Source organism: Bos javanicus, chromosome 8, assembly GCF_032452875.1.
Source record: "Bos javanicus breed banteng chromosome 8, ARS-OSU_banteng_1.0, whole genome shotgun sequence".
Lineage (NCBI taxonomy): Eukaryota > Metazoa > Chordata > Mammalia > Artiodactyla > Bovidae > Bos > Bos javanicus.
Window position 1 is genome coordinate 62919280 of NC_083875.1, and position 576716 is coordinate 63495995.

A 576716-nucleotide genomic window follows, 5' to 3' on the forward strand; every position below is an offset into this window, starting at 1 on the left:
AGAAACATGTGACAAACAATAGAGTAAACACACATTCATCCCTGGGCATCAAATTGCAGAGTCCACGGCTCTTGGCACTTTGCCTGGTGACTGATGGACATGCCCTCTGCCCTCCACAGGCCAGCCTTGGAGAAGGAAAGGGCCTTTGCCAGCCGAGGTGAGGCTGCAGTGAAAAAGGAGAACAAAGGGAGAGAGACAGAAGGCTGGATGAAGAGCATGGAGGGAAGGAATGAAAGGGTGCAGAAATGAGACAGGTCTGGACCCTCTAGACAGACTAGGAAGCAGACCCTGTCGAACTGATGCCAAAAGATCTCTGGGAAATTGTCTTCGAGCTTCTTATTTCAAACTGGAGAGGCCCAACTCCCCAAAGCATGTGCCTGACGGTCTGTGATGGACTCATCTAGCCTCCACTTGCATGCCCCCAGTGATGGAGAGCTCACTACTTATAAAGCCAGGCCCTTCCATCCTTGACTCTTCTAGTAAGAAAGGTTGTCCTCACCTGGAGTTAAAACCTGCGTCCTGTAACTCCCACCTATCAATCCCAGGGCTGCCAGGAGCCCTATGGAGCCCTGGTTACCTCAAGTGGCCTCCAGTAAGTTGAATACAAATGCTGCTCTCCTCACCCCAGGCTGTTTTCTTCCCCCTCAGGCCGATCAGCTCACTCCTTCAGCTGTGACCAACCCCTTTAAGCACCACACCTCTACCCACAACCCCGAGTGTAGCCAGTCCCCCGAATAAACCAAGGTTCCAGGCTTCTAACATCACCCGACACGCCCCAGCCACCTGCCAACCACCACAAAGAACCACAGCACCCCTGCTCTATGGCAGAGACCCATCTGCAATGGGCAACAAAGACAGTCTAATTTATTCACATCCTCCTGCCAGCATCGCCTCCCCCGGAGCCCAAACCAGTCCTCAAATGGCTCGCTGTGGGAACAATCAGAACTGCATCTTATTCTAAAGCCCTCAATAGATTCCAAAGGGACACTCAATCAACATGTTTTACTTCCGTTCATGTAGAGCCATAAATTTTAAATGAGATTTCATCAGTCCCTTTCAAGCCTAAATGAATAAGCCAGTAAATCACATTTCATCTCTCTCTCTCCTTGCATTTCCCTCTTTTTCCATAACTACAGTTAAAGACCGTCTTGGAAATACTGCCTTTGCCAATAGTTTCAAGCCAGAAAATAGCATTTCTTTTCCAAAACAGCCCACTGCTTTTGGCAATAAAGCGACATTCAAGCTTTGATTTATTTTTAAATGTATACACAGTACATTCATTCTTTCTAGTGTACAGTTCTAAGTTTTGACAAATGCATACACCGTGTAACCACTACCATAACTCAAGATATAGCAGTGTTCAGTTATTTCAAAAAATTTCCTCCTGTAGCTTAATCTAGTTTTAATTTAAACATATCTGATTTAAAATTTAGAGATTTTTTATCCATAATGGCTCTTTAAAATCAGCCATCATTATCATGATAGTGTGTGTGTGTGTGTGTGTGTGTGTGTGTGTGTGTATGCTCAGTCGTGGCCAGCTCTTTGTGACCCCATGCTGTAGCCCACCAGGCTCCTCTGCCCATGGGATTTTCCTGGCAAGAATACTGAAGTGGGTTGCCATTTCCTGCTCCAGGGGATATTCACAACCCAGGGATCGAGACTGTGTCTCCTGCACTGCAGGAGAATTCTTTACCACTGAGCCACCTGGGAATCCCATCATGATAGTAATAATGCCACCCTTCTGCTTACAGCGGTAAGCCATTTGATCCTTCCAGCAATCTCCCCAGCTGCCATCTGAGGGAGCTAGCCAGGGTTACCCAGCCTTACACAGCAGGGTGAGACTATGAGCCCAGGGGGCTCAGTCCCATAACTTCCTGCCTTCTCCTGAGATGACACTTCCATGTCCAGCACCCTCTCATCTTCACACCAGTCATGGGAAGTAGGTGCTTTTAGCCCCACTTAACAGATAAGAAATCCAAAGCTCAGAAAGGTGAAGCACCTGGGGGAGCAAGGATGCAAACCTAGGCACTCTGATTCCATTAATTCCACATGAATTTTAAGGGTGAAACATATGTTAGCCATATGCACTCCATCCCAGAATAAGAATGAGTTCCTAAGGTATTGTGTTGGGGGCCCCCAAGACAAGTCCCAGGATCAATGACTTGCTACGAGGACTCATGGGACTTGGCACAGTTTATTCATAGTGGGATTTATTACAACAAAGGAGACAAAGCAAACCAGCAAAGGGAAAAGAGATTCATGGCACAAAGGCTCAGGAAACCAGGAGCACGCTTTCAGAAGCCTCTCCCAGTGGAGTCACAGAGGATGAGGCACTTAATTCTCCAGCACAACCTGTGACAACACATATGACAGGCCTCTACCAAGGAGGCTCACTAGACACTCAGTGCCTAGGGTTTTTACTGGGAGCCAGTCCCCTAGGCACCCTCTGCCTGCTGCTGCTGCTGCTGCTGCTAATTCGCTTCAGTCGTGTCCGACTCTGTGCAACCCCAGAGACGGCAGCCCACCAGGCTGCCCCGTCCCTGGGGTTCTCCAGGCAAGAACACTGGAGTGGGCTGCCATTTCCTTCTCCAGTGCATGAAAGTGAAAAGTGAAAGTGAAGTCGCTCAGTCGTGTCCGACTCTTAGCGACCCCATGGACTGCAGCCTATCAGGCTCCTCCGTCCGTGGGATTTTCCAGGCAAGAGTACTGGAGTGGGGTGCCATTGCCTTCTCCGCACCCTCTGCCTACTACATACCAAAACTCCAGACTCCCAAAAGGAAAGCAGGTGTGCAGCATAAACCATGCTGATTGTACAGTTCGCATGCAGTGAGTGACTCTTCTCAATTCTGGAGATGGTGGGATGCTTCCGCACATCCAAATTCTCAGTGGGCCTTTCCAAGGATAACAGTCTCAGGCCCGCCACATTTACTCTTCTGCACAGAAATGAGACCCTCCCAACATCACCCCAGGGAGCAGCTCTTGTGAAGATACCATTAAATGGGTGGTGTGTCCACATTTACTCTTTTCTGCACAGAAATGAAACCCTCCCAACAACACCCCAGAGAGCAGCTCTTGTGAAGATACCATTAAATGGGTGGTGTGTCCGTAATCCTGGCAGGATGCTCCCAGTCTTACTGCTCCCAAGGGCTCACTGAAGTGTGGCACTGAGGCCCTGCAACTCGTGACTGCCCTGGGAACTCAGGCTCCGTCCTGTCTCGCCCACACCCCAGTTTCTTCTTCTTTAAAATGGGCACAGGAGTCCCTTCTCCCCCCGCTGCCCTCCGCATGGGCTCCTGTGAGGACAATCACAAGAATTCCAGCTTGCACAGAAGGACCTGCAGATTCCACAGGGTGTGCTACTCCAAGGGTAGTCTGTGATGATGCTGAGACTCTCTACTGGCCTTTGGGGAGTGGGCTATCGGTGGGCCCTTCCCCGGAGGCTCCCAAGGCCGTGGTCCGCAGCCCTCTCTTTAGAGAGCCCAGCCCACTGCCGCCTGAGCTGCCACCCTTCTGGAAGAGCCAGGGCTGTCCTCTCCACCGGCCTTTGGCAAGAGTCACGTGGCTTTCAGGAGCGAGGATGGTGCCTGGTCAGCCCCGCCTGGGAATCTGCTGGTTTTGTCTCCCTAGCTCTTCCTTGCTAAACACTTGCTTCCTTCTGCTCATATCAGCTACTGCCCTGGAAATGCTGGGATGGTACAAACTCACCCATCAGGGAACAGACTAGTCACCCAGATGTACACCCTCGGAGGCAGCACAGAGGGTGGGCAAACAGTACTGTGCGTGTGTGCTCGGTCGCTTGAGTCGTGTCTGAGTCTTTGTGACCCTGTGAACTGCAGCCCACCAGGCTCCTCTGTCCATGGGATTCTCCAGGCAAGAATACTGGAGTAGGTTGCCATGCCCTCCTCCGGGGATCTTCCCAAACTGGGACCCAAACTTGGATCTGCCTGCGTTTCCTGCATTGTAGGTGGATTCTTTACCCACCGAGCCACCTGAGAAGCTCAAACACTACCAAGGGAAACCCAAATGCCCCGGGGGTCTGGCCGCCAACCACCGGGCAAGTTGCTAACAATTTTCTCCTTATCTGCAAATGACAATAATGACCATAGCCCCACATCCTCCGGGGTGAAGGGGAAGAATGGATGTGACTGTGTTATTAACCTTGTGGATCTATAGAAATGAAAGGGATTGATATTATTACTATAGTGTGTGGGGAGCTGTCCCCCCACCCCATGGACTGAGTATGTCCTTGATGGCTGGAATAAAAGATCTTTCCTAACGCCTCCAAGATTTGTCTAAAGTTAATGGTGCTTGGGAAAGAAAGAATATCAAAAGTCATCTCCCAGGAACCCATCTGCTCATATGGAAAAGCACACAACCAAAGGGTTTAATAATAATCAGTGCACTGAACAGCCCTGATAATTTATGCTAATAGTCGCATTACACGTGGAACCAGAAACAGCTTAATCCGACTCCCTGCAGTGTGCGCCTCAAGCCCCCTCCCTCGGTATGAAAGGCTTTTGAGCATGAGGCCCCCTTCTTTGTCCCTCTCACAAAGTGGCATTCGCTGCATCTCCTGGTTACCTGGTAACACAGGCCTTGCACAGACTGAGATTTCTAAGTGGAGATGGAATTTCAACCAAGGCGAATTTTCTAAGATTTAGGATCTCAATAGCTCACTGATGCTTCAGGGGCTTGGTTGGCATGGTACCCCATTCCTATCTAATGCAGCACTCAAAACACGACCTCATCCTGCTGTCTGCAGGACCCCAACCTCCTCCCAGTGCTAGCAAACGATCAGGGTACATGGAACAAAGCAGCTTTTTAAAGTAATGATAACAAAACACTAACATCACCACCACCTTACTGTTGAGAAACAGAACCAATACCTCAGTACAGAATGAAGGTTCACCCCACAGAACGGCACGCCAGTTCCGAAAGGAGCCTGCCCCAGATGACTCTGGGTCTCATCTCCTCCGCCAACCAGCCCACTGGGTATTGCCTATGGGTCCACTGTTCACACTCGCCCCAGGAGCTCCTACCTCCTTGCCTTGGTTTATGCGGTGCCTCTCTGCCCCCGCTTCTCAGCCCAGGAATTTTCTACCCATCTTTCAAGCTCCACTCAGCTGCTTCCCCTTGTGTGAAGCTATCCCTGTTCCTCTGAGGAGCCATCACCAGGTGCTGAAACGAGGTACCAGCAGCGAGCCTTGGAGGGGAAAAGGAAGGTGGATTCAGACTGAGAAACTAAAGATTCAAAGGTAGCCAGTTTGCAGCACCTTCCTCATCAAGTTGCCAGCAGGTTATAGATACATGACTCCATCTGAAAAGAGTCAGGAACTGGAGCCCCACCTCGGCCGGCAACCAGTCATGTGACTCCAGGAAACTCTCTTCTACCAGCCTTAGTTTGTCCTTCTATGAAGTGGGAGTGAGACCTGGCCAGGGTAGTTGTAAAAAATCAAGAAAGAAGATGGAATGCAAAAGTGATTTCCAATAGCCAAAAATTATTTTTATGTTGGAACCCAGTGAGTCTTCAATGCATGTGTGTTGATCACAGGATTACTCTCATAATTCGAATTTTGGGGCATTTCAGAGCATAGGAGGAAAGGTCAGAATTTAAACCTGAAATCACACCAGAGGTATTTGGGTACGAACACTTCCCACACTGCGAAACCTAATATTTCTGGAGGCTTCATTCCCTTAAAGTCAGGTGCTGGTTTACTGAAGGCACAGGAGAGGACAGGGGAGGGGTGACTTTATTGCCAATATTGAAGCAGAACAGCTGCTGCTCTGACTCGATCTGTTTCCCGTCAAGCAGCGAGGTCCCCAGGGACATCGTTAAAAAGTGCTCCTGCCATGTTGTCTGAATAAAGGCTGGCTCGAGGGCAGCACAGAATGAGGTGCCATTTTCCCTAGCTGAAAAGATCCCTGGTCCACACCTTCCTGCTTCACCAGGGCCCAAGAGCAGGGGCCGCACAAACACTTCAGGACGGAACGCAACGGGATGATAGTGCTGGGGTCTGGGTAGTGACCAACGACACAGTCGCTGGTAGGGAAGGAAAGCTAAATTGTGGGGAGGCCTGACGCCTGTCACTCCTGGGATCGTTAAAAGCAGCTTCTGAATTACTTGTGTTTGGCTCCATAAACATCTTTACTCCCGGGGCCTGTGCCTGTGGTGGGCTCAGAGCCCACAGATCAGAGTGAAGGGGCTGTCACATTTACTTGTCATTTGGTAATTTTCAATGAATTAGGGGTACGGGACCTCCATCTGCCCACACTGTGGTAACCATGGCAACCGCCACCTGCCCGACTTAATACTATCAAGTCCTGTCCTGAAACGGGGCTGAACAGGGTGCTGGGGACCTGGAAGCCAGTCAGGTTTTACTGGTCACCCTGGTCACCCTGGATGAGTGCCCTGCCCCAAGGGTCTCGGTCTCCTCCGTATAACAGTAGATTGGGTCTAAATGCCTTCAAGGCAGCTCTCTCTTAGAAACAGAGTGCCAGTCCAGGGAGGAATCATTTGAGAGCATCAGCACCGGTTAGTCTGGAGACCTGGTCAGCATTTCTCATGTCTCCTGCATGTGGAGTGAAAGTGTTATCTGTCTGGAAACAAAGAGACTTGCCTCAGCAGAATTAACTGCTGAGGAAAGTAGATTGTAAAAACAGATGATAGAAAGAAGAAGGAAGGAGACAGGGCTGTTTAAATGCCACAGGGCATAAACAAAGGTTCGAAGTGGAGGGAGCTCAACAGAAACTCCACAGGGGCTGACACAGCCCCTGGAAGGTCCCAGCCCAAAGCCGCAGCCAGGGAAGCAACAGCCAGCTCTCTCCTCCACCGGGAGCCCCAGTGAGGAACAGCCAGCAGTGACTTGCCTGTGCTCTCCGGGCTGCCTCAGACTCCACAGTGGGCAGCACATTATTTCCAAGTTTCCAGAGACAGGGGCCTTCTTGCCTCATCTCCAACAAGCCACTGGGTCTCCTGGACTTGAGGGCATCTAACTGGGATTCTTGGTGAAAGATAATACTTACTAGAAATTCCAAAGGCCGTCCCCCACCCCCAAGGCTTCCTTGTTGCAGCTGAAGTCATGACACTGAATGAAGCATTTAGGTCTGCTCTTGGGTCTCCAGTCCCAGGCCAGAACCCCAAAGGTGGGCCTCCTTGCGACTCCCGTGGCACAAGCTCACCTATACTCTCCACTTCCCCCTCAAGGCCGCCTAGACAAGGGGCATTTCTCCAAAATCTAATGGCCCAGCAGGGTGCTTGACTGGGCATCCCTATACTAATATTTTGGTTTATTTCTGTTTGGTTTTGAAACATTACATGTAGAAAGTGAGCAAATACGAACCCATAAATGGCTTTATTGTGATGTTAATGAAGCTTGTATTTTTGGGTCCCAAGCAATTAATCATTTTCTATTACTTTACTTGAAGTGAAAGTGAAAGTCTCTCAGTAGTGTCTGACTGGGCAGCCCCAGGGACTATACAGTACATGGGATTCTCCAGGCAAGAATACTGGAGTGGGTAGCTGTTGCCTTCTCCAGGGGATCTTCCCACCCCAGGGATCGAACCCAGGTCTTCCATTTTGCAGGCAGATTCTTTACCCTCTAAGCCACCAGGGAAGCCCTTACTTAAAGTGGAACAACTTACTTAAAGTGGGACCCTCCAAATTCTATAAACTTCAGTCTTATAAAACCTGGGGTCTGCTTCTGATGGCACCACAATCTCTTCAGAGCTTAGGTCTCCCAAGGTTTTACCTGTCCTGGGCAAGATCTTCCTCAAGATTCCCCGCAGGGCAGGACACCACACTCACTGAACCCCAGTGTCCTAATCCCCCGGACTCCAAGAGTCCCAATCTGCAGCTCCTCCTCCCCCTCCCCCTCCCCCTCCAGCATCTCCATCTGCTCTCCCTCTTCATTCACACAACCCACCCCCGTCAGGTCCAAGGTGGGACCCCAGGGAGCTGGACCCAGCGGGGACACCCTGCTTCCCACACTCTCAGTCTTTCGGAGGCAAATATGCCAGACCTGCAAACAATTGTATCAGTAAGTACTTAAGTACCAAAAGGGACAGCAGGCTCACCAAAATGACGACCAGCTCTGTGACTGGTGACCCCAAGGGCTTGGTAAGAGAGGGTTCAGGATGTGGATTCCTGAGCCCCCCCACCCCCCACCCCCCACCCCCGCAGACACACCCCTCACCCCCGTCTCCTTGAGTAACTGGCCAGGTGAGAAAACTGACCCCATAGGGAAAACTGAGGCCTGGGCAGAGCTGTCCATCGCTGTGCAACAAAAGATCCTTCACCCCACTCCCCAGAGGGTCAGGGTCCCTCTTTTTCACCCGCCCCAGCACCGCGGGGCAGAAGCTAGACTCACCAAATTCGCAGGGGCCGTCGCGCGCCTTGTGCAGGTGGCCAGGGAACGCGCGGGGCGCCTGGCGGGCGCGCAGGCGCAGCGCACAAACGCTGGGGTACGACCGGCCGTCGGAACCGCAGACCGAGCCGCGCTGCGCGCACACGCAGAGCCCGGTGCCCTCGGGCGCGGCCCCCGCGGCGCGGCTCGCACACACGAGCCCTGGGCCGCAACGCGCGCCGGCCGGGCCCCCGCAGCTCGCGCCTTCGGCGCCCAGGCAGAGCGCGCAGCAGCCGCACTCGTCGCGCCCCACGATGCCAGGCACCGGGCAGCGCACGGGCTCGGGACAGCGCTCTGGTCGGCACGGACCGCACTCCGGGTTTCGTCCGCCTGCGCTGCGGAGCCCGAGGCCCAGGGCTGGCAGCGGCTGCAGCACAAGCAGCAGCAGGAAGAGCCCGGGTGAGCGTGGCATGGTCCGCTCCCGGACGGCACTGGTGCCTCTGCTTCGTGCTTCTCTCTGCGCGCGCTGCGCCGCCACCCCGCCCGCCCGGCGACCGCTGATTGGCCGGGCCTGCACCGCCGGGCGCCAGCAGTCGGCTGCCCGGCTGAGACTAGCGCAGCGGGGTGGGCTGATGGCCTGGCCTGGGCTCTGAGATGGAGGAGTGTTCTGAGATCGGCTCTTCGACAACCAGTGGGCTCTTGGAGATCCCGTAGGAGCGGGAACTTGCCCAAGGTCGCTCTAGTAGAGCAAGGATTGAATATACAATCTCCGGATCCAAGGCTGGCTCTGAGTACTGTGCCCCTTAATCCAGAAGGATGCTCTCTTTTATTTTACTTTGCATCTAGTAGTTTCCCAAATTTTATTTTTAAAAAAGGAATACATGGCTTAAAATGTCAAAGTCAACAAATGAATGTAACTATGAAAAGAGGACCTCCCTTCCACCTGATATCCCAATGCCCCAACCTAGTGTCAAGAGGGCACACCTGTTATCAGGTTCTTGGGTATTTTTCTAGGAATTTTTATCTTTATAAAAGTACGTATGATTGCATAGCCCCTCCCTTTAAATACACACACAGACACACACGAATGCCCTACACATTACTTTGTGCTTGGGTTTTCTACCCACAGTATTTCCCATATTTCCCCCGCCTCTTACCTTCTCTGAAATCAACCTCTTGTACAATCAATGGAGTGGAGTTTTATTGGCTCATTTCCCCCTTGATGCTGCATAAGGGCTTCCCAGGTGGCGCAGTGGTAAAGAATCCACCTGCTAATGCAGGAGATGCAAGACACAGAGGTTCAGTCCCTGGGTGCAGCAGATCCCCTGGAGGAGGAAAGGACAACCCCTTCCAGTATTCTTACCTGGAAAATTCTGTGGACAGAGGAGCCTGGTGGGCTACAGTCGATGGGGTCCCAAAGATTGAGCAGGCAGGCTGCATAAAGTCATGGTGCATCTCACAGTCAACAGTGACTTTGATGGTGATCAGATGGTGATACATTTTGGATTGTCCTTGGACTTTTCAACTTTGCAGAGTGTTTAAATGCAGAAAACTGAAGTTATTTAACCAGTTGTTTTCAGTACTTTTGTTACTACAAATAATGCTTTGATGTCCTGGAGCACGTGTCAACGTATCTGTGGCTTAGTGGGTATGTGTGTTGGAAAGATACAGCAGAACAGGTTCTTTCAGTCAGCTATACTGTTATTCCTGTGGCCCTGCGCTTCCCTAGAGTCAGACTCTGCACCATGTCCATGGCCCAGTCCTGGCAGGGGTGCCAAACAAGAGACCCAAGAGAGTCTTGATTGCTAGAGTTTGTTGTATGTAGCCACATGAAGATGCTGGATGGAAGGAAGGACTTCCTGACCAGGCTTTACTAGTGGCTTTTCATGCCTTCACCCCCTAACCCTCATTGTCTCTAGGAATCCTACTAAAAGGTGACTCACTCTATTACAGTAGGAAAAACTGTGGATCTTGTGTTCAAAAGCCAATCTGAATCACTGTAAGCCATGGTCTGTTATCCAGATTCAGATTTCATCTAGCTGTGGAGCTGCTGGTTGGAAGAGGAGGCCATGCCCTCTTGAAGGATTGTGAGGAAATTCTATAAATCTTCCTCTAAGCCCTTCTAGAGGAACCTGTGATCACTTACTAGAGTGGCCCACTGTTGCCCAGTCAAAGTGGGGGCTTATGGCCATCAGGGCCCATGTTCCAATCACAGTGAACCCACCTGTGGTTACTTCTCCAGGTCCCAAACCACTAGGCACACTTGGCAACTGGCAGAAGAACCCCAGCATCAGTTCTGTGAATGCAGAATAAGTGCTGCTGTTAGAGGTTGGAAGCCCCTGGAACTTTCCTTTTCTGCCAGGAGAGTAAACTGGCTCCCTCAGTTTCCTTATAAATAATTGAAAGAGAAGTCACCTTGCCAAAGGGAGACTAAAAAAAATTCATTTTTAGAAGATGACATAGTCTCACATGAGGCAAGTATTGGCTTCTTTTAACAAGCCTTTGGCCCTGCTCCTTTCAAAGTAATAATGTGCCTTTATTGTGCTAAGGAGCACTTGGTCCCTTCCTGAACGAGGGTCAGCAGAAAAATAAGATTTTTATCTTAAATGAATCCCCCTTTGGGAAGAAGGAGTTTCTCTATTCATCTCGCTACAGCACATCCCTAATTCATAGATTCATTGCTTCATTGTTCATTCAGCAAGCTCTCAGAGGACCTAGCCCTGCCCGCCAGGCCCATGCAGGACACGGAGGGGCTGGGGGATAGATGAGCAAGCTGGTGCTTAAGAAGGCAGGCAGAGAGGAAGCAATTTCAGTGTGATAAATGCCATTACAGAAACAAACTTGAGGGAAAAGGAATCAAGGAGGCTTTCTGGAAAAGGTGCTTTGTGAACTGGGTCTTTTTAAAAATATATATACAATTTTTAAAGGTCATACTCCATTTACAATTATTACAAAATGTTGGCCATATTCCCTATGCTGTACAATATATCTCTGCAGCTTATTTTATACCTAATGGTTTGTGTCTCTGTCCCCCATCTGTTTTGCCCCTGCTCCCTTCCTTCTCCCCACTGTAACCACTAGTTTGTTTCCTATGTCTGTCTGCTTCTTTTTTGTTATATCCACTAATTTGTTGTCTTTTTCAGATTCCACATATAAGTGATATCATATGGTATTTGTCTTTCTATGCCTGACTTATTTCACTTAGCATAATGCTCTCCAAGTTCATCCATGTTGTTGCAAATGGCAAAATTTTGTCCTTTTTATGGCTGCATAATATTCTATCACACACACACACATACATGTATGTATATGTGTGCATGTGTGCCAAGTCATTTCAGTCATGTCCAACTATTTGGAACCTAATGGACTGTAGCTCATCAGACTCCTCCGTCCATAGGATTCTCCAGGCAAGAATACTAGAGTGGATTGCCATGCCCTCCTCCAGGGAATCTTCCCAACCCAGGGATGGAACCTGAATCTTTAAGTCTCCTGCATTGGCAGGTGGGTTCTTTACTGCTAGTGCCACCTGGGAAGCCTATATATATATATATATATATATATATATATACTTCTATATATTACGTACACACACATCGTTATACTGCTTCTTCCATATCCATTTATCTGTTGATGAACACGAGTTGCTTCCACGTCTTGGCAATTGTAAACAGTGCTGCTCTGAACTTTGGGGTGGCTTTTTGAATTAGTGTTTTTGGGGTTTTGATATATTCCCAGGAGTGGAATTGCTAGGTCATATTGTAGTTCTGTTTTTCGTTTTTTGAGGAAGCTCCATATTGTTTTCCACAGTGGCCGCACCAAGTTACACTCTTACCAACAGTGCATAAGGGTTTCCTTTTGTCCAATTCTCACCAACAGCCATCTGGGTCTGGAAGAACCGGTAGGTGCTGCCTGGGAGGACAGCGAAGAGAAGGCACAGTGTGTCTGAGGCATGAAGATCAGAGAGAACAAGGCAGAGTCAGGAGCAGAAGAGAGCTCACGCAGTTTGCAGAGCTGAGTGGGGTGGAGGAGGGGTGCAGTTGCTGACGGAGGAGGCTGGAGAGGGCGGTGAGGGCCGGATCACCAGCCTTGCCCAGCCAGCTGAGAAGCCTGGAAACGTGAAATCCAGGCTTGGCCCCTGTACCTCAAGCCTGCATGGCTGACTGAGATGGGTACTTTAAAGGTGGAGGGGAGAGCACAGCATATACCTACTGAGGAGCCAGAGGGTAAGTCTTGTAGGAGAGTCCTCTTCCCTGCTCTCTGTTTTTCCTTCAACATGCAAGGTTTGTATAGCAGCCACCTGTGCAAACTGCCACCTTGTGTTCAATTCAGGGATTACAGACCTAGAAATGTTCCTCATTCTTTAGTTCGGCAATGGCACCCCACTCCAGTACTCTTGCCTGGAAAATCCCATGGACGGAGGAGCCTGGTGGGCTGCAGTCCATGGAGTCGCTAAGAGTCGGACACGACTGAGTGGCTTCACTTTCACTTTTTACTTTCAGGCATTGGAGAAGGAAATGGCAACCAACTCCAGTGTTCTTGCCTGGAGAATCCCAGGGATGGGGAAGCCTGGTGGGCTGCCGTCTATGGTGTCTCAGAGTCGGATATGACTGAAGCAACTTAGCGTAACTTAGCAATAATTCAAATGAGTCAGAATGCTGGGATAAGGCACCTTTGGTTTGGAGGGGAGAATAGAAATAAATACAGATGATCACCAAGTGCTCCAGTATGCGAGTATGCCTGAAGCAGTAGGGTCAGTGAGTTGATCAGAGAAAGTGTCACAGAGGTGACACCTGAGCTAGGTCAGGTAGGAAACAAGAGACCACCTCTAATATCCTCACTTTACAGAGAGGGTGACTGCAACCCAGAGTAGGAAAGGACTTGCTCAAAGTCACAGAATCTTTCAGGTGGGTGTTTCAGGCCAGGTCCCCCTTGCCTGGGCATGATTGGCCTACGATTAAAATGAGCCCCCCACTCTGGGGTCTAATCTGCTGCTCCTCCCTGTGCCTGGGCAGTCTCATCCCAGCAGTTTGTCCAGCCTGCCTCCTGCTGCAGCAATCGCTTCCCTCTTTGTCTGCACTCCACCTGTGATCAACAGCAAAGCACTGAAACCCTCCCCAGGGTTTACCCTCCCCTGTCCTTAGGCCAGGATCTTGGCCAACCTGGGAAGAGGGCAGAGTGCATCTCCAGGGCATCTACCATCAGGGACCACCATACTTCCTAGTACACAGGCTACTTTGTACATTCTGTAACCTGGATAGATGGGTAAGGAGAGGGGTCGGGTGGCACTGGAGAGATCAGTCCTGTCTTGTGGACTTTTCCAGAGTTGAATCTAGTCTGAGAATATAAATTAGAGCCAGGTCACCTGACCTGCCTCTTGAGAAATTTGTATGCAGGTCAGGAAGCAACAGTTAGAACTAGACATGGAACAACAGACTGGTTCCAAATAGGAAAAGGAGTATGTCAAGGCTGTACTGTCACCCTGCTTATTTAACTTATATGCAGAGTATATCATGAGAAATGCTGGGCTGGAAGAAACACAAACTGGAATCAAGATTGCCGGGAGAAATATCAATAACCTCAGATATGCAGATGACACCACCCTTATGGCAGAAAGTGAAGAGGAACTCAAAAGCCTCTTGATGAAGGTGAAAGAGGAGAGTGAAAAAGTTGGCTTAAAACTCAACATTCAGAAAACGAAGATCATGGCATCTGGTTCCATCACTTCATGGGAAATAGATGGGGAAACAGTGGAAACAGTATCAGACTTTATTTTTGGGGGCTCCAAAATCACTGCAGATGGTGACTGCAGACATGAAATTAAAAGACACTTACTCCTTGGAAGGAAAGTTATGACCAACCTAGATAGCATATTCAAAAGCAGAGACATTACTTTGCCAACAAAGGTCTGTCTAGTCAAGGCTATGGTTTTTCCAGTGTGAAGAAGGCTGAGCGCCGAAGAATTGAGGCTTTTGAACTGTGGTGTTGGAGAAGACTCTTGAGAGTCCCTTGGACTGCAAGGAGATCCAACCAGTCCATTCTGAAGGAGATCAGCCCTGGGATTTCTTTGGAAGGAATGATGCTAAAGCTGAAACTCCAGTACTTTGGCCACCTCATGCGAAGAGTTGACTCATTGGAAAAGACTCTGATGCTGGGAGGGATTGAGGGCAGGAGGAGAAGGGGACGACAGAGGATGAGATGGCTGGATGGCATCACTGACTTGATGGACGTGAGTCTGAGTGAACTCTGGGAGTTGGTGATGGACAGGGAGGCCTGGCGTGCTGTGATTCATGGGGTTGCAAAGAGTCGGACACGACTGAGTGACTGAACTGAACTGAACTGAAGGAGTTTGTCTTTCTTCTGCCAGCAGGGGGAGCCAGAGAAGGGATAGGACCAGAGTATAAAATAGTTTCATTCTCCAAAGTTTTAAGAAATATTGTCCCTAGTCAAGGGTCATACCCGTTCCAGAAAGCCATCAATATTGCTTGAGGAAGAAATTGCACTAGGTCTTCCAGATATCTTTATATTCTTTGTTTTTTAATGAAATAATTAAGTCATATGTTTATAAATAAATGCTGTGCTGTAATAACCTTCCAACACTCTGGAAACAAGCATGGCTTTTGTGGTGCCCTGCTGAGTTTCCTTCGGTTGTGTCTCCAGAACTCTGGACCCTCCCAAACACAGGCCTCAAGCAAAGTGTGTCTTCCTCTCCTGGGTTCTGGTGTAGTTGGTCATTTCTTTTCTCACATTCTGCCAACTGCAGCGCTGTTAAACATAGCTCCTGGAAAGAGGTCTGTAGTGGGGGGGCTCTGTTCTATTCAATGTTTTTTGTCAATAACCTGGATGAACTCATCAAAAGTATTCAAATGCTCCACAGTTTCAAAAAGAAATTTGTGTACATTGGATAGAGTGAGCAATGTTCAGGGACTTCCCTGGTGGTCCAGTGGCTAAGACTCCATGCTCCCAATGCAGGGACCTGGATTCTATCCCTACTCAGGGAACCAGATCCCACATGCCGCAACTGAAAGATGCCACGTGCCTCAACTGAACATCAAAGGTCCCATGTGTCACAACTGAGACCAGGGCAGCCAAATAAATAATTTTTTTTTTTAAAGAAGCAATCTTCCAAAGTCTTGCAGAGGTTAGAATGGTAGAGGTAAATCAAATGTTGAAATGTTCCACAGATATATGTTGAGTTCTCCATTTAGATTCAATACTAAAATGAGAAAGTATGGAGGTGGGGGGAGTGAAACATATATCACACAGGGTTATCTCCAGGTTCAAAGGGGCCATGTCTAGAGCATGGTGGTTGCTTAGAAATGGGTCCTTATTACTGAGGATGAAATTATGCTGAAGCCTTCCTCCCACTTTATTGTGGTTGCATTCCCAAATCCCCAGGACAGTTGGTGGCAATTCAGTAGTGACTCTTCCTTGATGCTGTGGAGAGAGCAGTTATAGAATTGTGAGGGATACCACCATGCGAATCCAAGAATGTAAATATCCATCTGAAGCCTGGGCAATGGAGCCAGGAAGCACCTAGCAGGTGGCACTCCCAGAAGAGACAGCATCTGCATGTGCCTGATAAAGAGCTTTGCAATTCCTTTCTCTGAACAGTATGGCATGGATGCACTGCTTCTTCTGGGAAAGAGAGGGCCTGGTTTCAGAGGAAACACATTTACAAGGTTTCTTTGTTTCCAGGTGTCCAGTAAGAGAGTTACATTTTACTGATCCTTGTGTTTCTGTCTTTTTATTTTTCTTTTATCATTTAAAATTTTGAGAACAAACATTTATTTATTTATTGGATTTTCTAACGGAGGATATTCCATTTTTTTTTTTAATTGGAGTGTAATTGCTTTACAGGGCTTCCCAGGTGGCGCCAATGATAAAGAACCCAGCTGCCAATGAAGGAGACTTAAGAGACAAGAGGTTTGATCCCTGGATCGGAAAGATCCATTATTTTTGGAAAATATATCTTCATATAAATTTGATAAAGGGAAATATGTTAGCATGTGGCACTAGTGGTAAAGAACCCGCCTGCCAATGCAGGAGACATAAGAGACACTGGTTTGATACCTCGGTCAGGAAGATCCCCTAGAGGAGGGCATGGCAACCCACTCCAGTATTCTTGCCTGGAGAATCCCATGGACAGAGGAGCCTGGTGGGCTACAGTTCATAGGATCACACAGAGTTGGACACAACTAAAAGCGACTTGACATGCACACAATTGCTTTATGATGTTGTGTTAGTTTCTGCTATAAAACAAAGTATATCAGCTGTATGTCCCTCCTGGACCTCCCTCCCATCCCCCCACCTCACCCCTCTGCTGCTGCTGCTGCTGCTGCTAAGTCACGACAGTTGTGTCCAACTCTGTGTGACCCCATAGATGGCAGCCCACCAGGCTCCCTGGGATTCTCCAGGCAAGAACACTGGAGTGCGTTGCCATTGCCTTCTCCAGCACATGAAAGTGAAAAGTGAAAGTGAAGTCCCTCAGTCGTGTCCAACTCTTAGCGACCCCATGGACTGTAGCCTACCAGGCTCCTCCGTCCATGGGATTTCCCAGGCAAGAGTACTGGAGTGGGGTGCCATTGCCTTCTCCACCGCTGTAGGTCATCACAAAACACTGAGCTGAGCTCCCTGTGCTATACAGCAGCTTCCCACTAGTTATCTATTTTATATACAGGAATGTACATATGTCAATGCTACTCTCCCAATTTGTCCCACCCACCCCACCCCCTTTCTCCCCTGTGTCCACATATCTCTCTTTATGTCTGGGTCTCTATTCCTGTCCTGCAAATAGGTCCATCTGTACCATTTTTCACATAAGAGTATTAACATATGATACTTGTTTTTCTCTTCCTGACTTATTTCACTCTGTATGACAGATTCTAGTTCCATCCATATCACTACAAATGACCCAATTTCAGGAAACAAGCATTTATGAGGCCTCCCCTATATCCCAGATGTCATGTTGAATTGGATCAAGTCATAGCTTCCAAGCCACTGTGATCTAACTGAGGATCTGAGATCTTGGACATGACCATATGCTCCACATCCCAGTCTGGGCACAGCCTCTAATCACTCATGTTCATTGAGGGCTTGTTGCATGTCAGGCACCCTCCTGAGCATTTTGTTAGTTCACTTCAACCTCCTCTGTCATAGAGTAGGGGCAGCTTGTCTCAGATAATACTGGGGATCAGAGGGGATTACAATGTAACGTGGCCAAAATTACAGCTGATAAATTGTTGAGTTGTCCTCAAAGTCCACACTCTGAACCACTGCCTCAGGTTGCTTCTCCATAAATATGTGCTAAATGGACAAATAAAGAAGACATAAATACATGCCATAAAAGAGACGTCGACCAAGCCAAGAGAAACAAGATTATGCCACAGTCATCAGAATATTATGCCAGATATTATGTTTGAGGTTTCATCACTCAATCATGTCCAACTCTTGAGTGACCCCATTTACTGTAGCCCACCAGGCTCCTCTGTCCATGGAATTCTCCGAGCAAGAATACTGGAGTGGGTTGCCATTTCCTTCTCCAGAAGATCTTCCTGACCCAGGGATCGAGCTTACATCTCCTGCATTGAAGGCAGATTCTTTACCACTGAGCCACTTGGGAAGCTCATGCTTAAGGTAGGACTTGATAAACAAGCAATGGTGATAAGCAGAGGTCAGAGGTGTCATTCTAGGCTTGAGTAGAGGGAGCAAGTGGGTAAACACAGGTGGTCTGAATTGTCAGTTAGGGTGCCTATTCAGTGCTTCCAGGACCCCCTTCTGCTCCATCAGAACTGATTAGACCAGGGCTGTTTATGGACTGAATTGTCCCCCTGCCCCAAGTTCATATGTTGAAGCCCTAGCATCCAGCTTTGTAGAATGTGACTTTATTGGGAGATGGGACATGTAAGAGGTGGGCCTGATGCAATCTGACTGGTGTCTCCTTTAGAAAAGGAGCTAAAGACATAGAGACGCTAGGATGCAGGCGCACAGAGGAAAGGACACGTGAGGACAGAGGGAGAGGGCAGCTCTCTGCAAGCCAAGGAGAGACCTCAGGAGAAAGCACAGCTGCTGAAACTTTGATCTTGGATTTCCGCCTTCTGCAACTGTGAGAAAATAAGAGTTCTGGTTTTTGGATTTTGTTTTGGGGGGCCCTAGGAAACTGATGATACCGCCTTTATGGCAGAAAGTGAAGAGGAACTAAAAAGCCTCTTGATGAAAGTGAAAGAGGAGAGTGAAAAAGTTGGCTTAAAGCTCAACATTCAGAAAATTAAGATCATGGCATCTGGTTCCATCACTTCATGGGAAATAGATGGGGAAACAGTGGAAACAGTATCAGACTTTATTTTTGGGGGCTCCAAAATCACTGCAGATGGTGACTGCAGACATGAAATTAAAAGACACTTACTCCTTGGAAGGAAAGTTATGACCAACCTAGATAGCATATTCAAAAGCAGAGACATTACTTTGCCAACAAAGGTCTGTCTAGTCAAGGCTATGGTTTTTCCAGTGTGAAGAAGGCTGAGCGCCGAAGAATTGAGGCTTTTGAACTGTGGTGTTGGAGAAGACTCTTGAGAGTCCCTTGGACTGCAAGGAGATCCAACCAGTCCATTCTGAAGGAGATCAGCCCTGGGATTTCTTTGGAAGGAATGATGCTAAAGCTGAAACTCCAGTACTTTGGCCACCTCATGCGAAGAGTTGACTCATTGGAAAAGACTCTGATGCTGGGAGGGATTGAGGGCAGGAGGAGAAGGGGACGACAGAGGATGAGATGGCTGGATGGCATCACTGACTTGATGGACGTGAGTCTGAGTGAACTCTGGGAGTTGGTGATGGACAGGGAGGCCTGGCGTGCTGTGATTCATGGGGTTGCAAAGAGTCGGACACGACTGAGTGACTGAACTGAACTGAACTGAAGGAGTTTGTCTTTCTTCTGCCAGCAGGGGGAGCCAGAGAAGGGATAGGACCAGAGTATAAAATAGTTTCATTCTCCAAAGTTTTAAGAAATATTGTCCCTAGTCAAGGGTCATACCCGTTCCAGAAAGCCATCAATATTGCTTGAGGAAGAAATTGCACTAGGTCTTCCAGATATCTTTATATTCTTTGTTTTTTAATGAAATAATTAAGTCATATGTTTATAAATAAATGCTGTGCTGTAATAACCTTCCAACACTCTGGAAACAAGCATGGCTTTTGTGGTGCCCTGCTGAGTTTCCTTCGGTTGTGTCTCCAGAACTCTGGACCCTCCCAAACACAGGCCTCAAGCAAAGTGTGTCTTCCTCTCCTGGGTTCTGGTGTAGTTGGTCATTTCTTTTCTCACATTCTGCCAACTGCAGCGCTGTTAAACATAGCTCCTGGAAAGAGGTCTGTAGTGGGGGGGCTCTGTTCTATTCAATGTTTTTTGTCAATAACCTGGATGAACTCATCAAAAGTATTCAAATGCTCCACAGTTTCAAAAAGAAATTTGTGTACATTGGATAGAGTGAGCAATGTTCAGGGACTTCCCTGGTGGTCCAGTGGCTAAGACTCCATGCTCCCAATGCAGGGACCTGGATTCTATCCCTACTCAGGGAACCAGATCCCACATGCCGCAACTGAAAGATGCCACGTGCCTCAACTGAACATCAAAGGTCCCATGTGTCACAACTGAGACCAGGGCAGCCAAATAAATAATTTTTTTTTTTAAAGAAGCAATCTTCCAAAGTCTTGCAGAGGTTAGAATGGTAGAGGTAAATCAAATGTTGAAATGTTCCACAGATATATGTTGAGTTCTCCATTTAGATTCAATACTAAAATGAGAAAGTATGGAGGTGGGGGGAGTGAAACATATATCACACAGGGTTATCTCCAGGTTCAAAGGGGCCATGTCTAGAGCATGGTGGTTGCTTAGAAATGGGTCCTTATTACTGAGGATGAAATTATGCTGAAGCCTTCCTCCCACTTTATTGTGGTTGCATTCCCAAATCCCCAGGACAGTTGGTGGCAATTCAGTAGTGACTCTTCCTTGATGCTGTGGAGAGAGCAGTTATAGAATTGTGAGGGATACCACCATGCGAATCCAAGAATGTAAATATCCATCTGAAGCCTGGGCAATGGAGCCAGGAAGCACCTAGCAGGTGGCACTCCCAGAAGAGACAGCATCTGCATGTGCCTGATAAAGAGCTTTGCAATTCCTTTCTCTGAACAGTATGGCATGGATGCACTGCTTCTTCTGGGAAAGAGAGGGCCTGGTTTCAGAGGAAACACATTTACAAGGTTTCTTTGTTTCCAGGTGTCCAGTAAGAGAGTTACATTTTACTGATCCTTGTGTTTCTGTCTTTTTATTTTTCTTTTATCATTTAAAATTTTGAGAACAAACATTTATTTATTTATTGGATTTTCTAACGGAGGATATTCCATTTTTTTTTTTAATTGGAGTGTAATTGCTTTACAGGGCTTCCCAGGTGGCGCCAATGATAAAGAACCCAGCTGCCAATGAAGGAGACTTAAGAGACAAGAGGTTTGATCCCTGGATCGGAAAGATCCATTATTTTTGGAAAATATATCTTCATATAAATTTGATAAAGGGAAATATGTTAGCATGTGGCACTAGTGGTAAAGAACCCGCCTGCCAATGCAGGAGACATAAGAGACACTGGTTTGATACCTCGGTCAGGAAGATCCCCTAGAGGAGGGCATGGCAACCCACTCCAGTATTCTTGCCTGGAGAATCCCATGGACAGAGGAGCCTGGTGGGCTACAGTTCATAGGATCACACAGAGTTGGACACAACTAAAAGCGACTTGACATGCACACAATTGCTTTATGATGTTGTGTTAGTTTCTGCTATAAAACAAAGTATATCAGCTGTATGTCCCTCCTGGACCTCCCTCCCATCCCCCCACCTCACCCCTCTGCTGCTGCTGCTGCTGCTGCTAAGTCACGACAGTTGTGTCCAACTCTGTGTGACCCCATAGATGGCAGCCCACCAGGCTCCCTGGGATTCTCCAGGCAAGAACACTGGAGTGCGTTGCCATTGCCTTCTCCAGCACATGAAAGTGAAAAGTGAAAGTGAAGTCCCTCAGTCGTGTCCAACTCTTAGCGACCCCATGGACTGTAGCCTACCAGGCTCCTCCGTCCATGGGATTTCCCAGGCAAGAGTACTGGAGTGGGGTGCCATTGCCTTCTCCACCGCTGTAGGTCATCACAAAACACTGAGCTGAGCTCCCTGTGCTATACAGCAGCTTCCCACTAGTTATCTATTTTATATACAGGAATGTACATATGTCAATGCTACTCTCCCAATTTGTCCCACCCACCCCACCCCCTTTCTCCCCTGTGTCCACATATCTCTCTTTATGTCTGGGTCTCTATTCCTGTCCTGCAAATAGGTCCATCTGTACCATTTTTCACATAAGAGTATTAACATATGATACTTGTTTTTCTCTTCCTGACTTATTTCACTCTGTATGACAGATTCTAGTTCCATCCATATCACTACAAATGACCCAATTTCAGGAAACAAGCATTTATGAGGCCTCCCCTATATCCCAGATGTCATGTTGAATTGGATCAAGTCATAGCTTCCAAGCCACTGTGATCTAACTGAGGATCTGAGATCTTGGACATGACCATATGCTCCACATCCCAGTCTGGGCACAGCCTCTAATCACTCATGTTCATTGAGGGCTTGTTGCATGTCAGGCACCCTCCTGAGCATTTTGTTAGTTCACTTCAACCTCCTCTGTCATAGAGTAGGGGCAGCTTGTCTCAGATAATACTGGGGATCAGAGGGGATTACAATGTAACGTGGCCAAAATTACAGCTGATAAATTGTTGAGTTGTCCTCAAAGTCCACACTCTGAACCACTGCCTCAGGTTGCTTCTCCATAAATATGTGCTAAATGGACAAATAAAGAAGACATAAATACATGCCATAAAAGAGACGTCGACCAAGCCAAGAGAAACAAGATTATGCCACAGTCATCAGAATATTATGCCAGATATTATGTTTGAGGTTTCATCACTCAATCATGTCCAACTCTTGAGTGACCCCATTTACTGTAGCCCACCAGGCTCCTCTGTCCATGGAATTCTCCGAGCAAGAATACTGGAGTGGGTTGCCATTTCCTTCTCCAGAAGATCTTCCTGACCCAGGGATCGAGCTTACATCTCCTGCATTGAAGGCAGATTCTTTACCACTGAGCCACTTGGGAAGCTCATGCTTAAGGTAGGACTTGATAAACAAGCAATGGTGATAAGCAGAGGTCAGAGGTGTCATTCTAGGCTTGAGTAGAGGGAGCAAGTGGGTAAACACAGGTGGTCTGAATTGTCAGTTAGGGTGCCTATTCAGTGCTTCCAGGACCCCCTTCTGCTCCATCAGAACTGATTAGACCAGGGCTGTTTATGGACTGAATTGTCCCCCTGCCCCAAGTTCATATGTTGAAGCCCTAGCATCCAGCTTTGTAGAATGTGACTTTATTGGGAGATGGGACATGTAAGAGGTGGGCCTGATGCAATCTGACTGGTGTCTCCTTTAGAAAAGGAGCTAAAGACATAGAGACGCTAGGATGCAGGCGCACAGAGGAAAGGACACGTGAGGACAGAGGGAGAGGGCAGCTCTCTGCAAGCCAAGGAGAGACCTCAGGAGAAAGCACAGCTGCTGAAACTTTGATCTTGGATTTCCGCCTTCTGCAACTGTGAGAAAATAAGAGTTCTGGTTTTTGGATTTTGTTTTGGGGGGCCCTAGGAAACTGATGATACCGCCTTTATGGCAGAAAGTGAAGAGGAACTAAAAAGCCTCTTGATGAAAGTGAAAGAGGAGAGTGAAAAAGTTGGCTTAAAGCTCAACATTCAGAAAATTAAGATCATGGCATCTGGTCCCATCACTTCATGGGAAATAGATGGGGAAACAGTGGAAACAGTGTCAGACTTTATTTTTTGGGGCTCCAAAATCACTGCAGATGATGACTGCAGCCATGAAATTAAAAGACACTTACTCCTTGGAAGGAAAGTTATGACCAACCTAGATAGCATATTCAAAAGCAGAGACATTACTTTGCCAACAAAGGTCCATCTAGTCAAGGCTATGGTTTTTCCTGTGGTCATGTATGGATGTGAGAGTTGGACTGTGAAGAAGGCTGAGCGCCGAAGAATTGAGGCTTTTGAACTGTGGTGTTGGAGAAGACTCTTGAGAGTCCCTTGGACTGCAAGGAGATCCAACCAGTCCATTCTGAAGGAGATCAGCCCTGGGATTTCTTTGGAAGGAATGATGCTAAAGCTGAAACTCCAGTACTTTGGCCACCTCATGCGAAGAGTTGACTCATTGGAAAAGACTCTGATGCTGGGAGGGATTGAGGGCAGGAGGAGAAGGGGACGACAGAGGATGAGATGGCTGGATGGCATCACTGACTTGATGGACGTGAGTCTGAGTGAACTCCGGGAGTTGGTGATGGACAGGGAAGCCTGGCGTGCTGTGATTCATGGGGTCACAAAGAGTCGGACACGACTGAGTGACTGAACTGAACTGAACTGAGGAAACTGATACAAGGGGTGTAGGATTGAGCCGAAGACAGGAAGGCATAGACTGGCTGTGACGCACTGAGCGGAAGATAAACAGAAGAGCTTTTCTCTTAGCAGGTCTGGGGAAGGAGCCAGGGATAGAGGTTGAAAGGATACCAGGAACTAGAATCAGGATGGTGGTGAGTTGAAGCCCCAAGAGAGCCCCAAGAAACCCTAAGAAGCAAAAGGGACTAAGCCGGAGAGAAGAAAGATTAAAGAAAAGGCCAGAAAGGAGAGAGACACGATCAAGAGAGACCACTTGGCAGGAAGGGAAGGAACCTTGCCCAAGAGTACTTCAGTTTCCATCATCTTCCCTGGTTGGGCCCTACCTCTTTCAGGGGAGTAACTGGAAACCCCTTTAATTAAAGGCAACTCGAGTGGATCTCCAAGCTGGCAGAAGGGAAAAGAGGAATGAGCCCTCTGACAAAAGTGAAGGGATGGATAAGAGCCAGGAGGCAGAATGAGTGAGGTGAGAGAAGGGGAGGAGCCACAATTTGTGGGTGATGAGAGTGTGAAGGTGCCATTAACTGGCCTGGGAGCCAACGGATGCAGTGAGTGGACAACAAGGACACCTCTGGTCTAGTTCCCATTTGGCTCTGGAAGGTCATCATGGAAACAGGGTGGCCGTTTAAAATCTATAGGCCATGCTGGGAGATCTTAATACTTCTTAGGAGCAAGAGCCATGATCTGCCGTGATCAGAATATGCTCACTCCTTGGCTTCCTGCATCTCTCTGGGTGTCATTTGGTTCTTGGTCCCACTGACCAGTGCTGGGCTCTTGTTTTGTGTCTCAAGGTCAGACTCCTGAAAGTGATGACCTGCTGGACAGAATGCCCATCATAGATGACATTGATGTGGTTTATGACTGGCTGTTGTTGGGTCAGGTGCTCAGCCTTGGTTCAATGAGCAGTGCTCTGGGGCACAGAATCTCACAGCACCAGCATGAATGCTCACACCCTTGGCACAGCTCTGTGGGCACAGCAGACTTACTGAGGCTTGGCCAGTCCTGTTAGCATACTTCCCTTCCTTAAGCCCATGTCTTCTTATCCTTAAAATCAAGAACTTGGATCACACGATGTTTACAAGTCCTCCACATTCTGTGCTGTGTTAGCTAGGGCAACACTAGCTGCTGTAACAAATAGGCCAGCTCTCAACTGATTTTTTATAATAGACCTTTATTTCCTGTTCACGGACAGGTGTAGAGCAATAGTCCCCAGCCTTTTTTGTACCAGGGACTAGTTTCATGGGAGACAATTTTTCCATGGACCATGGAAGGGGATGGTGTTGGGGTGATTCAAACCCATTACATTTATTGTGTACCTTATTTCTATTATTATTTGGTGATATATAATGAAATAATTATACAACTCATCATAATGCAGAATCCGTGGGAGCCCTGAGCTTGTTTTCCTGCAACTATATGGTTCTATCTGGGGGTGATAGGAGACAGTGACACCCGAAGTGTGATATTTATGTCCAGTCTACTCCATAATCTCATTTTCATTGCTGTCACTGCAGAAAAGCCTGCTTCACAAAGATGAGGTATTGAAAACGGAAGCAGGCTCTCCGGTGCTTTTGCAGCAATCTCAGGACATTCCTCCTCGACTTTAATCCACAATAGATGGAGATTTCAAGTTGTCTCAAACATACTTTTAAGGCCACTGTCATTTGCCGTCTCAAGCCATTGATCCTCTTATAGCATAAACAAGGTCTATTCAGCTGGCTTATTCACAAATGGGTCATGGATCCATTCCTTCCCAGTTTGGGGGGCTTTTGTGGTTGGGAAGTAATGTTTAAATTCTTTTGAATGTTGAGATAGGTGATCATGCATCAGCTTGGAGAAAGAAGACCCTGGCTCAGTCTCTTTCAAAATCTCTGCTAATGGTTGAAACATGTCAACAATCCTGATGTTCACTCATCACCCTCATAATTCCAATTTGGCTTTCAATGTAGCTACTTTATCTGCCAGCTGAACACAGTTGTTTTTCTCTCCTGAGATGATGGACTGAGTTCCTCAAACAAGTTGAACAGGTTTATCGACTCATTCTGTGTCACTGAAATATGCTGCCAATGGTGACTGTTTTTCTAAAAGAAATCTCTAGAACTGCTCTCATAACTCAAAAACTCTGGCCAGCAACCTACCTTTAGAAAGTCATCTCATCTCTCCACATAAGCCTTCTCTTATGAGATGAGATGCTTTGAGTTCAAATGGATGCTTTGTGTCCATCTCCTCATAGAGCTGCATGAAGAGACCTGAGTTAAGGGCATGTAATCGAAAAAGCAAGAGAGTTCCAGAAAAACATCTATTTCTACTTTATTGACTATGCCAAAGCCTTTGACTGTGTGGATCACAATAAACTGTGGAAAATTCTGAAAGAGATGGGAATACCAGACCACCTGACCTGCCTCTTGAGAAATTTGTATGCAGGTCAGGAAGCAACAGTTTGAACTGGACATGGAACAACAGACTGGTTCCAAATAGAAAAAGGAGTATGTCAAGGCTGTATATTGTCACCCTGCTTATTTAACTTATATGCAGAGTATATCATGAGAAATGCTGGGCTGGAAGAAGCAAAGCTGGAATCAAGATTGCCGGGAGAAATATCAATAACCTCAGATATGCAGATGACACCACCCTTATGGCATAAAGTGAAGAGGAACTAAAGAGCCTCTTGATGAAAGTGAAAGAGGAGAGTGAAAAACCTGGCTTAAAAGTCAACATTCAGAAAACAAAGATCATGGCATCTGGTCCCATCACTTTATGGCAAATAGATGGGGAAACAATGGAAACAGTGTCAGGCTTTATTTTTGGGGGCTCCAAAATCACTGCAGTTGGTGATTGCAGCCATGAAATTAAAAGATGCTTACTCCTTGGAAGTAACCTTGGACCAACCTAGATAGCATATTAAAAAGCAGAGACATTACTTTGTCAACAAAGGTCCATCTAGGCAAGGCTATGGTTTTTCCAGTAGTCATGTATGGATGTGAGAGTTGGACTATAAAGAAAGCTGAGCGCCGAAGAATTGATGTTTTAGAACTGTGGTGTTGGAGAAGACTCTTGAGAGTCCCATGGATCGCAAGGAGAGCCAACCAGTCCATCCTAAAGGAGATCAGTCCTGGGTGTTCATTGGAAGGACTGATGTTGAAGCTGAAACTCCAATACTTTGGCCACCTCATGCGAAGAGTTGACTCATTGGAAAAGACTCTGATGCTGGGATGGATTGGGGGCAGGAGGAGAAGGGGACGACAGAGGATGAGATGACTGGATGGCATCACTGACTCGATGGACATGAGTCTGAGTGCACTCCGGGAGTTGGTGATGGACAGGGAAGCCTGGCGTGCTGCGATTCATGGGGTCTCAAAAAGTTGGACACGACTGAGCGACTGAACTGACTGAACTGACTGAATTTAATGTAGTTGATAATTTTAATCACATCCTGCAAAGCATTGTTAAATTCAGGTGACTTTTTTCAGCTAGCCAGTATTTCTCTATGGATGACACAGTGCATAGATTCATATTCAGAACTGACCTGAGACGTGAAACCAGAAAGTCATCTGGTCATGGCAGCTACTTCATCTGTGCATATAACAACACAAAATGACCAATACAGTTTTCCTGATATGTAATCATCCAAATAATGCTCAAAATTCTCCAAGCCAGGCTTCAACAGTACATGAACCGTGAACTTCCAGATGTTCAAGCTGGTTTTAGAAAAGACAGAAGAACCAGAGATCAAATTGTCAACTTCCGTTGGATCATCAAAAAAGCAAGAGAGTTCCAGAAAAACATCTACTTATGCTTTATTGACTATGCCAAAGCCTTTGACTGTGTGGATCACCACAAACTGTGAAAAAGATGGGAATACCAGACCACCTGACCTGCCTCTTGAGAAATCTGTATGCAGATCAGGAAGCAACCATTAGAACTGGACATGGAACAACAGACTGTTTCCAAATAGGAAAAGGAGTATGTCAAGGCTGTATATTGTCACCCTGCTTATTTAACTTATATGCAGAGTATATCATGAGAAACGCTGGGCTGGATGATTGCTGGGAGAAATATCAATAACCTCAGATATGTAGATGACACCCCCTTATGGCAGAAAGCGAAGAAGTACTAAAGAGCCTCTTGATGAAAGTGAAAGAGGAGAGTGAAAAGGTTGGCTTAAAGCTCAACATTAAGAAAACTAAGATCATGGCATCTGGTCCCATCACCTCATGGCAAATAGATGGAGAAATAGTGAAAACAGTGACAGACTTTAGTTTTGGGGGCTCCAAAATCACTGCAGATGGTGACTGCCACCATAAAATTAAAAGACACTTGTTACTTGGAAGAAAAGTTATGACCAACCTAGACAGCATATTAAAAAGCAGAGACATTACTTTGCTGACAAAGGTGCATCTAGTCAAGGCTATGGTTTTTCCAGTAGTCATGTATGGATGTGAGAGTTGGACTATAAGGAAACCTCAGTGCTGAAGAATTGATGCTTTTGAACTGCGGTGTTGGAGAAGACTCTTGAGAGTCCTTTGGACTGCAAGGTGATCCAACCAGTCCATCCTAAAGGAAATCAGTCCTGAATATTCATTGGAAGGACTCATGCTGAAGCTGAAACTCCAATACTTTGGCCACCTGATGTGAAGTACTGACTCATTGGGAAAGACTCTGATCCTGGGAAAGATTGAAGGTGGGAGGAGAAGGGGACGACAGAGGATGAGATGGTTGGATGGCATCACGGACTCAATGGACATGAGTCTGAGTAAACTCCAGCAGTTGGTGATGGACAGGGAGGTCTGGCGTGCTGCAGTCCATGGGGTTGCAAAGAGTCAGACATGACTGAGTAACTGAACTGAGCTGAATCACTCAAAGACTTGAATAGTTCTGCAGCTGTGGTGTTGGTCAGCAACAGAAGTGCACATAATATAGCCTCAAGCACACCCTCAAAACAAGCACTGTTGCCTTGATGTCAACATTGGTAGACTCGTCAGTGTCAGTACTGTATGCCACAGTAACTCATTAATCCTTTCTAACAATTGAGCCTCAACATCCCCTGCTGTTTCATCAATTCATCTAGTTATGGTGCCAGTTGTGAAAGAGGAACATGTGCCACCATTTGAACTGAAGCCTCTCCTAAAAGTTCATGACAAATGTCCTTAGCAGCAGGCATGATGAACTTTTTAGCAAGAGTAAAGTGCTTCTTAGCTTTACCAATGAGGTTAGCCACTAAGAATCATGCTCTCAGTGCAGACACATTGGACGAAGTGATCGCCTTCAATAATTGTTTCTGTTCTTCATGTTCATGGTTTTTTTTTTTTTCTTTTAAAAGACTCCAAAGTCTTGTCTTTTAATGCAGGGTGCTTGGTCTCCATGTGGAATAGTTTTGAAGGTTTCAGGGCTTTGTTGTGTAGCCAGTCACCACATATTATACAAAGCAGGGTTGGAGAATGTGAATCACCTGTTGCAACAAACCCATAATTTAAGTTGGACTCGGTATTTTCTATTAAATACAGTTTTCTTTTTGTTTGCAGTCTTAGAGGCTTCTGCTGTCTCATCATTGGGTTTTTCCCCAGGCTCTCTAGCAACATTTGTTTTTTCCTCATTTTGGCTAGGGTTAGCTTGCAGGCTTCGGAGAAGGCAATGGAAACCCACTCCAGTACTCTTGCCTGGAAAATCCCATGGACGGAGGAGCCTGGTAGGTTGCAGTCCATGGGGTCATGAACAGTCGGACACGACTGAGCGGCTTCACTTTCACTTTTCACTTTCATGCATTGGAGAAGGAAATGGCAACCCACTCCAGTGTTCTTGCCTGGAGAATCCCGGGGATGGGGAGCCTGGTGAGCTCCCATCTATGGGGTCTCACAGAGTCGGACACGACTGAAGCGACTTAGCAGCAGCAGCTTGCAGGCTTACCAAAACTGTGACTGAGACAAGTGTTCAGTGCAGGAAAGAGGCATGGATGGGAGTGGTAAATAGAATAATGAGTGGGCCATGCACAAACTAAAATAAGTTGGATTATTGCCACTGTCTGATGTTTTGATATGAGTCTGCAAGCAATTGATTTATTATGGTCTCTGTGCAGTCAAGCCTGCCTAATGATAATCTGTATTTGCAGCCACTCCCTAGTGCTAGCATTACCACCTCAGCTCCACCTCAGATCACTAGGTATTCAGGTCTCACAAGGAGTGAACAACCTAGATCCCTCACATGTCCAGTTCACAGTAGGGTTTGCACTACTATGAGAATCAGATGCCAGTGCTCATCTGACAGGAGATGGAGCTCAGGCAGTAATGCCGGTGATGGGGAGTGCCTGTAAATACAGGTGAAGCTTTGCTTGCTTGCCTGGTGCTCACCTCCTGCTGTGTGGCCGGGGTCCTAACAGGCCATGGCCCAGTACCGGTCTGTGACTCAGGCGTTGGGGACCCCTGGTATAGAGGACAGTTTCCTCTACATGGTGATTCAGGGACCTAGGCTCCTTCCCTCCCATTCCTTTCAGGCCTTTGAATCCTAAACCAGCAGATGGGGAAGGAGAGGGTAGAAAGACACACTTGCTTCTTAACTGTCTTAGCCCAGAAGTAATGCACATCACTTCTCACATTCCGTTGGTAGCCTTGGTCCCGTGTTTGTTCCTAGATGCTGGGTGGGCTGGGAAATATGCCCCTGGGTTGGGAAGGTCCTTGCCAGCAGCAGCTTCACTTTATGGCAAGGGAGTAGGAATTCCTGGTGGACAGCTAGCCCTGGTTCTGCTACAGGAGTAGGGTTCTGTTTTGAATTTGTCTCTAGCCCCTCCTCCCAGCAAATGGTCTTGTTTCCAGAGAGAATCTTGAAGGCAGTGGTCCTAATTTCCTAGTTTATTGCCTTGAGGCAGAGTAGGCAGAGTCCTACTTTATTGCCTGTAATAATTTTTACAGCTAGCTAAAGAGGCCTCAGCTGCTGAACAAAGCCTCAGTATCTCAAGGATCCAGTGCCCACAGCCAGCAGGTACTAAAAAAGATTGCAGGAGTCTCAGAAAGAGAAAATAGGAAGGAAGTTCCTGATTTTGAATGAGAAAGCATGGGAAGGGTGGAAGAGCCAAAGAATAGCCAGTAGTGTTCCCAAACAAGGAAGGAGGCCATCACATACTGTCATTTCTCTGGTAAATATTTGACTATATGTTTGTTTTTCTCTGAGGAATTTTGGATGATGTGACATAAACTAGGCAGAACATCAGAATATCAGAAGCACTCAACAAGAGGCCAGAGAAGCCCAAAGAACAATTCAGAGAAGCAGACTGCTCACCAGGGTGGCAAGCAGTGCTTTTCCACCGAGATGTTTCCTCCAAATGCAAGGTGAGTTATCAGGGCCCAGCTTGAGACAAGTCATGCTGGACAATAGCGTTTTCCTGGCAACTGTCTTCTTTTTTAATTAAAAAAGTAATTTTTTACTTTTGTACAGTTGAAGTACAGTTGATGTACAACATTAATTATAGTTGCACAGTGTAGTGATTTATAACTTTTAAAGGTTATACTCTATTTATAGTTATAGAATACAGACTATATTCCATGTGAAAGTGAAGTCGCTCAGTCGTATCTGACTCTTTGTGACCCCATGGATTGTAGGCTACCAGGCTCCTCCGTCCATGGGCTTTTCCAGGCAAGGGTACTGGAGTGGGGTGCCATCGCCTTCTCCGGGGGATCTTCCTGACCCAGGGCTCCAACCCAGGTCTCCTGCATTGCAGGCAGACGCTTTACTGTCTGAGCTAGTAGGGAAGCCCTATATTCCCTATATTGTACAATATATCCTTGTAGTTTATTTTATGCATAATAGTTTGTACCTCTTAATTTCCTACCCCTGTTTTGCCTCTCTCCCCTTCCTTCTCGCCACTGCGTGCATGCAGGCGTCAAGTCATTTCAGTTGTGTCCGACTCTTTGCAACCCTATGGACCATAGCCAGCTAGGCTCCTCTGTCCGTGGGATTCTCTAGGGAAGAATACCAGAGTGGGTTGCCACGCCCTTCTCCAGGGGATCTCCTCCACCCAGGATCAAAGCCACATCTTTTACGCCTCCTGCATTGGCAGACAGGTTCTTTATGACTGGTGCCACCTGTGAAGCCCTCCCTCTCACCACTGGTAACCACTAATTTGTTCTCTATATCTATGGGTCTGGCTTTTTGTTGCTGTTGTTGTTATATTAACTAGTTTGTTGTATTTTTTAGATTCTACGTATACAGGATATCAACCGATATTTGTCTTTCTCTGTCTGACTTATTTCACTTAGCATAACTTCCAAGTCCATCCATATTGTTGCAAATGGCAAACATTTTGTCCTTTTTGTGGCTGAACAGGATATCTTCTTTATCCATTCATCTCATGATGGACACTTGAGTTGCTTCCATGTCTTGGCTGTTGTGAATAGCACTGCTACAAACGTTGTGGTGCGTGTATCTTTTCAACTTAGTGTGTTTGTTGTTTTCAGATATGTAGCCAAAAGTGAAATTGCTAGGTCATATGGTAGTCTATTTTTAGTTTTTTGAGAAACCTGGTGACTGTCTTTGTTATTGGTGATTCATGGAACCGGGAAGAAGGCATGGTTTATGTAATTTGGCAGGGGGCACTGAGCAGAGAACCACAGGTAGGTTCTTGGGTCAGTGAACAGATTTCAGTTTGTCTTCATTCTGAAGTTACAGAATGGGAAGATCCCAGAGGATCTGGGTTTGGAACCTGGCTCTGTAGTTTCTAGTAGATCTTAAAGCCTCAGTTTCCTCATCTATTAATCAGTTTCCTCACTTATTAACCCCTGTCCTAACCCACAGCTTTGTGAAGATCATATGAGAAAATAATTTGAAAGGCATTTGAGAGCTGTAAAGTCATGTCTAGACGTCATGAATTAAGAATTCTCACTCAAGCATTTAAACTTAAACATTTCATCTTCAGTTCAGTTCAGTCTCTCAGTCGTGTCCGACTCTTTGCGACCTCATGAATTGCAGCACGACAGGCCTCCCTGTCCATTACCAACTCCCGGAGTTCACCCAAACTCACGTCCATCGAGTCAGTGATGCCATCCAGCCATCTCATCCTCTGTCGTCCCCTTCTCCTCCTGCCCCCAATCCCTCCCAGCATCAGGGTCTTTTCCAATGAGTCATCTCTTCGCATGAGGTGGCCAAAGTACTGGAGTTTCAGCTTTAGCATCATTTCTTCCAAAGAACACCCAGGACTGAGCTCCTTTAGAATGGACTGGTTTGATCTTCTTGCAGTCCAAGGGACTCTCAAGAGTCTTCTCCAACACCATAGTTCAAAAGCATCAAACATTTCATCTTAAATGATTCTAAAACTAAAAAGACTACTCAGAAAGTAGAACCATTGCTTCCTGGTATCAGGGGATTCTCCGTTTAGATTGTTTCAAGATGTTATTGTGGGGAAGGAAAAAATAATATTTCCTCTATTCTTCTAGGTTCTTGACAAAGATACTCCTATAATAAAAAAAGATTAACAGGAGATAAACAAAAATTTAATAACATGTATACATTCTGTATGGGCTCCCCAGGTGGTGCTAGTGGTAAAGAACCTGCCAGCCGATGCAGATGTAAAAGGCACAAGTTTGATTACTGGGTTGGGAAGATCTCCTGGAGGAGGGCATGGTAACCCACTCCAGGATTCTTGCCTGGAGAATCCCATGGACAGAGGAGCCCGGCAGGCTAGAGTCCCTGGAGTCGCACAGAGTTGGACACGACTGGAGCAACTTAGCATACGTGCACGTGTATACCTCCTGAATACGTGGGAGATACCTAGGAAAACTGAGTTAACTCTCCCAAATGACTGAAATTGTCACCCTAAATACCATCTTCAGCTAAAGACAAAAAAAGATGTTAGGGTGAGGAGTCAGTTATTAGGAAAAGCACAGTAAACAAGGGTAAGGTTATGAAAGAAATAAAAATGAATGGTGCTTTTTAGGACAGTTAAGAATGGAAGGGAGCAAAAAAAAAGGGGGGGCCTTTGTCTTCTTCAATCACCCATTTTTCGCATGGTAACTCTGCTTGAATTTGCCAAACATGGGTGAAAACACTTCCATACACTCTTCCCAAAAAGGGGGTAGCTACCAGATGCAGACCATTCTTCTCTGAACAGTAAGCTCCAATTGAAGGGGTAAGGTCAAGGCAAAGGAGAATAAACAGAGATCTGGACACCCAGAGGAGGAAACAGGGAGGCCCTGGGAGGAGATGGAACAAAGAACCAGGCCAGAGACGAAAGGCCAGTCAATAGCTCATCTTAAAGTTATCACGTGTGTTTTAGTCCCACCAAGAACAAGTGATAGTCTCCCTCTGACTGGTGTTCTCTGAGGATCCAGTGAGACCTTGGTGATGAGGGTTCTTTATAAACTGTAAAGCTCTGTTATTTACTACAGTGCCCTGCTCAAGACAGGAAAATTCTTGCAGTCCTTCTGCCCTGGGAAAGAGCTCTGTTCCCAACTTGGCTGAGCCGATTCTGTCTCTCTGAGTCAGTTGACCAGCTGGTTAAACAGTGGAGCCAAGACACCCAGCCAGGAGTCCAGCTCCTTGGTTCTGTGGCTCCTGTGTCTCTTGATAATGTCAGACCCCACATCCAGGAGGGATCCCAGGGTCTGCTGGGGGCCAGGCTGCTGCCTGGAATACTCCACTCCCACCTCATGAAACAGCATCTGTGGCAGGTATTCGTAGGGAAGGTGGAAGCAGGCCTGAGGCCTAGCAAGCATGGTACTTCTCAGTTAACAAATCACCATTCCTATCGGTTCTCTAAGGATCTAGGAAAGTGCTGGCATCCCATCCATTCTACAGATAAAGCAACCAAGGATTCAGCAGGAGAAATGATTCACCCCAGCTCACGAGGTTTATAACTCCAAATCCCAGGCTTTTCCTCTGGGTAGATCTGAGGACTCACACGTGCATGAAAACAGCCCATAGTCACCCTCTGATGGAGGTTACCAACCAGAGCTGATCGTCCCCAGCTGTACATGCATGAGTGTTCAGTCACTTCAGTCGTGTCTCACTATTTGCTACCCCATGGACTGTAGCCCGTCAGGCTCCTCTGTCCATGGGATTCTCTAGGCAAGAAGACAGGAGTGGGTTGCCATGCCCTCCTCCAAGGGATCTTCCTGACCCAGGAATCGAACCTGAATCTCTTGCATCTCCTGCATTGCAAGGTCCAGATGAGTAGTCCAGGGAGTAGTCATGGCAAAGGAGAAAAAAACTGATTTGGACACACAGAGAAGACAGACAGCGGCCCTGGGGAAAAAATGGAATCAAAACAGGATATCAGTGTGTCTCTCATTGTAGAACTTCTTCTGATTCTCAGAGAGTCACTGAGAGCAATAGACCGGGACAGAGCAGCAAGCAATGGAGAGAGAAACAGACAGAAGGGCACATGGGACTGACTTTCTGGGGAAGCTGTCAGAGGCAAGCCTGAGGGGGATGCAGACTCTGCCGCTCACTGGCTGGGAAGCCTGGATGTGTTTCCTTACCTTCTGCTGCTTCCGTTTTCTCATAGGTGAAATGGGGTGATGATAGTACCTCTCACAGGGCTATCATGAAGCTGAAATTAGTTAATAAAAGCATATCCTTGAGGGATAGCTTGACATACTGTAGGCCCTTGAGAAAGGTTAACTTTCCATCTATCCATTTAGGAAGCATTAGTGGGCACCAGGGTTTCCCTGGTGGCTGAGATAGTAAAGAATCTGCCTGCAACTTGGGGGACCTGGGTTCGATCCCTTGACTGGGAGGATCCCCTGGAGGAAGGTATGGCAACCCATTCCAGTATTCTTGCCTGGAGAATCCCATGGAAAGAGGAGCCTGGTGGGCTACAGTCCATGAGGTTGAAAAGAGTTGGACACGACTGAATGACTAAGAATAGTGGGCACCTGTCGTTGCCACATGCCAGGTCAGGAGCTGAGCACATGAGAATAATGAGGAAGGTCCTTGCCCCTAGGGAGCACCTCCTCTAGTGGGGGACACAGATGTATGAAGACTTTTCCACAAAGTGGGCTCCCTGCTGTGATTGTGGACTGAGTCCCATGCAGTCCAACTATCTCAGTTCACAAGTAACCAAACTGAGACCCTGGGCTCATCTGAGACTAGGAAGCCACGGCACTTTTAGGAGCAGGGCTGGGTGGGCTTAAAGTGGTATTTCCTGGCCAGGTGCCTTTGCATGAGGGCCTCAGAGGAGGCTGGCAGCTCTGGAGGACAGAGGGGCCATTCTGGGCAAGATTGCTGTGTTCTTCCCGCCCTGCTCCCCACAACCTGTAGCATGGAGCGGGACATTGATCACGGGGCCAGGTGTGCAGAGCACTCAGGCTACTGGTTAACCAGGTGAAGGACTTCAGTCCACTGTGTGATCAGGAACCCAGGGCGGGGGAGTTCCAGACACTCCCTCACCTAGCAGGAGGCCAGGGATGCCAGGTCAGCTGCCCATGGATTGGAGCTGAGGGGGCACTCAGTCTGGAGAGGGCTGACCCCAGATGCTCTGAGGACAGAGGAGCAGATGGGGTCTGGCATATGAGGAGGTAGAAACAGCCAGTGAGAGTCCCTCTCCAACCCAAGAAAGAAAACTTTTCTTTGGTCCAAAAGCAAGGAATTGTACTGATAGAATAGATTATCACACACAATTTACAAATAACAAATATACAATGATCTTTCTTGCAAACTGCACAGACCCAATTAAATCTCACAGAATGCTTTCATTGATTTTTGCCAGAACTCTTGTATATGTAGTCAACCTGCCATTGACCCATGAGTTTATTTCCGACATGAGTGTTGGTTGATATATTTATTGACATTAATGAGTAAGACAAACGTGCAACAGTGGAAACAAGGTGTGAGTCAGAATTTCATTTTCCAGAAACTCTTTTTTGGATGAATGAGATAAGAATTTTAAATTCTAGAAGAATATTTCCTTTTTTTTTTTTGCTGTTCATAATGTAATGGCTACAAACATGTTTAAAGTTAATCTGCCTTGTTAACATTTTCTCTGTCACTTTCTAGACAGTCTCAGAACATAAATCAGAGCCTGATTTGTAGTGCTCCCCCATCTTCCTGGTGTAAGTACTCCCAGCCTGGCTGATTTCAAGCTAATGATGTGATGTCGCTGAATGGAGGTGTGAAGGGAGGCACGGGAGTAGCACAATCCATAACATAGAGTTTTCATCCTGCACATATAACAGATGTAGATAACCTCCAGAGATAAATCACAGCAAAAGGTAGCAAAGTAATTAGGAAGTGATGGGTTTTCAGGCTTTACTACTTTCCTTTTTAATAATTTATTTAATTATGTATTTGTATATTTTAATTTTTGCCAATGGTGGTGTTTACAAACTAGCTTGCAAAATTCCTGATAATGTGACAGTCCTAAGCTGATACAAGCCAGCTTGAGCATACTATCACATCTGCCTCCAGCTCCAGGCAGGACTAGGAGGAGACTGTGTGTTAGGGGATTGAAGGGATTCACAGAGGTGGAGCTGGACTGACCCCAGAGACCCTGGCACACAGGCCACCTCATTGCTGGAGGCATCACATGGACAGGCATGCTCATGCACACACATGCACACACACACACAAACACACTGCACACACCTCTTCCTCCTTCTCAACCCTTCTCTGCTCTCAGCAGTGGGAACCAGTTCCCTTTTTTCTGCCCCCAGGATGGCCGGTGCCACACTCACAGAGCACCTTGAGCTGGACTCGAAATAACCTGGGCTTTGTGACGTTTTCTGCTCACTGGCCTTCTTTGGGCCTCAACTTCCTGAGAGAAGTTCCCATGGAATTTAACAAACATGCCCTAATCCTGTCTGTGCCAGGTGCTGGGCTGGATTTAGGATCAGAGATGAGTCAGCCGCAGCCCAGAAGGTCAGCGAACTCTCGGAGCTCTGAGGAGCCACGTGAGCTAGCAGCGGGGGCTGGGAGGATGGTGTCATACAGCGGTGCCTGGCTCCCAGCCTCGCCTCCTCCTGGGCCAGTTAGGAAACCTCTCCTGGCTCCAGTTCCTCATTTTGAAAAGGAGTTATTACAATCTGCTTAATGGTATGGACCTAACAGAAGGAGAAGATATTATGAAGAGATGGCAAGAATACACAGAAGAACTGTACAAAAAAGATCTTCATGACCCAGATAATCACGATGGTGTGATCACTGACCTAGAGCCAGACATCCTGGAATGTGAAGTCAAGTGGGCCTTTGCCGGAGCCAGCCGGCAAAGTCGATCAGGTCCCGAGAACGTGCACGGCGGGGCTAAGAAAGAAACTAAAGCAAGAGACTACAAAGATGGGGTCGAGAGGTTCAGACACGTCACCACGAAGGGACGCAGTCTGACACCAACTTTATTCAACATCTCATATTTATACAGAAAAGCGCGAGAAAGACAAGACAGTTGACATTTTTTCTTGGTTGGCCTATACATCTTACAGTCACAAGAAATCTTGAGAGCATGGGAATGGCTCCCTGTTATTATTTCTTACACCAGATAACATTTCTCTGTGCGTGAGAAGTTTGCACAGAGCTCCAGGTGCCTGCAGTAAATAAGCGCCTAATCTCTGGGGTGGCGGGACAGAGAGCTATGTTTGCAAGCAAACCCTCAAGGACTGAGGCAGCTCCCAGAGCTGTGTCCTTCAGACAAAGGACCCCGTTCTCACAGGCAGCTCCCCGCAGGCCTTAGAAAGCATCACTACGAACAAAGCTAGTGGAGGTGATGGAATTCCAGTGGAGCTATTCCAAATCCTGAAAGATGATGCTGTGAAAGTGCTGCACTCAATATGCCAGCAAATTTGGAAAACTCAGCAGTGGCCACAGGACTGGAAAAGGTCAGTTTTCATTCCAATCCCAAAGAAAGGCAATTCCAAAGAATGCTCAAACTACCGCACAATTGCACTTATCTCACACGCTAGTAAAGTAATGCTCAAAATTCTCCAAGCCAGGCTTCAGCAATACGTGAACCGTGAACTTCTGGATGTTCAAGCTGGTTTTAGAAAAGGCAGAGGAACCAGAGATCAAATTGCCAACATCCGCTGGATCATCGAAAAAGCAAGAGAGTTCCAGAAAAGAATCTATTTCTGCTTTATTGACTATGCCAAAGCCTTTGACTGTGTGGATCACAATAAACTGTGGAAAATTCTGAAAGAGATGGGAATACCAGACCACCTGACCTGCCTCTTGAGAAATTTGTATGCAGGTCAGGAAGCAACAGTTTGAACTGGACATGGAACAACAGACTGGTTCCAAATAGGAAAAGGAGTATGTCAAGGCTGTACTGTCACCCTGCTTATTTAACTTATATGCAGAGTATATCATGAGAAATGCTGGGCTGGAAGAAACACAAACTGGAATCAAGACTGCTGGGAGAAATATCAATAACCTCAGATATGCAGATGACACCACCTTTATGGCAGAAAGTGAAGAGGAACTCAAAAGCCTCTTGATGAAAGTGAAAGTGGAGAGTGAAAAAGTTGGCTTAAAGCTCAACATTCAGAAAATGAAGATCATGGCATCTGGTCCCATCACTTCATGGAAAATAGATGGGGAAATAGTGGAAACAGTGTCAGACTTTATTTTTTGGGGCTCCAAAATCACTGCAGATGGTGACTGCAGCCATGAAATTAAAAGACGCTTACTCCTTGGAAGGAAAGTTATGACCAACCGAGATAGCATATTCAAAAGCAGAGACATTACTTTGCCAACAAAGGTCCATCTAGTCAAGGCTATGGTTTTTCCAGTGGTCATGTATGGATGTGAGAGTTGGACTGTGAAGAAGGCTGAGTGCCAAAGAATTGATGCTTTTGAACTGTGGTGTTGGAGAAAACTCTTGAGAGTCCCTTGGACTGCAAGGAGATCCAACCAGTCCATTCTGAAGGAGATCAGCCCTGGGATTTCTTTGGAAGGAATGATGCTAAAGTTGAAACTCCAGTACTTTGGCCACCTCATGTGAAGAGTTGACTCATTGGAAAAGACTCTGATGCTGGGAGGGATTGGGGGCAAGAGGAGAAGGGGACGACAGAGGATGAGATGGCTGGATGGCATCACTGACTTGATGGACGTGAGTCTGAGTGAACTCCGGGAGTTGGTGATGGACGGGGAGGCCTGGCGTGCTTCGATTCATGGGGTTGCAAAGAGTCGGACACGACTGAGCAACTGATCTGATCTGACTTGTAAAGACTACATAAGATAACATAAAATAGCAGAATTCCTAAGGAGATAGTGATACACAATAAAGTGACATCAATCGATAAAAGCTATTGTCATATGTTTGATGACCATAGAGTGATAACATTAGGACCAAAGGAAGCAGGACTGTGGGGCACAGAGACACCGTACTGCCCCCAGCAGGCGATCAGCACAGGAGTGTCAGAGAAAGAAGTTAGGAATGCAGATGACCTGTGCGCTAGATGTACCAGGTCTGTGTCATTGCTTGGACTCATCTTCATTACTTTTAATTTTCAATCTTTATTTTTTATTTATTAAACAATTTTTAAATTTTCTATCTTTTTAATTAATGAAAGATTTATAATTAATACCCCATCATAGAACAAATCTTGCATATTTTCACTTTATGTTGATTCTTGGGCAACTTCCCTTCAGAATGGTGTTCTATTGCTCTGGGACCTGAGCAAAAAACCTCCAGTCTTTTCCCTGATTACAAAACCCAGTCATTCATTTAGCGTATGTTCATTGCTGTCTACTTTGTATTAAGCACTGTTCTAAGCAGTTGCCAACACTACGTCTATGCAGTACCCTTGGAAAATTCAGGAAAATCACTTTTAAAAAGTAGAATGGACTCAAATCCCACTACACAGAGATAACCACTCTTCACAACTTGGGATCATGTTGTTTTATAATATGTTTCCCTTAACAATATATCACAAACACAGTTCCAAGCTGTCATCTGTGGAAATTAGATTTTCTACACTTGGGGGTGCTGTTTTGTGGCTCACCCCTCAACAGATCTGCCCCAACAGCCCTGGACCCATTAGGAAATAGTGTGAGTCTCAGAGACCAAGAAGGGGGTCTCAGTGGCCTTCTAACTTGGGTTGACCCCAAGTCAAGGTCACCTGTTCATGCTGGAGGGGAGGCATAGATAGAGCCCTTATTTAGAGAGCTCCACTCTCTACTGTCTCTGAGCTCACCTGCTTCTAGCCACTGCCAGACCTACTCTCGTCTCAGCCCTCCAAGCAGGAGACAGGTCCAGCAGTGAATATGTGCAGGCAGAGTCACCCCACAGAAAGAGATCTGTGGGTCTGTATATTCTGACATGAGAAATTGCCCTTCTTTAATAAAAATCTTTTCCTTTCTTTTATTGATTAAATGAAGAAATCAATCAAATAAGACAACTTTAGTCTGGTCCCATTTTTGCTTGAAACTACAGGTTAAAAAAACATAATTATGGAAGGGAAAAGGGCTTGTATTAGTACTTTTTACATTTGTAAATATTCTGAATATTTTATGATAAGCGTATATTACGTTTAAAATGTTAAGAATACATAGGAGGGAGGGAGGGAGGAAGAATGAAATTTTTAGCATTCTAATACATGTCCCCAGTCATCTCTCTGATTATTTCCTTAGTGTATATTTTTTAGAATTAGAATTCCTAGAAGTGGAATTGCTGTATTTTAACAGCTCTCGGTATATACTGCAAAATTAATCCACAGAATGGCTATATCTCCTTGCACTTTGATTACCAGTAAATGAATACCAACTTGTCTTGATCTTCAGTAATTCTGAGTAGTATTGTCAATAACTCCCACTTTAATAGATAAGACAGGGTCTTCTCTGGAGGTCCAGTGTTGTCCTAATGGTCCGGAAGCGAGTGATGAGAATGAAGACAGAACACAAAATCTGGTGCAATGGGTCAGGGGACCTGCAGCCTCTATTGGACTGAGGTGCAGAGTCCACTCTGAGTCCAGCTTTTATTCCGAATTGCAGACTACAAGACTTTTTTTATCTTATCTTTCCCAAGACACTACACTGACAGTCCAGATCCCCTTGTTTTTACCCCAGGCCTCTCACTTTTGGGCTAGTCTCGGAAACAATTAGCGAGTGCATAGGCAATGTTCATGCTTGATGCTGACCCGAAGTTACAAGGTCCATTCTTTCATCATCCCAGTCATACTCCCTTCTGGGTCTGGCCTTGGGGGGTTGTAACAAGGAGATGATTCTTAAGAAAACCATGACAGATTATCATTAACACAATTTCTTTTATATATACATATATATATATATATATATATATATATATATATATTTACAATTTCTTAATATATGCTGTTTTTCCAGGTGCTATTTCTGTGGAATTTCTCAAGGCTGTGAAAGTACATTGTTAGGAATTCCCAGTACATCTTCCCCCCTTCTGTTTTTTCAGGAGTAGATACACCGTCTGAGCATAGTCCAAATCTTTTTCTTCATCAATTCTTGTGCATCTGAGGACTAGACACAAAACAGTTAAAGACATACATCCTGATATTATAGTACCAAGCAAGCCTCCTCCTAAAGTTCTAATCCACATCATGGGGTTAAGTTTATGTAAGCTTTCCTCAATTTCTTCAAATAAATCAGTTTCTGGGAGTAATTGTAAGTGAGCATTCTGCATACTAGAAATAGTAGCCATAATTGGGAAATATCTGAGGATAAATTATTATGAACATGTCTTCTCAAATGTTTAAATGATTGATCCCAAGTATATTCACTTTGGTTATATTTGTGAGGTGTGACACAAAATGAAGAGATATTCCAATCACACTTAAGATGAAGTTGCGATTTAAAATTTTGTACTTCGTCCCCTAGTAGGAGAACTGCATTTTCTAAATCAATCAATCGTTCATTAATTTCTTGGTCTATGTGGGTTTGACTTCCCCAGGCAGAACTTGCATCTTGGTGCCACTGCTGTACAAATGTAGTCGCTTGTATAGTCTGATGCAATGCCACTCCAGCTACTGCTGCGGTCAGGGCTATAGTGATAATTCCCACAATAGCTGCTTTAAGGAGTCCAATAAACTTTTGAAACGTTGTAGTACTTTCTTTATAACCTTTAAAAGGGCATGTGTTTCAGGAGAACCTTCCCAAGGTCTGGTTTGATTTACTGGAAGCCATATTCCCAATCTCCTTCTTAATGTAACAAATGAGTGATTAGAATTATAAAGTGAAGAATTTAAGCAAGTGTATAATTTGCAGTCCTGGTAAGAAAGTTCTTGTACGCTTCCATTGATAGAAACTGTTCCTTTCAAGAGCACGTAAGAATCTCTCACACAAGACGGAATATAAAATGTCCAGTTTGTACTGGTATTAAATATCAGTAAATAATGAGTTTTATCAGAATAATGTCCATCCCAAATTTGGAATTTTTTAAGACTTAAAGCCAATCTCCAAATCTCTCCTTGCCCTCTTCCTTTATCCGGTTGTGGGAAGGGGGATGGCATGCCACTAGCATGCCATGTAATTGGATGGTCTGAATGAGTGGTAATATTAGTATGGTCAAAGACTTTATGCATCTGCCAGTGCAGCCTTTTGTGAGGACTGTAGGACCGATTTTTATGAGAGCGATTAGAGACTACATACCCCTTAGGGGACCAGTCCCATACAATTCCATAGGAACCATTAATCAAAATTACTCCCTCAGTCCAATAGCGGCCAGGTCCCCTGACCCATTGCACCAGATTTCCTGTTCTGTCTTCATTCTCGTCGCTCACTCCCAGACCATTAGGGCAACAGTCCGGTGGCTAATATTCCATGCTCCCAATGCAGGGGACCCAGGTTTAATCCCTGGTCAGGGAACAAAATCCTCCATGTCCCAACTTAGAGTTGACATGCTGCAACTGAAGATCCCACATACTGCAACAAAGACTGAAGACCCTGCACATTGCAGCTAAGACCCCGTGCAGCCATGCAAATAGATAAACAGTAAAAATAGATAAGGCAGCATTTCATCTTAATTTCTCCTTTTATTACTAGTTGAAATTTTAAGAATTTATTGAATGTTGGTATTTCTTCCCTTGCTGGTGGCTTACTATTCTTTGGACAGTTTTGTTCTTGTGGTGTTTCAATTTGGGTCTTTATTTAATTTTTTTCTTTTCCTGTGATTTGTTGGAGTGATTGAATTTTTATTTCTTATTCACTTTTTAGTACATTGATTTGCTTTCCATTTATATCCCTCTGGTAGCTAACTGTGGACTTTTAACATACTTACTTAGAATTATATTTTACTTGTAAATCCCAGAAAAATAAAACAGATTTCTATACCATCCTCCTAAACATGACAAGAACTTGGTCATCATTTCACTTCCCTTTATATCCACGTGTGTTCCTACCCTTCCATGTGAGGTATCATCTGGTATTTCAACTCCAAATTGACATTTCAAACATTTTATTTCACAATAATTACTTATCTAGCTATTTCCCCCCTAATTCCTCCATTTGTTGTTGCTTTTAAATCCTTCCCCTTCCTCCTAGATTCATTTTTCTTCTTAATTGAGAATTTTCTCCAGTATTTCTTTTAGAACAGGTCTTTTTGAGTCCTTGTGTTTCTAACAATGTGTGTGTTAATATATATGTGTGTGTGTTTAAAATTCTGTGCTCGGGAATAATGGGAAGTTTTGCTAATTTCTTTGCTTATTGTGACTTTTTGCATCCCTCTACTTCTTCCTAGGGGGCTTCCCTGGTGGCTCAGTGGTAAAGAATCTGCCTGCAGTGCAGGAGATGCAGGTCCGATCCCTGGGTCAAGAAAATCCCCTGGAGAAGGAAATGACAACCCACTCCAGTATTCTTGCCTGGGAAATCCAATGGACAGAAGAGTCTGGTGGGCTACAGCCCATGGAGTCGCCAAGAGTTGGACATGGCTTAGTGACTAAACGGCAACAATATCTTCCTCCTAGGTTCATTCTTCTTGTGAACCATTTCCTCTACACTGTGTCTCAAAGAAGTTCTGTATTAGCTTTATTTCCTCAAGATACCACCTCTGTCCATCGAATTTTTGGCTCCCTTTCGTAGTGTAATCTTTCCTCATGTTTGATGATTCTAGACTGGGTGCTTATCTTTGTGATAGAGCTTTCCACTGGGATATTTATTTGGGATGGCAGCTGCTGCAGCAGCTAATACTAAAGTGTGCTTTCCGTGCAGCAGGGTAGAGGTGGGATGTGCCGATAGATGGGGTACCTCAGCAGCCGATCTTCATCCAAAGAGCCTGGTCCCTCCCAGGTGCCACCTGTGATCTGGGGCACTGCCTTTTCTCTCTGACGCATGTATACTATTCCCAGAGAGATAAACTCCTTGCCCCTGGCTGATCAGCATGGTGAGAGGACCGTTGGGTCTGTGGCCCCCCAACTCTTCATTTTGTGGTCTGTCAGCAGCCCCCACCTGTGTCAGCCTCTTGCATGTGGATGCAGAGCACTTTTTTCGTGGTCACAGTCTGCAGCCATGCTGGCTAATGCTTTTTCTCTTTGATCTTGTCCTAATTGCACTCCATCATTCAGCATCTTCTAATAGTTTCTGTGTACCTGATAGACTTCTTTCCTGCTTTCAAATATGGCTATTTTTTCCTTTCTTTTAAAATTTGAGGCTTTTGTATAGGATGGGGAGACTGATGTATGTGCTTAATTTACCTTCCAAAAACTGGAGTTCTGATTTTTACAGTTCTGTCACATTTCTAACAGCATGAGTCCCCACCACCACTACCCCACCACTTCTAGGATATTTCAGTCCTATGGTTTAGACATCACCATGGAGTACTGGAATTGCAAAGGATTTCAAGGGAATATGTTATGCTCTGGCTTCCCAGGTGGCAGTAGTTGTAAAGAACCTGCTTGCCAACGCAGGAGACAAGAGATGCGGGTTTGATCTCTAGGTGGAGAAGATTCCCCAGAGGAGTGCATGACAACCTGCTCCAGTATTCTTGCCCGGAGAATCCCATGGACAGAGGAGGCTGTCAGGCTGTATACGGTCTATGGGGTTGCAAAGAGTCGGACACGACTGAAGTGACTTAGCACCCACACACACATGTTATGTTCATGGGTTCCCCTGAGAAGTGCTCTTCCCTGAGACTTCTGAGGGGAAAGCTGGCCAGGAGGGAAGTCTGGGGAATGGCCAGATGGATGCTGCAGGAGTGGGGCACAGAGTGAGCAAGGATCTGGAGGGTGAGCATGTGCTGAGGTGGTGCAGTGCAAGTCAGAGTGGCGAGAAAAACTGTGCTGGGACCCCAAAGAGGAGCAGGTCCCTCTCAAAGAGGCCACAAGCCTGCTGGCATGTGTTTCAGACAGGAGACCCCAGCAGCCCTGTTCTGCAGGCTGTGAGGTCTGGAGAGGACAAAGTCCACAGCCTGCCGTCCAGATGACTGCTGTCCTGCCCCAGTAGCCCAGCAGTGAATCAGAGTGAGCAGATGCTTCTTGACCTCTGATTACAAAAAACTATGTCGAAAGACTGCTTTCCTGTGAAGTTTCTGGAGCTTAAGTCTCAGGACCTCTCACTTGCAGGACCCCACCAAGGCTCTGGGAGGGTGGGAGGCACCTTGGTTAACTGTTTACATGGTGATGTGTTTTCTTTAAAATATGAGCAGGTAAGATATTTTTGTAGTTTTATTTGAAAAGGACATCCAAATAATAAGCTTTGGGCTCCAAGGAAACCTGAATCTGTCCTGGACTATGTCACCAACAAAAGAAGGAGTTAGAGCCAGTTAGTAGGACAGCTGTATAAATAATTAAGCTGGGGAAAGAGTTAAAGAAGACTAATCCACTTAGGGAAGACACATCACAGGTGAGCGGCACTGACTCAGAAAGTGACGTTAAAAAAGATCAGATGATCTCAGTGGGCTACAAGTCAAATTCCTGACAGTGATGCTCAAGGCTGAAGGGTCAATGACCACAACAGTGACTGATGATGTGAATGAGTATTTTGGCTGTTTTTCAGGACCAGGCAGCTAAACGGCACTTGTGACATCTCAGTGGACATGGAGCTCTTCCTCCATTACTCCCTCATCCCATCAGTAAGTGAAGGCAGAGGAGGGTCAGTGAGGGGAGAGAAGGGGAGCCGCCCCCCCCCCCATACACAGGCTTCCACAGGGGTCTGAATAGGTCAGCAGAGACTTGCTGACTTACATTATGCACCAAAAACACAGGCAGAAGAAGGCTTTGAAGGTCCCAAGAGTCAGGAACACTGACTTGTAGGGAAGTCCAAATAGGTTTTTCTGAGGAAGCAATGCTGGAGCTAAGGTCTGTTGGAAGATGTAGTAAAGAACATTTCAAGCAAAGAGAGGAGCTTGTGCAAAGGCTCCATGGGGGCAGGGAACATGGAGACTGTGAGGAGCTGAGAAGGCAAGTGGGGCTGGAGTGGAGAATGAGGTAGAAGTGTCTGGGGAGGTGGGTCAGGGCCAGACCCTGTGTAAAGGAGATTTGTCTTTGTTCTAAATACAATGGGTAGTAATTGGAGGATTTCTGGCATGAGTATGGTGGGATCAGATCAGTGTTGAAACGATCACTCTGGCTGCAAGTGGGGATCAGGTTGGAGGCAGGCAAGAGAGGAGGGAAGACCAATGAGGAGATGGTTGCAGAGGTCCAGGTGAGGTAATTTTACATCATCATAGATGATGGTGGTCAACTTGAGATGTTCAGAAGGTAAAATCAGTAGGACCTACTAACAGGTTGGTTACAGAGGTAAGGGAGAGAATGACTCTTCAGTTTCTGATTTGCACAGTTGGAAGGATGGTGGTATTTGCCATTCCCTTGTTAAGGAAAATTAGAAGAGATCCAAGTTTGGTGCGGGTAAAGGAACAAGACAGGGAGGAAACTCATGAGTTCCATTTAAGACATACTGAATTTAAAAAGCATTCAACACATCAAAAAGAAATACTAACTGTGTAGTTGGACATACAATTCTGGACCAAGTCTGGGCTGGAAATTTAAGTTTGTGAGTCTTCTATGTGTTTGTGGCCATGGAAAGCATGGACATGGGTAGGATCACTGAGGAAGAGTCAAGGAGTAAAAGGAGCGGTCCTTGGAGTGAACCATGGGGACCTCCACATGTAGCGGCTGGGTAAAGAATGATCCAGCAAAGGAGACTGAGAAGTACTGGAAGAAAACCAGAAGTGTGGCTGACAGAAGCATAGAGAAGAGAGTATTTCAAAGAGGAGGAAAAGGTCAACAGTGAATGCTACTGAGAGGTCAAGCAGACCTGGCTTAATGTTTACATTTGGGTTGAGCAACAAGGTGGTAATTAGCGACTTTGACCAGCACTGCTTCCATGGAGTGATGGTGGTAGAAGCCAGGTTAGGGGGTTGAAGAGCAAGTGAGAGGTCAGGAAATGGAGATGCCAAGTGTTGATAATTCTTGGGATACTTCTAGTAAAAGGAAAACAGGAAAGGGGCATCAAGTATCGGAGGGATGACTGAATCCACAGGAATAAAAAGCAAAGAAGGATTTGCCACCTAACAATTATCTGTTTGTTTGTTTGTTTTTTTTAACAGAAGAGGACACTGAGATTCAGAGAAGTTAAGTCTCCCTTCAAGCCAGTGAGTGGGAAAGAAAGATTTGAACCCATGTTCATTTAGGCCAACACGAAAGGAAGCTCAGTACAAAACATTCTGGAAACTTAAGGGTGCACATAGCCAGCTCCCTGAGTCTGGAGTTTGAGTCCTAGACGTTCTGAGTGCTCTGGTCACCCACACACTCTCCTTCAGTAAGGGCACAGAAGGTCTGAGGATGAACATTCCCTGATGGCAAACTCATCTTCTCTTCCTATAGTTTTTCATCATTTTGGTCTTGTCCTTTCTGCAAAGAAGAGAGCAACACAGAGAGAGAGATGACACTTACCTTCTGAGGAACCGCTTTGGAATGATCGTGTGAGTTGAGCCAAGGTTCATAACTACAGCTTGGGGTACTCTGTGTTTGGGACCAACACCATTTGTAAGGCCAGGCTAACTCCTAGTTACCTCCCCACCAAGAATAGCCCTGCCCCTCCCTTCCCCAACCCACCCAATGCCCAGAGAATTCAGAATGCAGTTCCAAGCCATTGTGCCCTCAGCACCCAGGGCTGCCCAGCTATGCTTAAGACATCTCAAGGAGGCTCAGCTCACTGTGGGAAGGGCCCTCCCACGCTCAGCACCATGGCTACTCCAGAAAGCAGAGGGGAGAGAGTTCCCCATCACTGGGGGCAGCAAGCATGAGTCATGTCCCAGGAGAGCTGGGTGGTCCAGGCAGATTTCAGGGCCTTTCTGGCTCTGCCATTCTGAATCTCTGCTCCCCTTACCACATTTTTCCTTGAGTTTTAATTTTCACATCTCTGCCTCATCACTCTGTAATTAATAATAATGTTGATGATACAGTTAGCATTTATTGCACACTGACTGTGACCCAGGCACTGAACCATCCGCTTTAACTACATTACTCTGATGAACCCCAACAAGGTAGAGATTGTTATCCTCATGTGATGGATGAATAAGCTCAGGCTCAGAGAAGTGAGTCACTTGCCCATTTTGCTTGTTGTCATGGTTGCTGATGTCCTTGCTTTTGCTCCCCAGACTTGGAACTTCTCCAGGGCAAGATTTTGTCTCCCTCACTTCAGTACCCTGAATCCACATTTAGCCCAAAGATCAGCACAGAGGGCCTCAGGATATGTTGTTGTTTCGTCTCTAAGTCGTGTCCAACTCTTTTACAACCCCATGGACTGTAGCCCACCAAGGCTCTTCTGTCCATGGGATTTCCCAGGCCAAAATACTGGAGTCGGTTGCCATTTCCTTCTCCAGGGGATCTTCCAGACCCAGGATTGAACCCACATCTCCTGCATTGCAGGCGGATTCTTTACTGCTGAGCCACCAAGGAAATGAATAGTTCACTAATCAATAATTCCTCCCCAGCACAGGGTAGTTAACTTTGGAGGTGAACTGTGGGAGTGAGTCACTTCTGGCTTCATGACTTGTTTCTCTTATTCACAGACCTCTGGACTTCGTGGGCACTTTCAGTAACCGATGGTCCTACGGAGTCGCCTTTGGGGCCACAGCCAATAAGGTCATGTTCTTGTTCTCGGAAGGTTACCAGCCCCTGCTGGTCCCGCAGTGGGCCCAAGGTACACGCGCTGCCTCACACCTGCTGGGAATTTCACCACGGACATTCTTGCTCAGAGACGGCATGGCAGGGGTTCTCTGGGGTCAGGGGACACACTTTGTGGACTGTCAGCATTCTTTTCAGCTTATTACTTACCCAAGGTCAATGTTGAGCCCACAGAGTTTCAAAGCTCATTTGCCGGCGTTTTCTCCTAGTTAGATTCAGGGGTTCTTTCGACATAGTAGAATGAAGGCTCAGAAGGTAGCTTCTCTGTCACCTGCACTAAACATCTCTCCTGAGTGATAGCTATGACTGCCTTCTTGCTATCAGTAAGCATTCAGATGCTTCCTCAAATAACTGTGCTTACTTCTCTGGCCATTGATCTGAGGCCTCTTTGTTCCCCATGCCCTGGGCTCTCCTACAGTTCAATCATCCCTAATCTGATGACTCCCAAACCTCTCCTGTCCAGTTCAGTTCTCTCTCCTGAGTTCCAGTCCTCTATGAGCAAACGCCTACAATATCTCTCTAGTTTTTAAGAGTTTTTGATGAAAATTAAAACCAAATGATATATCTCTTAGAAGTATATAAGTTAAGATTTGGCAAATGTTTCTTGTTGTTTAGTCACTCAGTCATGTCTTTTGCAATCCCATGGACTCCAGCCCACCAGGCTCCTTTATCAATGGGATTTCTCAGGCAAGAATACTGGAGGGGGTTGCCATTTCCTTCTCCAGAGGATCTTCCCAATCCAGAGACTGAACCTGCGTCTCCTGTGTTGGCAGGCGGATTCTTTACCACTCAGCCACCTGGAAAGCCCATGGCAAATGTTTACATCTATGAAATCATTACCACAATCATCATGATGAACCCCAGAGTTAACTTTTTCCCCTTTGTACTCTCTTCTTCCCACCTGTATCTGGTCATCACCCCTAGCCTCAGGCAATTATATAAATGGAATCACAGGTAATGCACTTCCCGCCCCCCTCCCCCGACCTTGGGGGAATTATTTGTCTTCTTTCACTCACCAGCATCATTATTTTGAGATCCATACATGTTTAGCATGTATCAGAAATAATTCCTTTTTCATTTCTGAGTAGTGTTCCACTATATGGAGAGACCACAGTTTACCCATTCACCAGTTGACAGACATTTGATTTATTTTCAGTTTTTGGCTATTACAAACAGAGCTGCTAAAAGGATTACAAGTCCTTGTATGTTTCCATTTTTCTTGGGTAAATACCTATGAGTGGATGTCTGGATTATTAAGACCATGAAGTAGATTATATTTTAAAAGAAACTGTCAGACTATTTTTCAAAGTGATTTTTTTCCAGTTTTGATTACCTTCCTCAGTGTATGAGAGTTTCAGTTTCTCTTGTTCTTGACAACACATGGTCAGTCTTTTTAATTTCAGCCTTTCTAAGAAGCATGACGGAGAAGGCAATGGCACCCCACTCCAGTACTCTTGCCTGGAAAATCCCATGGATGGAGGAGCCTGGTAGGCTGCAGTCCATGGGGTCGCTAAGAGTCGGACACGACTGAGCGACTTCACTTTCACTTTTCACTTTCTTGCATTGGAGAAGGAAATGGCAACCCACTCCAGTGTTATTGCCTGGAGAATCCCAGGGACGGGGGAGCCTGGTGGGCTGCCATCTATGGGGTCGCACAGAGTCGGACATGACTGAAGCGACTTAGCAGCAGCAGCAGCAGCAAGAAGCATGTAGTGGTATCTTATTGTGGTTTTAATTTGCGCTTTTGTAATGACTAATGATGTTGAGCATATTTTCATGCTTATTTGCTATCCCTCTACCTTCTTTGATGAATTGTCTTTTCAATCATTTGCCTACTTTAAAAAATTGGGTTGTTTTTTGTTTTCTTATTGTTGAGTTTTGAGAGTTTTCTTTTTAATATAATCTATATATAAGTATTTTATCAGATGTATGAATCACAAGTATTTTCACCCAATCTGTGACTTGTGTTTTCATTCTATCGACAGTGTCTTTTGAAGAGCTGCCATTTACAATTTTGAGGAAGTCTAATACTTTCATTTTTATTTTTATGGTATCATATAAGAAATCTTTGCCTAATCTAAGATCACTTAAATTTTCTTATTTGTTCTTTCTAGAGGTTTTAGTCTTATGGTGTTTGCATTTAGGTCTATGATGCATATTAATTTTTTGCTTATAGTGTAAGGTGTGGAATGAATTCTCTCTTTTTTTTTTTTTTGCCTTTGACTATCCATTTATTTGCAACACTACTTGTTGCAAAAATCTATTCTTTGCCTACTAAACTGCCTTTGCACCTTTATTGAAAACTGATTGACTACACATGTGTATGGGTCTATTTCTGGGCTCTCCATTTAGTTCCATTGACCTGCAAGGTGTGAAGTTTCCAATTTTTCCACATCCTATCCAACACTTGCTATTTTCATTTTAAAAAGATATAGGCATTTGAGTAGGTATGAAGTACTATCTGACTGTTGTCTTGACCTGTGTTTCCTTGAAAACGAATATGTTGAGCATCTGGCTGGGCCAGAACATTGTTTCTTGCTTCATGGCTCAAGGGTTCCCTCTTCTGTTTTCACAAAGTGATTTTATATATGTATCCTCATTATAACCGCACATTCTCTAAGTTGACTTCTTCCCTCCACTTTTGTCTGGACTCACTAGTTCCCAGCTCCTAATGTTCTTATCCTTTTCATTTTGAATTCCTACTGCCAACAGTTTCTCTGTCACCCTGGGCTTGTCCTGTCCTTCTTATATTTCATGGCCTTGCTAAATGTCATCACCTCCAGGATGCCTTCCCTCATACTCAGACCCTAGGTGAGGTCCATGACTTTCTCTTCTTGCCCTCATAGCACTCTGAATATGCCTCTACTTTCATACATATCACATCATTTACTTTCCTCTTTGTCTTCCCTATTGTATTGTAAGTATCTCAAAGCAAGAACTTTGTTCATTCCTCCTGTGTCCTTGATGCCTGTTCTGTGCCCCAGCCCAAAGCAGACACTTAGAAAGGACACCCTGCCCAATTACATTTTACTGGATTTGTTAGACTATCTCAGAACTAGGCAGTGACAGCATTAATACTATCATTGCCTTAAGGGTACAGTGTATAAATATAATACTTTACAAGAGGTTTTAAAACACAGGACATCCCTGCTCTCTGTGTTGCTATGGTATACATTATGGTGCTTTACTTGTAGTGATTGTTTGTTCATTTATGTTGTCTGTTCCTGCCCATCATACTGTGAGCTAATCAAGGACAGGGACCAAGTCTTCTTCATCTCAATAGTTAGCCCAGTGCCTGGCATGGAAGAGGTACCAGGAAGGCTCTGTAACAGGAATACATGACAGACATCCCTGCATTCCTCCCTGGACTAATCTAGGACTTATTCACTCATCTCCCTGAGTCCTGAGACCTGTGACTGCAAGGCACATGAAGCCCCATAGCTGCCCTGAGTCTCCCCTGAGCTTGTGAGAAGAGGAACTCACATAGTCTCTGGCCCTTCTCTCCCAGCCTTTGTGCTTCTGATCGGAGGCATCGAAGTTGGCCTGTCCCACTTCCCCTTTTTCGCCTGCCTCTCATCGGAGTTCGGGCTGGTCAGCTCTGTCCTGGGCTTCAGCTACTCTCTTGTCTGGTAAGATGGACTCTGCCTGCCTCCCCTCCAACAGTTTGTTTGGCCATGGCTAAACTCTGGGCAAAGTGCTGGTGGTGACCTGAGAACTCTCTTGGAGGGCACCTTGCCCAGAACTGAGGCTCAGGGTAGGTGGGTGGAATGACTGGTCCCAGGCCCACCGTGGCCCCTCCTTGGGACTGCACTTGAGGCTTCAGAAGGTCAATCTGCATTCTGTCAGCTCCACAAGAGCCTGTCCCTGATTAGAATATTCCCAGAAGTCAGGGTTGTAGAAAAACTCACTTCTGTCAACTGCTGTCAGGTAGGCCCACAGGTAGAAGCAGGAGTCCCATTTGGATGTGACTTCTCCTTGCTGTTGTCACTTCCCTGGGAGCCCAGGAGAAAGTGCAGGGGCCTTAACAGGGTATTTGGGGCCATCACAATCTGGCCTATCCCCGTCTCTCCATGCCTGACGGTCTCTAGCACACACCTCCAGTCATGCAAGGCTCCTGAATTCATTCCTTCATCCATCCACTTCTTCATTCAGCAAATATACCACTGTGATCCAGGGAATACATTGGAAGACAAAACAGACCGTCATGGATCGTGCGTTCTGGCCTCTTTGTCTGCATGTTGCTCTTCCCTGTGTGGAGCGTCTTCCCCCTTGGCCCCGTGATGGGCACATGCTCATCCTTTATTCATCATCACCCTTAGATGTGGGAGCTTTCTCATCCTCCTCTTGAGCTCTGTGCCCTCAGCTCTGATGCCGAACCAGCACAGAGCTGGCCCTGGAGAATATTTCTGGCTGAGTAATCCCATGAACACTTCTACTCTCCAGCCCTCAAACTCATTTCATTGCCCGCAACCCCCTTACTGGGCTTGTTTCCCCCACAGCATTTTCTGTGGAGCAGGGGTCCCAGACCTAGTATATAAACAAATGGAGGGAACTCTCAAGCAAATGATACCCTGATAGCTACAATTCCAGAGTTTGTTAAATGGCTTGCTAATTAGTGGCTTGATTTTAAAAAATTAGAAGACAGGGTATTAAGGGTTAGACATGGAGTAATATCATCTTAACAGCCTCTGGCAGACTCTGAGCTGGTGAGGAAAAGGTGGCCAGAAGCATTTAGCAGCTTGTGTACCATAGGAGTATGGGCACCAAGATTGAACATGACCAGTTGGGGGAAACCCTTGAGGCTTATTCCTCAGAGGAGTGTTTACAGACAAGGCCAGGCAGCAAAAGCCTCAGCCCCAGGGTTGGGAGACTTGGTCTTGGCTCTGAGTGAGACTCTAGATGAATCCTTTTCCCTCTCTTGGCTTCAGTCTCCCTGAGTGATGAAGGGAGAGAGGACGAGAACTCTCTGAGTCTCCGTGCTCTGCTAGTGTGGATTCCAGGACTGTGTGAGGACATGTTAAATGAATGTTACGGGCATGTACCTAGGCACGAGCTAGGTGCCTGATCCGGGTGAGATGCACACAGAGTCCTGGGAACCAGTCCTCCCAGAAGGATGGGGAGAGGACTCCAGGCAGGTGGAATCTGAGCTGTTTTCACAGAGGCTGTGCGGGAAGGACCCCACGACTCCAACCCTGTTTCTGTCCTGCAGGTTTGTGGTCACCACCCTTTACATCATACAGTGTCCCCATGGGCAGGTGAGTCCCCACTGAACTGTACTTAAGTAGCTCAGTCCTATCACTATGGCCAACTCTCTATGTGACCTGGAACAAGGCTTTGCCACTCTGGGCCCCAGCTTCCTCATGTGGACACAAAGGGAGTTGGAGCCATTCATGATGCCTCCATTTGCAGAGCATCCTGTGTTGATCAGGTGTCATTCACGGGAGATGTCCTCACAGGTGATGCCCATAGTGGCCCCTCAAGGGAGGGAAGCTCTCAGCAAACCCATTTTATAGGTGAGGAAACTGAGGCACAAGTATATTATGTAACTCTTGAGAAGCAATAGATCTGGGAGTTAAGACCAAGTCTGGCTGACTTCAAAGCTCCTTTTTCTCTGTTCCTGTTTGTAGCCTCAGTTTCTCTGGTCTATAAAATGGGACAAGTGGACTCAATGTACTCTTTGTTGCTTTGCCGTGCATTGTCTACCGCAGAATTATAGGAAGCTGGTTTATCTGTTCAGCCCTATACCCAGGAAAGTAAGCAAGATGAAAGAGAGGTATCATGTTGCACCCAGAAGGCTTACTAGGCAGGTGAGAGGAGTTCAAGGAGGCCACCTGGGCCAGGAGCCCATGGGAGCCTTGCCAAAGCCTTTCCTGGGCTTCAGTAACTATAGAGGATTAAGGGGTGTGATAAAGAGAGTCTGCGGGGAACCAGATTAGACAATGAGGTGTGTAGGTCAGACCTTCCCTCTGCATCTCTGCACCAGGATTGAGGGCATTATGGTGGATCTCTGTCCCAAAAGAAGCCCTTCTTCCCATTGCTCACAGTGCCTGAGGTTCCAGAGCACAGGTATTTTCTTTGGAGTCTTGGAGAACTTTCAGTCTTCTGGAAGTTCTCTTGTAATTCAAAATATTCATGGTTAATTGGAGGAGACAGCAGGGTCTTACTTCTGTGCTCAGAATCTCTAACAGCAAGAACTGCTATGCGTCAGTCCCAATCACTAACTGGAGAATTCTCAGGATACTAGGCAGCCAGTGTGTTAGTGCCATTCACACCCGGTTCGTTGATAGGAAAGTAAGGCTCAGGGGCTGACATGACTTAATAATTAACAATCATGGGACTGAAATCCAGACTAAGGAAGTAATGAAGACCTGTTCTCATGTTTTCAAATGTATTAATGGAAACATTGTTTATAAAAATGAGACATTGGAAAGGGTCTAAAATGTCAAATTCTAAGGGGAAATTTAGATAAAATTTGTGTGCCATGTGCTAAGTCACTTCAGTCGTGTCTGACTCTGTGATCCCATGGACTGTAGCTCACCAGGCTCCTCTGTCCATGGAATTCTCTGGGCCAGAATACTGGAGTGGGTAGCCACTGGGGATCTTCCCAACCCGGGGATTGAACCTGGGTCTCCTGCATTGCAGGCAGATTCTTTACCATCTGAGCCACCAGGGAAGCCCAGATATAGCTATATGGATATAGATAATAAAAAAGACACTGAAATATTAATACTACAATGACTATGTCTCAGATATAAGCATACATTGGAAGATGAAGACATCAGCCCTTGGATCTCAGAATGTGTCTAACCCCACCCTAACATCCCTGCATCAAAATTCTGATTTCCCAAGGGTGGGAAGAATACTCTGAAAACATAAAAAAAGGAAACTAACTTGTAAATTATCAAAGATAAATAACAATATTATTTATCTTAAAAGAGTGAAAAAAATGTTTTTATCAAAATGAAGCTAATAACTTAAAAACTATGAGCACCATTCTGAGAGACCTCTTACTTTTGGGAGCTTGTGATGCTCCCAGCATGATGACACTCACAGGCCCTTCCTCCCTTCTTTCCTTCCTTTTCTTCTTCTCCCACTCCCTCTTCTGCTCCACGCCCCCTCCCTCTTCCTCCCCTTTATCTTTCTGTCTTTGTCTCTTTTCCCCTCTCTCTCATCCTTCCTCTCTCTAGTGTGTGTTTTCCAAAAGGAACATTTAATACAGAATCAGGGGAATTCCCTGGCAGTCCTGTGGTTAGGGCTCTATGCTTGCACTGTAGGGGGCACAGGTTTAATCCCTTTGGGGAACTAAGATCCTGCAAGCTATGCCGTGCCACCAAAAAGATATGCAATCGGGAAAAAACCCATGAAAACCCTTTGTAGAAAATTAAATGGGGGCCTAAGACTCAAGTTCAGGGCTGCTGGACTCCAAATCTACTGCTTGTTCTGATGAAGCGGGGTTGCAGGGTTGGGGGTGGGGTGGGGAAGGGATTGGCTGCTGACCTCCAAGCTCTGAGAGAGTGGGCCCTGATGGGAGCAGGCTGGGACAGGCAGACTCCTGTGCACAACCTCCCCAGTGGCCTATCCCAGCCCTCCCTAGAGCCCATGCCCCCGGTCTGCTTCTGTTGCAGTTCGTGGGGAATTACGAGACTGTCATGTTCTACTGGCCCTCGCTGCTCTGCCTAGCCTTCCTGCTGGGCCGCTTCCTGCACAGATTTGTCAAATCTCTGAGGGTCCACCTGGGCTGGGAGCTCCAGATGGTGAGTACTAAGTAAAAATACCATGTGTGCCCTGACAGGCTGTTTTCCTAACAGCCCTGTGAGGTAGGTGCTGTTATTACTTTTCCCTGTCTGTATTAGGAAACTTGGACCTGGAGACATCAGTTGCATTGCCCAAGCTCAATAGCTAGTCGGTAGCAGAGACAGAACTGGAACCCAGAGAATTTGGTCATTGAGGCTGTCTTACCCCTTGTGCTTCTTCTTCTAGTTCCTTGAGGTAAAAAGTTAGGTTGCTTATATGAGATCTTTCTTCTTTTCTTCATATTGGTATTTACTGCTATATACTTCCTCTTAGAACTGCTTTTGCTGCATCCCATAAGTTTTTATATGTTGCATTTCTATTTTCACTTGCTTCAAGGTAACTTTTTATTTCCCTTTTGACTTTTTTATTTGACCCATTGGTTGCTCAAGAATGTACTGTTTGTGAATTTTCCTCCTATTATTACTGTCTAACTTTTTGTGGTCAGAAATTATGCCTGGTATGATTACAATCTTCTTAAATTTAAGTCTTGTTTGTGGCCAGACATGTGCTCTATCCTAGAAAATGTTTGTGAAAAGAATATGTATTCTGTTGGTGTTATATGGAATGTTCTGTAAGTGTCTGCGTGATCCATTTTGTCTATAGTGTTGTTCAAGTCAGTTGTTACCTTATTGATTTTCTAACTGGATTATCTATCTATTATAGATCTATCTATCTATCTATCTATCTAATCTATCTATTGTTGAAAGTGTGGTATAGAAGTCCCTTACTATTATTGTGTTGCTGAAATAAGCAAGAGAAATTTCTTTTCATAAAAAATAAAAACGCTGGGATGTGGAGCGTTTCATTCCTGAAATAGTATTTTGAACTCTGATGAGAAATCACCAAATCTCAGAAGGAAATCAACTTTGCAAAACAAAAGCTGCTATAAACAGGAAACAGAAGAGTCAGGGAAGGTCAGGCCTCTAGCATTTCTTGAAAGCAAGTACTAGGTAAACAGGAAATGGGACGCTATTGTCTCTTCAATAAATGACAGGTGTCTGGGAATGGTTCAGTTGAAAATAGCCAAGTTTTACCCAAAATCCTGGCCTTCGTGGCAATAGTCCTTCAGAGAGACCAAAACTCTAATAAGACTTTCTGAGCCAAAGCATCAACCTCTTTCTTTTCTCACAGGAAGAAAAACCTTTCCTGGAAGTTCACCAGGCAGAGCATGTCAAGCGGCTCCTGAGGAAGTGCCCCCTTCAGTAAGCACAGTTCTCTTTGCCCCTCTGTGTTTGCACATATATTGATGAGTTCTGACATGTCAGAGACCTGGTGATGACTGGAAGGGCACTATTTTAGGGCCCGCTTGTTTGTTAATAGAAACTCAATTCAAACGGGTGTAAAGAGAAAAAGAAAAGTTATGGCCTTACATAGTTAAAAACTCTAGAAGTCGTCAGTTTCAGACACAGATGGATCCAGGGGCTTGATTGATGTCATCAGAACTAGGTCTCTGCCTCATCTCTCTGCTTTTGTTGTTCACTGAGTCGTGTCTGACTCTTTGTGACCCCATGGACTGCAGCACGCCAGGCTTCCCTGTCCTTTACTATCTTCAGGAGCTTACTCAAACTCATGTCTGTTGAGCTGTTGATGCCATCCAACCATCTCATCCTCTGTCATCCCCTTCTCCTCCTGCCCTCAATTTTTCCCAGCATCAGGGTCTTTTCCAGTGAGTTGGCTCTTCACATCAGGTGGCCAAAATGTTGGAGCTTCAACTTCAGCATCAGTCCTTCCAGTGAATGTTCAGGACTGATTTCCTTTAGGATTGACTGGTTTGATCTCCTTGCAGTCCAAGGGACTCTCAAGAGTATTCTCCAGCACCACAGTTCAAAAGTATGAATTCTTCATCGCTCAGCCTTCTTTATGGTCCAACTCTCACATCCACACACGACTACTAGAAAAACCATAGCTTGGCTATACGGTCCTTTATTGGCAAAATGATATCTTTGCTTTTTAATACACTGTTTTGGTTTGTCAAAGCTTTTATTTCAAGGAGGAAGTGTCTTTTAATTTCATGGCTGCAGTCACCATCTGCAGTGATTTTGGAGCCCAAGAAAATAAAATCTGCCACTGTTTCCACTTTTTCCCCATCTATTTTGCCATGTCTGGGAAATAGATGGAATGATGGGACTTGATCTTCATTTTTTGAATGTTGAGTTTTAAGCCGGTTTTAAGTTTTCACTCTTCTCTTTCACTTTAATCAAGAGACCAGAATCTCTAAGCTTTTACCTTTCTGGCTTAAGCTCACAGAAAAGAGTGTTTTCTTCTAAGTAATTCTAACAAAATTCCCATGAAGGTGTTTCTTTGGATCAAGTTGAACCACATGCCATACCAGAAACAATTACTATGCGTAGGTGTTTGGAGTAAACTGATTGTTAAATCTGAGTCAGGAGCTTCCCAGGTAGCACCAGTGGTAAGGAGCCTGCCTGCAAATGTAGGAGACATAAAAGACCCAGGTTCAATCCCTGGGCTAGGAAGATCCCCTGAAGGAGGGCCCAGCAACCCACTCCAGTATTCTTGCCGGGAGAATCCCATGGACAGGGGAGCCTGGTGGGCTACAGTCCATGGGGTTCCAGAGTTGGATTTGGCTGAAGTGACTTAGCATGCACGCATGCAAACTGGGGTCACATGTTCACCACTGGACCTAAGAAGTGGTTCAGCCTCACTTAGCCACCAGGACTGATGGTAGGGAAGAATACAGACCCAGGGAAGAACCAAGGTGCTGTTACCAATAAAAGATGACATAGCTCTTGGCCAGGAAAAAGCCCCTATCTTCAGTGATCATTCAGGTTACCTACCCCTACCAGTGCCGCTGTATACAAGGCGATATTTCCCAGAGAAGGTGTATGTCTAATCCAAGGTCACACAGTTGCAAAGCTAATTCTCTGGCTAGAAATATAGTTGGCAACATGTAGCAGAAAATGCAAAATAATCATGGCACAAACAAGAGAGAGATTTATTTCTTTCTCATATAAAAGAATTCTGGAAGCAGGCAGTCTATACTTACCCTGGACTGCCCATCATGGCAGTTTACCCATCATCTGTCTTTTTCCTCCGATAACTTAGTGGGTTGCTATCACGAAGGCTGATCCAGAATAGATGCTGGAGTGCTAACCTGGACCAGCCACCACGTCTGCCCTTCAAATGGCAGGCATGAGAAATGAGTAATGACAAAGGAAGCCCTCCCAGCTGTGTCACTTCCATCTGGCCAGCCTCTTCAAGTCCCACCCCACACCTCTGTTCATGTCTCATTGGCCTGTTTAGTCTTGGTCACTCTTAGCTGTAAGAAAGGTCAAGAACTATAGCCTTTTATCTAGTAAATTGCTGTACTAAATAAAACTGAGTCCCTGTTCTGAAGAATAAGGGGAGGATGACAACAGTGGAATCTTCCAGTGCTCTTTCTCTTCACTAAACTCTAAGATCAAGAGGAAATGACATTATTTTCAGAAGAATCAGGCATTTGTTTACCACTCACAACCTATCTTCTCTTGATGTTTATTCATTCACAGAGAAAGAAATAAGTCTTGGTTCCAAACCAGGATATATGAGTGGGACCCCTACTTTCAGTTCCCAAGCAGGATGATTGGAACCATTGTGTTGGCTTTCATCTGCCTGTACCTTGTAAGTAGAGCTAAGCAAATCCTTTTGTATTTTATAAATGGGGTGGGGATAGGATAGGGTTGTTCTTTAAAAGCTGGGTCAAAACTGGGTATATGTAAATCAAAGAAGTACAGTTCTTTGACCCCACCATTTTGACTCTAAAGACACTTTTACTCATGTAGTGAATATTAGTAATAAATATAATTGAAGTATTTATGGAGACTTCTGGTTGCCAATTCCACTTGTAAAGAGCTTGAAAAATGCCACTCTGTCTTAAAAACAAGTACAAATATGAACAAACTGAAGAATCAACAACTCTTCTTAGATCCCTAAGAGCAGGGAGGTCATGGGGCAGTTTGCCCCTAAAATTGAAGAGACAGACAAGATCCTGGCAGAATGGAGCAGAAACCCCATGGCAACCAGCGCCAAGGTAAGAAAATCTGAATTGTAGTTGATGCCATCAATTAACTGGATATTTTGGAAATCCAAACACTACGTCATCAACAACAGCAGAATGCATATTCTTCTCAAGAATAAATGGAAAATTCAACAAGATAGACTATATCTTGAACCATCAAACACACTTAATACATGTAAAAGAATAAAATCACATGATTTCTGCTCTCAAATCAAAATGGAATTAAATTAAAAACCAATAACAGAAAGATAACTGGAAAATCCCCCAGGAGTAGATATCGAAACAACACACTTCTAAATAACATATGAGCCAAAGAAAAAAATCAAGGCAAGTTAGAAATATTTTGAAAAAGGAGAACACAAGTTCTCAAACTTTGTGGCAGGTGGTAAAAGCAGTTGTTGTTGTTATTGTTGTTAAGTTGCTCAGTCATGTCCGACGCTTGTGACTCGAGGACTGTAGCCTGCGAGGCTCCTCTGTCCATGGGATTTCTCAGACAATACTGGAGTGAGTTGCTATTTCCTTCTCCAGGGGATCTTCCCAACGCAGGGACTGAACACAGGTCTCCTGCATTAGCCGGTGGATTCTTTACTGCTGAGCCACCAGGGAAGCCCAGCAAAAGCAGTGGTTAAAAAGAAATTTGTAGCATTGAATGAAGAAAGATCTAAAATCAATCATCTAAGCTTTCACATTAGGAAACAAACAAAAAAGAGCAAATTAAAATGCAAAGTAAGCAGAAAAATAGATGTGTTATAATAAAAAGTAGAGCAGAAACTTATGAAACTAAAAACAAGAAATCAATAAAGTACAAAACCAAAGCACGTCATGTGGTCAGAGCTAAGTGAGGTAAAATGTCCAAGTCAAAAGCAGGGTCAAAGTGGAGAGATGAAAATGGCCAAATTGTCTTCTGTTCATTTTAAATGTATGAGGATGATACTTATACAAACTAGTCTTGTGATAACTTTTAGGTGAATGGATTAGGTTATGATACGGAGAAGGCACTGGCACCCCACTCCAGTACTCTTGCCTGGAAAATCCCATGGATGGAGGAGCCTGGTAGGCTGCAATCCATGGGGTTGCAAAGAGTTGGACACGACTGAACGACTTCACTTTCACTTTTCACTTTCATGCATTGGAGAAGGAAATGGCAACCCACTCCAGTGTTATTGCCTGGAGAATCCCAGGGATGGGAGAGCCTGGTGGGCTGCTGTCTATGGGGTCACACAGAGTCGGACATGACTGAAGCGACTTAGCAGCATCAGGTTATGATAAGGTACTGCATAAACCCCCAAACTTCATTTGAAAACACTGTATATATATATGCTTTTTTTTTTCTTTTTTTCCCACTTAACAATGTTGACTGGGTGTTCAGGTTTGGGAGGCAGCAGTCTTTTATGTTGTCCCATAACTAGTTTCTCCATTGTGTACCTTCATCATCCCTGAGAATCCTCACCCCCTGCATCCAGTCAGCAGAAGGAGAAAGTATATAGAGAAATGCATATGGGAGGCTTCAAAGGCCATGTGGACCCAGCACACGTTCCTTCCACTCTTTTCCCATTGGTGAGGTCCTTGTCACGTGGCCATATCTAACTAAGGGAGGCTGGGAAATGTAGTCCAGCCTTGTGCCCAAAGAAGGGAAGAATGGATTTTAATGGACCACTAACTAGAGTTCTCTGCAGCAGTGAGTAAATCACTTGATGTTTTTGTGTTCGTTAAATCTTTATTAGTTGTCTACTCCATACCAAGTGCCTTGTTAAGACCTGGAAGAGAGAAGAGGGCTGATTCAGCAGCTCTTGGCCTGGGAGTAGCCCATGGTCTAAGAGAAGAAGATAAGATATGATATGCAGTACTGCCATCTAAACAGAGGAAAAGAAAAGGTGAAAGTGTTCTGGAAGTTTAGTGAATTACTCTGGATAGAGAAGCTGCCTGACAATAGTAGCATTTGAGCTCCATATTCAGAGATAAACAAGATTCAGTTGATGAAGTAAAATGGCATCAGGAACTCCAGAAGCAATGGCATGATGATCAGGGGCATGAAGGCAGGATGACAAGATGATAGGACAGGAGCAAGCATGACATGCATACAGGAAACAGCATGTCCTCCAATTTGATCATTGCCAAAATGCAAGGAGGAGAACAGTGAGAAATGTCTGGAATTGTCCATAAAGTCACCCCTTATTCAAAGTTAGGCATTCATGTCACTATGATTGAATTAATGTCTGAAGAGTTTCTTGAGCCCTTTTGGGATTTACTCTTGTATGTTATTTTGTGAAGAACAGAGTTTGGGCTGAATCCTGTCTCCAAAGGAGTCACAATCCCATTCACATCAGTAAAGCAAGTGTCCAGAGTCTATTTCAGTTGAGTTTTGAGCTTCAAAGACTTTTGACCTCAAAACCAAAAAATGACCCCCTATATTATTCATTTAATGAGCAGGACTCAGGTGAGACCTTGAAACACTTACTCTGTGTCCTCAGTTCATTGTCATTGAGTTCTGCGTGTTCGTGTATGTGAGAGACGAGCTGGATGTGTTTGAAGGTGAATTGGAGAGCTACATCACCTCCATGAACCAGACAGGGAGCCCAGTCCTCCTGCAGGTGAAAGAGCTGATTAACATCACCAAAGGTAAAACCATATTCCACCTTTGTTCCTGCCACTTCTATATGGAACGGGGAGGGACTTGTGACTGGTGGTGGGTGCACACCTACAGTAACTACTGCTGCTAGTCTTCATATTATCTGTGTTTCACTTACTGTATGCCTCCCTGGATTGACTTGAAGGAGAAAGGGGTCCAGACACAGGCCATTTTATTACAACTTACTTGGGGCTGCATTGACCATGCCTTGAGAATGTTCTCATCTTAAATAGCTTATCTTTTTTTGGTGTCAGTGGAAACAACTAAAATCATCATATATTTTTCACTTTGGAAAAGATAAAATAGTAAGTTTTGACTTTATTATTTTATGAAAAGTTTACTCATATCATTCAAATTTAATTTCTGCTTAGTTCCGGTTACTGTAACAAGTTACCATCGACTATGTGGTATAAACAACCAACATTTATTTCTCACAGTTCTGGAGACTGGAAAGTCGAAGGTGCTAGCAGATCTGGTGTCTTGGGAGAGCTGCTTCCTGACTTGCAGATGGCCACCTTCTCTTTGTGTACTCACATACTGGATGGAGAATAGGGAGAGGAAGCAAACTCCCTCATGTCTCTTCTTTTAAGGGCACTAATTCCATCATGAGGGTTCCACCCTCACAATCTAATCACCTCCCAAAGACTCCATCTCCAAATACCATCACATCGTGGGTTAGAGTTTCAACACATGAATCCTTTTGGGTGGAGGGACCCATATTTATTGAAGGCATATTTCTTCCCCATTAAACTGTCAAGACAATTAATGCTTTTCATACCTGTTGAAAATTTATTGACAATGGGGATTTACTTACGGATTCTGTTTATTCCATTCATCTATTTGTCTATCTTTACAGAAATACCACAGTCTTACTACTGTAGATTTATAGTAAGATTGAAATCAAGAAATATGAGTCATGCAATTTTGTTCTTCTTTTTCAAGGCTGTATGGCCTATTCTGGGTCCCTTTTTTTTAATATGAATTTTAGGATTAGCTTGTCAATTTAAATAGAAATGGCTTTGGAAGTTTTGGGCAGTTGGTTTGAATTTGTCAGTCAATTTAGGAGTATTGTATGTTCACATAGAATATCCTATACATAAAAGTGATATGTTTTTCCATTAATTTAGGTCTTTAATTTCAATAATCTTTTATAGTTTTCAGTGTACAGGTTGTACACTTCTTTTATTAAATTTATTCTTAAGTATTTTATTCTTTGTGATACTATTTCAAATGCAATTCTTACTTCATTTTCAGATTACACATTGCTAGGTACAGCGATGAATTGATTTTTATATATTGGTCTTATGTCTTACAAACTTACAAGCTCATTTATTAATCATTTTACTTTTGTTTGCTTCTTCCCTAGGATTTTCTATACCTAAGAACATGTCATTGGTGAATAGAGATAGTTTTATTTCTTCTTTTGCAGTCTAGCTGCATTTTCTTGCCTAATTGCCCTGACTAGACCCTTCAGTACAACGTTGGATATAATTGGCAAGAGCAGACACTGATTTTCTCATTCTTGAACCTAAGGGGAAAGCAGTTGTTCACCAATTAAGTATGATGTCAGCTGTGGGGGTTTTACAGATGCTTTTTATCCAATTGAGGAAATGCCCTTCCATTTCTAGTTTATTCAGTGATTTTAATTATAAAGAGGTATTGGATTCTTTCAAATGCTTTTTCTGCACCTACTGAGAATCTGCTTGTACAGAAGCTTTTACTTTCTTCTGTCTTTCTCCATCCCTCTCTCATAAGCACCCAGAGTCATTCTGAAAGCAAGTTGGATACGAAATATTAGAAACTTACTAAAAGGTGGATGAATGGAATAGTCAAGACCTTCATTCCAGTTACCACTGCACATGGTGGCTGTGAACTGGGGGTGGATAACCCCCTCCCCCAAAAGGGGTTATTAGAAGGTCAGGTATAAATGATGTTTTACAAGGCTGGAGGCTACCTACTATGCGTACATTCTATAATTTTCTGCTTCTATTATGCATTGTAGACAGAAAATATTAATACCAAAGGAAAAGTTTATAAACACACAGGAAATAAAGGATATTGAAGGCATATAGCTAAAATGAAACAGAAATAAGCAGAACTTTATTTGCCCAAGAGGTATATTAAAGGTAATACAATATATTTTGCCCAAACTTTTCTGTTGTGACTTTCTGCATTTTAAAAATTATTTCTGGTTCATCTTCTGAGGTTGCTTGTGTCACCTTTTCTATTTCAGAAGTCTGGGTGGTGACCATTTTGCCTGCCTCCCTCACATGTGTGAGCTACCTGTTCCACATCTTGGCTTGTTACAGGTAGGGGCTTCTGGGAGGCATTTGTGTGTCTTCAAGCAGGAAATTGGCTGACAGATTTTTTTTCTCAGAATTCCCAAGCAGTGTCAGTCATTCCCAAATTGGGAACTGCAGTGTATACAGGGTTTGGGGACAACCACATCTATTGGTAAAAAACAAAAACAAACAAAATAGCATTTGATTTGAGCTTCCTCTATCAATTTGACATTGTGATTAGAGTTTTCTTTTGGTCTTCAGCAAAACCCTAAGCAATACTTTCATTGCCATGTTCACTGCTGAGCAGGCAAGACTCAACAAAAAACTTTGTTGTTATTCAGTTGCAAAGTCATGTCCAACCCTTTGCAACTCCAAGGACTGCAGCTCGCCAGGCTTCCCTGTCCATTACCATCTCCAGGAGTTTGCTCAAATTTATGTCCATTGAGTTGGTGATGCTATCCAACCATCTCATCCTCTGTTGGCCCCTTCTCCTCCTTCCCTCAGTCTTTCCCAGCATCAGTGTCTTTTCCAGTGAGTCAGCTCTTTGCATCAGGTGGCCAAAGTACTGGAGCTTCAGCTTCAGCATCAGTTCTTCCAATGAATATTCAGGGTTGATTTCCTTTAGGATTGACTGGTTTGATTTCTTTGCTGTCTAAGGGACTCTCAAAAGTCTTCTCCAGCACCGCAGTTCTTTGGCCAGTCTGTTAGCATATGACCATGTCTTCTGGCCTCTTCTAACCTTATCATTTCTTGTACACTTCATGTCTGCTTGGTGTCAGACCTGCCCTGCTCTCCAGGACTAACTACAGTGGGTTCCCAGCAGGTGAATTTGGCTCAAGGGGACCCCACAGGAGGTTGGGTCAAGGGGACCAGGTGCATCAGTCTCAAGAACAGCAGTGCAGGAGGAGGGGATGGCCTTCAGTATGGAGTCAGCATTTGCATGCTGATAGAAGTTGAATTTGGGTATCTATTGCTTCTCTTTCTCTCCATTTCTCTGCCTTTGTCTCTGCTTCTCTCTCTCACTGTCTGTCTCAGTCTCTAATTCACAGTCACCCACTCACTCACTGGAAGCCCAGGGCCAATTCTCACCCCTCCAGAGCATCCTGTCTTTACATCCTCCCCATCTGGCTGCCCAAAGGGTGAGTCTCTTGCAGATGGCATCTAAGTGAAGACTCTCCTGACACAAAGAGGCCCCAGCTGTCCATCCAAGGCCTGCCTTGAACCTTTGACTATAGTTTAAAAATAGTGAATATTTGAAAGTTGCTGAGAGAGTAGATTAAAAGTTTTCATCACAAGGAAAAACTTTTTGTAACTGTGTGCAGTGACAGATGTTAACAAGACATTATCATCATTTCATAATATGTACAAATATCAATTATATTGTACACCTGAAAAAATGTCATGTTATAGTCAACTGTATCTCAACTTTTAAAAAGTATTTTAAAAAGATTTCAAGACTGATTAGAACCATCTCAAGAGCTGTGGTCAATACAGGGGAGCTGAGCTGCCTGCCATCTCCCTCCATAGGCCTTTCTGTTTACATCTGTTGAGCTCTAAGTGCGTAAGGAGCCCGGGTCATAAGCATTACTAATTTCCCTCTCTCTCTCTCTCTAGAAAGCACATCAAGAGGTTGTGGGCAGGGGATAAACACTTTCTTCCTCTGAAGTTTCATAATCCTTCCTCATCTGAGAGTGTGGTAAGTCCACAGCAGTCTCTCTCTGCTCCCAGGCCACAGCCTGCTGTCCTGCACCTCAGACAGGGTTGGCATGCTGGGGAAGGAAGAGCTCTGGGCTGGGGCGGGGGGCGGGGGTCCAGAGCCCTCAATTTTAGTATGTTCTGCTGCTGGGTGACTTGGGACAGCCACTGTCCCCATCTGGCCTCATGTGTAAAATGAGGACAATCATGACACCTGCCTTGGTAGCTTGGTGGGTGACCCTCAAATGAGACAGGGATGCTGGATATGTGTTAGAGGTCATCAAGGTGTCTCCCCTCTCAGATCGTTTGTTCTATCTAAATCTCAGGTGGCCATTGCAAGGTACTCTGGCTGGCAGATAGCCTATATTCTGTGGGGTAAGTGCCATCACGTGACCTATTCAATTTGACACACATTCCCTGAGCACCTGCAGAGTCCCAGCTGTGGGCAGGGAGGAGGGACATGGGGCAGAAGCAGCCCCAGCTCTTCCTCAAGGGACCTACAGGAAGGTCTGGAAGGAGTGAGAAGCACACATTCATATCGGTCATCATTACCACCTGTCCTGTGCCCATGGGGTGTGTACGCTAAGGGTGGTGGTGACCCAGAGGAGGAAGTGACTATCCACACCTAGGCCAGGGTGCCAAGCCTTCCTAATGGAGTTGACATTTGAACTGACCTGGCAGAGTGAGCAGAAGGTTGGTGGTCGTGCCAGGCAGGAGAAACAGCATAAGCAAGAGCGCCAGGACCTTTGGAGGGAGGAGGCTGCGGGCGGGGCTGGAGGGAGGGACTTGTGTGACTGGATGCTGAAGGGCCGTTAGTGACCACCGGCTCCCTTGGCCCACAGGCTACCTCATCATCCATGTGATGCAGAGCCTGTGTGGCCTGGCGATCATGTATAGCCTGGTGCTTCCTGTCATCCACCATCAGGCGCTGGAGATGCTCCGAGGCCTAGGCATCGGGATGTAAGTGCTGGGTGGGCTTCCTGACATTGCCCAGGGCCTGGGAGCTGCTGGGCCCTCCGAGCTGCTGTTCGAAATGCCCCTTCCCTGCTGGGCTCTTACCAGTCCCTGGACCCATGCTGTCACTGTGATGGGAGACTCACAGTTTATGAAATGTTTCCACTTGCACTGTTCAGCTGGGTCCTCACAATTGTGTCTGTGGGAGGTATATGTGTGTCCATTGTATTGCTGGGAAGACTGAGGTTCAGGCAGATGAGGTGAGAGAAAGGACAGTATAGTGGAAAGAGAGAGGGAATCTGAGTTTAGGCTTTAGATCAACTGTGTGACTTGTAAACTGCCTCTCCAAGCCTTAGTTTACCCATATGGAAAGTAAGCAAATGCTGACATTACTGAAAATTCACTTTGCAACTTTTCTCTTGAGGACCTTCTGAGGTTGGGACTTACATTAGCTCCCTTTTTCAGATGAGGAACAGAGGCACAGAGAGGCTGAGCAATTTGTCCCAGGAGGGGAGGAGGCAGGATGGGGAGCTGGACAATCTGAAACCAAAACCTCATTCAACCATCACCCCATGCTGGTGCTGGGGAGAGCTGCAAACAGGGTGTGTGCCCTCTGGGGGCCTTGCTGCTCTGAACTCCTTGGTTCCAGGCTCACCTAGAGCCTCCTACGAATCTGGGGCAGAGCCTGCCCTGTCCACTCTTCCATGGCCTTCATGAGCTCTTCTGAAAATCCCATTCCTTTCTTTGATTTCCTATGCTGCTAAACCACTCAGCCCACTGCTACCCCTCAACAAAAGGACCTGATTTAGTCCTGGAGTTCTGGTCTGGAGCCAGAAGGCCCGATGACGCAGCTTTGAGAAAGTCATGTCCCCTTTGTAAGCCTCATTTTTCTCATCTGCATAGTAGACAAAATTCTCTGTAGGCATAAAGGACAGAGTTCAAGCTACTGTTGGTCTGGCAGGCAGTCAACATGTCTTTCCTCTGTATCACTGGGCATTCCAAAAGAGTTTGGGAAGAGTGGTCAAGGCCACCTCAGCATGGTCTCGCCTTGTGTTTTAGCCTCACCGTATCCATCGTCCTGGGTCTCATGGTCCTGCAGGTATGGATTGCCACCAGCTTCTTCCTGCAACCAAAGATGGGGATAGATGACAAGCAGAAGCCCCTGGCTCTCAACAACAGGTGAGAGCAGAGAAAGTAGTGGGGCATTGTAGGGCTCTGGCCTCAGCAGGCTCGCTCCTTTCTCCACCCTTGGCAGGTTCCTGGGTGCACTATACATTCTGAGAGGGCGAGGGGCAGTGGTTTAGAACTGGGACCAAACTGCCAGGAACCAGACTGCCTGGAGCCAAATCTTGGCTCCACCCCTTATGAGCTATGTGACCTTACTGAACATCTATGAACCTCTACTTCCTCACTTTACAAATAAGTTTGCACATCTCAGAGAGGTGTTCCAAGGATGAAAGGTATTAAAATATGAACTTAGAGCAGTAGTGCCTGTCCCATGGTAATCCTTTCTAGTTCATTCATTCAAAGCTGTTCATCATGGAGGAAGCAACATGGGCACTGAGGATAATGAAATACTCCTCACGATCTGCCTGTGATCTGCTCATGGTCCACTGGAGTTGACAGACACAGACATTTAGGGACAGTAGAGTCCAGATGGTGTGAAAGCATTACAAGAGAAAGCAGAGGAGAGGAAGGGAGTGGCGGAGAGGCAGGGCGTTCTTTTAGCTGCAGGTGGGATGTTTGAGCTAAAGTAGGTAGGATGGTAGGATTCCTACAGGCAGAGATGAGCAGATGGTGTGGTTGCAGCCCCCACTGTACGGATGCAGGCAGGAAGCCATGAGAGGGCAGGATGTGTTGGGAGAAGAGTGAGACTCCAATATGCTGGATGGTGAGGGACAGGAAGCGAGCACAAAGTGGCAATACCAGAAAAGTCCCTCTCAGGGAGGACCTCAAAATTCATATGCAATATTTGGGCTTCATCCCATAGGCAACAGGAACCATGTGATTAACTTGAAAAATTTTATCTGGAGGACTTGGAGCAGTTCTAGCTGGGGACAGGTCACTGTTGCAACAGATATGAGAAAGCCACACCCTCTGCTGTAACCATGGACCCAGCGGTAGCCGCGTGGGGTTTACAGTCCCCACTCACATTCAGCCTGCCTGGTGCTCAACGTCCTCGCCACTGTTTCTGAGCCGGTCTTCACACCAGCTGTGAAGTGGGGACAGTCAGCTTCCTCCACTAACAGCACGAGGTCGCACAGCTAGGAGGTGGGAGAGATAGGATTTGACCACAGGTCTGGGAGGGCCCCTGAGCCCACCTGCCTAGCCACCTTCTCATACTGAAGGGTGCTTCCCCTCTGCCTGCTTCCCTCCGCAGGAGAGCGTTCCACAACTTCAACTACTTTCTGTTCTTCTACAACGTGCTGCTGGGCCTGGGTGCCTGCCTCTCCAGGCTTTTCATCAGCTGTGTCCTGGGCACGTGGCTGATCGCCCGCATCGACAGGACCATCCTGCAGAGTGGCTATGAGAGAGCAGACATGGGTATGTAGCCGTGCGTCTGGGGAGCGCTGCTCTTGCACCTTTGTGGAAGCTGCCTGCAAGTCGGGTACCAGAGGCCCGCAGTTCATTCTCTTCTCTCTTTTTTTTTAAAATTTTATTTTATTTTTAAACTTTACAATATTGTATTGGTTTTGCCAAATATCGAAATGAATCCGCCACAGGTATATACGTGTTCCCCATCCTGAACCCTCCTCCCTCCTCCCTCCCCATACCATCCCTCTGGGTCGTCCCAGTGCACCAGCCCCAAGCATCCAGTATCGTGCATTGAACCTGGACTGGCGACTCATTTCATATATGATATTATACGTATTTCAATGCCATTCTCCCAAATCATCCCACCCTCTCTCTCTCCCACAGAGTCCAGAAGACTCTTCTATACATCAGTATCTCTTTTGCTGTCTCGTATACAGGGTTATGTTACCATCTTTCTAAATTCCATATATATGCATTAGTATACTGTATTGGTGTTTTTCTTTCTGGCTTACTTCACTCTGTATATTAGGCTCCAGTTTCATCCGCTTCATTAGAACTGATTCAAATGTATTCTTTTTAATGGCTGAGTAATACTCCATTGTGTATATGCACCACAGCTTTCTTATCCATTCATCTGCTGATGAGCATCTAGGTTGCTTCCATGTCCTGGCTATTATAAACAGTGCTGCGATGAACATTGGGGTACATGTGTCTCTTTCAATTCTGGTTTCCTCAGTGTGTATGCCCAGCAGTGGGATTGCTGGATCATAAGGCATTCTCTTCTCTTGTACTTAGAGCTTATCTTCCCACAGGGGCTATAACGCTGAATAGAAAAAACAAAACAAAACTTTTCAGCCCAATGGTCAGATTGCATATTTAACAGATCTTTGAGGTATAATGAAGAGCAGTAAGGGATAGTGCAATTCTATCAAAACACTTACAAGGTAATTTGTGAATGCACGGCTCTGAAATTTTTGAGAAAACATATCTCAGAATTACTTGTGGTGTTAGTTGCAAGCTTTCTTAGTTAAAAAAATGGTCTGTTCATTTTGCTCCAAAATCAAACCATTTTTTCCGGAGAAAAAGCAGTTTTTGTCCTATTTCTGGACTGTGTCTTTTCATTCACTCATTGATTCGTGCAATGGCAGCTGGCTTCTCCGTATAAGCCATAGAGGCTCCCGTCACTGTGAACTTCAAATTTCCATAAAATGAACAGGTTAGGGTATGATCTCTAAGAACCTTTCCAGCTCTTTATACCTCATTTTCTGGATTCACAGCAAAGACACAGACACCATTTGGGAACAAAGTGTTGCTGCAGTTATGTCATAAGAAGCAAAACCTAGTCATCCAGGAATATACATTGCATGGTCTGACTTCCCTTCTGGATTTCAGGGTTCAGTGCATGGATTGGCATGCTCTACGTAGATCATTATCACACCAACCCCGTGCTCGTCAGCTTTTGCCATATCCTGATCACCGGCCACAGGGAGAGGAGGCTACAGCAGACCATCAAATACTGGTACCTAAATCAATCAGCAGGTAAGTCTCCTGTTTGAATCTATACTGGGGTTGCACACCAGGAAACAAGTGCCTTCAGTCTTCCCTGGGATCCCTGAGATGTCCCATGTTCCTCCTTCTCTGACCCTCTTCCTCCACTTTCTGTGCCCTGGGAGCCCTTCTACCCAGGAGGTTAGAAGTCTTCACCCCAGTCAGTCTGGCTGTGGGACTCCGAGGCCTTGTTCCTGCTAATTCAGCTTCTCCATTGTTTCTGAAAATGAACTCTGCTACCTAAGTCCTTCAATCAGCCATTTGTCTGAGACTCCTCCATAACTCACGCTGCAAGCCAGATGCCCTCCAAGATGGTGTGCAGTTTTGCTTAAACTACCCCATTCCTTACCACAAGCTCTCTCTTGGCTGCCACCTATATCATTCTGCTCTGCCTTCCCCTGGGAAGCCCTCCAGTTAGCTATGTTCTGCCTGTGAACACTCAGCACTGATCTGGACTGTTTTCATTGCTGATCCCAACATTGCAGATATCCAGATCTGTGGAACAAACTCTTATCCCTCCAGCCACCCTCATGTCCCCAGGAATCCTGGTCCGGCTCCTTCCTCCACACCTCACTCCTTCTGGGCAGCTTTCCCTGTGGCCTCTGAGCAGGACAGAGACAAGCTGCCCTCTCCTCCATTGTACCGGCTCTGATTCTGTTCTAGGTCCCCGTCTCTCAGCGAGGTCCAGGACAAGGTGGCTCCTGCTGCAGACCCTGATCAACAACCCCGAACTGGTCAGACTCAGAAAATCCAGGCCAGGTCTTGGCTCCCAGGAGTTTACCCAGATTCTGTTGACGTGCTCGGAGAGCTGACACTGACCTTCCACACTGCTGCAAGGTTGTTCCAGGACAACTTCCCCTGAGAAAGCCCAGGCTACTCAGCAGCTGTCCCCTGCAGTGGAATAGGCTGCACGGCCACTGTCCATTGCAGACTGGCCATTCGTGGGGTGGCACTTGGGGCTGAACAGTGATGTCTCAGGTCTAATTCACTCCCTTGGGAAAAAGATCAACAACAAAAGAGAATTTCTGTTGAACAAACTACCCAATAATGATGTCCACTATCCCTGGTTAGAAGGCAGCCTTGGGGAGTTCTATGTTGAGACACACTGGGCAGAACTTCATGTCACTGTCAAAGGTGGTATAAAAGTTTGTATCAAGAGAGTTTAACTGTTTGATGCATTTCTTCTCTGGGACAAAGTATGGCCTTAATCCAACAGGGTCCTTGTTGTTTCCTCCTTTCTAGATTGTATGGTGGTGGGAGACAAGGAGCCCTTGACCCCAGCCTCCAGTCTGGTGGGTGAGCAGGTACACACTGAGCTGTCTCCCACAGCCACTCAGGTGGGGAACAGATCAGAACTGACATGTGCCCTGGTCACAAATAAGTTGTGTAGATTCTCTCTGACACACAGGGGATCCCCTGAGAAAGCCACCCGTCTGAAGAGGCAGAGATGAGATCTGCATTTAAGTTTGTTGTCATTGTTTAATCACTTAGTTGTGTCTGACTCTTTGCTACCCCATGGACTGTAGCCTGCCAGGCTCCTCTGTCCATGAGATGTCCTGGGCAAAAATACTGGAGTGGGTTGCCATTTCCTCCTCCAGGGGATCTTCCTGACCCAGGGATTGAACCTGTAACTCTTGCATCTCTTGCATTGGCAGGTGGATTCTTTACCACTGAGCCATCAGAGAAGCCCCAAGGCATTTAAACTGGGGGACAACAAAAGCAAAGATGTGGGAACAAGAAAGCCCTGGGCAGCTTTGAGGAAGGTGAGCCCTCCAGTGTATGCAGCGCATGGTGTTGGGGGCTGGTTAGGCCATCCAAGAAAGCCCAGATGCCAGGACATTTCTCTTTGTGCGGAGGGCTGAATACTTACCCAGATTCTTCATGCCAATCATAAAGTCTCTGCTAACCTGGGAACTGTCACTCTACGAAGCCTGTGCAAGTGCCAGGAGGATTCACCCACAGAGTGAGCCTTTGAAACTCAGTCTTCATTATTGAGCATGTACTGTGAACCCAGTCCTGTTGCTCAATGTATCTTCCAGATTTATCTCTTTTAACTTACTCTCTGCAACCAAGTTTTGTCATTTTGCTTTTTGAAACTAAGAAAACTGGAGCTCAAGAGTATTGGGATCCCCACATCACTTTCTAGCTGTGTGACATTGACTAAATTACCTCACCATTCTGTGCTTTCTTTATGTATAAAAAGGGAGTAATACCCATAACACCAAAAATTACTTTGAGGATAAAATGAGTTTATATATACAAACACTCCTAAGCTAGTGCCTGACACATCCTAAACTCAAAAAAATATCAGTCATTGTTGTTGGTGATGTTACATTTTGTGGTGATATGGTTAATGTCTGCCTACCTCTCATTATACTCTGCTCCACAAAGAAAGAGGCCTCAGGTTTCATTCACCATTACCAAGTACCTACTGTAACACTGTAGGATCTTGACTTAAGTAGTGAGGCCATGATGAATGAATCTTACAGCCATGAATTCGATACTGAAATCAACCCTGGCATCATGGTCAAGTGGCCACTAAACAGAAGCTCAGGAGCAGAGGGTTTTGGTCCCAGCTCTGCCTCTAGCATGAGTCTCATTTTTCCTAAATGAGAGTTCATGCTGCCCTCACAGCCAGTGCTCCTGATGTGCACCCAGCTGGTGCTGACCAAGTACTTGCTATGTGCAGTCACTACTCCAGGGACCCAGCACACCTAAGAAGGCAAAGTCTTGCCAGCATGTGGCCCAGGCCTCTCCCGCAGCTCTTGCTACAACTGTCTCCCAGCCTCTACCCTGGAATGGTTTGTGAGCTCCTCAAGGGCTAGCTCCTTGGAAGAAAAGCTATGACAAACTTAGACAGCATATTAAGAAGCAGAGACATTACTTTGCCAACAAAGATCTGTCTAGTCAAAGCTATGGTTTTTCCAGTAATTGTGTATGTTTCTGAGAGTTGGACCATAAATAAGGCTGAGCACGTCTGACTCTTTGCGACCCCATGGACCACAGCACGCTAGGCCTCCCTGTCCATCACCAACTCCTGGAGCTTACTCAAACTTATGTCCATTGAGTCAGTGATGCCATCCAGCCATCTCATCCTCTATCATCCCCTTGTCCTCCTGCCCTCAATCTTTCCCAGCACGAGGGTCTTTTCAAATAAGTCAATTCTTCCCATCAGGTGGCCAAAGTATTGGAGTCTCAGCTTCAGCATCAGTCCTTCCAATGAACATTCAGGACTGATTTCCTTTAGGACTGACTGGTTGGATCTCCTTGCAGTCCAAGGGACTCTCAAGAGTCTTCTCCAACACCACAGTTCAAAAGCATCAATTCTTCGGCATTCAGCTTTCTTTATAGTCCAATTCTCACATCCATACATGACTACTGGAAAAACCATAGCTTTGACTAGATGGACCTTTGTCTTAGTAAATTTTTAAAAATTAAAATCATGAAAATTGTCATTTTTGACCACAACAGAATCAAACTAGATATCAACAACAGGAGGAAACTGGGGGAGGATAACAAATATGTGGAAATTAAACAATACACCATTAAACGCCCAGTGGGTAAAAGTTGAAAACAAGGGATACTGAAAATATCTTGAATCATTGAAAATGAATATGAACACACCAAAACTTAGGACATGCAGAAAAAACAATGCTCACAGAAAAATTTATAGCTGTAAATGTCTACATTAAAGAGAAGAAAGAGCCCCAAACAATAACCTAACTTTACACCTTGAGGACTAGAAAATGAAGAGCAAACTAAACCTGAACAACAAGGTAATAATATGAATAAACATAAGATCATAGAGACACAAAATAAAGAACAGGAAAACAATAGAGAAAGTGAACCAGCCCAAAAATGGATTCTGTGAGATCAACAAAACTGACAAATTTTTAAGCTGGAATTACTAAGAGAAAAAGAGAATAGACCAAATTATTGAAAACAGAAATGAAAGTTGAATAATACTACTAACTCTACAGGAATAAAAATGATTATAAAAGTATGTTGTGAATATCTGTACTCCAACAAACTGGATAACCTACACGAAATGGATAAATTCCTACAAAGACACAAACAAAGTTGACTCAAGAAGCAGGAATTACTGATAGACCTATAAGGAGCAAAGAAATTGAATTCTTTAGAAAACAAACACAAAATTGCAACAAAGACAAGCCCCAAACCAGATGGCTTCATGACTGAATTCTGCAAAACGTTTTCAAGTATGAAAACACATTCTTTTCAAATTCTCCCTAAAAAATGGAAGAGAAGGAAATGTTTCCTGTCTCGTTCTGTGAGGTCGGCTTAATGTTGATAGGCAAGCAGCCGGAAACTTCTGAAGCAAATAGAACTACAGACAAATATCTCTTATGAAAACAGATGTGAAAATCTTCAAGATTGTACTAGCTAAAGTAAAAGCATTTCTCCTTGTAGATGTCGTGATTTCATATGCATAAATTCTGAAGGAATAAAAAACAGAAGCAAAAAGGAACTGTGAAGCTAGTAAATGAGTTCAGCAATGTTACAGGATACAGATTAACATTCATGTATCAACTGCCATTCAGTACAACTATAGAAAGGAAAAATTGTTAAAAATCTATAGAAATGAGCCACCGGAGGAAAATTATTCTGTTTGCAAGAGCATTAAAAATAATAAAATACTTTAAAATATATTTAATCAGGAGATACACTAGACTCATACTCTGAAAAAAACAAAATATTTCTTGAAATAAAGGCTAAAGAAATTATAAATAAATGAAAAGATATCCCATATTTATGGATTAGAGGACTTATGATAAAATACAGCACTCTATATATCCAATTCAGTTCTTATAAAATTGCAATAAATCTTTGTTGCAGAAATGGAAAAGCTGATCCTAAAATTCATTTGGAGTTGCAACTAATAGCCAAAACAATATTGGATGGAGTGAACAAAGTTAGGAGACACACTGCCTGATTTTTAGTTTTACAACAAAGCAGTAGTAATCAAACAACACATCATTGGCATAAAGATAGACATACAGACCATGAAATAGACTGAGAGTCCGGAAATGAACCGTATATCTATGGTCATATGATTGTCAACAGATGTTGAAGTTCAACAAAGGGAACCTGGAATGTGGAAAACTGTTTTTAGCAAATGGTTCGAGGAAAATAAAATATCCACATGCAGAACCAGTTTAGATCCTTACCTTACATCATATACAAAACTTAATTCAAAATGGAGCAAACCTAAATTTAAGAGCTAGAACTATAAAGTTCTTAAAGGGGTAAATATCACGATTTGGATTTGGTAAAGGATTCTTGGAGGACTCAAGAAAAAGAAATACAAAAAGGCAAAATGGTTGTCTGGGGAGGCCTTACAAATAGCTGAGAAAAGAGGAGAAGAAAAAGGCAAAGGAGAAAAGATAACCCATCTGAATGCAGAGTTCCAAAGAATATCAAGGAGAGATAAGAAAGCCTCCCTAAGTGATCAATGCAAAGAAATAGAGGTAAACAATAGAATGGGAAAGACTAGAGATCTTTCAAGAAAATTAGAGATACTGAGGGAACTTTTCATGCAAAGATGGGCTCAATAAAGGACAGAAATGGTATGGACCTAACAGAAGCAGAAGATATTAAGAAGAGGTGGCAAGAATATACAGAAGAACTACACAAAAAAGATCTTCACGACCCAGATAATCATGATGGTGTGATCACTCACCTAGAGCCAGACATCCTGGAATGTGAAGTCAAGTGGGCCTTAGGAAACATCAGTATGAACAAAGCTAGTGGAGGTGATAGAATTCCAGTTGAGCTATTTCAAATCCTAAAAGATGATGCTGTGAAAGTGCTGCACTCCATATGCCCGCAAATTTAGAAAACTCAACAGTGGTCATAGGACTGGTAAAGGTCGGATTCATTCAAATCCCAAAGAAAGGCAATGCCAAAGAATGCTCAAACTACCACACAATTGCACTCATCTCACATACTAGCAAAGTAATGCTCAAAATTCTCCAAGCTAGGCTTCAACAGTACATGAATGATGAACTTTCAGATGTTCAAGCTGGATTTAGAAAAGGCAGAGGAACCAGAGATCAAATTGCCAACATCTGTTGGATCATAGAAAAAGCAAGAGAATTCCCAAAGAACATCTACTTCTGCTTCATTGACTATGCTAAAGCTTTTGATTGTGTAGATCACAACAAACTTTGGAAAATTCTTAAAGAGATGGGAATACCAGACTACCTTACCTGCCTTCTGAGAAACTTGTATGCAGGTCAAGAAGCAACAGTTAGAACCAGACATGAAACAATGGACTGTTTCAAATTGGGAAAGGAGTATGTCAAAGCTGTATATTGTCACCCTGCTTATTTAATTTATATGCAGAGTACATCATGTGAAATGCTGGACCGGATAAAGCATAAGCTGAAATCAAGATTGCTAGAAGTATTGATAACCTCAGATATGCAGATGACACCATCCTTATGGTAGAGAGTGAAGAGGAATTAAAGAGTCTCTTGATGAAGGTGAAAGAGGAGGGTAAAAAAGCTGGCTTAAAACTCAACATTCAAAAAAGAAGATCATGGCATCCAGACCCATCACTTCATGGCAAATAGATGGGGAAACAATGGAAACAGTGACAGACTTTATTTTCTTGGACTCCAAAATCACTGCAGATGGTGACTGCAGCCATGAAATCAAAAGATGCTTGCTCCTTGGAAGAAAAACTATGACCAACCTAAACAACATATTAAAAAGCAGAGACATTAATTTATCAACAAAGGTCCATATAGTCAAAGCTATGGTTTTTTCCAGTAGTCATGTATGGAAGTGAGAGTTGGACCATAAAGAAGGGTGAGTGCCGAAGAATTGATGCTTCTGAACTGTGTGGTGTTGGAGAAGACTCTTGAGAGTCCCTTGGACTGCAAGGAGATCAAACCAGTGCATCCTAAAGGAAACCAGTCCTGAATATTCATCAGAAGGACAGATGCTGAAGCTGAAGCTCCAATACTTTGGCCACATAATGCAAAGAACTGACTCATTTGAAAAGACCCTGATGCTGGGAAAAATTGAAGGCAGGAGGAAAAGGGGTCGACAGAACATGAGATGGTTAGGTGGCATTACCAACTCGATGGACATGAGTTTGAGCAAGCTCCTAGAGTTGGTGATGTACGGGGAAGCCTGGTGTGCTGCAGTCCGTGGGGTCACAAAGTCAGACACGACTGAGCAACTGAACTGAACTGAGTCTACATTTTCTCCAAAAGTCCACATCAAGTACCTGGAGCTGGACTGTTTGTTTATAATTTCAGTACTCATTAGCCACTTAGGCAATAATTCCTTCTCCCAGGCAATAATATCAAAAGGCTCAAGAAACCAGAGGACTAATCTGATGTATTACACTGGGAAGGTGGTGACTGGCTATTCTGACTTTTCATAAACACTACATAACTCCAGATTAAACAGTATTTCCTACATAGTAGGTGGCTGCTTTGACTATGGACTAGGTATGGCTTTTGACATATTAATATATAGTTACCATTATCCTTGTGACATAGATTTTTTTTTTCATGTTCAGACCATATCATCATTCCAATTTTTAAAACTGTTAGAAATTTTTTATTCCAAAATAGTTATTTGAACATTTACAAATATTAAGAATCATTATAACTCTATTTAGAACTAATATATTATTCTTCTTCAACCAGCACCCATGTGAAGAACAGCCAAGTAGCAACAGTAGACTGAACTAAACTGAAAGGATTCTTAGATATAACATCTAAAGCACAAGCAAAAAAAAAAAAAAAGAAAGAAAGAAAAAGAATACGTAAGTTATAAGACAATTATTAAGACTTAGTAAATATAATGGAGAAGGCAATGGCACCCCACTCCAGTACTGTTGCCTGGAAAATCCCATGGATGGAGGAGCCTGGTAGGCTGCAGTCCATGGGGTCGCTAAGGGTTGGACACGACTGAGCGTCTTCATTTTCACTTTTCACTTTCATGCATTGGAGAAGGAAATGGCAACCCACTCCAGTGTTCTTGCCTGGAGAATCCCAGGGACGGGAGAGCCTGGTGGGCTGCCATCTATGGGGTCACACAGAGTCGGACACGACTGAAGTGACTTAGCAGCAGCAAATATGATAAACTTGTGCATCAGACGACACTATCAGGAAAGTGAAAGATAACTCATGGAATGGAAGAAAATATTAGACCAGCTTAGCATCTTATATTTACAATATGTACAAAAGAATTATTACAACTTGTGATGGTCCCACATGTCAGGTTGGTGAGATTATAGTTCCTGGTTATTTAATCAAACACATCTATAATTAGCTGACTTTAGAGGATACGGTAGCACTAGCGCTAAAGAGTCTGCCTGCCAACACAGGAGATGCAAGAGATGCGGGCTCCATCCCTGGGTCGGGAAGATTCCCTGAAATAGGAAATGGCACCCCACTCTGGTATCCTTGCCTGGAAAATTCTTTGGGCAGAGGAGCCTGGCAGGCTACAGTCCATGGAGCCACAAAGAGTCAGACATGACTGAGTGACTAAAAACACACACACCTTTGAAAATGTCGTAGGTTTCAGTCATTCAGGTGAAACATTTAACAGGCACCCCAGGGACCCCTCCGTCTTCGTTCCGTCCAGGTCCTACCTGTTCTCAGAGATGGGTGTAAATAGCGCCTGCTCCGGGAAGGTGTCCTTGATGCCAGCCCCCTTCCCCCGTATGTCGAGTCAACGGGTCTCCCACTTCTGTTACCAAACTCTTCTAGTAAATGTAAGACGCAGAGGACAGAGCAGAGAGTATCCTGCCCAGAGGGTCTCTGATTTCCACTCCGCTACCACTCCCCACCAGTGAGTGCCACAACTGTTCACCTTATTCTTTTCATAGAGGAATATTCCTTTTTTTGGAGGTTGATCTGATTCCCCTAGGAGGAAGACAGCCAGTGTTCTTCAGAAAGAGTCCTCTAGCCCATCTCTAGGATCCCCAACCACCCTCCCTCATGTTGCACTACCACAGGTGACCTCGGGGGGGCAGTGCACAACCACAAAACAGGACGTGGACCTGGGCGGGGCCTCAATGCAGGACATGGGTGGCAGACAAGGGAGCTGAAACTCAGGCAGAAAGGGACTTGAAGGAACCTAGATCTCTTTCTTGGAGAAGGAAATGGCAACCCACTCCAGTGTTCTTGCCTGGAGAATCCCAGGGACGGGGGAGCCTGGTGGGCTGCCGTCTATGGGGTCGCACAGAGTCGGACACGACTGAAGCGACTTAGCAGCAGCAGCAGCAGATCTCTTTCTCCTCCGTGGTACCATCTGAGGGGGAGACTGACTCCAGCTTCAGACCAAAACCTCCTGCAGCTTTGCAGTCCAGCAGCTCTGCTGCTTTGCCAGCCAGGAAACAGGGCTGGGTGTCTTATGTCCCTGGTCCTGCCCTTTAGACCCAAGGCTTGGCAGTCTGTTCATTTGTTCACCTGGCCCATGAGAGTCCCCAGCAGTGCCCATTCGTGGTGCAGGCAGGATGCCCTCCCCTGGAGTATGGAATGAAGACAGGAGAAGAGCGGAGGCCTGACTTCTTGAGGATAGACCGGCTGGTTTAGTGAAGAAAGGAACCTCCACCCAGCCCGACAACCTGGAGGAAGCTAAGTGCCGGCAGGATGGACCAGCACGAAAGCCAGAGAGCTGTTGATTCTGCCAGCTCGGCATCCCCTCCTGGAATGGCCAGCTGCCACCTTTTTATCCCCTTACCGGGGCCTCCTACCCTCAAACTGTCCCCTTCCTGCCCACAGACCAAACACACCCCTCTTCCTGTTTATCTAGACAAGACTGGAATTTTTCAGACTTTAAGTGAGAAACTAACTGCGCCCCATCTGGTGCCCCTTTCCCTCTGGCCCCACCCCCTCCTCTCTTTCTAGACCTCCAGCCTCCACTCAGCCCTGATGAGCAGCTCCTGGCTTTGTGAGTCGTCTTTGCAACCAGCTTTTGAAAATTTAGGGAACTCTTCCTCAAGGGAGGGGGAAAAAAGGAAGGAGAAATTTGTGAATAATGGGAGCAGTATGAGAGCAAATCCCTTCTATTGGAGAACTCAAATGATCCAAACTGTCCAGATGCCAGCGGGTTCCTCTGAGCTCAGAAGGCTCTGTGGGCCTCAGAGGAAGCCCTTGTGTCAGTCACCTTGGGCCTCCACTCCAGTTTCTTCTGAGCAGTTTCAAATGAACATAGAGTTTGTTGCTATCAATGAAGCATTTGGGAACCTCCGATTTGGCTCCACCCAGGCTCTGACATTTAAGGAAACTGAGTTTTGAAGCAGAACTGGTGGCCTAAGGTCCTAGGGAGGCTTAGAGATTCCACCCAGCAGCCCAGTCCCTGTCCCCAGGGTTTGCTGCCTCCCAGGAGGTCTGGATTATTGAAAGAGAGGGCAGTGCCAGCCCTAAGGGAGATTCCTCATCCACCTGATACTCCTAGGGAGAGAGGCCTACACCTGGAAACTTTTCCCCATGTCTTCTTTAGATGGTACTTGGAGGTGCTCTGCCCAGAAGAAAGGACGTCATGCACTGAGGAGAAGTTCCTGAGGTTTGGCACTCCTGGGGACGGTAAGAGAGTGAGCTATGAGGTGGGGAGCTCTAGCCCAGCTTGCTCCCGCTGAGCCTTACTGAGCACACTGCTCACTGAACCAGCAGCTCCACTCAGGATGTGTGTTCTTTGCCATCCTCCTCCCGACCCACCACCACCACATGCCACCTCTGAGTACCCCAAGTCTCTGGAGCTGCGCAGGCGCCCCAAAGCACTTGGCAGGGAGTCTATGCGGTGCTGGATCTGGTGAGTCTGGAAAGGCGGTATCACTTTTGTATTTCTCCCTCAACTTTAAAATGTATTGTCACACTTTAAAATTTCATAATTTTGTCATATTCTTACTGAGCTGAAGTATTTACCCAAGAGTGGAATTTTGGGGTCATTGAGTATGTGTAAGTTCATTTTTAGGAAATACTACCAAAGAATTTTCAAAAGTGGTTGTAGGAGTTTATACACACGGTGGTGTATGAGCGTTCCAGTTGCTCAGATCTTCACCAACAATTGGTATTGTCAGCATTTTTCAGTCATTCTGGTATAGGTGTAGTGGTGTTTCATTGTGGTTTTCATTTGCATTTTCCTGATGAATAATGATGTTGTACAGCTTTTCATGTCCTTTTTAGCCAGTTGGTTAACTTTCTATGAAATACCTAGTCAAATCTTTTGCCCATTTTTTTTCAGGTATATTGTCTCTTTCATCTTATTAATTCATGGAAATCAGTTACATATCCTTTATGAGGCTTTTTCCTTATGACACATGTTTATTCTCATTCTGTTCTTGCTTTCTTACTCTCTTGAGGGTGCTTTTTGATGAAGTGAAGTTCTTAATTTTAATAAGGTCAAGTTTATTAATTTTTGTCTTTATGCTCCAAGGTCCTGAAAATATTCTCCTATGATATCTACTACAAATGCTATTATTTTAAATGTCCCCATTTAGATTTAAAATCCACCTGGAATTGATTTTTGTCTATGGTGTGAAATGGAAGTCAAGATTAATTTCTTTCCCATATGAATAACCAGTGACCCTGGGCTATTTATTGAAACTATCTTCTCCCCATTGCTCTGCTGGGTCACTTTAGTATATATGACATAAATGTTCACATATGTGGGTCTGGGCTGGACTCTGTTTCTCCTGGTGTTTTTCCTTGTACTACTATGGCATTTTACCCTGTTGACTGTAGCTTTATACAAAGGCTTAATATCCGGTTGTGTAAGCCATCCAAGTTTATTCTTCTTTGAGCTTGTCTTGACTATTCTTGGTAATTGGCATTTCTATGGAAAATTTGAAATTGAATAGTCAGTGTTCACCAGATATCTGAACAAATATGGGCTTCCCTGATAGCTCAATTTGTAAAGAATCCACCTGCAATGGAGGAGACCCCAGTTCAATTCCTAGGTCGGGATATGGAGAAGGGATAGGCTACCCACTCCAATATTCTTGTGCTTCCCTTGTGGTTCAGCTGGTAAAGATTTGCCTGCAATGTGGGAGACCTGGGTTCAATCCCTGGATTGGGAAGATTCTCTGGAGAGGGGAAAGACTACCCACTCCCGTATTCTGGCCTGGAGAATTCCATGGACTGTGTAGTCATGGGCTGGCAAAGAGTCGGAGTGACTTTCACTTTCACTAGATATCTGCTTAGATACTTTATTGTGATTATATAAATCTATGGGTCAATTTGTGGAGAAGTAACATCTTAACAATGGCACCCCGCTCCAGTACTGTTGCCTGGAAAATCCCATGGATGGAGGAGCCTGGTAGGCTGCAGTCCATGGGGTTGCTAGAGTCGGACACGACCGAGCGACTTCACTTTCACTTTCCACTTTCATGCATTGGAGAAGGAAATGGCAACCCACTCCAGTGTTCTTGCCTGGAGAATCCCAGGGACGGGGGAGCCTGGTGGGCTGCAGTCCATGGGGTCTCACAAAGTCAGACACAACTGAAGCGACTTAGCAACATCTTAACAATACATAGCAAAACAAATGAACAAAAACACACACAAAAAAACCCAAACCAACCTTCATAATAAAAAGGAAGAAATTATAAACTGTGAATATTTGCAAATCATATTAAAAAGGGGCTCACATGCCAAAATGCAAACAGCTCCTAGAAACTGATAAGAAAAAGAACAGACACACAGTAGAAAAACTGGCAAAAGACATGAACCCAGAATTCACACAAAAAGAAATGAAAATAGCCTTAAATATATGAAAATATGAATAGAAATAGAATAGAAATGCCTACATATGTTCACCATGCAAAAGAATGTTCAGAACAGCATGATTTGGTAATTCTCTAAACTGGAATGTACATCAATAATAAAAAGGATAAATATTATGCAGTGGGTTATATATTTTTGTAATGGAATGCTATACAGAAATAAAAGTGAACTACAGCCACATTAAAAAAGATATTTGGAACTTAGAAATATAATGAAAGTAGTCCAACATAAAAGTCCAACATTCTGTATGATTCCACTGAAGTTCAAAAACAAGCAAAACTAATTCAGGAGTTAGAGTATCTGCTACCCTTGGGGAGGAAAGGGCAGTGACTTGGGATGGGTACATATGGGGGGCTCCTGGAGAGCTGGTAATGTTCTACTTCTTATGGTACTGGTTACCCGGTGTGTTTCCCCCTGGATAATTTATTAAACTATACACTTATGATTTCCATACTTTTCAGTACATGTACTATGATTCAACGCAAAAATCCTATCAATTGGATCCAGAACTTTTTTTCTGGCAAATCCCAAAGTCAGATGGTATAGTGTTGGGTTCAAGACTCTGAATTACATGGTCTAGATTCATATCCTGGATTTAACCATTTCCTATCTCAGAGATCTTGGCCAAGTTACCAACTCTCTGAGCTTCAGTTTCTTCATCTGTAATATGGGTTAATTGTGGTACCCCCTCTCATAGTTATTGAGACTATTAAACCCTCTCAATAAATATTAGCTCTTTGAGTGGTGCTTCTTGGTCTTCTTTCTATGGACTATAGAGAAGATGGATGATGGCCTATGGAAGAGGAAGGAAAAGGATGAGGTTCGAGTCAAGAGACATTTTCAAATGGGGGAAGATATGATGTTACGGTGCAGGAAAAGAGAGTCCAAAGGCTTGGCTTCACTCCTTCATTCCCTGTCTCTCACCTCCTGTGCGTCTCTAACACAGGAGGTAGGCTCACCAGGTGATCCCCAACTGGTTATTCTTTCCAGCTATAACACTTTTGAGTTAGAGGGGTAATGCAAATGCCATCCAAAAGCCAAACACAAATTTTCATGTTTGATCCAAACCCAAACACAAAGGCCCAGAAATTTGGGAATTAAGGAAGGCAAATTCTCAGCAGTGATATTATGGGTTATTTTTATTTTCTCCATTCAATTTTTTTTTTCTATTTTAAACAATGTGTGTTGCTTACTCTGAACAAAACATCATACCTGATATATCCATGCCTACATATTTGTATCTATACATTAAAAAATTAAAACCCCCCACATTATGGATGTGCCAGAAAGCATCTGGGCAGGGAAAATATGGCTTCTGATGTACAAGTGCCAAGCCAGTAGGACCCCCTCGACAAAACAGAGATCTTGCTAACTGCAAATAATTCCTGAACATTTCCGATTTTTTACCATGTTTTTCATCCATAACCTCAGGTAAACATACTTTCTCTGTTTCCAGCTAAAATGAGTCCAGTCACTTGTTATAATATTTCACCTTGTTAATAAAACCTGGGACCAAAGAACGGGAATAAAAGGGCTTTCTTCTCACTGTTTCTTAAGTTCTGAAAGTAGTCTGGACAGAATGACCACTTGTTTAAGGAAGTTGTCATAGGTAGCATTTATGAGCAATTGGGACAGGGATCCCTCTGAGAGGAGTCAGGAAACCCCAGGTCTGTAGGAAATCTGTGCTGGGTTCAGCATCCACCACAGTACCTTCCGCCCTGGCTGTGCAGAACTCTGGGTGCGTGTGTGGGAAAGAGCCACCTCTGGAAGTCAGGCCAGGACACTCCAGGTGTTCCTGCATTTAGCAGGAAGCATTCAGTGTGTCTGAATTATGTGCAGGACACTGTGCTGAGGGCAATCAAAGCTGGATGAAAGATAGGAGGCCATGCCTTCCTCACAGGAAACACTCTCCAATAGGATGCCCTTAACTCCTGCATCTGACAACAACCAATGTACAAGCGATCAATGCAAAGAAATAGAGGAAAACAATAGAATGGGAAAGACTAGAGATCTCTGCAAGAAAGTTAGAGATACCAAGAGAACATTTCATGCAAAGATGGGCACAATAAAGGACAGAAATGGTATGGACCTAACAGAAGCAGAGGATATTAAGAAAAGGTGGCAAGAATACACACAAGAACTATACAAAAAGATCTTCATGACCCAGATAATCATGATGGTGTGATCACCAACCTAGAGCCAGACATTCTGGAATGAGAAGTCATATGTGCCTTAGGAAACATCACTATGAACAAAGCTAGTGGAGGTGATGGAATTCCAGCTGAGCTATTTCAAATCCTGACAGATGATGCTGTGAAAGTGCTGCACTCAATATGCCAGCAAATTTGGAAAATGCAGCAGTGGCCACAGGACTGGAAAAGGTCAGTTTTCATTCCAATCCCAAAGAAAGGCAATGCCAAAGAATGGTCAAACTACCGCATTTGCACTCATCACACACGCTAGTAAAGTAGTGCTCAAAATTCTTCAAGCCAGGCTTCAAGAGTATGTGAACCGTGAACTTCCAGGTGTTCAAGCCGGATTTAGAAAAGGCAGAGAAACCAGAGATCAGAGATTACCAACTCTGGATCATGGAAAAAGCAAGAGAGTTCCAGAAAAACATCTGCTGCTGCTGCTGCTAAGTCGCTTCAGTCGTGTCCGACTCTGTGCGACCCCATAGACAACAGCCCACCAGGCTCCCCCATCCTTGGGATTCTCAAGGCAAGAACACTGGAGTGGGTTGCCATTTCCTTCTCTAATGCGTGAAAGTGGAAAGTGAAAGTGAAGTCACTCAGTTGTGTCTGACTCTTAATGACCCCAAGGACTGCAGCCTACCAGGCTCCTCCATCCATGGGATTTTCCAGGCAAGAGTACTAGAGTGGGGTGCCACTGCCTTCTCCAAGAAAAACATCTGCTTTATTGACTATTCTGAAGCCTTTGATTGTGTGGACCACAACAAACTATGGAAAATTCTGAAATAGATGGGAATACCAGACCACCTGACCTGCTTCTTGAGAAATCTGTACGCAGGTCAGGAAGCAACAGTTAGAACTGGACATGAAACAACAGACTGTTTCCAAATAGGGAGAGGAGTACATCAAGGCTGGATATTGTCACCCTGCTTATTTAACTTATATGCAGAGTACATCATGAGAAGCGCTGGGCTGGATGAAGCACAAGCTGGAATCAAGATTGCTGGGAGAAAATCAATAATCTCAGATATGCATATGACACCACCCTTATGGCAGAAAGCGAAGAAGAACTAAACAGTCTCTTGATGAAAGTGAAAGAGAGTGAAAATGTTGGCTTAAAACTCAACATTCAGAAAACTAAGATCATGGCATCTGGCCCCATCACTTCATGGCAAATAGATGGGGAAACAGTGGAAACAGTGACAGACTTTATTTTCTTAGACTCCAAAATCACTGCAGATAGTTACTGCAGCCATGAAATTAAAAGACGCTTACTCCTTGGAAGAAGAGTTATGACCAACCTAGACAGCATATTAAAAAGCAGAGACATTACTTTGCCAACAAAGTTCTGTCTAGTCAAAGCTATGGTTTTTCCAGTAGTCATGTATGGATGTGAGAGTTGGACTGTGAAGAAGGCTGAGCGCCGAAGAATTGATGGTTTTGAACTGTGGTGTTGGATAAGATTCTTGAGAAGTCCTTGGACTGCAAGGAGATTAAACCAGTCCATCCTAAAGGAAATCAGTCCTGAATATTCATTGGAAGGACTGATGCTGAAGGTGAGATTCCAATACTTCGGCCACTTTATGCAAAGAACTGACTCATTTGAAAAGACCCTGACGCTGGGAAAGATTAAAGGCAGGAGGAGAAGGGGATGACAGAGGATAAGATGGTTGGGTGGCATCACCTACTCCCTGGACATGAGTTTGAGTAATCTCTGGGAGTTGGTGATGGACAGGGAGGCCTGGCATGCTCCTGTCCATGGGGTTGCAAAGAGTCAGTCACGACTGAGCGACTGAACTGAACTGAATGTATGAGCACATTCAGAGGAGAGGGGGTGAGGTGAAGAAGGGGAGAGGAGGTCAGATTGGGTAGATGGGATGTTGTCACTGTTAGTGGCTGAAAGTATGTGGGGGGTTGGGGTGTGTAAAGACAGAGGGATCCCAGCAGAGGAGCAGGGTGAGGAAGGGTGAGGAGTTTGCTGAAGTAGGAGACTCAGGGTGGGAGCCAGATTCGGGGGCCTCCATGGTCATCTAGGGACTGTGGCTGGGTTTGGTGGGGGCCGCAGTGAGGGCCTTTTGAGAGAAAGAGTGAATAGGTGAGATCTGTATTTAAGGAGAGTTACGTGGCATGGTGAGTTGGGTGAATGGAACTCAGGGTCCTCTGCTGCTAAGTCGCTTCAGTCGTGTCTGACTCTGTGCGACCCCATAGACGGCAGCCCACCAGGCTCCCCCATCCCTGGGATTCTCCAGGCAAGAACACTGGAGTGGGTTGCCATTTCCTTCTCCAATGCATGAAAGTGAAAAGTGAAAGTGAAGTCGCTCAGTCGTGTCCGACTCCTAGCGACCCCATGGACTGCAGCCCACCAAGGCCCCTCCATCCATGGGATTTGCCAGGCAAGAGTACTGGAGTGGGGTGCCATTGCCTTCTCCGAGGGTCTTATAAATTAGCCTTTTCATTATAATTCCATTCAACTCTTGAGGCCTGGATTCTAAGCCCTTATGAGAAAGAGATGGTCTCTTTTAGAGATGCTTTCCAGTTCTTATTTGTAGCCAAGCACCACTCTATGCTACTTTCCAGCAGAGATTGGTTTTAACCAAGACAAAGAAGATAGGGAGGTTTTTCTTGACCACAGCGGCTCAGAGCTGCGTCTCCTGTCTCCTATTAGTTTTCAGAACATTCAGTATGCTGCTCTGGATGCTCTTGCCAGCCCTGAGGTATCCCTCTGCCAGATAAACTGGCCGGAATTTCACTACTCCACGTGGGGGCTCAGGTCCCTAAGGGCAACCAAGTCCCCTCCCTGGAAAGGAAGTGAGGGCGGGGCCAGCGGAGCTCCCGCCCCTCTGTGTTGCCTTGGAGACCAAATGTGTTTTGTTGCAGTTGAGGTTGGACTCGCCCTGGCTGGCTTGAGTGGTACTTTCTGCAGGTGTGGCCGCAGCCGGGCCCCTGAACACAGGGCCTCGCTCCACTTCGTGGGGCTTAGAGGGCCTGTCCTGAGACCGCAGCCGCTCCTTGGTGGGCTTGGGGAGCAGGCGTGAGAGGAGGGGGCTGTGCTTCCCAGCAATCAGTAGGTACGGAATTGGCCAGAATCAGACAGCTCCCTCCTCCTTCTCCTCCTACCCGAGTGTCCATTTTGGGGAGGTGGGTGCGGCGGGGGAGGTCCTCGAACAGCTTTCAGCGCCAGTCAGGAGTTCAAGGCCAGGTTGAGATCTGCGCTGACACCTTTTGGGTACGTTGACTTTTCCCGGAAGAGTTTGAAAGAGTCAAGTACAAAACAGTAACCGTCATACTTTGCCCTCAGAGTCAATCTCGAATTTGCACCTGGCGCGTGGCTGGGAGACCAGCCTTCGTGAGTTCCAGTTTTTCGTGCCTGAGGTTTGTTTCCTTTTTGCTTCTTCGCACCCCTCCGCCCGCCCCCACCTCCGATTCTTCTTTTAAAGTATAAACTCCGAGGCCTGAGAGGGGCTCTGATGCTTTCTGCTAGAGCTGGGGTGCCTCATTCCCGGTGGGCTCGCCCAGCCTGTCTGCCTGGAGACACTTGTCCTCCGGGGAGGACTTTTCCTTGGAGGCGGGTGGAGAGGCTTTTCAGTATCCGCCTGGTCTGAGACCAACCCGTAGACAACGGCTTCCCTGCAGGGGTGTCCAGCTCGAGGCCAAGATGTCTTCCGTGGGGAAGGTGACCCAGATTCCCAGCGGGAGGGTCTACCAGCAGATCTTCGAGGCTGAGGTAGGCCTGTCCTTTCATTTCCCCTTTTCCTGGTCCCCTGCTTCCCTCAGCTTCCCGGAAGCTTCCCTCCCTTAGAAGACTTCCTTGCCTGGGAACCTAATGAAATAAGGGCTTTGAAATTGTGTTGATGAAAAATAATTCTTATTGTTTCCTAAAATGTAGGAATACAAAATTAGAATGTCTGTTCCTGAAAATTGCAAAATCTATATTAAAATTAAAATTACTCAGAAATAGCGATAATTAACCTTTGGGTGTCCTGAATCTTTTTTCTATGCATGAAAGCATCTCTGATTTTTCTGTTTAAAAAGTGAGTGTGATTCTATAGCAGTGCCTTAAAACCTCCTTTTTCCCTGTTTGCAGTATCTCAGAGAGCTTTCTGTGTCAGTGCAAAGTCATGTACTTCACAATGTTTAGTGGCTGCCTAGTTTTTGATATAGGACTTCCTGTAATTTATTAAAGTAATGCCCTCTTGATAATTATATAAGTAGTTGGCATTGCCTTGTCATGTCTAAAAAACTGCACAGATGACATCTTAAAAGAAAAACATACTCAAACCCTTCTTTTGAAGTTCTGTACTGCTTATTTAAAGGGGATTTTTATTCCTACTTTGAGTCCTAAGTAATGCTCTTTGTGGAGGGCTTGGAAATTATATTAGTGTAAAGAGACTGTAGAAATTACTCACATGATCCTGCTCCCTGGAAGCAACCATTCTTAACCTTTGGCATATTTTCTCCTCATTGTTTCTCCATGGGTTTAAAATTTTGAAATCACAATGTATAATTTTCATCATAATTTTCTTTTATGCTCTTAATTACTAGGTTTTGTTGTATATCATATCATAAGCATTTCCTCATGTCATAAAAAATCCTTTGTAAGTCTCATTTTTAATAAATTCCTAACATTGCATTGAATGGAGATACTGGGTTTACTTAACCAATCCCCTATTGTTGGACAGTTCCATTTTTTCAGTTCTTTGTGATTATAAAAAATGATGGGATGCACATCTTGGTTCTCATTAAAATTTCTTAAAAGATGCCCTCCCAAAAATGTCTGAATGACCAACATGGGGAGTAGAGAGCCCTCCTTCATGGGTATCCCCTGGGGTTGAGGGCCTCCCTCAAAGTGCCTTCTTGCTGGCAGGCTCGCACTTGAGCTTCTAAGGTAGCGCAGGCAGCCTGGGTGCTAGGGAGTCTACAGTTCCAGCTGCCTTCACCGGGTTCTTGCATGGATTCAGGTGCAGCTGGTCCGCTCCCTGGCATCCTCTAGGAAGCGAGCTGTGGAGCGTTCCATGATCCCAAAGGATGGCAGGAAGCCCTTGGTGAAGAAGGTGGATGTCCGTGAAGGTGAGATGATGTCTCCTCGGCAGCGGAAGTGGATGCGCAGCCTACCCAATGACTGGACCACAGAAAACCCTGTTCTTTACAGGTAGGTCCTGCTTTCCAGGCCACAACCCCACACACCAGGGGTGGTCAGGATTTTCAAAAACTCAAGAAGAGCTCCCACAAGATGAGTACCAGATGGGAATGAAATCCCAGGTACCTCCTCTGAGAGATGGAAATAATAATAATGTCTACTTTGCAGGGCTGTTTGCTTTTCCTTCTCTCCCTCCCTCTCCCTTTGACAGGCACCAGGTATGCAGATCCCAAACTCCTGGAACTTGAACTCAACAGTAAATAAATAAGCAGGTCTCCCCGAAGATGGAAAGGTTCTGACATCAAGGTCAGGGTGGTGGGGGACAGGAGTCAGGAAACTTCCACTGAAACCAGAGGATGAGGGCAGGGAAGCACAGGGCGAGGCTCTGAGGCAGTACCAGTTTGATCTTCTCCAGAAGACTGAAGAAATCAGCGGGCCTGGGGAGAGGAGTGGGAGATGAGGCCAGGAGAGGCTTGCTGGCCACAGTCAGTATTTCGAACTTCACTGGAGTGACTAGTGAGCAGTGATTTGCATTTTTTTTTAATGGGTACAGGGTTTCTTTTATTCTTTTTTAATTAATTTATTTTAATTGGAAGATAATTACTTTACAATATTGTGATAGTTTATTCATATATCAACATGAATCAACCACAGGTTTACGTGTGTCCCCTCATTCTTGAACCCCTTTCCTACCTCTCTCCCTACCCTTTCCCTCAGGGTTGTTTTTTTTTAAAGATTTTCAAGCAGTGGTGTGCAGAATGTGGGGGGCTGCAAGCAGAGGCAGAGAGGCCAGGGAGGAGGCCAAGGTAGTCCATGTCAGCTCTGTAGGGCTGTGAGAGGGTCAGCAGGGCACTTTGGGTTTATTTTGGAGGCAGAACCCAGGGCACCAGGTGACAGATTGGGTGGGAGAAGAGGGTTCCTGAGAGTCCTAGGTCTCTGGCCTGAGTCCTTGGATGGACAGCCATTCCCTGAGATGGGAGCCAGTGGGGTGGAAGCAGGGAGCTGAACTTGAGATTCCCAAACATGCCATTTCAGCTCCCTGAGCTCACACTCCTCAAGTAGGAAGAAAGGAAAAGGAGGGGTTGCATTTTCCTCGGTGGGGGGCACTTTGGAGAATGTAGCAGGAGCTGAGCTGCCCCTAGGTTCTTTCATCTCTGCACCAACCATAAATGCTTCTCAGGTGTGGGACTTTGGGACAGGGAGTCAGTCCAGCTCTATCTGCCTTTGTGTTCCCTTTAACCTTGTTGGAGCAGGGATTGACCCACTGCTGGGTGAAGGTCTCTCCCCTGCCCTGCCCTTCAAGTCTCTCCAAGCAAAGTTCCCCTACAGCTTCTGAGACTCAGCACCCTGAACTGTTGGGCAGACCCATTAGCTGCCCAGGCACAGACAGGAGGTCAGCACTCTCCAGCCCATGTCCCTGATGCCCAATGCAAGGATCCAGAGGCACAGACAACTGGGACCTGACCATGATCCCCCCATCTCCCAGGGTGACAGTCTTGCAGCCTGATTATAACTCTGGATCCTTTAAAGGACAGGCTCCTCTCTGCTGACCTCTTCTCTATTAGGCCCAGGGTCTTCTGAAGTCTCCCTGTGCTTCCCGAAGGTCCCCTTTTCCCCTAGTTTAGGCTTGAACCACCCATCATCCCCATAACTGGATATGACATCAGTTAGGAGCTCTTTGCACCCACAGGACAGTATTTGGGGAAAGGTACTTCTCATGGAGGGTGCTGACATTGTGCCAGCTTCCTGGTGCCGACTAGGTCCACTCTGCTGTGGATGTGAATCCAGAGCACAACTCCCTGCCCAGGAAGAGAGATGTGTTTATAACCAACCAGGCCCTGCTACCCTCAAAGTGACTGAGGTCACTAACTCAGCATCAGCACCTCTCTGAGGGCCTTGTCCCCTTCTTGAAAATTCAGCTAGCTAAACCAGTCAACTTGTGCATTCATTCACCCAGGACAGGACATCTGGGTGAGTGGAAGAGGAACTTGGGGTACGGGTAGATCACCACTAGCATAAACCAGGTCCCCAGGTTCACGGATTAAGTGACCGAGAAGCCAGAGCCATAAGCAGCTCCCATAGTTGGGGTACCCTGGCTGCAGTGCAGCTGCCTTGGTCCAGAGGCATTTGGTTGACAAAGTTGAGAGATTCGCCTCTGGAGAGTCAGCCTGGGCCCCATCAGCTGCCGCCCTGCAGTCTCCCTTGGTGGTAGATGTACATGAGGACTGCATCAGACAATGTCTGAAAAGTGCTTCACAGCAGGTGTTGCTGAGAACTGCGTTTCTGGGGCACTTATCCTGTGGACAGCACATTCCAGGATTTTCATTCCAAAGCTGAGGTTGTGCTCACCCATCCTGGTCCTCCCTGCTGAGAGTTTGTTCTGGGGTCCCAGCTTTCTGCTCCCTCACCCAAACTCTGTGGATCATGGACCTGGGCATCACAGGCAGGGATCTGGGAATCCCAGGGCCAGTTTGTCCAGGGACTTCCCTCCTGCATCGCCTACCCTGGACAATGGGGTCACCCCAGGTGCCTCATCTAATGGGTTGCTGAAGAAGCAGATGAGGGCCTGCTGAACGCTGAGCCTCGGTCCAGCATTCCCAGGCTGACCAACCCCCCAGTGGCCCTCAGTTTCCACATGTGGAAGATGGCTCATGCCCACCACCCACACTCGGTGTGCAGCCAGAATGGAGCAAGCTCCCTGAGGCAGGCCCCTCTTCTCATCTGAGGACTGTGGTGTGTCTGCTGGCAGCAGATACCCTGGCAGTGTTTGCTAGGGGCACGTCCTCGGGGCATTCTGGAATTGGGTGTTTTTACACCAATAATAACCCCAGGATATTGCCAATTCCCAGGGTCTCTGTGGACACTGAGAGCTACCCTGGAGGGGGTGGTGAGGGGCCCCTGGGGGTCAGTGTTTTCCTCTGCTTGTGTCTCAGGGAAAAGCAAATAGCCAAAAAGGAAAAAGCTCAAGAGAGTGAGAACGCCATCGACGCCAGAGAAGTCCGGGGCCTCATGGACACCATTGGTGAGCCTGTGTTCAGCTGTGAGGGCAGAGAGTGCTCCATGGGGAGCTCCTGGGAGCTCTAATGTAGAAGCACCTGCAGGTCCCACTGTTCCTCTGCTCAGCCTCATAGGAGGCCATCTCCCTGGACCCTCTCCTCTGGATCTTTCCCCGCACCTCCTCCCCTCAGCCTGTCCCCTGAACTTCCTCCCCTCAGCCTTGTTTCTGAACCTCTTCCCCTCAGCCTTGTCCTCTGGGTCTTTCCCCTGAACCTCCTCTCCTCAGCATTGTCCCCTGAACCTCTTCCCCTCAGCCTGTCCCCTGAACCTCCTCCCCTCAGCCTTGTCCCCTGAACCTCTTCCCCTCAGCCTTGTCCTCTGGGTCTTTCCCCTGAACCTCCTCTCCTCAGCCTTGTCCCCTGAACCTTCCCCTCAGCCTTGTCCTCTGGGTCTTTCCCCTGAACCTCCTCTCCTCAGCATTGTCCCCTGAACCTCCTCCCCTCAGCCTTGTCCCCTGAACCTCTTCCCCTCAGCCTTGTCCTCTGGGTCTTTCCCCTGAACCTCCTCTCCTCAGCATTATCCCCTGAACCTCCTCCCCTCAGCCTTGTCCCCTGAACCTCTTCCCCTCAGCCTTGTCCTCTGGGTCTTTCCCCTGAACCTCCTCCCCTCAGCCTTGTCCTCTGGGTCTTTCCCCTGAACCTCCTCCCCTCAGCCTTGTCCTCTGGGTCTTTCCCCTGAACCTCCTCCCCTCAACCTTGTCCCCTGAACCTCCTCTCCTCAGCCTTGTCCCCTGAACCCTTGTCCCTTGAACCCTTGTCACCCTTTCCCCTGGACCTTCTCCTCAGTGCAGGGAGCTGGGGGAGGAAGGGGGCCGCCTGCACAGGGAGCACTGACTCATGAGACCAGTTGGTAAAGGGTGTACTGTAGCTCGATTTTCTGTGATTTCAGGGAAGGATCTTTCAGTTGACATTGCCTTCCTTCACACCTTCACACACACATTGTACTTCCCTGGTGGCTCAGATAGTAAAGCGTCTGCCTGCAATGCAGGGGACCCAGGTTTGATCCCTGGGTCAGGAAGATCCCCTGGAGAAGGAAATGGCAATCCACTCCAGTACTCTTACCTGGAATATTCCATGGACAGAGGAGCCTAGTGGGCTACAGTGCATGTGGTTGCAAAGAGTCAGAAATGACTGAGTGACTTCACTTTCTTTCTTTCTTTTCCTTCATACCACATTACCCTAGTTTGACTTTATCCCGATATGGAAGCTCTTTTTCCTTGTGATTAAAAAAGTAGTACTTGCTCAATATAGAAAAACAAAGGAAAGAGATCAAGCAGAAAGTGAAAAGTCCACCTTCACAGTAGCACGCATTCTCTTCCCAAGAGACCACATAGTGTCCAGGGTCCCACAGGTATTCAGGGGACAGCAGGGCACAGGGAAATAGAACCTGCCTCTCGGCTTCATCCCGAGGAGTAATTGACTTAGAACAAGACCTAGCGAGTGGTAAGTGCTGGTAAGTGTCAGTAATTCTTATCTGTGTATGTATTTTCTTCTATAAAACTTTTAATTAAAACCTAGATGGCCCTATTCTATACATACCATTTGGAACATTTTTCCAGCATTCAGTTGTATGTGCAAGACTTAATTCCCTATAGCACTTAAGGATCACCTTCTTTCTCCTTAAGACTCTGATACTGCTGGCCTGCTTTGGGGATGGGCATCTCCTGAACCCAGGCACTTGCCGTCTTCCCCTGGGTGCTCTGACCTCACCTTGACGCTCTGAGGGCAACCTCATCACCTCTGTTGTTCTCTAGTTCCTGAGAGGATCAGCAGCACCACTTTTCAAAAGCAAGGAGATTCCAAGAGGAGGGGCTACGAGAGTGCCCTGGCGAGCTTTAAGGAGGAGATCGCTCAGATTGGGATGGTGAGAATTTTCCCTCTCACTCCCCTTCTGTTCCTGGGCGCCTCCAACGGGAGGGTGGGCTCTGTACAGCACCCACTGCCCCACCCCCCAGGTCCTCAGTGGCTCACCACAGTGTAGACGGAATGGTGTAGACAGAATTGCAGGAGTCATGTTTGGATGGCTCATGGCAAGTGCTGATGGTGAGCACAGCCCTATATGTCAGGTACTGTTACAACCCCCATTTTACAGGTGAGGCCCAGAAAGTCCTGCCTGATTTGGCACATAAGGGCCAAGTGGGAATTGGACTCTGGGTCTGATGCTTAAGCCAAGTCTTGGATCACCCTGCTCAGTCCTGCTAACAATGGGCCAAACGTCCTGCCCTTAGGCACTGCCCTTACTTGGCTCCCCATTCCTTTCCAGAGACCTTGTCTGTAACCAGACTGATCCCTGGAATATTCCCTAAAGAGACCTTTTTTGCCCTTTTGGGTCCATATCTCTAGGCCCTAAATCACACTCTCCACTTTCTGTGTGAATTCCCTGGATCCTGGGAGATGGCTGTAGACCCAAAGCACCAAGAAGGCATTCTTCCAGCCTGCTCATCACTTTTCTAATAAATCCCAACTGGACGTGAGCTCTGCTCTCACCATGAGCTCTGTGCCTGTGGTCACACAACCTAACTGAGCCTCAGTTCCCTCATCTGAAGTACTCTTGGAATTATTTCTTTGGCCACTTCTTTAATGAATACTTGTTGAGCACCAACCACAGGCCAGGCATAAGGTCAGTACCTACTTCACAGGCTGTGATGAGGACCAAGTGAGTCTGAGGACAAGGGCTCACACGTGATATGTGTCCCAAATGGTGCTGCCCTTGTGCTATGGCTGGGAACAATGAGTAAACCTTAACTCTTTAGGTCTAGTTACGAGTTACTATTTTTGAGAGGGGACCACAGCTGGCGCTTCCCTACTATAGGGTTGGGGAGGAGTCCTTCCTGTCCCAGAGGTGTTGATACCATAGCCCTCGCCCTCCCTGGCCTCTTTTAGGAAATGGAACCTCTCATCTTGGAACCAGGAGCACTTCTTTTAAAAAAGCTGGCTGAGTCTGATGAGGATGTGAACAATCTCTTCAAAAAGGTGGAAAACGACAGCAACCTTGAAGACTACACCATCCAAGTAGGCGTCTCCCTCATGGTGGGGCCTGCCCCGCCTGTGTCCGCTCCTGCTCCTCCTTCCCTGTGTCCCACCCATTCTCACAGTCCAACCCAAACTTCTCTGCACAGACCCTGTTGGAGCTGAGGGATCAGGTGGCCGAGAAGTTCCTGCTGCAGAAGCAGGAGATCAAGGAGCTGGATGAGACACTGCACTCACTTGAGTTCTCCCGGGTAGATAAAGTGAGCTTGCCTCCAGATGGGCTCTGGGTGACTGTCGCTTGTGCAATTTATGGGGCATCACCTGTTTTCAGTCCTCTAGGAGAAGAGAGTCATTCACTGTGGTGCCTTGTCATTTCTAGCTAAAAAGCGTGTTGAAGAAATATGTGGAAATCATAGAGAAAACTTCCTACCTCATGCAGCCCGACGTGTATAGGCTGATCAATAAAGAAGCCATGGTGAGTGGTTTTCACGTGAACGGGATCAGCCTGCAAGAGCAGGACCACAGGATTCCCTAGATCCTGGGTCTCAGCAATGATGGGCTTCTCATATGTAACATTTCCAAGTAACTCAGGTTGGCCACTTGAGTTCAGAACCAGAGTCTTTGTTAAGTACTTCCAATGGAAATCCCTGCAGTACATTTTGTACTTCCCTGCCATGTTCATCCCAGTGAACCTAATACAGTGTCAGCAGTTTGACCGACACTGATTCTGCAAACACCTTCGGGGCTGTGTCTCAGCTGCCATGTGCAGTGCAGTGTGTGACAGAAGCATGGTCTCACAGCTGTTGTGGACTCAGGGTGGTGTGTGCACTCATGAGTGACCTCAGGATGCTCTGTATGTCCAGTCTTTCCAGTGGTTCTTCTCTGTCCTCCTGCTGTCTGTCAGTGCCTGTTGCTGAACCATGCCTGCCCCTCTGGCTCTGTTCCCACTGCTTCACTGTCCACACCCCAGCCTCCCCCAAATGCTTCCTTTGGGATTAAAAAAAAAAAACAAGAAAATCAATGTTATTTATGACAGGACACTTCTTCTGGCTACTCAGAGGCACATTTTCTTATGTGGGTTTCTGGGTCTGGTGCAGAAAGCTGGGCTTGTCAGGTAACGGCCCTCCTGGCAGCACGCAGAGTAGAAGCAGCACGGTGTTCAGAAACACAGATGGGTGCCAGCCCAGGGGTGTGCCTTGGGGTCCTGGACAAAGCGTGGACAGGGAGTAAGCACAGGCCCCCTCCTCCACGGTCCAGACATGAATGCTCCCAAAATTGCTGCACCTGGAACTCCGTGTCCGTAAAATGAGGACAGTGATACTCAGGCATCTGAGTATCACAAGATAGTGCTTGTTGGGAGGGCTACATGAGAGGGCTCAGCAGTGGCTTTCATTTGAGACATGCAAGAGTTCCTCACTTTGAATTAACCACTTGCTCGACTACGTGTGTCAGAGTTAGCAGTCTTCCAGTTACATTTCAGCATTTGACTTCACTAGGCTTATCGTCCACGGAACAACCGGTGCTTTCTCCTTGCTCTGTGTGCATCTATGTCTTTTAACTCCAGCAGTACCCTGTGCTGTGAAGAGCATCATCTTCACATTATGGCTACAGATATGGAGGTTCAGGAAATACTTGCCAACGCCCCCCAGCTAGGAACAGCTGGCATCAAACCTCAGCTCCCAGTGGAATTTCGGTGCTGGAATTTCTGCCCGCTGTGTATAGCAGTTCTCAGCCCTGCTCCAGGGCAGTGCACAGAGGGCTCTGGGACATGTATGGAACATTTTTGGCTGTTCCAGTCCTTGGGGACATGGGAGAGGCTAGTCTCATTGGAAGGACTGTGGAGGCTGGATGGCAGATGAGTACCACCCAGTGAAGAATCATCTTCACTGCCATGCCCTCGTGAGGACTGCTGGGAGGACTGCTAAAGAGTGTTCTAGCTCTGACCTTATTTGGTCATTGGGTACTGGTTCTCGTCACAACCATGTGTGACTCGTCCCTGGTAACATGAGCATTCTGTTGTTGGAGCAAATTTATAAAAAGAACAGCTAGACACTGAGAGCCCACTGAAGTGCTTAACTCTAATGAATTTAGAATCACCTTTTTAAACAGTCTGAGATGGCCTTGGAGCTGGGTTGAAACTCACCTGACCAGGATTCACTGTTAAGCCTTCAGGATAGACCCTTGTCCCTGTCTGTAGCTGCTGAGCCCTGGGCAGCTTCCTTGAGTGCCCGGTGACCTCCCCTCCCCAGTACTCCTCAGATGCTCCCACCACCCTGCTCGGCACTCAGCCCACAGCTCACCCGGCCCCTCTCCAGCTGCCCACCACCCCTCTCCTACTGAGCCTTGTTCTGACCTTGGAGAGCCCCCGCTCCATCTAGAACCTGCCCACCTGTGACCGCAGATCATAAACCACGCCCTGCTGGGCAACCGGAGGGCTCTCGCCAAGCTGTTCGTCAACCTGATGGAAGCCAGGCTGCAGCAGGAGCTTGATAGCCACCGCCGCTGGCAGGGCCTGATGGATGCCTGGAAGGCTCTCAAGAAGGAGTATCTGGTGCAGGATTTCAGGTCAGTGGCTGCCCACACCACAGAGGCTCTCCCCCCCCCCCACCCTGCGCCCCCACCAGCGTGGGTCAGTGAGCAGAGTGCGTTCTCCCTTCCTTTGTCATTACTTTAAAATGCGGTTGCTTTTTCTGATGGTAAAAGTAATAGGTGCTTTTTTTTTTTCCCTTAGAGTCAAAATAGATACAAGTATAAGGAAAAATTAAAAGTCACCATTAATTTCTCATCACAGTGAGAAGCGCAGCTGATATTTTGGTATTATTTTCTTCCAGGCTTTTTTAGACCCATACTGCGTGTGTAGATTTGTATCTTATTTTCTTCATACACATTTTCTCATATGCATCTTCTTGAAAATGAAAGTGTTATTCACTCAATCGTGTCCGACTCTTTGTGACTCCATGGAGTATATAGCCCACCGGGCTCCTCTGTCCATGGGATTCTCTAGGCAGGAATACTGGAGTGAGTTGTCATTGCCTTCTCCGGGGTCTTCCCGACCTGGGGATCAAACCTGGGTCTCCTGCATTACAGCTAGATTCTTTACCATCTGAGCCACAAGGGAAGCCTGCCGGAGCCAGCCGGCAAAGTCGATCAGGTCCCGAGAACGTGCACAGCGGGGCTAAGAAAGAAACTAAAGCAAGAGACTACAAAGATGGGGTCGAGAGGTTCAGACACGTCACCACGAAGGGACGCAGTCTGACACCAACTTTATTCAACATCTCATATTTATACAGAAAAGCGTGAGAGAGACAAAACAGTTAACATTTTTTCTTGGTTAGCCTATACATCTTACAAACAGTCACAAGAAATCTTGAGAGCATGGGAATGGCTCCCTGTTATTATTTCTTACACCAGATAACATTTCTCTGTGCGTGAGAAGTTTGCACAGAACTCCAGGTGCCTGCAGTAAATAAGCGCCTAATCTCTGGGGTGGCGGGACAGAGAGCTATGTTTGCAAGCAAACCCTCAAGGACTGAGGCAGCTCCCAGAGCTGTGTCCTTCAGACAAAGGACCCCGTTCTCACGGGCAGCTCCCCGCAGAAGCCCAAAAAGGAAAGTGAAATTCGCTCAGTCGTGTCCAACTCTTTGTGACCCCATTGACTATACAGTCCATGGAATTCTTCAGGCCAGAATACTGGAGTGGGTAGCCTTACCCTTCTCCAGGGGATCTTCCCAATCCAGAGATCAAACCCAGGTTTCCCGCACTGCAGGTGGATTCTTTACTAGCTGAAGCCCACTGTACAAGTGGTTTGAAAATGTTAGCCTGATTACCTGCCCACTGTCCACTCTTTACTGTTACTGGGCCAAGGAGAATGGCCATCCCTCAGGCTTGGGCCACTTCCCACCCTGTGGGAGCAAGTTTCACTCCTGGGAGGGAGGGTGAAGAGAGGGCCTATCTCCAAGCTTCCCCCATCAGGTGGCACTCTTGTTAATACTGACACAAAGGCCATGGAGGTTTTGGCCAGCAAAGAAGGCTTTCTTTTGCTAAGAAAGGGACACTTGGAACCAAGATGTCTAAAGTCACCGGAGAGTATCTGTCTGTGCTGTAGGTGTGGTGGCAGGAGGCCCGCTGTCCACCCACATTTCTAAATGGAGACCACTGGAGTCTGACTCTAGGATGGATGGAGAAGTGTACCGAGGTCTGACTGCCCCTGTATTTTCTTTGTGACCTTGGTCAAGGGCTTAAACATTCGCAGGCTTTGTCTGCAGATACTATGATGGACTGGTGACGGTTTCGGTGATGATCAACAAGATGCTCTATGGAAAGTACCTGGTCCAGGCCTGGGCTTGGATCTGGGAGGTTCAGACATCAGTAACCATCATGGACAGTGATGGGAAGAGGTGACATTTACTGGGCATTTCCCAGGAGTGAGGCATGGTGCTAATGGTTTTGCTCACATTATCTGGTAGGGTCCTCACAAGTACCACTTGAGGAAGGTATTGTCATTACCTTGACAGAAGAGGAAACCAAGTTTCAGGGAAGGGGCAACTTGTCCAAGGTCACAGAGCTGGAGGCAGCAGTCAGGACCCACACCTGAGCTGTGCCTGCCGACCCCTCTGTTCTTCCCTCCCTCACCCTCCCTCCCTCTCTTCCCTCCTTTCCTGTATCCCTGGGGCCTGGATGTGGGGAAGGGGTTGGGAGTGGTGTCAGGGTGCTGAATGTTCTTACCGTGAGTCTCATGCCTTCTCTCCCACCCACCCTGCCCCTCCTCTTCTGTCCATGGTCCAATGTGTCTGGACACCCAGTGAGTTCATGGCCAGTGAGAGAATCCAGACTCCTCCGGCTGTGAAGAAAGAGCTTGAGACCATGATGAAGAACCAGAGCAGCCTGCAGCAAAAGCGACTGGACCATCTGTGCACCATCTGGTACAGCAGGAGGGGAGGGCCCTCTGGGGAGGGCACCTTTGGGGGTCCATCGGGGAGGCAGGCAGAGTCCTTACTGCTGACTTTTCTCTTGAGGTGTTATCCTCCAGACCAGGCCATCTCCCAGTTCTCTGGCCCTGGGCTGGTCACCTGGCTCTACGTTCTGGGGTGTCCCAGCCCCAGTGGCAACAGGGAATGTGACACATTTGCTGCAGAAAGAAGTTTAGTGTGACTCTGCCAAAGAGCTTGGAAGGAGGCAGTGGCGATGGGTGAGGTCAGAGGAGAGTGGGGGAGTCGGGGGGGAGCCAGGTCAGGGGGTGGACTTTTTCCTGAGGGCAGTGAGGAATGGAGTGGGTCCATCAGCTCTGCAGTTTGGAGCGTGGATGGAGGGATATGAAGCTGAAGGCCCAGAGGTTGATAAGGAGGCTGCTGTCATCAGACAAGGGACCTGTGAGAGGCTGTGGACAGATGCTTTGCTTAGATTTGTGTTCACCAGCTCTGATCCCATGATAAGCTGCTTGATGGGGGCATGCTGAATGTTCTAGATCTGGAATCCCACAGCCCTGGGAGTCTGTAGCGTCTACCCTCAGCAGCAGGATGGAGCCTGCATGGTCCTGCGAGGCAGAGACATTTCATGTGCTGGAAGCCATGCACCTCACTGGTCCCTTTCATTCTGGTCACTCTGGGATACAGGTTTTTCCTATCACCTCACCACAGGGCCCAAGTTCTCCTAGGATGTTAATGACTGTTAGGACTCTACACAACTCGAGCCAGAGAGACTCCACCAGGATGGGCATCTCCTGCCCCAGGTGCAGCCATATCTTCATGCAAGCATGAAATTGACAAGGTGGATAAAAATCTCAACACAAGGAAAAGTGCTTTTGTTGTTTTCTATGACTCCACTTGGGCTTCCCCAGGTGACGCTAGTGGTAAAGAACCCTCCTGCCAATGCAGGAGCCATAAGAAACACAGGTTTGATTCATTGGTCAGGAAGATCCCCTGGAAGAGGGTGTGGTAACACACTCCAGTATTCTTGCCTGGAGAATCCCATGGACAGAGGAGGCTGGCAGGCTATAGTCCATGGGGTCACAAAGAGTTGGACACAACTGAAGCAAATTAGCACACACACACACATGACTTCACTTATTTCTGACATTGAGTCCCTGTTCATAAAGGTGGGAAAAACTTAGTCTTTCTTGGGGATCTTGCCCATCAACAGAAAGCCAAGGAAGCCCACCCAGAGCCAAGCCTGGGGAGTCTGGTCATCAGTGTTTGGTCTACACACGTTGTTGTTGAGTCACTCAGTTGTGTCTAACTCTTTGTGACCCCATGGACTGCAGCACATCAGGCTTCCCTGTCTTTCACTATCTCCTGGAGTTTGCTCAAACTCATGTCCATTGAATCAGTGATACCATTCAACCATCTCATCCTCTGTCGTCCCCTTCTCCTCCTGCCCTCAATCTTTCCCAGCATCAGGGTCTTTTCCAATGAACTGGCTCTTCACATCAGGTGGCCAAAGTGTTGGAGCTTCAACTTCAGCATCAGTCCTTCCAATGAATATTCAGGGTTGATTTCCTTTAGGATGGACTGGTTTGATCTCCTTGCAGTTCAAGGGACTCTAAAGAGTCTTCTTCAACACCACAGTTCAAAAGCATCACACATGCTACTGGGCAACTGCTGCTGCCTCCACACAGCTGGATGCAGGAATCTTGAGGAGACTGCTCTGAGCCCCTGAGTTCTCCCATCCAGGCAGCCATTTCTTTCCAGAGACCTGGGTCTTGTAGTTGCTCCAGCAGTGCCACCAGGAAGCAGGACCCACCTGCTGGCACTGCCAGGCACCCACCACCCTGCTCTGTCCACCCCTTCCCATGCCCCTTTCTATTGGGTGAAGAGAGGGTCCTGGTCCACAGCATCCTCTTCCTCCCCAGGGCTCTCTGCCCAGTCCCTCAAATGCCTGCTCCTCACCAATGCTCTCGACTCCCCTAAGCACTCAGACTTTTGCAAACCAAATGCAGAAAGAGTTCTAGGCTGATGTCTTTTCTGCCCCAGCACATCCTTCATACAGGCTGTGAATGTGGATCTGGCTGCTGCCCAAGTGGAGTGGAAAGTTGGGGCCAAGCACATGGAGAAAAATGCGTCCTTTGATGCTTCTGGCCACAGCTGGGACATACTGTATGGTGGCAGTGTCTTCAGGCAGTGTGTGGAACTGGATGTGTGATAGGACCTGGCTTGGAGGAAGTCGTGGGCAGTTCTAGGATATCAGAAGCAAGAGCACATTTATAGGACATAGGACCCAGCAGTGGGGATATATAAAAAGGTGAAGTCAGGACATAATTCCAGTGTCTGGAAGCATTGCAAACACATACAACTTAAAGGTAAAGTTGCAAAACCTTGATCCCAGAAATCCAGTGAGTGTCAAGCGAAGGTTTGGGTTTGTGGTGTTTGTGCAAGCAGGTCTGGACACCTCCCACAAAGCACACCATGTAGACCCCACTTATTTCTCCTTGGCCTATCAGCAGCTAGGGAGCCTTCTAATCAAGCCTGAGGAGCTGTCCAGGGAGCTAACTGCCTCACGTGGGGCCTCACGCGGGCCCCACGTCCCATCCCAACCCATGGCTACAGGCCTTCCTCTGGAAACCCCAGAGTCCCAGACACCCAGTAAGAACCTTTGTTCTGGCTCATGCCAGGCCCTCTATAGGCTTGTGGGTAGTGATGGCAGAGGGGTTGGGAGTTTTATTAAGATTCTCAGGGTCTCTCCCAGGAGAATTCCCATGGATTTTCTTGGACCCAATAAATACATGTGCATATAATTTTTTAAAATGAAATTTTCATTTTGGATTAATGTTAGATTTATGGAAAAGTTACAAAATTAACACACAGAATTCCTATATATTCCTAATCCAGTTTCCCTAGTGTTGTCATCTTACCCTTCCTCTGGATGCTTGTCAACACTAAAATTAACTTTGATGCATTTTCATTAACTATACAACACACTTTTTTGAATTTCACCAATTTTTCCATTAATATCCTTTTTCTGTTCCAAGACCCAGTCTAGGACACCACATTGCATTTAGTACAATGTTTAAACTTGAGATCATGCCCTGCACACTCTTGTATTTCCCTTTTGCTCTTTCAGTTCAGTTCAGTCACTCAGTCGTGTCCAACTCTTTGCAGCCCTATGGACTGCAGCACTCCAGGCCTCCCTGTCCATCACCACCTCCCGGAGTTCACCCAAACTCATGTCCATCGAGTTAGTGATGCCATCCAACCATCTTATCCTCTGTCGTCCCCTTCTCCTCCTGCCTTCAATCTTTCCCAGCATCAGGGTCTTTTCCAATGAGTCAGCTCTTCACATCAGGTGGCCAAAGTATTGGAGCTTCAACTTCAGCATCAGTCCTTCCAATGAATATTCAGGACTGATTCCTTTAGGATGGACTGGTTTGATCTCCTTGCAGTCCAAGGGACTTTCAAGAGTCTTCCAACACCACAGTTCAAAAGCATCAGTTCTTCGGTGCTCAGCTTTCTTTATGGTCCAGTTCTCACATCCATACATGACTACTAGAAAAACCGTTTATTTGACTAGATGAACCTTTGTTGGCAAAGTAATGTCTCTGATTTTTAATACTCTGTCTAGGTTTGTCATAGCTTTTCTTCCAAGGAGCAAGTGTCTTTTAATTTCATGGCTGCAGTTACCATCTGCCGTGATTTTGGAGCCCAGGAAAATAAAGTCTGTCACTGTTTCCATTGTTTCCCCATCTATTTGCCATGAAGTGATGGGACCAGATGGGACCAGATGCCATGTTCTTCGTTTTTTGCTCTTTACTATCCCACTCTAAGTAGGCTGCCCAAGACCATCTTGGGTTACATGTCTTATCTTGGCATAATTGTTCTTAGCATCCCCCTTTCACTGTCAAAATATCCTAATGTGGACAATAAATAATATGTCATATTCATTTTTTCCACACCACTAAACACCACCTGAAACTTAGTGACTTAAAGCAGCCAACAATCATTTTTTGCTTCTCATGATTCTGTGAGCCAGCTGGGCAGTTTCCCTTGGCTGGGGCTAGATGGTCCAGGATGGCCTTCCTCATGTGTCTGGAGCCTTGGGTGGGACAGCTGGGGCCTCTCTCCACTTGCTCTCTCGCCCTCCAGGAGGCTAATCCAGGCTTGTAGGCATGGTGGTGGTGCTGGTGCTGGGAAAAGAGCTCCCTGCAACAAGAGAGGGCAAGTAGAAGTCTCAAGCCTCTCCTGAGACTGGTAAATATGCTGAGACATATTTACTAGTGTCTCATTGGCCAAAGCAAATCTCATGGCCAAGCCCGGAACCTGGGATGGGGAAATAAACTCGACCTCCCGGTGGGAGGACCTAACAATATTGACAATTTTTCAATCCGCCACATCCTTTTTAGTTACTACAGTAAAGAATCATGTATTTTATTTAAGAAATTCCCTATTGTTAGATATGAATGTTGTTTTTTATTTTTTGAGTGTTTATAAACAGAACTGTTAAGCAACTGTCTTAATGCATAAACTTTGTATATGTTTTATATTGTCTTTGATTGGGTTCCTTGAAGTGGATTCCTGGGTTGTGTGATATAAACCATTTTTTTCCCCATTAGGAAAATTCAGTTTTATTCTAAGTAACAAGCTCACTGATATTAATAGACCTTTTCATGACATATGTTCGGCACCAGAAAATCCCCAACGAGTCATGTATTTCTTCAGCATCTGTGTAGATACTCCCCTGGACCATTGTTCCTTGAAGATGTTACCAGTCTTGGTCAGTGAGTGTTTTACTCAAGCATGGCTTACGTGTCACACCTTCCTTCCCCAGTGACCTCCTGCCCCCCAATTACAGCAAAGCTCAGCTGACGGAATGGCGTTCTTCTCTCGACTCGTTGAACAAGCACATCGGTGAGTGAGGTCTGTGGGATCCCACTCAGGTCCCTCCAGAGCTCTGTTCAAGCAGTAGCTTTGTAGCCGTTTCAGTCTGTCAGCCAATTGTTTATGTCAGGGTCTATTACAAACTCAGAAATAGGTGGCAGGTCACTCCTGGGGAAGATGGGTGGCGGGGGAGTGGAGGGAAGAGTAAGCTCTGGGGGTCCATATTGGATCCCAAGTTCTTACCTGGAAGAGTCCCCCTCCTCCCACTACCTCCCACATCCCTGCCCAGCCCACAGCCATGGCAGCCCCACGCTCTGACCCCTGACCACAGCATGAGCTAGAGGGGTGACTCCAAGGCCAGATCCTGCGTGTGTGAGGTGTGCTGTCCCTGCCATGTGACCTAGGGAAAGTCATGGCCTCCCTCAGTCTCACATTTCTCTTCCATAAAGTAGGGATCTCAGGAGTAATAAAGATACCTACCTTGTGAGGTTAACATAAGAAACACATACAGTCCTGTGGTCCAGTTGTAGTTTAGTGCCTGGCTTATTTGGCGCTCAAGAATAAATGGTAATATTTAGAAATTCTCTATACCAGGGTCCTCAAACTCCAACCCATCATCAGTAAATAAGTTTCACTGGGACACAGCTCTGCTCATTTGTTTACATGCTGTCTCTGGCTGCTTCTGCTCTGTAACAGCAGAAATGAGTGGTTGCGGCAGAGACTGTATGGCTCTCAAAGCTGGAAATATTTACTATCTAGCAGAGTTTGCCAAGTCTTACTGTAGAATATACATAATACTTTCATCTCCTTTGAGATAACCCAGTGAAGTCAGTGGTATCATTGCCCCCTATGATGGAGAAAGATTCAGAAGCACAGAGAGGTGAAGCATCCTGCTCAGGGTCACACAGCTAAGGAAATGTCACAGCTGGATTTGACCTGACTGCTTTGGTTAGTAGTACCCACCACTGCTCCCGGGACTCTCAGGGTTATAATTCTAAAGATATTATAATTGTATTATAACACCAAAGGTAAGAGCCCTGAGACCCTAAATAATAGCAATGGCTGCCATTCATTGGGCACCGCCTAGGAGTAAGCAAGGGGCTGGGCCCTGGTAACCAGTGGAGTAGATCTCTCTTGGGTGCCTCCAGTCCAGACCACGCAGGATGTTACAGCAGGGAGTGAACAAGTGACCAGCTACTTTAATTTAGATTTGGGGCATAGCCTGGTTGAGGGTTATGTAAGACCTTGCCAAGGAAGTGACCATCCAGTTGAAACCTGCAAGGCGAGTATGAGTTAGATACGTCCAGGGGTCAGGGTAGCTTTCCAAGCCAGAAGACTAGTATGTGGGGAGGCTGAGAGGCCAAACAGAGCTGGGACCTTTGGGGAAAAAGATAAGAGGCCAGAGGGCCAGGCTGTGCTGGCCACATGGCCGCGTGTGAGAGGCTGAACTTCATCCTGAAGGCAGTGGGAACCCAGTGGAAGGTTCCGAGCTGGGAGTGATAAGGTTGGTAGGGGGCAGATCAGAAGGGAACAGAAACAGAAGCACAGAAACCCTGGAGAGGGGGTCTTCATCACACTGATTTCCTAGGAGGGGTGGGGATGTGCTGGCCTAGACGGTGGCCCTGGAGATGGCAGAAACCAGCTTTACAGCATCTCGTCACCAGTTCCACTGCACATCCACCCTCCCCAGTGTCCTCACTGCCCCCTAAGCTCCCTCCTCCCCAGCCCTTGTCAAGGAACAGCCACCACACCATCTCTGGGTCATCTTTCAGTTTCTGGAACTGACAGGAGCATTAAACTTCAGTTCCTTATCTTAGAAACCAAGAGTCACACTGAGGTGACTATAAACCAGAAACAGTAGGGAGGAAGAAGAGGAGAAAGATCAGTCGGTCACATTCCGAATGTTCTGGTCCAATCACTTCTTGAGGGATTCATCCCAGACATGATCTGTAAATGCTCTTAATTTGCACCTTGTTACTGTTCTGTCGCTCAGGACAACTACCCTGAAAGAGTTTCATCAGCCTTGAAACTGAGTCAGGGGTCAGAATCAGAACAGAAAAATGTGGTTCCTCGTTTGAGGTCCCTATCTTGGGGTATTGAGGACTTTGAGGTGAGGGAGACAGCACCCCCTGATGTAAATGATCCCTGCTCTGGAGGCACTTTGCTGGGGAGAAGCTACTTCCTGAGAAATGGGAAAGCCCTCCTCCCGACCTTCCCTCTTCTGGAAGAGCTGCTGATGTGTTCTTTTTACCCACCCATGGAGATGCCTACCACATGGACTGCATGATGCGGATCCGCTTGCAGTACGAGAAGATCTGGCAGGAGTGCCTAGCCCAAGGGCAGAAGTGCAGGGTGGGTGTCCCTCCCAGCCCTGCCCCTCCACCCTGCAGACCCCGCTTTCCCTCCGCGTTGGTTTCTGGGCATTCTGAAGCTGTTCCCTCAGCCTGGACTCCCTCGTCCCCAGCTGTTCCCACCTACCCCTCCGTGGCCCCCAACCTGACCACCTCCAGGGAGCCTTCCTTGACCCCACAGACAAAATTTAGCACTCTGATCACCTCACCCTTCACTTGACCCTCTGTATCACTTGACTTTATTTATTCAGTGGAGATTATGTCATGGACGTTATTCCACCAGTTCCCTTTTATAAACAGTGCTGCCACTGCTGTCACAGCCAACTTTACTCTCTACCCGCCAGCCTCTGTTCTTCACCCACCCGCCGCTGTTAGAGTGTGAGACAGTGAGACCTCCCACAACCCCCTTCAATGACAAGGTGTGGTTTCCTGAGGTATGAGGACATATTATGTCAAAAGGCCCCTTCCCCGCCTCCTTTGTAAGACTGTTTAGATGAAAATCCCCCACACCTAATCATTTTGAATATGGTCTAACATGCTGGCTGTGGCTGTAGGAGTCCCCAGGCCATGACGGTCTTGCCTGTAGGCCCCAAGACGCTCCTGCTGCCTCACATGTGTGTCTGTCAAGTTTTGGCTCTGCCATCAGGACCCTGAACAGAGTTCAGGGGAGCGGAGGGCTTTCCAGTGCACTGTGGGTGCTGTGGTCCCTGGGGGCTGTGCCACTCTCTTGCACCACTCTCATCAGATCCTCCAAGGTCCTACAGAGTGGGTGTCACTGGCCCCATCTGAAGATGAGAAGACCAGTTTGCAAAAGATCCAGGGGCTGTCCCAGCCCACAGGGCTCTGCCTGCTTGCTCTGGGGCCTTAGGGGCCATCACATGCCTCCTAGTCAGTCCTTTAGGGACATCGGACCTTAAGAGTAAAGCCTGGAGGGAAGCCTTGTGCTCTAGAGAGCCTCCCCAAGACCACGCCCCCAGCACTCACCTCCTCACTCACCCCTGCCCCTGGGATTCCACAGCCCTGTGGCCCTAGCGTCAGTTCCTTGTGCCCCTGCTCACGGCCCTCTGCTGGGCAATATGCAGGGTGTGAGTGCTGAGGTCACCACGGACCCTAGGAGCACTTTGAGCCTGACAGATGGCGCCTGGTGTTCCTGGGCAGCAGCATTGGAAGTGTTCAACTGGAGACACATTTCATGTTTTATAATAATTGGGGGAGGTTGATTTATTCTAGATTTTGTGCATAAATCAAGTCTATTAATATAGAGAACTGGCTTTCCAGTTGGCATAACTCCAGACAGGAAATGGGAGCCCTGTCTGGCTTACAGCAATGCTGAGGGTGTGTAGGATGGCAGTTTATGCCTGTAGGATCGGAAGTAGGAGAGTTCAGATCCCAGGCCCACCACTTGCCAGGTGTGTGCACTCCAGCAAGTCCCTTCACTTCTCCCCAAGCTTTAGTTTCCTTATCTGCCAAGAGGGGCTAATGAGAACACCTCTGGCAGAGTCAGTGACCAGGGGCGGTACTCAGCACCTGGACACAGTGGGCAGATGAAGCTGGCCTGACTGGGCCACTGTGGGGCTTTCTGCCAAGGTTCATGGAGATGGGTGGGAGGTTGGTCTCGGGGCAGGACCAGTCCCGAGGTGAAGCCCCCATCAGCCTAAGCCGGGCTCTGCCTCGCCCCCTTCCAGAAGCAGCTGCTGGACTGGAAGGCCTTCACTGAGGAGGAGGCAGAGAGCCTGGTGAGCCCATCCTTCTTCCAGATGGTGGGATGTCTCCAGAGCAAGGTGGAGGAGGAGCTGGAGGTCTTGGACGTGCGTAACTGGGGACCTGTGCTGCTGGGGAGCAGGGTGGTCACCCAGGATGCTGGGCTGTGAGAGGAGTGGGAGTCCAGGGGCTTACAACTTTGTCCCTGGTGAGTGCCTCCGCCTTGTCATGGCCAGCCCCTCTGGAGCAATTCCCCTGCACTGCCAGGCACTCCGGGCTCACCCCTGGCTCCCCAGCCACCCCCAGACTCCAGTCAAACACTCTCGGGCAGAGTGCCCCCCCAGGCCCTTGTCAAGTCTGGGTGCTAGAGATCACAAGGAGCAATTAGCCCAAGTCCCAGATGCCTAGAGTCTAGAGCAAGATTCAGCAAATGCTTCCTGTGGTAAATATTTTAAGCCCTGTCGGGTGTCAGGTTTCTGACTCAAATTCTCACTCTGCTCTTATCACATAGAAGCAGCCCCAGGCAACACAGAAATAAATGGGTATGGCTATGTTTCAATAAAACTTTTTTTCTGGACCCTGAAGTTTGAATTTCACCTAATTATTACATGATTGATTATCTTCTTTAGGTTGTTTTTGGTTTTGTTTTTTTCCCAGCCATTTAAAAATGTAAAATCTGTGCTTAGCTCCCAAGGTTAAACAAAAAAGGCAGAGGGCTACATGTAGCTCATGGGCCAAGTTTGCCAACCCCAGACCCTTTGAGAGTATAAGAGACACATAGGAAAGAGGGAGAGGTGAGACTTTAACAGTAGGCTCTGGTGTTTGGCTCAAGGGCTGTGGCAGGGAGCTCCAAGGAAGGAGAGATGCCCAGGTCAAGATGGGCATGGCCCACTTGATGCCGGAGTGGTGCCTTTCTCCTTCCAGGCCCCGAACTCCCTCTTCAGTGGACAGGGGTACAGGTCTAGAGATGGGACTGCATGTCAGCCAGTCTGAGGGTGTGGCCGTGGACAGACCAGAAATGCTGTCCCAGAGAAGGGAAGGCCGGATGTGAAGATAACCTTGAGGGATGGTGTCCAGACACCAGTCCCTGGAGATCTGGGCCTCCACGGGCTGGTGAGGGAGCCCCGCCCAATGGGCCCTTCTCCTTACCCCGGGGGCTGGTTGACACTTAAAGGCCCCTCCTTTGGGTTCTGCCACCACAGAAATCCTTCGAGACCGTGGCAAAGCAGACAGAGCAGCAGAGCTCAGACCTCTTCAGCTACTTCCAGGAGGCCGTGAACCTATGGGAGACACATCAGAGTGTGCTGTTGATGCAGGAGATGGAGCTCGAGAAGAGGATGGAGCAGCAGCGGCAGAAGCACAGGCGGGAGAACCAGGTGTGGCCCTGGCATCCAGGTAACCCCAACAGGAGAGGAGCGAAGGGCCACACCCAGATTGTCAGCTGCCCATGGCTCTGCCTGGGGGCCCATGAATTCAGCTAGCATTCAGATGCAAAAAAAAAAAAAAGAAAAAGAAATTCAATACCTACTTCACACCGTATTTTATTTTTATGTAAAAATAAATCCCCAGTGTATCTTAGACTCAAAAGTAAAACCTCAAGCTATAAAACTTGACATGAGAAGCTGAGGCTCACCTTGGTCATGGGGGCTGGGTGGCAGTAAAGTTCTGCTGGAATTAGGTCTGGACTGTGCAGTGAGTCCCGGATCCAGACATGTCTGTGATGGGGCTTACCTGAGAGACAGACTGGGGGGCATGGAACATCTTCCTCTGGCAGTCATCCTGACCCCCAGGACATGAACTGGCCCCCACCCACCTGCCTTCACATAGTCTAGGGGTGGAAGGGACGCCCTCAGCATCTGACATCAAGCACAGCGCTGAGAAGGAGAGTGAGGAGTAGGTGTCTCTGGAAGGTGTAAGGGGGCCGGCCCAGACGTGAGGGTAAGGGACATGTCCCTGAGGAGTCCCATCTAAGTAGGGTCATCAGGGATTTAAAATTGAGAAGAACATTCCAGGCAGGGAGAAGAGCCCATAGGCCCAGAGCAGTGAGAGTAAGAACGTGCTTCTTATGTAGAAAAGCCTGCCTGGGGCACCTGGACCTCATCTCCAGGGGCAGGGCCTCTGCATGTCACACCCTCTCTTGGAGCTCTGGTGACTCACATCTGCTTCCTTCTGTTCCTGGTGTGGCTGCCAGGCCCAAGAGGCTCATCTTGACAAGCTCTTGGACCAACTGAGGCAGCAAAGCTATGAGAATAACCTGAAGTCACACCTGGAAAAGGCCAAGGATTTTCTGAAGAATATGCAATGCAGGTAGGCAGACCAGACTCTAGAAGAGGATGGGCTAGAATTCATATTCAAAGTCAGAGGCTGGCTGCCTAGGAGCCCAGCCTCAGGTTGCCTCCAGCTTTAGAGAGCACTGTGGTGCTTTGCAGCTCTGCCCTCGGTCAACACAAAAGCTTTCAAGGAGAATTTTGATCAGAAAAATTTATGGGGGGATGTTTCTGGGTCAAGTAGTTTAAAGTTCAAGAGCATGAGTCCTCCCCTGCTTAAATTTTAAAACATACATGCTTTGTTAAAGAAAAAAAAATTAACCAGTACAAACATAAAGGAAATTCCCCTCATTTCTGCCCAACTCATCCATTTTGTGGACATAGACATTTATAAATGTTGGTATATATACACATGTAAAGTGTCTTTAAAATAAGAATCGTTTTATAACTTTGTTTCATTTTTAAATGACCATCCATTGATTAATATGGATGCTTCATAATGACTTAACCATTCTCTGATTGATAAGCTTTTTAAGACTGGTGCCAGTTTCTCCATATTAAAGACAGTTCCCTGTGAACTCTCTTGCGTCTTTGTGCCCTAGTACAACTAATATTACAAGGGCTATTCACAGAAATGGGATTACACTGCCAGTTGATTGCAGTACTTAGATTCAGAAGTACATTTTAAGGCAAATAAATAACCCCCTGAACCTTGGTCTTCTTACCTCAGGGACAGATGAAATCTGGGGCCTTGGTTTTGGAGTGTTTGATGGGATGATGTAGGTAAAGTCCTAGGACGGGGTTAGGACAGTAGACAGAAAGTGGGAACCCATGCTACCATATGCAAAGAATGCTCTCTGTCTGTGTTTTCTAAATGTTCTACAAAGAGTATGTACTCTTTGTATGATCAGAAAAATAGCAAAACAAATCAAGGACTGTTAGTATAAAAGGAAACCTCCGCAGCAGCTCTGCACAGAACTCGAGGCCAGGTACTAGCCTACCTCCATGAGGCCCGAGGCATGGCTTTTGGCTGGGGTCCCTCACACCCAGCTGACCCCTCCCACTGACAGCACTTTCATCTCCCTTCCTTCCAGGTATGAGGCTTTTCATGGCCTCCTGACAAAGGAAGTGATGGAGTACCCAGTGATCATACTGAAGGAACTCAACTCCTACAGCTCCCACCTCAGCCGACACTTCTGTGTTCGTGAAATCTTTGAACAGGTATGGAAAGGGATAAAAAAAATCCCAGCTGCTCACCAAGAAGCGAAGAGGAGAGGATGACTTCTAGTTCATATTTGCCTCAATAACCCAGGGGACGTTAGAGTCTATGCCAGGATATCAAGGAGTGAGAAACTAAAAGCATCTCCTAAAGAGACTATCTTTTTCTCAGACTCAAAGAGGTCAAAGGCTCAGAATCTAGGCCTCAGGTCTTGAATGGAATTATAATTAAAAGGCTGATTTTATAGGACTCCGAGTACTAGTCATCCAACTCACCATGCCACATAACCATCCTAAAGTCCGGCTCTGACCTACCCATTCTCCTGCTCAGAAAGCCCTCACCCAGTCTGCAGCCCCAACCAAACCCAGCCCACAGTCCCTGGATGACCATGGAGGCCCCCGCATCCGACTCCTGCCCTGACTCCCCCTGCTTCAGTGAACTCCTCACCCTTCCTTTATGTGCCACTGCCCCCTGCCCTTTCCTCACCCTGCTCCTCTGCTGGGATTCCTCCGTCTCTACACACCCCAAACCCCCGCAGACCTCCAGCCACCACCAGTGACAAGACCCCACCCACCCAATCTGACCTTCCGTCCCCTTCTTTGCCCCGCCTCCTCCCCTCTCTGCATGTGCTTGTATGTTGGTTGTTGTCAGATGCAGGAGTGAAGGGCATCCTGCTGGAAGGTGTTTCCTGTGAGGCAGGTGTGGCCTCCTGTCTTTCGTCCAGCTTTGATTGCCCTCAGCACAGTGTCCTGCACATAATTCAGACGTACCGAGTGCTTCCTGGTAAATGCAGGAACACCTGGAGTGTCCTGGTCTGACTCCCAGAGGTGGCTCTTTCCCGCACACATACACCCAGAGTTCTGCACGGCCAGGGCGGAAGGTACTTGTGGTGGACGCTGAACCGGGCTCGGGTTTCCAACAGATGTGGGGTTCCCGAGTCCTCAGAGAAGCCTCCTCTCAGCAGAGATCCCTGTCCCAGTTGCTCGTAAATGCATTGTGTGGCACCTAGGTTAAAGTGAAACTCACGCTGTCCAGAGGTGGAGCTTTGAGATCAGCCTGGCTCCCTGGGTTAAAATGGAGGTGCCACTGTGGTGACAGTAACACAGGAAGGACCTGGGTCTGCAGGGTTTAAGGGGCTTGTCCAAGGGCACCCAGCTTGTGAGGAGCTAGAGTTCCAATCCACTGCTATCAGTGACACACTATTTCCACAACTTCAGCCACAGCCAATGAAACGGGGAATGTGTAGAGTGAAGAGGGGGCTCCCAGGTCACGTACATCCTGATCGTTGAGTATGTTTACATCCAGCAACGGGTGCAGCAGATTCCTGCCCCTTGGATGCATCTCTCCCTATTTGCTTTCTTGTTCTTTGCTCCAGATCACTACCAACCATGTCAGGAAGAGGGTTTATTCTGCGATTTTCATTGTATGATAAAAAACTTTGCTAATGTGCTTGGGATTAAGGAAAGATGATCAGGAACACCCTGCTCACCCCTGTGAAATAAGTGGTCAGGGCCTGCATCAGATGTAGAAGGCAGGGAGGAGGGGGCTTTTCCTTAAAGAAAAGAGACGCCCTCAGAAGTGGCACATGGAGGAAGGCAGCACTATGTATTCAGTGTCTATGTTTTTGCCTCGTAGAACTTGGAGGGAGAAGTCATTTTCCAATTGAGGGAACCAGGTAACATTTTTACAATTCAAGTCTGAGTCTCCCCAACTTCACGCTTGTGTATCTGGGGGCTAGGGAGGCCCAATCAGGCTGCACTGATAACCTGTCTCTTCCTGTGCTTTGGGGCTGATCATCAACAGAGCCACATGAAAAGCAGTTCCAGAAGAGAATGAGAAGACCGAGAGGAAAACGAAGGTCCAAAGCAAACACCCGCAAAGGTGAAGAAAGCAACAGTGGGAGGATGAGTTCCCTCAAGCCAGCCGAAGAGATAGAAGAAGAAGAAGATCAAGAGGCCGAGTCCTCCACCACACAAGAGGTGGCCGTGAGCCCACAGGAGAAGTCTGTACTGAGTGAAGAGATGGATGAGTCCAGGGAGGACTCTATTTCAGGACTGGAAGAAATACAGGTTGAAAGAGACAGCTCCTTGAGATCACCCCCAAACCAGGCCAGTGTGATGGTTCACGAAGAAGAAGAGGAGGAGAAGAAGGAAAAGGTGGAGGAGGAGAGGGGGGAGGAGGAGGAGGAAGAGGAGGAGGAGGAAGAGGAGGAGGAGAAGGAGGAAGAGGAGGAGGAGCGGAGGAGCTCGTCTGTGGATGAGGTAGGCCAGCAAAAGGCTCACTCTTAGGTTTGGAAAATGTGCTGTGTTCACTCTCTGTGTCCCTAGCACAAGCCAGGGTCCCCAGTGGCGCAGTCTCCATTAGGCTATGTCTAAAGAGTAACAAATGTATGTACACTTTTCATTGCTGTCAACAGAGATCCCGTTCTCATGTCCCAGCAATACTTTTTAAACTTCACCTTTCTGTCCTCACATCCCATCTTGCAACCTCTGTAGTGCCCCCTTGACTCTTCCTTATCCCTCCCAGGTCCTCTCTCTTCTCCCAGCTCCTCTTTATTGTAGAGACCAACTTAGCTGCTCCATTCCTTCTCTCTTCCCATTGTCTGATTGTGTAAGAACAAAGATCCATATCCAAGTTGGCAGACAGCTCTCCTTAGAGTGCAGGGAAATGACTCTCATATGAATAAATCTCATCCTCAAAACACATTCAGAGTCACAGAACAGTGATTTGGGATTCCATAATCATGAAATTGCAAAGACTCTTTTCCTATAGTGCTATGGAAGAACTGGCATATAAGACCTCTGAACAGGGACCACAGGCAGGTACTTGAAAAGAGGGCTGGACACCAAGTATAAAATAGTGACGTGGTAAAAACTACTGTCTTAGTCTGTTCAGGCTGCTGTAATGGAATACCATAGACTGGGTGGCTTATAAACACCAGAGATTTATTTCTCACAGTTCTGGAGGCTGGGAATTCAAGATCCAGGCACTGGCAGCTTTGGTGTCTGATGAGGGCCTGCTGCTGCTGCTGCTAAGTTGCATCAGTCGTGTCTGACTCTGTGCGACCCCATAGACGGCAGCCCACCAGGCTTCCCCATCCCTGGGATTCTCCAGGCAAGAACACTGGAGTGGGTTGCCATTTCCTTCTCCAGTGCATAAAAGTGAAAAGTGGAAGTGAAGTCGCTCAGTCGTGTCCGACTCTAATGACCCCATGGACTGCAAGCCTACCAGGCTCCTCCGTCCATGGGATTTTCCAGGCAAAAGTACCAGGGTGGGGTGCCATTGCCTTCTCTGTGATGAGGGCCTACTTCTTGGCAATAAACAGCTCTATTTTTTTTCTGTGTCCTTACATGGTGGAAGGGGCAAGCTCTCTGATACTTTGTTTTCAAGGGCACTATCCGCATTCATGAGGGAGGGCTCTGCTTACTTGCCCTAATAACCTCCCAAAGTCTGCCTCCAAATACCAACACAACGGGGATATGAATTTTGGAGAGACACCAACATTCAATCTATGGCAACCATGCAGCCATTATTTAGTTCCAGCCAATGATGCCATATGGGAATGTAGACTCAGAATTGCCAGATTTTCTGATTTAAAAGAAATCAGAAATCCAGATTTTTAGGTGGCATTTCCCTATTTTAAAAGCATTATATGGGCAAAATATAACCATAGACAAGTTTCATCCCACAGGTTTACAATCTCTGATGTCAAAGGACCTATGGTAAAGATTACCAAGTCTGTTCAATGACGCCAAGTTTAAAGTCTTGTTTTCTGCTTAGGTCAAAGCCCAGGAGGAGAGTCTAGGGGAGATCTCCCAGGAGGAGATGGAGTTCTTCACAACCTCCAGTGGGAACACTTACTTTGTTTTCCTACCCCTGAAACAAGAAGAGAACAGCAAGACACCCCACTCCAACCTTCCTGCCACTCTCTTCAAGGACATTTCCAGTGCCAGGGTCTTAGAAGAAGTGATCATTCCATCCAGACTAGTTTTAGAGATTAAGAAACAGTGAGTGAAAATCCCTTTTATTCTCATTCTCTTCAAGTTTTATTAACAAGGTGAAATATAATAATGAAAGATTGGACTAGTTTCAGATGGAAAAGAAAGCAAATACCATATGCTAACACATATATATGAAATCTAGAAAGACAGTACTGATGTACCAATCTGCAGGGGGCAGCAAGCATTCTAACTTCTGAATTAGTTTTGCTTGTTTGTGAATTTTATTTAAATGGAATCACATAGAGTGTATTCTTTTATATCCAGCTTCTCCTGGTGAACATGTGTATATATATTTCTGTTCGATATATAACTAAGAGTGGGTTATTGGGAAATTGGCTTATATGTGTGTCCATCTTGAGGAGATATGACCAAAAGATACTACCAAAGAGTTTTCAAAAGTGGTTTAACAGTTTGCAGCAGTATTTGAGAATTCCAGTTGCTCCATATCCTCACTTGGTATTGTCAGTGGTTTTTATTTTAGCCATTCTGGTGTGTGTTGTAGTAGTGCCTCATTGTGGTTTTAATTAGCATTTTCCTGATGAGTAACAATGTTGTACTCCTTGTTATATACGTACTGGCCATTTAATCATCTTTCTGTGAAATGACTTATCAAATTCTTTGCTGATTTATTTTGTTGTAGATTACCTATCTTTTTTCTTACTAATTTATGTGAGTTAGTTGTCTACCTTAGACTGAAGTTCTTTTGTTAGTTAAATATGTGGTGAATGTTCATACCCTCTCTGTGCTTTTCTTTTTTTACTCTTGTAAAGATATCTTTTGGTGAAAAGATATATTTTTTAGTAAGGTCTTACACATCAATTTTTCCACTAGGGTTAGTATGATTTCTGTCTTTTCTAAGAAATCTTTGCTTGCCCCAAGGTCGTGAAAATACTCTCCTGTGTTATCTAATGTTATAAACTTTCATAGTTAGATGTACAATTCAACTGGAATTGATTTTTGCTTATGTGTGTGGTATTAGTCAAATTCATTTCTATCCTGTATGAATAGCCAGTTAAGGCCGGGCCATTTGAGAAGACTCTTCTCTCTCCACTGCTCTGCTAGGCCTCCCCTGACTGATGGTGTATGTGTGCCATGTACTCAGTCATGTCCAACTCTCTGCTGCCCCATGGACTGTAGCCCACCAGGCTTCTCTGTTCATGGAATTTTCGAGGCAAGAATATTTGCCTGGGAGTGAGTTGCCATTTCCTACTCCAGAGGATCTTGCTGATGCAGGGACCCCGACTGATTACCATAGCTTAATACTAAGTCTTATTATCTGGTTGTGTAAGTCCTCCAGACTTGATTTCTCCAGAACTGTCTTGACTATCATTGGCCCTTTGTATTTCTGTATAAATTTGAAATCAATTCATCAGTTTCTGTAAGAAAACATCTGCTGAGTTTTTAATTGTTATTGTATTGAATCTATAGATACATTTGGAGAGAACCAACATCTTGACAATACATAGCCAAGAAAATCATGCTGCATTTCTAACAGGATGAAATAATCAACTGGCAAAAATATTTGCAGTTCACATCTCAGTCAGAGGACCTTGTGTTCCCAATATATAAAGTGCTCCCAGAAATTAATAAGAAAAAGTGCAGCTACATACTAGAATGATGGGCAAAAATATTAGTGGATGGTAGACAGGAAAATAAATTTAATAGTCTTGAATTCATAAAAATATGCTCAGTCTCAGTCATAATATGACAAAATTGTCAGATTCAAGAGTTTGACAATACAATCGGAAGCTATGGAGAAATTGTTGTTCAGTCACTATATCGTGTCTGACTACAAACCCATGGACTGCAGCATGCCAGGCTCCTCTGTCCTCCACTATCTCCCAGAATCTACTAAAATTCATGTCCAGTGAGTCAGTGATGCTATCTAACCATCTCAGCCTCTTCCTCCCCTTCTTTTACCTTCAGTCTTTCCCAGCATCAGGTCTTTTTGATGAGTTGCTATTTGCACCAGGGGGCCAAAGTATTGGAGCTTCAGCTTCAGCACCAGTCCTTCCAATGAGTATTCAGGGTTGATTTCCTTTAGGATTGACTGGTTTGATCTCCTTGCTGTCCAAGGGACTCTTAAGAGTTTTCCAGCACCATAATTTGAAAGCATCAATTCTTTAGCACCCAGCCTTGTTTATGGTCCAACTCACACCTGTACATGACTACTAGAAAAATCTTTGACTATACGGACCTTTGTCAGCCCAGTGATATCTCTGCTTTTTAATACACTGTCTGAGTTTGTCATAGATTTTCTTCCAAGGAGCAGGCATCTTTTATTTTCATTGCTGCAGTCACCGTCCATAGTGAGAAATGGAGAAATAGGAACTTTTATTCATTGTCTTGCAACAGAAGCAGTTTGGCAATATCTACCAGATCCACAAATGTATTTCAGGTTTTGATTCAACAATTCCCTTTCAGGGAATTTATCCTATAGAAATTATTCTGCACTTGACATATGTATGAGGTTACACGTTACAGTCTTCTTGGTAAGAACAAATGAATGGAAACCACGCTATGTCCACCACCAGCCAGGGGATCTGGCTAAATGAATGATGGTCCATCCAGACAAAGAAATACAATGAAGTGGGAAATTAAATAAGAAAGAAGGAGTGGAAGAGGGAAGCACTTTATATATCAACCTGGAGAGATCACTCCCTGGTCACAGTTGCTGACCCTCTCTGGTCTGTCCCTCAGGCTTCGAACTGGCTTTTTTGAGCACTTGGAGAAATGGTTTGACCAATGTGCCCTCAATGCTCGGGTCATCGTGGCCAGCAAGATTGATGAGCTGGATTCAGAACTGGAGCTGCGTCTGCACCTGCACCAGCCAAGAGCCCAGCACGTTGAGAAGGACATCCACAACGTCAGGGCAGGTACTGCGGCTCTGCATTCATTAGGCAGCCCTGGTGTGCAACACGCAGTGCTTAGCGTGTTGTCATCACACACTGGAAGATGTGTGTGAGGGTTCGCACCTCCCAGGCTGGCAGAGAAGGTTGTACCCTGAATCCTCACATAAGATTTTTTAAAGAGGGTGTTAGATGCTGAGATGAAGAGTATTGTCTTATTTGAGCTTTAAGGGTCCCAGATACATTCCCACGCCTGTCACTCACACTTTCATGACGGATGCCCTAGAGGCAGGCCTGTAGCTCAGGAATCGGAGCTAATAGGCTCAACCTCTCTAGCTTTATGACTCTGAGCAGGTTACGTGACCTCTCTGATCTGTTCCTAACCTCCTGAGGGCATTTTGATGGTGGTAATTAACTCTCCTTGAAGTGGTACAGTGCGGAATCATGAACAACTGGTATAAGCCAGAGTCTCCAAAAGTGGTAGCCATTATTTTCAGCTTATAATTCTTAATACTTAAAAAGACATGCCATTTCTAAGGCAGAAGGCTCCATCATTTGGGGAGAGGGCACTTTTATTTGAAAGCTTCAATGGTGCCCATCAGGTTTTCACTTGGGTCATACTTTAAACTTCATCATAGATCCTCAGAGCTTCCTGTCACCTTAGGAGACCTGCTTGACTTTTTGGGACCTCGTTGTCCTCATCTTGGAAATGTGTGCATTAAATATAAATATAAACAAAGATGCTCCCTGAAGTCTGGTTTCCTTCCTCTTCCCTGGCTCCTGGTCCAATGTACAATGTGAAAATGGAGGCCAGAGAAGTGAAGCCCCAGAGTCCCGCCATTTGTTTTTGGCAGAGCTGAGCCCACAGCACATCCTCCACTTCCAGGCAGTAGGAGGTCAGATGAGGTAACCCAAGGCTCTCTGCTAGCTCTTAAGGCCTTTGATGGAGCTCTTAAAGTCCGCCATAATCCAGGCTTATTGGAAATGAGTAACCACTGATATAAAGGGTCAGATGCCAACTGCCAAACTTTGTGTTGGCCTTTTGCTCCCAGATCCTCTCACCAAAATCCCTGCCCTCCCCAACATCCCACCTGCTCCCAGGGTGGGAGACGCTCTCCTAGCTCCCAGGCCTTGTTCCCTTCTGCTACAGGCAGGGTATTTCTACCACTCACAGCCAACCAGAGCCTCCTTTCCAATTAAGGACACTGGGACTGTCTCAGATTGGTTCCCCTGAGATCTGAGTCCACTCCCAGGCTGAGCCCTGGGGAGGGCAGGGTGGGGACTGGGCCTTGGCCTAAAAAGTCCCTTCTCTGTAGCTAGCCTGGGAGAGGCATGTCACTATCCAGGAGAACACTGTCCTGAGCTGACCCAGGGTCCCAGAGGACCTCAGCCCTCCCACCCCTGTGTCCTCTTTCAGCTGAGCTCTTGCTTCATCAAGAACGGCTGAACAGCCACTGTGCAGGGGTGATGGAGACACTGAGGAAGGAGAGGATGATGTTCTGCCAGTTCCAAGAGGAGCAAAACTTGAAGAGCAAACACTTCCGCCGCAAGATTTCTGACATGGAGCACATCTTCTTGAACGCCACCAAGAGCCAGAAGTAAGGGTCTTGGGGACTCAGTCATGGCCTGGCAGTCCTAGAACCCTGGCCAGATGCTTGTGCTCAGAGAAGCAGTCCTCCCATCTGCTGTGGACAGCAGAAGAGTCGGGGTTTCCAGAAGGATTTTCATCTCTTCCTGAGAGTAGGAGTCCAGCTACGGTGACGCATCTGGCCAGGGGCTTGGTTCTGGGGGTGGGGGAGCAGCGAGAGAGAAAAAAGGGTGCAAATGTCAGAGTGCAGGGATGCAAATGATGGGCCCTGACATATCCATGGTGGGAAAGACCCAGGGAAATCAGGACGAGCTTCCTGCAGGAGGCCCTAGTGCATGGAATGGAGGGAGGTGAGGAGGAGGCAGAATTCTCCCACCAGAGAGGAGCACTGGCCCAGCTCCAGGTGGGGATGTGCTCAGGGTAGAACCAGGGTTTCCTGGAAGGCCATTCAGGGGTTTGAGGTGAGACCCCGGAAGGCCTCCATCTGGTCACAGGTGAGGAAACTTCACAGGCGTCTGTACAGTGGTCAGGTACCCAAGAGGCAGCTGGTTAGGGTAGACTGGGATGTAAAGAGGAAACCCGCAGGCTGCTCTTTCCGGAAGTCCCAGGGCACAGGAGCCACATTTCTGGGAGTTAAGAGGGGGTGGTGCTAAGGGGAGGACCTGGGGATTCTCTTAGCAATTTGGTGGCAGGAGCCAGACTGAAGAGAGGTGCCCTCTGACCCGGCTCACTGAGAGTCCCGCACTGTGTCTGCACACACTGTCATTCTGAACCTCCTTCTAAGGCCTCTTTGTCTACCCAGTGAAGAGAGGCATGGTTCTGGTGACTGCACAGCTGGGCACGGTGCTCAAGTCATCTCCCAGGCTGCCCTCCCGTGCCCAGGTCACCACCCCGCCCTCCTGTGTCCCCCAGGCTGGCGACTCTCAGCAGCACTCTGCAGCGGGAGCTGCTCAGCTATGTCGACGTCATCCAGGTGTCCCTGCGCAGCTTCCGCCAGTACCTGGAGGAGAGCATGGGCAAGCTGCGCTACACCAACATTGAGTTCATCAAGCACTGCAGGTGGGAGCCAGCATCCGGGCCCCCTGTGGGCCTCTGGGCTCTCTCTGTTGAGAGGTGGTCTTGTTTGCCTCTTCATTTTTCAATTATGACAAAATATCCATAACGTAAATCTGTCCATTTTAACCATTGTATGTGTAGTTCAGTGGCATTAAGTATGTTCATGTTATTGTACAACCATCACCACCATTCATCTCCAGAACATTTTCACCCTCACAACTGAAGCTCTAAACACTAACTGCCTGTTTAGCCTTTCTTCAGCCACTGGGAACCACTATGCTATTAGTATTTTCGGTCTCTATGAATTTGACTACTCTAGGGGCCTCATAGAAGTGAAATCACAGCACATTTGTTCTGTGTGCTTGACTTTTTCGCTTAGCATAATGTCTTCAGTGCTTATCCGTGGGTCAGAATTTCATTCCTTCTTAAAGCTCAATAATATTCCATTGTGTATGATGCGTTTATCCATTCATCCCTTGATGGACATTTGGGTTGTTTCCCTGCTTGTGTCCTTGAACTTCTTCCATGATCTTGTACTTTTAATCTAAAGCCCTGTCTACCACAGTAGTTGGGATGGGTGGAATGGGCTGATCAATGGCTTTTATTTCTCCCAAATTATTTTCAGATTGTTTTCAGAGGGAGGCAACTTCTCTTCTGAAGAAATTGACTCACTGTGTCATCGACTAGAGAAGGAAGCTGCCCGGATAGAGTTTGTTGAAAATTTAATCATGATCAACATGGAAAAGATGGAGAGTGATTACCTGGACCAGGTGAGTAGGCCACACCCTGACCTCTAGCCAGACTCCTGTGACACCCGGTTACTTAGTTGCCTTGCTCACTGCCTGAAAGGCCGGTCAAGCCCCCTTTCCACCCATTAGGTGGGCCTGTCCCCCTCTGCTTCCACAGTCCAAAAGTTCCAAATTAAGCCCCATTCCTTTACTTTTTTCTCTTTCTTTAAGGCTAATGAGTTCATCAGCAAGTTTGAAAGTAAATTCCATAACCTGTCTGTGGACCTTATTTTCATAGAGAAAATCCAGCGCTTGCTGACAAATTTGCAAGTAAACCTCAAGTGCGAGGTAGGACAGATACGTTCTTCATCTGCTGGATGTTTATCACACACTTGCACCCCAGGCACTGTCCCAGATGCCGGGGATACCAGTGTGGTCTCTGCCCCTCTGGGACTTGCACTCCGGCCAGGAAGTCAGAGATTAAACCATAATAGCTTCTAACATCCACTGAGTTAACATGCAGCGCGCATCTTAGTGGGCTTATTTTGATGAATTATATGAGTCCTCACAAGAGCTGTTCTTAGCCCGTTTTAGAAACAAAGAAATTGAGGCAGAGAGACATTAAGAACACAATGTTCCTAAATTGTGGGGCCAAAATGTGAACCCATGTCTGTGACACCGGAAATTCAGGCAGTGCCAGGCCATTTGGGCTACAGAGGACAAGAGGGCCGCATAAGGTGCGTGGGGACATAGAGGAGAGGATTTCCTCTGGACTGGGGAAGTAGTGCTTCCCAAGGCTTGATGGAGAAGGAGGAGCCAGCCAGGCAGGAGGGTGTGGAGCAGTGTCCTGGAGACATCATCAAAAAAATCCTGGGGGAGGTGGAGCCAAGGAGAGAGAGAGAGCTCAAAGAAGAAAACGCGGGGGTGCAATGAGGCTGGAGCCGTGGCTGGTTCAGCAGGGTCCCATGACCTGGGCTCAGTGGCAATGGAATGAGGGTCAGGGCAGTGGGGATAAGGGTACTATTGATTACAGTTTTTTAAGCTGCAGTAAAAACTTTGTTTAAGCTGAAAAGTTTCTTCAAAAACATCACTTTGATGGCTTCTCTCTCCCAAATGTGTTGCCATTTTTATTTAACCATTCCTTTTTGGAGGAATTCTTAGTGGGTTTCACTTTATTACACACAGTGGTGTGATAGACATGCCTTCACTGGAAGCCCTGATGATGTCCATAGGGTGCCTCCCAGAGCTAGAATTCCTGGGCTAGAGCAGGAGTGTTTTCAGGCTCTTTGTGCTTTCCAGGTAGCTTGTACAGATACCCCCTCACCAACAGGGCCTGAGTGTGTCCTCCCAACACCCTCAACCAGTAATGGGGATCACCAGTTTTATTTTTGAAACTTATTTATTTGGCAGGAAAAAAAAATCCTTTAAATTTGCATTGGACTAGTTTCTAATACAGCTTTGCATTTTCCCTCCGATTTCATTTTTCTCATATTTAATCCATCTCTGAGATAATGATTTGCTAAACTTTTTCTTGATCAAAATAAGTATTCTGGAAGTAAATCTCTGAACGTCTGGTTTTTCTAGGTGGCAAAATCCAATTTGCAGACAGAGGGATTAAATTCTTCTCTAGAACAGCTTCAAAGCAAGGTAGAAATGTGCCGAAGCTTAAAAAGGAATAAACAAGTAAGTGTTCAGTAGATGCTAAGCTGTGGATAGTAAAGATGCATGCTAGAATTGTTAACTGGAATAAACTCACATCTGTGGTCTAGATTTCTCTACCACCAGCAGGGCCTCTGAGTCTTCCTACTTCATCTCTGTTTTATTCAATGAAATTAAGGAAGAGAAGAGAAACCAGCCATTGCCCCTGGCCCCCAGCACCTCCCTGGCAGGCATGTTGAGGCCAGTGAGCATGGGGGCTTGAGTCTGGCCTCCCTCCCACTCTGATGTCGCAAGGCCTCCCTCCTTACAATTAGAATGCAGCCCTGGATGAGTAACGGAAGCAGGACTCTGCCCTCTGAACAGCCATCTTTTGTTTGATTTTCCCTTTGTTTTGACCAGTGTGCATAAACTGGTTACTTCCATTTTCTATATATCAATGGTAATAAGTCCCAATTGGAATGAAGTCTGAGAGAAGTGAGGTTCTAAGTGCCTGCCAGGCCCTGATCAGCAAAGAAGGTCTCTGCATGTTTACCTCGTTGATTTGCTTGTTCTCCTGGCTCTAGTGCATGTCTCTGTCCCCCGTGACACCCCTGTGGCCAGTGTGTCCTGGCCACCCTGAGTACTTTTCTCCCCAGCCCAGCCAGGCACTTGTAAACCTGGTGTCCTGGCCAGAAGATCTTTTCTCTTTCGTTTCAGTAACTGAGTTGAAGTTTTATCATTGTTTGTTGTTGTTCAGTTGCTCAGTTGTGTCCGACTCTTTTGCAACCTCATGGCCTCTGAGGCCATGGCTCCTCTGTCCATGGAATTCTCCAGGCAAGAAAATTGGAATGGGTTGCCCTGCCCTTCCGCAGGGGATCTTCCTGACCCAGGGACGAAACCCGGGTCTCCTGCACTGCAGGCAGATTCTTTACCTATACTCTGAGCCACCAAGGAAGTCAAGTAAGTTTAAACCATTAGCTCAGAACAAACCCATAGAACCAGGAATAGTACTCCTGATGCCTCATCGAGGAAGGACCCGCGGCCCAGTAGAGTCACCCAAGAGAGCTGGCCCAGGGCTCCTCATTCCTCCAGGGCCCTCCCTGCAAGAGGGGGGCCTCCCTGGATCCAAGAGGTGTCCTCACCAGCCAGCCGGTTCCCGCAGTCCACATGGAGTCAGCCTGCCCACCTGCAGCCTGCTTCCTGTGGCTTTTTCCCTCCATTTTCTCACTAGGTAGTGAGCACAGAAGACCTCCTTGGCCTTATTCGAACTTGGAAAGAAAAACTGAGCCAAAGGATTGAGTATCTCAACTGCAAGCTGGACATGTTATCCATGACTCACCTGGCCTTTCCTGTAAGGAATGGGATGGGGCAGCCACGGTGAAGAGCATCTGAGCTGGGGGGCTGGGCTCACAGGTGTCCCACAGGGTTCAGCAGATCCCAGGGAGAGAAGACCTCCCAGGCCCCTGCTGGACATCAGGCCTGCAGGGATGCCTTAGAAAGGCCACAGACTGTGGAGTCAGATCTGGGTTCACATCCCAGGTGGGCCACTTCCCTGCACTGGTCCCTTCGGAGATCCATCACCTCCTGGCAGCACCTCCCCACCCCATCAGGGCCCTCTGCTCTCAGGGAAGTCTCACCTCTCAGCCTCTTCCTTCCCATCCGCTCCTATTAGCAGCCACCGGCTTCTCCCCATTCCACCCCCACTACCTTGTCCAAGTCCCCCATCTTTTGCACAAAACGTATGTGCAAAAGATCCTGATCCTGTCCTGATCCTCTCACTTCCCCCTGTGATCCATTCCCTGAGCTGCAGCCAGGCCTCTTGGAGAAGGCCAGTCTGCCCATGTCCCTCTCCTGTCCTCAGGATAAGATCCAGATCCTCACCAGGCCTTCCTTGACCCCTTCATTTCTCTGGTCCCCCTAAGAGCTCACTTGCCCCCAGGCCTTCACTCACCCACTAGTTTGGGCCAGCATCTCCTGACCCCTGTGGCATGTTCTACTTCTTCATGAACCCATAGACCATTCAGTGAGGTCCCCCTTTTAGGAGCTGTCTCCCCTAGACTGTGTGCTCCAAGAGGGCAGAGCCTGTCACCCTCACCCCACACTCAACCTCTCTCACCAAGCTTTCACGAGAGGTCTCAACCAGCTTCCAGGAGGACCTGTCACAGAGCCAATGGCAGCATAAGTGGATGCCCCTCGAGCTGTGCTCTGACCACCCTCAGGCCCCGCCTCTCACTGCCATGCTTTGGACCAGCCCTTCCTTCTGTGGGGAGGATCTTCCTGCTGTGCTGCCAGCACTAAGCTTTCATCACACCAACAGTACTGAGCCCCATGAGACGGAACTCAGGAGTCCTGCTGGGGTCCTTCCCTCCAGGGCTTACAGTGCAGCGAAGACACAGAATAAAATAGGGCATAGCTCAACTAAGTGCTCATGGTGGGGCTCATGGTGGGTCCCTCACTCACTGTTTCTCCAACTCAAGGTGGAGGTGGCCACGCACTTATCCATGCACTCATTTGTTTACTTGTCCTTTGCTCAAAAACACCACCGGGGCACATCGGCGAGTAGCCCAGTTCATGACCCTCAGCCTCAGGGAAGATGCTGTAACTTTGTTTTCATTGCACTGGCCCCAACTTGACCATTTATTTGTAGAAGTCCATATTAAATGTCTTGTCTCTCTGACCAGACTGTAAGCTCCATGAGGATAAGAGTCACATGTGGCCCCTTTACCCTGTGTCCCAGGCCCAGGGAGAGCCTTGCAAAAAGCAGGCACTCTAGAAATACTTTTGAAGGTCTCGGCATGCACACATGAATGAATGAATGAATGGCCCTCTAAGGTATATATGATCCCTGCTGCTTCACAGAAGGGCGAGAGAGGCTCAACGTGGTCAGCCTGCAGCACCTGGGATGGGAACCCAGCCTGCCTGCCTCCCTGACACCCACAATCAGGCCCTGCTCTTTGGCCTGCAGGACAACGTCTTGACTGACCTGGAGGTAGAGAGTGACATCTTGTTATCTTCAGAAGTCTATGAAGAAGAGGCTAAGGTAGACATGGTCACCCCTGAGTCCTTTGCCCAGCCAAGCCGCATGGGGAAGTCCATGATTGAAGACCCAGCCGTGGAGGTGGTCAAGAGGATCCTGCAGTGAGTGGCCCGGGTGTGAACAGTGGGGCCCAAGCCTTCAGGGGCCAGTCCCCATGTGAGCCCACCCTAACGGCTGTGACCTTGTGCAGGGGCTTCTTTCTCCCCTCAGAGCCTCAGCTTCCTCCTCTGAAGTGGGGCTCACGATTGGGCAGATTCATGTGGCATTGTGGGCTAACCAGGATGGTGCCCAGTGCCTGGCCTGAGCCATCCTCTTGGTCATTGGGGAAAAGCTCACATCCTTTCCTTTGGTTTCAGGTTTCCTGACTCAAAGTCCTCAACCCTTCAGTGTGACAAAGAACGGTCCCAGACAGGTAGGGGCAGACAGGCCTGTGGATTCAGGTGCTGACAGTGGGGTAGCTGGGGGTGCCACCTGGTCCCTCCTCACCTTGGATCCTCTGTTGTTCTCCTGGGTACCCATCACCCAAAGCCTTGAGGCGACTCCGGAACCGAGCAGAGCACTCCTTGAAGAAGGACTTGTCCATCGCCAGTGCCACCTCGGTAGCAAGGTAGAGAGGCCAGGCTGCCTGCAGTCTCCCCTCCCCAGACTCAACCCCGACCCCCAGATGGAGGCCAGAGGCTACCCTTTGCCAGCCCATGTCCTCAGAATGTGTCTCCTGTGCTCACAGACTCTCCAAATAGGGACCTTCCAAGTTGGGACCCTGCAAGGGGCCAAATCCAAAGCCAGCTTTAGACAGGTCTATTCTCATCCCTGCCCAGTGGCTTGACTCGCACAGCCCTCCACCCTAAGAACCTGTAGGGCGTTGGGTGGTTAGCCACAGTGACAGCTACATCCCATACACACTGTGTCTGTCAGAGGGCATGACCTTGGAGGTGGCATTCCTTGGATGACATCACGGAGTCTTGGGAGCTCTGGGTCTCTGCATCCTGGCCATGTGTTCTGCCCACTATGCCCTGTCAGGGTCGTTAGACTCATGGCTCAGTGAGCATGGGCCCTGGATGGCCCCTGACACCGATTTTATAGAAGGTGGATGACAGAAGCCACAGGGCTGACCTGACTTTCTGAGTCTTTGATGAGCCATTATTGACCTAGTTTAATTATTGGTTTTGAAGAAGTGACACTGAAGAGATTCCTGCTTTGCGTACATCCAGAAAGTCTTTTTGAACAGGCCTGCCATCTGCAGTGTGGAAATAAAGACCAACCAAATCGGAAAAGCAAAGACTATGCAGAGCTTGCTACAACCAGGGAATCAGCCACTCTCACTTCCGTTTTAGCAGACACAAAGGCAGGCAAGGGAGTGGGAAAGGGGTGTAGTGGAGAAAAGGGAAGGCTTCAGATGTGCCCTGTTGGTGGTGGCTGCCCTGGGAAGGCTGGAGGAGGCCCAAGAGCAGTGGGCATCCTGTGTGATGGTTAGGGGTATGTATTTGACTTGTTCATCCTGAATCGGAGGCAGGGACAGAATCTAAGGGAGCTGTCAGGTACTGAGCAGGTCCTGGCCCTGTGGGGTTGATTGTTACAGGGGGTATTATTGGCTTCCTGGATTGTTACTAAAGATAACAATTGTCTTCCTGCAAGTCTGACTTCCAGCAGGCCGGCTTCCTGAATTGTTTATTGTAGCTAAGGGCTTGGTGTCCTAGGCCGGTTGTTACAGCTTATCAGCCAGGGTTCTCTATATACGGTATAGCCATTGTCCATTTGTATAATCAATCTCTCAGTGGTTACCAGTGAAATATACATGCTGCTAAGGCTGCCAGATGAAAATTCAGGATGTCCAGTTACATTTGAATTTCAGAAAAACAACACATTTTTTAATATGAGTATGTCCCAAATAATACATGGTGTGTATGTGAAAAATTGCTTATTGCTTATATGAAATTCAAGTTTATTTAAAAATTTATGTTATTGAAGTATAGTTGGTTTATAATGTGTTAAGAAATTCAAATTTAATATGTGCTTTTATTTGAAAATTTGGCATCCCTACCTGCACCTCTCAACCTGTGTTTCTTTGGGTCCTCACCACAGGGAAGCAAGGATTCTACTTTCGGGGCTGGAGCCCCTCTGTCCCTCCCCCCGGCCTTGTGTGGGTTTCAGTGGGTAGGGCTCCATCCCTACTATAAGGCTGCGTGCAGAGCTGTCAAGGGGTGGGGCAGCAGCTTGAAGGGCTGGGCTGCACAGGCAGGTCTGGGTAGGGCTCCCACAGACTCAGATCTGCTTGTGTCTGTCTCCAGCTTGCAGAGCATTAACCCACCTTTGCCCCACAGCGTCACGCGGTACACCAAGCCCAACCGACTGGATAGAAAGTACCAGGTGCTCGGTGACAAGCCTCCTCCAGCGGAGTAAGTGTCAATGCCATTTCCTTTAACTCCATTTTAACCTGTCATCTTTGTCACTTGGCAGCTAAATCTGACTCCACTGAGGGGAAAATAAGCTGGAGAGGGACAAAGCAGGTCTGCGAGGGGACTGGTAAGGGCCAAGGTCTGTTTGTCTCAGCCTATTTCACATAAATTTATTGAGAGACATTTTCACCAAATTTAGGCATTCATCAAGAAGACATTCTTCTTTCCTTTGAACAATCTGTTTATTTCTGTTCAGTCACCTTTTGTTTATTAAAGGGTACCTGCTCCATCTCTTGTGGCTTGGTCGTAGGGCAGCCAGTCAAGGAGCTTTATAGACATGGGGCCTGAAGCCCCAGAGTGGCCCACTTGGGAGCAGCTCCTGGCATTCCAGTTGCCCATCACCCAGTTCCACCTGGCAGCGCTTCTTTGGATCCTGGAGGAAAAGCCAGCTATAGAACAATTGCAAGTCCCAACAGGGACCTAGACATTTAGGGTTCAGTTCTCAGTGACATAAAGTCAGGAGGGTGGGAGAAAAATTAGAAATATTAATATGAGGAGTTGTAGCCAGATATAAAGGAGGCTAGAAGAATTGAGCCTGGAGAAGGGAATGGCAGCCCACTCCAATATTCTTGCCTGGGAAATCCCGTGGACAGAGATGCCTGGTGGGCTACAGTCCTCAAATGAGGTCACAAAAGACTCAGACGTGACTCAGTGACTAAACAACAGCAGAAGAGTTGAGATTTGATAAGAATTAACAAAATATGCGTGATGGCAAGATCTGGTCCAGTTTCCAGGGAAGTCATGAATCCTCAAAGCTAACAAATAGGGTTAGGATTTACTAATCACGAGAGAGTGCTATAGTTATTGAAATGTAAAATTTCTGTTGCCCTTCTTTTTGATTCTTGTTTATGAAACAAGTCTGGTCTCTTTAGATTTGGCCTGATTATTTACATAAATGCAGCAAGAGTGGTAACTGATCACCAAAACTTTTATGTTTGCATTGCTGGAACTTTTCATAAAGAATCTCAGATTAGACTCTTAAAAGCCTCTTGAGACTAGGAAGACAAGTCAGATTTCACCCAGAGTACCTATAGATTTGGATGAAATCCTCTCTTCTTAAGGTCCCCACCATACTGTAAGGTTTTCCTTACCCACCTATGAAGTTGGGAACCCCATAAACCAGGTGCCAGGTTGATTTTCCAAAGAGGGCTTAAAAGCATCATCCCCATCAAGTCAACCTTAGTTTCTTTAAAATGTTTGATCATGTCCGATCTTATACATTGCTGTCCATATGACATTTCAGTCAAAGCCTCTTTTATCTATCAGTGTTTCCAATTATGTCCCATCGCAAGAAGGACAATTTTTTGTTGAACTCACATAAATAATTTTAAGAGTTTTTGAATTCTAGAGCACATGTGAGTGGGTGAAATGTCCTGCATGCTTCTCACTAGCCTGTTTTTCCCTTTAGCCTCAGGCAGTTGCTTTCAGGAGTGCCTCAGTCCCTTGAGAGCCTTGATAGGGTCAGGGGCCTAAAGTTAGTTCAGGCAGCTGTAGGGAGTTGAGGGCTGGAGTGGGAAGGGAGAGGTCTGACAGGAAGAACAGAGAGATGGAGGAGGTAGCGCTTTAGAGGGGGACATATCAGAGGAAACCAGGCAACTGAAGGGAAGGTGGGAGGTGGCAAAATGGTGAAGAAAGAGCAGAGGTGTTGATGGCGGGGTAGGGGGGTGCGGGCGGGGAGGGAGAGGTCTTAGAGGAGCCAGTTTAGGGAGATCTTGTTTTCCCAAGAAGCCAATAAAGTTCCACATTATCCTTAATAAAGCCATGCCAGAAGCATGAGTCATGCAACAGAAATTGGGAAAAGTATAGTGAACGCATATAGAAGAACCTGATATTCTTCTCAGGTTCTTTGATAACTTTTGTCAAAGTCAACAGAGAGCAAACTCTCTTCCTAGAAAGGGTTGGGAAAAGTAGTGGTGAAAGCCATGAATTATACCTTTTGTGCAGCTCCATGGGTCCCTCTCCCAAAGAAACCATCTCTCAGGAAGGAAATATTTGCATGAAGATGTACCATGCAATGCTTTTTATCCTAGCTAAAAATGGGGGGGAACCTAAAGTCCAAAAATAGGGGATTGTAAACACAGTACATACATACCCAGTGGTGTTACACAGCCATTTAAAATGATAGCATAATGTAGGGGGAACACTTTAAAGGGCGCGGAATGTAAAAAGCACAAGAACCTAATTCCAAACCAATTTAAACATCAGCAGAAGGAAATATAGTAAATGTTAGCATTAATTTTTCCATCTTGCTTTTCAGCTTATTTCTGATTTTCTTTAATTATAATGAGTGAATTTGTAAATGAAAGAGCACATCACACACACACACACACACACACACACACACACACGTTTTTTGGCCAAGAGGCATGCAGGATCTTAGTTCCCCAACAGGGAATTGGACCTGTGCCTCCTGCAGTGGAAGAACAGGGTCTTAACCACTGGACCACCAGAGAAGTCCCTTTTTTTAGTTTGGTGGTGGTTTAGTCTCTAAGTTGTGTCTGACTCTTTGCAAGCCCATGGACTGTAGCCTGCCAGGCTCCTCTGTCCATGGGATTCTCCAGGCAAGAATACTGGAGGGGGTTGCCATTTTCTTCTCCATTTTTTTTTATTTGAGGGAATTTAAAAATATATATACATATATTTTAGAAACTGGTCAAAAATGATGTGTGTGTAAAACAGTCACTGCATCACTTTACAGAAATTTTGAAAAAATAGTTGTCCTCCAGGTATGTGCGGTTCTAACACATCAGTCCCTTATTTCACTCTTGGTATTGAGACAGTTGACCTTACTGACAGGAATATTCGCTAGATCTGGGCAGATTTGTTCAGTAAAGCACCTGGTGTGCACAGTCAGCCTAAAGGCCAGATGTATCAGAAAGAGGATGTTTGGTCCTACAGGCAGTTCTGCTCATTTGATTAATATTTATAAGAAATCATTCTTTCTTCTCTCAACCAAGACAGAGACACTGACAGGTGCAGGCACTGGACAGGGGATTCTGTGGTGAACGAAAACAGACACACTGTAGGAGAGATGGGGTTAATCAATCAGCCAGTCACACATGTCAATCCCCAGAGCCCCAATGGGGAGGCTATAAAGCTGAGAGCTGCTCAGGGCATTAGAACGAGGCAAGTCAGGGATTGCCACTGAGCCAGGGCCAGAGGAAAAGCAAATGTAACCAAGAGGAAAGTTATTTGTGTTCCCTGGAGAGGAATCAGTGTGAGCAGTGGCCCTGGGGCAAGAGTGAGTAATTCCAAGGAGTAATGAGGAACAAAAGAGAACAGAGACACTTGGAAGGGGCCAAACACAGCTTGGCGCAAGCAAGAGGCATTCAACTAGACAAGTAGAAATACGAGGTGGGAGCATGCTTGGGCATCCCAAGTTGTCCAAGTCCAGTTCTGGCTGGGCTGCTGAGTACTCGGAATGTTGTGTCCATATGGTCTTGTCCACACCATTTAGTGTGATTAAACAAGCCCTCTCAGGGATCTGCCTCCTGTGTGTTGCAGGGATTTTAAAGGCATCGTCCTGAGCCTGCTCTGGGAGAGCAACGAGCACCTGCTGGCGGTCGCGGAGGTGAGGGCCCTGCCTGCCCTTCTGCCATCTGCTGGCCACATGCCCCCAGTGGGCTCTCCCCCCTCTTCTGCCAGTAATGACCTTTGGGTGAAACTGAATAAAGGGGACTACAGCCCCCGTGACCATAGCTACCCAGCTTCTGTCACCTTGTGTGGTGTTTTCCATCCTAGAATTAAAGCTCGTCCATTACCCATGTATTCAGCCACCAAACCTTTCTTGGGTCCTGTGTGTCAGATATTTAGCATACCCAATACCAGGGACAAGCCTGGTCTCTGTCCCTGAGTGGCCAGCACCCAGCCAAGAATGACATGTGATGGCACCCCTGGGTGTGAGTCTTTGGAGCAGAGCTCTGGGTCATCTGTGTTAGTGGCCCAGCTTGGCACTCCATAGAAAGCTCTTGGTCTCATGGGTGAAGACCCATCTTAGTCGTGAAGGATGCATAGACTTTTACCATTGACTTGCTTGTGCCTCGCGTAGCCCTAGGACACTGACAGTGGTGACAAGGACAGACAGGGAGGAGGAGAGACCCCAGTGTGGGGGACAGCAGTTGAGAAGACCAAGGGGTGAGGAGAGCACAGAGGAGGATGCCAGGATCTTGGGCCAGAGCCCCCTGGAGAGGGGTCTGGCGCCCACACTGTCAACCCTCTCCCGTAGGAGTTTTACCGCAAAGAGAAACGCTCAGTCACCAGGCCCGACTGCATGTACGAAACCTTCGACCAGTGCGCGGAGAACATCTGCAAAAAGATCCTGGAGTACCACAGCCAGACAGACGATTACTACAACTCCTGCCTCATAGGTAGGTGTGGCCAGGTGACCACCATAGGCAGGTGGCAGGTGGGGCTACAGAAAGGGGGTGGCCACTCACAGCCAGAATGATGCCCTCCTGACCTGGAGGTCACATGAGGCAGAAGAGCCTCCCTGTGAAAAACTGACATCTTAGAATTAGGTAAAAACCTTGATCAGATTTAACTGGGGAAAAAACAATGCCCTCCCCCCCAAAAGTCGATTTTTCTTGAGAAATATAGTGATTTGTATCACTAAAAATGTTTCACTCTTTGAAAATTTTTTACAGCTTTATTGAGATATTCACTCAACGAAATAGGGAGGAAAGGGAGGGTGGGATGAACTGGGAGATTAGGATTGACATATATACACTACCATGTGAGAATCTGCCTGCAGTGCAGGAGATGCGGGTTCAGTCCCTGGGTCAGGGAGATGCCCTGGAGGAAGAAATGACAACCCACTCCAGTGTTCTTGCCTGGGAAATCCTGTGGACAGAGAAGCCTGCTACAATTCAGGCTACAATTTAAAGGGTCGCAAAGAATCGGACATGACCAAGCAACTGAACACGCACACAAATGTAAGTAAGATAGCTAGTGGGAAGATACTCTGCAATTCAGTGGATTCTAATATATTCACAGAGTTGTGCAACCATCGCCACTGTGAATTGCAGAACCTCTGTCCCTCTATCATGTTCCCAGCCCTCAGCAGCCACTGACCTCCTCTCTGTTCATCCAGGGTTAGTAAGTGTCATGTAGCCTTTTTATGGCTGAATCATATTCCATAGTGTGCATATACCATAGTTTGTTTATTTGTTCAGTGATAGACATTTGGCTGTGTCCAGCGTTTGGCAGTTATGCATGGCGCTGCTCTAAACATTCACATGCATGTTGTGTGTGGATGTATGATTTCATTTCTCTTGGGTGTATAACTAGGAGTAGAATTGCTGGGTCATACGATGCCTCTGTGTTTAATCGTTTGAAGAATCCTTCCACCGTGTCTACTGTGTGCGTGGGCTGAGATGAACTTGATAGACACAGCCTCCTAGAGAGCAGGGACATGAAAACAGGCAGGCAGGATGTATCTTGCCATTTATGTTGATTATAACAACATAAAAGGAGCTGTGAAAACACACGCATAGCTGCCCATCTCCTTGCCCACTTCTCCACGTCCACAGCCACTTGTGTTTTTGCAGTGGTTAAGTCCTAATTATCTCTACTTGTAAGGCAGGAAACCTAAGGGCCCATTACAGGCCTGCTATGGGTTGAGGGGCAGCAGGGGTAGAAGAGGGAGAGGATTAGGGGGTAGCCAGACCTGAGATCAAGACCCAGAACTGCCATTCCCCAGATGTATGACATTGACCAAGTCACCTCCCCTTGCCTGTAAATGGAGACAAGGATAACATCCACCATGCAAGGCTTTTTTGAGGACTAAACCTCTCACAGCCTTGCTGTATACAGGGGAAATCAACAATGGCTCTCATTCCTGTAGTTGTAGAATGACTGGAATTGAAACCACAGGCAGCATTTGGTTTCTCTAGCTCAGAGCTTCCCCACTTAAACTCTGTGGGGTTCCATCCTATGTGATCTTCCTCAAAAGAAAGGTTCCATGGTCACATGGGTTTGGGAAATGCTGCAGATCATGTCCCTCCCAGGAAGGCTGACAGTTCACATGAAATGAAGACTTCCATTTCCTACAGGGAGTCAAGTATCCTGAGCAACTCTCCCACTGAAAACATGTAAAAATCCTGGATATAACTGTTTTGTGATAAACTTTTAAATGCATGGATGAGCTAGCTGTAAAGTAAGAAATACTTAAGGCCTCAAGATTAAGTGAGAATAGGAACACAGATAAACTGAGCAGTAACTCTGGCTATTGCCTTGAGGGCTTGGCTGACTCTCAGGTCCACTTGAGCCTCTGTTTTCATGGCCTCCAGGTCGCTGGGAACAGAGACCAAGCCCCAGACCACCCAAGGTGTGCAGCCTGAAAGGGCACAAGCCACAGAAAACTGGGACTCCACAGGGCTCCATCTGCAGAGTCAAGGGAATGAGACAGAAACCAAAACCTCCTCCCCCACTGACTAGAAGGAAAGTGTCTTGTTATAAACCATGGCACTGGACAAAGGGGAAAAACTCTAATGAGAATCTATAAGTCAGCTCTTTTGTGGTGTTTAAACTGAAGTTGCACTTAGATAAACCTGAATTCAACTTTGTGTTTGTGGGTCATCCGAAAGATTTCTAGATGATAGCTTAAAGTGATTTTGAGTGTGTCATGCCCGGATGCTTCTTTAGTAGAGATACTATAGATCCTCTCCAGAGAAGCATACTTTCAATTCAGGCCTCCAGGGATTCCCACACATAAAATGCCCCAAATAAGAGCTCACTGTAAAACAAAACACACACACACACACCACAGCAAAAAGTACCTTCAGCATGAGGCAACAGAATGAGATCAGTAAGGACTTCACATATTGAATGTATCAAGACACAGAATATAAAATAAATAATTATTTCTAGTTAAATAAAAGAGGAAATTAGAAATATGAGTAAGGAGCAAAAGCCTATTAAAATGAGCAAGTAAATATGAACCAAGTAAAGTGAAGTCGCTCAGTCGTGCCTGACTCTTTGTGACCCCATGGACTGTAGCCTACCAGGCTCCTCTGTCCACGGGATTTTTCAGGCAAGAATACTGGAGTAGGTTGCCATTTCCTTCTCCAGAGGACCTTCCCGACCCAGGGATTGAACCCGGGTCTTACACATTGTAGGCAGACACTTTACCGTCTGAGCCACCAAGGCAGTCCACCAAGTACAGAGAACCAAATAAAGAGAACCAAATAAAGCTTATGTATATTGGAAAAATAAATCATTGACATTTTAAAATTATGAATGGCTTTAGTGCCAAAGAAAATAACCAAAAATGTAACACAGAAAAACAAAGGACTAGAAATAAAGGAAAGAGGTGAAGAGAGATGAAGGAAAGAGTAGGTCTGGCATGCAGCTACTTAGAGGTCCAGAGGGGAGGAGGAGACTTGGGTCAAGGTAATATTTGAAGAGAGAATGGATGAAATAGAACTGCTGAAAGGTGCAGTGCAGTTTATAAAGTGCTGGCAAGTCCTGCAATGTGAGAAGTCCTTTGAACTTGCTTAATCCAGTATCTTTAATACCGGTTTGCCCACAGGACCCCTTTTGATGGAATAGCTATTGCCTCACTGTAGACCAAGCCTTTCTCTGTGGGAAACTGCATCGAGCCTTTGTTGGAGAGATGGCCCCAGTAACTTGGCTCTGCTCAGTCCTCTCCCCTGGCCCCCACCCCCAATTCCTACAGAATTACGGGCCCAGATGAGGAGATTTGAGGAGCTTCTGCCCCAGGTGTGTTGGCTGGTGATGGAGAATTTCAAGGAGCACCATTGGAAAAAATGTTGTGCTTCCACCAAAGAGATCAGAGAACAGTTCTTGAATTACCAGGAAGAGCTGGAGAAAAGGAAGGTGGGGCCCCTGGGATCACCCTGGGAGTTCAGACATAGAGGCGGGGCATCAGCAGAACTGAGTCCCAGGAAGGAGTTGGGCCAGGCCTGGGATTATTGGGTGGGGGTGAGGGACAATAGGCCCTGGAGGGATAAGAGCCGAGCCAACAGCTCCTTTATGGAAAGGATTCAGCACGTTCCTTGTTGGATATAACAGGTAGGTTGGCTGGTTCTGTGGGGCTGTGGACCTTGAGATCAACAATGATTGTCCACTTGGTCCTTGGAACCAGGGGACGTTCATGGTATTGATTGTATTGGACTGAATCCCTGATTGTCCCGGGGAAGATGCTCAGCTCTCCCACTTGCTAACCCTTGGAGTTGGCTCCAGCCATGCTTCAGTCTTGTGTACCTGCCACTCCTCTGCATATCCACAGCCCTTCACACACACCCAGGTCAACGCACACCTCATGGCCATAACTGGCAGAGGATATAGGCCAGTGACTTCTTAGTCCTGACCTCAAGACCAGGTCAAAAAACCTACTGATTTCTGGATTGTCTGAAGGATGAAAATGCCCAGAAGCTCCACCCAAATCTCGGACACCCTGCACAGCTCCAAGATATGGAGTCTCTATGTCAAGTGGAAGAGAAGAGGCAGGGAGATTTGGACACCTTGATTGTGGTAACCAAGGAGAAGCTGGAGGTCAGTAGTGCCTTCTACTCCCATGTCTAGGTGCTGAGGGCTGCCCTGCCCTCCCCGAGGTCACCCCAGCTGACAGCCCACCAGCAGCACTGAGCCCGGCCCTATGCTGGCACCCTGGCCAAAGCAGGGCATGAAAGTGGGCAGGTTTTATAGGTGGAGATGCTCTTTATTGGCTGTTTTAACTTGCATTTTAAATTTTCTAAATTAATTAGTAATGAGAAATTTTTTCTCCCAAGATCCATGTCAAGTTTTCTTTCCTCTCTGGTAAATTGTCTGTGTGTGTCCCCTGGCCATTGCAGAATCATTTCCTATCTTCAAGTCACTCTTAGGAGAAGCCTCCTGGAGAAAGACCAGATGCCTGTTAACTTTGACACAGTTGACTCATGGCCCTGGTTTTGTCTCACGCACTGCTCTCCAAACCCATCTTCAGCCTGCCTTTGGAGACAGGGCCCTCTCATAGCACCATGCTCCCTGTGTTTCCTCCAGGAATGTATAAGGAAGTACGCCCGGTTTTTCATAGCCACCTTGGCCACCTTCACCGAGAAGTTCCTGCTGCAGTTGGATGAGGTGGTCACCATTGACGATGTCCAGGTTGCAAGTATGCGCCCCACTGGCCTTTGTGCCCTGGCCCCAGGGGGTTGGTGACATAGGTCATGGATCTGGAGGAGTCTGCTTTCCCCCAACTCCACCAGTATGAAAATAGATACTCTATTGAGGGGACTGATGAATTTTTTGTTTCTTTTTTTAATTAAAATTATCTTTTTGTAACTAAAAAAGCAAATCCCCAATGAGTCAGATTACATATAAAAAATGAAATCCTAATACTAAATATTTTCATAATCTTGGGGTAAAGACAACTTTCCTAAGTTTGAGAGCTAGAAGCTGTAAAGGAATGGTGTGTACCTCCCTGTGGCCAAAACAAAAGTAAGGGAAAATGTCAAAAGATGGAAGGACAAACCACAAACTGGAAAAATATTTCTAATAACTAATAGGTCAGAGAATGGCCTGATATTCCTGTGGTATGAAGAATTCTTAACAGGTCTAGTTTGTAAACAGGGCAAATACATGCAATTCAAAAGGTCAATAAATGTTGAAAGATGCTTGACTTCACCAATGATGAAAAGTGCAAATATAAACATTGTTAAGATACCATTTCTCACCAAAAGCCTGGCAAAGCTTTTAAATTCAGCACTGGTGAGGCAGGAAGCCCCAGCACCGCAGAGCCCCTCGGAAAAGTGTACCTCCACCCCTTCTCTTGGAGAACCCTCTGTCGGTGACTTCAAAGTCCTGAACGTGTGTGCTTTGACCTAGCTGTTCTAACCCTGGGAACTTATCTGGCAGAAATACTTGCATGCTTTTCCAAAGATTCATTTTCAAGCATATTCTTCACAGCAATGCTTGAAATTGCAAAGAATTGGAAACAGTGTTAATATCCACGTATAAAGGATTGGATAAATTATGGTCCAGATATAGGAGGGAATTCTATGCAGCTGTTCAGGTGGGTGTGGTAGGTCTCTATGTGCCAGCTGGAAACACCTGAAGGAATACTGTCACAGGAAAAAGCAAGGTGACAATTATACTTACCTGTAATACTATTTTAAAAAACACATAGGTGACATAAACATGCACCCTCACTTGTATATAAATGAATCTGTGTGAGAGAGAAACAGAGGCAAAGAGGGACAAAATGAGAAAAGCAGAGCCTGAGAAACAGGTACCCGATTGTTGATGACCACCTCTGGTGAGTGGCATTGTGAGAGATTTCTAAAGTCTTTTTCCCCATTAGATGATGTTTAAATTTTTTATACTATGTGAATTGCTTTTTATAACTATGCAAAGACTCAAATCATATATTAAATATTGTCCATTTATCTCTCATCTATTAAGTAATTAAAATATATTATTTTTATTTTTTAAGTTTGGATTGCAAAGACAATGACTATTTTTATAGTAAAATAAGAAATGCAATATGAGTTACAAAGAAAGAGAAGAATATGGTCCTTCCTGCCAGAAATAGGTGCTGGTAACATTGGCTGTCCTCCTCCTGGTCATTTCCCTTTGGTCACAGGCCTGTGTGTATATCAGTGGGGAGATGGGAGGGTAGATCACAGGTGTGTGCTCCTTTGTAACCTAATTTCCCCTTGGGCGGATGCAAGGCCAAGCCAGTCACCATTTCCGTGAGCACTTCCAGTTGCTGTGCATCTTATTTTATTAGTTAATCCCCTGCTGGTGCATACGGGCCATGTCTAGCTTTTCACTCCTCTAATTGTACTGGAAGGAACATCTGCATCGATATTTCTCTATTTGGGGGCAACAACTTCCTAGAAGTGGATTTTCTAGGTCAAAATGTATGTGCATGCTGGGGTGCTGGCCACTGTCTAGTAGTGGAGGCCTCTTTGGCAAGTGTGAGCCTGGTTTGGGAAAGTGGAGCCTGCAGAGATACCAGAGTTCAGACTAGAGAAGGAACAGGCAGTGGAGCCAGCAGGGAGGCAGCCTCGGCACCTTGGAGGGGAACCCCTGGGCCAGGAAGACCCCCTGCATCAGGCCCATGGGGTCCTCACCTGCTCTGTAAATAGGGCTTCTGAGCCAAGTGGCCTGGCCCCGCCATGCCTGCAGACCAGGGTGCAGAGAGCTGCTCTGGCCTGCTGGTCTCACTCCAGGAACAGAGCCCCTTTCTCTCCATGTCAAACGGCAGGTCAGTGAGCCAGACATGAGAGAGACAACCTTGAATGTGTTCATTCCAGGAGAAATTCTTAGTTTAGGACCCCTTTGAGCTAGTATAAGCCAAAGAAGTCTCCAAAGAGCATATTCAGGAGCTCATAGAAGCTGCGAGAAGGTCAGAGCATCATACGTAGGATTTTGGAGCTGGGATGCACATCCAAACCACATCTCACATATTCCAGCTTTAACCCTCCTGCCTGAGACTCTTTAAGTGTGGAAGAGGGGAGCAAGGTTTCATTTCTGTAAATGTAAGGTCGGGGGTCCCCTTAATATCAGGCTGTGGGTGAGGCCCCCATCAGTAACCCATCTCTTGCTTGCCAGAGATGGAGCCCCCCAAACAGAAAACCTCAATCCTAATACGGAGGAAACTCACCGGGCTGTCCCTGGAGGAAGAGAGTGAGAAGCCCCTGATTGAACGGGGGAGCAGGTAAGAGCTGAGAGCAGGGGTGAATACCACACATGGCTGTGTTTGCTGGGGGTGGTGTGGTGGAATGGTGAGGGGCACAAGCTCTGAAGTCGGACAGACCTGATGACTTTGGAAAGGCTTTGTGTCCTAAGCCTCAATTTCCTTATCTGTGAAATGGGCATGGCAGCCTCCCTTACATGATATTATCAAGAGAAAGCTCAATGAGATTGTGCTTGAAGTGCCCGTGGCACCTACTAAGAGCTCAGCAGCTGTTAGTTTGTGTGATAAGGACCCATGAGGGGACCCCGAAATAAAGAGAGGCCTGTCCTAGTGTGGGGTACCTTCTCAGATTGCAGTCAGTACTGGGATTCACTACAGCTGTCTGTCATGTATGACAAGAGCTATAGAAGTGCTTATCCCCTGTACCCCAGGAATGTGACTCAAAGAAGTAAGGCAGTGATTTACCCAGCTAAATTGTCAGCAGTGGTTTTTTATCATGGTAGGAAAAGCAAGCCAGGAACTGGTGACTGGCACCTGGCTGGGCGAGTGATAAGGAAACCGAGATCCAGAAAAAGGAAAGCCCTAGAGGCATGGGATTCCCCTTCCCCATGCAGAACCCAACTGTCTATACACATGGATATAAGCTGTATGAAAATGCCGAAAAGAACTTGAAGAAGCTTAATCTTAAATGCTCAAGAGTTTTTCTTTTAATTAAGGCATTTAAAGTATGATAATTTTTTTTTAAAGAAATGTTAACCATTTCCACCAGAGATGGAGGGTGCACAGTAAATGACGAAGCTAAGCCTTCAGGACTTTTCATGCATGTTTATTTGTAGAAAGTGGCCAGGAATCAAACCTACTGAAGTCACCATCCAAAACAAGATTCTCCTCCGGAAAACACCATGTATCACAACCACCAAAACAACACTGGGCCACCTGGCATCCGTGGAAGCCCGAGATGCTGTCTACCTGGTGAGTGACGAGACGAGGTGGAGGGGGTGCACCCCGGGGAGTGCTGCCTTGGGAAGGAGGGGGGAGCTTGTCGTCACCAGGCACCCTGGCATCTGGTCAGATGGAGCAGGTGACACGCATCAGAGTACCCCAGGGCACAGCACTGGTGACAGCCAACATTCTCAGGCACCAGGACACAGGCCACAGCTCCTGTCCAGTTCCAGCAGTCGCTCAGGTCTCATGGCGTGAGCCCCAGAGCCACAGGAGCCCAGACTGGAGGGCAAAGGAAGGCTCTCTAGTGAACAGTCAAGACAGTGTGAGGGGACAGAGTAGTCAGAGGCTTGGAGGCCATGGGAGCAGTGAGTGATGATGGGTGGAATAATTACTGAGCAGCTGCTGCAGCTTCTGTTCTCAACACAGGGCTTCCACTGGATCCTTGTAGCAAGCCCATGAGGAAGGTAGAATGGTCCCAACGTTACTGCAGAAGATACCGAGTCATAAAGAAGTGTGTCCCCTCTATGCCACCAAGAATGACAGCCAGGATTGGACCCAGGCCTATTAGACCCGTGGGGCTCCCCAAAGAGGAAGCTGCACCCGAGGGTGCCTGCTGGACCTTGCAACTCCAAGGATGTCTGGACCTATGGTTCTGGTACCCCAGAGAGGAACCTTGTACTGCCCAGAGATATGCTGACCCTGGTATTTGGAGACCCCTTAGTGCCTAGGCAGGCCCTTCCCCAGCCACCAAGCTAAGCCCCAGACAGTGGGCACAATTCCACTGCTGAGTTCAGTGAGGACTTAAGGCCTAGTGGGCTCAGCCTCTCGAGGAAGCCAGGACCCCTGAGCTTCAAGGAGACTATAGTGTGGTGGTTAGGAAGGAGGGCAGAGTCCATAATCAGGTGGACCAGGAGCCTAGTCACTGCTCAGTCTCTTCTCAATTAAATAACCTCAGGCAAGGCTGTGAGCCTCAGTTTTCCAATCCATAAAATGTGGAAAACAGCAAGGCCTGCCTGAGCTTTATTGGACATAGTACATGAGAAATGACTTGTGGAACTCTTGGCAGTGCCTGGAATGGGTTCCAAGCCACCCGCCAGCAGGTTGCAGCATCCCTCTAGAGCACTGAGTGTCCTCTAGGGGGCACAGTCCAGAAGTCCTTCCTCATGTGGCCTCTTCCTGCTGCTTGCTCCCAGAAATATTTGGCATCATTTGAAGAGGAGCTGAAGAAGGTCCAGGAGCACACCGCACTGCAGGTGAAAGAGGCTCAGCGCTGGAAGGACAGCTGGAAACACTCCGTGAACATCATCCAGGGCCTGTACTTGTGACACTCTCAACCCTCCCTAAATAAACGGCTTATTTTGTGTAGATTCCTTCATCCCTCTACCCACCCTTCCATCCATCTGTCTCTGCCCAGTGCTGTAGCCTCACAGATGAGGATATGGCATGGTTCCTGCCCACATGGAGATTACTTCCAATGAGGAAGACAGGTGAAAGGGGGTATTCCACCTGGTCAGCTAGGATGGTAGATAACAGGGATGGCTAACTTAAATAGAGACCCATAGTTGAGGGGAAATAACTTCCACAAGGCATGATGGGCACTTCATCTTGGAAAATGAAACAATTGAAACTTAAAACTTACAGGAAAGAGTATATTGCACATTTAACAAAACGCGAGTTTTAATTGCAACTGTGCACTGATTCCTAGACACAACAAAGACTTCATCTGCTGTTGACTGGGTATCTGGTTATTTGTATGACCAATGATAACCTTTTGGCAGAAGTCTTCTAGGCCTCCTTAACTTGACTAACAGTCTCTTTAGTCCTGTGACACTCAGATCACTGTCTTTGGAAGTTTGCTTCTCACCATCTTCCTTGTCGCCTTTCTCTTCCCCGATTGCCCCGCAGCCTCACTATGACCAGTGGCAGTTGTCAGCAGCTGTCTGCGCCTTGTGGGCAGGCGGCTCATGGTCCTTCCTCCACTTCCTGAGCTCCTGCTGTGCCAGTATGGTTTGTATGTTGTTGGTGCTTCAGTTTGAGGTTCCATGCGCTTTGTCTCGACTTGATGAGATAAGCATTGCCTGCATTTACAGTTGTGGAGACTCAAGTCCAGAAGGTCAAAGCCAAGGACTTCGAGGCACATTGTTTTGGGGATGATTCCAAGAAGCATGAGTGAGGACATGGGAAAAAGGAGCCTGAAAGCAGAAAAGTCACTGGAAGGGGCTTTCAGGAGTGGCCCCTGCTGTGGGTGACTAGGCTCTGTCTCCCTGGAAAACAACCTCCCACCTGACCTGACTCTGTCCATGTGGGTGGAGAGTTGCCCGGGCATTAGCGCTGCCCTCATGCCAGCTTTCAGGACAGGAATCTCCTGTGGTACCAGAAAGAGTCCTCAGGCAGGGGAGTCTTGGGTTATATTGGCTGGAGCAAGCTCCCCAGCTGCAGATAGACTCAGGTAAGCCAAGGGGATGTGAGCGCAGCATCACCACCTCCGGTTTTCCAAACCTGAAGCCAGGCCCCTATGCACCACTCTGCCATGGCACCCTCTCTCCTCAAAGTAGCAAATGATGTCTGCACAGCCCCTTCCAGCTTGTGGCATGCTCTGCAGGTACATGTTCTAATTCAGTCCTACCATGGACAGAGTGGCAGTCACCATGTAACCCCTATTTTGTAAATAAAGAAGCTGAAACTTGGAGAAAAGAATATATCTCCAGTGTTCCAGCCTGGCTCTGGCTGTCCCTGAAACTCAGCCAGGAGTGAATACACCTGGGTGCTTTGTAAGTAAGAAAGGACCCAGAAAAATGAGGGGTGCTCCCTCTCCCGTCTTCCAGCCTTGGAGTCTCTGCACCACCACCCCCTCCTGCCAGCCACAGGGCAGCGTGCATGGAGAACAGGGTGTAGGTGTGGGTACAGGACAGCCTGTGGTCAGTCACTCTCCACTTTCATGTTGGCGAGGTCCCAGTTGGCAGAGAAGGCTCGAGGAAGTACGCCTGCTGTGGCAGGAGTACTGGGAGGGGGACACGAGGACTAGGGCGGGTATTGGGGGCCCACCACAGCCCAGACAGAGCCTGCAAACAGTGGTGGAGCCAGGGAGCAGAAGGGGTGCAGAACTGGGAGGCCTGGGCCGACCCCTCAGCGCTGTGTGCCCCTCTGAGTCCAGTTTGCTCACCTCTCCAATGGGGACACAGGCTCCACTCTTCCAGCCCACTGCACCCAGTGAGACCCAGCTTGCCTAGCTGGGCCAGCCTTTGGGACCTGAGGCCACAAAGCTGAAGGGTCAAGGCAAAAGCCATGCCCATTCCACTTCTTATTCCCTACCTAGTGTGCTGCCTTTCATTGTTTTCCTTATGATTCTGAAAGGAAAAGACATTTGTTATAGGAAATAAAAGACCAAAGGAGAAAAAAGAAGACTATAAAAACCCTGGCATCCAGAGATAGCTGTTTCCTACACCATTTTTCATGTGTGTGTGTGTGTGTGATATTTGCTAAATGGAATCATAAAGTGAGTTCTGTTGTATAAATTGGTTTTCAGATTTCAGCTGGGTACACGGTCGCCATATCTTTGAGTAGCCACTTACACCCTGGTTTTCATACTCTCTGCCTCTACCCACAATGTGGAGTGGACCTCACGTGTGTCAGTGTCCTCACACCCCCATAGCTGAGACCGAGTCAGGAAGCAACACCCATCCTTACAGGGGAGACTGCTCTCCAATAGTTTTGTGTTTTCTGGACCCTAACATAATCCACTAACTCAGTTCATGGCCCACTAAGGGGTCTTGTCTGCAGTGTCCCACTGCCAGAAGAGCTAGGTCCCCTCCCAGACAAGGTGGGGTGTCCATTGTGAGGCTCTTAGATACAAGGCATCCATCCACCCACATGGACTCTGTGCACATCTCTAGCCCTTGCCTCTGGCTTCTGGAAGCTGACTCCCTGAGTCAAAGGGGAGGGCATCTGGGGACCCGGCACAAATCACCCTCCAGGAGAAGACTTGGGGTTCCTCCCACCACTGATGACTCAGTGCCTGCTTCCCTCGTCCACACCAAGCATTGTAGTTACAGCAGCTTTGGGGAACATTTTTTTCTTTTTTCTTTTTTGGCTGACTCAGCAGATGACGAAAAATATCTAATTCATAGTCTTATTTTTACTTTTCTAATGATGAGTGAAGGTACACTTTTCATCACCGAGTCATTTCCAAAATGTGGCCACTTTTCCCAGTCCTGGGGTGAGCCTGCTGAACACGACCACCTGGGCATCTCCAGGGGGCACAGTTCATGTTCCATGTCCAGCTAAGAAGCTCCACTCCTTGTGCTGTTGCAGAAACCAGTAATCGAGAAACCAAGCACCACACTCGGAGAGTTGGAGAACTCAGGTTTATTACATCGGTGGGCCCAGAGGAGTTAACACTCCAAGCTCTGAGCCCCAAACAAAGGGGTTACAGAGTTTTTATACACGGACAGGCATGATTAAGTGGGTTTGCGGGTTTGCAGGGGCTGGGCGATTGCAAAGAGCAGGACAAGGGTGAGTGAGATAAGCTCCAGTTTCTAGTATTGTTAGTCCCCGCTTTCTGAGACTACGTGACCTACGTGATCCGGACTTTGCAAGGAGCAAGCTGAGTTACAGAGGCAGAAGTTATGTAAAATTTTAACTTTTCCTCTTCAGTGCAACTGCTAAGTGGTTAGTGACTGGCTTTTGACCCACAAGATACAGCAAGAATGATGAGAGGTCACTTCCAAAATGTAATGACAAAAAATCTGTCCCTTCCCTCTTACCTGCTCTCTCCTGGGTTCCCTCTCCGACCCTCCTTCCTGCTCACTGCCTCCCTTCCCACTTCTCTCTCTCTCTCTCTGTTCTATCTTTGGATCTGGGGAAGTAGGCACCCATGTTATGAGCTGCCCTGAGTAGCTGTCACAAGGAGAGAACCGAGGGAGCACTCAGGTCAACAGACAGGAACTCAGACTCTCAGTCCAAACACAGTCCTGCAGCCTGTGGATGAACTTGGGAGCAAATCCTCCCCAAGTTGAGCCGAACTGAAGCCACAGCACCTGCCTGTGAGACACCCAGAAGCAGAGCAACCTAGCTAAGCCATGAACAGATACCCAGACCACACTGGGTTAGATATTAAATATTTGTAGTTGTAAGGTGTTAAATTTTGGAGCAATGAGGAACCGACAGCTAACACAGTCTACGGGCTCCAGGATCCAGTCCCACCGTCCTCCCTGTGACCTCCCCCTCCTCCCTGGGCTCACTCCAGCTGTCCCAACTACCTTCCTACCCCTCTGGCCGTACTCACCTCTGCCTGCCATTCTCTGCCCTAGTGCTGCCTTCTCCCTCTTGTCATCTGTGAAGTGAGTCGCTCAGTCGTGTCCGACTCCTTGCGACCCCATGGACTATACAATCCATGGAATTCTCCAGGCCAGAATACTGGAGTGGGTAGCCTACCCCTTCTCCAGCAGATCTTCCTGACCCAGGAATTAAACTGGGGTCTCCTGCATTGCAGGCAGATTCTTTACCAACTGAGCTATCAGGGAAGCTCCATCTGGTCCCTACCAATTTCACCCCAGAGAGGTCTCTCGGACTCTCCTACCAAGTGACTCCTTCCTCACAGCTTCAATCCAGGCACTTGAAAGGCACTCTCCTTTCACATGTCCTTGGTTTCATGCTTTTGTCCATATCCCTCCAGACTGAGCTCCTGGCAGGCAGAGACCACTCAGTCATCTTCAGCATCATACCCGACCTACAGGGCACCTGGAGCAAGGTGAGTGACTGCTCGGTGATGAAGTGGGGGGAAACCCTTTCTTGATTTTGACCAGCTGGGTCTGGAGGCGAATGCTAGTCACAGGAGATCAAGTTAGCTCTGAGGCTGAGGGACAGCTAGAAGGACCTATGCATAACTCTTTCTGCCCCAGTTGCTCCCCGCAAAAGCTCAGTGGGCACCTCAGACATAGGAGGCTGCCTGACCCCTGGTGTCCAGAACCAGAACTGCAGCCCTAGGAAAGAACATAAAACCAAACGAGCATACTTACTTGTGTGAACTTTCAAGGCAATGGCTCTTGAGTCCCAGATGAGCAAAGAAGCAGGACCTTCAGGCCCCAAGGGAAGCACCAGGGACCTTGGGAGCCTCACTAGCCACCCTCTCTGTCTATCCCATGTGTCCTCTTCACGCATGAGACATCGTCGATTGGGCCAGGATGAGGCCCGCCCTCTTTCCAAGTGAGAGCCCCGAGGGTCCAAGAAAGACTAGTCCTGTCCCTGGACACTGGACTTGGTTTGTGGTGCCTGTGCCTCTATGACAAGGGGATATATGCCAGAGGAGAGACCTGTCTTGTCCAAGGTCACATAGCGATCCAATGGCAAAGCTCATACTTCAGCCAGGATTAGATTTGGCTACATACAGCAGCAAACCCAAAACAACGGCATAAACAAGGGACAGAGATTTATATCTTTCTCATATAAGAGAACCCTAGAGGCAGGCAGTCCGTATTCATCCTGGGCGGCTCTTCATGGAAGGTGATGGGTGATCTGTCCTGCTCCAGTACCGCAGCATGTGATTGTAAAAAATTTTTGCTGGTTAATCATAGACTTGCCTAAGAGTTGTGTGTGTGTGTTGTGGTTTAGTTGCTCAGTCATGTTTGACTCTTTTCGACCCCACGGACTGTAGCCCCCAAGGTTTCTCTGTTCATGGATTTCTCCAGGCAAGAATACCTGAGTGGGTAGCCATTCCCTTCTCCAGGGGATCTTTACCACCCAGGGATCAAACCCAGGTCTCCTGCATTCCAGGCAGATTCTTTACCATCTCAGCCACCAGGGAGGTGGCTTCCTAAGATTTTTGGTTGTATATTAAAACGTTGGGAGTTCCCTGGTGGCCTAGTGGTTAGGATTCCAGGATTTCACTGCTGTAGACCCAGTTCAATCCCTGATTGGGGAACCAAGATTCTACTTTCTATCATCAAAATGGTCTAAAGTGGCTGCTGGGGCTCCAGCCTGAACCCGCCACCACTGCTGCATTTCAGATACAGGAGGGCGAAGGCATGAAGGCAAAGGGGACTGGCTCAGCCCTGGCAGCTCCATCTGACCACCTGACCTCCCCAGAGTCCCACACCACACTTCTGCTCACATGTCATTGGCCTAAACTTTCTGGTCACTCTTAGCTGCAAGAGAGAATGGGAACTCTAGTCTTTTAGTTTGGTGAATTGCTGCTTATAATCAAACTGTGTCTGTTTTTAAGCAAGGGGAGAATGAAAACTATGGAAACAACCAGCGCTCTCTCCCTACACAGAACTCCAAGATGAAGAGTAGGAGACGGGTTACTTTCGGAGGCACTGAGCATTTGTTTACCTACCACAGCCTGTCTTGTCTTGGTGTTTTTCATTCACAGACAGAAAAGTCTTGGTTCCTAACCAGGATATATGAGTGGGACTCTTGCTTTTAGTTCCCAGAAAGGTTATCAAAATCAGACTATTGGCTTGTCTGCTTGTCACTTGTAAGTAGATCTAAGAAAATTCTTTTCTATTTCATAAGTGGGGTGGGGTAGGGATTGTGGGGATTTAAAAGCAAGCAGCATGTTTACTAAAAATCTATTCGGAATTATTTCTCTGTAAATCAAAGAATAAAATGCATTTTCTGCAGCGTTTTTGACCCTCATGGTAAATATGGTAGGAAAGATAATCCACAAAAAATAAAACTTATAGTGTTTAAAACTGCTCATGGTAAAATGTATCATTAACTAAAAATTAACAGAAGGAAAACTATATTTGAAAACACTTTTGTATGCATAATTTGACCCCAGAAAAGTGACTTAGTAAAAATAATGATCCCTAAAATTTATAATAGCAGAATCCATAGTCAATAAATTGCAATGTGGACCCCAAATCAAATAATTTACATTTAAAAAGTGATCCTGACAAAAATAATTTCAGTGAATTAAGAATAAAAGTGGGCAAACTGGAATTGGTTTTCTGTGTTATATGTTTTGTATAATATTATCTCATGTACTTTTTAAATTTTATTTTATTGAAGTATAGTTGAATTACAAGATTGTGTTAATTACTGCTGTGCAGCAAAGTGCCTCAGTACTGTGTTCTTTTTCTTTATTTTCTTTCTTTCTTTATTTTTGCTGGGTCTTCTTTGCTACATGGGCTTTTCTCTCTTTTCGGAGAGCAGGGGCTACTTTCTTGTTGCAGTGCATGGGCTTTTGATTGTGGTGGCTTCTCTGGTTGCAGAGCGCAGGCTCTAGGGCATGTGGGCTCTAGTAGTTGCAGCGCGTGGGCTCATTAGCTATAGCTCGCAGGCTCTAGAGCACAGGCTCAGGAGTTGTGGTGCACACAGATTTAGTTGCAAGTGGGATCTTCCTGGACCAGGGATTGAACCTGTGTCTCCTGCATTGGCAGGCAGATTCTTTACCACGGAGCCACCAAGGAAACCTACATTCTTTTTCAAATTCTTTTCCATTATGGTTTATCACAGGATATTGAATGTAGTTACCCGTGCTATATGGTAGGACCTTGTCGTTTTTCTGGTCTATATATTTATCAGTTTGCATATTCTAATCCCAAACTCCCAATCCAACCCTCTCCCACTCCTTCCCCTTTGGCAAACACCAATGTATTCTCTATGTCTCTGATTTTATTTCTGTCTCATAGATAGGTTTATTTGTGTCATCCCTTAGATTCCACATTGATTTACTTTTTAAATACTTAATAAACTTCATATTTTAGAGCAGTTTTAAGTTTATAGAAAAATTGAGGAAACAGCACAGAGTTCCCATATATTCCTTCTCATTAACCCCACTTCTCAATTTACTCTATTTTTAATCTTGCAGTAATACAGTTCATTTGCTAAAATTTATGGGCCAATATTGGTACATTATTAACAACTAAAGTCCATAGTTTCAGGGGTCTATGCATTTTGACAACTTCATAATGTCACCTATGCATCATTACAGTATCACCCAGAATAGTTTTCCCTCCTCAAAATCCCCTGTGCTCCACCTAACTCTTTGCTCTCTCCCTCCCCCAAACTGACTTCACTTTCACTTTTCACTTTCATGCATTGGAGAAGGAAATGGCAACCCACTCCAGTACTCTTGCCTGGAAAATCCCATGGACAGCGGAGCCTGGTGGGCTGCTATCTATGGGGTCGCACAGAGTCGGACACTACTAAAGTGACTTAGCAGCAGCAGCAGCAATGACATATGATGTTAGACATCTTTTCATATGGTTATTGCTATCTGCTTATCTTCTTTGATGAGATACCATGTTCAGATCTATTGCCCGTTTTAAAATTGTTTGAATTTCGTTTCTTGAGTTTGAGAGTTTGTTTGGTTTGTGAGACCTTCTTTGTTGAGTTTTAGGGGTTCATATGTTTTGGATATCCTTGTTTTCCATCTTTATATTTTCTTTGCTGAGGTATCCAGATCTTTAAACCATTTTTAAATTGTTTGTTTTCTTATTGTTGAATTTGAAGAGTCCTTTGTATATTTTGCACAATAGTCCTTTATTAAATAGATGTTTTACAAATATTTTCTTCCAATCTGTGATTTATCTTTTCATTTTCTTAACAGTGTTTTTTGCAAAGCAGAAGTTTTCAATACTAATGAAGCTCCAACTTACCAACTTTTTCTCTCATGGATCAAGATGTTGGTGTTTTAGCTAAAAAGTTATTGACAAACCCAGAGGTCACCTAGATTTTCTCCTAGGTTATCTTCTAGGAGTTTATAGTTTTCCATTTTACGTCTAAGTCTGTGAACCATTTTGGGTTAGTTTTTGTGAAAGGTCTATGTCAAAGTGTTTTTTTTTACATGTGGATGTTCAGTTATTCCAAAATCCTTTGTTGAAAAGACTATCTTTCTCCACTGAACTACCTTTGCTTCTTTGTTAAAGATCAGTTGACTATATTTGTATAGGTCATTTCTGGTGTCTCTTCTATTCCATTGATTTCTTTGTCTATTCTTTTACCGATAGCATACAGCTTGATTATTGTAGCTCTGCTGCTGCTGCTGCTAAGTTGCTTCAGTCGCGTCCGACTCTGTGCAACCCAATGGACGGCAGCCCACCAGGCTCCCCTGTCCCTGGGATTCTCCAGGCAAGAACACTGGAGTGGGTTGCCATTTCCTTCTCCAATGCATGAAAGTGAAAAGTGAAAATGAAGTCGATCAGTCGTATCCGACTCTTCGCTACCCCATGGACTGCAGCCTACCAGGCTCCTCTGTCCATGGGATTTTCCAGGCAAGAGTACTGGAGTGGGGTGCCATTACCTTCTCCGGTAGCTCTACTTTATGGTAAGTCTTAAAGTCTGGTAGTATCAGTTCTTCAACTTTGTTCTTCTCATTCAGTATTGGGTTAGTTCTGGTTTGTTTTTTTGTTGTTGTTGTTTGGTTTGGTTTTTATCTTTCCAAATAAACTTCAAAACCAATTTGCCAATATTCAAAAAAGTACTTGCTGTGATTTTATTGAGATTACATTTTATCTATAGATTAGTTCAGGAAGAACTGACATCTTGACTACTTTGAGTCTTCCTATTCGTGAACAAAAAATATCTCTTCACTTATTTAGCTCTTCTTTGGTTTCTTTCATCAGAGTTGTTCAGTTCAGTTTAGTCGCTCAGTCATGTCCAACTCTTTGCAACCCCATGGACTGCAGCATGCCAGGCCTCCTTGTCCATCACCAACTCCCAGAGTTTACTCAAACTCATGTCCATTGAGCTGGTGATGCCATCCAACCATCTCATCCTCTGTTGTCCCCTTCTCCTCCTGCCTTCAATCTTTCCCAGCATCAGAGTCTTTTCCAAGGAGTCAGTTCTTTGCTTCAGGCGGCCAAAGTATTGGAGTTTCAGCTGCAGCATCCAGTCCTTCCAATGAATATTCAGGACTGATTTCCTTTAAGATGGACTGGTTGCAGTCCCTTGCAGTCCAAGGGACTCTCAAGAGTCTTCTCTGACACCACAGTTCAAAAGCATCAATTCTTCAGCACTCAGCTTTCTTTATAGTCCAACTCTCACATCCATACATGACTACTGGAAAAACCTTAGCTTTGACTAGATGGACCTTTGTTGGCAAAGTAATGTCTCTGCTTTTGAATATGCTATCTAGGTTGGTCATAACTTTTCTTCCAAGGAGTAAGCATCTTTTAATTTCATGGCTGCAGTCACCATCTGCAGTGACTTTGGAGCCCCTAAAAATAAAGTCTGACACTGTTTCCCCATCTATTTCCCATGAAGTGATGGGACTGGATGCCATGATCTTAGTTTCTGAATGTTGAGCTTTAAGCCAACTTTTTCACTCTCCTCTTTTACTTTCATCAAGAGGCTTTTTAGTTCCTCTTCACTTTCTGCCATAAGGGTGGTGTCATCTGCATACCTGAGATTATTGATATTTCTCCCAGCAATCTTGATTCCAGCTTGTGCTTTATCCAGCCCAGCGTTTCTCATGATGTACTCTGCGTATAAGTTAAATAAGCAGGGTGACAATATACAGCCTTGACATACTCCTTTCCCGATTTGGAACCAGTCTGTTGTTCCATGTCCAGTTCTAACTGTTGCTTCCTGACATGCATACAGATTCTCAAGAGGCAGGTCAGGTGGTCTGGTATTCCATCTCTTTCAGAATTTTCCACAGTTTGTTGTGATTCACACAGTCAAAGGCTTTGGCATAGTCAATAAAGCAGAAATAGATGTCTTTCTGGAACTCTCTTGTTTTTCGATGAGCCAGCAGATGTTGGCAATTTGATCTCTGGTTCCTCTGCCTTTTCTAAATCCAGCTTGAACATCTGGAAGTTCACGAGTTGTGGTTCTCCTCAAAACTATCTTATATGTATTTCTTAACTCTCTTTTTTCTTTGTAAGTCTTAGATGGCCACAGCAAGGTACTCTGCCTGGCTAATAGCATATACTGTGTGGTTAGTGCTATTTCTTGACCCACTCAATTCAACACACATTTCTTGGGCACCTGCAGCGTCCTAGCTATGAGTAGGTAGAGTAAAGTTGAGGCAGAAGTATCTCTAGCCACCACCCTTGAGAAACCTTCATCATGGAAGAAAAAAATACCACTTGCATAAGTTGTCATCATTACCTGTCCTGAGCCAACAGTTACTATGTCAAAGGCAGTAGTAACCTAGAGGAGGAAGTGATTATCCACACCCAGGGCAGAGCATGAAAGTTTGCCAGAGGAGTTGATATTTGAACTGGGCATGGCACAGTGAGTAGGAGGTCAACAGGAATAAAGATAGTCCTGCCAGGCAGAAGTAAAAACATAAGCAAATGTTCTCAGACATGGGACTACATGGCCTTTGGATGAGGAGGTTAGAGGAGGGACTGCAGGAAGAGGTATGCAGGGCTGGGTTGTGAAAGTCCCTGAGTGACTACATCGACCTCTATCTGCAGACTGTCTCAGAGGTGAGCCAGTGTGGCATGGTGATCATGTGCAAGTTGGTATTGCCAGTAGAGCCTGGAGATACTGTAAGTGCTAGGCATTCTAAATTTAGAACAATCTAGTTTGAATTGAGACTCACATAGCTTCAATAGTATACAAAACTCTGCTCCTTATATAGCTCCTTCTCTCCCCCCTCTCCTTTATGCTGTTGTCACAAATTTTGCCTTTTATATTATGTGCCCAGTAACATAGATTTATAATTATTTCTTGTGTTTGTATTTTAAATTATGTAAGAAAAAAGATCTACAAACCAAAAGTACAAAAATACTGCCTTTTATATTAACCTATGTAATTACCTTTACTGGCGATCTTTATTTTCCCATATGGCTTCAAGCGGGAGAAGGAAATGGCAACCCACTCCAGTATTCTTGCCTGGAGAATCCTGTGGACGGGGAGCCTGGTGGGCTGCTGTCCATGGGGTTGCACAGAGTCAGACACGACTGAAGCGACTTAGCATGCACGCATGCGTGGCTTCAAGCTGCCGTATTACATTTATCCTACTACTTAAATGGATATAGACAGCATGTCCTTATGTCCCTTATACAACCCTGAAAAGCAAAATAAGTTTACAAAGTAAATTTATTACTTCATTCAACAAGTACTTATTATTTATGATGTGTTCTGTGTCCCAGGGATTCAGTGTTGTATAAGAAATAGACAAGTTTCTTCCCTCTCCTGATTTGTATTGGGGGTGGGGGATGAGGAATGGGAGAATCAGTAAACAGGTAACTTTAGATGATTATATGCCCGTGAAAAACAACATGGAAAATGGGCCAGAGATTTACTAGATGTGTGTAGATACGATGATCCTCACAGAGCTGAGGTTGAGCCAGAAAATTGAACTACAGGGGTAATAGTTTGTTTAAAGAAACAAACAAAAATCCCGACAAAGCAAGTAAACTGTCTGCATTTTCACTTATTGTTGGCCTAACTTGATTTTGATCTTAGCGAGCCATCGTTTGAGTTATTGTCATTACAACTTGCCTTATTTTCCACCTTGAACAATAAAAAGACCAATTAACCTTCTCAGATACATTGTAAGATCAGGACTGAGAGAGGATGATGACTTGAACTCATCCAGAGCCATGCTTTTCTCAGCTTTAGCATTATGGTTCCAAATAACTCCAAGGAAAGATCTTGACCAAGTAGTTGCCAATTCTGCTATTTAAAACATCCAGCCACTGTCTCACTAAGTTACAAATATCTTTTTAATGGGTCTTGTTTATTTACAAGGAAATGACCAACTGGAATTTAAAATTTTGTCTGGGTGCTATGTTCAAGAAAGACATCATTTGATTGATTAAAGCTTGCTTAGAAGAGGAAAGTGTGACACATAGCCAAGATAAGACATAGGAAAGTTGTGACAGCATTCTCCAAATATCAGACAAGCCCTGTTCCTTAGGGAGGATTCTACTCTTTAGCCAGTAGGTGGAATTAGGGCCCATGGGTAGACACACTAGAGAGGGGTCTGTGAGATCAACATAGCATTTTAACCTTCAGAACTGCCTGCCCAATTAGGACAGGGCTTACACACAAGGGGAAGTTCCCCACGGACACAGAGGTGGTCCATACAGAGGTGTGACATATTGGAACTAGCCAAGAAGGGCTCGCAGTTGATTGACATGTTGATGTCAACAGGAGTCTGGAGAAAAAGTAGGTCTCAGTTCTCCAGCCTGTTCTCCATTGTACCACCCAAGACCCACCAGGCCTGGAGATGAACAGAGAGCCTATCTAACTTCCCTAGGAAGGAAAGGGTGCAGAGAAGAAAATCAAAAGAGTGGGTTGGAAACTTTCTGAACTCTATCTGAAAAGAGATATTCTGTGGATAAAGAGTAACAAAGTAAAACTCAAGGCTCTTTCTGAACAATTTTCAGCCCAGAAATTGGTTTCTGGATTTGGTGCAAGCTATTTGCTAACCTATATTATACAGATCTATGGCTCCTCTTAGAGGTTTTGATAGGGGAAAAAGCTTTTTACTGTCTTTATGCTTTTTATACAATGTCTTTCATTTGCTTCTTAAATCCCTTATTTAATTCACCAGGTATACAAATAGGTGGCATGGCATTGTAGGAGGATAGACTTGACATTTGTTGAGTAAATATTTATTACAAGCAGATACATGCCAAGTACTGGAACACTGTGGTCACTATGACTAGGTGTGTATATATATATATATATATATATATATATATATATATGCTTTGTAAATAGAGCTCCTATAATTACAGTGCTATTTACAAGTGGCTTATAGATCAACCTTCAAACACATTTTCAGCAACATGTACTGCACAAAGGGTGGGAAATGCCATGTTAATGCTAATATATTGCACTGCTCTCAGATTAAGTACAACTTTCCTAGAGGAAATCTCCTTTGGGGGTTTACTCTAGCCAGCAGTTTGCTAGCTCCTTTCTTAGCCGATAGCTGGTCCCCAGGACTATAAACTTCTAATTGCAAATATAAAACATCCTATTTTAAGGAAGTTGCTGCTGAGAGTGAGGACCCCAGTTTTAAACGAAAAAGACTTAAGTGTGAGGGGATGAGAAGACAGTTGGGCAGGAGACCACCTCCTGTACTTAGGGTGGGGAGATACGACTTAGTGCAGAGTGAACTCCAGGAAGAACTCCTCTAAGAGTGGTTTTAACTTCCTCAACTGATGGTGAGTGGTAGGGAATGTCAGGTGATTTTGTAGTGGGGACATGCAGAATCTTAAGCAATACATGTGTCCATCCCTGTGTCTGTGGAGTAAATAAAAATGTCTTGTTCAGCTTCTCTTTGGGTGGGATTGGCTGCTGGGGAGTTTCTAAAAGCAGAACCCAACCCTACATGACTCTTTTAAAACAAATATTTTGTAATTGCCCTCTTCTACTCCCCTGAAATGAAATTCACAGATAAAATAACCTAGAAAATCAGTTGTGTAGTGAAACTGTAAAAAAGCTACTTGTGTTTATATGTAAAGCAGAGCTTTTCTCCTCTACAGGAGTGACTGGCAAGACATTCACATGTTGACTAGGACAAAGACAAGGCTAGAGAAAACTTTTCTGATGTGGGGGACTCTTTTGTACACAGCAGGACAATTAGCATCCAGCTGGCCCACTAAATGCCCCTGATCATTGTGACAACCAAAAATAACCTTGTGAAAATCCAAAGTGCCCCTGAAGGGAGAAGTTGCTCCCATGGAGAACCACTGATGAATGGGAATTGACCAAACAGCCCCAAGAGAAGCTCTTTTGCTATTTATTGGGTTAACTTGGCCACTTAAGGGAATCTGAGGCTAGAACAAGACCAAAGGCCTCCTGATTTAACAAAAGATCAAGCCCCAGATGATTTATCCAAAGTCAGATAGCACAGGGACAAAGGTCCTCACTGAATAGTATACTTTTAATCTGAAGCCACACTTTGTGAATACTGTCTGCTTCTTTGATTTCAGGGTCAGCTAACTTGTACTTGAGCACCTCCTATGTGGTTTCTTCTCCCTGCTTCCTCTCTTCTTCCTCCTTAGCACCTAATACAGTATAATCTTTGTACCAACTGGTTTATGGACTGTTACAGAGTCAGTAATGTCGTAGTTAACTGCCTTGCTTACAGTATTTGTTACCCTGCCTTCGTGCCCTACCCCACAACTGGGCCCTTAACCTTTTGCTAACTCATACAGAATTCTAACTGTTGCTTCTTGACCCTCATAGAGGTTTCATCCTTGGAATCATCTTTACATATGGGCCTTGTCCAAGGCCAAGCTGTGTAAACGACCCACAGCTTGAGAAGGGATAGAGGCAACCTCTTAGAGAGCCATGACTCTCCCCTGTTGGTCTATGAACTTTCTCTATACAGTATGGCTTACAGCTTTCATTATCCCCTGTTTTCCAGTATTCGGTATTCGGTGCCTGTGTGGCCTCTACAGCTTTAGCTATCAGTCTCTTCTAGGGATTAGCCTCTTTCAGCTGACTCACCTTGGAGGCCTTTGTGGGCAGATTAGGGAGTTTTGCTTGATCAGCACATCCTTAGCTTTACCAGAGCCGGGATTTTAGCAGAGTTCCTGGAATCTGTCCCTTTTATTTTTTGTTTTGTTTTGTTTCTCCTTACTCAGTTAAAATGAATGCAGTTGTCTAGAAATTTCTCTGCATTTGTTCATGAAGCAATACCTGATGGGAGAGGGAATGATCATAATGTTAATGATTAACCAAAAATAGATCTGTCTAAAGATTCCTTTTGTCATGGATCTATTTTTCCTGACCTTTTATGAAAGCAAAAAGTACCCAGGAGACTGGGTTTCATCCATATACATACCTTTGAACACGTTGTTGTCTAGTTTCAAGAAGGAGTTAAAATTGTTATTACTAAAGATTATTTGCAGTTAAATAACTCAAGGGGGAAAGATGAATAAAATCTAAAGTCTTTTCAAATTGTTTGTAAGGGAGATGAAACATGGAATCACTTCCTACATCCTCCTCCACAGTGAGCAGGTTTGAGGGATAAATAAGGGGCTCCAAGAGCTCAGCCACAGGAGGCATCATTTTCAGGTTGGGGCCTCAAGGAAGATTTCCTGGGAGAGTAATTACATAAGACACTGAATAATGTCACAGTCAAGTCCCTGGGGCTCATTTCGCGGTACATAAAGTGATAGATACATAGGCTTCAGCATTATGTGAACCAAGAACCTCCAGATGTCCATGCTGGGTTTATAAAAAGAAGAGGAACTAGAGATCAAATTGCCAACATTCACCAGGTTATAAAGAAAGGAAGGGAATTTCAGAAAAACACCTCTCTCTGTTTCATCAACTACGCTAAAGCTTTTGACTGTGGGGATCATGACAAACTGTGGAAAGCTCTTAGAGAGATGGGAATACCAGACCATCTTACCTGTCTCCTGAGAAACCTGTATGAGGGTCAAGAAGCAACAGTTAGAACCCTGTATGGAACAACTGATTGGTTCAAGATTAAGGAAGGAGTATGACAGGGCTGTCTGTTATCACCCTGTTTGTTTAACCTATACGCAGAGCACTTCATGAGAAAGGTCAGGCTGGATAAGTTATAAGCAAGATAAGTGGGAGAAACATCAACAACCTCAGATATGTGGATAGCACTTTATTGGCAGAAAGCAAAGAGGAATTCAAGAGCCTCTTGATGAGGGTGAAGGAGGGGAGTCGAAGAGGTGGCTTAAGACTAAATATTAAAAAAAAAAAAACTAAGATCACAGCATCCAACCCCATTAGTTAGTTTCAGTTCAGTCGCACAGTCGTGTCCGACTCTTTGGGACCCAATGAACCACAGCACGCCAGGCCTCCCTGTCCATCACCAACTCCCGGAGTTTACTGCATGGCAAATAGAAGGGGAAAAGGTGGAAGCAGTGACATATTTCCTCTTCTTGGGCTCCAAAATCACTGTGGACAGTAACTGCAGCCATGAAATCAGAAGACAGTTGCTTCCTGGCAGGAAAGTGATGACAAACCTAGACACTGTGCTGAAAATCAGAGACATTACTCTCCTGAAAAAGGTCCATCTAGTCAAGGCTGTGGTCTTCCCAGTGGTCATGTATGGTTGTGAGAGCAGGACTGTAAAGAAGGCAGAACACCAAAGAATTGATATCTTCAAACTGTGGTGCTGGGAAAGACTCCTGAAAGTCCCTTGGAGAGCAAGGACATCAAACCAGTCAATCTTAAGGGAGATCAACCCTGAATATTCACTGGAAGGACTAATGCTGAAGCTGAAGCTCCAGTATTTTAGTCATCTGATGCGAACAGATGACTCATTGGAAAAGTCTCTGATTCTGGGAAAGATTGAGGGCAGAGGGAGAAGAGGGCCCCAGAGGATGAGATGGCTGAATGGCATCATTGATGCAATGAACATGAACTTGGGCAAACTCCAGGAGATGATGAAGGAAGAGAGGCCTGGCATGCTGCAGTCCATGGGGTTGCAAAGAGTCCAACACAACTGGGCAACTCAACAACAAAGAAATAGAAAAGAGAGTTTTGGTTTTGGTCTTCTTTTTGGAGACAGTATAGAGGAGAACCAGGTAAGTTCAGATGAGAAGTGAGATGAGGGCAACCAGGGGTATCTGAAGTCACGACTCTCAATTTTGGGCTGTACTGCAAACACCAAAACATCCATCAGGTGAAATAAAAACAAGGTGAGCTATTGGTGTATTCTTGGAACATTGTCACTGTCACTGTCAATTCAGCAAGGGTGCTTGCTGAACTGAGAAAAGGAAGAGATTCAACTCAACCGACAGCTTTAGTTCTGTCTTTTTCTGGTTTTTACAGGTATTTTGGTGTTTGTGTTCAATGTGGTGGCTCTTTCCAAATGAATAGGCTCCCCAAATAGAGATAAAAATGCTTGAAGGGGTTTAGATGAAGGTTTCACACTTGAGATATTTCCACCTTTCTCAGCCCAGGATAAACTGGCAACAAATCCATCTTCCTTCCTCATCCTTGGGCCTCTCACCTGGGCATACCCTTTCCATGATAATCTCTCTTGAAAAATATCTGGATGAGCCTGTCAGGCTGCTGCCTACTGTCCAGCTGTTTTTTTTTTTTAATATAAATTTATTTATTTTAATTGAAGGCTAATTACTTTACAATATTGTATTGGTTTTGCTATAGATCAAGATGAATCCACCACGGGTGTACACATGTTCCCCATCCTGAACCCCCCTCCCACCTCCCTCCCCATACCATCCCTCTGGGTCATCCCAGTTCACCAGCCCCGAGCATCCTGTATCATGCATCGAACATGGACTGGCGATTCGTTTCACATATGATCTTATACATGGTTCAATGCCATTCTCCCAAATCATCCCACCCTCGCCCTCTCCCACAGAGTCCAAAAGATTGTTCTATGCATCTGTGTCTCTTTTGCTGTCTCGCATACAGGGTTATCGTTACCATCTTTCTAAATTCCATATATATGCATTAGTATACTGTATTGATGTTTTTCTTTCTGACTTGCTTCACTCTGTATAATAGGCTCCAGTTTCATCCACCTCCTTAGAACTGATTCAAATGTATTATTTTAAAGGCTGAGTAATACTCCATTGTGTATATGTGCCACAGCTTTCTTATCCATTTGTCTGCTGATGGACATCTAGGTTGCCTCCATGTCCTGGCTATTATAAACAGTGCTGCAATGTACATTGGGGTACACGTGTCTCTTTCAATTCTGGTTTCCTCAGTGTGTATGCCCAGCAGTGGGATTGCTGGGTCCTATGGCAGTTCTATTTCCAGTTTTTTAAGGAATCTCCACACTGTTCTCCATAGTGGCTGTACTAGTTTGCATTCCCACCAACAGTGTAAGAGGGTTCCCTTTTCTCCACACCCCCTCCAGCATTTATTGCTTATAGACTTTTGGATAGCAGCAATTCTGACTGGCGTGAAACGGTACCTCACTGTGGTTTTAATTTGCATTTCTCTGATAATAAGTGATGTTGAGCATCTTTTCATGTGTTCGTTAGCCATCTGTATGTCTTCTGTGGAGAAATATCTGTTTAGTTCTTTGGCCCATTTTTTGATTGGGTCGTTTATTTTTCTGGAATTGAGCTGCAGGAGTTGCTTGTATATTTTTGAGATTAATTCTTTGTCAGTTGCTTCATTTGCTATTATTTTCTCCCATTCTGAAGGCTGACTTTTCACTTTGCTTATAGTTTCCTTTGTTGTGCAGAAGCTTTTAATTTTAATTAGGTCCCATTTGTTTATTTTTGCTTTTATTTCCAATATTCTGGGAGGTGGGTCATAGAGGATCCTGCTGTGATTTATGTCGGAAAGTGTTTTGCCTATGTTCTCCTCTAGGAGTTTTGTAGTTTCTTGGCCAGCTGCTTTTGATCCTCCTACTATCCATCTTGCCTACCCTTGAAAGCCACTTGAGCAGATCACTAAGGACCTCTTGACAGCCCTTGGGAAGTGTGTCTGCCATTCCTGAAAGAGTGACCCAGATGTTCCTGCCCCCAGCTCCTGTCTTCCAAGCTTGAGCTTGAGCTTTTGCTGAGACAGAATGCCTTTGCAAGAGGCAGAAAATGGATGCCTGAGTCTTGTCCATTCTGAAAATTCTGCTTCACAGCCGCATAACATAGGCTTTCATCTAAGGAAGTTTTTAACACAAGTTCATAGTAGGGCTTCAAGAACTCTGAAACCTCTAAAATCATATGTCAAATTTTGTGTCTATATGTTGCTTTCACATATTGTGACCCCACCCCTCACAAAATGGTAAGAAACTTTGTTTAAAGAGTAATCAATTTGTGTTATCTCTGATGTCCCTTAATTCCCCTGAAATCCAATTATATTCAGGGCATGGAGGTTAATGTTTAAATTCCCTGGACCTTGGACCAGTCCCAAAGAAAATTAAAAGAAAACAAAAACACAACTTCCTAGTCTGCCCTTGCTATGCCAGCTATCCAAGGACTTCTGAGAACCTCCTGATATGTGTCAGCCAAAAATCTGTAGAATGGACACTTCACCCAAAAACATATCTAAAGGGGCAATAAGCAGATGAAAAGATACTCAGTGTCATTAGATATGCAAGCGTGCTAAATTGCTTCAGTCATGTCCAACTCTTTGCGACCCTATGGACTGTAGCCTGTCAGGCTTCTCTGTCCATGGGATTCTCCAGGCAGGAATACTGGAGTGGGTTGCCCTGCCTATCTCCAAGGGATCTTCCTGACTGACCCAGGAATTGAACTGGCGTCTCTCATGTCTCCTGCAATGGTGGGCAGATTTTTTTACCACTAGCACCACCTGGGAAGCCCCATCATTAGTTACGGGAAAATGCAAATTAAAATCTCAATGTGATATCTTTATACATCCACTGAAACGGCTAAAATTAAAAAGACTGACAATTCCAAGTATTGGAGAGGATTTGGAATAACTGGAATTCTCATTCAAAGTTAGAAGAAGGGGAGCCCAAAATGATATAGTTACTTTAGAAAACAATTTGGCAGTTCTTAAAAAGTCAGACATACACTTATCCTACAACTAGCAATTCTATTCCCAAGTCTTTATGCAGGAAAAGTACATGATCACACAAAGATCTGCATGTAATTGGTACAGCAGTTTTATTTACAGCAGCCACATACTGGAAAGAACACAATTGTATATCAAATGTAAATAGATAAAAACACTATGACACATCTATACATTTGACAACATAAAAAGGAAAAGACTACTGAGATATATTACAACCTGGTGATTCTCAAAAGCATTATGCCAAGGGAAAGAAGCCAAAAGGACTACAAATTGTGATTCTGTTTATATGACATTCTAGAAAAGGCAAAGCTGTAGTGAGAGAAATCATTATCAGTGGCTGCCAGGGCCTGGAGGTAGGAGAAAGAAATTAACTGTAAAGGGCCACAAGGAATTTTTTTGGAATGATGAACTTGTTTGATAAATGATTGTGGTGGTAGACACATGATGAAATATATTTGTCAAAATTCATCAAACTAATTTAAAGTATTTATTATATGTAAACTATTCATCAACATGGCTGATGAGTTTTTTTTTTAAACTAGCTGCTGAGCATTTACTTTATATATAGGACAGTTCAAACATGGGAATTCTTTTTTGCAAGGATAAAGGATCTCAGACTTGGGGTCAATGCACATCATTTTATGATTTATTTTACATATTGGACTCTGGAGTTTGTCCTAATTTCCTACTCCAACTGGCACTCTTTCAATTGGGAGCTGCTGTTTTCATCTTTCCCATCTTCAGGGTAGAGCCAGAAGGTGTTATGAGCACTGCAGAGTCCAAATTGTGTCTGGTTGTATATTACATCTATTAAATCCACTGCAGTGTTTGGAGCTGACTGAAGGGGAGAGAAGGAAGAGAGAGAGAGCTGAAATAGACTGAAATACAGCAGCAGGGATAGAAACAGGTGCCAGGGAGAGACATTTCAGCAGACTTTGTCCGGGACTAGATGTAGGAGTATAAAAGAGAGCAAGCATTGTTCAGAGGGGACTTTGAACAGTTCCTCGTTGCCTTTGAGAAGAAGCCCAAACTCCTGATCATAGGCTATCCGGCCTTCCATAATCTACTTTCTATCTCCCTCTTCATTGCCCACTAACCATTTTCACTAAAGCAGAAGCTCCTCAAGCATAGGCCTGTGCCTTACAACAAGTAGTCCTCCATAAGCACTTATTACTTAACAGCAGTTGTTCAGTATAAACTGGTTGTATTATAGATATGTACAAATGTCCATTCACCTACTGATGGACATTTGTATTGTTTTCTTTTTTGGCTATTACAAAAAGAATATGTTTGTATGTTATGTATGTATGTTATGAATATTCTTGTCCAAGTCATTGTGTGAACATATGCTTTCATTTTCCTCAGATAAACCCTGGGAATGGAATTGCTGGGTCATACTGGCTCAGTTGGTGAAGAATCTGCCTGCAATGCAGGAGACCTGGTTTTGATCCCTGGGTCGAAAGGAAGATCCCCTAGAGAAGGGAATGGCAACCCACTCCAGTATTTTTGTCTGGAGAATTCCATGGACAGAGGAGCCTGGTGGGTTAACTGTCCATGGGATTACAAAGAGTCAAGACACAACTGAATGAGTAACACTAACACTCTGTTATGTTTAGTAGATCCACACAAGGGAATAAAAAGACATGAACTATTGGTGCACACAACATGGATGAATCTTAACAAGCTTATGCTGAGTGAAAGAAGCTGGATACTGCCCCACTCCACCCCCTGAAAAAGACCCCCACACACAGACTGTATGAGTCCATTCACATAAAATTCTAGCAAAAGCAAACTAATCTATAGCAACAGAAAGCAAACCAGCAGCTGGGAGGGCAAAGGACAGTGAGGCACATAGGTTGACAGTGATAAAAATACATGGGGAAACTCTTTTGGGGTCATGGATATGTTCATTATTGTTATGGAGTGATAGTATCACAGCTGTATACATATATCAAAACATGCCATATATTTTTAAACAAGTGCAGTTTATGTCAATTATTCCTCAATAAAGCTGTGAAAAATACTGTTTGAATAAAGAGCAGGCCCTCTGTAAATGCATATAGAATGAATGTGGAGAAATGTGCAATGTTGGTTTAAGGGACACAAACCAATATGCTCAATAATCGTTGGTAGAATTAATATATAGAAGAAACAAGTGAATAAATAGTAGGTGTTTAATAATTTTATAACGAATGAATGAATTTGACAAATGTTTAAATCAGCCTATTGTGTGCCAGGGATTAGGGAACAAAACAAAGATCCCAGAGCTCAGAGCTTTGTTTTGAAGAGAGTAAAAAAACACACATTAGTGCGCTAGACAGTGCCAAGGAGAGAAAAAGCTGAAAGGGCCACCAGGACTCTTAGAGAAGGAGACTGACATTTTTGAGAGTGTGGCCACCCTTCTCCCAGGATGACGCCTGAGAAAAGATCTAAAAGAAATGAATGAGCCAGGTGGGTGTCTAGGAGAATAAAAAGTAACTGCTCTAGAATTGAAGAAAAGAATGAGCAATACTTAAATGAAACTTATAACGAGTGAATGCAATAGCCGGAGCGCGTAAATGCTAATAAGATTGGCTGGGTCCAAGGCCCTCCCGGCCAGTCAGTCCTTGCATGGTCCACGAGGAACGCCCCCCCACCTCCGCCGTCTCCTTTCTCCGTCGGCCAGTGCGTGGGCACGCGCAAAAACCGCTAGACGGCGTCGGTTTCCCTTCCCACGCGCGGACGCCGGCGTGGGCTGACGCGGTCACGGCGCCCGCGCGTGCGCAGAGCCGAGGCCGGCGGCACTCGGGGAGGGGCGGAGCGGGGCGGGGCCGAGCAGGGCGGGGCGGGGCGGGGCCTTGAGGTGATTTCCCAAGCCGCGGCAGCGCCTCAGGCGGTGCGGGGAAACCGAAAGTGGGCGGCTGCTGCGGCTGTGGCCGTGAAGAAGAGGGCGGCGGGAGCCGGGCCCAGAGGCACTGGGACGGGCCGTGGGCCCTCAGGACGAGGTGAGCGCAGGTCCTGCTGGCTGCGGGAACGACAGGTGCCAGGCGAGGTCTGACGAGGTTTGGGGGGGGCGGGGGGGCGCGGCACACCTGTGTTCCTAGCGGGACAGTACCCCGAAGGGGACTCCAGCGGGCTGGGGCCTCTTCCCTGTAGCCGCAGAGGATGCCCCGGTCCCCACTTCAGCAAAGCAAGCTGGGCGCCAGGGGAGTTGGAGTTCCAGAGCGTTGTGTTTTAAATCTCTGACGGGACCGTCTGGCTGTTCACCCCGGAGCCGGCGGACTCTGCCGCTTGGGAAGCTCAGTGCAGAGAGGGAAATACGGCGCGGTGGGTGTGGACAAGGGGCGGATGGTGCTGACCAGGAAGTGGTTCCCTGCACCGGGGCGACCGGCCTCAGCTGCCCGCCCGGAGCAAGGGATATCCGAGCCCCCTGGCTGTTTGAGCTCGCGTATTTTACACCGTCCACTTTAAGTTCCTCTTAGAGGAACTTAAGACTAGCCTCTGCAGGCCACTTAAGCAATGCAGGACACAAACACTATCCGTTTCTCTTAAACCGTGAGCACCCTGAACCCTGGGTGGGTACAGAGCTTCAAGTTAGGAGGGAAATATGACTCCATAGTGAATGTCTCTTAACTTTCACCAAATCCCCCAACAGGATCAGGTTCTCAGTCTTCATTTAATGGGAAGGAACTTGAAGCCCACACAACTGTTCTGCTCCCATTTCCTTGAGGGGGTAGGTACATTGCCATACATAACCAAAGAGACCACTCCCTCCCAAACAATTTCAAAGAACCAGAAAGGGAAATACCTTTATTCGAAACAGCCTTGGCCGAATTCTGAAAGCCAACCTACAAAACAGAAACAATAACACCACTGACCTGGGTCATCCCTCCCTCCCTACCCGCCACCCCTTTCGTGCAGGTGGAAAGACTGCAGAAAAGTGCCCTGCCTAAGTGATATACAACAACTTAATGACAGAAGTGAAACAGACCAACTCCTGGCTGCTTTGATGTGGAGGTGTTGCATACTGCAAATAGCATGGACTTTGCAGATTCACGTTGGAATCTGGGTTTCTCCACGTACAAATTGTATGCTCTTGAACAAATCACACGCCTGTTTTGAGCCCGATTTTCTCTTTTAATCAATTGGAAATATTTAACTTACCCTGCAAGACTTTTCTTAGATAACTACTGCAACTCATTTGCCTCAGAATAACAGCCAAGAAGTGTTAACTCTTTTCCTTCCACCAAACTTCGTATATTTTACATAATTGGATTTCAGTTTTCTTGCATGCAGGGACACATTTTTAAGTTCTCTATATAATATAAAATGGCCCATAGTAGAGATTTTTGCAGTTCCACTCAACTAACCTTCATGGAGCGTCAGTTACATGCACAGTACCAGCTGGGGGAAGGAAATTGCTCTGGGGCCAGTTGGATTAGAACCCACATCTTTTGTGCAGGGCCCTTTGCCGGCCTACAGCCTGTCTGCTAGTTCAACACAGTGAGACTCTGAAGCAGCAGTTGGTGGTGCCTTTGAATTTCAGACCCTGTAGATTGGAAATGAAATGTAATCCCTGCTAATGCCCTTTTAAGTGTATTGGTTGAACATGACTGAATGAACTATTGTATTTTGTACCAAGAGATTTAAACTCCTTGAAGGACCTCTCTTTAAATTCTCTCTCTTTAAATTCTCTGTGCAGTATAATCTAGTTGGGGACTTAATATGAATGTAAGAAAAAAACAGTTTATAGTATTTTAAGTCTTAAGTGCCTACTCTGTGTTTGATCAGTTGCTGTTTGTAAGGTCTAAGATTTGACGTAGAGTGAGCACTTTGCTTCTGGACACTTTCAGGGTCAGCACATAAATACAGAAAGGACAGTTCCTTGGTGCTTGGAGTGCAGTCTAATTTCATATTTATATGAACTGATTTTTCTTTCTTTATGCAAAACCAACTTTCTCCTCCTGTTCCCACCTTTGTGCTTTGAAAAGCTTTGGTCTTTTCACTCTTTCCTCATTGGGCCAATTTTAAAAAAAATTTTGTCTTTCAAATAAACTATTTAAAAGTAATTGTCATTTTTAGCTAAAGGTGTGTGTTAGGATATATGTCAGTTAGAGCTTTTCAATGTGACTCCAAAGCAAACTCAGTATTTTAGCTTTGTCCAGAGGAAGCAAACCCATTTTCATTAGATCTTTGGACCCTATTTCAGCACTTGAAGGACTCCAGGGAAGGTTGAGAACCATGGATCTTGCCCATCCTCCTTAGGTTTCTTGTGAAAAAAACAACCTGAAGTGACTTCCTCAAAGGGTCATAGCTAATTAGAAGCAGAACTGGGATTAAGGCCCAAACTCCTAACTAAGCCACTTATGATCTCAGAGCTTTTTCTCCAGTATGTAGATTTATGGAGAGCTGTTATTTATTCATACTATGTAATTAGTAATGCATGTATAATTTGGAGGTTGAAATTACAGTAATAAAAAAGAAAACTGCTCTCTGAAGGAAGTGTATCACCACCTGAGGGCATTAATTACTGTCTTCAAAAAAAAAAAAAAGAGTTGGTAAAGGAGTAACTCAGGTGGTAACAAATAGAATGTAATTGGAAATAAAAGATAACATGTAAACTGTTACTGGATGAGAAATTGCCTCCAAAGAGTCTTAGACAAAAACCTTCCTTCTTTTAGGCTCAGTTTATTGATGCATAATGAGGGGTTTGGGATAGACTAGATGATGCCTAAAGTCTTTTCAGCACACACATTCTGGATTTTAGGGGCCTGACTCATTGCTAAAGTAGTATCTTCATGGAGAAGGGCAGCCATTTACCAGAAGAATGTGCCCTAAGAAGACACTAAAAATTGAGTAGCTGACTAAAGAAGATAAGAGAGATTGTTTGGTGATTTCAGTTTACCCTAATAATTCTTTAGATTTATTTAAGGGTTGAGTGCCAGTCTTCTACTCAAATTTATGACACCAAAAAATGCAACAAGGTAAATGAATCAAATTGTATAGTTGGAAATAGTTGAGAAAAGAGAAACTGAGAGGAGAAAGCATAGATGGGAGCATGACCAGCTTGGCCAAAGGTCTTTGGGCAGCAGGAGTGAGGAAACTGAAGCTACGGAAAGCAGATCAGATGTGAAATGACTGAGCCAGGGAGGGCCAGCTAATGGTAAAGGCAGGTATCCAGAGGACACCAAAACCTGCTTCTTCAGAATTAGACTCTCCAGGGACCATTTTCAGGTGTATTAGAAAAACTGTGAATTTACAAAATATAATATTGAAAGTGAAAGTTATTTTAGGCTGTTTACATTGTTTAAACCTTGCTTTCCAAAAGATTGTCATTACTTTCGCCTACTCCCTGCTCTACTTGGTGCACATTGTTAGCATTTCAGGGTACTCATGATTAATTATGTAGCAAAATAGAAAAGGAATGATGTAAAAGGATTCAATTTTTACAGCAGTTGAAAAGTATTTTGGATTTGAGTGCCACACTCTTAAATCAGAATGTGACAGATCCCCATTTCATGCCACTTTAACAGCTAGTCACTAAATACGCCTCAGGGTTGCTCTCCATGTTCTCCAAGTCAAATTTACTTTCAGAAGCCAATGCTGTACATTTGGAGCAGCTGTCTGAAAGCAGGCCCTAAGTTTGGGAGCCAGACCTGGATTCTTGTTGTGGTTCTGGCCATAAAAATATGTGAGTCCTGGAATAATCACCTGGTACCTCAGTTTCCTCATTTTTAAACTAAGCAGTTTGGAGATGGTGAGAAGGTGCCCTCAAGCATTCCATGCTTCTCTCAGCTCCCAACTCTGAGGTCAGGCCACCACCCTGTGCTGCCATACAATGGTTCAGGGACATTGTATTGACAGAGCAGTCAAGTGACTTTTGTGTACGAATTAGGTGAGAAATCTTAGAGGAGATCTGGTGGTTTTACTAAGCTTGCCTGGTCAAGTGTGTTAATGAGGCAAGTAAGAAAAACTGGGAAACTTACAATGTTTCAGATTTGATGCTGTATTAAAATGTCTCCAGTATGCCAACGCCTGTATCTGTGCACTCTTAGCCATGTAATGCATATATTCATAGGTAGTTTCCCATCCATACCAGGCTTCTAGGAAAATATAACCACCGAATGCCAAGTATTGTGCTAAGCACATATAACTCTATTTTTGGCACTTATCATTCAGAAAGAGAGGCAAGGAAAGGAGGAGAAAGGGTGAGAGGAAGGCCATGAAAGTCAAGTGCAGTCTGTTGTGATCATTGTGGCTGGTTTCTTCCTCCTTGACTGAGGTCTTTGCTAGCTGACCTTGGTCAGTTTTTGAGATTAAAGTATTCTGATTAAATAATTCCCCAGATTCACCTCTACTTTACTCTGCTTAAGCAGGGGATTCTTACCCAGCTCAAGCAGCCCCTTTATTATCTAGGGAAACCCTTAAGAATTCTAACCTGAATTTTAAAAGATGACCAACCTTATTTCTCCCAGCCTAGCCTAACTTACCATCATCAGGGCTTGCATAACATTCTCAAAATAAATTGAATTCTCTTAAACTGTAAATTATATTTATCACAACACTTTTAGAGAGTAGAAATAAGGAGGAAGATTGAAAGAACAAAATGGCAGCTTAAGCAGTCTGGGAACCACTTTGGAGGGATTGCTGTTGAGGCTCTGCACTGAGTTGAAATTCCCATGGTAAGCTTTCTTCTACGCTTCTAATGGATGACATCCAAGATAATAAACTTGATTTTTATAGTTAGAGGAAAGTCTCTTCTGTGTATACTTTTTATAAAAGTTCTTGAGAATAACTGCCATCTTCAGGAAAGCTGAGAAAATGCCATGATAACCAAGGAATTACCAAAATTTAGAGCATTCTACAGCAGTATAGTAGGTTAGAGAGTAACATTACGGTTTTTTGAGCTTTAGTTGTAACATTGTTTTTGTTCAGCGCCTGAACTGATACTGCTAATGTAGGAATTGCAAACTGGACAGACATGAGTCCTGAGAACAGAGACCTGAGAGTAAGACATCCATCCAAACAAGATGCACAACCACATTCACCTTCCAGCTTTTATTACACTTCTCACCAGCTTTGAAATCCTCAGTCTTATAGTCCAATGGACTGCCCTTCCCTCCAAAAAATTGTTTACTAATAGAGAATTATAGTATTCCAGAAAATAGCATGCCTAAAAAAGGGGAGGGAGAGAAATGCTTTCGATTTTAGTCATGTGGTCAAGTATTGCTTCCCAGTCTCCTCAAGTGTCAGGCACTTTTTTTAATTAAAAAAAAAAACTTCGTGAAACTTCACACATAAGTAGTTGTACTTCTAATATCCATTGGTTGACAAAATATATAACTACCAAAAGCTACTGAAAATTCATAGCTTTTGAACTGAATGAATTGAAACAAATGAATTTTCAATTCATTCACAAAGTTGTGTTTTTGAATCTCAACCATATCTGCATATTGTTTGAGGAATAGGAATACATGTTAGTATGAGACATTTACCAGTGTTCAAGCAATGCATGCTTACACATCAAGGTGTGTGAACTTCTTGCAGTAACTCTATGGCTCAGACCTGAGCCTGCTCACTGAGAACTTGGACTCAGAGTGGAAAGGCCCAGAAATAATCTATGTAATGGATCTCAATCACAGCTTGACATAATTAACTGTCTCAATCAGTTTACAACAGCCATTAAAATTTGAAAATAATTTTTTAATTAAATTGAGGATTATTCCTTTAATTGCCCACATACACTATGCTATTATTTTAGTGAGTAGGAGAGAAAAGGAATGGTGTTAGCTAGATGGAGAATTTTTCATTCATTCACTCAGGATTTACTGAGCTCCGGTTGTGGGCTAGGCACTAGGGATTCAGCAGTGAACAAAACCCATCCAAATCCCTGCTTCCATGAGCTTACATTCAAGTCAGGAAGTTGTTATTCAGTCCCCAAATCATGTCCAACTCTTCACCCACCATGGACTGCAGCATGCCAGTCTTCCCTGTCCCTCACCATCTCCTGAAGTTTGCCCAAGTTCATGTCCATTGAATTGGTGATGTCATCCAACCATCTCATCCTCTGTCATCCCCTTCTCTTCCTTTCCTCAGTCTTTCCCAGCATCGGGGTCTTTTCCAATGAGTCAGCTGTTCACATTAGGTTGCCAAAGTATTGGAGCTTCAGCTTCAGTATCAATCCTTCCAAAGAGTTTTCAGTGTTGATTTCGTTTAAGATTGACTGGTTTGATCTTGCTTTCCGGGGGTCTCTCAAATGTCTAATCCAGTACCATAGTTCAAAAGCATCAATTCTTTGGAGAAGGAAATGCTAACCCACTCCAGTATTCTTGCCTGGAAAATTCCATGGACAGGGGAACCTGACAGGCTACAGTCCATGGGATTGCAAAGAGTCAGACACAACTGAACAACGAACACTTAACACTTCTTTATTGTCTAGCTGTCATATCCGTACATGACTACTGGAAAGACCATACATTTGACTATATGGACCTTGGTCCACAAAGTGGTGTCTTTGGTTTTTAACACACTGTCTAGGTTTGTCATAACTTTCCTGCCAAGAAGCAATCGTCTTCTAATTTAATGGCTGCAGTTACCATCCACAGTGGATTTAGAGCCCAGGAAGAGGAAATCTGCCACTTATTCCACCTTTTCCCTTTTTATTTGCATGCAGTGATGGGACTGGCTTTTTCACTCTCCTCCTTTACCCTCTCAAGAGTCTTTTAGTTCCTCTTCACTTTTTGCCATGCAGTTCAGTTGCTCAGTCATGTCTGACTCTTTGCGACCCCATGAACCGCAGCATGCCAGGCCTCCCTGTCCATCACCAACTCCCGGAGTTTACCCAAACTCATGTCTTTTGAGTCAGTGATGCCATCCAACCATCTCATCCTCTGTTGTCCCCTTCTCCTCTTGCCTTCAATCTTTCCCAACATCAGGGTCTTTTCAAATGAGTCAGCTCTTCACATCAGGTGGCGAAAATATTGGAGTTTCAGCTTCACTATCAGTTCTTCCAGTGAACACCCAGGACTGATTTCCTTTAGGATGGACTGGTTGAATCTCCTTGCAGTCCAAGGGACTCTCAAGAGTCTTCTCCAACACCACAGTTCAAAAGCATCAATTCTTTGGCGCTCAGCTTTCTTTATAGTCCAACTCTCACATCCATACATGACCACTGGAAAAACCATAGCCTTAACTAGACAGAGTCTAGTCATAAAGTCAGCCACTGTTTCTAATATTTACCCATCTATTTGCCATGAAGTGATGGGGCCAAATGCCATGATCTTCGTTTTTTGAATGTTGAGCTTTAAGCCAACTTTTTCACTCTCTTCTGTAACTTTCATTAAGAGGCTCTTCACTTTCTGCCCTAAGGATGGTGTCATCTGCATATCTGAGGTTATTGATATTTCTCCCGGCAATCTTGATTCCAGCTTGTGCTTCTTCCAGCCCAGCGTTTCTCATGATGTACTCTGCATATAAGTTAAATAAGCAGGGTGACAATATACAGCCTTGACATACTCCTTTTCCTATTTGGAACCAGTCTGTTGTTCCATGTCCAGTTCTAACTGCTGCTTCCTGACCTGCATACAGGTTTCTCAAGAGGCAGGTCAGATGGTCTGGTATTCCCATCTCTTTCAGAATTTTCCACAGTTTATTGTGATCCACACAGTCAAAGGCTTTGGCATAGTCAATAAAGCAGAAATAGATGTTTTTCTGGAACTCTCTTGCTTTTTCCATGATCCAGCGGATGTTGGCAATTTGATCTCTGGTTCCTCTGCCTTTTCTAAAACCAGCTTGAACATCAGGAAGTTCACAGTTCACGTATTGCTGAAGCCTGGCTTGGAGAATTTTGAGCATTACTTCACTAGCTTGTGAAATGAGTGCAACTGTGCGGTAGTTTGACCATTCTTTGGCATTGCCTGTCTTTGAGATTGGAATGAAAACTGACCTTTTCCATTGCTGTGGCCACTGCTGAGTTTTCCAAATTTGCTGGCATATTGAGTGCAGCACTTTCACAGCATCATCTTTCAGGATTTGAAATAGCTCAGCTGGAATTCCATCACCTTCACTAGCTTTGTTCGTAGTGATGTTTCCTAAGGTCCACTTGACTGCACATTCTAGGATGTCTGGCTCTAGGTGAGTGATCACACCATTGTGATTATCTGGGTCATGAAGATCTTTTTTTGCCATTAGAGTGGTATCATCTGAATATCTGAGGTTGTTGATATTTATCCTGGCAATCTTGATTCCAATTTGTAACTCATTCAGCCCAGTATTTCACATGATGTGTTCTGCGTAAAAGTTAAATAAACAGGGTGACAAACAACAGCCCTGTCATACTCCTTTCTCAATCCTGAACCAGTCAGTTGTTGCATACAGGATTCTAACTGTTGCTTCTTGACCCGTTTCTCAGAAGATAGGTTTGTTATGATCCACATAGGCAAAGGCTTTAGTGTAGTCCCACCTTCTCCCCCTTGTCAAGCGTAAGTTCTGTTTTTCAGTACCAGTCAGGGTAAAACGATAGAAAGAATTTGGGCTTTGGCATCAAACAGACCGGGACTAAAATCCTGGCTTCCATATATCCTGTAATATCTTGATTACTTAATATCTCTGAATTTGGTTTTCTCATCTGCAGAATGAGGATACTTTCCTTGTGTAGTTATTATGGATATTAAATTTTCAGAAAATTGAATTTACACAAGAGAAAGAAAAATAGCTTTGCAGAGCAGCTTTATTTACTCTTTTACTGAACTGTAGCTAATTTACAATGTTGTTCTATGTTGTTTTGCTGTACAGCAAAGTGACTCATTTATACACATATATACATTCTTTTTTATATATTCTTTTTCATTACTGTTTATCTGAGGAGATTGCATATAGTTCCCTGTGTTATACAGCAGGACCTTATTGTTTATACATTCTAAACGTAATAGTTTGCATCTATTAATGCTAACCCCAAACTCCCAGTTCATTCCTCTCTCACCACTTCTCCCCCTTGGTAACCGTAAGTCTGTTCTGTATGTCTGTGAGTCTGTTTCTGTCTCATAGATTTGTTCATTTGTGCTATATTTTAGATTCCACATATAAGTGGTATCATATGATACTTGTCTTTCTCTTTCTGAGTTACTTCACTTAGTATGATAATTTCTACTTGTATCCATATTGCTGCAAATGGCATTATTTCATTCGTTTTTGTGGCTGAGCAGTATTCTGTAATATATACATACTACATCTTCTTTATCTGTTCATCTGTCTATGGATATTAAGGTTATTTCCATGTCTTGGCTATTGTGAATAATGCTGCTCTGAACATAGGGTGTAAGTATCTTTTTGAATTATAGTTTGTCCCAATATATGCCCAGGAATGGGATTGCTGGATCATATGATAACTCTATTTTTAGTTTTCTGAAGAAACTCTGTACTGTTTTGCATAGTGGAAAGCACCTGACCTTTTTAAAAATTTTATTTATTTATTTTTATTGGAGGCTCATTACAATATTAGAGTGGTTTTTGCCATAGACTGACTTGAATCAGCCATGGGTGTACATGTGTCCCCCATCCCAAAACCCCCTCCCACCTCCCTCCCCATCCTATCCCTCAGGGTTGTCCCAGTGCATTGGCTTTGAGTGCCCAGTTTCATGCATCAAACTTGGATTGGTGGTCTGTTTCACATATGGTAATATATATGTTTCAGTTCTATTCTCTCAAATCATCCCACCCTCGCCTTCTCCCACAGAGTCCAAAAGTCTGTTCTTTATATCTGTGTCTCTTTTGCTATCTGGCATATAGGGTCATCATTACTATCTTTCTAAATTCCATATATATGCATTAATATACTGTATTGGTGTTTTTCTTTCTGACTTACTTCACTCTGTATAATAGGCTCCAGTTTCCTCGACCTCATTAGAACTGATTCAAATGTGTTCTTTTTAATGGCTGAGTGATATTCCATTGTGTATATGTACCGCAGCTTTCTTATCCATTCGTCTGCCGATGGACATCTAGGTTGCTTCCATGTCCTAGCTATTGTAGACAGTGCAAGCAGCTGAACTTTTAATACTCCAAAATTGGGAAAAACCCACATGTCTATCAACATTTGAATGGATGAACAAATTGTGGTATATCCATACAGTGGAATACTACTCATCAATAAAAAGCAACAAACTCCTGGTAACTGTAGTAACATGGATGATACTCAAGAATGCTAGTCAGTCCTAATCTGTACTGACAGCAGATCACTGGACAGATTGGAGCCAGGACAGTATATGTGTGATGGGGAGAAAGTTGACTGCAAAAGGGCACAGCTTGAAGGAACTGTTTGGGGGGTTTATTGAGATCTACTTTATGTAAAGTAAAAGTCACCACTTTTGGTTTATAGGTCTACAGGTGGTGGTGGTGTTCAGTCGCTCAGTCAGTGTCTGACTCTTTGTGATCTGGTGGACTACAGCATGCCAGGTTTCCCTGTCCTTCACTATCTCCTGGAGTTTGCTCAAACTCATGTCCATTCAGTCAGTGATGCTGTGCAACCATCTCATCCTCTGTCATCCCCTTCTCCTTCCCTTAGTCTTTCCCAGCATCAGGGTCTTTTCCAGTGAGTCAGCTCTTCGTATCAGGTGGCCAAAGTATTGGAGTTTCAGCTTCAACATCAGTCCTTCCAATGAATATTCATGGTTGATTTCCTTTAGGATTGACTGGTTTGATCTCTTTGCAGTCCAAGGGACTCTCAAGAGTCTTCTCCAACACCACAGTTTGAAAGCATCATTTCTTCTGTGCTCAGCCTTCTTTATGATCCAACTCTCACATCCATACATGACTACTGGAAAAACCATAGCTTTGACTAGACGGACCTTTGTTGGCAAAGTAGTTTCTCTGCTTTTTAATATGCTGACTCAGTTTGTCATAGCTTTTCTTACAAGGAACAAGTGTCTTTTAATTTCATGGCTGCAGTCACCATCGTCAGTGATTTTGGAGCCCAAGAAAATAAAGTCTGTCATTGTTTCCGTTGTTTCCCCATCTATATGCCATGAAGTGATAGGACCAGATGCCATGATCTTAGTTTTTCGAATGTTGAGTTTTAAGCCTGCTTTTTCACTCTCCTCTTTCACTTTCATCAAGAATCTCTTTAGTTCTTCACTTTCTGCCATAAGGGTGGTGTCATCTGGATATCTGAGGTCACTGATATTTTTCCCAGCAGTCTTGATTCCAGCTTATAATTCATCCAGCCTGGCGTTTCAAATGATGTACTCTGCATATAAGTTAAATAAGCAGGGTGACAGTATACAGCCTTGACATAATCCTTTCCTAGTTTGGAACCAGTCCATTGTTCCATGTCCGGTTCTGACTGTTGCTTCTTGACCTAGATACAGGTTTCTCCGGAGGCAGGTATGGTGGTCTGGTAGTCTCATTTCTTTAAGAGTTTTCCACATTTTGTTGTGATTCACACAAAGGCTTCAGTGTAGTCAGTGAAGCAGAAGTAGATGTTTTCCTGAAATTCTCTTGCTTTTTCTATGATCCAATGGATGGATGTTGGCAATTTGATCTCTTGTTCCACTGCTTTTTCTAAATCCAGCTTGTACATCTGGAGGTTCTTGGTTCTCATACTGTTGAAGCCTAGCTTGAAGGATTTTGAGCATTATCTTGGTATAACTAATACCACAGTCAAGATGCAGAATATCTCCATCACCCCCAAAATTGCCTTGTGCCCTAGCAACCCCAAGCCCTTGGCAACCATTGATGAAATTTTTCTGTGCCTGTGATTGTGCCTTTCCAAAATCTTAAATTAATAGAATGATACAATGTATAGCCTTTTTATCTGGATTTTTTCACTTAGCATACTTGTGAGAGTCATTCATATGGTTTTATGTATCAACAGTCTTATTTTTATTGTTGGGTATTATTCCATTGTCTCAAAGTATATTTACTTATCTCTTCACCTGTTGATAGACAATTGGATTATTTAAAGTTTGGGATAATTATGACTAATGCTACTATGACATTGAAGTACAGGTTTTGACCTAAGAGTGGGTTTGCTTGATTATATGATAATTGTATGCTTTACTTCATAAGAAATTGCCAAACTATTTTTCAAAGTACTGTTTTGCATGCCCGCCCCCCAGAAATGTATGAGATGGCTCTGTATTCTCATCAGCACTTCATATTGTTAGTTTTAATAAATTTTATGCTATTGTAATGGATGTATACTAATACCTCATTGTGGATTGAATTTGCATTTTCCTAATGAGTAATGCTGTTGAGCATCTTTTAATATGTTTTTGGCTGTCTATATCTGTACTCTTGTGAAGTATGTATTCAGATGTTTTGCACATTTTTGTATTCTTTTTTTTTATTACTGAATTTTTGTATATTGTTTAAATGTGCTAGTTAAGAGACCTTTACCAGGTGTGTTATGAAAATCTTTTCTCTTAGTTTGTGGCTTGTCTTTTCATTTTCTTAATGGCCTTTAGAAGGGCAGAAACTTAAAATTTTAATAAGATCCAATTTGTCAGTTTTTGTCCTCATGGCTCTAAAAATTCTTTATCTATCCCGCAGTCACAATGACTTATTCCTGTTTTCTCTAGAAATTTTATAGTATTAACCTTGTCATGTAGGACCTAATGATTCACTTTGATTGAATTTTGTTATGAGGTTCATTTTTTTTGTATGTGGATGAATAGTGTTCTAGCACTGTTCATTGAACTTCCTCCATTGAATTTTCTTGCTATCTTTTGTCAAAAGTCAGTTGACCATTTATGTGTGGGTCCATTCTGTTCCATTGATGTGACTGTTCTTTAGTAGTACCCCACTATTTCAACTAATATGCTTTTATGGTAAGTGTTGAAATCAGCCTGACTGCACCAGCTAGGACCTCTAGTATGGTAATGAATAGGAGTGAAGAGAATAGACATTCTTGCCTTGTTCCCATTCTTGAGCAGAAAGTATTCATTTCACTATTACGTATGATGTTAGCTGAAGGTTTTTCACAGGTATTCTTTATCAGGTTAAGGAGGTTCCTGTCTATTCTTATTTTCTGAGAGTTATTTACATAAATGATTTTGAACTTTATCAAAAGTCTTTTCTTCATCTATTGATATTGTGATTTTTCTCCTTTGTTGTTATTGTCCAGTCACTAACTGGTGTCTGACTCTGAGACCTCATGGGCTGCAGCATGCCAGGCTCCTCTGTCCTCCACTGTCTCCTGGAGTTTTCTCAGATTCACGTCATTTGAGTCGGTGATTCCACCTAACCACCTCCACCTCTGGTGCACCTTCTCCTTTTGCCTTTACTGCATTTATATAGTCACTTACATTGATTGACTTACAAATGTTGAATCAACCTTGCATTCCTAGAGTAAAACCATAATTAATCATGATGTCTTATTTCTCATACATATTTTTATATTTGATTTATTAATATTTTGTTACGATTTTTTGCACTTTGTTTCATGAGGGATATTGATCTGTCTGTGCCTTTTCTTGTTATGTCCTTGGTTTTGGTATCAGTATAATGTTGGCCTCATAAAATGAATTCAGAAGTGTTCCATTTTGGAAAAGTTTGTATAGAAGTGGTATTAATTCCTTCTCAAGTGTTTGTTAGAGTTTGCTAGTAAAGCCATCTGGGTTTGAGTTTTCCTTGTGTGAAGGCTTCTAACTACAAATTTAAAATTCTCTAATAGACATAAGGATATTAAGGTTGTCTGTTTCTTCTTGAGTAAACTTTGGAAATTATGTTTTCGGTGAAATTCATCTGTTTCATCTTAGTTACTGGATTTATTGGCATAAGTTGTTCATGATATGAACAACTTTTTTATGTCTATTTTTTAAATCTGCATTTATGGCCCCCTCTTTGATCATATTATTTGTAATTTGTGTCTTCTTTTTTTATCCCCTTGATTAATCTACCTGGAAGTTTACCAGCTTTATTGATATTTTCAAAAACTAGTTTTGGCTTCATGATTTTTTTTCTTTACTCTTTTTTTCTATTTCATTACTCATGTTCAGTGTTGATTTTGCTCTCATCTTTATTAATTCCTTGTATCTACTTTCTTTTGGTATAATTTGTTCTCTTTTTTCTCAAGGCCTTTTAATTTTTTTAATTAATTTATTTATTTTAATTGGAGGCTCATTACTTTACAATATTAGAGTGGTTTTTGCCATACATTGACATGAATCAGCTATGGGTGTACATGTGTCCCCCATCCCAAACCCCCTTCCCACCTCCATCCCCATCCCATGCCTCAGGGTTGTCCCAGTGCATTGGCTTTGAGTGCCCAGTTTCATGCATCAAACTTGGATTGGTGATCAATATATTTCACATATGGTAATATACATGTTTCAATGCTGTTCTCTCAAATTATCCCACTCTTGCCTTCTCCCACAGAGTCCAAAAGTCTGTTCTTTATATCTGTGTCTCTTTTGCTGTCTTGCATATAGGGTCATCATTACCATCTTTCTAAATTCCATATATATGCGTTAATTTATTGTATTGGTGTTTTTCTTTCTGACTTGCTTCACTCTGTTATAATATGCTCCAGTTTCATCCACCGCATTAGAACTGATTCAAATGCATTCTTTTTAATAGCTGAGTAATATTCCATTGTGTATATGTACTACAGCTTTCTTATCCATTCATCTGCCGATGGACATCTAGGTTGCCTCCATGTCCTAGTTATTGTAAACAGTGCTGTGATGAACATTGGGGTACACGTATCTCTTTAAATTCTGGTTTCCTTGGTGTGTATGCCCAGCAGTGGGATTGCTGGGTCATATGGCAGTTCTATTTACAGTTTTTTAAGGAATTTTCACACTGTTCTCCATAGTGGCTGTACTAGTTTGCATTCCCACCAACAGTGTAAGAGGGTTCCTTTTTCTCCACACCCTCTCCAGCATTTATTGTTCGTAGACTTTTTGATAGCAGCCATTCTGACCAGCGTGAGATGGTACCTAATTGTGGTTTTGATTTGAATTTCTCTGCAGTTTTAATATGGTACCAACTACTTTACCTTTCAAAGTAGGCTTCTCTTCTCTTCTGTAGCTCTTCTGAAGTAGGATGTGAACCCAATGTCTGTGGGATATCTTGACATTTATTTCTGGAAGTACCTTGCATACTGAGCTGAATGGCCCTGCGGAGATCGGCTTCTTCATCTTCCATGTCAGTTTCTAGGCGACTTAGTGCCAGAGCCCTCTGCAATTCCTCCTCATCCTCATCTAACATTCCTGTCCCATCATTTACTTCTAAGACGCGTTCTAGATCTGTTTTCTGGACTCTCTGTTCTTTAAGTTGTGCTAATTCTTCTCCAGTAAGTTTTGGTCGATGCATCTGTTGGACCCTGATCATCTGTAGAAGTTGGTTAGCTTTGCAATCTGGCAGATCACCCTTAACAACAAATACAGAGTAACCTTCCTATTGTAACTGAGCCAAGAAAAGTGCAAGGTATGTGTCTTATATTAATTCTGGACCCGTCAAAAGAGAATTCAAGTTGAACCACTGTTTTCCTAATTTTCTAACTGTAAACCAGTGTTCTTTATAGTTGCATATAAATGATCTTTCATTTATGGGATTAATCCTGAGCCTCTGGTACTCTGGACTGTTAAACAGGATTAGTTCTAAACCCCAAACTTTCAAGGCATTGCTTGTAACTTGAATAGAGAAAAAGCCACTGTCATCCATATTTCCAGAAGGCTGCTGCAAAAATGTGCGATAGTCTTCACTAGTAACTCCTCCTTCTGCCATTCTCATCCTCTCTTCCTCATCTAGCTGATGTGCAATTGAAGATAATTCCACAGGGATGAAGTATTCTCCTTGCAGTAGGTTATTCAAGCAATGTTGAGCACAAAGTGAGCCTTCTTGTTTTTCGTGGAAGATGGACTCCATGTTTATTTGTCTGGAGCCAATGGCCCCCGCGCCGAACCACCAGAGAACCAATCAGAGAAATTTTTGATTTGAATTTCTGTATATTTTCTTTGGAGAAATATCTGTTTAGTTCTTTGGTCCATTTTTTGATTGGGTCATTTATTTTTCTGGTATTGAGCTGCATGAGCTGCTTGCATATTTTTGAGATGAATTCTTTTGTCAATTGCTTTGTTTGCTATTATTTTCTCCAATTCTGAAGGCTGTCTTTTCACCTTGCTTAGAGTTTCCTTCATTGCACAAAAGCTTTTAAGTTTAATTAGGTCCCATTTGTTTATTTTTGCTTTTATTTCCATTACTCTGGGAGGTGGGTCATAGAGGATCCTACTGTGATTTATGTTAGAGAGTGTTTTGCCTGTGCTTTCCTCTGGTTGTAGTTTCTGATCTTACATTTAGATCTTTTATCCATTTTGAGTTTATTTTTGTGTACAATGTTAGTAAGTGTTCTAGTTTTATTCTTTTACAGGTGGTTGACCAGTTTTCCCAGCACCACTTGTTAAAGAGATTGCCTTTTCTCCATTGTATATTCTTGCCTCCTTTGTCAAAGATAAGGTTCCATAGGTGCGTGGATTTATCTCTGGGCTTTCTATTTTGTTCCATTGATCTATATTTCTGTCTTTGTGTCCCTACCATACTGTCTTGATGACTGTAGCTTTGTAGTATAGTCTGAAATCAGGCAGGTTGATTCCTCCAGTTCCATTATTCTTTCTCAAGATTGCTTTGGCTATTTGAGGTTTTTTGTATTTCCATACAAATTTTGAAATTATTTGTTCTAGTTCTCTGAAAAACACCATTGGTAGCTTGATTGGGATTGCATTAAATCTATAGATTGCTTTGGGTAGTATACTCATTTTCACTATATTGATTATTCTGATCCATGAACATGGTATATTTCTCCATCTATTTGTGTCATTTTTTATTTCTTTCATCAGTGTTTTTTAGTTTTCTATATATAGGTCTTTTGTTTCTTTAGGTAGACTTATTCCTAAGTATTTTATTCTTTTCATCACAATGGTGAATGGAATTGTTTCCTTAATTTCTCTTTCTGTTTTCTCATGGTTAGTGTATAGGAATGCAAGGGATTTCTGTATGTTAATTTTATATCCTGCAACTTTATTCATTGATTAGCTCTAGTAATTTTCTGGTGGAGTCTTTAGGGTTTTCTACGTAGAGGATTATGTTATCTGCAAACAGTGAGAGTTTTACTTCTTCTTTTCCAATCTGGATTCCTTTTATTTCTTTTTCTGCTCTGATTGCTGTGGCCAGAACTTCCAAACTACTATTCAAACTGTGTTGAATAGTAGTGGTGAGAGTGGGCACCCTTGTCTTGTTCCTGACTTTAGCGGAAATGCTTTCAATTTTTCACCATTGAGGAAAATGTTTGCTGTGGGTTTATCATATATGGCTTTTATTATGTTGATGTATGTTCCTTCCATGTCTGCTTTCTAGAGGGTTTTTATCATAAATGGATATTGAATTTTGTCAAAGGCTTTCTCTGCATCTATTTAGATAATCATATGGTTTTTATCTTTTAATTTGTTAATGTGGTATATCACATTGATTGACTTGTGAATATTGAAGAATCCTTGCATCCCTGGTATAAAGCTCACTTGGTCATGATGTATGATCTTTTTAAAATGTTGTTGGATTCTGTTTGCTAGAATTTTGTTGAGGATTTTTGCATCTGTGTTCATCAGTGGTATTGGTATTGGTATATTGGCCTGTAGTTTTCTTTTTGTGTGGCATCTTTGTCTGGTTTTGGTATTAAGGTGATGGTGGCCTCATAGAATGAGTTTGGCGGTTTACCTTCCTCTGCAATTTTCTGGAAGAGTTTGAGTAGGATACATGTTAGCTCTTCTCTAAATTTTTGGTGGAATTCACCTATGAAGCCATCTGGTCCTGGGCTTTTGTTTGTTGGAATATTTTTGATTACAGTTTCGGTTTCCGTGCTTGTGATAGGTTTGTTAAGATTTTCTGTTTCTTCCTGGTTCAGTTTTGGAAGGTTATACTTTTCTAACAATTTGTCTGTTTCTTCCAAGTTGTCCATTTTATTGTCATATAGTTGCTGATAGTAGTCTCTTATAATCCTTTGTATTTCTATGTTGTCTGTTGTGATTTCTGCATTTTCATTTCAAATTTTGTTGATTTGATTCTTCTCCCTTTGTTTCTTGATGAGTCTGGCTAGTAGTTTGTCTGTTTTATTTATCTTCTCAAAGAACCAGCTTTTAGTTTTGTTGATTTTTGCTATAGTTTCCTTTGTTTCTTCTTCATTTATTTCTGCCCTAATTTTTATTATTTCTTTCCTTCTACTAACCCTGGGGTTCTTCATTTCTTCTTTTTCTAGTTGCTTTATGTATAAAGTTAGGTTATTTATTTGATTTTTCTCTTATTCTTGAGGTAAGCTTATATTGCTATGAACCTTCCCCTTAGCACTGCTTTTACTGAATCCCATAGGTTTTGTATTGTTGTGTTTTCATTTGTTTCTATGCATATTTTGATTTCTTTTTTTATTCTGTGATTTGTTGGTTATTCAGAAGTGTGCTGTTTAGCCTCCATGTGTTTATATTTTTAATAGCTTTTTTTCCTGTAGTTGATATCTAATCTTACCACATTGTGATCAGAAAAGATGCTTGAAATGATTTTAATTTTTTTGAATTTACCAAGGCTAGAGTTATGGCCCAGGATGTGATCTATCCTGGAGAATGTTCCGTGTGCACCTGAGAAAAAGGTGAAATTCATTGTTTTGGGGTGAAATGTCCTGTAGATATCAATTAGGTCTAACTGGTCCATTGTATCATTTAAAGTTTGTGATTCCTTGCTAATTTTCTGTTTGGTTGATCTATCCATAGGTGTGAGTGGGGTATTAAAGTTTCCCACTATTATTGTATTTCTGTTAATTTCCCCTTTCATACTTGTCAGCATTTGCCTTACATGTTGTGCTGCTCCTATGTTGGGTGCATGTATATTTATAATTGTTATATCTTCTTCTTGGATTGATCCTTTGATCATTATGTAGTGTCCTTCTTTGTCTCTTTTCACGGCCTTTATTTCAAAGTCTATTTTATCTGATATGAGTATTGCTACTCCGGCTTTCTTTTGGTCCCCGTTTGCATGAAATATCTTTTTCCAGCCCTTCACTTTCAGTCTGTATGTGTTCCTTGGTTTGAGGTGGGTCTCTTGTAGACAGCATATATAGGGGTCTTGTTTTTTTATCCATTCAGAAAGCCTTTGTCCTCTGGTTATGGCATTCAGCCCATTTACATTTAAGGTAATTATTGTTAAGTATGATCCTGTTCCCACTTACTTTGTTGTTTTGGGTTCAAGTTTATAAACCTTTTGTGTGTTTCCTGTCTAGAGAAGATCCTTTAGCATTTGTTGAAGAGCTGGTTTGGTGGTGCTGAATTCTCTCAGCTTTTGCTTGTCTGTAAAGCTTTTAATTTCTCCTTAATATTTGAATGAGATCCTTGCTGGGTATAGTAATCTGGGTTGTAGGTTTTCTCTTTCATCACTTTAAGTATGTCCTGCCATTCCCTTCTGGCCTGAAGAGTTTCTATTGAAAGATCAGCTGTTATCCTTATGGAGATCCCCTTGTGTGTTATTTGTTGCTTTTCCCTTGCTGCTTTTAATATTTGCTTTTTATGTTTGATCTTCATTAATTTGATTAATATGTGTCTTGGAGTATTTCGCCTTGGGTTTATACTGTTTGGGACTCTCTGGGTATCTTGGACTTAGGTGGCTATTTCCTTCCCCATTTTAGGGAAGTTTTCAGCTGTTATCTCAAGTATTTTATCATGCCCTTTCTTTTTGTCTTCTTCTTCTGGGACTCCTATGATTCAAATGTTAGGGCATTTAACATTGTCCCAGAGCTCTCTGAGGTTGTCCGCATTTCTTTTAATTCTTTTTTCCTCTCTGCTTCATTCATTTCCACCGTTCTGTCTTCCACCTCACTTATCCTATCTTTTACCTAAGTTATTCACCTGTTGGTTCCCTCCAGAGTACTTTTGATCAGTTATTGCATTATTCATTATTGATTGACTATTTTATTTCTTCTCAGTTCAGTTCAGTCGCTCAGTCACGTCCTACTCTTTGCAACCCCATGAATCACAGCACGCCATGCCTCTTTGTCCATCACCAACTCCCAGAGTTCACTCAACTCATGTCCATCGAGTTGGTGATGCCATCCAGCCATCTCATCCTCTGTCATCCCCTTCTCCTCCTGCCCCCAATCCCTTCCAGCATCAGAGTCTTTTCCAGTGAGTCAGCTCTTCGCATGAGGTGGCCAGAGTATTGGAGTTTCAGCTTTAGCATCAGTCCTTCCAATAAACACCCAGGACTGATCTCCTTTAGAATGGACTGGTTGGATCTCCTTGCAGTCCAAGGGACTCTCAAGAGTCTTCTCCAACACCACAGTTCAAAAGCCTCAATTCTTCGGCACTCAGCTTTCTTCACAGTCCAGCTCTCACATCCATACATGACCACTGGAAAAACCATAGCCTTGACTAGACGGACCTTTGTTGGCAAAGTAATGTATCTGCTTTTCAATATGGTATCTAGGTTGGTCATAACTTTCCTTCCAAGGAGTAAGCGTCTTTTAATTTCATGGCTGCAGTCACCATCTGCAGTGACTTTGGAGCCCCCAAAAATAAAGTCTGTCACTGTTTCCACTGTTTCCCCATCTATTTCCCATGAAGTGATGGGACAAGATGCCATGATCTTAGTTCTCTGAATGTTGAGCTTTAAGCCAACTTTTTCACTCTCTTTCACTTTCATCAAGAGGCTCTTTAGTTCCTCTTCACTTTCTGCCATAAGGGTGGTGTTACATATCTGAGGTTAATGATATTTCTCCCAGCAATCTTGATTCCAGCTTGTGCTTCTTCCAGCCCAGCGTTTCTCATGATGTACTCTGCATATAAGTTAAATAAGCAGGGTGACAATATACAGCCTTGACATACTCCTTTTCCTATTTGGAACCAGTCTGTTGTTCCATGTCCAGTTCTAACTGCTGCTTCCTGACCTGCATACAGGTTTCTCAAGAGGCAGGTCAGGTGGTCTGGTATTCCCATCTCTTTCAGAATTTTCCACAGTTTATTGTGATCCACACAGTCAAAGGCTTTGGCATAGTCAATAAAGCAGAAATAGATGTTTTTCTGGAACTCTCTTGCTTTTTCCATGATCCAGCGGATGTTGGCAATTTGATCTCTGGTTCCTCTGCCTTTTCTAAAACCAGCTTGAACATCCAGAAGTTCATGGTTCACGTATTTCTGAAGCCTGGCTTGGAGAATTTTGAGCATTACTTTACAAGCGTGTGAGATGAGTGCAACTGTGTGGTAGTTTGAGCATTCTTTGGCATTGCCTTTCTTTGGGATTGGAATGAAAACTGACCTTTTCCAGTCCTGTGGCCACTGCTGAGTTTTCCAAATTTGCTGGCATATTGAGTGTAGCACTTGCACAGCATCATCTTTCAGGATTTGAAATAGCTGGAATTCCATCACCTCCACTAGCTTTGTTCATAGTGATGCTTTCTTTTTTTTTTTTTATTAGACATTATTTTAATACCATATCAAAACACCTTGACTAATGAAGAAAGCCTTTTCCCCCAGCTTTGAACATTTTTTTAAACATTTTATAAGGTTTTTTTTTTTTGTTTTGGATTTTAATATATAAATACAGAAACCTATCTTGCCGGAACTGATGTCATGCGTGAACATCAACAGCTAAAATGTTCTCAAACAGAATACCTGAAAACAGGGGCAGCTGTACACATCCTTTTAGTCTTTTGTTTGTCTAAGTTTTTTGGAAAAAAGAAAAGAAAATACACAGGGGTCTAGGAAAAACGTTCAGGCATTTTTGCAGGACACTTGTGATTGTTAAATCCTCTGAACTGACCAGAACCAGGAGGGAAGTGGGAAGGAGAAATGGGAAGAAGGGGGAGAAGGTCCTGATGGGCTTGTTTTTGGCAACAAAGTCAAGATATCGGGGTCCCCAGGGGAGAAAAGTGCAAAATCAAGCCAGAAAAATGGGGGGAAAAATCAAACAAACAAAAAAACCAAGGCAGAGTGGTTGATGGAGAGGCCGCTGGATGCCGGGCATAGGAGGGCTGTGAGCTCGCTCCGCGCCCCTGGGACTTGAGTGGCAAGAACCCGGCTCTGTTCGTTTGTCACTGAGTGGGTTCTGGCCGGGCAGCAGACAGCGATCTGTAAACATCACGAGGGAAAACACCAGTCGACACTAGACTTTTTGCTTTTTTTAGTGATGCTTTCTAAGGCCCACTTGACTTCACATTCCAGGTTGTCTGGCTCTAGGTGAATGATCACACCATCGTGATTATCTGGGTCCTGAAAATCTTTTTTGTACAGTTCTTCTGTATATTCTTGCCACCTCTTCTTCATATCTTCTGCTTCTGTTAGGTCCATACCATTTCTGTCCTTTATCAAGCCCATCTTTGCATGAAATGTTGCCTTGGTATCTCTAATTTTCTTGAAGAGATCTCTAGTCTTTCCCTTTCTGTTGTTTTCCTCTATTTCTTTGCATTGATCGCTGAGGAAGGCTTTCTTACCTCTCCTTGCTATTCTTTGGAACTCTGCATTCAGATGCTTATATCTTTCCTTTTCTCCTTTGCTTTTCACTTCTCTTCTTTTCACAGCTATTTGTAAGGCCTTCTCAGACAGCCATTTTGCTTTTTTGCATTTCTTTTCCATGGGCATGGTCTTGATCCCTGTCTCCTGTACAGTGTCATGAACCTCCGTCCATAGTTCATCAGGCACTCTTATCAGATCTAGTCCCTTAAATCTATTTCTCAATTCCACTGTATAATCATAAGGAATTTGATTCAGGTCATACCTGAATGGTCTAGTGGTTTTCCCTACTTTCTTCAGTTTAAGTCTGAATTTGGCAATAATTTCTTCTGGTCCTTGTTAAACATTCCTTGCATCTTCTCAATCCTTGTCTCTAGTCTGTTTATCTGTAACTCCATTTTCTTTTCAAGATTTGGGATCATCTTTACTATCGTTATTGTGAATTCTTTGTCAGATAGACTCCCTATCTCTTCCTCTTTTGTTTGGTTTGGTGGGCATTTATCATGTTCCCTTACCTGCTGAGCATTTCTCTGCCTTTTCATTTTGTTTAAATTGCTGTGTTTGGGGTGGCATATCTGTAGGCTGGAAGTTTGTGGTTCCTCTTTATTATGGAGCTTGCTCCCTGTGGGTGGGGTTGGACTAATGGCTTGTCAAGGTTTCCTGGTTAGGGGAGCTTGCGTCTGTTTTCTGGTGGGTGGAGCTGGATCTCTTTTCTCTGAAGTGCAATGAAGTGTCCAGTAATGAGTTTTTGGGTGTCTGTGGGTTTAGCATGGCTTTGGGAAGCCTGTATTTTAACTCTCAGGCTTGTGTTCCTGCATTGCTGGAGAATTAACGTGGTATGTCTTGCTCTGGAATTTGTTGGCTCTTGGGTGGAGCTTGGTTTCAGTGTAGGTAGGAAGGCTTTTGGATGAGTTCTTGTCTATTAATGTTCTCTGGAATGAGGAGTTCTCTGGTGTTCTCAAGTTTTGGATTTAAGCCTCCCGCCTCTGGCTTTTGGTCTTATTCTTACAGGAACCTCAAAACTTGTCCATCCATACAGCACAGATGAGAAAACATCTAGGTTAACGGTGAAAAAATTCTCCACAGTAAGGGACACCCAAAGAGGTTCACAGAGTTACATGGAGAAGAGACGAAGGAGGAGAGAGGGAGCGTAACCAGGAGGAGAAGAGGGAGAGTCAGAAGAGGAGAGACCAATCTAGTCAGTAATCATTTCCCTCAGTGTTCTCCACAGCCTGGTACACCCAGAGAGGAGGGAGGAGATAGAGGTGTCCTGGGGAAGAAAACTGAGAGTCAAAAGGGGAAAGAGCAATCTAGCCAGTAAGCACACCCATAAGTGAAAATAGATACTAAACATTAGATTCTTAAAGGTACAAAATTGATAACAAATACAAAAAAGCAAAGTTTAACAATCTAGAGTAGAGGTTAGACTCTCAAAAATACAATATTAGAAATACAAAACAAAATCAAAAATTATAAAAAATATATATGAAATTTGTTTTAAAAACAGGGTCTTTTTTTTGCAAGGTAATAGTAGGTTATTAAAATGAAAATAAAAGGAGTAATAAAGAACTTAAAAATATTAAAAAATGATAATAGTAAAATATATTTAGGAATTTCTCTGGAGCTTTTGTGGGCAGTGTGGGGTCAGTTCAGTTTCAGATAGTTCCTTGTTCCAGCTAGTACTTCTTCTCAAGATCTATAGGCCTCTTCCAGTGCTTAGTCAGTGTTAACTACAGGGTTTTAATCTGCTGCACCTGTCACTCCCAGAGCTTTTCCATCTTCTTAGTTTATTTTGGCTTCCTCTGCTTGCAGGTCTCTTCAGTATCTCATTTCCCCCCTGACACAAGGGGGTGAAGGTGGTCACTTACTTAGGCTCACTTGTTCAGTTGTGTTGTGGGGAGGGAGGAACACTGCAAACAGATATCAGTGGCGTGTGTGGGGAGTGCTCGCAGTGTATGGACCACACTGGGTTTGCCCCAGCTCAGGGCAGCGTGTGCTTTCTGGGTCTACACTGCTCAGATCCCAGGTTGCTCTGCAGGGTACTGTCCAATGCGGGCCCTGCATTTCATGCACTTCCCAGGTGTCAGCTGCTCAGGTTCAGGTTCTCGGGTACTCCGCAAGGGCACAGACTTGGTTGGGCATGCGTTTTGTGCCCTTTCCAGGTCCAAGCAGCTCAGGTGACCAGGTGCTTGGCGAGTGCACTGTCCTAGGTGGGCCGTGTGTCTTAGTCACCACCCTGGTCCTGGCCGCTCAGTTGACCGCTCGGTTTCCCAGGTGAGCCGCGAGAACATTGTCTCAGGTGTGCTATGTGTCTCCTCTGGGGAGCCGATCTCAGGCTGTGACCCTCCTGGCAGATGTCAACCGTTTAGGATCCCAGGAAGATGTGGTTAGCAGCTGGGAGCCTGCTCACAGTTCGGTGGAGGATGCCAGTCTCTGGGGCCGAGATTGTCCCTTGTCTTCCGGCTCTGGCTGTCACACACCTGCCTCTCTGCCTCTGGTGGTGGGGTGGGGCCTGTACGCAGCCAGCTAGCTCTCCTTTGGTGTTGGCTCAATCCTTTGTTCTGTGAGCGGGCCAAGCTGCGGGTTAGGTTAGAGCCTTTCGTGGGAAAGTTCTCTTTTTGTTTCTCTCTCTGGCTATCCCACAGTTTGAGTTGCTATCTCAGGTTAGCTCCTTCAGATTATTCTCAGGGCATTCAGGCCCTGTCCTTACCCTAAGCATGCAGCCCATGCCTCCCTGTCCAGCACAGACGTGAGCATCTGGGCTACTTCTCCACTGGGAGTTGTGGTTAGGTGTGTATTCTGTGGGTTTTTTTTTTTTTTTTCCCTCCCAGTTATGTTGCCCTCTGAGATTCCAAAACTCCCCACAGACCTGCTGGTTTCCTGCTGTTTGGAAACTTCTCTCCTTCATGACTCTCTCCCCAGGACAGGTCTCGGTCCCTAACTCTTTTGTCTCTCTTTTTATCTTTTATATTTTGTCCTACCTCCTTTCAAAGAGAACAGGCTGCCTTTCTGGGTGCCTGGTGTCCTCCACCAGCGTTCAGAAGTTGTTTTGTGGAAGTTTCTCAGCATTCAGGTGATCTTTTGATGAATTTGTGGGGGAGAAAATGGTCTCCCCATCCTCTTCCTCTGCCATCTTGGGACTGCCCCCTCTCAAGGCCTTTTATGGATACTTCCTTCTCTGCCCATCTCTTAAATGACAGCCTTCCACAGGAGTCCATCCTTAACCTTATTTTTGACTCCTTGAACACCAAATACCACATATATGCTGAAGACCAACAAATCTATAAGCAGCTCAGACTTGTAACCTGAGTTTCTAGTGAATATAACTACATGGCTGCCCTAAAGGCATCCCAACTTCTATATGTCCAAAATTATTTCACTCCCTTCCTCTCCTGCAGACTTGTCTCTTCCCATTACTATCCACCATGCTTCTAAGCTAGAAATTTGGAGGCTTCCCTTATAATTCAGTTAATCAGTTCCTGTTAATCCCACTTCCTGATTAGCTCTGATACTGATTTTTTCTATCAGCATTCCAAGGCCCTATTTTCAGATCTTCCATATCTTCAATTCTTACAACTCACTTATCTTTTGCCTTCTAGTTTATTTTCCTTGATACTAAAGAGTGATCTTAAAATGCAAAGTTGATCATTTTATTCTGCTATTTAAAATCCCTCCAAGGGTCTCACGTTAATTTTGGCAAAAATGCAAACATGCTAGCATAATATAGTAAGTAGTCTCTTCTGGGTCTGCCTCTTCTCACTTCTCGCATTTCCGTCTTTCAATCCTTAGCTTAGAGTCTTTATTCATTCATGTCCCACCACTCAACTGCCTAGAGTTCTCAGAACCAACCATGTACTTCTCTCACCTCTGTGCCTTTTAAATTTTCTCTTCCCTCTACTTGGGGGTGATACCTTTCCCCATCCCTGACCCCAGCCTCCACACATCCTTTTCTTCCTTGCCTGGCTGATTGCACCTTGTCCTTTAGAACTCCATCAGACCTCCTCTCATCTGGGAGACATTCCTTGATATCTTCCTTTCCCCAGGCTAGTCTTTATGCCTTTCTGACTTCCCTTGTTTTCTCATAGTATTCCATGCTTTTCTGTATCATAACAGTTATTTCCCTGTATTGTAATAGTACATAAAGTATTCAGTAGCAGTTTATGAAATATACAAACAAGTGAAAACTCTGAAAATACATTTGAATTCACAGCCTAATGCATCATTATAGTAACCTTTTACCATGTTCTCATAGGTGAAGATGCTGGAAGCAGATCTGGTTTCAAAAATGCTACGGGCTGTTCTGCAGTCTCATAAGAATGGAATAGCATTACCCCGGCTCCAAGGAGAGTACAGATCCCTAACTGGAGACTGGATCCCTTTCAAGCAATTGGGCTATCCTACACTAGAAGCCTATCTGAGAAGTGTGCCAGCAGTTGTCAGGATAGAGACTAGTAGGTCTGGAGAGGTAAGAAGGTAACTGTGTTTCAAAAGAGGCAAGCCAATTCTTAATTGCCTGTCTGGTACTTCCAGTCTCTTAGTTAGGATGGAAGTCAAAGTGAAAAGCACTAGCCAAGATTAGTGAAGAAGTGAAGTGACGTGAAAGACTCATGTCCAATTCTTTGCGACCCCCATGGACTATACAGTCCATAGAATTCTCTAGGCCAGAATACTGGAGTGGGTAGCCTATCCCTTCCCCAGCAGATCTTCCCAACCCAGGAATTGAACCGGGATCTCCTGCATTGCAGGCGAATTCTTTACCAACTGAGCAATCAGGGAAGCCAAGGTTAGTAGTGATAAAGAATTGCATCCAAAGCACAGCCTAGATTCTCATGTCTTTTATTTTACCCTCAAATTCTTTGTTATAAAAATAGGATTTTAACCATATTAAGTTAAAAATTTTCAAGTTTACTCAGTCTCAGTGTCCACACAAAATAACTGTATTAGAGACCTTAACTGCCTAAATATCATACCACTCATTATAGGCCTGCCACAGCTGTTTGGCCTAGGTTACTAGTGACCTCCTGATTACTGAATCCAATAGATACTTTAAACCTCTGATCATCTGACCTGACCCCTATCTGTTCCTACTGTCTTGATCCTAGTCAAGCCTCTACTTGATCATTCAGCACTTTTGGTTATTACAGGGCTTTCCCTACTGTTCTCCCTGTCTTTAGTCCCTTCTGTCCCTAGCCTGTTCTCACCTTTACTTTAGTAATAGTGATTATCCTACAATTTTAAATCTTCTAGTTCCTCTGGAATCATGTTTTATATGTAACATGGGCAATTGAGTGGTAGCAAGTAAAATTTTTTTATTACATATCCCCTATGACTCAGTAGTTTTGCTTCTTGTTGTCTGCCCAATATACAGTATGAAAGATTGGACAAACTACCACCCAAGACAGAAAGGTGTCCACCCCACCAAAATCAGTATATTTTGGGGGTATGTTTCATATGTAAATATGTAGGACAAGTCTGGGGTATTTCTCACAAAAAATTAGAATAGTTGTTCCTCTGGTGAGGGGGTGGGTCAGAGAGGCATTGGGTAGAGGAGAAAAGGGGCCCAGGGTTAGGAGAGCTGCCTTCCTTGGTGGCTCAGACAGTAAAGAATCCACCTGCAATGCAGGAGACCTGGATTTGATCCCTGGATTAGGGGGATCCCCTGGAGGAAGGCACGGCAACCCACCCTAGTATTGTTTCCTGGAGAATCCCATGGACCGAGGAGCTTGGGAGGCTACAGCCCATGGGGTCACAAAGAGTTGGACATGACTGAAGCGACCAAACACAGCACAGCACACAGCAAAGGTTTACCTAATCTGTAATACAGTTTATATAAGGAAAAGGTATAAATTATCAAATATTACATTAATAGTAAAACTTTCTTCAGTGTCCCTGGTTATCCCAGAAAGATTTAAGCCCTCCTTTCTGTCTGCTTGGCCTCTTATAATACATTCAGTATAACGCTTGACATAATGTTTTCTGTTTAGTCTCTTTGCCTCTCTTTCCTTCATAAGTTTCTTATGGATAAGGGATTGGTTTTTTGTTTTGTTTTATTTTGTTGGCCCTGACTTTTGGTGCTTAATAAATATGTGTTGAATGTATAAATGATCAAATGTCTGAATGAATTAGTAATTTAATAGTGTTTCATATAGTTACTGTGCTATAAATTACTCAACTCTTTATTCTTCTTTTTGGGACATTTTTAATGTTTCCAGGTTTTGACTATTACAGTAACCCCTAATGCACATATTTAGGTAGGTAATTTTTCTTCTTTTGAATTGTATTCTTATATTTTCAGGAATAGAAATACCGGACCAAAGATTACGAGCATGTTTTGGCTGTGGAGTAAGGCCTCATTGCTTTCCTGTCTTAATTTCAATTTAAAATTAAAGCCCCACTAGATGGGGCTCTAGAGATCATCTAACCTTAGCAGTCTACATTCTGTTTTCAAATCCTTTTTCAAATATCCTGTATATCCTATCTCTTTTTTTAATATAAAAAGCTGAGCTACTGTATTTTAAGTAGATGCCAGAGGCTCCAGGGCCTTTGCTTGCCCTGTCTTGCCCTCACACCCCTGAGGCACCTCCATGGAATCCTATGACTCCACTGAACAGTTTGAAAACCTCAGATCTAAGCTATTCCCTGTTTTGTAACTGATAGTACTGGGGTTTTTGAAGTAAACTGATTTGCCCTAAGTCACTCAGGTAATCCATTTCATTGGCAAGACTAGAATTTAGTGGTCTCTTGGAGGTAGTACAAATAGCAGTTACAAGTATGTACTTTGAATTCAGAGAGATAGCCTCGCTGCATGGCTTGAGAAGTTTGCTTAACTTTCCTGATCCTGTTTTCCCATGTATAAAATGGGAATAAAATAAATCTCACAGAGTATATGAGATAATATATACAAATCACAGGTTTCTTTTGGTTCATTTGTTAAGCCTATATACCTAGCACATTTTTGATGCTTAATAAAAACATGTTTAAGAAATAAGTGAACTTTTCAGTTTAAGGAAAAATGATTATTCAGTGTGCTGGACTATGCTTGGTTTCTCTTGCAGAAAATATAATTTAGCTCTAACATTATGAAAGAGAGAGACATGAATATTTGCATACAGCTTGATTTGGGACATGTAAACTCACAAAGATACACTTTGAAAAGTCAGCCTCTGGTTACCAGTGAATCTGAGAAATGTTTCTCCTCTCCCTTACCTCTCATAATTAGGTAACCTGCTATGCCGTGGCCTGCACAGAAACTGCAAGAATTGCTCAGCTTGTGGCTCGACAGAGGAGTTCTAAAAGGAAAACTGGTCGGCAAGTTAATTGTCAGATGAGAGTAAAGAAAACCATGCCATTTTTTCTAGAAGGTAAGATCTTTTCACATGCTAAAATTGTAAAGCCTGTTTATGAATACATCGTCATATGAAAATATTGCTTGTATTTATGATAAACACGTATGTTTGTTAACATTCATATGTCAAGGGAGAAATCCTGAAGCTAGTCCATTTGAATTTAAGTGAACATGATAAGCATGACTTATTAAGTGAAGTAACTCAGCATAATTTCCTATGGCAAATTGTGGTTTTGCTCTTTTTTGAGGGGAAAGCCTCATATAGAATGTTGGATGAACCAACTGAGTTAATGTCTTATTTAGGAAATCATATCTTTTACTATAAATCCTCTGTTTTCAGAAAAACATGAATTATATAGTACATAAAGATGTAGGGAACTCAGTCTGTATTTACTGATCATTTATCTCAAGGAGCTTATAAAATAATCATTTCTAAAATTAAATTCTCAAGAAATAGTTTAATGATAGTATAAAAGAGTAGATGCTGAATACCACAATGAGCATTTTAGGCAAAAGCTCAATCCTTGTTGAGAATGGCAGTGGAGAGCTTCATGGCAAGGGGGAGACTTGAAACCAGACCCCTAACTATTGGAAGAATTCAAATTGGTGGAGAAGCAATGGGAGGACTAAGATACCGCTGAGTGTGCTGCATTTGTAAGAATGTGAGGTGACTGCCACCAAGTTAGTTGGTGAGTGGAGGAAAAGTAACAAGCTTGCCTAGCAGATGAAGCCACATTTCGAGAAGCTCATCTGCTAAATACACACCAATCTGCTCTTCCCCTGCTGACCGACCTTCTAATGGCCACCTCCTCATACTCTTACAAACTGTTCTGAGCATAGAGACCAACAGAAAACATCTGGGCAAGGGAGTGACATTATGAAACCAGGGTTTTAGAAAGCTAATTGATTGCATTATGTATGCCTGACTTCATAGGAAAACCAAAAGCAACCCTCAGACAACCAGGATTTTCTTCAGATTTTTCTGTCAGCAAAAAACCTAATTCAACACTATTAAGAAACAAAGGAATCTCTCTTGGAGTTAAATCTGATGCTGAAGTGCTGCCTTACACATTACAAACAACTATTGGAAATGAAGTATTCAAAGATGTTCCGGTGCAGAGTCATATGACCATGTCTACCAACAACAGGTATTTGGGCTTTGTCTAGCTAAAAGGAGAAGGGTGGTGAACCTAGGATAATAAGTCTTAAACATGTGTGTACAGGTGAAGAAGGAAATACTTTGTTCTGTGTAACGTACACAGAGATGAGTAGAGAAATGCCTCATTACTAGTTACTCCACTTTTCTTGGCTGCCTAAACATCATTTTCTGAATATCTCCATTTTGTATTTGTTGTGCGTCATTAGTAGTCTCTGCTTGTAACGTTCATTTTAGAAGATCTCACAAATTGTTCTGAGATGCTACTTCAGCATAACTTAGTTTGGCTGAAGATCTTTCTTCCAATTAATTTTGTAAGTTTTAAATAAAATCTCATTGATTTGTATGCTCTACTGTGTTCCAATAATCATATCCATAATACAGTAACATTACACATCCATGCATCACAATACTGAACTGGAAATAATACCACAGCCTTAAAGTTTTTGTTTGGATGCTGCCATTCATTGGCCAGGTGAAATAACTGAAATTATTTCATCTACTGGGGCTGTGGTATCCTCATTTGCCCAATAAAAATGTTAACTCGGTGATCTCAAAGTTCTTTTCTGGCTCTGAATTTTGTGGTTTCATGAGGTAATTCAGGTGAGCAAACTACAATATATGGACCAAATCTGGCCCATTGACTGTTTTTATAAATCAAGTTTTATTGGAACACAGCTACATTCCTATGTTTATATAGTCTCTGTGGTTGCTTTTATACAACTGCAGAGTTGAGTAGTTGTGCATAGACAGTATGGCCTGCAAAGCCTAAAATATATACTGTTAGACCCGTCACATCAAAAGCTTGCCATCTCCTGGTGTAGATGAGTCAGTGTCACATTCTTCCATCTTATTTGTACCTGTACAAAACAAATTTTTTTGTATCATTTTTCTTTAAATCAATGCTCAAAGATTCCATTTTGTATAAAAGATAGTTCCCCTCCCCCTAAGTTCTCTCCCCCACAGTAGAATATTTAGAAAGAAAGAATATTTTTAAGTAGGCAAAAGGGTACTAGTTTTTTATATTTTAGTATTTTTTAATAAAGCAACCTTTAAATATTTTTCATAATGGTATATATTTAATGTGTTTATGATTAGTTATTACAAATTTTGTTATAAAGTCTAGAAAATTGACTTGAATCTTGACCCAAAGCACAGTTGGTGACTTTGGTGACTGAGGTACCATTGTCTCTGCTGGTTCTAGGCCTAAATTTCAAGATTTTGAATTGAATTTATAAGATGACAGCAAAACCAGGCATCCTGGATTGTGGGCCCAGAGGAGCACTCTCTACCCCATGGTCTGGTATCCTACTTCTCATCTAGTGGCACTGTGTGGCCTAGATAAAAGCCTTCCATTCCTGCAGGTAGCACCAGCAGTGATTGAGTAGAGGACCTTGCCACACCAAGCAGCCCTTACAGAGGGCCCAAGTTAGTGCTGTCTGACCTGCTGCATATCATTTTCCCACCCTCCCACCTAGCAGCACTAGGCCTAGGGAAGTGTGTTCCTCTTCTATGGGCAGCACCTACAGAAATCAAACAGGAACTCCAGCAGTAAACAGGAGCTCCATCAGCAACAGGTGAGTGTACCAGACCAGAATGGTACCATAAGGGCTCTGAAAACTAAATTTTTATTGGAACCACAGCCTACAAAAGTGGGCCAGGAGGTATATGATGAACCTAAACAGAATAACTACCTGCTAAAATCAGACATTTAAATAGGATCCAGAGTCTCCTAATATGTGTTCAGATATCCAGGTTACAATGAAAAAAATCAATCATTATACAAAGAACCAGGGAAATGACAACTTGAATGAGAAAAAAACAATCAACAGACATCAGCATTATCTTGAATCAGAGGATGGAATTATCTGACAATGATTTTAAAGCAGCTGTTGTAAAAATGCTTTAATTTGCAATTGCAAATCTTTTTGGAAAAAAAAAACAACAGAAAATTCACCAAAGAAAGAGAACATACAAAAAAGAACCAAATATTCATGGTGCTTTTCAAGTCTACTATATCTTACTTTTCTGTATATTTTAAAAAATAATTTTATTTGTTTATTTTTGGCTGTGCAGGGTCTTCATTGCTGTGCAGGCTTTTTCTCTAGTTGCAGAGAACAGGGGCTACTCTCTAGTTGTGGTTTGCGGGCTTTTCATTGTAGAAACTTCTCTTGTTGTGGAGCATGGGCTCTAGGACTTACAGGCTTCCTTAGTTGCAGTACATGGACTCAGTAGTTGCTGCTTATGGGAGCTAGAGCACAGATTCAGTAGTTGTGGCACACGGGCTTAGTTGTTCCGTGGCATGTGGAATCTTCCCAGAACAGAGAAGGAAATCTGTGTCTTTTGCTTTGGCAGGCAGATTCTTTTCCCATTGAGCCACAAGGGAAGCCCCTACTTTTCTGCATATTCCTTCTATTAATTTTTGAGAGTTTGATATTGAAACTCCAACTAAAAATCTTAATTTATCTACTTAAAAATAATAGTAATATATAGTGGAATTATATATAACTTTGTTCTGTATTTTCCAAATCTCCTGTAAATGTGTTATCATACTTTCATAATTTAAAAATAAAAAAGAGGGGAAAAAAAGAACCAAATGGAATGACCAAAATAAAAATTCAGTATATGAGCTCAATGGCAGAATGAATATGACAGAGAACAGAATCAAAGAACTTGAAGCTAGAACGTAGAAATTACCCAATCTGGACAACAGAGTAAATAGACTTAAACAAAAGAAAACAAAATAACTAGTTGAGACTGAGAGTTCTGTGGGGGGAAAAAACAATCTAGCAGAGTCTTAGGGACCTGTAGGGAGAATAAGAAGAGATCTAGTATTTGATCCTTAAAACAAAGAGTGAGATTGAAGGTGTATTTGAAGGCATAATAGCTGAAACTTCTCAAATTTGGCTAAGGACATAAATCTGCAGGTTCAGGATGCTTAGGAAATCCCAGAGAGGATGAATTCAAAGAATCCCACACCAATAATGAAACTTATGAAAACTAAAGACAAAGAAAATATCTTATAAATAGCCAGAGAGAAATGATACATCACCCATAGGTGAATACCAGTTTTAATGACAGTGGTTTTTCATTCACAGTCATGGAGAAATCATGAAGGAAAGAAATGGCACATTTTTAGTGGTGAAGGAAAAAACCTGTCAATCAAAATTCTATATCCTCCAGAAATGAAAAGGAAATGAAGAAGATATTCTCAGATGAAATAAAACTAGGAGAATTTGTCATTAGCTGACTTACTCCTAAAGAGGGACTAAAGGAAGTTGTCTCAACAGAACAGAAATAATCTAAAATGGTTTGAAATTTCAGAAAGTACAGGCATAAGCCCTAATATAACAGTAATTACTTTAAATATAAAAACACATAAAAATATGTTCAGCTTCATTAGCTATTAGGAAAGTGTAAATTAAAGCTGCATTGAGATTCAGCTGGCCAGCTGGGGCCATGGGATTTCCATCCTAGAACCATGACCCAGTTTGTCCATAACCTCATAGAGAAGGTCCCAGCACTGCTGTGGCTTACTCAAAGCCTCTATTGGCCACCTTTTGGCACTATGCCAATGTTGATCTGGTTCCTCCAACTCTGCTGAGATCCTTACAGCTATTCAGAGCTGGGGAAAAAATATCAGTAGTGCTCAAACAAGTAGCTTCAAACAGCTCCCAATTAAGGAAACTCTACTGAATGGTGTGGTGACCACTGAGATGTGGATGTGGTTTTATGTTGGTGAGATTGTAGGCAACTGTGACATCATTGGCTATGATGTTTGAAGACCAATCTTTAATATATGATTATATTTGCTTTATTATTTGAGTGTTCTTGGATTATGTGTGAACAGGCTGTTAATTGCAGATGAGATAATAAGATAGTAATAAGATAATGTGTCAAAAAAACCCTATATTGAGACACACCTATCAGAATGGCTGAAATAAAAAATAGTGATACAGTAATAATAGGGGACCTTAATACCCATTGACATCAGTGGACAGGTCATCCAGACAAAATCAGTAAGGTAACAGAGGTCTTAACACAGCAGACCAAATGAGCCTAATAGATATCTTGTTCAGTTGCTAAGTTCTGTCCACCTTTTTGCAATCCCATGGACTGTAGCACGCCAGGCTTCTCTCTCCTCCACTGTCTCCCAGAGTTTGCTCAGATTCATGTCTATTGAGTTAGTGATGCTATCTAACATCTCATCCTCTGCTGCCCTTTTCTCCTTTTGCCTTCAGTCTTCTGCAGCATCAGGGTCTTTTCCAGTGAGTCAGCTGTTTACATCAGGTGGCCAAAGTATTGGATCTTCAACTTCAACAACAGGCCTGCCAGTGAATATTCAGGGTTGATTTTCTTTAGGATAGACTGATTTGATCTCCTTGCTCTCCAAGGGACTCTCAAGAATTTTCTCTAGCACCACAATTTGAAACCATCGATTCTTCAGTGCTTAGCCTTCTTTATGGTCCAATCTCACATACACAACAACTGGAAAAACCATAGCTTTGACTGTGTGGACCTTTGTTGGCAAAGTGATGTCTCTCCTTTTTAATATGCCATCTAGGTTTGTCATAGTTTTCCTTCCAAAGGGCAAGCATCTTTTCATTTAATAGATATCTATAGGACATTAATCCAAAAGCAGCAGAATACACATTCTTTTCAAGTGCACATAGGACATTCTCCAGGATAGATCATATACTAGGTCACAAAACAAACTTCAACAAATTTAAGAGGAAGAATTTATATCAAGCATTTTTTCTGAGCACAGTGGTATGAAACTAGAAATCAACTACAGAAAGAAAAATGGGAAAAGAACAAACAGTGGCGAGTAAACAGCATGCTACTTAAAAAAAATGGTCAACAGTGAAATCAGAGGAAATCAGAAAATATCTCGAGACAAAAGAAAATGGACATATAACTTTCCAAAGTTGGGATGAGTCAAAAACTGTTCTGAGAGGGAAGTTTATAGTGATATAGACTTGATGTCTATAGTGATATATCACCAACTCAATGGACATGAGTTTGAGTAAACTCTGGGAGTTGGTGATGGACAGGGAAGACTGGCATGCTGCAGTCCATGGGTTCACAAAGAGTTGGACCTGACTGAATGACTGAACTGAAGTGAGACTTCTCACAAGAAACAATTAAAGAAAACCTCAAAAACCTAACCTATTGCCTAAAAGAATTAGAAAAAGAAGAGCAAACAAAGTCCAAAGTCAGCAGAAAAATGAAATAATAAAGATCAGAGAGGAAATAAAATAGAGATCATAAAAACAATAGAAAAGATCAATGAGACCAAGAGCTGGTTTTTAAAAAAGATTTAAAAATTGATAAACTTTTAGCCAGGCTCACCAAGAAGAAAAGAGGACCCAAGTAAGAATTGAAGAGGAGAAATAACAACTGATACTGCAGAGATACAAAACAATCATAGAGAATATTATGAACAGTTATGTGCCCATGAATTGGACAATCTAGAAGAGATGGACTTCCCTTATGAGGGAAGTCCATAGCTGAGTAATAAAGAATCATCCTGCAGTGCAGGAGACCTGGGTTCAATTCCTGGGTTGGGAATATCCCCTGGAGAAGGAAATGGCAGCCCACTCTGGTATTCTTGCCTGGAGAATCCCATGGACAGAGCAGCCTGGCAGGCTACAGTCCATGGGGTCACAAAAGTCAGATGCCACTTAGCAACTAAACCAGAAGAGATGGACAAATTTCTAGAAACATACAAACAGCCAAGACTGAAACAAACAAGCAGAAAAGACAGTTTGAACAGGCTGGTTACTAGAAGTGAAATTGAATTTGTAATAGAAAAGCTAGAAGTAAAGTCCAGGACTAGATGGCTTCAAAGGGGAGTCCTACCAAATAAGAACTAATATCTGTTCTACTCAAGCTATTCCAAAAAATTGAATAGGAGGGATCATTCCCACATTCATTCCATGGGCTACCATTATCTCAATACCCAAACCAGACAGAGATGCCAGAGAGAAAGAAAATCACAGACCAATATCTTTGATGAATATAGATGCAAAAATCTACAACAAAATATTAGCAAACCAAATCTGACTATATAAAAAGGGTCATATACCATGATCAAGTTGGATTTATTCCAGAGTCATAGGGATGGTTCAACATTTGCAGATCAATGTGATACACCACATTAACAAACGGAAGGCTCAGAATTACATGATCATCACAATAGACCCAGAAAAAACATTTGATAAAATTCTGTATCTACTCAGGATTAAAAGCTGTCATCAAAGTGGGTGTAGAGGGAACTTATCTCAGCATAATAAAGACTGTTTATGACAAATCCACAGCCCAAATCATACTCAGTGGTAAAACCCTTCCCACTAAATTGAAGAACAAGACAAGAATGCCTGCCCACTCTTTCCACTTCTGTTTAACATAATATTGGAAGTCTTAGCCACTGCAGAAAAGAAAAAGAAGTAGAAGGTATCCAAATTGGAAGGGAGGAAGTAAAACTGTCACTTCTTGCAGATAACATGATACTTTATAGAGAAAACCCAAAAGTCTCCACCCCAAAATTACTAGAAATAATAAATGAATTCAGCAAGGTTGCAGTGTACAAAATTAATAGACAGAAATCTGTTATATTTCTATATGCTAATAATGGAATTTCAGAGAATGAGAAAGCAATAGCATTTATAATGACATCAAAAAATAAAATAACTAGGAATAAACCTAGCTAAGGAAGTGAAATATCTATACTCTGAAAACTGTAAAACATTGATGATGAAAGTTGAAGATGATACAAAGATGGACAAAGTGCTCTTAGATTTGAAGAATTAATATTGTTAAACTAGCCGTACTGCCCAAAGCAATCTACAGATTTAATGCAATCCTTATCAAAATACCCAGAACATTTTTCACAGAACTAGAACAAATAATCCTAAAATTCATATTGAACCATAAAAGACTTTGAATTGCTGAAGCAATCTTGAGAAAAAAGAGCAAAGCTGGAGTATAACCCTCCTAGACTTCAGACAATCCTACAAAGCTACAGTAATGAAAGCAGCATGCTACTGGCACAAAAACAGACACAGATCAATGTAACAGAATAGAGAGCCCAGAAATAAACCCACACCCCTATGATCAGTTAACCTATGACAGAGGAGGCAACTATATACAATGGAGAAAAGATTGGCTCTTTAACAAGTTGTTACTGGGAAAACTGGACAACTACATGTAAAATAAGATATTAGAGCATTCTCTCACACTGTGTACAAAAGTAAACTCAAAATGGTTTAAAGACCTAAATGTTAAGACCTGAAACTATAAAAGTCCTAGAAAAACATTGTATAGCACAGGGAATTATCTTATAGCACAGGGAATTATCTTATTAGCCATTATCTTGTAATAACTTACAATGGAGTATTATCTGCAAAAATATCAAATCACCATTCTGAAAGTAATACAGTTACAAATCAAATATACTTCAATTTAAAAATATAACACTGAATCTGGCAAGCATACAGAGAAAATGGATCACTCATAGCATTGTTTTTGGGAATGTAAAATTGTACAGCCGTGTTAGAAGATAGTTGAGGAGAAGTTAGAAGTTAGATAGAGGATAAGTTAGAAATCCTTAAAAAAAAAAAAAAAGCTAAACAGAAATTCCACTCCTAGACATTTATCCCAGAGATATGAAAACTTTAGTTTACACAAAAACCTGTACACAGGTGTCCTTAGTAACTTTATTCATAATAGACCCAAACTAGAAACAACCCAGGTGTCCTTGAGAAGTTGAAAGATTCAACAAACTTAATACATCCACACTACAGAATATACTTCTCAACGGTATAAAGGGATGAACTATGTACATACGCAACATCAGTGGATCTCAAGGGAATTGTACTGAGTTGAAGGCAATCTCAAAAAGTTACATACTGTATGACTCTATACAACATCCTTGAAATGACAAAATTTTAGAGATAGAGAACAGAGAAGTGATTGCCAAGATCAAGGGTTGGAGAAAGGGGAAGGATGTGGCAATGCAAGAGGGAGCCTTGTAGTGATGGGGTAGTTCTGCATGTTGATTGTAGTGCTGGCTACATGCACCTGTGTGTGTGGTAGAATTATACACACATACATGTAAGTGAAAGTTGAGTATGCTCTGGATTATACCAGTGTCAGCTGCTTGGTTTTGATATTGTACTATGCAAGGTATTGCCATTGGGGGAAATTGGGTGAAGGGTACATGAGGCTTCTATATACATTTTTTTGAAGATTCCCATGAATTTATAAATATTTCTTTTTTGTTTGTTTGTTTGTTTTTTAATTTAATTTAATTTTTTTAACTTTACAATATTGTATTGGTTTTGCCATATTTCAAAACAAAAGATTAAAATTGATAGCAAAAGCTTTCTATATAGTTTTAGTTTTGAGAATTAATATAGTATATGCTTTTGTTTTTTACGTTTCACTGTAAGAATTTTGAATTCCATATAGTGTAGAATGTCTTCTGGGCTTCCCAGGTGGCTCAGTGGGTGAAGAATCTACCTGCAGTGCAGGAGACACTGGTTTGATCCCTGTGTTGGGAGGATCTCCAGGAGGATCTCCTGGAGGAGGCCATGGCAGCCCACTCCAGTGTTCTTGCCTGGAGAATCCCAGGGTCACAGGAGCCTGGTGGGCTGCAGTCCATAGTGTTGCACAAAGGCAAACATGACTGAAGCGACTGAGCGTGCATGCACAGAATGTCTTCATTCTTGTACAGTGATTTCTAGAACTGCATACCTGCCTTCAGTTGTCTGTCTTTGCATGGATGTATTTCAGACTATTTTAATTAAAGCTATTAAAGTTGTTGTAAAACATCTTCATCAAACCTTTTTTAAAAGAATATAATACAAATTGAAAGTTACCTAAGAGAAATCTAAATACCATCTGGTGGCAGAGGGTATGGGCTGCCTTTCAAACTGTAAAATCAAAGAAGTTGCTCTTACCAAAATAGAATAATAGCAAAAGATTTTATTTCTAAACTTATGAAATATTAAGGAGTAATCTTAAGTAGTATAAACTATTATGAGTTTAAACTTTTTAAAGTCACCATATCTTTTGAGAAGCTAATGAAAGCTATGTGATCTTCCCAGAAAAATTAATTGGTACACATATGCATGCATGTTCGTCTACTAATGCAGGAAATATATGGACCCCAGAAGCCCATTCTCAAAAATTATGCTTAAAGAACTCATATCTGCCAGTTAACAAACTGGAAGATTCTAGAAAAATAATGTAACTGATATTCTCTAGCACTGTAGGTATCAATCTAAATTTACTATGGTCCAAAATCACTGCAGATGGTGACTGCAGCCATGAAATTAAAAGACGCTTACTCCTTGGAAGGAAAGTTATGACCAACCTAGATAGCATATTCAAAAGCAGAGACATTACTTTGCCAACAAAGGTCCATGTAGTCGAGGCTATGGTTTTTCCTGTGGTCATGTATGGATGTGACAGTTGGACTGTGAAGAAGGCTGAGCACCGAAGAATTGATGCTTTTGAACTGTGGTGTTGGAGAAGACTCTTGAGAGTCCCTTGGACTGCAAGGAGATCCAACCAGTCCATTCTGAAGGAGATCAGCCCTGGGATTTCTTTGGAAGGAATGATGCTAAAGCTGAAACTCCAGTACTTTGGCCACCTCATGCGAAGAGTTGACTCATTGGAAAAGATTCTGATGCTGGGAGGAATTGGGGGCAGGAGGAGAAGGGGACGACAGAGGATGAGATGGCTGGATGGCATCACTGACTCAATGGACGTGAGCCTGAGTGAACTCCGGGAGTTGGTGATGGACAGGGAGGCCTGGCGTGCTGCGATTCATGGGGTTGCAAAGAGTCGGACACGACTGAGCGACTGAACTGAACTGAACAGTGAAATAGAAAGAGGAGTCAAAAGTGAGGACATATGATTGATTTGTGGTTTCTCTGGGAAATGTTTATTACTAAAGAAATATAATTCACAACCATTGTATTTTGTTAAAATGATGATTATTAAAATGGGATGTTTAAATATATGTATGCATGAAACATAGGTGAATATGGTGCTGAAGATCAGGGTTTCATTAGGCCTAGAATGAGACAAGAAATCACTGTATGTATATCATAGTAAGATCATGGACTTTGAATATAAATAAAGGACTGTTTGGCATTAGCCAATGGGAACCATGATTGTAAAGGTATCTTGCAAGTATTAAGCTAAAGTAAATGAATGTATGTTTCTGAGATCTTGTAGGCTTTAAAAGTCATATACTAAATAATTATAGGCAACATTTTCTAAAATACATTTATTGTTGTGATTACAGAAGTATTAATGTGTATTGTATGGAAAATTTGCAAAGTATAAGCAAGTAAAAGAGAAAAAAATCACCTCTAATCTAAACATAAATGTAAACATTAAAAAATATCTTTCTATATTATTTATAAAAGTTTTAAAAATACAAATTGGGTCATGATGTATATTACTGTTTTTTAACCTGTTTTAAAAGACAATATACTAACATTTTCTGTTGTTAAATACACATCTACAGTATCATTTTTAGTGTCAGGCTAGTTCATAGTCTAGACATTTATTGTTATATATAAATGATTTTCACTATTGCAAGCAATTCTACAATGAACATATATGTAGAATAATCCTTGCCTGTATTCACAACTAGTTATTTAGAATAAATTAGTGGAAGTAGACTCTCTGGGTAAGAGGGTATACACACTAATGCTTTATTAATTTGTACTCTAAACAATGATACCAGATAGAGTTTGCTAGAAACACATGGGAATGATAGTTTACCTGGGCACTTGCCAACACTGGGCATCAGTTTTTTATTTGGTGTTCTAAAATGTAGAAAAAAATGTTCCTGTGCTTTAATTTCTATGTTTTTGATTTTGATTCTTAAGGAGGTTATGTTTTTATATGTTTATTAGCCCATTTGGGGATCTTTTATAACTTACATATTTCGTCATTTGTTGGTTTTTCTTTCTAATTTATAAAAGTGATTTATAAATTACGATGTTGACCTTTTCATCCTGTAATATGTTGGCAATGTTTCCTCAGTTTCTTTCTTTCATTTTATTTATTTATTTATTAAGGCTGTGCTGGGTCTTCATTGCTGTGCAGGCTTTTTTCTAGTTTCAAGAGTGAAGCTACTCTAGTTGCAGTGCACAGGTTTCTCGTTGCAGTGGCTTCTCTTGGCTCTGGGGCACTCACGCTTCAGTAGTTGTGGCATGTGAGTTCAGTAATTACGGCGCATAGGCTCAGTGGTTGCAGCTCCCAGGCTCTAGAACACAGGCTCAGTAGTTGTGGCACACAAACTTACTTGCTCCACAGTGTGTGGAATCTTCCCGGATCAGGGATTGAACCTGTGTCTTCTGCATTGGCAGGCGAACTGTTTACTACTGAGAGCCATCAGGAAAGCCCCTCCCTTGTTTATTTAATTATGATATTTTGGGTATACAAAAACTTTAAAATTTTCTAGTTACATCTATTAATCTCTTCCTTTATGGCTCTTGCCTTTAGGTGTTATGCCTGAAAAAGCATTTCTACCCCCAATTTATGTAGTATGTCTTCTGTTTACTTTTAGAATTTTGATGGTTTTATTTTTTCCATTTAAACCTTTAATTCACCTAGAATTTATTTTATTGTGTAGTGTGAGAGATGACTCAGTGGGTAAAGAATCCACCTGCAATGCAGGAGACGCCGGTTCGATCCCTGGGTTGAGAAGATCCCCTGGAGGAGGAAATGGCAACCTACTCCAGTATTCTTGCCTGAAAAATCCCATGGACAGAGGAGCCTAGGGGGCAACAGTCATGGGGTTACAAAGAACCAGACACAACTGAGCAACTGAGCATGCACATTGAAATTGTGTGAGAGTAGGAATCTTTCCTGTTATGATGTCCTAATATCAGTTATGACATAATACTTTCTTTTCCTGATGGTTTGAAATGCTGTCTCTACCAATACTAAATTGTTATATGATTCAATTTCTGGGCTTTCCGTTTAGAATCATTGACTATACCTATCTCTTCTTTCACAGTGCCAAACTACTCAGGTTATTATAAATTTATAATAAGTGTTCATAACCTTTACTTTCTACTTGCTCCTCTCTGTACCTCCTAATTTGGTTTGTTGCTTTTGTCATGTGCTTTTATTACACCTACTCCCCCTATTACAGCACTTAGTAGACTTTGCTCTTATATATATATATTCAGTCAATGCATTAATTATCTATTATGTAACAGATGACCACAAATTTAGCAGTTTACAGCACATGCTTATTATCCCATAGCTTCTGTGGATTAGGAATCTAAGAACCACTCAGCTAGGTTTCCTGTTTCAGAGTTTCTCATGCAACTGCAATCACACTGTCAGCTGTGGATGGGGTCAGCTGAGATGAATCCCCTTCCAGGCTCACTTACATGGTTGTTGGTACAATCTATTCCTTTTGAGTTTTGCCTTAGATTCATCTGGCTGGCCAAAGACCAACTTCAATTTCGTGCTATGTAGGCCTCCCTAACGCGGCCATTCGCCTCATCAGAGCTAGCAAAGAGAGATTATGCTAGCAAAGTGGAAATTAGAATCTTCTGTAATCTAATTATGTATAATCCCCTCAACCTTAAAGTATCCTATTGATTAGAAGCAAGTTACTCAAAGGGAGGGGATTACACAAGGCTGTGGTACCAGAGGCAGGAAGCATTGGGAGGCCATTTACTAGCTGCTTGCCATAGTTTTCTCAGCTGTATGTGTAGTCCATGAGACTAATGGTATCTTTCTCTTGTGTATCATTGATCATTACGCTCTGACACAGTGCCTGGCACGTAATAGTAGGTCCTTAAATATTAGTGGGATAATAGTGTGTCTCCAATAAATGGCATATGTTTAAATGTGGCTTTTTTGGGGAGGGGACAGCCTAAATATTTGTCTTTTAAGAAACAAAGTAATAAGTCTTTTATACTTACTGTTATAAAACTGGTTGGACCTCTGTTATCTTATTGTGTTTGTTTTTCATGGGCCCCTGTGGTTTTCCTTGACTATTTTTCTTTTGCTGTGTTAACTGTTTTCTTTCCTGTGCATTAGACCCACCAAGGCTTGAACCAAAGCAGCCCCTACCATATCCTTGCTGTGCTTTCTTTCATTCTTTGTTCATAACCCCCTGCTTCCTGCTCAAGTCCTCACTGCTGACTCAAAGCAGGCGAAGATTACAGTTTACATTTCTTAGGGTTCTGAATCAAGGGAAAGGATGGCTGTCTCCCTGCCAGTTCTGCATAAGTAGGAATTGGATATGTTTTTGGCATCTTCTGTATTATCCAGATGCATTAATACACGAATGTGATGCTCTTATAATTGCAGAGTATCATATACTAAATAAACGTTTGCTTGTAGCCTACAGTCTAATCATTTCTTTTAGAATTTAAGAGATGTGCTTCATTTCTCTTTTTTTTTCCTCCCAGTTATGTTGTCCCCTGAGATTCCAAAACTCCCCACAAACCCGCCTTGTGGAAACCTCTCCTCTTTCATGACTCCTTCCCCAGGGCGGGTCTCCATCCCTAAATCTTTTGTCTCTGCTTTTGTCTTTTATATTTTGTCCTGCTGCTGCTGCTACTGCTAAGTCCTTCAGTCGTGTCCGACTCTGTGCGACCCCATAGACGGCAGCCCACCAGGCTCCCCGTCCCTGGGATTCTCCAGGCAAGAACACTGGAGTGGGTTGCCATTTCCTTCTCCAATGCATGAAAGTGAAAAGTGAAAGTGAAGTAGCTCAGTCGTGCCCGACTCTTAGCGACCCCATGGACTGCAGCCCACCAGGCTCCTCCGTCCATGGGATTTTCCAGGCAAGAGTACTGGAGTGGGGTGCCATTGCCTTCTCCATATTTTGTCCTACCTACTTTAAAGAGATTGGGCTTCCTTTTTGGGTGCCTGGCGTCCTCTGCCAGTGTTGAGAAGTTGTTTTGTGGAAGTTGCTCAACATTCAAATGATCTTTTGATGAATTTGTGGGGGAGAAAGTGGTCTCCCCATCCTGTTCCTCCACCATCTTGGGACCGCCTCCGATGTGCTTCATTTCAGAGAATTGATCTAATTTTTAGAATATTGCATATTGTTGAAAAGTTGTGAAATAGGTGTACTGTGTCACAATCACCTCTACTCCCATACCCACTGCTGGGAAGTCTTTGATTCATTCAATCATCCTATTCCTTCTTACTGCATTCACTCCTCCTTGCATGTACCAAGCACTGCCTTAGGTACTAGAAACACAAGTAATTAGAAACTAGAAACACAAATAATTAGTGCCCTAGGCAGTAGAAACTCAGGTAATAGACATTTGGAGTCTAGTGAGACAGGCAGACATGAACACAAATTATTTCTGTTTGTGGGTGGGGGGTGGTATTTCTTTGTCCTTATGTTTAGAAAAATTTTCTACATATTTCCAATACAATTCACACACAAATTATTTTGGTGAGGGTATGAGGTGGGAAATCTACCTTTCTTTCCTAAGTCATGAATTGAGCATCCCCTCTCTGGTTTGAAATACCACTTTTATCTTGTGCTGAGATATTAATATAATGTAAATTGAGTATTTATAAGCACTCTACTATTTTACTTATCTTGTCCAACTATGTTGTACCTGTATAACACATTTCAGTACCTGGTAATGCAAGTCTTTCATTTTTTAGTTACATTCAAAAATATTCTTTATGTTCAACTGTTTATTCTTCACATAGCTTTCTTTGTTTTGTATTGCTAGTTTCTTAATGCGTCTGTGTGCTCAGTTGTGTCTGACTCTTTGCAACCCCATGAACTGTAGCCCACCAGGCTCCTCTGTGCAATTTTCCAGGCAAGAATACAGCAGTAGGTTGTCATTTCCTTCTCCAGGTTATCTTCCGGACCCAGGGATTGAACCCGTGTCTCCTGCATCTCCTGCATTGCAGGTGGATTCTTTACCCACTGAGCCATTGGGGAAATGTGACTTCCAAGTTTTTTTTAAATTACTAGTTTAAATTCAGCCTTTAATATACTTTCCTTCAGTGAATATGAAAGCTGATACAAGGTATCATTTTAATTTTCCCCTTTTGAAATACTTTAGTGACTTATTTTGCTGCTCAATGCCACAGAAACTTTAAATGGAAAGTATAGCGTTTGACACTTGGTACTGACTTTGCCCTTTGAATTTTAATTTACCTTTGTTTTATACCTTAGGTTTAGCCCAAAGGCATCCCTTCCGCCACGTTTTCAGATGCATCTGTCAAGAACCTGTACTAAGGAAATGAGTGGTATGTTTTCTAAACATTATTTTTATGATACATTATGGCTTCTGGAGCCTCAGAACCCTAAGAAGAGTGTCTAGTGGTGGCTTTTGACATTGGTTCTCACCTTCTCCCACTTGTAATATATCTCTCCTCCTCTCTTTTCTGATTTCTTTAAGTTATGAATTATAGTGATCTAAAGACAAAGTAATACCTCCAAGGGTATCATTATTGTTCTTACTTGAGGCTTTCCTCGTACCAGACCTGTTCTGTCACTTCCGCTTGTTACCTACAGAGATCTTTGTGTCCCTTGTCACTCTCACTCATTAGAGAGTAAGAGTTAAAGCATATAAATAGGGGACTTAACTGAAAAAATAGTTTCAGTTACTCATAAAATACTTTGACATACTTAACACTAAGTGAAAACTGGGCTCATAAACTGTGTGCAGTGACCGTAAGCATCTAAATATGAATATATACAATCCAAAAGGACAATAAAAGACAGAATAAAGTTGAAGAATCTGAAGATCAGAAGTGCACACACTTGTCTTCTCCAACTAAAGTGTAAATCCCTTGCTCTTAGACCCACCAGAGGAATACATGGTTTTCAGAATTAGTACTTATACTGCATGAAATTCATGTAGTTTTAAATGATTTGCTGCTTTACATGTGATTCTTACTGAGTTGAAATCATTTTTTCCATAGGAATGTATCTCCAGTATTTCTCATGAAAATTGATGGAACAGTTTGATTTTTTTATCAATTATATTTACATATGCATTTTCTGAAAAATGACCACTTGGTAAAGCCACATACCCTTTAGAGGTTGTAAATCCTTTTAAATTAGAATAAGCTTTTTCTGCAGAACCAAGAGGACTTGTTTCAGGAGGATTACGATTCACCCAGGGGCTCGTTGAATAACCTCATACACATAACCTCTTCTAATTGCTGGCAGCCTAGATTACTTCCTTGATTTGTTGAACAAAAGGCACAGAAACTTAAATAACTCCAGTAGCCCCATGGAGCAGGTGCATTTGCAGATTCCAACTACATGCCAACTGCTGACTCTCTCTTTAAGGGAGGGACTGGCCAGTTCCAAGAAACTCATCTTTTCCTTCTTCCTGGTTCTTTTATATACATTATTTGGAAAGAACTTTATAAATTAACTATGCCTTTGATAGGAAACATGTGGAAATCCTGGACCTTCTATTGGCTGAGCCAAGCTAAGTCTCAGCAAAGGGCAGTTCTCATGCCAGGTGGGTAAGGCAGAGTCAGCATCCAGCCATCCTCAAGGGATCTCTCTCCCTTCCGTTTCCTAGCATCCTCAGAGGCCAGTATCCCCAAACCAGCCTAAGTGTCTCTACAAGCCAGTTTTTAAAATAAGATAAAGTAAAAAAGTAAAAATTGTTGAATCCCAGCAGAAATACTGTATGATTAAGATATGAACATATTTTGTTTATAGATGGTAATTTTTTATATACTCTGGTCTGTATCCCAGTAAAATTTTAAAAAGGTGTGGAATGAATTTCGTAGTTCTTCCAGAAATGTCAGCTATTGTGGACACTTAAATTAAGATATTAACTCAGGTATTCTAAGTTTTAAATAAAAAATAAATGTAAGAGAGCTAGCCAAAGCTCTGTAATATTCACTTATGTAAAATAAATGACTTGTTTTGGGGAAATAAAAGCAAATCATTAATAGTTATCTGTGGGCACCAGATGTTTTATTTATGTTCATAAACTGAGGCTAGGATGTTTATTACACACGCATCAATTTTTGAACTTTTGCTTAGTGCTGAATTATTTTTTCTTATTCATAAAGGGCATATTCATCATGTCTTAAAACCTGGAGAGTTGTTTATTTTTTATAAAGTGTTTCTTTGATCTTACTATTAAGGCATTATCCTTACACTTTGTAAAATACAGCTTTAAATTTAGCATTACACAACTGAGCGACTGAACTGAACTGAACTGATATACTATTATTGTCTAAAGTTTAACCTTTCTTGGTTGCAATTGGAAAATAATTGGTTAAATAATTTCATTATTCATTATGGAGCAAACATCATCCTGATGTTTAAATTAAACTGTGACATATCCTTGCTAAATAAAGGGGCTAGGTTCCCTCTCTGAGTGGCCATTGACCTTCCTGATTATTTCAGGATTAAAACTCAGAATGAAGTTGTTATGGTCCTGCTCTCCTAATCCTGTTCCCTTTGAAGTCCCTTAACCCCCACAAGCCTGAAGTACAACAAAGCCTAAAGACACAAATACTAGATAATAGGGATAATCTGAAATGTTAAGCATTCTGGTTAATTCTATCATTTTTTTAATTTAAAGATAATTTAAATCAGGCTGTTGAAAAACCAAATGTCACGCCTCCTGCCTCTTACACTTATAAAATGGATGAGGTTCAAAACCGCATAAAGGAAATACTAAACAAGCATAGCAATGGCATTTGGATATCTAAGCTTCCACATTTTTACAAAGAATTATATAAAGAAGAACTAAATCAAGGAATTTTACAACAATTTGAACACTGGCCTCATATTTGCACGGTACGTTTCTTCTTATTCTTCCCTCTTGATGCCTCCTCCCTGCCCCACTTTCAGATTTTGAGTTATTAGTCGTATCATCTTTTATTTGGGGAGCACGAAGCACTTTACATAATATTGCTTCATTAATCTTTTATCACTAAGATTAACACATATGAGTTCTTATTTATAGGAGAAATACATCTAGGTTGAGAGCTGTGTGTGTGTTGTAATTGCTGTGTATTTAATATATGATCATATATATATACACACATAAATGTATATACACACCATTTAGTATTGAACTGTTACCAGTAGATACTGATGGCTTTGTCATTTTAATAATTTGAACTTAACTGCTAATAGAACATTTTTTGTTGGCCTCAAATTTTATATGCTTGTTCCTGAGCATTTTTAAAGACATTCAGCTGAACAGATTTTAGTTATTTTGGCTAATTATTTATAGAATACCTTTAAAAAATTAATATAGAATTCAGATTTTAAATTTTTAAAAACTCCTTTGAAGAAAAAAATTGAAAAGTGAGCTAACATCAATTTTCATGCCTGTTCCTACTTGAGAGTCTATTATAATAAAATGATGGATCAGAGTAGTTTATCAGAAATCTTAGTTCAGCCAGAGAGAGAGAAAACTAGCTTTCTAAAGGTAAATAACTAATCTTTAGATATTTCTCTTTTTTAATATAATTATTTATTTTTGGCTGCACTGGGTCTTCGTTGCTGCTCGCAGGCTTTTCTCTGGTTGTGGCAATTGGGGTCTGCCCTCTAGTTGCAGTGCACAGGCTTCTCATTGCTATGGCTTCTCTTGTTGGGAGCACGGGCTTTAGGTGCCTGGGCTCAGTAGTTGTGGTACATGTGCTTTCCCCATAGCAGTGGAATCTTCCCAGGGCAGGGATCAAACCCACGTCCCCGGTATTGACAGGCAAATTCCCAAACACTGGACCACCAAAGAAGTCCCTCGATGTTTCTTAATGCTATTTACATAGACTATATTCAACAAAATAACTTCTAAATAGTAGCATTAGCTTTACTTGGTGCTTCCAAGCTTATAGAATTAAATATGCATGACAATTATTATTTGACACAGGGCTTTCATTTCTTTAACTTAATACATATTTTGGTTCCCAACGCTGGGTGCAGTATGGGCCACTCCCTCTTATAAGCACCTGGCCTAAAGACAGCATGTATTTTTATAACCACTGCTTCCTCTAGGGCACTAACACCTGCTCCGGTCCCGTGGGCTTTCCAGACAAGGGTTATGTGTCCATCCATCCATCCATCCATCTATCCATCTATCCATCTTGTTTGTTCTTACATCATTCACTGTACACCTGCAGGTACCAGGCAGTGCCTTAGGTACTGAGACCACCTTAGGGCAATGTAATATGCTGATGAATACACAGTGTAAAGTGAGAAAACAAGAAATACCAAACTCTGGAAATATGGCTATTTCCCTCCCTATAAAGTCAAGAATGATCATAAGAATGTTATCCTTGATTTATGTTGAATATGGGGTTTGTTCTTGTAGTAGGAATTTCTAAGGTCGCTATTCGATTTATTCCATTTTTATTCTTTTCTGGGAAGAATATTCTTACTGGATGAAGGCTGAGCAGCATTGAGGAACCTCTCAGGTTTCCATAATCTAAAGGAGACTTTTGAGGATTTACCAGGCTGCTCCATCTGAAGGTTCAGGGCCTGGAGCTTCTTCTTGAAATGCATATGGTTCTTTTATTTTTTAAATCCATAGATATTCATGAACTTATGTTTTCAGTGAACTTTAAGTCCTCTTATTGTGAAGATACACGTATAACTCACTATTAAGTTTCCGAAAAGAAGTTATCTTTGGAGTAAAAGAACTTTAAACTAACTTTACAGATTCTTCTTAATGTAGTATATTTCTGGTTGATGGTTCCCTAGTAGCTCAGACAGCAAAGAGTCTGCCTGCAGTGCAGGAGACCCGGGGTTTGATCCCTGGGTTGGGAAGATCCTCTGGAGAAGGGGATGGCAACCCACTCCAGTGTTTTTGTCTGGGAAATCCCATGGACAGAGGAACCTGGTGGACTACAGTCCATGGGGTCGCTAAGAGTCGGGCACGACTGAGCGACTTCACTTTCACTTTTCACTTTCATGCATTGGAGAAGGAAATGGCAACCCACTCCATGTTCTTGCCTGGAGAATCCCAGGGACGGGGAGCCTGGTGGGCTGCCATCTATGGGGTCGCACAGAGTCGGAGACGACTGAAGCGACTTAGCAGCAGCAGACATATAAAGTAGTAAGGATGAGAATTTCTCTCCCAAAGCCATAAATTTAGCTACACAAATACTAGTTAGTATCATGCAGTTTAAAACAGACTAATCAAAAAAGTGAAGAAAGTGTTAGTTGCTCAATAGTGTACTACTCCTTGCAACCCCCATGGACTGTAGCCCACCAGGTTCCTCTGTCCATGGGATTTCCCAGACAAAAACACTGGAGTGGGTTGCCATCCCCTTCTCCAGAGGATCTTCCCAAAAGTCTACAGACCCTCAAAATTTCTTTTGCCAGGATTGCAGGTGACAGAATACCTGTCTCTTTGATGTTAAAACTTTACCTAAAATAGGTGGTTTCCTACTAAATTTCAGGTGCTAAAATAATTTTTAATTTTTTGGTTGCTCAAATGCATCTTTGTTGCATGATTATTTCTGTCTAAGCAATGAGGGTGGAACATGAAGCAGAAATAAAATTTTATCTTTCTTATCTCCATGCTGCTTCTCTCAATTTTAATAGGACTGTTTAGATGTAATCACTATCAGTTGTCAGGTGTGAGAAATTGGTTAGTGAATTGTGTCAAGAATGACAAAACTGCCAGTTTTAATGAGACCTATCAGTACTTTTCAAAATGGTCTTTTTAGTAGCCTGATTTTTTTTTAACAGACTGCTGGTAAATAGTTTGAAAATGTTATACCATGGTCAGTTTTAGACAGTTTTAAATAGCTACACCATGATTATTTTCCCTTTCTTCTGACTTCTTGCTTTTCACCTTGCTGGAAAGCAGGAACACTGATAGAATGCCCAGGGCTGATTCTACTGCAAATAGGTCAGACAGGTTAGAACACACTACAGTGCAGAAATTTTAGGGTGAGAAAGACTTAGTGATATGTATCTTCATATGGCTTGTTGTGTAACTGAAGAAGAAATCTGAGTGCACTGTATTTCTTTCTTTTTTTTAAAAGTGCTTTCTCTCCCAGTCACATAAAATATTCCATATAAAAGTACTGAAAAATAAAGTTATAAAAGAAATAAATAAATATTGGGTCCAATACTAACAATAAACCAGACAGACCTGAGCTTTGCCCTTCTGGAACTTAAGGAACTTTTCCCTGCCCAACAGGGAAAATAAGCAATGAGCAAATAAGGGTAAGCCTGCAACTGTTATGAAGGAGAAATGTAGGGTGCTAAGGAAACATGTAAACAGGAGGGTGCGGCATTGTCAGCCAAGTCAAGAAAAGCTTCCCAGAGGAGGTAGCTGTTACACAAAAATTTCAAATCTTTTGACAATGATTGTTGAATACCCGAGATTTTGTTGAAATCCTACATTTTCTGAAACATGGGTGGCAAGAGAAACCTCTCCATTCCTGCATGACATGGAGTATCTGTCTTCAGTGCCTTGCCTGAAGCTATGTGGAGAGCTAGGGGGTGGGTGGGGACTGCTTTAGAGCCAGACAGGAACAGATGCATTTAGCTGAGAAGACTCTGCTGGTTCTTCAAAGGCCTATCAGAGGAGCACTGGGGGTAGCTTCAAGATAGTGGGAAGCATTCTGAGTTCAGCTAGAAGCACATCAAGCCTTGATCACAGAACATAACATTAGTGAATAATAACATGATATGAATGAGAAAAATACCTAATGATGCTAATTATTCATGCTTTTACAAAAAGGTTTTACTGTTAGTCTGTATTTTATATGTCATTTTTTGTTTGTTAGAAATCACTGAGCTTTAAGTCATTTAGTCCTTCTAATACCTCAGACTTAAAAATTTCTGAAGTTCTGGATTGCAATTTCTGTAATATCAAAGGTGGCAACAGCAGTTGTGCCACTTACATACTTCTGTACGTTCAGGAATTTGTCTCAACTTTAATTATGATAATTAATTACATAAAATAAAGCACCCGTCAGCCCATGCAAAATGAATTGCCTCTTTTTTAAAAGCCTGGATATGTCTGTGTAAAAAATACCTTGAATTCTAAGGAAGTGAACATAAATGAAACAGCAGTGATGTATCCTCAGCTTTAACAGTATTGATACAATCTATATGGCCATTCCAGCAGAAGCAGCACTGAGAAGTAAAGCCAGGACTTGAAAGTACAGCCATAATAGCGAATTGGAATCCAGTATCTTTTCTGACTTTTCATCAGTAAAAAGAAACACACAATGGAGACATTGGAACAGTTTTAAAATTTAAATTCAGTGACCATCTGAGTAGGAGAAAGATAAAATTGCACTGCAGTGAAATCAGAATAGGACACTTGGGGAGTAATGTGATGTTGCTGTTCCAGAACTTGAAACAGAAAACTACCCATAGGCCCAATAATACAATAGAGTTTGGTCTTTGGAGTTTGGTTTTTGCCTTGACCATTTCTTAGTGGTATTACTTTCAGCGTACAGATCAGGGCCTCAGTCTGCTCTAAAATATGACTGTTATTCCATCTCTTAGAGTTGTTAGAATTAAATTACACAAACTTTATTATAAAAGAGCAGCTGCCAGTACAGTATAGAAACATAGCAGGTATATAGGAAAAGACAGATGTTCTTTTTCCAGGGGCTGCTGCTGCTAAGTTGCTTCAGTCGTATCCAACTCTGTGCCCAGCTTAAATGAAAGCAGGTTAAAACCCACTGGTAAAGCAGAGGCATTACCAGAAAATACTACAAAGGAGCTTCTGTCAATGAAAACAGAGGTAACGAGAAAAAGGACAGAACAAAGCTTAAATTGAAAAATTAGGAGCAGTGGGTAAAGAAAATGACATTCTTAGATGAAGTGAATTTCTCCCTTCCTAAAGGAAGGGGGATCCTTTAGGATCCTGCTTCCTGCTCCAGATCCTGCTCCCCCTAGAGTTAATGAGAAGCATATCTAGTACCTGCTTGGCTTAGAATACACAGTGAAAGCCAGAGCTGCCACCCAAGATCATCCCCCAAAGATCTGCACACATTTAACCAGGATAATATTTTCCTGGGGAGACCTGTGAACAAGTGCTGAGCCTCGGGCCATGCTAAAGGAAAACAGCTTGAAATTGATCCAAATACAAATGATTGTAGTCAACATCAGTGTGAAGTCCTTAGTAGGAAAGGGGTGAGAGTGAAAGAGTATTGACCTTGAAATATATAATGTCTATAAAACTACTCACCCTAGGTGGTGGAAAAAGAGTTTTTCTGGGTAGATGGTCTGTGAACAGATAGGGCAGTCTTTTACCTTTTACCTTTCCCTTTGATTAACTCTGTGGAATATACCACAAACACCTGTACTTTCTTAAACAGAAGTGACTAAAAATTAACATTTTCTAAACTATCCTGGGCAGAGTGGGAGCCTCTACAGGGGAGGGTGGCAGAATGGTAGGGGTAGGCTCTACCCCTGTAGAGCCTCTACAGGGGTAGGTGGTCTGGAATGGTAAGTTGGGTATTAACTCATCTCCGTGTATTATACAGTGTGAAGTATAAGCCCCACCCACTGCCCTTAGAGGCTTCAGATCTTAACCTGTCAGTTTTTTCTTCACTGGGGACCATTTCCTCATCTCTTTCTCAATTGACCAACCTTTCCAGAACTTCTCAGCTTTAACACAAAAAGCCTGAGCTCTGTAGGAGGTCATCAACCAGTCTGTCTTTCTGTGAACTGGCTAATCATAGGTGCAGGCTTCTTGTCAATGACTCTTTGATGTTTTAGTTATTGCTAGGTACCCAGGGGTCTTTACTCCCTGCTGAAATTGAATTTTTTAATTGGTTTGCTTTTGAATTACAAGCCATTGCTAATACTTGGGATGCTGGAAGGCAGGTCTCCAGGTGAATGTGATTTATCATCAGTTGAGTTCAGTCGCTCAGTCATGTCTGACTCTTTGCGACCCCATGGAATGCAGCACGCCGGGCTTCCCTGTCCATCACCAACTCCCGGAGCTTGCTCAAACTCATAACCATTGAGTCGGTGATGCCATCCAACCATCTCATCCTCTGTCATCCCCTTCTCCTCCTGCCTTCAATCTTTCCCAGAATCAGGGTCTCTTCCAGTGAGTCAGTTCTTCGCATCAGATGGCCAAAGTATTGGAGTTTCAGCTTCAGCATCAGTCCTTCCAATGAGTATTCAGGACTGATTTCCTTTAGAATTGACTGGTTTGATCTCCTTGCAGTTCAAGGGACTCTCAAGAGTCTTCTCCAACACCACAGTTCAAAAGCATCAATTCTTCAGCACTCAGCTTTGTTTATAGTCCAACTCTCATATCCATACATGACTACTGGAAAAACCATAGCTTTGACTAGATGGACCTTTGTTGGCAAAGTAACGTCTCTGCTTTTTAGTATGCTGTCTGGGTTGGTCACAGCTTTTCTTCCAAGGAGCAAGTAAGTGCCTTTTGATTTCATGGCTTCAGTCACCATCTGCAGTGATTTTGGAGCCTCGCCTCCCACCCCAAAAAAGTATGTCACTGTTTCCATTTTTTCTCCATCTATTTGCCATGAAGTGGTGGGACTTGATGCCATGATCTTAGTTTTCTGAATGTTGAGTTTTAAGCCAACTTTTTCACTCTCCTCTTTCACTTTCATCAAGAGGCTGTTTAGTTCCTCTTCGTTTTCTGCCGTAAGAGTGGTGTCATCTGCATATCTGAGGTTATTAGTATTTCTCCCAGAAATCTTGATTCCAGCTTATGCTTCATCCAGCCTGGCATTTCACATGATGTTCTCTGCATATAATAAGCAAGGTGACAATATCCAGCCTTGATGTACTCCTTTCCCTATTTGGAACCAGTCTGTTGTTCCATGTCCAGTTCTAACTGTTGCTTCTTGACGTGCATACAGATTTCTCAGGAGGCAGGTAAGTTGGTCTGGTGTTCCTGTCTCTTTAAGAATTTTCCACAGTTTGTGATGATCCACACAGTCAAAGGCTTTGGCGTAGTCAGTAAAGCAGAAGTAGATGTTTTTCTGGAACTTCTTGCTTTTTCTGTGATCCAAAGGATGTTGGCAATTTGATCTCTGGTTCCCCTGCCTTTTCTAAACCCAGCTTGAACATCTGGAAGTTCTCAGTTCACACACTGTTGAAGCCTGGCTTGGAGAATTTTTTTTAATATATAAATTTATTTATTTTAATTGGAGGTTACTTACTTTACAATATTGTATTGGGAGAATTTTGAGCATTACTTTGCTAGCCTGTGAGATGAGTGCAGTTGTGTGGTAGTTAGAACATTCTTTGGCATTGCCTTTCTTTGGGATTGGAATGAAAACTGACCTTTTCCAGTCCAGTGGCCACTGTTGAGTTTTCCAAATTTGCTGGCATATTGAGTGCAGCACTTTAACAGCATCATCTTTTAGGATTTGAAATAGCTCCTTTTTCCTATTTATTGGATAGTGATTTATCATACTGTCTCAGGTTTGTATTGAGTGGTACCCATATAAAGTGAAATTTAGAACATAATTTAAAATCTTCAACACAAAGAAACCACTACCCAATGGAAACAAAGCTGTGGTTGAATAAGACCCATACAACTGCTTTGAAAACTTTGATTTAAGTGAACAGTATCAACTCTGTTACAGAATCCCAAAGAAAATTCTAATTCCATTTGAAACAGTAAATTTACCGTAGCAACCCATGCTGCAGAGTTAGCAGGTGAATCTTCATAGACTCAAAGGAGTTTGGCTTCAAGAACTTTACAGCACAGGTAAATTAGGAAGAAGTGAAGACTTCTTAGTATTAAGAGATAATTTCTAGGCATATAGGATGAAAGCTTTTGTGTTTTGAATGTGCAGAGCTTCTGAAGAAGTTGAAGTTTTAAATCCTTGGGTCTCATACCTACCAAACCTAATCTGTCAACTCCAAACTTACAGAAACTCAGGGATGTGAGAGAAGTATCTCATTCAAGTTGTGATTCCAAATGAGACAGAAATCAAATAAATACAATGGACTTGTGGAAACAGAATGTTTAAGACATGTTAGATTCTAGAATATTCTAATGATCACCAGAGGAGATCATGTCAGTTCCCAGTAATGGGACTCATGATATTTGGAGTGGATATCCAAAACCAAAGAAAGAATATAGGGCCCAAAACAAAGAAAATGTAGAGGAGAATGGCAAGATTATGGTCCTGAGTCTTTAGAACAGGAGGCATTTTGAGCCCCTCCTCAGGTATGTACCTGAATCAAGTAGACTAAAGGAACTAGAAGTTGTAAAAGCACCCTCTTGAGAGATCCAGTGGGAATGTTTAGCAGCTGGTTATCACACTAAGGAAATAATAACAGCCATGTTTCAAGTAGCAGTTGACTTACCTTGGTCATTTGTGAAGGCCAGAAGACAGCTATTCTATTTGTTTACAATAGAACATGTAAATCTGGTAAGATGTACCCAAGCACAGTGAAGAGTGGACACCATACTGTAACCACATTCCCACAATTTCTTGCCTTTGGAGAGATTCTTATAGGCTGGGGACAGGTAATAGGTGTATTTTCTAAGGCAGTTGACTAGCAAATTAAAAAAAGACACATGCTTTGGAGGACAGATGGTGATCACATTGGAATTCCTGAGAAAAACAAATTTTCACTTCTATAAAAAATTTAAGACTTTAAGTTGGAAAAATTATATTTGTCTTAAATTACATATATTTTAAAAAATATGAGTTTCATGATTTTTTTCCTTTGAGTGATCTTTCAGCCATTCCCCAAAGATTGGCTAATGAAGTATGTGGACAGGGAATATTTTCCATGTCACTAAATTATCCATGAATATTTGTCTAACGTGTTGAAGGACCTCTGAATCAACTCCAGTTAAGTGTCAGGTTCAGTTCCTAAAGTCAGGCCTATGTTTAACCTTAGTAAATGCTAATTTGAATTTAGGGAGGCCAAGTCACTAGCCAACAAAGTGGATTTAGGCATATAACCAACCTTCTAGAGATCAAAAAGAAGTCAGTAAGAACTGAAAAGTGCCTGCAATTCAAGGAACTAGTCATTTTGGGGATTGGCAGTGGTGGGATAGAGTATCTACCTTAAACAATGAAAATAAAACTGCTGAGGAAACAAGTATACCTTCTAGATTAGATGATTCTTTGGCTATTTGTATTTTGGATAAACTCAGGCTTATTGGTCAAAAATCTCTTTGATGGGCTGACTGGCAAAGCTTAATATAAATGCTCCAGATGGAGCCCTGGAAGCTTCCTACTTAAAGGTGATTTTTAAACATTAGTCTTGAATAAAGACCAGAAAAATGTGACTTCTCCTCTTGCCCTGAACAAATTCACATCAAGTGGACCAAATATTCATAACTTCTGTTAAGACAGTAAGCCCTAGTTGGAAGAACTCAGTGTATTGGTCATGTTTAGAGGTCATGCTTAGAGCTTTGACAAAGTACATTGTTAGGTAATTGGTTCTGATTACATCTGGAGCACAGATGGGAATGGAAGCTTTGGGACCAAGAGTGAGGAAGGCTAGTAAACAAACATTGAAGTAACTCATATTCCCAGTTAACTCATTGGAAACAAAAGGATCATAAAGCTAAAGACCTATTATCCTCATTTGGATCAGAAGAAGCTATATCAACAGTTGGTCATGGGGCTAGTGAGAGTTATTTTAGAAATGTAAGATGGGCTATATTCCACTGAAATTAGCCTCTCCATCTGGCGAGAGAGTTCCAGAAAAATATCTACTTCTGCTTTATTGACTACATCAAAGCCTTTGACTGTGTGGATCACAACAAACTGTGGAAAATTCTTCAAGAGAATACCAGACCACCTGACCTGCCTCCTGGGAAATCTGTATGCAGATCAAGAAGCAACAGTTAGAACTGGACATGGAACAACAGACTGGTTCCAAATCAGGAAAGGAATACGTCAAGGCTGTATATGTCACCCTGCTTATTTAACTTATATGCAGAATACATCATGAGAAATGCTGGACTGGATGAAGCACAAGCTGGAATCAAGATTGCTGGGAGAAATATCAATAACCTCAGATATGCAGATGACACCACCCTTATGGCAGAAAGCAAAGAGGAACTGTAGAGCCTCTTAATGGAAGTGAAAGAGAAGAGTGAAAAAGCTGGCTTAAAACTCAACATTCAGAAAATGAAGATCATGGCATCCAGTCCCATCAGTTCAGTTCAGTCGCTCAGTCGTGTCTGACTGTGCGACCCCATGAATCGCAGCACTCCAGGCCTCCCTGTCCATCACCAACTCCCAGAGTTCATCCAGACTCACGTCCATCGAGTCAGTGATGCCATCCAGCCATCTCATCCTCTGTTGTCCCCTTCTCCTCCTGCCCCCAATCCCTCCCAGCATCAGAGTCTTTTCCAATGAGTCAGCTCTTCGCATGAGGTGGCCAAAGTACTGGAGTTTCAGCTTTAGCATCATTCCTTCCAAAGAAATCCCAGGGCTGATCTCCTTCAGAATGGACTGGTTGGATCTCCTTGCAGTCCAAGGACTCTCAAGAGTCTTCTCCAACACCACAGTTCAAAAGCATCAATTCTTCAGTACTCAGCCTTCTTCACAGTCCAACTGTCACATCCATACATGACCACAGGAAAAACCATAGCCTTGACTAGACGGACCTTTGTTGGCAAAGTAATGCTTCTATTTTTAATAAGCTGTCTAGGTTGGTCATAACTTTTCTTCCAAGGAGCAAGTGTCTTTTGATTTCATGGCTTCAGTTACCATCTGCAGTGATTTTGGAGTCCAAGAAAATAAAGTCTGTCACTGCAAGGAGATCCAACCAGTCCATCCTAAAGGAGATCAGTCCTGAATACTCACTGTAAGGACTCATGTTGAAGCTGAAACTCCAATACTTTGGCCACCTGATGCGAAGAACTGACTCATTTGAAAAAACCCTGATGCTGGGAAAGATTGAAGGCACAAGGAGAAGGGGATGACAGAGGATGAGGTGGTTGGATGGCATCACTGACTCAATGGACACGAGTTTGAGTAAACTCTGGGAGTTGGTGATGGACAGGGAGGCCTGGCATGCTGCATTCCATGGGGTCCCAAAGAGTCAGACACGACTAAGTGGCTGAACTGAACTGATCCACTTTAGTGAAGTTGTTGCAGAGAGTTGAGAAGATGCTGCTAGGTGAAGACTGGAGAAGGGTTTTAAGATGGACCCAGAAGGCTCAAGTGACTTGGATAATGGAGGATTGCCATGTCTAACTCTAAAATTATACAAACTGGGATTCTGCATGATAAGTGAATAACTCATATAAAAATAGAATTCTGGTTTATTTTTTGCCTTTTCTCAAAAAGTATGTTTTTCAAACTTTCTCTGGATACCCGATCTGTGTTCATGTATCTTAAGTGTCTTAAAGCACAATGAAGATTGGCATTTTAAGGTACCATATGTTAAAACATGAGTCTCTAGAGAGGTGGGCTAACCATTGAGAGCAAGATGAGGAGTGTCCCAGATATTTGTGTTTCTGGCCTTAACATTAGGGACACATCTAGAGTGTCTAGAGTACCATCTAGAGTGTCTCATGGTGTCAGCAGGAGTCCACCAGTGATGACAGGGAATGCCTACAGATGCTGAACACAGATTATATTACTTCTGCTTTCGTTGATGTTTCAAGTTTGTCAGGCATGTACCTTTCCCACATCTTAAGCACACATGGGCAGAAGAAGGAGGAGGAAAACCTAACATTTTACATGTATATTAGCATTCTTAAGATCTCCTCTTAGGTGTTATCTAGAATATAGCAAGATTAAAAGGAATCTAATTTAATATTAAATTGACTTATGTCTTTTGACTTACTAAAACTCTTCTCTGGTAATAAGAAGATACCTTCTTTATGCATACATACAATTGACCCTTGAACAACATGGGGGTTAGGGGCACCAACCTTATGTACAGTTGAAAACCCTTGTATAGCCTTACATCCCTCCATATCCACACTTGCCACATGTATTAGGCAGCGTTTGCCCCTGAATTTTCACAGTGGAGATGCCATTCACACACCATCGAATGCATTTAAATTTATTTTATTTATTTATCTTTGGCTGTGCTAGATCTACACGATTGCTACGGATTGTGTAGTACTCTAATGCATATTTAGTGAAAGAAATCTGCATGTAAGTGGACCTGTGAAGTTCAAACCTGTGTTATTCAGGGGCAAACTGTATTTATGGTCTCTCTTCCTAAGTATTATATAGAAAATTAGTAAATGAAGTCAATGTTATTTACTGACAAGCTACCTACCCAGCATACTTTAATAGTCTGTTCTTTTGGGAGAAGAGGGTATTTCTCATAAGCTTCCATTATCACCTTAGTGGTCTGGGTAGCCTCCTAAGGGCTTAAATTTCAGCTAAGGAATAGGTAAATAGGATCTGACAAAATAGAAAATTTTCAAAGGGCTGTGCATACTAATTTCTGTGTAATCAGAAGTTGAGAAACTTTCTGTTAAGGACCAAGTCGTAAGTATTTTAGGTTTTGCAGGCCATGAGCTATGTGACTGTCACCCACAGTCTGGCACAACTATTTGACTCTGCCATTGGAGTGCAAGAGCAGCCATGTGCACTACATAGAGCCTGGCTGGGTGCCAATAAAACTTTGTTGATGTACACTGAATTTCACTTTCATGTCACAAAGTAATTCTTTTCATTTTTTCCAGCAATTTAAAAATGGAGGGACTTCCCTAGCAGTCCAGTGGTTACGACTCTGTGCTTCCACTGCAGGGGGTGTGGGTTCGATCCCTGGTTGGGGAACTAAGATCCCACATGCCATACAGTGAGGCCAAAATAAATAAATAAAAGAAACACCTTTAAAAAAGTAGAAAAGGCATTCTTAGGTCACAGACTAGGCAAGAACAGGTGGCTTGATGCATTGGGCTGTAGCCTATAGTGTGTGACCCCTGGTCTAGAAGTAGACAGGCTTAGAACTTGGGGAAATGGTACCATGCATGTTTTTCTTCTCCTTCTCTTACATTAGGAGATGCCATCATGCCATGCCTCTCTGGAATGTTGCAAAAAGAATATTAGATACAAATGCTGGGCATTTTTAAGTCTTGTTCATTAGAGGGGCAATACTTTTAGTTCTTTCTAGTGTGGTGGTTGGAAAAAGTATTCCTTATCTCTAGAGTGACCTTTTTCTACAAAATGAAAAGCTGAGGGTTTTCTCAGGATATTGCAGGAAGGAGAGAGCTAGCACTTCATTTTTGCCTGAATATTTCCAGCTTTCTTCCCAGTGGTTTATTCCTGACAGTCCTGATATCTTTCCATGGTTTCATTCCTCCTCATATTCTGTCAATTTTCTAAGCTGTTGCTTTGGATTTGTCAGAGGGAATGAGGTGAGATGTGGTGTACAAGGCAGAAGCACCTGTGGTTTCCTAGGGTTGTTGGAAGTCAGGTGCTTCACAGGGAGATCCATATTATTTAATTTCCTTGCCTCTTTCTGAAATGCGGTGGACAATCATGTTCACAAGTAAAGGCAGTGATTGAGAAGAGTAAAATGTACACTTTTGTGTTCTCTTCATTAATTTGAAAAGTGTTTTTCTCAAAGTTAAAATGCATTCATGTGTTTTCACATTGTTTATAGCCATTAAAATATCTGTAATTTGCTTTATTTTAAAATTTCAGGTGGAAAAACCGTGCAGTGGTGGTCAGGATTTACTTCTTTATCCAGCTAAGAGAAAGCAGCTTTTGAGAAGTGAACTAAACACTGAAAAAGTGCCTCCATCCCCACTACCTGCTCCAAAACAAATACCACCACTCAAAGGGTGTCCAGCAGTTATGCCAGGAGACTTTAAAGAGAAAGTTGCAGAGCTGTTGGTGAAATACTCAAGTGGTCTTTGGGCCAGTGCACTCCCGAAAACATTTGAGGACATGTACAAAGTGAAATTACCCGAGGATGCCTTAAAAAATCTTGACTTGCTTTCTGACGTATGCACCGTAGACTACATTTCTGGAAATCCCCAGAAGGCCATTCTCTATGCTAAACTTCCATCGCCCGCTGACAAAATCCTAAAGGATGCAGAGCAAGCACATGGCAATTATGATATCAAGTCTACGGTTGAACAAGAATATTTGCAGATAGAAGAAAACATTGCTGAAAGTACGGACACCTTTATGGAGACTGTGACAATTCCTCCGTTAATCATTCCAACTGAGACATCACCATCAGTCTTGGTGGTTGAACTGAGCAACACAAATGAAGTGGTTATCAGGCAAGTTTATTTTCTAATTCTTTAGAATCCTGGTAAAGATCTCCAGGAGAAGGAAATAGCAACTCACTCCAGTATTCTTGCTTTGGAGAATTCCATGGACAGAGGAGCCTGGCAGGCTACAGTTCATGGGGTTGCAAAGAGGCAGACACGGCTGAGCAGCTAACACTTTCACTGTCACTACTCTTGCTACTTGGCTTTTCTTCACATGGGTGCTGGTTGAGAAAAAATAATATATTTTAGTTATAAATAGTTATAATGATTCTTAATATTTGTTAAATGTTCAAAATAACTATTTTGGAAGAAAAGATTTCTAATAGTTTTAAAAATTGGAATGATGATATGGTCTGAACCTGAAAAAAAAAATCTATGTCAAAAGCTTAACAGTAACTATATATTAATATGTCAAAAGCAATACCTATCCATAGTAAAAGCAACCACCCACTATGTAGGAAATACTGTTTAATCTGGAATTATGTAGCATTTATGAAAAGTCAGAATAGCCAATCACCACCTTCCTAGTGTAATATCAGATTAGCCCTCTGGTTTCTTGAGCCTTTTGTATTGCCTGGGAGAAGGAATTATTGCTTAAGTGGCTAATGATTATTGAAATTATAAACAGTCCAGTTCCAAGTACTTGATGTGGACTTTGGAGAAAATGTAGACTCAGTTCAGTTCAGTTGCTCAGTTGTATCTGACTCCTTGCAACCCCATGGAATGCAGCACGCCAGGGTTCCCTGTCCATCACCAACTCCAGAGCTTGCTCAAACTCATATCCATTGAGTTGGTGAAAAATATGAACCAACCGTCTCATCCTTCTCCTCCCACCTTCAATCTTTCCCAGCATCAGGGTCTTTTCCAGTGAGTCAGTTCTTCACATCAGGTGGCCAAAGTATTGGAGTTTCAGCTTCAGCATCAGTCCTTCCAATGAGTATTCAGGACTGATCTCCTTTAGGATGGACTGGTTGGATTCCCTTGCTATCCAAGGGACTCTCAAGAGTCTTCTCCAACACCACAGTTCAAAAGCATCAATTCTTCAGTGCTCAGCTTTCTTTATAATCCAACTCTCAAGTCTATACATGACTACTGGAAAAATCATAGCTTTGACTAGATGGACCTTTGTTGGCAAAGTAATGTCTCTGCTTTTTAATATGCTGTCTAGGTTGGTTATAACTTTTCTTCCAAGGAGCCAAGCGTCTTTTGATTTCATGGCTTCAGTCACCATCTGCAGTGATTTTGGAGTCCAAGAAGATAAAGTCTGTCACTGTTTCCATTGTTTCTCCATCTATTTGCCATGAAGGGATGGGTCTGGATGCCATGATCTTCCTTTTTGAATGTTGAGTTTTAAGCCAGCTTTTTCACTCTCTTCTTTCACTTTCATCAAGAGGTTCTTCAGTTCCTCTTCGCTTTGTGCCATAAGGATAGTGTCACCTGCATATCTGAGGTTATCGATATTTCTCCCTGCAATCTTGATTTCAACTTATGTTCATAGCTCAGTTGGTAAAGAATCTGCCTGCAATGCAGGAGAGATCCTGGTTTGATCCCTGGGTTGGGAAGATCTGTTGGAGAAGGGAAAGGCTACCCACTCCAGTATTCTGGCCTGGAGAATTCCACAGACTGTGTAGTCCATGGGGTTGCAAAGAGTCGGACATGACTGAGCGACTTTCACTTTTTTATCCAGCCCAGCATTTCGCATGATGTACTCTGCATATAAGTTAAATAAGCAAGGTTACAGCATACAGCTTTGATGTACTCCATTCCCAATTTGGAACAGTCCATTGTTCCATGTCTGATTCTAACTGTTGCTTCTTGACCTGCATACAATTTTCTCAGGAGGCAGGTGAGGTGGTCTGGTATTCCAATCTCTTTAACAATTTTCCACAGTTTGTTGTGATCTACACAGTCAAAGGCTTTAGTGTAGTCAATGAAGCAGAAATGGATGTTCTTCTGGAAATCTGCTTTTTTCCGTGATCCAGTGGATGTTGGCAATTTGATCTCTGGTTCCTCTACCTTTTCTAAATCCAGCTTGAGCATCTGGAAGTTCACGGTTCGTGTACTGTTGAAACCTAGCTTGGAGAATTTTGAGCATTACTTTGCTTGTGTTTGAGACGAGTGCAATTGTGCAGTAGTTTGGATGTTTTTTGGCATTGCCTTTCTTTGGGATTGGAATGAAAACTGACCTTTTCCAGTCCTATGGCCACTGTTGAGTTTTCCAAATTTGCTGGCATATCGAGTGGAACACTTTCACAGTGTCCTCTTTTAGGATTTGAAATAGCTTAGCTGGAATTCCATCACCTCCACTAACTTTGTTCGTAGTGATGCTTCCTAAGGCCCAGTTGACTTTGCACTCAAGGATGTCTGGCTCTAGGTGAGTGATCACACCATCGTGGTTATCTAGGTCATGAAGATCTTTTTTGTATAGTCCTTCTGGGTATTCTTGCCACCTCTTTTTAATATCTTCTGCTTATTTTAAATCCATACCATTTCTGTCCTTTATTGTGCCCATCTTTGCTTGAAATGTTCCCTTGGTATCTCTAATTTTCTTGAAAGATTTCTAAGCTTTACCATTCTATTGTTTTCCTCTATTTCTTTGCCTTGATCACCTAGGGAGGCTTTCTTATCTTTCCTTGCTGTTCTTTGGAACTCTGCATTCAGATGTATATATCTCTTCTACTTTGCCTTTTTCTTCTCTTCTTTTCTCTGCTATTTGCAAGGCCTCCTCAGGCAACCATTTTGCCTTTTTGCATTTCTTCTTCTTGGGGATGGTTTTGATCACCGCCTCCTCTATAATGTTATGAATCTCAGTCCCTGGCTCTTTAGGCATTATATCTGTTAGATCTAATCCCTTGAATCTATTTGTCACTTCCACTGTATAATCATAAGAGATTTGATTTAAGTCGTACCTGAATGGTCTAGTGGTTTTCCCTACTTTGTTCAATTTAAGTCTGAATTTTGCAATAAGGAGTTTATGATCTGAGCCACAGTCAGATTCTGGTCTTGTTTTTTATGACTGTACAGAGCTTCTCAATCCAGCTGCAAAGAATATAATCAGTCTGATTTTGGTATTGACCATGTGGTGATGTCCATGTGTAGAATTGTCTCTTGTGTTGTTGGAAGAGGTTGTGTGCTATGACCAGTGCGTTCTCTTAGAAAAATGCTGTTAGCCTTTGCCCTGCTTCATTTTGTTCTCCAAGGCCAAGTTTGCTTGTTACTCCAGGTGACTCTTGACCTCCTACTTTTGCATTCTAGTCCTCTATCATGAAAAGGACATCTTTTTTTGGTGTTAGTTCTAGCAGGTCTTGTAGGTCTTCATAGAACTGTTCAACTTCTTCAGCATTACTGATTGGGGCATAGACTTGGAATACTGTGATATTGAATGATTTACCTTGGAAATGAACAGAGATCATTCTCTATGTTCCTTGAGCCTTTTGATATCATTGCCTTGGAGAAGGAATTATTGCCTAAGTGGCAAATGATTACTGAAATTATAAAAAAAACAGTCCAGCTCCAGGCACTTGATGTGGACTTTCGGAGAAAATGTATACTATATAGGAAATGAAAGACAGTAATTTTCCCTTTCTGACTTGGGATAAACAATAGGAACCAGTAGAGCTGGATCTCCAGAAGGAACAGCCCAAGGTAGTGGCTGTGGATAGACAGACTGGGCAAAGGCTGAAGCAGAACAGGGTCCAGGCTCCTTCAACCAAAATGTCCCTTATGGTGTGGGCTCTCACTCCTCCTCAGGGTCATAGCTGAGCTGGGAAGACCCAAAGAAAGGCCACAAAGAATTGTGGCAAGTTCTTTAATAAAATATTGCAGCAAAACTATTAAAGCTCTTCTATCTGAACAAACAAAGTCTGATAAAGAAGTGAGAATCAAGTATCTTTGAATGTTAAAACTCAAACATGCTGAAGCTTTGTTGAGGTCTGTTTTATATAGGGGTGGTAAATGTATGGAGCTTTTATTTGAAAGGTGAAGTATGGCCTGAGGATAGAAAGAGCTTGCTGAGGGTTTGGCTTCCCACTGTGGGTCAGTGATAAATTGAGGTAAAGGAAGGATGTTGAGGAGCATATTGCTAACATTTACCATGTAACATTATAAAGGAAAAAGTCTAAATCTGCTTCCTTGGAAGGATCCTTGGGTTTGTGTTACCAATAGTCATTGGGGCTACTTTCAGAGACCAGTCACCCAGCTCTGGACTGGATCAATCATGTGATTTCTTACATTCTTCCCAAGAGTTGGCAGGAATCTGGATCAGTTCCAAGACTTCAGTAGGAGGGTTCCAGTCTATTCCAGGATGATTAGATCCAGGGTCCTCTGGTTACCTGAATCTGCTTTTTCAGTATGAATTAGAATCCCAGTGTCAGCATTCTGTGTGTTCAGCAGGGTGGCAGGCAACCAGCAAGCATGGTAGGTGATATCTACCCTCGGTTATTGGTATCCCCCAGCTACCCTGAAGACTTAGCAGATCCAGCAGGCTGAGCCTTCTTCTGTACCCATAGCTTTGCCCAGGCAGGCAATAGACTCTGGAAACTGGTAGGCTTATAACTCTCAAAGTTACACAGAGGTGCTGTGGCGGGACCCTTAGGTCAAGTATGGGAATCTGTTGTCACCAAGCTCAGAAATTAACTTTGTATAACCTATATTTGTGGCCCACCTAAGTTGGCCTACGTAATCTTGGGTAATGACCTCATTCTTGCCACCACCCACTATTAAACCAGCTGTAACATTACCTCCCTACCCCGCCCAAGGCATGTACCTAGCATCATTCTCTGCTGGTGGCTGCAGAGAGCAAAAGCTGCCTGTGGAGCTCATGCTGCTTCTCACCACCTTCCTCCTTCCTGGCAGGATCCCATGCTAGGCAAACTACCAAACTACCGCTGGAGCCTAGGCCTCTGCCAGTGGAGTATCCAGGACTCCATTGCTACCAGGAGTCCCCATGAGACTCCAAGTCCCAGGAATTGGGCACTCAGGCAGAGATGAAGATGTCCTAGGAGACCCCAGAGCCAAGAGTGCAGCCAGTACCTTAATATTTGTAGAGCTCAATAAACAAATGATAGAGTGTGGAGTGAATAATACGCATGTCATATATGGGTTTAAAACAGCCTTTGCCTTCAAAAGAGGCATTATTCCCATTCTGTGTGGGGCTTTTAAAAGCTTCTTTTCTGCTAGTAACAAATAGGTTGACTCTGGTGTTTTCTGCCCTGCTAGTAGTTACCAAGAATATAGGAAGACACTCCTAAAGGAATAGTTTGTTAAAGCTCTAGTAGGACTGTTTGGGCCCCAAGTAGAAGCTGGAACAGTTCAGAAAGCCCTGTTCTTGTGGCATATCCCCCGTCTCCCTGGCCAGGTGACTCTAGTGCTGGTACAGCATAGCTTAAGACTCAAAAGGCTTCATCCCATGGCTGAGATAGCTCCTGTTATAGGAGCCACACTTGATTTGCCAGGTTTTCCATTCTGGAAGGAGGCCTTTGTTGGAATTGTCTCTGAGGACTTAAAGCCAAGGAAACAACAGCCTATTTATGGCAGAAAGGAAAATAGTGAACTGGAACAAGGTGATTGCAGTTGTCAACAGCGGAAAATTATAGAAGGAGGTAGAAGAGTATCCTGAAAAAAATTTTTCTTTAGCAAGCGTACAATTTAAAGAGACATTTATCTAAAACATGTCATCTCTTTAAGGGTATCAGAACTCAGCATTTTGTTGTGATTTGTTAGTAAGTTGGAGGGAGGGGTTGTCACATGATTTTGTTTATTTTCTAGGGTTTGTTTTTCTCTTGGAGAAGTTAAGTTTCATTGGTTTTTCAGAGCTTGAGGTCCATATGCACCTTAGTTAAGGCAGAACTATTAACTAGATTCTCTTCTAAGTAATCCACACAGATCTCCAGCAGCCCGAGTCAGAATCTCAGGTTGATTCCTACTCATCTGGCCTCCTCTGGTGTCTTCCTTTCTACTTTCTCTCTTCCCTTACCTTGAGTCTTCTCTCAGCCTAGACCTCCTCTAAAACTCCTTGACTGTTCACTGTTACATCCACGAGGTCACTGTGTTGTTGTTGAACATTTGCTCTGCTTTGTGATGTGTTGGACTTTGGTCTTGTTTTATGAGCCGCAGTATTGCATTCTCCTTTTTCAAGATATAAATGTTTACTAAATCCACATTCTCCTCCCTGTTGATGTAAGCAAATCTGAGCCTGGCCCCAAAGATAACAGTAGAAAAACAGAGTAATATTAGTGAATTCCTGTAGCTTTCCTTCTTCCAGTTTGCTTTATCTGTGTTCTTTTCCTTTAATTCAGGTACGTGGGCAAAGACTACTCTGCTGCTCAAGAATTAATGGAAGATGAGATGAAGGAGTACTACAGTAAGAATTCTAAGGTCACCCCAGTCCAGACTGTGCAGATTGGCCAGCTGCTGGCTGTAAATGCTGAAGAGGATGCTTGGTTACGAGCACAGGTCATTTCAATGGAAGAGGGCAAGATAAAGGCAAGTATTATGAAGACAAACACATTATTTGTCAAATGAAAATATTGCTTCTAATATGGTATCCTCTAACTGTATTTAGCTTCCTCTGGTAGTTAAAAAGATAATATATGTATATGTCAAAAATAATAATAATTATCCCTGTCAGCTTTTAAGTCAGTGATAGTTACATTATCTTAGAGTTTTAGTTTAAACAAAGAAAAAAATTCTCCTCCATTGGAATACCATAACCCATGATATAATTAATCAGGAAAAAAAACAAACCTGTATTCCTATTCCTCAGGGTTACCTAATGAATACTGATCAGAGCTCTGGGGGCTTCTTATCAAGGTCAATACTTGGAAATGAGGGAAATCATACAGATTGGAAGAGATGACATTCTCTCCTGTCTTGCACAGCCAGCTGAGGGGAACCCCAAATAAGACTTGACCATGCCCCAAGTCTTGCCCTCATGGTCATCTCGGAAAGGTCAGAGGGCTCTCTCACTAGTCTCTTCCATCAGAGGCTCCAGTACTTCCAGACTTGGCCACATTCATGGTGACCAGCCCCTGCCCTGCTGCCTTTTCCTTCCTTCACCTTATAGACCCAGAATGAGAACTTGCTCATTAAGGCACAGTTTTGTCTAAACTTTGAAAATCAGGGTTAGCACATCTCAGAACGCGTAGCACTGCAGGGGGTGGGCAGTCCAGATGATTAGGACCCCAGTCAGTATGTAGCCCGGTCACTAGTGTGTGTTCAGTGAGAAACCTGAGTGATCTCTGGATAATGGGGAATAACTGTCCTAGATGTTAGCTCAGCCTCAGTCCACTTCCTGACTGTTTCCCTGCCCTTAGGAAGTTCAAAACTTAGCTGCTTGAATGCACAGGGATTGCTTATGAAGAGAAGAACCGTACAAACCCTGATGATATGTTTAGTGTGTTAGGGTTTATAGTAAACGCTGCGAACCCTCCACAAGGACATCCCCCAGTCTGAGATCTATAGGGCAAAAATCGCTTGGGCCTCCCTTCCTTCCTTACCTCTGCTTTGGGAATTTAAACTCTGGAGTCAGTTAGACCTGAGTTTGAGTCCCAACTCTGCCACTTCTAGCTGTGTGACCTTGGGACTTCTCTGATTCCTTACCTATAAAATCAGACACTATCATCATGCTGGTATCTGCCTGTTATACTTGTCATTCATTGTTTTCCATTGTCTTAGGGAAAGAGACAAGACTGACAAGGCTTGTCCTCGAGAAGCTTTTATGCCAGTAAAAGAAGACAGATAATGAACAAGTATACAGTAAATGAAAAGGCAGGGGAAAGCAGTGAAGGAAATAACCAGAGTGCTGCAATAGAAAATAACTGAAAGAAGGGATAGCAGGGAGATGTTATCTGGTTTATTTGTTTCAAAGGTTGTTCCAGTGCCTATGTGGGGCATAGGTTGTAGTGCAGGGCAAAGATCAAAAGTAAGACCAGTTAGTTGGCTGTTGTAGTAACCAGCAGTTGCAACCTGAATTAGGGTGGAAACAGTGGAGACAGAGGTAACAAGACAGACTCAGGATGTGTTTGGAGGTGGAACTGACAGGACACTAATTCATTGGATGTGGAAGAGAAGAAAGGAGAAGGTTCAGGATGGCTGATGAATTCAAGGCTTGAGCAGATGGGTGGATGGTCATGCCATTTATTGAAAAGAATCAATATATAGGAAAATAAAGAATTTTGTAGGACTATTCATGCATTGGAGAAGGAAATGGCAACCCACTCCAGTGTTCTTGCCTGGAGAATCCCAGGGACGGGAGAGCCTGGTGGGCTGCCGTCTATGGGGTTGCACAGAGTCGGACACGACTGAAGCGACTTAGCAGCAGCAGCAGCATTAGGTTTGAGAATAGCTGTCTGATTTCCTGGATGAGCCTGGAGCTCAGGGAGAAGTCAGGACCAGGGGTGGGGACATCGGCATGTAAGTGCCACTTGAAGCCCCGGGACTGGGTCAGGTCACCTAGAGGAAGAATCACTCATAGAGCAGAGAAGAGTACCCAGAACCAGGCTCTGAAACACCTCAGCATTTAGATGGAGGGCATGAGAGGAGCAAAGGAGACTGTGAGAATGGCCAAAGAATGAGGAAAACCAAGACGACCATGTCATGGGAACCAGAACAGGAAAGTGCCTCTTGGAAGACAGAACAGGAAGCAACCGGCTGTGTCATTGCTTCTGAGAGCTGTGGGCTGGTGTTAGGAATAAAAGGAATAGCTTGGTGTGTTGTAGATAGTAAGCTCTTTAAGACAGCAATAGTTGTGGCAATCCTGGCCTTATCTTGTTCCCATATCCCCGTGAACCAGACAGAGATGAATTTTACCCCTTACTAGGAGAAGGAAATGGCAACCCACTGCAGTACTCTTGCCTGGAGAATCCCAGGGACAGAGGAGCCTTGTGGGCTGCCGTCTATGGGGTCGCACAGAGTCGGACACCACTGAAGCGACTTAGCAGCAGCAGCAGGAGAAACACTAGCTACTCGACAAGTCTTGTTTCTCTTGAATTTTGCTATCCCTGACAGCAAGTATCCATCCCCTCCTTGATTTCCACAGATTTTGGTGAACATGAGAAACAGGAGCTGGCGATCACTCCTCAGGTTGGTGCCAGTTTTACCTGGTCCAGACCCACGTCCCAGAGGTGTCTGCTGGTTATTACTCAGAAGGCACTGTGAGACCTGTGGCCACTTGAGGGAGCCAGAGAGCCAGGAATGCACTGGGGCCCAGCGCGAGGCTAGGGAGCCTGCGTGTGCTAATCCCGGGGCTGGAGGGCAGAGGGCTGTGAGAGTCTAGCCGGACATCCACGGGCAAACGTTTTATGAACTGCAGCTGACGTGCGAACACATGGTATCGTGATTCCAAAGAATAAAGAAAGAAAAGAAAAGCTTCAGAGTTATAGAAACCCTTTGAAGATTTAGAACAGTATTCTTTTGTCTCTTGCTGCTGGGATTACATTCTGAATTGCCCGGGAATCATGATTTCACATATTATGTTCTATTCTCAGAACATGTTGTCTCCATTTTAGGCCTAGGAAGAGCAGAATCCAAGTTGTGGGTGGTGATTACTATTAAAGGAAACAAAAGCTGTGTGGATCCTGAGGTTTTGGGGAAGGAAATGCAGGTGCTAATTTGGGGTTGAAGAAATTGCTGGCTGCAGTGTGGGGACCCTGCCAGGGATTGAGGCCTCAGGGAGCAGCACTGAGTCAAGATGTGAGCTCTAACAGATGATCCTTTTCAACCTGGAATACACAAGCCCCACAGCCCCAGTCATCAGGTGGCCAGGGAAAGACTAGTTGTCTCTCTGTGCTTTTCTTCCTTAGATTCTCTGATGGGGGAGAGTTTTTGTTTTGTATACTTAATACCAGAATCTCAGTACTCAGAAGCTGTGGACTTTATTTTACTGCAGAAAGTAAAACTCTTTGGTATTTCTTTGCCATGCCTTTGCCCTGCTTTGTTTTCTCTTGTTTTTGTAATAACTATCATCTGCTTTAATTAGAGAAGCATGCTAAATTTTCAGCACTTTCCCTCCTATTCCTAGGTGTCATTCTAAATCAAAGCTTAAGGTCTCTAGATTTTATTTTTCTCCAAAAGGAAAAAGGCTTTGGTTATATAGTCCTTTTCAAATAAAGTTTTATTAATACACTAAACATACTTTCCAGGCTCTCAGTGATCTGTGTTGGTGATGAGAAAGCATCATGCAGGTTTCTGTAAACACAGAACTCTGTCCAGCAGACTTGGAATCTTTTCCTGAGCTGGATGAAAGCCTAACCCAGCTTCCTAGCCCTGAGAAAAAACGGGATTATCTACTTTTACAGTGTAGGATTTCATGTTATCCAGCTGCAACATAATTGCTGTCATAGACACAGTCTCAGTCCCTGGAAACATGACAGCTGAGAGCAGGCCATCGTAAGTGCTGCTTTGAGGGTATAGAATCTGACAAATACCCCAGTGTGTGCCTCCTCTAGAAACAAATAATGGAGGGGTGTAAATCAGAAAAGGAGGAGGTGATGTAGGCATTATGATAGTAGGGCAAGAGTGGAGCAGCCAGGGATGGCAGATCAGATATGTGTGCTGCTGACAAGCTAACAGAAGGCATCGGAGCTCCACAGTCTTCCCTCTGCTCCCTGTTGGTAAAGGAGTAAACTGAAGCCAATTAAATGCATCGTGAGTTTTTTTTTTAAGAAGTAAGGATAAAGAATTTTATTTGAACCTAAACATTGTTTCTGTTATCATTAGGTATGCTATGTTGACTATGGTTTTAGTGAAAATGTTGAAAAGAGCAAAGCATACAGATTGAACCCGAAGTTCTGTTCACTCTCATTCCAAGCTACAAAGTGTAAGCTTGCAGGTAAAAAGAAACTTTTTTAAAAAGCTCTCCACTTTGGTGTGTATTATCATTGTACTTTGGGGTAGTTAAATCCTAAAGCATACTAAGTATTTCCAGGTGTTAAATGTGTTATTTCTTGAAAGGTATAAGTAAATTCATGTTTAATGTTCTCTCCATAGGATATGATCATTATAAAAATGTTATAATGTTTTTATATATTTTTGTTGCATTATACATAACATATGGGCTTCCTTTGTAGCTCAGTTGGTAAAGAATCTGCCTGCAATTAAGGAGACCCGGGTTCAATTCCTGGGTTGGGAAAATCCCCTGGAGAAGGAAGTGGCAACCCACTCCAGTATTCTTGCCCAGAGAATCCCATGGACAGAGGAGCCTGGCAGGCTATAGTCCATGGGGTCACAAAGGGTCGGACACGACTTAGCGACTAAACCACCATTCAGACCACCACCATACATAACAGATAGCATATTTAGTGTTATTATTCGGAAATCTACTGGACATCTGAGAGGGTTTGGTGGTTGTTGCCCTAACTGCCCTAGCAGCAGCTACTCGAGGCCCTGTATTGTGGGATTTGGTCAGTTTAAATTGTGTCATTCAACCTGCTGTGAAGTGACTCCCAGCTTTCCTACTGAGATAGACTCTGTTCAGTTCAGTTCAGTTCAGTTCAGTCACTCAGTCGTGTCTGACTCTTTGCGACCCCATGAATCGCAGCATGCCAGGCTTCCCTGTCTATCACCAACTCCCAGAGTTCACTCAGACACGTCCATCGAATCAGTGATGCTATCCAGCCATCTCATCCTCTGTCGTCCCCTTCTCCTCCTGCCCCCAATCCCTCCCAGCATCACAGTCTTTTCCAGTGAGTCAACTCTTCACATGAGGTGGCCAAAGTAGTGGAGTTTTAGCTTTAGCATCATTCCTTCCAAAGAACACCCAGGACCGATCTCCTTTAGAATGGACTGGTTGGATCTCCTTCCTGTCCAAGGGACTCTCAAGACTGGAAAAGGTCAGTTTTCATTCCAATCCCAAAGAAAGGCAATGCCAAAGAATGCTCAAACTACTGCACAATTGCACTCATCTCACACGCTAGGAAAGTAATGCTCAAAATTCTCCAAGCCAGGCTTCAGCAATACGTGAACCATGAACTTCTGGATGTTCAAGCTGGTTTTAGAAAAGGCAGAGGAACCAGAGATCAAATTGCCAACATCCGTTGGATCATGGAAAAAGCAAGAGAGTTCCAGAAAAACATCTATTTCTGCTTTATTGACTATGCCAAAGCCTTTGACTGTGTGGATCACAATAAACTGTGGAAAATTCTGAAAGAGATGGGAATACCAGACCACCTGACCTGCCTCTTGAGAAACCTATGTGCAGGTCAGGAAGCAACAGTTCGAACTGGACATGGAACAACAGACTGGTTCCAAATAGGAAAAGGAGTACGTCAAGGCTATATACTGTCACCCTGCTTACTTAACTTATATGCAGAGTACATCATGAGAAACACTGGTCTGGAAGAAGCACAAGCTGGAGTCAAGATTGCTGGGAGAAATATCAATAACCTCAAATATGCAGAAAGACTCTGTAGGTACTGCTTATTACCATGGAGCACCCTCTCATGCACTCAAGCACAAGCCTGGCTATAGGTCACGGTCAGTCTCTGGCACTGTCAAGTATTACTGTTTTTTCTTTTTTCCTCCTCGAGGAGGCATAGAGAAATGCATGTGTGTGAGGATAACGTGTCGGGATGGCCTAAAAGTCTGAGAGACAAATGTTAATGTTGTGGAAAGGCATGGAAATATGTGTGCATCATGCAGGATAGCTGGATTTAGATTCAGAAAATGATATAAATTGTTTTCATGAAAATTAGACCTGTGAAGAAATACCTCCTCCCAGCAGGGCTAAGTCTCTGCGTCAGAGGAGCTAGATTCGGCTCTGTCTGTGAGATATATCCTGAGTAACTTTAAAATCTTGTGACAAACTTGTGGAAGTTGGTTTTGAAAAGAACATACCAGGAGTACAGGTAAAGATTTGGGATGCTGAAATGAAAGGTTTAATAGAAGCTTAACTATGGAGAAGGCAGTGGCACCCCACTCCAGTACTCTTGCCTGGAAAATCCTATGGACAGAGGAGCCTGGTAGCCTGAAGTCCATGGGGTCACTAAGAGTCGGACACAACTGAGCGACTTCACTTTCACTTTTCACTGTCACACATTGGAGAAGGAAATGGCAACCCACTCCATTGTTCTTGCCTGGAGAATCCTGGGGATGGGGGAGCCTAGTGGGCTGTCGTCTATGGGGTCGCACGGAGTCAGACACGACTGAAGCGACTTAGCAGCAGCAGCAGCAGCTATGGAAAACAGGATAAGAACAAGAGAAAGGTATGTCATAAGCAATCTGTGAACTTTTGCTTATGGATTTAAAGGGGGAAAACATAGAAATAGACATTGTAGTACCATTGGAGAAGTGATGCCCTAGTTTAATTAGTTTTTTAATAGATTAACTTAAACTCCAGAACTTTGGCCACCTCATGCGAAGAGTTGACTCATTGGAAAAGACTCTGATGCTGGGAGGGATTGGGGGCAGGAGGAGAAGGGGACGACAGAGGATGAGATGGCTGCATGGCATCACTGACTCGATGGACGTGAGTCTCAGTGAACACCGGGAGTTGGTGATGGACAGGGAGGCCTGGCGTGCTTCGATTCATGGGGTCGCAAAGAGTTGGACACGACTGAGCGACTGATCTGATCTGATCTGATATATGATCTATGAAATTACAATTTTCTAAGAATAAAGAATAATTAGACTATGATAAAATTCACCTAATACCCATATTACATTAAACAATATTTAATCTTTCTTTCATAAATCAAAAAGTCCTTTGGTATTCTCAGTGCCATCATGGTGTACTTGAAAAGAAAGGGAGAGGGGAGGCTATCTAAATTTTCAATAAATGCATGTTTGTGAAAGAAATAATTGTGTATACTTACTTAGAAACTGAAAAAAAAAACACCAAGGTTATACTTTTAGGAAGAATGTTATAAATCCATGACTATAAGACATAATTGGTTGCTAATTTTTTATATGCATTAGTCTCTTTGTTTTAAATATGTGCTTGTAAATAAAGTGAAGGCTATTTCTCCTAAGGTAGAAATTCAGATTGATCATCAACTTCTCTTCGTGCTGTAAGATTGCCTGCAGCTAGTGTAATCATTCAAAAAGACTTTCACATTATAGTGAATATTTTTAAACCTAAGGCTGGATACTACAAAGAAGTTTGTAAAACAAAGCTTCCCTATAAAGTTTAAGAATTTTGTAGTAGATTCATAATTGTAGTAAATAGACAGAATGAATTCAATCAGTGTTTCTTAAAATGTTTCTTCTAATTAAATAGAAATTTAAATATTCAATATTTTTCAGGGTTGGAAGTTCTAAGTGATGATCCTGACTTAGTGAAAGTGGTGGAATCTTTAACTTGTGGGAAGATCTTTGCAGTGGAAATACTTGAAAAAACGGACATTCCACTGGTTGTTCTATATGATACCTCAGGAGAAGATGACATCAACATCAATGCCACCTGCTTAAAGGCCATATGTGACAAGTCACTAGAGGTTCACCTTCAGGTACCGCCATGACCCCTGCTGTCTGCTCACACATATCACAGGAAAGAAATTCACTAGAATAGAATGTGGTACAGTTTAGGCTAACATTAGATACAGACAGAATACATATGTATTGAGAAAAAAAGATAGAGGGGAGTTAAAAGTAGGGGGAAATGCCAAACCATAAAGAGTAATTGTTAAGAATTGGATTTTTATTTTATTTCTGAGTTCCTACAAAGAGCATATATTAATTTTATATGAAATTATTTTGCAAATATAAGGGAAGATAATTCAAAAGAAGGGAAAATTAGATCAGTGAAGATGTTCATTGAATTGCTAGCTTTAGCATTTTTAAAATGTGAAGAACATAAATTTCTGCAGGAAAGGACACCTTTAAATAAATTATGGAGCAGCCACTCTAAAGAATAGGATTAGGTGTTAAAAATGATTATTTTAGAAACTTCATAACAACATTGGTAAAGTATTGTTTTAATTATCAATAGAACAACAGTGAATTTCCTTCATACTTCATATTATGATTTGACTAAAAGTGGCTAAAATTAAACCTTTGCTGTTTGTTTAAAGTTACTGAAATTCACGTGGGCCATTGGCAAGGATTAGAAAGTAGACTAATAATGGGATTCATCTTTTGAGAGTTGTTTATTTTCATTTCTGTTAATATTGCAAAAATATTTATATAATAATTCTTTTTCTAAATTAATGGGACTAAGATCTTAGCATCTGGTCCCTTCCATGGCAAATAGATGGGGAAAAAGTGAAAACAGTGACAGACATTATTTTCTTGAGCTCCAAAATCACTGCAAATGGCAACCGCAGCCACAAAATTAAAGACGCTTGCTCCACGGAAGAAAAGCCGTGACAAAGCTAGTGTTAGTTGCTCAGTCATGTCTGACTCTTTGCGACCTCAAGGACTATAGCCCACCATGCTTCTCTGTCCATGGGATTCTCCAGGCAAGAATACTGGAGTGGGTTGCCATTCCCTTCTCCAGGGGATCTTCCTGACCCAGAGATTGAACCTGGGTCTCCCGCATTGCAGCTAGATACTTTACTGTCTGAGCCACCAGGGTAGTCTCAAATCTAGACAGCGTGTTGAAAAACAGACATCGCTTTGCTGACAAAGCTCTGTATAGTCAAAGCTGTGGTATTTTTCAGTAATCATGTACAGATGTGAGAGTTGGACCATAAAGAAGGCTGAAACTGAAAGTGAAAATCGCTCAGTCGTGTCTGACTCTTTGCAACCCCGTGGACTATACAGTCCATGGATTTCTCTAGGCCAGAATACTGGAGTGGGCAGCCTTTCCCTTCTCCAGGGGATCTTCCCAACTTAGAGATCAAACCCAGGTCTCCCACATTGCAGGCAGATTCTTTACCAGCTGAGCCACAAGGGAAGCCCAAAGAAGGCTGAGTGCCAAAGTATTGATGCTTTTGAATTGTGGTGCCAGAGAGGACTTTCAAGAGTCCGTTGGACAGTAAGGAGTTCAGACCAATCAATCATAAAGGAAATCAACTCTGAATATTCACTGGAAGGACTGATGAAACTCCAATACTTTGGCCACCTGCTGCAAAGAGCTGACTCATTAGAAAAGACCCTGATGCTGGGAAAGATTGTGGGCAGGAGGAGAAGGGGATTACAGGGGATGAGATAGTTGGATGGCATCATTAACTCAATGGACATGAGTTTGAGCAAACTCCAGGAGATGGTGAAGGACAGGGAAGCTTAGCATGCTGCAGTGCATGGGGTCACAAAGAGTCAGATACGACTTAGCAGCTGAACAACAACAAAATTAATGGGGAGAAGATAAACCAGAGTTAAAGATATTCTTAGCCTATTAGGGGAAAGTGGTAATAATATAATATATACAAAATGTCTACTCTGTGCCTGATACAACTGAGAGCAGATACTCCTTTTGAAAGAGAGATAGCCAAACTAGTTTTTCCCATTTGCATTATGAATTTCATTCTATCCTATCTGTCCTCCTGCTTGCTTTGAAAATTGTAAAATGCAGAGACTTTCAGTGAACTAACCCTTCGGTAGGTAAGAGCTGCACTCTGTTCTCAAGCATGCTTGGTGTGTCCTTTGTTCCAGGTTGATGCCATGTACACTAATGTCAGAGTGACTAACATTTGCTCCGATGGCACACTCTACTGCCAGGTGCCTTGTAAGGGTCTGAACAAGCTCAACGACCTTCTGCATAAGATAGAGGAATACTTCCACTGTAAGGTATGGCTAAGCAGCATCTGTTTCCAAGATGAGTCCTAGCGTTGCAAATAAGAGGAGTCACTAAATTGTATTCTTGTAGTAAGTTTTGAACAGTTTAAGGTAGAATCTCTAAAATAGAGGGTAAGATGCCCAGACTTCAGAATTTGAAACAGAACCCTTCCCTGGTTTCTGCAGGGTAGAATGAGGATAATAAGAGTGAGTATCCACAGGGCCTGGCTCATAGAAAGTGCTCAATGACGGGTCGAGGTGCAGTTGAGGAGCCTACAGTGCAGCTGCCTGTGACTGTCGTCTTGTGCAGCTGGCTCCTCTGCCTGAACAAAGACAGAACCATGGAATTTACAAGGAGAATAAAACTTACAAGGAATCATTCCCCAAGCTCTTTATGGTCCCTGAGAGAACCTGTACCCTGGTAAATGTGGTTCTACAGTTATACTTATTAATAATCTCTTACCGCCTGTAATGCAGGAGACTTGGGTTTGATCCCTGGGTTGGGAAGATCCCCTGGAGAAGGGAAAGGCTACCCACTCCAGTATTCTGGCCTAGAGAATTCCGTGGACTGTATAGTCCATGGGGTCGCAAAGAGTTGGACATGCCTGAGCCACTTTCACTTTCACTCTTAGATTGCCCTTTAATTCTAGTATCATTTTCTCTGAATCAAGATCTATAGAGGTTTTCTTTTAAGTTCCTAAAGGGATTTCCTTACCTCCATTAGGACATTGTAGTCGTAATCCACAATATGCTGTGGTTTCCAAATGACTAAACTCCTGTGCCCTTTCAACTCTGACCCCCTTACCCTGGAAGTGAACGCTTCTCTCTAACCTACAGAGCACCCCAAGGGCCTCACAGCACTTGTACGCAGCATTGTTTCAGCTGTTTGGACGTTTATTTGCTTTACTAGAGTGTAGGCTTCCTGAGGGCAGAGACTGAACCTCCCCAGGTTCTGGTAAGTACCTAATTCATTTAGGTACTGTAGTATGTTATCTAGTGTCTTACATAAAATCAGTATTCCAAAATATTTTCTGAATTGGAATAAACTTGTGTTCAGACTACAGCCTAGAATCAAGACATTAGATCTGTAACTTTACCTCTTTCTCCATTGCAGATGTCTTATAGGTATCCCAGGAGCATTACTTAAGTTTGATTTGCTAATCTATCCTGGAGAAATCTGAGACACCCAGAAGGTGGACTGTAGTTATTCATTTACATGTGTGTGCTTATTATCTATAGTGATGAAAAGCACCCTTGATAGTTCTTAGTGCCCTGGTAACTCAAGTGGAGGGAGACATTGCCTTTGGGGAGAGTAGAAACATTTACCCTGAAGGAAAGAACCAATGGCAGGTCCCCAGCTTCAAGCTACAGAGAGGAGGAGGATGAAGATACTGAACTGGCACTGATATCCACATTTGTGTTGATAACATTTCTTTTGTTTTGGAATTAAATCTTTTCTTTGAATCTGAATGTTAACAGAAGAGAAGAGGAAGCCTAATGGACAGCTAATCTAACCACCTCCCTCTCATCCAGGCTGTTCTTTTTATCAGATTCATCCTCCTCCTTTGTGTTTAACTGATGGTGCCAGAGCCTGGATGAATCATCCTGACCTCCATGCTATCATTTTTAGACGTGTTAACAGGGCTGATTTATGATCCATGTGCAAGGAAGGAGAGTAGAAACATTCACTGTAAAGGAAAGAGTAGACGGCTGCCACCAACAAGCACAGGAGGAAAAAGGCCGGAGCCCTACAAGCCAGTACACATGCTGTGTCCGCTGCAGTGCAGGCCTCACTGGAAGTCTGACCGTGGACAGGGAGGCAGTCGACCTGCACCACAGCAGTGGTGTGGCAACGTTGCTGTGAGTAATAAGTGTGTCATGTGTTTGTGTTTTGCAGCACATGACTTCTGAGTACTTCGTTTCATTACCCTTCTGTGGGAAAGTCTGCCTCTTCCACTGCAAAGGAAAATGGCTACGAGTAGAGGTAAAATTAGTCACTTGACTGTTTTTTAAATTTAAGATGAACTATTTCAGATGTACAAACAAGATTTTTTTGTTGTTGTTTAAAAAAAAATCACCAGTTTAAGAAATGAAACATAACTATTACAGTTGACCCTGCCTGTCGGCAGCCCTTGTTTTTACTTCCTCCCCTGGGCATACCAGCTGAGTGTGGTGTTTCTCATTCCTCTTCACTGCTTTATACTTTTACTATATTTGTGTCTAAACAAACACACTTTTACTATCTGTGTATTTCAAAATAGAAATAATCAAAATACAGAAATGAATAGTATGTATAATGTTGTTCAGTTGCCCAGTCATATCTGACTCCTTGTAAATCCATGGACTGCAGCATGCCAGCCTCCCTGACCCTCACTATCTCCCAAGTTTGCCCAAGTTCATGTCCATTGCATCAGTAATGCCATCCAGCCATCTCATCCTCTGACGCCCTCATACTTACAGTAATACTTACAGTAAAAACATAAATACTTAAAGTAAAAACGTGAATAAAGTATAACTGAATGAATGTTTTAAAAATTTATGTAAATCGTAAAATGTATTTTACGAAAAACAAAAGAAATGCAAAAAAGCGAAATGGCTGTCTGAGGAGGCCTTACAAATAGCTGTGAAAAGAAGAGAAGTGAAAAGCAAAGGAGAAAAGGAAAGACATACCCATTTGAATGCAGAGTTCCAAAGAATAGCAAGGAGGAATAAGAAAGCCTTCCTCGGTGATCAATGCAAAGAAATAGAGGAAAACAATAGAATGGGAAAGACTAGAGATCTCTTCAAGAAAATTAGATATACCAAGGAAACATTTCATGCAAAGATGGGCTCAATAAAGGACAGAAATGGTATGGACCTAACAGAAGCAGAAGATATTAAGAAGAGGTAGTAAGAATACATAGAAGAAGTGTACAAAAAAGACCTTCATGACCCAGATAATCACGATGGTGTGATCACTCACCTAGAGCCAGACATCCTGGAATGTGAAGTCAAGTGGGCCTTAGGAGGCATCACTACAAACAAAGCTAGTGGAGGTGATGGAATTCTAGTTGAGCTATTTCAAATCCTGAAAGATGATGCTGTGAAAGTACTGCACTCAATATGCCAGCAAATATGGAAAACGCAGCAGTAGCCACAGGACTGGAAAAGGTCAGTTTTCATTCCAATCCCAAAAAAGGTAATGCCAAAGAATGCTCAAACTACCACACAATTGCACTCATCTCACACGCTAGGAAAGTAAGGCTCAAAATTCTCCAAGCCAAGCTTCCGCAGTATGTGAACCATGAACTTCCAGATCTTCAAGCTGGTTTTAGAAAAGGCAGAGGAACCAGAGATCGAATTGCCAACATCCGCTGGATCATGGAAAAAGCAAGAGAGTTCCAGAAAAACATCTATTTCTGCTTTATTGACTATGCCAAAGCCTTTGACTGTGTGGATCACAGTAAACTGTGGAAAATTCTGAAAGAGATGGGAATACCAGACCACCTGACCTGCCTCTTGAGAAACCTATATGCAGGTCAGGAAGCAACTGTTCGAACTGGACATGGAACAACAGACTGGTTCCAAATAGGAAAAGGAGTTCGTCAAGCTGTATATTGTCTCCCTGCTTACTTAACTTATATGCAGAGTACATCATGAGAAACGCTGGGCTGGAAGAAGCACAAGCTGGAATCAAGATTGCCGGGAGAAATATCAATAACCTCAGATATGCGGATGACACCACCCTTATGGCAGAAAGTTAAGAAGAACTAAAGAGCCTCTTGATGAAAGTGAAAGAGGAGAGTGAAAAAGTTAGCTTAAAGTTCAACATTCAGAAGACGAAGATCATGGCATCCGGTCCCATCACTTCATGGCAAATAGATGGGGAAACAGTGGAAACAGTGACACACTTTATTTTGGGGGGCTCAAAAATCACTGCAGATGGTGACTGCAGCCATGAAATTAAAAGACGCTTACTCCTTGGAAGGAAAGTTATGACTAACCTAGATAGCATATTGAAAAGCAGACATTACTTTGCCAACAAAGGTCCATCTAGTCAAGGCTGTGGTTTTTCCAGTTGTCATGTATGGATGTGAGAGTTGGACTGTGAAGAAAGCTGAGCACCAAAGAATTGATGCTTTTGAACTGTGGTGTTGGGGAAGATGCTTGAGAGTCCCTTGGACTGCAAGGGGATCCAACCAGTCTGTCCTAAAGGAGATCAGTCCTAGGTATCCATTGGAAGAACTGATGTTGAAGCTGAAACTCCCAATACTTTGGCCACCTGATACGAAGAGCTGACTCATTGGAAAAGTCCCTAATGCTGGGAGGGATTGAGGGCAGGAGGAGAAGGGGAACACAGAGGATGAGATGGTTGGATGGCATCATCGACTTGATGGACATGGGTTTGAGTGAACTCCGGGAGTTGGTGATGGATGGGGAGGCCTGGCGTGCTGCAGTTCATGGGGTTGCAAAGAGTCGGACACGACTGAGTGACTGAATTGAACTGAACCTAGGTCCAAAGACCTCTACTTACAGGGAGTGCCTGAACCCATCTACCATAATCATATGCATATTGTGCGTGTGTATGTGTATGTGTGTATGATGTATTTTGGAGGGAAAGTATTCATAATTTTCATAAGATTCTGAAAGAAGCCAACCCTAAGAAGGTAAGAATCATTGCTTTATCGAATTTTAATACAACATAGCAACATTTTGATAACTTAATTGTACTGATTTTCCCTTTTAGTAAATCTTAATCATGACCACTTCAATAAAAGTATCAATTTTGAAATAATTATTGTCATTAATGTGAATGTGTCTTAGAAAGTCGAGATCTGGGTATATGACTAAAAGTTATGTGCTTAGCTATAAACTTTAAAGCGTGACTTGTTAAAAAGAACACAACATTATTTGAATTTTAAAGCTCTGTGCTGTCTAGTGTATAATATATAAATGCATAAATGCTTAATTTTTAAGCCTTTTATTTTGAAATAATTTTAGACTTTTAAAAAGTTGCAAAAATATTTCAAAGAGTTCCCATATACCTTTTCCTTTTACCCACCATCGCCAATTGATAACATCTTGTATAACCATTATCAAAACCAGGAAATTAACACTGGTACAACATTATTAACTAATCTGCAGAACATACTGACGTTCCCAGATTGTCTTCCAAATGTCCTTTTTCTGGTCCTCCAAGTTGTATTTAGTTGTCCTATCTTAGTTTCCTCTAACCTGACAGTTGCTCAGTCCTTGTTGTTTGTGGCCTTTTGAAGAATAGCAATATTTTGTAGAGTATCTCTCAACTTTAGTTTCTCCGTGTCTGTTAGAACTGGACATGGAACAACAGACTGGTTCCAAATAGGAAAAGGAGTACGTCAAGGCTATATACTGTCACCCTGCTTATTTAACTTATATGCAGAGTACATCATAAGAAACGCTGGGCTGGAAGAAGCACAAGCTGGAATCAAGGTTGCTGGGAGAAATATCAGTAACCTCAGATATGCAGATGATACCACCCTTATGGCAGAAAGTGAAGAGGAACTAAAAAGCCTCTTGATGAAAGTGAAAGAGGAGAGTGAAAAAGTTGGCTTAAAGCTCAGAGTTCAGAAAACTAAGATCATGGCATCTGGTCCTTCACTTCATGGAAAATAGATGGGGAAACAGTGGAAACAGTGTCAGATTTTATTTTGGGGGCCTCCAAAATCACTGCAGATAGTAATTGCAGCCATGAAATTAAAAGATGCTTACTCCTTGGAAGGAGTGTTATGACCAACCTAGATAGCATATTCAAAAGCAGAGACATTACTTTGCCAACAAAGGTCCGTCTAGTCAAGGCTGTGGTTTTTCCAGTGGTCATGTATGGATGTGAGAGTTGGACTGTGAAGAAAGCTGGGCGCCAAAGAATTGATGCTTTTGAACTGTGGTGTTGGAGAAGACTCTTGAGAGTCCCTTGGGCTGCAAGGAGATCCAACCAGTCCATTCTAAAGGAGATCAGTCCTGGGTGTTCATTGGAAGGACCGAGGCTAAAGCTGAAACTCCAGTACTTTGGCCACCTCATGAGAAGAGTTGACTCATTGGAAAAGACTCTGATGCTGGGAGGAATTGGGGGCAGGAGGAGAAGGGGACGACAGAGGATGAGATGGCTGAATGGGATCACTGACTCAATGGACATGAGTTTGAGTAAACTCCAGGAGTTGGTGATGGACAGGGAGGCCTAGCGTGCTGTGATTCATGGGGTCTCAAAGAGTCGGACGCAACTGAGCAGCTGAACTGAACTGATAATCAGGTTATACCTTTTTGGCAAATACTTTCTCATTGCATGCTCAAATACTTTAGATAAATATCTAGTATTACTTTTATTGCTATCAAATTGTGATTATCTACCTTTAGGGTAGCAGAGGTATTCATTCTCTTAATGATGCATGGAAAGGGAAAGAAAAATGATTAGTGAAAAGCAGATCCTGTGTTTAAGTGATGTATTTGCTCTTGACATTTTAACTTGTTTAACTTTAGCACATACATATTCTGAACTTATTCCATACATCCAGCCAACTTTATTCAATGCAGAGGCCATTGCTCTCCATTTCCCTGTAGAAGTGATCAGCCTTCACTCTGTACCATCTTCCAGTCAATTTTCAGAACTGACACTTGACTTCTGCCCACACTCCATCAGAGAGCCTGTTCTTGTGAAAGCATCTTTATTATGCAGTCAAATTAGTATCTTCCAGGTCTTGTCTTTCCAAACCTCTTTGCATCAAATAGTGGTGAAACTTGAAATTCTCTTCTCACTAAAGTACCATATTATCAAATGCTAATCTTCCTTGTGATAGTCTAATGATTCTTTCTCTTATTTTTCACCCAAAACCTCCCTCCATCCCCACTTCTGAAATGTCAGTGTCAGTGTCCCCAAGTCCTGTCTTGGCTTATCAGTCTTCTTGGCCTCTTTATCCTTCTGGGTAATCCTATCTCATAGTTTCAGGTACCATTTCAGCCCTAATGACTTCCAAATTAATTTCCAGCCCCTGGTGAACTGTAGATTTAAGCAAAAAGCCAGCCCAGTTGTTCATTTCACAAACTAAGTTCTGTGTGTCTGAATCCTTACCTTTCTCCCATGTCTCTGTTTTAGTGGCACCTCCCTTTGTGCAGCCATTCAGGCTGTTTCTTAAGAGTTATCTTTGAATCCTACATCTTCCTCAGCCCTGCAATGTAACTTATCACCAAATGCTGCTGATTTTACATCTTTGTCAATTCTTGCCCAGATCACTGCAGTACCACACCGTTTCCTCTGCCTTCACCGTTGTCTTCCTCAAGTCAAGCTCTGTACCACTAAGAGTGAGCAACCCAAAATGCAAATAGTAACACATCCAGCTTATGATGAGATTTACTGTTTCCACAGCACTACTTGTTTGGTAAACTGATCTCATTTAATGTTTGCAAAACCCTATTATCCCTGTTTGTACTGATGAGGAAAGTAACTCAGCTAATAAGTAGGGTAATTGACATGTAACTGTCTGAGCCACCAGGGAAGCCCAAAACAAACTCTATCAGATCCCAAAGCCCTGGTTAGCAATTTTATAAAGTTGACCACCTCATTCTTCTACTTAAGGCTTGACATTGGCTTCTAATCTGCAGGGTGAAGTCTCAGTTCTTGAAGACATGTCTGGCTCTGCTGACCTTCCCTTTGCCTGTCTCCCAGCCTCACCTCTTGCCTTGGCTGGTCTCTCACTTGATGCTCTAATGTAACCACAATGCTTGTAGTCACCACATGTGAGAAATATGTGTGTGCCTTTGCCTATCCTCTCCCCTCTATTTGAAATGTCACAGTTAGCCTCTAACTAGACTCCTACCAATCAATCTGGTTTACTCCCATTCATCATTTAAGGTCCAGCTCTGAAAGGACATAAATTTGTGAAATTTACGAAACCAGTTTGTGAAAAAGGAAATACACGTGACTAATAAATATGATTATTTCTTTAAGTGACAAAAATTTACACAAATTATCCAAAGTGATTTGTTAGATAAGTCACAATGGATAGACTTAGGTAAAATTACATAGAAAACAAATGACATGAAATATTTTTATGAGACATTGTGTGGAAAGCAGTGAACTATGAAATAGTATCTACAAACATGTTGTAATTTTTGTAAATCTAATTTTTTGTGAGTCATAGATAAAAGACTAGACAGATAACTGTAACCTATAGTAGATGAAGAGTAATTTTTATATCATTCTTTTTAAGTATCTAAATGTTCTGTAGTGTAGGCATTTTACTGAAATAAGAAAAGTAAATTTTGGGAAAAAAAGTACCAATTCTAGGCTTTCCTTCCTCCTGAAAGCTAGCTCTAACACCTGCCTCCTGCTGGGTCAGTTAACCACCCTGTGTGTTCTCATCATACCCCACGCATATCTTCATTATCACCCTTACTACAGTATAGTATGGCATGTATTTGTCTCCTCTCTCACAGCACTAGGAGCTCTTTGAAAAGGGGTGGTATATCTCTGTAGCCCAGTTATGCCTGGATATGGCAAGCATCCATACCAATGTATATATTCGGTATGTGTGCATGAATAAATGAATAGATTTTAAAATATTGTTCCATGGGACTGTTTGTGTTTATCATGTCTTAAGAGGTTTAGAAATTTATGCTATTAATCAGGCATTACCTGGGGCGGTAGAAAAAGGCTTCACTTTTGGTGAATATGACTTCAGGCTGAGAGTGACCCAGTTCTTGACAGTCATCGTATTGAAAGCACCACCACCATGCTTAGGTAGCAGTTGGTGCAGTTGTAGATGTGAAATCTTAGTCCAGATAACCACCCCAGTGGGGCTGTATTTGGCCAGTGTAAATATTTAACAGGCTTTTCTGGTGGTGAAGAGAAAGCCTTTCAGCAGGTAAAGAATCCACCTGCAATGCAAGAGACACAGCAGACACAGATTCAATCCCTGGTTCAGGAAGATCCCCTGGAGGTGGGCATGACAACCTACTCCAGTATTCTTGTCTAGAGAATCCCATGGACTGAGGAGCCTGGCAGGCTCCAGTCCCAAGAATCATGAAGAGTTGGACAGCTGAGCAACTAAGCACAAACACACACAAATATTTAACAGTGGTAAATACCACAGTGGTATTTTAGGGGCGTATTAGGGAAAACTGGACTTCCCTGGTGGCTCAGATAGTAAAGTGTCTGCCTACAATACGGGAGACCCAGGTTCAATCCCTGGATTGGGAAGATCTCCTGGAGAAGGAAATGGCAACCCCACTCCAGTATTCTTGCCTGGAAAATCCCATGGATGGACAAGCCTGGTAGGCTACAGTCCATGGGGTCACAAAGAGTCGGACACGACTGAGCAACTTCACTTTAGGGGAAACTGGGCATTTAAAGATACATCCAGAATCTTATATTGTAATGTTGCCATTTGACCACAGGTAGGTAATTATTCAGTATTCTTGGGCTTCCCTGGTGTCTCAGATGGTAAAGAATCCGCCTGCAATGAGGGAGACCTGGGTTTGATCCCTGAGTTAGGAAGATCCCCTGGAGGAGGGCATGGCAACCCACTCTAGTATTCTTGGGCTTCCCTGGTAGCTCAGCTGGTAAAGAACCCATCTGCAATGCAGGAGACCTCGGTTCAATTCCTGGGTGGGGAAGATCCCCTGGAGAAAGGATAGGCTACCCACTGCAGTATTCTGGGACTTCCCTAGTGGCTAGATGGTAAAGAATCCACCTGCAACGTGGGAGACCTGACTTTCTTAGTTCCAATTTTTAGTTAGGCCAAATGATACACATTATCATTGGGCTTTCTGACTAGGCAACAAAATAGCAAAATATGTTTTAAAAATATATAGTATTTACTTACTACAAGTGAAATTCTGTCTCTGAATTCTATTAATTTCCTGATTACTGAGACACAATAGTTTTTCTCTCCCTCATTTGCTAATATTTTGGAGAACTGAATCTTATACTCAACAACATATAATGATACACACCAAATTGTTTTATAATCAGTAGTGTCCTAGAGTTGCAAACATGGTAATTATTACTATATTTATGAATTAACAGCAAGATGTCAATTCTACTGTAAAAGAATATCTATTTGGGAAACAAGTACATTTTAAAATAAGAGAAAATTTAACCAGCATATAGTCTTTGTTGTTTTTTATAATGCATTTTAGAGTTGTATGGAATGAAATTGAACAGAACTATTTTGGCCTGTTGGATATGCTAATAAATCAGCCAACACTTGTCTCTTCACAGATCACAAATGTGCACAGCAGCCGGGCCCTTGACGTTCAGTTCCTGGATGCTGGCACTGTGACGTCTGTGAAAGTGTCCGAGCTCAGGGAAATCCCCCCACGGTTTCTCCAAGAAATGATCTCAGTGCCACCTCAGGTACTGTATGTCCAGCCTGGGAGACTAACTGGAGGGAATTTGAACGCATTCATAATCACATTGTGAGATGCTCTCTCAGGTTTTGATAATGATTGAGCTTACAGCAAAACTGGAAATGATCCAAATGTGGAGTGGCTGACTGGGTTTCAGATGTAAAATTTTGCTTAAACAGGAAGGGCAGTCAGACTTAGAGAATGTTGTTTGATAAATGTTTTTTCAAGCATGTCGAGTCATCAGGCTATATTGTCCAGTTAGAGATTCTATTTTAATAATTAGATGACTGTGCTGGCTTCTACAGTTTCAGGATATTATATGTCAATATTTACTTCCAGAGTTCTTAATTAAGTAACCTGTCTTGGATATGTTTATATTTAATCTTTTCTGCATAGATTTAGAGGGCTTGCCTGATAGCTCAGTTGATAAAGAATCCACCTGCAATGCAGGAGACCCTGGTTTGATTCCTGGGTTGGGAAGATCCACTGGAGAAGGGATAGGCTACTCACTCCAGTATTCTTGGGTTTCCCTTGTGGCTCTACTGGGAAAGAATCCGCCTGCAATGCAGGAGACCTGGGTTTTATCACTGGGTTGGGAAGATTCCCTGGAGAAGTATTCTGGCCTGGAGAATTCCATGAACTGTATAGTCCACAGGGTCACAAAGAGTCGGACATTACTGAGCGACCTTCACTTCACTTCCATAGGTTTCAGTGAAAAGATTAACCGTAGTCTATCATTCCTCTTTTGATAGAAATCCAGATGATAAGAAGTTTGAACACCTCTGGCCTCTGTACCCCTTGTTAGAACACCCATCCAGGGCCAGCCTTACCTAGAAAAGGTTCCCGGGGCTGGAGGGGAAGGGGGTCTGTCCTACTGCTTCTGAGTGTCTGAAGGTTATACAAAGTGTACCTTCTTGGTAAAAGCCACTATAATTTGTTCTGTTAACCTTACGGGATTTGTTATTTGATAATTGTGAAGTTGGGAGAACCCTTATAACCAGCTAGGCCAAGCCTCTGGCTAACAGCATCTCCCTAAGAGGTTGAGAGTAGCAAACAGATGGCCTTTGGCCAAGGCTGACCCATGAATATTGGATCTGAGCTGTTGGCTCGTATAGTGTTTTAAAATGTGAGTTAGTCGTTTGCTTCTATCTTCTGAATCTAGAAAATGTGACTCTACTGAGCACTCCCTTTTATAGGACAGCTCTCTAAGGGAGCTTGGGAGTGCCATTCTCTGTAGGGGAGAGAGTGAGCTCTCCAGTGCCCAGGCCTCAGCTGGCCTGCCTCACTCCCCCATACACACCAGGTAGCATCTGCTCTCAGTGACCTTGCCACGCAGAAAGGAGCCTCATCCAAGGGGCACAGTGGGAGACTGGGGGCCCTCAAGGGTGAAGAGAGGTGTGACAGTGAGGATGGGGCTCAGAGAGGAAAGGAGGAATGTAAGAATCCTGGAAGTATTCTTCACAAAATGGCCTCCATCAATTCAAAGGCTCCCATGAGACTGGAGGGAGTCCCTGGGGCTATCTTTTCCTCCCTGAGGTAGACATTCTCCAGAAGCTTGTGCAGTGATGGTGGGAGGTAGAAAGCATCAGGGAAAATGAGGCTTTTAGGTATCAGTGGGTTTCAGTTTTTCTTAGCCTGCTTAATTCTCATAACAACCTCCTTCAAAAGTGAAAGTGGCTCAGTCGTGTCTGACTCTTTGTGTCCCTATGGGTCTGTGGAATTCTCCAGGCCAGAATACTGAAGTGGGTAGCTTTTCCCTTCTCCAGGGGAATCTTCCCAACCCAGGGATAGAACCTAGGTCTCCCACATTGCAGGTGGATTCTTTACCAGCTGAGCCACAAGGGAAGCCCTCTTTCAAAAAAGTGAGCACAAGTGCCTGGGGTACTCTAGAAATGCTTCATTCAACAGTAAATCTCCACAAAGAGTTCTACAGTGAGTCAGGTTTCCTCCAAATGACACTTCATTTTTTTTTTTAAGTTGGACTTAGAGGGAAGACTTCAATGTAAGTCCTAATCTTGTCTTCATGACTTTGTGACCTTACTTACACAGGTTAGTATGTCAGTCTGTTTCACCGTCTGTAAAATCAGATGGCAACACTAGCCTGCCAGTATTGCAGTATTGTATTGTAGGGTGAGAAGTCCGTACCATGCCTTTATAACCCTGGCTCATAGGAATAAAGATAATGGTAGTAATATAAATAGGAACACAGACACTCCAGCCCAAGAGCTGTGATTGTCACTATTAGCTGTTGCTTGCTTTCTATCTTGGAAACATTTGACTTGTATGAAAATAATATTGACATTACTCTTAAGTACCTATTTTAAGATGGTGTGCCCTCTTTTCCATTGTGTTTTATTTTCAGGCTATCAAGTGCTGTTTAGCAGATCTTCCACAATCTATTGGCATGTGGACCCCTGATGCTGTGCTTTGGCTAAGAGATTCTGTTTTGAATTGCTCAGACTGTAGCATTAAGGTTAGTTATCTTAATGGTCTTGATAAACGGGAGCTTGTCAGCCAAAAGGACTCATTTGGTTTTTGTGAAAGAATTTTATCTTTCTGTAAACTGATGCTTTCACATCTGACACACTTTTGTAGTTAGGAGATTGATTACATGTGTAGCTATGACACATTTCATGGTTTAATTTTTATTTAAGAATTTATCCTGTATCTGCAGTATTATGTTTAAACCTTTTATATAATTTTTTGATTATTAATAAAGTAGCAGATAGTTTTCAGCTCTTAATTTGCTCCATGATAAGGAATTAAGTACCCAACAAAGGACCACATATCTCTCTCTTTTTTTTTCTTTAAGATTTATTTATTTGTGTTTATTTTTTTGGCTGTGTTGCATCTTCGTGCCGCACGAGCTTTTCTGTAGTGGAGGAGAGCAGGGGCTACTTCCTTGTTGCAAGCACTCTAGTGCACTGGCGCAGGAGTTGTGGCACGTGAACTTAGTTGCTCCACAGCATGTGGGGTCTTCCCAGACCAGGGATCCAACTGATGTCCCTTGCATTGCAAGGTGGGTTCTTAATCGGACCACCAGGGAAGCCCTGGACCATATATTTCTTGATAAATGTTTCTAAAGCCCATTTAAGTAAGTCCTGTATGTCTTTTTTTCCTAAAGTAAAATGAATTATAAACAAATTTTGCTTATAATCTTGGTTTTCTGTCTCTTTTCCTAAAACTTATATAAACTGCTTTCTTTCTTTCACTATTGTGTTTCTTTTTCACACTCTTCAGTCTGTATATCAAAAACACTGCTCATATTTCCAAGAATAGAAATGTAACATTAAAAAAAAGAAATGTAAGATAGTATTTCTCTATTTTAACTAATGTAAATAGTGTTATAATTTTATATAAGCATGTAACAGTTAACAGTGAAATGTCCTTGAGAAATTTCTTCATGAAGATCTCTCAGTTATTCTAGCCCACACTGATTTTCCTGTCTTCATTCTCCTCTAGGGCTTATCATGTACAGTCACACAGTTATGTACCATTTTGTATTCTTCAGTTGCCACACAAATATTGTTTTCTCAGCTAAATTTTCAGCTCCTAAAGCCAGGGTATTGGTCAATAAAAACATTTTTAGAGGTTGATGTTTGAAATAGTGTTTCTGTACCACTAATATCAAAATGAATTAACAGTCAGTACTTCATAAACCCTCAAAAGGATGAATTTAAATTGACTCCTCTTGCTACAAGGAAAACTTTTAAAGTAAATGACTTTAGAAGGATTGCCATGTTGGTGTTTCCTTGTCTTCACGTTTGTGTTCCTGCCTTAAATTTCTTAGCCCAGTTTGATAAAAGATAGAAGTATCTCATTTTTGTTGTTCCTAAGATAAACCAGAGGAGCTGGTGAGAAGAATTAACAGACTACCAGCCCTTAGGGGCACACAGCAGCCTAGTCCCAGGTACCAGCATGTGGGGCTTCTGTACAGACTCTCCCACTGCCAACAGAAGAATGTAGACAGGTTGTCGGAGGTCTCCTGGGCAAAATGTGCAAAATGGTGACTAATTTTGGCCTATTCAATGGAGCTTTCTTCCTCTTTTTCTCCCAAGGCCCCTCTCCTCTTATGTAACTAGGGAAGAGGAAGAGGGGTGAGAACAGATATTAGGACCAAATAAGGAATTTGGACCCAGGGTCCCAAAAGATATGGTGAAAGGCAAAGCTTTTTCCTTCCCCTTCCTGTCTGAGGTGCACCAGCACTAAGCAGAATGCTTATAGGATGTTTTGCTATTTTTATTGTTTTTATTGTTGAAGTTGGATGATGAGCACATGGGGATTCATCATGATATTCTTTCTACTTGGAGTGTTTTAACGTATCATTAATTTTAAAAAAATTAGTCATGGTAATCAGACTCAAACCTTTAGCAAGTCATAGGTATTTTCAGTTTTTAGAGGTTAGTAAATTTTCCATTTCTACAAGGTGTTACTGGTTTCTAGACTGCTTGGACCTACGAGCTTATTCTTTGCTCCATCTGTGGTAGACAACTCATCTGACCTTAAATAAACTGATTTTTAGCAAGTTGGGTTTTTTGCAGAGTACTGTTTTTTAATATTTAAAGTTAACATAATGACCTCTAGGAATCCAGCATGAACTTGGATTTCTTAAATTGGTGTTTTGTGTTTTCCAAAGGTTACAAAAGTGGATGAAACCAGAGGTATTGCACATATTTATTTATTCACCCCCAAGAACTTCCCCGATCCTCACCGCAGTATCAATCGCCAGATTACAAACGCAGACTTATGGAAACATCAGAAGGATGTGTTTCTGAGTGCCATATCCAGTGGAGCCAGCTCCCCCAACACCAAAAGTGCGAACACCCCCATTTTGGGCAACACTGGAGAGACTTTCAGAAAGAGCCTCACAGATGTCCTCAAGAAGTCTGTGGTCAACCACCCCAGCTCTTTCTTTACAAAGGAACTGCCACCTCCTGTCCACTTATCCAAGCCAGGGGAACACATGGATGTGTACGTGCCTGTGGCCTGTCACCCTGGCTACTTTGTCATCCAGCCATGGCAGGAGATACACAAGCTGGAAGTTCTGATGGAAGAGATGATTCTGTATTACAGTGTGTCTGAGGAGCGCCATGTGGCAGTGGAGAAAGACCAAGTGTATGCTGCCAAAGTGGAAAATAAGTAGGTCCTTAGACAGAGCCTTTTATTCTCCTCCTAAGAAAAATCTGTAGAATGATACCAAGAGTCCTTAATCCCTGCAGGGGGACTTGTGTTAGTCTCCCATTCGTGCCTGACTCTTTGGGATCCCGTGGACTGCAGCCCACCAGGCTCCTCACTCCATGGGATTTTCCAGGCAAGGATACTGGAGTGCCATTTGGAACTACACAAATGGGAATTCTGAATGTGAAACGAGACCAGTGAATTATGTGATTTTCTAATATTTAAAATGATGTCGTTTAGCTGAAAATCTAATAACCATATTCCTGTTAAAGCCTAATTATATCAGAAGTGAAGGTTTAAACATTTTTTCTACTTTACTGTGAGAAAAAATATTTAGTATTCATATTTATTATTTAGGAAATAATGTTTTTTATGGATGACTTTTAAATCTTAAAAATAAGATACTTACTGGAGAAAATTTAGAAAATCCAAAAAAGTATAAGAAAACAAGGTCAGCCAACCAACATAACCCATTAAACTACTTATGTATTTCTTCTAGGTTTTTCTCGTATACATATTTCTACAATTAGTATGTTACTATATATAATTTCGGAGAAGGCAATGGCACCCCACTCCAGTACTCTTGCCTGGAAAATCCCATGGATGGAGGAGCCTAGTAGGCTGCAGTCCATGGGGTCGTGAAGAGTCAGACAGGACTGAGCGACTTCACTTTCACTTTTCACTTTCAGGCATTGGAGAAGGAAATGGCAACCCACTCCAGTGTTCTTGCCTGGAGAATCCCAGGGATGGGGGAGCCTGGTGGGCTGCTGTCTGTGGGGTCGCTCAGAGTCGGACACGACTGAAGCAACTTAGCAGCATATGTAATTTCATACCTACTTTTTTCACTTTAATATAATTCTGTGAACTGTTTTTCATGTGATATCATTTCTTCATAAACATTTTTAATGGCTAAATATTCTATCATAAAGAGAAATCACAATTTACATACCATTTTCTTTTTTATAGGTTTTTTTTTTCCTCCCAGACTTTTCACTGTTGTAAATAATGTTGAACTGAAATCTTTGTTAAACTCTCTGATTATTTATGGGATAGATTCCTAGAAGAGAAATCACTTGTTTAAAGATTACAGGATTTCTGATATAGGCAGTTGGTTGCTTCCTAGAGAGCTTTTGCCACCTTTATAAGGTACTGCTGCTGCTGCTGCTGCTAAGTCGCTTCAGTCGTCTCCGACTCTGTGCGACCCCACAGACGGCAGCCCACCAGGCTCCTCCGTCCCTGGGATTCTCCAGGCAAGAACACTGGAGTGGATTGCCATTTCCTTCTCCAATGCATGAAAGGGAAAAGGGAAAGTGACACGACTCTTAGCGACCCCATAGACTGCAGCCTACTAGACTCCTCCGTCCATGGGATTTTCCAGGCAAGAGTACTGGAGTGGGGTGCCAGTGCCTTCTCCGTTTATAAGGTACAACAATGCATACTTCACTGCTCTTTAGCTGTTGTATTTCCCTGGTGGCTCAGACGGTAAAGGGTCTACCTACAAAGTGGGAGACCCGGGTTCAGTCCCTGGGTCAGAAAGATCTCCTGGAGAAGGAAATGGGAACCCATCCCAGTATCCTTGCCTGGAAAATCCCATGGACGGAGGAGCCTGGTAGGCTACAGTCCATGGGGTCCCAAAGAGTCGGACACGACTGAGCAACTTCACTTTCTTTCTTAGCCATTGGACAGTGAGGCTTTATTTAACACTTTCAGTCTGTTTTCTCATGTTTGCACTTTTGGATCCACACAAAGAACTGTCTCTCTCCCTACCCTTCCTGACCCAGCATACACACAGGCACATACCCCTAAACTCAGTTTAAAAGATCAACTACTTATTTTTTCTAGAAAGTACTTTCATTCATTCTTACAATAAATACCTTAACCATAGGCATTTATAGAATTTTGTTATTTTTGTGGGAGGAAAAAAATTTTTTAACTCAAAAGTGAAAAGTATAATAGTCTCATTCTGAAAAGCATTCAAGTTACATGTCACAGCTTTTCATCTTTAAAAAAATATTTTTACTATGTCATGTTATTTACAGTCATAAGCATAAATGGGTTTCAATACAGGAACATAGTATAAATTTACCCTTCAGAATTGCTGTTGGATAATTTAATCACAGTTAAAGCCAAATTGATGCTCACCGTTATCTGAGGAGCAGATTAATGGTGACTAGCGGTGGGTAGGTCCCATTGGAGGGAAGGGTCCTGTGAAGAGAACCCAAATACTGGAGACTGTATTCAGGACTTCAGACTCCACCCCGACACCTCCATGGGTCTGACAGCTCTTCTGAGTCAGGACTCTTGGGTTAGATCAGTTAACTTGTCTTAGATAACCAAGGGATGCCTTATCTATAGGAAGAGATTGTCTAATATTTTTTGAAACTTTACAAACTGAATCCATTTAAAGTGCTTAGAGCTTGTATCTTGCTTACAACCCAGGACTATTTACTAAACTTTGCTCTCAGGTCTGGCAAGTTAAGACTTAGGAATTTCACATATACTTTTGATTACAGTGGTTTCTACAGTTACCACAATAGAGGAATAACCTAGGCAACTTATTAAAGTGCAGGCTCCCCTTCCTCACCCCTGGACTGCTGAGTCAGAATCTCTGACAGTGGAACCCCAGAATCTGTTTTAAGTAAACTCTCCAGGTGATCCACTTGCAGTCTTGTACTAAAATTGGTAATGTAGTCAAAACTGAAGCCTTATTTAAGCTGTTAGTTTTAAAAGTTGAAAGCTAAATAGAAAAGCAACATGTAGGGTTTTCTGATGGTCTCTCCTCACTGCTCTGTACCTCTTTTTTATAGACTGAAAGCACAGACCACTGTCAGTCATTTCCCTGGTACGGTTTAAAGACAGTGATATTGGTGGAAGCCAAATGATTTCATCTCCTTTTATACTTACACAAATTAGCAGCCTGCACCAAACTGGCATTTCCTCAAATGGAAATTTCTCTTCAGATTAATCTAAGTCTTATTTGCACAGCTTATCTTCATTTGAATAATACTTATGATAATAGCTACCATTTGCCAAGTGCCTGTTATATGCCAAGTGAATGTGTTAGGTACTTAAAATGTATTATTTCTGCAAGTAAATTAAAACTAAACATTACGCATGAGGTGACTGAGGCACAGAGAGGTTAAATGAAGAGCCCAGAGTGACATGATGGGAAAATGGCCCAGATGGGACACCAGCTCAGGTCTGTTTGGCCCCCAAAGCTCATGTACTTTTTATGATACCTTTTTGTGTCCCTGTGGTCTCTGTGGTTCACGGATTATTGCTTGCTGCACTTTGGGCTGATCTGAAGGCTTCTGGAGTTCGTCCCAGAAACTCAATCACATAGAATGTTTGAAGTCAGTCTCTAGCTTTCTTACCGGCGTTGGTGCTACAGCATCTCTGTGTGGGTTCCTGTACCTGTTTTTGCCCAGTGTGCCCTGGCTGGAGAATCGGCTGCTCCAGCCAGCCCCAGCCCAGCGTGCGTTGCAGTGATGAGGCTGCTGTTCCACTGGGCTTGTGGCTGATGATCTTGTTTCAGGGGGTGGCTGGGTCTGCTGCCCAAGGCAGAGTCTGACCCACACCTTTCGGGAGCAGAGACACTTTCATTTTAGGCATTATCGACAGTCATCCTTTTCTTAGTATAATAATACTCTTTAATCATGTGATCAAGATATAGGACTTTAAAATGGTCCTTCATACCTAAACTTTGAAGTCTAGGTTTTTCTCATTTTGATTGAGATGATGTAGGTCCAGAGGAGGAGCATATATTCATGTGAATTTCTTTCTCACATCTTGAACTTGAGGTCTGAAATCATACTCTTCTTCCTCCCTCCCCCCACCCCCACACACGCTGTGCTCTCCTGTCCTTTATAGGTTCTTTATTTTAGGTGGTGGATTAAACTTTGTGTTTCATGTTATCTCAGGTTTGTAATTCCTTACTTGGCAAAATTAAAATGATCAGTCAGTGTTCAAAACTTCTTGTCCTCTTTCCCCAGCCTGGCTTCCCAGTCTGACTGTCTCTTCCATCCCTCCACACTCCACTTTCCAGCTGCACAGTAGCCACCTCACTGCTCCACCCTGCCCCACACAGTCTTCTGTGTTTGTTTGTTTGTTTGTTTGTTTCTCTTGCATGTCCTCAGCCAGCCCTGGCTTGCTTTCCTCTTTCTATCTTTCACACATGGCATCACGAAGTTGCATCCAACTCTTTGCAACCTATGAACTGTAGCCCACCAGACTCGTCTGTGCCTGGGATGTTTCAAGCAAGAATACTGGAGTGGGTTGCCATTTCCTCCCCCAGGGGATCTTCCCCATCCAGGGATTGAACCTGCATCTCCAGTGTCTCTTGTACTGGCAGGTGGGTTCTCTACCACTGAGCCACCTGGAAAGCCCACCACACGTGGACCTTGTTCCAAACGTGTGGCCATCTCTTGTCTCCCCGTCAGAGTGAAGGGATCCATTAGCCTTGCCCTGGTCCTCCTCCATGCCACTGTTTCCTCCTGCTTAGAGGTGGTTCTCCTTTATCAGCTCCATGAGGCTTGTAAAAGGGTATTGAGTGAACAAATTCCATCAAATGAGCCAGTGGCAAAACAGAGAATAGTAACCTCTGGAAAAAGAAGAAGCAGTCTCCTAAAAACTTCTATAACAATACAGTTTTATATTTTGATGAATGACATTTATATTAATTTTTCTTTTTATAAAAAAAAATGTTGCCCTTAAAGCAAGTGTTGACTTTGTTTTTCTTCTCTTTTAATCCAATGCACATCTAGGTGGCACAGGGTGCTTTTAAAAGGAATCCTGACCAATGGCCTGGTGTCCGTGTACGAGCTGGACTATGGCAAGCATGAATTAGTCAACATGAGAAAAGTGCAGCCCCTGGCGGACATGTTCCGCAAGCTGCCGTTCCAAGCGGTCACTGCTCAGTTAGCAGGTAAGTTCTGGGGAGTCAATGTCATTGTTTTCCAGTGTATTGTTGAACATTTGGGTTGTTTATGCTTTTCTCGTAGTGTTAAGAAAAAGCCCACAGCTACATATACTAGCCAAAGTAAACAAATGGAAACAATGAAACAACCAACAGGAGGAGAACATTGCGTGATTAATATTTCATAATTTATTGCATAAATTATAATGCATTTACAAAGTGGACTTTCACAATTATGAAACATTCTTGGCTTGTAGAATATGACCATTTTCATGGCCAACATTTGCATTGCAACTAACAGCACAGAAGTGTGTGATTTTAGCACACTCACACCAGCCCCTTGACTGTCATAAAATCTGAGGAGCTAAACTAATAGGCATAGAGTGGTGCTTCTTTATGATAGTATCTGATGAGATTTGTTTTATCTTCTGTGAAAGCAGTGCAAGTGTCGGTGGCCCCTCCATGTGCCCTCTACCAGTAGTTAACATGGGTGCCTAGCTGAAGCTCTACCCAGACAGCTGGCAGCATTAGCAGAGGGTGTGGAGATCCAGAGGGCTGAGGGGTGCCGACATCTCCAAGCATCTGGGCTGTGTGTCCTGCTGTGCTGGGATATGGGGGAGTTATGACCACATGTGCCACCCTCATTCTTTGCCCCTCACTCACCCCATATACTTAGTAGTGGCAGAACTAACTTGATCTCAGAAATGAGAGCAATTGTGTGTATAAATTCTTATTGACAGCTTTTATTAAAGATAGGGATAGATAGATAGAGATGGTCTTATTTGCCAGTTTCTTTGTCTCCTCCTAGACTTCAAAGGAAACTCTCATGGTAGGCAGATGTGAACCAAAACTGGCATCTTATGCATGGCATGGCTACCATTGATCTGCTCTGAACTCAAAGTTCTAAATAATGAATGGTTACATTTTTCATTTTCCCTTTTTAATGTTCAGGTTTTGCTGTCAACCCCTGTTGTTAAACATGACAGTCAATCCTCCCAGTGAAGGTGTCCCTGTGAGTGAGGGGTGCACGGCGCCATCATCCCCACCCCCGGCTTCATGGTCACAGTCACTGGTGTTCCTTGTGCAGGGGACTTTACAGCCACTTCTTGTCGCTGAATTCGAACCATGCTGGGAGGTTTAGGCTCTGTTACCGTCACTGAAGCAATAGTTTACAGACTATTCTAGGCTTCCCTCATCAGAAGTTCTTAATAATCCAAGAGTTTAGCCCACTCACTGATAGGTCTTTAAAATTATATATGAAACTCCCATACCTTCATCACTATGGGGCATAATTTATAGTTTATCTAATCTAGTATAAGTGAACTTAATTTTTATTAGCTTAATAGTATTTCTTGAAAAATACATAATTCTTGTCTCAGTTTTGTTTTAAAACCTAATTCAGAATTCTCTAACTTGAGCTCTCAAGTTTAAAAGTTATGAGGATTTATTAATAGATATGCATGAGATTTTAAATTCATCTGGTCCAACCACTTTATTTTGTGAGAAGTAAACTGAGGCCTGAAGGATTACCTGGTTTCCCCAAGATCATACTATTTCATAGAGGAAGGGCTGGGAATAGTAACTGAATCTCTAGACTTTGATTCCAGTGCTTTCACCATGATGATGTATGTGACTTTAAACACTGGAAGTGTATTGATTCTTCTTCTTTTTTTTTTTTTTTTTACTCTATCTGGTTCATCAGAAAAAAATATGTGACTAAGAGAAATGTCATTGATATTGATATTTTTCTCATCATCAGTCTGTTATCTACATATACTTTAGGAAAATGGGCAGCCTTTATTATAACTTCGTTTTATAACATTCGAATGAAATTTGTGTCTGTAATTGAAGGTTTACAGGAGTAACCCCATTCAGAATAGAAAAACTGTAAGCAAGACTATTTTGAGATGGCTTGGCATCTCTGTTTTCAGTTGGGCAAGTCTAACCTGGTATGCTTAAGCTACTTTGCAACTGACTAAATAGTTTTCCATTATAACAGATCAAAGAAAGGCTCGTTTGACCCTTCATTGATCTTTGAATCCTTGTCTTTCTCTTAGGAGTGAAGTGTAACCAGTGGTCTGAGGAGGCTTCGATGGTGTTTCGAAATCATGTGGAGAAGAAACCTCTGGTGGCACTGGTGCAGACAGTTATAGAAAACACTAACCCTTGGGACCGGAAAGTAGTGGTCTATTTAGTGGACACATCGTTGCCAGACACAGATATCTGGATTCATGATTTTATGTCAGAGTATCTGGTAGAGCTTTCAAAGGTCAATTAATCACTGATTCTGAGACCTTGACAACTAATTCAGATTTTTAGCAATAACAAAAATGTAGTAGGCTTTTAAAAAAAAATTACCTCTGCTACATGGCTTTGACTGCTGTGGGAAGTTGAAAAGAATATGCTTATTTTTTTTTTTTAAGCTTATGTTTGATGAAAGATATTTAACAAGTTTTGTCTTAACAGAGTTGACTTTCAAAGAGAATTGCACTTGAATTACTACTATAATATTAGAATTAAAATGTTTATCAATACAAAAACTGATTATATTATAATTTCTTGGCTTTATGATCTTAAAGACCCCTTTCCCTTTCCTGTTCATGTTTTCTTCCTTGTTGTGCTGAGTTCTTCTCAAGTTAGCTTGAGAATTTCATGATTTAACCCTGCCTTAGTCTAGTGGTGGGTCCCAAAGCAGGTGGTCACCACACCATGTGAAGTCTCTCCCAAGTCTTCAGCACATCAGCATTACTACTGGTGGTGCTGCTGGAGGAACAGCCCAGGCAAACCAGCACATCCGTCACCCCACATCATCCCAAATCTCGAGTAACTTCTCATTGCCCAGAGAGTGTGGACTGAGAACCATCTCCCTGCCCAACCGCACTGTCCACTGCTTCTCCCTGCACCAGTCACACTGAACCTTCATCTGGTTCCCAAACCCCATGCGTGCTCATCCAGAACTGCTGATGTTCTAAAGCAAGTCTTCCTCCCCTCCAGACCACTCTTGCTGTCTTCCCTCAGCCTGCAGCTCATTTTGTCTCCACCATTCTTGTCTGTCGGTATCCTCCCTGACTTCCCAGGCTTATCTGGTTCCACTCCCCGATTCCCCTCCTACTGCATTGTACTTCCAACTCCGCCTCTCATAGTGCCCAGACCTCACTGAGCTTCCTACCATATCAATAGTTGTCTGCACCAATCACTCCAAATAGATTGTGAGCACCTTGAGGGAGGGAGGGAGGGAAGGAGGTATCTTAGCCATCTGTCCAGTCATATCCTGGTAAATATTTGACAACTGGTTCTGCTGGGTATGTGTGGGGATGGGGGCAGTGAGCCTTGATTTGTAGTATCTGATGACCCCCGTGTTATAAATATTCCTACTGTTGTTGAGTTCCAGGTAACAATGTGAGTTGGAAAAAGATGCACCCAAGTGGCTCTTATGAATTCTAGGATGGTGAGCTCAGTTTGACTGGGAAGCTTAAAATTATGATTTTGAACATATACTAAGTTTAGGCTAGTTGACCTCTGTGTGAAGATATGCTTAAATAATTAGAAATATTGAGTGGATTTCAGGGCCAGAGATAAAAATTCTTAAAGTCATTTGCTTATTTTTATTTGTGAACATCTAAGAAAGGTAAGAACAGAAAGAAAGTACCAGATGTTTTAAATTTTTCGTGTAAAATGTGTTGAAATTATCTTTCTAGCTTTTTAAAATTTACATTTAGTATTTATAATTAAAGTGATTCAAAATTCAGAAATGATTATCCCAGTGATTTAAATAATCATTTATGATAAAACAAAAACATTCCAATACATAAATATTTAAGTAAAATAAAGCAGTATAAACTTTTTTTAAAATAATGGTTTCTTTCCCTAACAACAACCAAAGAAAAACCCACAAATATCTTCAAATTGTCTACAGATAAGAAAAAGGTGGTTTCTACTACTTCACTAACTTTAGGAATGTTTCTGTTACTTTTTAAAATAAAACAATTGTTGATATAACGGAAAAGTTAACCTAGTGCTGAAACAGTTTGACAGACAAATGAGACGTGCCCCATACCTCATAGCATATTCAAAAGTCCATTCCAGGTAGACTGAAAGCCTGAGAGTGAAAGGCTACCGTAGGAAGATGACACCTTTATAATCCAGGGGCAGGAAGGACGCCTTAGACTGGATGCACAGGTTGCTAACAAAGGAAAAGACTGACCCTTGAACATGGTGAGGGGAGGGCGTTTAGTGGTGCCAACCCTCCCTGCTGTGGGGAATTCCTGTGTGACTTCACGGTTGGACGTCCTCATATATGTGGTTCCTCCGTGTCTGTGGTTCCACATCTTCAGGTTCACCTGTCCAGAGATGGTGCAGTACTATAGTATTTTCTGTTGAAGAAAGTCCATCTGTATATGGGCTTGCACAGTCAAACCTGTGTTGTTCAAGGGTCAACTGTACTAGACAACATTAAAATGAACATCTGTGCATTGAACACATTATTATGAAGGTGAAAAGGCAAAGCACAGATTGGAGGATATATACATACACACACACACATGAAAAACAGATCACGTGTATTCAGTAAATTACCCAAAAGCAAAATGGGCAATACATCTGAACGAACACTTCTCAAAAGAGGAACTCCAGCTGGGCCGTACACATGAAAGATGCTCAACCCATAGGACACAGGGAAATGCAAATTCAAACCTCGGTGAGATACCACTGCTCAAGTGCCAGAATGGGGGAAATGTTTCTATTTCTGTTAATTCCAAGTGTGTTGAAGACGTGTGCACTTGTGCAGGGAGATGCTGGTAAACAAAGTTCACAGCTAAACATCTGTAATATCTAAAACCCAGAAATAACCTACATGTCCATTAATAGTAAAATGGATCTTTTTAAAAACTGATAACATTCATTCAATGGAAACCTCTGCAGCAATGAGAGTAAACAAACTACAGTCATGTGAACCAACACGGATTAATGTTAAAACGCAGAGTTGAGCAAATGAATATAAACTGTGGGGGAAAGAGGCAAGTAAGGAAGTGATTACCATAGGAGTAAAGAAAGTGGGAACTTTAGGAGGGCGTGGTGACCCAGAAGAGCACAGGTTGACTTTTGCTGCCAGTGTTGCCTGCAACAGGTGTTTGAATGATAAAAATTTTGGACTTTCTTGGTGGTCTGTGGTTAAGAATCCACCTGCCAATGCAGGGGAAATGGGTGTGATCCCTGGTCTGGAAAGATCCCACATGCCACGGGGCAACTAAACCTGTGTGCCGCAACTACTGAAGCCTGCCCACTGTAGAGCCCATGCACCTTAACAAGAGAAACCACACAAGGAGAAGCCCACACACCCCAACTAGAGTTGCCCCTGCTCACTGCAACCAGAGAAAGCCTGCGTGAAGCAACAAAGACCCAGTGCAGCCAAGAAAAAGAAAAATTTGAACCAGCACACTTACATTGTATGCCCTTTTCTCAAATGTTCGATTCCACCAAAAAGATTTAAAATTTTAAATCTGAAATATTAAAGCATTGCATTGTTTAAAAATATAGGGTACGTGCCCCTTGACAAGAGAATTTTCTTATAGCCTTGAGGGTTTTGCAATGTAGGAATACATTTCGTGGAAGCATGAGTTGTCAAAGGTGTTTCTCGTTAGTGATCTGTACACCAATATTAAAAAGTTTATATTAACAGGCTCTACCCCACCAGAAACTTTCCTATGATAATCCAAAGATACATTTCATCTACACAAACTCCTTTTTATGAGCCATGTTTAAAATTAAAACACTTTAAGTTTCTGTTTAAGTGGTTTGCTCTGGAAAACACATTTGGCTTTTAAGAAGGTAAGGCTTTTGAACACAAAAGTAAAAACAAACAAATGGGACTACATCAATCTAAAAAGCTTTTGCCCAGTAAAGGAAATTCATCAACAAAACAAAAAGGCCACTTACTGAATGGGAGAAAATATTTACAAATGATACATGCAATTATGGGTTGAGGAGGCCTTACAAATAGCTGTGAAAAAAAGTGAAGTGAAAAACAAAGGGGAAAGGAAAGATATAAGCATCTGAATGCAGAGTTCCAAAGAATAGCAAGGCGAGATAAGAAAGCCTTCCTCAGCAATCAGTGCAAAGAAATAGAGGAAAGCAATAGAATAGGAAAGACTAGAGATCTCTTTAAGAAAAATAGAGATATCAAGGGAACATTTCATGCAAAAATGGGCTCAAAAAAGGACAGAAATGGTATGGACCTAACAAAAGCAGAAGATATTAAGACGAGGTGGCAAGAATACACACAAGAACTATACAAAAAAGATCTTCACGACCCAGATAATCACGATGGTGTGATCACTCACCTAGAGCCAGACATCCTGGAATGTGAAGTCAAGTGAGTCTTAGGAAGCATCACTATGAACAAAGCTAGTAGAGGGGATGGAATTCCAGTTGAGCATTTCAAATCCTGAAAGATGATGCTGTGAAAGTGCTGCACTCAATATGCCAGCAAATTTGGAAAATGCAGCAGTAGCTATAGGACTGGAAAAGGTCAGTTTTCATTCCAATCCCAAAGAAAGGCAATGCCAAAGAATGCTCAAACTACCGCACAGTTGCACTCATCTCACATGCTAGTAAAGTAATGCTCAAAATTCTCCAAGCCAGGCTTCAGCAATACGTGAACTGTGAACTTGCAGATGTTCAAGCTGGTTTTAGAAAAGGCAGAGGAACCAGAGATCAAATTGCCAACATCCGCTGGATCATGGAAAAAGCAAGAGAGTTCCAGAAAAACATCTATTTCTGCTTTATTGACTATGCCAAAGCCTTTGACTGTGTGGATCACAATAATCTGTGGAAAATTCTGAAAGAGATGGGCATACCAGACCACCTGACCTGCCTCTTGAGAAACCTATATGCAGGTCAGGAAGCAACAGTTCGAACTGGACATGGAACAACAGACTGGTTCCAAATAGGAAAAGGAGTACGTCAAGGCTGTATATTGTTACCCTGCTTATTTAACTTACATGCAGAGTACATCATGAGAAACTCTGGGATGAATGAAGCACAAGCTGGAATCAAGATTGCCGGGAGAAATATCAATAACTTCAGATATGCAGATGACACCACCCTTATGGCAGAAAGTGAAGAAGAACTAAAGAGCCTCTTGATGAAAGTGAAAGAAGAGAGTGAAAAAGTTGGCTTAAAGCTCAACATTCAGAAAACTAAGATCATGGCATCCAGTCCCATCACTTTATGGCAAATAGATGGGGAAACAGTGTCAGACTTTATTTTTTTGAGCTCTAAAATCACTGCAGATGGTGATTGCAGCCATGAAATTAAAAGATGCTTACTCCTTGGAAGGAAAGTTATGACCAACCTAGATAGCATATTAAAAAGCAGAGACATTCATTACTTTGCCAACAAAGGTCCGTCTAGTCAAGACTATGGTTTTTCCAGTAGTCATGTATGGATGTGAGAGTTGGACTATAAAGAAAGCTGAGTGCCAAAGAATTGATGCTTTTCAACTGTGGTGTTGGAGAAGACTCTTGAGAGTCCCTTGGACTGCAAGGAGATCCAACCAATCCATCCTAAAAGAAATCAGTCCTGGGTGTTCATTGGAAGGACTGATGTTTAAGCTGAAATGCCAATATTTTGGCCATCTGATGCAAAGAGCTGACTCATTTGAAAAGACCCTGATGTTGGGAAAGATTGAAGGCAGGAGGAGAAGGGGATGACAGAGGATGTGATGGTTAGATGGCATCACCGACTCAACGGACTTGAGTTTGGATAAACTCTGGGAACTGGTGATGGACAGGGAGGCCTGGTGTGCTGAGGTTCATGGGGTCGCAAAGAATCAGACATGACTGAGCGACTGAACTGAACTGAACCCAAAATATACAAAGAACTCGTACAACTAACATTAAAAAAAAAAATCCAATTTTAAAAAATGGGCAGAAAATCTGAACAGGTGTTTTTCCAAGGAAGACACAGAGATGACCAATAAGCATATGAAAAGATGTTCAACATTACTAATCAGCAAAATACAAATCAAAACCTCAATGAGCTCTTACACGTGTCAGAATGGTTACTATCAAAAAGACAAGAAATAAGTGTTGTTGAGGATGTGGAGAAAAGGGAAGCCTAGTAAACTGTGAGTAGCAATGTAAATTGGTGCAACTACTATGGAAGTTTTGAGAGGTTCCTCAAAAGAATTAAAAGAACTACCATACAATCCAGCAAATTCCCTCAGGATTTATACAAAGAAAACAAAAACACTAATTTGAAAAGATACATGCACCCCTAGCCAAGATACAGAAGCAACCTAAGTGTCCATCAATAGATGAATGGATAAAGAAGATGTGGTATACATATGTGTATATATATATATATATATATACACACACACACACATATACACAATAGAACATTACTCAGCCATTAAAAAGAATGAAATCTTACCATTTGCAACAACATGAATGGATTTAGAGGGTATTGTGCTAAGCAAAATAACTGAGACAAATACTTTATTGATATCACTTATATGTGAAATCTAAAAAAGCAAAACAAATGAACAAATATAAAACAGGAACAGAGTTATAGACAGAGAACAAACAGGTGGTTGCCAGAGAGGAGCAGGATAGAGGGAGGAGAGAAATAGATGAGGGAGATTAAGAAGCACAAGCTTCCAGCTGCAAAATAAGTGAGCAAAGTATGAAATGTACAACGTGGGGAATTTAGTCAGTAACTCTGTAATGTCTTTGTATGGTGACATTATCACTGGACTTGTGATCAGTTTGAAATATATAGAAATATCTAACCACTATGCTGTGCAAAAGGAATTAACATGTAGGTCAATTATACATCAAAAATAAACTCGAGGAAAAAAAGATAACATTTTTTGTTTTGGGAGTGGGGGTTGGATGAGCAGTCAAAAGGTACAAACTTCCAGTTGTAAGATAAGTACTAAGGATAAAATGTACAGGATAAATATACTTAACACATGAAAGTTTTTAAGAGTAAATCCTGATTTCTCATTACAAGAAAAATGTTTTTCTTTTGTATCTATGTGAGATGATGGATGTTCACTAAACTTGTAATAATAAATTTATGTTTATAAATCAAACCATTATGCTGTACACCTTAAACATACAGTGCTGTATGTCAATTATATCTCAAAAAAACTGGAAGAAAGAACAGGTGGGGCTTTTTTTGGGTGGTTGTTATTTTAACCATGTACCTCTGTTGGAACTACGTGTTCACAAATTGTTCGTGACTAAAGCTTGGGCTCAAACAAGACTCAGCTGGGTTGCTGATGAGACGGGATGGGTCGTTGCTTCAATTAAAGCAGGTAAAGTTGTGGCAACCGCTTGGCTGGCTTTGCTCCATCCGAGGACCTACCGATTCTTAGGTCTTAGACCCAGCAGGAATGAAATCCGCCCACCTTTTTCTAGACAACTACCTGGTGGGGAAACCGAGACGAAGACAGGAGGTGACGTGCACCCACTTGGTCAAGAAGCCCATCTTCCGGGCGGCTGGAGCCCTTGCCCCGCGCTTCACCAGCGGACGTCCCTACCCGGCGGGGGACTGTGCGCTGCGCCCCGGCGCCCCCGAGTGGAGGGAGAGGTAAGGAGGGAGAGCCAGGCGGGTGGGGCGGGGCGCGGTGACAACGCAGAGCCGGGCCCGCCCCTGGCTCCTACCCCCGGAGCCCACAGCGCCCGCCCGCTCGCGGCCGCCCGGGAGCTCGTCCAGCCCCGCGCTCCGCTCGCCCGCGCCCGTCCGCCGGCCGCCTGCGCTCGCCCAACCGCCGCCCGCGCCCGTCCGCCGGCCCCCGCGGCTCCACGGCTCGGTAAGCGTCCTACTGGCCAGGGGTCCCCCTCGTGCTCGCGGGGTTCCCTGCCCCCGCGCCGGGGCCCCAGCCATATCTGGGCAAAATATTCAGCTGTCGCTGCCGCAGCCGCCAAGAGGGACTGAGCGTGGCTCCCTCTATAAATAGCCGCCGCCTGGGGTTGCCTCTGGGGCTGGGGAGCCGGGTGTCTGGGTCCGGAGCTGGGCGCTCGCGTCCCCACCACTCGGCGCGCGTGGCCCCGGCCAGGGCGCCCTTCTCTCTGGACCCTGGCGCCGCATCTGTAAATGGGAGAAGGACCTGGGAGCTCCGGAGGACTGGGGTCATGGCGGGGCCAGCGCGCGGCAGGGCCAGGCGCCCCGGGCGCTCAGCGGTACAGGTGCAGCCGAGCCGGCACTCAGGCGCAGCCTGGGTCCGGCTACCGAGGCTGTGCAGGGGGGAGTGGGGCGCCTACGCGCTCAGGTGGACTTGATACTTGGGGCTCGCGCTGCTCCTGGTTGCGGCAGGAAAAGTTTCCCAAACTGCGGGAAGAGACAAGGTTTAAAGCCCCACGGTAACTCGCCTTTCGCTCGGAGGCGGAAAGAAGAGGGGGAGAGCCTGAAGGCAGAAGTCCCCCCACACCCCGCCCCGGGTATCGTCAACCCACTGGGTGGACTTGATAAGCCTCCTCCCTCTCTGGGCCTCGATTTCCCCATTTGTGGGGGCAGGGTTTGGTTCCGCGCTGGAGCTGGTGGCTGGGCCGAAAGCAGTAGGGCACGCTCTTGACCGCCGGTTTTCCCCCACCTGTTCACCAGTTCCAGGCCTGGGACCCTGGGGGGCATAGACGCGCAAATCCGGAGGGGCTGCGGAGACTGGCGACTTTGCCGCTCCCTCTGACTCGGATCTTATACTAGACCTAGTAGGACCCTCGGAAAGCCTGGGCCATATACACCCAGGAAGCACGCTCCACGGTAATTATGGGCATCTCTGCTGGGTGGCAGCCATCACCTTCGCAAAGAAGCTTGTGAGTCAAACAGCTATAGACCCAGTGAACTGGGCAGGGCTAGAGGCTCCAGTCCCTCTGCTCTCTGCCCTCTGTTTTCACATCTGTATGATGCCTATGATGCTGCCTCAGAGCCCTACACACACCTCCTCCTCCTCCCCATCTCTTCTGGCCTTGACCTGGCCCTCTCAGACCCTTGAAGATGACCTGGCCTAAGCTTTTCCCTGTCTGAATCACAAAAACAGACCCTAACACAGGTTCTAGGCACTCCGCAGGGGCACCCGGAAACTTCCCGTTTTCCCCCCAGTGGTGACAACAATTTTGTTTCTGGGGAAGGGACGCAGAGCCCCCTGCTCAAGGTCACACACTACTGGGCGTGCCAGACAGTCTCCACCAGCCTTTCTCACTTTTTTGTTACACTTGCTGCTCAGGCAGGTCTTGGGGAATCCACGAGCACCCCACCAATGCACCCCCCTTCTTTGGTCTGCTATTGTCTAGGACTTTCTCTTACTCAGACAACAGCACCCTCATCTGGAAGTTTCGTTTTTGTTTCTCCTTTACTTTGGATCTTTTTTTTTTTTCCTAAAGCCATTTTAAAGCCTCACAGATAGAATGAAGAAGAAATGGAGACAAATAGTGAGGTTCTCCTCACTTGCAGCGACACATCAAGTAGGCAGAGAGTGAGAGCAAAGAGTGCTGTCACTCTGATGTGTTAGTTCTATTTAATGAACCAGCCTTGCAGATCCACGATTTAGAAGATGTTGACTCCTGAGTTTAAGTGGAAAGCCTGTGTTGTCTAAAAATAGCCTTGGCCCCACCTTATCAGGGTCCTACACTTTCTCCCTCCTCTGGGGTTGGGCTGCTTCCTGCTCCTCAGCAAAAAGCATAACTAGGAGTAGGTAGTGGCAGCTATGAGTAACAGGCCGACCTGGATGTTAGGACACCCTGCCTGCCACTGACTTAGAGTGACCTTGAGCAAGTGGGCATGATGTCTCCACTGCATTCAAAGTTTCCCTTGGAAGATTTTCTATCATGAGAAAAGTGAAGTGCCAGGGATAAAATTCAGGGGAACCCACCCTGTGAAGAGGAAGGAAAGAGCAAGGGGAAGCTGGCTCCCAAGAGCCAAGGGAGGAGAGAGATTGGCAGTGCCAGTTGGTGCAGAGAGACAGAGGATGAGGGCTGGGAAAGGGCCACCATGATTGGCAGGCATCGTGGGTGACTTTGGCCAGGGCATTGCAGAGGGTTCAAAAACGGGATCTGCCACTGCTTTACTGAAGCCAGTGGCCCAACCTGTCTGAGCCCATTTCCTCCTCCATACAATGGGATAATAAGAGCACCCATTTCACATGGGTTTCTGTGGGGATTGGTGTCGGGGGGGGGGGGTGGGGGGGGATGATGCAGGGAAAGCCCCTGGTCCTGTGCTTGGTACCTGCGATGCTGTTAATGCTGGCAAGAGGAGGCAGAAGCTAATGGGAGCTGAGGATGTGGAGACAGAGCCCACAGATCTTCTAAAAGCTTGGAGGAGAAGGGAGTAGGAGCTGACAGGAGGGGTTTCCAGGCTGAGGAGTGTGAGAAGAGGCTGAGCCAGACCACAGACCCCGGAGAGGGGAAGAGGGAGAGGCGTGCGTCTGAGGGACTGTGCATGGGAGGCTGAGGGCCTTCCTTCACCACCTGCTGAATGTCACAGGCTCTCAAACATCGCAGTCCTCTAGATTCAGGCTGAGCGAAGAAAGGGTAAAATGAAGCCAGTCCTGACTCAGAACCTGGTGTCCCCTTGGGAGACTTTAGTATCTGTGAAGGGGGGTAGTGATGGGCCATGCAGGGTCGTTTGATGCTGCCAGAGGCCTTGTGACCTTGGCTGGCTTATTTCTGAGATGACATCATCTATTGATGACTCCTGCTGAGCCCAGTCATAATGGCCTTTTCCAGGCAATGTTTTGATTTTTCGGTCGTACTAATGGGCCAGCCAGGCTGCCAACATTTCTAAAGAGGCCATTTCACTTTTCACTTAAAGCCAGAACAGCAAGTGATCAATTATTTGGCCACTAGGAGCTATTACCAGTTTAAAGCCACAAATGGTCTGTATGGAATAACATGAATCACATGGCAGGATTGGGGGACCATTTCCTATTTCTTGTTTTGTTGTGTAAAATCCTCCTTTGATTAATCACGATAAGACCAGACTCTCTGCTTTTAACAATAGGAAAGAGTGAGCTCACTGAAGTCAACCTAGGACAGCCTGGGAGTTTTTCTTCAATGTTAGGATGTGCTGGATCCAGATCACTTCTCATCTGAGATACTAAACAAGCTCAAGCATTTCTTTTGTTTCTCCTTTTCTTACATCCTTTTGTTTTCCTCTTGGAGAAAAACAGATCTGTCTCTGTTTCGGTTCTTCTGAGGGCCCCAGCCCTGGCCCCCACTCACTCTGGGGCTTCTAGAGAGGTCCATTTCTGGGAGATGCTTCTAGTGGGTGATGAGCAGAAGGGCCTTGAGCCTCACTCAGCCTTCCTGGACTCATCTCTGCCATCTCTTGAATCTCAGTGCCACTCTCAACCCTGTTCCTTTTCACCCCACACCTTCCTCCTGTCCTATTCACTCCCAGGGCTCCTACCACCCACTCGACACTCAAACTCCCAAATTCATGTGCCCAGCCTGGACCATTCTTCACGGCTCTAGGCATCTATGACCCCAGCCTATTGAACAAAGCCAGAGGGTGTCCCAAATGCACTGCACACCCAACAGGGCTGACTCAGGCTCAGTACCGTCTTCTTCCTGTGTCCCCACCTCTTGGTTAATAGTAATATCACCCAGGCTCCGAGCCAGAAGCCTCCCTACCTTTCACCACCCCATTCATTTGGTCAACAGTCGTGTCAGTCTATCTTACTTAGTACCTCTTCTTTTCATGTCTGTCCCCATAGTCACTACCCCCGTCGAATACTTTGCCATCTCTCCCCTGAGCTAACGTCAGAGCCTCTTAAGAATCTTTCTGCCCCAGTGTTTTCTTCTCATGCTGTTGTGAAAAGATCTTTGTATTAATAAAACGTAGCTTAGACGATGTTATTCCTCTCCATTTAGGGACTCCCCACTTCCTGCCAGATTCCTTGGCATTGATCACCAGGACCATCAAAGATCTGACCCCAAGCTGCTACTCCAAAGCCATCTCTGGACACTCCTCCCAGTTCTCTGTACCTTCTGGTCATGGTGCAAACATATGTGACTTGATGCTTTGCTGCCTTTGCCCATGCTGTTCCTTCTGCATGGAATGCTGTCCTCTTCCTTATCTACATGGCAAACTTGGGCTGTTCATTCGCTAAATCGCTTCTGACTCTTTGCCATCCCATGAACTCCAGCATGCTAGGTTTCCCTGTTCTTCACCATCTCCCAGAGTTTGCTCAAACTCATGTCCATTGAGTCGGTGATGCCATTCAGCCATTTCACCCTCTGTCACCCCCTTCTCCTCTTGCCCACAATCTTTCCCAGCAAACTTGTAATCCTCCATTAAAGTAGAGCCCCTCGTTGCTTCACCTGTGCTCCCACAGCCCCAGCTATGGTGAGTTCTAAGTGTAATCAGCTATTGTCATCCTTATCTCTGACTAGATTGATAGGTCCCTGAAGGCAAGAGTTTATGGCTCATTTATTTCTGCTTCCCCACTGTTGAACTCAGAGCTCAACCCTGGGCAGAGTGCAAGTGTTTCATGTTTTAATCGATAACAGATCACTGAATGAATGAATATGTAAAAGAATAAGCAAATGAAAGCCCTTAACCGTGACAATTACACAACAACAGCTACATGTTTTCCCATCCCACCACCATGTCGGCTCCCTGAGGGCAGAAACCACACCTGTTCTGCTCCCCACCAACACTGCAACCTCTTTCAGCCTTCTCACAATAAATGGAATGAACCCCCGATCTCACTGGAAGCTCACAGTAATCCTGTAAAGGGAGGAAGGGCTGGTATAATGACCCCTTTTTGTAGACAGCCCAGTGAACCCCAACAGGAATCATTCCAGGCCATCCAGTGCACGTGTGCTCTCCCTGGAGAAAAACCCAAGCGCTCTCTAGGGTTTAGTAAACTTGAGAAATTGGAGTCCTTGTGTTCTGCACTAGTGAGTCTCTAGCAATAGAATCTCTTAAGATGTTGTTAATGCAGATTCTGCCTCAGTAGGCCCAGGAGGGGGCCTGAGACTCTGAATTTCTAATAAGCTTCCTAAATAATAAGCTTAATGATTCCTAATAAGGGCTAATGCACATCTCATAATGTGAGGGTCATCCTGCATACTCTGACCACCAAACCTTGGGCACCAAGCTGCCCATGACTTCTCTCAGTTTTCCCTTGGTGATTGCATTTTTTTGTTGTTCGGTTGCTAAGTTGTGTCCGACTCTTTGCAACCTCATGGACTGCAGCATGCCAGACCTCCCTGTCTTTCACAATCTTCCAGAGTTCGTTCAAACTCTTGTCCATTGATTTGGTGATACTATTCAACCATCTCATTCTCTGATGCCCTCTTCTCCTCCTGCCCTCAATCTTTCTCAGCATCAGGGTCTTTTCCAATGAGTCAGCCCTTTGCATCCTGTGGCTAAAGTACTGGTGCTTCAGCATCAGTCCTTCCAATGAATATTCAGGACTGATTTCCTTTAGGATTGACTGGTTTGACCTCCTTGCTGTCCAAGGGACTCTCAAGCATCTTCTCCAACACCACAATTCAAAGGCATCAATTCTTGGGTCAAAGGCATCAGCTTTCTGTATGGTCCAACTTGATGGGCCATTGCATTAAGATAGTGTTTTATTAAAATCTACAAATGAATTAATTTAAGCCTTGACTCCAAATCACAAATCCAGGGTTCTTTCTGTTTTGTTTGGTTGGTTGGTTTTGTTTTTGTCACAAAGCGGGCGTGAGCGGCATGACAAGGCCAGGGCGTGTGGTGTGCAGCGGAGCATGTGGGAAGCCCGGCTAATTCGATGTGCAGGGGGCGGAGACTAGCAAGGGGGCAGGGGATTGGGGAAGGGCCTTGCGGCCAGGTGGCTGGGGTCATGTGTCCTGAGCACACTGGCAGGGAGAAAGCCCAGGAATGGCAGGCTGCTGGAAGGGTCAGGCTTGCAGCTGTGGGTTATTTCCACCTTCTACCTTCCTGCCTTCTCCTTTCCTCTTCAGAGAAATTTAGATCCAGAAATGGCTTTTATGTCAAGCTGCCTAGTTCCTGGTCAGCCTAGAATCCCCCGAGTGCCAGAATTCCAGGTTCCTGTGTCTGATTGAGTTTTTTCAGTGCACATCGCTTACACGTTGGCTCTCTGAACCCAGGGTGAGCACCTGGCCCGTGCAGGGGTGGGAACCCGACTCCTGCCTCAGAACCCTTAAAAGACAAGAAAGAGGGGAACCAGGAAGGCGGACTTCCTCCTCACAAACCCAGAAAGACTTAAAAAGTCAGACTGAATGGCAGCATTGAGCGCATTTGTTTATTATTTTTCTATTGCATTTCATTAGACAGACCATTGTTGGCAAAGTAATATCTCTGCTTTTCAATATGCTATCTAGGTTGGTCATAACTTTTCTTCCAAGGAGTAAGCGTCTTTTAATTTCATGGCTTCAGTCACCATCTGCAGTGATTTTGGAGCCCAAAAAAATAAAGTCTGACACTGTTTCCACTGTTTCCCCATCTATTTCCCATGAAGTGATGGGACCCGATGCCATGATCTTTGTCTTCTGAATGTTGAGCTTTAAGCCAACTTTTTCACTCTCCACTTTCACTTTCATCAAGAGGCTTTTTAGTTCCTCTTCACTTTCTGCCATAAGGGTGGTGTCATCTGCATATCTGAGGTTATTGATATTTCTCCCAGCAATCTTGATTCCAGCTTGTGCTTCATCCAGCCCAGCGTTTCTCATGATGTACTCTGCATATAAGTTAAATAAGCAGGGTGACAATATACAGCCTTGACGTACTCCTTTTCCTATTTGGAACCAGTCTATTGTTCCATGTCCAGTTCTAACTGTTGCTTCCTGACCTGCATACAGGTTTCTCAAGAGGCATGTCAGGTGGTCTGGTATTCCCATCTCTTTCAGAATTTTCCACAGTTTACTGTGATCCACACAGTCAAAGGCTTTGGCGTAGTCAGTAAAGCAGAAATAGACTAGTCTGTCTAGTCAAGACTATGGTTTTTCCAGTAGTCATGTATGGATGTGAGAGTTGGACTGTGAAGAAAACTGAGTGCCGAAGAATTGATGCTTTTGAACTGTGGTGTTGGAGAAGACTCTTGAGAGTCCCTTGGACTGCAAGGAGATCCAACCAGTCCATTCTGAAGGAGATCAGCCCTGGGATTTCTCTGGAAGGACTGATGCTAAAGCTGAAACTCCAGTACTTTGGCCACCTCATGCGAAGAGTTGACTCATTGGAAAAGACTCCGATGCTGGGAGGGATTGGGGGCAGGAGGAGAAGGGGACGACAGAGGATGAGATGGCTGGATGGCATCACTGACTCGATGGACGTGAGTCTGAGTGAACTCCGGGAGTTGGTGATGGACAGGGAGGCCTGGCGTGCTGTGATTCATGGGGTTGCAAAGAGTTGGACACGACTGAGCGACTGAACTGAACTGAACTGATTGCATTTCACTTACACCATTAAAAGGCTATGAGATTGCTTAAAATAAACCCACACCAGCCACATTATTGGTAAAAACAGAGGAAAGGAAGAGAGGAGGGAGAGATGGCAGAAAACTTGAAAATGAGGATCATGAAACTCTGAGAATCTGGTGGGAGTCGTGGACCCTTGCTCCAGGAAAATGAATACACCCATGCACACAACAGTTTGCATGTCACTCTGAAGGCCTTTCAAAATGCACAACACAGAATAAGGAGAGGAGTTATTTCATGTCCTAGCTGAAGATGGACATTCCAGTCAGCTCTGAGATAAATCATGATGGCCAAAGGGGAAAGGGAGAAGAGATGAATTAGAAGCCACGTCATGTCTGATTGAAAAACACCAGTCCTCCAGGAGAAAGAAATGTTTTCTTAGTCCTGGTTCTCAGAGTCTTGGGAGATAGTTTTGCATAGTGGTTATAAACATACCTTCCTGGATTCAAATCTAAGTTCTGTCAGTTACTGGCTGTGTAAACTTGGGTAACTGTTAACCCCATGTGCCTCAGTTTCCCTATCTATAATGTAGGGTTACTGTGGGGATCTCAGTTCACACATATATGAAGTGGGGTTGTTGTGAGGACTCAGTTATTATAGGTAAAATGCTTAAGCCAGCATCTGGAACATTATTCATATTAGAAAAGTGTGTGCTATTATGAGAAGGCAGCGTGGAGCAGCGGTGATGAGTACAGGTTGCCTGTCTGGATTCAAGTCCCGGCTCTGCTATTTATGAGCCTTGTTACCTAGGCCACTGTAGTAGGTTAAATAGTGTCCCCTGAAAAGTCATGTCCACCCAGAACCTCAGAAGGTGACCTTCTTCGGAAATAGAGCCTTTGCATATGTAATGAATTAAGATGAGGTCATGCTGGGTTGGGGAGGGCCCTAAATGCAATGACTGGGGTCTTTATGAGACATAGAGTGGACTGACCCAAGGAAGAAGGCTCTGTGACCACGGAGGCAGAAACTGGAGGGATGCAGGTACAAGGCAGGAAATGCCTAAGGTTGCTGGTCGTCACTGGACGCTAGAGGAGCATGGAGACAGCCAACCCTGCCCATGTATCAATTTCCAGTTTCTGGCCTTCTGCACTGCAGCAGGGTGAATTTCTGGAGTTCAAATTCATCCAGTTTGTGGTTATTTGTTACGGCAGCCCCAGGAAACTGCTGCAGTCAGATTACTGCTTTTCCATTTCTTCAACTAAAATGGGAGTTTAAAAGTACCTACTTCACAGACGTATTAGGATTGCATGAGATAATCCACATAAAGGGTTTGGCACTGTGCCAAGCTTGCGGTACATATAGAATAATGCTTGTAATTAGAAGGTACGTTGGCATAACAGGCAATGGTAGCCTCAAGGATGGTGTTAGTAGCATCCTATTGTACATCTGCACTATAATTCATTTGCCCTATTGATGAATTTTTGTGTGGTTTACAATTTTGGGATAATATAGATAATAACCAGATTCTCTGGTTATTCTGATTCTTCTCTGGCTCACATGGTGAAGAACTGGCCTGCAATACAGGAGACCCGGGTTCAGTCTCTGGGTCAGGAAGATCCTCTGGAGAAGTGAAAGGCAACCCACTCCAGTATTCTTGCCTGGAGAATCCCCATGGACAGAGAAGATTGGCAGGCTACAGTCCATGAGGTTGCAGAGTCAGACACAACTGAGTGACTGACACTTTCACTTTCAGACAATAACCAGATAATTTGTATGTATATCTTTGTACAATTCAGTGATTAAACTAGAAGAATAAATTCCTAGAAGTGGAATTGCTGTGTTAAAGCATGTGTGCATTTGGGTAGATGTGGCTTAATCTGTCCTGAGAGACAGTGTACCAAAGCATCCTTCTATTCTGTGTGAGAATGTTGATCTCCACATCTTGTGAACACCAGGGATTCTCACTAAATCTAACTCGTCCTTTAGCTATAACTCAGATGGTCCCAAATTATGAAGTCTTCCTTATTTGTCTTACTTTGAACCAGAATTTATGTCTTCCTTCCCTGTTTCCCTTGGGGTCATCTAAGGGAATGCATCCATGTGTCCATCCCTCCCTTTCTCCAATCTTCCCTTTCTCTTTCCTCCCCTCTCTCCATTCTTTCCTCCATCCATCCACCCAACACCCAACATTGATGGCACTTCTTATCTTTGTCGATCTGATAGAAGAGAACTGATGTCTCATTTCTTGATTTACTTTTTTCTCTTATGGGTGGATTTCATTCTGTGCTCATAGGTTTATTAGCCATTTCTGTTTCTTTTTATGTGAACTGCCTGTTTTTTCCCTCTTCCCATATTTTTGCTGGGCTCTTCTTTTTTTTCATTTTAGGAACTCTTGTCTATTAAAAAAAGTTAGCCCTTATTCAATGTACAACACATATTTCCCCCCACAGCTTGCCTTTTGGCATTGCCCATGCTACTTTTTCATCTTGACTTTTTAGAAAATACAAAAATGTGCTTCATAAAGCTGTACGTATGTTAACTGCTGCTGTAAGGCAAGGTGACAAAGTTCACAGGTGTGAAATGGACAGTGAGAATAGGAGTGAGTTCGCAAGCTTTTCTACAAGCCACCTTTTAATTCCACCAAGGCTTTTGTTCTGTGGCTGTCAATGCCAGTAATAATGCCCGGCATTCATTCATTCACTTATTCAACAAACCTGATTTCAGCCCCTGAGAGAGGCAGGACTCTATGATGGACCGTGGGAGACAAGGGTGTTTATTCAAGAAGCTTTCAGGCTCGAGGTAGATGGGGTACAATAACATGATGCTTCTGATGGCAGAACTCTGATGGCCCCTTCCCTTGGTGTTAGCTATTTAGCTTGCTAGTACCCTTTTCAGCTGGTGTGGAGAAAGATGTCATGGGCTAGAGTTAGGGCAAGAGGCTGGTGAGAGATTGTGGTGGCCTGAGTCAGGGCAGTTTCAGAGAGGTAGGAAGAAGGAACTATAGTGTGGAGTATGGCAGGACTTGCAGGGCAGCTGGACCGGCCAGCTGGGACAGGGCAGTGGGTTCAGCATCTTTTCCTGAAACACTGTTGCTTACAATGACTCATGTGGTGACTCAGACACAGTGATGGCCTCAGGAGGTGCAGAATTAAAACACACACTGGTGCACACACACATACGCGCACTTTTCTAATTTAAACCTGTTGACCATTTAGACGTTTGGACCTTTGAGGCTACATGTGAACTGGGATCTGGCTCATAGCCACTGCAGAGAGTGATGGAGTCAAATGCTGTGTTTTGTTGCCCTGCTTTTTTCAGAAGGCCCCTTGTGAGTAAGAGAATGAGATCAGCAGGAAGAATAAAGCAAACAAACCAGAAAACAAGTCTTTCAAAGAGAACTGATCATCTCTGAGTCTCCATGTTCTCTACTCAATGGCCCCAAACATATCTTTCATAATAGAACCAGGTCTTGAGGGGACTTATAATCTCATCTTGTCAATTCCCCAAACCTGCCATCAGTCAAGACATCAGCCCTCCCTGGAAAACCTCATTTAGGGCTCTCGGCTTTCTGCTCACATGCCTGGCATAACAAGGACCCACCACCTCTTGAATCAGCCCAGCTCCTCCTCGGGCATTTTTTATTTTTAGACAATTTCTTGTGCTGATCAGAAATCCACGCCCTGGTCACCTCAGTTTTAAATCTGTGTCTTCTGAGTGCTGTGATCCATAGACCATTTTTGTTCCTTCCTCCCCAGGTCAGTCCATTAGAAGTTTGCTGAGTGTGACCATGTTCCCTCTGTCCTTCAGCTGTTCTTCATATGACACCCTGCCCCCTTCTCTGGACTTAGCTAGAAATACTCAAGAGAAAAGGCCCACTTCACAGGAGTGGTCACCCATGTGGCTAATAATCATATGAAATGTGCTCAGCTGACATGCTTCATCATCGGGGAAATGCACAATGAGACACATTACAGCAGTGGGAAATACACCCACCGCTGTAATGGCTAAAATGGAAACTTACTGACAATACCAAGAGTTGCCAAGGATGTGGAACAATGGGGTTGCTCAAACACTGCTGGTGGGGATGTAAAATTATACAATTACTTTGGGAAACTGTTTGACAGTATCTTCTGAAACTAAGCATATGCCTATTCTGTGATCCAGAAATTCTACTCCAGGTACATATTTAGAAATAAGTGACTATTTCTACCAAAAGACATTCATAGCACTACTTATAATTACCAAATACTGGAAATAACTTAAATGTCCGTTGACAGTAAATAAATTATATGAGTCAGGTAATGGAATACTATGCATCAATGAAAAAGAATGACCTGCCACTCTAACACACAGCATGAAGGAAGCTCATGGATATAATGTTGAGTGAAAGGAGCCAGACACAAGAACATAACCAATGTATGTGTCCATTTATATGATGTTCAAAAATAGTCAAAGCCAGTTTATTAGATGGTGTTAAAAGTTCAAATGCTAGTTACCGTTGAGGGTGATGAACTGGGATGGGGATGAGAAAGCCTTCTGTTGGGCTAGAAATGGTCTGTATCTTCATCTGAGTGGTGTTGGCATAGTTGTATGCATATGGGAAGATTCAGTGAGCTGTGCTCCTAAGACTTACCCACTTGACTGTATATAGCCAATGCCTTATTAAAAAAGAAGAAAAAAGTCACACACTCCCAGTGCAAGAGTTGGGGCCCAGAGCTGAGCTCCAACCTGAAGCTGAGCAAAACCATCATGTGCTTACTTTGTCCACCGTGACTTTATTAATGCAACTGAGGTCACACCGTGGCTCTGGCCCACATTGATTTATGTTGAATGGACAGTCTCTGGAGAACACCCAAACCTTCCTCATGGTTGCCCAGCCATGACCATCCTTCTAACACTTGTTGGGTAGGCTTACTGGGCTGGAGCTCTGTGGGACTGAGAAAGAAGAAAGAAATCAGTTTGTGCCCTCACCATACAAATGAATCCATGAAGCTCAGAGGTACTGAGCACCATGCCCGAGTCTGCCCAGCCAGTTAGAGGCAGGGCAGCCCAGGACTGCGTGACCCCTAGTCCATGCTTTCACCTGTCATCAGCTCAGCCTCCCCCTGAGGGTGGTGGGTGAAGAGAGGATGTGTGTGACACCACTTCAGGAATTTCTATGTGGGTCTTATCCTCCCGACTTAACTGTAAGCTTCCTGAGGATCAGGACTCTCCTGTTAACTTCTGTCTCTCCCAAGCAGGCCCTCTGTGCCCTGCACAAAGTGGGTGCTCAGTAAACACTCAGCGAATTAGGTTGTGGAAACAGATCCAGAGAGGTAGAGCAACGTGCTTGAGGCCACACAGCAAGCCCGCAGCCACAGTCAGGACTGGTAGTCAAGGCCCCTGACTCCTATCCCAGTGGCCCTCTGCCACTGTGCAATGTCTCTAACTTCCTGTAGACTCCAGGGACTGGAGATTCCAATGGGTTGGAAGATACTAGGGAAGGAAAGGACCCTCCTAGGTGAGCCAAGACTGAGTCTAGCCCTGGGGCCTTGGGGGAGGGAGGTGTCCTGGGAAGAGTGCTGGGAACGGGTTGCAGTTTGTACAGCTGTATGGACCCCTGCTCTCAGAAGTACCCTTGCTCAGCAGTCATTTTCTTGAAATTCTTTATTTTACTTTTGGATGTATATTTTTAAGTGAAGTCCTGTGGACAATGGAGCACACACTGGGGCTTTGAGTCTGAGCTCACATGAGGTCCCGTCTCCTGCTGCCTATCTGCTTCCTGGGGACGGGTTCTTAGACTCCAGCTGCCTGGCCTCCTGACACCCCCAGATCCAAACAGCCTCCTCCTTCCCACCCCTACCCAGCTGCTACCGGGGCTCTTGCCCCCAGTGCATTCAGCTGGCAGCTCTGTAAGACAGCCTCTCGTCATCCCTGGATCCAGGCATTTGGTGTCCTGGTGCAGAAGTTGGGGTACCATGGGGATCACCCATCTCTGGGTATTGGACAATGGCCCCACTGGAAGGGGAGATACCTGGCCCAACTGGCAGGTGCCCTACCAGGGCAGAGTGTGTGTGTCCCACCTGGGCCAGGGGAGGGAAGTTGGCAGCCAGAGGGCTTGGCCTGCATGCACAGAGTCACAGCACCCAGGCGCCTGTGTACATCACGACACTCAATCATAAATGTTAAGGACAGTGTGACGGATCAGGACAGAGACCATGAGAGAAAGGGAAAACTTTATGTCTTGGTACTTCTAATGGCAGTTTTTTCCTGTTTGAACTCAGGACGCCGCAGTCCTGTTTTGCGCTGGACTCGGTGGATTCTGTAGCCAGGCCTGGCTGGGAGAGTCCCTCCTCAGGGCGAGGTGAGCACTCAGGCTGTCACGCAGGAGACTTGGCTCTCTCGGTCTAGCGCTCTCCTTCTCCTGTCTCTCTGGACCCAATCACAGGTGACACCACACCGAGGTACTCGTGTCTTGCCTTGCAAGGGGACATGAAACTGCGGGCATGGGAGTGGTGTTTTGGTTTGGTTGTGTTGATCTGCAGAGTTAATCTGCACTTTGGAATTGTTTTGCTGTAATTGTTGCCTCATGTTTTATGATGCTGTTCCAAAATGTAGACATTGAGGACGGCAAGCCCTGCCACAGCCTTCCAATACCCACTTGTCTACATCTTCCACAGCCTACCCCGCCCTGTCCAGTCAAGAGACAGTTGACTTTCTTCCCTTTGCAGTCACTGGCCTGGGCTAGAATTCAGGTGTCCCCCCAGCTCCAGGCGTCTGTATCCCCGACTGACCTGCAATAACGGCGTCTGCAGTCTGAGCTGTGCACAAGATGCTGGTCAGGTGGGGCGCCACGCCCGCCCAGTCCAGCCTGCAGGCTGGAGGGTGTGGGGGCCAAGGTCTCCTCCACTGGGCATGGAAGCACAGCAGAGAGGCCTCGGCTCTCCAGTACGGAGGTGGAGAGAGGGCATCCATGCTGAGGGGACCCAGGATGTCAGGGTGCTCAGGGAGGGGAGGTGGGTACAGCTGGAAGGGGAGGGCCTTGTGGGGATTGGAAGCTGGGGCGGCACAGAGCCCACCGGGTCTCCGAGTGCCTCAGGCCCCAGGCTGGGGAGTTGGCCTTCCATCTGTCATAATGGGGACTGTTCAAGACAGCTTCAACCCAGGAGCAGCATCAGAACTGACTTTCACAAGCATCGTTTGGAGGCTGAGGGACATGTGGACAGAAGGTAGGAGAACTGAGGCAGGGAGCCGGCTGTGATAACACAAATCCAAAATAGGCAATCGCCATGACGAGGGAGAGGAGAAGGATAGAGAGACGGGAGTCCGGCCACTAAAGGACAGTAGCACGTGATTCCGCACGGAGAGTCTCTTAGAGTAGTCAGATTGGTAGAGGCTGAAAGCAAAACGGTGGCTTCAGAGGCTGGGGGAGGGGAGCGGGGCTTAGGGCTTCAAGGGGGACAGAGTTTCCACTGGGGAAGATGAAAACGTTCTGGAGATGGGTGGTGGTGACGGTTGTACAACAGCGTGAATGTACTTAATCCTATAGAACTAACTGTACGCTTAAAATTGTTAAATTAATTTTGTATTGTGCATTTTACCACAATCAAATGACAGCAACAACAAAAACTGTAACATTCAAAAGAATAAATGAGCGAGAGGATTGACAGGTGTGGGGACCTACCAGAGCTGGGGGAGGTGAGGGGGGGGTGTCTGGCCTGGGTGGCTGATGGCAGCAGGGTGAGGTGGTGGTGGTGGCAAGCTGGCCACACTCAGGGCTGGGCTCATGGAGCCAGAGGGGCTCCAGGAGATGTGCCCAGCAGAGCCCGGGCTGGAGAGACCATGGGAAGGTCATCAGCTTATCACTGGACACTGACCCCCCACCTCGGAGATAGCCCCCAGGGAGGGTGTGAGATGTAAGCAGAGGACAGTAGCCAGGAGAACAGGCAGGCCAAGAAGAACCTGTCATCAGGGAGCCTGAGAAGGAGTGGGGAGAAAGGAAGGAGGCAGATGGAGACAGTCACATACTTGTTAGGCTGCAAGGAACAGGGACTCAGCCTGAGTGCAGCAAGGGAGCGTGAGGAGGGGCTGGGCCTTGTACGGATGGTGGTGGGACGAGGGTCTGATGGGAATCCAGCATGAGCGGCAGCCATCCAGGTCCAAGGAGCAGGGATGGGGCTCTTCTGGGGACACCATGTTGCCCATCTCTCAACTCGCTATCTAGATTCTCCCTCAGAGCCTCCAGAAGGAACCAACCCCACCACACCTAGATTCTGGACTTCCAGCTCCTAAGCTGAGAAACAGTGAATTTCTTCTGTTGAGGCCCCTCCATTTGTTGGGGCAATCTCAGGAACCAGTACAAAATGCCAGGAAATGAAGGAGCTCATTCATCCAACTCTTTTTTTTTAAATCCAAGCCACCACATAGGTCATTGACTAGCCAATGGATCGGCTGTCCTTGAACCCAGCATCTACTCTGTCCAGTCATCAGGGGAGGTCAGGGGTCATGTGGTATAAAGCATTGCTGCCCCCAGAGGTGCCCTGGGGAGGAGGGCAGTGGGGAGACTGCTCTCGCAGGAGGGGCAGGGGACCCAGTGGAAGGGAGAGGCGCAGGGATCACGGGCTTAAATCCCGTGTGGCCAAAATGTCTTCCCAAAGAGAAGAAGAGACAAAAACAGAGGAGAGAGGCTGTGAGAAATCAGCTTTGTTTTGTAAATCCACCTCCCTTTTCTGTGGCTGAGATAACAAGATGGTATAACTGGAAAACATTCATTTGAATTTGTGACTCAGCTCTTCCCGACCTCGGGGAAGTGTGGTCTATAAATCAAGATGTGGCTCCAGCACCTGCTGCCCAAGTGTCCCCTGGGGCAGATGCTGGAGGAGCCATCAGCAGATGTGACTGTGCCCACCTCCTGGGAAAGATCTGTTGGTACTCCAGGGACCACTTCCAGAGCTTCCATTCCTGAAGCTTCCTGAGGGATGGCCTCAGTGCTTGACCCACTCATTTTTACTGTCCACCCTGCCTACTTTTACTCCCTGGCACAGGTGGTAAATTCTCTTTTTTGCATATTTAGCAGCACTTAAGGTTCCTGCCATTGAGAAGCTGGGAGGCCAGACATGCCACTCATGTAAAAATACACAGGGCTTGGAAGACTAACGTTTTTAAATGTGTTTTAAATTGGTCGAGCTGTCCTTTTCTTTTTCTCACCAGCTCTCGCTCAGGAGCCCATCTGTAAGGCAGGCAGCAGCATCACCCCTTCCTGCCCATCCCTCCCCTCTTGGGTTCCCAGCCCTCCGAGATCTTTCCACTTTAAAGATGGGGAAGTAGAGGACCCGAGAAGAGAGGGACTTGCCCCAAGTTCCCAAGACACTAGATCAAAGCCCAGATGTACTCGTGCCCAACCAACACCATCCCCAGGTGCAGGGCTAGGCACCAGGACCATAAGGATAAGACACAGCTCCTTACCTGGGGGCATGGCAGTCTGATGAGCGTGTAGGGGATGCAGAGGGGAAGGGAGCAGCCCCAGCAGTGGCAGTAGCCATGGGAGCCTCGTAATAATGTCTGATAGGTGCGGTGCCCATGCTAACCACGCCCCAGCCCCAGGCTTTTGCCCCTTACCTGCTTGCTGCAGGCTCATCATCATAGCACCTGTGGGTACTCCAGGGGCTGCCCTGACTCAGAGCCTGAGTACTGTGATCCCCTCACTGTGCAGATGAAGAAACTCAGTCCAGTGGATATCAACCTTTTATTTTAGTAGGTGAATCTTTTTGTCAAGAGCAATCTTCTATGGAACCCCCAATAAATCAGGCAGTACTGGGGAAGCACCCTTGCTTAGCTTCTCCCACTTAACCCCCTTGCAGGGGTCTGGAGAAACTTCTCGGAACCTGAGGTCTCTCCTGAGCACAGGGCGAACACCACCCCTGGGGGCTAGGTTACAAGCAGAACTTCCTGGTCCATTTATACTCATTTTACAGATGAGCGAACAGAGGCCCAGGGGAGGGGAGGGGTTTATCGAGGGTCACCCCAGCGAGTTACCACCTCAGCTAGCACTCTGGCCAAAGTCCTGTGAATCTCAGGCTGTCCATCTGTGACACCTCTTTTACTAGGAAACAGAGGCTTTTACTAACAGCTATAAAATACCTTCTCTTCCAAGCCATCATTTAAAGCCGAGCTTTCAGTGGGCTCTTGTTAACACGGTGTTTTCACCTCCCTCCAGCCCTGTCTCTCTCTGACCTCCAGCCACACGTCACTGAACACAGGAGAAGAATCTCACTTTAGAGAAACCACCCCTGGGAGCCAAGTGGATGAGTGTGGCTTGAAGCCGACAGCTTCGTAGTTTACCTTAGGAGTTCTCCGTTCCTCTCAGCTTATTTAATGAAATGCCTTGTCACTCTGTTCACAGGACATTTGACATTAGAAAGGGCCTTTTAAATCCTTTGAAATATGATTTTTAAATTCATTGGCACCTCGGAGTGTATAAGTGGAACAGTAACTTTCCTGTGTGCACTAAGACGGAGCCTTCTCCAGGAACTTTAATGATTGCAGCCCTCAGGAGGGCATCTCGGAAGGTGCCTGCCAGCCAGCCCCACGCCTCCTTTAGCAGGCCCCTGGTTGCCACCTACATGTCTTCTCGCCTCTTCCCAGCTCCTTTCTCCCCCGACTGTTTTGACGTGGATTCCTCTCTCCCCTGTCTGTTCCCTTTCCCAGTTTGTCCCTTCTCCAGGGTCCGTCCATGACTTTTTCTAAGGACGTTAGTGCCAACCATCTAGGAAAATGAGTCAACTGGCTAAGGAGTCAAGCATGGGCAGCTCCCAGGGTCCCAAACCTGTCTCAGCTGGTCCTCTCCCCCAGTCCCTTCTTGTCCCTCATGTGACCCAGAGGTGAAGCCAAGGCTGTGTTTCCCAAACTTTGTTCCATGAGGTTCCGATTCCAGGAGAGGTTTCTCAGAGATGTAGTTTCCTGGCCCAGAGGTCAGGGTTGCTCTGCTCACCCTCACCATCGTGGTGATGGACCTCTGTCGTAGCAAGCACACCGACAGTTTTGAGAAGTCAGGGGGAGTCCAGAGTCCTGTGCAACTGTGTACAACCCAGGATCTGTCTGAGCACCAGAAATGTGTTTTGCAGCCCACCTGAGAGATGCCAGTTTGGAGATGTCTCTGTGATGGTCAGGAAGCATCTGAGCCCTTCACTAGGGTCCTCTTGGCCCCGAGATGGAGATCACAGGGCCTTTCCTGGCTCCCTACTCAGGAAAATCCAAATTAGGTTATTCTCTGAGAGCCTTCAGGAAGGGTTGTTTTTCTTTTTCATCTATACCAGAGCATTGTCAGTTGCTTGTGCTTTCTTTGGAAACAAATAGTCAAGTCAAGAAATGAGTCAAGGGGTGGCGGTGGGGGGGGGTGGCATTTATGGCCTGAACGCTGCAATCTTGGGGTCTGATCAGAGGGAGACATCAGCTCAAGCTGAGCCATGCTTAGAAAAAGGGATAGCACTGGCCTTTTCTGTATTTGGGAAGCAAATCCTTTCTTATCAAGCCAGCTGTCACACACACGGGCTTCTCCTACAAATAGGCCCACACAGGCACGGGCTTGCACTAATAGCATGGATCTCTGCTTCTTCCTGAAATGGAGGCTTCTTCTGGTAGCTGAGTCAACTTTGGTTTTCGTTTATTTTTAATTACTTTGTTTTAGATTAACAATTACTCCCAGCTTTTTGATTGATAAGTTGGTTCTTTTCCTAGGTTTTGTTTTTCTCTACTCTGGAAAATTCCATCAGTCATTTCACAGATGAGCCACGGTTTTGTTTGTATTTGTTTGCGCTGGGGTCTGAAACCACAAGCTGCTGCAAGAAAGGTGATGCTGATTGTATTAGTTGCTATGGTTGCCATAATAAAGTACCACACACTGATTTAAAAAGCAGAGATTTATTGTCTTAAAGTTCCAGAGGCCAGACGTTCAAGATCTAGGTGTTGGCAGGATTGGTTCCTTCCAAGGGCTGAGGGTCTGTTCCAGGCTTCTCCCCAAGTTCTGGTGGCTTGCTGGAATCTTTGGTATTCCTCGGCTTGTAGAAGCATCACCTCCGTTTCTGCCTTCATCTTCACGTGATGATCTTCCTGTGTGCCTGTTTACATTTCCCTTTTTCATAAGGACACCAGTCCTATTGAGTTAGGGGCCCACCCTTCTCTGGCATGACCTCACTGAACTTTAATTACATCTGCAACACCCCTCTTTCCAAGTACTGTCACATTCTTACTTGGATCATGGGATTGGGTTACTGAGGTGGGGTGGGGAGGTTAGCGTTTCAGCATAAGAATTTGGAGGGGACACAGTTCAACGTTAGGTGAGAGGCTGTGTGGTGCCGTGGAAGCACTGGGGTCCGGTGACAGGGATTCTGAGTCAGGCCTAACTGAGCCATCCCTCAGTTTCTTTGTTGACAAAAGGGTTTTAGTTAAAAGACTCAATTTACAGGGTGTGGCCCCAGGGTTGAATGAATTCTCAAGTGTGAAAGTGTCCTAGTTATGGAAGTAGCAGAGATGGGCTCCAGACACGGGTGTCAGGTACCTCTGTGCCATGGGGAATGAGCAGTAGGCGTCTCTAGCAAGGAGAACAGCTGGGAAGTGGCAGACCTGGACCCCTTTTCCCAGACCGCCTCCCTCCCATTCGTCACTTCCTCTCTGAGCCAGCTCCCTCAGAGGTGAAATGAAAGGTCTGGACGAGGAGGTCTCCTTCTGGCCATGAAGTTAGGGGATTCTGTGAAAAGGTGCGGATGCAGTGGCTAGAACAGTGCGGGCTTGGGACACAGCAGATCTGGTTCAAATGGTGATTCTTCTGCCTCTTGGTAGTGTGATTTGTGAGTCCCTCAACCTCTCTAAACTCAACATCCTCATCTGCAAGATGGGAATGAATGCCTGCCGCAGAGGTTAAATTATTAATAGGATGTCCTTGGGAATTACTTAATCACAGCTTGGTGTATGGTAGTATAAGGTAGCTGTTAGCGTCAGCTGTTCTTCTTGAGGATTGAATGAGATGTTATAGAGGAAGAGCCTGCATACAGCAGGTGCTCAATGAACCACTGATGTTCACCCTGCTTTTAAGATAGGCCTTGGCAGAATGTCCAGCATTCATGTTTTCCGTAAGGGTATATAGTGTGGAGAGTTGTACAGAAAATATTTGAACTACTTGAAGAATGAAACAGTTTTCAGGGACTCATAGGCCATTTATAATCATCTATTACTCGTAACGGAGAAGACAATGGCACCCCACTCCAGTACTCTTGCCTGGAGAATCCCATGGACGGAGGAGCCTGGTGGTCTGCAGTCCCTGGGGTCGTTGGGAGTCCAACACGACTGAGCAACTTCACTTTCACTTTTCACTTTCATGCATTGGAGAATGGCCTTGCCAATTACAACAACTACATTTTGTTAAGCCGCATGCCCTCAGGACTTTTACCTTGCACAGTTTATTAGAGAATTAATCCAACTTAATTCAGGATTCCATTATAGTAATTATTATCCTGACAATTCATAAAACATGCCCAGGCCTCCTTGTGAGTGACAAGCATCTGCTTGCTCTGAGAATGAATCCAAGAAGGATCTTTCTAAGATTTTTCTCTTTCCAGTAGGTCAGCTCAGAAAGTTCTTTCACAATGTCGTACAGACGAGAACTAGAGAAATACCGTGACCTGGATGAAGATGAAATCCTTGGAGGCCTAACAGAAGAGGAGCTAAGGACCCTGGAAAATGAGCTGGATGAGCTGGACCCTGATGTGAGTAGGCACTAAAGGGGACACATTGTCACACATGCAGGACGGTGACTCTTAGCGGCTGGGGGAGGGGCGGGCTGACTACCTGGGGTACCATTTCGCCTTTCCTTCCATGGCAATAGCCTTAGAGTAATCTTGCCTTTGTGGGGGGGTGTGTGTGTGTATGTGTGTTGTGCTAGTCATGATTCTCTAAAGTAATAGAACAAATAGGATATATATCTATATATATATAGATAGATATATAGATTTAGATATAAAGAAATTTATTGTCATGAGTAATTGGCTTCCATGATGATTGAGGCTGACAAGTTCCAGGATCTGCAGTTCGCAACCTGGAGACCCAGGACATCTGAAAGTGTCGTTCTAGCCTGAGTCCAAAGGCCTGAGAACCAGGAGAGCTGATGGTATAGTTTCAGTCCAATAGCTAGCAGGCTCAAGAACCAGGAAGAGCCAGTGTTTCAGATCAAGTCCAAAGGAAGAAAACAAAACGAAAGCAATTACCCAGCTCAAAAAGGTCAGGCAGAAAGAAATTCCCTCTTACTGGTAGGAGTTTCAGCCTTTTTGTTATACATGTATTCAGACCTTCAACTGATTGGATGGGGCCCACCCACCTTAGGGAGGGCCATCTGCTTTACTCAGTCTACCAATTCAAATGTTAATGTCATCTAGAAAGACCCTCACAGACATATTCAGAATAACGCTTAGCTAAATGTTTGGGCAGCCTGTGACCCTGTCAAGTTGATGCATAAAATTAATCATCACATGTCCACTTGCCGTCAACTTGGCACCCATACACATCTTTTTAAACCATACTTATCTCCATATAGGACAATAATAAGGCCATAATTCTGCCTAATGTGATACAACTATCCTGGGTACCTGCCAGAAGAAGAAGTAAAGTCCTTGAGTAATGTTTATTTTCTCCTTGACAGCCTGAAACTTAATACTATGATATAAAATTAACAATACCTAAATGCCACCAGATAAAATCAGTACATTCTTTGTTACATATTAAGAGAATAATAGAGGGAATAAAACAAAAATATTTACTTAATGCATACACACATACATAGACTCACACATACACAAACATGTTCATAAAAAATACAGAGGAAATACTCATAACAATATTGTCCTCGTTTGTCTAACTGGTCACATGGTCATAGCTGGCATTTATAACTGCATTCTTCTACTACCCATTCTCTGCTCCCTTTGCCTTCAGCAAGCACCTCAGCTGGCTGTGAGTCTTTGCCTGATGGAGTGATCTACTCCTGAAGGGCCTGGACCATTAGTAGTCCTGCCTGGATTGAGTTATTATAGTTTTCCATCGACTTTAATCCCTGGGCCTTGTAATACTGAGAAAGCCCTATAGAAATACAAGGAATCCTTTGTATTTCAGGGGGATGCCCTTCTTTACCACCCTTCTGGAGCAGCAGCCTAATTTTCCCCTCAGTAATCAACACACATCACCTCAGCCAGTACAGAAATTCCCTTTCTGCCTATTCATTCAGAGGCATAAGGAGCCCCCAAAGTGGCAGTTTTAACTTCCAGTCCAATGGAATCATTGCTATGTCTCCTGGTAGAAGTATTCCTCCCTTTGGAACTAAGACTGAGGCCAGCAGAGCACAAGGTCATAGGAACAGGAAGCAAAACTTTTGCCAGTGGGTCACTAGGGGTACCAGTGTTGATAGTGGGTTGTTGTTTTTAGTCTCAGTCATGTATGAATCTGTGCGACCCCATGAACTACAGCATGCCAGGCTTCCCTGTGCTTCACCATCTCCTGGAGCTTGCTCAAACGTACATCCATTGAGTCAATGATGCCATCCAACCATCTCATCCTCTGTCATCCCCTTCTCCTTCTGCCTTCAATCTTTCCCAGCATCAGTGTCTTTTCAAATGAGTCAACTCTCCGCATGAGGTGGCCAAAGTATTGGAGCTTCAGCTTCAGCATCAGTCCTTCTAGTGAATCATCAGGATGATCTTCTTGCAGTCCAAGGGACTCTCAAGAGTCTTCTCCAACACCACGGTTAAAAAGCACCAATTCTTCAGCGCTCAGCCTTCTTTATGGTCCAACTCTCACATCCATACATGACTACTGGAAAAATCATAGCTTTAACTAGACAGACCTTTGTTGGCAAAATGTCTCTGCTTTTTAATACGCTGTCTAGGTTTGTCATAGTTTTTCTTCCAAGGAACAAGCATCTTTTAATTTTATGGCTGCAGTCACCATCTGCAGTGATTTTGGAGCCCAAGAAAATAAAGTCTGTCACTGTTTCCATTGTTTCCTCATCTATTTGCCATGAAGTGATGGGACCAGATGCCATGATCTTCATTTTTTGAATGTTGAGTTTTAAGCCAGCTTTTTCACTCTTCTCTTTCACTTTCATCAAGAGGCTCTTTAGTTCTTCTTCACTTTCTGCCATAAGGGTGGTGTCATCTGCATATCTGAGGTTATTGATATTTCTCCCAGCTTGTGTTTCATCCAGCTTGGCATTTCGCATGATGTACTCTGCATAGAAGTTAAATAAACAGGGTGACAATATACAGCCTTGATGTACTCCTTTCCCAGTTTGGAACCAGTCCATTGTTCCATGTCTGGTTGTAACTGTTGCTTCTTGACCTGCATACAAGTTTCTTAGGAGGCAGGTAAAGTGGTCTGGTATTCCTATCTCTAAGAATTTTTCACAATTTGTTGTGATCCACAAAGTCAAAGTCTTTGGTGTAGTCAGTGAAGCAGAAGTAGGTGTTTTTCTGGAATTCTTTTGCTTTTTCTATGATCCAGAAGATGTTGGCAATTTCTGGATCCCTGTGCCGACCCTTGACTCCTAGACCCGTGAGTCCTGGTCATGGGAGAAGCAGCACCACATACTGGACACTGAATCAGAGCATGTACAGACTCATAGCGACCCTTAGCCCTGCAGGGTTTTACCACCTGGTCGCACTGTAACTGAGTTTTCAGAAGCCCTGTCCACCATTCCATCAAGCCAGCTGCTTCAGGACGGTAGGGAATGTCTGCCATGGAATGACTTAACTGAGAAGTAAAGGGCTTCCCTGGTGGCTCAGATGGTTAAGAATCTGCATGCAGTGTGAGAGACATGGCTTCAGTCCCTGGTTTGGGAAGATAACCTGGAGAGGGAATGGCAACCCACTCTGATATTCTTACCTGGAGTATTCCATGGATAGAGGAGCCTGGTGGGCTGTAGTCCATGGGGTCGCAAAGAGTCAGACATAACTAAACAACTAATATACAAAGATCTACTTCCACTGGTTTGATGTCTTTATCTTTGCATTTCATAAGTAGTACATATAAGTGTGTTTAAGCTCAGAATTTGCCTCTGCAGCCAGGTTATGGCATCACAAGACAGGAAGCTCACTGGTCACATATGTGGTTTGGCCAGTCACCACAGAGCTGTGACAGAACCAAGGGAGGGACTCCAAGGTGGCCTGCTATACTATCATTGTATCTGTATATCCTTGGTACCCTGGCCTAGGACCAGTCCAGAGAAGGTACAGAATGAATATTACTGAATTAAGTAAATTTTCCACTTGATATATTTTTATTAAAAATGGGGTATTTCATGTCTTTTTTTAAAAAGCTGTCACTCTTCAAACCTAGTTTAATAGTGATCCATACAGTAAATACTACTGTACCATTTCACTAACCCTCTAGTAACCACAGCTCGTGTACAGGGAGTGTAGGTTAGCAGAGAAGATGCAAGACAAGAGGTTAGATGTTCTAGGGGCAACCCTGGCTGTCTCTCTTTCATTCACATCACCTTGAGCCAGTTGCTGTCCTTCAGACCTTATTGTCCCAGTCCATGGAATGATGGAGCCTCATTGGCCCCATTCAGGGCTAAGTTTCCATGAGCTTATAAACTGGTCCTACCTCCAGATTTGATTAAATGTCTTCTTTTAGATAACCCAGAATCCTTGTCTAGGGGTCCTGGGTTTTAGGCCCCACAGAGTGACAAACCCCTCCAGGAATGTATCCTCTGCCTGCTATTCACAACCCCTTGCCCACACCTACACCCAATCAGGAGGAGATGGTCCCCGAGGCGAGGCCACTGGAGTTGACCTTCAGGTGCTCAGACCAGAGGGGAGCGGGCACAATAAACCACACCCCAAGTGGGAGCACACAGGGAGCTCAGGGAGAGGATGAATTCTTTCGGTAGGAGGCTTTACAGAGCAGGTGATACTGAAACTGGGCCCTGGATTTTTCTAAGCCATGAATAAAAACAAAGAATTCTATGTTGAGTGAAGGCTACAAGCAGAGGCTCAGGCACAGAGAGCAGTCGTAGCGGGGAGTGTAGGTGGGGTTCCGGTGGAGGGCTAGCTGAGCCTGGAAGGGGGCTAGACATGGGGGGAGAGGGGGGTGTAAGGCAGCCTAAAAACTGTGGACTTCTCTCAGCAACTCAGGGAGTTCCAAGGACAGAGAGTGGGTGGGTTTGCTGACAGAGATCTTCCCTGAAGATAAGCAAGGGCCCTGCCCTTCTCTGCAACCCTTCCATCATCTTGCAGAATCTTTACTGCTCCCGGGGTGAAGCACAGACTCCCCAAGAAGCCCCCAAAGCCTTCTGCCTCTTGCTTTCCAGGCTATTGGAGTTGTCTTGAGTCCCTGGACAGAGATGAGTTAGGATTAGGCTGTGGCTGCAAATTGGATGCATAATGACAAGGTTCAGAGCCAGACATCAGATGTTGGAGTAGGCAGATAGAGGAACCCTCTAAGAGTAGAGCCCCTGAGAACTGTTTGAGCCTCAGCTGGGAGCTCCATTTTCCAAACTGGCAAATGGCCCCACTCCTGATATCTGGCCCCAGAAGCAAATTCCCAGGGCCTCTGTGCCCTTACACACCTGAGCCCTCCTCGCAGGTGGTTAACAAGAAGGTATGCCTGAACACAGGCGGGATGGAGAGCCTGGGGCACAGAGAGCTGACTGTCTTGCCATGCATCACAGGACCAGGGTGTGGAGACTCAGGTTTCAAGCAGGCTCCAAAGTGTGCCACCTCCCCCTCTGGCAGGAGGAAGGTACAAGTACACTTGAATTTTGGAGTAGGGTTGGCAACCTGAGACCTGTGATCCTCATACCGTTGTGGTTTCAAGTGGGCATTTTCAAAGACCGCTTTCTCTCTAAGTTCAAGAAAAAGAGGAGAGAAATCAGAGCAAGGATAGGAGATAACCGAGACCAGTGGGGTTTTTGTCTCCACCTCACAATTGGCCCTTCACTGAGGTGCCTCTATTACCTGATTTGCAAGTCAGGATGGGAGCTTTGAAAAGATCTAGTGGGGCTCCATTCTTGCTGAGAGCACAAACATTCCAGCTTGAGTTTCACCTGACCTCCACCCATGTTCTGAAATCACAGCGCAGGGAGAGGCCAAAGGTATGCAGACCACAAGAGGCCTCCGGGCCACTGGCCTGGAGGGGACACAGAGACCAGGGGGTGTCCAGCCCTCCAATTCACAGAGCAGAACCCGAGCCCAGAGAGAGGAGGGGACTTGCATTGGTCACACGTCTGAGGAGAACCAGCCCACTGGTTCTCTGGGCCCACTGTCCTCTCTCTTACATGCTCTACCCCTCCTGTTTTAAGTCTAGTTTAACAAGCGCTTAGATGGCACTTTTTATGTGCAGACACTGTTCTTGCATTTTGAAAATATTCATTCATTCAACTGTCATCCTAATCCTGTGGTACAGACATTGTTGTCATCCCATTTTGCAGATGAGAAAACTGAGAGGTGAAGTAACTTGTCCAAGAAACTGAACTGAGGCGGTGGCAGAACCATGACGCAGCTCTGAGTTCACTCTTAGCCCTGACACTAAAAGGCTTCACTGGAGTCCTCAGGAAGATAGTGTGAGCCATGCCTGTGCTCTGGCTTTATAGTTGGGGAGGGTACTGTATGAAAGATTGTCCCCTTTTCCTCCTAGAAACAACCTGAGATGCAGAGATCCTTACTCAATCCTGGCTCTGCTCCCAGTTTAGGCAAGTGCTTTTCCCTCTCTGGATCTCAGTTTCCCAGTCTGCAAAATGGACACAGTTGGCCTAGATGCCCTCTGACACCCGCTCCAGCTCTAAGCATCTCGATTTTATGCACAGTTCTTCGCAGTCTTATGACCTGAATTCAGTTAACAGGTAATGTTGCAGGGGGTTATGTTTGCAGTGATGCAACTGTTAAGCCTCAGTGTCATGTGACACAGTAGAGTACGCAGAATTGGAAAGCTGCTTTGTTTGCAGCAGAAGATTCCAAACTTGTGCACAGTAAAAAAAAAAAAAAAGAAGTCCTCAAAACTTTCTTAGTCTGCGGCCTGGAAAAACTCGAGCTTATCATGAGATTGTTGCACTTGGACTCCCACGGGAGAGGAATGCTCCATGTGCTAAAAGTATCCGCTGTTGACTGATTCCCCAAGAGGACCTGCCCTTTCTTGTCTCTGTGGAGTTAAGTGGATGCCGCTCTGAAGCTGAGCCAGCTGCTCGGCTGAACCAGACGGCGGGGAAAATGGGTAATGTATAGCCATGTTTGAGGATGACAGGTCACACCGTGACTCAAGCAGGGTACAGTGTATGAGTTCTTAGAGCAACGATAGATAGTCGGCATTTGCTGCGACAGAGCCCTGCATGGATTCTCTTTCGTCCTCCGCAAGTTTTGGTTATCAGCCCCATTTTCCTGGTGACTCACACAGTAAAGAAACCGCCTGCAATGTAGGAGACCCAGGTTCAATCCCGGGGTCAGGAAGATCCCCTGGAGGAGGAAATGGCCACTCACTCCAGTATTCTTGCTGGGAAATTCCATGGACAGAGGAGCCTGACGGGCTACCGTCCATGGGGTCGCAAAGAGTTGGACACAACTGAATGACTAACACACCCACACACCCATTTTAAAGATGGGGAAACTGAGGCTTAGAGAGATGAAGTAGCTTGCCCAGGAGTTGGGACTCCAGCCCAGACAGTCAGACCCAGTAGCCTGTGCTGTTAACTACCACCTCCAGTGAGGGTATGTGGGATGAGCCTGGAAGGGAACTTGGAGAACAAAGCTGGGAATTACCAGCAAATTTTTTTTTCTAATTCAGTTTCTTTTGAAGTTGTTACATTATTTTCACATAAATACAAATCTTAAAAAAAAAAAAAAAAACTACCAGCCTAAAGAATTTAACTATACATCTTACTTGTTAATGAGGCTTTGAGGAAAAGGAGTAATATTTTTTAGTGTCTCAGTAAAAGGATCAAAATATTTGCATGAAAGAAGGCAGAGATAATCCCAGACTTATAAAGAAATTGGATCCTTCAAGTTGATTCTGAAGTCTGCAGTTGGGAATCTGTGACACATTATAAAAACAACAGTAGAAAACAACAGGCCCCTGCCAGCAACAATCATTTTAAAACTACAACTATTCTCTGTTGAGGTCATCTTACGTGCCAGGTGCTGTCCTGTGTTTTATGGGCCGTGTCTCATAAAATTTCCACGAGGATTCTGTGAAATTGATCCTTGCAGGTTGGGGTTAAAACCACTCTAAGAAAAGGAAATGGATGCCCGAAATCACACAGCTGGTAGGTGACAGACCTGCCTCCCCCAGCCCATAATGTGTTAAGAATTCTGGGACCATGAATTGCAGGGAGAAATGATGGAGGAGAAAACCTCTGGGACTGTAGGATCTCCGAGTTAGAGGGGCCCTTAGAGATGATCTAAGCCCCACCCCAATCCCTGCCTGTATGAACACAGCGCAGGTAAAAGAAACTCTGGTTTACAGAGTTTTTCCTGCACACATGTCATTCACCTGGTGCTTTCTGTATCTCATCGAATCATTACTCCTGAGGTTAGGAGTATTATCGCCACTTTGGTGATGAGAAATCAATATAACAACAGCAGCCTGAAATCCAGGGAAAGGAAGGGACTTGTTCAGGGTCACACTGCAAATCAGCCACTGCACCAGGACACACCAGAATCCTGGGACTTCTGATCACACTACATGACTTCCAACCGCAGTCCACAAAATCATAAACCCTCCCTATTCGTGGCCCACATCCTATCCTATAGACCAGAAGACACTCTTGGCCATGCAGGAAGCAGCCATGTCTGTTCACAGGGCTGTGGTTCTCCCTTGTAACACAAGCCGGCAGATTCACAAGCCCAGGACAGAAGTAAACAGTTGAAATGGAAAGAAATAAATCTCTGCTCTAAAAATAGGCACACATCCTTAGAAACATGGCCAGCCGTGCACGGAGCCAAGGGTGGGCCTGGTGGGGTGAGGGCGAGTGAGGCCAGGTGTCGGCATGTCCCCAGCCCACCCTCCGTCTTCTGGCACCCTGACCACCTCCCCACCCGGCTCTGCACCCCACTACCTTCCCCCAGGCAGGCCTCCAGCCTCCCCAAAACCCCCTCCTCCCCACTTCTGCTTCTGGGTGACCTCTTGGATCTGGAGCCCTTTATTCTCAAGATAGAATCCTCCCATTTCTCAAGAGGCCCAACCTCTCCACCCTTCCCTTGGGAACCCTTCCTGACCCTTCCCCTCTAAGCTCCCAGTGAAGCACCTGCCCCACCAAAGAGGGCCCCAGTGAGCCGTTTCCCTTTTGATTTTTATGTTTTTCATAGGAAATACGTTAAACATATAGTAGGGTACAGAATACACCTATGTTCCCATTATCCAAATTTAACAAATGTAAAAATGTTGCTTTATTTGATTCAGATCACCCTTAAAGAAAAGTCATGGTAAAGTTTCAACCCTGCCTTCCCACCTCCCCCAGTTCCTTCCCCATCTCTCTCACTCCCTCACTTTCTACTCAAAAGGCAGCAGACAAGCCCCCACAACATCAAGTAGGTAATATAATGAAGGAAGGAAGCTGGGCCAGTTTTCTTGAGGCACATGGCCATCTTGGGTCATTTCTTACTTTTCTGCTCTTAAAAAGAGATATGGACGTAAGGAAGTTTTCATTTACCATTTCACCCTCAGGGAATAGAAGCAACAACAGAGCCAATGATTGTTAACCATTCGTTGACCTCTGTGTCAGAGACAGTGGGGAGTGGTGGGGACTGAGGCGGACGGGAGAGTTTGTGTTTGACCAGAGGGCACCTGCTATTCCACTCCACCAGGTGCTCTCCAGCACTGTCCCATCATCTGAGTTTGCAAGAAAGGCTGGAAATCTGAATTTTTATGTGCAAGTTTCCTGTCTGAAAGTGTTGGCCAGCTCATTCAAATATACAGACAAAAGCAACCAAGTTTTGGCATTTGATTGGACTTTAGACCTCCCAGTTTCCGATTTTGACTGTTCACAGGACAGATTTTTAGACAGATAAACAGACAGATGGAAAAGTACCTAGCCCAGTGTCTGGAACATAATGGGTGCTTCATACATGTTTATTGAACATGCATATATGACTTGCCCACTGGAATCTAGGGTTGTTGCAATTTAGAGCCACATTGTACCACCACAGATACAGGGCAGCCAGGTACACTTGTGCAAGTTGTGCACTGTGTAGCTCCAGGAACCACTGCTCGTATAAGCCAGAGAACACACGTGCCCTTGGAGCTGTGCAGCAGCCCAGTCTGCACAGTCAGATGCTGCTGCGCTCACAGGGCTTCCCCATAATGCGCTGTCTTTTCAGTTGAATGGAACTGAACAGTTATGCCCTGTGGGGACAAAACTGACTGCTATAATCTGCTTCTAATATAGAGTTCAAACCTTTATTCTGAAGTTTCCAAAGATGATTTGACCATTTTACAGAAAGGGGATTCAAGGTCCAAGAGCGCCAGTGCCCTGTGTGTGGCCTCAAAGCCCTGGGATGAGAACCCAGGTTGTCAGTTAGAATGCAGTTTGTCTATAAGTAATAGAGATTCAAAATAACATAACTGAAGCAGTGGTAGCTCAGTCAGTAAAGAATTTGCTTGCATTGCAGGAGACCTGGATTTGATCCCTGGGTCTGGAATATCCCCTGGAGAAGGAAATGGCAACCCACTCCAGTATTCTTGCCTGGAAAATCCTATGGACAGAGGAGCCTGGTAGGCTACAACCCATGGGCTCGCAAGAGTTGGACACGACTTAAGAGACTAAACCACCACCAAGCAGTGTTCTGTTCATCTCTCAAGTAAGTCCAGAGGTGGGAAGTCTAGGGCAGGTATGGAGCTTAGCTCCCCAAACTTCCTAGAGTCCCAGGGAGCATTCAGCTCATCTTCATTCCATCGCTAAGGTGTAGCCCCCATTCTCATGGTCCAAAGTGGTGGCCATAATCACTGCAGTCCAGACATTAGAATAGAGGGAAAGGGTGGGAGGTGGGGAGAAAAGGAAAAAAAGCCATTTTTCAAGTATCTTTTAAGGAAAGTTACTGGAAATTGCCACTGGACATTTCTCATACTGTGACCCAACCTAGCCACAGGGGAGCCTGGGAAATGTAGTCTTTTACCATAGTGGCCATTGCGCAGCTACGTGTAGAGTGCTTTTATTACTGGAGAGGGGGAGAGATGATATTGGGGACTATCTGAAGTCTGTCGCTGTGAGTTTGCCAGTTTTATGGCCTGATGTTCTGCTCTGCCGAAAGTTCTGAGGGGAAGTGAGAGGAGTTTATAGGAATTTAACCAAATCCAGATCCCTGAAGGAAACATTACAAAGGTCTTACTCTCTAGTTTGGCATTTCCTAAAATCTCCATCAGTAAATTCTGCAGCCCCACTCTAGCACCTTTCATAATGTTTCCCCTTCCCCAGACCTGCATGGGGCAGCAGCTGGGTAGACCAGCAAACATCTCAGGGTAGCAGGTGTGATGCTGACCTGAAGGGCGTCTAAGAAATACCATCTTTTCCCTGCTGGAGCATCAGTGCTGTGTGATTCTGGACAATTCAAAAGATGTTAGCACCTATTACTTGGGACTGGGGATTCAGAGAAGACTAGGATACATCTCAGCTGGCCTTTGAGGGACACTCAGTCTCTTTGGGGAGAGGGATATGGCATAAATGTGCTCCAAGACAAATTAGAAGGAGCATTATATAAGACCTGGCAAGATGCCTCCGGGTGTTTGGAAAGAAAATTACCAGATCGGTGTGGGGAGCACTGCAAAGGCTGGACAGGGTGCCCGAGAGAAGGGCTTTGAAGGATGAATGCAGTGGGGGAGGAGGGGTAGAATTCCAGGCAGAGGGCATAGCTTGAGTGATGCCCCGGCAGGGTGATGGTGTGGGGCGAGGCTGCGGAATGTGGAGCAGCCTGGAGTGGCTGGAACATGGAATACTTAAACCGAGAAGATGGGGAGGCTGGAGTTCGTTGAGGTCAAATCAGGAAAAAGCTCTTCATGCCAGGCTGATGAATTTGATAATGATTCTGTGGGTTAGTGGAGGTGCTGAGTATCTGTGACTGTGTTGGGGAGTGACCTGGTCAGGTACACAAGTGGGTGCGGTACACAAGCCAGCCTGGTCAGGTACACAAGCCAGCCTGGTCAGGTACACGAGCCAGCCTGGTCAGGTACACGAGCCAGCCTGAGGCTCCCCTGATGCTCTCAGCAGTAAACACCATGGCTTGAACTAGGCTGGTGCCTGTGGGACAGAGATGATTCTAAACCCTGTAGCCTCAGGCTCCTTCCCCTGACAAGTCAGGCACTCTCATTCTGCCAAGCCTCTGTGCTGTGCTTTCTGTCCCCCTGTAACCCTCTTCTCTCTCCTCTTCACCTGGCTGTTTCCTGCCTGTGCCCTGGGACTCATTCAGCTCAGGAACCACCTCCTGCAGAAGCCCCAGGTGAAGGAAGCTGCTCACACTTGTGTGTGTCTCCCCATCTGAGAGCCCCTGTGGGATGTGATCACTCATTCATTGTCTCAGGATGCCCAGTGTCCCCCAACAGCAGGGAAATGGAACATCTTCCTTGAATGTGAGGCAGAAAAGGAGGATAAGGAGAAGCCCAGGAGAGACAGGTTTGCCCTGCCTTGTGTCATGAGACATGCTGTGAAGAATCAGGTTAAAAGACATTGTATATATGCTGAACCACCAGTCTGAAGACAGCCATACGGATCCTTGAGATGCTAGTTATGTACACTGTCACCTATATATCAGCTCAGCCTTCCTGGCTGTGTGACTAACGAGGTGTGTGACTTTGGGCAAGTGACTTCAGTTTCCCATGCCTCAGTTTCCCCAACTGAAGATGAGAGAGTTGGCTCAGGGGCTCTCTTCCAGGCGTTGCAGCTCTGAGCTGCCAACCTGAGATCCTTTTAATACATTATGCTTGTGTGTGCACGTGTGTGTGCATGCACACGCATATGTGTTGCCTGTGTGTGTGTGCATTGTCCACATGCACTCTGCTAACCAATCTGCAGTGGTTCTAGCCGAGATAGCTCCTCATGTAGCCCCAACTATCTATAGCAGTGATAATTGTGCAGATACTTAATATTTGGCCTTTACTGCACCTGTTCACAGGGTGTTAGAGCTCCTAACAGCACAGTTGAGGATTTGTCAAAGTTTCCATCATCCTTTGGGCAGCTGGATTCCAGAGCGTGGGTGAGAAAACTAAACAAAGATGCTAACCTATCACGCTGTACATCCAACTTTTAAATTTTACAACATTTAAAAGAAAATTGCCATTTAAAAAACTACAACTAGGAAACTATAGGAATAGATTCCTTAGTTTTACCTCTTATGATTATTAAAAACAATTTTTTAAACCTCTGCATTAAAAAAAAAAACAACATGTATCTACCTCTTTCTTCCTCTAGCCCAGAGCCTGAAACGAGCAAGATATTCAGTAAACATTTGAGGGATAAATGAATGTCTTGGCTTTCTCTATCTGGAATTTTAGTCTGATAGGAACTCAGATCAGAGGTGGCAAAATGGCAGCCTCTGGGCTGAGACTGGCCTGCAGCTGTGTTTTATTTGGTCTGAACATTGTTTTTAAAATATTTGGATCATGTGTCAATATTTAAAAATCAAGAGCTCTCACATAAAGATCAGCAGATCTAATAACACCACCCACGGCAGTTCTTAGCTAGAGCTGGGTAGTGTGGAGGCATTGAAATCTCCAGTGTGCCACAGTCCTCCTCGCTCCCAAGTGTATAACAGCTATAATTTTCTATTTTGGCTAAGATCAAAGAGTACTTAGAAATTCTTCCTCCTTAAAACCAACACTAGGGACTGCCCTGGCAGTCCAGTGGTTAAGACACTCTGCTTTCAATTCAAGGGATGCAGGTTTGACCCTTGGTCCGGGAGCTAAGATCCCACATGCCACATGGCTTGGCCAAATTAAAAAAAAAAAAAAAAAACACCACCACCAACTTTCCTGTTTGGAGATAACAAAGAGATCACCCATACATTAGCCACTGCCCTCCTCACATGAGTAAACTTCTAATTGTAAGTAAGGACCTTGAAGGCATGCTCAGAGTCATATACCCCAAAGCTATCTCCCAAAGCAAATCTCACCCTAACCCACTGGTCTTGGAGTGAAGATGTGTGTACATGTGATGTGTGCATACAGATACGGAGTCCCTCATGCAGAAGTGACATCCGTCCTGGAGAAGCAGGCTGCTGCCTCCCTTTGAACTAACTGTAAAGAAAGCACATGCACAGCAAATTTACACTGTGCAGACAGTGAGATAGGGAAATGAGACTTAAGGGCCTTAAAGGTGAGAGGCTTCCACTTACCCGCAGGCACCATGGACGCTATGACTTTTACAGCAATGTAGAGGCTAGTTATCAACTATTCTTTGCTATTCAGTAAAGTGGACCCCACTTTAGCATCTTGATTAACCTTAAAAGCTAAAATAATTGATTGTTTTGCATACATGCTGTAATTGAGACTTTTCTCTCCTTTTACCCTGCTTTCCCCGTTTACCTTCTGTCTCCTCAGTTACTCCAGATTACGGAGTCCTTGGTCGGGTCCTGGCCCTGGGTTTTAGCATACTACCTGGCTTTATAATACTCACCCTGTAAGTGTTTGTAAAATGAGTAAGGAATTTAAGAAAAGATACATTTCCACACGAACATGTTCAGCAAATATTCTCCTGGTCAAAGGTGATGACAAAATGTTGTGGAAACTCTTTCTTTACCAATTGGATAGCTAGGTCTGAGACTCAGTTTTAGGTTCTGATAGTTATAAGAGATCTAAGGCAATATTTTCTAACCCATGTAATGCCGCCATGACCAGTTTACATAATATGGCTCCTCACTCTTTAAAACAAAACGCCACATTAAATCTGGCCAGCTCTAGCCTGCCCAGTCTCAGCATCATTTTTGGCCACTGACACACAAAGAGCCTGTGTTCTTAGCATTCTATGGGCACTTAATGTATTTCATTGGCCATTTTTGTAATTTTTCCCTCAATAACATTAAAAAAAAAAAACACCTTTTTTTGAGATAATAATTCTCATGCCATAAAATTCACTCATTTAAAGTATACAATTCAGTGTTTCTTAGTATATTCACAGAAATATACAACAATCACCATAGTCAATTTTAGAACATTTTCATTTCAAAAAGAATCCTGTTCCTGATAGCTGTCATTTTGCATTTCTCACCATCCTCTTCAGCTCTGGGGCTTCCTTGATAGCTCAGGTGGTAAAGAATCCACTTGCAATGCAGGTTCGGTTCCTGGATCGGGGAGATCTGCTAGAGAAGGGATATGCTACCCACTCCAGTATTCTTGAGCTTCTCTTGTGGCTCAGCTGGTAAAGAATCCGCCTGCAATGTGGGAGACCTGGGTTCCATCCCTGGAGAAGGGAAAGGCTACCCACTCTAGTATTCTAGCCTGGAGAATACTATGGACTGTATAGTTCATAGGGTTGCAAAGAGTTGGACATGACTGAACAACATTCACTTCACTTCCTCATCTCTAGGCAACCATTAATCTACTTTCTGTCTCTATAGATTTGATGCTCTGGACACTGCATATAAGTGGAATCAGACACTATGTAGTCCTTTGTTACTACTGGCTTCTTTCACTAAGTATGACGTTTTCAAGGTTTCACCTGTGATGTAGCATGCACCAGCACTTCGTTTCTCTTTATTGCAAAACAGTATTCTGTTGTAGGGATATACCACATTTCTTTATCCACTCATCATTGATAGAGATTTGACTTGTTTCTACTTTGGGGCTACTATAACAAAGGTTACTATGAACATTCATGTATAAGTTTTTGTATGAACATATTCTTTTATTTCTCTTGGGTTTACCTAGAAGTGGAACTGCTATCTCATATGATAACTCTGTTTTTAATCTGTTGAGAAACTGCCAGACTGTTTTCCAAAGGGGATGCACTTTTTACATTTCCCTTTGTTGGAAGGAATGATGCTAAAGCTGAAACTCCAGTACTTTGGCCACCTCACGCGAAGAGTTGACTCATTGGAAAAGACTGATGCTGGGAGGGATTGGGGGCAGGAGGAGAAGGGCACGACAGAGGATGAGATGGCTAGATGGCATCACTGACTCGATGGACATGAGTTTGAATGAACTCTGGGAGTTGGTGATGGACAGGGAGGCCTGGAGTGCTGCGATTCATGGGGTCGCAAAGAGTCGGACACGACTGAGCGACTGAACTGAACTGAACCACAGTGTATGGATGTTTCAATGTCTTCACAGTCTCACCAACACTTGTTTTTACCCGTCTTTTTTATGGGTAAAAGGGTGTGAAGTGTAATAGCTCATTCTGGGTTTGATTTGTGTTTTCTTGTTAGTTAATGATGTTGAGAAGCTTTTCATGTGTTAATTTTTTATATCTTCTTTGAAGAAATGTCTATTCAGATCTGTGGCCCACTTTTAAATTCTGTTATTTGTCTTATATTTTAAGTTAAGAGATCTTTATGTATTCTGCATACTAGATCATTCTCAGATATATGACTTGTAATAACTTTCTACCAAACTGTGGATTGTCTTTTTACTTCTTAGTTTCCTTAGAAGCACAAACATGTTCAATTTTGGTGAAGTCAAATTTATTTTTTCTTTTGTTGCTTATTGTTTCAGAATCATATCTAAGAAACCACTGCTTAATCCAGGTCACAGAGATTTATGCCTGTTTTCTTTCAAAAGTTTTATAGCTTTAGCTCTTACATTTAGGTCTTTGATTTATTTTGAGTTAATTTTTGTATATCAGGTGAGTTCATATGCTGTTTTTTCTATCATATGCTGTTTTTGAAAACAAGTTAAAATGATAAATAATCAAGAGTTTAAAAATATGCAACTGGCTATGGTTTTAGTTGAAAATCATGTTATATTTCACTAAACGTACCATTTAATGGAATGAAAATAAACTCCTAACAAGACTAATACTCTCAGTACTTACTTTAAAGATTCAGTAAGCAGAGAATCATTAGAAAAAGCCTGTCATGTTTTTGTTTTTTAAAAATCAGCTGCTTTCAATGAAGATAAATAAAACTACATTTTAACATGCCACATACGTAATATTTTTAAAACACATGAAAAACATCTTTACTCCCGTATTATAATGATATGGGTTTCAGTTTTAACACAGTGGTTCTTACTCAGGGGTGATTTTGCCCCCCCCAGGAGACATCTGGGGATGTTTGGAGATATTTTGGTTGTCACAATCCGGAGAAGTGCTGGTGGCATCTGTTAGGCAGAGGACAGAGATGCTGCTAAGCAGCCAAGAATGCATATAACAGCTCCCATGACAAGGAACCATCCAGCCCCAAATCTCTCTTGTGCCGAGGTTGAAAACCCTACTTTCCCCATCCCAGTTTTATTGAGATATAATTGACATACAGCAGTATAGAAGTTTAAGGTGTACAGCATAATGACTTGACTTACGTACATCATGAAATGATGACCACAAGTTTGCTGCTGCTAAGTCACTTTAGTCGTGTCCAACTCTGTGTGACCCCATAGATGGCAGCCCACTAGGCTCCTCCGTCCCTGGGATTCTCCAGGCAAGAACACTGGAGTGGGTTGCCATTTCCTTCTCCAATGCATGAAAGTGAAAAGTCAAAGTGAAGTCACTCAGTCGTGTCCAACTCTTCTCGACCCCATGGACCGCAGCCAACCAGGCTCCCCCATCCATGGGATTTTCCAGGCAAGAGTACTGGAGTGGGGTGCCATCGCCTTCTCCAGACCACAAGTTTAGTGAACATCCATTATCTCATGTAGATACCAAAAAACAAAATTTTGAAAAAACTCTACTTCAAATCACTGGCCTCTATCAGATATATTCAAAAAGAGATGTAAGTTTGCAAACCCCTTTCCCCTCAGTTACAACCTCGTGGGTTTTTAGCACCACAATACTGATCCTTTCGGAGGCTAGAATGCACCCCAGCACCTCACCACCATCAAAATCCTTTATGGTAACGAGAATCTGTCAGGTCTTCCCTTGTGGGGGTCATTGGGAACCACTTGCTTTACATGCTTAATTCATTTTATATTTGTATATATTCATTTTTTGAATTCTAAGACATATTTGGATAACACATCCCCTGTCCAACCTACATATTTGGGTAGCCTACCTCCTGGCAAAATGTGTTTTATCTGATCATAGAGCAGCAACAATAATGAGCAATAATTTGTGCGCTCACTGTGTCAGGCACTGTGTGCTAAGCACTTCTGCTTTATCTGATTGAGTGTTCTCAACAGTTTTGAGAGAGTGACTGTTATTATTCATGTTTTACAACTGTGGAAATGGAGGAACAATGAGGTTAGCTGACTTGCCCAAGATCACAGTGCTGGAGATATAGTTACTCCAAGTGAGTAAGGAATTAAGCCTGGGATGGGGTCAACTGTGAGGTGCCAGCATGTCACAAAGAATTTGATTGCTCATCACGGGTAATCGCAGATGGACATTTGCAGGACAGGTAGGCTGTCCCCTCACTCAGCTGAGCTATAGTAGATGTTGTTACTCTGAGTGGACACACACAGGTAGCCACAGGAAGTCTCGTCTCACCTGGGACATGGCTCATCCATGGACCATCATCACATGGAAAGTGTCTGAGGACTGCTGCTTAGGGAAAGCTGGGGTATCTGTGCCACCACTTACGTTCTTGGCGGTCACCCACAAACCAATCAAGGCTCAGTTTTCTACCTACTGGCCACTCTTTCATAATGTCCTCTCCAATTCCCAGATGTCCCTTCTGACTTGTGGCCTAAGTCCATTTGTGTGGACACCAGCCCCACTCTCTGAGCCCTGGTATATACTGATACTGATGTCTGCGCCAGGCCCTGCTCACCTCGATTCTCCCAGAGTTGGGCTCACACTCAGTGTCCTGATCTCGCACCCACTGTGCTCTTATGGAAACGGCACAGTGGTAAACTATCCTGTAAAAAAAAATATCAAACTGCAGCCAAACAGTAGTATTTCCCTCCCAAGCTTTATCCCTCCACGTGCCAGGCCCAGAGCTCTCTTCATGTACCTGACAGCATTCTCCTCTCAGAGGGGGCATTTAGGAAAGGATCTGGAGTGTGAGTGGGTGACTGAAGAGATGCATGTTCTTATTGAATGGTACATAGATGGGAGATTGAATGGCTCTCTGATTTGTCCAGTGTGGGAGTGCAGCAGGAAGTGAGGTGAGACTGCTCACATCACCCTTCCTGGGATCCTCCCGACCGCCCTGAATGAAAGGGGGTGGGGGAGAGCACTGATATGACCAGAAGATTTCCCTCTTCCCTCAAGTCTGAAGAAGGAGCCTGATTTGAGTTCTAGATTTGCGCAAGTCTTTCTCTGCCCTTGGCCTCAGTTTCCTCCTGAAGGGAGTGCGTGTGCACTGGCTGATCTCTGAGCATCCTTTCCAACCATGAGTGTCTGAATCTCTGCGTTACTGAGTTAAAGTGAAACCCGTGTGATTCAAATCCACCCTCATTAGGAGCCTGCTTTTGTAGTGAGCCCACACCTAGAAGCCTGCCCATGTTTGAAGAAGAAATCACGGGGATTGGTTGACGATATCTTTCTTGAGAGACCCATCTCCAAGGGCAACGTTCAAAATATTTAACAGCCAGCGTGTATGAGCACAACGGTCAGGGGGGTAGGAAGCAGCGGGTAGGGCCAGCTGGGGCCTGCAGCCGACAGCCTGCCTGGCCCTTCCGCCATCCTGCCCAGCTTTCTCTGCTTGTTTTTGAGGGCCTGCCTCTTCCTGCCTGATTCTGCATCCAAGGCCCTAACTCAGTCTGCCCCTCCAGGCTGCTTCTCTCCCCAGCTACTTTCCACACAGCGGCTGGAAATACCCTCATGCATCCAAACCCTAATATCCTATTTCCCCCCCCAGCAGATGCTCTGGCAGCCCCCTGCTGTGCCTGGCTCCTGGTCAGCTGACCCTCACCCTCATGCCTTTATAGAATGTTCCAGACTGGGAACGGGTTTGGTTAAGAGACCTGAGTCCAAGCCGAGCTCGCCCCTGTCTGCTGTGACCTCATGTGTCTCTCCGTGACCTTGGCGAGTCCCTGCCCCTCCCAGGGTGTTAGTTTCTTTACCTGTGAATGAACAACTTAGATGGAGCTCCCGTGGTTCAGTGAGGAGTTTCTGGAGAAATGCGAGTCTTCGGCAGCTGACTGCTCTCTCTCTTTCTCTCCCTCTCTCTCTCTCTCTGTGCACCTGCCCCGCAACCACCACTGTAGAATGCACTGCTGCCCGCGGGCCTGAGGCAGAAGGATCAGACCACCAAGGCGCCCACAGGCCCCTTTAGAAGGGAGGAGCTCTTGGATCACTTGGAAAAGCAAGCAAAGGAGTTTAAGGACCGAGAAGATCTGGTCCCCTACACAGGGGAGAAGCGAGGTACTGGACGATGTTGTGCTTTTGAGTACGTCACCCCTCCATGCATCACTGAGTGCCAGCTGTCAGCCAGGCCCCGTGTCGGGCCAGATGTGACCGGGCCGCCTTGCCTTCATCCCTGCCTGGCCCAGAGTTACAGCCCAGCTCCAAAAGCATCAATGTGTGAGGTAGATTTAGTGAAGTTTGGGGCTCAACCAGGCCTGCAACACTTCCCCTTAAGTCCCCTCTAACTAGGGTGTCCTGATTACTCTTCATCCAAACCTGATACAGTTGAAAGGGAGAGAAGGAACTATTAAAATGATATCAGGACATGAGGCCCAGGCAAAGCCTGTGCCCTCCAACCAGAAACAAGAGATACCCTCTGCCTACCCTAACTGTCCCTGCTCTTTTCCCACAGCCCCTCTCTCTGGCAGCTGCAGCTTCCCTTCCTTCATCTGTCCCCCCATGACTCTCTGCCCCAGCCTAAGGCACACCATCTAGAATCGGGGAACAGAGAGGCACCCCGACTACCCAACCCTTCCAGAACTTCCCTTACACTCCAAACCCTCCTCCTGTCCTCTGGGATTGTGCTCATCCTTGCTCACTGCCCTGCTGCCCCCTCAGGCCTCTTTATGTTCCCCAGACACTCCCAGCTCTTTTCCACCTTAGGACCCTTGCCAGATGCCTTCCGCCTGGAATGCAGGTCCTCTGTCTGGCTCCATGCTGTCTTCAGGGCTGGCTCCCCTCTTCTGTAAGAGATGTGATGGTTAGAAGCACAGATTGGAGCTGCATCTACTCTGGCTGCAATCTTGGCACTACCCCTTACTAGCTGTGTGAACTTGAGTACATTTGTTTGTTGGCCGCACTGCAAGCCTTGTGGTATCTTATTAGTCCCTGACCAGGGATGGAACCTGCACCCCCTGTGGTGGAAGCTCAGAGTCTTAACCACTGGACTGCCAGGGAATTCCCTCAAGTACATTTTTAAACCTGCTGTGCCTCCATTTCCTCATTTGTGAAATGGGGGTGATGAAAAGAATATTATTACCAGCCTCCTGAGGGTGTTCTGAAGATCGAGTTAAAGCACTTAGCACAGCACCTGGCCCATCATGAATGCAATATCAGTATCAGCTATTATTACCCTCTTAGTCTCAACTGTACTGTCTCCTTTTTCAGGAAAGCCTTTCCTGTCCCCACTGGTTAGCACATTCCATCCATTCAACTCCCCCTCGGTTAGTCTCCATCTCAGAAGCCTTTGTGTGTTCTTCAGAACAATTTATTCACACTGGCCTGTAAGCTCCATGAGGTAGGCACTCAGACACTTTTGCTCACACAGTTCCCGCAGCACCCAGCAGGGCTCAAGAGAGACGTGTTGAATGAATGCTGCTGCTACTGCTAAGTCGCTTCAGTCGTGTCCGACTCTGTGCAACCCCATAGACGGCAGCCCACCATGCTCCCCCGTCCCTGGGATTCTCCAGGCAAGAACACTGGAGTGGGTTGCCATTTCCTTCTCCAATGCCTGAAAGTGAAAAGTAATACGTTCAAATTGATTACATGCATAATGGATCTTGTAGACTTTTTCCTTAGAATATAAGCTCGATGGGTACTGGTACCACATCTGTCTAGTTCATTATTATATTCCTGTACCTCATAAACCCTAGCACATTGTAGGCACCCAGTAAATAGTTGTTGAATGAAAGCATTCATTCTAATTAATTAATTGGGTAATTCTTTACTTTCTGCCTCTTCCGTTCTCATCCCCCCAAGGATGTCAGCATGGTGCGCCAAGGGTCCCTGTCTGTGGCTTTGTCCCTATGTCAACTGAGCAACTGAGCAGGCATGCCCTGTTGTGTTAGCAAATCCAGTACACAGAGTAACTGCCTGATAAATAATAAAATGAAAGGGCAGGGAGGGGTGGGCATTGCAGGGAGGATGTCAAGCCATCCAGCGCTTGCAGTTGGAGCTGTCCAGATTTTACCAAAAACCTGGAAGGTCAGGAAAGCCCAGAGATATCTGGAAAAATTTGGAAAAATTGTGTGATCTGAGGCATCCTGGAGTGGGAGGCAGGGGAAGGGAGCCTGTACCATAAAGCCTAGGTGTGCCCGGCTGAGAGTATAGGTGCAAGCTGATTTTAAGCAAGGTGCTTGTGCCTTGAGGAGTGATTTCAGGTGCAGCAGGTAAAGATTTTAAAAAATCTCTGGATTTCGAGAGGTCTTAAAACTCCCGCTAGCCCATCTACACATCTGAAAACTGGGGAAAGCAAGGCTGTGAGAGTCAAGAGCAGGTCTGGGTGGACAGTTGGTGAGTCATTACTGCCATCTGCTCCCTTGTGTAGCCCTCCCCCTCCCTGGGGAGGATCTGGAGATGAGATGGGGGATGGGGAGGGAATCTGGGCGGCACACCAACCAATCTTGCTGCCCCTTCACAGAATGCTGACCTGGCCTTGAGCCAGGAACAGCTCTCCAGACTCCCAGAGCCTGAGTGCCTTCATCAAAGGCCAGGCTGACCCAAGGAGGGTAGCTATAATTTATTCTATTTTCACAACGATGACAAGCCTAAAAGGTTTATCATCACTAACATCATCACCACCAGCATCAGCATCATCATAAAATATTTACATGATGATTGTTGGAGTCCATGTATAATGAATAAGCACAGGTCTCAACAGAGAGAGTGTGGAAGGAGACATTCCAGCTGTAAAAGGCAGACTCAGGGCCATTCAGCCCAGCCCTGCTGAGCACCTGCCCCACACTGGGCCTAGAGGGAGCCTGGGCTGAGGGGAAATAGCATATCAGTCACTACAAGATCTGGCAGGATGTAGTAGGGGCCATAAACTGGTGCAAAATCTTGAGGAATTTGGATTTTCCTTCACTCTCATTCAAGTGGGGGAATCAGAACAAAGTTCCAAGCAGGGTATTTTCATTACGCAGGTTTGGCTGCATGTGCTAAAGAAACAAGTGAAATGAAAGAGACTTAAGACGAGAATTTAGTTTTCTTTTACTTAGTAGAGCTGCAGGGTTAGGCATTCCAAGGTTGGTAAGACATCTTTCTTGGGGTTAGGAATCAAGAGCTTTTCCAGTTTTTCATTTTTCCATCCTTGCAATACATCTTTGTCCTCATGGTTCTTTTTGCTGCTGAAGCTCCAGTCATCATAGCCGTATCCCAACTAGTAAGATGAAGGAAGGGAAGAAGTCTGAGTCTTGTAATATCTGAGTCACCACCTCTATGGAGACACCTGCTACAGTAGTATAGTAAACTATGTCTTAAATATTTACTGAATGTTCATCCTAGTCACTGCATCAGCCACTTTCACAGTTTGTTTTCTTTTCCGCCATTTTTGCCCTTTTCCAGATCCACCTCTGGTGAAAGTTATTATACATTTTCTCCCAGATGATTTCTTGCCTGTTCTGCTTATATAGGTAACTGATCTTTGCTGTAAACATTTTAAGTAATAAAGTAATTCTTTCCACTGAGAGATGGCCCCCTGGTCCTATGTTAGTGAATATCCTTGTGGACATTTCTCTTTGCACTTCCCATCCCTCTTCATCTGTGGTCCAAGTCACTATCATCTGTCATCCAGACTTTTGCAGGAGACTCTTAACCATCAACCATCTCTTGGCTTCCATCCTGGCCCCATTTCAGGTTATTCTCAATCAATAGCCAAAGTGAGCAGTTTTGTTTTGTTTTTTTTTTTAATTAAATTCACATAACATTAACTATTTTAAAGTGAACAATTCAGTAGCATTTAGTATATACACAATGTTGTGTGACTACCATCTCTATCTAGATCTAAAACATTTTCATCCAAAATAAAACCCTGTACCCAATAAGCAGTTACTCTCCATGCCCCCCTGTCCCCCACCCCTGGCTATCACCAGTCTGTTTCTATAGATTTACCTATTCTGGATATCTCCTCTAAATTATATCATATAATATGTGACTTTGTGTGTCTGGCTTCTTTCACTTAGAATATTGTTTTCAAGACTCATTCATTCCCTTTTATTCCTGAATGATATTCCACAGTCTGTCCATTTATCCATTGATAAACATTTTGGTAGTTTTTGGCTATTGTGATTAGTGCTGCTATGAGCATTCCTGTATAAGTATTTGCTTGGGTAACTGTTTTCCGTTCTTTGGGGTATATATCTAGGAGTGAAATTGCTAGATCATATGTAATTCTACATTTAATTTTTTGAAGAACTACCAAACTATTTTCCAAAGCAACTGCACCGTTTCACATTCCCACCAGCAATATATGAGGGTCAGTTTCTCCACATCCTTGCCAACGCTTGTTAGTTTCCATTTTAACTTTTGGTTTTTGTTATAGTCATTATCACGATTGTGAAGAGGACTCTCGTTCTGATTCTGATTTGCATTTCCCTAATGACCAGTGTTGTTGAGCATCTTATCATGTGCTTGTTGCCCATCTGTACAACTGACCCTTCGTATCTGTAGGTTCTGTATTCATGGATTCAACCAACCATGAATCAGAAATATGTTTTTAAATTCCACAAATTTTAAAAAAGCAAAACTTGAATTTGTCTCACACTGGCAACTATTTACATAGTATTTACATTGTAGTAGGTATACATAATCTAGAGACGATTTAAAGTATACAGGAGGATGTGTGTAGGTTATATGCAAATATTATGCCATTTTATATAAGTGACTTGAGCACCCAATCCCCCTTAGATACCAAGAGGCAATTGTATATCCTCTTTGGAGAAATGTCTATAAGCCCTTTGCTCATTTTTAAATAGGTTGTTTTTCTTTTGGTAGTTGAGTTGTTAAAGTTCTTTATATATTCTGAATACTAGACCCTATAAAAATATATGATTTTTGAATATTTTTTCTTCTTCCATATGTTGTCTTTCTACTTTCTTGATGAGGTCCTTTGATGCACAAAGGTTTTAAATTTTAAATTCAATTGATCAATTTTTCTCTAGTTGCTTATTCTTTTTTGTCATATCTAGGAATACTTTGCCAGATTTAAGGTCATGAAGATTTATGTTTATGTGTTCTTCTAAGAATTTTATAGTTTTAACTATTATACTTAAGTCATTGGTCTGTTTCCAGTTGGTTTTTTGTATATGGTGTGAGAGAGAGATCCAGCTTTATCTTTTTGCCTATTGATGTTGTCCCAGCACCATTTCTTGAAGACACTATTTTTCCCCATTCAATGGATTTGACAAGTTCATCAAAAGTCAGTTTGCTTAAGATGTATGGGTTTATTTCTGGAGTCTCAATTCTACCTCATTGTGTTGTATGTCTATACTTATGTTAGTGCCACATTGCTTAATCTTATAGTAAGTTTTCAAATCAGGAAGTCTGAAACCTCCAACTTTGTTTTTATCAAGATTTTTGACTGGAGTCCCTTACAATCACATGAATTTGAGGTTTGGCTTTTCTATTTCTGAAAAAAAAAAAAAAGATGTAAGGATGACTTTGAATCTGTGGGTTGTTTGGGGCAGTATTACCATTTTAATATTGCCTTCCAATCTTTGAAATTGGGATCCCTTTTTGCTTGTTTAGGTCTTCTTTAATTTTTTTCAGCAGTGTTTTCTGGGCTTTCTGAGTAGCTCAGTAAAAGAATCTGCCTGCCAATGCAGGAGATTGTACAAATCCTTCACCTCCTTGGTTAAATTTATTCCTAAGTATTTTGTTCTTTAGGATGCTATTGTAGATGAAATTATTTTTCTAATTTTCCTTTAAGATTTTTCATTGCCGGTGTATAGAAATACCACTTAGATCTCTATGTTAATCTTGTACCCTGTTTTTTTGTGTGTGTGGAATCTTTAGGGTTTTCTACATATAAGATCATATCATCTGAGAACAGAGATAATTTTACTTTTTTCCTTTCCAGTCTGGATACCATTTATTTCTTGTCCATTCACTCTGACTAGAACTATATGTACACAGTCAGGTAGGAGCAGTGAGAGTGGGCATCCTCGCCTTGCCACTGATCTGAGGGTCTCATTTCCCCACTCTGTTAGATTCCAGCTCACAGATCATCTTCCCTGACCACCCTACCCCGAAAAGCAGAGTCCACCTCACCCACACCCCAGCCTGGAACTTCCTAATCTTTTGCTTGGCTTTATTTTCCTTTGTGATGCTTAGTACTGTCTGATATCTTTACACGTTTGCTTGTTACCTGTCTTCTTTCACTAAACTGTAAACTATTCCCTGCTGTCCACCTAGTGCCAAGAAAAGTACCTAGAACATAGGAAGGACTCAATAAATTGTTAATTGTTGTTCAGTCGCTAAGTTGTGTCCGACTTTTTGCAACCCCATGAACTGCAGCATGCAAGGCTTCCCTGTCTTTCACTATCTCCAGGAGTTTGCTCAAACTCATGTCCATTGAGTCAGTGATGCCATCCAACCATCTCATCCTCTGTCTCCCCCTTCTCCTCTTGCCCTCAGTCTTTCCCAGCATCAGAGTTTTTCCACTGAGTCAGCTCTTCACATCTGGTGGCCAAAGTATTGGAGCTTCAGCTTCAGCATCAGTCCTTCCAATAAATATTCAGGGTTGATTGCAACTCAATAAACATGTTGCATGAATAAAGATATGTGTGTGTGTGTGTGTGTGTGTGTATGCAATTTTTCAGGCTTCCCAGGTCGCACTAGTGGTAAAGAACCTGCCTGCCAATGCAGGAGACATAAGAGCCGCAGGTTCAATCCCTGGGTCGGGAAGATCTTCTTGAGGCTTGCATGGCAACCCACTCCAGTATTCTTGCGTGCAGAATCCCATGGACAGAGGAGCCTGCTGGGTACATAGGGTCACACAGAGTCAGACACAACTGAGCAATTTGGCATGCATGCATGGAATTTTTCATAACCGGAATTAAATAATTTATGCTATTCTGTAAGCTTGCTTTTGATAGCTTACAGTGAACGGTGTTGGATTATTGATCTCTGAAGAAGAAGATTTAGCTTCGGGACCAGGGACCAGGCTTGATCACTCAAGAACTTTTGTGTAGCAGAGTTTTATTAAAGTATGAAAAGGGACAGAGAAAGCTTCTGACATAGACATCAGAAGGGGGACGGAGAGTGCCCCCCTTGCTAGTGTTAGCAAGCTGTTTTATGTCTGTTAGAAAGTTATTAATCAGATAAGAAAGACACCTCAAGGCTGACAGAGTTTCACCAGGCCCCTGTCCCACAATGTGCAGATTTGAGGTAGGATGGCACATGGTGTGTCATCCCTCAGCCATAAAACAATTGATGTGAGTACAGGTTTTTTGAGCTATTGTCGGCCAAAAGTTAGTCTTAGGTGGAACCATTTTGAAGAAAGGCAAATACATAGTTTTCATTAACATAGCTTAAGGAAAACATTTCCGGAAGAAAAACGCATTGGTTAGCTCAAGGTTTGAGAAAAGTTAAGTTCAGGTGGAACCAGGTGTCATCATAGCAACACAGAATTTTAAGAGACACTTGCAGCCTATTTCCTCCATTTGGAGACCCCTGGCCTTCCTGCCTGTTAACCTCTCACTTTTTCACACATGTTGTCTTGGGCATTTTCCTTCCTTAGTGAGTAGAGCTCTCCATCATCCTTTTGCAGGATCGCCATTGTGTGGATGCCCCATAATTTCTTCAAAAGGCCATCTTGGTGCACTCTGTAGCCGCCAACCATCCCCGTGTGTGCCTCTTTGCTCTCTCATTCAGTTATGAGTCTGACACTTTAAAAATATAGTGTCCCAAGTTTCTCCCTATTCGTCTTTTACTAATCTGAGTGTATGTATTTGTTTTAGAAATGTTTCTAAGTTTTTCTCTCATACCAGAACCCTTGTTTAGAGCATTCCAGACCCTGGCATTCGATTATATTTTTCTTTTGCATTTTTTTCTACTTACTGATTGTTAAAATTAATGACCAGCGTTTTCAATAGTGAGCAGTCTCCTCTGACCAAGTTCTAAAGTTCTTCTTTTTAAACATAAGGGGTGCTTTGTTGGAGATCTCTGATTCCCTTTCTCTGAGCCAGTTTGGCACTGGGTCCCCAGAGAGAGAAGCTTTAAGGGCATCTTGGCATGGAGGGATCCACAGGACTCTGGACGGTCCACCTGGGGTCATCGCCAGAGGCTGCCCTAGTGCAGTGGCGCTGTGTGTAACAAGCATCTCATGTGTTTTCAGGAAAGGTCTGGGTCCCCAAGCAGAAGCCGATGGACCCCGTGCTGGAAAGTGTGACACTGGAGCCAGAGCTGGAGGAGGCCCTGGCGAATGCCTCGGATGCGGAACTCTGTGACATCGCAGGTAGGAGGCACTCCTGACGCTTCCCCACGTCCTCTAAAGCATTTGACCTGCATCAGCAGGGGAGCCTTGAGTGATTTATTTCAACATAAATACCCTCTCTGTTTCTGAAAAGGACTAGAGGAGATGGAAACCTATTACCAAGAACTGAAATGAGTGAAATAGAGATAAAAACACCCAAACCCTTTCCACCTCGGAGCCCATCCTAGAGGAATGTGGGAGGCAGCCTAAGCCCTTCACCAGCCGTTGCATCAAACCCTGCCCAGGCCTCCTGGGAAGAAAGAGGAGAGGGGAGGAGACAGAGGGCTGCCGGCATCTCAGTCGAGGGGGCTCACAGAGGCCTGGAACAGGTCATCTGATTTTAGCACTTTGCGCAGTTCAGAGAGCTGGGCTTGGAGCTGATCACCCCACATCTCATGTTCATACAGCACCCTCCATCTTCCTGTGTGTTTCCATGTGATCTCCACAAACAGCCCCGAAAACTCCAGAAGGTGGCCTGGCATCCAGAGCCTTTCACCACCTGCTCTTGTCGCCTCGTTACTGTCTGGTCCCTGCCCCACTTGTTGGTATCCCTTTGTCGCCGGGGGTCAGGCTCTGGCTGCAGCGTGCCCACCATCATGCTGTGCTCCCTGGCCCAGTGCGGTAGCTGGTCTTTTTATTCAGCAGTCTTGGGGGGCTGCTAACCCTCACCCAGATGATGACAGGCGGGTGGATGGGATAGGGAGAGACTCAAGGCAAGTGGGAAGGGGAGAGGAAAGACGGGGTCAACTGTGAGGTCAGGGGAGGAGTCCAGTTCTCCGGAGTCTAAGTTGGTGTCATTAGTGAAGGTGGGTGCACTAGTCTGCCCAGCCTGCCCTAACGAGATACCACAGGCTGGTGGCTTAAACAACAGAACCATGTTTTCTCAATAGTTCTGGAGGTTAGCTGTCCAAGATCAAGGTGTCCGCAGGGTTGGTTCCCTCTGAGCCCTCTCTCCCGTGCTTGCACATGACCATATCTCTCTGTCACCCTGTGCGTGTGTCCCCCGGGGTCCCTTTGCGTGTCCTAATCTCCTTGTAAGTACACCAGGCAGATTGCATTAGGACCCACCTTAACAGCCTCATTGGCATTTAATCACTTCTTTAGAGACCTTATCTCTGAAAACAGTTACAAATTCTAAGGGGCTAGAAATCACCGTATTCAATATAGTAGAGGGACAAAGCAGGACACAATCAACAATTTTGGAGGGACAAAATTCAGCCGTAACAGTGAGGGAGGGATAAGTGTAGGGAAAATAAGGCCAGTGGCCACCCACAGCGGGCAGGTGTATATGAAAGTCCTTGAGTTCTTCCAGGGTCCCCACTGGAGATAGGGAGGTGGGTGTCATCAGTATTGTCAAGCTCTAGGGTCTGGTGGGAGTGGGGTCTGGGGCTCTGGAGCCTAGGGCCCTGGCTGGGGTAGAAGTGTTTGGGAGAAGAGTGGAAATAGGATGAAGGTAACCACCGTGGATACCACGAATGGGTTGGGAACCCAAGGCCGAATCAAGATGGGCAGAGCCTAATGCAAGAGCTAGAGAGACAGTATGAGGGTTCTGTCTCTGGCACTGAGGGCCTGCCGGGAGACTCAGAGGTGAGGCCAGAGGCCAGTGAGGCTGCTGTTGCCAGGGGACTCAGGTGGCTGCAGTGTCATGCTTTTCGCATTCTCCAGCTTTTTGTGCGTGTCATGTACCAGTATGATGACATTCTTAGGGGAGAGGGGGACCGGGAACCAGAGCCAGGTTGCAGCAACCTGAGGAGTGAACAAGGGGAGCCAATGTGTAGACCCTTAACCCAGATAGCCTTTCCTGGGGAGGCGGAACATTTGGGAAAAGACAAAGGGCAGTGGCTTGAAGGGTGTCAGGGCTGAGAGAGAAAGGTGTTCTCTTTCACTATGAAGTACACAGCAGTGAGGGTGTGACCCTGGAAATGCAGCACTTAGGTCAGGATACTCAACTGCTTTGCTCATCAAAACCCACACCTGTCACATTAGATCCCACGTTAGGCTCCTGGGACTGTCTTCCCGACTCAGAGTTTGCTTGTGTTCCGGTTCATCTGTGCACCTGGGCAGTGGGTGGGGGGCACAGTTGTCCAGCATCTCCACACTGGCTCACCCCAGCGACTGTTTTTGTCCTGGTCCTTCTCCTCTGATCACCCTCGTGACATCACACTCCTCGTTAGGCAGTTCAGAGGGATCATCAAATGACTCCACTGTCAGAACCGCCAGTTCCTATGCCAAAATAGAACTGCAATATCATGCTAAGTTTCTGTCTAGATTTCTTGAAACTATTCCTCTTTATTTTCGTTGGCATGGCTAATTACTAGTATCTGTTCATGATACCATACACTTCCAACGCCCAGAAAGGAGAGCGGGAGCTGCGGGAGGACACCAGCGCTAACTGGCTAGCCTTGGATGCCTACTGTTGTGTGTCAGCTATTTTTGAAAGGTGGCCATGGAAGAAGGTGTGGAACATTTGTTGACCACCAACTATGTCCTCGCTGCTGTGGGCATTGCTTTCCACACCTTGCTGCATTTATTGACCACAGCGATCCTATGAAGTGAGTTTTATTGAAGTCCCCATTTTACAGACAGAGAAAGTCGGCATAGTGAGGTTATCCTTGCCCATGGGTTTGCACTCCGGCAGCTTGGTTCTAGGGTCTGCTCACAACATCACCACCCAGTACACCCTGGATAAAGCCTTCCAGGGTAGGGAAGTGAACACAGAGTAAGGAGATGGGTGCATGGCTGAATCTCAGAGTCAGCCAGGGTGAGGATAGGAATTAGGAAAGGCTCTAGATGTCACACTAAAGCATTGAGGCCTGGGCTGGGGAGTGTTGGGAGAGGCCAGATGAAAGCAGGGGTTTGGGTAAGAGGTGGTGGTGTTGGGAGGATGAGGGGATGGAGGGGACAGGCCCCAGGTGAGGCCAAGGGCCAAGGTGGCCTGTGTCTAAGATGTGTTTCTGAAAGACCAGCTCCTCCTAGAGCTGGATCAGAGGACAAGATGGCTGAGATGATGAGATGAGTGTGGGCTTTTGGCCTGAGGCTCCCGAAAACAGAGCTGGGTGCCTTCAAGGACTGAGGAGAGCTGCCCAGCCAGGAGTCAATTTAAGAGATGAAGTCGCTGGAGGTGGGACATCTTGCTGGAGTGCTAGGGGTGTTGCTGGTGGTAGCTGGAGCCCCGAGTGGGTGATGCATTAGGGAACGAAGAGGAGGGCGTGCTGGGCACAAGGCTCTGCAGGTCCTCTCTGCGTCCTGCAACTCGATTCTCGGGCAGAGCATTTCTGTTAATTAAGCTTCCAATTGCGCTGGACTAACCATAAGAAAGCAGCCTGGTTCCTGCCCGTGCAGAACTGAGGTTAAACAATCCCCGAGGCCAACATGCAGGGACGGGTGGAAGCAAGTGTCCTAGGGAGAAAGGCCGAGTGCAGAAGAGGACTCGTCAAGTGGTGGGGCCGTAAGATGAGGTGGGGACCAAATCTGAACCGAAAGGAGGAAGAGTAGAGGTGAGCTAGACCAGGAGATGGGTCCCAGTGGGAAGGAGGCTCTGAGCTGGGGATGAGGCAGCCCCTCTGAGCCGCTGCTTTACAGGTGCACGTGCGGCAGGCTTGATACCTGGCTGTGATGCGGATGTGTAGGGGGACACCCAGTAGGTGTGTCAAATGAGCCAGACCTGTGAACTCTCACTCACTCACTGTTTTCTCATCTGTGCATTCACTCACGAGTCAGCGTATACTGCTGGGATGAATCAGATCCAGTCCCTGACCTGGGGGCCCCAGGATGTGATGAAGAGGACAGAACAGAGACATACAAATATCAACATGCAGTGTCACCATAGGTGATGAGCAATGTGCTGGCCCCCGACTGTGCTAACTCCTTGGCACGTGGCCTTGAGTTGTAGCTCTGAGGCCACTGGGAGTCAGCTGCAAGCAAGTGCGCGATCACTGCCTCCCCTCCCCAGTCAGGGGTATGACCTTGACTCACCTTTGGGGAACTTTCAGGCAGGGCAGTACCCAAGAAGGAATTGAGGGTAGGGAAACTTACCCTTCAGAACCCCCAGGCCACCCCAGGGTAGTTGGTACCCCCAGCTCCTGTGATGATCAGAAGCAGTCTTAGTCAGACCACCCAGCTTCTGCTGTACTTTGATGTCCTTAGACACCTCTTCTCCCCCAACACTACAAGGGACAGGGTATGGCTTATTCAGGAGTAGCTGGTTCAACTGCTCTGAGGTCCTGGGCTAGAGCCAGCTTCTCTCACCTGCTCCTAGGATGCAGGAAATACCTTCTGGCCATCTGCCTGAGTCAGCCCGAGCACTTGGCAGCTGGGGGAGCCAAGGATGTGTGCTGCTGTCTCTCTGTGTCCTAAGTCAAATCACCAACTGAGTGAACCCTGCCAAGGCAGAGTGAGGAAAGAGAACTCGATGTTCTTTTTCAGAGTTCAAAAATAGGCCTTTTTAAGTTTTGAGGAAGATCTAGACTTTTTTTTTTGTAAGAAATCACATTCCCGTGTGCTAAATTCAGCCCTGCCAGTATCTACAAAGAATGGAGCAGCAGGCAATGTTGATGTGCTGTGTTTCTGTCACTCATTCCTGGTGACACGAAGTGTGCAAAACCAAGCAAGGAGAAAGTCATGGTTTGGTCCTTGGGTCAGGAGAAGGGAATACTGGCTTCGGAGCCACCGGGCAGTCTGCTCAGTGGTGGAGATTTTACTTGGCCCCTCCCCGTCCAATCCTCCTCCCTCTCACCTTCTTAGAACTTTGGAAAGTGAAAGTAAAGTTGCTCAGTCGTGTCCAACTCTTTGCGACCCCATGGACTGTAGCCTACCAGGCTCCTCCATCCATGGGATTTGAAGAATACTGGAGTGGGTTGCCATTTCCTTCTCTTTGAACTTTAATCTCCTCTGAATTGCAAAGTTGTTTTATTTCTTCTTATGACTGCTATTGATATACATTACCTCCTAGAATATATGTCATCTGTCTTTAGAATTCTGAGGTCGAGGGGAAATGTTAGAACTTTAGACCAGTTGGTGACCTAGTATGTGGAGGTGTGGGTGAGAACATTAACTTAGAAGCCAGGAGGGTCTTCACCAAATGGTCTTTGACCAACCATTACCCTCTTGAGTTGACTCATTGGAAAAGACTCTGATGCTGGGAGGGATTGGGGGCAGGAGGAGAAGGGGACAACAGAGGATGAGATGGCTGGATGGCATCACTGACTCTATGGACGTGAGTCTGAGTGAACTCCGGGAGTTGGTGATGGACAGGGAGGCCTGGCGTGCTGCGATTCATGGGGTCACAAAGAGTCAGACATGACTGAGCGACTGATCTGATCTGACCCTCTTGAGCCTGCCAGAAAAATGGGGGTTGACAGTACCTGTCCTGGATGCTACTCGTAAAAATCAAACACTATAAGATGGTGAGAAATTGTCATGTGGCTATTAAGGCCCATGAGAAGGTAAGAGATCATCCCTCAAACATGATCCATTTTAGAGGTGAATAGACTGAGGCGCAAAAAGTGGAAGTCATCTGGACAGGGTTACTCAGTAAATTAGTACCGAGGCTCACCCAGAGTCCAGGTCTCCTTCCTCCATCCCCCAGCACTTCCTTGTAACCTTCCTGCCTCGGCCCCCTCTTTCTGGACCATTATGGAAAGCTATCATTCAAGCACAAAACGCATTTTCCATTTTCCCACCACTCTATACACTCTAAGCCAGAGAAGCCATCTGAGGTTACATCTTTCCTATGATTCCCAGCAACCTTTACAAACTGTTTTCCCAACCCTAAAACCCAGCAGCAGCCCAGAACCACCATCAGAGCCGCTGTCTGGGTGGGGCTGGAAGAGCCCACCCCAGAAGGTGACTCCAGGTGATCTGATGCACCTGCTGCTGACTCAAGCCTCAGCTCCCTCTGCCCACGGAGATGCAGCCTAAATTAAGGCCCAAAGAGCTCAAAACAGTGCAGAAGCCTCTCTCCTTACCAGTTCTTAACGATGAGCAGGCAGGTCTAATTTTAGCCAAGAAGACTCATAGAATGTGAGAAACAGAAGGGACTTTCAGATCATCTTGTCTTGTGGTTCTTAGCTCCCACTGAGCATCGGAAATCATCCAAGGAGATTAAAAATACATCTCCAGAGATTAGATCAGTTTGTCCAGGAGGACCACTGGTATTGTAAAGTTCCTGGGTCATTTGTATGTGTAGCCATGATTGAGAACCAGTGGTCTAGTCTTACCCCTCGTTGTACAGAAGAAGCTGAAACCCAGAAAGGGGAGTGGACTTATCCAAGGACACAGCAGCATCAAAGGCAGAGTCAGGACTGGAACTTGGGTCTCTTGACTCTTCACTAAAGCTTCCCATGTTATCCCTCTAACTAGAAATTGCATCTAATGAAATGGCCAGGGGAATTTTTTTTTTCTTTTTAATGAACAAATGTTTACCAAATCATCTTCTGAAAGAGGTCCAAGACAGAGAATACTCTTCCCTGATCTCTGGAAGCCCACAATCCAGTAGGGGAGACACACATATACCCAGATAGCTGTAACACAGTTGACTATGACTGTGAAAGGGACACCAGATGCTGTGAGAGAGCTAGAGGGAAGGTGGAATCCAGGAGGACTTCTGGGAAGGAAGCATTATTCCAGACTTAAAGGATGGGGATGTAGAGTTGTTGGATCAGATACTGGATGTTCAGTTGGATTTGAATTTCAGATAAACAATAAGTTTCTCATGGAAAAAGTTCTCAAATTCTGAATGGGGCACACTAATATCAGAACATTATTAATTGTTTATCTGAAATTACAGCTTAACTGGGTATCCTATAATTTTATTTGCTAAATCTCAAAACTCTCCAGTGGTGGGGTGGGCTGCATTTCAGCAGTGGGTAGTGTAGATGGAAAGAGGCTCACCAGCAAATGGGTGGCATTGGCAGAAGCAGGAGCAGCTGGTGAGGGCGTGGTGCCCTCTGCCACGTGTCCAGCTTCAGCTCCGTCCGTCTTCAGTTTCCCCCTCTCTCCCTGGCCGGTGGCTTCCTACCCACCATCCCTCTGTCCAGAATATTCTACCTTCTTTCTTTTCACTTGGCCAACATCTCATCGCTCCCATCCCTCTGTCCTCTTCTCCCAGAACACATTGAACTTTCTCTTTACAACACTCAGCATACTCTGCACTTACATTTTCAGTTGTGACTTGCTTAGTCTCTAGTTCCCTGAAGATTGTAGGCTGCATGGCAGAGGCCCTGTCTCTCTTATTCCTCGCTATCCCCACCCCCCGACCCCAACCCAGAGCTGGACACATGATGCTGGCACTCAGTAGATGCCAAACAAATGAATGGATGAAAGAATGACTGATCAGGAGACGGATACAGTCAGGTTTGCATTTCCAGAGAGATCTTTCTGACTGCTCTGTGCTGTATGCTGCTGGGGGAGGGTCGAAAGAGACCGAAGCCAGCATACCAGTGATTCCGCAGCTGGAATCACTGGCGAGAACTGATAGGGCCCTGACCAGGACAGAGCTGATGGAGTGGGAGATGGGACAAGTGAGAGACCCGGTACAGGAGGGTGAGGATTTGGGGGGAAGGGTGCCATGTGACTGAGGTTCTACCCCAGGGGACCGGCAGGATGAGAAGATGAGAAACAGGAGTTCTGTTTTGGTCAAGTTGGGTTGGACATGTCAGGGGGACACCTAGGAATCTGAGGCCAGGGACTAGAGACATCTAGGCTGGGGACAGAGATTGGACAGTCACATCAATAGAGGCAAGAGTAAAAACCAAAGTGTTTCTTACCATTTCTGTGAGCAAAACTTCCTGGGGCGTGGAATGTCTGTGCCTGGGAAGCTGTCTGTCTGAGAGGCGCGTCACGGGCCCTTGTGTCCCTGCAGCTATCCTCGGCATGCACACGCTCATGAGCAACCAGCAGTACTACCAGGCCTTGGGCAGCAGCTCCATCGTGAACAAGGAGGGACTCAACAGTGAGTACCGGCCCCGCTCCCTGCCCACTGCGAGGGCATCTCGGAAGTGAGGGATCCTCCAGAGTCTCACTACCTCCGCCCACTCTCTGCAATCTCATTGCAGAAGATTTCAAATTCTACTAGCTAAAACTGCTCACCTCTTCTTTTTACTCTCCTGGGATCCTTGTGACTTGATTACAAAGGCCTTCCCCATCCCAATATTATCAGAACATCCTCCTTTATTTTCTTCTGTAAGTTTTAGAGATTTACTTCTTATTCTCCACTTCTTAATCCTCCTGGGGTTCATGTTTGTGTGTGGTGTGAAATGAGATCAAGCTTTCATTTTCTTATATCAATATTCCATTGTCCCAGCACCACTCCTTGCAAAGTCCGTCCTCTCGCCTCTGGTTTGGGGCTCCACCCGGATCATAAATGTCCACGTGTCCACACGGGTCTGTCTCTGGGCGCCCCTCCTGCTCCACAAGTCTCCTTGTCCTTTCCTGTGCCAACATTACATTGTCTGAATTTCTCCACCGTGTTGTTTCAAGCTGGTAATTTGGCCCCAAAGAGAAATGAAGGCACCCACAGCACAATTACCCTTTCCTCTGGAAGGCCTACACGTTTCTTTCCCACCCAGTCTTCATTTTATCCTCACAGGAACCCACTGGGTAGAACGACTGTTCACACCCTACCGTGAGGACACCGAGCTTCAGGCAGTTTAGTGAATTCACCTGGTTCTTGCAGGTTGGCAGATGCATTGTCCAAGCAGGGCCCAGACTCCAGGCCCCATCCATCGCCATCCTCCTCCAACCCGTCCCCTCAGTAACCCCCGAGAGGCCCAGCCTTCCATGTCCCTGAGCTCCACCGCCACTTCCTTCTGATGTCCTTGTGTCGAGGGGAAATGACGCCCCATCTCTGTGAGCCATCTTCCTGTTGTCGGTCACTCTAGGTGTGATCAAACCTACACAGTACAAGCCTGTGCCTGACGAAGAACCAAATGCCACAGACGTGGAAGAAACACTGGAGAGGATAAAGAACAATGACCCAAAACTTGAAGAGGTCAACCTCAACAACATCCGGGTGAGGCCCCCTTCACTCCACTTCCCCTGTTGTGGGAGTGTGGGGGAAGCCGAGTCCACTCAGACCCAGACAGCCCAGACCAGACTGCACACAGACACCAGTGTCCTGCTTGGACTCTGGGTCCTTCTGGATCAGGAATAGAGGCAAAATTTTGGGGTAGGAGGACAGTATAAACCAGGACAGCCCATCATCTTGGTTTCCTTCGGGGCCTGACATCAGACCCAGATGTTCACCACAGCCAACCCAGGTTCGACTCTGGAAACCCACCACCTTATCCACAACACTGAGAGCTTCTCAGAGATAAATCATGAGTCAGACACATATGGCTACACGGGATCTGAAGGCTGGAAAAGCCTGGTGCCCACCACGTTCGTGGGGTAACCCAAGCCTGGGGAGGGGCCTAACCCTGAACCTGTGTCTCCTGCACGTATTCAGCCTCATTCTGCAACCCTAGATGGGAACCATTGGCCCAGTGTCCAAAGCCATACTCTAGGCTGTTGGCCCACATCTCTTTTGACCCTTCCTGTGTGACCACCAGGCAGAGCGGAGACGGGTGGACAGGCTGTGGGAGGAATGCAGGAGCAGGCCCAGCTGCCTGCTCACCTGCTCAGCCCGGGAGCCAGAGAGATTAGTTCTCAGGGGGTGTGGATGTAAGCTAAGAAGTGGGCCCCTCACTTCCCAGCTCGCTTTTCCTTTCTTCTCCACTTTCTTTTAAGTGGCTGCCAGCCTCGTGGCATAATCAGATTGGAAACCTGCGCCTGCAGTGTCTCCTCCACCTGGCCTCCCTGAGCTTTGCTCCCATGGGGGATAAAGTGACGCTCTGAAATGCGAGATCCATTCGGGTGCCTCCACTATCTGCCGTGTGCGCCGTGGGAGACACTGGCACAATTCAGAACTGTGCACCCTGGCAACGTCTATGGGCTCAGAGAAGCGTAGGATGGGGGGACCTGGCCACGGCCCTGTGCCTTCTGGAGCCTCAGGGGCCTCAGAAGTGGGCCTCAGGGCCCACTGTGGGGCCTCAGGCAAGGGCTCGCCCTTTTCAGGCCCATTTCCCCTCTGCATGTGATGCAGTTGGACTAGGTCAGTGGTATTCACTTGAGATTAAAAAAATAATAAATGCCAATGCCCAATCCCTCTCCCCACAGAGATTCTGATTTTATTGGTCCAGGGCAGGCCTGAGCATCAGCATTTTACGAAAGTTCCCTAGCACCTCCGATGTGTGGTAGAGCTGAGACTTTCTGGGACAGATGTCTCTTAAAGATTGTCTAGGGCAATGCCCCACCTTAGTTTACGGAAACAAACTCAGAGAGGGGCAGACTCCCCCAGAGTCACACAGCAAGTCAGAAACATTGCCTGTTGCACACACCCACAGGCCTGAGCTCTCGGCACAACACTCTCCTGCACCTTTGCCTTGATGTTTTCCTGCTTCTTAGGTTTCTGCATGTACAAAGAGAAAACTACCTGAAATGTTCAGGGAGGACTTTCTCAATCTGTTTACCAGAAAGTTCTCCCCAAATCTCAGCCATCTGGGGCAAAGCAGGAACCCTCTGCCCATTCAGCTCTTTGGTCAGAGACATGCTGGACATCAGGTTGCATCAGATTGTGAGAGAAGTACTGTCCCATCTCTCTGCCCTGCCTGCCCCTAGCAGGGCTACTGATCACTGCTTGACTTTCTCTCTGCAGAATATCCCCATACCCACTCTGAAGGCGTATGCAGAAGCCCTCAAAGAGAACTCGTATGTGAAGAAGTTCAGCATCGTGGGAACACGGAGCAATGACCCTGTGGCATTTGTATGTACCTTTCTGTTCTGTTGCCTTGAGAGTGGGAGGCATAGAAACAGGAAAGTTGACCTTTGTGGCCTCAGGACTGGCCATGTGCCACCGATGAAGAACCCTGTGTGGTGAAGTGTGATGTGGTGAAAGACACAGGGCTAGGAGCCAGGAGGGAATGTGGACAGAACAGCCATTAGCCAGGCACCATCTGTACATTATCCTAGTTAATCACCACAATCATCCCAGATCCCAGAGGTGCAGGGCTCCCCACTTTACAGATGAAGAACGTGGGGTAGAGGGAGCTCAGACAACTTGCTTTGTCCAAAGTTTCACAGCAAGTGAGAAGTGGAGTTGAGATTTAAATGCAAGTCACGTGGACCTTAAAGTTGGATCTCTGTCTCCACTCTTGTGTAGACAAGGGCCTGCCCCTCCCTGGTCCTCAGTTTCTCCATATCTAAAATTATTGTCTTCATTGGTGGTTCCCAGTGATCAATTTTATTTGATCTTTCCTGTGTCTTAAAAATAATTCTGATTAGATTCAGTTCATTCAGTTCAGTCACTCAGTCATGTCTGACTCTTTGTGACCCCTTGGACTGCAGCACGCCAGGCTTCCCTGTTCATCACCAACTCCCAGAGCCTGCTCAAACTCATATCCATTGAGTCAGTGATGCCATCCAACCATCTCATCCTCTGTCGTCCCCTTCTCTTCCTGCCTTCAATCTTCCCCAGCATCAGGGTCTTTTCCGATCAGTCAGTTCTTCGTATCAGATGGCCAACATATTGGAGTTTCAACTTCAGCATCAGTCTTTCCAAAAAATATTCAGGACTGATTCCCTTTAGGATTGACTGGTTTGATCTCCTTGCTGTCCAAGGGACTCTCAAGAGTCTTCTCCAACACCACAGTTCAAAAGCAGCAATTCTTTGGCACTCAGCTTTCTTTATAGTCCAACTCTCACATCCATACATTTCCACTGGAGAAACCATAGCTTTGACTAGATGGGCCTTTGTCAGCAAAGTAATATCTCTGCTTTTTAATATGCTGTCTAGGTTGGTCATAGCTTTTCTTCCAAGGAGCAAGCGTCTTTTAATTTCATGGTTGCAGTCACTATCTGAAGTGATTTTGGAGCCCCTAAAAATAAAGCCTGTCACTGTTTCCACTGTTTCCCTGTCTATTTGCCATGACGTGATGGGACTGGAAACAGTGGAAACAGTGGCTGACTTTATTTTTTTGGGCTCCAAAATCACTACAGATGGTGACTGCAGCCATAAAATTAAAAGACGCTTCCTCCTTGGAAGGAAAGTTATGACCAACCTAGACAGCATATTAAAAAGCAGAGACATTACTTTGCTGACAAAGGTCCATCTAGTCAAGGCTATGGTTTTTCTAGCAGTCATGTATGGATGTAGGAGTTGGACTATAAAGAAAGCTGAGCGCCAAAGAATTGCTGCTTTTGAACTGTGGTGTTGGAGAAGACTCTTGAGAGTCCCTTGGACTCCAGGAAGGCCAACCAGTCCATCCTAAAGGAGATCAGTCCTGGGTGTTCATTGGAAGGACTGATGCTGAAGCTGAAACTCCAGTACTTTGGCCACCTGATGTGAAGAGCTGACTCACTGGAAAAGACCCTGATGCTGGGAAAGATTGAGGGCAGGAAGAGAAGGGGACGACAGAGGATGAGATGGTTGGATGGCATCACCGACTCAATGGACATGGGTTTGGGTGAACTCTGGGAGTTGATGATGGACAGGGAGGCCCGGTGTGCTGAAGTTCATGCGGTTGCAAAGAGTTGGACATGACTGAGCGACTGAACTGAACTGAACTGATGGGACTGGATGCCATGATCTTCGTTTTCTGAATGTTGAGTTTTTAAGCCAGCTTTTTCACTCTCCTCTTTCACTTTCATCAAGAGCTCTTTAGTTTCTCTTCACTTTCTGCCATAAGAGTGGTGTCATTTGCGTATCTGAGGTTATTGATATTTCTCCCTGTAATCTTGGTTCCAGTTTGTGCTTCATCCAGCCCAGCATTTCTCATGATGTACTCTGCATATAAGTCAAATAAGCAGGGTGACAATATACAGCCTTGACGTACTCCTTTTCCTATTTGGATCCAGTCTGTTGTTCCATGTCGAGTTCTAACTGTTGCTTCCTGACCTGCATATAGGTTTCTCAAGAGGCAGGTCAGGTGGTCTGGTATTCCCATCTCTTTCAGAATTTTCCACAGTTTGTTGTGATCTATACAGTCAAAGGCCTTTAGCGTAATCAGTAATGCAGAAGTAGATGTTTTTCTGGAATTATCTTGCTTTTTCTAAGATCCAATGGATATTGGAAATTTAATCTCTGATTAGATTAAATTGTATTTATTATAAAGTAGCCATCAACTCCTTTTTTTAAAATATTCAGTGCATATTTATGGAGTGTTTATGTCCAGCACTGAATTAGGCTCTGAGAATACAACTGTGACCAAGATAGTCACAGCTCCCACTTTCATGAATGTAATGGTTCATGTAGACAGATAAAGAATAACAGTACAGTATGATTACTACAATACTAATAGCAGGTTAAAAGGTACATGAATTAGCCTACCAGCCATGGCAATTAACCATTTAGTAGCAATAAGTTTTGTTGATAGCCACAAAATAACTTGCTGGGATTTCAACTGGGATTGCATTGAATCTATATCAAAATGGGAAGAACTGGTATCTTGATAATATTGAGTTTTCTTGTACATGAATAGGGAATATATCTCCATTTATTTAGTTCTTCTTTGATTTAATACAACAGGGTTTTATAGTTTAGCTCCTATAGATCGTATACATATTTTGTTAGCTTTATACCTAAGTATTTCATTGTTTGAAATGAAATTGTTTGCTAATGTAAATGGTATTGTACTTTAAATTTTACATTCCACTTGTTCATTGCTATCTATGGGAAAGCAGCTGACTTTTCTTTATTAACCATATCCTACAACCTTGCTATAATTGCTTATTAGGTCCAGGAGTTTTCTTTGTTAGTTATTTTGTATTTTCTGTGTAACCAATAATGTCATTTGCAAACAAGTGCAGTTCAGTCACTGAATTGTGTCGGACTCTTTGCAACCCCATGGACTACAGCATGCCAGGCTTCCCCATCCATCACCAACTCCTGGAGCCTGCTCAAACTCAGGTCCATCGAATTGGTGATGCCATCCAACCATCTCATCTTTGCAAACAAAGACAGTTTTATTTCACCTTCCCAATTTATATGCTTTTTATTTCCTTTTCTTGCCTTAGTGCATTGGACAGAACTTCTGTTACAGTGTTGAAAAGAGGGTTGAAAGCGGGCATCTTTGCCTTGTACCTAATCTTAGAAATAGTTTCAAATTTCTTACCACTAAATATGAAGTTAACTGTAGGGTTTTTTGTTTTTTTGTTTTTTGGTAGATAATCTTTATAAATTTGAGGAAATTGCTCTCTGTTCCTAGTTTACTGAGACTTTTTATCATGCATGGATGTTGGATTTTGTCAAATGCTTGTTTTGCATCTATTGAAATGACTGGTTTTTCTCTTTTAGCTTGTTGATGTGATGGAATATCCCACTTAGTCATAATTCAAAATACTTTATGTTGAGATTTCTTATTTGATCCATGTGTTATTTAGAAGTGTGTTGCTTAATCTCCATGTATTAGGGGAGTTTTCTACTTATCTTTTTTGTTATTGAATTTCTAGTTTGATTCCATTATGGTCTGAGAACAGACATTGTATGATTTCTGTTCCTTTAAATTTGTTATAGTGTGTTTTGTGGCCCAGAATGCGGTCTATTTTGGTGAATGTTCCAGTGTGCGTGAGAAGAATGTGTATTCTGCTCTTGTTGGATGAAATAGTCTATAGATGCCAATTATATCTAGTTGACTGATGGTGGTGTTGTGTTCAGTCATGTCTTTCCTGGTCTTTGACCTGCTAGAGCTGTCCATATCCATAGAGGTGTATGGAAGTCTGCAGCTATGATACTGGATTCATCTCTCTCTCTCTTTGCAATTCTATTAGTTTTTGCCTCATATAGTTTGATGCTCTGTTATTAGGCACATTCTCATTAAGGATGGTATGTCTTCTTGGATAATTGACCCCATACTATCCTTCTTTATCCTGATAAATTTCCTTACTTTGAGGTCCATTCATAGCAATCAATTATTTTCTCATTTTTAAAATACATAGGACATTTCCTTGGTTGTTTTCGAAACGATAGAAATAGCTCATAGTCTCTCACTGCTGCCAGTGGAGAACCTCTGGTTAGATGTTCTCTGACCTCAGGATGTCTCCAGCACAGCTGGCAGTCACATGCTGTGTCCACTGCTGTCACTGGATCAGAAACCAAGCCCATCTGTGCTGGCAGTCAGCTCAGCTCCACAAATATTTACGGGGAATTGACTCTGTGCCAGGTCAACAGCTGATGTCATACCCTTCACACCAGGATACCCATTGTTGAAGATGAAAATACTTCTGGGACAATTGGTAACAAGCTACCGGAGCTCCATTAGCGTCCGCACTGCCTGCCACACAGCTCTTCTCCTGCCCATTTCTTTACTCTGGTCCAGCAGACAGAGTTGACACCTGGTATGACACTGCCTATAGGACCAGCTCAGTCACTAGTATGTCGACTTGGATCAGCCTGCTATACTTACATACTGGCTGTCAAGTATTTTGATTATCAGGCCACACCTTTCCTGGGGAGCAAGAGGGATGCTGTGGGTGGGCACAGATTGGGTCCATCCCCTCAGGAGGGTCCAGCCTACGCAGGGTTGGAGAGGAAGCTGACATGTCATCCCGGGGCACACGAAAGCAGGGGAGCTGAGGATTTGGGCTCTGAAGGCATCCTAGGAGCTGAGCCTTGCGAAGGCTTCAGCAGGCAGGGCCAGTGGGACGGGCATTCCTGGACCAGATCGTCATTTCAGACAACCAGGACCCACTGATCTTACATCCTGGCTCATCAGCTGCTGGTGTCTCCTTTCCACCATGACACATCGTTTCCACCACCTGCTAATTACTTCATTTCCTCCAGAGGCTCTGATTGTCATCTACACCCCCTGGCTGAAGTCCTCCAACATGCTGGGGCCATCCGAGCTCCTGTCTTCCGATTTGCCCTGGTCACTTGCCCAGTGGGATGGCTTCCCAGGCTCCCCTCTCTGCTGTTCAAAGAGAATGACAACTCCATGGAATTCCAACAGGGACACAGAAAAGACAAGTTGAAAGCATATAGGGAACTTGGAACTCCAGTAGTCCAGTGACCAGTGACTGAGGACCTACTATGTGCTGAGCACTGTATGGGTGGGAGGTTCCCTTGGGGTGAACGAGGTGCACCAACAGCCCACCAAGAGTATATAGGCTAATGGAGGAGACAAAACCTCTATAAAAACAACTCTAAACACAGGAACACAAGTTCCATGAGGGAGGTTATGGATAAAGTCTGTGAGGTTCAAGAAGGCAGGCACAGCAAGCTAGGGGGAAAGACTCTTAGAGAAAGGGGCATTAGAATGGCCTGGAAGGATGGACAGGGTTTCAATGAGGGAAGCAGAAAGGAAGGGCATTCCAGGTGGTAGGGAAGGATGAGGAAAGGCAGAGCGGAGGGAGAGCGCTGGGTGCCGGGGGGAACTGAGAGTAGCACCATCAAGAGGGTAGCTGGAGTTGAGGCTGATCAGGGCAAGGGAACCAGGTAATAGAAGATTTGGATGCAGGTTAAGGAGCTGAAACTCTCCAGCTGGGGTTTGGAGCCACAGCAAGCCAGAGGGGAGGAGAGACACAGAATGGTGCTTGGTGAAGGAAGTTGAGGAGATCTTCTTCCTGGTCCCTGACTGTGTCTGAGGGACTCTCACTCCCAGCAAGGCTCCCTCAGTATTTTAGGTTCTACCCACAGGGGTTCCAGCCTTGATCAGGTAATTCACGGTACCCTACCTTTTCTCCTATGGTCCAAGGCCCTTGCCGAGATGCTCAAGGTGAACAAGGTGTTGAAGACACTGAACGTGGAATCGAACTTCATTTCCGGAGCCGGGATCCTGCGCTTAGTGGAAGCACTTCCGTACAACACTTCTCTGGTGGAACTGAAGATCGATAACCAGGTGAGATGGGCAAGGGCCTCCTTGTGTCCTTCACTTGATGCTTGCACTTCTGCACTTGTTCATTTGCTGCTGTATGGACTGGACAGAGCAGATGCTGCTGCTTATGAAAGCTCCAGAGCCCAGCTTTAAAGAGACCTCCAAGGTCATCCAGTCCATACCCTCTACATGCTCACAGTTCCTTCTTCATCATTCCCACCAAGTGCTCCACCAGCTTCTGCTTGGGGACCCCTAATGATGGGAGGCTCACTTTTTATTGAGATCACCCCTTTCATTTTTAGTGAGAATATCCTTCCTTATATCCAGTAGAAGTCAGCTCCCTATAAGTCCTGTTTGTTGAGTTTAATTCTGTTCTCTGCTGCATACAGGGTATATCTGATGCACAGATCTTATAAACCACTGGAGCCTTCCTCACTAGGCAAAACAACACCATTTTTATCCATCACCCCCCTACACCACTCAGTGGGCTTTTGAATACCATCAAGGTTATTCCCTGGGCAAATTCTAGTTTGCCTTTTTCCTTACAGGGTTATCATTTCTCTATAACTTCCGTAGTTCAGTCATTTATCTTCAGGGCAACCATTTCAGTTCTAACTTTCTAAGATGATACTAATAACAGTATCATGTCTGTTGCACATGTTGAGGGTTCCCTGTGGGCCAGGCTATGTGCTGTGTACCTTATACACATCATCTCTGATCTTCCCAACTGCCCTGCAGGATGTGAGTGTTATCGGTCTCAGTTTTCAGAAAACAAAACGGCTCAGAGAAGCTGAAGGCTAGCAGCTTTCTCAGGGCTGCCAAGCAGCCCTGAGAACTTTCAGAAGCAGGATTTGAATGCAGGTCTCTGACTCTGAAACCCACTCTTTTCCAGTATACCATGTCGCTTCTAGTGCTAAAATGCTTTCTTCTTTATGGTTTGATAGAGAACTTGCTTTTTTTCCCTACATGAAAATGTTTGCTGAATGGTCATATAAATGTGTGTATAGGAAAAAGATTGGATGAAATAGAACAAAATTGTATACAGTGGTTGTCCCTGAATGAGATTATCTCTACTTTTTATCCTCATTAAAAAAATTATACAAATATATAGAAAAGTGCATAGAAGTTAAATCCACAGCTTAATGACTCATATAGGCAGGTAACCTGTGTCAAGAGGTTAAGCATCACCAGCTTCCAGAAGACTTTGGCGGTCCCTTCCCTGGTGGCTCAGATGGTAAAGAATCTGCCTGCAATGTGGGATGCCCAGGTTCGATCCCTGGGTTGGGCAGATCCCCTGGTGAAGAGAATGGCTACCCATTCCAGTATTCTAGCCTGGAGAATTCCATGGACAGAGGAGCCTGGTGAACTATATAGTTCATGGCGTCAAAAAGAATCGGACATGACTGAGAGACTAACACTTCTCCCAATCTTAAACCTTCACAACTCTTCACAGTTTGCTCCCTACTTACTCTTACGGCTCCATGACTTAGAGCTATTCTTTTCTCTCCCCAGGAACGTCCTCCCCTGCCCTGACCCCTTCTCTGCCTAGAGAAATCCTCCTCTTCCTTCTGGATTTGGTTGTAGTCTCTCCTTCTCCCAGTGGTTCTAGAGCCAGCCTGAACCACCTTGCTGGAGCTAACTGTACATATATCCCTTCCCAACTCCACTTGAGTGATGGCACACTGGTAGTTACTCCTAGTGAGAGTATTAACACTGTGGATGTTGGCAAACACTACAAATCCAACCTTTATTTCCCCCCCACAAGAGCCAGCATATAACTGCTTTCTCCCTTCAGCCTGCCACAGGGCCTCTGAGCCTCCCCGCAGAGAGAGTTTAAGAGCTCCTTCCCTGGTTCTCCTAGCACCTTGGCTTCCTTCTGAACTTCTCAGAAGTGGGGGCTGTGTCTAAGTCATCTCCATATCCCAATACGCAGTTCAGAACTTGGTCCTGCAGTGGCACTTGATAAACAGGGCTGCCCTGGATGGTTGTATATGTTGTCCACTGTACAATGAGGAGACAGGGGACAAAACCCAACTCATAATCTACTCTTTAAAACTTCATACAGGACTTTATTCATCCAGAGAAGGCACTTTTCTCTAATTCATAAAGAGAGGCCATATGAGCCTGCAGCAGCCGTGTCATGTGAACTTGCTGCATTAAATTCTTTCCATCTCTCACATGCCAGTAGCCTGCTGCTGTAGCACCCATTCCCAGCCCCCATTGCTTCCATCCTTTCTTCCATTGCTGACCCTGCTTTATTGCAGGCAGAGGGGGCAGATGAGATGGAACAAAGGCATGTAACATGCCTGGCAGTAGCCTTAGGCCAAGCCCTGGGATTGGCTACTCATGTGATACCAGGCCTACCCGGGCAGGGAGTCTCAGCTGAAACCTGATTCCTGGGACAGAATGTCGGCCAAAGATGACCCAGAGCACTGGCTTCAGGTCATTCTGGTGGCAGCTTACAGGGAGCAAGCTGCCCACTTCCCCTCCCAGTGCTTCCCCCCAAAGACAGAGCCCATGCTGACCATCACCCTCAGCCCGGCTAAACATCCATGCAAGGCTATCCACTTCCCTGAGCCTCAGTTTCCTCATTTGTAAAATGGGGATAATGAGAATCTCTACTTCTAAGGAGCTAAGAGATGAATACTATGAAGTTGTTCACTTTTATATTTACTCTGAAGGTGACCTAGGGAGTTCACACATTATTCTAAGAGTTAATGTACTGAGCAGGTACCATGTATCCATTATCTCATTTAAGGCTGGCAAAGACTTGCTGGATGGATGTCACAGCCTATCCTAGTATTGTGGATGAGGAAACTGAGGCCCAGGCAGGCTATGTAACCTGCCTGAGGTCATACAGGAAGTAAGAGAGGCAAGGTTAGAATCCAGGTCTATGTGACGCTAAAGTCCATGAACTGTGCCTGTCTGGGTTCTTGAATCTACTGTAGTTTTGTGCAGGTCTTAGTTCTTCTCAGCTGTCCCTTTCCCTTGGTGCCAGGCCAGAGCACTGGTCACCACCTGCTCCCACCTCATCCTAGGAGTGTCTCCCTTTGTTTTATCTCAGGGTTTAGTAAGTGCCTGCTGTACCCAGAGCTGTACGGGGCTCTGTGTGTGAATACTGGCTCTGTCCTCTTGAGATTCCACACTGGATGAGATGACTGACATGTGTATAGTTGATCATTCAGCCAGGTGCTCTAGCAAGCCACACACAGTGGGGTACTGTGGGGAAAATTTTCAGTCAGGAGCAGGCATCAAGGAGGGCTTCTTGGAGGAGGCGGAATTTGAGATAAACTCTAGGGTGGAAGTATGTCAGAGGGTTAAGTGGAGGCCATGGCATCCCTGGTGTAGGGAACCACATGAACAAAGAGAAGGAGAGAGGACAGCTGTAGAGTCAATTCAGAATCAACTAATGGGACCGCCTGAGGAAAGCCAGAAACGGAGCTGAGGGGAGCCCAAAGGGCTGGGAGTGAGTAGTTCGAAGGGAAGTGGCCTGTGGGCTGTCATAAGATGGTTCCCGGCTGGATGGGAGAGGGTTGGGGGCAGGAAGAGGACATCAGGGCTTGGAGACCAGAGGGGGCTTTGACTACCCACATTCAGGGTGCCTGTGAGGAGGTACTCCTGGGAGCCTGAGTCTAGAGACTGGACTGAGACCTGGTGGGGGACGTGGGGGGCTGAAACAGGACTCGAGGAGGGGGCTCTGCTGGCTCAGGCTAGGGGAAGGCCATCCATACCTCTCTCAGTGCCCCGGGAGGCATGGGCTCTGGGGGCATGTGGCCAAGAGGAGGTGATGAGTGGCGCTGGATTTATTCCTCGTTCTTGTTAGTCACTGAGGTCCCCAGAGGCCACAGCTTTCTCCTCAGCCCTGCGCCCGTAACCTGTGTCAGAGTCCTCCCTTCTCCTTATTCGGCCAAGGAGACGGACTCGGGGAGTTCTGCCCAGGGTGACACAGAGCCTCACAGGCTGGTTCAGGACACGGACTCAGGATAGGACTCTGAGGCTGCTTGTTGACTCAGCCAGGCTCTCTTTTACTTCCATGCTCTTGCTGCCTGGAGTCACCCTGGTACAGTAGTGAGCCTGAGCATGGGGGGAGGGGCAGGGGGCTGACTGCCGCTGAGAGCGCTGAGACATGCCTAGTCCAGCCCCCTTTTTGCAGATGGGGAAACCAAGGATTTGAGAAGAGATGGGACATGCCCAATGTCACGAATCAAGTTAGGCTCAGAACTGGGCTGGAACTGAAGCACCCAGCTTCCAAACAGGCTGTGTTAATGAACAGACAGGAGAGACCCTCCCAGTGCCCAGGAGGCAGGCAGGACACACGGGGTGCCTGCAGGCCCATCCGTCCCAAGCCAACTGTGTCCCAAGCAACGGCTCTTCGCCCCTCTTGATCCACTCTCTTCTCCCACAGAGCTCCCTCCAGCAGGCCCTTCCCAGGACACTTGGGGCATGGGACACTCTCCCTGGCCCTCAGCAGAGACGAGGCCTGAAAATAGGCTCCCTCTCCACATGAAGACATGTGCAAAGTCTAGGGGGATTTCACTGGGTGTCTCGCATTTCATTCCAATATTTGACAGCGAGAATGTGCTTAATATTTTGAAAAGAAGCTAAAGGAAGTGGATCATGTTTTCTTGTTTTTCCAGATTGGATTGTTTTCCTAGTGGAAATAAATTTAGAAAACAAAAGCTATGCTAGAATAGGATCCTGAAAGTTTTCACACATGGTGACACCCATTAATTTTAGATTCCACACTCAGGGCAGCTTTTTAAATGAGGCTGAATATAGCTTTTGGTTTTGCAAGATATAAGGAAAACACACTCTTGAAAACCACGAGAGCAAGACCAACTGTGTTTTGTTTTGTTCCTTATAGTTTTAGCTTCTAAGCAGCAGCTCTCCGTCTGTGCATAGTTTTCGAGTCTGTAGTCTCATTTTGCATTGAAGTAATTCAGTCTGGAAGTATTCAGCCTCCTTGAGAGGACAGGCATGTGTCACTGTCCCTTCCTCTAAATGTCAATTATGTTCTTTTACTTACCTCACTCTAAGGGAAAGATGAAATGAAGTCAGTGAAAATAATAAAGAAAATCCTTTTCCTATGCAGATCAGAATAAACCAGAATAAAGATTTGTGACAGTGACCATCTCACACCATGTCAGGTCCCCACTGCAGGCTGTGTTTGGAAAAGCTAGGCAGGAGACAGACTGACCCAGGGGCTCCCTGGCTTCAAATCTCTGACATTTGAAGTCAAACAAGGGATCGAGTCCTGGCTATGTCCCAGCTGTGTCATGTTCTTTCTGTGTAATGGGGGGAAGTCACTTATTGTATCCGTGCCTCAGTTTCTTTATGTGTAAAACGGGAATAATACTCATACTCGCCTAATAGGGCTATGCCTCATATATCTGATATATAGTCTTTTATCAATCAAGGGGGGAGATGTTTCTATTGTTAATTAGGCCCAGTCAGTGGTGGAAGGGTGGGATGGGGAGGACCGACATCCGAGAGATTCTAGCTTATGCAAGGAACAACTTTTAACCACTTTCTTTTCCTCTCTTATTCCCTCTCTTCCTTTCCTACTTGAGTTTATTTTTTATTGAAGTTAACTTATATATAGTAAAGCAAATGCATCTTGAGTAGACGACTCAGTGGATTTACAAATTTATGTGTAGCTGTGTGATCACCACCAAGTTCAAGATGCGGAACACTTCAGCACCCCAGCAGGCTCCCTCAGGCCCCTTTGCCAATCAGCACCCTGCAAATGCATGAATATTTTAATTTCTGCCATCAGAGACGAGTTTTGCCTGTTCTTAAACTTTATATAAATGGAATCTTTCTGTGTCTGGCTTTTTTTGGTCAACACTGTCTGTGAGTCTATCAGTTATCTCCAGCTGTGTAACAAAGTATGCTCCCTTCCCCCAAAAAACTCAGCCACTTAAAACAACATGAACATGCATTTAGTTCACAGTTTCTGAGTCAGGAATCCAGAAGCAATTTGACTGCATAGATCTAGCCCAATCTCTAATGAGATTACAGTCAAGGCTTGACCAAGTCTGAAGGGTTGACCAATGCTAGAGGAACTGCTTCCAAGTGGCTTCTTCCATGGCTGTTGGCAGGAAGCCTCAGCTACTTGCCATGTGGACCTCTCCATAGGGCTGCTTGAGTGTCCTCATGGTATGGCAGCTAACTTCTCCCTGAGCTAGTGATCCAAGGCAGAGAAAGAAGGAAGCCAAGCCAAAAATGCCTTTTATGAGCCAACCTTGGAAGTTACACAGTCACTTCTGCCATGTTCTGTCTGTTAGAAATGAGTCACTAAGCAAAGCCACCCTCAAGGGGAGAGGAATTAGGCTCTACCTTTTGGAGGGAGGAGTGTCAAAGAATTGCAGGCTTTTTTTTTGGCTGCATTGGGTCTTTGTTGCTGCACTCGGGCTTCTCTTTACTGTGCTGTGTGGGCTTCTCATCGCAGTGTCTTGTCTCATTGTGGAGCACGGGCTGTAGAGAGCCCTGGCTCAGTAGTTGCAGTGCATGGGCTTTGTTGCTCTGCAGCATGTGGGATCTTCACAGACCAGGGATCAAACCCATGTCCCCTGCATTGGCGGGCTAATTCTTAACCACTGGACCACTGGGCCAGTCCTGCAGGCATGTTTTAATCAGCAGAGTGAGAATCATTTCTATCCTTTTTCATTGCTGCCGTTTGACCAGAAAGGCCTTTCTAACCAGCAGAGCAACCCAAGGATAGAGCAGGCAACTCAGAGTTGTGTACTCCCATCCCCAGGGGAGTGTGTAAGTGGAACAGAACAATCTGGCAGCTGTAATAAAGGAGGAAATGTTAATATCAGCCAGGATTTGGGACTCTGAAGTTGGATTAGATAATTCCCAAGGCTCCTTTCTGTTGTTTTTTTCAAGTGTTCTCAGTTGTCCATATTTTCTGGATTAAAGAAAAGGCCAAAACTGGCCCCATGAAATGTATCAAGTGAGCTTCTCGGTGTCCATGGCACCTCTGTCCAGCTCCAGGTCACAGCTCAGTTGCACCTGAGTTGTTGGATGGTTTCATTAAGTAGTGAATCTGATCATCTTCTCCTCAGATTGATAATACATGGTCAGAGTAAAGGCTGAGGGAGCAAGAGGTGTCATACACTCCTGAAGGGCACATCAGTGTTCGTGTCCTTTGGGGAGGGCAGTCACACATTTAATTCAAAATATGCCTGTCATTTTAACCCACCAATACTATATCTCCACATCCAGCCTGAAGAATACTCCTACCTCTCCAGCAAAGCCCACTCCTGCATTGTGTATGACACGGAAAACTGGAAGCAAATGAAATTATCTGTCTCGACTAGGGCATCCCATGAAGCAGTTAGAAGGAATGAGGTAGTTCTCCACGTGCTGACCTGGAAAGATTCCAGAAAACATTAAATGAAAAAGATAAGTTACAGAACAATAAGTACAGTATGAATCCATTAAGGGAAAAAATGAAAAATAAGAAAAATCTGTCTATTTTTGTTACATATTGCATAGAAAAAAAAAAAATCCATAGGAACACATCCTGTTGGCCATGGTGGTTTCTTCTGTGGAAAGCGGGTAGGACAATAAATGATGTGAAGGGAGACTTTTAATTTACTCCATCTGCTTTAGTATCATTATTAGAATTGTTAATAATGAGATAATATTTACTCACAAGTGATTTAGTTTTCAAGCATGTCTGAAGTGGGGCAAAAGTTCTTCCCGACCTCCTCTCCCTGGCCCTACTGCCAGAGTCTGCTGCTCCACTTCAGTCTTCCCACAAGAGGCTCCTAAGTGTCTTATACACACTGTCAAGGTCACGTCTTAATTTGTTATGCCATCCCAAGCAAGCTAGTGATAGACTCAATGCAGGCTCTGGAGGCCTTAAAGGTCACGGAGCCTAAGCCTCCCCCAGCAACATCTAGGAGACCCTTACAGGATGCAGTCTGCCATCTCTTCACACACCTCCAGGGACGAGCAGTCCACTACCTCGCCAGCCACTGTTGATGGTTAGATGGCAATCTGCACGCCGAGCCAAGTCTCCCTTCTGAGCTCTTTCAGAGGCACTCGACTGAAGTGGGAACTAGCACAGGCTCTGGAGTACACTGTGCAAGTCCTTTCTGCAACTGACTAGCTCTGTGATCGGAGGGAAATTTCTTAATATCTGCTTATCATGTCTCTTGTTTATAAGATGAAAGTTTTAAGAATACTACATATTCCATTGGTTTATAGGGAAGAGAAATTGACTTAGCTTATGTAAAGTGCTTATGCCATGCCTAGGACACAATGATCACTAGATAATAAGAGACCAGAGTTTTAGTCCTGACTGTCTGCAAGGCCCCCTCTCTCATCTATGAAGTGATTGACGTTCTTCTAGTCTCAGAGTCCCTGGAGAAAGGAAGGGCTTGAGAAGGTAGTAAGTAGGAAGCTTCTTACGATGTATGCACATTTTCTATTTTAATGTAAAAATGTAGTTTGGGTCAGAGATTAACACTCCAGGCAGACAGGCTGTGATTATCTAATGTTCCCTCTGGCACACACCTGACATGTCTGCATGTATTCCAGGGCTGTCGGAGAAGGTGGTGCTGGAGCATCCTCTGAAGTCCTTCCAGCTCCAGCTTCAGCTCTAGCCTTGGCTCTCATTTAAGCAGAGGAAGCACAGCCTGGCTTCCATATACACACGGGCTCAGTTTACTCATCCCCAAGTCCAGGGCTGCCGACCTCCCAGGGAAGGAGGGCAGTCGAATGGGGCAGTTTGCATCTGAGTGCTTTGTGCTCTAGACCAGGCGGCACGATGTGTCAGCTTTGCGAAGCGGCCCCTGCAGTCATTGGCAGTCCCTCCACTCGGGACGCTGGTGCTTTTAAGACTAGTCCATCTTGCTTTCTAGCAGAGCTTGCCTGACAAGTGACAGCAAGGAGAGACCAGGCTTCCTGCTTAGTGGGGTGGGCGGGGGACATGCCAGTTCCTTACTGGGGTCGCAGTCTGTATCATCTGCCAGACCAAGCTGGCCAGAGCCCAGGACTGTGCTGGGTCCTTCGAGGACAGGCCTGAGCTCTTCCCAGCACTATCAGAAGCCTTGCCAGATGGGCTGGTGGAATCTTACCATCCTCCCTCTGCCTGCCCTAGTCAGCAGTTCCGGCTCTGTCTGAACCCACACAAGCTCCGGTGAACTCAGGATACCTGGGAGGAGTTCTTTATCGAGAGTCTCAACTGCAGTTCCACACTTGTCCTTTTGGATATTGGGCTGATGTATCTTCTCAGCCTCCCCAAGTTGCTGTGCACTGATCATATTCCTATTTTTTCCATTCAGTTCAATGCCTTGACCTTGCCCTAGAGATAGGGTATTATGTGCTCCCTAAGGGCTCACGGTCTAGGTTAGCAACCATCCAACAGAATTTTGTGTTGATGGAAGTGTTCTATATCTGCACCAATATGGAAACCTCTAGCCACTGGCTCTTGCACACTTGAATGCAACTGAGGAACTGAATTTTAAATTTTATTTAACTTTTAATTGAAGTATAGTTGCTTTACAATATTATAGTTTCAGATGTACTGTGATTCAGTATTTTTATAGATTATACTCCATTATAAGTTATTACAAGATAATGTCTATAATTCCTTATGCTCTACAAGATGTCCTTGTTGCTTATCTATTTTATATGTGGTGGTTTGTAGCTCTTAATCCCCTATCTGTATACTGCCACTCCCCACTTCTCTATCCCTGCTGGTAACCAATAGTTTGTTTTCTATATCTGTGAACCTGTTTCTATTTTTACTATATATATTCATTTGTATTTTTTTTAGATTCCATATACATTTTATTTAGTTAAATTTTTTAAAAAATCAATCAAATATGGGCAGAGAATCTGAATAGATAGTTTCCCATAGAAGACATGCAGATGACCAAGAGGTACATAAAAAGTTGCACAAAATCACTAATCATCAGGGAAATACAAACCAAACCACAATGAGCTATCACCTCACACCTGTTAGAATGGCTATTATCGAAAAGATAAGAATTAACAAGTGTTGGCAAGCATATGGAGAAAGGGAACCATTGGGCACCATTGATGGGAATTACAATTGGTGCAGCCACTATGGAAAATAGTATGGCTGTTCTTCAAAAAATTAAAAGTAGAACTATCATACAATCCAGCAATTTCACTTCTGGGTGTTTATCCAAAGAAAATGAAAACACTAATTTGAAAAGATATGTATCCCTATTCATTACACCAGTATTTACAATAGCCAAACATGGAAACAACCAAAGTGTTTGTTGCTGGGTGAATAGATAAAGTAAATGTGGTATGTCCAATGGGATATTATTCAGTCATAAAAAGAATTAATTTTTGCCATTAGTGACAGTGTGGATGGATCTAGAGGATATTGTGTGAAGTGAATTCAGAGAAATATAGATACGATATCCTCTCATCTGTGGAATCTAAGAAAAAAAAGAGAGAACAGATTGGTGGTTGCTAGAGGCAGCGGGTAAGGGGTGGGTGAAATGGGTGAAAGATGTCAAAAGGTACAAACTTCTATTAATAAGGTGGGAGGGGGGTTCAGGATGGGGAACACATGTACACCCATGACAGATTCAAGTCAATGTATGGCAAAACCAATACAATATTGTAAAGTAAAATAAATTAATTAATTTTAAAAAAAAGAAAAAAAGTAACACATGGAGGTGTAATGTACAGCATGATGATTATAGTTAATAATACTATATTGCATATTTTAAAGTTTCTAGGCGAGTACTTTTTTTTTTTTTTGGTTGTGTGGCTTGTGGGATCTCAGTTCCCTGATCAGGGACTGAACCTGGACCACAGCAGTGAAAATCCGGAATCCTAAACACTGGGCCACCAGGGAACTCCCAAGACTAAATCTTAAAAGTTCTCATAATAAGAAACTATGTAGGTAACTGTGTATGGGGATGGATGTTAACTAGACTTAGTGTAGTCATCACTTCACAGTGTATATAAATATCAGATCATTATACTGTATGTCTGAAACTAATGTTATATCATTAAAAAAGATTTAAAGAGCCCAGTGCAGCTGGTGACTGCTCTACTGAACAACACAGGTCTAGTGGGAGAGACAGTTACAGAGGCAGGTGACCCAATAATGCAGATTGACTGGGCTGGGAGTAGAGAGGGACATAACAATGCTTGAGTGTCAAGTAGGGAAAGATGGTTTCCAGAGGTAAAGATCAGGAAGGCCTCATCAGGGAGGGGGCATCTCCGGTAGCTATTAAAACATTGATGCTGGGAAAGAAGAAGGCAGGAGGAGAAGGGGATGACAGAAGATGAGATAGTTGGATGGCATCACCGACTCAATAGAAATGAGTTTGAGCAAACTCTGGGAGATGGTGAAGGACAGGGAAGCCTGGTGTGCTGCAGTCTATGGGGTTGCAGAGTCGGACACAAATGAGCGACTGAACAACAACAAATTAAAGCATTACGGACACGTCAACAGGAGGGTGAGGGAGGGTAGGAGCATTCCACATGGAGGCAAGAGGACACGTGAACCTTTAGAATGGACCTCTGCCTGCATCAGGCATCGGGTACCAGACTCTCCACCCCTGGGGTAACCAGCCTGAGGAAAGATTGAGAGAGGAAAGGAAGGCGAGGACAGAACTGTGCAGGGCCTGAGTGCCAGCCTGCAGAGAAGGCAGGGCTTATCCTGTATGGTTATTGAATGAACTGAGACCCTATATGTTGGGCACAGGGCATGGGGAACATAGTAATCTCTCAATAAATGGCAGCAGTTATCAGCCGTGGGGAGTCATTAGTGGTGCTTCTGTGTTTGCTTGCTGCTTCTCTAGATCAATTTGGGAGTATTGCCCTCTTAGCAGTATTAAGTCTTCTGATCCATGAATATAGGATGTTTTTACATTTATTCAGGTCCTCTTTAATGTACAATGCTGTTTTATAGTTTTCAGCATGCAAGTCTTTGTTTCTTTATTGAATTTATTCCTAAGTGTTTTAATGTTATTGTAAATGAAATGATTGCCTTAATTTCACTTTGAGGTGGTGGTTCATTGCTGGTATGTAGAAACACAGATGGGTTTTGAATACTGATCTTAAACACCCTGCAAGCTTGCTGAATGTGGTGATCAGCTCTAATAATTGCTTTTTGTGGATTCCTTAGGGTTTTCTAGATACAATACTGTGTCACCTGCAAATAGAAATAGTTTTGCTTTTTCCTTCTCTATATGGTGACTTTTCTTTCTTTTTCTTACTTAATTGTCCTTCAGACAATGTTGGTGAAAGTGGACATTTTTTGGTTTGTTCTTGTTATGAGGGGGAATATCTTTAATCATTAAATACCATGTTAGCTTTCCTTCTGTGTCTTTTTAAACCTTTTTAAGATTATGTTTACTCTTTAATATCTTATACATGGTAACAGAAAACCCAATACAAAAAGAAAACAAAAACTTCCCAAGCTCATCACCATACATTTGCATATGTATGTGTGTGGGAAATACAGTTTACTTTACGTAACAAGTACAACCCATCTTGTCGCTGCTGCTGCTGCTGCTGCTGCTAAGTCCCTTCAGTCGTGTCCGACTCTGTGCAACCTCATAGACGGCAGCCCACCAGGCTCTCCCGTCCCTGGGATTCTCCAGGCAAGAATACTGGCGTGGGTTGCCATGTCACTAGGCTTCATCTATTCAATATTGTGTCACAGAATCTTTCCAGGCTTGGGCCCAAAGAGTCACACTGTTATTGTACAGCTGCCCATGTTCTACTGTAAAGCTTAACCATCTTTCATTTGAGAAACTGCTTCTTGATGAATGTTTGTTTCCCTTTTATTCCCACTATTATAAACTAGAAGGATGAATATCCACATCATATCCTTCCCAACACTATGTATTGTCATGTTTTCCTTTCCTTTTCATCTTTGTCAGATCATCACTATGGATCTGGGGGTAGAGAACTAGCATAATCAGAGTGAGGCTTTAGGAAGCTAACTCTGGCTGTCCCAACTTTCTGTGTGACCTTAGACAAATCCTCTTCCCTCCCTGGGCCTGTTTCTTCATTTGTAAATTGAAGAGATTTACAAATCTCTAGTCTAAAAGATGCCATCCAGCCATCTCATCCTCTGTCGTCCCCTTCTCCTCCTGCCCCCAATCCCTCCCAGCATCAGTCTTTTCCAATGAGTCAACTCTTCGCATGAGGTGGCCAAAGTACTGAAATCACCTGGGGAGTTTTAAAAACCGTGCACACCCGAGTACCGCAGCCAGTGATTTAATTAGTATGAGGGATAGCCTGGGTTGTGGGATTTTTAAATCTCCCTGAGACTAAACGATATGAAGGTCCTTCCTGCTTAGATAGTCCAAGAAGGCTGCTGTGGGGCAGCGGAAAAATTTCTTCTTGGCGTTCAGCAACCCTAGGTTTGAATCCCAGCTCATTGACTCCTGGCTGCCTGACCTTTCAACTTCTCCACACTTCCGGCTTCCGGTTGCCCTGCTCTTGGAGTGGGCGGGGGCAGGGAAGTACTAAAATCCCAGCCCAGCGCTCGGGGTTTCTGCGAGTAGAGAAGATCTAGGTGCCGCACGAGTGAGCAAGAAGTGACTGTTTGTTTGTTTTTTCTTTCTTTTTTAAATCAAAGAGCCAGCCTCTGGGCAACAAAGTGGAAATGGAGATTGTGAGCATGTTGGAAAAAAACGCTACGCTCCTCAAATTCGGCTACCACTTCACCCAGCAGGGACCCCGGCTGCGAGCGTCCAACGCCATGATGAACAACAACGACCTTGGTGAGTGGACCTAAGCCCCCTAGCCGCCGCCTGTCATTCTTCGTACCTGTCGGAGGAGATATGGCAGGGAAAACTCCACTGCTGCTTTGCCCAAGGCAGGCCTCTTCCTGGGCCTGACTGTCGGTTTTCATCCTAATCCCATACTCTTGTTTTCCCTGTTTGCGTCTTGCTTCCCCCCGGAACCTTCCCCAGACTGCCAGAGCCCTGCCTGCAGACGCCGCCGAGGCCAGGCCCTCCTCCCCAAAGGTAGCTCAACTCAGCACAGGAGTGGGCCCAGAGCGCACCCTCAGCCTGTTAGCCTAGTGAGTGAAACGTAGGAGGCACAAAGCCAACACTGAGTCTCTTCCTCTTCTGAATACCTTTTTTGGAGCCCAGTTCAGTTCAGTTCAGTTGCTCAGTCGTGTCCGAGCCCAGAATCCTCTCCAAATCATACAGTCTGGCCCAAGCCCCAGATCCCAAAGCCATCAATCAGCCTTACTACCCACACCTGAAGCCTGGGGGATTTGATATTGCTTTTAAAGTAAAGGTTGAAAATGTTGACTTCATAGTAAAGTATAACAGGTTACATTCATTTAATCTCAGTTACAGGCATAGTTTGTATTTTTTCCTAAAAAAATAAAAAAGAAAATGTCACAATCTTTCTTAGCAAATACTGAATAGAAATACAAGTCAGTTGAACAAAAAGAGAGACCAATCACCGACTTAGTTCCAGATGCTAATTGTTCTCAAGCTGTGTGGGTAGTTGTTTCTCCTGTGTTTTCCTGCTGCCTGCTTGAAGAACTTGATAGTGTCCAAAGAGGAGTATGTTTGATGAGGCTATAGGAAAATAAGAGGAGGGGGGGGACAAAACAAGAAAAGGAGTGGGCCTGTTAACTTAATTGATCATTATATTCAACTGTGAGTTACCTAGACTCAAAGGCAGAAGACAAAGCAAGTTATACTATTCTTAGAAGGAAACAATGCATTTTTTAAAAAGAAGAAAGCTTCTTTCTGAGATTGAATTATGAGCTAACTGTGTTTTTAAAGGATGATGTGTTCAGTGAGTTTTTCATAAAATTTGAACCTGCTCTAAATGTGTTTCTTTTTGCTTAGTTTTTGTTTCTGACACTCAGTAAAATGCAAGGAGCTTAACGCTAAAGCACATCTCAGAGTTCAGGTGTATCACTTCCTGGTGATGAATCTGAAGCTAGGTTAATACACGGAAGGCCTAGAAGAATGGGGGTGAGTGTGTAGGTGTGTATGCACGAGGCAGGTACTCACAGAGCCACTGCTGCTGCCAAGTCGCTTCAGTCGTGTCTGACTCTGTGCGACCCCATGGACTGCAGCCTACCAGGCTTCTCCGTCCATGGGATTCTCCAGACAAGAACACTGGAGTGGGTTGCCATTTCCTTCTCCAATGCATGAAAGTGGAAAGTGAAAGTGAAGTCGCTCAGTCGTGTCCGACTTTTACCGACTCCATGAACTGCAGCCTACCAGGCTCCTGCGTCCATGGAATTTTCCAGGCAAGAGTACTGGAGTGGGGTGCCATTGCCTTCTCCCTAGAGAGCCACAGAGCTACTCAATTCAACAAACATTTGTCAAAGACCTATAGTGCACTGGATGTTGAAGGTATAGGTTCATGTTCTTAAGAAGCTATTTATTCATTTCTTCAGTTCAGTCGCTCAGTCGTGTCCGACTCTTTGTGACCCCATGAATCGCAGCACGCCAGGCCTCCCTGTCCATCACCAACTCCTGGAGTTCACTCAGACTCACATCCATCGAGTCAGTGATGCCATCCAGCCATCTCATCTCTTGTCGTCCCCTTCTCCTCCTGCCCCCAACCCTCCCAGCATCAGAGTCTTTTCCAGTGAGTCAACTCTTCGCATGAGGTGGCCAAAGTACTGGAGTTTCAGCTTTAGCATCATTCCTTCCAAAGAAATCCCAGGGCTAATCTCCTTCAGAATGGACTGGTTGGATCTCCTTGCAGTCCAAGGGACTCTCAAGAGTCGTCTCCAACACCACAGTTCAAAAGCATCAATTCCTCGGCGCTCAGCCTTCTTCACAGTCCAACTCTCACATCCATACATGACCACAGGAAAAACCATAGCTTTACCCCAGCTGTTACTTTTTTCTAGAGCTGCAGATCTAGAAAAGTCCATCAAACAAAAACGCACACCAGGTGTCCTGGTTTGTGAAGTGTCCTTATTTGAAATAAAACATGAGCAAACACAAACCACTAAGAATTATAATTATCACGGTGTAACAGAGGTTATTGTTGTTAAATCACTTAGTTGTGTCTGACCCTTTGCGACCCCATGGACTGCAGTGTGCCAGGCTTCCATGTCCTTCACTATCTCCTGGAGTTTGCTCAAACTCATGTCCATTGAGTTGATTCAACTATCTCATCCTCTGTCACCCCCTTCTCAGTGATAGCTACACTGAATTGTTGAGGATGGCCCATAACCTGGACTCTGTTGGCTCAGTTGTGATCTGGCTGCAGACCCAGCACTAAAAAGCCTTGAGTTGTATTCTGATACGCAGTAACCTCACTTTTTTTTTTTAAAATCTCAGATTAAACATCTTATGTGTCTCTCAGTGCCTGTCTCAGGGCTAATTGAGCTTTGGTCTTCCAGTGGCAAGATGGCTTGGAGGGCTTCTTCCTAGGATTAGAAGTTTCCAGATGAGTCAGGAGTGCTGGAGGCTAGAGGAAATGGCCCTTGAGGACACTGTCCTGAGAGTCTGTGTTCTAAAATGCAGGTCCAGTTTCTATCACCAGGGACTTGGTGAGGTCATGGCAGGAGCCTCGCATGCCATTGCTGGACGGGACTTCAGGCTCCTCCTTCCGTTCTCTTCTGGAGGAACTGAGGCCTGGGAGGGACTGCACTTCTGGGCAGTGGTTTGGTCAAGTCACACCTTTGTTAGTTACAGTGTCACACCTTAGTTACTGTGAGTACTTTGCGAGCACCTTTTGTGTGCCCAGGGCTATGCGAGGTGACATAAGCAGTAGCAGAAAGCCAAGTCCGTGACTCAGAAACCTTTACAACCCCTTAGGGGAGAAAAAGACTCAAAGTCAGACCCCTAGATTCAGGAAGGCCTACAAACTGTATGCAGACGAAACAAGCAAATAATTTGTGAGGACAGAGGCCAGTTAAGCCATGCCTCCTGGTGGGGGTGGGCCTGGGTCAGCCTTGTGAAGAACAGAGAGGTTGTGCAGGAGGTCGGCAGGAGTTCCTGGTGGGGTTGCTGGCAAAGGCAGGGTGATAGGACCCAGTATGCCAGATAGGAGAGACAGGAAGTTCTGAAAGGAAGGAGGAACTGTTATAGGAAGTTACACATGGTAGGAGAAGCAGGAGCCCACAGAGAAGGGAGGGAAGGGCATTGCAAGCAGAGGGAACAGCATGGGCAAAGGCAGGGACGATGACCAGGCACGTGGGGTGTTCATGGGAATGGGGGTGAGGGGGTAGGTATGGGACGCTATGAGCCAAAGGCCTTTAATGCTGAGCTCAGGACTTTGGTGAGGAAAACAGGTGGGTAGTGGGACAGTGGCAGTTTTCTAGGCGGGAATGACAGGGTATTAAAACGGGGTTCCCCCCGAGACCTGTTCAGCGGTTCCCTTGGGTTTTCCCACAGAAGGAATTAGAGCAGAGTGATCTAAGTGACTGCACACAACAGAGTACCAGTTGGTGAAGTAGGATTTTTAGCTTTAAAAGCAAATTGTGCCTGTTTTCTAACTTTTTTGTGAAAGAAACACTTCCAATTTTGATGGTGCATCAGTGTCCTCCTTTAAAAGAAATTCTGACTTTCTTTCCAACATGGTTTTTTCATCCTGCTCCTGATGCTCTGATGAAGCCGACAGGCTTCCGCATTTCCCAGCTGAACCCATTTGTCATTAGAGCCCAGCCACGGCAGTTGTGACTCATCTGATGCTGCAGTCCAGCGGCAGGGGGCAAGCTCTAGATGGAAGGGAACCGGCCTCTCCAGCTTCCTTCTCTCTCCAACCAACCTCTGAGCTGGCTCCTGGCCATGGGCCAGGTCTGCAGGGCCTAGGCTTTGCTTGCCTGCAAGGCAGGTGGGCTCCTCGGGAGACATGTAGTCTCCAAGGCCATGGGTCAGCCAGTGGCTCTGCAGACAGGCAGCCTGCCCAGGACCCATCCTGACTGGCGTGTCTTTGGTCCTTCCCGCCCTGGGCTCTTAGCAGTGTTCCATGGGAGAGAGCAAGGCATCAGGAAGGAGCCGAGGATCCCCATCTCAAAGGGGATGAGATGGAGAAAGTAGGGGATCCCTACTTTCCCAAGGTGGTACCTCAGGTGACTCCTGTCTCCACACTGTTTATAGCTGACAGCCAGGCTGCTGCTCAGGGTCCTGTAACGTTGCCACTGATGCTCTCGTCCCTTAATGAAATCTGAATTGCAGCCTCCAGGTTAAGACAGTTATATGTTTTTTTGGGGGGTGGGGTGGGGAGAGAGTAACATGTTTAAAAGCAGAAAACATTCGTTTCTGGGAAAGTCACTCCTTTACTGTTTTCTCAAGGTAGACCTAACAGGCACCCAAGACACAGCACACACACGTACCCCCCAAATCAGTTTCATCATCTTCGGAAAGAATACTACTTTCCTCACCATTTCAAGCCAGAAATCGGCACCTCTGTCTGTGCTTCCCCAACCTGGCCAGCCACCTCCTCACTATCCATGTCCCCTGGGCCCTGGTCCAGCCCTCATCACCCTTACCCAGCATTCTGCAGTGTCCTCGAGCCCCTGCAGCTCCTCTAGGGCCGGCATCTCACAGTGCTCATCCCACAGCATATCCCACCACTCTGCTTAGAACCCTTTTCGTGTTCCCACTGCTCTCAGGTTAAACTCCTTGACATGGCTTACAAGTCCCTTCGCAATCACAGCTGATACTTACATGGCCATTACTGTGTGCCAGGCACTGCCCTAAACACTTCAATCTTACTAACTCATGTAACATTCCCAAAACCAGGTGAGGCAGATACTGTTGTCATCTCCATCCTACGGTAAGGAGATGGGACCTAGAGAAGTAGTAAAGTTACCTGCTGTCAGTGGGCGGAAGTGGGACTGGATCTGGTAGTCATTCTGGCCCCAGCACCTGTGCTGTCTGCCTCCGCTCCGGTTGAGGCCCTGCCAGATTCATCTCTCGACACCCCAACAAGCCATTGCCTTGCCATATTGGTATTAACCAGTCCAGGAAGGCTGAGTGTCTCCCAGTGACCTAGACAAAAGCTGTCCTTTCAGAAACTATTACTCCTAATGCTCCCTGCACGTTCCCACCATCTACCCCTTTATCATTTGAGATTCAGTGGACAACTTACCCACCATCCTTGGAAGATCTGACTACTTTGTTCACTGGGCCTCTCATACTTGATGAGATCTACCAGCATACTTGTGATGTTTTATCTAATTTCTTATAGGTTTATCTTAGTCCCCTGTTAATCTTTATTTCTTACCCTTGTGCTTGACACATCACAGCACTCAGTCAATGCTGCTGCATATAAATGTATATAAGACATGCCTCAAAGGCATGATGGAGGTATAAAGCCTGGCAAGTGGTGGAGGGAGCGTAAGATGCTGATGGGGATTGGTCCAGATGGCTTGAGATGCTGGAAGGCTCTGACAGTGAAAGAGTCTCTGGCAGTTGTAATGATAAGCCATGTAGAGGAGTCTGCTTTAATGGAAGTAAAAAGCAGGTTGATTTGAAGGAACCTGGAAGACCTGGCATCTGCTCCCAGTTGTGTCTCTTATTCACTGTGACTTGAGGCAAGATACTTTTCCTCTCTTGACCTCAATTTTCTTCATTATTAAAATGGGGGAAAATAATACCAAAGTGGTGCCTTTCTTTTCTTCCCATCCAGTTCCTGTAGAAGCCAGTGCCTGGGGAACCGTGTGCAGATGCAGCCCAGCATACTTACTGAGGGCAAGTTGCGGGAGACCCCATGGGGTCCCTTTCTTACCTCAAGCCACGGACTGGGGCCTCAGGAACCAGTCCTGGCTCTGCTGCCTCGCCCTCAGGAACCCTGGCTCCCTTGTCTTCTCCAGGGGAAAGGAGCTGTCCCCTTGTGAGACCCAGATGAGACGTGTATGTGTACAGCCTGCATAGACAGGGCCTGATTGTACCGAGGGAGGCGCTGGACTGAGGCTCAAGATGAGTCACAGCCTTGGTTCCGTCTGGTACCAGCTCTGTTGCTTTGTTCCCTGCCGTACTTCCCTCATCCATGACATGGCAGTGGTGACTACGCTGACACTCTGGAATTGTTGGAGGGGCTCCAGTGAGGGGTTGAGTGTAAATGGGGTGTAATGCTTACTCAGCTAACATGGAGATGCTGCCAAGCCTGGCTTGTGTAAACCCTCTCATCACTCTGGGCAAACCTATTCTGCTTTTTGGGCTTTGGTGGTGGTTCCCCCCACATCTCCCCCCAAGCTGTTACACATTCTGATGGTCTCCAGGAATCTGGCCAGACACACTGTCTTCTCTCCAGGAGACAGCCCGCTGATTTGCGTTCATTGCTCTTTCCAGGGAGGTGCAGGGGAGAGGAGCAGCCCAGGCAAAGGCTAAACTCTAGGCCCCAGATGGGGCAAACTTTGTGTCTCCCCACCAGCTCCTAGCCATAACCAGAGTAACACACCTTCCTGGGTGGTTCTGCTTTATACGCTCAGTGTCATACACAGGCCGATTCGGTTCTTGGTACAGCTTGTAAGCATCCATCTGAGATCTAAATTTGTTTAGCTCAGGAACCGGAAGGTGTCTAAGTGTAGACAGACTTTTTCCCTCTCACAATAGCATCCTGTCTGCCACACCTGCAGCCCCCTTGACTGCCGCCCACTGGCTCTACAGCCTTTGACCTGCCTTTCTCTCATAGCTGATGTGACTTGCTGCTTGGTTTTCATCTGCAGACACTGTTTTGTTTCAAACACTCTCCCTTATTACAACAAAGGGGACCCTTCCCCCTGCCCCCCACCATCGCCGCCATCTCATAAGCTAATGACTGCGCCTGCAACCCCCTGGCTAATGCTTTCCTCTTGGCGACATTTAACTCCCTTGCTATGTGAACAGTGTTTGGACTTGATATTGTCTTGCCTCTGGGAAAATGTCAAGGTTAACCATAAGGGGATACAGATAATGCAGAGTAATCATCAGGGCAGATGCTGTTGTTGACACAGGCAGGCCGAGAACTCTGAGGAAGGGCCGAGGGAAACCTTACCAGCAGGTTAAAATTTCATTAAGATGGACTGAACTTAACCTCGATCTGACCTGGAGTAAGGATCTTCAACCATGGGGCCTCTGTACATGAAGGATGACAGTAGAGTTGGATAAAGCGGGCTTTACACCTGTGTGGCCAGTGCTTCACAAGTACTTTTTGAACGAATCTACACCACTACAGGCCCTCCTCTCAGTGAAGGCTCACAAGCTGTCCTTTAAAAACAACAGACTTCAGAGTGTGCTCAGCAAAGTTGTCAAGAAGCTTCCTGGTGCTTTCCAAGCCACGGTGGTGGTTCTGGGGCCCAGGGACAGCTGCTCACGTCTCATCTCCATTCCTTTCCAGTGAGGAAGAGGAGGCTGGCAGACTTGACCGGGCCCATCATCCCCAAGTGCCGGAGCGGCGTCTAGTGTGTGCGGGTGCCGACCACGCCTTTGAACTGGACGTGTTCTACTGATAAGCTGTGCTCTGCGGTGGGAACCAGAAGGCAGAATGCCAGCACAAACCCCGTTGTGGTTCAGTTCTTCATGCACTAAGGTTTTAGGTTAGCTAGTGGTTGTAGCTGAGAATTTTATAAACTATGGTTAATGTGAAGTTTTTCTTTAGTCACAGAAATTCAGTCTGTTTATTATTTAAAAACTAAGAAGCCCCTGAACCGGCAGATCTTAGTGAAGACGATGTTAGCGCAGCAGTGACTTAACCCCAGAAGTCCAGTTTCAGTGACCTTGGTATGTGGTGTTTCAGGTATATTTAAAATGTGTAACAGGAACAAACAGCACCCTCTTCCACATGGTTGAAAAATATTATAAAATATTTTATTACAAATTTGATCTTAGCTCTTTAACAAACAAATCATCATTCTTAATCCTCCTTTAAATTTTAAGAACCTCAAGATTAAAGTTGCTAAATTGATTTCTGGATCAAGAACAGTTTTTTTTTTTTTTTTTACTTAAAGACAAGCCCACAGAGCTTTGCCAGCAATCAAAGAACAGTCCTTTTGCTGGTTACCAGGGAATGATAGAAAAAGCCAATAATGAAAATTCAAATTTTAAAAACCATCCTTTTTAAAAAAAAACAAAAACCAGTTCCAGGCAACAAGCATTTTCCTGGGTGTTCTTTATCAACATCTGGGATTTATTTACAGTACTGGAGTCAGAATTGTTTCCTTACCGGATGCCAACCTTACAATGGATGTGAAAACCTATGGCCAAATACTTGAAAACACTCATAATTGCACAGTCAGTAGTGGGCCAATGCCTTATGTGAGGTAAATCACTGTTGAGATGAATTTCCAGTCCATCATGGCTTATGCTTACAGACTTCAGTCACCCTGTCACATCACTTATTAGAAAAGTCACCACTGATCTCGCCTGTAAATGAAGCCTCTCAAGGGCAATGGTGAAGAAAATCTAGATATTTAAGAATTAGGAAACCTGGCCAAACCACCCAAGATGGTGAATTCTGAAAATGTAATTTTGGCATCTCTGCCAGATCCCTTTTTAACATCACGTGCATCTCCTGGGATCCAGCAAAAATGTTAAGCCACACTGCCCTTGTGCCTTTTAATATACCACAGTGCCAGTTAAACTAGTATTTCTGTTGCTTGGGGAGTTATTTTCATGAGCGATTCAGCAAATCTTAGAACAAAGGACAGGCCAAAGATCAGACGAACATAGACTAAGCTGCGGAGCACTGAGCAGAGAGGCTTTTGATGAAAAAAGTCTTGCATACTGAACTGTAACGATGTGGACAGTACAGGGTAACCAGAGATGGAGCCAGGGCCTCACCGCCATGGAGGAGTGTCTACTGAGGCTGCAGGAGTGGCTCTGTGCTGCAGGGACAGCCAGCCCCATTCGGCTTCTCCTTGAAACACAATTGCAGCTGTATTCTGCATCACTGGAAACTGCAATGTAATATTAAATCTGTTGGTCTATGGATGGCTGTTCATGTGTTTCTTGGGACTTGCGCCTGATGTGTTGGCCAGGGGCTGGGAAACCACCACAGCAGTGCTCAGTAACCTGACGCAGGCTGTCTTGTGTTCTGAGGTGTTTACCTAAAAACTACTACCCAGATGTCAGGGTCTTCAAGCTCATAATGTGGTTCTCTCAAAGACGCTTCAGAGCTAGTAGGGTGGGTGTTGAGGGAAGCAGAAACTATTACAGGGAAAGCTCTCAGAAAAGAAATCCATAAAAAGTGAAGACAGCCACATCTTTAAGACTATCTCCTCCACCAGATGAGCTGTTCATCTAGACTAGAGGTGGCAAGGTTTTTTTTTTTTTTTTGTCTGTAAAGGGCCAGATAGTTCAGGCATACCTTGCTTTACTGTGCTTCACAGATATTTCGGTTTTTACAAACTAAAGGTTTTTGACAACCCCACATTGTCAGATGATAGCATTTTTTAGCAATACAAAATTTTAATTAGGTGATATACATTGTTTCTTTAGACACAATGCTATTGTACAATTAATAGTCTACAGCATAATGTAAGCATACCTTTTACATATACTAAGAAACTAAAAAGTTCGTGTAACTCATTTTGATGTGGTTTGGAACTGAATCTGCATCTCCGAGGTACACATGTAAATACTGTAGGCTTTGCAGGCCATAATGTCTTTCTTGTAAATGCTTAATTCTGTCAAAGATCATTGTAAGTGAATGGCTGTGGCTAGTCCAGTGAAACTTTATTTACAGAAAGAGGTGGGCCATACGCTGTAGTTGGCAGATCCTGGTCCAGTGCTCTGAGGCTAGCAGGGAAAAGAGGAAGGTAGGGGTGGATGGTAGATTGACCTAAGAGGCCCAGTTCTGAGAAGCCCACTTCTAGGGCCACACAGCTTTCATTTTTGCCATCAGGACAGACAGGTTTGCTGATAAGAAAAATGAGTACTGCCAGCCCTGCTGCATGGTGCAGAAGGGGCAGGGCAGGTCACCAGGTTCAAGGCTCTCTCTTAGGAACTCTGGGATCACACAAAACCCGCCTTTTTCTGTGCTCTAGCACCTTCTGAGCCAGAATGTCTGTGGTAAGAGGTGAGCACCCAAGTTCCTCTTCCCTTCTCTTGTGGAGGACAGGTGCTAACGTGACCAGCTGACCATGGTGGCTCTGGCAGCTCTGAAGTTCCCCATTTCTCTGTTAGTGCAGCCCTAACGTTCCCCAATACATGGCGGCCCCAGACCTAGCTGTGTGAAGGCCTGGGGGAGCAGAGGGGGCCGCTCCCATCAACATCCAGCCTGGGCCCCAGGCTTGAGGGGAGAGGCGCCTGCTGTGAGAGGCCCCCGCCGTGAGAGCTCCCTCGGTACACGTGGCCGTCGGGCTGTACACTCGCATTCCTCTTTAAAGCTGCTCTGAGCGGGGCTTGCAGCCTGTCTGTTCCCTTTGTCTTGACACGTGACACAACAGGCTGTGAATCCTCGTTCTTGGCAGGCAGGGCAGGTCAGGACGAGCTGGCGGCACTGGGGAGTGGAGCAGAGGTTATAGTGGTCCCAGGGGACACCACAGTAGGAACATTCTGGGAAGAAAGAAAAGCCTTGTTATAAAAACACAAGCATACATGTGTGTGCACACACCACGTAGACAGGCACTTCTCCAGTTCCTAAACCTAGCCCTTTGCTCATCAGCATCTAATGTATCCTTTCGGGCCTGGGGAAGGTTTCTAACCAACAAGGCTCCCCCACCCATCCCCACTTTTTCGGGTTAGGTTGCTTCTGGGATTTGTCTTTTGATTCTAGCATTCATGGACCCATTTTTCTTTTCCCCATTTAGAAAACAGGTAGTAACGTTTTTCTGTTTCATTAACTAGTCCCAAGCTGGCCAACACCCTTTGTTGGCTTTTTTCCTTAACACCATTCCCTTTTGCACTGAGACACAACACGCCTGAATACAGGTGACTGCACATCGAAACTCTGCAGTCCACACCTGTCTCCCCAGGCCTATGGATCTGCTGTTGCCAGGGTACACTCAGCCACACAAGTCCTAAAGCTCATGTATCTACTTTCTCAGCCCCTTTTGCCTGCTGACTTCCTATTACCACTGATAACATCATTCTTCAAGTCCCCTTACCCAGCTTATCTAAGCTACGTTTGGGCCCTCTCTCCCCACTTTTTTCTCCCTCTAGCGCCATTAGAGATCTGAAGTTGCTTCCAATAAGAGACAAAATAAGACCATTAAAATGAATAAAAAGATCAAGAAGAAAGGGGAGAAGAAATCAGACTCCCATCTTATTTATTATCCAGGTGTTAATTCAATCTCGGTCCCTGCTCAAAGAAGTTCTAAAAAATTCTGACAGTCACTAGGGTTGTCTGCTTATGACCTTTCCCATTCAGAACAGTGGCCTCCAGGAGGAAGATCCATTTTCTTAAAGATTAATTTAATCTTCCTCCTCCTGACTGTTTTCATCTGGTACCACGTGTTATTGTGGACTACGGACTACAGTCTCACCACAGGCTTCCTGTAGCCACTCTGCCTCTGGCCCTGGGGTCAGCTCCCACCCTGGAATGCCCCACCCACCACTCTAAACATGCATAACACATGTGTCCACACACCATCTAACTAGGGGCTCTTTTATTTGTGCCATGAATCTACAGCCTAGTGAAGACTATTCTTGGAAAAATGTTTTTAAAATGCAGAAAATAAAATACATAGGATCACAAAGGAAACCAACTATACAGAAATACAAAATAACAGTATTCTTCAAAGTCTGGGATACGGTATGGTATTTAACACACAAAAAGATTTAGTGATGGGCCTAATAACTTTCCATTTTGAAGCAATGATGCACATAAAAGCTATTTTGAAATATTCATAGCAGCTGTAATAATGAAAATACTGTGATTTCTATTGATGACAAAGTCACAAGTACATCCAATACACCTGATTTGCTTCTTACATTCATAATTGAAGTGCTATATTTAGTGAAGGGTTATGAAACCAAAGATGAAATTATTTTCCAGTCCAAATTCACAGGCCCCTTTAGTACAATATTACCGACTCCAGGTTAAGACCCTCGATTTAGCCTATTAGTTCAACTCTTAGCAGGTGGACAGAGTGAGTGCGGTTATTCCCATTTTAAAGGACTTGTCTAACTAGTAAACAATAGAGTCAGATCCCAACCCAGGGCTCCTAATGGTCAGGGTTCTGTCTGCCCCAGCACTGCATCCCCAGCTCTGGTGGGAAATGGTGGTCCTGTGCAGTCCTTTCCCCTTTATTCGTCAAGCAATCAGTACTGGCCTGCCTTCCAGAAGGTTAATACAGAGGATGTGCCTGCTCAGGAGTTGCGGTTCTGAGCCAGTGCTGACCTACCCGACACTATGTCGTTGTTGAAGGATAAGGCATAACGCTCATCGAAAACAAACAACTTCCCTTTGTAAAAACCATCAGGAAACTCCTCCAGGTACTTGTGGATGCCACCCTTGAGCTGGAACACTTCCTTGCACACTCCCTGTGTATGGAAACACAACAGGAAATTTGAGGAGACTAGCAGAGGCCAGTAGGAAGCTCCACAGAGAAGCGACATGTGGTAGGAATGCCAAAATGGGGCCCCTGGTTCCCTTGTGGGACACTGAAGAACTGCTGACCAAGGGGGGCGAGGAACCAACTGGCCAGACCTTGCCCGCTAGGGGGATGGCTGAGGACAGCAGTCAGGGCCTTCACTCTCGAGATCCTGGGAAGCCCAACTATTTTTGTGGCTCCCTAAATATAGGTAGACACCTGTTGGGACATGTAATGTTACTGAATTTGCTCTTCTCAGGATCAAGCAAAAGGATTAGGAAAAGGGAGATGTCAACTAATCTTTCCCTTTTGTACTTGATGAGTCTCTAAGACTGATGAGTGCTTTTCACATCTTGAGATTTAAGAACTTCAGACTTTATACTTAGAAACTCTATGCTGGAACCATACAAGGGGACAATAAATCCTGCTGGCTGGGGGTGGGAGCTTCCTTCGCCTCCAAGCCTGCAGTGCCCTGAGGTTGGGAACTCACCTTGGTTTTCAGGTAGGCTGAACCCCGCTCACAACGGATGCCCCCAGTGCAATACATCAGCACCCTCTTCTCTTTGAAAAGTTCTAGATTTTCATCAACGTAGCTAGGGAAATAACTGAATTTCCTGATGTCTGGGGCTAAGCAGCCCTGGAATCGTCCCTACAATATAGAAGCAGCAGAAATAAAATTAATCAGAAAAACATACCTGGTAAGAACAAAGATTCTTTCTGCGTCAACCACCACTCCCCAGCCCTGCCTTGGCAAGGAAATGCCAAGAAAATGGCTCACTGCCATTTTCATCCCATACTCTGACCTTTCAAACTTCAAGAGCTAAAACTTAGAAACAAGGCTAGGTGGGCTGTCGGTTACCCTCTCAGAGACCTTGGGGAACTGGAGAGGTTGCCCAAGGCAAACTTGACAAGATCCTGGCATGTGTCTAGGGGTAGGCATATGGGAGACAGTTCATTTTGTGCAAGATGTCTTTAATCCCTATTTTCTTAGCCTTTCTCACCAGATTCTGTGTTCAAAGGCTTGGGTTTTCTCTGCTAGCAGCGGGAGGAGAGCCACTGACTGGGCCACAGTGGGCACAGTGTCCCCTTCAGAAACACGCTGTGCTGCGGGAACTCGGTTGTGGTTTTCTTACTTACTATTTTGCTTTCATAGAAGTTTCTGCAGTCCAATAGGATAGTATCACTTTCTTCCTGATTTGCCTGAGACAGAAACTTTTCTACTTCTTTATGAAATTCACCTGGGGATAAATGGATTCCTAAAACCAAACAAAAAATTGGTTAAAAACAAAACCAAATCACACAGGGCCCAGCCCAATGATTTCCATTTGTTCCTCCCCACCTAAACATTTCCTCTTCATAGTTACAATTATGTCTGAAAATAATGCTATCTGATCAGCATAATGACAGAATTTAGTAAATCTATGTCGTCACTCTCCCTCCTAAGATGAGTGCTGTAGAGACCTGGCAGTTTAGAAATAATTAATCAAAGAATTCTGCATCCTCATACTTGGCCTAACCCAGTGATAAAAGCCAGACTGTAGAGATGTAAACTGCCACGTGGGTTTGCTGGTCCATGTTATGGCCGGCCGGTGTTCAATTGTTCTGTATATGGAGGGGCCTGGACATGTATATGCTTGACTATAGGCTTTAGAAACTGTTCTATACCAACATCAAGTCCAAGTGTGAGCATATGGTTATGGAACAAAGTTTGAATAAGTCTTTAAAAAATATAGCAGAGAAGAATGTGTCTAAGTTTGTGTGTGTGAGTAAAAGAGAAAAGGGGTTGACAGCAGGAATTAAATACGAGAAAGAAGCAAGAGAGAAAAGATGAAAGGCCAGAAGGAGGAGAGAAAGGACATGAAGTAAAATACAAGGAGACTAAAAGGAAAGAACCTGTCTGCTGGGGCCTTTTGCCTTCTCTACTCTCCAGGGGAGAAATAGTCCTATACCTTTAGGGGTCCAGACATCTCAGTAGCTTGTGAAGAACTTTTGGTGAATCTGACAGGGGAGCAACCACACCTCATAGGTGGGGGCTCTGGTGCGTCAGTTACCACTCATGATCGATCCTGACAGCACCACGCAGTGATGGATCCCAACAGCCCCCTGAAGCTGCTGGGTACCAGATGGGGTTAGAGACCCAGAGCATGACCAAAGAATCTAGATTCCTGCCTGCCCATCTGAGGACTGCATGGAGAATGTAACAGGGCTAGATTTTATATGTGATGTCACATAATTACACAGTCACCAAAACAGTGGGGTGGAAAGGGAGGTTCAAAACTGTGATGACAAGCATGGAAATCTGCTGAGCCTTCCCCTTACAGGGAGCTGCAGGGAACCCAACCTGTTCCGGCTGCTGCTATTACTGTGGCTGCTCTCCTGGCCCTGTGGAGGCCTGATCAGACAGTGACTCACATAGACCTGCTTAGAAGAAGTGCCTTCAAACAATGCAGCTCAAATGAAGGCAGCACAGCACTACATGGAGCCCATTCTCCCCTCACCTCCACGGCGAGGTCCTGTAATGCCGACGAGGTCTCCTGCCAAGGTAAGGACACTAAGCAGACACGGCCCTTTGGGGCCTTCTGTTCTCATACATGAGTCTCCTTCCCCAGATGCTTGTATCTTACTCCCATTTCCCTCTGGTTTAACTCTTATCCCTTTTAAATATTTACATATTAAAAAATGAACATAGAGCCAGCCAGACCTTTCTGTTTCCTGATGAAAGGAAACAGTACTACCTATGAAGTAGACTTGGGGGAAAAAAGGAAAGAAAAGAAAAATGGTAATCAAACCTGAATCTGATCAGGTCTCTAGATGTGAGCTGTCTAATATGGCAGCCACTAGCCAGCGTGGCTAACGGGCACTGGAAATGTGGTTTGAGATGTGCTGTAATAAGGGTGACACGTGGAATTTCAAGGATTTAGTATACAAAAAAAAAAAAAGTAACATCTCTCTTTGTTGTTGTTGTTATAATTAGTATTTATTTTTGGCAGTACTGGTCTGTGTTGCCGCGTGGGCTTTGCTCTAGTTGTGGTGAGCAGTGGCTGCTCTCTAGCTGCGGTGTCAGGCTTCGCGTGGTGGTTTCTGTTGCTGCAGAGCGCAGGCTCTAGGGCACGCCGGCCTCAGCAGTTGCGGCACGTGGGCTCAGTAGTTGCAGTTCCCTGGCTGTAGAGCACAGGCTCAGTAGTTGTGCTTAGCTGCTCTGCAGCCAGGTGGGACGCTCGTATCTCCTGCATTGGCAAGGCGGATTCGTTACCACTAAGCTACCAGGGAAGCCCCTAAAATATCTTATTAATAATTTTTTACATTGAATACAAGTTGAAATAATATTTTGGCTACACTGCATTAAATAAATGGTATTAGTGAAATTAATTTCACTTGTTTCCTTTTACTTTTTAAAATGTGGCTACTGGAAATGTAAAATTCCATCGTGGCACACATAATATTCCTGATAGACAGCACTACCATAAATGTGACTAGAATTCACAGGAAAGACAGAGGAACATTACACGGAGATGCAGTCAGCATTATCCTGACTGTGGGAAATAGTACAAGCAAAATTTTCTAATTCCTTCAAAAAATAAACTGCATGGGAAAATAAAAGATGGAGGCTCTAGGTTAAAAAGCACTTAAAAGGCTCAGTCACAACGAGTAGACCTTACTTGAATCCAGATATAAACAAACTTTAAAAATTATGAGATAACTGGGAATTTTAAGCCCTGGCTGAATATTCAATAATATTAAGTAATTACTATTAAAATGTTTTGGATATGACGGTTTTATAATTATTTATTTTTTAAAAATCCTTTATTTTTTAGCAATATCTACTAAAATAGGAATGAAATGACATGACAGCAGGATTGTTTTCTAAGTAATTTAGGTTGGGGGAAGGGAGTGGGGATTGATCAAAGTTGGCCTTGAATCTGTAATTGTTGAAGCTGCAGGATAGGAACACGGGCGTTCACTATAATATTTTTTCTACTTTTTAAAATGTTTGAAATTTTTCATAGTAAAAAGTAAAACAAAACCAAAAACCCCAGCCAAACAAATGTCTTTCAACCACCTGTGATACCCATGAGTGAGGGGGAAAAGAACGTTCTAGAGCACTTGCAAACAGACTGCTTTCGTATTGAAAGCTGCTTGCTTTCTGTAGCGAAAAGTCTGTATGTCTTATCCATTTGATGAACTATTTACAAGTAATAATTATACTCTTCCCAAATTGCTATCTTTGGAAAGAGAAAACAACTTCTTTCCAAACCATCACCAAGAAGAATAACTAAGCCGGGTCATTCTAAGCAGCGAGTCTCCCATCACCAGAGCACCAAAGAGAAGAGCCAATGTGAACACCAGGTAACACGAGTGTCCGCCACCCCACGGCTATTCTGAAGAGAGAATTCATCACAGCCCTCGCTGATCAGAATGTCTAGCTTTCACATTTGTCTCTATATTAAAATTTGTCCCTATGAAGAAAAGGAAAATGTTTCTTCTTAAAGCAAGCATACCAGGCTTCTTATAGGAGATCTTATTGGGACTGATCCCCATGGGCACAATTTCTTCAAACACACCAACACGCAATTCTGGAAAACAGCAAGCTCCTCCTTTGCTGGTCTAGCCAATGAGAAACAAAACAGAATATAGTCTTTCTTGCCCATCTCCAGGTATAAGATATTTATTAAGTTGAATTATCTGGAACATTCTATGCTCTAAGTTCCTTCTCCCACTGAAAGAGCTGTTCCTAATTTGAGGTTTCTTAATACTTCAGCTACCCTATTATTACACAACAGATGTAATCTTATATTTGGCACTTCTTTATTGCGTATCTACCATGTGTAGAAATGTCAAATTGAAAAGGTGTTTCTATAGCAATAAGCATTTAACTATAAAACTGAAACACCACCAAGCAATTTCTATATGTAAGATTGCATCCAAGCTTTTGTTCAGGAGTCACAACCTTTTCTTTTCATATCATCATCACCAACACTAACACTTACTAGCAAGGTATTTCCCACCACCTCTGTAACCCATGACACGAAAGCATAAAGTCACTCTGACATAAAGTCTCCTTCAGAGAGCAAGAGCTTCAGTCCCGCTGTGGTATGAGTGCTGATCTGATCCCACCAGGTTTACTAAACAGCAGAGATCCCCTGAAACAGGTGGTCTCTCAGGTGAGCAGTTATGGCTAAGTTTGAGTTTAGTGTGTTTAAGCTGCAATGTCCTTAGTCTATATAAAAAGGCCCATGATCACATGGTGGCAGCTTGGAAGATGGATTGGAAGGAGCATACTCTTTCTACTGAGCTGCCTCAAGACCTAGAGGGGAAGTGGTATTCTGTCCAGCACGGCTTACTTCTTTATGGTGATCTCCATAGCCTGGAGTGAGAAGAGGCACTGAAGCAGAAGCAAATGGCTCTCAATCCATTTTATTTTCAATCTCTCTTACCTTAAAATCATCCTTACACAGGTAATCCTTAAACAGTGGGCAGGAAAGCATGACACTGACATAGAGTCTGGTGGCCAGTCTGCTTCCACCAACAGTCCCATTGATTCCTTCCATAGCAATTCGAACCTGAGACATAAAACAGTGAAAAAGGGAATGCAGCCGTCCAAGTTTCTCTTTGTTTTGGTTGGCAAGTTGTGTCTGACTCTTTGTGACCCCGTGACCTGCCAGGCTCCTCCATCCATGGATTTCCCAGGCAAGAATACTGGAGTGGGCTGCCAAGCCCTCCTCCAAGGGATCGTCCCAACCCTGGGACCAAATCTGAGTCTCCTGCGTTGGTAGGCAGACTATTTACCACTGAGCCACGGGGAAGCCCATATTTGTAGCTCAGTTTGGATTTTTGCAGGGCAGAACAGGTTCATGTGTATTGGTGAACTTAACAGGAAAAGCAGAAACTCTGCTATGAACACCAGAGTGTTGCCACACAAAGATGCCTGTAGTTTTCTGAAATGGCACTGCCCATAGCTCAGCTGAGGTGCTCAGTTAACATATGCTGAACCAGAAAATAAAATGGATAAAACAACTGGAAAGCCCCATTTGCTATGATGTTCCAGCTGTCCTGTGGCCAAAGCTTAACCTAAATTCAGGGCAGCAGATCCAGAATCAGGATGCACCTTTGCCACTTAACTTGCCAAGTGGCCCTGAGAAAATTCTCTTTTCTGAACCTCAATTTCTTCATCTTGATAAGAGAGATGAAAAAGAAGCAATAATGAAAAGCTGCAGAGGAGATATTCCTCAAGTCCTAAAGCACAGAGCTCATCTGAGGGCCGGGAATGCACACGAGCACCCTCTGCATGGTTGGTGGGGTGGGGGGCGGGGGCAGGTAAGCCCACCATGGCAAACCCACCCACTGGGAGGAGCTTGTGTCTGTTTTGTTCTTTGTTGCATACTAGGTGTCTAGAGTAGTACTTGCCCACAGTAGACATTTGATATGTATTTGCTGAGCAAATGAGTGAGAATCCAACCCTGAGGCTTTCTGGCTTCTCAAACCCTCTGTTCTCTTTGAAATGCTTCACTGGTTGGGGGACATTAAAGCCTGGATTAAGGCCCCTACCCTAAGAGGCAATGCTCTGGGGGGCCTGCAAAGTTACTTGTTCTGGTACCACAAAACCCTTACGGTAAGTTTAAGATGGATCATCTTTAGAAGAGCAGCTAGCTTTCTAAACTTCGAAAGTGCAACACTGTGTATCATGGTATTCTCTGGAAAGAGAAGTAGCTTAGAGCAAAGTTCTGTGTTATTACATTGTTACTTATATAACAATTACAACAATGATACCTACCAGTGTATTAGAATTTGAAAACTTTTAAAGGCTCCTCTTTTATTAGGGCCTAGAGGAGGTACTTGTTTGTTGCCTCACTTGGCTCAATTCTTTAGAGCATGGATAGAAATGGGATTCATTTCACAAGCCAGGGCCTACTCATTAGCAGTAGCTCTCCAGAGTTCCATGATTCTGAGTCACATCCAGGCTCTGCCTGATCTGGGCTGACAGAGGGAAGCAGGAAGCATATGCTGTCTCTGCTGTACAGGCTACTGCACCTGTTACCAACTCATTTTTTTAAGGGACAACAAAGAAAAATAGAGCTGAGCCAGCATTAACCAAAAATCTACCCTAACACTGTCTCTGACAGGGGCAAATATGAGGAAGAGGTACAGGCTTCTGTGTAACTGTCTTTTGGGTAAGCCAGAAGACTCTTTCCTATGTTATTTTAATCCCAGAACCCAAATAAAATATAAGTATGTGCACTCCCTGAATACTGAGGTGGGCAACCTCTAAAACCCATGCATTAGACTTTCAACTCCTGTTGAAGGATTCCTCAACTGAACCCTTCAAAGTAGCTGCTAGGTGAGGAAAGCCTTATACCTCACAGATGAAGAGCAACAGTTAACATTTAATGAGCACCTTTATATTATAAAGTTCCTGTCTTTATATTATAATCCTGAAAAGTAGATATCATAATTCCCACTTGACAGAAAAGGAAACAGAAGCTTAGAGAAATCAAGTAATTTAAGACAAATCAAGTAATTTACCCAAGGGCACAGAGTTGGGGGTGGTAGATCTGGGATTCAATACCAGATCTTTTGGGGTCCACCTTTTATAATTTTCCTTTCTAAAGCCTCTAATGCATCTGCTCAAATTTCTTGAGGCAGTAAGAAGTATATAGCAAGGGGTCAGAAGCTTCTTTCCATAATTCTAGAATTTTCAAGTTCTCCCCTTTCCCTACAAATGCCAACATTCTTCCAAATCTCCTACCAACACGAAACTTGAGAACTTAGCATGTATCCCTGAAGCCTTAGAATTTAAACCTAAGAACCAGGCAGGTGCTGCCACCTTGTGGGCAGAGACCCTCACTGCCAGTTCACCTTGCCCCAAACTACAGCGAGATTGATTGCCTGTTTGTGCACTCAGGTTTCCGTTCCATCTTTCAAGGTGTTCTCTAAATACAGATGATGATATATGTATATAAGCCACAAATGTTCTTTTTTTTCCACAATGCATCAGCAATTTTGCCAGGAATTGCAGACATAGTGATTAAAAAATACATAGTTTTGCCCTTTGGGAACTTACAAACTAAGGAAGGTCACAGATATTAAGATAAAAGTCACTAACTGACAAGTGCTATGAAAAATAACTACAAGATGCAGTGAAATAGTATATCTGGAAAACTGAATTTAGATTAAAGGTCTGGAAAGATGTCTTTGACGAAGTATCATTAAAACTGAGAAGTGGAGACTGAGTAAAAATTAGGAGAAATGAGTGGGTGTGGGAAAGTTCCTTGAAGAAAGTATTCTTGTAAAAAGGCCCAAAGGCACCAAATAAAATTTGTGGGCTCCGAGAAACTGAAAGGCTCTTTTGCTGGAGTATAATGAGTAAAGGGGGAAGGAAATGGCAACCCACTCCAGTATTCTTGCCTGGAGAATCCTGTGGACAGAGGAGCCTGGTGGGCTGCTGTCCATAGGGGCGCAGAGTCGGACACGACTGAAGCGACTTAGCATGCATGCATGCGTTGGAGAAGGAAATGGCAATCCATTCCAGTGTTCTTGCCTGGAGAATCCCAGCGACGGAGGAGCCTGGTCGGCTGCTGTCTATGGGGTCGCACAGAGTCGGATACGACTGAAGCAACTTAGCAGCAGCAGCAGCAATGACTAAAGAATGGCATCAGATAAGTAGAAAAGGTGGAAGTAGCCAAAGTATGCAGGAAACTTAAGGCCACGTTAAGGATCTGGGTTTTACTCTAAATACATTGCATAGACGCTGAAAGATTGTGAAGAGGGAGGGAGAGGATTTCATTTACTTTTTAAAATCATTCTGGCTGCTGTGTAGAAAATGATTTAATGGGGGCAAAGATGGAAGAATGGAGAGTAGTCTGGAAGCTACTGAAATGAATGAGGTAAGAGAGGGTGGGGCTAGGTCTAAGGAGGTGGAAATGGAGGATCAAAGGATATGTTAGAGGCAGAAATGTCAGGACTTGGTGATGAACTGATGAGGTAAATGCAACTTTCAGTCACTATCTGCAAGAAAACATGGGTGTGAAAAATATCACTGATCAAGTGATTGCCTCAGGGAATAAAAACCTGGGACAAGTGTAGGAAAGGTTAGTGTCATAACCAGAAGGAATATATATATATATATATATATATATGTAATTATGCAAATTATGCAATTATCAATTATCCTATCATGTAGAGATAATCATGACATTTTGATATTTACTACTTGTCATCTTTTTACACACATGCTTGTGGTTTTGTTACAAACATTTATTTCTTATTCGACTCTCTCCAAATATTTACTGTCTGCTATATTCAAGGCCCTGTTCTAGCACTGACAGTACATCAATCAGTTAAGACGAAGTTCCTGTCCTCTTGAATTCAAGAGAGAAAGGAAACAAAACCATAAAACGGTAAAGGACTGACCGCCACTAAGTCACTTCAGCCGTGTCTGACTCTGTGCGACCCCAGAGATGGCAGCCCACCGGGCTCCCCCGTCCCCGGGATTCTCCAGGCAAGAACACTGGAGTGGGTTGCCATTTCCTTCTCCATTGCATGAAAGTGAAAAGTGAAATCGAAGTCGCTCAGTCGTGTCTGACTCTTCGTGACCCCATGGACTTCAGCCCATCAGGCTCCTCTGTCCATGGGATTTTCCAAGCAAGAGTACTGGAGTGGCGTGCCATTGCCTTCTCCAAAGGACTGACATGTTCTAGTAAAATTAAGAAGTATCTTGGTATCACACCTGTATGTACAGTTCTATAAAACATTTTCCCAGTTGAAGTGAAGTGAAAGTCGCTCAGTCGTGTCCGACTCCTTGGGACCCCATGGACTATACAGTCCATGGAATTCTTCAGGCCAGAATACTGGAGTGGGTAGCCTTTCCCTTTTCCAGGGGATCTTCCCAACCCAGGAATCGAACCAGGGTCTCCTGCATTGCAGGCAGATTCTTTACGAATTGAGCTATCAGGCAAAGAATCAGAATATAATGCCTACTTTTACAGTTTTACTGGAACATGTGCTGTGCTCAGTCACTCAGTCGTGTCTGACTCTGTTACCCCATGGACTATAGGCCACCAGGCTCTTCTGTCCCTGGGATTCTCTAGGCAAGAATGCTGGAGTGGGTTGCCATTTCCTTCTCCAGTTATCTTCCCAATCCAGAGATTGAACCCAGGTCTCCCACATTGTAGGCAGATTCTTTACTGAGTCACCAGGGAAACCCCTGACCATACCCATTCTTTTACATATTGTCTATGGTTGTTTTCATATTAAAATACCAAGGTTGAGTCGTTTTGTGCAAAGTCTGAAATATTTGCTATGTGGCTCTGAAGTTTGCTAATCCTTGGTCTATGCCTTTATATAGTCTTATAAAACACTTTTCTTTTTAACTGAAGTGTAGTTGATTTACAATGTTGCACTTATTTCTACTGTACAGCAGAGTGATTCAGTTATATATATATTTAATATTCTTTTCCATTATGGTTTATCATAGGATACTGGTTGTAGTTCTCTGTGCTATACTGTAGGACTCGGTTATTTATCCATTCCATGTGTAATAGCTTACATCTGCTAACCCCAACCTCTCACTCCATCCCCCCCCCCCAACCTCTTCCCCCTTGGGAAGAGGTTCTCTATGTCCATGAGTCTGTTTCATAGATAGGTTCATTTATATCATATTTTATATTCCACATGTAAGTGATATCACACAGTATTTGTCTGACTTCACTGACTGTAATAATTTCTAGTTGTATCCATGTTGCTGCAAATAGCATTATTTCATTCTTTTTTTAATGTCTGAGTAATATCTCAGTATATGTATATGTACCACGTCTTTATCAATTCATCTGTTCATGGCTATTGTGAATAGTGCTGCTATGATTGCAAGGGTGCATGTATCTTTTTGGATTACTTTTGTCTGGATATATATTATTGTAAGGAATGGGACTGCTAGATCATATGGTAATTCTATTTTTAGTTTTATGAAGACTTTCCACACTGTTTTCCACAGTGGCTGTACCAACTTACATTCCCACCAACAGAAAACATCATGTTAATAGCTATTTAGTATTCTATTTAAATGCTTAGCAGGATTTCGCTAATTTCTAAGAACCCAACTGGTGAATCCTTTTTGTAACAAGCAAACCAAGGTGGAGGCAAGATAAGCCCTGTGAAGGATAAGTGATAAGGGAGAAAGTGTTACCTTGCCCGTGAGGTGCAGGTGCTGACACAGAGCTGTTTGCCAGGCACAGACCCAGTCGGGATCCTTCAGGTCACAGTAGCAGTAATAAAGTAGCACCTCCCCTTCATCGTTGCCCTGGCCACTATAAAAAGAAAACCATGGGAAAAGAGCAAATGAGTCACTGGCATGAAGAGGCTACAATTCAGAAAGTAGATTCAGGCAGAGTCAAGAGGGAAGGCCTAATGGAGCTACTCATGCCTGCCCTGGCTCCTAACTATCATTCTCCTCCTGTATTGAGAAGCAACTCTGGTCTGTATTTGCTCTAAGAAGACAATACCTGCACCAAACTCCTTCCTTTCTAAGAAGTGAGCTTACTTTGATTTCCTTGTTTAATCATCATATCCATGAAACAGATATTAATAACCCCTTTTTAAATTTGAGTCCATTCTGGCTTATCCTCTACGAAAAGGCAGTATCTGTTTTGAATCTCTCTCTGTACAAAAAGGTTTCACTTTCATTTTTTCATATAATCCTCTTACCCATGAGACAGGTTATTATCATCACCATTTTATAGCTCAGTGAACTGAGCCCAGTTCATCCGGCATGAAATAGACGCAAAGTGACAGTCAGGACTGGAACACCAGTCTTCTGACACTAGAATCCATACTCTTCCCACTGCACTATGCTGACTTTAACTAGTCATGGGCCCTGGGTGGGTGTCTTATCCCTGAGCCTTGATTTCCTCAACTGTAAAACTAGAGGACTGACATAAACTGCCTTTCTCAAAGTGTGCTCTGAAGCTGTTCCATGAAATCACCTGAGAAATCCTGCAGACAGTATCTCCCTCTTTGAAAATCACAGTGAAAGCCCATCATATATTGAAGGCTCTGGGAAGCTCTGCAAAAAAAGAACATTTTAACCTAATGTCTCCCCAATTTAATTGTCTTTAGCACCTCTTTTCAATACCTGAGAGCACCCTCCAGAGCTAGTGCTATAGAGATATTTTAGAGAATGCTGTCATAGATGGTAATTCAGGTCCCATCCAGCTCTGAACTCTCTGACTCTCTCATCAATGCCCTCTTATTGCAGGGCCTAGTCTCTTCTAACACCTGCTTGTCTATTAGTGTATCTGTTTTCCTCTCTCTAAATTCCTATAACAAATTATCGTCTGAGCCACACAATTTTAAGTGATAATTGCATAGCTTGTCTTACACCATCTGCTAAATGTTTTGTGTATCCTTTTTCTTTGTTTTTCTAACTAAAAAGCAGGTCCATACAGAAATGAAGAGATCACATTTGTATCACTTTACAGTTCACGTGAGCTCTTACCATCATCATTTTATGTAATTCTTAGAGCAATTCTGTGAGGTAGTCAGAGCAGGCATTATTACCAGTTTTAGAGGTAAGGATGTAAAGGTATGAAGAATTTAGTGACTGGCTCAAGTCTAACTCCAAGTGTAGTTCTCTTTCTCTTCTTTCTGATAAGCAAAAGGAACTGGTATTAAGACCAGTGACAAAAGTGTATCAAATGTGGGCATCTTCTGTTCACTGAGTAGTTTAGGAATTCCTTAAAGATTCCTTAAATCTGTCCTCTACAATTAACATCATATTATGATGCGGTGAGGTTTTCAAAGGCAGATCTAAACTTCTAACCCTATGCATTAGTTCTAAAAGTTAACTTACTTTCTAAAGCATATTCAGCTCCGAAAAACACATCTGGTAATAAAAACCCCTTTCTAAGCTGACACTTCAGGGTTGAGGAATCATGAACATCTCTGGGCCTTCAGGCTTCTCTTTGGAAATAACATTTTCTGTTCTTTACCTCTCCCGAGAGAAGTAAAGACATGGGATGCCTTCCAAGATACCTAGAGTGCACTGCCAGCTGCATGGGTATACACTACTGCATAGGCTGTGGTCTTCTATTACACACACGTTTATCGGCCTAGCTTAGGCAGTAGAGAAATTCTGTGCCTTAAGGATCTGCCATTTTAGTGGATAGGTGGTATCTCATTCCAACTGGAAAAACATTTTTCAATGAAACAAAAGGTACAGAATGAAATCCTTACCTTATCAGCTCATCAGGGTTAAAGCAGCTTATATCAGGGAGCCAAGTAGACACTTCTTGGTTACGGGTAAGGTCCTCTTTGAAAGGGTTCCTTTTGTCTGTAGACTCAAGACTCTTGGAGGTGCTCGATGTCACAGCCAGCTGCTTTAAAACAGAAGCGGTCTCATGGCAAATCTCATTAGCATGTTGTGTTGCCACGTGTCTGTGTATGCTGGTTGGGTCTGTAAATAGTTGCTGACAGCATTTCCACCATTTTTCTTTACATTCACAAGGAGGTGCTGCAACTTCTTTAGTTTTAACGAAAAGGGAAAATGCCTGCAATTACATTTCAAATATGTCACTAGTAAATAATCTTAGGTTTTAGGTTAGAATGAAAGTCTCAGTGAAATTTTTTCCATAGGGGTTTCTAGTTTTAGGTCCTACAATTCTGCAGAACTTCTTGAGACTGAACTTCCTCCAAAAAGGAAATGGTCAAAGAAATTATGGAATATACTTACTACGGAATATTAAGTAGCTAGTTTCAAACTACATGGGAAAATATTTATGGTATAATGTTAAATGGAAAAAATTGAATAAAATGTCCTTATATCATGTAATCTCAATTACATAAAAAAGTACATTGAAGGACTTCCTGGTGATCCAGTGATTGAGAATCCACCTTCCAGTGTAGGGAACCCTGGTCTGATCCTTGGTCCAGGTACTAAGGTCCCATGGGCGATGGGATAACTGAGCCCACTGAGCCTGTGTGCTCTAGAGCCACAAGCCACAGTGAAAATCCCGCGTGTCCCAACTAAGACCCAATGCAGCCAAATAAATAAATTTTTTAAAGTATATTGAAAAGCATGGGAAGAAATGTACCAAATGTTTTGATTTGGTTTTTGGAAGATAACTTTATTGTTATTATAAAGAGGATTTAGGCAAATTGTTAAAAAAATTAAACACAATAGAAAATTATAGATGTACCATAATTCTTTTAACCAATTCTAAATGAATGAGCTTTTTTGGTTTCCAATATTTGCAATTATAAGCAGTGGTGAAGGAGCATGTCAGCATATCTTTGTATACTTCTTTAACCATCTACATAGAATAAATATTTATTTTTTTTTTAGAATATTTAGAAGAAAATTTTGGAGGTGAAGAAGCATAAATATTAAACTGTGATTAAGTAGTGACTACCTGAAAAATCATTACCAATTTATGCATTCAGCAGCAATGCATGAGGATTCCATTTTATTCACAGCATTTTATCAGTATTAAAATTTTTGTAGTCAGTATTTTCAATTTTGACCCAAATAAAAAGCAAATACTCTGTTTTTATTTTCCAATCTTTGATTAGCAGTAAGGTTGAATATTTTTTCATATTGATTCTATGTTCTAGTTTGCCTCTTCATACCTGTTGCCTATTTTTCTACTGTGGCACTTATCTTATTGATTTGTAAGTAGTTTTAGTGACCTTTCATTGATCATAGTTATTCAAATTTGTTTCTCTACTTGTCATTTGTTTTTCAACTTTGTTTATGGTGTTTTTTTGATGTCAAAATTGAAGTTTATACATTATGGTACAGTTTATGGCATCTATGATTATCAGTCTTTCAAGATATTTTCCCTCTTGGTTTCTAGAAAGAACGGTATTAATATTTTTACATTATATGTATATATATATACACACATACACACACAATACTTATATATAGTTTAAAATTGTTCAAAATATATAAATAACAATTTATATTAATGTAACATTTAAACAATTTTCTTAATACATCTGAAGACTACTGTAAAGCATCCAAAATTGGGCACTCTGAAGAATAATAATTATAAATATGGAGCATCATTTTTAGATCTTCCTCAATCTGTACACAACCATATCTGGATTGTCCCAGACTGAAGCAGGATAGGGTAGTCTGAAATTACACTGGAGGGCACTTTTTAGCCTCTCATGCAGTTGATCATTCTGTATAGGCCAATAAAAAGAGCAGTATGTCAGCTTGAGTGCTTCTTTGTATTATACTTAGAACTTCAAATCTTGTTCTCTAATTGAGGCTACTAAGAAGGAAACACTTAGAAGGAAAGAAGAACACTTTTTACAAGGAACAGGCTTGTAAAAAGCATTACACAATTATTTCAGTTGACAATTATTGTACATCAGTAATTACTATGACTATTAGTTTATATATAAATGTAAGGCATTGCATCCAAGGCCTCATTAGCATCATTGAGGCCTCAAGAAGTCATGATCATTAAAAAAATGCAGTATATAATCTGAATTTTTTTTCCTTCTTTCCTCCCTTTTTCCTTCATCAAAAGTCCTCAGGCAGGCCTGAGTGAGGTGGGAAGCCCAGTGTGAATGTGGCCTGCCACTGGTCTCTTAGGGCCTTCTGAACAAGGCATTGAGGATCCAGCAGCAGTCAGGGCCCATGTGGGGTCCGCTCCGGAGAGATAGGCAGGCCAGAGCTAGGAAGGTAGCTAAGAGCAGGTGAGGCCTGTGTGGGGAAGGCAGGCCCTGATGGAAGAGGCAGCTTGAAAGAGTGGGGAGACTGACTGCATACAGGGGAATAAGCAGTTAAGTATACACACTGGGACTGAAGAGAGCTGGGTTTGCTATCAAACATCATCATACAGGGAAGTTATAAATATAAGGGGAGAGAATAAACCTGTGATATGGCAACAGAACTAAAGGTTCCATGAGTATGAACTCATCTGGTTTATACTGATATGAAAGTAAATATAAAAGTATGATATATAGCAATGTATGTGTTTTTCATCTATATAGATATTAGCTCTGCTGCTGCTGCTGCTGCTAAGTCGCTTCAGTCATGTCCGACTCTGTGCGACCCCACAGATGGCAGCCCACCAGGCTCCGCCGTCCCTGGGATTCTCCAGGCAAGAACACTGGAGTGGGTTGCCACTTCCTTCTCCAATGCATGAAAGTGAAAGTGAAGTCGCTCAGTAAGTGTCGGACTCTTTGTGACCCCATGGACTATAGCCTACCAGGCTCCTCCGTCCATGGGATTTTCCAGGCAAGAGTACTGGAGTGGGTTACCATTGCCTTCTCCGAGATATTAGCTCTATCCACCATCTATTCTCAGCTCTGTCCACCAGATGTCCTGAAAGAAGCAGCACCTTAGTAGAAATGAGTTTATCTAGCCCCTTGGTTTTGGTTTTCCACCTCCATAAGAACCAGTGTTCCTTGAAGAAATGTTTGACTCCAAGAATGAGAGAGAGAAAGAACATGACCCTGAAACATCTTGTTAAATCAGAAAGTAAGGAAATGCTCAAAGAATGATGGGGTAAGTCAAAAAGACATAGATACTAGCTGGAATCCCAGCCAAACCTGAGATGATCTGAGAATCAAAATAAAAAATTATGATAATGGATTATCGCCCACTGAATAAAATGGCATTCTTGAATACACACTGATACAAATAAACTAGGAGCAAAGAAAGCTCTTCCTTACAGAAGACTGCCAAGTAAGAAATATAGAAGGAATGAAGCAATTAGAAAGTCACCATTTAGAAATCATCACAGTAATAGTCAACTGAAGCAAAGAAACACCAATGGATCTAAAACTAGTAGATGAAAGTTCATTGTGAAATAGGCTATTTCAGTTCAGTTCAGTCGCTCAGTTGCGTCTGACCCTTCACGACCCCATGAATCGCAGCATGCCAGGCCTCCCTGTCCATCACCAACTCCCAGAGTTCACCCAAACCCATGTCCATTGAGTCGGTGATGCCATCCAGCCATCTCATCCTCTATCATCCCCTTCTCCTCCTGCCCCCAATCCTTCCCAGCATCAGGGTCTTTCCCAAAGAGTCAACTCTTCACATGAAGTGGCCATAGTATTGGGGTTTCAGCTTTAGCATCAGTCCTTGCAATGAACACCCAGGATTGATCTCCTTTAGAATGGACTGGTTGGATCTCCTTGCAGTCCAGGGGACCCTCAAGAGTCTTCCCCAACACCACAGTTCAAAAGTATCAATTCTTTGGCTATTTACATAGTCTCAAACTATTTTCCCTCAAATATTGAATAACTAAAGGGAAAAAAGAATAATTTTAAAGCAAAGAAATCTGACAAGGCACTTCCTTAATTGGGTACCCGAAGTTAACATCACCAGTAGCAGGACAAATTGGCACTGTGACTGCCTGACTGAATGCAGCTGGATGAACACAGTGTCTCCTGTGGGGCAGTCTTGTTAACAAAATCCACAACTTGAATCTAATCACAAGGAAACATGAGTGAAAAATCATGAGAGACGTCCTACACATAACTATCTCCTTCTAAAAAGTCACGGTCATGATTTCAGGGGAAAAAATTAAAAAGTGGTCCAGACTGAAGACTTTTGAGATATAACAACTAAACATGTGACCTTAGAGTGGATCTATAAAAGCCATTTGAGACAACTGAAGAAACATGAATGGAGCTGCTGGGCAAGGGGGATCCTCCGTAGAATTCTGGCAGCTTTTCTGTAGGTTTGAAATTATTGCAAAATAACAACAACAACAAAATGTCTGTATCCTTTGGGTTTCATTTTCAAGGAAATCTGTGTGGGATGCAGGCAGAAGGGTGGAGTATAGAAGCTATAAGAAGAGACATCTATTCTTCATTGACGTGGAGCCAATATAAGATGATTTTGCAAGAGGAACAAAAGCCCGGAGGTAAGAAAACTAAGTCTCAACTGTATTTCTTCAGTCAAGTCATTTTCCTTTGAGCTTCAGCAGGAGAAGGGTTTAGTCAGTGATCCCTGAGAAAAGCATCAATGGCCCAGAAGGGCAGCATCCATCTACCACACTGTGAGCCAGTTCTCAGTGGCCTGCAGCATTCCAAGCCACTCTGTTCCTTCTCCCAGCCAACCGAGCCCTGCAAGCTAGGCCGGACCTGGGGTCTTAGGCAGCAGCTGCCCTGACACCTGTCTGTTCTCCTATAACTGAGGCTCCTGGGACTCTTCCCATAACCCCAGGTGGGAAAAAGAATCGAGCCCATCTATCAAGAATCTGTCAAGTACTCCACTGTAAATTAGGTGTTTCCTATGATCCTCCTTTGCTTGGCACTGAACTAAGATTAACTAAGAACTGGTTAATCACTGGACACAGTACCCAACATGATGCAGTCTTTCTTTTGTAAAGCAAATGTTACAAGTGACAAATGTAACCAGACCTGACTAGAACTTACCGTGAGCGTGGCAGCAGCCTGGTGTCTCACCAGCGCTCCACTCCCTGGAGGACAACCTTGATGAGTTACTTCTGGACATATCTGCATTAACTGTACCTACATGATCCTGAAACATCAACGGCAATTTTACCTTTTTCTTTGCAAATGAGTATTTCTTCTTTGCACTGACATCTAACTCTGCTTTGAGACTGCTACTGGGATTCATAAGACTCGTGTCTTTCAAATCCAGGTCTGAAAACCTTAAAACACAGGCCTCCAGGTCATCATCTCCTTGGTCTGGTGAAGTGGAAGAAGGCATCTGGTTTGGCTCCAGCCGTGGGGTAGGTTCCTTTCTGCTAACTATCACCTAGGAAGTAAGCAAGGGAAAAACAACAACGTCCAAGTCTTTGATTACTACTTGAAGTAAATCAGTCATGCAAATGAGCATGGCCCAGTAGCCCAAACTATCCATTCATTCACTTGTTCATCTAAGAAATATTTATTTAGCACCAACTCTATGCCCTGCACTGTTCTAAGCCCTGAAGATGTAGTAGTGAAAGAAACAGAGAAAGTTTCTTCTTTCTTAGAGCTTACTTTCCAGTGGGGAGAGAGAGGAGGTAAACAAATGAATTAAACTGCCTTTTTTTTTTTTTTTTAAGTCAGATGGTAGAAAGGGCTATGAAGACAAATAAACAAGGTAAGGAGACAAGAGTGATGGAAGGACTCTTTAGAACTCAGAGGGTAGTTCAGGTCTTTTTGAGGCAGAAGCATTTCAGCAGAAACCTGAATCAGAGGGTAAGCCATGCCAACATTTAGGGGAAAACACACCATAAAAAAGTACGAGGTACAACCAAAATCAACCAAGCTGCGTGTTCAGTTCAGTTCAGTCGCTCAGTTGTGTCAGACTCTTTGCGACCCCATGAATCGCAGCACGCCAGGCCTCCCTGTCCATCACTAACTCCCAGAGTTCAATCAGACTCACGTCCATCGAGTCAGTGATGCCATCCAACCATCTCATCCTCTGTTGTCCCCTTCTCCTCCTGCCCCCAATCCCTCAACATCAGCTGTGTGTTAGTACCTTTGATTCAGAGAAGGCAATGGCACCCCACTCCAGTACTCTTGTCTGGAAAATCCCATGGACGGAGGAGCCTGGTAGGCTGCAGTCCATGGGGTCGCTAAGAGTTGGACACGACTGAGCGACTTCACTTTCACTTTTCACTTTCATGCACTGGAGAAGGAAATGGCAACCCACTCCAGTGTTCTTGCCTGGAGAATCCCAGGGACGGCAGAGCCTGGTGGGCTCTGAAGGGTCGCACAGAGTCAGACACGACTGAAGCAACTTAGCAGCAGCAGTACCTTTAATTATAAATACTTTTCTCTTTTGTCCTCTAATTTTTGAGCTGGTCAAATTCCCTTCCTTAGAAAAAATAACTATCTAGACAGCCTCATTTTAATGAGTCAAACTTACACTTTGTATCGCTCAGTCATGTCTGACTCTGCGACCCCATGGACCATACAGTCCATGGAATTCTCCAGGCCAGAATACTGGAGTGGGTAGCCGTTCCCTTCTTCAGGGGATCTTCCCAACCCAGGTCTCCCACATTGCAGGCGGATTCTTTACCAGCTGGGCTACCAGGGAAGCTCAAGAAATGAGCCAAAAGAAATACACAAACTGCTACCATGGCCAAATCTTGTCAAAAGGAACACAGTACACCAACATGATGCATTCTTTTGTAAAGCAAATGTTACAAGTGATAAATGTGAAGAATAACAAGAAAGACTAGGGAAAGTATGGGCTTTGGATTATGGTGCAGCTGGGTGCAAGTAAGTGAACCTGGGCAGGATATTTACCTTCTCTGAATTCTAGTTCCCAAAAGCATAAAATGGGGATGACAGTATCTACCCTGCAGGACTGTGGTGAGAGCTAGGAAGCTGTTCAAATGCAACTGTTAAAACCAAATTCTTGCTCCTCAGTCTTCCTTACCTCAGTAAACAACAATTCTATTCTTCCTGTTACTCAGACAAAAACTTTGGGATTCTCATTTCCTTATTTTTTCAGATGATTGAAAAGCTTATCAACTCTCCTTTTGAAATACAATCACATCAACCACAATGCACCACCTTCACTACCAGCCTCCTTCAAGCCATCATTTGACTGAATGACTACAGTTGCCCAACTGCCCTGTTCCTGTAGAAGCCACAGAGGTAACTTTTAAAACTTTTATCTTCCTTTTAGCTGTGCTAGGCCTCTGCTGCTGCACGCAGACCCCCTCTGGTTGTGGTGCAGGGGCTTCTCCTCGTGGTGCCTTCTCTTGTTGTGGAGTGCAGGCTCTAAGCCCCCAGGCTGCAGTAGTTGTGGCTTGCTGGATCTAGATCTCAGAGCTCAGTAAACTTACGCAGGATTAAGTTGCCCCACGAGGCATATGAGATCTTCCCGGACCAGGGATGGAACCCGTGTCCCCTCAGTGGCAGGTGGATTCTTAACCACTGGATCACCAGGGAAGTCTCAGAGGTAACGATTAAAAACTAAGTCCAATCGCCCTCCAAAAGCTTCTAAATGTACCAGGATAAAGTCCTTACAAAGCCCCGTCTACCACCTCCCTAATCTCATCTTCTCCCACTTTTACTCACTACCTGATTGCATTGTTTGCTGGTTCCTGAATGAGTCATCATCACTAAGAAAGCAGGAGTTTTCTTTTGTTCACCTCTGCATCCAGAAAACTGCCTGGCACATGACATATACAAGATATTTGTCGAATGAAGTAAGAGTGATTGGGTGGCCAGGAAAGACTTCACTAAGGGCCTGATGTTTGAACTGAGACAAGGAGCCATCCATGCAGACTTAGGAGCACAGATCTTCAGACAAAGGAAATAGTATGAATTCCTCAGGTGGTAAACAGCTTGACTTACTGCAGGTGCAGGAAGTCAGAGTGGTTGGAATACAGTGATGAGAGTAAAACCCTGTAGAAGAGGTTATGGAGTTTACAATAGAAAGTCATTGGAGAGCTGTAAACAAAGGAGTAACGTGATCTGATTCAGATCTGTTCTGAAGGTAGAGCTGGCAGGGTTTCCAGGTAGATTGTTCTTTAGGAAGTGAAGGAAAAGGACCTAAGAATGACTCCTATCCACTTTTTGGATTAAGCAGTAGACTGGATGGTGCCATTTACTGAAATGGGTAAGACTGAAGGAAGAACATTCAGGTGACTTAAATCCTTTATGATTATACAGTGGAAGTGAGAAACAGATTTAATGGACTAGATCTGATAGAGTGCCTGATGAACTATGGATGGAGGTTTGTGACACTGTACAGGAGACAGAGATGAAGACCATCCCCATGGAAAAGAAATGCAAAAAAGCAAAATGGCTGTCTGAGGAGGCCTTACAAATAGCTGTGAAAAGAAGAGAAGCGAAAAGGAAAGGAGAAAAGGAAAGATACAAACATCTGAATGCAGAGTTCCAAAGAATAGTGAGGAGAGATAAGAAAGCCTTCCTCAGTGATCAATGCAAAGAAATAGAGGAAAACAACAGAATGGGAAAGACTAGAGATCTCTTCAAGAAAATTAGAGATACCAAGGGAACATTTCATGCAAAGATGGGCTCGATAAAGGATAGAAATGATATGGTAACAGAAGCAGGAGATATTAAGAAGAGGTGGCAAGAATACACAGAAGAATTGTACAAAAAAGAGCTTCACAACCCAATCATGATGGTGTGATCACTCACCTAGAGCCAGACATCTGGAATGTGAAGTCAAGTGGGCCTTAGAAAGGATCATTACGAACAAAGCTAGTGGAGGTGATGGAATTCCAGTTGAGCTATTTCAAATCCTGGAAGATGATGATGTGAAAGTGCTGCACTCAATATGCCAGCAAATTTGGAAAACTCAGCAGTGGCCACAGGACTGGAAAAGATCAGTTTTCATTCCAATCCCAAAGAAAGGCAATGCCAAAGAATGCTCAAACTACTGCACAATTGCACTCATCTCACACGCTAGTAAAGTAATGCTCAAAATTCTCCAAGCCAGGCTTCAGCAGTATGTGAACCGTGAACTTCCAGATGTTCAAGCTGGTTTTAGAAAAGGCAGAGAAACTAGAGATCAAATTGCAAACATCCACTGGATCATCAAAAAAGCAAAAGAGTTACAGAAAAAACATCTACTTCTGCTTTATTGACTATGCCAAAGCCTTTGACTGTGTGTGGATCACAATAAACTGTGGAAACTTCTGAAAGAGATGGGAATACCAGACCACCTGACCTGCCTCTTGAGAAATTTGTATGCAGGTCAGGAAGCAACAGTTAGAACTGGACACGAAACAACAGACTGGTTCCAAATAGGAAAAGGAGTTCGTCAAGGCTGTATATTGTCACCCTGTTTATTTAACTTATATGCAGAGTACATCACGAGAAACACTGGACTGGAAGAAACACAAGCTGGAATCAAGATTGCCAGGAGAAATATCAATAACCTCAGATATGCAGATGACACCACCCTTATGGCAGAAAGTGAAGAGGAACTAAAAAGCCTTTTGATGAAAGTGAGAGTGGAGAGTGAAAAAGTTGGCTTAAAGCTCAACATTCAGAAGACGAAGTTCATGGCATCTGGTCCCATCACTTCATGGGAAATAGATGGGGAAACAGTGGAAACAGTGTCAGACTTTATTTTTCTGGGCTCCAAAATCACTACAGATGGTGACTGCAGCCATGAAATTAAAAGATGCTTACTCCTTGGAAGGAAAGTTATGACCAACCTAGAAAGCATATTCAAAAGCAGAGACATTACTTTGCCAACAAAGGTTCGTCTAGTCAAGGCTATGGTTTTTCCTGTGGTCATGTATGGATGTAAGAGTTGGACTGTGAAGAAGGCTGATCGCCGAAGAATTGATGCTTTTGAACTGTGGTGTTGGAGAAGACTCTTGAGAGTCCCTTGGACTGCAAGGAGATTCAACCAGTCCATTCTGAAGGAGATCAGCCCTGGGATTTCTTTGGAAGGAATGATGCTGAAGCTGAAACTCCAGTACTTTGGCCACCTCATGCGGAGTTGACTCACTGGAAAAGACTGATGCTGGGAGGGATTGGGGGCAAGAGGAGAAGGGGACGACAGAGGATGAGATGGCTGGATGGCATCACTGACTCGATGGACGTGAGTCTGGGTGAACTCCGGGAGTTGGTGATGGACAGGGAGGCCTGGCGTGCTCCGATTCATGGGGTCGCAAAGAGTCGGACACGACTGAGCGACTGATCTGATCTGAAAGACCAGGCAGTTAGATACGCAGCTGTAGCACTCACCAGCGGAGAAGGCAATGGCACCCCACTCCAGTACTCTTGTCTGGAAAATCCCTTGGACGGAGGAGCCTGGTAGGCTGAAGTCCATGGGGTCGCTGAGGGTCGGACATGACTGAGCGACTTCACTTTCATGCATTGGAGAAGGAAATGGCAGCTCACTCCGGTGTTCTTGCCTGGAGAATCCCAGGGACGGGGGAGCCTGGTGGGCTGCCGTCTATGGGGTCACACAGAGTCGGACACGACTGAAGTGACTTAGCAGCAGCAGCAGTAGCAGCGCTCACCAGAGATGTCAGAGCGAGGGATATTCAAATACACGTATGAAGGTACCCGATAACTATTGAAAACGTTACTAAAGCAATCACGCGTTCTTTCCTAAACCACAGGTCAGAGGAGCGAGAGATCAGATGACGGCCAGAGAGTAACCCTGGAGTAGCTGGCTCACGCTTCGGAGGGTCCTTCTGTCCCCGGGTCGCTGGAGCCGCCTCGCACCCCGGCCTCTACCCGCGCACCGGTCTTGGCCTAATCTCTCTGCCCAGATTTCCCCAGCCGTCAAAGGCCGGGAAGTGGGAGAAAGATGAGCACGTACCCGCCCGTCCTGATCCTTTCTCAGATCTCTCTTCACCGAGCAGTCTCCGCCTAGAAATTGCCACCGCTCGCAGCCCTCGCACTCCCAGCCCCCTCCTGTATTTAGGAAGGAACGCCGTACCGCACCTCGCTCCGGAAGTTAGGCAGTTGGTGAAAGGGCCGCCGGGAAAACCCCCGGGAAGCCCCGAGAGAGGGACTGAAGTGGAGGTGGGGACTAGAGGGTCCCTCCTAGACAACCCGCCTCCGGGCGTGGCTCGCGACCTGCGGGGTTCGGCCTGGCGGAAGAGGCGGTGCTCTCCGCGTGGCCCCGGAAGGGCTTTCAGCGAAGGCGGGCGAAGGAAGCAGCCAAGAGGCGGAGGTAACCCAAGAGGGTCGCTGCGTGCGGGGCAGAAGCTACCGGCCTGGTGAGCTTCCAAAACCGGCTCTCCTGGATCCGAGCTCGCGGAGCCATCCAGCCATCCTGCCTTGTGCTTCCGGGAGCCGCCGCGACCGAAAGCGCCTGCGCGCCGGCCACTCCGCGCGCCTCGCCGCTGTCCGCCCACCGGCCGGCGGCCTGACGGTTCCTGCCGCGCTTCGTGACCGCTGTCTCAGCTCCGCGGAGCACCAGCGTGCGGCATGTCGCGGCGGCGGCACAGCGACGAGAACGATGGTGAGTGCCCTGAGCCCGGCCGCCGAGGCCGCCCTCAGGTGGGCCGAGGTTTGGCTTCCCTGGTTTTCGGGTCTCGAGAGAAGGGACGGGAAGCCCTTCTTCCTCCGGGAGCGTTCGGGGAGCCGCGTAGAGAAGGGGTGGCACGGTGGGAGTGCGGCCGGGCAACTTTGGGAAAGTCCCCTGCTTCCTCCGGTCCCAGTTCCTCAGTCGTTGGCCACGGGGAGGCCTGGTGGACCCCGGTCCCTAGGAACTCGTCAAAATTTGGCTCTTAGCATCTCCGAGCAGGGAATGCTAAGAGTGTCTGTGTCTGTGCCTCCGCTTCTTAGGGACCCACTCTACCCAGTGTCTCGTTTTGACCCTCAAATTGCACTTAAAAAGGACTCAGAAGATGAGAGATCTGCTGAATCCCGATCTGAGCTTTCTCCTGTACCCGTCATTCGTCATCTTGCCTTCTTCCAAGCGATAGGGAAAGAAATCGGTGTCTTATCCACACCCAAGAGGTCTCTTAAGAAAGAGATGTACGTAGATTGTTGTGTTACATTTTGAGCTGACCGTAAGCATATTTCCCTTGCGCAATAAAGAGTGTCGGAAGACTAACTGGAGAGCTCCTAGAGATTTTGATCAACCGTTTGGATGGTTGCGCTCATGGGGATCATGGAGTTGCCATCGTAATAAAAACCAAGAATAATTTTGCTAGTTAAAAATAGAAAAGATGTTTATCTTGCAAAAATCAGTCAAGAACACACATCCAACAAACTGAAAACCTAACAGTTATTGTTATTAATAGTTTAGGGTATTGTTCTTCGAGTAGAGTGTAGTTTGGTGGTTAAGAGGCCAGACTTTGGAATCAGAGGACTTTTCAAAGCCAGACCCTGCTGTTTACTTTGTGATCTTGCCTGGGTTATATTACCTCTTTAAACCTTAGTCTGTAACTTAGAAATAATGATACAGACATTTCGGCTTTGTGAGAGATAACACGTGTAACTAATTGCTCATGAAGATGTGTATTTTATCACCTGATAATGCTTAAGAGCTGATAAACATTGGCAGGTGGTGACTCTAAGAAAAAGTACAGAACAAAAAAAATTGAATTAATTTTTTCCACTGACATTTTTCTGTCCTTGAATGTTGGGGTAACTTAGGGGTAGGAGCAGAATCCCACTAATTTAAGGTTTTTTGTTTGGTTTGTTGGTTTGGGTTTTGTTTCTTTTTTTTCTTTTGGCCGTGGTATAAGGATCTTAGTTAGGGTTAGGGATTGAACCTGTGCCCCCTGCAGTGGAAGCCTGCAGTCTTAATCACTGGTCCACCAGGGATGTCCCCCACTTAGTTTTAATAGTGTATCAGATTTCTCCTGGAGCTTGGCTTGGGAGGATATTCTACCCCAGCCTTATCACCTCACACCTGAGGTCTACAGTTTTAGTGTAATTAACATGGAGACAGCATTAGCAGTGCCCAGATACCAGTGAAAGCAAGTCGAGAGTTACATTACACAGGTCTTACTATGCTGTATTTTTGATTTTTATTAAACACAACATAATGTACATACAGGGCACAGAAAATAGTTTTCATGTGCTTTGTATCTGATTAGTTAACTTAATCTCCTAGAAGTCATCACTTGGGATTTGGAGAACTTAGGTCTTTTAAAGTTCTTCCCATTGTCTTTGTTCTTCTCATGCTTTCTCTATTCTTTCATCTTCTCCTTTCTAGGGTGTCCCTAAAGGGAGAGAAAATCTTTCCAAGGGGCATCCTGGAGAATTGGATGTAAATTTGTAGAAAAACAACTTTTGCTTTGGTTATTGGGATGCTGGTATAACGTTCTTAGGAGTTAGTTTCTGGCAGCTAAATCACTGTCCATTTGGGTCTTGCTGCAGGAATCTCAGAATAAATAAAGACAAAACAAAATAAAATAAGGAGTTAATTAAGCAGCGTTTACTATAAATAACTTAGTAGTTGAAGGGCAGTTTATAACCCCTCTTAGATACTACACCAAGTCTGGAGCTTTCGTAAATTGCCACAATTTGGGTAATCATCAGCTAGGGTTTATTCTAAATGGTGATCTGAGTCAAATATTTTAGAAAACTTTCTTTTGGTTAAATGCCTACTAAATTTTTTTTAAACCAGAAATTTTGAAAACTTAAGTATTATAGAAGGCTGTTTTAAAATAGGCCAAATTATTGTTGTGTTAAATAGATGCACCTAAGCATTTCTGGATTATTGTCAGCTCTTAACAGTCCCTAACTGCCATGACTCTCCACGTGTTTGACTAGACACAGTAATTCATTCAACAAATATTTAACAGTGCCAGGCACAGTTCTAACTCCTGGCAGTACAGCAGTGGATGATAAAAGGTGCAGTCTCCCTTTTACAGGCAGAGAACAATCAAGTAAATATAGTGTATCATATGGTGTTAAGTACTGTGGAGAAAAATAAAACCAGTTAAAGAGGGTAAGGCTCTTGTTGGGGAGGAGTTGCTGTTTTGTATTGGTTTGTCAGTGAAGGCCTCACTGAGAATGGCATCTGATCAAAAACCTGCAGGAGGTGAGGGTATATTTACATTTGATTAATTAAAAAGTGGGGGAAGGCAGTAGTCTAAGCAAAGGGAACTTTGAGTTCCAAGGCCTTAAGGCTAGAATAGTCCTGTCATCTTCAAACAGCCAGAAGGTCAGTGTTGCTGTAGTAGAGTGAGAAAGGGGGAGAGTTGTAGGAGATGAGGTCAGAGAGGTAAGGGAGGATCAGCTCACAGATACAACTTAAAACTGTATCTGTTGAGACTTCAGAGTCCAGGATCCAAGGCTATACCAATGAAGTTCACCTGGAGGTGGATTTATAGACAATGAAAATGGAAATAAATGTGTGTGGATACTGGTTCAGTGCTAAAACTAACTCCTTTCTTAGACTCTTTTTAAGAATATCTGAAGCTTTTCAATTATTTTGGATATGCATACAGTAGCTGTTCAATGTATTGTTTTATTCTTGTAAGAAAGTATTTATATTGTCCATAACCTTGGCCCCAAACCCCATGTTAGTCCCTTTTAAGCTACTTAGTATTAGATCCTTACCTTTTAGAATGTGACTCTTTTTTAAAATTGATACTTAACTATAGAAAAAAATAAATAGAAGTGCAGGGATTTGTTACTCTGAGGAAGAGTATAGTTTGTTTCAGAAGTGACTATTATACCTCTTGTTTTAAATCTGCAGGATCAAGGTACTTTACTTTTCCCTTTTCTCTTGTTGGTTTTTTTTACTTTCTCTTTCACATTAGTTGGTTTTTGTTTCCACTTTGTGGGTCTAAAATTTTTTGTAATGCGTGTAAATTCTAAATAAGGATATAAAATACGTAGTATAATGTATCCATATAGAATTAGGATCACCTTACTGGGGAGGAAAATTATTCAGCTTGTTAAGATTTTTTCTGATGGGTTTTAATAGAGACTTCCTTCTCTCTTCTATACTAACCAAGGGTGTCAGAATGAAGTGCTAATGTGTAACTTTAATTTCCACTGTAAAACTTCTACTTAGGTACTTGTTAATATAAAATCTGTTCTTCTTTTGTGAACTACCTTAGGTATATTTTCTTGAGGATAGGTGAAAATATTCAGCTGATTGCACAGATTTTATTCTTAAAGTTTTTATTCTCCCTGCCTGTGATCTTGCCCACGCTCTCTTGAGCTCAGTATCCTGTTACCGTGTGTGAGTTCACCTGGTGTCTGTTAAGTCCTCCTCCCCCTTACAGTCTCTCCAGTGTCAGCTGAGAGTCGGGCATCTTCTACTTCTTAACACTTTGTGCCTCTTATTCTTCAAACATACTAAAAGTAGGAAGAAGAGGGGAAGAAGGGTTGCAGTTCAGAGATAGGACTGAATACTTGTATTTTCTAGTTTTTCTTCAAAAATCCTGCCTTCTCTCCCCACGTCAGTATTTTCTTCTGTCCAGTCTTACAAGAGTGCCTAGGAGGCTGCTTTAAAGTCTGGGGTATGATTCTAAACTGACTTGAAAACAGGCCAGCTGGATGGTTAATTTAGAGATGGCTTGGAGGTGGGATGTGAGTTAGCAAAGTAGATGGGCCAGAAAGAAATGGACAATGGTTAAGGTTTAAAAGGAAAAAAAAAACTGTTCTGATTCAGTCGTTTTGTAGCATCTGCATTCTCCTAACCTTACTGGAGTCTGATTCTGAAGAACATTGAGTATATTCTGCTTCCTAGAACAGAGTTACTCATCATGAGCACTGCTGCCATTTTGCGCTGGATTATTCTTTGTTGGTGGGAGTTGTTCTCTGCACTGTGGTATGTTTAGTAGAATCCCTGGCCTCTGCCCACTGGAGGCCAGTAGCACTTCCCCCGTGTGACAGCTAAAAATGTCTCCAGAGATTGCCAAGTGGCTCCTGGGGGACAAAATCCAACCTAGTTGAGAACCATTGCTCTTGGATACGGCTATTTTAATGTCCTGGCTGATAGCTTATGTAAATGTTCCTTCAGATATGCAATTTTTTTCAGTGAATGAATTCTGAAAATAGAAGTCCTTTTGTGTCGGGTTTGGCTCTTTGGGTGGTGAAACCTTTATGCAGATTCTGTGCCTTCAGCTTGATGTATACTAGAGACTCAGGGTCACTGATACCATGATACTGCACATGTCCACATCTTTACATGGACAGGTGTCTTCAGGAATATGTTGCAACAGTTATGTTGCATGCTTGTTGTATTTTTTTTTTTTTTGACATTATCCCTTCTAAACTATATTCAGTGATTACTTGGCACCCACTCCAGTACTCTTGCCTGGAAACTCCCATGGATGGAGGAGCCTGGTAGGCTGCAGTCCATGGGGTCGCTAAGAGTCAGACACGACTGAGCGACCTCACTTTCACTTTTCACTTTCATGCATTGGAGAAGGAAATGACAACCCACTCCAGTGTTCTTGCCTGGAGAATCCCAGGGACGGGGGAGCCTGAAGGGCTGCCGCCTATGGGGTCGCACAGAGACGGACACGACTGAAGCAACTTAGCAGCAGCAATGATCACTGAGGGGTTGGGCAGTCAAAGCACACAGTGTTTTGCCCTGTGGCCTTTTATAACACTGATTCTATCTAGGTGGTAATCAGTTCAGTCACTCAGTCCTGTCTGACTCTTTGTGACCCCATGGAACACAGCATGCCAGGCTTCCCTGTCCATTACCAACTCTCAGAGCTTGCTCAGACTCATATCCATTGAGTCGGTGATGCCATCCAACCATCTCATCCTCTGTCGTGCCCTTTTCCTCCTGCCTTCAATCTTTCCCAGCATCAGGGTCTTTTCTAGTGAGTCAGTTCTTTATATCAGGTGGCCAAAATACTGAGGTTTCAGCTTCAACATCAATCTTCCAACGAATATTCAGGACTGATTTCCATTAGGATGGACTGGTTGGATCTCCTTGCAGTCCAAGGGACTCTCAAGAGTCTTCTCCAACACCACAGTTCAAAAGCATCAATTCTTCGGTGCTCAGCTTTATAGTCCAGCTCTCACATCCAGACATGACTACTGGAAAAACCATATCTTTGACTAGATGGACCTACGTTGGCAAAGTAATGTCTCTGCTTTTTAATATTCTGTCTAGGTTTGTCATAGCTTTTCTTCCAAGGAGCAAGTGTCTTTTGATTTCATGGCTGTAGTCACCATCTGCAGTGATTTTGGAGCCCAAGAAAATAAAGTCTCTCACTGTTTCCATTGTTTCCCCATGTATTTGCCATGAAGTGATGAGACCGGATGCCATGATCTTAGTTTTCTGAATGTTGAGTTTTAAGCCAGCTTTTTCAGTCTCCTCTTTGAGTTTCATCAAGAGGCTCTTTAGTTCTTCTTTGCTTTCTGGCATAAGGGTGGTATCATCTGTGTATCGGAAATTATTGATATTAATCCTGGCAATATTGATTCCAGCTTGTGCTTCATTCAGCCTGGCATTTTGCATGATGTACTCTGCATATAAGTTAAGTAAGCAGGGTGACAATATACAGCCTTGACATACTCTTTTCCCGATTTGGAACCATTTTGTTGTTCCAGTCCAGTTCTAACTATTGCTTCTTGACCTGCATACAGATTTCTCAGGAGACAGGTAAGGTGGTCTGGTATTCCCATCTCTTTAAGAATTTTCCACAGTTTGTTGTGATCCACACAAAGTCAATAAAGCAGGAGTAGATGTTTTTCTAGAATTCCCTTGCTTTTTCTATGATCCAACGAATGTTGGCAATTTGATCTCTGGTTCCTCTGCCTTTTCTAAATCTAGCTTGAGCTTCTGGAAATTCTTGGTTCACATACTGTTGAAGACTAGCTTGAAGAATTTTGAGCATTATTTTGCTAGCGTATGAGATGAGTGCAATTGTGCAATAGTTTGAGCATTCTTTGGCATTGCCTTTCTTTGGGATTGGAATGAAAACTGACCTTTTCCGGTCCTGTGGCCACTGCTGAGTTTTCAGAATTTGCTGGCATATTGAGTGCAGCACTTTCACAGCATCATCTTTTAGGATTTGAAATAGCTCAGCTGGAATTTCATCACTTCCACTATGGTGGTTATCTGAGCCATTAAGATCTTTTTTGTATAGTTCTTCTATGTATTCTTGCCACCTCTTCTTAATATCTTCTGCTTCTGTTACGTTCATACCGTTTCTGTCCTTTATTGTGCCCATCTTTGCATGAAATGTTCCCTTGGCATCTCTAATTTTCTTGAAGAGATCTCTAGTCTTTCCCATTCTATTGTTTTCCTCTGTTTCTTTGCATTGATCACTTTGGAAGGCTTTCTTCTCTCTACTTGATATTCTTTGGAACACTGCATTCGGACAGATATATCTTTCTTTTTCTCCTTTGCGTTTTGCTTCTTTTATTCAGCTTGTGTTTGGGTGGTAGGTACCTGAAGATCATGTCGGACATTGGAAAAGCTTTTAACATCCCATGTTATAATAGCCAGGTGCTGTGTTTTATGGAAATCATTGGGTTTTTTTTCACTGTTAGATGTTCCAGTGGTAAGTAAGTAGTTGGGAACTCTAAAAATGGTTCAGTTCCTCTGGCTGTACAAGTCTGAAGATTAAAAATATAACTTGGTCCTGCTGCTGCTAAGTCGCTTCAGTCGTGTCCGACTCTGTGTGACCCCATAGACGGCAGCCCACCAGGCTCCCCGTCCCTGGGATTCTCCAGGCAAGAACACTGGAGTGGGTTGCCATTTCCTTCTCCAGTGCATGAAAGTGAAAAGTGAAAGTGAAGTCGCTCTGGGTGACCCTGGTATCTGCAGATTTTCATTATTAATACTGATCCCTGGTAGAGTTACAGATTATTGCTTGCTTGTCTGCTTGCTGTCCTAATAATTTAATTGGTGGAAGTGAAAAATTGAATTATATTGGGAGAGTGGCCCACACTGTGTGTAGCAACAGCATCATCTTTCGTATTTACCACTGCTGCTACTGCTGCTGCTCAGTTGCTTCAGTCGTGTCTGACTCTGTGTGACCCCATAGACGGCAGCCCACCGGGCTCCCCCTGTCCCTGGGATTCTCCAGGCAAGAACGCTGGAGTGGGTTGCCATTGCCTTCTCCAGTGCATGAAAGTGAAAAGTGAAAGTGAAATCGCTCAGTTGCATCCGACTCTTAGTGACCCCATGGGCTGCAGCCTACCAGTCCATGGGATTTTACAGGCAAGAGTACTGGAGTGGGGTGCCATTGCCTTCTCCGTATTTAACACTAGTATTTGAAATTTTTTCAGCCTTATGAGATTCTATAAAAGAATGTGAGGTAGGAGTATTGAAGTTTTAGACAAAATGGTAAGAGATTGCTAACACCAAGACTAAATGATAGATCGTCCGGTACTTAAGGATGATAATCGTGTACTTTCTTCCCCACCAATTGTTTGATATCATGCTCAGGACATTTCTTTGAGTATGTCTGCTGATTGTAATTCTCATTGTTTGGGATAAACCAGACCCTAGTGCCTCTATGGTCTATAGAACCAAAACTATTAATTGACGACTTAAGAGCTCTGAAACTTTTGTAAAACTAGTCCTAATATTTTATGCTTCCTTTCCCATCATTTGAAGTTTCCTCCTCTTTTGTTTTTAAACAAAAGCTTACCCCCTCATCAGATCTTTGCAAAATGTTCAACTGGGTTTTTATACCCATATTTCATCAGTTTACATAATTTTCATTATTAGAATAATGAGTACTACTAACACTGACAGGTTTTAGGAACGAGCAACTGAGGGTGATTAAACAACTCAAGTTAAGCCCTTAATGAATGGGAATAGCCATTGATGCGTGTTATAGGGAGTTTTCTCACTGCTAGTCACTAGCATGATACGGGCACCTTTGCTACCTATCCAAGAAATGGACAGGGCTGCTGCATTGCATAGTTCTGTGGGGACACTTTTCTCACAAAACTTAATGCCTCTCGGAGTTATGATGCCCCAGGGTATGGAAACTGTTGGTTGTGTCTAGCCTTGTTTATTGGTTGTATCTAGCCTTGTCTGAGTTACTAAGCGCTTCTGCTGTGCATAAACAGTAGGGCTTCAGGTAGAAAAGAGATTATAGCATTAAAAAGTTAAAGTTTTTGGTAACAGAGTCATCCTGTAATGTTCACTTTTTTACATTCTTGAAACAGGGGGACAACCTCACAAAAGGAGAAAGACCTCTGATGCAAATGAAACTGAAGATCACTTGGAATCTTTAATATGCAAAGTAGGAGAAAAGGTATGATCAAAATAGGTACAGATTGTGATGGGCTTAGAGTGTTAATTGACTGTGCTTGATTAATTTCTGCATCTGAAAACTTGATGTTCTAACTTATGGTCAAAGTTTGTATGGCCATGCATCTACATCCCAAAGTAGAGGCATATTAAAAGCTTTGGAATGCAAATAGTTGAGAGTTACATGTTTTTAGTAATTTTCATAGAATTTAAGTCTTAGAGGAGACCTTAGAAAGCAGTCTGCTCAATTTGCAAATGAAGACCAAGTAAGTTCTGGATACTTGAGGTAGTTTGCCCAGTCATATAATGAGTGAATTCATTAGAAAAGTATCAGTAGACAGAGCCTGGGATGTTCTCCCACATCTAATACTTGCTATGCTGCTTTTTAAATTTCATTTGTTTTCTTTATGGGGTTTTCTAAAGAATAATAACAACCAGAATTTATTTATACTAAACTGTCAGAGTGCCTTGTGTGTAACTTTTTTTATCATCACCTGGAAAATTTTAATGCACTAATTGCTGGTTACCTGACAGGTATTTAATATGCTATCCTATCCTCTACAGAGTGCCTGCTCTTTGGAGAGCAACCTAGAAGGCTTGGCTGGTGTTTTGGAAGCTGATCTTCCTAACTACAAGAGCAAGATCTTAAGGCTTCTTTGTACAGTGTATGTATACAAAAGATTTATGAATCCAGGTGATAATGTATTATCTACTCTTAAATGCTTGGGAATGTTCAGAAGATATGTTTATGTTCCATATGTCATCTAGTTTCATTCCATGGGGAATTTGTCAAATTAAATGAACTTTGGCCCTTTGGTGAACTCTGAGAGATAAATAGCATGAAAATTGAGCATTTTTTTTTGTTTCTTGGATCCTTAGACTCATTTGAGTTGACTGCTTTTAAGTGAGAAAGCAGACAACTTCACGTTTAGCAATCTTCTTTTAAGCACATACAATTAAATGTATATGATAGAGTTTAATTTATATTTTTAATCAGTAATATCAAACAAATTTGAGAACTAGTCAGTCACTCAAGTAATAGCCCTTCTAGAAGGCTGAAGATGCTTTTGGAGCTGTGACATAATAGGCATAATCTTTCTCTGAGTTAGGTTAGCTAGAATGAGTTTCAGCACTTAATTTGTAAGGCCATTAGTGTGGGAAAGTCTCATGTGAGATCATGAAACAGTCTCTCGCAACAGTGGAATTAGCAATCCAGACTTCTTATCACTCAAGTAGACAGTGGTTACTCTAAACTGTCTGCTTTGCAGAGAAGTAGCTATGGTTTCTGGATAAAAGAGTCTTCATTATGAAAGTGACTTCATTGTTATTTCATTTATTTTAAAACATTGTTTTTGTCTTAAATTGCCTACAACTCAGTTTTTAAATTTACAAATATACACACAGATTGAAACTATAGGTCGATTTTTAACTTCTCATAAACTATAAATAAATTCAGATACAGTTTTTTGAAGGAATCCAATTAATATTCAGGAAGACATGTCCTCACACTAGGAAACTACTAAGAAAACTAACTTGGCTATAGTTATCCATAGATTCTTTCGGTTCTGAAAGCATTTATTGGAATGGAGTAGATTCATGTTTAAACTCTGGAAGCCATGACTTTGAGGTGAGGATGGGTTGAGGAGAATGGTTACTATCAGTGCAAGTATTTTTTTTAAGCCTGAATTGTCCCTAACACTGCTAGGAACCTTGGGAAAATGCAAAAAATGTTAAGAGAATCTGAATGATCATGAGTTCTCATTTGCTTTTCTTTTTTAGCTAATTGCTAAAGACTGCCTAAATTAGGGATCAACATTTGCTTTTTTTCAAAATTTATTACTGTGATCCTCTACTTTTCAAATATTTTAATGAAAATTAACACACTTGAGTAAGCAAATTGAGATGTAAAGAAATTTTACTATATTAGAGTACTGTGTTAAAAATTCAGCAGTTTAATAGGACCTGGCATTAGTTCTGAACTTTTTATAAGAAACTAGAATAGTGTTTCTCAAAGTGGAATTCTGATCCCATGACATTTGGTCAACTGAGTTTAGAAATGTTGATTGCTCTGTCTCCCCCTTAATGATTCTGTATTAAAAAAAACTTGTTTCATTCAACAATTCTCAGGTATTTTACCACAGAAACCATTTTCTGTAAATCTACCATTTGATTCTACTAAGCATATTGGAAGAAAAGCTAGTCTAGAGTTTTGTCTATTTTAGTTTGATGACTTCACAGTTAGAGTGTTTTATTTTGTTAACCCTAGGATTAACTGATAGAATCAAAGTGAAAAAATTGAGGTAGCTCTGTCTACAACTCTTTTCAATATTTATGCCTTTTTCGAAGTAGTTTTAAAATAATAGTTAAATGTATTGCTTTTCTAAAGTTAATAAAATGATTAAAAATTGTATAAAATTCAGCAACTTAATGTTGTGTTTGGATCTTATTGTCATACTGGCTTCTGAAATCAGTGCACGTCTGTTACCTGAGAAGTTGACCATTTATACAACATTAGTTGGACTACTGAATGCCAGGAATTACAACTTTGGTGGAGAATTTGTAGAAGCCATGATTCGCCAACTGAAAGAATCATTGAAATCAAACAATTATAATGAAGCTGTATATTTGGTAAGTTTTTGGCTTTTTGACTTTTGAGAAGTTTTTGGTATGTTATGAACTTAGTGTCGGAATGGAGTAGAGAGGTAAGCTACAACCAAATAATTTATCTTTTCTCTTGAAATACAGTTCTCCACTCATCCATAACAGCTGCCCTTTTGAAACCATTCTTCTTAAAGATACAGAGCTCATTACCAATCCAGTGATACAGCTTCTTTTAACTCTAAATCCAGGTTGACCTCCTTATAATAAACGATGCTTTACACTTCTTAGCTCTTGGTTGCTGCTGCACCACTTTTTTCAGGACCTCCTGCTGCCACCTGTGTTTTATTTCTCAGGCTCCTTTTTCTGGGTCAGCTTCCTCTGCCCCTTTTAAATTTCTGTGTTTCTCAGAATTCTGTCCTCACTTCACTTTTTTTCAAATATTCTCTTTTAAAGCATTCCCATTCTCTCTCATAGGTTTGTAAACTATTTATTTTGATGACTGCCCCCTCCCCACTATAGTTTTAACTCCTGCTTCAACATTTCCCCTGAGCTCCAGACCTATGTTCCAGATACTTCCTAGATAGCCCTAAGGTATCTTGCCTGAAAGTTAATCCCTAAATTAATACATTATTCATACCTCCTTTTCTCAGTCCTCACCCCAACCCACACAAGTGGCTGGTATTTACTGGATAGCTGCCCAAAAACCTGAGCATTGATTTTTGTCTTCCCTTTGCCCTGTCATACTCTAAGCAGTCCCCAAGCCCTGTCGGTTCTACCTCATAAATTTCTCTCCAGTCTGTCCCTTCTCCTCTGTCTCCAGGGCCTCTAGTGTAGTTCATGCCTTCCTAAATGGATATGGAATTAAGCTTTATTAATATGTAACATATAGACTGACAGCCTTATTAATATGTATAGACAGTGGGCCTCAGTATATTAGGAATAAATATATGTGCATGTTGAAGGTACGTGATCAAATTCTTTTCTACTGAATATACAATCAAAAGAGTTGGACACTGATTAGACTATAAGATTAAGTTCAAACTTCATTAAGCTTGACCTGTCATGGTTGCCCCTGTCTGTTTCTCTTTGCCTTCCATATATTCCCAGCTCTATCAGAGTTGCTTGTGGGTCCCTGAACACACCCTGTGTTTGAACCTCTCTGTTTAGAAGCCTCTCCAGTTGAGGATACTTTACTGATTTTTCATGACCTAGTTTGATTGTTACCTGCTTTATGATGTTTTCCCCTACTCCCTTTATCCCTGTTTCTAGAGCACTCTTTTCTTTATCTTCTAGTATACGAGTCATCCTTTTGGGTCAAGATTTGCACGTCCCACTAGTCTGTGAGCTCCCATTTGACAGAGACTTTAATAGTGCTTAGCAGTGGCACACAGAGTACACCCAATAAATTTTTGTTCGTTTCCATTTCTGTGGTCCAGTGAAGAATTTTCACAACCAAACAAAAAAGATTATTGGTTGTAGTAGCTAGAATATTACAGTTTAGGTTCCTAGTCTAGTGGACTTCCCTTGTAGCTCAGCTGGTAAAGAATCTGCCTGCAATGCGGGAGACCTGAGTTCAATCCCTGGGTTGGGAAGATCCCCTGGAGAAGGGAAAGGCTACCCACTCCAGTATTCTGGCCTAAAGAATTCCATGGACTGTGTATAGTCCATGGGGTTGCAAAGAGTCAGACACAACTGAGCGACTTTCACTTTGACTTCCTAGGCTAGTATAAATGTAAAGCTATACATGTGGATTCCTGTCCTTCATATAGTCTCTTTTAACAACTTCTCTGCTGTTAGAGCACAAAAGCAGCCAAAGACTACATGTAAACAAATGAGTGTGGCTCTGTAACAATTGATTTGTGGACACTGAAATTTAATTTCATATAATTTGTAGGAATCAAAATATTATTTTGGTTTATTCCAAGCCTTTAAATATCTAAAACACCATTCTTAATTTACAGGTTCCTTAAAAAACAGGTAGTGGTCTAGATTTGGTCCTTGGGCAAAATGCTTGTGTTATAAATATTATAAAGGACATTTAGATTTAATAGAAATTGCTTTCCCCAATAGGTCCGTTTTCTATCTGATCTTGTGAATTGTCATGTCATTGCTGCCCCATCAATGGTTGCTATGTTTGAAAATTTTGTAAGTGTAACTCAGGAAGAAGATGTGCCTCAGGTAAGAAAACCCCTTGTGCTGAATTTCATTCATATGCTATGAGGAATTTTTCACTAATAGCCCTTTAGCAAAAAACAAAAACAGATTAATAGATATTACATTATGAATTTTTAATACCTGAAAGTTAAGCCAACTGGCATAATGGTCGATCCTCATGACATATGTATATTAGTTAAATGATTCTGCCTAATAAGATTAAAACTAATATATCTGAAAATGCTCTGAATGAGCCGTCTTCATTAGCCCTATTAAATAGTGTCCATAGGATTTCATTCAGGAATAAATATGACGTGAATGAAACTTCACTAGCACCTATCTTAAAGGCACCTTTTAAAAACTTCCTCAGGTGCGGCGGGATTGGTACGTGTATGCGTTTCTGTCGTCCTTGCCCTGGGTTGGAAAGGAATTGTATGAAAAGAAAGATGCAGAGATGGACCGAATCTTTGCCAGCACTGAAAGCTATCTTAAGTAAGGGCACAGCAGCATGGTAATGGTTTTGTGTCCCCTTAAGGTTTTGCCCAGGGAATTCTGTTTTAAGTTTGGTTTTCTATTAGTAGGTACCTCTTTGGATATTGTTAATATCTACATAGTTACAAATAAAGCTGAAGAAGTCTAAAGATAAAAATTTGCTTTCTCATTATACTAAGCTACCTTCAATATTTTTTAAATGTTTTATATTTTTCAAAAGTTGTAGTTTTATATTTAATAATATATACATGTTTGCAAAAGAAGAATGAAAATAAGGGTGTGAATGTTCTAACATTTGAATATATCTTTCTCTCCTTTATACAAGTGATGGTCCAGTATACAGATTGTTCTTCTATACACACTTCCTTTTCCCCCCTTAATACAGTTTGGATTTGTTGTGTAAAATATTTAGCTCTACGTCATTCTTTTAACAGCTGTATGGTATTCAACTCTTTGAATGTACCATAATTTCTTTAATTCGTTTCCTGTTGGTAGACATTGAGCCTATTGCAAGTCTTTGGCTATTTTAAATTGTGTTTCAGTGAATATCTTTGTACGTATGTCTTTGTGTACATGTGCAAATGTGTTTGCGGGTTATGTGAATTTTTAGAAATGGCATTACTAGGTTCAAGTGTCTTTTAACAGTTTTAATTTTGATAGATTGTTTAGTCAGATTGCCTTTGAAAGAGATTTTACCCTTGCACATCTCTTCTAAAGTGATTATTTATCAGTTAGCCTTCTGCCAGCAGTGTTTTCAAAACTGTGTATTTGCCTACATTTTGGCAATACATTATCAACGATTCTGATATCTGATAATTTGACAGGTTAAAATGTTTTACTCCCATAATTTGCATTTTCTTAATTATGAAAGCAACTGAACATCTTTTCATGTTTTTAAAAACCTAAATGTAGATTTTCATTCTAACTTCTAGAAGACGCCAAAAGACTCATGTGCCCATGTTACAAGTATGGACTGCAGAGAAACCACATCCGCAAGAAGAGGTAAATTGACTTCAGTCTCTTGTGATAGATACAAGCACAGTCACAGTAGGTTCTTAATCTCTGACATACTCAGTCATCACATTTGTATACTATAGCTGTGTTTTCACACTTCATATCAGGGGTTCAGCTCCTTATAGCCCTAGGCATATAGTGTATTTTTAGTAAATATTAGAATGTCCTTAGAACGTTACCTATTCTGTGGGATTCCAGATATCATAGAGTTGATGTATTTTTTACTTAAATGCCCAATTTGAAAAAATAAGATATAACAGCCCCAGACAGACTCTGTAAAGTAATTAAAACGTGTGCAGAAACATAGCACTATTCTTTTGTATTGTGTTTAATAAGTTAGCTTACTTTTGTATCCTGTATTTTAGAAGGTAGTAGATTTTTGGTTTTGTCTGGTCAAAATGTTATTTCACCTAGCCTCCAAATATCTATTAATTGTTAAACATTAATCTGTCTTTAGTATTTAGATTGCCTCTGGGCCCAGATTCAGAAATTGAAAAAGGATCGCTGGCAGGAGCGGCACATCCTAAGACCTTATCTTGCCTTTGACAGCATCCTGTGTGAAGCCCTGCAGCACAACCTGCCTCCATTCACACCGCCGCCTCACACTGAAGACTCAGTGTACCCGATGCCGAGGGTCATCTTCAGAATGTTTGATTACACAGATGATCCTGAGGTACGTGCATGGTCAGCAAAGGTTTCTTTCAAAGGGCCTGGGTTATGTTGTACTTACGGTTTCATCTTGTTGGAATTATGCCTGCAGGACATTTCAATTTTGAGTCGTTCATTGTCTCAGAGGGTCAGTGGCAGTGAGGTTAACGTCTAATTCAGTGAATGGAATCACCTCATTATGTGAGAAATCGTATTTAGCTTGTATAAATGAAGAGACAGCATGGTGTACAATTGAAAAGTATAGGTTCAAGAGCCAGGTTGGTTTGTGTTTTAATCCCGATTTAGGCATATCCCAGCTGTGCGTTCTTGAGTGAGTTATTTACCTTAGTTTCCTAAATAGAATAATAATTAGTATATAGCTCACAAAGTTGTAATGAGGATTAAATTATTAATATACACACATAAGGTATACAGAATGATATATGACACATGGTAAGTGCTCAGTAGTGTTTAAAAATCCCAAAGATGTGTATAAGCTGACTTTATAGTTCTTAAATATATATATTTTTTATTATGAGATCAAGTTGTTGATAGCCTTTATATTTTGCTATGCTAGGCTATGCTAAGTCACTTCAGTCGTGTCCGACTCTGTGTGACCCCATAGACGGCAGCCCACCAGGCTCCCCCATCCCTGGGATTCTCCAGGCAAGAACACCGGAGTGAGCTGCCATTTCCTTCTCCAATGCATTAAAGTGAAAAGTAAAAGTGAAGTCGCTCAGTCGTGTCCGACTCTTAGCGATCCCATTTATGCAAATAATTGTATTAACCTTAATACCCAAGCAGCAAGCATAGTGGTCACTGGATTGGTGCTGAATAGAAACTCGCCTAACTAAAGTGCCATGTGGTAGTGGTGGTGTGGTCATGCCTGACTCTTCATAACCTCGTGGACTGTAGCCCACAAGGCTCTCTGTCACACCTGTTGCTTGTACGTTCCAGTCAGCATGGAGCAGAGTTCCTCAACCTCAGCACAATTGATGTTTTGGGCTGGGGAATCCTTAGTTATGAGGCTGTCTTATGAATTGTAGGATGCCTAAAATTCTCCCTGGCCTCTACCTTCTAGGTGCCAGTAGCATGTCAGTTGTGACAACCAAAAATGTCTCCCGAGGTTGCCAGATGTTCCCTTAGGGGCAAAATTGCCCCCGGTTGAGAACCACTGGCATAAGAACCCGTATTACCACCTAAGGTCAAGTTTGAGTTTTCTTCCCCCGCCTTCTCTCTTCTATTCTATGGAAAGTTGCTTTTGATCAGTGAAATTTTAGTATATGTGTACCCTATCTTAGATTAAATAGTTGTTGGGTAATGGGTTAGTTAGTGTTAGTTGCTCAAGTCATGTCTGACTCATGGACTGTAGCCCTGCCAGGCTCACCTGTCCATGGAATTCTTCAGGCAAGAATACTGGAGTGGGTTGCCATTTCCAGGGGATCTTCCCGACCCAGGGTAATTGGTTATAAATACAGAATTATCAACTCGCTACCCACTTGCAGTATTCCATATATAATAAAATGCTTTTAGTCAACTTTATGTAATGGTCTAATTAGGTATATGTAATTGGAAGTCTACTTTACAATAAGACTATTAGAATCTTTGTGATTAGGCATTTATTTGTGCAAAGGGAACATTAGAATAGGACCTCAAAATCTGCCTCTCCTGTACTGTTTGTAATTGGTATTGCCTCTGTGATGTGCCCATCATGCTTTGCCAGAAGAGCATAAATATACAAGATATCTTAAGAGGATTTGGTTGTTTAGTTCTGGTCTTTCAAAAAAAGTTTGTTTTTCTTTTTTAATTAGAAATTATAAAGTAAAAGTCACCATTAAGAGTCTACAGTGGTGACTAAAAAAGTAAATAAAAATAAATGCATTGAACCTGTTTGCTATGCATATTTTTAAAAATTAAACAATACATAGATAATGTTCTTTAACCTTTTCAAAAACAACACAGTGTGGATATCTTTCAACATATATGTGATTTTTTATGTCTACATAGTGTTTTAAATAAAATCTCCCCCTCTCCATGTGTTTGGGTTTTTTTTCCAGTTTTATTTTTTAATTTATTTTATTTTGGCTGTGCTTGATCTTGTTGCTGTGCAAGCTTTTCTCTAGTTGCTGTAAGTGGGGGCTCCTCTGTGTTGCAGTGCTCGGGCTTCTCATTGCAGTGGCTTCTCGGTTGCGGAACACAGATGCTAGGGCATGCAGGGTTCAGTAGTCAGCACATAGACTCAGTAGTTGCCGCTCCTGGGCTCTAGAGCTTGGGCTCAGTAGTGGTGGTGCACAACAGTAGTTGCGGTCGTAGTTGCTCTGCAGCACGTGGGATCTTCCCGAATCAGGGCTCAAATGCATGTCCCATGCGTTAGCAGGTGGATTCTTTACCACCAAGCCACCATGGAAGCACCCTCTCCATGTTTTTTATGGAAGTAATCCAGTCTCATTGTGTAAAAAAATAAATCAATGGCCAATAATATACAAAAAATTATTTAGTTTGCATTTAAGTTAATGATTTAGTTAATCATTTAAGACTTGAGGTGGGCAGAGATAGTAGTGTCAGGTAGAAGAAAAACTATAACTGATATTCTAGTTCTCTTGTAGGTAGGTGAACACAAATAAAATTTGTTGAAATACAGAGCTTTCATGTTTGTGAACTTTTATCCTCAGCATCCAATATAAAAAGTATCTGGAACATAATAAGCTCTTATATATTTTGTTAAATGAAAAATATTTGTCTGGGTCTGTAGTATATAGCTGTTGTTTTGGTTCCAGGGTCCTGTAATGCCAGGGAGTCATTCAGTGGAAAGATTTGTAATAGAAGAGAATCTTCACTGCATCATTAAGTCCCATTGGAAGGAAAGGAAGACTTGGTAAGATGCTTTTCGTGGTACTTTTACTAGTGTGGCGAAAAAGTAGCAATCTTGATGATTTTCAAAGAGCAAAATGTATGTTAAGAGTAAGAAAGTCTTCCTCTTCTGGTTTCCGTCTCACTAAGACCAATTTCGAAAACACTTGACTTGCTTTCTGGTGGCACTTCACCTTCAAATAGTACTTTCTGGATGCTGAGTAGTACTGTAGTGCTTTACAGTGTTATGCATATGATGCCTGCTCTTTTATGTGGATATTTGCCATATGTTCTGGATAAATTAATTTGAGTGACAAGCTATTTTGGGGATGAATGTTGCAGGAATAAATGAATACTAATGGTTTTGCTCTGTTTCGTAGCAGTTAGACATCAAGCTTTGGAAAAGTTTATTTTTAATGTTTTCTAAAACCTTGGAAAGTTTCAGTTTGGATTTTAAGACGGAAAGGAATATAGCATTTTGGGGATAGTCTACCATATAAAACTTTTTAAGTTCGTAGACCTGAATGTACTTCCTTACTATAATTTACATTCTTTCTGATCTTTCAAGGAGTTTTGGATATACATTAAAGAGTTTCCCTTAGGGTAGAAAAAATAATTTGTGCTGTAGTTAGGTGAAGTAACTGAAATCTAGAACATTGCAGAAAATATTTCCTTTATATCTACACACTCTGTTTTTGAAACTGCTTATTTAGTTTTTCATATATCTGTGTATACTCACTAAACTTAAATTACACTTTTTACAGTGCTGCACAGCTAGTGAGTTATCCTGGGAAGAACAAGATCCCCTTGAACTACCACATAGTTGAGGTATGCATTCCAAGATGGAGCTTGTTTCAAAGTCTCAGAATCTTTCTGTTGACTGTAAAGTGTAATCTACTTTTGGCCTTTTGTTATTGTTCTTGCTGCTTGTCAGACAATGAAAATTAACAGAGAAAAGAGGAAATTGCTTTCAGTTTTGGAGCTCTTTTAACCATGTTGTCAAGAGAAAAGAGGAGGTTAAGCCCAGTAACGAAACAAAATTTTGAGTTGCATATAATTTATTTATATAGTATGTCTTCATTCAAGGATAGTTATCATGGATAATGTAAGTTACCTGTAACTCTAGCAGTACATTGTCCACTTAACAGATGTGTGTGTGTGTGTGTGCACATATCTGTTCTCAGCTTTGTCCAACTCTTAGTGACCCCATGGACTGTAGCCTTCCAGGCCGCCTCTGTGCGTGAAATTTTCCAAGCAAGAATACTAGAGTGGGCTACTATTTCCTTTTCCAGGGAACATATGTATAAGTGGCTTAAATACTTTATAATATTCTTTAGGCAGATAACCCATTTTTTAACTGTATTTACCTGGTTTCTTACTACTATTGTAGTCTGGACTAGTATATTATTTCCTGTATCACAAGGGTAGGGAAATACGAATCCTTATTTATTCTTAGAAATCAAAAGAGCCAATTGTTTTGGAAGTGAAAAGAATAGATAATGCTTTTGATTTCATATTAACTCATATAGAGGAGGATATTAGTACAGTTGAACACCTTATAGAAATTTATTTCCCAAAAAACAGTATTTTCACTTGATACATGAGTCAAACTGTCAATTATATTATTCCTTTATGTTAAAATGCTCAGCGTGAACATAATTACAGTGTATTCTTTACTTCACTTTTTATTCATACTCTACCCATGTGAACAGTGGTGTAGTGCATCTGGGCACTGTAGACAGACAGTGCATCTGCTCTGTCTTTACAAAACTTGAGAGCATGCTTAGGCTAATGGGTTTCACTCACTGACATGTCAATTGAAGTGCAAAACGTAAGTCACATTTTAAAATCTGCAAAATGTATAGAAATTCATACAAAAGTGTGGGAGATGGGAGTGAGGAGGAGGAATGCGAACTAGGCTTTAGAAGTCTAGGTATGTGGCCCACAAATTATATATGGAGGATGAAAACAAGTTTCTGAACAAGAGCATGGCCAAAATGTCTGGGACTACCAAAAAGGTACTAACGGTGCAGAATGACTTAACTATCTCCTGATCCCATCCTCAGAGTCTACAGAGGGCTTTTATTTCTTATAGAGCTGAAATTCTGATGGTTCTATGAGTCCTTAGTAAACTACCTCCCTGAACTAACTCTGATACTTTCACAGTTGAAATTTAATTCTCTGGAAATATCAGCTAAGCATTAATTTTTGCATATTCTTATTGATTGAGTTACAGAGATAAGGAATCTTCATTATGGTATTCAATCATAGGTCTTTGTGTTTTAGAGAGCATAGTTTTTAAGGTTAGAAAGTTACTTTTTAAAATTATGAATATCACAAAATTTAGAACACTGAGGTCTTTCTAAATAGTAGAAATGCATGGATAGCTGTCGAATTGAGTGCTGACTTGTGATTCCCTTGTAGGTGATCTTTGCAGAGCTGTTTCAACTTCCGGCACCGCCTCATATCGATGTGATGTACACGACACTTCTCATTGAACTGTGCAAACTTCAGCCTGGCTCTCTACCCCAAGTTGTATCCTTTCCTTTGTTTTTAAACATACTCTATTTGGCCTGGCTTTACAAGATTATTAAATATTTCTGCTGGTAGGTTTAAATCACTTCATGAAAACAGTTTGGCATTTCTTTAAAAGTTAAAGATCACATATACCATATAGTCAGCCACTCTACTCTTTGACTGTTGGCCTAAGAATATTAATGTTTATAACTTTATGTGTAACAACCCCAAACTGGAAACCGTCCAAATATCCATCAATACATGAATGGATAAGCAAATTTTGTTACAATTATACAATGGAATACTACTCAGGTTAAAAAAAAACAAACAGATTTTCAATGCAGGCATCAACATGAGTGAATTGCAAAATATATGTTGAATAAAAGATGCTAAACAAATATGAATTTATAGTATATGATACCATTTACACAGAATCCTAGAAAATGCAAATAATGTAATGACAACAGACCAATATTTGCTTGGGGGCATAAATGGGAAGAAGGGAGGATGGATTATAAGAAGAATGTGGCAATTTTGGAGGTGATGTAAATGTTTATTATCTTGATTTCATAGGTGTATAAGGTCAGGTGTTACTGTATATCATTGATACCTCAAAGATCAGTTACTTGAAAAGAATTACTAGTCATTTCATAGACTTCTAGGAAATGTTACTCGTTTTTTCTATCACAGATTTATTTTCAAAGAGGGTATAGTTTCCTTATCCTGAAATTCACAGCTTGCACAGGCAACTGAAATGTTATATATGCGTTTGGACACAATGAATACTACATGTGTAGACAGGTATAGTATTGCCCCCCTCCCCCCGCCTTTTTTTTTTTAGTATTTGGCTGCGGAGGGTTTTAGCTGCTGCATGTGAGATCCAGTTCCCTGACCAAGAATCGAACCCACGTCCCCTAAATTGGGAGCGTGGAGTCTCAGCCACTGTATTACCAGGGAAGTCCCTGCCTTATTTCTATAGAGTGTTAGCAGCTTCTACTCCCTATACTTTATAAAAGTATTTGATCAGAAAAATATTTGCCCTTTTAAGAATTTCCAAGTTGGTTTTTCTTTCTTGCCTCCTCCAAATAATCCTATATATAATAAAGCTCATACTTGTTGTAATATAGCATTTCACTTTCTAGTCTTAATTTTCAATATGAAATGATACCCTTGCTGAAGTTTTCTTTAATTTCATTGCTTATTTGTTTGGTGCTTTGGTATGGTTACACTTTCCCTTTGTATTAGGTAGGTAAGCTTTTAAAATAGACTTTATGCTAATTCATATGTAGAAGCAGAGTCTAATCCTGTATATTTATTATGTTTATATATTATGTATTTGTTTATAGATAGTGTCTGTTTCTAAAATAATTAACTTCTCTATGACTACAACTTCAAGACTTGGTTTATACAAAAGACCATATTGGATTTTTACAGCCGTGTTAATTGGCATGCCCACTGTTGTCTTTTGGGTGAGATCTTACTGCCTCTGTTAGCTAATATGCTCTCTTACTCTGTCACTTTCCCAAATTAGCTCAGAACAGATAGTGCATATTTTCCATAATCTGTCATGTCCATTGTTCAAATGCAGTATTTGAAAACTATCAGAAAAGGCTACCCTGAGTGTTGACCTATTATCTTGAGTAGTTTTAATGATTGAAATTATAGGGACATAGGGATATGCTTTAAGGTGTCTGCTGAGGTTTTATCCAGTCTAATTAATAAACTACCAGTTGCTCTGGGCATTCCAACTATGCCATTCATTCAGCAAGTATTTACTGGGCTCTTACAAATTTCACAGCATTATATAGTATACTAAAGTGATCCTTATCTAGTTAGATCAGTGGTGTCTTTAAGAGAAAAAGGGCCTTTGATGGTAGGTTTTGTTGTTTGTGGTAAAAAGGGCATGGTATGATAATGAAAGACTGTGCTTTGGCTCTTGCATTTATAAAATGTTTTTAATCTTTTTTTGCACCTCACAGCTCGGTTTCATTGTCAATTAAATGGAATAATATATCCCTCAGCAGTTACTGTGAGAATTAAATTATATAATATAAACATATATAAGGTTCTTGATATAAAACAGGCACTTGAGTCGTATCTGTTATTCTCTTGAAAAGGATAGCACTGTTAGGAGGAGTGAGATGGGGACTATTACTTTTTTGAAGTAGATGATGAGTTGCAGGATTTGCACAGAGAAGGGTAGGTGGCAGGAGAAAGTAACAGCTATAGGTAGGGTGAAAATAGGATCTTATTTGTCTGAAGAATTATGTGAATTCCTGTTATAAACTGCAACCATTCATCCTTTTCCACCTCCCCCCTTCTTTGTGTAGGTTTATTAATTGGTTTTCCCATCATCTAAGTAACTTCCAATTCCGTTGGAGCTGGGAAGATTGGTAAGTAGTGTTATATCTGTCTTTTCTCTACAGTTTACCATTTTAAAAAGTAATATTTAAAACTATAATATAAAGCAATCTTTTTTGTGATCTGAAAGATTTAGTTTTATATATATATATAAATGAAATAATCTAGGTAGAAGGGAACTATTTGCAGCTAAATACAAGGTAGATATAGATGCGGATTATTTGTAAGAACTTGTAAAACTGTATTTTGTCATTAGGTCAGATTGTCTTACTCAAGATCCAGAAAGTCCCAAACCAAAGTTTGTAAGAGAAGTTCTAGAAAAATGTATGAGGTAAGTTCTTTGTGTTTTCTCCTTAGCTTAGGTTGTCTCATTTCTGTGGGGGAGGTTTCCCTTCTCTGAATGTATGTCCAGATTAAAATCCAAGTACCTGTCTTTCTTCCCTTTCAGATTTAGGCTGAAAAATTAGGGCAGCCGTGCCATCTGGATTCTATGTGAATTAAGTCAAAAAGTTTATTTTTGTCAAATATACTTTGAAATAATTTCAAATTTTAGGAAAGTTGCCAAAATAGAACTCTGTATCATTTTCGTCTAGATCCCCTAGTTAACATTTTACTACATTTGTTCTAATGCCTAGTCCTTTTTCCCTCTGTATAATATCTACCCTTTATATTGGTCTTTTTCTGAACTTCTTGAAAACAAGTTGTAGATATGATGTCTGATCACCCTTTAATAGTTGGTTGTATATTTCCCCCAAACAAAAAAACACGTCTCCATGACCAGCACACAGCTCTCCAGATGAGGATGTGAGCTGACACAGTCACACCAGTGTGCAGTCCACAGATGCTGCTGAAATGTTGCCAACCACCCCAACAATATTTTTTTCCTTTCTGGTCCAGAATTCTATCCAGGAGCATGTATAGCATTTAATTGTCATTTTCTTCTGATTCCTTCACCTTGAACTGCTATTATTCTTTCTCGTTCACGTCATTGTCAGTTTTAAAGAATGCGGCCCTTACTTCGTTGTGTTGCCTTGGTGCATCCTCAGGACTCAAGTCTTGCATTGTCCAGCACTAAAGATGTTAATCTTGATTATATGGCCATGTCAGGCTTCTCAACCTCAAGCTCCCCATTTTTCCCTTTGTAGTTGATTAATATTTTGTGGGAAATATCCTGAGGTAACACTCCCGTCTTACATCAGATCTCCACTGCAACTCGTACTTTTATTTGCCACCACTATGATGATCCTCAGATGATTCCCTTTTTCCACTATTCTTTCTACATTCATTAGTTTGCTTTCTACTGTAAGAGCAAGCTTTCCTTTTTCACCTGTTTATTAATTCCTGTGTTTATGTCAGTAGAGACTATTTCATTCAGTGGATTATAGTTCATTGCTGTCATTACTAATTTGATGCTCAGATTGCCCCTGATCTGTCCACTGGGAGTCCTTTGTGCCTTCTGTGTCTTTTTTTCCTTTCTTTAATGTTCCCCCTCCATTCATTGAGCATTTCCTTATTTCTGGCACAGACGTTCCAGGCTCTTCTTACATTTCCTTGCCCCTTTCCTGGAATCATCTACTCATTCAAAGAGGCGGAGTTTCTTTTAGTGGAGCGTGGTATTTAAGTAGCAAGGTCTGGACACTTGATGTGTTTATTGCTGTTGGGTGTTACTGGGTTTCTGCCCTCTAGATAGACAAGCATAGTGAATATATTTATGCACACATATACTCATACATACATAAATCTGTTTTTATATCCACCTAGATGTGTGTATCTTTCCAGTTCCAACCCACCGTATCATTTTTCTTCCTAGCCTTCCCCTTTGCCATGATTTCTAAATACCTTGGCAGACATTAAGAAACTTGTCTCCCACAGTCTTGATAAGTATTTATCTATTACAATATAACCAATCTCCCAACCATACAAAACTGTTTCCTTCACCTCATCCCACCCTACCACTACCACCTCACATCTTTGGCCACCCGGCTTGTGGACCCACTGGCCCACATCTCGGTACAAACCAGAAAGTTCTGAAGAAGACGTGAGTTCTGGTGTGCTGGCCAGACAGGAGTTAAAACGACTTGTTGCCCCTTTACTTCTTGGTTGTCAACTGAGTGCAGGGTGTTATCTTCTGAGTAAAGTTGGATATTACCAAAGAATGAAACTGGTGAATGGTATTTTCTGAGGCTTTTATTTGTGTTGTAGGTTGTCTTACCATCAGCGTATATTAGATTTTGTCCCTCCTACCTTCTCAGCTCTATGTCCTGCAAACCCAACCTGCATTTACAAATATGGAGATGAAAGTAGCAGTAAGTAATGAATCCTGTTTTTCAAAGGTACTAATGCAAGTATTAAGTCAGTTATCTAAGGTGGAGAAAGTGAATTATTTCTCTTCTTGGGTTTATATTTTCTCTGTTTGCAAGGTGATTTCTCACCAGCCTCTTGTTTTATTTGCCCTGTCATAATGTTAAACATTTACTGTGATTTACTTAGTTATTACTGTCTTGTAACTATTTTTAATATTGTTCATAATGTTTTATTCATGACATTTTAAGTGTTTTTAAGTATAGCAAGATGAATTTATAGCCAGAACTTACTAAAATGAACGTATGTGTTTGTCATGGCAATTTTGATTACATGAATTGATTTATCGTCTGCTAACAGTACAGGTGTGGAACATAGGCGCACATAGAGACTATGTTTTACCTGCAGTGTGCCCCTAGTCTAGAAGTAAATTCTTAAACATACTTTTCTTTTTGGTCACGTCACTTCTGAGATTTGGACTGTAAATCAAAGGGACTGTTTAATTTGATACGCTATATTGTGCTTTACACTTCCTGGAGGGAAGGTTGTGCGCTGGTGAGCAGTGGTAGAGAGGTAGGTGTGGAGTTACCAAGTTAGTCTTTTTACATGGCACTGAACTCAGCTCCTCTGTGAGCCTTCCACTTCATGTTGTGTAGCAGTTCTTTGTATCTTAAAACTCACTCCTCTCCCTTGCTTTGTCATGTTGCATCCCTGCTTCTCCACCTGCACTTCAGACTACACCTGTTTTCCTTGAAACAAAACTCGGTTCCAGTGCTGAGTATTCCATTTCCTATGTTACTGTGTCACTTATTCCTTAAAACAACTCTTGAGAAATAGGTATGTTTTTAACACCAGTTTACAATGAGGAAATGGCTTCAAAGAGGTAAAGCCCAGACTTAAATACTGAGCAGCCTTGTTCTTGATCACTGTGTTTTCTGCAAAGAGCAAAGCTTGATGTAGTTACAAGTGCCACGTTTTGATTTCTGCTTTGTGCTGGCTCAGAGAACCATAAGATACATCTTTGATATCAAAGAGTTCAGACTTCTGTTGAACACTGAGCTTTCTTTTTTCCCCACAGAAATAACTCAGCCTTCAGCCTAGCATTTAAGGCCCGCCTAACTGTTGTTTCTACTTTATGATTTGTCACTTCTTCTCAAATGAATCTCCACTCCAGCCAAGCCCACTTCCTTTGTTTTTTCCATGCTTCTCATTCTTGGTTTTACCTTTGTTTGTACCATTATCCCTTTCTGTTCTCAGATTCCTGTTCTCTCTCCAGGATCTAGCCCAAGCTCCACTCTTATAAATATTTTCTTAACCTTTAGCAAGCCAGTTTCATGTTACTCTCTGGCTACTTTTTATGTGAGTATCTTGGTTCCTTACCTAGAATGTAGACTTGTCGATGGTGGAGGAATTTTCTTCCCTTTCTCTCCCACTTTCAAGAAAAGTAGAGTACATGTGAATTGTTGGAAATGACTTTATTCATTCCAAGTGCTTAGTAACTCATATTCTGTGTCAGAACTGCCTTTTTTGCTATCTCTTTGTCTATCTTACATTAAAAGTAGATTTCCAGTTGCTCTGGTGATGCCATACAATATGTATTAGCACAGATAGTATACAGTAAGGACCTGACAGATACTAACCAACAGTTAACATGGAGTCACAGCACACGAGCATCTGGCTTTTGTAGATTCATGTATGTGGATTCAGCAAAAGAGAAAAGCAAAGAGTCTGTCTTAAGTTGGCAGCCTTCACCTTGTTCAAACCCAAACTTAGTTTCCACTGTATTAGGGAAAAGGAGGCGCACTGACCAAAATGAAAGAGAAATACATTGATTCTCAGCCTTTCAGCTTACAGAGGCCTAGGGATTTGAGACCATCAAAGGAGAGTTGCAGCTGTGTTTCCTGAGGAAGATCCATACCTGCCTCACACTCTGAATTTCACTTAGCTCCGTGTTCTTAAGGAAATATTGAGGCAAGAAACCTATTACGCCTTATTTTAGGTGAAAAGCCATTGACATATTGAATGAAACTTTCATATGTGGTTATCTTTACACAGAGTAAATATTGACCTTAGGATAGAGAGTACTCTGTTTTAAAAGAAAGTGATTTTTTTTTTTCAGTTATTTAACTCTTTGCATTCTGTGCTTAGACTCTCTTCCTGGACATTCAGTTGCCCTCTGTTTAGCTGTTGCCTTTAAAAGTAAAGCAACCAATGATGAAATCTTCAGCATTCTGAAAGACGTCCCTAATCCTAATCAGGATGATGATGATGGTAAGGGAGTTAAATATTTGTTGAATGGAACTATGTATGGGCTAGGTTTAAGTAGAAACATAATTCTCATACAGTATATTTGTTTAGCCTGACAGCCTGTCAGTTATTCCCCAGAACACAGGTATCTGTTCCCTTAAACATTGCCTGCTTTCACTTTAGAGAGGTTCCTGCACAGGAAGACTTGGTGTATTATAAAGTTGGATGTTATCTCCAAATTGAACTATAAGTTTATCATCAACAAAATATAAGACAAAAAGCCATGAGAGGGACTTGCTTTGTCATCTATTAAAACATCTTGGAAACTACAATAACTCAAACAAAAAAAGACAAATTAGTGAAACAGATAAAGTCTACTGGGACAATGGTGTAACCATTTAGGAGGGAAATTTTGTTAGATCTGTACATAATGAGGTGCAGAGAAAAATGACTTAAAATATTAATGGTGTTTAGAGTATTACTCAGATTTTGTTTATATTTTTCTAAGAAATTTGTATTATGTTAGAATATATTTAGAAAGTATAATTCAGAGTGTTAAAATCTAGACATTGTCAGACATCTTAGGACATGGACCTACAATGTAAAGGGCTTACTGTATTTTTTTCTTTTACTATATTATCTTGCCACCATGTAGAGAGATAAGAACAAAGAAATCTATGTGGTATTTGTAAAAAGAAATGGATCATATAGAAGAATTTGGGAAACAATCCCCAAAAACTTCAGAATTAAGGTCATGCTTAGTTTTATATTTTGAGGATATGCGATTAATCAGTGATGGTCTTTTATTGTCTGTTAGTTCTCTGAGACATTGCTTGAATGTGGGACTTAGTATTTGGATATGAGTGTGCCATCTGTTTAGCAATACAGGTTAGGGGCCAAAGAATTGCTATACTTAATCTTCTTAACTCTCTTTACTGTGGACTGTTGTTCAGATGAAGGATTCAGCTTTAACCCACTGAAAATAGAAGTCTTTGTACAGACTCTGCTACACTTAGCAGCCAAGTCATTCAGCCACTCCTTCAGTGCTCTTGCGAAGTAAGTACAACCAGAACACACATGCTGTCTTGAGGGTTTAAAACTTTGCTGGATGAATACCAGTGGTGTAGTAGTTTTTACCTTAAGATTATTGAATATAAAGATCTTAATAGTATCATATAATTTGATACAATGGGTTTTGGTTTATGGTAGCTAAAATTCCCATCCTATGGCTCCTGTCTGTGGTTTGCATGTATATATAAAGTGTACATTTTTTCACATAAACCTTTAGAGAAACAAAAACCTGGGTCCATAGGACAGTCAAAAAGTTCCCAGCTTGTCCAAGGATCTTCTTAAAAAGAGGGTGAGCAGAATTGAAAGCCAGCTGCATTTTTGGGAGCCACCCAAAGGTTGGCATCTAAAGACAGAACTTTTTAACTCATCATACAGTCTAAATGAAGAAGGAACATATATTCTTCCCAATCAGGCAGAGAAACTAGACTCCTCACCCCGTCTCAACTTCCAAGTCTATGAGACTTGCAGGGCTACCACAGATGCAGGCAAAATACTATACTTGTGTTAGGAGATTATTCCTTAGCCCTCATCTATCCTTAAATACACAGTAAACTAGAGTCCTTGGCTAATGATAGTATTTTGTAATTCTCCTAAGATTTTGAGACAAATGCCATTCAAATTGAATTCCTAATCATACCTTTTATATTCTTTAACGGTTAACGATGTTTGGTTATTTTGTATCTATATACTGCACTGTAAGTTGAGTAACGTTGTAAAGCTTTGAAAATATTAAGATGCTCAATAAGTTTATATGTGCTGTTTCTGCCCCCACCCCCGCCAACCATGAAAAGGTTTCATGAAGTCTTCAAAACCCTAGCTGAAAGTGATGAAGGAAAATTACATGTTCTAAGAGTCATGTTTGAGGTCTGGCGGAACCATCCACAGGTAAAAACTAATTAGACATGTTGAGATGCTGATTGTTTAGCTATAAAAAGAAGGCACTTGATATCATTGTTTTAGTTGTAGAACATGAAATTTGACTGTGCCCTTCAAACAGTTTTTAAATCTATAATTTTAGTGCTGTGAAAGTAATGATGTTTGAGTCATTCTTTAAAGAGCAAGTGTTACGATTTGGTTTGATATTATAATATCTCAACACATTTTAAGTAAGAATGCTTATTTCTTGGAAGGTTCTCCAATTGGGTAGGAAATAGTTCTTTAATCTATCCAGTTTTATTTTTAAACAGGCCCCAGATTTCTCAAATCTCAGTGTACTATTTTAATACCATGTGTTATAAAGAGGCATTAAAATAAACTTTGGAGTATATTTAAGACATTTTTCACGATAAAACTTTAGGGTTAACTTTGACACATTATTAACCGCATTAAAATAAACTTTGGAGTATATTTAAGACATTTTTCACGATAAAACTTTAGGGTTAACTTTGACACATTATTAACCAGGATATTTTTGCACTAACTAATGCTTGTGGCCAGCAGTTTATTGCATAAATGAATACTGAAACATCTACAGTCAATAACATCCAGGTAACAAAAGATGTATTACTAAATATCTGGTCAGTATGTCTTAAGTGTTAACATTCACAGTTTCTTTTTGCTCAGTCTTTGTGTTATTGTATTCTTACAAAAAGTACCAGAGCCAAGCAGAAGGGAAAACAAATCTTGAGACCTAATGGTCAAATTGTTCAGTTCCATAGCTACTGAATGTTCACAGCGATCCTATTTTAACTTTTGTAGCAATGGGATTATTGTGGCCTACATATAACTGTGACTTACCTGAATAACTTCTTTCCTCTGACTGTAGATGATTGCTGTACTAGTAGATAAGATGATTCGTACACAGATTGTTGACTGTGCTGCCGTAGCAAATTGGATCTTCTCTTCAGAATTATCTCGTGACTTTACTAGGTAAAATGGGTAATTTTACAAAGTTCCTATTCTCTAAGAATTCTTATACATGAGCTCCAAGTTCTGGTTCAGACCAGGTTAATACTCGTATCACAGTGGTGCAGTCTGGACGTGGCAGAGAGTCCTGCACAGTGGAAACACACACACCAGTCTGGCTGCAGCGTCTCTCAGGGACGCACACAAGGTGAAGTAGGACTTAGCAGTGGAAATGCTTACAGAGGATCCAGACTGTGGGTGGGGAGATCAGGCTGTATGGCAGGAGCTCACATTAGGAACTGGCAGGAATCAGTCCATTGTAGGTTAAGTGCACATTATGAGGGATTGAGGAAAGCCTGTGGGCACCTGAATGCCACTGGGGGAAGGAGGTCTCAGTCATAAAAATCCTAGATGTAATACACAGAAAATTCTCTCTTGACTCATTCCTCCTAAAGGAAAGAGACTTTCATTAAGTTTGGTTCTTATACATGAAGCAGAGTCCACAGGGTTTATACCTGATCAGGACTAGGACAACAGGAGATGACACAAAATAGGAAACCCATTACTTGCAAAGACATAAATATCCATCACAACCTTTATCCTCTTCACTGTATTTGTTATTGGCTTAGGACTCAGCTGAATCTTTAGGGTGAAGGAGTGTGGTCTAAGATTATCATACCAGCCAAGTTGGCACTCAGAAATGAGAGCAACAGAAGGATATTCTCAGATGTGTGGCATCCCAGAAAACTGACCACTCAAGTATGTGTTAGCCATCATCTTTAGTGGTTTACAACTAGTTAGTTGTAAACAATTAGTTAGTCTGCAACTCTAATTCTGCACAGCCTTTCCTGACCAGCTGACTGATGCAGAGTTAAAGTACTCTGCTCCTTTACCCTGTTTGCTAACATTCTAGACCTTGTTTTATTATATTCCACTTAAACTGTCATCATCCAGATTAAAACTTGTAGAAGGAAGTACTCTTCTGTGCTGTATATCCTGGAGTTAGGAGACATAATGTTGTAGACATAAAAAGGAGTTAAGCTACTTAAAACACTCATATTTATGCAATAAACATTTAAAGCACCTACAGGTGATCCTGGTACTTGAGTAGTTTGAAAAATTGACCTAAGTATCTCATTCCTAAAGGCCCAGCAGTTGATAGCTATTATCAACTAATGAGGTTCTTACATGTTCCGAGAGAATTGGCTGAGTTTGTGCTAGTATAAGGCATGTGAATGAGCCTCAGATTAGGTTTCCATTTCAAAAAAACCACAATACATAGTGTTTACACTCAAAAGAGAGAAAAATGTATTTTTGTTTCTACGGTGTTTTTTCTGGTTTGCCATTTCATTGACTGTGTACACATACGTTCTATGTGTGTCTAGTAGGGGATGGAAGTATAAAACGTAAGAAAAATGACAAGGACCCAGTATTGCCTTCAGGAAGCTCATCTGAATCTAATGGGTAGAGCTAGATTGTGTGCATGATTGATAGTACAGGAAAAATTATCTTGCTGGAGAAATATACCTTATTCTGCCTAAAGAATAGAAGGCTATATCAGACCTTAAGTATGTGTAGATTACAAAAGTTGAGAGGTCTTATTTTCTTGATGGTTTAACATACAGTAATCAAATGCCTTATTACTTTAAGATTGTTTGTTTGGGAAATCTTGCACTCCACAATTCGCAAGATGAACAAACACGTTCTGAAGATCCAGAAAGAGCTAGAAGAGGCTAAAGAAAAACTCGCAAGACAACACAAACGGGTAAGTCTTGTGTCGACTGTAAATGGTCAAAGAAAATAAGAAATCATTGAGAATATTACTGCCTTGATGGGAGCTTTTTTTTTGAGACCAAATCATGCAGAGCTGTTTGTAGAAATGGAGGAAAGGGAAGGACTGGTGTCTGCTGCTCTCGTTTTCCTGCATGGTGAACCTGTTTAGCAAGCCACAAAGCTTGCTTTTTCCATACTTTACCATCCTGTTGCCTTCCCGAAGGAGAAGGAAGGAGGACACTTGTGTTTCTATAAAAGTTTGTGATGCAAGAGGGAAAGAGAGAGAAGACTGATGGTGTTCACCCCTTCCCTGGTACAGGGGTGGGGAGGGAGCAGGGCAAGAGGAGACAGTCTTTCCCGGACCCATAAAATACTCCTCGTATTATTAGTATGTTTAGTGTTGTAGTCATGTGGGGCAGAAGCAGTGAGCTGGAGGTATCCTGAGATTTAGCAGATAGTACTGGTGTTCTTCATGACAGTTTTCCAGTGGTACGCACATTTACCAGAAAAAGGTAAAAGCAAGTTTAATGACTTACACAAACCTAAGACACTGTTCAGGTAAATGGCATCATCCCCATTTTATATGTGTACCTACTCCAGAGACTTGACTTCACACCACCCTGTTCTCTAGATATGTGGTGTCCATGTAATAACCACTAGCCACATGTAACTTGAATAAAATTTGAATACAATGTAAAATTCAGTTCCTTAGTCACACTAACCACATTTTAAGTGCTCAGTAGTCACGTGTGGCTATTGTGAGGGCAGTGCAGATTTATGTTAATAAAAAAGTTTTGTGATGAGAGGTTCCCAAGACCCTAGCCCTGTATTTCTCCTAGGAGCAACAGTTCACTGTTCAGAGTTCACAGCAATTTCATAAAACAACCATTGTGAATAACAAGAATCAACTGTACATTTTCCAAAGCTGTTTTCATTTTGAATGAAGACTGTGACATACATTTCCTCCTTGAGTGGACTATCCTGTAAAAGGCATAATTCATTCTGCTATATAGGAAACCCAATGCCATTACCCAGGACAAGTGCCACTGAATTTCCCTGGCCTAGATAAGCACTTACAAGATGTTGGATGTTTGCCTGTATGTTTGGTTCTTTTCTTGTGGAATGCAAGTCTTCAGATAGTATTTGATCATGCACAGTAAAATCCTCAGGTCTGCTTGTTGGGGTTTAAATACACTGGAATTCTAAACAGTTGTTTCCTTTTGTTCCTTTGCATTCTGTAGCGAAGTGATGATGATGACAGAAGCAGTGACAGGAAAGATGGGGCTCTTGAAGAACAAATAGAAAGACTGCAGGAAAAAGTGGAATCTGCTCAGAGTGAACAAAAGAATCTCTTCCTTGTCATATTTCAGGTATCGTGACTTGGGACATTGATAGGTTCAAAAAAACCAGTATATTTCTTTAATTTTAAAAAATGTTTTTAATCATTAGAAGTAATACATGCTTATCTGTAAGGTCTTAAATGTATAAAAATTTATACAGGAAATAAAAGTTCACTAATTGGAGGTAATTCTGTTATTAGCATGTATATTTCTTCTTGCTTAAAAAAAAATGGGGGATGCTATTATTAAGTACTTGTAGATCCGTTTAGATGATTGCTTTCCGTCCTGAAGATTTTTGTGTATACATTCCTGTAAACATTTCTGATTATGTCCTTAAAACAGATTCTAAGAAGAATTACTAGCATTAGTAATCTAAATATTAATGGTTAGATTACTTTTGTATTGCCAAAATGATGTGCTGCTCACCTCATCAGGCTTCCCAGGTGTCTCGGTGGTAAAGAAGTCTTCCTGCCAATGCAGGAGATGTGGGTTTAACCCCTTGGAAAGGGAAGATCCCCTGGAGAAGAAAAGGGCAACCCACTGCAGTATTCTTACCCAGGAAATCCCGTTGACAAAGGAGCCTGGTGGGCTACAGTCCATGAGGTTGCAAAAAGTCGAAAACAACTTAGGGACTAAAGACTAAACAACTCATGTTATCACTGGTCTGCCTTTCTACACTTCAGTATTTACTGAATCATGAAAGGGATACACACCACAAAGATAGGGTGAAACAAGCAATACCTTTGAGGTCTCTTGGTCAAAAGTGTGATTGTTTCTGAAGTATAAGACTTTTTACTAACACCTCTGGAACTTTGTACCCTATTTCCAGCGTTTTATCATGATCCTGACTGAGCACTTAGTACGCTGTGAAACTGACGGGACCAGTGTGTTAACACCATGGTATAAGAACTGTATAGAGAGGCTCCAGCAGATCTTCCTACAGGTTTGTGGAAAACTTTGATTAGGATAATAAACATCACTAATCTCAGCCATGGGAATTCTCTCCTAGCTCAGTTAGAATGCAATCTGTAAGTAATAGAGCTTCAAAATGACATGACTTAAGCAGTGGTTGCTCAGTCGGTAAAGAATCTGCCTGCATTGCAGGAGACCCAGGTTTGATCCCTGGAGAAGGAAATAGCAACCCACTCCAGTATTCTTGCCTGAGAAATCCCATGGACAGAGGGGCCTGGTGGCGTTGCAAAGAGTTGGACACGACTGAGCCACTAAACACAGCACATTCTCAGCCACAGGGATTCTCCATTTTAAAAAAAGCATAAAGTTTGTTAGGTTATATAGTACCTGTAAAGCCCTTTAGTTAGTGTCCATTTGTTCCTACCATTGCTCATCAGAATATTTAGGCTTAAAATCGGCTCTATATCACTCAGACTCCTAATTGCCATTCTCTTTGTTGGAGAGCCTGGCTGTAACATAAAATAGAAAAATGCTAAGGGAAGAGTAATAAGATTTTAAGAACCTCTATAAATCCAAAGTTCAAATGGTAACAGTGCTTCTGGAGGCGCTATTAATAGTTCCCTGAGGTTCTTACAGAAAGCAGACTGCAACACGTCCTCTGTTAGATTTAAGTTAAAGATTTGAAGTAGAGTGGTATCTTCAGACACCAACACCCCAAGCAAGTCCTTATCTGTTCCAGACAAGAGTGATTAAAGCAGAAGGCTTAAAGGGGGAAAAAAGTTCCTTGAAAAATCTAGAGTAAAGCCTGATCCTATAGGAATCTGAGTATATTAAAGTTTATATATGTACTTGTAGAAGAAACTTTGATTTTCTGACAATTTTTTCCAGTTAGGCTCAATAAGTCACTGATTTTCAGTAAACAGATGACCTCTATTTTAAAAGATAAAAAAACAGTGAGTTTTGGGTTTCCTGTTTTGTGGAATACTTAACAGATCACTGGGTAATTCTGAAATATAAATAGGTTAAATATTTTTTTCTTAACACATCTCTTTGCTTAATGCCCTAACCAAAAAAGGAAATGATTTCCAAAATTTCTTTTTCATAGTTCATTCCTTGTCTGGGCAACTTTAAAAAAGTCATACTATATAGTCTGTCCTAATTAGGGGAAGGGCTTCCCTAGTAGCTCAGATGGTAAAGTATCTGCCTGCAGTGCAGGAGACCCAGGTTTGATCCCTGGGTTGGGAAGATCCCCTGGAGAAGGAAATGGCAACCCACTCCAGTACTCTTGCCTGGAAAATTCCATGGACTGAGGAGCCTGGTAGACTACAGTCCATGGGGTCACAAAGAGTCAGACACGACTGAGCGACTTCACTTTCAATTAGGGCAAAGAACCAGCTGAAGTCATCTAGAATAGTAGCAGGTGCTGCTGCCACTGCTTTGAATTATGAGTTGCATAGAAACAGACCAGAACTGAATTTTTAAATTATTGACCATCATTTTTTTCTTTTTCGTTTCCCCCTACATTTTCTCAATATTCAGGCTTTCCAGGGTTGTTATTCCTACCAGCTAAACCACTTTTTTCTCTGCTCTTTTGCATCACTCCACAATGTGGGTGGGCTTTAGGGGAATCTTCTCTGAGATTGCTTATGTGCTACTTTTCCTAACCTAAACATTTACGCCCTTTTCTGTGTCTACAGCATCACCAAATAATCCAGCAGTACATGGTGACCCTGGAGAACCTGCTCTTCACTGCTGAATTAGACCCTCACATCCTGGCTGTGTTCCAGCAGTTCTGTGCCCTGCAGGCCTAAGGGTCATTTTTTTTTTTTTCCCTTTCAAGATTTTTTTAAAAGATCTCAAAATAATCTGTCTTATTTTTGATTGTTTGAATGCTTGCTTTCTTGTAGCATCCTGTCACTTTCTGAAAGAGAGAGAGGAGGACAGTGAAGAAATATGGTATTGATTACCCTTAGTTTCCCCTAAAAAGCAGATATTCCCTAATGACAATAATGTGATAATACATAGGATGTATCATATATGTGACAAATACAACTTTTCTGATTTTTTTTCTCCTTAAGGCACAAAAGATAACTAATTTGAGGTATGTGAAACACTAGAGGGTCAAGCTTATTTACCAAGTAGTATATAGAACTGATGAATTTATTATCAAGTAGCATAGCTTTTCACAGCTCATGGGTAATAACCTAACATGGCTGAAATAAAACTAAAAATGTTTTTTAAACTTTGGTATTTCATGATTTATCATCTCAGTCTACTTTAGTGGTTTCTTTGTAAAATACCTCCATCTGAAATTTTCTTTTCAAAATACTTTTAATTACTGTAGTATTTTTATTTAAAAAGTTACCAGAGTAGCAATTCCTAAATCTGAACATAAATCACCTGGGGCTCTCTAAAGTTATTTTTAAATTAATAATTAAACCACAGTCTTTCAAACACAGACATATCTGGTAGTTCTTAAGGCTCCCAGGTAATTGCAATATGCAGACAAGTTTGGAATTATCATCTTAGAATATCTGGTGATCTCAAATCTGAGACAGATCTGTCCCAGCTCATATAGTGAATTTCGTGTTAAATTGTGACTTAGAAGTAGCTAGACTGACTAATGCCTAGTGTTAGATGTAGGTTTGGATTTTATTTCTGTGGAATCTGGTCCAAGTAACTACTAATTCCTAAACCTGTTTCCTATATGGTGTTGAGGCTTAACTAAGATAAGAAAAGTACATTGTAAAATAACAAGGGGTTATCTGACATTCCAGATTTCTAGCATTTTTAGTTTTTATTTAATTGAACCTTTGAAAAAATTTAGCAATAATCCCACAACTGAAGTAGCTTTGTTCATTTATATAATATAGGTGTTTTTTTTTAAACTTTGTACATCATAAGTTTATGGTGCATAATATATGGGGTCTCTTTGGTTTATCATATAACTTAATGGCTACAGAATATAGTCTACTCAGTAGATGGAAATTCCTAGGATTTTAAAACACCATACCATTTAAGACAAATAATCACAAGATTAAAGGTGCATGGCAAGTTACTGGCAGGGAACTAAAAGCCAAGCGCTTAGCTAATGTTCTTTTGTTTATCCTGTTCCTCCTTCCCACAAACTATGTAATGAGTTAGAAACAGCTCCTGTCCTCAAGAAGCTAAAGGATAACCATTTAAGGCTTTGGTAACTTTGACCCTGAAGCTGCTTTGTGATCCTTTCATAATGTATTGCAAAGTGTGGCTACTTACACTTTTACTTGATCCACCTCCTTTCTCTTAGAAGCAGCCATTACATGTGAAGAGAGGGTCTAACAACTGCTCACTGATGTGACCCTGCTCTGATCCAGTCTGGCAAACTAGGTGTATGGAAAAACCAAACCAGAGATTGAATTCTGAAGAAACAAACATTCAACAATTGCTCTCCCCAAAAATGAAGCTCACAGAGACAAAAGAATGGCACGTCACACTGTACATCGCACCTTGCAATAAATCAATATTAAACTACACTGATGCCATTTAACATGCTTTTGTCCAAGTAAACATAATTTTTGTTTTCCTTGACTCTAAATCTCACAGGAATTACTCAGCACTTCAAATGAAGATAAAGTTTGCTTGCTTTTCCTGAAAAGTACTTAGCAGTGATTTCTATAACTTACTAATAATCTACAGTTATATCCGAAAATGAATGATGAGGACAGAACTTGGCGACCTGAGTAGAGCATATCTGGCTGTCAATGATATCTGGACACCAGGACTGTCTTAAATTGATGAAGGTAAAGAGCGACTGACTGGAAGCCCACCTCAAGGAGACAAGTCTTAGCTATACTGGTCTCGATAATACATGCTCATTAATAACTTACGTGTCATTTGCTATAGATTTGCCATATTTAATCATCATGACAGTCATTAGATTATTATGCCTATATGACAGATAAAAACAGGCCCACTGAATAACTTACCCAAGGTCCACAGCTAGTAAATGGAATCTGAAACTATGTCCATGTGGTTCAAGGGTTCCTTATCTCCCAATGCAGTGGTCAGCAGCCTGAACCCCTAATTACTTGCTGGAAGCTTTTTGTTTAGTCCAAAGAAGGTCTTGCTGCCCATTCAGAATTGATTTTTACTGAGCTGTAATATTCAGCATAGCACATGAAAAAAATCAACATTCGAAAAACATATTAGACATTTCTGTATTGAATACTTATATAGGGAACAATTAGTAATTACATTTTCAAGTCTTTGGCTTTGACTTGTTTTGACTTTTGCCCTTCTTCAAGCATAATCTCCAAGAGCTGATCTGAAGAAAAACATGAAAATGTATAAAAACTTCCTATTTGTAGCAGTAAGATAAAAAGTCCTGTCAAAGAACAACTTGAAATTATATATCTTGAATTTGTTTTTATAAAAAAAAAAAAAAAACGCATACACCCGTTAATCAAGCACTTGGGATCAATTGCTCTTACCAGGTAACTACCCTGTAACCCATTTGACAAGATAGGGTAATATTCGACTATTGAAACTTGATCCAAATGTCTGGGGTGATGTCAGGTTGTAGGTTACCATTCCTTTAGAAGTGCTACATAAACATAGAAGCAAGCGGTCTTCCCTCCCAGGGTTACATGAGAATACCTGTAAGGCACTTTGCATAGTGTTTGTTTGCATGACACATGGAACATGCTCAGTAAATGTTAACAAGTTATCATTACCTTTGATCAACAAACAGTTTAGATGTTTTTCTACTTTACCCAGATTTGAAAAGGGATATCCAGACACTGATATTAAGATCTATCATAAACCCTAAGGATACAGAAAACTTGTCCCAGCAAAGCTCCCTCGCACCCTGACTTAGAGACAGACATGGTCTAGAAGACCTGGCCCAGGGTCTGGGGTGCAGTGGTCTACCACCATCCCTGCTGGTTCCTGGGATATGAATCCAGCTCGGCCAGCTTTTGCCTTTACTGCTAAAAGCTCTTCCTCTTAACCTCAATCGAGGGTTTGCCTTGGTCATTATTTCTCAGTTTTAGCTCTAAGCTAACACTTTTAAACCCATTCTATTGCTCAGCTCCCAGCCTTATTATAGAAAAAATGGTCACACACTCAGTGTATTGCCCACCAGACCTGCTGGACCTTAACTGAAACTTGCTGTTAAGCCATAACATACATAATTATTGGAGCATTATTTATACAAGTGTTTCATTCATTTGTGAAGACTTTACATTTTGGTGAATTTTGAACAGGACCAATCTAAATTTCCACACTGTAGAACAGATCACTTAACATCACATTTTCTCATATGTCAGTTCATGGCCACACACAGTACAAGTCTTCCGGTACATGTCATCCTCTAGTTTTTCTTCAGCCCCATACTCATGTTGATGAGCAGCTGTTTCCTTTTTCCATACACTGCTTCTTACTGCTCGCCGTAATTCTAAGGAAAAAATAAAAGCCAATTGTTCAGTGGTGCTATTCAGCTGAATTAAAAATCCATTGCTTTTCAGCTATGTTTAACCAAATATGGTTTATGCCTTAATTTTATAACAAGTCAAAACTAATGATACAGTTTTGGCAAGCCTACTTTCCTAGCTCACTAGTTTGGTCTGTGGAATCTTTCAAGTCACTGTTGGTTTTAGTTTGAAACAGGAGGTTCAGAAATGGAGTATGTGGATTAGAAGAACAGCAAGAAACTAGATTCAGAAGACAGGCAAAGAATAGTTTAAGCAGCTGACTATGGAAAACAGGATGCCAAAGAATGAGAGGGGAATCAGCTGGGACGACTGAGGATAAGGATTTAAGTTCCTCATAGTCAGGAGCCACTTCTCTAAGAAGCAAGTCAAACTGCAAGAAAACTAGAAAGCCAAGAACCCAGCCACTCTGCTGATGTTTCATCTTAGAAAAGCTGCTTCTGCAACTGACCTTATATCTACTGAATTCTTTATTTTATGGAATGACAGCAGTATTTTAGGAGACAAATTGTAATTGTTACAGTAATTGTTACAAAGTACAACAAAGAAAAGAATCACTGGCTATTAAGAGCTGGAAAGAACTATAGAGTTGTTTTACTTCATTTTATTTTGCAAGTAGGAAAACTGAACAATGAATAGCAGGGGAACCCAGGTCATGTATTTCAATTGTTGAGAACTTTTCCTACTACATCATACAAAACAGCATTTTCACAAAGAATTGAATTGTGTTGGATGCTCTGAAAAGCAACCAGGACATTCTAAAATTCACACTGCATGTTACCAAATGCTTTGTGTTAATTAGAAAATAAGCTAATAACATCTCAGTTTCTGGTTTAATGAATAAAAAAAGCAAATTTTTTCTACTCTGACCAATGATCCAGCATTGTCTTTGATGGCTGCCCTACCTAAGGGAGAGTATGATCATTACCTTCTATAATCTCAACCTTAAAAATCAAAGTACACCAAGTAATCACACATTTTCTTTAATCCATTTTACTGCAAGTAGTATCAAAATACCACTTGAATCTTTTTATGTTTAGCCTTTACTATATCATATGGATAAGCAAACAAATAAGGCTATGTATCAAGTACAACTATCTTCCCAATTTTACAGATGAGAAAACTAGCGCACAGAGAGGTTACATAAGTTGTGCCTAAGGTCAAACAGGCAGAGGCACAGTCCAGCTCAGTCCATGTTCTTCACCGCTAAGATGCGCTGCCTTTTCATACACTTCCGGTATGAAAAGCGCTCTACTTCAGGCTGCTTTCAAGCTTCAGTGCGTACACTTCATGATAGTTTATCATGGTCTAAACTCTAATCTTTACTCCTGTATCCTCCCATATTCTGAAGAACCTTATTTTATTTTAAAAGTGGGATATTTTTAAAATGGTATGCTAACCAGAACTGCACAGATGCCTCATGGTTTCAGATAATGACAAGAAGATGTTTCTGTTCAAGTTCCAATACCTACTTTCAACTTTGTTCTGATGTAAAGTATTCCAGCCACTTTTCCTTTACTACCCAATGAAGAAAATCCCTCAAAATGTGACTGCATGCCAATCACTAAGCTAACCTCTGCCCCATTTGAGCATTCTGTGAAATTGAGAGATAAGAAAATTGTTTTCTTAACACTAAAAGAATACTTAACAAAAATCTACCTTACTATCCATAATTGTCACAACTGAACATAATGTTTTACTCTGACTTTATGGCTTTTCTTCCCATTCTTCAACTAACCTATCAAGGTCTATAACGACAAGAACAAAGCCTGTCTTTAATATTCACTAGACATTCCTGAAAAAACTTGTGCTAGAAAGGAAGTAATAAAAAAATTTAATAAAAACCTGCTGTCTCCTTTTTTGCCACTTCTTTCTCCACCTGAAAAATCTAGACCTAAAGCCATGAGGAGTAACAGGTAAAGTGAGCATCTGTGGTAGGGTGGGCAGAGCCCAAGACAAATAAGGAGGGTCTCCTAGAGAGGAGGCAGACATGAAGGGGAATTAGTTACATTCAGGAGCACCAATCAAATAACTACACATATTATAAAGGATAAGGGAAATCAGGATTCTGACTGTCAGAGAAAGGAGTTACAAATAAGGAAAGGGAGAAAACCAGAATAAACCCTAAATTTTGGATTAGAACTGGGTGTGAACTCATACATTATAGATATATAATGTATATATGTTGGCCACCTGATGTGAAGAGCTGACTCATTGGAGAAGACCCTGATGCTGGGAAAGATTGAAGGCAGGAGTAAAAGGGGATGACAGAGGATGAGATGGTTGGATGGCATCACTGACTCGATGGACACTGCAAAGACTCAAACACAACGGAGTGACTCAACTGAACTGATACATATATGTGTATTTTGAGCTAGAAAGATGTGCTCAAAGAATGATGAAGACATGCCAAAAGGACACAAGAGCTAGTCTGGAGATATTTCTGTTGGCCCAAATCTGAGGCAATTTGACCACCAAAATAATTGAGGACAGAAATTAACCAAAAGCCACTGAGAAGAACAGGAATTAATGAATCCATACCAGTAAAAAATAAGTAGGGGAGAGGATGCTATCAGGGCTGACTTCCAACTTGTTAAATGTGGAATGAGTGCTGAAGTTAGAAAACAGTTTTTGCAACTATCATCCTAGGTTCAGGCAAGAACCACCCATGGATGGATGCTAAACTTAAGGGGAGTGTTGAACAGAAGCAGGCACTTACATGGTCTTACAGGACTTTTGCCTATCTAATAAAAAATAAATACATCACCACTAAGGGCAGATGGATATCACATGCCTCCAGACATGATACCCTGGAAAAGTCACATCAGTTGTGTACTATCCAACCTGAAATGAATAACCTGAATCTGACCATCAGGAAACATCAGAAAAACCCCACATGGAAAATACTACTGTAAAAAAGATAGAGGAAGGGGAAAGACTTCTTCAAAAATGCCAGTGTCATAAACGATAAGGCTATGAAAATACTCCAGAATAAAGAAATTTAGAAAGACTTGGTACCTAGAGCCAATACCTGGTCCTAGCCTAGATTTTACACTAAACTGATTAAACTACACAGGACATAATTGGATGACTAAATAAAAATATAGATACTATACTTTCATAAGACAATCTTCCTATTCTTAGGAAATTCGCATTTGTAGTATTTAGGGATAAAAAAGGCTAGCAATGTACACAACCTACTCTTAAATGGTTCAGAAAAAGAAATGTGCAGAGAGAATGCAAATGGCATGAAGTGTCAATAATAGGTAAATCTAGGTGAAGAATATATGGGTGTCCCTTGTACCATTCTTATCCTTGCAATTTTATGTAAGTTTGAAATCATTTCCAAATAAAAACATTTTTTAAAAGACAGGAGCTACATTGAAGGGACGTCCACTGGCCAAATTTGGGCATTAAGATGAATAATGGAAAGGAGTACAACAAGGCCATATACTGTCACCCTGCTTGTTTAACTTCTATGCAGAGTACATCATGTGAAATGCCAGGCTGGATGAATCACAAGCTGGAATCAAGATTGCCAGGAGAAATAACGACCTCAGATAGGCAGATGATACCACTCTAATTGCAGAATGTGAAGAGGAACTAAACAGCCTCTTGAGGGTGAAAGAGTGAAAAAGCTGGCTTGAAACACGTTAAACAAAGATCATGGCATCCAGTCCCATCAGTTCTTGGCAAACAGAAGGGAGAACAGTGGAAGAAATGACAGATTTTGTTTCTTGGGTTCCAAAATCACTGTGGGTGGAGACAAACCTATACAGCATATTAAAAAGCAGCGACATCATTTTGCCAACAAAGGTTCGTATAGTCAAAGCCATGGTTTTTTCAGTAATTGCGTACAGGTGTGAGAGTGAACCATAAAGAAGGCTGAGCACCAAAGAACTGATGCTTTCAAATTGTGGTGCTGGAGAAGACTTGAGAGTCCCTTGGATGGTAAGGAGATCAAATCAATCAATCCTAAAGGATATCAACCCTGAATATTCACTGGAAGGATTACTGCTGAAGCTGCAATACTTTGGCCACCCGACATGAAGAGCCAGCTCATTGCAAAAGACCCTAATACTGGGAAAGACTGAAGGCAAAAGGAGAAGGGGCTGGCAGAGGATAAGATGGTTAGATAGCATCACTGGCTGAATGGACACGAACTTGAGCAAACTCCTGGAGATCGTGGAGGACAGAGGAGCCTGGCGTGCTGCGGTCCCTGATGTTGCAGTCAGACACAACGTAAGTGACTAAACAACAAGGAGTGGACACACTGTACCACTGACTTAAGAATCCTGGTTCCAACTGCTACTAAAAAAAGCTCTTCTTTCCAAAAGAAACCAAATAAGAACTGTAGAAATAACAGAAATAGAAAGTCACCATTTATATTTACCCTAATAATAACTGACTCAGACAAGATTCAACCTGTGTGCTAAAACCACTGAATGAAACTTAAGGAATGAGAAATTCACATAGTGTTAAGAGTCACCCCACAGATTTCCTATTAATTATAAAGGGGAAAGGGTACCTTTATAATGGGGAAATCTGGCCGATACTGCAGTGATACCACGCGTCTCCTGAGGTGACTGATCCAAATATAATCACGAGGAAACAAGCTGCTAATAAAATGGAGGGACATTTCGGAAAATGGGTAGCCTGGACTCTTCAAAAATTGTAAAAGAAAAAGGCTGAGGAAAAAAAGAGACTCTGGATATGCATCATCCTTGACAGGCCCCTGGATCCAACAACTGAAAAGCTATCAAGGACATTGGAACACTTGGGGAAAGACAATGTAGATTATATACTGGGTAACAGTGTTGTATTAGTGTACAGTTTGAGTGTGGTATTTTCTAGTCAGTAGAAAAACGTCCTCGTTTATAGTAGATAAATGCTGAAGTATTAAGAATCACAATGTCTCCAAATAACTCTTAAATGGTTCAGCAAAATATGTGTGTGAACGAAAGAGAAAAAAGCAAGTGGAAAAATGTCAACATCTGGTGAAATAAAACATTTGTTTGATTACAGATTAGTAATAGTTTTTCACATTACTTCATTTAAGCAACTTAAAACTTTGGAAAGTAGAGGTCAACTACTACTGCTGAGATTGAAAAGAGGGTAGTAAGGTCAGAGACTTCAGAAGAGTGAGAAAAGGTCTGCTAGGCCTCAGGAGAGCTAGGGAAACCCTGGGGGTGCAAAGGGATGTGCCAAGCAGGCCTGAAAGCCTGAGACTGGCGAAGAGAACAGCAGTTTGCCATGTTGCCACCTCCTGGTCCTGCTGGCCTAGAATTTCACAACACAACAAACTGGACTACTTCTCTTGGAAGGTTACAAAAATGTTCATGGTAACCGTCAGTCTTGCTGCTGATTATCTTCAGAGACCGCTTCTATTTTTTACCCAAAGACATTTTCCCCTAAATGCTTGTTTCAGTGAAAAATATATTTTATACCACTCTAAAATTTGTATTTCATCCAGCTTAATACCTTAGTTTTGCAAAAGAGGCAGCCTGTATTCAAAGAAGCCCAGAGCTGCTTAGGAGGTAGACTTACAGTAAAATAATTAGTGGAGGGAGACCACGTACAGCTAAATACCTGATGGGAGGGCAGGAAGTTTTGACACAGGGTGCCCACCGGTAACTAGAAGGGGAAAAATCGCCAAGAAATAACAAAACTTAAGAAGCTTTGATCTTTGTCCTCCAGAAACCAAGGATAGGAAACTGTGTCTTTCAAACTCGTCCGAGAAGCCCCAAAATATCCATAAATATAACCACAGGCCCAGAATGTAAAATGTTCACAAACTGAGAAAGTGAGAAAGTGCAAAAAGTGGAAGTGAAGTCGCTCAGTCGTGTCCGACTCTTTGCGACCCCATGGACTGTAGCCCACCAGGCTCCTCTGTCCATGAGATTTTCCAGGCAAAAGTACTGGAGTGGGATGCCATTTCCTCCTCCGGGGGATCTTCCCGACCCAGGGATCGAACCCGGGTCTCCCGCATTGCAGGCAGACGCTTTACCGTCTGAGCCACCAGGTGTTTTTCACAAACTGAGAAGGAGCCCCACATGGGATTTTCTTACCCACTTCTTTTGGGGAAAAAAAGTGCACACTAACAAACAATGAAAATTAATCCTTTTTTTTTTTTTTTTTTTTTAAGAAGACTCAATGGACGTGAGTCTGAGTGAACTCCGGGAGTTGGTGATAGACAGGGAAGCCTGGCGTGCTGCAATTCATGGGGTTGCAAAGAGTCAGACACGACTGAGCGACTGAACTGAACTGAACTGAACCTCTACCAGTATTAAGAGAAAGCTGAGTATAACTTTAAAGAAAAACTTTACAGCCACCTTATCTGTGGAAAGGAGCCATCCAAACCCAGAATGTTCTGTGTATTTGCATCAGTTCAAACTTTCCATCCAATATCAAGGCCAACACACATTGCCTTTATAAAAATCTAGTTAAACTAAGCACCAGTAATGCCATCATTTCTACTTCTGCCTTCTCAGATCTAAGAGAGTCAATGCGAATTTGAACAATTTGAATTTGCCAACGAGAAAATTCTTTCACTTTATCTAAATTTATACAGACACACACACACACACACACACACACCCCCCTTATATACCATCTATAATTTTCTTCTCTAGTTAAGATCAATTCTTTCTCAAATTGCTAAAGTAGAAGACCATATTCTAAAGCAGGTAAATGTAATCTCTTACCTTTCCATAAAGAAGTAAACTTTGTGTCAGCTTCTTTGTGGATCAAAATCAGAAGATCAAGAGGAACCAGGTTCCAATTCTTTCAACTAAGAAAACTTTTAGACTTGCTTTTATTCCTCTCTGTCCTGAGCCTTCTGAGCAAACTGCATAGTAAGCTCCTTGTTTCTAATCTCTACAGTGTCTACTCCACTCTCAGCCCTCTGTGGCCTAGTCAGGAGGACAGGAACATATCCACCAACTTCTAAAGCAAATCAACAAGAAGAAGCCATAATTAAAGAAGGCACGGCATTGACCTCTGCACATTAAACACCAGAAGACAATGGAGCAATGCTTATACAACTCAGAGGGAACTCAGGTTTTCAAATGCAAGAGAAACAGAAAAACATGCTTAGATTTGTTAACAGGGTCTTGGAAAATATACCCCTCTAGTAACCACTTGGAAAAATTTCCTCAAAAAACACGCTTCATCCAAACAAGGAATAAACTAAAGAAACCAGTCTTAAGAGCTCCAGGAAAAACTTCAGGGAAAATCCAAACTCTTCAAGGATGAGGAAAATGCACAGTACTTCATCTGGTGGTTAATAGCAGAAATTTAACAGTGAGAAATATAGCCAATTATATTTGAGTTTATACTTTTTAAAAAAATTATCTAGGCTAATTGTGTAAACCTTGAAAGAAATGTTCTAATCATGGTATTTAGTAGGTGTGAATATCTTAATAGAACTGTTTTATTAAAAAAATAAAGAAACAGATGCCTTTTGTTGTCAAATTATCAGAATTCAGCCGCCTTTAGTGAACATCTTGACCAAACTACAGAAACAGTATCTAAGTAAAATTACAGACAGACCCTTTTCAAAAAGTATTTTACTCTGAAGGTACAAGTTCCTAATTCCTTTATCTGTATATTATTGTCTATGCCAAAAGACCATGGGGAAGCGGTTTAAAGAGGCAGCTGAAAGAGAAGAGCTGAAAAGATTCAAGGAGCTGGAGTTAACAAAAGCCTTAGGCTGATATATGATTAGTCTATAAATATGCCCTCCTCTTTCACACCCCTTAAGGTACCTTCTGTTACCTTACCCCTCCCATCAAGGGATTCCCTGATGCTGGAAGAGAGGAAGGCTTGGGGTAAAACATGGAAGAGATTAAAGAAAAGGACCAAATTCAAAAGAAGCCTTTCCAAATCCTCTCAATTGGCCCCACAGGTATTTTGGAAGATGGTGGTACAGCAGTGGCCAATGTGGGGATGATCCTTCAATGAAATCCTCTTACATGGCACAGTATGCTATAGGAAAGCTCTCTACAAAGAAAGAAAAATGTGCTTACTCTCTGATTTAGGAAGTATGTTAAGTAACTATAATTTATATAAAGATGTATTTATCATGAGATTATGTCTTAACTTCTTTTAAATTCAACTTTGATTTTTATTCTTCACTGTTAATCAATTTATATATCAAAATTTTCATTTGTAATCAAAATTAAGAATGTCAAATTGGAAACCTGAAACACACCTAACTCTTCTTCCCATCCCATAATCAAAGAATAAAGTAATAACTGATAAATATATGAACAAGTCCAAGGATAGATAAGTGAATTTTTTACCTGCCTCCATTATATCGTATCTATCGGGGAAAAAATGAAACTTTTCTCTAAAGAGTGCTCTTCTAAAGCAGCACATGCAGAGCTGCCACGTTCTTATAACAGGTATAATATCGCACAGTAATACTACCTACGGGATATCATTCTGCCCTAGTTCTTGTCTAAGCAACTTACATATAATGTCTCATTGATTCCTTACAAAAACTTTTATATGGTGGGTGGTATTATCGTCATTTTTACAGTTGAAGAAACTGAGATACAGAGATAAAGGATCGATAAACTTTATGAATTTCATAAATGTCCAATGGTGCTTCCATTTTTATAAAAAAAAAAAAATTTAAGGGCCTATGCATAAAAAAGAACTGGAAAAACAGACATTAAACTGTTACTGACGACTGTCTCTGGGTAGTATAATTATGGGCTATAAGTTCTTTGTAGTTTTCTAACTTCTCTGTACTGCACATGAATTACTCTTATACTGAAAAGGTGGAAAGCAGTCCCTCACAATAAGAAGAAACAAAGTAGGCTGACATTCAATTTTTTTTTGGCTCTTTTGTTTTTAAGACATCTCAGCTATCTTCATTCACCCTCCAAAACCTCTTCTAAATCCTAAAAAATAAGCAAAATTACTTATGATGGCTAAGATACTCATTTTAAATGGATCGATTTAGTATATGTATAACCCTGTATATACACAGAATATATGCTATCTATATAAACTAGACACCAGAGTGGGACTCTGGTTACTGAAGAACATTTATGCCTACTTATTTAAGACTCTCTTTGGGGCTTCTGTGCCACAGCAACAAGTGCTCTTTGCGCTCCTCTAACAGCTTATGCTCATCACTGTCACAGTATTTATCACATGATGATGACTTTACCAGTTTTTCTCCTCTGATAAACTGTGATTTCAGCATTTGTATCAGCACAGTGCTTGGGACATAGTAACTGTTGGATACACTGGCGGACAGATGGATAGACAGACTTCTGCACATATGCATGGATGGATGGACAAATAAATACAGAGGCAGATGGACAAAGGAATGGAGAGTAACACAGATAGACAGATGTATGGTCAGAGGAATGAATGCAGACTCTCAGTCATGACATCGTGGCTCCAGTCCCAACTTTCCAGAAACTACGTAACAAGTCACTCTACCTTTCCAGAACTTTTTTTCATATAAAAATAAAAATGATTAGACAGACTATCTGACATTAGAAGGCACCTTCTAGTTGTGAAGTTAGATGACTAAGACTTAAAGACATTGCTCCTTCACGTTAAGCAATTAGAGAGGTTTCCTGGTAGAAATCTCACTTTGGATAACCCTGCGGGTCATATTCAAGACTGAACTAATGCCAAATCTTTAACCAGAGGCACATCCCTGACCCTACTACCATTCCTATACAAAACTATGATTCACTTTAAGATGAGGGCTTACATGCTTTTTTAGAATCGCAGTATTGTGAAATTTGGACTTAAGACTCTCAAACACCAACCTACCCAAACTTTAAGCCTTTTGTTCTTAAATTTATGGGGAAAAAAATAAAATTCAATTATATCTTTAAACTGGAAGAACTTAGCTAAAGGCTTTTTGCAAAGCAGTAGAGCACAGTCCTTCATGATGTAAATGCAGCCACTTACCTTTTACTTTTTTATCAAACTTCTTCTGTTTCATTTTTTCTCGATTTTTCTGTCGAACTTCTTTCGCTTCTTCTAATGCTTCCTGACTACCCCAAACTTCAAGAGACCTCTTCACAATCTGAAATACAGAATCCATATTTAAATTAGTTGTGATTCATTGCTGTAAAATAGTTATAATTATTAAATCCATAGGTCTCAAAGAATAATCAAGTGAAACTTTATAAATATTTATTTGAAATTTAAAAGATCTTAAATACTGATAAGAAAAAAACTCTAATAATATCTATATCTAAACTTATCAAACCCTCAGTAAATAAATGATGAATCAGATTACATATTTGTGAAGCACAATAGAACCAGGGATGCCTGTGTATATATAAATAAAGCTGCCCTCTGAGTGCAATTGCTTTTTTGTATTCACATGAATCAAAAATTTGATGAATTTTGGCAGGATCACCAAAAAAAACAATTGCTAACCAATTAGCCATAGCAGATCTAAATATGAGGTCATCTCTAAAAATCTCCCATCATAGGAAATCAATCAATGCTACTCTACTTCTGAATCAATAACAGTTTACATCCATTCAACTAATTTTTGATCTTCAAAATATGAATTTTTTTAAACTTTGTAGCTGAATGATCTAAAAAGTCTTTATTCTAGTTTAAAACCTTTGAATTTTATATATCTATAATACATAATATATTAAATATTATAAAGAGTATATACATAGAAATACTCTTTGCAAACATTTATTTACATTTAGGGAAATAATATACACACTGAGAACTTGCTCAAGGTATCTCTCTCAATATGTTAAGGGGACCAAAATGTCCATCAATAAAGCCAAACTGAAATTTCTTAACACAAAGTGATATATACTGTTATTTCATAAATTCTAACATCACATTTTCCACAATTTAACATCCCTGAAAATGCTGCATCACTAATGTACTTAATGGTATCTTAACAACTGAGTCAAAAAGTGGTTCAGAAGAATTGGACTCTGAATGTAAGGAAGTTTAGGAATACCTTAATAAATCTGTGGTACCTGCATTTTCCTTTTTAAGTACACACAAGCATGACTTATAGCAAAAGGGAAAAAAAAAACTACAGTAAGTCTAATGACATTAGTTCAGTAAAATAAAAGCACCAAGTGATAAGAGAGGACTGCTGCTAAGTCACTTCAGTCGTGTCCGACTCTGTGCGACCCCAGAGACGACAGCCCACCAGGCTCCCCCGTCCATGGGATTCTCCAGGCAAGAACACTGGGGTGGGTTGCCATTTCCTTCTCCACTGGGTTTGTCTAAATACCAGTACTTTTTTTTCATTTTCAGTGGTACCTAACAGTGAATCTTTTAATCAACAGTGTCTAACACTTAGTGAAAATTCAGTATACGTTTGGTTTTACACGTGGCTTCGTTATTAGAACACACAGGATTTTCTAGTATATTCCAATCAAACCGTGCTCTAAAGCAAGGCCTCCCGGTATTTTTCATATAACGGCATGAAAAAGAGGATTATGATATCTGTGCCATTCTGAGATAGATGAAGAAAACTGGAGTTAGATTCTAGGCATTTGGGAAATTCCTGAATTTTTTTTTAATGATTTTATTTGGGGGGTGGGTGGGCAAGGGAAACACGGGCTGACTTCTCTACTTCAAGCTTTCTTTAGTTTCCAAACTGTACTTCTAACATGACCCAACAGTAATATATTTGCTCCAAAGTGCTACATCAAAAAACATAATAATACTAACGCATATATATGGAATTTAGAAAGATGGTAACAATAACCCTGTGTACGAGACAGCAAAAGAGACACTGATGTATAGAACAGTCTTATGGACTCTGTGGGAGAGGGGGAGGGTGGGAAGATTTGGGAGAATGGCATTGAAACATGTAAAATATCATGTATGAAACAAGATGCCAGTCCAGGTTCGATGCACGATACTGGATGCTTGGGGCTGGTGCACTGGGACGACCCAGAAGGATGGTATGGGGAGGGAGGAGGAAGGACGGTTCAGGATGGGGAACACATGTATACCTGTGGCGGATTCATTTCGATATTTGGCAAAACTAATACAATTATGTAAAGTTTAAAAATAAAATAAAATTAAAAAAAAAACACAATAAGTAAACATGTTATTTAACATCATTATGTATGACTATGACTCACGCAAAACAATAAAACAACAGGATCTTTTTAAGTCGGTAAGTAAAAACTAAACTAATTATAACTAGTTCATTGTTAAAACATCACCTAAACCAAGGTTTAAAATGACTGAATATAACTTCTTAGAGACCTGTAATCTTAAGTAGAGTTTCATATCACCCCACTGTGAATGATGAGGATTCTTCTTCACAATAAATTTAAGCGCTGGTTCTCTTTTTTCTAAATCACAATCTTTCAGAAGGTATTCTTGTTTTGCTTCTGTTTTAGTTATAAGCTTGTGTTTATCATCAGCATCTCTGAAAACAGATTAAGTCCATTACATAAAGTAAATAAATTTTCAAGTAGCCCCAGAACCTAGGGGCATACATGCCAAAAGAAACATATAAATGCTTTTTCCTAAAACTCTCATGGTCAAATTAGCAGCATAAGAATTCCAACAGGAAAATATTAATTCTGAGAAGCTGTGTCAGCAACAGATCCATGTTATTTAACCTTTTAAGAATTTCTTTTTACTTAAGTTCCTCTTTTCCACAAGGAATTTGAAAAGACATGAATACAGCAAATATAAATGATAACTAAGAAAATATAAAGCTTAAAGTCAGGATGTAAGGAATATAAATACACAAGGTCCAACTGCACCAAGCATAGATGAGTTTCCAGTTGGCTCTTTCTGAAAGCCCAGGGAAAATGGAGACACAGACAATTACATAGCTCTTCACATTCATTTGTTCTCCATCTATATGCTGGGTACTGTTTAAGGCACTCAGAATAAAGGAAATAAAATAAACCTTGTTTTCATGAAACTTACATTCTATTTAGGAAAAGACAATCAATAAGCAAACATGACGACAGATAAAAGTACTATAACACAGCTGTGGTACATATACACAATGGAGTATTACTCAGCCATTAAAAAGAATACATTTGAATCAGTTCTAATGAGATGGATGAAACTGGAACCTATTATACAGAGTGAAGTAAGCCAGAAAGAAAAACACCAATACAGTATACTAACACATATATATGGAATTTAGAAAGATGGTAACAATAACCCTGTGTACGAGACAGCAAAAGAGACACCGATGTATAGATCAGTCTTATGGACTCTGTCGGAGAGGGAGAGGGTGGGGAGATTTGGGAGAATAGCACTGAAACATGTATAATATCATGTATGAAATGAGTTGCCAGTCCAGGTTCGATGCACGGTACTGGATGCTTGGGGCTGGTGCACTGGGACGACCCAGAGGGAGGGTAGGGGAGGGAGGAGGGAGGAGGGTTCAGGATGGGGAACACAGGTATACCTGTGGTGGATTCATTTCGATATTTGGCAAAACTAATACAATATTGTAAAGTTTAAAAATAAAATCAAATTAAAAAATTAAAAAAAAAAAAAAAGTACTATAACACAAAGCACAGTAAAGGAATAGAAATTTCCAGAGACTGGGTAATCAGAGAAGGCCATTGGTGAGGGAACATTTGAGCAGGGCCTTTAAGAAGTCAGAGAACATTTCGAATAGCTAGAGAAAAAATATTTCTAGCAGAGAGAAGAGTAAATGCAAAAGCTCTAGGATAGGAGTATGTTTTGCAAATGGAGTTCACAGCAAGAGGGCCAGTGTGATCAGAATGCTTGAAGTTAAGTGATGGTGAGGAGTGATGGGAGATAAAGTCAGAGATAGGCAGGGGGCTCGTGAGCAATGGTGAAGACAATTTTATTCTGAATGGATTCAGTGCAGTTCAGTTCAGTTGCTCAGTCATGTTTGATTCTTTGTGACCCCGTGGACTGCAGCACGCCAGGCTTCCCTGTCCATCACCAACTCCCAGAGCTTGCTCAAACTCATGTCCATCAAGTCAGTGATGCCATCCAACCATCTCATCCCCTATCATCCCCTTCTCCTTCTGCCTTCAATATTTCCCAGCATCAGGATCTTTTCAAATGAGTCAGCTCTTCGCATCAGGGGACTAAAGTATTGGAATTTCAGCTTCAGCATCAGTCCTTCCTATGAATATCCAGGACTGATCTCCTTTAGGATGGACTGGTTGGATCTCCTTGAGTCCAAGGGACTCTCAAGAGTCTTCTCCAACACCACAGTTCAAAAGCATCAATTCTTCAATGCTCAGCTTTCTTTATAGTCCAACTCTCATAGCCATACATGACTACTGGAAAAACCATAGCTTTGACTAGATGGACCTTTGCTGGCAAAGTAATATCTCTGCTTTTTAATATGCTGTCTAGGTTGGTCATAGTTTTTCTTCCAAGGAGCAAGTGTCTTTTGATTTCATGGCTGCAGTCACCATCTGCAGTGATTTTGGAGCCCCAAAAAATAAAGTCTGTCACTGTTTCCATTGATTCCCCAACTGTTTGCCATGAAATGATGGGACCAGATGCCATGATCTTAGCTTTCTGAATGTTGAGTTTTAAGCCAACTTTCTCACTCTCCTCTTTCACTTTCATCAAGAGGCTCTTTAGTTCTTCTTCACTTTCTGCCGTAAGGGTGGTGTCATCTGTGTATCTGAGGTTATTGATATTTCTCCCAGCAATCCTGATTCCAGCTTGGGCTTCATCCAGCCCAGCATTTCGCATGATGTACTCTGCATATAAGTTAAATAAGCAAGATCACAATATACAGCCTTGCCATACTCCTTTCCTGATTTGGAACCAGTCTGTTGTTCCATGTCTAGTTCTAACTTGCTTCTTGACCTGCATACAGATTCCTCTGCTTTTTCTAAATCCAGCTTGAACATCTGCAAGTTCACGATTCATGTACTGTTGAATCTGAATGAATTAGAAAATGTTAAAAAGCCTTGAGTAAAAGGCTATAGGAGAAGAGACTAATGGTGCAAAAGTCGGAGAAGAGGCCAGTTAGAAGACTACCACTGTGGTGATCCAGGTAAGAGCTGGTAGGGGACCAGTCTAAGGCATAACTGTACAGAGAATGAGAAATGAACAGATTCAGGATATGGTTTAAGACCTTAAATACAGAAACAAATAGATCTGGAATTAAACATGGAATACAGAAACAACCAATGAGTGAAGCTGCCCTTTACTGCAACAGTGAATCCTGAAGAGGCAGGTATAGGACAGGAGAGGGGAGGGGGAGGACAGTTAATAATCAAGAATAACTTTAAGATGACCAAACAATTTGGAAGTATAAACCAAAGGAAGGAAAACTATCATTGTATGAATTCTATAATTGTCAAAGATGTTGGAAAAAAACAGAATGGATGGCTATATCCCTAATTATGTTTAAACTTTTCAAATATTTTTCCAGACTACTACATGTGCTGTGCTCAGTCACTCAGTCATATCCAACCCTTTGCAACCCCATGGAACACACCAGGCTCCTCTGTCCATGGAATTTTCCAGGCAAGAATACTGGAGTGGGTTGCCGTTTCCTGCTCCAGCAGACTACTACATAACTTTCAGTTGATAATCACTGGCTTCCACTTTCTCATGGAAAAAGGTTATATGTGGTAACTCCCTGGTGGCTCAGAGGTTAAAGCGTCTGCCTGGAATGCGGGAGACCCGAGTTCAATCCCTGGGTTGGGAAGATCCCCTGGAGAAGGAAATGGCAACCCACTCCAGTACTCTTGCCTGGAGAATCCCATGGACGGAGGAGCCTGGTGGGCTGCAGTCCATGGGGTCACAAAGAGTTGGACAGGACTGAGTGACTTCATTTTCACTTTCTTCCTAGTTCCTGAATGCTATCTACTTTAAAGAGATAACACTGTGGACCTTAACCACTGTATGCATCGATGACATTGTTATGCATAAACACTGGGAACAGAGTTTATGATTCATAATTCCAAGGGATACCAGAACATTTCCCATCACTGATCATGAGATCAGAAATAGCTCTCATTCTATCTTCTAAGGATTCTACTTGGCAACAAGTCAATGGTGCCAGCTCTCAATGTCTGCAGCAGGGACTCTGAAAGGGCAGGTCCACCAGGCATGTGAGCAGCTGATCTGGGGCAGAACATATAAGTGGGCACAGGGAGCAGATAAGAGGCTGAGTGAGAATCCAAGGTGGGATCTTCAGGTGTGAAAGACACCAACGCAGGACTTGGCGGAGGTAAGCAGTAGGGACAGAACCATGTAGAGTAGTGAGGGATAATCCGTGGTGATATAAAAAAAGAAATAAAGGCTAGGAGAAAAAAAGGAATGACAGAGGAATCTGATTTTTCCTCATCTATTCTCTTCCCTGCCAATTCAGAAGAACAGAAAATGAACGGAAAGAGGTGTTCTATGTACCAGGAGAGTGGTTATACTTTCCTCCTCTCAATGAAGGTGCCAGTCCTCTGACCAAGGTGGTTACACGGTGGTCAAAGAAAGAAAAAAACAAATGGATCCTTAGGGGTGGGGTAAGAGAAGGATTAGGAACCTGCTACTAGGAGATGGTTAAAGAAAAAAGCAAAAGGATGTATCCACGGCAGACACAGGGCCATCCTTCCTATTGATATGGCATGACTGCTAAGCATAGGTTTCCTGTATTTTTTTGGCAAAATGAAAAACACAGAAATTTTAGGAAACTTCCAAAACAAAAAACAAAATTATTATGAAAATGCTGAATCCAAATGGAGCAAATCATTATTTTGCCCTAAACCTACATGCAAATGTTAAACTTCAGTAATTTAGAACATGCTCTGAAATAAAAATAAGTACCTGCAATTATCACAAGTTGCCAAATCAAAGTGGTTCATAAGGTAAGAATCCATGAACTCTTTACCACATTCTTCACATATAACATAATCAAATTCCATAACAGGTCCTAAAGAATGGAAAATTCATTCTTAAGTTTCCTTTTTTTGTGTAATTAGAATACATTTTCCTTTATTTGTATTAGCTTACAAATGTATTTTATGACTGATACAAATATTTACATAAGACAACATAAAACTTTAAGTAATCTCCCACTTATTAAAAAAAATTTTAAAGGAAAAAAGAAATGAGAAAGGAAATAATATAAAGGAAAAAATTATCAACTCATTCAGTATTGTTGAACACAAACCACATGTAAAGTACTTGTATTATTAATACTTCTGTATTGCTGCTATAACAAATTACTACAAATTTAGTGGCTAAAATAACACAAACTTATTTTATCCCAGTCTGTAGTTTATACGTTTGACACAGGTCTCAGTGGGCTAGAGGCAAGTTGTTGGCAGAGTTGCACTCCTTTCTGGAGGTTTTGGAGGGACAATCTACCACCCTGCCATTTCCAGTTAGAGGCCACCTGCATTCCTTGACTCACGGCTCCCTTCCTCCATCTTCAAAGCCAGCAACTGTAGCTTCTTATATCACTATGACTTCTTCCATAATCACACCACCCCAGACTCTCTCCTGCCTCTCTCCTACTTTTAAGGATGCTTGTGATTACAGCTGGATAACCCAGAATAAGCTCCTCACCTCAAGGTCTTTAACCTTAATTTTATCTGCAAAGTGCCTTTCACTCTGTAAGGTAGTAAATTCACAGATTCCAGGGTGATTAGAATGTGGACATTGCTGGGGGCCATTATGCAGCCCACCACAGTACTGCTGAGAGTACAGAGATTAGTCCCAAGGCGGAAGCAAGATGGGGGAGCTGCTTACACATAAGGGACATAACATACAACACAGAAAAGAACAGTAAAGAGCAAAACAAGAGTAAAAGAGAGACAATACAGAATTCACTTTCAAGTGGGAAACTCCATTCCACCTTCTACGAACAGGGTAAATGGCTTCCTCTTCATCTGTCTCCACTACTAGATTGAAAATCTCTAAAGGGTAGAGATTGTACTTAGCTATACAACCTCAACACCCACTACAGAAACTACTCCAGGTAAAGTAAAGCAGAATTTTTTAAAAAGATTTCAAATACCTAGCTAAGGATCTTTATCCTATAGAACTGTTTTCTTTTTATCAGCAAATATGAAAGTTTTACTAATAAGTCTTCAGGATGACTGCCACTGCCAAGCCCCAACTCTGAGAACTACCACTAACCCCAGTGGGAAGAAAAATGGAGTTGTCATTTGTTCATAATTCATTCAACATATTCCTATCACTGCCTCTCCTTACCTACTTCCAATACAAGAAGGTCAATTAATAGTCTAGCACTTCTTAATCTCACTAATCTCCAAACCCTAACAAAATCCAAGTTATCAGATGTATGATTTGCAAATATTTTCCCTCATTCAGTAGGTGGTCTTTTCGAAGGTTTCCTTTGCTATGTAGAAGCTTTTTAATTTGATGCAGTCCCACTTGTTTAACAGTTCTGGGTTTTTTTCTTATTTTTTAAAAATATATCAGCTATAATTTATTTAAAGATTTTCAATTATGACGGTTCTGCCTTTATCGCCTCTGCTTTTGGTGTCATATCCAAAAATATCATCAGCAAGAGCAATGTCAAGGGGCTTTTCATGTTTTCTTCTAGGAGTTTTACGGTCTGTCTTACATCTAAATCTTTAATCCATTTTGAGTTATACTGTATGATGTAAGACAGTGGCCTCGTTTCATTCTTTTCCATGTGAATGTCCAGTTTTCCCAACTCCATTTATTAATGTCCTTTCTCTATTGTATATTCTTGGCTCCTTTATTATAAATTAACTGACCATCCGTGTAGGTTTTTTCTGGGCTCTCTCTTCTGTTCCACTGATCTATGTGTCTGTTTTTATGCCAATATCATACTTATTGTCATTATGATGGCTTTGAAATATAATTTGAAATCAGGGAGCATGAGGTCTCCAGTTCTGTCCTTCTTTTTCAAGATTCAATGGCCATTCAGGGTCTTTCATTATTCATATGAATTTAAAATTTTTTCTATTTCTGTGGGAAAATGCTATTGGAATTTTGGCTGGGCCTGCACTGATTCTGTACATTGCTTTAGGTACTATGGACATTTTAAGATTAGTAACTCTTCCAACCCAAGAGTATAGAATGTCTTTCAATTTAGTTGTGTCTTCTTCCATTTCTTTCATTTTTGTCTTACAGTTTTCAGTGTACAAGTATTTCACCTCCTTGGTTAGATTTATTCCTAGGTATTTTATTATTTCTGATAAATAGGCAGTTGTAAATAGGACTGTTTTCCTAATTTCTCTTTCTGATAGCTCACTAGTAATGTACAGAAATGCAACAGATTTCAGTGTATTGATTTTGTTTCCTGAAACTTTACTGAGTACATTTATTAGTTTACACATACAGATATACATGTTTCAGAAATCATGAGTTCATACCCATGATTTTAATCTATCTAATTTTGATCCATTCCCATAGGGTTCTTTCTTGCCTTCTCCCATTCTACGTTTGTATGTCCTTTCTTCCACAATGAGAACCCTGGCTCCCAACATCAAGAAATACATTCGTCTATTTGAGCCAATAATACGTCTAAAATAATTTCAAAGTTGCTTCCCTCATATCACTCTATGAGTTCAGGAATGTTGTAGTTTTTCCCCTTACCCCACCTATCTCAAACTGAGGATACACTGTCAAATGCTATGCTCATAAATCATTTGGACTAGCTCCTTCTGTCCTCCCCCTCTTCAATATGTGTTAATTCATTTGGAAAAATACATCCATTTGTTGATTTGCTTTTAGGTTGTTTACTGCTTCTATACATGTTAACTTTTTTTTAAATATGTAAACTTTACCAGAAGTATACATACTTTTGGGTCAGTTACCCTACTGCTGTGAATCAGAGAGCTGGACAAAAGTTTATCTCCAAATATATTCACTGCAGTAATAATTATTAGAATAGAGAAAAGAAACAAAAGAGCTGCATTTCAATGAACCATGGTACAGCCATCAAATGGAGTACTATGTAGCCGTTAAAAAGAAAGCCCTGAAAGAATATTTGAGAAATGGGGAAACCACTTTTCCTCTAAACATAAGAAAGAATGTGCTAAATTTTATCTCTTGCATTCAAGACCCCCATTTCAACCTATCAAGATAATTTTAAGTATTTATTCTATCAACCTGTCTATTATAAGACCGAGAGCATCAACTCTAAGCATATAAACCACATTTTTAAATGAATCTGCCAAATTTGTTTAATTTTTAATCTACTAGCAAAACTGCCAAATTTCATCATTCTTATAAAGTCAACTTGCTCACTGACTAAATGTGTCATTTTTTAACATCAGTTTGCAAAAAATCACGCATGTTATTCAAAATGACCAATCTAGATATCTGTTTTTTGAAAACCCACTTTACCTGGTTGATGAACAACTTTTCCAACTGCATGTTCTTCCTCCTCCTCCTCTTCCAGGATGAAGCCTCCTCCTGTGTCAATTATCTTTGGGGCTGCTTTTACATTAGCCATGCCTATAAAAGTTAAGAAGTGGTCAAGAAATGAACCAGGTAAGCCCATATGCTCCCTTGTGTATAAACAGGAACTTTCAAAAATGTAATATATATCAAACAAGACAAGGATGTCCACTATTATCACTTCTATTCAACGTTATACTGAGGCCCCAGTCACCGTAATATGGCAAGAGAACAAGACAAGCGTAAAGGCTGAAAGGGTAAATCCGCATTTACTCACAGATGATGTGATTGTGTAATAGAGGACATCCACAGGAATCTGCAATTAGAGTCAAGAAATAATACCTAGGAATAGACGTGTAAAACGTCAAAAACACCACTAACAGAAATCAAAGTCACTTCTCCCCAGATTCACCTAAAGATTCAATGTGATCCCACTCGAAACCCTAGTAGGTGCTTGCATGTGTGTGTTGTGGGTGGGGAGGAATAATGGGAGCTGACAAGCTGATCTAATGCTTATATGTAAATACAAAGAACACAGAATAGCCAAGATAATCCTGAACAAAACTAGAGCATTTACACTACCCAGATTTAAAGATTTACTACAAAGCTTCAGTAATTATGACAGCGTAGTACTGAAACAAAGACAAAGAGACCAGTATAATAGAGTCCTGTAATAGGTCTACACGTATTTACAGCAAAGGCTCCAAGGCAATTCAGTGAGAAAAAGATAGTATTTTCAATAAATGATGCTAGAATTTATGACTAAGGCACTTCTACAAAACAGTGAGGAAAAGATGGTCAGTCCAATAAATGAACTTTGATTCTATCACATACAATAGACACAGAACAATTTTTAAATGGATCACAATCTTGAACATAAAAGGTAAAATAAAGCTTCTAGAAGAAAACATAAAATAACTTTATGAACTTGAGGTAGCCAAAAACTTCTTACACATGACATACACGTATCAACCATAAGAGAAAAACTGTTTAATTGAACTTGACTGAAAATTATTATAACTTCAAATTTTAACAAGATGGTGGAGTAGAAGGATGTGTACTCATCTCCTCCTGCAAAAGCACCGAAATCTCAACTAGCTGTTGAACAACTAGGACAGGAGAACACTAGAACCCACCAAAAAAGATACCGCATGTCCACAGACAAAGAAGCCGCAAGGAGACGGACGTTCACAGAAGCCTCTTAGCCTCATTCACCAGAAAGTGAAAGTATCAATCAGTCATGTCTGACTCTTTGCAATCCCGTGGACTGTAGCCTGCCAGGCTCCTCTGTTCATTGAATTCTCTAGGCAAGAATTCTGGAGTGGGTTGCTATTTCCTTCTCCAGGGAACACATGTATAAGACCATCAGAAGAAGAAGAACCACAATCCCACAGCAGCTAGAACAAAAATCACATGACAAAAAGTTAATCAGGATGAAAAAGAGTTATGTCCCAGGTGAAGGGACAATATAAAACCCCTGAAAAACAACTAAATGAAGTGGAGACAGGCAAGCTTTCAGAAAAAGAATTCAGAATGATAGTGAAGATGATCCAGGATCTCAGAAAAGGAATGGAGAAGACGCAAGGAAGGTTTACCAAAGAGTCAGAAGTACTAAAAATAAATGAACACAGATGAACGATACACTAGAAGGAATCAACAGCAAAATAACTGAGACAGACGAATGGGTAAGTGACCTGGAAGACAGAATAGTGGAAATCACTGGTGCAGAACAGAATATAGAAAACAGAACGAAAAAAAAAAAAAAATGAAGACAGCCTAAGAGACCTCTGGGACATTAAACACACCAACATCCGCATTATAGGGGTCCCAGAAGGAGAAGAGAGAGAGAGAGAAAGGACCAGAGAAACTATCTGAAGAGATAATAGTTGAAAACTTCCCTAACATAGGAAACGAAATAGTCAACCAAGTCCAGGAAAGAGAGTCCTCGGCGGGATAAACCCAAGGAGGAACGCACCAAGACACACAGTAATCAAAATGACAAAAGTGAAAGACAAAGATAACATATTACAAGGAACAAGGGAAAAGTGACCAATAACATACAAGGGAACTCCCATCTGGTTATCAGCTGATTTCTCAACAGAAACTCTACAAACTAGAGGGAACCGCACGATATACTTCAAGTGTTGAAAGGGGAGAACCTACAACCAAGAATACTCTACCCACCAAGATTCTCATTCAAATTTGATGGAGAAATCAAAAGCTTTCCAAACAAGCAAAAGTTAAGAGAAATCAGCACCACCAAACCAGCTTTACAACAAATGCTAAAAAAACTTTTCTAGGCAGGAAACACAAGAGAAGGAAAACACCTACAGAAGATAAACCCAAAACAATTAAGAAAATGGTAATAGGATCATGTATATTGATAATTCCCTTAAATGTAAATGGATTAAATGCATCAAGCAAAAGACAGACTGGTTAGGCCGATGAAAATGTTCATGTACACACTTCCACTTACCACATCACTCTGCTTGACCTCCCAAGTTGTATGTAACTATATTGTTAAGTTAATCTTGTTCCCATTATGGCTTGCAACTGTAACTATTTTTTATTTTTTGTCTGGCTATTGACTGTGAAAACTGACAAACATCTCTTACTACTGTGGTTATGTAACTATTACTCAATACTGTTGTATCATGATTGGGCAACAGAAAAATAATAGAATTCTATATCACCCTGCTGCTGCTGCTAAGTCACTTCAGTCATGTCCAACTCTGTGCGACCCCATAGACCCCATCCCTGGGATTCTCCAGGCAAGAACGCTGGAGTGGGTTGCCATTTCCTTCTCCAATGCATGAAAGTGAAAAGTGAAAGTGAAGTCACTTAGTCGTGGCCGACTCTTCGTGACCCCATGGACTGCAGCCTACCAGACTCCTCTGTCCATGGGACTTTCCAGGCAAGAGTAATGGAGCGGGTTGCCATTGTCTTCTCCATATATCACCCTAACTACCATTTAATAGAAAAACCTGTAATCACTTTTTGAAATCCAGATATATATCAGAATTATCTTGGAATTTCTTGAAAAATACAAATGCCCAGGTATTGCTATTCTTTGCCAGAGCTCCAGATATGTTTCTAATGAGCAGCCATGTTTAAAAACAACTGGACTAATGATGATCTTTTACTTTTATCGAGTTTGTTTCACACTTCTATTTCATATTCGGTGCTCCCATTTCATTTAATTTTCCAATTTCTCCATCTTTTTTTATGTTCTTTTTCAAGCCTTTATCAAGTGTAGTAGAAAAGCTTTTATATACAAATATATAAACAGTATGTATAATAATTTTAGAAAACATGAATTTTGCCTAACTAAAAAGTTTATGACAGTTTGAATCCACTTGCTTGTCTTAGTACGAACAGAATGCTAGATTTCTAATTTTTAAAAAAATAGATATTCAACAAGCAACAAAGGTTTACCATACAGCACAGAGAACTATACTCAATACCTTGTAATAACCTATGATGGAAATAACTTGAAAAGTAACACACGGGTATATGTATAACTGAACCACCTCACTGTACACCTGAAACATTCATTGTAAGTCAACTATTCTTCAATAAAATATATAAAGAAAAAAAAAACGATTAGAACCTCTATTCATCAAAAGACACCATTATGAGAGTAAAAAGACAAGATGAAAATTGGCAGAAGCTATTTGCAATATGTATATCTGACAAAAGACTCATATCCAGAATATACAGTGAAATCCTATAAACAGGCTTTCCTGGTGGCTCAGATGGTAAAGAATCCTCCTGCAATGCAGGAGACCCAGGTTTGATCCCTGGGTCAGGAAGATGCCCTGGAGAAGAGGAATGGCAACCCACTCCAGTATTCTTGCCGGGAGAATCCCATGGACAGAGAAGCCTGACAGACTGTTAAGGGATCGCAAAGAGTTGGACACAACTGAGCAACTAACACTTTCACTTCAGTAAAAGAAAAACAGAGCCTTTAAAAGAGGCAAAAGACCTGAAGAGAAACTTCACAAATGAAAACATGCAAATATCCAGTAACCACAAGAAAAATGTCTATCATTAGAAATTAGGAAAATACAAATTAAAACCATAATGAAATACCACCACTCCAACCAGAATACTCAAAATGAAAAAGACTGACAATACCAAATGAAGATGTGGTATTGAGACTGTTATACATTGCTGGTAAGATTCTAAATTGATATAATGAGTGTTTGACAATGCCTCAGTTCAGTTCAGTTCCTCAGTCATGTCCAACTCTTTGCGGCCCCATGAACTGCAGCACGCCAGCACTCCCTGTCCGTCACCAACTCCCAGAGTTTACCCAAACTCATGTCCATTAAGTCGGTGATGCCATCCAACCATCTCATCCTCTGTCATCCCCTTCTCCTCCTGCCCTCAATCTTTCCCAGCATCAGGATCTTTTCAAATGAGTCAGCTCTTCGCATCAGGTGACCAAAGTGTTGGAGTTTCAGCTTCAACATCAGTCCTTCCAATGAACACCCAGGACTGATCTCCTTTAGGATGGACTGGTTGGATCTCCTTGCAGTCCAAGGGACTCTCAAGAGTCTTCTCCAACACCACAGTTCAAAAGCATCAATTCTTCAATGCTCAGCTTTCTTTACAGTCCAACTCTCACATCCATACATGACTACTGGAAAAACCACAGCCTTGACTAGACAGACCTTTGTTGACAAAGTAATGTCTCTGCTTTTTAATATACTGTCTAGGTTGGCCATAACTTTCCTTCCAAGGAGTAAGCGTCTTTTAATTTCATGGCTGCAATCACCATCTACAGTGATTTTGGAGCCCCCAAAAATAAAGTCAGCCACTGTCTCCACTGTTTCCCCATCTATTTGCCACAAAGTCATGGGACCGGATGCCATGATCCTAGTTTTCTGAATGTTGAGCTTTAAGCCAACTTTTTCACTTTCCTCTTTCACTTTCATCAAGAGGCTCTTTAGTTCTTCTTCACCTTCTGCCATAAGGGTGGTGTCATCTGCATATCTGAGGTTATTGATATTACTCCCAGCAATCTTGATTCCAGCTTGTGCTTCTTCCAGCTCAGCGTTTCTCATGATATATTCTGCGTATACTAAAGCTAAATATACATTTCCCCTAGGAGCAGGATTACATTTCTAGGTATATATGCAATAGAAATGTGTGCATATGTCCACCATAAAACATATATCAAAATGCTCACAAATGTTTTCATTTTAATAGCTCCAAACTGGAAAGAACCCAAATTTCCATCAAAAGGGAAGTGGAAAACTACAATATAACAACATAAAAGAGTACTATAGAACATACAAATGAACAAACTACCAACACATGCAACAGCAGGGATGAAGCTCTCAGGTATTACTTTGAGCAAAAGAAGCCAGATACTGTATGATTCCATTTACATAATGTTCAAAAACAGATGGTACTAATCAAACCATCAGAAGAGTAGTTACTTCTGAGGGTGAGTAACTGACTAGGAAGTGACAGTGGGGAAGCGCCTACGGTTCTGGAAGTGTCAGTACACGACATTGATGCCATGGTATTAGACATGAGCACTCACACAGGTAAAATTCAGATAAGTGCATTTTACATTAGTTTATGGTGTAACTAATTCTTTAAGACAAAGAGGTATTATTTTGCTTAAATCACTCACCTTCCCTGGCCTCAATTTCTTTTTCTATTATATAAAGGGATTAGAGTATAATAAGCCTATTTCTACAGTTAACAGCAATTTTCATACTTTACTATATCGCCCATTTATCTCCTTATATCCCTGCATTAGCCTGAGCACTTTTATCTCTGTCATTCTGAAAAATAGTTTAGCATTCCATGAATATTTACTGACTGGATAGAAAATGTACCAGAATATGATTTTGATTCCATGAATGTTATAAGAAGAAGGGAAGCTGTAGTTATTAAGACTATAATTAGAGCAGGATCCTGAGCGAGGCTAAATCATGCCAAAAACAAACCCCATTTCTCTCTACTGCTATGCCTTGTATTTCCCCAGGACCTTAGCACTACTCTAGCAACACATTCTAAGCAAGTTCTCGGTCTTTTTCAAGGCATATGTCATAGCGCACACAGAATATGAAAACTATACATATGGAAATAAAAGTATGACAAAGAACAAAAATCTCAGCACCTAACTAACTCGAAGCACAGGTTGTCTACAATGCAACAACACAATTCAGTTCTTTAGTAAATGCCCAAGAAATCTTACAAGATATTCATGCCGCCTTGCTTTCCATTATCAGACATTTAATACCACTTTATGCTCTACTTTGCACCCCTGTTCCATAGCCATTTTACACATTTTAGAAATCTTTATGGAATCGTGAACATGAATTAATCCATGCAGATGAAGAACATTTTGTCCTGACCCTAGAATGCTTAAAAGTGGTCAAAATGTGCAGATTCAGTGTCAGTATGAATGAATATAGACATGCAGCTAGCTGTTTTCACTCTGCCTTTCTTCTGGCTGATGAGAAGGGGGAGTAGATGACACAGTTCTGACCGAGCTCAACTGCTCAAGTAGGTTTAGACACAGGTTTACGAACACAGGTGCTTCACATTACAGAGGCAGTGCTGAAGAACCACATGTCAACCAAACTGTATTTCTCTGGGGAAAATGATTAGTTGACCCCCACTGGAGAATTACATGATAGGCAAAGAAATAGGCAGCCAAGTGCTGCTCTAAGAAAAAAGATGAAATCCAAGCAAGAATAACAGCCCTTCATCCTAAGAGTGAGAGAAATGCCTAGTATAGCAGAGGCAACTAGTGAGCAAGGAAAGGCCCTGAATCCAGGGTCAGATTAGACCCGAGTTCTAGTCCTGATTAGCCTTTGCACTTACTGGGATGAACCTGAGCAAACCCCCTTTCCTTTACTGATCCTCAATTACCATCTCAGTACAATACGGATAACAAGCCCTGCCCTAAATAATTCCAGGTTAGCTGTTTGAATCAAATTAGCCAAGCTGAAAAACGTGAAGCACAACAGGTGCCACTCTGTTCCCCCCAGGAAGGCAGGAGCTAGTGTCTGCCTGCCCCCAGCACGTAGCAAGCACTGCGTATCAGCCCGTGTTATACGGAGGCATGAAGGAGCTGGTGCAGGACTACTACTCAAATGTGCTATAAGGTCTAAAAGCTTTACACAAAGACCACCCCCTGGGACCCGTGGCAATTGCAGGAAGAGAGCAGAGAGGGAGAGCTAAGACACTGGCTGGCACCTCCAGACGGCGAGGGAGGCTGTATCCCCAAACTAAGGACGGTAGCTGGACCACCCAAGGCAGGGAGGAAAGGCCAGGGCTGGGAGTCAGGGTCGCCTTGTGGTCTTGGGCAGTCCGCAGTGACAATCTCCGACGAGCGGATTCCCTACCCCCCTCCGCTACCCCCTCCACCCGCCCCTACCCGGGCCTGCACAAGCGTCTGCGCTCAGACGCGAGAGGGACGCCCCATCCAGGATGCGGCCCCCGGTCCCCCAGAAAAGAGAAGAGGCAGGCGCCGCCAAGGGCCCAAACCTCCAGTAGTTGCAGCTGCCGTCGCCGGGTAAGGCCGGGCCGCCAGCCGGGCCTGGCGCAGCATCAGCGCCCGCTGCCGCTTCCGCTCGATGCTCGCCCGCACTGAGGCAGACAGCTCCGTTGGTTGTTCTGAAGCCGCCGGCTCCGACGAAGCTTCCCCGGCGGCGGCCATCTCCGCCGGTGACGGTCGGTGGCTCTAGCCCCGCGCACGCGCACTGCTGGCCCAAAGCGTGCCCAAGGCTCCCCTTCGCGGAGTCGCCAGCACCGCCTCCTATCGGGAGCGCACCTGCGCAATTAGAGAAGGAAGTGGGGAAGGAAAGGGCGGAGGGTGAAGTCTGCGCACGCGTTGGCGCGGAAGCTACCTGCTGGTTTATAATACAGCGCAAGAGCCAGTGAGACATCAATGATCAGAACCTGGTCATCTCTAAAATAATAGTTTCGCTTGGTAGTTCAGTCAGTTCAGTTCAGTCGCTCAGTCGTGTCCGGCTCTTTGTGACCCCATGGACTGCAGCACTCCAGGCCTCCCTGTCCATCACCAACTCCCAGAGCTTGCTCAAACTCATGTCCATCGAGTCGGTGATGCCATCCAACCATCTCATCCTCTGTCGTTCCCTTCTCCTCCTGCTTTCAGTATTTCCCAGCATCAGGGTCTTTTCGGATGAGTCGGTTCTTCGCATTAGATCACCAAAGTATTGGAGTTTCAATTTCAGCATCAGTCCTTCCAATGATATTCGGGACTAATTTCCTTCAGCATCGACTTGTTTGATCTCCTTGGAGTCCAAGGGACTCTCAAGAGTCTTCTCCAACACCACAGTTCAAAAGCATCAATTCTTCAGCACTCAGCCTTTACAGTCCAACTCTCATATCCATACATGACTACTGGAAAAACCATAGCTTTGACTAGACGGACTTTGTTGGCAAAATAATGTCTCTGCTTTTTAATATGCTATCTAGGTTGGTCATAGCTTTTCTTCCAAGCGGCAAGACAAGAGTCTTTTGATTTCATGGCTGCAGTCACCATTTGCAGTGATTTTGGAGCCCAAGAAAATAGAGTCTGTCACTGTTTCCATTGTTTCCCCCATCTATTTGCCATGATGTGATGGGACCAGATGCCATGATCTTAGTTTTCTGAATGTTGAGTTTTAAGCCAGCTTTTCCACTCTCCTCTTTCACTTTCATCAAGAAACTCTTTAGTTCCTCTTTGCTTTCTGCCATAAGGGTGGTGTCATCTGTGTATCTGAGGTTATTGATATTAATCCCTGCAATCTTGATTCCAGTCTGTGCTTCATCAAGCCCAGCATTTTGCATGATGCACTCTGCATATAAGTTAAATAAGCAAGGTGACAATATACAGCCTTGACATAATCCTTTCCCAATTTGGAACCAGCCCACTGTTCCATGCCCGGTTCTAACTATTGCTCCTTGACCTGCATACAGATTTCTCAGGAGGCAGGTCAGGTGGTCTGGTGTTCCCATCTTTTTATGAATGTTCCACAGTTTGTTGTGATCCACACAAAGGCTTTAGCATAATCGATAAAATAGACGTAGATGTTTTTCTGGAACTCTCTTGCTTTTTCTGTGATCCAGTGGATGTTGGCAATTTGATCTCTGGTTCCTCTGCCTTTTCTAAATCCAGCTTGAACATCTGTAAGTTCTCAGTTCATGTACTGTTGGAGTCTGGCTTGGAGAAGTTTGAGCATTACTTTGCTAGCATGTGAGATGAGTGCAATTTCGCTGTAGTTTGAACATTCTTTGGCATCGCCTTTCTTTGGAACTGGAGTCAGACTTGGGTTAAACCCTATCCCTGACACTTGCCGTCTGCATGACTTCAGCAAGTTATTTAACCTGAATTCAGTTTCTCCAGTAGTAAAATGAGGATAATTACAGAACCACTTCCACGGTTGTTGGGAGGATTAGATGTAGCCTTTTAGCACAATCCCTGGCACACAGAAAGTTTCCAAAATGATGGCAGCTAGTAGTAACAGTAGTGCCAATTCAAGAGAGATCAATAGATGATTGGTCTGAATACATTAAATGCCTGGCCTAGGGGGACGGGGTCTTTTTAGATTTTGGTTTAAACAGCCAAGAACACCTGGGTTTTCACTTGCTGTATGACGTCATGCAGATCACCAGGTACCCAACGCTGGTAAGCATGAGCTCGGCTATCTTTTCCTAGAATATTTCTTCAGTGTGGATGAGCTGCCACCAAGCAGACAGAGGGTTTGGAATTTGAGCCAAATCCTAACTTCCCAAATGTGTGGAAAATTTAGCAAAAGAAGCATTGCATGATTTTCTTAAAATGTATGCTCTTTCTTTATTACAATTAAAACTTAACTAAAGCCAGCAAACATTAAGTTCTAAATACTATATATACCATTTGGGATTAGGTTTTAGAGCAAGCTGGCACACTGCAGTTTCCCTTAATATTCAATGATTAAAGTTTGAGAAACGTTAAGTTAGTGATTCTATCAATTATATGTATATTCAAGCTGAAAGACCTTATATAAAGCATATAAATGCTGAGATTTTCTGGTTGAACTGGAGACAGAAACCTCAAGCCATCACTACTGCCTTTCCCTCAGATTGTTCCCTATCCATTGATTTTGTCCAGGTGATAAAATCTCAAATTCTATTTGACACCAAAAGCATGAACAGCAAAAGAAGAATCAGTTAAATCTAACTTCATCAAAATTAAAAATCTTTGTTCATCAGAGGACACTGTCAAGAAAGTGAAAAGACAACTCACGGAATGGGAGAAGATACTTGGAAAATCATATACAGGTTTCCATGTCCCCTATCCAAAAGTAGAGCATTCCTAAGAAATCTGTTGTAAACCAAAATGCCACAAAGCAAAGAAGCAATTAGCTTAGAACATATCTTGCTAATGAATGCGTATGCGCAAAATAAGTGAAGATAAAGCACATATGCTCAGAGACAGTTCACAGCTACGGTGACTGGATGCCAAGGTGCTCAGGGTAGATCCAGGGGAAGGAGCTGCTTGGTGTCACTCTCTCAAAGTGCGCTGCCTCTATAATGGCTCGTTGCAAAACAAACATGACACATGTAGAACAAAGGTATGGATACCAAGGGGGGAGAGGGGGGGATGAACTGAGAGATTGCTATTGACAAATATAGACTACTGTGTGTAAAATAGATAACTTACGATAACTAACGAGCTACTGTACAGTACAGGGAACTCCACTCTATGCCTGCTGTGACCTAAATGGGAAGGAAACCCAAAAAAGATGGGATATATGTATATGGATAGCTGATTCATTTTGCAGAAACTAACATTGTAAAGCAATTATACTCAAATACAAGTTAATTTTTTTAATGCAAAAATGGGTACTAGTGAAGGTCTTTCATAAGTGCAAAATGACATAAAGCAAACTTGAAAAGCAAGTGATATACCTGTATCTAAAAAGGGAATTCTTACAACTAAGTAACAAAAAGACAATGGTTTGTAAATGAGCAAAGGACTTAAGTAGATATTCTTCTACAAATGGCCAAACAAGCACAATGAAAAGATATTATTAGTGAAATGGAAACGGAAAAGCATCAGGTCAAAAGTGAAGTGAGAGACCATTTCACATCAATTACATGACTAGAATTAAGAGAAAAAAGAAAACAAAATAACAAGTGTTAGCAAGGATGTAGAAAAATTGGCATTGTCCTAGTGGGAATGTAAAACAATGTTGCTGGTGGCAAAGGGTTTGGCTATCCTTCAAAAAGTTAAACACAGAGAATTACCACGTAAGTCAGCAATTTCACTCCTGGATAGAAAGAACTGAAGTCCTCAAAGACTGAAAACAGGTGTTCACACAAAATCTTGCAAACAAGTGCTCATAGCAGCACTATTCACAATACCAAAAGACTGAAACTACCCAAATGTCCGTAAAATGATAAACAGATAAACAAAACGTGGCATATCTATACAAGGAAAATAATTTGGCCATAGAAAGGAAGTACTGACACATGCTACAACACGAATGAACCTTGAAAATATTATGCATTTCTTTTATATGAAACATTTGGAATAAGCAAACCCATAGTAACATAAAAAGCATTAGTGGTTGGCAGGGACTGAGGGGAGGAGATGAGAAGTGACTGCTTAAGTAGTGTGGGGTCTCCTTTGGAGGTAATGAAAATGTTCTGTTGTGACAGTTTCACAACATTGTGAATGTACTACATGTTACTAATGGTAAATTTTATAACAAGTTTTTTAAAAATTCAAATTCTGACTGGGCCCAGGCAGGTCATGAAGTTAATGAATCCATCCAGGTGTAGCACTCTGTAAAGTGGAATGTGAGGGCCCCCTAAGGGAAAAGCTACTGCGTAGCTCCAGTGAGTAGACAGAATTTGGGCCCCTTATTGCCAACTGCCCAATGTTTGAAGAGAGGTAACTGCTTCTCAAATTGTAAAGCACATACAAGTCACCTGGTGATCCACTTAAAATGCGGATTCTGATTCAGTAGGTCCATGGTGGGACTCGAGCTATGCATTTCTAATGAGCTCCCTAATTGAGTTGCAGCTCCACCAACCATAGGTCTAATAGTAAGGGTCAGGTCCACAGGTTTTCAAACTTGGCTGCACCCTGGAAGCACCTGGGGAATTTGAAAAACACAGTCTGATGTCATTGGTCAAGGGTGGGATCTGGGTATTAGGATTTTATAAAGCACCCTCTCCCCCACCCCTATGATTCTAATGGGCAGCACATTTTGAGAGTCAGCACCCTAATGACCCCCCCTAGACTCTATGCCGGAGAAGGCAATGGCACCCCACTCCAGTACTCTTGCCTGGAAAATCCCATGGACGGAGGAGCCTAGTGGGCTGCAGTCCATGGGGTCACGAAGAGTCGGACACGACTGAGCGACTTCCCTTTCACTTTTCACTTTCATGCATTGGAGAAGGAAATGGCAACCCACTCCAGTGTTCTTGCCTGGAGAATCCCAGGGACGGGGGAGCCTGGTGGGCTGCCGTCTATGGGGTTACACAGAGTCAGACACAACTAAAATGACTTAGCAGCAGCAGCAGCAGACTATGCAGCTGTAAGAGCCTCAGTAGACATGAGTTTGAGCAAACTCCGCGAGACGGTAAAGGACAGGGAAGCCTGGCGAGGTGCAGTCCATGGGGTCACAAAGAGTCAGACACAACTGAGCGACGGAACAAAAGAGACAAAGAGCTTTTGAGACTGCGATATTTCTGTGTGGGACAAGATAACTGTTCTCTCCCAAGGTAACCTTTTGAGAATAATTAGCCCCTAGAGCCTCCTCCCCAAGAAAGCACTCCAAGCTTGAATGCTGAAGGACATGGACCATAGCTCAGATGCCGTACCGGTCCTGGTATTTCGTTAGCTCTTGACAACCTTTTGGGTTTCCTTTTACTGGTAGCTCCCTCTCCTTGGGCTTCCTGATCTTTGTTAGCAAGTTTAGTGTAACTGGGTCTGAATTGTTAGCTGAAGCCTCAACCAAGCTAAACCAAGGCTCCTCCTTAAGAGAAAAGAGGAGTACATGCCCCAATCTGCACATCCCACACAGTGACAAAGGCTGCAGGGCCTGCCCAGAGCACAACAGCGTGAGTCATCTTGGTGGGGGCACAAAAGGAAAGCAAGCAGGAGAATAGAGTAAATATGTTCTTGCCTCACCCCATTCAGTGTCAGGAGAAATCTATGACTACATCTGTATTCCTGCTTGTGCCTCTCACCTTCCAGACCAACTGTGATCCTGGCTGAAAGAGGAGTTATGAACAAAGCACAGGAAGAACTGAAAGCCCTAACAGAGCTTGATAAGGAGCAGGCAGGTAAGAATGGAAGCCAGCAAGGGGGATGAAAACCTTGGCAGCACTTCCTGGTAGACCTCCTCTCTGAGAGCAGTACTGGGGTTATTCATGCCTGAGAGGACAGGATGTGAACATATTTGTCTGTATCATCTAGTAAATAGTACATGTGTGTGGCTTTCTTTCTTACTTGCATTTTTACCCCTGATTGCTGGGCTTTACCTCTTAATGTGGTCACTTTGAACATCACTGGCATAAATTTACAATAGTAGAACATCCGTGGTAAGGAGCACACCAAGTTGGGTAACTGTCTGGGATGAGCACACAGGAACACAGAAATTAGCCTGATCCTACAGACCTAAGCTGTATTGCTTTAGTAACCCAGGAAACGTGGTCTCCTTTGTCTGTAACTGACACCCTTCTGGAAAAACTTAAGATTTCAACCTCCCTGAACCAAAAGATAAAGCGATTGAGGCAAAACCATCATATTGAAACCTTGATCAATAAAATGTATGTGCAAAGGGATTTAGAAAACATCTTAAAGACTAACAACAATATTCTTTCCAGAAGCAATAAGAAGTAGAAGGGTCCAAACAATTCAACTAAAGACAGGAACTAGGAAAGATGATTATCAGTGCTGAAAGCCAAAATCTAGTCACCCACTGACCAGCAAGGGCAGATCTTTTCCCACTCTGCATTCCCCAGGTCCTGAATGTGGGCCAAGGGACCTTGCTTCTTACTGCCTTTTCCAGGAAACTTGCCCTGTCTCCTTCCTTGGGCTCCTGTCAACCTCATGTGTGCTGGTATTGTGGCTTCTCCATATAAGAAGTGATACCTACCTGCCTCCTTAACTAAATTATCAGGTCCTTGAGAATTGGGACCCTCTGGTTCATCCCTATCGCCAGCACAGCATCTGCAGAGTAGCTGCTCATTAAATGTTTGTGGAATTAAATAAACAGAATGAATAATGCTGAATAAACCTACTCAGAGGTTTATTCACCTCACCAGCACTGAAAACTCAATGTCCAAAGCAGAACCCAACAACCAACTCAGCCCTGGTGTTTATACACCTGTGGAAACAGGAAACACTCCACTTCAGAACAGCCCACTCCACTGTTGCCTGGTTTTGGCCATTATTTTTTGCGATAATAATAATAACAGTAAACACTTCTATGGTGCTTAGTATATGGTAGGTGTTTCTAAGCATTTAAAATTTATTAATTAATTTTTGTAGCTACTCAATGATTGTATTCACTAATCCCAGTTTATAGATGAGATTATAAGGTACAGAGATGTTAAATAATTTATTCAAGGTCATAATCTAGTGACAGAGCTGAGTTCAACCAGGCACAGCCCAGCCCTGATATCAATAATCTCAACCACTAAACTCTAAGTCTCAACATTATTAACAGAATGTCTTCCTCTTCTCCACTAGTACTCATTCACAGCTGGGATCAGAAACCAGGTCCTTGCAATACTCTACATGGCTAATACCCTAATACATAGTCCCTGCAATGCCCTTCATGGCTTGAAACAGACAGGGCTGTCTCTGTTTGAAGCCTGGTTTGAGAGTTATTGTTGCCAGTCTTAAATAGGGCCAAAGGAGGATGAATGTGACCCAGGGCTCATTCATTGTGTGGATGAACTCCAATCCACATAATAGGGTGATAGTCTTATGGTCCCTGTTTTCTTACTACCCTCAACTGGAGTTTTTGTTTTCCTTTCAATTACCTTTATAAAAAGTGTGGTTGCAACTTCAGACCACAAACCACTTAAATTTTATTGGCAAGTACTTCCTCTAATAGTTGGAGTCCCATTGAACAGTGAACTATTTGTCACGAGACACACTTGTTTTTACAGTTTTTATAATGTTTGGAAATTGGATGAGTGTCTCTGGCTTCCATCCTTTCTCTGGTCCGACTGCAGGCCTAGTTCAGCTCCCACTGCCTTTTGCCTGAACAGCGTCCTGGCTGGCTCCCAGTCTCTCCTTCTGACCCATCTTATACTTGGTCTTACAGTTTCATTTTTCTAAAGTACAGCTTTAGGGAATTCCCTGGTGGTCCAGTGCTTAGGACTCCTTTCACTGCTAAGGGCCTGGGTTCAATCCCTGGTCAGGCAACTAAGACCCCACAAGCTGCACAGTGTGGCACTTCCCCAAGAAAAGAGTACATCTTTAACCGTTTGCTCAAAAATCATTTGACCCCAGTTCAGTTCAGTTGCTCAGTCATGTCTGACTCTTTGCAACCCCATGGACTGCAGCATCTGACACCAAGCCTGCAGTTAATCCCCATCACCTGTTCCAGCTGCCTTTGGGGGTACTTACCCTCCATGAATTTTCACTGAACTTTATGCTCTGTCTTCCTATCTTCTAGGCTGGTCCTGCATTCCTCTTGCCTCTGGACTATTTCCCTCCCTGCAATTCTTTTGTTCATACACTCACTCATTCTTGCATTTGTTCATACATTCAATCAGCAAATTTAAGACCCCATGCTCCAAGCGAGGTCTTATGTTGAGGACCAGGAATACAGCAACAAATTAATGATGCTCCTCTCAAGAAACTGATTTCCATTTCCTTAAAGATTAATTATGTGGTAAGACCAGAAACTATAAAACTCCTAGAGGAGAACATAGGCAAAACACTCTCCGACATACATCACAGCAGGATCCTCTATGACCCACCTCCCAGAATATTGGAAATAAAAGCAAAAATAAACAAATGGGACCTAATTAACCTTAAAAGCTTCTGCACATCAAAGGAAACTATTAGCAAGGTGAAAAGACAGCCTTCAGAATGGGAGAAAATAATAGCAAATGAAGCAACCGACAAACAACTAATCTCAAAAATATACAAGCAACTCCTACAGCTCAACTCCAGAAAAATAAACGACCCAATCAAAAAATGGGCCAAAGAACTAAATAGACATTTCTCCAAAAAAGACATACAGATGGCTAACAAACACATGAAAAGATGCTCAACATCACTCATTATCAGAGAAATGCAAATCAAAACCACTATGAGGTACCATTTCACACCAGTCAGAATGGCTGCGATCCAAAAGTCTACAAATAATAAATGCTGGAGAGGGTGTGGAGAAAAGGGAACCCTCTTACACTGTTGGTGGGAATGCAAACTAGTACAGCCACTATGGAGAACAGTGTGGAGATTCCTTAAAAAACTGGAAATAGAACTGCCTTATGATCCAGCAACCCCACTACTGGGCATACACACTGAGGAAACCAGAAGGGAAAGAGACACGTGTACCCCAATGTTCATTGCAGCACTGTTTATAATAGCCAAGACATGGAAGCAACCTAGATGTCCATCAGCAGATGAACGGATAAGAAAGCAGTGGTACATATACACAATGGAGTATTACTCAGCCATTAAAAAGAATACATTTGAATCAGTTCTAATGAGGTGGATGAAACTGGAGCCTATTATACAGAGTGAAGTAAGCCAGAAGGAAAAACATAAATACAGTATACTAACGCATATATATGGAATTTAGAAAGATGGTAACAATAACCCGGTGTACGAGACAGCAAAAGAGACACTGATGTATAGAACAGTCTTATGGACTCTGTGGGAGAGGGAGAGGGTGGGAAGATTTGGGAGAATGGCAATGAAACATGTAAAATATCATGTAGGAAACGAGTTGCCAGTCCAGGTTCAATGCATGATGCTGGATGCTTGGGGCTGGTACACTGGGACGGCCCAGAGGGATGGTATGGGGAGGGAGGAGGGAGGAGGGTTCGGGATGGGGAACACATGTATACCTGTGGCGGATTCATTTTGATATTTGGCAAAACTAATACAATTATGTAAAGTTTAAAAATAAAATAAAATTGGAAGAATAAAAAAATAAATAAATAAATAAAATAAATAAATTTTAAAAAAAAGATTAATTATGTGGAGTATCTTTTCATGTGCATATTGGCTATTTGCATATCTTATTGGGAGAAATGTCTATTCAAGATCTTTGCCCATTTTAAAGTTGAATTATTTGTCTTTTTATTATTGAATTGTAAGTTTTTATATCATAGATATCCCAGTTTTCTAATTGTTTCCCTTATGCTTTTGTATTTTCTAAGTTTTCTACAATGATGAGTGACTCTAATAAGCAGAATATCTAAAATGTGATACTAACCTGCATGAAAATGTAGAAATCATACTAATCAAACTTATGAATGATACTAAATTAGGAAGAATGTTAATGTATTTGGGGTTTTTTGTTTTACAAAATCCAGATCCATTCTTGGAGGAGCAGAACTATGGGTAAAATATTCAGTGTGTTAGTGTGAACTTCCTCATTTCAACAATTTTCTCAGGATGTTTGATGAAGTGATCTTTTTCTGCATAAGTGGGAGCTGAAATTAGATGATATCCTGCAGGCTCAACCTTCACTGTCTTTGATTTTCGGTTAAGGTAGGGGTAGAATTCTCTTGACAAGGGTTCATGAAAAAGCAATCTGAAAGTCTTGGTGTCTCACAGACTCAGTGGGGATCAGCATGTGATGTGACTGATGAAAAGAGAGGATGTGATCTGAGATGACAAGAATCAAAGCAGCGTGTCTGAACTGAGGGAGAGGTTTGTCCTGCTGATTGAGCTGCTCAGACCAGACCAGAAGCATGTTCCCACTTCTGAACAACACTCCAGGAACCAGAGCACTATCTATGTGGCTGGGTTGGGGAGGGAAGGGCTAGGAGGAAAGTGCTGGGAGGATGGCCACTTCAGAAAAGTCGTGATGAAGCCACTACATCTCTGGAGGGTTTCCCTGGGCAGAGGCATCAATGTGGTCTGCCAGGCCTTTATCATCTCACTTAACTGGAAATTCACAGCAGCTCACTGGGCAGGATTTCTTCTTACCATATACCATGAGACCCAGGAACACACTCATGGCAATTCCAATGGCCCCTCATCTTGGAAGCTGAAGACCCAAATGGCAATCAGGTGAGAATCTGACCTGAGGTCCACAGAGCAGGAACAAGGAGACGCCAAAGACACTCTAGGGCAGCAAATACAAATTGTCCTGGGGTCCAAGCTGGCAAGGAAAACCAACCTTTTAAATGTAAACCTTTAAAATGAACACCTGCCTTTTAAATGTATACAAGTTTCTTCACTTTCACAGATAAATATATTGGGCTCCATTTTTTTAAAATTTTATTTTATTTTTAAACTTTACAATATTGTATTAGTTTTGCCAAATATCGAAATGGATCCACCAAAGGTATACATGTGTTCCCCATCCTGAACCCTCCTCCCTCCTCCCTCCTCATACCATCCCTCTGGGTCGTCCCAGTGCACCAGCCCCAAGCATCCAGTATCGTGCATCGAACCTGGACTGGCTGACTTGGTCTTTTATTTTTCCTTTTTTTCAGAAAGAACTAAAAAAAAATGTTTTATTTTTATAATTAAAAAAACAGCAATGTACAATGAGAAATGGCATCCCAGTCATCCTCATTTCTGGGGTGACAACAGGAAAATGAGGGGACAGCCGTGAAAGGAGTGCAGCAGGGCCAGTGAAGCCAGGCCTCCCACTCTGTTAAAGAGGAGCTAAAAATTGGGATTTTTATGTGAAATCATCCAATTTCTAAATCTTGATGCTGATGGAGGGGACATATGTACACCTATGGCTGATTCATGTTGATGTTTAACAGAAAACAACAAAATTCTGTAAAGCAATTATCCTTCAATTAAAAAGTAAATTTTAAAATATATAGTTTTTAATTTAAAAAAGAAAATATCATACAGGGGCTGGAAATCCCTCTACAATATCTCTGCTGGGGTCATCTTAACTCTTCTGCTTGCATATCTGGGAACTGGACCCCAAGCCTACGAATTTAGCCATCTCTGTATGCAGACTGCTGCAACTGATAGGAACAGATTCTTCAAACTAAACTGAAATCAATCTCTTTATAGTGTTCAATACACCGGCCTGACCACCCCTGACCTGCAAAGCCTCTGCCACTCAGCCACTCCGTCTATCCATTCACTCACTAGACAGACAGACAGACACACACACACACACACACACACACACACACACACACACACAAAACCAGGGGCTCTGGAATCCAGTGGATAGGGTTCCCCACAAGTTGAATATGTGCTTTCTCTATCTTTGAGTCCCTTGGGGCCTGGAATACAGATAGGTTCCCTGGGTGGAAACACGGTCTCCCAACCCCTCTCCTGTATGAAGATTGCCCCGGGAAGAAGTTCCCTTGTGGACCCTGTGTGTGCTTCTCCTGGGCAGCAGCCTGGCAGTGAGTTTACGGGGTCTACTGGACATGAACCCTGGACATGTCATTGATGTTGCAAGCCCAGGCCTCCCCACTGTGTAAACAGGCATTAACATCCACATCCTGGCAGATTTTGAGGGATATACAGGTTGTTTTAATGGGAATGTGCTACACACAGTGTCAGGATTGCGACAAATGGTATTGACACAGAGGCATGGAAGGAACTTGGGATCCCACAAGGCTAGGTTTGAATCCAGGTTCAGACACTTTGGGCAGAATATCTGACTTCTAAGAGCCTCTATTTCCTCATCTATAAAATAAGCATAGAACTGCCTAGTGGAGGCCTGTTTTTTGAATTTGAAATTAGCAGTAATGCCACACACTGAATGTCCTGCACAGTAAGCGCCCCGGAAAGGGTAAGGCTGTTGGTGGTGGTGTAACTGGTAACCAGTAGAGGGCACCAAACTACTCCGTAAATGAGGTTGGCGGTTGGCCTGCCATACTCACCACAGGTGCAAGCCTTTACCTATGCAAAGCCAGTGGGACACACACACACACACACACACACACTCATGCACACACACACACACACACTCATGCGCACGCACACACACACACACACACACACTCATGCACATCTTCGTTGAAAAGTTAGAAATTACACTTTACATGGTACTATTGGGCAGGGTGGGCAGGGGGTTCATTTATTAACAAAAGCAGCTTGGGGTAATGGAAAGAGCACCCCAGAAGGAAGGGAAACCCATCCTAGGACAGGGGTTCTTGTCCTGTGCTCTGTGGCCCTGGGAAAGTCTGGACCCTTTTTTGAAGCCCAAGAGGGTTGAACCAGTTGATCTCTAAGGGACCTTCTAGATGTCTATGACTAAGATTTTGGGACATATATTTCACGAAGCATGCAGGTGGTTGGGATTGCGATGGGGAGAAATGGACTGAACGACCTCTGAATGCCCTCCTGTGGCTGCAATTTGACATTTGTACACAGTCACGGGAAGCCTCACACGGGCTAATCCTAGCCTCACAAAGGAGTGCGGTTAGAGTCGCTGGGTGGTGGCGAAGTTTTTCTACAAGCACACATGATGCTTATCATCTTTTGTGCAGGCTGATGATGAAGCCACAGAGACCACCCAGCCTGACAAAGAAAGGAATTCTTGTCTGCACTTGACAGCCTTCAGGTTGATGGTTTTCCATTTGCCCCGGAGGCTGTCACTTGCAGAACAATAGCAAGGAGCAGGGTGGCTCTCACCTGAGACTGGCGCTGCCGAGGGGCTGGGGAAGGGGGGTTACTGCTGTCTCTCTTCCAGGACGTGGAGGGTGTAAGCCAGCAGCTGGCATGCAGTAGCCCTGCCTGGAGAGGCTGTGGAGGATTATTTCCTGTGTAGATGGGGTTGTACTCTACAGGTCAGAAAGCAGTAAGTGCTTAGCACATTACTGTTCATTTAAAAAAATTATAATGAATTATTGATACACACAAAACATGGATTAATCTCAAACCTCAAACAGAGTGAAAGAAGCCAGACACAAAAGATTACATACTGTATAATTCCATTTCTGTGACCTTCTAGAGAAGATAAAACTTGGCTATATGGTACTAGAACTTAGATTAATGACTGATTCCTTAAGAGGGGGAGAAGCTGACTGCAAAGGGACAGAGAGACACTTTCAAGGAGGTGGAAACTATGTCTTAATTGAGTGATGATGAGGAGGTGCACCTTTGTAAAACTGAACTGTTTACATAAAATCACTGCGTTTGATTGTCTGCAAATTATATTTCAATAACACTGATTAAAAAACTGAACTGCAAAAACAAGTTTAGGGACTTCCCTGGCAGTCCAGTGATTACAACTCAGCATTTTTTACTGCTATGGGCCTGGGTTCAATTCCTGATCGGGGAACTAAGATCCCACAAGCCACATGGTCCAGTTAAAATACAAACAAAAACAAGTTTAATGACTTTCTTATTATCAAAATAAATACATGTTGAGAGTTCTCTGGTGACCTAGTGGTTAGGATTCCAGGCTTTCATTGTAGGGGAACTGAGATACAAGATGCACAGCACAGCCAAAAACAAAAAACAAAAAACTATGTTCACATTAGAAGACTGAGAAAATACAGATATGTTTAAAAAAAAAATAAAGATAAACCATCCATAATCCCATCACGCAGAGGTAAACATGGTTATCATTTCGATAAGGCTAGTGCCAGACCTTTATTATCACAGAAATGAAATAATAATCTGCATTATCATTAATTTATTTCTGCATTAAATAGCCAACATAGGCACATAATTACAAAAGGGCATAAAGTAAAAAATAAATCTTTCCCAGTCTCCTCTCTAGAAGCAATTACTCCCATCATTCACTTGTATATCCTCCTGGAGATATGTTATGCTTTTACAAAAATATATGTGAGATGATCATGAAGGGAAAGATGGTAGCATACTCTACATATAATTTTCACCTGTATTAATCTATATTTTAATATAATATCCCATGAATATCTTTCCATGTTATTGAAATTTTCTACAGTGTCATTTTTAAGCAACTTTTGATTCAAGTAGAACATAAAAATCTAAAATATGCAAAAATTATAAGTGTAAAGTTCAAAGTGTTTCCATATATTGAATCTACTTTTATATCCAGTACCAATGAACCAAGAATTTTCAGATGTTCAAGCTGGATTTAGAAAAGGCAGAGGAACCAGAGATCAAATTGCCAACATCCACTGGATCATAGAAAAAGCAAGAGAATTCCAGAAAAACATCTACTTCTGCTTTATTGACTACACCAAAGCCTTTGACTGTGTGGATCACAACAAACTGTACATTCTTCAAGAGATGGGAATACCAGACCACCATACCTGCCTCCTGAAAAATCTGTATGCAGGTCAAGAAGCGACAGTTAGAACTGGACATGGAACAACAGACTGGTTCCAAATTGGGAAAGGAGTACGTCAAGTCTGTATATTGTCATCTTGCTTATTTAACTTATATGCAGAGTACATCATGCAAAATGCCAGGCTGGATGAAGCACAGGCTGGAATCAAGATTGCAGGGATTAATATCAATAACCTCAGATATACAGATGACACCACCCTATGACAGAAAGCGAAGAGGAACTAAAGAGCCTCTTGATGAAAGTGAAAGAGAGTGAAAAAGCTGGCTTAAAACTCAACATTCAGAAAGCTAAGATCATGGCACCTGGTCCCATCACATCATGGCAAATAGATGGGGAAACAATAGACACAGTGAGAGACTTTATTTTCCTGGGCTCCAAAATCACTTTAGATGGTGACTGCAGCCATGAAATTAAAAGACACTTGCTTCTTGGAGGAAAGCTATGACAAACCTAGATAGCATATTAAAAAGCAGAGACATTACTTTGCCAACAAAGGTCCATCTAGTCAAAGCTATGATTTTTCCAGTAGTCATGTATGGATGTGAGAGTTGGACCATAAAGAAAGCTATGCACTGAAGAACTGATACTTTGGAACTGTGGTGTTGGAGAAGACTCTTGAGAGTCCCTTGGACTGCATGGAGATCAAACCAATCCATCCTAAAGGAAATAAGTCCTGAATATTCATTGGAAGGACTGATGCTGAAGCTGGAGCTCCAATACTTTGGCCACCTGATGTGAAGAACTGACTCCTTAGAAAAGACCCTGATAGTGGGAATGATTGAGAGCAGGAGGCGAAGGGGACGACAGGATGAGATGGTTGGATGAGATGGTTGGATGGCATCACTGACTTGATGGACATGAGTTTGAGCAAGCTCCAGGAGTTGGTGACGGATAGGGAAGCCTGGCATACTGCAGTCCATGGGGTCACAACAAATCGGACATGACTGAGCCACTGAACTGAACTGAATATAAAGCAACAGGTCACTACCAGCACTCCAAAAACCTTTCACTGTCTCCCAGTGTCTCCTAAATGCTGTCTCCTCTCCTGCAAAAGAAGCTGTGATCCTGACTTCTAATTTCTAGTGAGTTTTGTCTGTTTTTTTTTTAATCTTTACACGTTATTTATATACTAATAATAGAATTACACAGTGTTTATTCTTACGTCTGTATTCTTTCACTCCACAGTATATGAATGAGATTAATTCATGTCAGTGCATATAGCAACATTTCATTCACACTTACTGTCATAGAATATTCCTTTGTATAAATACATCACAATTTATCTATCCATTCAGCTGTTGATGGACACAGGGGATGTTTTCAGGTTTTGGCTGTTGTAGCTGTTCATGTTCTGTAGAACATGAACATTCTGTAGATGTCTTTTGGTGAATATATGTGTGCATTTCTGATGCATACATGGCTAGGAGTGTAACTGCTAGGTCATAGATATGCACATATTCAGCATTTGAAGAAAAAACGTCTCCAAAATGGTCACACCAATTTAAACTCTCTCCTGACTTCTGAGAGTTCCAACTCCTCTACATTCCACCTACAAACTCAGTTTTAATGGCCATATAGCATTTCTATTTTATACAAATATGCCATACTTTCTTTTACCTGTTTCCTGTAGTACAGGGATTCCTAACTCTTTTTGGGCCATAGACACACTGATGTTCTGACAAAGCTTGAGGAGCCCTTCTCCGAATATGACATAGTAAAATATGACTTTACTATTAACATGCTAAATGATAACATCTAGCAGCAGGTCTAATAATCACAGTAACATCAAAATTCCAAAATGAGCATAAATATTAAAATGCTTACTGGCCTTTAGTGTTGCTTCTCCTATGAAATGCATATCTTAGTTCTTGCCAATTTTAATGGCCTTTTTATTTTCAAATTTGTATGTAAGCACTCATGTGTTATAGATATTACCCATCTCTGTGAAACGTTACAATTTTTTATTTGTCATTAGCTTTGCCATTATGTTTGTTTTTAAATAATAGCTTTATTGAGGAAAATTCATATACCATAAAATTCACCCTTTTTAAAGTAGAGACTTTGGTGGCGTTTAGTATACATCAGAATGTTTTCAGGGCTTATCCATGTCGTACCAGGTATCACTATTTTATTCCTTTTATGGAAGAATAATACCCCCTTCTATGGTATGGCAGATCAGATTTTTATCAGTTGATAGTCAAGTGGGTTGTTTCCATTTTTTAGCTATTATGAATAATGCTGCTATGAACATTCAAGTAGCAAGTTTTTGTGGGGATGTGTATTTTCATTTATCTTGGGTATATACTAGGAATGTAATTTCTGGGTCATATGATAATTCTACATTTAAAAACTGCTAGACTATTTTCCAAAATGGCCACATCATTTAAAAATTCCACCAGCCATGTATGAGATGTTATGGTTTTTTAATAAATTAAAAATTTTAATTTTACATAGAAAAATAAGTCAAATCTATGTTTTCTTTTATGCTTTTGCCTTTGAGTTATTCTTAGAAAGACTTTCACCATTCCAAAATTATAGAAATAGCCTCCTATACACTCACACACACACATTCTTTTAGTACTTCTGTGTTTCTCCTTTTTGTAAATAGAAACTTTAAACAACCACTTGGAATCTACATTATACAATGCCAGGCCTTCCTACTCTCTCTGCCATTTTTAATAGACTCTTTGTTTTTTTTAATAGATTTCTTCATCCAGTTCTGTCTGCCTTATAATTAACAGCAATTTCCCTCAGATTTGGAGGTATGGTGAATTGTTACTAGACTCTTTTCTTTCTTTTTTTTTTTTTTTTATGGTTGTTTCAGATAATTCTAGCCATATGTCTTTTTTCTTTCTGACATAGGATTTTTAAAGTGCTCATCTGAATGCATTTCTCAGAGGTATAAACATTTTATCAGAACTGAGGAGAAAAGGATGTGGATGGTGTTCTAGACACACTTGATTTTGTGTGTCCTGTCTTTTCCTGCTTTCGTCATCTTTAGAGTGAAGGGAAACCCTGTGCTCGGTAGGAAGACAAAGGTTGTTTGGATGAGTGCTGAAGGGACTAGCAAGGGCTAGAGGAGGGTGGGAGTCTCTGGGGAACATTCAGTTGGTTTTCCAGCCTGTCCTCTGTTTTTTCCTAATTCTACCCAGCACCTCAGAAACAGAAAGTAGACTGTTTCCACTTGAAACAGTGTAATGAAGCCTCATACTTCCAAATTTTCACCCCATTTTTATTCTGTTTTATCCTTATTACAATCCTGGGAGGTTAGACAGGACCAGGGTTTATTAGCCCCATTTCACAGATGAAGAAACAGAACCCCCAAGAGGGGAAATGCTGAAACCATAAGCCTGGGACCTGGTAAAGTGGGATCTTAACAGTCCAGGACTCCTGACTTAAAGCCTCAAAAACCCCCGTTCAGCAGGCAAAGAGGGTCAGAGGTCTAGGGTGTGTACACATACAGCCCTCAAAAGGAATGTGGAGTTTTGTGGTTTGGGTTTTTCTTCCCCTTTCTAAGCACGCTTCGCATGCCAGCAAAGGGTGTGCGTATGTGTGTTGGGGGATGGGAGGGGTGAGTTTCAGAAGTGCATGTCATTCCTGAGCCGTTTTACAAAGGATGTCAAAGCACGTAACATGTGATGAAGCTCACAAGTCCCTTCTGGTCTTCTGGTGTCTTCTCAGCGCCCAGCTTCCACAAGGGGATGACAGAATGAGACTCAACCCGATGTGGGACCTGGGGGACATGACACATACAGGGGTCTATTGTGACATGCACCTGAGCTTCAGATAGAAGCTCTATGACAACAGAGAGGGATGAATCCTGCTTTGTGGGCCCCAAAGTTAAAGTTGGTAAGTGAGAGCTCAGAATCCCAGCCCTGGACTCTGGCATCCTAACCTCTGGCCCTGCCCCTCGCTGTGCAGACCTGCACCCTGCTTTCAGGCAGGCATAAATGCCATATAAAATGCTACACCAGGGATTTCGCCGGCAATCCAGTGCAGGGGGTGCAGGTTCAACCCCTGGTCTGGGAACTAAGATCCCACATGCCTCATGGCCAAAAGAACCAAAACATAAAACAGAAACAATGTTGTAACAAAGGCAATAAAGACCTTAAGAAAATGGCCCACATTAAAAAAAATTGTTAAACCAAAGTACAGCTGTCTTTGCCTGTGTGCCATTAGAAGATATTTCAACCTGACAAAAAATCACTGGTGGCTCAGGTGGTAAAGCATCTGCCTGTAACGTGGGAGACTGGGGTTCAATCCCTGGATCAGGAAGATCCCCTGGAGAAGGCAATGGCAACCCACTCCAGTATCCTTGCCTGGAAAATTCCATGGACGGAGGAGCCTGGTAGTCTACAGTCCATGGGGTCACAAAGAGTTGGACACAACTGAGCGACTTCACTTTCTTTCTTTTCTTTCTTTCTTTCAACTTGACAAAATGAATGGGTTCTTATTACAAAATCCTTGTAATTCCTCAGTCAGCTTGTCTGAGCCCCAGTGCTGGGCTCTCTGTTGTTGGGTGTCCACCTGTGGCTGACAGATGCTGCACATTCAGAATAAAAAGCATGCAGAACTGGAAGGGGGCTTTGGCTTTCACAATGGCCACAGGTGTTCTGCTCTGCCTCGCTGCGTCTCCCTTTATACGCTTTGCCAAATGACACGGATGATGGTGAAGACTGGTCTACCACTCTGAGGTGTTACCAGCTAGGAGGATGTGCTCTGTGGGGCAGCTTTCATTTGCCTGCCTGTGTTTGCCCTGGGAAAGTGGGACTCTTAAAAAAATAGCTTCAAAACTTTGAGTCGGGGGGAGGGGGCCAGTTCAGGCTCTAAATTTAGTAAGAAAACATTAGGAAAAAATTAGAGTGAAGTATAAAGAAAAGTCTAACCAGGACATGTATAAGACTAGGGTTGAAATTTGCTGGTGATGGCCAGAGAATAGTAAGAAAGAAACCAAATTGTTTGTATTTTTCTTTAAAACAGACAAACCTGACCATGAAATGCATGCTCTTTGCCATCTGACATCATTACAAATAAATAGTTTCCCAAATGGAACCTTTCCATTTTTTATTCTAATCCTTCAAGTTTTCCTGAAAGACTGGGCTAGAACATGTAATTTCCTAGTTTGGGTCTTAGTTCCCCTGTCTATAACATGGAAGGACTTTGAACACACAACCACTCAGGGTCCTTCTAGTATAGTTTCTATTATTTTTACATAAATTCAACTTCACACACACCATTGAACCCTTATCCTAGGTCATTTCTTGTTCCTGGCTCTGATCATGCAGAAGATGCTTGTTTCCTACCCACAAGGAGCCACTGTTCACTGGGGGTGGATGAGACCAGTGGAGAGGCTTGTGATTCAAAGCCAAGCCTGGTATATACACAGTCAAGGGATGCAGAGGGCCAAAGAGTGGTAGAAGGAGGGATCTGGCCTTGAATGCTAAGGCAAGGGGTGTGCAGTTCATTTGGCAGGTACTGAGGAGCCACTGAAGGCCTGAAAGAAGAGATGTACTGTCATCAGAATTGTACTTTAGGAATATGAATCTGGCAAAATGGGCCTGTGGCTTTCCTAAAGGTCCCCCCAGGTGGCAAATGGAGGCACTGGTAGCAGAACCCACCCAGGCTGACTCCCAAGCTTGGGCATATAACTCTCCAGGAAAGCCACAGAAACACGCTAGATAAGCTTCAAATCAACAACTGCTTAGACTGTTTAGACACCAGCATCCTATCCAAAAGGATACACTAGGGGAAAATAACCTCTGCCAGGAAGGGCTAAAGATTTACTTCCTAATTCCTAAGTACTGAAAGCTGACCCCCCAAATATATGTCCACATGCTAATCCCTGGTGCCTCTTGTGTAGCAAGAGACAAGAATAAATTAAGGATCTTGAGAGGTGGAATTTATCCTGGATTATTCAGACAGCCCTACATGCAATCACATGCATCCTTATAAGACAGACACACAGAGAAAAGGAGGAAGAAGCAATGTGACCACAGAGATTGGTGTGATGTGACCACGAGTTAAGGAAGGCCTGGGGCCACCAGAAGCTGGAAGAGGCAAGCCATGGATTCTCCCGAGAACTTCAGAAAAGAGTGTGGCCTTGCAACACCTGACTACAGACTTCCTGCTGTCTTAAGCCACCAAGGCAATGGTAATTTGTTACAGCAGCCACAAGAAACTAACACACAGATCACTTTTTGTTAAATTTAATGAATTCATTTGAATTGGTAACGCATGCATACAGGGTCAACACTGTAAGGGTAAAGCATAAATACTGGAAGGGAAATCTCCCTCTTTTCCATGCCCACCAGTTACCATTTTCCTCATCAGATGGACATTAAATCTTGTGTGTGCACCTACAGATTTGCAAATATTCTGTGGAAGGTAGCATGTGGTCATGGGGTAACAAAAATAGACCTTATCCTTGCAGACAGACAGACAGATGGACCTGGTTCAGATTCCACCCCAATTCCAACCCATATACAGAGACCCTCTGGACAAGCTCCCCAACTTTGAAGAGACCTTCTTTTCTCCTCTGTAAAGTGGAGACTAGGACTGCGATGAGGATCAAATGAGATGACGTGGGTGAAGCTCACAGCAGAGAGTGGTGTGTGGCTGCACAGTTCCCATCTTGTGAAGTACTGTCGCTGCTGTTTACCTGGCCTGTTGGGGGCGCTTCTGAGTTCAGCACTTAGAATCAGTCAGCACATCTTTTGCCAACAAGCCTAAGAGATGGCTGCATTCTTGTCATTCCAGGGTTATTTCTGACGATCTGTCTGTCTGTGGGCCCTTCTTTCAGTGTTGATGGAAAACCAAGGTTATGTAACATCAATAAGCCAACTCTTAAAACCATAAAGAGAAAGTGAGGAACATGAGGGGTAAGCAGATGTGCCTGGGCTACACAGACAGGATTCTGGGCCTTCACCCACACTGTTCCTTCACTTGCAGGAGTACAGGTGAAGGAGTACAAAAAATTCCAATCACAACTCTGCATTGGGGTCTTCGGCATAATAGAAACAACAGAAGAGTTAGAGAATTCAAACCCGCTTACACTGCAGCTTTGGCCAGGACGCTTCCACTTGGTGCGCCTCAGTCATTTTAATCTATAAAATGGGAATAATGCTCTTTTCCCTATCTACTTAGAGTTGTCAGGTGGGTTACAAAGGAAGAGCCAGGGACCAGCTTAGACATTACCTAGGCCGCCATTTACTTTTACAGATGAGGAAATTGGGACCAAAAAAAGACAAATTACTTGCCCAAGTTTACCCAAGGAGTCCGTAGATGAGGCTGAAACTCGGCCTTCGAGAGACAGCCCTTTTCTCTTTAGCAGACTGATGAGACATAGGTGATAAACCATCATATACTATGTAAATGTCATTTGAGGTCACTGGTGTTAAGGATGGCTAGACCTTGGCCTCCCTATTTCTTTTTCTAAAGCTCTATTCAAAATGGATGCAAGCCCCAATCTTCTGCTTTTCAGCCTTTTAAGGAGGAGTATGAATTACCCTGACAAGAACCATGAGCCTCTGGTCCTAATTCCCAATGGCTACTCCCCAACCTGTGTGCCCCTGGATCAGGAATGCAGGGAATGAGCCTATGTGCAAGGCCACTTGACCTTCTGCAGCAGGACATGGTGATGCAGACAGGGCACAGGGAATCTTTTCAGTTCAGTTCAGTCACTCAATCGTGTCCGACTCTTTGCGACCCCATGAACTGCAGCACGCCAGGCCTCCCTGTCCATCATCAACTCCTGGAGTTGACCCAAACCCATGTTCATTGAGCCAGTGATGCCATCCAGCCATCTCATCCTCTGTCGTCCCCTTCTCCTCCTACCCTCAATCTTTCCCAGCATCAGGGTCTTTTCAAATGAGTCAGTTCTTCACATCAGGTGGCCAAAGTACTGGAGTTTCAGCTTCAACATCAGTCTTTCCAATGAATACTCAGGACTGATCTCCTTTAGGATGGACTGGTTGGATCTCCTTGCTGTCCAAGGGACTCTCAAGAGTCTTCTCCAACACCATAGTTCAAAAGCATCAATTCTTCGGCACTCAGTTTCTTTATAGTCCAACTGTCACATCCATACATGACCACAGGAAAAACCATAGCCTTGACTAGACGGACCTTTGTTGACAAAGTAATATCTCTGCTTTTTAACATGCTGTCTAGGTTGGTCATAACTTTCCTTCCAAGGAGTAAGCGTCTTTTAATTTCATGGCTGCAATCCCCATCTGCAGTGATTTTGGAGCCCAAGAAAATAAAGTCAGTCACTGTTTCCACTGTTTCCCCATCTATTTCCCATGAAGTGATGGGACTGGATGCCATGATCTTAGTTTTCTGAATGTTGAGCTTTAAGCCAACTTTTTCACTCTCCTCTTTCACTTTCATCAGGAGGCTCTTTAGTTCTTCTTCACTTTCTGCCGTAAGGGTGGTGTCATCTGCATATCTGAGGTTATTGATATTACTCCCAGCAATCCTGATTCCAGCTTGTGCTTCTTCCAGCCCAGCATTTCTCATGATGTACTCTGCATATAAGTTAAATAAGCAGAGTGACAGTATACAGCCTTGATGTACTCCTTTTCCTATTTGGAACCAGTGTGTTGTTCCATGTCCAGTTCCAACTGTTGCTTCCTGACCTGCATACAGGTTTCTCAAGAGGCAGGTCAGGTGATCTGGTAGTCCCATCTCTTAAAGAATTTTCCACAGTTTATTGTGGAAAAAGGCTTTGGCATAGTCAATAAAGCAGAAATAGATGTTTTTCTGGAACTCTCTTGCTTTTTAGATGATCCAGTGGATGTTGGCAATTTGATCTCTGGTTCCTCTGCCTCTTCTAAATCCAGTTTGAACATCTGGAAGTTCATGGTTCACGTATTGCTGAAGCCTGGCTTGGAGAATTTTGAGCATTACTTTACTAGCGTGTGAGATGAGTGCAATTGTGCAGTAGTTTGAGCATTCTTTGGCATTGCCTTTCTTTGGGATTGGAATGAAAACTGACCTTTTCCAACCCTGTGGCCACTCCTGGGAATCTTTTAGTGTCAAATAATTCTTACTTGGGCTGGGTAAACATTCTTTAAACCCACACACAGCTCTCAAAGCTCTGTCTCCCTGACTTGGACTTTATTCTTTCCAAATTGTATGAAACTTAAAAATAACTTGGGAAGTTTCTAATAAATGTTTACCACCATCCAAAATGAAATATGTTCTCTCTTTTTACCTATTATTCAAAATAAAACAATAGAATATACTATCTGGGAAAACAAGGCTGTTTACATTGATGGGGGCGAGGGGAGTGGTATTTGAATTAGCAGGAATGGGCAGAGAGGAGATTGGCCACCCAACCCTACAGCAACTAGAGAGATCCAACACTGTTTCCCTTATTTTATAGCTAGAGATGCCAGAAATAAATGGATAATTAAACTCAGTAGAATTTAAAAGAGTCCATCAGTTTTCACTCACAACAGATTAGATAAGTCTGGAATGAAGATAACTATAGGGAGGTCTCCTGGGAACTACCAGTGTGTTTTATACTTTCGTTTGTTTTCACGTTACTAAGCAGCATCCTTTCATTTAAGCTTGAAGAACTTGTGTCAGCATGATGATTCTTATTTCAACCAAGCTTGACCATGACGGTTGCAAAACAAAAATCTTCCAACCCTAACATTCTCTTCACATTTACTGGCTGGCATTTTACTGTAAGCGAGAGCCCTTTCCTCTTCTCTGTTTGTTCATCCATTTATTATTGATCTATTTATTACCAGTACAGATTCACAGAATCCTATTTTTCAATGGTTTATTGTTCCTTATTTTCTTAATTATTTTGATGTTCAAATTATCTCAGATTGGCTGGTGGGCTCCTCTTCAAGCTGATTCCCGTGTCCTTTTGACTTGCCCCCATCTTTTTTTTTTTTTTTCTTTTGAGCACTGCTTTACTTTCTAGCACTGGATATACCAAGCTCATCTTGTAGAAAAAAAGCATGGAGATTAGGAAAAGAGAAGGGGGCATTTACAGATCAATAAAGATGATTGTGCATTGGCAAAGTATGGTAGTAACCAAGAATAATTATTCTAAGTTTTTAACACATAAAGAAATAACTATGCATAGAAAAAAGAAAGGAATAGAAGAAAATGCTAGAAAACTAAAAGACACTCTATAGGGATTATGAAAAGTTTTTTCATATTACTTTTTTTTTTGCATATCCCAGATCTTATGTAGTGAGAACACATTATGTTTTTAATGGGAAAATTTGTTAAAAGGGTTTTTTTCTTAAAAATAATGGGTTGAGCCAACCTCTGAGAACATTACATAAGGATTTATAAGTATGCTAACAAACCCTATTAAAAATCAGTGAAAACAATTCATCAACAATTCTATGAAAACAAAGCCCTGTGGCACACACACCAGGGCATAGAAAACTTGGGCTGCTACACCTGATTCTGCCCTGTATGTCTGGGTAACTTCAGGCAATTCACTTAATCAATTTGGGCCTCAATTTCCTCATCTGAGAAAGGAGATATACTAATCTCTTCCTCTATCAGCAATGTAATGAGGCTCAAATGAAACTATGTGTGTGAAAAATCCTTTAAAATGCTACAAAAGTAAATTTTTTAAGAGCTTTAAAAAAAGTTTGCTTAATGCTTTATTGAAAGGCTAAACTTTTAGCAGTTTCCTTTTTTGGTATTTGTCTTCCAGCTTTATTGCGATATAATTGATCTACAGCACTATATGAGTTTAAGGTATACAGTGTAATGATTTGACATACATATATAATGAAATGATTACCACAATCAGTTTAGTGACTATTCAACATCTCATGGAGAAACAAAATAAAAGAAAAAAATTTTCCTTGTGATGAGAACTCAAGATTTACTCTCTTCACAGCAATATTAATTAATCATGCTGTATATTACATTCCCAGTACTTACTTATAACTGAAAACTTACACCTTTTCCAATTCCTTCTCCCTTCAAAACCCTAGCAGATTTCTTTTTAAAGTGAGTGACAGAAAAACAGTGGAGTCCCTGTGAGCCTGCTTGAATTCTATCTTACAGCCAAGACAGCAGCATCTCCACGGCTGCCCCTTAAATCAGGTTCTGTAAAAGCAACCTTGGTGGGAGGAGTCATGTGCAAATGATTTACTAGGAAGAGATCTGGAGCAAACTGATAAGGACATGGGGAAGAAGGATCAGAAAGGAAAGGGGGCCCAGCAAAGGTAATTATCAAACAAGTCGCTTAGAAAACATCATTGGCTCATCCTTCAAGGGAATTCTGGTGAAAGTCACACCCCAGAGCCATCCTAGTAAAGGGTAAGGAGCTGGAGTGTTTACACCTCTGTATCCCTGGTTACCCCTGGTTATGGGGGAGAGGTGGGTGGTGGGCAATCTCCTGGTCACTTCCGGGTCTCCTGGGTGCAGGCAAAACAGGTTGAGAGACTTGCCCAGGGTCACACAGGTGATCACGCAAGATTCCAGTCTTGGGCTGTCTGGGAGAAGTCCCTCTGATGTGACCACAGCCCACATGCCCTACTGTATGCTGTGTCCTCACTACACTGGGACTAATGCCTTTCCTATAGAGGGCTACTTAACAGGGAATCCTTCACGTGCCACAGAAGCTCACAGACCACCCTGCCGTCAGAAATCCCAGAGTCACTATGTGTGTCCCAGGATGCCATTAGTGACTCTTTCCCCATAGTAACCCTTCTCTTCTAGAATTTGTCCAACACAAGGCACCAGGATGGACTGAATCATGACTTTATGAATTCCAAAAAGAGACGCCCATGTCTCAAGTACAGGGTGGCCTGTCTCCTGGCTGCAGAGACATTGTTAGTGATTTGGGGAGAGTCAGTTAGATAAACAGGTACCATCCCAAACAAAAGACCTAGTGAGCTCACCTGCTTGGTTCTCCCTTGTTGTATTAATACTTAAGAGCAATTTCCCCACATCCTGCACTCTGAACATGAGCGAACATGTGAAGAAGCAGACACACAGGAGCTCAAGTCACGCAGACCTTGCATCTAGGTAGGAAGAAAGGGTCTGGAGCCCCAGGTCCATGGCCAACCCCCACAAACTAGCTGAGGGATCTCGGGTAAGTCAGAGAATCTCGTCAGGCCTGAGCATCCTAGTTCATAAAGGGGTTAAAGCAATGACTACCCCATACGGGTGCTGTGAGGATCTATGACATGTTTCAAGGGCTTCATAAAGTGTCAAGCTGAATGCACATGTAAACATATTGCTATCCACATTTGTCCTCCCAGTGTGATTTTTTACAAAACCAAACACGGTCATTCCTCTTTCTTGGGATCATTGATCCAACATCGTCAGACTCGCAGACGCCAGCCAGGAGTTAGGATATAAACCTGTAAGGCCTCTGGGCGGCTATACCACATGACAGGCACCTTCTTCACAATGAAGCAACTGGGCTCCAATGCCCAGGGTGTTCTCTTCTAGGCAGTTCTAACAAGCGTCCTTATTGTGTCTGGCTTTTTAGAGTAGAAGCAAACAAAGACTCAAGAAGCTGGCCTACTGACCCTAGGAAAAAGCAATATTTAACAGCCTGACAGGAGAAATGTCCAAAAGAGTACAAATGACAGCTGTATTCACTCAGAATCACACTCTGGATTGAAGTCTACACATTCCAGAGCTCCTGGTGTTGGTAATGACACAAGACACAAGAATCAAGTTGCTTTGTGATCAGTGCTATTTAAGAGTGCAGGATTTTACAATAACTGTTAATGGATTGTAATCTTAAAAATTGTATAAAAATTTAAAAGACAAAAAAGGGGTGCTGGGATAGTTGACAGAAAAATGTCCAACAACACTGGAAACCAAAACAAAAGCACATTAAACAATAATAAAGTCTGTGATGTTTAAATTTGCATGTATTTTATGAAATGAAAACACTCAATGCTGGTGATGATCAGGTAAAACTGGTTCTACACGGAAAACAAAAACTGTATAAATTTCTCAAAGGAAAGGTAAGGTGAATTTTAATTAAATATGATATTATGCATTCACGAATAGTGAAAAATTTGAAAACTATACAGGAATGTGAAAATTGCTTATGATACTACTTGAGAAACCATAAGACACACACAAAAAAATAGCATGCCCAGACCGAATGTATTAATAACAGCCCATAACTATATGCCTAAGAAAAAGAGACTGGAAGGAATATCACTGCGCTTCCTTCTTTCCATCCCCTCTTTACATATAGGGAGACTGAGGCCAAGTGGCTGCCCTCATTGAGAACCTGTCCCTACAGTTTCCATGTGGCCTACAGGGACAGCTGAAGGGGCAGAGTGAAGGAGTGCTGACCATGCCCAGGAGAGTCAGGTCATAGAAGGCCTCTGGAGCTGGGGTGGAGAGGACTGGTTCAACATGTGGCCTTGGCACATGCTTCCTCAATACCAAGCCCTGAAGGACAGAGGTAAATCAGACCTGGTGCCCATCCTCAGAGCAACTGGGAGAAAGAGAAGGCTTCTGCCTGAATTAATCAGGGAAGACATCAAGGAGGAGGTGGCGTTTGGACCCAGAATCAGAGTGAGGACACCTGGCATGCCAGAGCCAGTGCATGCCAGCTCGTGAGAGCGGACTGCTAGATTTTCAGGGATATCGAGTGTTGGTGCCTAAACATAGCCATTATTAAAAATAAATTATATGAACCTGTAATTTCATAAATAAGATTTGAAACAAAGGTAATACTCGATACTAATCACTTCCACATTATTTTACTTTATTTCACTGTGACCTATGTCCCTGAGGTTGTTCTCATCTGTTGTTAACCATATGGTCTGCATCCACACATTTGCCCCCAACTCCATGCTGTAGCGACACCATGTCTGCGGCCTGAAACTGGCAGTGGTGGGAGTGTCTACACCACGGAAATGGGCAAGTAATCCAAATCAGGACTTGGTGTAACGCTCTGTTGCTTTCTAGAGTTTAGACTCTGGACTTTAAAAAGTGATGGAGAAAAAATTAATAATGCAGATTAACTTTAAAGACAGTCATGTCTATGGTTTTTTAAACATTATGAATAGCACCAAAATATGAGGAAATACTTCTAATACTCAAACTATTATCTGATTCAGCAAAATATTTGTCATTGATGAATAAGTGAAGTTCTATGAATTATTCTTCATTATTTCATTTTTGTCTTACTCATTAATATAAATGAAAATACCAGCCAACATTTATGAAAGAACTTGACTCTGTGACATGAGTGACTTCTTGGCTGAATCCTATGGTAATCAAGTATTTGTTTATAGTGTGATTTTGTGATACTATTATTGTTCATAGAGTTGTACATACTAATAGTGGATTTCACAAGGAATGAAAGTGAAAGTGTTAGTTATTCAGTCGTGTCTGACTCTTTGCAACCCCATAGACTGCAGCCTGTCAGGCTCCTCTGTCATGGACTTCTCCAGGTAAGAACACTGGAGTGGGTTGACATTCCCTTCTCCAGGGGATCTTCCTGACCCAGGGATCAAACTCAGGTCTCCCACACTACAGGCAGATTCTTTACCAACTGAGCCACCAAGGAAGAGCAGCACTAAAGTTAAGGTGCATGGAATTCACAAAAAGAGAGTATTTCATATTATTATTTGTAAATTGTATGCCATACATCCTTTATATCGGGAAAATAGAAACTTACGCACAGATACCTATGCAGTATCTTTTTTTAAGAGAGTTTTTGTTAAACATTTACTAACATACCACTGGCAAGGCTCAGTCAGGAAGAGACAGGGCGGGCATGGGTAGAGAAGGGCATACAGTAGGGATTGTTCAATGGGTTCTGTAGTAGAGCGAAACTGTGGGAGATGATGTGGCTGCTCTCTCTCAACAGTTGAGGGCCAGAATCCTCACCACCCTAGATTCCTCTGGCCTGGGTCCCTGGCCCAAACAGTTTCCAGGAGGAAGGAGGAGGACCTGGGTGTGGCGGCTCCCGACCTCCCACTGAGTGAGCCCGACCACCCCGGGAGTAAGCGCCCTGGGGCAGCTGGAGAGAGGGACCTTACACATCCAAAGCATCCTAGAGGTGAAACAGCCAGATCGAGGACAGCCCAGAGATCTCTGCACAGAGTGCCAGCTCTCTTAGGTCAAAGAGGAAACAAGTGCAGGGATGGGAGGTCTGGCTGGCTGAGCTGTCTCCAGGAGGCCCTGCACACCCAGTCTGGGACCTGTGCTTCTGCCCTTCAAGGACACACACTGTAACCCCTGACTGCACTGCTTTTCTTGCCTGATTCTGCCACCATTTTGTTGTGATTTTTTTTAATATTGGGGGTGGATAAAGGGAACTTCATCTGATGCAAACCAGTTTGTATTTTGCTTTTTGTTTTTGTATACCTGAAGTATAGTTGACATACAAAATTACATCAGTTTCAAATGTACAACACAGTGGTTAGGCATTTATATCTAAAACAAATTGATTGCCACAGTAAGTCTAGTAATCCTCTGGCACCATACAATGTTACTGACTAAATTCCCTATGTATACTACATTCCCAAGACTTGTTTATTTTATAACTGGAAATTTTCCTCTTAACCCCCTTCACCTATTTCACCCGGCCCCCCATCCCTCTCCTGCAATTATTACTTTGAATCTCAGTGAGACAGGAAACTCCAGGAAGCTCACTGGACATGCCCATCCTTAAGTTCCTTAGTTACCTATGCGGTAACCGTAGTTACCGCACTGCTTGTTTTCTACAGTTTTCAATTTCTGTGTCTATAGTCAGATCTTCTTTTAACCCCTGCCCTTATTTTTGTTCTTGGTGTTGTTTGTGTTTTTTTTCCCCCTTAGTTATCCCTAAGACCAAACTATTTTATCAGCTTTTCAAAGAACTGGCTTTTGTTTTGTTGATCATTTGTACTGGGTTTTTTGGCTTGATTTAGTTGTTTCTTTTTCAATAATTTCTCCTTTTAACTATATCAGTTTCATCCTTACACTTCTCTGGGTTTATTTTACTGTTTTTCTAGCCTCTTGGATTGAAAGTTTGGTGATTCCACTCCTTAAAGTTTTCTCTTTTAATAGTGAGGACAATAAATGGTATAAATTTCCTTCTGAGTATTACCTTGGCAACATCTCACAGATCTGATATCCGATCATTCAACAAATATTTAAGTTCCTTCTATGTACTAGGAACTAAGAAATGGTGCTCCTATCATACAGTTCTAAATAATATAATTTCCACTTGGATTTCTCTTTAACTTAAGAGTTATTTATAAGGGTTTTTTGTTTCCAGGTGTAAACCCACTCCAGTACTCTTGCCCGGAAAATCCCATGGATGGAGGAGTCTGGTAGGCTGCAGTCCATGGGGTCGCTGAGGGTCGGAAACGACTGAGCGACTTCACTTTCACTTTTCACTTCCATGCATTGGAGAAGGAAATGGCAACCCACTCCAGTGTTCTTGCCTGGAGAATCCCAGGGACAGGGGAGCCTGGTGGGCTGCTGTCTATGGGGTCACACAGAGTTGGACATGACTGAAGCAACTTAGCAGCAGCAGCAGCAGTATGGAATTGCAAGAAGGAGCTATCTGTCGATAACTAAAATTCTAGTTTTGCATTCTATAAGTGAATACAGTTTGCTTGATGGCAGCATTCTGTAGTTCATTGAGATTTCCACTATTTACTATTTTTTAATGTCAAAAAAGTTGATGTATAATACATTCTCAGTAAAGTGCATTACTTGCGTACAGCTTGATGAGTTTTCACAAATATATATACTTGTGTCTATGCCTTATTACCTAGACGACAGAAGACTACTTGCCCCCTTCCAGTTAATACCCCTCAGAGTTCCAAATACTAAAAATAAAACTACTATATGATCTGGCAATTCTACTCCTGGGTATATATCCAAAAAAACCGAAAACACTAACTTGAAAAAATACATGCACCTCAATTTCACAGCAACATTATTTGCAACAGCCAAGATAGGGAAGCAGCATAAGGGCCCATTAACAGATGAATTGATAAAGAAGATATGATATATGTATATAATATATATGTATGATTCTTTTTGCTTCTTGATATTTTTTCTTTTGTATTTATATATCTAGGGTTGACTTGTTTTCTTTTATTTGCCTTTATTCTCTCTAAAAGAGTTGTTGTAAAATTCCTGGTTTACCTGGCTGCTTTAGGATCAGTATGTAAATCAATTAAGCTAGACTATCCCATCACACCATACACAAAAATTAACTAAAAATGACTTAAAGACATAAATATAAGACATAACACCACAAAACTCCTAGAAGAGAACACAGGCAAAACCATCTCTGACAAATCATACCAATGTTGTTTTTTTTTATACCAGTGTTTTCTTAGGTAAGTCCCACAAGACAATAGAAATAAAAGCAAAAATTAACAAATGGGACCTAATCAAACTTACAAGCTTTTGTATAGCAAAAGCAACCATAAACAAAATAAAAAGACAGCCTATAAACTGGGAGAAAATATTTGCAAATGATGCAACCAATAAGGTCTTAACTTCCAAAATATGCAAAGGGCTCATACAACTCAATAACAAAAACAAACAATCTAATCAAAACATGAGCAGAAGACCTACACAGACATTTCTCCAAAGAAGACATACAGATGGCCACTAGACACATGAAAAGATGCTCACTATCACAAATTATTAGATAAATGCAAATTAAAACTACAGTGAGGTGCCATCTCACACTGGTCAGAATGGCCATCAGTAAAGTCTACAAATAATAAATGTTGAAAAGAGTGTGGAGGAAAGGGAACACTTTCACACTGTTGGTAGGAATGTACATTAGAGCCATCATGGAAAACCGTATGGCGGTTCCTCAAAAAACTAAAAACAGAGCTGCCATATGATCCAGCAATTTCACTCCTGGGCATATACCCAGGCAAAACTACAATGTGAAAAGACACATATACCTCTATGTCCACAGCAGCACTATTTACAATAGCCATGACATGCAAACAACCTAAATGTCCATTGACAGACGAGAGGATAAAGAAGAGGCACACCCTCACACACACACAATGGAATACTACTCAGCCATAAAAGGACTGAAATAATGTCATTTGCAATTACTTGGATGAGCCTAGAGATTATCATACAAAGCAAAGTAAGTCAGAAAGAGAAAGACAAACACCATATGACATCACTTATATGTGGAATCTAAACTATGACATAAATGGGAGTCTTCCCTAATGGTCTAGTAGTTAAGACTCTGTGCTTTCAGTGCAGGGACTGTGGGTTCGATCCCTAGTTGGGGAACTAAGATCCCACATGCTGCATGGTGTGGCCAAAAATAAACAAATAAACAAGTATCCTTTCTGTGGTAAAAACTTACTGCCATGTTAAAAAATATTTCAAAACTTTAAAAAATAAAATATGGTACAAATGAATATATCTATGAAACAGAAACAGACTCACTGACACAGAAAAAAGACTTATGGTTATGTTTTTTTTTATACCAGTGTTTTCTTAGGTAAGTCCCACAAGACAATAGAAATAAAAGCAAAAATTAACAAATGGGGGGGGGAGGATTGGGCGTTTGGGATTAGCAGATGTAAACTAGCATATATAGGATGGATAAACAAGGTCCTAGGAGAAGGCAATGGCACCCCACTCCAGTACTCTTGCCTGGAAAATCCCATGGATGGAGGAGCCTGGAAAGCTGCAGTCCATGGGGTCGCTGAAGGTCGGACACGACTGAGTGACTTCACTTTCCCTTTTCACTTTCTTGCATTGGAGAAGGAAATGGCAACCCACTCCAGTGTTCTTGCCTGGAGAATCCCAGGGACGGGGGAGCCTGGTGGGCTGCCGTCTATGGGGTCGCACAGAGTCGGACACGACTGAAGCGACTTAGCAGCAGCAGCAGCAAACAAGGTCCTACCATATATAGCACAGGGAACTATATTCAATATCCTGTGATAAACTATAATGGAAAAGAATATGTAAAAGAATATATATGTGTACAACTGAGTACACATATATAGCAGAAATTAACAAATATTGTAAATAACTATACTTCAATAAAATTTTTTTAAAAAAGAAACAGAAATGATCAGGAAAAAAATGCACAATCCTGTTCCTCCTGCCCCAAACCTATCACCCCAATCCTCCAGGAGCAGAATCCAGGAATCCGCATTTTAGCAAGTATCCCTGGTGATTCTGCAGCTCATCAGATGTGCAAGCCTTCCTGGGCTCCAAGTTTCCATGGGCTATGGACCAAAAAGGTGAATTGTCACCATCCCAGGCAGTCTGAGTCCTTCCCTGTCCCCTTCTGAGGACAGCTGTTACCACTGGGTCCTCCCTTTGCCCCACTGCCTCCTTGTCTGTGCTCCTAAAAGTTTGAGTGGTGAAAGTGGATGATCTATCAGAACTGTTGATAAATTTTGGTGGATCTGGTCCCTTTCCTCACTGTACTCATAGGAAAACCGAGGTCAGAGGATGAAGGAGAGCCCATGAAGAGGCAGGGTCCGGGAAGAGCCTCTCCTCCCTACCTCTATAATAAGAAAAAATCCCTGCAGAGGGTGATCTCCTAGTCCCAAGTCTCCTGGGAGCATCAGGAAGACATCTGTCTTATCACAGAATAAGCATGGCCTTGGGAATCAGATAGACCTGAGGTCCAATCCCACTTCCTCTCCCTGAAGCAAATAAATGGAGGTTTCTGAGCTTCAGGTCTCCATCTTGAAAATGGGATTAGAGCTGATTAAGATTGTTGTTGTTCAGTCACTCAGTCGTGTCTGACTCTTTGCGACCCCATGGATGGCAGCACACCAGGCTTCCCTGTCCTTTATCATCTCCCGGACCTTGCTCAAAGTCATGTCCATTGAGTTGGTGGTGCAACCCAACCAGCTCATCCTCTGTTATCCCCTTCTCCTCCTGCCTTCAATCTTTATTAGAATTAACATATATGAAGTGCCTGGCACATGGTATGTGAAATAGACAGGTGTGATCATTAGTAGGAGACTCTGCCACCTGCTACATAGGCTGGGTGGCAGGAGCTGAGAGGCAAAGGAATGCTGGCTTTCCCAGGGCTTTACATACTATCTTCCTTCCTCCTGTGACCTGCATGCCTCAACTCCAAGTTTACCTGGGATCCCTCCCACTTCCTGAGCAGTGACTGCGGGCTGGGTCCTGTAAGGGGCACTGGAGTTTTGGTTCCTGCTGGGAGGGGCACCCAAGCTGACAGACATTTGGGCGTGTGTATGGAAAGCTGCAGGAAGAGGGCAAACTGAGAGTTGGAGGGAGGAAGTGGAGGCTGGGGCGGACCTGAGGGGCCAGGGAAGGTGGGAGCCAAGAAGAGCAATGAGCATAAGCCTGGCAGTTTACAAATGGGGAAGCCCAGGGTCAGGGTCTTAGGCAAACACTGCTAGTGGCCCTAAAACCCAGCTGCCTTGCCTCTATTTCGGAGTTTATCTTTTAGGGAAAGCTGAATTGATACACTGTCAATAAAAAGCCTGACAGATATGCAAGGGCTTAGTACGAACTTGTAGGCAGAAAGCAGATCAAATATGTTAAGCACAGATTCACAGTCTTTTGTATGCCTATCTGAGCTAATATTTCACAAAGAAAGAGGACCCTCCCCACCTTTGCACAGTACATGCGAATTTGTGTTAATAAATGCTGTTTACAAAGCATTCTGGTCTCAAAATCACATCCACGTGGATGCTCAAATGCAAGAGCAAGAACTCGCCTTAAACAGCACTTTGCTCTTTTCAGGGCTGTGCTTGGTGAGTCAGGAGGCCTGTGTTCTAGCCATCTGTGTCTAATTTGCTCCAGGTCCCTCTCTGGGCTTCAGCAGCTCTGTCTTGAAATGTGAGCATTAGGCTAATTGCCTCCCAGGCTCCTTCTGGTTGAGTTCTCAGACCTGCCTTCTTTTTTTAGATCCTTGTAACAGCCCTGGGAGGCAAACATCATTGTGCCCATTATACAGATGGAGAGACGAGGCTCACAGGTCACCAGAGATTCAGAGGCTGAGTCAGAACCCAGAGTCCCAGACCTTTCCTGAGTACTCGTTCTAGAAAGTCACGTATGTACACATGTGCATGTACACACATATGTGGGTATATACACACATGTATATACATACATATATACATACATACATAAGTAAATAAGCATGTTCCCACATGTGCCCCTGAGCTCCCTGCAGTCGTTCCTGGATGCTGCGTGTGCAGGCTCATGGGCTGGGCCAGGCCTGTTCCAGGCAGTTCCACCCTGTGAGAAAGAAGTAGGGGAGAAGAGGGGAAGGGAGGAGCGGAAAGGGAACTACACCCACATTTTTCTCCTGCCCGCTGATTTCAACTGCTGCAGCGCAGGCTCCTAACTGCTGTGTACTTAGCTAAGTCTGAGTGACTCCATACATGGGCAGTGAGCTGGAACGTTTCCCTCCAAGCATCACAGCTATGAGTTCCTCTCACAGCTGGGGTCCAGGGCCGCGGGAGCACCCAGGGCCCTTCTTACACATGTACGCAGGAACAAACACATATATATACACACATGCATGTCACAAATATTTTTCCCCACTCTGGTCTCAGTTTTCTCATCAGTAAAATGGGAGAGAACTCTCTTTGCCTTGCCAGAGGACCTTCTGAGTTCAGAGATACTGCAGTTAACTTTGCAACCTGTAATGAGCTGGGAAAGACCCTGCTGAGATAATGCTCATCCATTGAATAGCAGAGAATGGGACTTTTTTCCTTTTTCTTACGAAAGAAGCCACACGAGCTTCCTTTGAAGGAGACTACATAAATTTACTCTGGTTTTATCTTAATACAAAATTTGTGATTTCAACCTCAGAATCATACTGTTTGGTGAGTATGACAGAGGGGCCTGGCATGCTGCAGCCCATGGGGTCACAAAGAATCAGATGTGACATAGAGACTAAACAAACACTCTGATTCACAATTCAAAAGGGAGATGAAACAGTGGGGTGGCTAACAGAATGAACTTTGGAATAAGACTTCCTGGCTTCTACTCGCAGTCTGTCACTTGCTAGTTGGGTCGCACTGACTCGGATGTGCTATTGATTGCCTTGTGCCTCAGATTCACTGTCAGGTGGGGTGACTACAGTACCTACTTCATTCAACAGCTGTGAACATCTGCACATTCAAAGCTGCTTGATAAGAGTGGCTATTTTTGATGGACTTAGAGATTCAAGGTCACCGCCAGTGCCAAGGCTAGCCCTGAGCTCTCCTGTATCCCCTCCAGTCTACACTGGCTTCAAGGGAACCCTCTGTTTTTGGAAGGAAAGGCAGCTACTCTGCCCCAACTCCCTGTCCACAGGCTTGTCTAAGGTCCCATGGGAGGTTTTAATGCGGGAAACTCAAGCTCTCGCTGGTTAAAAGCAAGGAGGTGGGGCTTTCTGCAGCCCCCTCTACCACTGATAGCATCAGTATCACTGCCACCTGGGTCTGGACACAAGCGTCTTGTGGCAGAGGCTTTGGAAGCCTGAGGGCTATAAGGACTCAGAAATTTATTGGAAAAGGAATAAACTAAATGCAGAACTGGGCTCCAATTTCTGCTTTGCCCTGACAAGCTGGGCAACCTTGGCAAGTTATGTCTTTAAGCCTCTGGAGAGAACAACACTGGTTGCAGTTCTTAAGACTAGGATTTCCTAGGATCAGAAATGTCACACTCCCAAGGATGTTGATTAAAAAGCGTTTGCTCAGCTTGGTGAAAGTGTGAGCAGAAATCAAACACGGAGGCTGACTCTAAGCTGCCGAGGGCAATCATAAGACCTCAATACCAAAAGTTTACTTACGGTGCTAATTTTATTTGCAATTCAGTCATACCCAGCAAACCAAGACACAAAATGTCAAGTCAAGGAAACTGTTCTGAAGGCGGCTGCCCAGAGGATGAAAACCAGAGAGGCTTAAGGTTGTGAAAGAGTCTTGTGGCAAAAGGGCTAAGCACACAGCCTTTGGTGTTAGCCAGACCTAGGTCTGAATCCATGCTTGGCCACTTACTAACAGTTGATTGACCTTCAGTAAGTCCCTCAACCCTCTGCATCGCAGCTTCCTCATCTGTGAAATGAGCATTATAATCATGGCCCACGTGGCTGTGTGCAGGATTACCTAAGGGGATGCAGTGAAAAGCTCCTGGCACAGAATAAACTCAATAAACGGAAGGTTCTGGTCTCATTTCAGATTCTCTTGCCTAGGGGTGAGAAATAAAGCTCAAGTAAAGTTTTGTTTCTTAACAAAGAAGGCTTAGGTAGAGAAGGCATTTTATTGTTTTAAGTAACCAATAAGGGCAAGGGTAGAGCTGGCCTCGGAGGTCTGGGACCAGGGACTCAGACACCAAGACACTGTCTTCTCAGCTTCTCATCTCTAACTGTTGGCTTCATTCCATCCTGCCACAGACAGGCTTCACCATGAGTGAGGATATGGCTTCCACAAGCTCTAATTTCACATCTCCATCATACCAGGAGAGAATTCTTTCCAACTAGCTAAAAGAAACTCCAAGAAAAGGACTCTAATTTGCCTGGTTTGGGTCACATGGTCATCACGGACCCAATCATGGTAGCCAGGAGGTTGGAGTCCTCTGATTGGCTCAGCCTGGATCATGTGCCTAGGGCCTCAAGAGGTGTTTCATCCTAGAAGAAACAGGGGAAGGAGATGCTGTGCAATTTTTTCCTTCGAGAGTCCAACATGTGGGTGGGTGGAGTCAGGGAACAGTTCTCTGCACCAGGTGCTGCGCATGGCATGAAGCCACTGCTTATTAATACAAGTGCTACATCCTCTTAGCGTATCTTTGGTGCCATGTTTATCCTAAAATGTACTCTTTGTAGAAACAGCTCAACTTAATACAGCTTAATGCTGCCCAAATCCACCATCTTCAGCCGCTGTTTGCAGAGCTTACACAGTGCTCATGGCAGATGGAGCCCAGGCGTGATGGCGGTCTCCCTGGAGGGCTCAGAGTGAATCTTTCCCTGCCTCCACCCATCACCTCCAGACACAGAGGGGCCCTGGCCTGTGGTTCCTCCACTGACCCCAAGCTGTAGATCTTGAGAAGACTGGGGGTTTTTTACTTAAAGTAAAAAATGATAGCACTAGAAGGGACTGCAGGAACTGCCTGACCCATTTTACAGGTGAGGAGACTGAAGCCACAGGAGGACAAGGGGCTTGCCCCCTCTACCATGGACACAGAGCTCCTTTGGGAACTGTGTCATCATTGAGCACCCTCAGCCTATGGATATGGTAGGTCTTCAATAAAGGAATATTTCTGGCCTCCTAATTCCATATTATTCTGCTTCCTCTTGAGCTTAAAATCTTAATTTCTAAATCTAAAGTCCTTTCCCTTTCTAAAGAGGATAGATGCTTTCCAAGGGAGGGGAAGGGTAGGAATGACCAAAATGCTCACAATCCCAGTTGAAGTGACTGAGAACTGGTGTGCGGTAATGGGGACAGGCAGATGATGAGAAACACAGGGAGCAAGGTGAATACACGATGGTGGTGGTGTTTGGTCACTCAGTTGTGTCTGACTCTTTGTGACCCCATGGACTATACCTCACCCAGCTCCTTTGTCCATGGGATTCTTCAGGCACAAATACTAGAGTGGGTTGCCATTCCCTTCTCCAGGGGATGTTCCTGACCCAGGGATGGAACCCAAGTCTCCTGCACTGGCAGGTAGATTCTTTACTGCTGAGCCAAGTGAAGCTAAGGCCAATATATATGCATCATCTTTTTACAATTTATGATTTGGCCCTGTGTGTGATAGGCAGGGCAGGGGCTCCCTTCTCACCTGCTAGAGAAAAAGACTGAAACTCCAAGAGGACAACTGACTTACTCAGCATCCTCCCATCCCCTGCCCCCCAGCAAACTCTGGAGGCACTTAGACCCCTTCTCTGGTGTAGGAGTCACAGCTTCGGCCTACCAGTCCTTTGTGTTCCCCGCCCACGTGCCCACAGCTCCTGCCACTCTGCCGGGGGGCTCTTCTCTACTGGCCATTCCCAGCACAGGCCAGATATGCTGGGGAATTGACAGTCCCTCCCTGGCAGCAGTTCTCCATCGATGGCTGACACGAGTTGGGTACTGTCTCGCCCCTCAGACAGGTCAACCGCGAGGCCATACACACTCATTCCCAGAGCCTGCAGGACAGTCAAGCTCCAGCTGCTCACAGGGGCCACTTGCTGGAGAGCATGTCATTCACTATGTCATTTCCATCCCTGCGTTACTTTCAGGCTCCCTGGCAGCATTTCCTGGGATCCCATCCCAAAGAAACCACTTGCCTTAGAGTCTTAGACAAAGCCTTGACAAAGTCTAAGTCAAATCTTTGTTTTAGAGTCTCCTTCTCAGATAACCTAAACTAAGACAATCGCCTTAGTTTAAAATAAAAGAAGGTGGACCAATTGGCTAAGTGGTGACAAATATAGACTATAAGAAGTGAGCTGAGGTCAGGTCTAGAATGCCACAATGCCTGCCTGCCCCTTTCCCGGCCCCACCCTCACCAGTCCTGCAAGTTTCTCCACCACCCATTAAGGAGGTCATTACATGTGAGAGTGCTACAGGTCATGCTCCTGAGAACCAGCATCATGCAGGGCTGACTCCATCCCTGAGCCCTGGGTGACAGTTTCCCATGGCTCTCACAAGCTGTCAGAAGTGAGTCGGCACACTCCGCCTTCTCAGGCAGGCGGCTGGCCTGGCCTGAACTCACATGAATTCAGCCTCATGTCACCCATTCCTGGACTGACTGTCCCCCACAGGATGACCTTTGTGGGCCTGAGACCAGAGTCGTGGAATGGGTCATGGAATGCCGAAGCAGGAGAGAGTCCCAGGGACTGGTAAGGGGAGGGGCTGGGGGGGGGAGCGGTGGGGGGACAAGGTCTGTCCAAGGTCACACAATGCATCAAGAGTGGAATAGGGTATGAACCTAGGCATTTTTCCTTTCTTTTTTAGTCTGATGTATTTGCTTCTCACTATCAGACTGTAGGGGAAAAGGAGATGGGAGCACAGCAAAAGAGTGGGAGCACTGAATTGAAGGCAGGCAGACCTCGGCTTAAAACCTGCTTTCACTGACTGCTGGCTGTGTGACCTTAAGCAACTAACTTGGTTTCACGTGTCACAGTTTTCACAACCGTAAAGTCGAGATTCTATTACCTTTCTAAAGGCGTTATTGGGAGGCTCAGCAGAGATAAGGGAGGTGGAAGGCACCTGGTTAATAAGAGATACTCAACACCAGGTGAGTCTCAGTCTAAGAGGCGATCCCTCCCATTGTACAGGCTCCCACATGGGTTAAACTCCAGAGTTTAAATAGAAGTGTCCTCACCATCTTCATCATCACTTCTGGAAAGTCTGTAGCATGGACTAGTGCAGAATTTCCAGATGCTGTGCTTTAGAATAGGTACTACTTCTATGTGAGAAAAGGTGCCACCTGAAAAAAAGAACTGCACTGCCAAGTATATTTGGAAAGGGCGGCATTAACATTGACCTGCAGGACCTGTCATGCCCTCCACTCCTCCATGTACTTGGTCCCCAGGCAGCATCTCCCAGCACATCTGACCATATAAGTCTTTGTCAGGAGCACTAAATGTCTCCCAGTAGTTGCAGATGCTCCAAGAAGCAGCCTAGGAAACAACTGGTGTCCACTGGAAAGGCCACCCGGCTGAAGTCAGCTACTGTCCCTTTCTTGTGTGACCTTAAACATGTCCCTGACCTGTATGGGCCTCAGTTTCCCCATCTCTAAAAGAGAGGGTGGAGTGGAATCCCTAAGGCTGCTTCCAGTTCTGACATGCTAGGGTCCTGAAGCTCCTTTCCTCCACCCTGAGCTCCCTGCTTGTAATCCTAGCTCACCCAGCTCTGGCCAAGGACAGTGCTGGAGAAGGGCAGAGCGCTCTAAGCGGGCTCTGGCAAGCAGCCCGACGGCTGGTCTCACATCTTGCCTTTAAACGTAGGTGGAACTGTGCCGGGCAGGGCTACGCCAGCCTCCTGCCTGGAAAGAAGACAAGAGAGCGGCTGTCCTCCTCTACTTCCTCCTCTACCCCCCTGCCAGCACAGTCAGCCACTGGGGGATTAAGAGTCGGCCCAGCACCCATTCAAGCCATTCAACAAGACAGGAAACCAAGCTGCTCCTGCCTGCCCGCCTCTGCTGGGCAGGTCGGCAGGATTACATGCATTGTGCTGGGGAATGGCACAAAGGGAGGCCCAGCCCATCAGGGAAGGCCTCATCTAGGCAAGAATGCACTGTCCAATGGCCGGGGTGCCCAGGGCCGCCCTGCACCTGCAAGTGAGTGGTTCGGGGGTCCCAGGAGCACCACGCGTGCCATCCCTTACAGCGCCTCCTGAGACAAAGTCCCTGCATCCTCACGTGAAGCTCCAGCCTGCGTGTAGCAGTCTTTTCTGAGCACGAGGCAGAGACCGGCACAAAGGGCAGGCGGGTAAGGACAAGTTCACCTCCCTGAGCCAGAGGCTCCTGAAGGCCTCTGGGGAACAGCATGTTCATCGTCACTGCCTTCTTACAGCAGCCATCAAATCCTTAACCAGGAGAAGCCGGATCTGCCTTTGAGGGCGACTTCAGAGATGTCTCTGTGGGTTCCCCTAGGCCGATCGGCCAGAGCTGATTGGACAGCTAGGCTCCGTTCAGGTGGGTCCCACAGGGAAATACGGGCATTCACTACATAGCATCCTATGGAGATTAGTGCTCCAGGTGGTGGCAGGTACCCTGAACTTCACTCATGCCTAATTTCAGCCATATCTCTGTGCGTGCGTGCTAAGTTGCTTCAGGCATGTCCAATTCTGTGTGACCCTATGGACTGTAGCCTGCCAGGTTCCTCTGTCCATGGGATTCTCCAGGCAAGAAAACTGAAGTGGATTGTTGTGGCCTCCTCCAGAGGATCTTCCCAACCCAGGGATTGAACTCATGTCTCTTACGTCTCCTGCATTGACAGGCAGGTTCTTTACTACTGGTGCCACCTTGTAAGTGTGGTGTTACTGACAATATTCTTCCTTTTATAAACTTACTTTTTAAATTGAAATAGCTTCTTTAGCCTTTTGCTAAGCAATAAAACCTATAAAATCATGGGTCTCACAGGCTAGTGTTTACTAATACAATAAAAATAGTCTCCCAAACCATAAGAAATGGTATGTCCATAGCCTACCTACAGTCAGCTTGGGAATTATCAGAGATAAGTGATATAGAATGAGACTAGGTAGTCTCTAGGGCCCCTTCAACTTTTGGGAACTGGGTTTATAGGATACTGAGAATCCTCAATGCCACTCATTCCAAAATTCTCCATAGTCACCTAAGCCAGACCCTCAAGAGTCCTTCCCAGACTTCCTCTCCTTCCTCACTCCTCTGAGGTAGTCCCCAGGCAATCCTGCCTCCTGAACACCTCTCCCAACTGGGGGGCCACTGCCTTGGTTCAGGCTTTCACCCACTTTCACCCAGCAGCAGCTCTGGCTGGTCTGCCTGCACCTCCTGACTGCCTCCAATCCACTGTCCGCCCCGCAGCCAGAGCACTCTTGTGGCCATGCATACCTAAAGCACCTGGAACACAGGAAACACTCCATTAATGATAGCCATGATAGTTTTTAAGAATACAAATCTAATCATGTCTCTTTACTGCTCAAAAGCTTTCCATGGCTCTCCAGAAACCTCAGGATAAATGGAAATTCCATAACCCAGTATATGGGCATGGAGCAGGGTGCAGGATCTTGAAGAATGAACAGAGGAAACACACTTCCCTAGGAACACTGCCCTAGGCTTGCACTTGTCACAAGCTCTTATAAGATAAGCCTAAAGATGGTCTTCAAATATTAATAAGGCCACGAGACAAGAAAACGTCCCCCACTTGCAGGTGGCACAAGAGTCGAAAGAAAGATAGGTGGAACAAGGCAGACCCATAACAGATTCAAAAGGAGGCCCTCCCATAGTTAAGTGGTTCTTGATTTTTGGAGACTGGGACATACTCTCAACTACAGGGTTTCTAGAGGCATAGCTGAGGGATTATACTGTATCCCAGGGGTGCAGCATTTACTTTTTGGTCTCTCAGCATCATGACATTGTTTAACAGGACTGATGGCTACCCAGGCTGTATGCCCTTGTGTGCGCATGCACTCAGTCACTAAGTCATGTCTGACTTTTACAACCCCATGGACTATAGCCCACCAGGCTCCTCTGTCCATGGAATTTTCCAGGCAAAAATACTGCAGTGGGTTGCCATTTCCTACTCCAGGGATCAAACCTGCATCTCTTGTGCCTCCTACATTGGCAAGCAGATTTTTTACCACTGCGCCACCCAGGAAGCCCCATAAGCCCTTACATACCCACAAAGAAGAGCTCTTGTGTGTGACCCTACTTCTTACTCCCAGTGAGCTGTACTCCGGCTACCCATGATCCTATAATCTCTCCAGCTCAGTATTCCAACCACATCTGGAATTACTGTAGCTGAAATTGAGTTCACACCTTTGTGGTACTCCAGTGTACACCAGTTAGGAATTGCTGTCTTAGCCATACAGTTAAGCCAATGAGACCCTCTGACAAGGAGCTGAAAATTTATGTCAGAGATCACCGATTTGTAGTATACTGCATATACTCTTATGTATGATAAATATGTTAAAATACATGTAATTCTTGCCTAATAATATGCTTCATTCTTTTTTAGTAGTCCATTTATTTAAGGTATTAAATGCATAAAGTACTGCAAATGTCTTTTATCTTGATTTTGGTATATGCTTATATATTCCTATAAATGTTGGAAGAGAGTGTTTGCTATGACCAGTGTGGTCTCAGCAAAACTCTAATAGCCGTTGCCCTGCTCCACATTGTACTCCAAGGCCAAACTTGCCTGTTACTCCAGGTATCTCTTGACTAACTACTTTTACATTCCAGTCCCCTATGATGAAAAGAACATCTTTTTTTTTCTCTAGAAGGTCATGTAAGTCTTCATAGAACTGTTCATAGAAAAAGCAAGAGAATTCCAGAGAAACATCTTCTTCTGCTTCATTGACTATGCTAAAACCTTTGACTGTGTGAATCACAACAAACTTTGGAAAATTCTTATAGAGATGGGAATACCAGACCATCTGACCTGCCTCCTGAGAAACCTGCATGCAGGTCAAGAAGCAACAGTTAGAACCAGACGTGGAACAATGGACTGGTTCCAAATTGGGAAAGAAGTACGTCAAGGCTATACATTGTCACCCTGCTTATTTAACTTATATGCAGAGTACATCATGAGAAATGCTGGGCTGGAGGAAGCACAAGCTGGAATCAAGATTGCCGGGAGAAATATCAATAACCTCAGATATGCAGATGACACCACCCTTATGGCAGAAAGTGAAGAGGAACTAAAAAGCCTCTTGATGAAGGTGAAAGAGGAGAGTGAAAAAGTTGGCTTAAAACTCCACATTCAGAAAACTAAGATCATGGCATCTGGTCCCATCACTTCATGGCAAATAGATGGGGGAAAAATGGAAACAGTGAGAGACTTTATTTTCCTGGGCTCCAAAATCACTGTAGATGGTGACTGCAGCCATGAAATTAAAAGACACTTGCTTGCTCCTTGGAAGAAAAGCTATGACCAACCTAGACAGCATATTAAAAAGCAGGGATTACTTTGCCGACAAAGGTCCATCTAGTCATAGCTATGGTTTTTCCAGTAGTCATGTATGGATGTGAGAGTTGGACTATAAAGAAGGCTGAGTGCTGAAGAATTGATGCTTTTGAACTGTGATGCTGGAGAAGACTCTTGAGTCCCGTGGACTGCAAGGAGATCAAACCAGTCCATCCTAAAGGAAATCAATCCTGAAAATTCATTGGAAGGACTGATGCTGAAGCTCCAGTACTTTGGCCACCTGATGCAAAGAGCAGACTCATTAGAAAAGACCGATGCTGGGAAAGATTGAAGGCAGGAGGAGAAGGGGATGACAGGGAATGAGATGGTTGGATGGCATCACTGACTCGATGGACATAAGTTTGAGCAAGCTCTGGGAGTTGGTGATGGACAGGGAAGCCTGGAGGGCTGCGGTCCATGGGGTTGCACAGAGTCAGACATGACTGAGCAACTGAACAACATTCCTCTAAATACGATATATTCCTGGCTTCTCTGTTCAGCCTATTTTTGAGATTCATTCACATTATTGTATATACCAGTTGTTTGCTCTCTGCCACTGCTGAGAAACATTCCATGGTGTGAACATACTGAAATTTGTTTATAGACACTAGGACACCTCCAGTTTACAGATATTATGAATAACATTGCTATGAGTCATCTCATCTTTGGGTGAGCTACATTTCTATTTGATTTATATTCAAGAGTAGAATTTATGGATCATGGGATAAGTGTATATTTAGCTCTAGTATGGGATTTTAATAAGTTACTGAGGTTTTTTTCCTTCGCAAAGTCCCTCTGGGTAGTTAGATGCAGATCCCTATACTGACTGGATTCTGCCTGAACTTCAGCCTATATTCTGATATTCCAGCCAGGCCCAACCAGATCAGCAGCCCCCTCTATAGAATGCTGTCTTAAGAAAGCATCTTTCTACCTTGTCTGTGCTACAGACCACACAGGCATTGTCTCACACTCCATTGCAAACATTGTTTTATATTCCATGCCTCCCTCCAATCCCCACTAGACTGAGTGTTCTTTAAAAGCAGATATTCTGCCAACCGTATAATCTCCCTTGCCTGGCATGCAATAGGTAAGTAATGTTTAAAGATTAAATAATAAATAACTAATTTATCAGTTAGCTGCTGCTGTATGACAAATTACCCTAAAGCTCAGTGGCTTAAAACAACATTTGCTATCTCAGAGTTTCTGTAGGTCAGAGAGCCAAGAGCTGGGTAGTCCGCCTCAGAGTCCCTCGTGAGATTGCAATCAAGGTATGGGCCAGGGCTGCAGTCATCTGAAAGCTGGGCTGGGACTGGAGGATCCTCTTCTGAAATCACTTACTGTGGGCTGATGTCAGGAGACCTCAGTTCCTTCCCACAAGGTTCTTATGACATAAAAGCTGGCTTCCCCAGAGTGAGTGATTTGAAGGAGAAAGGGCCAAGCCACAGCATCTTTTATGACCTAGGTCTTGAAGTCACATTGTTATTTCTGCTTTATTCTCTTCATTGTCAGTGAGGCACTAGGTCCAGTCAATACTCCAGAGGAGAATTAAGCCTCACCTCTTGAAAGCAGGAATATTAAAGAAGTTATTGCTGCTGCTGCTAAGTCGCTTCAGTCGTATCTGACTCTGTGCGACCCCATAGAAGGCAGCCCACCAGGCTCCCCCGTCCCTGGCATATCCTAAAACCATCAATTGTAATAGTAGTTAACATTTATTGAGTGATTACCATGGGCCAGGTGCTATTGCTGTGTGTTTTTACAGAGCATTTTGTTTAATCCTTATAAAAACCCTACAAGAGAGCTACTATCCACAATTTTTCAGGCAAGAAAACTGAGGTGCTGAGAGATCAAGGAATTTTCCCAAAGTCCCACAGCCAATGACAGAGCTATGATGGGAACCCAAAAACCCAGAGCTTTTTCTCCTAACCAATGCGTTACACAATGAATGAGAGGCAGTGGATGAGCCCATGAATCTAGGGTTCTCAGATGGAATGGTGGGCTCAAGAGTGCACCAAAGATATGTCCATTTCCTAATTTCCCATGACTACTACCTTTCATGGCAAAAGATGTGATTAAGTTAAGGATGTTGAGAGGAGGAGCTTAATCCTGGATTATCTATGTAGACCCTACACATAAACACATGTATCCTCCTGAGAGGCAGAGGGAGTTTTGATACAGACAGAAGAGGAGAAGACACAGAGAAAGGTGATGTGAAGACAGAGGCAGAGATTGCAGTGATGCAGTCACAAGCAAAGGAGTGCTGGCAACAACCAGAAGCTGGAAGAGGCAAGGAATGAATTCTCTCCTAGGGCCTCCAGAGGAAGCACAGCCATGCTGACACTTTGATTTGAAACTTCTGGCCTCTAGAACCATAAAAGAATAAATTTCTACAGCTTTAAGCCACCAAGTTTGTGGTACTTTGTTACAGCAGCCACAGGAAACTAATACAAGATGGTGAAATGTGTTCTATCTCCCTATTCAACAGCGTTGCTCTTGAGGACTGCAATGGAGTGTTTCTGGTTTGTTAGCATGCTTCTCATCTTTGGATCAGCTTGGCATCAACTCAACCTGAAACAGCAGCAGCAAATTAAAATCAGGTTTAAAGAAATGGAAGAAAATGTATAAAAATGACCTATATTGTTATCTGTTTAGTTGCTAAGTTATGTCTGACTCACTGGCAACCCCAAGGACTATAGCCTGCTAGGCTCCTCTGCCCAAGGGATTTTCCAGACAAGAATACTGGAATGGATTGCTATTTCCTTCTCCAGGGGATCGTCCTCGCCCAGGGATAGAACTTATGTCTCCTGTGTCTCCTGCATTGGTAGGTGGATTCTTTACCACTGAGCCACCTAGGAAGCCCCATATTGTTGTTACTGAGCTTAAATTTTACTCTCATCTTCCTAGTAGCTGAGACTAAAAGAAAATAAGGATGGATTACATAATTTTCACTTTCTGATAAAGGAATCTGTTCTTCAAGAAAAACACATGTTTCCCTCATATTATATTCTAAAAATAACAGAGCAAGTATGTCTTCATACACTGAACAAAACAAGAGATAAAATGTCAACAGTAACTTAAGAAGGTCAAGAGACTGCCCTCATGTGGAGGTTTCTCATGTAATCCTTGGATAAAAGCTACAGCCCAACAGAAAAACACAGTTCAACACCCTGGCCACGCAGGCTGGAATCCAGGGGTGTGAGTGCACATGGATAGAGGGTGCCAGAGTTCACAGAGTGCTTCCACATCCACCATCCTAGCTGTGTTCAAAAGCTCCTGAGCCCAGGAAGGGCAGAGAGTATAATGTGCATTTTACAGATGTATAAACTGAGGCCCAGAGAAGTGAAGAAAGTGCCGAGGGTCACATAGCTGGTGACTGGCAGGGCTGCGTTTCAGTGAGATTCCAAGAACAGACCCCCAGGCATGCTGGAGCTTAGTCTACATCCCTCCTACTGTTCTCCAAGGGTTTCATGTCCATCTGTTGTATCTTTCCAAGCACCCTGAGCCTTTGCAAGAAGGGTCTTCCTCTCATAGTTCTTAGGAAACCCCTGGTACCTGGGGTGGTCCTGAAAGATGTCCCTCCATGTGTCAGGCCCTGCCCCATGAGAAACCATGCTCCAGCCCTACCCTGGCCTGGTCCTTTAGATCAGGTCCCAAGCCAGCTGAGAAAGCTGCCAAAAAGGGAGGAGTTAAAGATTGGACTGGGGGGGCTCAAACCCAGCACCTCACAGAGGGATCTAGGAGTGAGTGCCCCGCCCAGTCAGGCGCTGTCCACCCCACAGTGCTGACCTGCTTCTGGTTGCTGGGAAAAGATGGGAACCCCAGGGAGGTGGGTTTGGCCTCCCCATCTCCCAACCTTCCACAACCAGCGGCTGAGGTGTCTGGAGACATTTTGACCCTTAGGGACCAGGAAGAGAAAGAGAAGTGGGGCTGACTGCTTCTGCTCTTCGTCCTCACTTTCTTCCCACCCCATGCCCTCTGCGGCCTCTATTTTCCCTCGATTCATCTTCTTCCTGTACTTCACCACATTCCAGCCTCCTTCCCATTCCTCTGGAGCCACTTTCTTTCCACCTCCCTCATCCCTATCCTCTTCTCTGTTTCTTCCTACCTCCCTTTTTATTTTTTTATTGATTCATAATATTTGTTTCAGGTTTATGACATAGTGATTGAAAATTTTTATAGACTATATACCTTTTAAAGTTACTACCAAATAATGGCTATATTTCCCTGTGCTGTACAATGTACCCTTGTTGCTTATTTATATTATACATAGGGGTATGGGTTTAAGAGACACAAACTACTATCTCGCCCCTCCCACTTCCTTCTCCTTACTGGTAACCACTTGTTTGTTCTCTGTATTTGTGGGCTTGTCTCTGTTTTATTATACACATTCACTTCTCTTATTTTTTTAGATTCCACATATAAGTGACAACAGAGTATTTGTATTTCTCTGTTTTACTTATTTCACTAAGTATACTACTTTCTTGGTCCATCCACATTGTTGCAAGTGGCATAATTTCATTCTTTTTAATGGCTGAGTAATATTCTATTATGTATACTAAAGCTCAGATGCTCAGTTGTTCCTGACTCTCTGTAATTTCATGGACTGTAACCCTCAAGGCTCCACTGTCCATGGGATTTTCCAGGCAAGAACTGGAGCGGGTTGTCATTTCCTTCTCCAGAGCATCTTCCCAATCCAGAGGTGGAACCCACATCTCCTGCATCTTCTGCATTGGCAGGCCAATTCTTTGCCACTGAGCTGCCTGGGAAGGCCCCTCTTATGTATATATACTACACATTCTTTATCCATTGGATGGCACTTTGGTTGTTTCCATATCTCATCATTGTAAACAGTGCTGCTATAAACACTGGGGTGCACATACCTTTCCAAGTTAGTGTTTTCATTTTCTTTGGATATATACTCAGCAGTGGAATTGCTAAATACGGTTGTTCTATACGGTTTTAAACAATGGCTGCACCAATTTACAATCTCACCAACAGTGTACTATGGTTCCCTTCTCTCTACATCCTTGCCAATGTTTGTTATTTTTAGACTTTTTAATGATAGACACTTTAAGAGGTGTAAGATGATATCTCTCATGATGTACTCTGCATATAAGTTAAATAAGCAGGGTGACAATACACAGCCTTGACGTACTCCTTTTCCTATTTGGAACCAGTCTGTTGTTCTGTGTCCAGTTCTAACTGTTGCTTCCTGACCTGCATATAGGTTTCTCAAGAGGCAGGTCAGGTGGTCTGGTATTCCCATCTCTTTCAGAATTTTCCACAGTTTATTGTGATCCACACAGTCAAAGGCTTTGGCATAGTCAATAAAGCAGAAATAGATGTTTTTTCTGGAACTCTGTTGCTTTTTCAATGATCCAGCTGATGTTAGCAATTTGATCTCTGGTTCCTCTGCCTTTTCTAAAACCAGCTTGAACATATGGTAGTTCATAGTTCACCTATTGCTGAAGCCTGGCTTGGAGAATTTTGAGCATTACTTTAGTAGCATGTGAGATGCGTGCAATTGTGCGGTAGTTTGAGCATTCTTTGGCATTGCCTTTCTTTGGGATTGGAATGAAAACTGACCTTTTCCAGTCTTGTGGCCACTGCTGAGTTTTCCAAATTTGCTGGCATATTGAGTGCAGCACTTTCACAGCATCATCTTCCAGGATTTGAAATAGCTCAACCGGAATTCCATCACCTCCACTAGCTTTGTTCATAGTGATGCTTCCTAAGGCCCACTTGACTTCACATTCCAGGATGTCTGGCTCTAGGTGAGTGATCACACCATCATGATAATCTGGGTTGTGAAGATCTTTTTTGTACAGTTCTTCTGTGTATTCTTGCCACCTCTTCTTAATATCTTCTGCTTCTGTTAGGTCCATACCATTTCTGTCCTTCATCGAGCTCATCTTTGCATGAAATGTTCCCTTGGTATCTCTAATTTTCTTGAAGAGATCTCTAGTCTTTCCCATTATGTTGTTTGCCTCTATTTCTTTGCATTGATCACTGAGGAAGGCTTTCTTATCTCTCCTTGCTATTCTTTGGAACTCTGCATTCAGATGCTTATATCTTTCCTTTTCTCCTTTGCTTTTGCTTCTCTTCTTTTCACAGCTACTTGTGAGGCCTCCCCAGACAGCCATTTTGCTTTTTTGCATTTCTTTTCCATGGGGATGGTCTTGATCCCTGTCTCCTGTACAATGTCACAAACATCCGTCCATAGTTCATCAGGCACTCTATCTATCAGATCTAGTCCCTTAAATCTATTTCTCACTTCCACTGTATAATCATAAGAGATTTGACTTAGGTCATACCTGAATTGCCTAGTGGTTTTCCCTACTTTCTTCAATTTAAGTCTGAATTTGGCAATAAGGAGTTCATGATCTGAGCCACAGTCAGCTCCTAGTCTTGTTTTTGCTGACTGCATAGAGCTTCTCCATCTTTGGCTGCAAAGAATATAATCAATCTGATTTCAGTGTTGACCATCTGGTGATGTCCATGTGTAGAGTCTTCTCTTGTGTTGTTGGAAGATGGTGTTTGCTATGACCAGTGCATTCTCTTGGCAAAAATCTATTAGCCTTTGCCCAAATAGGTAAAGGAGTACGTCAAGGCTGTATATTGTCACCCTGCTTATTTAACTTATATGCAGAGTACACCATGAGAAACGCTGGGCTGGAATAAGCACAAGCTGGAATCAAGACTGCCAGGAGAAATATCAATAACCTCAGATATGCAGATGACACCACGCTTATGGCAGAAAGTGAAGAGGAACTAAAAAGCCTCTTGACGAAAGTGAAAGAGGAGAGTGGAAAAGTTGGCTTAAAGCTCAACATTCAGAAAACGAAGATCATGGCATCTGGTCCCATCACTTCATGGGAAATAGATGGGGAAACAGTGTCAGACTTTATTTTTGTGGACTCCAAAATCACTGTAGATGGTGATTACAGCCATGAAATTAAAATACGCTTACTCCTTGGAAGGAAAGTTATGACCAATCTAGATAGCATATTCAAAAGCAGAGACATTACTTTGTCAACAAAGGTCCGTCTATTCAAGGCTATGGTTTTTCCAGTGGTCATGTATGGATGTCAGAGTTGGACTGTGAAGAAAGCTGAGCACCGAAGAATTGATGCTTTTGAACTGTGGTGTTGGAGAAGACTCTTGAGAGTCCCTTGGACTGCAAGGAGATCCAACTAGTCCATCCTAAAGGAGATCAGTCCTGGGTATTCTTTGGAAGGACTGATGCTAAAGCTGAAATTCCAATACTTTGGCCACCTGATGCAAAGAGTTGACTCATTGGGAAAGACTCTGATGCTGGGAGGGATTGGGGGCAGGAGGAGAAGGAGACGACAGAGGATAAGATGGCTGGATGGCATCACTGACTCGATGGACGTGAGTTTCAGTGAACTTGGGGAGTTGGTGATGGACAGGGAGGCCTGGTGTGCTGCAATTCATGGGGTCGCAAAGAGTCAGACACGACTGAGCGACTGAACTGAACTGAAGATGATATCTCATTGTGTTTTGATTCGCACTTCTCTGATGATTAGCAGTGTTAAGCAGTTTTTCATGTGCCTGTTGGCCACCTGTATAACCTCTTGGGAAAAATGTCTGTTCAGGGTCTCCTGCTCATTTTTAATTGGGACATTATATATCAAGTTGTATGAGCTGTTTATAGATTTTGGATATTAACCCCTTATCAATCATAACTTTGCAAATATTTTCTCCCTTTCAGTAGGCTGTCTTTTCATTTTGTCAGTGGTTTCCTTTGCTTTGCAAAAGCTTTACTAGGTCCCCTACAATAAGGTACCACTTCACATTGGACAGAATGGCCATGGTTTAAAAGTCTGCAAATAACAAATGCTGGAGAGGGTGTAGAGAAAAGGGAACCCTGATACACTGTTGTTGGAATGCGAATTATTGCAGCCACTATGGAGAAAAGTATGGAGATTCCTTATAAAACTAAAAATAGAGTTGCCATGAAAGTGAAAAGTGAAAGCGAAGTCACTCAGTCATGTCTGACTCTTTGCGACCCCATGGACTGTAGCTTACCAGGATCCTCTGTGCATGGGATTCTCCAGGCAAGAGTACTGGAGTGGGTCCCCATTTCCTTCTCCAGGGGATCCTCCTGACCCAGGAATAGAACCCAGGTTTCCCGCATTGGGCAGACGCTTTACCGTCTGAACCACCAAGGAAGTCCACCAGAGTTGCCATATGACCCAGCAATTCTACTACTGGGCATAAATCTAGACAAAAATATAATTTCAAAAGCTATATGTACCCCTATGTTCATACAGGTCTATTTACAATAGGTAAGACGTTGAAACAACCTAAATGCCCATTGATAGATGAATGGATAAAGATGTGGTGTATGTATCTATATGTGTGTGTGTGTATACACACCCACACAGTGGAATATTGCTGCTGCTGCTGCTAAGTCGTTTCAGTCGTGTCCGACTCTGTGTGACCGCATAGACTGCAGACCACCAGGCTCCCCCGTCCTGGGATTCTCCAGGCAAGAACACTGGAGTGGGTTGCCATTTCCTTCTCCAATGCATGAAAGGGAAAAGTGAAAGTGAAGTCGCTCAGTCGTGTCCGACTCTTCATGACCCCATGGTCTACAGCCTACCAGGCTCCTCCGTCCATGGGATTTTCCAGGCAAGAGTACTGGAGTGGGGTGCCATTGCCTTCTCCAAGTGGAATATTACTCAGCCATAAAAAAGAATGAAATAATGCCACTTGCAGCTACATGGATGGACCTCAAGATTATCATACTAAGTGGCGTAAGTCAGAAAGACCAATACCATACAATATCATTCATATGTAAAATCTCAACTATGACACAAATAAACTTATTTACGACACAGAAACAGACTCACAGACAGAGAGAAGAGATCAGTGATGGCCATGACAGGGGGCAGGGGAGGGACAGACGGGAATTTGGGACTACCAGATGTAAACTATTATATATAGGCTGGATAAAGAATAAGGTCCAACTACATAGCACAGGAAGCTATATCCAATATCCTGCAATAAACCATAATAAAAAGTTTTAAAGTCTAATTAGGTCCCATCTGTTTATTTTTGCTTTTATTTTCCCTTAGGAGACAGATCAATATATTTTGCTATGATTTACATCAAAGAGTATTCTGCCTATGTTCCCTTCTAGTTTTTTGGTTTCAGCTCTTACATTTAAGTTTTTAAACCATATTGAGTTTATTTTTGTATACAGTGTGAAGTCGCTCAGTCGTATCCAACTCTTTGCGACCCCGTGGACTATAGCCTACCAGGCTCCTCCGTCCATGGGATTTTCCAGGGAAGAGTACCAGAGTGGATTGCCATTTCCTTCTCCAGGGGATCCTCCCAACCCAGGAACAGAACCCAGGTTTCCCACATTGTAGGCAGACGCTTTACCCTCTGAGCCCCCAGGGCTTCCCTTGTGCTCAGCTGGTAAAGAATCCACCTTTAATGTGAGAGACCTGGGTTCAATCCCTGGCTTGAGAATATCCCCTGGAGAAGGGAAAGGCTACCCAACCCACTCCAGTATTCTGGCCTGGAGAATTCCATGGACTGCATAGTTCATGGGGTCGCAAAGAGTCTGGCTTTCACTCACATACAGTGTGAAGAAATGTTCTGATTTCTTTCTCGTATGTGAAGCTGTTCAATTTTCCCAGCACCACTTATTTTGAGAGACTGTCTTTTCCCCATTATATACTGTTGCCTCCTCTGTCATAGCTCACTTGACCGTAGGTGCTTGAGTTTGTTTCCAGGCTCTCTATCCTGCTCCGTGATCTGTGTGTATGTTTTGTGCCAGTATCATGTTGTTTGGATTACTGCAGCTTCGTGGGATCACAGTCTAAAGTCAGGGACCATGGTTCCTCCAACTTCATTCTTTTTTCTTAAGATTGCTCTGGCAATTCAGTCTTCTCCTTTCCTTATTTTGAAGCATATCTCAAATATCATATATTTTTGTCCATAAACATTTCAGTGTAGGCCTTTAAGTGATACAGTTAATTTAAAAAACATAACCAAAACATACTTCAGTTCAGTTCAGTCACTCAGTCCTGTCTGACTCTTTGCGACCCTATGGACTGCAGTATGCCAGGCTTCCCTGTCCATCACTAACTCCTGGAGCTTGCTCAAACTCATGTCCATCAAATCGGAGATGCCATCCAACCATCTCATCCTCTGTCGTCCCCTTTTCCTCCTGCCCTCAATCTTTCTCAGCATCAGGGTCTTTTCAAATGAGTCAGTTATTCGAGTCAGGTAGCCAAAGTATTGGAGTTTCAGTTTCAGCATCAGTCCTTCCAATGAATATTCAGGACTGATTTCCTTTAGGATGGACTGGTTGGATCTCCTTGCAGTCCAAGGGACTCTCAAGAGTCTTCTCCAACACCACAGTTCAAAAGCATCAATTCTTCAGTGCTCAGCTTTCTTTATCGTCCATCTATACATGACTTGGAGAAGGCAATGGCAGCCCACTCCAGTACTCTTGCCTGGAAAATCCCATGGACGGAGGGGCCTGGTGGGCTGCAGCCCATGGGGTCGCTAAGAGTCGGACACAACTGAGCAACTTCACTTTCACTTTGATGCATTGGAGAAGGAAATGGCAACCCACTCCAGTGTTCTTGCCTGGAGAATCCCAGGGATGGCGGAGCCTGGTGGGCTGCTGTCTGTGGGGTCGCACAGAGTTGGACACGACTGAAGCGACTTAGCAGTAGCAGCAGCAGCATACATGACTACTGGAAAAACCATAGCTTTGACTAGATGGACCTTAGTTGGCAAAGTAATGTCTCTGCTTTTTAATATGCTGTCTAGGTTGGTCATAACTTTTCTTCCAGGGAGCAAGTGTCTTTTAATTTCATGGCTGCAGTTACCATCTGTGATTTTGGAACCCCCAAAAATAAAGTCTCTCAGTTTCCATTGTTTCTCCATCTGTTTGCCATGAAGTGACGGGCACAGATGCCATGATCTCAGTTTTCTGAATGTGGAGTTTTAAGCCAGCTTTTTCACTCTCCTCTTTCACTTTCCTCAAAAGGCTCTTTTTCTTCTTCGCTTTCTGTTATAAGGGTGGTGTCATCTGTGTATCTGAGGTTACTGATATTTCTCCCAGCAATATTGATTTCAGCTTGTGCTTCTTCTAGCCTGGCATTTCTCATGATGTACTCTGCATATAAGTTAAATAAGGTGACAATATACAGCCTTGACTTACTCTTTTCCTGATTTGGAACCAGTCTGTTGTTCTGTGTCCAGTTCTAACTGTTGCTTCTTGACCTGCATATAGATTTCTCAGGAGGCAGGTAAGATGGTCTGGTATTTCCATCTCTTCAAGAATTTTCCAAAGTTTGTGGTGATCCACACAGTCAAAGGCTTTGGAATAGTTAATAAAGCAGAAGTAGATGTTTTTCTGGAACTCTCTTGCTTTTTCAATGATCCAGCAGATGTTGGCAATTGGATCTCTGGTTCCTCTGCCTTTTCTAAATCTAGCTTGAACATCTGGAAGTTCACGGTTCACATACTGTTGAAGCCTGCTGAAAACAGACTTACTATTCCTAAAAACTTTACCATTTAAGATTATCAAATGGTAAGGGAGCACTCAGTGGGCTTCCCTGGTGGCTCAGTGGTAAAAGCATCTGCCTGCCAATGCAAGAGACACAGGTTAGATCCCCGATCCAGGAGGATCCCACATGCCACAAAGCAACTAAGCCCACGTGCCATAACTATTGGGCCTGTACTCTAGAGTGCAGGAGCCACGACTACTAAAGCCCAAGAGCCTAGAACCCACGCTCCACAACAAAAGAAGCCACTGCAGTGAGAAGCCCACTCACTGTAACTAGAGAGTAGCCCCCACTGGCTGCAACTAGAGAAAAGCCTGTGAAGCAATGAAGACCCAGTATGCCATAAATAAATAAGTTCAAAAAAAAAAATTAATAAGGGAGCGTTCACATTTCTAACTATTGTCATGTTTCTCTGCTCTCCCCTTCTGCCTCTTAAAATAAAATTATGACACCTCTTTCACGGTAAAGCTCTCCAAACACATTATTTAATGCTCATATGTGCTCTTGGAGGATGTTCGTCCTCCTAGAAATGAGGCTCACAGAGGTGGAGAGACTTGCCCAAGGTGTCACAACGGGCTAGAGGCAGAGCCAGGCCCTGGCCCAGGCCCCGTGGCCCCAGCCCTTGCTTCTCTCCACCCCAGGGACCTCACAATGGAAGGTGTCAACTGTCAGGCTCAGAGGCTCCAGAAGAGTCTGGACAAACGGGCTGAGAGATTCTCCACCAGTGGCAGCAGGCTGGAAAGTGTGCATCCCCAGCTAGGGAGGTACCTTCAAGCCCTTTCCTCCAGGGAACAACAGGACTAATTCCTTGGCTCAGGCTTATTTGCATGCAGGAGCTCCTCAAAGCCCAGGCAGTGGCTGGGGCTCACCACCCCGCCTCCTGAGCAGCAAGCCTTAAGCCCCCAGCACTATGGCAGATTGGCTGCTGACACCCAGAGGGCAGGCACAATAGCCAGATCACTCAGCCAACCTTATCCTAATTCTACTTTTTTGCCTAAGTGCAAGAGGAGGGCAAAGGTCTCTCTGTTTTTCTTCTGGGAACCTCCTTGCCTAGCCAGCCCTACACATGCAGAGAATGCCATGGATTCCATTCTAAATCCCCTGGCTTTTGTGGCTAATTCTTCCATTAGTCTACAGACTGCAGAGCAAACCCCTCAGCCTGGCATTCAAGACCTGCAGTCTGCCCACCACCACTGATATAACCTATCATAGAGACCAAAGGCACCATGCTACAATTTCAAGGGAGACCAAAAAAAAAAAAAAGCATTATACTAGTTAATTCCTGAAATTATCCTATTTGAGCTTCACTTCTTTAGCTTTAGGTGATGCATCTGTTTAAATGCAAGCACTGTTCCTGTCAGCAGTGTCCATTAATCTCCTTCCACACTTTAAACGTAATGTGCTGATATTTTCACTTGCTACTTGTCTGCCCATACAAACTGGCGTATCGTATCTCCTCACCTTTGCTCATTCAGTTTCCTCTGCCTAGAAGTTCATTTCTTCCTTCTTCACCCGCTGACTACTAGGGGTGCTACCTCCTCGGAGGAATCTTGGTGAACGCCTCCTCCTCCCACAGCCTTCCAATCCCCACACTGGGCAAAGGGCCCTTTCGAGGGTTTAACTTGGCCATAGTCACATCTCACTGCATGGTAACCAGCACACTGTAAGCCCCCACCCTGCACCCAAGGGCAGGGATCAATGCTGTTCATCTAACCCTCTGCAGGCCTGAACACAGGGCCTGCGTACAGTAGCATCTCCACTTAGTGGGATGGTTGAAATACTTTATCTCAAGGAAAGTATGCAGCCCCATGGGTTAGGCTGCTCAGGAATGATGGTTCCTCCCATTTTACAGACATGGAGGTTGAGACACAGAGAGGTAAAGCAACAGGTTCCAAGCCCCCAGCACTGAGTGGTGGCTAACGCTCTCCCCATATCTCCTGTCTCCTGATGCAGCACACTGCTCCTGCTGCTGCCCTCCAAGACAGGCCCTGGATGCCCCGGGGCAGAGGAGCCATGACAGATGCCAGCGCTCCCGGCACACTGGAGCAAGCAGCTGTGCTCAAATACCCCAGCACAATTTCCCACTGCCCAGGGCAACATCCACATTCCTCATCCCGGCCTCAGGTCCTCACTGAAGCCCATCTCTCCACCTTCTTCCTCTACGATTCCCTCTCACATGCCCCTGCTCCCACCACACCTGCCTACTCATCCTTCTCTGGGCTCACCTGACTTTTCAGAACCCAGTACAGGGTGCCCAGACTCTGTCCCTACCACTGATCATGTGATCAGTGCAACTGGATGAAGAGGTAGGGCAGATGTTGACAGGAGTCCTCCCACATCAGGGTGACAGAGCCGCGCAGCACAAAACAAGCAGATCAATCAGCATTTGCCACACTGTGTTCACGGAACACCAACATCCTGAGAGACGCTCAGAACTATTTTTCCACCAAAGAGCCCCCTGAACGAGACAACAGGAATGATGTACTGAGTGTTCGTGTCTCAGGCCCTGTGCAGAGTCTTTTGCACACAATGCTGCATTCTATCCTCACAACAATCCTGAAATGTAGGCTCCACTTTATTTCCTCTGAACCACAAATGAGGAAACTGCAGCTCAGAAGGGCTAGTGAGCTTTCCTGTGGTCACAAAAGCTAGAAAGAGAAGAACCAGGATCCAAAACCCAGCCTGTGCTCTTATTATGAGAGACGACCTTTGTCTTATCTGCTGTACTGTTCCTTGAGGAAATTTCAGATGTAACTAAGACCTGAGGATCCTTATTTAAATTTAATGAAATATTCTGCCTCCCTCTTTGAGGCTGGAACCTCACCATCACCTTTTATGTTACTGAATCCTACTCACATCCCACAGAATGCAAACTCAGCTTGGGAAATGCTGCACTGGAAGACTGCAGCTCTGTCCTAACAATCTGAGAGCACCAGGTGGAGGAAGGAGCCCCGCAGACCTCTGGGCACAGCTCTGTACTGTACACATAGGGTTCTAAGACCAGACACTGGCCCGGCTCTCCCTTGTCATGGCCAGTGAGGGAGGGAACAGGTCTATGACTCCCGAGAAAGGCCTTTACTCAAGGCAGGCAGGTGAGGCTTGCAGTTTGGAATTCTCTCAGCAGGTGGAATTCACACACCTTCCTGCAGAGGCCGCACAGGCTTCGGGAGATGGAAACTGTTGGAAACAGCACCAACTTAACGAATAAAAATCATAAGTTCCAAGGACCAACAAAGCAGGACAGCTCCGCAGATCACACCAAACTTAATTTTTCCAACATAAAAGCCCAGAGAGGGAAAGGCACTTGTCCAGGGCCACACAGCAAGTTCAAAGCACAGCTGGAACTAGAATTTAAGCTTCCTGCCTCCCGCTCCAAGCACCTGGCTGGCCTTTGTTGAAATGCTGATATGTGTGTGTCTGTCTCTTCAGCCTGGCCAGAGGCTCATCGAGAGTCAAAACAGTGTCCAAGTCATGCCTGACTTCCTGGCTCCTGACACTTAGGGCTAAAGAAATTTTTACCCAAAACTCTGTTTCTCAGCTTTATCACTTAAATGGTTGCTTCTGAAAATGACTGTACCCTCAAAGGGTAAACATACTCTACCAAAGAATAACAACACCTGTAGTATGCCTAATATATATGTTTGTATATACACACACATCTACACATACACATGAAACACCACCCTAAGAATTTTACCTATAATAATTATATTTAAATCTCACAGTGACCATAAAAGGTAGGTATTTTATCAATATAATTATCATCCCCATTTTGTATGCAAGAAAAAATGTGACAGAAGAGGTTAAGTAACTTGTGTAGAGTAACACAGCCAATAAATAATAGAATCAGGATTTGAACCCAGCCGAGCACTCTAACACACAAACCACTACCTCTCGAAGGTCCTATCTTTATCATACATATAAGATGCTCCAGGTACTATGTTAAAGCATCACTTGCATTAATGCTCACAGCAAAGCCCAGAGCTAAATGTTATTTTCCATTTTGCATCTAGAACACTGGAGGCTCAGAGGTATAAAAGGACTTATTTGCCTAAAGCCACACAGCTAGGAAGTGACAAAATTGGGATTTGAAGCAGTCAGTTCTAGTGATATGCCCATAGTCATCTCATGACTTACGGCTAAAATGCAATATACAATTCAGTCAAAACTTAAGTAAAAACGAATGCATTATCATCTTCCATAATATCCTGTGAAATATCTTCCTCTTGTTTGTTACTTTTGTTCCAAAGTTATTCATTCGTTTGTTCATGCAAATGCTTATTGGATTATATACACATACACACATATGCACGCACGTGCACACCAGCCAGCATGTGCTATGAGGGATATAATAAACATGACAGATATTGTCCCTACTAACCTTGCCTTCAAAAACCTTACATTCTGGGGCTTCCCTGGTGGTCCAGTGGCTAAGACTCTGTGCTCCCAATGCAGGGGGCCCGGGTTCAATCCCTGGTCAGGGAACTAGATCCCACATGCCATAACTAAGACTCCATATGCCAAAACTAAAGATCTCACATATTGCAACCAAGACCTGGCACAGCAAATAAACAGATACATTTTAAAATAAATATTTTTTAAAAACTGACATTCTAATAAGACAGATCATCATTCAACAATTCATTTCACAATTAATTAGCCAATTAAAATGATGGTAATGGCTACAAAGGAGAGGTAGAGAGTGTGATTAGCTTGCTCAGAGTAGAAAGTATCAGTTAATCTGCTGAACGTTTTGAAAGCCATCATTAAAATCAAATTTTCCATAGTTCCATATGGCAGTTATTTTTTTAAAAAAAGGAAGAAGAAAGAAGTTCTTATTTACCTGAGGGAAATACAAAGTAATCATTGACTAACCCATATTCCTAGATAACAAGACTACTTAAGAGTAAATTAGAGAGAAGACAGTCAAGACATACTCAAGGATAGTGTGTCCTGAACACCTACTACACGATGCAACTCTCTAGGGGACTTTCCCAACATTACTATTAAACAGAAGCTTTTATCCCCATTGAAAGAGGAGAAACTGAAGACGCAGGGAGGCTAGCCAATTCTCTGAAGGTCAGCCACACAGCTACCAAGTAGGACTGGGATTCAAACCCAGGTTGGTGAGACAGCAACACCCAGAATCTTTCACTGAGCCACGATGTATGTTCTAATCTTAAAAGCTGATCAGCCAAGAGTTGAAACTTGGGACTCTGACATCATAGGTATGCAGAGCCTTCTTGTCAACTCCATCTCTCCTCCATGGGGCCCTGGAGAAGAAACACTGTGTTTTCCAGGAACCAAGAGGATCGAAATGAGAAGATCATGTATGATGCAAACCACACTTCTTGGGAGAACTGTTAATTACTGGAATGATTGCATTCCTTTCCCCTGAGATATAGGTTTCTTTAATATTTTGTTTATGCAAATAGAGGAACCATTCTCCATCTCTCAAATAAGATGCCCAACTGAGGTCTTTTCTCTGTCTTTCTGTGACTTAAGCAAACATTGTTCTCCTCTAAAGCAACTCCACCTCTTGGTGCAGCCAGGCCTTGCCCAGAGTTCCTGACCCCGATTTCAGGAACACCATTTCTTATTAATCCAGTTTTCTCAGAGTTTAAAAGGGACAGTGAGGCTTAACTTTTGCTTTGAAGAAATGAGGCTCATCTTCTCTAGACTCATCCTCTGAACTGGGGATGATCTTTATCTGATCACCCAGTGAGTCTTGACGGTACACAAATGCCCTTCTCCATCAACAACAGTTGGGAGCATTTTCCAACATTGAGAAAGAATTCAACTTTGGAATAGAAAAGTGTAGATTGTGCCATGGCCAGGGTGCATCCTGGCCTTGCAGGCCTACTGCTTCCACCTACCCCGCCCCCGCCCCCAGCCAGGTCCACCACAGGGGCTTGGGAGCCCAGATGTCCACTGAACTGCTGCTCCTGAAACAGACATTCTGTCTTCTTGAGAGTGAACAAGAAAGAGGGCACCTAGACAGGCATGTTTGAACAGCCCTCCCTCCTAAAGAGCTTGCCTTGCAGGTTTCCTAAGAGCTGATGTGCCTGTGGATTCTATAATGAGGAGGGATTTGTTTGTTGAAGGATCTTTTCAGCTTTATTGCTTAACTCAAAGGTGAGAAGGGGGTGGGGGCAAGATGAGAATTACTCTGCTTTGCCTTCCCAAAGAGTCCACATTTAAGCTTTGTCTACAGCTGCCCTGAAACAGCAGCCAAGATGGTTTTAAGAAAGCGGAGCCAGAAATCTTACTCCTGGACTGGCCTTTTAACCTGCTCTGTGACTGGGACAAATCCTTCCCTTTTTCTGGGATAGAGTCCCTTCATCTGTTCAATGAGAAAGTGGGAACTATTTTGTGTGTCTCGGTTTCCTCATCTATGCCATCTGACTTCACTCTCTTGGCTGTTAGAAAGATCAACATGGAATAATATAAACTAGATCTGAGAAACGAAGGCTTACGTTTGTCAGCATTGTGTTAGAGCACTGTTGTGTTAGAACCGGATGTGTTAGAACTATAAAGCCATTCCACATTCTCACTGGCTTCGAGATATCCTTGATGGTGGCTATGAACTTCTTTGTGCAACAAATATATTTTATAAGTTTTTATTTTGGAAAAGCTTTCATGTAAGAGTTGCAAAAGACAGAACAGAGGGTTACCATTCATCATTAACTGCATCTTTCCCTGATATTAATATCTTACATAACTACTGTAAAAGTATCAAACTGATAACTACAGACTTCATTGAGATTTTACCAATTTTTCTACTTGTGTCCCTTTTTTGTTCCAAAATCCAATACACGGCAACACATCACATTTAGTCATAATGTCTCCTCAATCTGTGACAGATTCTTTTTTTCTTTCATGACCTTGACATTTTTTGAAGAGTACCACTCATGTATTTTGTAGAATGCCATGAATTTGGGAGCATTTGATGTTTTCTCAGGATACAACAGACCTAATGAGTTTTTAGGAAGAATATCACAAAGATGAAGCTTTCTTCTCATTGCATCACTTTGTGTCCGACTCTTTGCAACCTCATGGACTGTAGCCCGCCCGGCTCCTCTGTCCATGGGATGTCTCAGGCAAGGATGCTGGCATGGGTTGCCGTTTCCTCCTCCGAGGAATCTCCCTGAGCCACAGGTCAAACCTGAGTCTCCTGTGTCTCCTGCATTGCAGGCGGGTCCTCTTACCACTGAGCTGTTAGGGAAGCCCCCATATCAGGGTATGATATACATGTTATAAATGGTGATGTTAAACTTGAGCACTTGGTTAAGGTGGAATCTGCCAGGTTTCTCCACATTACAATTTTTCCCTTTCCATATCCTACTCAGAGATGAGAAAGACTGAGTTCAACCTACACTCCACACCCAGTTCAAGGGGTGAGAAATTAAGTTCTACCTTCTGGGAGAAGAATATCAAAGAATTTGTGGACATATGTTAAAGCTACCACATTTGGGGGAGGCCCCTTGAGGCAATACAAATGTCCTGTTTCTCCTTAAAGTTTTGCCTACCAATTTTACCATACTCTGTTTCTTGCAGTTACTACTATGGTGTCTACTAGTGATTTTCTACTTTCCTCATTTCTTCTATATTAATTACCTGGAATTCTTCTATGGTGAAGATTTGGCACCTCTTCCTTATTTATTAACTATTTGTCTATATCAATACAGACTCATGGATCTTTAATATAATCTGGGTTATAACTTAGTATTATATTTATTTACTTAATCCACTGGAAGTTCTTTCAGGCTGACTTCTATGTCCTCTTTTCATACTCCATCTTTTATTTATATATATATATATATATATATATATATATATATATATATATATATATATATATACATACATACATACACACACACACATACTTCCTTACTTTATGACACTACTTTAGGCATTAGAATTACCTTGTACTTTCCCTGACTTAGTCCTGTAACTGGCCATTTCTCCTTGGGGCAGTTGGTTCCTTTCACTGGAGAATGACCCTTAGGAACCAAGGTCTGAGTTCATCGCTTCTGGGGTGTCACTATCTATTTCTCAGCAGCCAGAGCAAGGCAATGCTGAAGTATGCTAACCCATGCATACACACGTATCTACATTTGTTCCTGTGTCTATCTGTACATATATTAAAATAGACATGAATTCATACTGAGACTTCTAACTCTATCCCCACAGAGTTCATTCTAGTCTTTCCCCTATGCTCATGGGGGACTTCTTCCTCTGACATGAGAAACCCAGCTCCCATTATCCACAATTCATTCGCTTATTTAACTCTCATATACATGTAGCTTCAGAATGCTAACCTCTATTCCTATGACAAATACATTTAACAACTAGAGTACAGTGTTTCTATTCTTTTTGTCTTTACCCAAACATAATTTTTAATATTTAAAAGCATGCCCAGGGCACTTCCTGGTGGCTAGGACTCTGAGCTCCTAATGTGGGGGCAGGGTTCGATCCCTGGTCAGGGAACTAAATCCCATGTGCTGCAACTAAAGATCCTGCAGATTGCAACTAAAAAAGATCCCACATGTTGAACAAAGATCAAAGATCCTACATGGCGCAGCCAAATAAATTAAAAAAAAAAAAAAAGAATGCGTGGATTCAAATCCCATCTCGGCCACTCATTGACTGTGTCAGTGTGAGGAACATACTTAACATCTCTTTCATCTCTATGTACTCATCTATAAAACCAAAATAATAGCCTATCTGCTTCATCGCCCTGATAGGGAGGGAGGAACGAGAGGAGATAAAACATACAAAGGGGCTCAGGAAAATTGCCCCGCACTCCTCAAATGTTTGATGTAATCTTAACATCACAGTCACTGAGCTCCAGGGTTGGGTCCTGTAGACAGCAGCTCCTGTCCTGGGTCTTATCCTGCTCTGAGGCACATACAAGGGTCACAAGTGTCCACTCTTTTCTGCATCCAACTCAGTGAGTCCGATCCAGGCCAAGCTGGGAGGGAGACTGGTCTCTGGCTAAACAAACACTGAGAGCAATGAGGCTCTTAGAGGCTCTCACTACCAGCTGGGGCATTTCAGCCCAACCGCCTGGCCAGAGCGCTTCACTGGCCTCTCTCTCCTCAGCTGCCTTTTCTTACACAAGCAGCAGACCTTTCCAAGGGGGTCGGGGGGGACTCTCTCCCTCTTTGTTGGGAAGATCCCCAGCATCCTGAGATGGGAATCTTTGTTCACATTGTGTTTTGCAGACTGGCAGGCCCCCTTCCCGCCTCTGGTCTTCAGTTTTCCCATTTGTCAAATGAGGGTGTTGGATTAGGTCAGCCATCCAAGCTGGTAGCTGGGTCCAGCAGGCACATGTTATACTTGGCCCATGGGGCTCTTTCAGTATTTTTTTTAAATTAATAGCCCTTGCTTTTACAGCAGCTTTAGGTTTACAGAAAATTGAGTGGAAAGTTGAGAGCTCCCATGTGCCCCCTCTTCTACCCCCATCTTCTGTCCACCAGTTTCCTTTATTGTCAACATCTTCATCAATGTGGTACATTTGTTACCACTGATAAGTCAACATATTATTATTGTCAAAGCCCATCATTTATATTAGGGTTCACTCTTTGTGTTGGACGGTTCTGTGGGTTGTGACAGATATAATGTCATGTATTCCCTATTATAGCAGCATAAGAATAGTTTCACTGCCCGAAAAATCCCTTACATTTTACCTATTCATACTTTTTCCTCGCAAACTCCTGGCAACCGCCGATCTTTTCATTGTCTCTGTGGTTTTATCTCTTCTAGAACGTCATATGCTTGGAACCATATAGTATGTAGCCTTTTAAGACTGGCTTTTTTCATTTAGCAATATACATTGCTTCCCCCTCCCCGTATCTTTTCATGGCTTCATCCATCATGTCTTTTTACTGCTGAATAATATTCCATTGTATGCATGTATCACGGCTTCTTTATTCATTCACCAGAATAATTTTAAGCTGGGATTATTTGCCAATAGTTAACAATGGAAGGCATTAAACTGAAATCCCTATTTTTGGCTTCTCTTAAAAATAGGAAGATCCGTAACACTGGGCCTATCTCTCCAGATGGCAAAAAAATGGCTTGAACTGAGTAGCATCAGGCCTTCTTGGGTAAAGCATGGGTGACCTGCCCATTACTGTCACCTCCTGCCTTCCTTATGTGACCTGCCAGTTCCTGGTAAGCATTTATCTATTTTTAAACAATCCGATTTTTACAAAAATTTTGGCTGCAGCACGCAGCTTGTGGGACCTCATTTCCCAAACCATGGGAATGGACCTGGGTCACAGCAGTGAAAATGCCAAATCCTAACCACTAGACCACCGGGAAAACAGGTGAGCATTTAGACTGAATTTTTTTCATATTATTAGCAGAGTGACTTCAAGCAAATGTACTGACTGTTTTCTATTTGCACCATTTCCTATCCCTTAATCCTATTTCTACAGTTTTTTTGTCCTGCTCTGGGGTCTGCATAGACTGCGTCTCCCAGGTTCTCTTACTGGTTGTCTTCCAAGTGGGTCTGGCTACAGGAGAACTGGCGGGAGACCAGAAGATGAGACGAGAGAGGGCCCACGCACACTCCCATCATGCTCCCCCCACAGCTTGGGCCCCTTCTGTCCAGCAGTGGCTGCAGCCCTCCAAGACCACTGACTGCTCTTGCTGAGGAACTTCCCCTACAGCCCCAACCCTCTCTGGGCATGATGAACTCCAGGTCCTCCCTGTGCCCCTTCCCATGGTGGCCAGCCTCTGTACCTCTCAACATCTCTTATTTATTCCCTTATCACTGGCCCCTTGCAAGTAGCCCTTTTATTGAAGTCTCTCTGTGAACCATCCGGCTGATTCTGCTTCCTATTGAGACTGATACAGCAAGTTGTTTATGTTTTTGTGCCTCCGCTTCCTTACCTGGAAATAGGGATCGAGTTAGTGCCCACCTCACAGGGATGATACGACAATTAAATGAGCAAATATGATACCCAGCACAATCCCTGACATAGATAAGTGCTCAATGAATGTTCATTATTATTATTATCATCATCATTATCATTACAATGTATGGCCCTAGGGCTACATCATTTCCTATAGTCCTTTACAGCATGGATAGAAATGAATGGATGATTCACTACACAAAAGCTGCTGCCAATAAATCTCCAGAGATCACCTTAATCTTCTGCTCCTAAAGCAGAGTTGAGGCTTGGACAGTGTAAATTGTAATTATCTTTTGCCATTTATAAGCAAGAGGACTGGGCCCTTTCCAGGGACTTTGATATCCAATCTTTCCTCACATGACAGTGGCCATGTGGGAACTTTCATCCCACTTACAGATAATGGCTAACATTTATGGAGTCCTTTCTCTGTACAAATAATCCAAGTCTTCATATGTGGGACTATGTAACCACTGCACATCAGTGCCTCCACGGATGAGAAAAATGGGGTTTGTGAGAGACTAAATGACTTGTCCAAGCTCACACAGTCATCTGTGGACTGAGACTACATCCAGCTGCTCAGGCTCCAAGTCTAATGCACTTTCCGCTATAAACTCTGCCCCTTCGCAGGCAAGGACTCTGCCACACTGATGCCCAGGGTTTTCCTCACCACAAAGGACCCAAGGCTGAGATGTCTCCCAGGAAGCTGGCCTCGCTACCTCACTTCTGCTCATGAGGCTCAGGAATGGCATTCAATCCCAGAGTCCCTGGGTAGAGCCAAGCATGGGGACCCCAGGGCACTTGGCTGCACACAATGCCTTCTCTAGCACTGCCCCTGACCAGTTGTCACAGGTGAGTGGGTACTCAAGCAGGTGCTGGGAAAGAGGTGGCCAGGGCTCCAGGGGACACTTGACTTGTCTCTCAGTGGAGCCAGGTACATGCTCCAGTGACACCCATGGATGCTTCCTCTGAGGGCACACTGCCTTTGTCCCTGCCAAAAGAATCCAGAGGGAGGTAGTGAGAGGGGTCCTGCCTGAACTAAGCAGCCAGAAGGGTCTGGGTGAGCAGAGAGTCATGGATAAACTCACGCATTTTCTTACTCAACAAATATTCACCAGCTTCCTGCTTTCTGTCAGACTCTACACGGGGGGGGCTAGGGATTCTGTAGTGAACTGGGCATGATGTTTGCTCTTTATAATCTAGCAAGATTTGGGCCCAAATAGACAAAAAAACAGCAGAAACTGGCAGGGTCCTAGAAGAGGGACTCCAGAATCACGCTGCCTAGTCCAGTCTCCACCTAACCCCACAATGCTGGGTGACCTTGAACAAGTTGCTTAACCTCTTAATCTCAGTTTCCTTCCTCCAAGAACTATCTAAAAGTGAAACAAAACAATCAGCTTGTAAGTACTTTGCAGACAGAAACTGAAGATGATTACTACTGTTTCATAATTTCAGTTCAGTTCAGTTCAGTCGCTCAGTTGTGTCTGACTCTTTGCGACCCCATGAATCGCAGCACACCAGGCCTCCCTATCCATCACCAACTCCCAAAGTTCACTCAGACTCACGTCCATCGAGTCAGTGATGCCATCCAGCCATCTCATCCTCTGTCGTCCCCTTCTCCTCCTGCCCCCAATCCCTCCCAGCATCAGAGTCTTTTCCAATGAGTCAACTCTTCGCATGAGGTGGCCAAAGTACTGGAGTTTCAGCTTTAGCATCATTCCTCCAAAGAAATCCCAGGGCTGATCTCCTTCAGGATGGACTGGTTGGATCTCCTTGCAGTCCAAGGGACTCTCAAGAGTCTTCTCCAACACCACAGTTCAAAAGCATCAATTCAGCACTCAGCCTTCTTCACAGTCCAACTTTCACATCCATACATGACCACTGGAAAAACTAGTGGTCGGACCTTTGTTGGCGAAGTCCATAATTTCATCATTAACGTAAAGGCTACTTATTCAGCATCTTCAAAGTACCACGTATCTATCCAGTATCATATGTAATTCTTCCTACAACCATAGTAACAATGTTCTTATTAGCTATATTTTTAAAGATGGGAAATGGAGAGTCAGAGAGGGGTGGTGAGTTATCCACGGTCACACGGACAGAGGGTGACAGGGCTGGGATTGGAACCCAGGCCATCTGGATTCCAGAGCCTGTGTTCTTTCTTGATTGCCCTCTATGGCTTCCTTCTTCCTCTTCAGTCTTTCATTCAGCAATGGCTTACTGAACCCTTTCTATGTACCAGGCATTGTGCTAAAGCTCCAAAGATACATTGGGAGTAAAACTGACCTGGAGCCTTCCCTCACAGCTTCACAGTCTATTGGGAAGGAAAACAGTGAAGAATAATAACAAGCATAGCAACTATTGCCAAAGTAGGGGATCAGAGCCTCATGGGAATGTGAACCTTATCTGGGAATCAAACAAGGCCTTCAGGAGAAAGTAGTCTTTGCAATAAAATCTGAAGGCTGACTGAGAGTTAGGCAGACAAGATCAGGAGGAGTGGGAACAACATGAAACCCGGAGCCACAGGTGGTCAAGGAACATAACAGAACACAGTTCAAGGAACAAAAAGAAACTGGGAGTGCAGGCACCAGAAGAAAGCAGTACACGATGGGCTGAAGAAGGAGGGAGGAGCCTTGGAGCAAATGCCAAGGAGTCTGGACTTGATCCTGAGGGTCCTTGGGAACTGAATTCATAGGGTCTCAAACCCTTCATTTTATGTCTTGCATTTTCCTTTTCTGCCCTCTGACTGTCTGGATCAGCAGCTGAGGAAGTAAATACAGATGGGGCCAGAAGAGCTGAGAATGACCAGACAAATTAAGGTCAGCACAGAACTGCAGGAAGGGCAGAAAGAGGCTGGGCCAGGGCAGCACCAGGGACAGCTCTCAGTGGTTCATGGGGCTCAAAGGCCATCAGAGATCAGTCACTGTCTCATTTGCTCATTCCTTCTACAAATATTTATTGAGTGCCATACTATGAGGGCACTGTTCTGGGCACTGGAGGATACATCAGAAAACTCAACAGACAAAACTCTCTGTCCTCCTTAAGATTACTTTCTAGTAGGAGGAGACATAACAACTAAGACAATCATGCACTGTATTAGAAGGTGACATGTGTATGGGAAGAATAAAGCAAGCAAAGGGAATCAGAAGGGAAGTCAAGAAGGGGAGAGTTTATAAGTTTAAATAGGCTGATCAGAGAAGGCTTTACCCTGAAAGTGAAATCTGGGCAAATACATGAAGGAACTGAAGAAAGGGTCGAGAGCATTCACAGGGAGGAGTGTTTCAGGCAGAGGGAAGAGCTAGTGCAAAGTTCCTAAGGCAGGAAAATGCCAGGCATGTTGGAGGCTCTGTGAGGAATCTGGGGTGGGAAAGTAGGAGTCAGGGATTCAGAGATGGGAGTCAGAGCATGGAGGGCTGGTGCAAGGACTTGACTTTTACTCCAGGTGAATGAGAGCCATAGGGGGATTTTGAGCAGAGAGGTGACATTACTTGACTTATATTTTCATGGGACCCCTCTGGCTGCTGGGTGGATATTAGATTACGAGGCAAATATCTCCACTTTTCAGACAAGGAAAATGAAGTTCAGGGAAAGGAAGCACTTGTCTGGAGTCACACGGTTAACAATGGTGGAGCTGAGATTTGAACAGAGGTCTCTCTGATGCTTCCAGTCCCTGCTCTGGCAGGGCTATGTAGTACAGGCGGTATTCCCACTGGGCTTTAAAAGCTGTTAGACTTTGGACATGAAAAGGGAAAGCTGGGATGTGGAAGGGAATAAATTAAAGGAATAGCACTGGGAGGAGGGTAACTATGGGTTTCTGGATAAAAACATCTTTGCTTTAAAAAAAAAAAAAAAAAAGAGCACATGCTGGGGAGTAGCTGGAGCTAAGTCTAAGAAGGCCAGTTTATGAAAAAGAGCTTTGAATACCAGGCTAAGGCAGAAGGATCAAGGAGCAGCCCCCTCCTCTTGCACCCAGAAAGCTTCCAAACTGGTGGCCTCAGTGGCAAGGATTAGAGAGGAACCCAACAACATGAAAGAAAATGGTTTCTTGTATCATATCTAACCAAGCAATTTAGCAACCTTTGGATGAGAAAGATACTTGCCAGACTTTGCTTGATGGTATCTACAAGGGAATTTTGGAAACACACATGGTGTGGATCAAAATATAATGCTCATCATTTAATCGGCTTTATTTCTCAACAGTTATATAAGTCCCTAAACCTCTTGGCATAAGGGAAGTAACAGGCATCACTGCCCCTTGTGGAAGACAGATATCCCAGTTTGTGGAGACCCTGGGCCCCAGCTCAGATCCCAAGGGGGAAGTGGCTTTGGAGGATGCAAGAGGGCAGAGGAGCTGTTGGGTGGGGAGGTATGTCTTCTTAGATCTTGTGCCTACCCTCAAGCCCCACCCTATCCCTGATGCCTAAAAGGGAAATATTTTGAGGCCTATTAGGGGCTGAGGAATGGATCTCAAAGGGTCTCAATTTCCCACTACTCTCAGCATCTTGCTGGGCTTCTATTTGCTTTGCTCTGGTCACCTATCACTGCAGGACTTCACCATATGAGAACTGTTAAAAAGCCATCTAGCTACCCCCAGCCCATCCTCAACACCCCACAACCCACCCACAAAGTACAAGTCTACCAGCCTCTATTGAAGGTCAGGAAGAACAATGGAATTGCATCCAGAAAACTTCAAAGAACTCTTCCAAGAGTCCAAAGCATAGGAGTATCAACCCTCTACAGGAGGTCTCCTTGTGTTTCTTGCCTTGAAGACCACTTCCCTTTCCCTTGTCTGAGAGAGGAACTACTTTGTCAGTCCTTCACCAGGGGAGCCTCTGCGGCTAGGAAAAGCTCAACCTTGATCACAGGGATGGCACTAACACAGAATCAAGGAGATCCACAGTACGCAGTAACCCTCTGACAGTATCTCTCCAAGAATCTGAATCTAGAATAACCATGTAGGGCCCAGCAAAACATGGTGTGGGCTTGGGCCCTCAAAGGATGATGCTCATCCATGTGTCTCCACTAGTATGAGATAAAAATGCCTACTCATTCTTCCCATCATCCTCCAAATGGTAATGCTTGGAACACACACACACACACATCATTTTCCAAAGAAAAATCGTAATTCTCAAAGTCACTATAGGCTCTAGACCATTAGAAGAAAGTCATTTTTCTAAATTCACGTAATCTGCTGGATTTCTATGCCCACATAGGGATCCATCTCATATTATCATGCAAAGCAGTACCACTTCCCTTCTTTGGCTCAAGTCAGTTGGAACTGAGTTTCTATCAACTGAAACTGAAAGAGTCCTGACCAATGTACCTCATCTCTCTGAAATGATTAAGAAGCTTTTAGCTGCAAATAACAGAAATGTATTATCTCACATGGGATGGACTTCAGGGTGAGTTGATTTGAGGATTTAATGATGTCTTCAGGTTCTTTCAAACTCCCCATTCTGCTCAGAAACAAGGTGACGATATCTGATTTCAGATATCACATCCACATGACATCAACCCAAGGAAGTAGAGGGACCAACTTTTACTATATCTCTTCCGTGGGGGTAAGTTTCTCCTGAAACTGTCACCAGCAGGTATTTTCTGTGCTTTACCGACCAAAACTGGATCTCATGCCTTTCCTCAACCAACAAGTTGAGGCAGGGACAATAGCAAGTGAAATGGAGTCTTTCTGAGACCAATCAGGTTCATCTCTGAATGAGGCGTAGATCAGAGTCTCCCAAGGGCAGATGGATTTGACCTTGTATGTGTGATGGGGCTTCTATTAAGAGGGAGCCAGAGGAAAAAATAGATAACTAATAAGGACCTACTGTAGAGCATAGGAAATTCTATTCAATATCTATAATGATCTATAGTCTATATGGGTCAAGAATCTAAAAAGAGTGGTTTTATATATATATATATATGTATGTGTGTGTGTGTGTGTGTGTGAAAAGTGAAAGTGAAGTAGCTCAGTCGTGTCTGACTCTTTGCGACACCACGGACTGTAGCCTACCAGGCTCCTCCGTCCATGGGGTTTTCCAGGCAAGAATACTGGAGTGGGTTGCCATTTCCTTCTCCAGGGGATCTTCTCCATCCAGGGATTGAAACTGGGTCTCCTGCATTGTAGGCAGACGCCTTATTGTCTGAGCCAGCGGGGAAGTCCATATACATATATATGTATAAGTTATTAACTTTACAGTACTGCAGAGACCAACACAACATTGTAGATCAACTATACTCCAATAAAAATTGGAAAAAAAAAAAAAGAGAGAGAGAGCAAGAAGAGGCAAGTATTGGGCTGGCAGCCAGTGATGTGTGCTGCCCTACATCCAGAGGCTACCCTCGCTGAAGCTTTCCTTAAACTTGGGCCACGGCTAATCCTTTTCTCCTACTAGTTTCTGCAAGAAGTTGGAGTGGGGTGAGGCAATGTTAGGGGCAAGAGTTCCAGTGAGGAAGTCAGCCAGGCTGTCGGCTCAGGACCTGGGAAATGAGGAAACGGGCCAGCCCGGTAATGCAGAAGCCTGAGTCATGAGCAAGTTTTCGGTGGGTAGAGTGAGGGCAAAAAGGGCGTGTTCTCAGAAGAGGACTCTCAGGGATTCTGTGAAAGGTGAATAGCAGGACCCTGAGCTCTTTCATCAAGGCCAGGCAGGGAGATGAGACTCTGAGTAAGGTGCAGAGGGAGGGGACCCCCTCCAAAGCCACCTCCTTAACTTGTCCTGAATACTGCCAGGCCCTCACCAGGCCTGCCCCTGACGGCCTCCACCCATAAGCTCACTGGTACCTTGGGTGACTGCAACAGAGAATTTGGGGCTTGACTCCTGCCACATGCGCCCTCCTCCATCCTCATACCAGCCTTCACTCTCTGAACATTCTGTGCTCTTTCTTGCCTCCAAGCCCTTGCCAATACTGTTCCCTCCACAGGAAAGTTTTCCTGCCCCGATGCCCATGCCATCCTTCATATTCAGTCTCTAGAGCACCCCCTGAGTGAGTGGCTCCCTCCCTTTAGGCCCACACAGCCATAGAGCTATATGCCTCACCCTGGGCTGTAGTTTCTGTCTGCAGTACATGCCAATCTGTCCAGAAGGAGATGTGAGCTCTTCAGGGCAGGACCCTGCCTTGTTCACCTTGGTGGCCTCTGCAGTGCCCAGGGAATGCAGGGCCACAGCACCTGCTTAGGATGAAAGAATAGAGAAGATGGAAGCAAGGAGGTTCCTTTAGAGCTGAGCAGTCCAATACTGTAGCCAAGTAAAATTTAAAATTTAGTTCCTCGGTTACACTAGCTGCTTTTCAAGCGTTCAATAGCTAGTTGTAGCCAGCGGCTATTGATTAGATAGGGCGAATACAGAACATTTCCATCAGGACAGAAAGTTCTAGTGGACAACACTGTTCTAAGAGATTCAAACTTGCTGCGGCTCTGAGAGGAGCAGACCATCTGCCACAAACTCCTTTCTCCTCCAACCCAGCACCCAGCACCGAGCCAGACACCTCTTCATTTCTCTTCCCTCTCCACCCATCTTCCTATCTCCCCACGGGCTCAGAAGAATAATTCATAGTGCCTTCAGAGTTCTCAGAGCCTTTTTATTGTCTGTGTATCTCTGACCCTTCACTCCGTTCCTGGAAGCTAAGCAGGATAGAGATTAAAATTTTCATTTTATAGGTAAGGAAGCAAAAGCTCAGAGAGGTAAAGACTCTAGCCCAAGGTCACCCAGCTGGCAAATGCTGGTATCTGGAACAGACCTCAGGTTGGACTCTGGCCCCTTCTTTTCCACCAGTGTTACATCACCTCTCACTAAGGAGTCACCTAATCTAACCTGCCATCTGAGGCACTAACCCACGCCACAACATTCCTTCCAAGTGTTTACCCAGCTTCTGCTCAAGTGCTCCCGAGGATGTGACCCTCACCACCATCTGCTGAAGCAGTGCCATCCACCTTCAGATAGCACTGCTGGAAAGCTCTTGCTTATGCTGAGTCAAAATCAGACTTCCTGTAGTTTTTCTGTCCTGAGACCTTAGAAATCACATGATACAGCCACTAACAGGCCTTCTGCAACACCAGTTAGCTTCCCTGTACACCTCCAGTTTTGGGGAGCTCAACACTGCTCAGGGAAACCCCTCCCGTCTTTGGTCCTTTGAAGACCAACCTCAATCCTGCAGCTCTCCCCACTGGCTTTGCCCTCTGAGTCCCAGACTGTATCTGCTCTCTCTACCCAGGGCACCCCCTCAGAAACAATGACCATGCCCCCTACTTTGCTTCTGTCCTGACTGCAACCTATACTCATCATCAGAGACAGGATGCTCCCCTCTATTAGCACATGACCTCTTCCTCTGGCTTCCCTCTCTCATTAGCACATGAACCCCCCCACCCCTGCACCCCCAACACCCCCCTTATTCCATGGGCCCCGTAGGAAGCCAAGATCATGTCAATAATAATAATCACTGCCATTTATGATGTGTTCACCATACACCAGGCAACTTTCAAAGTGCTCTGCTTTCATCTCCAAAACCCTGCAAGGTGATCATTACTATTCCCATTTCAAAGATGAACTGACTGCCTGTGTATATGTCTGTCACCCCAGGTGAGAGGACAATTGCAGGGTGGATTTAACCCGAGATGACCCAGATTTGGGTCTGAGTCAGTCCCAGGTCCCCAGACCCTAAGCAGGGTAGGAGTGCAAAAGTAATGTGCACAGGCTATAGGGGCAAAAGATTTGGGTTTACACAGCCTCTTACCAGCTGTACGACCTTGAGCAAGGTCATATCAGCTCTCCAGCAGTACGAGACACAGAGCTCAAGGATACAGTGAAGCTTAGCACTGTGCATGGCACCACGTAAGTTCTCAGCAACAGGAGGTGATACCATTACCATCAATATTATTTCTGGAGACACCATACTCAGGGCCGAGTCAAATGTACCTCACAGTATTACCCTCCCACACTGAGTCTGGTCAGACCCAGTGGCTTTTTGTATCCTGTTGTGTCTCCCAGAAAATGCCTGGTCTCTGAGTTCAGATGTGCTGATGGGGATGGGGAATGAGGAGGTCTGAGGGCCTGGGCTGCTCTTCAGATGAGCCGGCATCACCTATACTTCTCCACTGAAAGGACAGGAGAACACACAGGAAATAAGGAACTGGACATGGCAAGAAGAGAGACTAAAAATGAGGATATCTCACTTCTAAAGCAAACGCAACTTTGGACAAGTTCTCTTCCTCCCTGAGGCTCCATGTGCAACTCTGTCAAATGGGGTAACAACACTCTTGCTGTCTTAGGGTGAGGACAAAGGAGCTGCTTACATGGAAGCCCCCAGCCGGGGTGTCACCCACGGGAGCACCTAGTGAGGGTCTGCCCCTGAAGTATCGCCAAACAGCTGTCTAGTGAGCTCTGGCCATCACCACCGTCAACAAAAACAACCTCATAATAACATAATACTTATTTCCTGAATTCCTGCTCTGGGCCAATCCTGACACAACCTCTGAGGAAGTTGTCATTATCCCCATTTACAGATGAAGAAACTGACAGTTCAGAGTGAATGGGGTGACACGCCCCAGCTCACTCAGGAAGCCAAGATACCAGGAGTGGTACCCAGGACTGGCTGAAGCCAAATTTTGTTCCTTGATACCCAGCTGCAGAACTCCTGTGAACCAGGTGAAAGGTGTGGCAGCCTTCTGGTTCACCTTCCATCCCAGGAGAGGGACCATGACCACTGTGTGTGACAGGGGCACACTGGACAAATGTCCAGAGCCCTGAGCTCTGGTCCTTGCTGCCCTGCAGAGCGGCTATACACTCTTACTCCTTCCCCTCGGCCTCAGTTTCTCCATCCATAGAGCGGGAGTAAAAAGTCAGACTCTTAGGGTTTTTCAACTAACTCTGAGATTGTAGCAGGAGCTCAGAGGAGGAAAACTGCCCTAAATGGAAACAGTGCACTGTGTTGCTCCATCCCTTAATAACCACTAATTACTTAATCCCCGCAGCAGCAGGGTGAGTTATCAGGTATTATTATCCCCAATTTACAAGCAGGAGGTTGAATGAGAGAGGGATTGGCCCCAGGCTCAGGGCAGGGATGGGATCAGTGAAAATGCTACAAATTGCTTCAGAATTGGGGGAAGGCTCAGCAGAGGGATGAGGGAGGCCTCAAAGGGGAAAAACCACATAGAAATGTACTTCTGAACCTCAGGGAATTGAAGTCCCTTCCAGGGCATCTGAACCAGTTCTCTCTGTGCACAGATGGGTAGATGGAGGCCCAGAGAGGGAGAGAGAGTGGCCCAAGGTCAGCCAGAATCACAGACCAGGAGCACACTATTCCATGGGTCCTCAGCTGAGGCTGCTCTGAAGGGGGCTGGGGTGGGGGCGGGGCGGGTGACAGATGGCTCTCAGGAGTTGGGCTCCCTCTGTGGCCCTCCCTGAATTCCTAGAGAAAGCAGTAAGCCCCCAGGGATTATATGCGTAGTAATGGCCTGTGACAAAGGCAGTAGGATAAAGAGCCTGCTCTGCAGACTAAACAAGATGCAAGAAGCCAAGTCAAACAAAAGCTGAGGTTTTGTGTTGGCCTGGCTGGTGGGCTAGAAGCAGCCTAGCCTCTGGGGAGGCCAGGCCTTGCGCCACCACTCAGTATCTCCTCTGGTGGCCCTTCCCCTTTTGCCACTGAGGACTGGACAGGAGTATGTCCACGACACATGGCCATCCCCGTTTATAGCACAGAAGGCACTTTTATGATATGGCCCCCAAGATGAAGAAACTGAGGGTCGGGGAGGGGAAGGAAGGTACTGTTTCAAGTCACATGGCAGGAGTTTGGAACTCAAGACCTTTTGACTCCCCGCTCCACCACAGCCTCCCAGATTCTTCCTTTAATTAGAGGTGAGTAACATGTGAACACTGGAATAGAGGGAAATGGAATGCTCTACTTTCTATCTAAAGTAGATACTTTCTGGCTGTTATCTCACTAGAGTCTACAGCACAGGCTTCAGGGGCAGAGAGGCCTGGATTCAAGTCCTGCCTCCATCTCATTCTAGCCCCATGGCTTTGGCAAGTTACTTCACCACTCTGAGCCTCAGTCTGCATCAAAAACAGAACAAGCAATAGTACCCCACTCGTAGACTTGCTGGGATGATCAAAAGAGTGGATGGATATAAAGCATTTTGCTCTGTGCTTAGCTTTGGATCTACTGGATAGCCCGAGGCAGGGCCCTTAACCCCTCTAAGCTTCTAGTCTTCTCTCTCTAATGAGACATCACAAAGATTTCTAACTCCAGAGCTCAGTGGTCTCTACCACCAGCCTTTCCCAACCTAAATGAAACTGTAGACTCAAGAGTCAGCAAAGTGGGCTGGAAGCCTCTGTCACCTTCTAGGCCAGGCTGCTTGCCGCCCCCTCAGCTCCACACACCTGCTCTGGGATGTTCTGGGTGTGAGTGCCCTCAGCAGGCAGTCTGTCCATCCCCACGGCTGGTGCTGAGTCAATCCTGTGCTATTCCAAAGGTTTGCAAGTGACTGCAAATCATGAGACCATGCGCCTTGCAAAGCCTGGGAGCACACGGAGACCAGGGTAAGGGAGCTCAGGGGCCGCACGGGCAGCATCACATGCCAGGCAGTGCTGCCCTACAGGTCCAGGGAGTCCAGTCCTCCGGCCTTGTTTCTGGTAAAAACAGCCGAAGACCCTGCTACCTCCAGGGACTCAGGAGCGGCTCCCAAGCAACTCCTTCAGTCATGCGTCAAAGGGGCCCTCTCCACAGTGCTAATTGTACAGGGATTGCTCTGCTTGTTTCTGAAAGTGGCTTCCTTTCTACATTGTAGAACTTACTTCTGCAAAATAAGAATGATCTGACTTCAGGCCTGGGGCCATTTCTCACTCCTTCCCTCCTGGTTCTCAACAGGAGCAAGAAGAGATCTGCCTGGTGGGGATTAAGGCCATCCTATTCTCGAGCAGGTAGGGAGGTGGTGTGAGGAGATTACCTACCTGCCCCTGCTCACCTGTCTGTATGTCAAGTTTAAGCCCCTGGAGGGTTTGTGTAACACTGTTTAGGAATTTAAAAAGTAGAGACCCTCTTTACAGGATTACAGGGTGTGGAGACATTCTTGGCCTTTCACAATGAGGCTGCCAAGCCCACTCAGTCCTGCCAGTTGCTGAGCTCTGCTTTGCAGAGAAGTGATTTATTCCTGTCTATTAAAAATGAGTCACATCCCAGGAACCCCTTATCTTTGGGACACATTCTGCCACTGACCAGTTTGGACTCAAAGTGATATTTCCAAACACAAATGTAGTTGGTAAAGTGCTGAGCTGCATTAACGGCTCTACTCTCTAGCTTCTGTGTGACCTTAGGGAAGGCACTTTCCCTCTCTGACTTTCCATTTCTTAACCTGTAACTGTATAACTTTGATAAAAATAAAAACTTTTTAAAATTATGTGTTGATAGCTGTTTTACAGTTCAGTTGAAATATTAGAGAATCACTAGAGAAAAGTACATAGAAAACTAATCAAAGCAGGAAAAATTAAGTACAAAGAAGAGAAACAGAATTTTACTTGGCTTAGCATTAAACAATATTTATGAAGTCACACTTTTGAAAACACTGAACACTGATTGAAGCAAATATTGTGATAGTATAGTAAGAGGATAAAGGGAGAGGGAGTTAGTGGAGGTTAGTTAAGACGGCTACATCCTCATCTTTAAAACAGAAAATCAACAATGTCATCAAGAAATAACAGTATAAGTATACCAATGGGAAATGCAGATATAAGTAACAGAAAAAAGAGAGTATAAGATGTTGGAGGGGGCAGCCCTGGGGAATGAGAAAGGAGGAGAAGAGTCAAAAATGACTCTTATTTATTATAATAAGACTTTTAGTATTATTTTACTTTTCAAGTTGTGTGCATATATTCTTAGATTAAAATTAAACTTAATTTTAAAAAAAGAAGCAAGTACAGCTACAAGGAGACTAATTTAGGTTCCAGATAAGAAAGAACTTTTTAATATTTAGTGAAGTCACTCAGTCGTGTCTGACTCTTTGCGACCCCATGGACTGTAGCCTACCAGGCTCCTCTGTCCATGGGATTTTCCAGGCAAGAGTACTGGAGTGGGTTGCCATTTCCTTCTCCAGGGGATCTTCCCAACACAGGGATTGAACCAGGTCTCCCGCATTGTAAGCAGATGCTGTAACCGTCTGAGCCATCTAGATCTACCCAAAAAACGGCACCTCTGCAGATACTGAATTCCCTGTCATTAGAAGCATTTAAACAGAAATGATATATCCATCTGTCAGAAATAAGGTAGAGAATTTTAGCTTTGGCTGGGCTTTACTAAATAAGCTTAGGGATCCCTTTTAATTCTAAGATCCCTTCTAATTCCATGCCATCTGTGGAAGCTGGGGTGTCCTTGTCATTTATCTCATACCTAATTCATTTATCTGTGTATTTAATTAGCATTTGCTTAGTACCTGTTTCTGGTGCTGTACCAGGTCTGGGTTGGGGATAAAGGAACCAAAATGGATATGACATAATGCCTGCCAACAAGAATCATTGAAATTCAGTGCTAGAAAGTTCCTCAGCATTTGTCTGATCCAACTACTCAGTATACAGAGAAGGAAACTGAGGCCCAGAGAGAGGCAGACACTTGCACAGGGTCGCACAGCATTAGAGGCAGAGTCAGGCTCACCTCCAGACCTCTTGATTCCTGTAATCTTGATTCCTGTAATCTTTCCCTCACAATCCTGCCTCTGAAGAGCACTTCCTCAAAAAATAGTTCAGCAAAAATGAAGTTCATTCTTCATGGTATTTTACTGATCTCAAGTAGACACATCATTATTGTGCAATGAAGCATTATTATTTTAATTGTAGCAATGTTTGGCTTCCTGGATATCTGCTTTAGGATGGCATGCAGTGAGCTTTCTGGAGACACCCAGTAAAAAAGTTCACTGAACCCAAACTCCAAGTCATTCACCAGAAAGATCTAAAACAACAGAAATAAAACTAATTGGCATTACTTTGTCTCACCATCTCATGAGGTGCGTGAGAATTCTTAGGTAGAGAGCTACTGCCTGTGTCATGTGTAAAATCCCAAATCATTTTGTGGAGTTTGTTATTATTCCAACAGTGATGAGAGCCAACATTTGCATGTACCAACATCTCCGTGGAGTATCACTTCCTGGATCTGTTTTGCCCGATTTAGTAGTCTTGTCTTTGCCACTTTGAAAAAAGTCCCACAGCTCACTGAATTTCAGTTTTCCCTATCTGCTTTGTTTGTTTAGTTGGTTGGTTAGGGTTTTTTGTCTGTTTGTTTTAGTAATAATCACCATGAGTATTAGACTACACCAGTGATTCTCAACCAGGGGCAATTTTGCCCCAACCCTTAGGGGCCATTTGGTAATGACTGGAGACACTTTTGGTTGCCACAGTTGGGATGGAGTGATGCTGGCATCTAGTGGGGTAGAGTCCAGGGTGCTGCTAAACATCCTGGAATGCACAGAGCCACCCCTCCCAACACAGAATTATCTGGTCCAAAATGCCAATACTGCTGCTACTGAAAAATTCTGGGTTAGCCGCTTTGGCTGAAAGGGACAGGAACCCAAGTCCAACTTGCTTTAGTAAAAGAAGAAGAACAAAAACAAAAGCAGGGTAATTATTAGAAGAATGTTATCACTGTTTTTTTAAAAAGAGACACCTAAGAAAAAATTCAGGATGGATACACTTTGGAAATCAGCATAAGTAATTCAACTCCCATCTGGACTACCTCTACTTCCTGTCTTCCTTCTGTTTTCATTCTTTTGATATGACACAGGCTTATCCATCCTAGTTTTGAGCTCATATCCTCACAACTTCCAGAAAGGAAAAGATCCTTTCCTTTCCCAGATCCACAATCATAAATCCCAGGGAAGGATTCTGATTGGTCAAACTTGGATCACATCCTCATCCCTTGAACCAACTAAGGCCAGAGAAGGTGAAGTGCTCTTTACAATGACTGACCCTGCCTGGGTCAATGCCTACACCTATGGAGAGAGGGATGAAATCTGTTCCCTGAAGTGGAGGAAGCAGGTTCTGGATAGAGAAAAACACTAGCCACTACAGCATGGAATAATAAAATGCTGGACTAACAGTCAAACATCTGTATACTATTCTTGGCTTGCCTCTAACTTGCTATGTGATCTTGGACAAGTCCCTTTCCCTCTCTGGGCCCCAGTTTCTCACCTGTACAAAGAAAATAGTTGATAACTTTTGATTGGTTGTTAAGTATTATTCATGTTTCCAACAATGACACTTGAAAATACTTACTAAACCTACCTAGCTTTTAAACTGCTGCTTTCAGGATACAATATAGTCTTGTTGTTCAGTCAGTAACCAGTGTCTGACTCTTTTGTGCTTTATTTTTAAATAAATTAAAAATATATATGAATAAAATCTGCTTTCAACTTGGTATATACATTTTATATTAATCCTTATTTTGAAATGTATATAGTCAAAAGAAATAGATGGTGTTCAGAAATTTCCACCAATATGGAAGATGAGGCAAATATTTCAATATCTCCAACCACTCATTCATTCAACAAAGAGTTCCTGAGTACCTACTATGTGCCAGAGACTATTGAACAATCTGCCCCTGTGTAACTCACATTCTAATAGATACAGCTATATTCTAGTGGTGGAAGAAGGATTTTTTAAATCCTAGCCCATCATCAGTGAGATGAAGTCCATACCTCTCAGTCCTGTGCCAACCTCTCCAGCTTCAAGAGAACTCCCACTCCTAACCTACACCTCAAACAGAAGCTGCCAGATGGCTACCTCCAAAATTCACTAATTCACTCACATCTCTTCTAAATGGAAGCCTCCTGCCTTCTCCACATTTGTATCACTACCTCTGGGAAACGTCCTTGAATGATTCCTCCTGCCCCACAGCCCTGCCCTCCTCTGTGGTCCCCAAACCTCACACAGATCTCTACCACTCAGCACCTCTCACTTTATGTCAGAAATATTTTCTGTTTTTGCTTCTTTCATTGGAATACAGATTCCTCTAAGAAAAGGAAAGGCTTTTATTAATACCTGAGGATTTGGGGAGCTTGACGATCAACATACACACAGACCAATTCTTTCTCCTCTATCTCCCCTTCTCAGTGAGTGGCACCCCTACCCCCATTCTCCAAGTTGCTCAGTTTAAACACCTGGGCATCATCCTCAATGAATCCTTTTCTCTCACCACCCACATCCAATCAAGGTTCATCACCCCTGGATAAATCCATTACTTCCCTTGGCCTTTAAATCAAACCTACCCCATCCCTCATATCCTGGGTAGCTCATTATTCAGGGTTTACTTTAACCTTGACCCCCTCTAGGATGTCTACCTTAATTCCTGTCCCTCCAGGTTGGGCTGAGTGTCCATTCTCTGGGTAGTTTAGGTTTCCCGTGCTTCCTAATTTATGACAATTGCTCTTCTCTCCTAGTAGACTATACATTTCAAGAGAGTGAGTTCTTGTTTATGGCTGCATCCCCAGCTCCTAGCTTATTTCCTGAAATATGGTAAGTTATGACTAATGGACTGCAAGGAGATCCAACCAGTCCATTCTGAAGGAGATCAGCCCTGGGATTTCTTTGGAAGGCATGATGCTAAAGCTGAAACTCCAGTACTTTGGCCACCTCATGCGAAGAGTTGACTCATTGGAAAAGACTCTGATGCTGGGAGGGATTGGGGGCAGGAGGAGAAGGGGACGACAGAGGACGAGATGGCTGGATGGCATCACTGACTCAATGGACATGAGTTTGAGTGAACTTTGGGAGTTGGTGATGGACAGGGAGGCCCAGTGTGCTGCAATTCATGGGGTCGCAGAGAGTCAGACACGACTGAGCGACTGAACTGAACTGAATTGATGACTAATGACTTTTTAAACAAATGAAGGCACAAATTCATTTGAAGTCAGAAAGCCTGGATTCTTTCTATTCAGATCTGCCATTAACTAGTTGGGTCACCATGCACTTAAGTTCTGAGTCTCAATGTTCTCATCTGTGAATTCCTCCCAGTCTACCTCCAGGATTGAATATAAAAAACAAATGAGATAATAAATGTGAAAGCTATTTATAACCTCTGGGTTGTTCTACACATGTAAAGAGTTACTGCTAAATGTTCTGGAGTTTTTGTTTTGTTTTGTTTTTTTGCATTTTCTCTGGTTATTTTAAATATAATTAGGTATTGCTCCTACTTGGGAATTTCCTGTAGGTACAGAATACAAGAAGAAATATGTTGCTGCTGCTCATCTCTGAAAAGAGTAGAAGTTAAATGTTTTGATCTTTTTTAATGTTTTAGATAACACTGTACTGGAGGCACTAATAAAAATAATCTAAATTTCACTTAAGTGACTAATACCAAATTGACATAAATTAAACAAATGAATCCTTTATAATATTGACAAAAGAGGGAAAACAATTTAGAACAGAATAGTAAAAGAAAATATTCAAAGAAAACTTTAGTTTTATACTTACTAAATTAACAAAAAACATTTTAAAATAATTCTCCATGCAGTTGAGGTTATAGAAGAGCCAATAGGTACATACACTGCTGTCAGAATGTAAAATGTTCACTTCTTTGAAAATAAAATTGATAAAATACATCAAGAGCTAAAAATAATTCTATTCCTGGAAATCTATCTTAAGGGAAGAATTTAATAGGATAATAAGGTTTTGTGCACAAAAACATATAGTATTACTCATAAATCATCAGAAAGCGCAAACAACTACAACAATGAGAAACCGTTTGGTAAAGCATCTTGCATCCATGGGATGAAATATTTTACACCATTAAAAGCAATCTCTATGGAGGAATGGCCACAGCACTCTTAGTCTTGCCCACAAAACTCCTGTGATTTTAGAAAACTTATGAATTTTTGCCCAACTAAAAAATTCATGACATTTTGCTTTCACTTGTTTGACTCAGTATGAATAGAATGCTAATTTCTAATGTAAAAAATAGATATGCAACAAGCAACAAAGGTTTACTGTCTAGCACAGGGAACTATAGTCAATATCTTGTAATAACCTATAATGGAAAATAATTTAAAAGACAATATATGTGTATATGTACAACTGAATCACTTTGCCGTGCACCTGTAACATTGTAAGTCAACTATTCACAACTGAGAGACTAAGCACATATATACATACTTCAGTAAAATATGTACAAAGAAAAAAAAATTCCTCATAAGTCCTGCTTGACAGCTTCTTCATTATCAAGGGAAGTCCAAGCTCTCAGAACAGACCCCTTCTCAAGTTCTCAAGCATTCAGGGCCAAGTTTTCCAAGATGTTACTGATCAAAGTGTTCATCTAAAGCCAGAGCCTACACAATGCTAGCAGTGATGGCAATGGGCATACTAATATTTCAGGAGCTTAGTAACTTACTACTGACTCTGTTCATGATGAGTCTGTCCATACTCTGCTGACCTTGAGGGAGACTATGGACACTGGAGCAAGGCTGTGTCTCTTGCAGCCAGCTCCTAACCAAAATCAGGACTCCCTGGAGAGGAGTCAAGTGCATTCAAAGATACCAGGTGGGGGAGGAGGGGTGTCTGACACTGGACTCCCTGTATTTGTAAGAGGGTCTCATGAACTGTCTCATGGTATTCATGTGCTTGTACAGTACCCTCTTCTTGACCTGGACTGGTCCTAGTACTTACTCACTTGTAACTACAGAATATGGCAGAAGTGAAGCTTCTGAAACTAGGTTAAGAAAAGTGCCTCTGAAACTAGGTTAGGAAAAACTCTCAATCTTCTGTTGGTAACACTCTCTGAAAGTCACAGGCCACCATGTAAGGAGCTGCATGACTGCCATCTTAGAGAAGTCACTTTTAGGTATCCTGGTTGACAATCCCAGCAAAGCTCAGCCTTTCAGTCATTCCCAGTAAGGCATCACACATCCTTCAGACCAGCCCATCCAAGAGCTGAATCCGCCTCCAAGTGACTTCAGTACCATATGGAGCTGACAAGTCGATCAGCTAATCCTGGACCAAAATAATGAGACATAACTGAATGGTTGTTGTTTTAAGCCACTAAGTTTTAGGGTAATTAAAACACAATAGTACCTAAGTAGCGCATCACCTTTGGAGGATGCTTAAAAATAAACTCATAATTCCAGAAATAGGTAACGGTAAAGAAACAAACATTTATCTTGCCTTTCCTTTATGAATTGTACTTCAGTGTAACCAAACAGTTGATGAGATCAAGCTCTTCTTTATGAAATAATTATAGCTAATAAATAGTGAATATCAGAATTAGAATACCACCATTTTGAAATCACTGATTAAATAACAGCAATCATCAGTGACTACTAAAATCATTAGGCAAAACCCCAACAAGGAACATTATAACTGATTAGGCTAAAAACACCTCAACCTGCTGATCAATATCTTCTTAATAGACAAGAAGAGAGAAAACCAAACACTCTGTGCCTCCTGATGTGAGGCGTCGAGAAGTATATGGCACAAACTTTAAACTTGTCCCCAAATCAAACCTGAGCCTGATAACACTTCTAGATTTCATCCTAGGGACCAGAGGAACACAATACATAATCCCCTCAGAATGCAATCCACAAAATCCAAAACATGGAAAGTTCTATAGGACAAACAACTAAATTTCATCAAAATATAATTTTTTTAAATAGAGGAAGAAAGGGACTCTATTTATTGGAAGAAACTCAGGAGATATATCAACCAAATTCAATGTGCAGACTATCTCTGGATTCTTATATCTATTTATTTGAACATATTCAGTTATTATTTTGGTGTGCTGGGTGTTCGTTGCTAAAGGGGCTTTTGTCTAGTTGCAGTGCACAGGCTTCTCATTGAGCTGGCTTCTCTTGTTGCAGAGCACAGGCTCTAGGATGCACGGCTTCAGTAGTTGCAATGCGTGGGCTCAGTAGCTGCACCTCACGGGCTCTAGAGCCCAGGCTCAGTAGTTGTGGTGCACAGGCTTAGTTGCCCCATGGAGTATGGAATCTTCCCAGACCTGGGATCCAGCCTGTGTCTCCTGCATTGGCAGGTGGATTCCTTACCACTGAGCCACCCAGGAAGCCCTATGAACATTTATACATTTGAAATATATACATTTTATATATATATATATGATAACTGACTGGATATTTGATATTAAGTCATTTTTAACTTTTAGGTGTGATAGGTTTTATAAATAATTTTTAAAAGACCTTTTATGTTTTAGAGATAAAAGATACATGTATTCCAACATATCTGGGATTTTTTTTTTTTTTCAAAACAATCCAGTGGGGGCGTGGGGCAGGTAAGAGTGGACAGGATCTAAATGAAGCAAGATTGGCCATATACATGGAAATACGTATAATATCATATATGAAACAAGTCGCCAGTCCAGGTTCGATGCACGATACTGGATGCTTGGGGCTGGTGCACTGGGACGACCCAGAGGGATGGTATGGGGAGGGAGGAGGGAGGAGGGTTCAGGATGGGGAACACATGTATACCTGTGGCGGATTCATTTCGATATTTGGCAAAACCAATACAATATTGTAAAGTTTAAAAATAAAATAAAATTTAAAAAAAATAAAGAAAGAAAGGAAAAAAAAAAGATTGGCCATATATTGATATTTTAAAGCTAGGTGAACTGATTTAAATGTATTCTTTTTAATGGCTGAGTAATACTCCATTGTGTATATATACCACAGCTTTCTTATCCATTCATCTGCTGATGGACATCTAGAGGTGGATGAAACTGGAGCCTATTATACAGAGTGAAGTAAGCCAGAAAGAAAAACACCAATACAGTATACTAACGCATATGTATGGAATTTAAAAAGATGGTAATGATAACCCTGTAAGCGAGACAGCAAAAGAGACACAGATATATAGAACAGTCTTTGGACTCTGTGGGAGAGGAAGAGGGTGGGATGATTTGGGAGGATGGCATTGAAACATGTATAATATCATATATGAAACAAATCACCAGTCCAGGTTCGATGCACGATACTGGATGCTTGGGGCTGGTGCACTGGGACGACCCAGAGGGATGGTACGGGGAGGGTGGAGGGACGGGGGTTCAGGATGGGAAACACGTGTATACCTGTGGCGGATTCATGTTGATGTATGGCAAAAATAATACAATATTGTAAAGTAATTAACCTCCAATTAAAATAAATAAATTTATATTAAAAAATAAAATAAAATAAATAATTGATATATTTAAAAAATAAATAAATAAAGCTAGGTGATAGGGATAGGGAGGTGTAATATATTCCATACTAATACCTCTACTTTTTATATATAATTTAAATTTTCATTTAAAATTCATTTAACACACATAGCTCTAGCCAAAAAAAAAAGTGGGGGAAAGGGTTTCCTGTGATGCACCCCTGAGTGGTTTGAGTGTAACAGAGATGGTCTTTACCTCGTCCCTTCTCACCAAATCCCCCTGCACTTACAGAAACCTACAGAGGCATCTGAAGTCACATTTTAAGGATGCATAATGGAGGGGAGTTTGGAGAGGGAACGAAATCATTAAGGAGGATTATACTGTCACCACTCGACACAATGGGGATTGCTGCTTTTAACTGCTTTAAACGAGTCTTACTTCATACCAGAGCTTCGACTCAAGGAGGCGTCGCCATGGGAAGTGATCCTGCCCGGGAGATCAAGTCTTTCTCCCTGGCTGAGTCTTTGAGTGCACCCTCCTGCCCTCCACAGCAAGAGAACAGAGGGGCTTCTTAGAATGCACTTCAAATTCTTTTTTCCTCTTCATAATGTCCTTGCAGGCAGGGCTCTTGGAAAGACTAGGAAAGAAGGCGCCTTGGATAAAGTAGCTCTAGGGGCTGGGGGGACAGGTCAAGTTTCTGTCTTTCTGTGGGTCTCTACCTCCTGCACATGCAAGGAGAAGCAGTATAGCCTAGGGTCTGCCAGTGGCCTCTGGACACAATTGGTTCTGCAAGTCACCAGCTGTGCAAATGTACCTTATTGCACCCCTGAAAGTTACACAGGTCATCAGCAGCTCCTCTGGAGCCACCCACAAAAATCAACCAGAGTTCTAACTCTTACTGCATCTGCTCAAACTGACACTGACTGATCAGGAAATACAGCCTAACAATGGGCCACCAGTATTTCCATCAGCCCACGAAGGATATAGGCATCATCAAGTAGAACTAAGTGATCTTCGTTGAATGGATTATCCAAGACGCCTACCTGACAAAACAATGCTAGCTCCTTGTACAAAAAAAAAAAAAAAATTTAACCTTAAAAAAAAAAGTAGGGATGATAACTTTCAGCTCACATTACTCCTGAAAGGATAAAATAAATATATGTGAAGGACTCAGCGTGGATCCTACCACTGAGTCAGCTCTCAATAAAAGGTTATTACTATTATTTATTTCTCCATAAAACATGGATCTAAAGATCCTTATGGTTCCTCTTAATTCCAGTGTTTGAGGATTCATTCATTTATGCAAGAACCATTTATTTCCAAGTCCCACACCAGGTGCTGGTGCTAAGGTGGAGACCCCTGATATGGGAGTTGGGGGGGTAAAGCCAGCATATAAGGCAAAAACTCTGCATACTCAAAATTACTCTTGAGAATTCCTCCACCATCAACGGACCTCCCGATCATTTGCTCCTCGATTCAGAGGTGCTGTCAGAGATGCTGCTGGTTAAAAGAGCAGCATGGTCTGGGCCATGGCGTGACAGTGGCTGACGGGTCTTTCAGGACACTTCATCTTGTCTCCCTCCACCCAGGACCCAGAACATGAAAGCCTTAAGTTTTCCTCCATTCAGAGCAAAGCTGTGTTCCCTCCTCTGCCTCTGAGCCCTGAGGCCCAGTGCTGGATGAGAAAATGGAGGGCAGTCTCAAGGGACACCTTCCATCAAGTTCAGGGTCGCCCAGGACCATATAGATGCAGACTCCAGCCACAGTTAAGTAGGGTCAAGAGGGCCACAGGAAGGCTCAGAGATGGACTAAGAGGAGCAGGGGAGAGAAAGAGTGTCCTCACCTTCCTGGGTGATGATACTGAACCTGACCCTTGGAGGACAGAGAAGACCTGGGGGCAAGACATTAGGGAAAGGGTAATCTGGGCTGAGGAGACAGCACGAGGCAGAGTCTGGAGGCAGGAAATGTAGGCTGTGTCTCAGTAACAGCAGGCGGACCACACGTTCAGTTGAAGCAGGAGGTGAGGCTAGAGAGTCACTGGGGCCAGGAGGCAATGGTCTTAGGTCAGGCCAAGGGGAGTGGGCTTGGGTGTGTAGCCAGTAAAGAGCCGAAGGCCTGGAGCAGTCTTAGAGAGAGGACCCAGCCGGGGTGAGGCCCTCCTCCCAGGGCCTGCCCACACCCTCTCCCAGGACAGTGCCCAGCACCCTCCCAGGTTCGGAAAGCCCCAACTATAAATTTCTCAGCCCTGAGACTGAATCTTTCCATAATGGCTTCAGCAGCAACCTTAGGGTCAAGAGAGGCAACCCTCTAGGTTTCTCTGCACACCTGCCCTTCACTGTGGAGAAACTACACCAAGATGGAGCAGGAGCAGCAGAGGAGATGAAGACTAAGCCTGGGAAGAGGGGCCACTGGCAAAGATGGAGATTAAATATTCTCAAAGCTCCCTGCTACCAAACATCCAGAAATGCCGGGTAGTGTTTGCTTTAGCCATTAGAAATGTATAGGAAGTGTCCTGGGAAAGTAAGGGTATTTCCAAGATCAGAACAAAGGGAGAGCCGAAAACCAGCACAGATCGAGGGCTGCTGTTAGGGTAGCAGCGGAACTAGGGGCTTGGAGACCAAGCACGCAGAAAGATTGCTCAGGACTGTGCTAGAAGGGCCCCTGGGAATCTCAGTCTGTGTGACGACTAAGCTCCTGGCTGCCCTCTGCTTACAGTGCTTGGAAAAGCCAGGAATGTCCTATCTAGGGAGACAACTGGTGTGGGGGAAAGAACCTGTGACCCGGCTCTGCTTCTAACCTCGTACCTTCCTTCTTCCCTTCTCTAAGCCTCAACTGTATCATCTTTGAAATGGAAATAATGCCACAACTGCTGCCACAACTGACCTCATAGGATTACCAATGTACTCCAGTGCCTCCTCAGCATATGGACAGTAGCTAAAACCACAGGAGTGAGTGAGATTGCCCAAAGAAAGTCTGTAGACTGACAAGAGCTACAAGACAAGAACGGATCCTGAAGAACAAAAAATTTAAGGACAGAGGAGGAGCCCACAAAGCAGACAAGTAAGAGTAGAAGCAGGAAAATTCAGTGTTGTATGTGCCAAAGGAATAGTACCAAAAGGAGAGACCCCTCAACTGTCCAGTGCAGTAAACAGGTTGAATCAGATAAGAACTGAAAAGTTTCTAATGGGTTTGGCTACTAGGGGCTCTTGGTATCCTTAGGGAAACTTAGAGCAGGGGCAGTAGACAGGGTACAGTGGGCTGAGGAGTGAATAGGCAGTGAAGAAGTAGAAATAGTGATTTTAGACCACTCTTTGAAGAAATTTGGTAAGACTCGTAAACCAGCTGAAAGGCAGATACAGGAGAGAAAGGAGATAATTGTTGGAACAAGGTCGTAGAGAGAGTTAGAATAGAAGAGGTCCAGAACATAGGGGGACACATTAGCTTGAAAAGAAGGAAGGATACTCTGAGAATAAGATAAAGGGAGCAGTGCTGGATGTGAAAACAGGAACTTAGGAAGACAGGAACGATCACACTCGATGATCTCAATTTCTCCATGAAGTAGACCACACAGAGAAAATGGGAAACTAAAAATGGGATATGAATAAAAGTTGAAAGAAGTTGGGGGGGAGTGGGTACAAAGATTAACAAGTAGCACTAAGAGTCTGGCTGAGACTGAAGACCTTGAAGTGGTTTCTACATGTGTTCATTCACTCATTTACCCCTCTCAGGTCACATCAATGATTTTTGGTTCCCAGTGGGACCATTATTCAGTGACTCAGTTTTGGTCATACAGATACACGTCAGAGTATCAAGCCAAGAGTTTGCTTTGGGACAAGTCAGGATAGAGACACCTATTAAACATCCAAGTGGAGGCACTCAATATGAGGCTGGATGCTTCTGAGTCATGTTCCAAGAGGCAGACAGAGCTGGAGATGGAGTCTGGGGAGACATGGCTGCACAGAGTGTTTTCAAAGTCTGGGCCAGAGGAGATCACCAATGGAGAAGTAGTAGCTAGAGAAGAGGACTATGGCCAAAACTTTGAGCACTCGGACACTTGGAAGTCAAGCAGCAGATGAGATCACCAGCTAAGCAGACCACAGAGGGGCACCCAAAAGCATACAATATTCCAGTAACCAAGTAAAGAAAGTAGTTCAAGAAAGTGAAGACAGAGAAGTGACCACCAGAGGTTATTGGCGACCTCATCAAACAGCGGGCTGAGCAGAAAACAGAAGTGAGGAAGGAGAGACAGGAGACAAGTCCATGGGAAAGGCTGCTGTGAAGGACAGCAGGGAAATAGGCCATCGGCTGAAGGAAGACGGGGTAAAGGAACAGCTCTGCAGAGAGTGGAAATGATGGAACAGGTATGAATTTTGTTGGAAATGCTGAGTGGAGAGAAAGAAACTGGGGATGCAGCAGAGATGGGAGAATTGAAAAAAACTAGAGGCCAGAGGATTCCGCTCACAAGTACAAGGAAACTTCAACTATAGCAATAGGAAGGCAGGAGGGAACGAGAAACACAAATTCAGATGGATTAAGAGGTGTGATGGAAGGATAGGGTGTTCCTTTGTACCTGCTTCTTATTTTATCAATGAAATAGGAGATGAGGTGATCAGACAAAGATGGAAGAGGGGTGTGGAATGGATGGCTCCTACCAAGAAGGAAGTAAAGATGTGAAAAAACTGTCTTTGAGATGGGAAGTGAACACCTAGAGAAGGGTGGTAGGATTGCTGAACAGGATTGAATGATCACTTGAGATTCGTTGTCATAAATTTAAAGTGAGGCCAGTTGGCTTGGGTGTGTGTGTTCTCTTATGCTTGAGTTACAGCATGTAGTAGGAAGAGATGTAGGCTTTAAAGAGAGTAAATAAGAATGAAGAAAAGTGTGATAAGGGAATTAGGAGTGTTTGAAAAGAAGTGGTCAACAAAGGTCCATCTAGTCAAGGCTATGGTTTTTCCAGTAGTCATGTATGGATGTGAGAGTTGGACTATAAAGAAAGCTGAGCACAGAAGAATTGATGCTTTTGAACTGTGGTGTTGGAGAAGACTCTTGAGAGTCCCTTGGACTGCAAGGAGATCCAACCAGTCCATCCTAAAGGAAATCAGTCCTGAATATTCATTGGAAGGACTGATGCTAAAGCTGAAACTCCAATACTTTGGTCACCTGATACAAAGAGCTGACTCATTTGAAAAGACCCTGATGTTGGGAAAGATTGAAGGCAGGATGAGAAGGGAACGACAGAAGATGAGATGGCTGGATGGCATCACTGACTCGATGGACGTGAGTCTGGGTGAACTCCGGGAGTTGGTGATGGACAGGGAGGCCTGGCATGCTGCAGTTCATGGGATCGCAAAGAGTCGGACACGACTGAGCAACTGAACTGAACTGAAAAGAATAGTTATGGCAACAAATGCAGAAATACTTGCTGGTTAAGGAAGACAGAGAACTTAAGGGAAATGACAGATGTGAAAAGTGGGAGGGGGAGTGCATTAGAAGTCTTGATGAGACAGTGTAGAAACATTACCCTCTGGGAGCTGGAATGAGAGGAGGTGGTGGTCAGAGAGCAGGATGTCTAGGTTCCGGGTGATGATACAGTCATGAGTGTGACAAAGGAATGCGTGGCTAGGGTGGGACAGATCAAAGGAAAAAAATCAAAGAAAGGCATGAAACCAAGAGGCCAACATGTTAGATGGCTCACCCACATAGATATGGAAGTCACCAGTAATGATGTCAGGAAAAAGGATAGAGAGGAAGACAGCATGCCATTGCTAAAGACACTAGTGAATGGGGATAAAGAGTGGGTTCATGTGAACTTCAAGGGAGTGGAGTTTTAAAGGAAAAGGGAGAAGAACTGGATTTAGAATCAACAACATAAACCAAGGTGGCCCTACCTAATCCACCACACTTACCTCACCTACCCCATCTACGTCACCTCCAGGCCCTCTGCTGCTGCTAGCCCACCAGGCTCCCCCGTCCCTGGGATTCTCCAGGCAAGAACACTGTAGTGGGTTGCCATTTCCTTCTCCAATACGTGAAAGTGAAGTCACTCAGTCATGTCTGACTCTAAGCAACCCCATGGACTGCAACCTACCAGGCTCTTCCATTCATGGGGTTTTCCAGGCAAGAGTACTGGAGTGGGGTGCCATTGCCTTCTCCTTCTTCTTCAGTACCCAGTATCTAAGAGGAAAAACACCCTCCAATGGGAAGGGCTGAGAAGACAATCATAAGTAGACACTCAGCTTTCATTTGATACAGAAACAGAAGTGAACAGTCAAAAAAGAAGCTGAGGGTTTTGGAGAGTGTAACTGACTCCATGAGTTCCCAAACCCACAGAGGAAGGGTCTGGGCATACCAGAAGGGGTGGGAAATTGAGTCAGATTAGAGACTGTTCAGAGTACCATGGGGATTAGAGTCCCATCGCCCTGAGGAGCTTGGGTTTCTGAAGATGACTGAGGTTAAACAGTGTTCCAAGCATCTCAGAATTAGTCTTGAGGGTCTCCTAGGGGAAGGCAGATTTGACACGGTGGTCAACAATTCTCTTCGGTGCCAGCAAGTGGGGCAGAAACCACAAAGCGAGCCCCCGGGGGACTATTCTCTTAAGTGGCCAGCACTGGAGTTCTTTGTGAAGACTCCTGGGGAGGGGCCACCTGCCCTGAAACCAGATCCTCAGGGTCAACTTTTCTCCCTGGTGATTCAATGCAATGGAGATTTGGAGCACAAGTCCATGTTCTGTCACTTTGCTCCTGGGTCGTGCAGTGCCGCAGTGGGCAGTTTCATCTGGAGGCAGGGATACTAGATGAAACCCAAGACACAGATAAACTTGAATTTCAGATAAATGACTTCTTAGTATAATGTCTCCCAGCTATTGCATGGGACATACTTATTACAAAAAAATTATAGCCTATCCCTGACTACTGCCACATGATGTCAGTTGCTTGTATCAGGCAGGGTTCTCCAGAGATCTACAGGGCGAGGCACCAAGCTGGAGATGAAGCAGAGCCAAGTGGTTCAGTTCTGGTCCGAGTCCAAAGGCCTAAGAACCAAGAGAGCTGATGGTGTGGCTCTGGTTTAAAGGCTTACAGGTTTGAGATTCAGGGGAAAAGCCAATGTTCCAGTTCAAAGGCAGTCAGACAGGAAGAATTCTCTCCTGCTCAGGAAAGGGTCAGCCTCTTTATTCTAGGCAAGCCTACAACTGAGTGGATGAGGTCCATCCACATTATGAAGGGCAATCTGCTCTACTCAGTCTATCCATTTAAATGTTTCTCTCTTACAAAAACACCAGCACAGAAATACCAGAATAATGTCTGCCAGTCTGGTTAACATGTAAAATTAACCACTGCAGTGCCCACGTGTGCACTTTTTGAGGGAAGTGGAACTAGGCAGTGGTATTTTAATTATAATAGTTAATGAGAAGAGAGAGGCAGGCCTAATCTCAAGGTATTAACTGAAGATTGAAATATCATAGGCCTATAAGCTTACAGCAGTTCAAATGGAGAAAGTTGTGGGAGAATTAAGTCATTTCATACACACAGTAATATGGGCAAGATGGAGCCCAAAGAACCTTCCCCTTAAAAGGTCAGTCCCACTCTGTGGGAGAAGGCAAGGGTGGGATGCTTTGAGAGAATAGCACTGAAACATGTATATTACCATATGTGAAATAGATGGCCAGTGCAAGTTCAATGCATGAAGTTGGGCACTCAAAGCCAGTGCATTGGGACAACCCAGAGGGATAGGATGAGGAGGGAGGTGGGAGGGGGAATTCAGGATGATGTCACATATATACCCGTGGCATTTTATCAAATAAAAGGCTCTGAGAAATCCAATAGAAAAATATACCAAATGTCATTTCACCCCGTGTTTCCCAAGCTTATTTGTGTAAAGAATACCTCTACTGCAGGAACTAGTAATATCCTGAGGAATAGCTTTCTTTGAAAAACCAAAGTTAAAACACTCATGTATAATGCTATCTAGAATAAAAATACTGTATTCAACATTTTTGTGCCAAGGACCTCTCTAGCAGTCTAGCAGAGCCAACAGACATCTTAGAATGATGTATTTGGGATTACAACAGAAACTAATTATACTGAAATATAATTTTAAAACAAATGGGAGTACCTGAAGGAGAAAGAACGAGTAAGGGACAGGAAAAGATATTTAAAGAAATAATGGCCAAGGACCACATATTATATGATTCCATTTACATGAAATGTCTAAAATAAGTAAACCCACAGGGATAAAAACCAGATTAGTTGTGAGGGGGGCCAGGGAGTTGGAAGCAGACAGCTAAAAAACAGGGCTTCTCTTTGGCATAATGAAAATGCTCTAAAACTGCCTGTAGTGATGGATGTGCATCAAACACATAGATAATAACATACATTTATTTGTACACTTTAAATGGCTTAATTATATGTTACACAAATTCTATCTCAATAAATCTGTTTTAAAAACAATGGCCCAAAACTTTCCAATCATTTGTTCTGAAAACTAAATATACAGACCCATGAGGCCAAATAAATTCCAAATAGAACAAACACGAAAACACATAAAGGCATATCATAACCCAATTGTTCAAGACAAAGAGAAAATCTTGAAAGTACTCTGATAATGATACATAATATATTCAGTGGAAAAAAAGACAAAGATGACAGCAAAATTGTTGTTGAAAGCAATGCAAGCTAGAAGACATTACAGCAAAATATTTTAACATCTGAAAGAAAACACAGGCAATCCAGAATTCTACACGCAGGGAAACTGTCTTTCAAAAACAGGCAAAACAATGAGATGCCACTTAATACCCATTAAAATGGCTATTATCCAAAAAAAAAAAAAAAAGGAAAACTGCAAGTGTTTGTGAGGATATGGAGAAAGCAGAACCCTACCAGATGCCTCACTGGTAGGAATGTAAAATGATACAGCTACTGTGGAAAAGTGTTAAAAAAAATTTAACATAAAATGACAATATTATCTAGTAGATGTTCAAATAAAAACCTATACACAGTACCTCTAGTCAACAATAAATGTGTTTATTATACACTTAAAAATTTGTTAGAGGACTTCCCTGGTGGTCCAGTGGTTAAGACTGTGAGCTCCCAATTCAGGGAGCCTGGCTTTGACATCTGGTCAGGGAACTTAATCCCACATGCTCCAACTAAGAGTTCCGCTGCCACAACTAAAGAGCCCACATGCCACACCTGAGACCTGGCACAGTCAGATAAATATATATATTTTTAAATGTGTTAGAAAGGCAGATCTCATGTTAAGTGAACCTATACACAGTATCTATAGTCAACAATAATGTATTATACACTTAAAATTTTGTTAAAGCTCACATACTGCAACTAGAGAGCAGCCTCCCCTCCCTGCAACTAGAGAAAACCTGCACAAAGCAACGGACCCAGCACAGTCAAAAATAAATAAGTAATTTTTTTAAATTGTTAAAAGGTAGATCTCACGTTAAATGTTATCACAATAAAATTTAACAATTTTTAAAAGCTATACACAAATGCTTGTAGCCACTATTCACAATACCCCAAAAGTAGAAAAAGCCCAAATGTCCATCGACTAATGAATGGATAAACAACAACATATAGTATACACATGCAATGGAATATTATTCAGACACAGAAAGGAATCAAGTTCTAATACATGCTACAACATGATGAACCTCAAAAACAAGCTAAATAGAAGAAACCAGACATAAAGGACTACATGTTGCATTTTTCCACCATTTATTTCATATTCCATCATGAACTATCCAGAATAAACAAATCTACAGAGACAATAAACAGATTAGTAGCTGCCTAGGGCTGGGGAAAAGGGGATTGGAGAGTGACTTAATGAATATGGAGTTTCCTTTAGGGATAATGAAAATATTCTATAACTACAATGATTTATAATATTATGAATATACTAAATACCACTGGATTGCACACTTTAAAATGGTTATTTTATGTTTTTTGTGTATTTTATCCCAAGTTTAAAAACCACAATGAACTACACTGCCCATCTATTAAAGTGATTAAGGTTAAAAAGACCAAAGGACTTATGTGGCAGCCTGGATGGGAGGGAGGTTTGCAGAGAATGAATACCTGTGTATGTATGGCTGAGTCCCTTTGCTGTTCACCTGAAACTATCACAACATTGTTAATTAGCTATATCCCAATACAAAATTAAAAGTTCAAAAGAAAAAAGACACACAAAAAGACCAAAGAACTAATCATACTAAGTGTTGGCAAGGATGTGGAAGAACCAGAACTCTCCATATACCACTGGTGGGAATGTATGCTATAATCATTTTGGAAAACAGTCCGACAGTTTCTCAGAATGTTCAACATACACAAGCTACCATATGATCCAGACATTCCTTTCCTAGGTATTTCAAGAAAAATGGAAGCACATGCCCATACAAAGACTTGTACATAGATGTTCACAATAATTTTACTCTAAATATCCCCAAACCGGAAATAGCCAAAGTCTATCAATAGAAGATGTATAAACAAATTGTGGTCTATCTATACAATGGAATAGTATTCAGCAATATAAAAAGAATGAGTTATTGACAATCTGGACAAATCTCAAAAGGATTATACTAAGTTATAAGGAGACAAAAATCAGCACATACTATATGATACCATTTAAAATTCTAAGAAATGCAAATTAAGCTCTAGTGACAAAAGCAGTTCAGTGGTGGGCCTGGTGGGAAGAGACAGGACAGAGAAAGACACAAGAAAACTTTTGTGGAAAGGGACATATTCACTATCATGACTGCAGTAATGTTTTCACAGGTACATACATATGTCAATACTTATCAAACTATATACTTTAAGTATGTGGAGTTTATATTTCAATTACATCTCAATGAAGCTCTTAAAAACATTTTTAAATATATGTGATAAGATATATATAAGGAAGAAACGGAAATCAAGCTTATATTTTCTATTAGATTGTGCAGCTGTAAATCTATTTTTAAATAAATAAATCTTGTTTCAAAAGTTGAAAGTTATGTTTAAAAAATTGACTAAGCATTCAGTGTGTTAGATCGATTGCTGTATTGATGACTGTATTGGTCAGAATAGGCTAGATTAAGCTATAGTAACAGAAATACTCAAATCTGAGCGGCTTAATATCACTGAGGTTTATTTCTCACTTGCTCTGTGCATGCATAACAGTTGATATGAACCCAGGCCAATAAAGTTCCAATGTCCTAGAATGTGACCTCCTTAGTCAATGCAGCGGAAGACAGGACTAAAGAGTTAAGCACCTGCAACTCAACGTTCCATTCCACAGGTGACGAACAGCACTTCCAATCGCATTTATTGGCCAAAAATAGTCACATGACCACTCTTTCAAGAAGATTGGAGATTGCATGACACAGGGGAGAAGTGGATATTGGTAAACATTAATAATCTATCACAATTACCCAAAACACAAAATTATTTTCACACCAAACGACAAAAAGACTGAAATGGAACATACTCAAAAAATATGAACTGTTCAGAGGTTCCACCCAGGAAAGGCGGGAAATTGCGGCTCCATCAACACTTAGAAGTCCTCTATTCTCTCAGTATGTTCCCTGGATGGAGAGCCACAGTTCCAGATAACCCAGGGACAGCTGGGTGGCAACTCTATTTCACTTTTAAAAGTCTCTTAGCTGTCTAGATATCACCTCTTTCACACTTGCTATGCACACCATCAAATACCTCCACCAGTCACTCCTTCAGTATCTGCTCCTTAACACTCAGGTGTTGAAGAAACCCATCAGGTGGGGCCTGTCCTCAAGAAGTCTAAACAAGGTGCTACATGAACAAAAGGGGAAGCAACGAATTTTTTAAAAGATATTTTAAACTCTGACCTGTCCCATCTTTTCCTGTTTTTGTGATACTAAGTACCAATACTGTCACTTACCAGCTCCATGGCCATATGCAAACCCCTTCGCCTTTCCGAGGCTCAGTTTCCTCACCTGTGAAAATGGAATACTAAGGCTTACCTCCCAGGATTGTTGTGAGAACAAGAATGAGATCATGTCTATGGAATTGCTTTGTAAACTTTTTGTCAGGCCAACTTATCACCACCATCACCATCATCATGGCTGTCTCCAACTGTCTAGAAGGGGAGCCCCAGGGTTGGGGGAAGGCTGAGAGGAGAGAGGGGCTCCCAGCCTGACCCTGGAGTCAGGGCCTCTCTCTAATTAACTCTTCCTGGCAAAAGTTCCTTGCTGGACATGTTTGCCTACCATCATAAAGCCAGGTGAGGCTTCCAGGGGCCGCCCACTGGCCCTGGGAGGAATGATGAGTCACCAGCCCTCTAACAGCCTCGATGACAGGGCTCGCGGCCCAGCCCCTGGCAGAGAATGTAGAGGGCTGGCAAGGGTGCAGCAGGGCCATCCAGGTTTTTAAGGAGAGAGAGAGAGAAATGATGGAAAGAGGAGGGGGGAGAAAAAAGAGAGATAAGGGAAAAGAAAGAAGGGCACACAAAGACAAAAGGAAGAAATGAAAAAGAAAGAAGAATGTGATGACCAGGAGCTGGGGGATGGGGGAATGGGGAGATGTTATTCAACGGATCTAGAGTTTCAGTTTTGCAAGATGAAATCGTTCTGGAGATTGGTTGCACAACATGAAAGTCCTTAACACTACTGACTGTACACTTAAACATGGTTATGATGGTAAATTTATATTATGTGCTTTTAACAGTGAAAGTGAAGTCACTCAGTCGTGTCCGACTCTTTGCGACCCCATGGACTGTAGTCTACCAGGCTCCTCTGTCCATGGGATTTTCCAGGCAATAGTACTGGAGTGGATTGCCATTTCCTTCTCCAACTTTTTTTTACATAGGTAGAAATTAAAAATTATTTTCAAAAGTGAAGAAATGAAAAGGGGAGCAAGTAGAAGCAGGGAAGAAGGAAAGGAAAGGAAGGGAGAGAGGGAGGGAAGGAGAAGGGAGCAGGGAAGGAGGAAGGAAAGAAGCGGGACAGGAAAAGAAGTAAGAGGAAGGCAGGAGGAAGAGGAGGAATGGCAGGGATGATAAAGAAAAGAAGGGAAGAAATGAAGATAAAAGGAGGAAAAGAATGCCTTTCAGGAGATTACCTGGCAGTATACACACCGCCCCACACGGCTTGCTACCTGAGGGAGTGGGGAAAGGGAGGCGAGGGGCGAGAGCCTTGGCTTCGGGGCTGCTCCACGTGACATCACCGCGCCTCCCCGCCTTCGGTCCCCGCGGCCCGGCGGTGTTGTGCAATCGCGCGGCGCGCAAAGCTGGTGGCTGGCCCTACCGCTGGGTACCGCTCTCCTTGGGTGGCTGCGAGTCCCTTAGCCTTTGGCCTTCTGCCGGGCCAGTTCTGGCGGCGGCAGGAGGGCGATAATTGCCCAGAGACGCAGCACTTATCCGGGCAGGTTGTGCAAGGACCGCAGGAGCGAGGGCCCCGGGCGTCCGCTCTCACGCCTCAGCGGCCAGGCATGCGCGCGGGGGCGAGGGATGGGCGGGGGTCCCGGGGGCGCCTCCAGGTGTTCCCACTGGAGACTCTGCCTTGCTCCTCAGGAAAGAACAGCTGTGATCCTTACTGGGAATAAGGAAGACCTGGGTTCCCAGCCCGGCCCTGCCACCTGCCACAGTGTGTGATCTCGCATAAGTCACTTCGCTTCTGGTCCCCAGGCTCCTCTGTGCACTAGGAGCAAAATCATTACCTCTCCTTGTGGTAATGAGGCTAAGAGACAGTGCATGCGAGGCCTAGAGCAGTGCCAAGCACATGCTGTGTACATGGTGATTGATGGCCACTAATTACTTCTATCACCTACTCCAGGAGCTCACACTAAAATTCTATATGCTAGCCTCTCCTGCTTGGCCCACACACTGCCTATCAAGGCCTGGGATCAAATTTTGTCTGCCACTGGCTTGCTGGATGACCTTGGGAAATTTGCCTACTTTCTCTGTTCTTCAGTTTTCCCTTTGAAAACAGCGTGATGCAAGTCCCCACTTTGACAATTTGATGGGAAAATTAAATGAGGTGACCCTTGAAAAGTGTGAGGGTCATACCTATCTATATCAGATTCTGCCAGCCACTGTCCTTGGAAAATTCTTTTCCCTTGACTTCCATGACAACAGGCACTCTAGGTTTTCTTCCCATTTCTCTGGCTTCTCCTTCGCAGTCACACTGCAGGCTCCTCCTCCCTTACAAATCCCTTAGGAGTTGGTGTGCCTTGGGATTCTCTCTTAGGCATCCCTCTGTTCCTTGTTGAGGGGTGACTTGGTGACTGAATCCCCTCCAAGACCTCGGGTCCCAGCAGTTGCATGAAGGCCAGACCTCTCTTCCATGGATCCCAATATTTACAGGCCACCTCCACTCATATGGGTACCACAGAAACCTCACATTCAGCATGTTCCAAACTAAACACATCATTTCCCTGTCCCAAAATCAGACGGCAATGTCCAGGCTCTCTGTTCTTCCCAGGTCAGCGAGGAACCTGAAAACCACCCTTAAGGCTTCTATCTCTCCCATCCTCTTACTATTCAAGCAATCCCTGTGTCCCATCCTTCCTGCCTCTTTAATGTCCCTTCAGTCTGTTTTCCGTTCTCACTGTCACTGTCCCAGTCTTGGCAACTGCTATATTGCTCACTTGGGGGACTGCAGCAGCCCCCTAACTTGTCACTCTGTCTGTAGTCTTGCCCCCACTCAGTCCTCTACACTGAAGCCAAAGTGACCTTACTAAAATACAAATCTTACCATATTGCTCCATGTGTTACTCACCTTCTCTCAAGATTCTAACCACATGGAAGTTATTTCTGGTCTCAGGTTACCATGCCTCTGTGCCTTCTCACATGCTGTTCCCTCTGTCAGGACAGACATTCCCTTTTCGTTTGGCTCAGTCTAACTTGTTCGACAGATCTCCACCTGGACACTTCCTTTGCATAGCTTCCCCTGCGCTTCAAACCCCTAACTACCTTAGGGACCCCTCCTATTTGCTCTTAAAGTAGGAATACATGAAAGTTTATCTCATGGTGAATTTGTTTTGATACCAGCTTTCTAGAAAACAAAAGGAAATGTATATCAAAAGCCTTTAAAATGCCTATATTCTTCTTTGTATCCAATTTAAATACATAGCAATGCCAATGGAAAGATAAAACAGTTGCTCTTTCAGTAGAAATGGATACCAGAGGAATTTTCATTCATTTGAGGAACTTGGCTTGGGAATTTCTAGACTGGTGGTATTTACTAAGATTATGGAGATCTTCAAATTCCACCCCCTCATCTTGGAACTGGGGAGCTGGAAATCCAAAAATGATTGGTGACTTTCCAAACCTGTTCCATCATACAGGAGGGTAGTGGCAGGGCTGGAATTTGAATGTTTTCTCACTCCCTGGTCTCTGCTCAGTCTAAGTTATGTTCCCACCCCATTCCCAGCAATCGACCCCAAGACTCCCTACATACTCCACACATACACACACCACACCAAGGCAACCTACTGGATTTCCATCCAAAGTCCTTACATCCAGAAAGCAGACCACCCTTGAATTCACTTAATTTTTTATGATCTCTCATACTAATCTTTGAAAAGCTGACCCATCTGAATCCCCCACCAAGCTCTGTTCTAAAGCATATCCAACTCTGTAACAATTACATTCCAAACTCCACAGTTTTCTGTAAACAGAGTCCTCTGTGCTAAGCACTTTCCATAAGATATTTTCTTTGGGGTTTTGTTTGTTTGGGGGTTTTTTGTTTTTGTTTTTGGGTTTTTTTCTATTTTTAATTTATTCTTCCAACAGTACTACAATGTAGCTAATATTGTCCTTTTGCCCTGTGAGGAAACTGATATTCAAGGAGGTTAAATAACTATCTCAGGGCTTTTAAGCTCCTACACTGCATAGAACCTGCCATGTACCAATGTGGACCTGCTTTCCTGGTATACACTGCCACACGAGAGCAGGTGTCCCTTTTTGTAGTCTACTGAGAGGCATCTTTCAGACTCATGGGAAATCAGAGCTAAGAGACCTTGGAGGTCGTCATTTCACAGTTTGTTCCATTCTTCAAACAGGTCATGTTGTACGAATGGTTTATACCATGAACTGTGAGCAGAGGAACTTAAACTGGCTCTGCCACTTACTGTGTGACTTTGGGTGAGTTACTTAACCTCTCTGGGCTTCATATTTCTTGCCTGCAGAGATAATAATACTGTTTAATTAATAGACTTGTTACAAGGATTAAATGAGTTACAACAAAAGCACATAAAACAGTGCTCGGCACACAGTTAACTCTCTGTAAGTGAAGAACTTTTACCATCATCATTACTATACCATTATTACTACTACTAAGAGTTTACTATGCACAAGGTATGACAACAAGATAATGAATGGGAAAACAAAGATGATATAGACACTGTCTTCTCCTCAGGGAACTCATAGAACAGGAAAGCGACTGCAGAAACCATATATAATTACAGTGTAATAATGTGTAAATGCAGTAGCATAGATTTGTGTGGACACTGAGGGTGAGTATGACTTTCCAAGGGAGCAGCACAGTTAGGACTTGAGCCCAGGTATCCCAAGACTCTAGCCCACCTAATCCACTGGCAATTTGCCCAGGGCACGTAAAGGTGTGACCCAAAGTCTTTCCACATGGCACCAAAAACAGACTCCTAAGGCCATGACTGCCTTAGCTGAAGATCTTACTAACATGTCAGTTCAGTTCAGTCTCTCAGTTATGTCTGACTCTTTGTGACCCCATGCACTGACCCCAGGCTTTCCTGTCCATCACCAACTCCTGGAGGTTACTCAAACTCATGTCCATTGAGTCAGTGATGCCATCCAACAATCTCATCCCCTGTCATCCCCTCTGCTCCCACCTTCCATCTTTCCCAGCATCAGGGTCATTTCAGATGAGTCAGCTCTTTGCATCAGGTGGCCAAAGTGCTGGAGTTTCAGCTTCAACATCAGTCCTTCCAATGAATATTCAGGACTGATTTCCTTTAGGATGGACTGGTTGGATCTCCTTGCAGTCCAAGGGACTCTCAAGAGTCTTCTCCAACACTACAGTTCAAAAGCATCAATTATTCGGTGCTCAGCTTTCTTTATAGTCCAACTCTCACATCCATACATGACTACTGGAAAAACCATCACTTTGACTAGATGGTCTCTGCTTTTTAATATGCTGTCTAGGTTGGTCATAGCTTTTCTTCCAAGGAGCAAGTGTCTTTTAATTTCATGGCTGCAGTTACCATCTGCAGTGATTTTGGAGCCCCCAAAAATAAAGTCTGTCACTGTTTCCATTGTTTCCCCATCTATTTGCCATGAATTGATGGGACCAGATGCCATGATCTTAGTTTTCTGAATATTGAGTTTTAAGCCAACTTTCTCACTCTTCTCTTTCACTTTCATCAAGAGGCTCTTTAGTTCTTCTTTGCTTTCTGCCATAAATGTGGTATCATCTGCATATCTAAGGTTATTGATATTTCTTCCAGCAGTTTGATTCCAGTATGTGTTTCATCCAGCCCAGCATTTCTCAAGATGTACTGTGCATATAAGTTAAATAAGCAGGGTGACAATATACAGCCTTGACATACTCCTTTCCCAAGTTGGAACCAGTCTGTTGTTCCATGTCAAGTTTTATCTGGTGCTTCTTGACTTGCATTCAGATTTCTCAGGAGGCAGGTCAGGTGGTCTGGTATTCCCATATCTTTAAGAATTTTCCACAGTTTGTTGTGATCCACACAGTCAAAGGCTTTGGCAGATTCAGTAAAGCAGAAGTACATGTTTTTCTAGAACTCTCTTGCTTTTTCGATGATCCAGCAGATGTTGGCAATTTGATCTCTGGTTCCTCTGCCTTTTCTAAAACCAGATTGAACATCTGGAAGTTCACAGTTCATGTATTGTTGAAGCCTGGCTTGGAGAATTTTGATCATTACTTTGCTAGCATGTGAGATGAGTGCAATTGTGCAGTAGTTTGAATATTCTTTGGCATTGCTTTTCTTTGGGATTGGAATGAAAACTGACCTTTTCCAGTCCTGTGGCCACTGCTGAGTTTTCAAAATTTGCTGGCATATTGAGTGCAGCACTTTCACAGCATCATCTTTTAGGTTTGTTTTTTTTTTTTAATTATTTTATTATTCTTATCATTATTTTTATTTTTTGGCCACACAACACAGCATGTGGGGTCTTAGTTCCCCAGCCAGGAATCAAACTCGTGTCCCCTGCATGGGAAGCATGGAGTCTTAGCCACTGGACCACCAGGGAAGCTCCCCATCTTTTAGGATTTGAAATAGCTCAACTGGAGTTCCATCACCTCCACTAGCTTTGTTCAAATTTTATTTTTTTTTAATTTATTATTATTATTATCTTACTTTACAATATTGTATTGGTTTTGCCATACATCAACATGCATCCGCCACGGGTGTACACGTGTTCCCCATCCTGAACCCCCCTCCCACCTCCCTCCCCATACCATCCCTCTGGGTCATCCCAGTGCACCATCCCCAAGCTTCCTGTATCCTGCATCGAACCTGGACTGGCAATTCATTTCTGAATGGCATTAAAACACTAGCTTTGTTCATAGGGATGCTTCCTAAGGCCCACTTGACTTCACATTCCAGGATGTCTGGTTCTAGGTGAGTGATCACAACATTGTGGTTATTTGGGTCATGAAGATCTTTTTTGTACAGTTCTTCTGTGTATTCTTGCCACCTCTTCTTAATATCTTCTGCTTCTTTTAGGTCCATACCATTTCTGTCCTTTATTGTGCCCATCTTTGCATGAAATGTTCCCTTGGTATCTCTAATTTTCTTGAAGAGATCTCTAGTCTTTCCCCTTCTATTGTTTTCCTCTATCTCTTTGCATTGATCACTGAGGAAGGTTTTCTTATCTCTCCTTGCTATTCTTTGGAACTCTGCATTCAAATGGGTATATCTTTGCTTTTCTCCTTTGCCTTTTGCTTCTCTTCTTTTCACAGCTATTTGTAAGGCCTCCTCCTCTACTAACGTGTAAAGATAGTCAATAAACGTTTGCTGAATGAGTCAATGAGTCAAAGGTGTTAGTGAGATGACAGCCAACTTTCCCCTCGACTATCAGCTCCTCAACCTGCAGGTATGAGGCAGTGGCACAGGGCAAAGCAGCAGTGTGCCCTGGCAGACCGTGGGTCACCCTCTCTCCACCCTAAACAAGGTGGTTAATTGGGGACCACCATTCACTGGTTTCTCCTTCCCTACAGTTGTTTCTGAAATTTTTAGTGCACTCAATTTAATCACTTTCATCCACAATTCTGTATTATCTGTATATGTCCAACTCTGTAAAGAGGAAGGTAAATCAGCCCCAGGCCTGCCCTCAGGAAGCATGAATTCCAGAAGAAGAAATCAGCAATGACAGATTGCTATCCTGAAGGTAGAAATTGCTCACAGCCCCAAGAAAAAAAACAATGACAATTGAAATCCAAGTACTAAGAGCTCACACAGAGAGTGCGGCAGGCTGAATAATGGCCCTCAGAGAGGCCCACATGCCGACCCTGTGACCTGTGAATATCATTTTACATCTCTGCAGATGTGTTTAAGTTAAGGATCTTAATATGGGGATATATTTCTGGATTATCTTTGTAGTAAATTACACAGATAATGTACTTTAATGTAAGGCCCTAAATGTAAACACAAGTATTTTTGTTAAGAGGGAGATTTGACTACCGAGAGGAAGTAATGATGAAAGCAAAAGGTTAGAATATTTCCAGGAAAGGGCCGAAAATGAGGGGATGCAGGTTGCCTCCAGAAGATAGAAAATAAAAGGAAATGGATTCTCCACGCGACCCTCCCGGAAGAACCAGTCCTATTGACACCTTGAAATTAATCCAATGAAACTATTTCTGACTTCTGGTCTCTAGAACTATACAACAATTAATCCATACTGTTTTAAGCCACCAAGCCTATGGTGATTTGTTTCAGGAGCCATAAGAACCTTATACAAATAGAACAACTGGTTATATGTTAGGCATTAATTGGTTTTTTTCCTCAGTCATATCTTGAGCAAGTAGTTTATTTTTACAATGCAAACATAATACATGGAATAATGAAGCACAACTATCTAAGGTCACCTAAGTGGGTTTTATACATGAGCCAGACTGCCTGGGTTCAAATCCTGGCTTCACCTTTTTACATCTGTGTGGCTTTGGTCAACTTCTGGCTGGGCTTCAGTTCCCTCATTAATAGGAGAGAAATAATACTTAGTACCTCTCCCTTGGGTTTCCCAGGGGGTGCTAGTGGTAAAGAACCCATCTGTCAATGCAGGTAGACATAAGAGACACAGGTTCGATCCCTGGGTCAGGAAGATTCCCTGGAGGAGGGCACAGCAGCCACCCCAGTATTCTTGCCTGGAGAATCCCATGGACAGAGAGGCCTGGCAGGCTACAGTCCATAGGGACGCACAGAGTCAGACGTGACTGAAGTGACTTAGCACGTACGCAGGCACCCCTCCCTTAGGAATGTATGAGGAGTGATTTGTAGGAGCATTACTAATGCTCACCATTATTTGATTCTCCTCTCCTTCCATGGGAGTCTACACTTCCTGCTGTCTTGCAGTAAGGTGGCATCATGTGACTACTTCTGGTCAATGAAATGTGAGCAGTGAAAACCCCTGAACTTAGCCACATGACCACTGATTCACATGTGCCTGTGAGCAAGTCACAAGCTCGTTCAGACTCACTGACACGATGAAACTTTCCGTGTCCTTTCTAATACTCACTCTCCAGGACTCTGAGCATCATGTAAGAAAATGGACAGTAAACAGGAGAGGAGGCGAGAAGAGATTTAAAAGGGACTGTGGGGACAGTGTGAAACACATGGGAGAGGGGGTGTGATTTGGATTCCCCAGAGCCAAGGCACACACCAGCAAAGGAGAAACTGGGGTGAACTTACTTATAATAACTAATTAATTTAATTATCATAAACGATACTAGGCTTCCATCTAAACTTTCTTTTTAGAATAAATTTGTGTCTCCTAAATAATGAATTGGTTTAAAGAACAAATATTAAGCAGTCTCACAGGTGGTTGATGGATACGGTGCAAATTGTAAAGGAGGACTCAAAAGACTAAAATCCAGTAACTTCCCCAGAACAA

At 43.5% G+C, this 576716-nt stretch overlaps 8 protein-coding genes, 1 non-coding gene and 2 pseudogenes across 33 annotated transcripts in view; 7 read left to right on the top strand and 4 right to left on the bottom strand.

The window, feature by feature from the left end:
• The window catches only part of IGFBPL1 (insulin like growth factor binding protein like 1), a 17157-nt gene extending 8083 nt beyond the window's left edge, over window positions 1-9074 (bottom strand). The window contains exon 1 of the mRNA XM_061425719.1: window positions 8367-9074. Within this exon, the coding sequence (XP_061281703.1) occupies window positions 8367-8814 (448 nt within the window). The 5' untranslated portion in view covers window positions 8815-9074. The remainder of the gene's footprint in view (window positions 1-8366) is intronic.
• Window positions 9075-30891: 21817 nt separating this feature from the next.
• LOC133252792 (stimulated by retinoic acid gene 6 protein-like) lies at window positions 30892-74494 on the top strand. Of its 4 annotated transcripts, XM_061425722.1 has the most exons (18): window positions 30892-31198; window positions 46749-46824; window positions 48578-48675; window positions 49768-49898; window positions 53391-53511; window positions 55092-55137; window positions 57508-57636; window positions 58808-58878; window positions 61183-61294; window positions 64163-64310; window positions 66554-66629; window positions 68217-68298; window positions 68624-68672; window positions 69140-69257; window positions 70311-70430; window positions 71632-71795; window positions 73179-73325; window positions 73998-74494. In XM_061425722.1, the coding sequence occupies exons 1-18, from the start codon at window positions 31179-31181 to the stop codon at window positions 74144-74146; spliced, it is 1857 nt and encodes a 618-aa protein (XP_061281706.1). In that variant the 5' UTR covers window positions 30892-31178; the 3' UTR covers window positions 74147-74494. The 4 variants fall into 4 exon arrangements, with proteins under 4 accessions (XP_061281706.1, XP_061281707.1, XP_061281705.1 ...); XM_061425723.1 differs by lacking the exon at window positions 46749-46824; XM_061425721.1 differs by lacking the exons at window positions 30892-31198; window positions 46749-46824; window positions 48578-48675; window positions 55092-55137 and adding an exon at window positions 49150-49239 and having other exon boundaries at window positions 49768-50836.
• Window positions 74495-90829: 16335 nt separating this feature from the next.
• Window positions 90830-148106, top strand: CCDC180 (coiled-coil domain containing 180). Of its 9 annotated transcripts, none has more exons than XM_061425724.1 (38): window positions 91071-91361; window positions 91592-92017; window positions 93252-93442; window positions 96364-96452; window positions 98241-98350; window positions 99370-99498; window positions 99606-99716; window positions 99836-99931; window positions 101858-102021; window positions 104259-104378; window positions 109213-109292; window positions 111526-111614; window positions 113299-113421; window positions 114517-114690; window positions 115506-115621; window positions 116676-116802; window positions 118436-118475; window positions 118604-119061; window positions 120581-120807; window positions 123502-123677; window positions 125068-125248; window positions 126151-126297; window positions 126920-127064; window positions 127254-127370; window positions 128607-128705; window positions 129892-130011; window positions 131626-131798; window positions 132054-132109; window positions 132226-132304; window positions 134019-134093; window positions 137658-137724; window positions 138379-138520; window positions 141829-141989; window positions 142530-142667; window positions 143154-143265; window positions 145710-145815; window positions 146631-146766; window positions 147933-148106. In XM_061425724.1, exons 2-38 carry the CDS (start codon window positions 91949-91951, stop codon window positions 148062-148064), a joined length of 4875 nt encoding a protein of 1624 aa, XP_061281708.1. In that variant the 5' UTR covers window positions 91071-91361; window positions 91592-91948; the 3' UTR covers window positions 148065-148106. The 9 variants fall into 9 exon arrangements, 7 of the variants coding, with proteins under 7 accessions (XP_061281714.1, XP_061281715.1, XP_061281711.1 ...); XM_061425725.1 differs by having other exon boundaries at window positions 93284-93442; XM_061425726.1 differs by lacking the exons at window positions 132054-132109; window positions 132226-132304.
• A 22830-nt stretch (window positions 148107-170936) lies between these two features.
• TDRD7 (tudor domain containing 7) lies at window positions 170937-275067 on the top strand. 4 transcript variants are annotated; one of them, XM_061425733.1, is made up of 18 exons: window positions 170937-171089; window positions 172006-172172; window positions 197815-198027; window positions 200782-200923; window positions 201842-202055; window positions 217266-217339; window positions 219652-219869; window positions 233633-234219; window positions 240507-240693; window positions 244927-245038; window positions 248449-248651; window positions 250738-250872; window positions 252758-252844; window positions 261095-261229; window positions 263585-263695; window positions 265859-266361; window positions 271164-271324; window positions 273373-275067. In XM_061425733.1, the coding sequence occupies exons 3-18, from the start codon at window positions 197821-197823 to the stop codon at window positions 273591-273593; spliced, it is 3297 nt and encodes a 1098-aa protein (XP_061281717.1). In that variant the 5' UTR covers window positions 170937-171089; window positions 172006-172172; window positions 197815-197820; the 3' UTR covers window positions 273594-275067. The 4 variants fall into 4 exon arrangements, with proteins under 4 accessions (XP_061281717.1, XP_061281719.1, XP_061281716.1 ...); XM_061425735.1 differs by lacking the exon at window positions 197815-198027; XM_061425732.1 differs by lacking the exon at window positions 172006-172172.
• On the bottom strand, window positions 186061-187002 carry LOC133252800 (ataxin-3-like; annotated as a pseudogene).
• Window positions 202062-217259, top strand: LOC133252803 (ATP synthase subunit g, mitochondrial-like; annotated as a pseudogene).
• Window positions 275068-281019: 5952 nt separating the features above from the next.
• Window positions 281020-370020, top strand: TMOD1 (tropomodulin 1). 2 transcript variants are annotated; one of them, XM_061425746.1, is made up of 10 exons: window positions 281020-281135; window positions 302274-302420; window positions 321913-322069; window positions 330165-330284; window positions 338164-338253; window positions 339182-339312; window positions 340996-341103; window positions 347027-347170; window positions 360747-360891; window positions 368429-370020. In XM_061425746.1, exons 2-10 carry the CDS (start codon window positions 302301-302303, stop codon window positions 368491-368493), a joined length of 1080 nt encoding a protein of 359 aa, XP_061281730.1. In that variant the 5' UTR covers window positions 281020-281135; window positions 302274-302300; the 3' UTR covers window positions 368494-370020. The 2 variants fall into 2 exon arrangements, with proteins under 2 accessions (XP_061281730.1, XP_061281731.1); XM_061425747.1 differs by having other exon boundaries at window positions 281021-281135; window positions 302277-302420.
• A 321-nt stretch (window positions 370021-370341) lies between these two features.
• On the bottom strand, window positions 370342-398087 carry TSTD2 (thiosulfate sulfurtransferase like domain containing 2). Of its 5 annotated transcripts, XM_061425745.1 has the most exons (11): window positions 397807-398076; window positions 392089-392304; window positions 391959-392002; window positions 386790-387075; window positions 384745-384865; window positions 379001-379126; window positions 378065-378170; window positions 374703-374821; window positions 374056-374214; window positions 373377-373515; window positions 370342-371586 (listed from the first exon to the last, which is right to left on the bottom strand). In XM_061425745.1, the coding sequence occupies exons 2-11, from the start codon at window positions 392127-392129 to the stop codon at window positions 371297-371299; spliced, it is 1431 nt and encodes a 476-aa protein (XP_061281729.1). In that variant the 5' UTR covers window positions 392130-392304; window positions 397807-398076; the 3' UTR covers window positions 370342-371296. The 5 variants fall into 5 exon arrangements, with proteins under 5 accessions (XP_061281729.1, XP_061281725.1, XP_061281728.1 ...); XM_061425741.1 differs by lacking the exon at window positions 391959-392002 and having other exon boundaries at window positions 386790-387103; window positions 397807-398087; XM_061425744.1 differs by lacking the exon at window positions 391959-392002 and having other exon boundaries at window positions 386790-387103; window positions 397932-398074.
• Window positions 398088-398109: 22 nt separating this feature from the next.
• On the top strand, window positions 398110-435507 carry NCBP1 (nuclear cap binding protein subunit 1). Of its 4 annotated transcripts, XM_061425736.1 has the most exons (23): window positions 398110-398454; window positions 407055-407143; window positions 407704-407804; window positions 409611-409767; window positions 411811-411918; window positions 412265-412386; window positions 413319-413388; window positions 413858-414073; window positions 416826-416923; window positions 417663-417726; window positions 419323-419433; window positions 420152-420216; window positions 421746-421808; window positions 422033-422107; window positions 423979-424082; window positions 426226-426348; window positions 427278-427380; window positions 428187-428280; window positions 429161-429264; window positions 430891-431005; window positions 432255-432383; window positions 433183-433296; window positions 434963-435507. In XM_061425736.1, exons 1-23 carry the CDS (start codon window positions 398421-398423, stop codon window positions 435074-435076), a joined length of 2373 nt encoding a protein of 790 aa, XP_061281720.1. In that variant the 5' UTR covers window positions 398110-398420; the 3' UTR covers window positions 435077-435507. The 4 variants fall into 4 exon arrangements, with proteins under 4 accessions (XP_061281720.1, XP_061281722.1, XP_061281723.1 ...); XM_061425737.1 differs by lacking the exons at window positions 398110-398454; window positions 407055-407143; window positions 407704-407804; window positions 409611-409767 and having other exon boundaries at window positions 411825-411918; window positions 413950-414073; XM_061425738.1 differs by lacking the exons at window positions 398110-398454; window positions 407055-407143; window positions 407704-407804; window positions 411811-411918; window positions 412265-412386 and having other exon boundaries at window positions 409722-409767.
• A 1943-nt stretch (window positions 435508-437450) lies between these two features.
• On the bottom strand, window positions 437451-466875 carry XPA (XPA, DNA damage recognition and repair factor). Of its 3 annotated transcripts, XR_009738084.1 has the most exons (8): window positions 466604-466837; window positions 459366-459404; window positions 459035-459145; window positions 455513-455618; window positions 450980-451145; window positions 448679-448796; window positions 445441-445681; window positions 438582-438702 (listed from the first exon to the last, which is right to left on the bottom strand). XR_009738084.1 is itself a non-coding variant. In XM_061425748.1 (7 exons), exons 1-7 carry the CDS (start codon window positions 466773-466775, stop codon window positions 438554-438556), a joined length of 861 nt encoding a protein of 286 aa, XP_061281732.1. In that variant the 5' UTR covers window positions 466776-466831; the 3' UTR covers window positions 437451-438553. The 3 variants fall into 3 exon arrangements, 2 of the variants coding, with proteins under 2 accessions (XP_061281732.1, XP_061281733.1); XM_061425748.1 differs by lacking the exon at window positions 445441-445681 and having other exon boundaries at window positions 437451-438702; window positions 466604-466831; XM_061425749.1 differs by lacking the exons at window positions 445441-445681; window positions 459366-459404 and having other exon boundaries at window positions 437451-438702; window positions 466604-466875.
• Window positions 466876-528017: 61142 nt separating this feature from the next.
• On the top strand, window positions 528018-528090 carry TRNAG-CCC (transfer RNA glycine (anticodon CCC)). Its single transcript has one exon. It is a non-coding gene; the product is annotated as a tRNA-Gly (tRNA).
• Window positions 528091-576716: the final 48626 nt, after the last annotated feature.

What these genes read in the sequence shown, in the direction of transcription:
- LOC133252792 (XM_061425721.1), top strand. Translation starts at nt 50,439, where the DNA reads ATGATATATCTCTTAGAAGTATATAAGTTAAGATTTGGCAAATGTTTC. An exon ending in GATAGCCTATATTCTGTGGG is followed by an intron (nt 68,673 to 69,139) that starts GTAAGTGCCATC and finishes CTTGGCCCACAG; the next exon opens with GCTACCTCATCATCCATGTG. An exon ending in CGAGGCCTAGGCATCGGGAT is followed by an intron (nt 69,258 to 70,310) that starts GTAAGTGCTGGG and finishes CTTGTGTTTTAG; the next exon opens with CCTCACCGTATCCATCGTCC.
- CCDC180 (XM_061425724.1), top strand. Translation starts at nt 91,949, where the DNA reads ATGTCTTCCGTGGGGAAGGTGACCCAGATTCCCAGCGGGAGGGTCTAC. An exon ending in GGAGCTCGTCTGTGGATGAG is followed by an intron (nt 119,062 to 120,580) that starts GTAGGCCAGCAA and finishes TTTTCTGCTTAG; the next exon opens with GTCAAAGCCCAGGAGGAGAG. An exon ending in GTTTTAGAGATTAAGAAACA is followed by an intron (nt 120,808 to 123,501) that starts GTGAGTGAAAAT and finishes TCTGTCCCTCAG; the next exon opens with GCTTCGAACTGGCTTTTTTG.
- TDRD7 (XM_061425733.1), top strand. Translation starts at nt 197,821, where the DNA reads ATGCTGGAAGCAGATCTGGTTTCAAAAATGCTACGGGCTGTTCTGCAG. An exon ending in TGGAAGAGGGCAAGATAAAG is followed by an intron (nt 240,694 to 244,926) that starts GCAAGTATTATG and finishes TGTTATCATTAG; the next exon opens with GTATGCTATGTTGACTATGG. An exon ending in TGATCTCAGTGCCACCTCAG is followed by an intron (nt 261,230 to 263,584) that starts GTACTGTATGTC and finishes TTTTATTTTCAG; the next exon opens with GCTATCAAGTGCTGTTTAGC.
- TMOD1 (XM_061425746.1), top strand. Translation starts at nt 302,301, where the DNA reads ATGTCGTACAGACGAGAACTAGAGAAATACCGTGACCTGGATGAAGAT. An exon ending in CTACACAGGGGAGAAGCGAG is followed by an intron (nt 322,070 to 330,164) that starts GTACTGGACGAT and finishes ATGTGTTTTCAG; the next exon opens with GAAAGGTCTGGGTCCCCAAG. An exon ending in GAACAAGGAGGGACTCAACA is followed by an intron (nt 338,254 to 339,181) that starts GTGAGTACCGGC and finishes CGGTCACTCTAG; the next exon opens with GTGTGATCAAACCTACACAG.
- TSTD2 (XM_061425743.1), bottom strand. Translation starts at nt 397,352, where the DNA reads ATGAAAGTGAAGTCGCTCAGTCATGTCCGACCCTCAGCGACCCCATGG. An exon ending in AACCCTGATGAGCTGATAAG is followed by an intron (nt 384,866 to 386,789) that starts GTAAGGATTTCA and finishes TTCTTTTTATAG; the next exon opens with TGGCCAGGGCAACGATGAAG. An exon ending in CAGCCTACCTGAAAACCAAG is followed by an intron (nt 373,516 to 374,055) that starts GTGAGTTCCCAA and finishes TTCCATACACAG; the next exon opens with GGAGTGTGCAAGGAAGTGTT.
- NCBP1 (XM_061425736.1), top strand. Translation starts at nt 398,421, where the DNA reads ATGTCGCGGCGGCGGCACAGCGACGAGAACGATG. An exon ending in GCACAGCGACGAGAACGATG is followed by an intron (nt 398,455 to 407,054) that starts GTGAGTGCCCTG and finishes TTCTTGAAACAG; the next exon opens with GGGGACAACCTCACAAAAGG. An exon ending in GTTCTAGAAAAATGTATGAG is followed by an intron (nt 422,108 to 423,978) that starts GTAAGTTCTTTG and finishes TTTGTGTTGTAG; the next exon opens with GTTGTCTTACCATCAGCGTA.
- XPA (XM_061425748.1), bottom strand. Translation starts at nt 466,775, where the DNA reads ATGGCCGCCGCCGGGGAAGCTTCGTCGGAGCCGGCGGCTTCAGAACAA. An exon ending in AAAAGTTGTTCATCAACCAG is followed by an intron (nt 455,619 to 459,034) that starts GTAAAGTGGGTT and finishes TCCATTCTTTAG; the next exon opens with GACCTGTTATGGAATTTGAT. An exon ending in AACTCTACTTAAGATTACAG is followed by an intron (nt 448,797 to 450,979) that starts GTCTCTAAGAAG and finishes TCTGTATTTCAG; the next exon opens with ATTGTGAAGAGGTCTCTTGA.